The sequence below is a fragment of the Onychostoma macrolepis genome, chromosome 20, assembly GCF_012432095.1.
Source record: "Onychostoma macrolepis isolate SWU-2019 chromosome 20, ASM1243209v1, whole genome shotgun sequence".
In the NCBI taxonomy this organism is placed as follows: domain Eukaryota; kingdom Metazoa; phylum Chordata; class Actinopteri; order Cypriniformes; family Cyprinidae; genus Onychostoma; species Onychostoma macrolepis.
The window spans coordinates 28,870,654-29,430,942 of record NC_081174.1 but is presented as its reverse complement, the minus strand read 5'-3'; the positions used below and the strand labels follow the sequence as shown (position 1 = coordinate 29,430,942).

General features: G+C 36.3%; 16 protein-coding genes and 5 long non-coding RNA genes across 39 annotated transcripts; 11 read left to right on the top strand and 10 right to left on the bottom strand.

Moving 5' to 3' along the window:
* Window positions 1-17,354: 17,354 nt before the first annotated feature.
* Window positions 17,355-65,838, bottom strand: slc24a4b (solute carrier family 24 member 4b). Of its 2 annotated transcripts, XM_058756859.1 has the most exons (17): window positions 65,106-65,838; window positions 58,633-58,746; window positions 36,089-36,165; window positions 32,355-32,429; window positions 32,073-32,157; window positions 31,901-32,004; window positions 30,598-30,672; window positions 30,307-30,332; window positions 30,173-30,226; window positions 29,574-29,722; window positions 27,920-28,089; window positions 27,123-27,264; window positions 25,903-26,069; window positions 25,701-25,815; window positions 24,460-24,572; window positions 24,234-24,299; window positions 17,355-21,659 (listed from the first exon to the last, which is right to left on the bottom strand). In XM_058756859.1, the coding sequence occupies exons 1-17, from the start codon at window positions 65,290-65,292 to the stop codon at window positions 21,510-21,512; spliced, it is 1,869 nt and encodes a 622-aa protein (XP_058612842.1). In that variant the 5' UTR covers window positions 65,293-65,838; the 3' UTR covers window positions 17,355-21,509. The 2 variants fall into 2 exon arrangements, with proteins under 2 accessions (XP_058612842.1, XP_058612843.1); XM_058756860.1 differs by lacking the exons at window positions 31,901-32,004; window positions 32,073-32,157; window positions 32,355-32,429 and having other exon boundaries at window positions 65,106-65,836.
* A 23,576-nt stretch (window positions 65,839-89,414) lies between these two features.
* cpsf2 (cleavage and polyadenylation specific factor 2) lies at window positions 89,415-108,241 on the bottom strand. The gene is made up of 15 exons (XM_058756724.1): window positions 108,089-108,241; window positions 107,286-107,442; window positions 107,045-107,204; window positions 105,875-105,980; window positions 105,608-105,737; window positions 104,724-104,839; window positions 104,424-104,611; window positions 103,198-103,488; window positions 102,262-102,362; window positions 100,711-100,914; window positions 100,045-100,197; window positions 97,296-97,521; window positions 95,777-96,088; window positions 93,671-93,805; window positions 89,415-89,767 (listed from the first exon to the last, which is right to left on the bottom strand). The coding sequence occupies exons 2-15, from the start codon at window positions 107,432-107,434 to the stop codon at window positions 89,675-89,677; spliced, it is 2,364 nt and encodes a 787-aa protein (XP_058612707.1). The 5' UTR covers window positions 107,435-107,442; window positions 108,089-108,241; the 3' UTR covers window positions 89,415-89,674.
* Window positions 108,242-108,573: 332 nt separating this feature from the next.
* Window positions 108,574-109,794, top strand: LOC131527046 (NADH dehydrogenase [ubiquinone] 1 beta subcomplex subunit 1-like). Of its 2 annotated transcripts, XM_058755875.1 has the most exons (4): window positions 108,616-108,704; window positions 109,156-109,268; window positions 109,401-109,551; window positions 109,640-109,794. In XM_058755875.1, exons 3-4 carry the CDS (start codon window positions 109,412-109,414, stop codon window positions 109,674-109,676), a joined length of 177 nt encoding a protein of 58 aa, XP_058611858.1. In that variant the 5' UTR covers window positions 108,616-108,704; window positions 109,156-109,268; window positions 109,401-109,411; the 3' UTR covers window positions 109,677-109,794. The 2 variants fall into 2 exon arrangements, with proteins under 2 accessions (XP_058611859.1, XP_058611858.1); XM_058755876.1 differs by lacking the exon at window positions 109,156-109,268 and having other exon boundaries at window positions 108,574-108,704.
* A 414-nt stretch (window positions 109,795-110,208) lies between these two features.
* Window positions 110,209-116,713, bottom strand: riox1 (ribosomal oxygenase 1). Its single transcript, XM_058755874.1, has 15 exons — window positions 116,569-116,713; window positions 116,078-116,218; window positions 115,842-115,996; window positions 115,176-115,275; window positions 114,973-115,086; window positions 114,444-114,550; window positions 114,246-114,353; window positions 113,370-113,404; window positions 113,078-113,256; window positions 112,161-112,265; window positions 111,936-112,077; window positions 111,022-111,142; window positions 110,684-110,783; window positions 110,519-110,605; window positions 110,209-110,427 (listed from the first exon to the last, which is right to left on the bottom strand). Exons 1-15 carry the CDS (start codon window positions 116,638-116,640, stop codon window positions 110,374-110,376), a joined length of 1,620 nt encoding a protein of 539 aa, XP_058611857.1. The 5' UTR covers window positions 116,641-116,713; the 3' UTR covers window positions 110,209-110,373.
* Window positions 116,714-116,977: 264 nt separating this feature from the next.
* On the top strand, window positions 116,978-144,419 carry extl3 (exostosin-like glycosyltransferase 3). Its single transcript, XM_058756465.1, has 6 exons — window positions 116,978-117,153; window positions 134,760-137,344; window positions 138,074-138,201; window positions 140,343-140,487; window positions 140,793-140,921; window positions 142,340-144,419. Exons 2-6 carry the CDS (start codon window positions 135,203-135,205, stop codon window positions 142,547-142,549), a joined length of 2,754 nt encoding a protein of 917 aa, XP_058612448.1. The 5' UTR covers window positions 116,978-117,153; window positions 134,760-135,202; the 3' UTR covers window positions 142,550-144,419.
* Window positions 144,420-151,292: 6,873 nt separating this feature from the next.
* Window positions 151,293-167,036, bottom strand: ints9 (integrator complex subunit 9). The gene is made up of 17 exons (XM_058754896.1): window positions 166,895-167,036; window positions 166,504-166,631; window positions 164,936-164,996; window positions 164,766-164,828; window positions 164,527-164,666; window positions 164,201-164,287; window positions 163,384-163,504; window positions 163,160-163,294; window positions 160,836-160,947; window positions 160,575-160,755; window positions 159,379-159,439; window positions 159,111-159,282; window positions 158,291-158,415; window positions 158,035-158,202; window positions 157,106-157,204; window positions 155,769-155,906; window positions 151,293-151,674 (listed from the first exon to the last, which is right to left on the bottom strand). The coding sequence occupies exons 1-17, from the start codon at window positions 166,901-166,903 to the stop codon at window positions 151,498-151,500; spliced, it is 1,977 nt and encodes a 658-aa protein (XP_058610879.1). The 5' UTR covers window positions 166,904-167,036; the 3' UTR covers window positions 151,293-151,497.
* Window positions 167,037-168,488: 1,452 nt separating this feature from the next.
* kif13bb (kinesin family member 13Bb) lies at window positions 168,489-204,217 on the top strand. 3 transcript variants are annotated; one of them, XM_058754895.1, is made up of 43 exons: window positions 168,489-168,635; window positions 168,724-168,850; window positions 169,089-169,191; window positions 169,596-169,689; window positions 173,560-173,572; window positions 173,772-173,832; window positions 174,783-174,875; window positions 175,809-175,989; window positions 176,856-176,943; window positions 177,026-177,160; window positions 177,432-177,544; window positions 178,176-178,287; window positions 178,489-178,701; window positions 178,785-178,895; window positions 179,605-179,739; window positions 179,853-179,983; window positions 181,866-181,952; window positions 182,135-182,313; window positions 183,470-183,701; window positions 183,782-183,944; window positions 184,861-185,007; window positions 185,843-185,992; window positions 186,074-186,193; window positions 187,070-187,237; window positions 187,320-187,477; window positions 188,433-188,565; window positions 188,686-188,832; window positions 189,314-189,343; window positions 189,852-189,951; window positions 190,094-190,220; window positions 190,426-190,481; window positions 191,230-191,348; window positions 191,435-191,611; window positions 191,696-191,788; window positions 193,446-193,595; window positions 193,702-193,779; window positions 193,874-193,927; window positions 197,487-197,583; window positions 198,800-198,894; window positions 199,210-199,269; window positions 199,424-199,570; window positions 199,709-201,308; window positions 203,370-204,217. In XM_058754895.1, exons 3-43 carry the CDS (start codon window positions 169,119-169,121, stop codon window positions 203,600-203,602), a joined length of 6,453 nt encoding a protein of 2,150 aa, XP_058610878.1. In that variant the 5' UTR covers window positions 168,489-168,635; window positions 168,724-168,850; window positions 169,089-169,118; the 3' UTR covers window positions 203,603-204,217. The 3 variants fall into 3 exon arrangements, with proteins under 3 accessions (XP_058610878.1, XP_058610877.1, XP_058610876.1); XM_058754894.1 differs by having other exon boundaries at window positions 198,764-198,894; XM_058754893.1 differs by having other exon boundaries at window positions 197,487-197,628.
* Window positions 204,218-204,316: 99 nt separating this feature from the next.
* On the bottom strand, window positions 204,317-217,914 carry hmbox1b (homeobox containing 1 b). Of its 3 annotated transcripts, none has more exons than XM_058754897.1 (10): window positions 217,760-217,914; window positions 214,382-214,903; window positions 212,438-212,523; window positions 210,834-210,944; window positions 210,044-210,197; window positions 209,808-209,890; window positions 209,583-209,678; window positions 209,019-209,128; window positions 208,824-208,907; window positions 204,317-207,904 (listed from the first exon to the last, which is right to left on the bottom strand). In XM_058754897.1, the coding sequence occupies exons 2-10, from the start codon at window positions 214,900-214,902 to the stop codon at window positions 207,761-207,763; spliced, it is 1,389 nt and encodes a 462-aa protein (XP_058610880.1). In that variant the 5' UTR covers window position 214,903; window positions 217,760-217,914; the 3' UTR covers window positions 204,317-207,760. The 3 variants fall into 3 exon arrangements, with proteins under 3 accessions (XP_058610880.1, XP_058610881.1, XP_058610882.1); XM_058754898.1 differs by having other exon boundaries at window positions 209,019-209,113; XM_058754899.1 differs by having other exon boundaries at window positions 209,019-209,110.
* Window positions 217,915-217,996: 82 nt separating this feature from the next.
* filip1b (filamin A interacting protein 1b) lies at window positions 217,997-258,926 on the top strand. 7 transcript variants are annotated; one of them, XM_058755678.1, is made up of 8 exons: window positions 217,997-218,188; window positions 228,451-228,704; window positions 243,503-243,787; window positions 244,985-245,158; window positions 245,243-245,421; window positions 250,503-253,281; window positions 253,464-253,532; window positions 254,214-255,626. In XM_058755678.1, exons 3-8 carry the CDS (start codon window positions 243,509-243,511, stop codon window positions 254,391-254,393), a joined length of 3,660 nt encoding a protein of 1,219 aa, XP_058611661.1. In that variant the 5' UTR covers window positions 217,997-218,188; window positions 228,451-228,704; window positions 243,503-243,508; the 3' UTR covers window positions 254,394-255,626. The 7 variants fall into 7 exon arrangements, with proteins under 7 accessions (XP_058611661.1, XP_058611660.1, XP_058611663.1 ...); XM_058755677.1 differs by lacking the exon at window positions 217,997-218,188 and adding an exon at window positions 228,217-228,368; XM_058755680.1 differs by lacking the exon at window positions 217,997-218,188 and adding an exon at window positions 257,159-258,926 and having other exon boundaries at window positions 228,235-228,704; window positions 254,214-254,271.
* A 1,266-nt stretch (window positions 258,927-260,192) lies between these two features.
* On the top strand, window positions 260,193-262,368 carry LOC131527187 (cytochrome c oxidase subunit 7A2, mitochondrial). The gene is made up of 4 exons (XM_058756090.1): window positions 260,193-260,321; window positions 261,600-261,689; window positions 261,915-261,999; window positions 262,180-262,368. The coding sequence occupies exons 1-4, from the start codon at window positions 260,304-260,306 to the stop codon at window positions 262,233-262,235; spliced, it is 249 nt and encodes an 82-aa protein (XP_058612073.1). The 5' UTR covers window positions 260,193-260,303; the 3' UTR covers window positions 262,236-262,368.
* A 1,554-nt stretch (window positions 262,369-263,922) lies between these two features.
* Window positions 263,923-338,990, top strand: col12a1b (collagen, type XII, alpha 1b). Of its 5 annotated transcripts, none has more exons than XM_058756250.1 (78): window positions 263,923-264,632; window positions 266,153-266,255; window positions 269,107-269,223; window positions 269,883-270,026; window positions 270,318-270,374; window positions 271,566-271,829; window positions 271,945-272,109; window positions 272,261-272,434; window positions 272,538-272,828; window positions 272,915-273,517; window positions 274,021-274,299; window positions 274,517-274,792; window positions 275,821-276,093; window positions 281,761-282,030; window positions 283,773-284,039; window positions 285,397-285,589; window positions 285,696-285,820; window positions 288,220-288,369; window positions 288,527-288,646; window positions 289,163-289,327; window positions 289,545-289,691; window positions 290,122-290,264; window positions 291,434-291,563; window positions 292,355-292,500; window positions 293,445-293,574; window positions 293,681-293,817; window positions 296,362-296,491; window positions 296,918-297,057; window positions 297,456-297,588; window positions 298,047-298,067; window positions 298,906-299,045; window positions 299,860-299,989; window positions 300,202-300,341; window positions 300,501-300,630; window positions 300,935-301,074; window positions 301,622-301,751; window positions 301,837-301,976; window positions 302,406-302,535; window positions 302,647-302,786; window positions 303,069-303,198; window positions 303,303-303,442; window positions 303,527-303,659; window positions 303,769-303,908; window positions 303,995-304,124; window positions 304,204-304,343; window positions 304,430-304,559; window positions 305,340-305,482; window positions 306,909-307,038; window positions 307,162-307,304; window positions 307,516-307,645; window positions 310,222-310,341; window positions 310,440-310,586; window positions 310,687-310,803; window positions 311,748-311,900; window positions 311,994-312,068; window positions 312,882-313,021; window positions 313,144-313,267; window positions 313,894-314,037; window positions 314,272-314,436; window positions 314,535-314,573; window positions 314,995-315,133; window positions 316,408-316,550; window positions 317,402-317,511; window positions 322,946-323,104; window positions 323,546-323,623; window positions 326,166-326,252; window positions 326,508-326,561; window positions 326,694-326,789; window positions 329,427-329,480; window positions 331,386-331,439; window positions 332,228-332,281; window positions 332,406-332,477; window positions 333,167-333,202; window positions 333,289-333,355; window positions 334,116-334,298; window positions 334,836-334,913; window positions 335,743-335,913; window positions 336,662-338,990. In XM_058756250.1, the coding sequence occupies exons 2-78, from the start codon at window positions 266,186-266,188 to the stop codon at window positions 336,667-336,669; spliced, it is 10,836 nt and encodes a 3,611-aa protein (XP_058612233.1). In that variant the 5' UTR covers window positions 263,923-264,632; window positions 266,153-266,185; the 3' UTR covers window positions 336,670-338,990. The 5 variants fall into 5 exon arrangements, with proteins under 5 accessions (XP_058612233.1, XP_058612237.1, XP_058612232.1 ...); XM_058756254.1 differs by having other exon boundaries at window positions 300,202-300,350; window positions 338,071-338,990; XM_058756249.1 differs by having other exon boundaries at window positions 300,202-300,350.
* An 80,885-nt stretch (window positions 338,991-419,875) lies between these two features.
* On the top strand, window positions 419,876-422,884 carry LOC131527595 (uncharacterized). Its single transcript, XR_009267690.1, has 3 exons — window positions 419,876-420,057; window positions 420,497-420,700; window positions 422,444-422,884. It is a non-coding gene; the product is annotated as an uncharacterized LOC131527595 (long non-coding RNA).
* Window positions 422,885-423,197: 313 nt separating this feature from the next.
* LOC131527596 (uncharacterized) lies at window positions 423,198-428,920 on the top strand. The gene is made up of 2 exons (XR_009267691.1): window positions 423,198-427,338; window positions 427,526-428,920. It is a non-coding gene; the product is annotated as an uncharacterized LOC131527596 (long non-coding RNA).
* Window positions 428,856-475,512, bottom strand: LOC131527594 (uncharacterized). Its single transcript, XR_009267689.1, has 3 exons — window positions 475,298-475,512; window positions 429,055-429,145; window positions 428,856-428,978 (listed from the first exon to the last, which is right to left on the bottom strand). It is a non-coding gene; the product is annotated as an uncharacterized LOC131527594 (long non-coding RNA).
* Window positions 475,513-480,614: 5,102 nt separating this feature from the next.
* On the bottom strand, window positions 480,615-505,302 carry cd109 (CD109 molecule). The gene is made up of 33 exons (XM_058756803.1): window positions 505,077-505,302; window positions 503,980-504,146; window positions 503,331-503,359; window positions 503,014-503,250; window positions 499,076-499,201; window positions 498,861-498,900; window positions 498,699-498,780; window positions 498,531-498,624; window positions 497,917-498,043; window positions 497,689-497,798; window positions 496,708-496,980; window positions 496,503-496,601; window positions 496,364-496,426; window positions 494,563-494,739; window positions 492,838-492,990; window positions 492,291-492,380; window positions 492,128-492,197; window positions 491,091-491,196; window positions 490,536-490,650; window positions 490,334-490,447; window positions 489,008-489,226; window positions 488,225-488,366; window positions 487,948-488,124; window positions 487,786-487,867; window positions 487,374-487,602; window positions 487,109-487,280; window positions 486,703-486,893; window positions 484,544-484,702; window positions 483,426-483,491; window positions 482,655-482,791; window positions 481,533-481,689; window positions 481,318-481,420; window positions 480,615-481,221 (listed from the first exon to the last, which is right to left on the bottom strand). The coding sequence occupies exons 1-33, from the start codon at window positions 505,145-505,147 to the stop codon at window positions 481,025-481,027; spliced, it is 4,374 nt and encodes a 1,457-aa protein (XP_058612786.1). The 5' UTR covers window positions 505,148-505,302; the 3' UTR covers window positions 480,615-481,024.
* Window positions 505,303-506,027: 725 nt separating this feature from the next.
* naa20 (N-alpha-acetyltransferase 20, NatB catalytic subunit) lies at window positions 506,028-509,057 on the top strand. Its single transcript, XM_058755399.1, has 6 exons — window positions 506,028-506,161; window positions 506,712-506,736; window positions 506,854-506,944; window positions 507,320-507,455; window positions 507,654-507,799; window positions 508,549-509,057. The coding sequence occupies exons 1-6, from the start codon at window positions 506,109-506,111 to the stop codon at window positions 508,632-508,634; spliced, it is 537 nt and encodes a 178-aa protein (XP_058611382.1). The 5' UTR covers window positions 506,028-506,108; the 3' UTR covers window positions 508,635-509,057.
* Window positions 509,058-509,196: 139 nt separating this feature from the next.
* crnkl1 (crooked neck pre-mRNA splicing factor 1) lies at window positions 509,197-518,687 on the bottom strand. Its single transcript, XM_058755396.1, has 14 exons — window positions 518,552-518,687; window positions 518,241-518,393; window positions 516,144-516,235; window positions 515,909-516,067; window positions 515,631-515,797; window positions 514,998-515,176; window positions 514,735-514,905; window positions 514,300-514,491; window positions 513,093-513,152; window positions 512,757-512,837; window positions 511,945-512,184; window positions 511,587-511,688; window positions 511,253-511,501; window positions 509,197-509,773 (listed from the first exon to the last, which is right to left on the bottom strand). Exons 1-14 carry the CDS (start codon window positions 518,597-518,599, stop codon window positions 509,258-509,260), a joined length of 2,409 nt encoding a protein of 802 aa, XP_058611379.1. The 5' UTR covers window positions 518,600-518,687; the 3' UTR covers window positions 509,197-509,257.
* Window position 518,688: 1 nt separating this feature from the next.
* Window positions 518,689-548,352, top strand: cfap61 (cilia and flagella associated protein 61). 3 transcript variants are annotated; one of them, XM_058755395.1, is made up of 26 exons: window positions 518,689-518,798; window positions 519,106-519,255; window positions 519,874-520,024; window positions 520,113-520,189; window positions 520,532-520,599; window positions 520,699-520,816; window positions 521,727-521,859; window positions 523,452-523,649; window positions 523,751-523,804; window positions 523,955-524,067; window positions 524,598-524,637; window positions 525,470-525,609; window positions 525,986-526,112; window positions 526,843-526,920; window positions 527,001-527,207; window positions 529,394-529,522; window positions 533,956-534,083; window positions 537,654-537,746; window positions 539,236-539,404; window positions 540,610-540,784; window positions 542,957-543,249; window positions 544,151-544,478; window positions 545,429-545,508; window positions 545,629-545,834; window positions 547,217-547,313; window positions 547,695-548,352. In XM_058755395.1, exons 2-26 carry the CDS (start codon window positions 519,113-519,115, stop codon window positions 547,890-547,892), a joined length of 3,543 nt encoding a protein of 1,180 aa, XP_058611378.1. In that variant the 5' UTR covers window positions 518,689-518,798; window positions 519,106-519,112; the 3' UTR covers window positions 547,893-548,352. The 3 variants fall into 3 exon arrangements, with proteins under 3 accessions (XP_058611378.1, XP_058611376.1, XP_058611377.1); XM_058755393.1 differs by having other exon boundaries at window positions 518,752-518,875; XM_058755394.1 differs by having other exon boundaries at window positions 518,784-518,852.
* Window positions 527,096-534,129, bottom strand: LOC131526822 (uncharacterized). Its single transcript, XR_009267541.1, has 6 exons — window positions 533,994-534,129; window positions 531,576-531,653; window positions 531,223-531,452; window positions 529,326-529,542; window positions 527,894-527,955; window positions 527,096-527,229 (listed from the first exon to the last, which is right to left on the bottom strand). It is a non-coding gene; the product is annotated as an uncharacterized LOC131526822 (long non-coding RNA).
* On the bottom strand, window positions 534,131-543,121 carry LOC131526821 (uncharacterized). The gene is made up of 6 exons (XR_009267540.1): window positions 542,997-543,121; window positions 541,218-541,335; window positions 540,624-540,793; window positions 539,159-539,341; window positions 537,233-537,397; window positions 534,131-535,854 (listed from the first exon to the last, which is right to left on the bottom strand). It is a non-coding gene; the product is annotated as an uncharacterized LOC131526821 (long non-coding RNA).
* Window positions 548,353-548,723: 371 nt separating the features above from the next.
* On the top strand, window positions 548,724-552,037 carry insm1a (insulinoma-associated 1a). The gene has a single exon (XM_058755398.1). It carries the CDS (start codon window positions 549,887-549,889, stop codon window positions 551,081-551,083), a length of 1,197 nt encoding a protein of 398 aa, XP_058611381.1. The 5' UTR covers window positions 548,724-549,886; the 3' UTR covers window positions 551,084-552,037.
* The last annotated feature ends 8,252 nt before the right edge of the window (window positions 552,038-560,289 follow it).

Genomic DNA, 560,289 nt, shown 5'->3' with positions numbered 1-560,289 from the left:
GGTTTTTCAAACATCAAAACAATAAAAGGTTAATAATACAGCTTTAATTGTTTTCTCTGTACATTAGAACGGCTCCAGTTTTATTTTTTTCTAAGCAAAAAATAATGACTATCATACATTTATCACCATGATTTACAAAAGACACCCACTAAAATGTCATTCAGTGTAACAATAATTAATTTAACAAAAAAATATTTAGAACAAGACCAATTTGTATGATCACTTATTTTATATATTTTAAAATATTTTTATATTTTATATATCTGTTAAACTGTACTTGTTCTGCTGTATATGATGATTGGCTATTACTTCACCCATATTTTCAGATTTTACACAAAAGTTATTTGAAACATTAAAGCAGACACACAAAATGTAAAATCACTTTTGTAAACTTAATTTGATGCGAACACCAAAATTGGAATAATTAAAAAAAGGAAAGTAACATATTTAATTAATCATGAAATTATTATTATAAAGAATGTGTTTTCTTGCAAAAATCTTTGTATGCCAATCATTTTAATTTACAACTTTGTTTTAACAGCTTTGCATAAAATCACTTTTACAGTGTTGCATATATATATAAATTCTTTAAATAAATAGAATTTAATATAAGGAGTTTTTTATTTATTTATTTTTTTCCCAACAACAACATCAACAACAAAATCAATTTTTTGTTATTGGATGTTGGAACCTAATGGGAAAAATATTCCAATGCTAGAAAACAATATACCATTAATCTAACAACATTTGCATGTTTATTTGTGTGAGACATGGATGCAGCGGCTACATCTGAGTACATTACTGTGCAAAACCAATTTTTTTCTCGATAAATATTTCAGATTCAGTCTTAACCTTCAGCTCAAAACAGCTTATGGTGCGAATACAGCATTACACTATGATCTATAATTCAGTAGTTTGGGTGTTTACCACAATATTTAATCACATACTGTAAAGTGTAAAGAGTAATTAGACAAATATATGTGATTGTGCAAATATTAAGCATGTGGTATTATAAAAAGAATTGAAAGGAATTGTGTGCTGAGACACACACTTATCATTCACAGTGAAGAGCAAAGAGATGGAGGAACATCATCTTTCATTCGAAATGCATCAATAAACCCTGTTCAGATGTCAGCAGGCCCTCAGGCATTCTTACATTTGCTTTACAGCATTAAAGATTCAGCTTCGCTCTAAAACCAGTCAAAGGGTCGCAAGCCTTCAAATGTGTGTTTAGTGCTCAAAAAATGACAAAGAGAGAAAGATGCTAACACTTGACTTGAGGCCTGTATATATAATGCATTAGAAAAAAGTATTCTCAATGAATGATAAGTACGTTCGCATTGCATTTCATCATCTTTTCAATGCAAATGTAACCGGTTGCACTTTCAAAAGAGCCTAAAGCTTTACAGTGCAGGACTGAAGAAATGATACAGGGTGCCAATCATGGGTTTTAATAGATTAAACTCTTATAAAAGCAAGTACTCTATTGCATAGGTTACTTCTGGCAAAGGAAACCTGAAAATATCAGAACATTTTTAAATTATGATTTGTATTTAATTAAATCATTTGAATATACAGTATGCATTAGTGTTATTTTAGTGTACTTTGATATACTTTTTTAATTATTTTGAATTCATTTTCATTTTTACATAGTTTCATTTTAGATTTTGTTAAAGTTTTAGTAATTTATTTATTTATTTTTTTTTTTTTTTTGTAAATAGTTTTAGCACATACAGTTTTTTTAGTACATAAAGTTCAACTAAAATGTTTTTTTAATTCTTTTTTTATTTTAAATTGTAGTTTTAATTTTAGTTAGAATTAAGGATAATAACCCTAAGATGCAAACAATTTTTAAAAGCCATGACTAAAAAAGACATTTCTACAGTAAATAGAAATGTCCTTTATGTAAAAACTGAATGACTAGAAAACTTCTCTTCAAATCACTTGACTTGTTTTGTACGTTGTATCTGATTTGATGTTTAAACAAATCAGAGAACAGGACTGTACCTTTCTTAGCACATCCCTCAATTGCAAGTGATCCTGAAGAAGCCGTCCAGAATAGACAAGTCTCTGATCCTTGGATAACTGAAAGAATGCAAGAAGGGTTTGATTAGAGAGATGTTCAGTGAAATCTCAGACAAAAATGTCAATCATCACTAAGTGGCAGCAAAGTATATGGAACTAGAATCTGAACTGCACAGCTCTGCATGGGGCTCTCGGGCAAAATAGCAGCAATGCCAAACATTCCTGTAGAGCAGGTGGCATCTAGCTGCCATTTCCTGAAGTCAACAAGGAATTTCATATGCTTCTTCTAAAAACACTTTTAAATCATTAATTTTTAAAATTGTGAATTTCAAGCCATGTAGTTAATTAAATCATATGAAAAAAAAAAAATATATATATATATATATATATAATTTTAAATTTTGTTGAAGTTTTAGTCATTTTGTTGTTTTTGTAATTTTATTCGTTTTTTAAATGTCTATATAGTTTGTATTTTCAGAACTTTTTAGTTCTTACAGTAAACTAAAATACTTTTATTTCAATTTTTATATTTTAATTTGTAGTTTTAATTTTAGTTTCAATTAATTATAATAAGCCTGATATGCATACAATGATTTTAAAATCATGATTAAAAAGAACATATTTATATAAAAGTTGATTGCAAACTATATCCAGACTAACCAAGTAATCATAAATGACATTTTTAAAATTGTGATTTCCAAGCCATATTAAATCATATGAATATATGCATAATCTTAAAAAAAAAAAAGAAAAAAAAAGTCATGATTAAAAAGGATATTTCTATAGTAATTATATATTTTTATATGATAAAAGCAACAATTACTTTCAAACTATATATGATTTTTATTTTATTTTATTTTAAATCCCGTAATCTTGAATGACTGGAAAAGTCCCAGAAATTCATTTGTTAAAAGGTGCAGGAACTCTGAGTGTTCAGGCTTCCAGGTTACTGACAACATTTCTCGGTTTTGTGTACATTATGGATTTCAATACAATGATGCAGCACAATATCAAAAAAGCAATTTGCATTAATAACACTCAGGCAGATTTATAATGGAGGTTCAGCTTCCTGCAATCACACACTCACCCGTAAATGTGTGACTTGGGTGTCCTCCAACACTAATGCTCATGAACTCCATCATACCAAACATCCACAGGCTTCCATTAGAGCGCTCAGGATCCGCCATCATGATTTGTTAACTTCAGCAGTCAAAGGTTAAACAATTTTGTGGTAGGGAATTCTGCCATTTTTAGTATTTCAAGGCAATTTATGGAACTAATCCAGAATTGCAAATGGTTCATTTGGGAAGTCTACCATGACAGGTACGTTCAAACGATAATTGAATTGAAATGTGTTTTGTGTGCTGGCAGGTTTTGTTTGGAAAGCACAACTGAGTGTCACTATTTCTTGCTAGAAGGACAGAAGTTTAATTAGAATGTGCTAATGAAGACAAATTGTCTACATGCATCATGCATTCTTTGTAACTGTTAAGGTTAAGTTTACGGGCCGAAAAATTTACTTTGCACATCAAATGCGACCTGCAGTACCATGATTATTAGACTATACAAACATAAAAATGCCTTTATAGTATAATCTACATATAAAAGACATTAACTATGTGGCATATACTTTATTTTGCAACCTTATATTTTCTTTTTTTCTTTTTTTAACAAAGCCTTTACAAATGAAAGGAAATGTAATTGAGAAAGTTTGTTAGGTGACTACACTGTAAAAAAAAAAAAAAAGTTGAGCCAACATGGCAACCAGCTTCAGCAGATTTCTGAGTTTTCTCAACTTGTCGTTTTAAGTTTATATAACAAAAATTTGATAATCTCCCACAAAAATAAGTTGAGCAAACTCAAAAATCTGCTGAAGCTGGTTGCCTTAAAATTTTAAGTTGGCTCAACTTTTTTTTCTTTTTTATTTACAGTGTAGATAACCACCAGTGTTAGGAAGGTGACAGATTACAAGTTACCCCATTTAAAATGTAATGAGTAATGTAACTATTTCAATTACTTTATTAGAGTATGTAACTGATTACATTTGATTACTTTTCTAAGCCATGCAGGGTTTAAACCATGCAGGGTTAACCTCAACACTGATTACTGTCAGACTTCATCACTTAAATTACAGTTTTTTAAAATTGCTTAGACACTAAAAGTGATACTTGAGGCCCACTTAGTGGAACCATTCACTGATATACCTAATCTTTAGACCAAGTCTGCAAAACTATAAGGACATTACATGCTTTACAGTTTTTTTCAATTGCTAACAAGCATTGTTCAATACTGAAGCCACATTTTCAAAACTCTTCACACATTCAGCAATACGGAAGTCTATGCAGAACAAACTGTAAATCATTTTTCATTGCTTTCAGACAAAATGCATGCAATGGCCACATTGCAAATCAAATCCACAAACACTTTTGTCATTCATATTCCACAACTGGCAAAACACTATTCATTTTCAGCACATTTTTCAAATGCTAACAAACTGCTTTCAAAACTGATAAAAGCGCATTCAAATCAGAACGATGGCAAATGTCCATTTCTGCAGGAATTATATTGAAATATAAAATCTTTGCAGAATATTTATCATGAAATTGAATAATAATTATTCCAAACTTCATCTGAAAGCCAAGCCAGATGTCCTATTTTTAGTCTTCTTCTTCTTCCTCCTCTTTCTTTCTTTCTTTCTTGGTTATCTTTCTTTCTTTTTTGGTTATCTTTTAATAAATGGATGGCTTTGGAATGATTTTGTTTGGAAACATGGATCAGGGAAGACACATTGTTGGGGAAAAAAAGAGTGGGAGGAATAGAACCGTCACAGTACTGTGAACATCCATCCATCTATATAAAATGCTGCTTTTTGAAAAGATGTTATTCTTATCCAACAAAGAAATACTTATGTGATAAATCATTCAAACTTCAAAGATAAAAGTTCATCGATTATGTAATGCTCCATGTTTTTAGTGTGTTTTTTTAAAATTAGTGTGTTATGAATGAAATGTGTGTTTTTTGAATGAGAATTGTTGCCAGTGTTATGATGAAACAAGCTCATTTTGAGACCTATATGAAGTGTTTTGTTGGTCTGAGTGAGTTTTGGAGGTGAGATCAACTGTTTGGTCAAGATTCATGTTTGGTAATGCAGACTGTATGAACAGTTTTGAAAATGTGGCTTCAGTATTGAACAAAGCTTGTTAGCAATTGAAAAAAAACTGTAAACTCAGTTGGAAATTGTAAAACAAACTTTTTGCAAAAGACAGTTAACTACATTACACACATCATTCGAAACTAATAGCTCTTTTGTTTAATTTGGGAAACACTGCCATTTTAATGCCACACTCATTTACTGATGACCTACACACAGCAGTTATGTGTGAAACCACTTATACATTATTTGTTCACTTAGTAATCAAAACTCAGTTTTTTTTAGAAATAAATTATTTTGACCCCCTTGCATTTATGTTTACATTGTATCGATATTGTGCAAAGTGCTTTATAAATAAAGCTGACTTTCTGACTGTGTGTGTGTGTGTGTGTGTGTGTGTGTGTGAATATGCATCTATGTTGTATCAAAAAATAAATAAATAAATCCTTGCTACATGTACTGCGTTAGGCTAACCGAGACTTGTCATATAGCTCTTGCATATCATTTCTCTTTTGTTGATTTTGTTCGCTTCCATTGTCCTCATTTGTAAGTCGCTTTGGATACAGTTTTTTTTTCAACTGCTTACACACAAACTCTTTACTTGTCACACAATTTCTGAAACCTGACACTCAAACACCAGAACCACACACCAAATATGCAAAACCATACGCTAATTCTCGGCATTTGACTCAGTTTTCAATTTCATAAAACACTTTTTGCAAAACACAACACACAATTCTCTTTGTAGCACACAAAAATCTAACAGGAAGTATCTTGATTTCCTTTTTCAAACACAACCATTTACTGTAAAATGCCACACTAATTAATCATTGCTTCACACTAACTCCTCACATGTACAAACACTCATTGCTTTACTTAACACCAACCAATCATGGCTTTAGAGTAAATAGGCCACAGGTCAAGTTATATATTCTTCTCAGTCGCTTCTTGGTGCATTTCTCAGATCAAAAATGAAATTTTCAAAACTACTTGTTCAACCTCCACATCATCTAGTCACTTATGCACAAAAGCAGTTTCTCGTTCTTTTGAACAAGTTGCGATTGCTTTCATGCAATTGATTATGTACATTTGTCTGCGGTTTCCTACATTATGAGTTGCTAATGTCATGTTGCTCAAAATGTATTACAGTGGGGCAAAAAGTATTTAGTCAGCCACCAATTGTGCAAGTTCTCCCACTTAAAAAGATGAGAGAGGCCTATAATTTTCATCATAGGTATACCTCAACTATGAGAGACAAAATGAGAGAAAAAAATCCAGAAAAATCACATTGTAGGATGTTTAAAGAATTTATTTGCAAATTATGGTGGAAAATAAGTATTTGGTCAATAACAAAATTTCATCTCAATACTTTGTTAATTACCCTTTGTTGGCAATGACAGAGGTCAAACGTTTTCTGTAAGTCTTCACACACTGTTGCTGGTATTTTGGCCCATTCCTCCATGCAGATCTCCTCTAGAGCAGTAATGTTTTGGGGCTGTCGCTGGGCAACACGGACTCCAAAGATTTTCGATGGGGTTGAGATCTGGAGACTGGCTAGGCCACTCCAGGACCTTGAAATGCTTCTTACGAAGCCACTCCTTCGTTGCCCGGGCGGTGTGTTTGGGATCATTGTCATGCTGAAAGACCCAGCCACATTTCATCTTCTGTGCCCTTGCTGATGGAAGGAGGTTTTCACTCAAAATCTCACGATACATGGCCCCATTCATTCTTTTGTTTAGACGGATCAGTCGTCCTGGTCCCTTTGCAGAAAAACAGCCCCAAAGCATGATGTTTCCACCCCCATGCTTCACAGTAGGTATGGTGTTCTTTGGATGCAACTCAGCATTCTTTCTCCTCCAAACACGACAAGTTGAGTTTTTACCAAAGAGTTCTATTTTGGTTTCATCTGACCATATGACATTCTCCCAATCCTCTTCTGGATCATCCAAATGCTCTCTAGCAAACTTCAGACGGGCCGGACATGTACTGGCTTAAGCAGAGGGACACGTCTGGCACTGCAGGATTTGAGTCCCTGGCGGCGCAGTGTGTTACTGATGGTAGCCTTTGTTACTTTGGTCCCAGCTCTCTGCAGGTCATTCACTAGGTCCCCCCGTGTGGTTCTGGGATTTTTGCTCACAGTTCTTGTGATCATTTTGACCCCACGGGGTGAGATCTTGCGTGGAGCCCCAGATCGAGGGAGATTATCAGTGGTCTTGTATGTCTTCCATTTTCTAATAATTGCTCCCACAGTTGATTTCTTCACACCAAGCTGCTTACCTATTGCAGATTCAGTCTTCCCAGCCTGGTGCAGGTCTACAGTTTTGTTTCTGGTGTCCTTTGACAGCTCTTTGGTCTTGGCCATGGTGGAGTTTGGAGTTGGACTGTTTGAGGTTGTGGACAGGTGTCTTTTATACTGATAACGAGTTCAAACAGATGCCATTACAGTTTTTTACAATCGTTAGGACACATCTCTCAATACTAAAGTCACTTTTTCAAAACTCTTCACACAGTGAGCACAACAGCAGTGTGTGTGAGCTAAACTGTGGATCATTTTTCATTGCTTTGGCACAACATGCATTCATTGATTACTTCTTTCAAATTCCATGAATTCTTTTCTCATTTCGACACAACAACTGTCAAAACTCTGTGTACCTACAGCCCAGTTTGTACATGTTTACATACTCTTTTCAAAATTGTTAAACTTGAGTTCAAAACAATAACATAATACAAAACTGAATAAAACAGCAATTTTCTGCATTTCTACAATAATATTTTATTACAGTAAAATATATTTAGAAAAAGAAAATGAAATGCTATCAAAACCGTTGGATCAACCACAGGTGATTCCTTTTGTAGCTGAAGACCTACACGTGTTACTCCTTTACATAATTTCATTATCATCTATAAAAAGTATTTGCAGTGAATAATTTGCATTGTGATGTAAACATGGACCAAGCCGGACACAGAGAAGTGGCTGAAAGAGCAAGAGGGAGACGTATGCGTGGTGGAAGAAGAATAAGAGGAAGATCAAGAGCTGTAGTCTCAGATGAGATCAGGGCAACTATAACTGATCATGTAATAAATCATGGTCTTTCAATGAGAGAGGCTGGTCTGTGAGTGCAGCCAATTCATCACTAAACACCAATGACTGGTACATATGGGTTCAGTCATTTTAGACACTTCCAAAACTGTTGCAACAGAGATGGAAATACAATTTTTAAATAAATGAATTATGTTTCCATCTTCGTTGCCACAGTTTTGGAAGTGCTTTTTCTGTTCTAAAGAAGGGGGTGACCCAATACTTTTGGCAATATAGTGTATCAGCAGAAGATTGCCAGGGATGGATCAGGCATGCCAAAAGATTCTTTCCTAGGTGTATTGCTATAGATGACATACGATGTGATGTGGATGAGAACCTGTGGCCAAATGGAGAAGACCGAGTAGATTAGCGTTACTATTGTATCTGTATCAGTGGATGGTGTGTATACAAATTGTTGTATTTTGAAATTGCTAAATTACTTACAAAATAAATAAACGACATAAAATATTGACGAATTCTGCATCATGTCTGATTCATTCCAGTAACATATATTGCAGTGAATTATAAACAGAGATGTGTCCTTGTTTTACACAAGAAAACATTGTATAATGCTACATGTTGTTAGTGTTTTTTAGGTCATTGTTTTGTGGGTGACAAAGTGTGTTTGTCGGCTGTCAACCTTTGCTAGTGTTCTGGAAGAATGAGTTGATTTGAGACCTGAATAAAGTGTTTTGGTAGTTGTAGTGCATTTTGAATGTGAAATGAACTGCTTTGCCAAGCTGAAAGTTGGTTAGGAGAACTGTGTGAAGAGTTTTGCAAAAGTGACCTAAGTATTGAGAAATGTGTCCTAGCGTCTGTAACTGAGTGGAGGACAGAGGAGCCTCTTAAAGAAGAAGTTACAGGTCTGTGAGAGCCAGAAATCTTGCTTGTTTGTAGATGACCAAATACTTATTTTACCGAGGAATTTACTAATTAATTCTTTAAAAATCCTACAATGTGATTTTCTGGATTTTTTTTCTCATTTTGTCTCTCATAGTTGAGGTATACCTATGATGAAAATTACAGGCCTCTCTCATCTTTTTAAGTGGGAGAACTTGCACAATTGGTGGCTGACTAAATACTTTTTTGCCCCACTGTATATAGTTCTCAGTGCAAAAGTCAGACCACTAGTAAAAGTGTAACTGTGAATCCTATCCTCTTTCAACCAATATCCCACATACAGTAATGTGTAAATTTGTACTTTTGAAATGGATATATGAAATACATAAGAAGTGCAGCCAGTACAGTAACTGTCATGCAAACTGTTGCCATGGTTTAAATAACTGTTACAGTTTTTCTCGATTGCTAACACACTGTAACTGATTCATTTGGACCGATTTTCCAAACCATTCATACAGTTCTCGAAACAAAGACACGTTTCTCAAAACTTTTAACACATTCCACCTGATTTCACACATGCTCCAATTTGCTCAGTGTTTTCTGCAAAACTCTACACAACAACAGCATCATTTTGCAAAGGTTTAACCATGTTATCATTTAGAAAACACAAATACACAATATAACTACCTCAATAATCACAAAATGTTCTGTAACAGTCATTGACTTGCAAGATGTTTCCTGTTTCCCAAAAGGAGGTTTTTGTGACAGTGTTCTCTAGTCAGGAAAATAGTCTGTTTATTTGACAGCTTTGTGTGTCATCTGAGGCCAAAGATTAGATACTGACAAAAGAGAATATATTTTTGACCAAAATGTTTGACTTTGACCTGGAAGTTTGCACAAGTTGGTGTGTAGTTTTGAGATTGTGTTTATAGTTGTGAGAAAATGGTGAATTGTTTCATGAATGTGTGTTAGCAATCGAGAAAAAAACGTATATTGACAACATGACTAAGCATTTTAAAGATCTTGTTTGTTAACAATGACACAAGGACTTTTCATTCTGATGGCACTGATATGTTCATTGACATAAATACTTACTTTTGAGAGACGAACTAAAGATTTTGAGTAAGTTACAGGCTTTTGTAGGTATTCCATTGTGTGGGGCTGTACTTATATGCTTACTGTACTTTGCCAGTATTACAGTATGATTCGAGAAATGCACCAAAGCGACTGAGAAAAACTGTGGGTTTTGAACAATGGATGCAAACAATGTATTTCCTTTCTTTCTTGCTGTGTAATACTGTATTCACAACCACTAATGCTTACAGCGATAAAAAAAAAATTGTTTTCAATCTCATTGTTCATATTGTTTCAACTTTTCATCTCTCTGCCAATTACTTTCAATCTTGTACAGAAATGTACACAGGAGCTCATGAAAGAAGAGTTTAGGTTTTGAATAACTGTGTGTGTGTGTGTGTGTGTGTGTGTGTGTGTATGATGATATCCAAAAATATAATATTATGGCAAAGGTGTTTGCATTGTAAGACAAATGTTTGCTTTTGAGATATGTTTGTGATATTTTGAATGCAGTGCTTCATTTTGCAAGAGATGTGAGGCATTTTGCATTTTGTGTGTGCAATTCTTGGATTTGTGTGTAAAGTTTTGAAAAAGAGAGGCAAAGTTTTGAAAATCTGTGTAAGCAGTGTGTAAGTGTGAAAAAAAAAAAAAACACTGTAAAAGTATCTGCTAAATAACTAAATGTAACCCTAAATGTAACTAAATGTAAATGTGACCCTGGACCACAAAACCAGTCATAAGGGTCAATTTTTCGAAATTGAGATTTATACATATATTCATACATTAATAAATAAGCTTTCCATTGATGTATGGTTTGTTAGGATCTGACAATATTTGGCTGAGATACAACTATTTGAAAATCTGGAATCTGAGGGAGCAAAAAAATCAAAATATTGAGAAAATCGCCTTTAAAGTTGTCCAAATGAAGTTCTAAGCAATGCATCACTAATCAAAAATGACATTTTGATCTATTTACAGTAGGAAATTTACAAAATATCTTCATGGAACATGATCTTTACTTAATATCCTAATAATTTTTGGCATAAAAGAAAAATCGATCATTTTGACCCATACAATGTATTTTTGGTTATTGCTACAAATATACCCCAGCGACTTAAGACTGGTTTTGTGGTCCAGGGTCATATATATATACATACAAAAATAATCTATCTATCTATCTATCTATCTATCTATCTATATATATATCTATCTATATATACTGAACATGCTTACAAGCCAAGTCAGAAAGTCAACTTTATTTCTAAAGTGCTTTATACAATATAGATTGTTTCACAGCAGCTTCACAATAGTATCAAATTTACATTCTGCTGTAAAGCAGCTACAAGAAGTCAATAGTGTCATTCTACAGCTCAAGTCAGTTCAGTATTGATTCAGTTCAGTTGCATAGCTGTGTAAAATTCATCAGTCATACATACTGTATACACAGTGTATATGTGCATATGCATGTACAGTATGTGTGAGTGCTATGACAAACTCCTGTGCTCCACTGCACTCTGAACAAGCAAAAGACACATGAGAGTAGTGTTTTACATTTTTCACATCTGTGTGTAGTTTGCCGTGTATGCGGCTAATTATGTTATGTTTGTGTGTAGAGTTACTATGCAAAAATACCATTTTTAGAAGAGTTAAAATAATTTTCAAAGAAGTGTTTGCTTTTGCAAGATGTGTGTGACGTTTTGTATGTTGTGTGTGTGTTCTGTGGTTTGGAGAAATTAAGCCATAGTTTCAAGCATTTTGAAAAAAAAAAAATGCAAAATTAGAAAAATGTGATTTTAAAACATCAAATCATTTAAAAACATATAATATAGTGTAATAGCTATGATACTGTTTTAGAAATCAAATCTTTGCATAGCTATGACAGGAAACACTGACATCTATGGCTTGTGGGAAGAAAAAAAAAACCTGTTAATTTCAAAAGATAAACCACATACATAAAGCCAATTTGTAAATAAAAAGTTATTAAATAATCATGTGTCCTACTCCGTGTCCTAAACTCCTGAAACACTGGTGTTTTGTATTTTAGAGCAGTCAATGCAATTTGGGAAAGAATCAATTAAATCTGTGTGTGTGTGTGAAAATATTCAGACGTAACCTCCTTTCTAATGATTTACATTTTCATAAGTAACTGTAATTAAATAACACATTTTTTCTCAGTAACTGTAAAAGATTGCAGTTACGTTTATTTTGAAATTAAATGACTTAACTCTGGTCCATGTAACTAGTTACTCTCCAACACTGAGAACCACAGAGAAACATGAAAAGCGCATGGATCGTCCGGTTGTTATACTGTACTGTACGAAGTTTCATTAGCACAAAAGAGACCAAGAGATCCGCTCATTAGCGCCAAACTCCTAGTGTGAGTCTAGTCACTCAGAATCAGATGGAAGAGTTCAATTTGAGCTCAGAGCAAATATCACAGATGGAAAAAGTCATCCGATCTCAATCATCTTTAAACACTCTCATTACGCTGTCAAATTATTTTCCTATCATAAAGTTGTTGGTTAAATGCACGGGTCACACTCATTTGTACTTCTGCAGATTCAAAGTTGTGATGCCATTATTGGTCACATGGTTTTAATTATCTTGGAAAAAAGTTTAATGTTTAAAGTCTTGGTCAAGGGTAAACAAAATGATAATATACATCAAAAGGCATTTTAACAGTAACAAACAAATAAACACAAGTGTGCTTGAATGTGATATTTATGTAAATAACTAAATAAAAGCAAAAAAAAAAAATCAATATTTATGGAAAAATAAATAAAAATTTGCACTTGGAGCAGACCTGTAGTTATTTATTTATTTACATACAGATCACGTTCAAGTACACATTTTTATTTATTTTTATATTTTTTATTTTATTTAGTTATTTACATAAATATCACATTGGAGCAGACCTGTAGTTATTTATTTATTTACATACAGATCACGTTCAATGTGATTTTTATGTATCTACATATAAATCAAGAAAGTGGCCATAGATGAAAAATGATATGCAGTTATGAAAATGACAGTCATTCAGCTAGAGGCAGTGTAATGCTGAAAAAGGCCTGACAGAGTTAGTAATCTAGCAGGCTGTTATATCCGCTTGACTGGTCGAGCAGAATCGCAGCTTTACCAGTCAAACTGCTGTAATTATGGAGCAAATGCTCCAACACTGACAGCTGCTGAATTGCTCCCTTAATAAGAGATTTTACCTGAAAAATGAGGGAGTTTAGCTCTAGCAGATGGTTTATATCGCTCACATACAAATACTCCATTAAATCAAACAGCATTCGGTTTTAAAAGCACAGATGATGATGATGATGATGATGTGGCAGTTTAGTCAAAGGCTTTTACAAGAAAAGCATAAGTTCTTGTAACCGCATAAGAATTGATTCTAACGCATTTATTCTTTGTCACACATATAATTAATGCACATAAAGTGACCCAAAAAACATATTTGCACACTTAAAGTCACACTTTCAAATGTCCAGATGTTGTTGCAATAGATATTAAACGATCAAAATGCAAGTCTCATTGGTGCTCAAATGCTGTTTCATTTTTGTCAACTGTTTTTGATGCAAACTGTGCTTGAGATCGTTCTTTAAAGCAAATGCTACTTGGTTTAGGTTTTTTGTATCTAATGTAGAAGCACTGAGACACTTAAGTGCAACTTAAGAATGCAAATATTGTATAACGTTTCATGTCCAGTGATTGAATCTGGGAAGCTCTGTAAATCAAACAGTGATGTTAGTCTGCCACCTGCTGGTCAGTGAATCCAATCATTTGAAATATGATGGGGAAGATAGATTTGTTTTCTCTTTGGGATTCAGTGCCCTGTTAGCCTATTATTGGTAACTCATTTCAATGCATTAACATAAGGCTTACTGTAAGCTGTAGAAACAAGGATAAACATGCAAGGAGCACAAGAGAGAATATACACTATATTGCCAAAAGTATTGCCCCCTTCTAACGAACAGGTTTGACTACTTTAGCAATTTTCATGAGTACAAATCTTAATGTTTAAGCATATAATGATAGCCTATTCTAGGGAATTGTGTGCTTCTAATTTTATAGCAACAGTTTTCTATTCTAACATGACAGTGTCTCTGTGTATAAGGCAAGGTTCAAAAAGAAATGATTGATTCTGTCAGTGTGGTCTGCAGAAAGCTAACTGAACACCTCTGGTGTGACTTTAACTGCAGACCTTGAGCCAAAAGCTCATCACCAGACACCAATGACTTGTACATATGGGTACAGACATTTTAGACACTTCCAAAACTCTTGCAACAGATGGAAATACCATGAATTATGTTTCATCTTTGTTGACACAGTTTTTGAAGTTCCACAAAGAAGGGGGTGTCCCAATACTTTTGTCCAAATAGTGTATGTACAAGTCATTGGTGTTTGGTGATGAGTTTTTGGCTCAAGGTCTGCATTTAAAGTGTGGCTTTCTGCAGACCAGTCAAGTTCTTCCACACTGACTGAATCAATCATTTCTTTTTGAACCATGCCATATAGGCATTGCCATGTTAGAATAGAAAAGGGTCCTGTCCAGGCTGTTGTTATAAAATTAGAAGCACACAATTCCCTAGAATATCATTATACGCTTAAACATTTAAGATTTGCACTCTGTTCATTAGAAGGGGGTGTCCCAATACTGGCAATAGTGTATCTTTGCTTTTTTTGTGGCACAGCACGTGTTGATGCTTTGCGCTGTAATGTAATGATGCAATAAACTTGCCGTTCTGTAAGAAAAAGAAAAAAAAAACTTCCATCGTCTGACCTCCTATTAACTCCTGATACCAAGCAGCTACTATTATACACATTTGATCTCATTCAGCGCTTTATTTTGTTAATAGTGTCGGACCCTTATCACAGACTATGATGAGTTGATGAGGCAATCTTTATCATCGTAAATCATCGTGAGAGTGTGTCTAACCTGACGACAAACACAATCAGCCTCTCCATATTTTTTCCTCTTTTGAAAAGTCATGGAAATGCTATCGTGGATGTTTATTTTGCTATTGGGTCAAATTTCCGTTCACCATAAGCTTACCCATGACGACTTCCGCTTCTGAAAACCCCGGAAATGTGAAAAGAGTCCATATGACATTCTCAAAAGTTAAAAGAAATTTAAAACATTAATAAGAAACAAGCCCCCTTTTGTCTTTTTTACTCCCCTTTCCCACACAATCACATTCTCACATAGCCTACACTTCTTCAATATAGTCACTCAAAAATCACAAGACACTCTTATAATGCTGACAAACAATTGTTTCTTTAACTACAAACTGGGGGTTTTAAAGATTCTCAGTAACTAACTCACTTTAGTGTTAAACATCCCCGGTCACAGAAAATCATTTTACAATTTTTTAAAATTACTTTATGAAACAAAGTGCAGCATTATTCATTTTTAAAGAAATAGTTCACCCGAAAATAGAAATTTGCTGAAAATGTCCCCACCTCCAGACATCCAAGATGTAGGCTAGATGAATTTGTTTCTTCATCAGATTTGGAGAAATGTATCATCCCATCACTTGCTCATCAATGGATGCTCTGCAGTGAATGGGTGCCGTCAGAATGAGAGTCCAAACAGCTGATAAAAAACATCACAATAATCCACAAGTAATCCACACCACTCCAGTCCATCAAATAACATCTTGTGAAGACAAAAGCTGCATGTTTGTAAGAAACAAATCTATCATTAATGATTGATGATTATTTAACTTCAAACCATTGCCTCTGGCTAAAATACAAGTCCTCTAACCATAATACTGCTTTCTTCAATGAAAAAGTCGTCTTGTCTGAATCAGGAGAGAAATATGCACAGATCAAGCACCGTTTACAAGCGAAAACAAAACAATTTGATGTGTGAGACAACAGGAGATGGACTTTGTCACTGGAGGAAGCGTTATTATGGATTATTTTGGCCAGAAGAGGTGTTTTAATGGATTTGTTTCTTACGGACAAACATGCAGCTTTTCACTTCTCAAGATGTTAGCTGATGGCCTGGAGTGGTGTGGATTATTTTATCAGCGGTTTGGACTCTCATTCTGACGGCACCCATTCACTGCAGAGGACCCATTGGTGAGCAAACGATGTAATGCTGCATTTCTCCAAATCTGTTCTTATGACGAAACAAACTCCTCTACATCTTGAATGACCTGAGGGTGAGCACATTTTCAGCAAATGTTTATTTTTGGGTGAACTCCTTTACTCATTCACGTCACATTACGCACACACAACTCATTTAAAGCACAGCGCAGGCCACAAAAAAACTATGAAACAGGTATAAATGGCATTGTTTAATTTGTGACATATTTTAAACATTCCTTTCTCAAAGTTTCAAATGACAAATGTACAGGAATCATTCTTTTCACATATATATTTATATTTCTTTTTTCTCATGTTATTGCTTTACAGTAAAATGCGTTGGCTGGATATGTCCATTAAAGCATGACAATACATTCATATACGTGTTACAGATGTATTCAGTTATGGTTCATAGTAACTAACTTTACATGAAATATAGATATATTTATATTTTGATCATCATACATTTATTATTATAATTATTGACATGAATCCCACATCACGTTGAGGTCACAGTGCATGGGGTCGCAGTTCATACACGTATTGAATGTGTTTGTGTGTGTGCGCGCGCGCTTATTTTGTAAGTTCCCATACAATCCACAATATGTAGAGGTACAACAATTATGCCATCTGAATTTTACTTGTTAAAAAAGTGACTTCATAAACAGATATGTGATCATTGTGTTGGTAGACAGAGTGTGTGTGTGTGTGTGTGTGTTAATATACAACAAAATCTCAAATCAAGTCTCAAATGAAGAGCCCACCAGTTCAACTGATGGAAATCAGTCATGATCAAAGCATCTCAAACGTACTGTAAGAACAAATTACTTCCAACAGCTGTAAAAGTCTGCATTATCAACATGTGCATTATAGGGTAAATCTTTCAAAACCTGTCTAGAAAATGTCCAGGTTAAAATGCACCCCAAAATTAAATAAAGTAAATAAAGATATTATATTTTGCATAAAGAAAATGAAGTCTGTTATTAAGAACCAAGAGTTTTTGCATGGCAACATTATTTTCATGACAATTATACACATTTCCCATGAATTCATATTATGTAAAGCAACAAACATATATATTGTCATTTATTTAAAAAACAATTTGACAATATATTTGACAATTCAGACTTTTTTCATGCAGTTCTCCAGAAAGTAGGAATTGTGACATATAAACATTTAAATTGTGAGATAAAAACTTACTATTTTGAGGAAAAAGAAGTGGGAATTGTGAGATAAACTGAACAAACAAAATTCAGAGGACAAAAAGTCAGAATTGCAAGATTTGAACTCAGAATTGTGAGGGGAAAAGTCTCAATTTTTTTTTTTTTCCTTTTTAAATGTTTTTACCCTTTGACAAAAAAAATAAATAAATAAATAAATAAAATTGCAAGATGTAAACTAAAAATTGTGAAGAAAAAGGTCAGAATTTTGAGATTTAAATGAACTCTGGGGGAAAGGTCAGAATTGTGAGATAAAAATCACAATTATTCTTGGGTGGAAACAAAAAGGCTTCAATACATTATAATTATAAAATAAATCAAAATGGGGAAAAAAAACATTGAAACATTGAGAGTTTGAGGGGGAAATGCGCTTAATTCTCTTTAAATCAGTGTTACAATAAACAATTTTTAATGGCACAAAAACAGACTTCGTGTGCAAAATACAACGTCAGCTTTTGATTCGGGGTGAAATATACCATGGACATGTTTTGTGAGATTTGACCCCATTTTTTATTACAAAATGGCACTAGAGAATATTCATCTATGCTTGGTTTTGTTCTTTAAATGTTCCTGTATCAGTCAGAAATGCATATACATGAAGTGTCTGTGCGAAAAGTCAAGAGGAACTACGGTAACTGTCTCTGGATGAAGTTGAGTTTGGAGGATGCGCAAGACGTGCTTAAACCAAAAAATAAACACTTTCACCGTCTCAATCACGTCTCACTGAAGCTCGTCTTCCACTCAGAAGTTCAAGGCAGCTCATTAGTCTGTGTTTGAGTCTGGAAGCGCCCTGTGAGGAGGAAGTTAATGCCCTGGAGAGCACAGCCACATCCTCCCTGCATAGTGTCCACTGCAAGTCCACATCCTATTGCTATTTCACTTCCAACATTCATAAAAAAATGACTCTGTGCAGTGCTTATATTGCATTAACCCCGTTCTCCCGACACAAAAACAGCTGCGGATTTCCACAATCTTTGAGTCACGTTTGGATCCGCATGATGGGAGAAAGACCGCGGAGGTTTGGTTCTGTAGCTGCCGGGTCGGAAATGGGCAAGGGCCATGGTTGCCATGGAGACGACTGTCCAGAGATCGCCTCAGTGGAACGTCCCACTATGCACTGCACTCACAGGCGTGTGCTGATGGTGGCTGTGCTCACACTGCAAAAAAAGACCTTCCTTTGTGTTTTTGGCTCATTTTCTAGTATAAATACATTCTTAAATCAATCTCAAATCATTTATTTGAGAAGCAAAATGACTTGTTTCATGAAAAATGTGAGTTTTTCTTTAAAATGAGAAAAGTACCTGTCAACAGGGTCAAAAAAAATTTTGTTTTACCAGACACTTATTCTTGTTTTAAGCTTAAACTCACTTAATTTTGATTTTTCAGAAAAAAAGACCTAATATTTTAATTAATTAAAAACAAGTGGTAATATCTGCCAATGGGGTCAAAAAATAAGATTTCCAACTTAATTTTGATACTTTGTTTTTGTTTTTTTTAAAGAAAACAAGACTTTGTCACTTCTCAAATCTTGTTTTCTGAAAATAGATTTTTTTTTTTTTTTTTAGATGTTTTCTTGTTTTAAGCAAAAACTAACTTTATTTTTAAACATTAAAAAAAAAAAAAAGATTTATAAAGCAAAACTGTTTTTTGAAAAAATTATCAAAGATGAGTGAGTTTAAGCTTAAGGGGAAAAAAAGCTTAAGCTTGTTTGCATTATTGATCAAAATGGATTTAGTTTTGTCTTTTTTTTTGTTTTTTCAGTAACAAAGACTTCATATCTTTCATTTTGCTTCTCAAGTAAATGTATCTTGAATTAAGTATTTTTTTAAATTTGTACTGGAAAACAAGACAGAAGTACAGAGGAAGAATCTGATTTTTTTTGCAGTGCGTGGATTGGTCAGATGAGGGACTGTCCAAAGATCTTCCCCTGATGTGCACAAATACACACACACAAACACCTACACACAAACACACACGTCTGACAGAGGGAAGCACTTCTGATTGAGACCCAACCGCTCGCTTGCTTGCTTTAAAGTGCTAATTTCTACATTTCACAATGAAAGAGCCCCTCAAGAGTATAAGACTAGACCAAAACCACCAGAAACCACATCGCAGATGCTCATCTATAAATAAATATGATTAAATCTCTTCACAGGCAAGTTTATATTCACAGAGCCCTCAAAGAGGCTACGGCAAAACCTCCTAAAATCATGAAACAGGAACATTGCTTTTTGTAATTAAAAATATACAAATTCTACAATTTATATGCAAAAACTAAATTATTCATTATCAGTATTTATGTCTGCTTTTCTAAAATGTCTAAATATCATTAAAACAAAATTTGAAGCAAGTTGATTTTTCTCACAATGCAAAGTCTAAATATCTTCTAGTATTTAAATTTGAACCACATTTTTTTTTACTCTTATTACAATAGCAATGGATGACATGCAATACTTTAATTGCTCTTGCGTCTTTAAATATTTAAACTTAATTTAGTCAGATTTGTGATTTTAACAATTTGCCCCCCAAAAAATCAAATTAATTGAAGATATATATATATATACTTTGAAAACTCTTAATAACTCAAAGTCTTAACATCTTCAAGTTGTTCTGAACTTCCTTTGCAATTTTTTTTTTTTTTTTTTTACAATACAGTAATAGATGATGTGCAATACTTTAATTTCACTTGTATTTTTAAATATTGTTCATCCTTTTCTCAGAATAAATCTAATTAAATTAAGTCAGGTTTATGCTTTTAACTAAATATTCAAGTTTATGCTTGAAAAAATTTGCAAGTGATATAAGAAACTAATTAAAATGTACTTAATTGAAGATATATGTGACCCTGGACCACAAAACCAGTCATAAGGGTCAATTTTTCATTTCAAATTTTCCATTGATGTATGGTTTGTTAGGATCTGACAATATTTGGCTGAGATACAACTATTTGAAAATCTGGAATCTGAGGGAGCAAAAAAATCTAAATATTGAGAAAATCACCTTTAAAGTTGTCCAAATGAAGTTCTTAGCAATGCATATTACTAATCAAAAATTAAGTTTTGATATAGTTTCAGCAGGAAATTTACAAAATATCTTCATGGAACATGATCTTTACTTAATGTCCTAACGATTTTTGGCATAAAAGAAAAATCAATAGTTTTGACCCATACAGTGTATTTTTGGCTATTGCTACAAATATACCCCAGCGATTTAAGAATGGTTTTGTGCTCCAGGGTCACATATTCTTTGCAAACTCTTAAGAACTCGATGTCTTAATATTTCCAGGTAAATTTATCTTGTTTTAAGGATGTTTAGATATTTCTACTAAAAAATAAAAAACAAGATCAAGAATACTGATTATGAAAATGTTTTATGCAGAATAACCATGCATGTGTCCTAATCAGGCATGACACGCTTCCAACGACAAGTAATTAGTCCATCTGCAATGAAAGAGTCAACGCTGCGACAATCACAGCCAGCTGCAACACTGTTGCTGATTAACATGCAGATTTTTTAGACCAATGAGATTGCACTGATTTGCATGGACGATCGTACCTGATTAGGACACACAATACTAACAGAAAATGGTAGTTTCTCTTGCATTTCCAAATATTTTTCTTATTTCTAAGCCAAAAAAGCGATATGCTGCAAAAGATTCACAGTTGTGTGAGCATGAAGAGATTCGGTGGTTAGACAAGAAAAAGAAACAGATCAGTATAGGCATGTAGAAAAGGACGAATGCTTATCCAGGCGTCCATACGCTCCGTATTTGCCATGCATTCTGAGATATTAAAGATCTCGAGTGGAAGAGAAGAGCTGCCAAGGAGGGGTCAAAATCAGGAAAATGAGCTGAAGTGGAAGATCGTATCCGTCCGTCCACAGTGAGACGAGTCGAAGGAAAGAAGCTTGAATAAAGCGTTGGTGCTAATGAAGACTAGCATTCGTCCAGTCTGAGGTGATGATGGTTCTGGAGTGCAAGAACGGAGCTCGTGACATCAGGACGGTGCATTCTGGGATACGGAGTCTAGTCTTCCTGACACATGGGCAGGTTGACGAAGGTGAAGACGTTGTATTCGATCATGATGGAGAAGCAGAGGAAGATGGCGTACAGAACCAGCACATAAACGCCCAGCTTGAAGTCCAGCTTCCACCCGTTCAGATGAATCCCAAGAATCTGCAGTGAAAAAAAACATGAAACAAAGCTTACAAGCTTACATTTGTGCAATTCAGTACATTTGTAAAATTGATTCATTAAGAAGTCTATAAATTAGGGGTGTCAATGTTAAAACGCCAGGGTAACGGCACAAGTGGCCTATTTTGAAAATACAGTCGCGGGAAGAATTACAGAGTCATGGGTTACGGTTTTTTGGGCTACTTTTATAATGTACGGCGACCGCCCAAAGTGTATATAGACAAATACAAATTAAAATAGATCCTTTTACTAATGTGTATTATACTTGGAATGTATACCTGATAATTGAAGAATTGAGAGGCGGTTGTAACATCACAAACAACGTGAGTTTCAGAAGAGCATACAGGCTTTTACACAGCAGAAATAAACATGACAACAGCCACTATAGATTATATATAAGATAATAAACACACAATTACGATAGATATGGTCTGTGTGTGATCTTCTTGAGATGAAACCGTACATCTGAAATGCTAATTTGTGCAGCTATATAAAAGGCTATAAATAGCATATTTTAACAACAGTAAACGACCAAATTCCACATGTGATCGTAAAAGGAAGTTATTACAAACACTCGATGGTGGTTTGAAGTGAGTTCTGAGTAAAAGTGCACTATTAATCTCATAAATTGTCTTATGAAGCATGATGCTAATGTTAGCTCTAATGCACCTGCAGAACAGGTCCAATTCTTCTTCATAATGCATTTTGTCATAATACTTCACGTAAGGTCACAAGAAAATGTTTTGTTGTATTTATTTAGAAATACTTTTGATAATAGTTGGGTAAATGTATACTGGGATTGAAGCGATGTGGCTTGGTAAACGTTTTATCGCCAGTATAAAGGCTGATAATGGCTGAATAAAAACAAAAGAATAATGATAAAAGAATAATAAGGATTATGTCTCATAGCTGGCGGAAGTGTGAAAGGTTCTGTTTCCTTAAACTAGTTTGTCATGCATTTCTTTTTCAACACATTTACAGGTAAATCCTAGTATTTTAAAATTGCGATTAATCATGATTAATCACAGTCCATGACTGTGATTAACGCGGTTACATTTTTTAATTGATTGACAGCATTACTATAAATTAATAAATGAACTGGGCTATTGTCACTGTTGTGTGGTATAGAAACACACAAAGACGAGGAATACAACTCGGAGATAGATTAATAACAATGTCTTGGAATACTGGAATGAACACAGAAGTAACACGCACTTAACATAAAGGAGAAGCAACAGATACTGAGGGAGAACTGAAGGCTTAAGTACACAAAGCAAACAAAGGAACAGACGAGTTCATTAATGAGACGACCGGTGAACAGAACGATTAATCCAGCAGACTGAGAAACTACAGTACAGGTCATGGGGAAAACACAATGAGACATACATGTAACAGCTATCGGTTAGGATATGTCTAGACAGAGAAAAATACACAAACGTTTGCGATTTCTAAAACATATTCTGCTAATATATTTTTTTTTAAAACTACAATTTTCAGTTTAAGCAGTTGTCACTTCATAAAAAGATTAGAAATAACTCTTTATATAACTCTCATTTCATTCCCATTTCCCATTCAACCGTTTCATTTTATTTTTTATTAATCGATTTTTAAATGTATTTAAAAGAATCTACAATTTGATTATCAAAACATTTTCATCAAATAAAAATGAAAAATGCAACATTCAGTTTAAGCAATAGTCACTCGCTTCATAACAACAGTGGTTTCATTTGTTCATTTTCTTCTAAACTGATGTTCTTTATTTGATTTGTTTAAAAGAATCACCCATTTAATGATCAAAATATTCAGCGACTAAAAATTCAATATTCAATTTAATCACTTCCTAACTTTAGAAATAACTTTCTATTTTAAACTCTATTGCCATCTCTATATTATAGTGTTAAAACTGAATATTAAAATTTTAATTGATCTGTTTTTATAATTTTTTTAGTATTTGAATCAACAATTTTATGATCAAATTATTCAGACAAAAATGCAATATTCATTGTCAATCACTTTGTAATAACTTTATAAATACATTTTTAATTATATTGTCATTATATTATCAAGTGCTAAACGGATTATTAGTTTAAATTGATGTTTTATTATTTTATGACAATTTGATTCTTTAAAATACATTCAGCACATAAATACAAATCCCTATGTAGTAACATTAGAAATTACTTGTTATTTTCTAACATTTATAATATATATTAACTTTGATTTATTTATCTAGATGTTTATAATTTATTTATTTATTTATTTATTTTTAATAAATGTATAATATTCTCCACACTTACACAATCGTCAAAAAATTCTAGTTAAGGATAAGTATTTATTTTAATGATCAAAACCGCAATACCAGAATTGGCAGGGAAATTATTTAACTATATGAACAGACCCACACGATATCTGTGCAGCCAGATTTCCTCCAAATCATCACACCTGTCATTCAAAAGTTAATACATTTTCAGCAGAATTCACAGAAAAAGTCTACAGCTTGCATCTGATCCTGATTGAGTCACGATTTGTCTCAGGAGAACCTGCTGATTTACTCACGGTGAGCGCGACAGATCCCAGCAGCAGCACTACGGAGTAAACCAGTCCCCGACTGTTTATCATCACCTGTGCAGAGGGAGGAAACAGCATCATCAGCTCCCACAATGCCACTGTGCCATTAAGCCATTACAATAAACAGAGACCTCGTGTTTCAGCGCTCATGTGTTCAACAGAAGCTCCTGGTTTGAGAGGAGTTCAAACAGAACGAGCTGCTGGATGTGCTTACAACTGATCCATAATCGACTGCCATGGTCTGCAGCGCCCAGGGAAGGCCGAGCCCCACCAGAATGTCAAAGACGTTACTGCCGATGGTGTTGGACACGGCCATGTCTCCCAGACCTGCAGAAACGAGAGCCGCTTTCACACTGAACAAGCAATGCCGACTCATCATGCAGATTCACAGGTCATTTCTCCTAAAGCGATGCAAAATAAGTGCGATGTGGCTTGTCATGATATAATCAAAGAGTAGCAATGGAAAACGGAACTTAATGGAAAAAGTAGCGGTGGTGAAATTTAAGCCAAAAGTAATACGCAACATAATAAGGAAAACAAAACAATAAGGAAAGTAATAGCAATGCAAAACTATAAATGAAACAGTGGATGTAGATTTACCAAAAGTTCATTAAAAATATATTTATATTATTAAAATATTTTTTATAATTAATTAATAATTAAATAATAATAAATATTATTATTATTATTAATCATTGTTGTTGTTGTAAAAATTATTTACTCAAAAATGTATTATTATTATTATTATTATTATTATTATTATTATTATTATTATTAATAAAACATTATAAAAATAAAAAAGCATCCTGCTAGAAAAACATTGCATTTAACTGTAAAAATTACATTCTGTGCCAGAAATGACATACTATGTCAATAAGTCTTTTTCAATAGAAATGCAAAACTATAAAGGAAACAGCAGAAAAGCAGCCACAAGAAGTGTTTCCATAAAGTGTTATTTTATAAAACAACATACGATTTAGTCAGATAAAAAATACAATAATGATAATAATAATAATGTTATCATTTACTTTATCATTACGTCGTCACTATTAAAATATTGATCCTTTTGTTTGAGAATCCTAAAACACATGGACTATAAAAATTACATTTCATGCCAGAAATTACACACGTAATCTTTTAGACACATCAATTTAAACTTCAATGTAATATGAGCCTCAGTATTTTTCTATGGCTGGAAAAGTCAAAAGAGAACCATTACAAACTCATCCTAAGTCTATACTATGTGCTATGTAATCTTGTATTCTGCACAGGGCAGGCAGCATTGAGATGCAGTCCATGTCTGAGGTAAAGTGATTGATAGTGACACAGGAACAGGAAATCACATCATGTGTGCTGTAGCACTTTGATTAGACATGTGAAGGTAGAAGAGTCTGTATTTCATGTTAAATTCATCCTGCCCCAGGTTTATTGATCAGAAGGGTGCGATCGATCTACCTTGACGAGCCACGATCAGGCTGGCGATGCAGTCCGGGACGCTCGTGCCCGCCGCCAGAAACGTGATGCCCATGATGACGTCGGGAATGCCGAGCGTGTATCCGATGATCGTCACCTACAATACAAGACAGAGTAAAGCTTCACTAAAAACAAGACAGACTAAGCGGAGCGAGAGAGAGACTGGCAGACATGTGGCACGTACCATCCACACCATGAAGTAGGAAAAGACGGCGATCCAGACGGTGGAGAGGATGAAGGAGAACATGAAGTATTTCTCCCAGCGAGACTTGGCACAGTTTGGGATGGTGAAGAACAGGATCAACAACAACGGCCAAGAGATCAGCCATTTAGTTCTGTTCATACAGCCGTCTGAAACACACAACGTACTGTTTTAAAGCCACACTGCAGTGCTATAAAACTCATTTTCTGCTATTGCTTACAAACTAGATACCGTTCCTTTAACCCTCATGTTGTGTTCCTGTTATATTAACCCGGATAGGATTTTCTTTTTCCTATAACAGGTATAACAGCTTCTCAAACCTGAAAAATGCAATCATTTTTGTACTTCTTTAGGATTTTCCCCCAGCTTTTTTTTTTTTACACATGGTGTTCCTGGTCAAAAATTGCTTGTAAATCTGTCATTGTGCTATATTATTGCTACATATTGGATTTAACTTTATCACCTTGTTTTCTTTAAATTAGCACAGGTTTTGTATTAATTTCTGGATTGGGCGTAGGCCTCCCTGATCTCAGTTTTTGTGTGAAAATGACCAAAATTATCCACAAATTATGCTTTTTTTCACTCAGGAACAACATAAGCTTGGATCAATAAGGCTTACAATCGACCACTTTCAAAAAGAAAAAAACTGTGCTAACTGTAAGTAAATAAGTTGGCAAAATGATTGAAACAACTGCATCCAGATATAGTGATAATATAGCATATTTAATATAGCATAATAGACAATATAGCATACTTTTCAGGATTTTTTTCCCACACTTATCAACTTGTTTTCTTTAAATTAGCACAGGTTTTGTATTTGTTCTTGGGACTGACTGATCATAGGTTTTGAGTGGAAATTACCAAAATGATCCAAAAATCCAAAAAAAAAAAAAAAAACTAAACCTGTGATAATTGAAAGAAAACAAGCTGACAAAAAGATTGAATCCAAGATTTGGTGTTCATATAGCATAATGACAGATTTACAAGCAATTTGTTTAATGCTAGTCATTTTTGACCGGGAACACCACATTAGGTAATTTTCAGCACAGCACAATGGTTAAAAAGCTTATATTTGCTCCTTAAAATGCTCTTTCTGATGTGCTTTTTCATTTCTATCACATCCGTTTCTTTTCTGAATGTATCTGGTGATTTCAGCACAAATATTCTCTTCTGAAAAGTAACAGTAACTCTCTTTTACTCACCTGGTAATCTGAACGGTGAGGTGAGTTCACTCTCTTTCTCTTCCGTGGTTTTGTCTTCTGGCACGTTTCCATTCTCGATGTCTGGTTTGCCGTCCACCACAGCCGTCTCCACACCGTTAGCCGACTGGACCAACCTCTGACGCTACACACAACAAACACACTTTTCTAGTAGTGCACCAGTGTTAAAAGCCTGACTGATACTGATAAGTTGATGATAAATGGCTTTTTGGTACTATTTTGTGAAAAAATAATAAATAACAACAATAAATTAAAAATCATTCAGGGATCACAACATTATAATGTGCAGTATAAAAAAATCATTTTCATTTTCATTAATATCATGTGACACTGAAGACTGGAGTAATGGCGCTGAAAATTCAGCTTTGATCACAGCAATAAATTACATTTTAACATATATTCACCAGTTATTTGGAATTTTAATAATATATCACAATATTAATGTTTTTACTGTATTTTTCATCGAATAAAAAGAGCCTTGGTGAGCAGTCGTCTTTTAAAAACAAAAACAAAAATACAGACCCCAAATTTGACTTTATTTATATTATTTTATTTATGTATATTTTAATTGTTATGAAAATAATGACTTAATAATAATAATAATACAAAACAATATTTTAATCATTTATTTTGCAGGGAATTTCTTGAGATTTTTTTTTTAAATAATGATGAATATTCTATTAAAAAATGTACATTTTTTAATGTATTTTTATTGAAATTTTTCCTTTTTATTTATTATTATTATTTTGCTGTATCACAGTGTGTCTGCTCTGCCGTACCTCTGTTATAATGAGACGGCTGGCCATGCGCAGACGAGTCTTGGGTCCGAAGTGGTTTGTGACCATCACGCGGAGACCGGCTTCTGGGAAACGGTAATTTGGAGGACTGGCGTTGATGATTTCATCAACCATGACCACCGAACCTCGACTGTAAACCTTACTGGATTTGACTTGAGAAAGACAAAATAAATATCCATGAAATACACACAGAACACATTGACTGGTTTCTTTCTTGATATTCTAAAACAGCATGTTTTATATTAGACATTTACTCCTCTCTCTCAAATGATTTAGCTGCATTTTTAAAGAAGCATCATAGAAAAAGTGTGCAGTAAAAGCAGAAAGGTTTAGTAAGACTAAACAGGCAGGCAGAGTTAAACGTGAAGATACCGAGGCCAGAAACAGGTAGATGAGGAATGAGGAAAGAGACAAACTGCAGCGAAGAAAGAGACAGAAGTGACGGATGAGACAGTGACGTTACCTCTCAATCACAGACGGACAGAAGCAGGAAGAGGCAAAAGTGCTGAGATCTCAAGAGCTGGAAAACAAGGTTTCTCACACACTGGATGGATCTGCTTTAATACAGAACCAGGAGGACGTTTCTCTCATAAAGACAGAATAAAACCAGCCGTGCTGTTCAGAGCATGTGCAATAAATGAGAAGATCAAGATGTCCAAGAAATATATTTTATAAATCTAGTTTAAAACAAACACACCAAACTTTGTTTTCATGTGGCCTGAATAATAACCTGAACTAACCCTCAAATTAAAAATAATCTGATATTTTTAAGAATAAAAATCTTACTGGTAAAAATGCCTATGAAAAGAACTTAACAGTATAAACAGTACAAGATTATGCCAAATTAACAAAAATAAATAAATAAATAAATATATATATATATATATATATATATATATATATATATATATTTTTTTTTTTTTTTTTTTTCAATAGATGTCACTGTATGTTTTTGAATGACTTAAGATTAGGCCAAGATACAGGATTTTGACAATTTTTAAAAATAATTCCGCCTTTTAAAATGTTATATATGTAATATATTAAAAAATATTGCAATTCAGTAAATTAAACCATTATTCAAGTCACAGTATTTCTGAATTGTTTTTTAAATGTTTTTTTAAATTCTCTAAAAGATTATGTCAAGATATTTTGCCAAATTTAAATAATAATAATAATTTCTGCTTTTTAATAAAACATTTATTTCTTCATTATGAGCTTCATAATTATATAATAATAATAAAGTAAAGTGACATGATGTGACGTGCAACTAATAATAATAATAATTTCATGTAATATATATAAACAATGTAATTCAATAAGTGAAAACATCATTCAAGTCACAGTGTGTATGAATAACATTTCTCATATTATAGACATATACATAAAGACACCCTACAAAGATTATAATTCAGATGTTTGGAGATAACTGACTATATTTAAAACTTGCAGAACATTTAAACATATTACATTTCTAGCAAAGTCACTGTCTTCTTGTGTGACATGTTTTCTACAATATTTGTTCAAAATCTGAGGACAGGTGACCTCATACTTGTACTGAGGGTGACATGGGTATGGAATTATGGATTATGACTTATATTACATCTGTATTTTTTAAAGCCTGTCTGTTTAGTCTTACCTGGACCCAGCAGCGGTACTGACAGATCGTCCCAGTTACAGTCTAAACTGTCTTTACCGTCCTCCAGTTCACTGCCGGCCGCCGCGTTTCCATTGGCAACGTTCTTGTTGCCTCCTCTTGTGAAAAACTTCTGCATGCTTGTGTTAAATCTAATACAGACAAAAACAAAAAGAGAGTTTTCTTCCAATTTGAATTTGAATCTCTCCTGCTCTCCAAGGCTGCAATTATTTGATCATAAATACAGTAATACTGTAAAATATTATAACAATTTCAAATAATACTTTTCTACTTGAATATATTGTAAACTGTAATTTATTCCTGTCATGTAAATCTGAAATTTCAGCATCATTACTCCAATCTTCAGTGTCACATGATTCTTCAGAAATCATTCTAATATGCTGATTTGCTGCTCAAGAAACATTTCTGATTATAATTAATGATTCATATTTGTGCTGCTTCATATTTTTGAAAAAAAACTGTAATGCATTTTATTTTTCAGGATTCTTTAATGAATAGAAAGTTCAAAAGAACAGCATTTATTTGCAATAGAAATCATTTGTCACATTATAAATGTCTTTACTGTGTGTATATAAACTCACTTCATGATGAGGATATATACAGCATACATGACCACCAGCACCAGACTCTCCCACCTGAAACACATGATCAAAACCACACGTCAGATGGAAACTTACAAAAATCAGACAAGAGAGGAAAATGAAAACAGACTCACCACACAATCTTTTCGTCATAGATGAACTGATGTCACGTGACAAGACAAACAAAAAGATAATCAGTTCTGTTACGGTTTAGTTCTAATAGAATTTTAATTGAGAAAAAAAAAAAAATATATATATATATATGTGCAGTGGTGGCCAAAATTATTAGAACACTAGTATTTTCACGAGCTAAAAAATGGTTTTAAGACAGTTATTTCTATCTTTTGGTGTAGAGTCAATAGGAAATCTCAGAGTTTTTTTTTTTTTTTTGTTTTTAACAGAGCAGATATTCATTTGAGACTCACCACAATTAGAGCAATTACAGACAATATGTAGAAGAAAGAGTCACGGAAAACAGCCCACCGGGTCAGGTAGACCACCTACAGACAACAACACAGACTACTGTTAAATACATAAACTCATGAAGACACACCGTACACTGAATATGACCTATGATTTACAAACAGAGAGAACAAAGCAAAAACGTGAAACAGAATAAAACAATAAGACTTCAACCTCATTATGTGCAAATATCAGAAATAAAAATGAATTTATTTTTAACTGCATTTTGTGTAAAAACCTTTTCTCATCAAATGAGTAAATAAATGAACAAACAAATAATTAAACCCAAGAAAACGATAAGTTAAAGAATAAAAAATGCAGTTAATATTGAAAAAAACCCAAAACAAAACAGGGTCAAGGTTAAGTTGGAAGGTATAGTTTCTTAGTGTGAAGAATATTTTAATAATCTGAAGAATCTTTTTCACTATAAAGAACCTTTTATGTACTGCAAAAATTCCATGGATGTTAAAGAGTCTTTATGGAACCATCGATGTCAAAAAATAAGCATTTTTTCAGTGTTTTTGAGGTTCTTTGGACATACATTTCTTGATGTCTCATTACAGATTCTTCATATCAGTGTTTTGGGGCTGGTTTCTTTAATGCACAATTATATATGTGATTTTCTATAGATGCATCAATAAAGTATTTCTCACTTGGAAGTCCGATTCTTTTCCACGAGCTGGTTCTTTCAGACAGTTTGTTTCAATGAACTGATTCACCAATTTATGTAAACATTCAATGACGTAAAGTATACATATTATAAGTGCTATTGCTCGTTTAGAGTCGGAGAGACTAGTAACGTGTAGATCTGTGTTTCTAGAGCCACAAACCATTTCAGACGGTTCAGTCCGAAAGAGAATCGGTTCAAAAGAAAGATTCATTTGTGAATTGGACATCACCCTGGACCATTTGCCTGAGGCTCTGGATTACAGGTGATAATGTTGTAAATAATGTTCAGTTTCTTGCACAGACCAATCGTTTCGCTTCATAAGACCTCAACACATCTTCAGGAGCCAAGGGGATTCATTTTGTCTTGCCTGGTGTGCTTTTTTGACTCTCAAAGTGACGGTAGCCATTGACTTGCATTTTATGAATCACCAAGGACCACAGTTTCAGATCAAAATCTTCTTCACTGTTCTACTGAAGAAAAAAAGTCACCTATATCCTTGATAGACTGAGGCTGAGTAAACTAACAGCAAATATTTTTTTTATGTTTAGGTGAACTGTCCCTTTAAGGCTTCTGTTGGAGAAGATGCACAAACACACCTGTCCAGCAAAGATCCCACAAACTCCGATGATGCAGAGGACATTAAAGACGGCAGAGCCCACGATCGTTCCGACTCCAACATCACCGTGAGTGATGAAGACACCTGAAAACAGACACAATGAGCAAAAATGCTGCACGAAAAGAGCGGGAACAACGATTGTGTGACTTTACCTATAACAGAAGCGAAGAGTTCGGGTGCTGAGCTCCCCGCCGCCATGAACGTGGCTCCAGCCACATCCTCGCTCAGATTCAGCTTCTGCACAACACAACAACAGCAGACAATTCACATCCAACAAAGCCTCTGGCACAAACACTGCCCAAATCTGGAGCAGTATGCTTTATGAGCTTCTGAAAGCCTCAAAGTGGGTCAGAGGAAGAATAGTGCAGATTCTGCTCTCATTGTACCGCGGTATTACTCAGATCAACTGGGAATTCACTTATGAACAATCCTACCTCACAGATTTTCTCAAGAGACGTCACGAAGTAGTCGTCGCACACGATTGCCAGGGCCAGGAACATGTAGAGGGCCTGTAAGAAGACCACAGAAGACTGTAGAAACCTCAATTCCAAACTCACTTATTTCTCCTAAATACCAATGAGGTACACTGGGACGCACATGGAGACTTTTAATTAAGTCTCCAGCTTCTCCTATGCAAAAATATTTTTAAAAAAACCAGTAAAGATCTCAAAAGTGTCTCAAACTGAGCTCAGAGTTGCCAGTATACAAGTCTGTGATCAAAAGTCTCATCAAATACTCCTGGACCAAGTGATCAAAGTTATACTATGCACATTCATTTTTAGCTCTGTAATTGTAGGCCCAAAATAGCTATGACAGTACAGGAGTATGAATGTTTTTATTTTTTAATACTATTTACTCACAGGAAGTACCGCTGATTGCAGTTTAAGGCATAGCAAGTTAGAGCTGGTTAAACTAACAATGTTTATCAGTGTTGTTGCTGCTGTTAACTAAAACCAACTACTAAAAATTGTTTTTGTCAACTGAATTAAATCTGAAATAACATCAAATGATGCTTAAATTTTAAAAGGTAGAAAAACTTAAAATGTTAAATAAAATGTTACAAAAAAAAGAGAAATTTTGCCTTGTTAACTAACTGAAATAAGTTTAAGAACTAAATGACTAAACCTAGAACTGATATACAAAATTAAGATAAATAGAAAAAAGAATTTAAATTAAAAGCATGAAATTGATCAAATTAAAATAAAAACTGAAAATATAAAAATAAAAGCTAATTATATTATTGAAATATTATTAAATAATCTAAACGTCTACAGATAACTAAACAACTTTTATTAAAGTATTTATTTAGTATAGAAATACTAAAATAACACTGATGTGTATAGCACTTATTTTAGTATCACTGAAATATACTATTGTGGTTATTTAAATTAGATTTTATTTTTTCAATTTTAAAGTTTTAGTAATATTGTTGAGTTCGTTAATTTTGTTAGTTTCTGTTATATATAGTTTTAGTTATTTTAGTACTTCGACAAACTAAAAATTTTAATTTGAAAGTAAGTTTAAGTTTTGTAATATTTTAGTTTAGTTTAGTTCAGTTTAGTTTGTTTATTTTTTATTTTAGCTATGTTTATTTTATTTCAAGTAATGTAATTTTTTGAATGGTTTTTGGTTTGAGCTAAAGATAATAATCCTGCTGTATAGCTGGTTAAAAAATAAAAAAATAACACATTTAAAGGAAACTCTATTGCCCTCCTCAGTACTGCTGTTTGTTTCCACCACAAAGCCTGCAATGCACGAACCAAACATTCACAGTATGTTTCTGACCTTACTGTATGTCAACTATTGACCCAGTGCGTCTCTATTCACGTCTCCTAAAATAAACACTTTGAGGAGAAACACATGTGAAAAAACCTCAAAAACCCCTGAGAAATGAGAGCTTCCAGAAGCCCGCTGGCTGTGTTCACCTGCCGTTTATCATGGCTGTCAGCTCCTCCTCTGCATGCACAATGTGTCCTTGCTGTCCAGGCCTGACTGAACCAAACCTCTGGATTCACATCTGCATTCACTGCAAAGCCTTTCCTCATCTAGCTTAATGAGCTCCTGTTTATCCACAGTTTGAAACCAAAGCAAATGCAAGAAGACACTATGATGACCTTCGGCGATGAGGATGATGATGGCATCATAACATGAGGCACGTTTGTTTACTTCGAAAGGTGATTTGCACATAAAACAGCCGTAGATTTTCCATCCTTGTAATCAAACAGGCTGTTTTTATTGTACAATAGACCTTTAAGACAACATTGTGTATGTTTTGACCTCTAATTACTGACAAACGGAAAATAATCAAAATTAAATGTATATATTATTTAAATTTATGTATTATTATAAGTTGTGACCCTGGACCATAGAACCAGTCTTAAGTCACTGGGGTATATTTGTAGCAATAGCCAAAAATATATTGAATGGGTCAAAATTATTGATTTTTCTTTTATGTCAAAAATCATCAGGACATTAAGTAAAGATCATGTTCCATGAAGATATTTTGTAAATATATAAAAACTTAATTTTTGATTAGTAATATGCATTGCTAAGAACTTCATTTGGACAACTTTAAAGGCAATTTTCTCAATATTTTGATTTTTTTGCACCCTCAGATTCCAGATTTTCAAATAGTTGTATCTCAGCCAAATATCGTCCGATCCTAACAAACCATACATCAATGGAAAGCTTATTTATTCAGCTTTCAGATGATGTATTAAATCTCAATTTCGAAAAATGGACCATTATGACTGGTTTTGTGGTCCAGGGTCACAATTATAAATATTAAAATAAATATATTATAAATAATAATAATATGACATAATGATATTTAGATTTTCTTTTTTTTTTTTTCAAAATCAGAAATCAAATCTGACAACAATAGATATTTTTTGAAAAGTCCTGTTTAAGACACTAAAGGTGACTTTGGTTTATATCTATATTTTATTTCATAAATATGACAATACTTTCCCTACTTGATTAAACACAGTACTTTAGATTTGTTGTTTTGCATTACAAGTTTAAATGTTACGTTTAAATATGCAAATGTGTGTTATATCATTAAATATGCACTAATTTGCATATAGAACAGAAATCTTAATATTAGATAAAGTCAGGTTCAAAACTCTTGTTTCATTTTGTTTACAAATTAGAGTTATTGGTATTTATTGGGGGAATTTTAGGTTTGTCTTTTTGGTGGTCAATAAATCAGAAAATAGTCCAAAGCTAGAAAAGAAAAAAAAAAAACATTTTCACCATATTATTAGGCATAAGACGTTACATAAATCAGATGAATAATATATACACAAATCCATCTGGGGGAAAGAAACAACAACTTCAGAATATAGATAATAATAAAACTAAAAGTTCGGTGTATGTAAAGATTTCTGGCTCATTTTGAGAAAACAGCATTATTAATTGAAATCTACACATGCAAATAGATACAGTTTAATAAAATCACACCTAAATGTGTGTTTTGGATATTTTCTTTCCACTAGTCTGAAGAAAGACATGTTATGTAAGCAAAATTAACCCAAAAAACTGACCAGTGTCTATAAAAAGTAATAAGCCAAAATAATAACATATAAACAGCAAATGTGCCAAAAAAAAAACTTACTAACATCCATTAGGTGAGTTGCAGGTTTTGCATAAGCATTTTACAGACCATAAAACGCATCAATTCCCTTCATGAATAGTAACTTTACTATAACAAATCAGACCATCATTCCAGACAGATATTTCCGTGATCATTTCCAGCCACAGGGGGCACCAAAGGACAGAAATCCCACACACGGCACGTCATGATTGTTTGTGTGAATGCATAATTCAGACCTGAGCTGTGCGTGATGCAAACATTAGAGCATTAGAGCGGCGGCGTTACATAAGCACAGGCAGATTTTAATTGTGCTGCTCATGGCTGATGGAGTTAAATCTCGTCATATTAGCAGTGGATTAACCCACACTGAAAACAGCAAAGAGAGTAAATCACGCCGGGCAGCAGGAGTGAATGTGCATCATTACCGTGACCAAATTCACTCCTTTATACCTTTACCAAACTTCTGTGCAAAAATAACCCGGATCAAATTTCCCTCAAACTTGCAGTGATGCAATTTTCTAAATGTACTTTGCTAATCTGAGGAAAGAGAGACAGATAAATGGACTTTCTTACCGCCGTAATATGCAGCAGTACACCGCCGCTCTTCCGCTCATCGTTGGTGAAAATATCATTGGGAAATTCATGGATGGCTGTAAAAAAAAAACACAAACACACATTTACAGTCATGCATTTTGGACTGTTTTGGATCAAAAGCTGCAAAAAAAGAAAAAGAATAATAATAATAATAAAAAAAAGTCTTTTTGACTTGTTTCCCATTACAAATATCTAAACATTCTTAAATCAAGATACATTTACTTGAGAAGCAAAATGACTTAAGATATTAAGCCTTCTTTTCTGAAAAATGTATCAAAATGTAGTAAGTTTTTTTTTCTTAAAATGAGAAAAATGTAAATGTTTCGATTATCTATTATATCTATTGTATAATATCTATTAATTCTTATATCAAGATACATTTACTTGAGAAGCAATATGACAAGGCATGACATTAAATATTGTTTTCTGAAAAAGGTGATCAAAATGAAGTGAGTTTATACCTAAAACACGCAAAATATCTGCTAATGGGATCAGAAAAATATTCTTGTATTCTCTTTAAATTAAGTTTAATTTTCTGACCCCACTGGCTGATTTTTTTTTAAATCATCAACTCACTTATATTGACACATTTTTTCAGAAAACAAGAGTTAATATCTTAAGTCATTTTGCTTCTTAAGTAAATGTATCTTGATTTGAGAATGTTTAGACATTTGCAATGGAAAACAAGACAAAAATACAGAGTAAGAAATTTTTATATTTATTTATTTATTCATTCTTTTTTTTCTTTTTTTGAAGTGAAACAACATTCTGAGTTTCCCTATGAAACAAACCAATGAGTCGGCATTAAAGATGTTGCCATGTGGTTGCTAAGATATTCTGAAATGTTTTTAGAATGTTGCTTTGTGGTTGCTAGGGCATTGCTAGGGTATTCCTATGCAGTTTCATGGGTGTTTGCTTATCAAACTCTTTGACCTTTATCTTGGAGAGAAGAGGTTACATGTTTTCTGACCAATTACAGTCTGATTCTAAGACCAGCACAATGTCCTTAAAAGCATAAAATAGTCCTTTCTGATCACAAACACTCACACACCGTCCGCAAGCAGAACTGAAGCCAGTCTGATAACGTTTTCTCATGTCTGCTCTTACTAGGAGGTCACATCAAATTTGAGGCCTTTATGTGATCTGAATGCATAACAGAAACTTAAAAAAAAAATTAAAATACAAAAAAACAGCCAAATTACATATTCTTTTTATAGAATCTTCATAATCATCACAATCGTCCAAAACAGAAAGCAGGAGTGTAAACCAGCACCTAACAGCTTGAGGAATGAAAAGTGATACGCGAGGAACAAACCAACACAAATGGCAGAAGAAACTGCAACAGACTGACGGATAAACTGAGCAAACAGAACAAATCACACAAACTGATCTGCTTCTGATGCATCTGTGTCAATATCTTGCAACATGAATATTAGATTCTGTATTTTCAGTTATTGTACTTTATGAAATCGATAGCTATAAAACATGACAGGATGAGCCAGATGTTATTTTAATTTTTTATATATATATCAAAGTAAACCAATAAGCTGCAAGAAGTGTAATACATTAGAACAATAAATAATAAAATGTATTAATTTGCAATTGGTATGATCATCTATTATACATACATCTATACTGTACTATTACTACTACTATACTATATCTATAATCATCCCTTAATAAAAGAAAAGCTCATTTGCATAATATATTACAAAATAAGAGATCTTATAAATGTAACAAAACTGTGTTGTTTCCACCATAGGCGGAATTGTAATTGGTCATTGTAATTGTAATTTTTATTTTTTATTTTTTATTTTTAATCTCATAATTCTGCATTATATCTCAAAATTCTGACTTTTTTTCAGAATTGAGAGATATAAACACAGAATTGTAAGATATAAACTTGCAATTTCAAGAAAAATTCAGAATTGTGAAATAAAGTCACAATTACCTTTTTTATTTTGAGGTGAAAAAAGGATTTGTGAGGAAGTACGTCAGAATTCTGAGTTTATATCACATTTTTTTGGGAGAAAAAACATCTGAATTCTGAGATAAAAAGTCACAATTACATTTTTTTATTTTTTATTTTGTGGCAGAAATGTTCTGCCAGACAAAACTGATTTTTAGGCTTAAAACAAGAAAAAAATATTTATACATATATATATATAATTCAAGATATATTCTCTGAAAAGTCCAAATTTCTTGTTTTAAGAATGTTTAGATATTTTCACTTGAAAACAAGAGAAAAGCATGCAGTGAACTTGGTGCATTAATAGAATGTGTGTTAGCATCCATTTAATCAGAAAACAGTTTTATAAAGAGAATTTCACAGTTCAAAACAACATATCTAGTCCACCTCTTTTATCTAACAACCCAGAAGTGGAGGAATTAATAACTTATTCATGAATAAGTTGCTGATGCGTAAACAGAAGAGAGATTTCTAGCTCACAGCTAGAAGGACTGGAGATGGATAAATACCATCAAATATGACTAAACTCAGAATTGAATAGAAAAATGGGTGAGCGGTTTGAAATGCCACTCTTGACGACATGTTTGCATGAGTCGTCTATCTGCTGCGTGTTCACTTGACATCCTTTGTTCTCCGATGTTTCCACACCGATCACTGATGTCTGAAAAACAATTGAACTTCCAGAACCGAGTCATTCAGTCTGAGCTGTCAGCGCAAAAGTGGGAGACAGAAAATCTGTGTGAATGTTTGTGGCGGACTGCTTACTGCACAGCATATACTGTACACTGCCTGCTGTTATAAATAGCATGAGAAACAATGCAACAACCTCACTATGTTGCATGTGTAATTCAGCAGACACCGTCCACTTATCATTTTGATTATGTTTCAATCAGATTTTATGTAAGATGTCTTAACACAAATGGCGTGCGCCTACCATTCTCAGTGACAAATGAACAAACACAGTTTTTCAAACATCTTTTGACTCTTAAATGTTTATATTTGTAAACTGTACATATGTTATTGCATCGCTATTGCATCGCATTGCTATCAAAAAATGCAGTATATACTGCACAGTATGCAGTACACTTATTCAGTGATGAACATTTACATGCACATTTATGCATTTTGGCAAAGCTATAAGTATTTATTTTGTCAGTTAATGCATTCCTTGGGAAATTGAACCCATGACCTTGATGTTGTTAGTGTAATATATTTACACACTGAGATGTGCAGTTTAAAAATTAAATTAAATTAAATTAAATTAAATTAAATTAAATTAAATTAAATTAAATTAATAAATAAATATATTGTTTCAAGGTCAAGTTGAGTCTATTGCATTGTGGAATACAGTATTTTTCAGTTTGCCCTGATTGTATTCTGCACATTCAAGCAAATATTGTGTGTCATTCAGGTATCCTATGCATACAGAACATTCACATACCGTGTACACCACGCATACTGCAAAAAGTACACAGTTCAATCACAGCTGACTTTCAGATAATCCCCGTGCAGCAGGACGTCATTATAAATGCCAGAACATGCAAAAGCAGCCTGTCCCTCACCATGAGTCAACACTGTCTCTCCTCAGCCGCCTCTAAGAATAGCAGCATATAGATTAAACTCCTGGACAGGTGAAGGTGACTTTTATGCTCCATTTCTGGCAATGGATTCATTAAGCAGCCGCTCATCATGTGTGCTCTTAGTTTTGCAGGGAGCACATCAATATTCCTCGTCTGAAAACACAAGCAAGGACGGCGAAGGGATGCAATGATTCGAGCTTCATCTTAAACGCTCAATAAATCATCTGTCTGTCTGTTTTCACACTGACGATTTACATGCAATTTTATAATGTGATTAAAGCAGTCCTGTTAAACCGGAGCTCATGGAAACTGAATACTGCGATTATGTTAATGTGATTAAACTTGTAATTAGAGTAACAATAATCACAGTGAAATCCAGACAGTATGAAAACATGACCGAACAGAAACAGCTTTACATAATAAGGCATTGTGTTTTTATAGGTGCATTTTCAATAGAACAAAGGACACCAAGTGCACTTGAACCAGTGAACATTTACCATTTAGAACAAATAAAAGCAGCTTTATGGTAGCATACAATAGCATACTACCATATTATTCTAGACTTTTTCTGCCATATGTAATGCATAAAAACTACCATTCTAAAGTCTAGAAAACTTAACTTTTTTTTTTTTTTTTTTTTTTTTAAAGACGCCTCTTCTGCTGCAATTATTTGATTAAAATACAGTAAAAAAAACTCAATATTGTGAAATAATATTATAATTTAAAATAACTGTTTTCTATTTGAAAATATCTCAAAATGTGATTTATTGCTGTGATGTAAAGCTGAATTTTCAGCACCATTACGCCAGTCTTCAGTGTCACATGATCCTTCAGAAATCATTCTAATATGCTGATTGGCTGCTCAAGAAACATTTCTGAAATTTTGAATGCTGCTGATTATTTTTGTGGAAAATGTGATGCATAGTATTTTCAGGATTCTTTGATGAACAGAAAGTTCAAAAGAACAGCATTTATTTTAAATAGAAATATTTTTGTAACATTATAAATGTCTTTACTGTCATTTTTGATCAATTTAATGTGTCCTTGCTCAATAATAATAAAAAAAAAAGTACTGATTTATTTATATATTTACTGGATGTTTTGTATACTTTATGTTTGTTCTTCATTGTCTATGGGACATAACATTTACATTTTCACAATGCCATACAATCATATTACACTTCTTTTTCTCTGTATATACAATATGTATTATTAGTGAATACTGCACAGTGCATGAGTATAAATTATACTAAATTGAATTCAGCGAGTCCAGTTACCATTGTAAAATTAAATTACTAATATTTTGAGAATAAATCAAAATTACCAGAAGAAAGTCGTATCAATATGATAATAATAAGATGATCGTTTTTTCGTAACTTTGACTTTATTCCTAATATATTTTGACTTTATTCTCAACATATTACTACTACATGTAGTATTCATTTATTTTTAATTTCTTTTATTAAGCACCATTAAAAAGCTGTCGTACATAGATAATAATTCAAGAAAATGATGTTAAAAATACTATCACCTCTATTTAATTATTTTCATTGGACACAGGATAAAGCTAACAAACTGCATTGTGGGATACAGTAGCATGGAATGCAGAAATTAGTGCATTGTGCACAGTATACATATTTTATGCAAGAATAGTTAAACATTGCCTATATGCAATTTCCCATAATAAGTGAAGTGCATATTTTGTGTACAATAGTTGCAGTATGTGAACTGATCCAGTTTCCCTAAACATGTTTGTGTTTCCGCACATTGCTTCATGCGAACGTCAGTCGTGTGTGTGTGAGTGAACACGTCATGCTCTCCTGAGACACACACTCATCTGTGCTCATCATGAATTATATCACAATAGGTCAGTATGGAGACTCACTGCTCCATTGTGTCATGGTTAACGTTCCTTCCTCGTTCACGGACGTTTGGGCTCATCGCATTTCTCCAGCTACCGATCATCACAGGCAATTAGCTAAGCATGACTATCCCGTCTGAGTATGCCGGGAAGATCGCTTCAGACTCCAGTAACGTGAAGATAAGCGTCCTACATTGTAATACATGGTACGCTGAACGAGAGCCAAAGATGTCAAGATTATCAGTGAGGAAGGATGAACATGCACTTAAACAAATCATTAGATATGAACGGACGGATGATCAATAGCATGACCTTGGAGGTTTCCTCCAATGATTAGTTTTTAGGGACATTTCAGTGTCCGTCAGTGTCAAACCTTGCTGTGTAACTCATCGATGGGTTTGTAAGTGAAAGTCATAAGTCTGATTTCTATGGAACCCTGTTTCCTTCACAGAATAAGAAATAATTGTGACTCTTTCTCTCACAATTCTGACCGTCTTTCACACAATTCCAAGTTTACATTTCACAATTCAGACATTCTGAGTTTATATCTCAATTCTGAGATTATATCTCACAATTCTAAATTTATATCTCGCAATTCTGCATTATTTTTCTCAGTTCTAAGTTTGCGTCTCACAATATTGCATTTATATGTTGCATTCTGCGTTCATATATATCGCAAGCTTTTATTTTGCGATTGTGAATTTATATATCGCTAATTCTGCATTTATATGTCGCAATTCTACTGTTACGGGTTGTGTGGTTGTAGTTTAAATAAAATAAATATAAATGAAAGAGAAGAGAACGAAACGGCATCAACTCACTTTTCCCACTTTATTAACTTAAGAACGGACAAATTCACAGGGAGAACTGAGGACATTTATAAGAACAGGAACAAAAGAGCAAACAACGTAATGAAACTCAGGTGGGGACAATGAAATGATAATTAACTAACAAGGAACAGAACTAAACCAAATAAGGACAAACGGGAACTCAGACAGGCAGACACGTGACAGTACCAACCCCTCCCGGGAGGCACGTTCCGCGCCGTAAAAGTACCACCTGGGAGGCGCCCTGGGCGCCCTGGACGCCCTGGACGCCGGTACAGGACAGGGATACTGAGGAGGCATCCAGGGCGGAACAGGAGACTCTTTGAGACCATGGCGGGTCAGGGGACTCCGGCGGCCATGGCGGGTCAGGAGGCTTGGAAGGCCTAGCCAGGGAAGCCATAGTGGCCCTGACCAAAGTCCTGAGCGTGGCCACTATGGCTAACAGGATCACGGGTACATAGCCGCCCCCCCCCCAAAATTGTTTTGATGAAGTTAGGGGCTTTCAGTCTTTGCGCGCACTCTTGGCGGCGCTCTGGCAGCGCGGAGCTGGACGGGACCAGCGCGGACACTTGGGGGCGCTCAGGCAGTGTGGAGCTGGACGGAACTAGCGGAGACTCTTGAGGGCGCTCTGGAAGCGCGGACACTTGGGGTGCTCTGGAGGCGCGGAGCTGGACGGAACCAGCGGAGACTCTTGAGGGCGCTCTGGAAGCGCGGATCCTAGGGGGCGCTCTGGAGGCGCGGAGCTGGACGGAACCAGCGGAGACTCTTGAGGGCGCTCTGGAAGCGCGGACACTTGGGGGTGCTCTGGAAGCGCGGAGCTGGACGGAACCAGCGGGGACTCTTGAGGGCGCTCTGGCAGCGCAGACACTCTTGAAGCGCGGACTCTTGGATGCGCTCGGGCAGCGCGGAGCTAGGGAGGCACCTTCGTGGCGCAGGCACAGGGGGGCGCTCTGGAAGTGCGGAGCTGGATGGAACCAGCGGAGGCACAGGCGAGCTGGACGGGACCAGCGGAGGCACAGGCGAGCTGGACGGGACCAGCGGAGGCACAGGAGGGCTGGACGGGACCAGCGGAGGCACAGGAGGGCTGGACGGGACCAGCGGAGGCACAGGAGGGCTGGACGGGACCAGCGGAGGCACAGGAGGGCTGGACGGGACCAGCGGAGGCACAGGAGGGCTTGCCATATTCCTTGGCGGCGGGGCTTTCCATATTCCTTGGCGGCGGGCTTGCCATATTCCATGGCGGCGGGCTTGCCACATTCCTTGGCGGCGGGCTTGCCATATTCCTTGGCGGCGGGCTACTAGAAGGTGTTGAGGAGGTATTTGGGGTCGGGCAGGCGGTCCGAGCGATTGGCGCGATATGTGGGGGTTTCCGGACATAAGGTGAGCTGGCGCGATGCGGCGTGCTTCTGAGTGGGCTGGACGACGAGACTTCCGAAGGTTTTTTACTTCGTGGATTTCGAAGTTGGAATTATTAAGAAACAGTACAAGATTAATAAGTTCTTTCAGGGGAAACTCCGAGGTAGGAAGATCGCAACAGATAGTGTCATCGTCCAGCCCCCGCAGAAAGCATGCACCAAGAGCGGCGTCGCGCCAGTTCAGCTGATGGGCTAGCTCGCAGAATTCCTCCACATACCGCTCCAATCTCTGACCGGCCTGCTGCAAACCCCACAGCCTGTTTTCCGCCGTCACTGAGAATTTTTCGGTGAAGGTCCATTCTTCTGTCACGGGTTGTGTGGTTGTAGTTTAAATAAAAGAAATATAAATGAAAGAGAAGAGAACGAAACGGCATCAACTCACTTTTCCCACTTTATTAACTTAAGAACGGACAAATTCACAGGGAGAACTGAGGACTTTTATAAGAACAGGAACAAAAGAGCAAACAACGTAATGAAACTCAGGTGGGGACAATGAAACGATAATTAACTAACAAGGAACGGAACTAAACCAAATAAGGACAGACGGGAACTCAGACAGGCAGACACGTGACATCTACGCTAATATTCAGTTTATTTGTTGCAATTCGGCTTTAGATATGGCAATTCTGAGTTAATACCTCACAATTCTGTTTATTTCCTGCAATTCTGCATTTTTTATATCGCAATTCTGCATTATTTCTGACAATTCTGAGTTTATTTCTCAATTCTAAGTTTGTCTCTCACAATTCTGCATTTATATATTGCAAAGGTTTTTGTTTTGCAATTCTGCGTTTATTGCTCTCAACTCTGAGTTTGTCTCTAGCAATTCTACATTTGTCACAATTCCAAGTTTTTAATTATCAGTTCTGAGTTTATATATCGCAATTCTGTTTATTTCTCACAATTCCGAGTTTATTTCTAGTTTGTATCTTGCAATTCTACATTTGTCTCATTCTGCATCTATTTAATTGCAATTCTTTTTTATTTAATTTTTTTATGTTTTTATTTTGCAATTCTTATATAAATTCTGTCTTAATGTCACAATTCTGAGTTTATAAATCACAATTCTGTGTTATTTCTCACAACTCTGCCTTTTTTTCTCTGAATTCTGAGTTGATAGCTAACATATTTTTGTGTTTCCATCACAGAACAAGAAATAAAAAAGGTAACTGCAACATTTTATCTCAAAATACCGACTTTTTTCTCACAATTGCAAGTTTACAAGATATGTGTCCTACAGATTGTAATACATGGAACACTGAACAAAAGCCAAATCAGACTTTTCACCTCAGAATTGCAAGTTTATATCACAATTCTGTGTTTATATCTCACAATTCTGACTTTGTATAGAAAAAAATCGAAATTACCATATTTAATTTTTTATCCCGTGGTGAAAACAAGCTTCCATAGATCGTTTAGAAAATCATCATCATTTGAAGCATTGTTTATGACAGATGAGTTACACACTGAAGTTTAACCACTGAAATTGAGTTAGATGAATATTGCGTGTCGTCACATTACAATATAATACAATTAACCTTTAATACTGTAATCTTTCAAATGTATTTGCGTGTTGCGTAAGAGAGATCAGTAGATGGGACATCTGTTACAGATGCACGTGTGGACAGACACAAGCTCTTTACAAAATCAAAAGGCTTACGGGGACAACAGAACTGCATCTGGACAGATAATAGACTGATTTCACAATGCTGGATGCTTAACAAATGTGCTTACAAAACAACTGGAGCACAAGAACACACTTTTTACCTATGTGAGGATAAGATAATGTGTACAGATACAGGGCAATAGTCTAACCTTTTTCTTTCTAAGTCTGGCTATAAAATAATATACAATATACAAAATACAAAATATAGATATATTAATGTAACATATAAATACATTTATTTTTATTATTACTGTTTCTATTAATTTTTTTTAATTCTGAATTTCAGATTAAATTTTTTTTTTAAACAATAAAAAATGATGATCCCGCACACTATCGGTCCATGCTAAATATAGAAATTTATTACAAAAAACAGCGACGTTTCGGTCCACTGACCTTCATCAAGCTTGTGAATTTTTTTTTACAGAAATAAAAGTTATAATAATATGAATTGTTATTGTTATTATATATTCATAATTATAATTATAATTTTTATTTCCTGAATGATTTTAGACAGTCTAAAAATAAAAAAAGTTTTTAATTATTTTACATATATATTTTTTAAATATTTAAACACATGGTCAGAATTGTTGTAGGTGCTGTTTGACAATTTTTTTAAGGTTTTCTGACCCCGAGACTCAACTATTTTCTGCAATTCTCCAGCTGTGGTCCTTGGAGAGTCTTTAGCCACTCAAACTCTCCTCCTCACCGTGCATTAGGACGATATAGACACACGTCCTCTTCCAGGCAGTTTCCTAACATTTTATGTTGATTGGAAATTCTTAATTATTGCCCTGATGGTGGAAATGGGAATTTTCACTGCTCTAGCTCTTTTCTTAAAGCCACTTCACTAATTTGTGAAGCTCAATTATCTTTTGCTGCACATCAGAAATATATTCTTTGGTTTTTCTCATTGTGATGGATGATTAAGGGAATTTGGACTTTGTTTTCCCTCCTATTTATATTTCTGTGAAACAGGAAGCCATGGCTGGATAATTTCATGTTCATAATCACCCTGCAGTGCTCAAAATTGTAAATATGAATGGGAATATACTTCAGAGAAATTTTACTTATAAGAATTTCTAGGTGTACCAATATTTGTGTCCAAAGTGTAATTGAGAAAAACATTTATTTCATAATGAGAGTTTCCCCCATTCTCAATTGGTTTAGTTCAATGAAAGGTTAGATTTTTGTGATTTTTTAAAATAAAAGATCAAAAGGATTAATAATGCAGGTTTATTTTCAGAGCCTTCTTTGATCATAGTTACCAAGGGTACCAACAATTCTGACCATATGTGTATATAACTTAGTGATAACTTAGTAATATTTTTCAATTATTATTAATAAATATTCATAATTGTAATCCATCATTTTAATTTTCTTGAATGATATTAGACCTCTTTACAAATGAACTGATGTCCTTTTAGATAATCTAAAGAGCAGCAGTAAGGTTTTAAATATATTTACAATCCATATGCTGTATAGGTAACTAAGAAGAACAAAGCTCAGGTTTAATACAAAAATGTCTGCAGAGCAGAATGTGATGATACAGTGTGTGTGTGTGTGTGTGTGTGTGTGTGCAGTGAACTTTGAGTGTCATCAGCAGAAGAGGCCAGTGCAGAGAAATCAAACGGCTCAAGTGTGTAATGAACTGAATAATGAAGTAATGGAGCAGATGAGAGAGAGAGAAAGTGAAAGATTTGACATCATACGAGAATGACTCAGCTTAATTCACAAATAATCTAGAAATTATCCATATAATACAAGAATTACAGCCCAAAGTCAGAACGACACAAATCTAAAGCTAAAAAATCCTTTTACATTATGCCTAATCATGGATTAAGCGTGACTGTTTCACAACTGTTATTTTGAAAGGTGCTTAGCACTGCTTTTAACCAGTTATGAAGAGTTATGAAGCTCAGCTCCAGATCTACAGTATGAAACAATGCAGTGCTAGTTGTAACCAATCATAAATTAAACAACAATGCCTCATTAAATATTCGTGAGCTTAGTACACTCACAGAAACTCTCGTTAGTGTCTGAGAGAAACAGTGAAACCTTTGCTAAATCAAAGCTCATTATTAGAGGATTTACATAACATCAAGTAACTTTTGGTATGAAAAAAGGCTCAGCTTTCAAATTGTATAATTTTTTAAGGAATTCAAACAATAAATACAATGTTGTGGCTCTTTAATGTGTCGCGACAGATCACTGTAGCGCCTCAGTTCAAGCGGCACATGAACCGATCATCTCGTCTTCTTTACTACTAGTTACAGCACCAAATAAACATGAATAACATCAGAAGGTGTGTTGTTTCAACTGCGGAAAGTTGTCTTTTTCAAGCTCAAATCCACCAACGTTAATCAACTCCTGTCTGGTTTGTTTGTCAGACAAAATTGCGGATTCGGCATTGTGATTCGTCAGATCGCCTGTCAATCAAACTCTCAGCGATTAGTGAATTGCGTGAAAAGCAGGTTGTGTGCTGTAGTTGTCTAATCCAAGTTATTAACCTTGTAAACATGCAAATATGATATTAATCCAGGGTTTACAAATGTACAAATCTTCAAACACAGGATTATAAACTAACTAGAGTGAGAAACATGGATCAGGAAAACTATGACCCTGGTAACACTTCGCGTAAAATATATAGATTATAAAAATTAAATTATTTTAATGCATTAATTATGCCTTGTAATGCATCTTAAAATGCATCATTTTATGATCTCCTTAATAATTGTAACCACAGTTATAATACATTACAAAATGTATCTAATTATTAATGTACAGTATATAGCCTAATTATAAATTATTTCACCTAATAAAAAGTATAATGCATTAAAACAAAATAAACAACCAATTTCAGATGTAACTGAATGTGAATCTGCAAATATTATAATTAATTTGACCTTTGGTTGTATTTAAAATTGTATTTAATATTAAGATATGTAATAAAATAACAATATATGCAATATAATTCATATAATGTTTTTAATAAATAGTAATATATAATATATAAATAATATCTTAATCTTAAAATACACATCATAATATACATAACATTTAAAAATATATATATATATAAAAAAATTATGATAAAATGGTAAAACCCACTGCCTCAAACACTTAAATTGAAAGTGTAAATTGATAGAAGAACATTAGTATAAAATATAAATAAGTATAAATTAGAGATATTTTCAACATATAACACTGTCAGCTCACTAAAAGCCTCTTCCAAGAAGTTTTTCCCTAAATTAATCCCCAAATTTATCAGCTAAACTCACTAATGGACTCTTCCAGACCCATCCCTAGTAGAAATAAGACATAAATGCACATAATCTGTGCGCAGGCTGAAATGACAGTGGCAGGACGTCCGATCTGTGGGGGTTAAAGGACACACGGCTGGTGGACGCTGAGCTAAGACTGATGACTGGAGATTTTATGACGCTGACTCAAAACAGAAACACACGGCCCACCTCTGTCCCGCTTCACCACTGCCAAACGTCCTGGATCTGAACACAACTAACCTGCACTAGAACAAGCGTCCTCAATGTCAAAACAAACACTCTGCTTTCCTCAGCCAAAACAGCCTTTTCATTTTCTATCATACCAACTTTTTTAGCCAAAAAGCAGCTTGTTAAATGTGTCGAGTATCCTGAGCCCAGACTTACATAACCCAGAGCGAACATCCCCCACAGAGAAATTACATCACTTCAGAACACCCAATATACACAGACTTTCTGCATACAGGACAAATAAAGACTTATTACGCAGCTCATATGTTGTGTATCACTTCACACACACTTTCTTCTTACATAATAAACTTTCATCATATTTCATTTCCCTCTTTTAAAATGTTGCATCACTATCAATTTTACAACCAGTATCAATGTGTATCATGGCAAACCCATTGTATATATATGTATTGTAAAATATGTAATCTATAATAACAATAATATGATATATAATGAATATATTATATATATATATATATATATTTATTAATAAATCTCTCTCTTTCTCTTTATATATGCATGTTATATTATATATAAAAGGCTTGCCATATGTATTGTTATTATTATTTAATGTATGTGGTGTGTGTATGTGTGTGTTTATTATATTGTTTTTAATTGTGTGTATGTGTGTGCATATGCATATATATACAGTCATGGCCAAAAATATCGGCACCCATGGTAAATATGAAAAAAGAAGGCTGTGAAAACTAATCTGCATTGTTAATCCTTTTGATCTTTTATTTAAAAAATTCACAAAAATCTAACCTTTCATTGGATAATAAGAATTTAAAATGGGGGGAAATATCATTATGAAATAAATGTTTTTCTGTAATACACACTGGCCACAATTAATGGCACCCTTTTATTCAATACTTTTTGAAACCTCCATTTGCCAGTTTAACAGCTCTAAATGTTCTCCTATAATGCCTGATGAGGTTAGAGACACCTGACAAGAGATCAGAGACCATTCCTTCATCCAGAATCACTCCAGACCCTTTAGATTCACAGCTCCATGTTGCTGCTTCTTCTCTTCAGTTCACCCACTCATTTTCTACAGGGTTCAGGTCAGAGGACTGGAATGGCCAGCAGAAGCTTGGTTTTGTGCTCAGTGACCCATTTTTGTGTTGTTTTTGAGGTTTGTGTTTGGATTATTGTACGGTTGGAAGATCCAAACATGGCCCATTATAAGATTTCTAACAGAGTCATTCACTTATTGATTTTTTATCTGTTAGTATTTGATAGAATCCATGATGCCATGCGTCTAAACAAAATGTCCAGGACCTCCAGCAGAAATATAGGCCCACAACATCAAAAATACAGCAGTATATTTCATTGTACACATGGGGTACTTTCTATCCCTGTGTTCACTAAACCCATCTTGAGTGTTTGCTGCTAAAAAGCTCATTTTTAAGTTTCATCTGACCATAGAAGCCAGTCCCATTTGAAGTTCCAGTCGTGTCTGATAACTGAATATGCTGGAGTTTGTTTTTGGATGAGCGAGGAGAATTTTCCTTGAAACCCTCCCGAACAACATGTGGTGATGTAGGGTGCTGTTTGACCATTTGTTTTTAAGGTTTTCTGACCCCGAGACTCAACTATTTTCTGCAATTCTCCAGCTGTGGTCCTTGGAGAGTCTTTAGCCACTCAAACTGTCCTTCTCACCGTGCATTAGGACGATATAGACACACGTCCTCTTCCAGGCAGTTTCCTAACATTTTATGTTGATTGGAAATTCTTAATTATTGCCCTGATGGTGGAAATAGGAATTTTCACTGCTCTAGCTCTTTTCTTAAAGCCACTTCACTAATTTGTGAAGCTCAATTATCTTTTGCTGCACATCAGAAATATATTCTTTGGTTTTTCTCATTGTGATGGATGATTAAGGGAATTTGGGCTTTGTTTTCCCTCCTATTTATATTTCCGTGAAACAGGAAGCCATGACTGAATAATTTCATGTTCATAATCACCCTGGAGTGCTCAAAATTGTGAATATGACTGGGAATATACTTCAGAGATATTTTACTCATAAGAATTTCTAGGGGTGCCAATAATTGTGTCCAACGTGTATTTGAGAAAAACATTTATTTCATAATGATATTTCACCCCATTTTAAATTCTTATTATCCAATGAAAGGTTAGATTTTTGAGAATTTTTAAAATAAAAGATCAAAAGGATTAACAATGCAGATTAATTTTCACAGCCTTCTTTGATCATATTTACCAAGGGTGCCGATATTTTATTGTAACGCCTTATTGTAAAGGGTTACCAAATCTTTTATACAGTATATACATATTGCACCACGAAAATTACCATTATATTTACATTTTAACAGACATTATAAATGATAGTCAAGACCCCTGAAAGTCACTGCTCACAACACCCTAGAAACTTGCTAGCAACCACAACAACAACGCTAGCATTTTAGCATGGGCAAAAACCAAACACAGAAACCCAATAAATATTAAAGCTGTATTGTTATAGCCGACATAAAAGAAGAAATTGAAGGTGAAGAAGGGACAGACAGGATGTCATCACTTTTTGCACAACATGCTGGAGAAAAAGAGAAGGAAGGAGTAACGCATAATCTTCAGAGATTACCAGATTCCCAGAGTGTAATCTTGTCGACTGGCACGCGGAAACTCAGATTGAAAAATTTGTGGCAAGACAAACTGAGAGCGCAGATGTGGAGGTGTGCTGTTCCACAGATAAGAGTTTTTACATTAACAATCATGTTGACTGAAAGGAAAATCCTGAGTGTACGGGATTCACCTGACACCAGTTTCTCCTGTTTCCCTTTGCTGAATGATCAAACGCTCAGAAAAGTCTTCAAAATGCAAAAATTGAAATAATAAAAAGAGCTGACCTGGAGCTCACATACATGAACTGCATGTCTTGAAGAAAATGTGACTTTTGCTCTAATCCAAAACCAAGTGAGCTGCTTTTTTATGATTATTAATGCATCATGTTATCTTAGCAACATGCTAATGCGCAAAACATCGCCGTCTCACATGAAACATTCACTGTCTGATACGGTTACCCAGCTAACAAGGAACGTTCTCAGAATGTTCTGGCAAGGTTATCTAAATGTTATGAAGAAACGTTCTTCCAGTAATATTATTAGAATGTTTGTTCAGAGTTATCTGGTCTTTACTGATGTTCTCAAAATGTATTTAACATTTTATTTCTGAAACATTTTAGTTGGATGTTCATCCAGCTACTTGTTTCAAAACGTCCAGAGAACATTCAAAAACAGCATTCCATAATGTTTGTCCTTTATTATTCGTATGACCAAGAAAAAACATTTTCTTTAACAAACTGACATTTTGAAGGAAAACATTCAAAAATAAAGCTTTCATAATGTAATGAAACGTTAGCAAATGTTCTTAGAGCATATTTTTGTTAGCTGTGGATTAACTTTTACATTTGTGGAACTTTTATTTCTGTAACATTTTAACTGGACGTTCATGTAACGTTTTTTAAATGTTACTACTTGTTTCAGAACATACATTCCAAAGTAACATTCCCATAATGCTTTCAAAATTATAAAATGGAATGTTCCCTTAACATTCACATAGCAAAAAAAAAAAAAAAAAAGTTTTTAAAACTTTTAAAAAACTGTAATGTTTGCAAATTTAAATTAAAAAATGGAATGTTCCCTTAATGTTCAATTTAAAAATAAATAAATAAATAAAACATTTGAAAATCTAGATGTTTTGAATGCTCAAAGAACATTCAAACATAGCCTTTCCATGCTTGCAAAATTACAAAATGGAATGTTCCCTTAAGGTTTGCAATAAATAAATAAATAAATAAAACCTTTTTAAAACTTTTTACAAAACTGGAAGTTTTGAATATTCAGAGAACATTTAGAAGTAACATTTTCATAACTTTATGGGAATATTAGCAAAATGCTTTTAGAACATATTTTTGTCAGCTGGGTATGTTGTAATGCTAAATTAAATATTAAAATCTGAAAGAATATGTCACATTTAAACTACTAACACAGGTCAAATTTGAATGTGTTTCAGTTCCACATCAAACACCTCAGTGGAGATTCTCTCTCTTACATTATGTCTGACTGAGACTGGAAATGTATAAAGCTGAATAAACAGAACATCCACAGCTAAAATTAGACTTTTAATTTGGGTTCGAGAGAATTTAATGAGAACAACCGCAGTCAGAATAACAGCCGTAAGTCCGGGACGGAGTGCACTGGAGAGAACACGAGTGTCAGCTAAACGCAGGCCTTTCTCTCAGGACCAAAGCTGATTAAAACTTCCACAAGTGAACAGCAAAGTCACATTAAACCTTCGCTTAAATCTCACTGGAGTTACAAAAAACAGCCTGACATGGAGTTCAAATCTCCTCAAAGCTCTTAGTACACACTTTAATGCACTTCTGTTCGGTTTTCCATCTGCTGATTAACCAAAAACACATGATAATTCCTAGTGGGTCATTAGTGGCATCTCAAAGAACCTAAATATAATCCTCAACGCTCAATCCAACAGCACTGACACATCAGACCATCAACACATGACACCACACTTGAAATGCACATACCACTGCAAAAGGTAAAAAAAACTTTTGCAGAAGAAGATTAAAAAAAAAACGCTAATAATTTTTGCTAAATTCTTTAAAATGATATACTGTATATGTGTTTGTTTGTTTGTTTGTTTGATTGTTTGTGTGTGTTGTATGTAAATTATAAAATATGTTATATATTATAATAATGTATATAAATATTTTATATGTTATAAAATGAATGAAAATAAAATTGATAAATTTATAAAATTACAATGATCAAGGAATGCTAATCTCTAGGGGTGTCCCTGACTAAGGATTTTCATAGTCAAATCGGAATTTTCTAATCTTGCCGATAGTCGACTGATAGTCGAATCATATGTTTTGGGGGCGGGGCAAAATGCATTACCAAGAGTCAAGTCAGACATTGGACAGTCATAATTACTGACGTTAACACACAGGGAAAATGTGTAACGTACGCCTCGCAGATACAAACGGGGTAAATAATGTTTTATGTTTTGATTAAAAGATAGTTTTTAACATAAGGGTAATATTACGGCTAATAGGCTATCTGCACAGAATACCCCCGAATGCACATGAGCGTGTCTGCGCGGCTCTGAATGAACTCCTTTTGTGGACGTGTTCTTCACGCAACAACGTGCAGAAACACGGCAACTGAACTCTAAAAAATTGACAGCGTTTTATTATTATAGTGTTCTCATTATAATGTTATGTATATGACAGTCCCAGTCATAGTTATTAATATTCTGCATTGTTGTTTTGTCCTGCTTGGCTGCGCGCTGAAGAGATAGCCTAATCATCGTAGTAGTACAATGAAGCGCGTTACTGCAGTGCAACTCAACCAAATGCATACAAGATAAATAATATATACACGATATACAGGTGCTGGTCATATAATTAGAATATCATCAAAAAGTTGATTTATTTCACTAATTCCATTCAAAAAATGAAACTTGTATATTATATTCATTCATTACACACAGACTGATATATTTCAAATGTTTATTTCTTTTAATTTTGATGATTATAATTGACAACTAAGGAAAATCCCAAATTCAGTATCTCAGAAAATTTGAATATTGTGAAAAGGTTCAATATTGAAGACACCTGGTGCCACACTCTAATCAGCTAATTAACTCAAAACACCTGCAAAGGCCTTTAAATGGTCTCTCAGTCTAGTTCTGTATGCTACACAATCATGGGGAAGACTGCTGACTTGACAGTTGTCCAAAAGACGACCACTGACACGTTGCACAAGGAGGGCAAGACACAAAAGGTCATTGCAAAAGAGGCTGGCTGTTCACAGAGCTCTGTGTCCAAGCACATTAATAGAGGCGAAGGGAAGGAAAAGATGTGGTAGAAAAAAGTGTACAAGCAATAGGGATAACTGCACCCTGGAGAGGGTTGTGAAACAAAACCCATTCAAAAATGTGGGGGAGATTCACAAAGAGTGGCCTGCAGCTGGAGTCAGTGCTTCAAGAACCACTACGCACAGACGTATGCAAGACATGGGTTTCAGCTTTTGCATTCCTTCTGTCAAGCCACGCTTGAACAACAGACAGCGTCAGAAGCGTCTCGCCTGGGCTAAAGACAAAAAGGACTGGACTGCTGCTGAGTGGTCCAAAGTTATGTTCTCTGATGAAAGTAAATTTTGCATTTCCTTTGGAAATCAGGATCCCAGAGTCTGGAGGAAGAGAGAGAGGCACACAATCCACGTTGCTTGAGGTCCAGTGTAAAGTTTCCACAGTCAGTGATGGTTTGGGGTGCCATGTCATCTGCTGGTGTTGGTCCACTGTGTTTTCTGAGGTCCAAGGTCAACGCAGCCGTATACCAGGAAGTTTTAGAGCACTTCATGCTTCCTGCTGCTGACCAACTTTATGGAGATGCAGATTTCATTTTCCAACAGGACTTGGCACCTGCACACAGTGCCAAAGCAACCAGTATCTGGTTTAAGGACCATGGTATCCCTGTTCTTAATTGGCCAGCAAACTCGCCTGACCTTAACCGCATAGAAAATCTATGGGGTATTGTGAAGAGGAAGATGCGATATGCCAGACCCAACAATGAGCTGAAGGCCACTATCAGAGCAACCTGGGCTCTCATAACACCTGAACAGTGCCACAGACTGATCGACTCCATGCCACACCGCATTGCTGCAGTAATTCAGGCAAAAGGAGCCCCAACTAAGTATTGAGTGCTGTACATGCTCATACTTTTCAAGTTCATACTTTTCAGTTGGCCAAGATTTCTAAAAATCCTTTCTTTGTATTGGTCTTAAGTAATATTCTAATTTTCTGAGATACTGAATTTGGGATTTTCCTTAGTTGTCAGTTATAATCATCAAAATTAAAAGAAATAAACATTTGAAATATATCAGTCTGTGTGTAATGAATGAATATACAAGTTTCACTTTTTGAATGGAATTAGTGAAATAAATCAACTTTTTGATGATATTCTAATTATATGACCAGCACCTGTATATAAACTGGCTGAAATGTTTTGAAATCACTTGAACCCTACCTGATCGAAAAAATCCAGTCTTTCACTCTGCCTGTGTCAATTTAAGATTTAAATCCCTGCCGCCAAGATGCTCCTCTGTCGGGCACGGATTATGGAAAGTGAAATTTAAATCTATAGGGGTGGTTGGATTTATTCACGCACGTTAAAATATTTGTTTAAAGCTTCTTTCTTTTCAGATTCTTATTTACAGCATCTTAACAGGCTGTATATTTACTTAATGGTAGAAAACCGGTAGTTCTATGTGAAATCAGACATTGAGCACCCCCATATAGCTAAAATGGCATGATCATAACACCCCGCGAATACTCGACTGTGAGATTGGTAGTCGAATCAGGCTCCTCATATCGAAGCATCGAATCGTCGACTATTCGGGGTCACCCCCTATCTCATAAAATATTATATAAATATACAATATGTTGTATAAAATATAAATGTACATAAAATGTATAAATAAAATAAAATAAAATGATTAAGGAACACTAATCTCGTAAAATTAAGAAATTAGTATATGTGTGTGTGTGGGGGGGGGGAATTATGAAATATGCATAATATAAAATAGAAAAGGTTACAAAGGTAAATTGTTTTAAATGATTCTGTGAGTCTTTTGCAATTTACCACTGTAAAATTAGATTGATTCTACTTTATATATTTTACATACATATATATATATATATATAAAATTTTTATTTATTTTATTTATTTATTTATTTTTTACTTATATTATATATTATTACAACCTGAATTCCGGAAATGTTGGGATGTTTTTTAAATTTGAATAAAATGAAAACTAAAGGACTTTCAAATCACATGAGCCAATATTTTATTCACAAAAGAACATAGATAACATTAAAAAAAATGTTTAAACGGATAAAATTTACACTTTTATCCACTAAATGAGCTCATTTCAAATTTGATGCCTGCTACAGGTCTCAAAAAAGTTGGCACGGGGGCAATAAAGGGCTGAAAAAGCGAGAAATTTTGAAAAGATTTAGCTGGGAGAACATCTACTAATTGAGTTAATTGACATCAGGTCTGTAACATGATTAGCTATAAAATGAATGTCTTAGAGAGGAAGAGTCTCAGAAGTAAATATGGGCAGAGGCTCTCCAATCTGTGAAAGAGTGCGTAAAAAGATTGTGGAATACTTTAAAAACAACGTTCCTCAACGTCAAATTGCAAAGGCTTTGCAAATCTCATCATCTACAGTGCATAACATCAACAAAAGTTTCAGAGAAACTGGAGAAATCTCTGTGTGTAAGGGACACGGCCGAAGACTTTTGTTGGATGCCTGTGGTCTTCGGGCCCTCAGACGACACTGCATCACTCATCGGCATGATTCTGTCATTGACATTACTAAATGGGCACAGGAATACTTCCAGAAACCACTGTCGGTAAACACAATCCACCGTGCCAACTGCAGATGCCTACTAAAGCTCTATCATGCAAAAAGTAAACCATTTTTGAACATGATCCAGAAGCACTGTCGTGTCCTGTGGGCCAGGGCTCATTTAAAATTGACTGTTTCAAAGTGAAAAATATGTTCTATGGTCAGACGAGTCCAAATTTGACATTTTTGTTGTAAATCATGGACGCCGTGTCCTCCGGGATAAAGAGAAGGGAGACCTTCCAGTGTGTTATCAGCGTTCAGTTCAAAAGCCAGCATCTCTGATGGTATGGGGGTGCATAAGTGCATACGGTATGGGCAGCTTGCATGTTTTGGAAGGCACTATGAATGCTGAAAGGTATATAAAGGTTTTAGAGCAACATATGCTCCCCTCCAGACGATGTGTATTTCAGCAGGACAATGCAAAACCACATACTGCAGCTATTACAACAGCATGGCATTGTAGTACAAGAGCCGGGTGATGAATTGACCTGCCTGCAGTCCAGATCTTTCACCTATAGAGAACATTTGGTGCATCATTAAACGAAAAATACATCAAAGACGACCACAAACTCTTCAGCAGCTGGAAACCTATATCAGGCAAGAATGGGACCAAATTTCAACACCAAAACTCCAGAAACTCATAACCTCGATGCCCAGACGTCTTCAAACTGTTTTGAAAAGAAGAGGAGATGCTACACCATGGTAAACATGCCCCCGTCCCAACTATTTTGAGACCTGTAGCAGGCATCAAATTTGAAATGAGCTCATTTTCTGCATAAAATTGTAAAATTTCTCAGTTTAAACATTTGTTATGTTATCTATGTTCTATTGTGAATAAAATATTGGCTCATGTGATTTGAAAGTCTTTTAGTTTTCATTTTTTTCACATTTTAAAAAACGACCCAACATTTCCGGAATTCAGGCTGTAATATATATTATTTAAAAGAATTTTGCAACTTCTAAAACTACTTTGCTTGGGAGATTAGTGTTCCTTGATCATTGTAATTTGATCAATTCTTTTAATTTCCAATGTATATACTGTCGTAGTAAGACAGTATATTGTATATACCAAGTACTGTGGTATTTACAAGGTACCTCAGAGAACATCATGGTCTGATTGTGCTAGTTTCATTGTGCTTTTCAAGTGTTTTTATGGCCGAAACCTCACGCCAGATCATTTGTCTGCTGCAGATGTTTTTGGAAGAGAGCTGCTCTGTGAAGGCATGTGTGGAGATGCTCATCTCACCTGGCTCTGTGCAGTTCTTCTGCTCCGTCACATTATCAGCTGTGGAGGACATCAGCCGTCGACCCCAGTGATCATGTGATTCCATATCAGACTCCTCCACAATCATACCATGACCTGCAAAAACAAAACACTCGTCAAATCACCATACAATAAAAAAGAGAGTCATGCAGGGTTTGGAACATCATGATGGTGAGTATATGATGACAGAATTACCATTTGTGTTTGAACTATTCCTTTAAATAGCTCATTTTAGGCTATATTTCTCAAAGATAAGTTATTATAAACTTTACAATTATTCAAAAGCACAATGGCTTTTATCTTATATTTTAGGGTTGCACAGTAACGCAACAATATGTATGATTATGATATTGAATACTAGTCTAGGAACTACTGCAATATTTTGGGAATTTCTTGAGGATATTTTGATGTGGTAATAAATATTATAAATTAATATCTTAAAATGAATATTGTATATTCAATATTATATGTATTAAAATTAAATATCATTCATGTTCATTTGAATATTAACCATACATATTGTTGAATTATATTATTGCAAATACATTTTTCAGTCAATATCCTAAATTAATACTTGTACATGCATTAACATTAAATATTATTCATATTATTTTAAATATTAAATAAATACATTATATTTATAAATAAATATAAATATTATTAATTTAATATATTGCAACTGAAATATTAAATTAATATCTTAAAATGAATAAATTTACATGTACTAACATTTAAAGTTGTTTATATTATACTTGTCCTTCACTTTACATTAAATATGAACCATATTAAATACAAATATTGCTAAATTAAATTATTGCAACTAAATTATTACATTAATGTCTTAAAATTAATAATTGTACATGTATTAACATTAAATATGGAGCTAATATAAACCATAAATAAATAGTAAAATAATAAATATTAATAAATTAATTAAATAGATTAAATTATATGGTTAAAATTTATAAAATATTAAATTGATATCTTAAAATGAATAGTTTTACATGTATTATTAAATATTAAATTATTACCCATAAATAAATATAAACATTAAATATTATTTCTACTACCATCAGCATACAATTAAATACTAATTAATTCAGCACTCAAACTACTTGTACAAACAACTATACAAGCCTAAAGCAGTTGAATCTCATTAGCATCAAAAAAAAAAAAAAAAAAAAAGGTAGAGCAATAAAGCAGACGACTTGATTCTTTAATGTGCTCAGCTTTAACACAAATGAACGATTTTGTTTTCTGAAGGCCGGCAGCATTTGCTCCACAGCAGGTATATGCTTCAATCACAGCGTGTCAGTTAAAGCAAACGGCCTAACTCTGACGAGACTCTCATAGAGCACCTGAGCAGCTCCAGGACAGAGACGCTTCTCAAAGAGCTTCACAACAAACATGGAAATAAAAGGACAAACAAAAAAAATAAAAGAACAAAAGTGTTTGTTTGGGAAATCAGACTGAGCTCAAACTGAAAAGATTTTTGAGCCTAAGTCTCTAATTAAGAAAAACTAGGTAAAATAATATAATTAACCTATAAAATGCGTAAAAACAGGGAGAGGAGAGTGACAGTTTTGCATTTCTTTCCTCCTGGAGCTACAGAAGAAGATGAGGAAAACAGGATTTGCCTGATTAGAAAGGGGGGGTTGAATGTATTCCCTCCGTCTTTGATCTTTCTTTCCTCAACCATTATGAGAAAAGCAATGAGTCTGAAACAAACACATGCTTTTAAGTTACTGTCATGAGCAGACGTTTCTGACTGAGAGATAAAAGATTTACTATTGTCTGCACGCTATCTGTGCAGAACAATCTTTTAAGCTCCTTGTTTTTATCGTAATTAATGTCTTTGTGTTCAATGAGCTCTGGGTGTGAATGACACCTCAAATCGCCGCTTGTTTTTGCTCGTCTAGAAGATCAGTCTTTTGACTTGATGATGATAGACATGCAGAAAAACCCCACAGACTTGCTTTACTCGCATATCTACAGACTTGAGCGATTCGAGGAGTTTTGCATGCACATTCGGACAATTTCTATGAATTTTTAACCAGATTTAGAAGGCTGCTATAAAAGACTCAGATGAAGAAATCTTGCATGAAATCTGAACACTTGTGCATCTGTGAACAAATAACACGAGTAAAACCAGCCGAGAAACATGCTTTGTGATGCAGTGTTACTTTAAAAATTATATTATCGGTAAGTCATGGCAACTTGTGTTTTTCTGTAACTAAGCTGCTGGGTCATTTTTAGCGTTGGGTTATTTTTTTCCACCCAACCGCTGGGTTGAGCCTGTCTCCTACGAAACAACCCAGCTGCTGAGTTACAGTCAGAGCGCGGGCTTTTTGTGTCCTCTCTACAGCAATTCTCAGCACCCCCACCACCGCCGATTTGGTGCACTTCTTCAACGAAATAAAGCTTTGTATACATTTTATTTCATTTATAAAGTCTTTACTGTGCTGTTAAATTTTTTTTATTATTTTACACAATGCAACATAAGGACGAGATGTCAGTCAGCGGTGTCAGCAATGGCCGATGTTTTGTGCTGGAAATGCCTTTTGCCTTTATATTCGTTGTAATACTGAGTTTAATTTAATTTGATGTTAAAATATGTTCTCTAATCTCAGTACTGTTTGTTTTTGGGCAGGTTTTGGAGTTAGTCACGCCATCTCTCAGCTACGTGTGAAACGCGAGGCCGCAGTCTGAAGTTTGCAGCCCTTCACTGGCTCAAATTTCAGTGACACACCGGCACGCGAATTAGCACTATTTCGGTAAAAAGTGATTACAGAGAACGGTTGAATACACTTAAATTAAAATGCTATGTTTAAATGTTAAATTTTTTATAACTAAAATGCTTGTTAAATGAGTTTAAATGTATGTAATATTGCAAACTATTCTGCATTCACCCAAATAAATTCAGTTTATCTTGTATTTTGTCCATGTGTTCTTACACTCTAAAAAATGCTGGGTTATAAAAAAAACCCAACTTGGGTTATTTGGCAACCCAGCGCTGGGTAAATATTGGACAGAACACATGCTGGGTTATTTTGACTCAGCTGGTTGGGTTAAACGTTTTTACCAAACATGCTGGTTTGTTTTATTTAAGTGATCTATTATTTAAAAATTATTATATTGCTGGCTTAAAATGCACTGGAAATAATAAAAACAAAAAAAAACACAGAATTACTAGAGGCAACAGCAATAATCAAAAGATGAACATTTATTATTAAAGGGGTCATCGGATGCCCATTTTCCCACAAGTTGATATGATTCTTTAGGGTCTTAATAAACTGTAAAAATTTCTCAATGGTAATGTAAAAGAAACACCCTTTTTACTTAGGGTTACCATCTCTTCCTTACCTTTTTATAATCTGAAGAACCTTATTCACCACAAAGAACCTTTTGTGAAACAGAAAGGTTCTTCAGATGTTAAAGGTTCTTCATGGAACCATTTAGACAAAAAGGTTCTTCTACGGCATCATGAAGCACCTATATTTTTAAGAGTGTAAGGTTGATGTGTACGCACACTGCCAACAGACATTTATGTTCAAACAACATGTAAAAGTGAATTTTGCATCCGATGACCCCTTTAAGCACACTCTAAAAAATGCTGGGTTATTTTAAAAATACTTAAAAATCTACGGCAGCAAATAAACTTAAGTTTTTAAGTATATATTGAATTGAATTAGTTTTTATTTTTATGTTCTCCTTTTTCATATTAATTTGAGTTGTTTTAGTAATTTTGTTGTGTGTTTTTGTTATTTGTATGTTTATTTTTAAATACATCCATATAATTATTAATAATTTTCATTTAGGTTTTAGTTCTCGTTATTTAAGTTAAACAACTTTTTAAATATATATCTTATTTTATTTCAAATATTATTGCTGTATTTCAAGTAACGAAATTTTGATTTAGCTTGAGTTTGGTATGCTGCCATTACTATGTAAATGTAAACATAAGTGGCAAACAATTTAGCAGCCAGTCAAATTATTTGGAATTTATAAATTGATTGTTTTGCTATTTAAATTGTTACTTTCATATCATGATGTTAAAATCCATAAATTAATGACACATTTTGATCCCCCTTTGCTGTCCTGACAGATCACTGTAAAAAAAAATAATAATAATAATAATAAAAAAAGACAAAATAAAACAAAGGTTAGTGGTGTACATTTTGCAAGAAAAAGCTATTTCAGTCTTTCATCTTTAGAATTTTGATTCAGTGTGGTGTTTCATTATTTGTGAAATTTACTAGCAATTTCTGAGTGAATGTTCTTTCAAATTCTTTAATTTTTTTTATCAGTGCTCATCTGTTACTTTGCATTTCCATCATAAACCAGAATTATTTTAGTAGCATTGACATTTATTGATTTTTTTATTATTATTTTAAATCAGTTTTTATTTTTATGTTTTCATTTTTATTTTAGTTAGTAAAGTTTTTAGTAAATTTTGTATTTTTGCAATTTTTTTATATGTTTTTAAATATGTATTATTAATTTTTATTTCAGTTTTAGTTATTTTAGTACATCAAGTTAAACTGAATTAAAATGAGAAATGTTGTCTAAGCAACTATAGCTGAAATAACAAGTTTTGTATATTTAATTTTATTTCAGTTAATATTTATTTCATGTAACGAAATAAATGTCATGTATAAACAACCCTGTCATAAACAAATATAAACTGGTAAATGCTTACTGTTTCCTCTTTGTTCTAAAAAAACAACAACATGGACATAAAACACCTATTTAAAATGAGTAGTAATGTAATAAAAGCTTTAAGGCTATATAAAATAAAGCTACTATAACCTTTAAAGTCATAGGGGAAATATTCTATATTCTACTCTATTCCGTGTGTGCATGTATAATGCATGACATGACGGTTAAACCCATAAAGCATCATGAGCTTTTGATCAGTTCAGTGATATGCATGTACTGTTCAGTTCAGATCGCGATCTGAGCTCAATGTTTCATGATACCAGAGGAATCTGACTTTCATTTGCGCCAGAGGAATCAGACTAGTGCATTAAAATCTGACCATGTGTGCATAACCGACCCAACATACCGTCTCCGTCTCACACTGCGGCATACGAGACAGAGCATCGCCACCAACACACACACACACAACCTCGTGAGCTGACTACCTACACATATGATGTGCACACATGCAGTCTAGATGGGCAGCACACTAGGTTTGAAGACACAGCCCTCGTGAAGCGACCTGTATCTGTGTGTGTCTCAACCTCTATTATAGCTCATAGCACATAAACGTCCATACACATCCAGAAATGTGCAGGGCAAACATTTATAATTGTGATTCATTTCATATAAACCACAAACTCATAGAATTGATTTTCTGTAGATCATAGACCTCGAAACATACAATCTCTATTTCATACTTGTATTTAAGCACAGCTGTCCATTTCATATTCTTCATCATTTGTGTATAATGCCATGCCAAAAACATAATTATGTATGTGTGCAAGACTGCAAATGAAATTTCTAACATAATTTGGAAATTATGGGATCAAATCATTTCAGAAAATTTCAGTAAAATCTGAAATGCATTAATATTTCTAAATAAAATAAAATATATTAACTACAACATTATATACATCTTTATTCATATATTAATTACAACCAATAATATTTATAATTAATATAATAAAATATTTTTATATTTTTGATTAAGTAATAATACATAATCTGTGAAGAACCCTGTTTTTTAAAGTTAATTCTTATAGGTTACTGATCTAATGGCACTAATTTATGACAGAAATTCAATTAGTAATGCTGTAAAGGATTAACAAAAAATAGGAATATGTTTATTGACTAACACTCTTAAGATAACTATAGAATTTCAGTAATAGTTCAATTTAAAATGAATATTAAAAAGTGAATTTAAGAATCCCAGGGTAGAAATTCAGTCACTAGTACTGAAAAATACGCATGTAAGATGGACAAATAAAATGGGGAAAAGGAATATGTTTATAGAGTAACATTCTTAAAATAAATATAGAATTGCATTGACAGTTCAATTTGAAAGAGAATTTAAAAATTCCATTATTGGCTCTAATTTAGGATATAAATTCCATTTTCAATGCTGATTTTTTTTTTTTTTTTTTTTTTTTTGTGTGTGGCTAAACTGTCAATCAAAAGCTATTTTTGACACTGAACACTTCTAATATACTATCATTCCCATTTATGAAACTCACTGAACTGACAAGGGTAAATTATTGATCCGTATCCATACAGATGCGTATCATTTCCGTTTGTCTTATTTGCATGAACTATTGGACAACTGTCCATTTCTGTTTGTTTTTAACGTCTATGGCAGCTGCAAAGTCAAATTCCCCCCTCCTCCTCCTCGTGTAGGCTACCTGCCCATCGTGATAGTGATCGCTCTGTGTCTGGGACATCTGAGGGCTTTGACTGACAGCCAGAAGCGGACTCACCTGTCCTGGTCAGGATGCTCGACATGCCCCACGCCACGAACAGAACGCTGCAGACCAAACACACCTGCGCCAGCAGCATTTCCCTCCTCTTGCGCACTTTGAACATCTTGGCGATGATGGATTTCTTGGAGATCGTCGTCATGGTGCGGTCCTGATGCTGATGCTGCTCCTGACCCGCGGTGGTCATCGTCGCGGCTTCAATGAGCGCCGAAACGCGCGATGCGCAACCGGAGAGAGAGAGAGCACGATCAGAGGTCTGGATCCAGATACAGCAAGCGCAGAATCCCAGCCTTCACCGTCCCAGATCCCTGCTCTCATCAGATTCCTCCCCGCCGCATTGCAACAACGCTGGAAACGTTAAATTCCCGCATGCACGCATCCTGCGGCGCCGCGTGCGTCTGCCGTGAAGCGCGCGCGTGTGAATAACATCGGTCTCAGGTGATGTCCTTCGGTCCCTCTGCTTGCGAAAGCGTTCCCGCTCTTCCCATCTGGAACGTCGGGAACTTTGCGCTCCTCTGATGTCCACCGGAGACACGTGACGTTCCGCGATCCTGTGCTTTCACGGCGATCAGGCTGAAGCGACGCGTCACCCGCACCTACCGCGAGAGTGAAAGCGTCTCATATGAGCGATGACATGTTATCATGTGCATGCACACTTTCACTGCCGCTGATGTTCCAAATCTGGAAACCTGCATGAATATGCATCTAGTAAATTATTAAACAAATCTGATTAGAAAGTAAACAAAAGAACCCTAAACCCAAACATATAATAGCTTTGAATGTGAAATAAATCCAAAACATATTTACAAACAATACCGTTCAAAAGTTTGGTTCTTTTATTATTTAGTTTTTTTAATTTAGAAAAGTGATATTTTTATTCAGCAAGCACGTTAAATTATTCAAAAGTAACAGTAAAGATGTTACAAAAGCTTCTATTTCTAATAAATGCTGTTCTTGTCAACTTTCTGTTCATCAAAATAATCTTGAAAAAGAAAATGTATCACGGTTCCCACAAAAATATGAAGCTGCATGCACAACTGTTTTCAACATTGACAATAATCATACATTTTTTTCTGGAGCAGCAAATCAGCATATTAGAATGATTTCTGAAGGATCATGTGACACTGAAGACTGGAGTAATGATGCTGAAAATTCAGCTTTTGCATCACAGGAATAAATTACATTTTGAAATATATTTAAATAGTAAGCAGCTATTTTAAATTGTACAATATTTCACAATTTTACTGTTTTTTTTCTTTATTTTTGATGCAATAAATGCCTTGGTGAGCTAAAGAGACTTTTTAAAAAACATTTTAAAAATCTTCCCAAAACTTCTGAATGCTAGTGAAGCTCATACACCTAAATGGAATATCTTTGGACACACAAAGAGTCACATTAAGGGTGTGAATGTGTCACCAGAAGGTCAGATATGAAAGTGTGTGTGTGGCATGTTGTGTTAACATCTACCTTTATTTCAGTTATATAATGACCTTGAAGGTCAAACGATGGCTTCAGACATGCATGGTGCTTCATCTAGACATATACAATCTGCAATGCTACAGTAAGTGTCACGCTTCATCCTGTCACCTCATATCTCATCTTATGAGCCTTTAAATAAAACAGCATTGTCTTTTTGTGCAACACACATTTACTTAAATGTCCAAATTGCTACAAATGAATCTAGTCCAAATAAAACATAACTAGAGAAAAAAGGGGAAAAAACATCAATATAAAACATTTTTTATTTCATAAACCACACACACACATATCTTGGTGTCCTTGTCCCAGGTCTGCTGTCCTTTACTGTTCAGCAGACAGAATCCACTTTATTACTCTATTAACCAGCTTTAATAATGCCAACGTTTGCCTCAATTAGCCCGACTCATTGTTGAACTATAATTGCTCACCGTGTTCAATTAAATGCTGGTCAAGTTCGTGATAATGGAAACTTTTCATTCTCTTTGCAATACAGTTATAAAGTATATACACAGAGAGGAACGTGAGATGTGACCTCCAGAGAATGAGGACGTTCGCCGTCATGATGATATACTAGACTAGAAAAACACCTGGATACATCAGCATCATTCTGCTCAAGATCACACAGGTGTCCTACAGCAGAGAATCACATTCAATATCAACATCATCCACTAACAAATACTCTACATGTTCAACATTACATCTGTAGTTTTGGCATGTTATATATATATATATATGTCTTTTTTTTTTTTCTTTGTAAAATGTTTTGTTTGAGAAGATTGCTTGTGCCACCATTCTTTAAAATGAACTAATTTTCTTTTCAAATGTTTGAGGGTCGGTAAGAGTTTTTAAAATGTTTTTGAAAGACGTCTCTTTTGCTCACCAAGGCTACATTTATTTGATTAAAAATACAGTAAAAACAGTAATATTGTGAAATATTATTAAAAATTTAAATAAGTGTTTTCTATTTGAATACAATGCAAAATGTAATGTATTCCTGTGATCAAAGCTGAATTTTCAGCATCATTACTCCAGTCTTCCAGTGTCACATGATCCTTCAGAAATCATTCTGATATGGTGATAATAAGAAAGATCTCTTATTATTATCAACGTTGAAAACAGTTGTGCTGCTTCATATTTGTGTAAAAACTGTGTTTGTTTCTTTGACAAATAAAAGGTTCAGAAAAACAGCATTTATTTGAAATAGAAACCTTTTGTTACATTATAAATGCCTTTGATGTCACATTTGATCAATTGAACGCATCCTTGCTATAAGTAAAGTCTCTCAAAATGTCTTACCGACCTCAAACTTTTAAACAGTGGTAACAATATTTCACAGTATTACTGTTTTTACTTTATTTTTGATCAAATAAATCTTTGCTGAGCAGTAGAGACTTCTCTTAAAAGCTACTTTAAAAAAACGTACCTACCCCAACTTTTGAACAGCAGTGTGTATTATCTTTTTGTCATCTCAGAACTTTTTGAAGCATCCAAGTACATCTGCAGAGTAAAAACATTTTAAGACTTTAAAAATAGGTACAATGTGCTCTGCATTCACAAGCTTATACATTTGATTAGTTTGTTTGCAGGGGACAAAATTTGCGTGCCCTCGCCATATGGAAATATTATGCAAATGATGTGAGGAAGTCAAACCTCATGAGTAAAATTAAAAACAAACTCTGAAATAAAGAATAAAAAAATATATTGTTACTTGCTATTATTGCAGAAACATACAAAACTTTAACATTAGCATTAAATCACTGTTAATCTACAAAACTTTAGAAAGACTGCATCACCTTCACTCTTAAAAATAAAGGTTCTTTATTGGCATCGGTGGTTCCATGAAGAATCTTTAACATCCATGAGACCTTTCCATTGATTAAAAGATTCCTTATAGTGTTCTTTTAGATTATTAAAATGTATTTCACATTAAGAAAACAATGGTTCTTTTAAAGGTGTATGTATTTTTCCATAAAAATACGATATGTTTGCAAATATTTAGGAAAGATGCTAAGTTCACATACTCATTTCTCCAAAAACCAATTCTACATTATTTATTTTTTTAAATTAACATTTTGCAAGTAACATTTGAAATTAGAAAACTTCTACAGCCAGTTATTCTAGTTTCAAATGTGTGTTCTGTGTCGGAATGTGTGTTTTTGTTTTTGTTTTCGTGACTCCGCCCACTGCCAATTTAACCAATAGAATTTCAACAGCCCGGGTTACCAGTTGGCGGAAAACACAGCGTATTGCAGCCAGTGAAGCCAGCAAACAAACTGGGTCAGAGTTCACAGATTCTACCCGACATAAAAAGTCTCAGCATCCATCTAAAAAAGCTCTATGACTAGAGAAACAAAGCTCTCCAATATTTTGAATTTGGACTGCAGTACACATTTCAACCACTAGCTATCTATATTACCTACTGCACTTTTGTTCACTGAAAGGTGGAGGAACCAAAAAATAGTTATTCTATTTTTTCTAACCTTTAAAGGTGCCATAGAATGCAAATACAATATTTTAAACAGTTCTCTGATATCTACATAGAAGGTATGTGGCTAAGGTAAGGGCAAAAAATCTTCAGAAACAGTTTTACATGTCCATTTACAACCCTAGGATTTCTCCCTAGAATGTTGTCCCCTCTGTTATTGGCTTATTTGGAAGGGTCATGAATAATAATGTTGAGCTCTGCTCTGATTGGCTGTTTCACAGTGTGGCTCATTTCAGTAGCTTACAGGAAGGAAACACAGGGAAAATATATATTTCAATACTTTCTCACGCAGTTATATCGTTGGGTAATTATACTGTAAATAAAATGCGGGCATCAGGGAGCTGCTATTAATATGCTGGGCACTGAAACTGCTTTCAAATGCATAATCTGTAAATCATTCGCCATAAACCTCGGTCATCTCTCCTTACTCTGTTTATGTGGTAAGTGAAATCTTATGTACTGTAATGTAACAGGCTACCGCTAGCAAGGAGCTAACCATGTTCCTTTAGTGGCTCGCATTGTTTTATTAGAACGCGTTATTTGCTTTCCGTGCCTTTCTCAATACAGACACCAACCCCCACCAACACCCACATCACATCCCCTGCACAGCCTGGAACATAACATTTATTTCCATGATCTGCCATTTTCGCTGTTGTTCTCGCTTGTGTCTTAGCAATACCTGCAGAACTTCTGATGGTTCTGCTGGCGGCTGGCCTAGAACATGTGCGGGTATATGCAAATGTTGGGGGCGTAACTATTAGTGATCCCGACTGTTACATCACAGTCTGTGTTATGTTCTGATTCGCCTATTTTTCAGTGGCGAACACAAGATTTACATAAGGAGGAAACAATGGTGTTTGAGGCTCACGGTATGTCACTTCCATGTACAGAACTCTTATTATTCAACTACGCCAAGGTAAATACAGTTTTCCATTCTATGGCACCTTTAAGAGTCTTTAAGGGTCTACAACATTAGCCTAAAGCAGTGACAACAGAGATATTTTACTATGGCTTAAAATGAATGAATAGCATGCATGACGGTGCTGACATTAAAATGGAAGTAAATAGCAACAATATTGATTTAATGTTGAGTTGGAGTTGTTGGATTTGCTCTTCGGTGTCTTACTCTGTGTCTTCGGTCGTCTGTGTCTCAGGAGATCACGAGGTGTCCTTGGCTCTGGCACAGGAACTTTACACTTCTGTGATCTTGTGCCATGAGCTTCCAGCAGCGGATAAATCCGTTTAACACGACGTCAGGCAGACCTGCATAACAGCGGCAGTCGACTGAGTTTCACACCAGAGTCAAGGTCATCTGGATAATGAAAAAATCATATTAAGTCATACTGAAGTCATGAATGAAGAAATATGAATGAGGTCGGTAGCACTTTATTTTACAGTCCTGTTCCTCATGTAAATACTATGTACTTATTGTAGTAATTACAATAATTAGGTAATAACTAGGTACTAAACCTGAACCTACCCCATGTAGTTACCTTATAGTACCAGTACTTTCTTGGGTAAGTACACTGTAAGTACATTGTAAGTACATGCAAGTACACGTACTGTAAAATAAAGTGCAACCATGAAGTCATATTTTGCATGCAAAAGCCTATTTTAGAAAAGTTATTAATTTTCTTGCAATCTTTATCAGAATTATGACACATTGAGAATGCATTGTGCCATTATTTTCATGACAATTAACTCTGTAAAGCCTGACATATGAAATAACAGTTAGAAAAATCCACCATGTATTGAAATATTTTGCAATCTACCTTGAGCTAGATGTTAAGTTTTGTGACCGCTGACCACTGGTAGGAAGCATTTGAACATTTGTGTTTGTGATCAGTGTGCATAACAGTGACTGTAAAATATGTATTTTAGGTATGGAAATGACATATTTTGAGTTTTGATATTTATTGTGAAACTTAGAGCTATTTTTTTTGACTGGCATGGTTTTGTCACGCAGACCTGGCAACCTGTAATGAAATGTTAATGAAATGTTTTTGCTTTATATTTTACATTTTATTTAAAATTTTGTTCTTGTATTTTAATGGGTTATTTCTATTTTGTATTTGGTGCATTTTATTTCTATTCAGTTTAGAATTGTAGTGTACGTTTTCCTACAGAACTAAATGATTTTTTATTTCTAGAAAAAAGCAAAATGGTTGCTGAGGTTGCTGCAGTGGGCAAGTTTGTATAATTATACTAAAAGGCCTTTTGCTTGCTAAAAAAGTATGAACTATCAGAGAGGACAGAAGGCATGGAGTTTATTGTGTGCAACAGTTTTTCCAGTAGTTTTGATTATTTTCTGGCCTTAGAAATTTGCATATCAAATATGATACAGGCTTTTCACATGCCTGTAATGCACCTAATGTTTTACTTCAGTAATTCTCCTGTAAAGCAATAATTGTAACAATTTGGAAAATAGCCTATTTCTCTATTGTAATGAGATGCACATGTTTTTTGATGTCACAGACAGCACAAACACACGCAGGGCTTCATGTCCCACCGGTACGCTCCAAATTTAATGCATCCACAAGCTCTTGCATCACTGGCAGGAAGATAAAATATTCATCATAATCACGAGGCACATTCACGGCGGTGTGCTGGGGTTTGTTTGGATGGCACGCGTGCACACAAACACGTTCACCGAATAAACCGTGTCAGCCTGTGCCAGATTCATTACACGCTAAACATCTCCTCCAACGCTAATGATTACAAACCTGCAGGCCGGTAAACACTGACCTTTAGCGCCGAACTCTCAGTCGCATCTGAGGACCACTGTTTATGTAATGCAGAAACTCGAAATGTGTATTTCTAGACTCAGCTGCCTATTCATTTTAATGAAAGTCCTGTCATCACTGCTACAAGTTACAAGTTATTTGTTAACTACTAGGGTTCACTCTGTAAGAAATAATAACAGAAATCATACTGGCAGCTCATTACCAGGACATTATCAATTAGTTTTACAGATATTTCAGTTAACTCTAAAACACAACGCAATGTAGTGTAAAATTCAAATTCAAATTTCAAAAATTAAAATGAAACACTTTACAGGTAAAACACCTGGAAATTCATTCAAATAATATAATAACAGTACATTGTGTCCTGTTTTTTTTTTATTATTTGTTATTACTATAGTTAACTAAAACAAAAAGTAAAAGAAAGAAAAAAAATATATATTTTTTAAATATATATTAAAAAAAAAAAAAAAAAAAAAAAAAAAAATAGAAAAAAAAAAACTTTAAACATATTTAGCTAATTGCCAAGGAAACATTTCTCAATTTCACTTAGTTTAACTGGATGTACTAAAATAACTAAAAATGAAATAAATTCATAAAATCTATATATACATATTTAAAACAAAATTCAAAAATCAAAAATAACAAAAACATAAAAATATTTTTAAAAATTCAAAATACTAAAAACGGTACTCCTCAGCGATACTAAAATAACACGGTTAACCACGTTAGTTTACATTAAATAACAATTAAAAATTTAAAACATTTATTTATCTTACTTAATTTTTATTTCAACATTTAGTTATAGAATAATAAAATATTACTATTATTTAATGGACCTCAGCTAGCATGAACTAATGAACAGTTATTAACGAATGTTATAAGATTAATAACTGCAACAAATGTATTGCTCACTGCTAGTTAATGTTAGTTAATGCATCAATTAAAGTTAACTAATGGGACCTTAATGTAAAGTGTTACCTCATCATTTACTCATCCTCATGTCTTTCTGTATGACTTTCTTTCTTCTGTGAAACACAAACGTTTTGAAGAACATCCATTCCACTGATTCCAATATATGGTGTCAAGCTACAAAATGACTCAAAGAGCAACACCGAAGCATCATAGTCTTTTATACAGTGCATATAAATACACTCATTTCATTAAATATGAAAGGTTTTAAATTAAAAACTCAACATTTGTGGGTGTTGTGTATTGTGTGTTTCAATTCAACCACTCGCCATCTAGAATTAGCTGTGTGGAAGAAACGCTGAGGTTTAAGAGAGTAACCTTTACTCAGACAAAGACAAACCACAAAGGTTATTACTCAGAGAAAGAGCCCATTTAATCTGCAGTGACGGCATCATCATGATAAAGACAGTAACAAACGGCTTGTTTGTGTCTCTACTGCCGTTCAGTGCAGAAGAACTCGAAGTAAATTCACCTTGAGGACAATTGCAAAACCCATTGTACTGAATCGTATGCATTATGGGAGCGCATAGTCATTAAAACCAATTTAATATTGTCTAACTAGCTGAAAATTTTGTTGTATATCACCTTCAAGAAATGGAATAACCATTGTGACTTTATTATATATGCACACTTTTTTTTTTTTTTTGTGGTACGTGTACAAATACTAATGGAAATACTATGCTTTTAACAAAATTCAAGATTCATAGGGAGCTGTTTTCATTCTCTTGCATTTTACATTATTGCTACTCTTTTTCATAGAATATTATCTAATATCTGCACTTCCACATCTCTCTCTTGCAGAAAAATGACAGTGTCACCTTACCCACAATGCACTCTGTGCTCATGTTGTATAATACTGATAGAGCAGGGCATAATTCGTTCTTCTTCCTGCACACTGACAGCTATTTCTGTACTTTCCTGCATATCACAAACTCCATCACCTCAGGAACAAACGTTCTGTCGATCATCTGTAATTCAAGCACATGGTGGATATTATCAGCTGTTATACCGCACATATTTAAATAACTATGATTGTAACAGGTTAGCATCTGAAAATATGCATTAGAAAATGGACCGAACTGAAAGTACATGGTAATGTGCTGCAGAAAATACCATGGTTTTTTTCCAAAATGGGAACAACAATGCAAATTTGTTATTAAATGACAATGCACTGCAAACAAACAAACTTATTTATGATTTAATAAAATATTAATTAATAAAAAAACAAAACAGGAATACGAACAATAGAAAAAACAGGAACAATAATGCAAATTTATCATTAAATGGCAATCAAAAAAATTGTATTTTCCAAAAATGGGAACAATGCAAATTTGTTACTAAATAATTAAAAAATAAAATAAAATTAGTTTCCGAACATGGGAAAAATAACACAAATTTGTTATTAAATGTTAAATCAAAAATAAAGAAGAAATGTATTTTCCAAAATGGGAACAATAATGCAAATTTATTATTAGATGATAGTAGTAAAAAAAAAAAAATGGTGTTTTCCAAAAATGGGAACAATAATGCAAATTTGTTATTAAATGGTTATCAAAAATAAAAAAGGAAATGTATTTTCCAAAATGGGAACAAACATTGTATTTTTCAAAAACAGGAATACGAACAATAGAAAAAAAATAGGAACAACAATGCAAATTTATCATTAAATGATCATTATCATCAATCAAAATCATTGTATTTTACAAAATGGGAACAATAATGCAAATTTGTTACTAAATGATAATAAATATTTTTAAATTCTGAAAATGGGAACAACAATGCAAATTTGTTATTAAATGACAATGCACTGCAAACAAACAAACTTATTTATGATTTAATAAAATATTAATTAATAAAAAACAAAACAGGAATACGAACAATAGAAAAACAGGAACAATAATGCAAATTTATCATTAAATGGCAATCAAAAAATTGTATTTTCCAAAATGGGAACAATGCAAATTTGTTACTAAATAATTAAAAATAAAATAAAATTAGTTTCCGAACATGGGAAAAATAACACAAATTTGTTATTAAATGTTAAATCAAAAATAAAGAAGAAATGTATTTTCCAAAATGGGAACAATAATGCAAATTTATTATTAGATGATAGTAATAAAAAAAAAATGGTGTTTTCCAAAAATGGGAACAATAATGCAAATTTGTTATTAAATGGTTATCAAAAATAAAAAAGGAAATGTATTTTCCAAAATGGGAACAAACATTGTATTTTTCAAAAACAGGAATACGAACAATAGAAAAAAATAGGAACAACAATGCAAATTTATCATTAAATGATCATTATCATCAATCAAAATCATTGTATTTTACAAAAATGGGAACAATAATGCAAATTTGTTACTAAATGATAATAAATATTTTTTAAATTCTGAAAATGGGAACAATAATGCAAATTTGTTACTAAATGGTTATCAAAAATAAAAAAGGAAATGTACTTTCCAAAATGGAAACAATAATGCTCATTTATTATTATTATTATTTTAACAGCAATAATGCTAATGTATTATTTCGCAGTAATGTACTACAATAAATGCCATGGTGTGTTCCAAAAATGGGAATAAAAAAATAAGTTAGTTATTAAATGGTAATGTAAGTCTGCTAAATTATTGGAAAAACATCATCATGGACCCACATTCCCACTGATTTGCTGTAAGGAGGAGTATAATGTTATCAAGCATGATTTCATTCTGTTGACTCTGGTTGAAATATGGAGCGGAGGGTTTGATTAGCGTCTTTACTAGCAGCTAATGCTGCCCATATTCACACATCATTAGTCATAGTCTCACCGACCAACACAACCCATCCAAATGTTCAAACAGTTTGCAAAGGCAGGTATGCATTCAGAAGACCTTATAGCAACTGCATAGCAACCATCCAGAACACGGTGACTTTTGTAAGCAGAGAATGCAAAACCCTATCTGTCCCCAAAACTACAGTATACTGCATGGTTTTGGTGAGGATTGTGGGTAAATTGACGGAGCTTTGAGCTGGTCCACCATTAAAGATCCCACATGCAGTGATGCCATTCGCTGGCTCCTAACTACTGCTTCGATTATCCGTGGGTGAACAACAATCTCACCCACCTGCTGAGAGGAGCACCATGACTGAAGATAAAGAGACAAGTTTGCACAGTTTGGGAAAGATGAATACTGTTGTGGATGCTCCGTTTCTATAATCAACTCCCAATTCTAGAAAGTAAAAACTGTGGGTTTAAATGCTGTCAATCAAAGGTAATCGCTGACAGATCATTTATTATGATCATTGTGTGTAAACTGCTGTGAATAAGCTCCTTAGCTCCTTGTGTGTGTTTGTTCACTATTCACTGCTGTGTGTGTGCACTTGGATGAGTGAATGGATGCAGAGCACAGGGTCACTATACTTGGCCACACGTCCTGTCCTTTCAGCTCCGCCAGTAAATCTCACAGATTATTTTTGACAATGTAAATCAAAGAGGGTAGTGTAAGGCAGATGTACATATCCACACAAAAGCTATTACTAGGGTCATGTTACTTGAAATAAAATAACATAAATAAACAGATTTTTTGTAAAACCATGGTTTTACTAAAAAAAAAACAAAAACCCCACATGGTTACTATAGTTAAACAATGATAACCACAAATTAAACATGGTTTTGCTACACTAACCATAGTTTAACCATGGTATTTGTAGTAAAATTGTGGACATACAAATGGTAATCAATACGCCAAAAAAAACATGATTAGCTGTTACGACCCTGCTTTGACTGTTAAGCGTCTAGGGATTAGGAAGGGGAACATTAGACCAGACTGGACCACTGTCAGCATTACAGTCCGTGTGTGAATAAGAGTAACTAACACCAGAGAGTAAATCAAGCGAACTTGTTTTATTATTATAGACTGTGACAGTTATTTTCACAAAAGGAATTGAATATGTAAAATATATTTTAAAAAACTACACACACCGGCAACCTCAGCCTATTGGAGAACTGGGGAGAATGAAGGGAGCCTGGACCGTGCCAAAAGAAAGAAAATAACAGAACCAAAAGAAATCTTACTAACCCATTTTAATCTAATTCTGAACTAAGAAAAGAAAAATATGAAAAGAAAATCTTCAACGTCCAAGACATCGCAACTCAACTACACTACCTAACCAAACAAAAACATACAGAAAGTGGCACAAGTCCCTAACCTAGGGTGTCTAGACAACGAAATAAACCTAAATGTTCACCATGTAAGTCACGTGACATAACTTACCTACCCCCTTCACCTCCAGTCCAGTTTTAACAGAACTTTGAAAAGCTTTCTGAGGCTTTCAAATGTCAAAGGACAAAGGCTTCAGGACAGCAAATAGATTAGATGTTTTACATGGCTGTTAAAGCACATTATGAACTAAACCATACAAACTAAACCAAACAAAAGAACACAAAATGAAGAAAGAAAGAAAAAAAAAAATCACAGCACAAGTTCACAAAGACCGGGGTGCTCTAATACACCAGAGTTTCCCTTTTATAGCACTGCTGGACGTCAATCAGCGAGCGCGATTGAAGAACACTCCCCCCTCACGTCATCATACCCAATCAGCTCGTCCCGAACGATTGCTAAGCGAGACGACCAATCCGCACGCCACCTGCGAGAGTGAAAGTAGAAGAGAGAGAAAGAAAAAACAAGAGGGCGGCAAAGAAAAGAAGGAAAACCCGGAAAAAGAATGCAAAAACAGAAAAATACTCAAACAACAACTCAGCGTCACATATAGGGGACGTAACATTAGCCTACTACACTTTCTCTATAACAAAACCATAGTTAATTTTCTTAAGGGATTTGTATCTGTGTACTTTCTTTTTTCTTATTTATAACTGTATTGCCTTAACTTGTTTGATGTTTTTACTGTTTAAAAAAGAAAGAAAGAATCAGAAAAAAAGATTTGTGATACGTGATCCAAAGTTCTGAATCAAATGACTCGCAAACCTGCTCTGAAGTTCCGATCTGAATCAACTGATTCGTGAACCCGCTCCACAGTTCCAATGTAAATCAAATGATTTGCGATACGCGCTCCGAAGTCCCGATCTGAATAATGATTCACAAACCATTATTTCAGATTGGGACTTTGGAGTGCGTATCATCACGAATCTTTAAATTCAAGATTTGCGATCCCGCTCTGAAGTCCTGATATGAACCAAAAAATTTGGGAACCCGCTCTGCAGTTCCAAAGTAAATCAAATGATCTGCGATATGCGCTCTGAAGTCCCGATCTGAATAATGATTCTGAAGTTTCCGCTCAACAGTTCCGATCTAAATCAAATGATTTGCGATACGTTATGCAATACATGATATGTGTCTTTGAAACTGAATCATTTTGTGACGCAATGGTTTAATTGATTTGGAGTTTTGAAAAGCTTCGTTTCACCCATCACTAGAGATTTTTTAAATTATTACAAGCGATGTCGAAATTACGTAACGTTGGAGCAAGGGAGAACGCAGGCGTCTCTAACTTCACTTGAATCAAGTTTAATACTGAAAACGCAGGGTAATCCAACTCAGAAGCAAAATCAAACAACGAGTAACAAAGTAGATCGGACCGAGAACTAAGGAACAGACAGGAACTAATATACACAGGATAATTAAACACAGGTGAAACAGAACGAACAATGATTAACTAATAAGAACAGGAACTACCAAATAAGGTCAGACAGGAACACAACGGGAACACACATGTGACAGAATGGCTCTTTTGATCTTTTTTTGCTAGTGAATCGAGTTTGAGTTTGAAATGAATCGGCTTGAATCGGTTTGTCTCTTCCTCCACTTTTCATGTCTTCAGCCATGTTTAACGACACTGTCAGTACTATTATTGGCTGAGCTCATTCGTTTTATGACATCAACTGAAATATGCCAAAAAGTATGATGTTTACAAATAAAAATATCCATATTTCCATTCCGAAGATAACTGCTTTCCACGTCGAAACATCCAACACAAATCTACATATTCAGGTGAGGTAGCCGGTTTACTGCTAACTACTGAAAACACTGATGAGCTGCACATCAAAATACATGCTAGATGGAAACACTGCATAATTGAGTTTGTAGCTTAATTCACTATATTTTAATTTGTTTGGCCTCTGAAATTTAGTTGGTGACAGTTCAATTCAATCCCATTGTGTTGTCATAAGCATGTGGCTTAGCTAATAACAAGATACTCACATTGATTAGCATATAAATAAATAGCACACATAAATTCTGGTACGTTTTTACATTTTGGCAATTTTATAATCATGTTTTATAATCATAATGTTACTCATGTTGGATTTTTTTCCCCCAAATAGTCTCAGATTTTGGTTAAAAGGAGGAATATACCTTACTAAACAGCTGCTGTACTGGAAGTTGATGTCTTAAAATGCTGTCTAGGTAGGTTTTAGGTTTAGTACAGCGCTTATGTCGCCATGTCGCCATCTCGCCGCCGCTGAGGATGAGCGGCTGAACTTTGTGCTCCAGGAACACAACGGTTCATTTCTGGCCGGTCTGGTCTTACAGCTCAGCTGTCAGGTCCATTAAAGCAGAGTCAGCATTATGAACGCTAAGAGGATTAGCTGATGGACATTTCTGCCGGTCCCTGTCACTTATCAAAATGAAAAGCAGAGAGGTGGAGCTGGAATCATGCTCCACTTTAGTGAGGAATCGCGCTCGCCTTTTCTAAATCTCTTCAACTCTTTCACAGAGAGGATTACTGGAGTTGACTTACTCTGGGGGGACATAAAACACGAGGACAGACAATGTTCTGGCCTTCACATGAAGCCTTTACATTTAAATGTCTCTAGAGTATAAAAATATTATGCAACAGAGGAGAAGGTGCAGACTGTCACTCAGTCCAGCTCAACTGTGCTTCTCTTCTCAACTAACAAAAATGTGTTCTAAGAGCGTTTTGCTGTTGTTCCTGTCAAGTTATTTCTGAATGTTCTCTGAAAATGTTTTATAAACCATTTTCTTGTTTATGATAATGTTAGAGAAAACATTAAGGGAACATTGAGACATTCTAAAAGGCTTAATGTGAAAAACCCTTAACGTTGCTTAATGCGTTAATATAGTGTTTTTATAAGACCAAACTCAGTAAACACATTATTAATAAAGCATACTATGCACAGACAAGCAGACGAGCTCAGAATATAAACGCAACATGTTTAATTTTGCATTAAGCATTTCACCCGCAAAGGAAAATGCTTAACGTGGCTTAATACGTCAAGGCAGTGTTTTTAAAATTCCAAACTCTCTGAACACATTTTTTAATAAAGAATACAATATACAGACAAGCAGATGAGCCCATAATAAGAACACGTTTAATTACGTGTTAAGTATTTTCATAGGAAAACACTTAACGTGGCTTAATGCATTAAGACAGTGTTTTTAAAGGACCAAACTCCGTAAACATAGTATTAATAAATCATACTATGTACAAACAAGCAGAGTCCATAATAAGAACACTGTTTTAATAGGCTACATCCTTTTAGTGTTTTCCTTATAACGGTTTTCTATGGGAGGAAAATGCTTAACCCATTTTAAACGCATTGCGTTCGTATCCTGGACTCATCTGCTTGTCTGTACATAGTATGATTTATTAATTAATTAACGTGTTTACAGAGTTTAAAAACACTGTCTTTACACATTAAGCCACGTTAAGCATTTTAGAATTTCCCAGACCTTTCCATTTCATCATTTAACAATATGGGAACATTACTTTTCTAAAGTAACTGTTTAAAAAATGTTTTACCAATATCCAACAAAAATGTTTCAAAAAACATTACATGAACAAAGTATTAATGACGTTTTTGTGCTAATGTTTTGCAAACGTCTACAATTTTTCAAACATTATGGGAATGTTACTTTTAAATGTTCTCTGAAAACTAGTAAGAAATAATGTTAAAAAATCATTTGACGGATGTCCAACTAAAATGTTTCAGAAAAAAGTTTCATGAAAGATGTATAGATAATGTTTGTTGTGCTAATGTTTGGCAGACGTTTATCATTTTGCAAACATTATGGGAAAGCTGCCTTGAACTGTTCTCTGATGAGAGTGGTAAGTAATAGCATTTAAAAAAATTAAAATATGTTTCAGAAACAAACGTTCCACAAACAATGTCTAAATGATGTTTATAGTGTTAATGTTTGATAAATGTTTATCTTTTTGCAAACTTTATGGGAACACTGCTTTTGAATCTGAACATTTTGAAACATGGAAGCACTTAATGTTTAAAAAAAACTTAGACAAATGTCCAACTTAATGTTTGATGAACCCTGTATAGATAATGCTTTTGTGCTAATGCTTTGCAAACATTATGGGAATGTTACTTTTAAGTGTCATCTTAACATTCTGAAACAATACTAAGTAATAAGTAATAACAAAAAATGTTCCATTAACAATGTATATATAACGTTTTTGGGCTATTGTTTTGCAAATGTTTATCTATTTGCAAACAACATGGGAATTGAATTTTCAATGTCATGTGAACATTCTGAAACAAGTTGTTACAACCCTTTGTTTTGTATTCTCTCATTTCTTTCTCTCTTTTGTTTTGGAAGTGTTTGTGTCCAGGTACGGTGCTGATTGGCTCCTGCAGGCTAATGACTGGCCCATCTTGATTGGTGCATTCGATTCCAGGCACACCTTAAAAGCGCTGATGTCACTTTCTTTGAGAGGACACATTGTGTTGTTGTGAGGAGAGAATTGTTGGTTTTGGTGGCTGTGTGCACGTATTTAGATGAATTTTGACTTAAGAGTGATCATTGTTTGTTCTCTGAAAAGAATTACAGATTGTAAGTAGGAAATTGTTTGGTATTTTGACCCTATTGACTGTTACTGACACTGATTTGGATTCCCCTTTTAACACTGTTTGCTTGAGCTTGTAAATAGTTTGTATATCATTGTAAATCTTGAGGGTTTGGGGAAGTAAGGAGTTTGACGCCATTATTGTTTATTGTACACCTTTTGATCTCTGTTTTTGGCTAGGAAGTTAAGTTAATATACTGTACTTTTATTTTCTTTGGTTAGGGTTTTTGAAAAAAGAGAGTTTTTGTTTATTTTGGCCAGGGCAAATCCCGAAGAAAAGTTCCTATTTATTCGTTTGACTGTTGTATTCTTGTTTGGTTTCATTAAAACCGTCAAAAGATTCCCCGCTTCCACTCTCTCATTTCATGTTGCGTCCTTTACCCCTAGACGGGGTGTAACATGAAATTGGGGGCTCGTCCGGGATTAAGTGTATGGCACGTTTAGGTATGAAATTGTGTATTTACGTACTCGCTGCTTTTGCAGAGTTTTTTTTTTTTTCTCGTGTTTGCCTGGTGGTTTTCATCTAATGAGGAAGTAGAGGGTTTACTATGACATCGGAATTTGAACTTGAAGAATTTACGATCGCGCCTACAGAAGAACAATTTGAAAAGTGTTGGAAGGATGATTTATTGTTAATTGCAGATTTTTTTTTATATAAACGTACCTCGAAATGCGCTGAAGAGCGTGATTTAAGGAGGCTTTGCACAAGGAGTTGGTAAAACAAAGGATCTTACCTGGTGAAACTGAGGTAATGGGTGTTGCAACAAATCCAGTGTTTTCTGACGATTTAGAAGCTTTAGAAATGGAGCTCAAGTCTGAGGAGGACACACGCATAGATCCCGGCAATCCCTCTTCACCAAAAGAAAAAATGCTTGCAATCCGACTAAAGGAGTTAGATGTGGAGTTGGGCCGACAGCAGTACCAGAGTCAGCTTGTCCGAGCGCTTGAACTTGAGACAAAAAGAGACATCCGGCTGAAGGAGCTGGAAATTGAGCAAATGTCTGGGCAGACGCGGCATTCTTCTCCTGGATTGCAGGGAAATGCTACTCCGGCTCTTACCTCATCGCCTCTTCCCGCAGCATCGCATATTTCACTGGTGAGTCGAACTGAATTCGATATTTCCAGACAATTTTTTAGTTCCTGCATTTAAAGAAAGTGAAGTCGATACTTATTTCACTGTTTTCGAACGTATCGCTGCTACTTTGCAGTGGCCGAAGAATATTTGGCCTTTACTTTTACAGTGTAAACTCGTGGTTAAAGCGCAGGAAGTATGTTCGGCATTGACTTCAGAACAAAGTCTAGACTATGATGTAATGAAATCCGCTATGTTACGAGTTTATGAGCTTGTTCCAGAAGCCGATCAGCAAAAATTTAGAAAGCATGGGCAAATTCAACAAAAGTTTGGCTGGAGGTTTTCACGAGAGAAAAATATATTCTGTTTGAGAAGTGGTGTGCAGCAAATAAAATCAGCACAATTGAGCAACTTAAGGAGTTAATCCTCGTAGAGAAGTTTAAGAATTGTTCCTGAAAAAATAGTAGTTCACTTGAAGGAGCAAAAGGTGACATCACTCACCGAAGCCGCTATTTTTGCAGATTAATTTGTGCTTACCCACAAAGTTGTATTTTCCCCTTTACATTCTTCTCGCTGTGTCACGGAACATAGTCACAACCCTAAAACTGTGATTGTCCAGAATGAGGAGCAGGGTCCTGATTCTCGTGAGTGCTTTTACTGTCGTGAGAAGGGCCATCTGATTGCTGTATGTCCTGTATTACAACGTCACAACCAGGGGAAAGCACAGAATGCACAGAAGTGTTGCTTGTGTGCGTACCCACTCTTCAGAGTCTTTGCTTTCGATTGATCCCACTTTTGAACCATTTGTGTGTGATGGTACAGTCTCCTTTTCTGAATTAGACACTGAGCATAAACATGTATGCATTGAGAGATACAGGCGCGGCCCAGTCTTTTATCTTGGCAGATGTACTTCCTTTTTCAACACAGTCCAGCTGTGGCTCAGATGTCCTAGTTCAAGGAACTGAACTTGGGGTAGTCAGGGTTCCCCTCCACGCGGTATATTTGCGCTCTCATCTTGTGACTGGGTTAGTTAAAGTAGCCGTACAATCTCCGCTGCCACTGAAGGGCATTTCTCTCATCCTCTGAAATGATTTAGCTGGAAGCAAGGTGTCTTGTCTTCCTGAAGTAGTTGATATACCATGTGTGTCAAAGTAATTCGGTATTGCCTCAGGAGTTTCCAAACGTATTTCATTCCTGTGTTGTAACGCGAGCACAAGCTCATAAGTTTGAAGAAGAACTTGATCTCTCTGACTCATTCATGTGCTCAGATCTGTCAGATGTAAAGACTGGTTTAGACATGGAGATACAAAATTTGAGCTTTGGGCCAAATGTTGATTTCCTTTTGACAGGAAGCACAAAAATCTGATGGTACCCTGACAACTTTGTTTTACTGCTGTGATGGATAAAATAGTGTTACATGATCATGTAGTTCCTTATTTTCTAGATGATCGAGTACTTCTGTAAGTGGAGTCCTGAGGAAAAACATGACTGGAACTGTTTTCCAGGTAGTTGTGCCTAATTCTTACAGAGAGTATGTTCTACGTGTTGCTCATGATCATGAATTGTCTAGACATTTAGGTATCAAGAAAACCTATAACAATCTGTTAAAACACTTTTTCTGGCCTGGCATGAAAGCTAGTGTGACTCAATATTGTCGATCATGCCATGCTTGTCAGTTTGCTGGAAAGCCCAACCAGGTTGTTGCCCCAGCGCCATTAAAGCCTGTACCAGTAATGAGCGACCCTTTCGAGAAGCTGGTAATAGATTGTGTTGGGCCCTTGCCGAGAACAAAGTCCGGCCACTTGTATTTGTTGACTTTAATTTGTTCTGCTACCAGGTTTCCAGAAGCGATTCTGCTATGCACCTTGAAAACTCCTGCAATTGTGAAGGCCATCCTTAAATTCTGCACAACGTTTGGTTTGCCAAAAATTATTCAGTCAGATCAAGCATCTAATTCTATGTCCCGTGTGTTCCGCAAGGTAATGAAAGAATTGAATATCAAACATTGTGTATCTAGTGCCTACCATCCACAGTCGCAGGGGGTGTTAGAGAGGTTCCATCAAACTCTTAAGTCTATGCTTAGAACTTACTGTCTTGAACATAAGGATTGGGATGAAGAGGTTCCCCTTTTGTTGTTTGCTGTCAGAAATACTGTCCAGGAATCCCATGGATTCAGCCCAGCTGACTTGGTCTTTGGACATTCTCCTCTGGGTCCGTTAAAGATGTTGCAAGAACTTCTTTCTCAAAGTCACTCAGTTACAGACAAAAATGTGTTTGACCATGTGAGCTCTTTCCATGAAAGATTGCACTCCGTCTGAAAGTTAGCACGAGAGAGCTTAGAAAGTTCACAGTCCCAAATGAAAAGCAGATATGATAAAACACACTGTTCAACGCTCATTTGAGCCAAGCTAAATTTGCAGGTCCATATGGGATTGAGGAAAAGTTAAGTGACCCAGACTATGTAGTAAAAACCCCTGATCACAAAAGGAAAACGAGGGTATGTCATATTAATATGCTAAAATTGTATGTTTCTTGTCCTAAGCCTAATGCACAGTTCCATCTCCTGTTATTGTGTCTGTGAGTGCAGGCCCCTCAGATTATTCACCTAGTGAAGATGATCTTCGAATTGGAAGTGATTGTTTGTCTGACAGTTCTCTGAAAAATTCTGAAACTCTTGCAGTGTTTAGTTCGAAACTCTCACACCTTTCCAGTTCATCTCAAAAGGAACTTATGCAGTTGATTGGGAAGTATTCTTTACTGTTCTCAGATGTGCCCACTGTAACAAATGTGTTGGAGCAGGATATCGATGTTGGTGATCATCATACTGTTAAGCAAAATGCTTATCACATCAATCCAGTAAAACGTGAGATCATGAAGAAAGAGACGCAGTACTTAATTGAGCATGGCTTAGCTGTGCCAAGTTCAAGTCCCTGGTGTTCCCCATGCCTTTTAGTTCCTAAGCCAGATGGAACGTCACGCTTCTGCACAGATTACTGTAAAGTTAATCCGTTGACTAAATCAGACTCTTTCCCTCTTCCTAGAATAGATGATTGTGTTGACCGCATTGGTCAGGCAAAATTTGTGACAAAGTTAGACTTGCTTAAGGGGTATTGGCAGGTGCCACTCACTGATCGTGCCTCCGAAATCTCCGCTTTTGCTACTCCAGATGTTTTCCTGCAATGCAAGGTTCTTGCTTTCGGCCTAAAAAATGCTCCTGCCACTTTCCAGCGTTTAATGAGTAAGGTGTTTAATGTGAAAAATTGTGAAGCCTACCTTGATGTTGTTTGTTACTCTGATATATGGGAAAGTCACTTAAAAACTCTAAAGTCATCTTTTCTAGGTTCCAAGAAGCTAATCTCACCCTCAATTTAACAAAATGTTATTTCTGTCATGCTAAGGTCACCTATTTCTGTAAGGAGGTCGGTCATGGAACCATTCGACCAGTGGAATCTAAAGTTCGTGCCATCATTGACTTCACCTCTCCTAAATCTAAAAGAAAATCCCGGCATTTTCTTGGCATGGCCGGTTATTACAGAAACGTCTGTAAAAACTTTTCGGATGTAGTAAAGCCTCTCACTGATAGTCTACGAAAAGATGTTTCTTTCGTTTGGAGTTCTAATTGTCAAATTGCTTTTGATTCTCTAAAAACATTGTTGTGTAGTCCTCCTGTCCTTGCTGCCCCAGATTTCATCAAACCATTTAAACTCTAAGTGGATGCCAGTGGAACTGGTGCGGGTGCTGTCCTACTACAAGAGGATGATCATGGAATCGACCACCCCGTTTGCTTTTACTCCAAGAAATTCAATCGACATCAGTTAAATTATAGTACTATAGAGAAAGAAGCTCTAGCTCTTTTATTAGCATTACAACAATTTGAGGTGTACATCGGTTCCAGTTCACATCCTGTTGAGGTATTTACCGATCACAATCCACTTGTAGTTCTTCATCGCATGTGCAATAAGAATCAAAGACTCATGCGTTGGGCCCTCATTTGTCAAAGTTTTAATTTACAAATCAGATACAAGAAAAGTGTTAATGTCATTGCTGACTCATTGTTGCGGTGTTATGTATAAACTTGTTGCCATGTTTATTCTTGTGTGTGGGGGTGTTACAACCCTTTGTTTTATATTCTCTCGTTTCTTTGACCCTATTGACTGTTACTGACACTGATTTGGATTCCCCTTTTAACACTGTTTGCTTGAGCTTAGTTTGTATATTAAATAGTTTGTATATCAAGGTAAATCTTGAGGGATTGGGAAAGTAAGGAGTTTGATGCCATTATTGTTTATTGTAGACCTTTTGATCTCTCTTTTTGGCTAGGAAGTTAGGTTAATATATTGTACTTTGTTTTATTTTGGTTAGGGTTTAGGAAAGAGGTTTTAAAGTAAGAGTTTGTTTATTTTGGCCAGGTCAACTCCCGAAGAAAAGTTCCCTATTTATTTGTTTGACTGTATTTTTGTTTGGTTTCATTAAAACCCTCAAAAGATTCCCCGCTTCCACTCTCATTTCATGTTGCGTCCTTTACCCCTAGACGGGGCATAACACTAGTATTAACATTCAAAAAATGATGTATAATTTTTAGGGGTTTTTTTGGTTAACATTTTGCAAACATTAAAGACCAGACTACTTTAAAAAAAACATTCTATGAATGTTACTGTTCTGAGGTCATTCGGTGTTAGCTGGGTTCTAGTGTGCAAATTACACACCATTTTGCAATTTCAATAATAAGAGATTATGTGAGATTTTATTAAAGTGCTGCTACTTTAATGAAAAGTGCAGAGTAGTAGGTTATACATACTCCAAGCTAAGGACTGAAGAGAATTGAAAACTATTATTTATTACCAACATTAATTGCTGACTTCCACCTTAATTTTAGACTCAATTTCAGCACAGGAAGGGCCCATAAGGGACCTTTATTTTTATTTGCTTTATAGACTGAGATCACTAATGCCAAGTGTCAGTCAGGATGGTGTAAATCTCGACCAGGAGGACCGTGGGTCAGTGGAAGCATCGTCTCAGGCCTGATGGGTCACAATCTACCATCTGGGAGTCTGACAGATGAATCTAGGTTCAACAGATGCCCGGTCAACTGTAACGAGGTGGAACTTGGTGGAAGAGAAAATATCTGGATATTTATTTAATTTTAATTTTTTTTTTTATTATTATTATTATTCAGGAGAAACTCTTCTAAATGCAGAAAGGGACCATCTTGGGTTTAAAGGATTCTGTGCTTTGTGGAACCGCAAAACACACCAAGTGTAAATTATAATTGAACAAAACAAACCGATTTAACCAATATACAGCAATATCCGTGGCTATTTTTTTTTACTTGAAACTACCTGTCCCAAACAAAACACTTGAACTGAACTCTTAATGCCATTATCGTTATCTTTCCATGCAGCGAGTGCCATAAAAGTTCTTTTCAAATATTTAGCAGAGAAAGTGAAAAATTTGACAAAAGAAGTGACTAATCCTATATTAATGCTGGATGTTTTGTATAGAGACGAGAATAAACATATCTGGGCCATAAAGTTTGCTGTGCTGGCAGATCGTGCATTCAAACAGCTGACTCAGGATCAGCCATGCTGGAAATATTTATGAATATCACAGGAAGCTTTGACCCTGGATCAGTTATTTAGGTCAAGGAAAGAGGGCATTACGTGGAATAGTCACAAGCTCAAAGACTACGAAGGACAACAATGCAGTTCATATGACAATGAATAAGAATAAAAATAATTTACGGTGTCTTTTTTGTGTAGCATCTTAGAGCTATTATTATTCCAGCATCCTCATAAGGTTGAGTGTTAAGGGTCACAGGTTAGATTTCTAGGGAACACACATGGATAAAATTCAGAGCTCTGAGAACATGTTCAGAATGAAATACTAGCATGTTGCATAATGTGCAGTATACATTTATATATAGTTTTTTTAAATCTGTAAAATGGCATGCATAATGTAAAGATGAACATTTCAAAATTGTCGTCAAATGACCTCACTATATTGCATGTTTGTTTAATTCAGCAAGTGACAGTTATACTACAAATAGTTATTTTGCACTTCTGATTAAAGTGAAAATTTCGTAACTTAGTCCATCAAATATAATAGATGCTATAACTTCTAGTGCATTCGCCAAACTGAAATGGGAAGGTCAATTTGAGAACATTGCATTGTGGGATATTGTACCCATTATACAAGATTGTCTCCTCAATGGGATAAGGTAATTACGACTTTTTCATCTCACATTTTGTTTTTTACAATTCTGAATTGCAAAAAAGCAAATCGCAAGATATAAACTCAGAATTGTGAGATATAAATGCAATATTGCGCAATATAAACAACTGTGATATAAAATCAGAATTGCATGATATAAACTCATAAATGCGCAATATAAACTTGCAATTCTGAGAAAAGTTGACATTTTGAGATATAAACTTGAAACTGATCAAATTTGTAATTATCTAGCGAAAAAAACAAAAACAGAATTCAATCGTGAGGAAAAAAGTCAGAACTGTGAAAAAAGACAATTGCGTAATTTTTTTTTATACAAGCTTTCAAACTATTGTTCTGATGCACAATGCGCATTTCAGCAAATGTAGTATGTATTTCCATGCATACAGAAAATTAGCATAATATGCACAGAATACATACTATACACTGCAGATGGTAGTATGCTATTCTGAACAAGCCCGAGTTGTTTTATATAACAACACTGAAATGAATAAATGTAAATGCACAAACTCACATTGACACAATGTTTCATTATGAAAACTGAAGTTTATCTGAGCAAAATAAGGGGTAAAAAAGGCTTAAACGGTTCTTTGCATCCAGCAGTTTGGAACAAAAGCATTGTTCTTCTTCAGTCCAGACAGACGCTCTCATTTTGGGTCGCTTTCAGAGAGAACGTCTGCCATGTAAATGTGGGGGGAAACAATAATAAAATATACACAACTCAAAAGCTACAAAAGGAAAGGAAATGAAAGGAGGGGCTGGAGCTGATTGAGATCCGTTAAACTACAGCGTACTGCTGATACAACAGCTCACGAATCCTGTAGTAGTCATCACAATAGCAGCCTTCTAGACAAATGCGGCCCGCTTCCGTCTGAGAGCAAGAGAGAGAGAGAGACAGAGAGAGAGCGGGGTCAGTGAGGTCAGTGTTGTACAGCAGAGCAGTGAGGTGTTCAGGTGAGCATGTTAAGAGCCGTTCACAGTACACACAGTTCTTGCATAACGCTGGAATCTCAAGATGATTTTAACACTGGTAGTATAAAAAGACTGGCTAACTAGTCATATCGTGGCAGGTTCCAGATATATGACATGATATACTGGAGGTGGGCAATATACCAGTATTATATGGGTCAATATCAATGTAGGGTGCCTTTTGGTGTCCTGTACATAACTCATTTGCCATGATAACTTAACATAAAAATGACTATGAAGGGGTGTGTTATATTAAGCTAAGTTTTTATATTCAAAACAAAAGCATTACTTGGCTCTTTAAATCTACATTTTCTAGATTTTTTTTAGTTTTGTGTAAGAGGATGCGTGTTATTTTGCTATGTCCCATGCACTGCTCATTAAATTTGAATGATAGCAGAATATTGTCAAATCATAAAATTAATTTTTTTTTTTTTTAAATCTCCTATTAATATTTTGTTCAATAAGAGATTATTCAATTTGAGTGTATTGATCATTTGGCAATAAAAACTATATTTTTATTTAATAAAAAATAAGAGTTTGTCCATGTCCCTTGAATGGTTGTCCACCCTGTCATATTGGGGAATCCGCCCCTTTAAGAAAAGGCCATCCCCTTTAGTGACATCAGGACAACAGTTTTTTTGTCTCTTCAGTGGCGGGAATTTCAACAGCTGAGGTGAATAAGTTGGCGACTTTTCAATTGACATTTTCTTCATATGAGTTTGCTTACTTGCTTTGCCAAAGCTTAACATGTCCACTTTGTCGGCATAAAATATGCCAGAAGTCATTCGAATACAATATTTTCAAAATATGTAAATTTAAATATACCAAATTCTTTTCAACAACCAGACTAAATATTTAGCTAGTCACAGTTTTTTGTATGCTAACGGAAGCTCAAAATGTCCACCCTGTCGGCCACTTAGACTCATGACACATACATGATACACGACAGGATGGACATAGCATTCATTTGTAGTTAATATTGCTAAAATCCAAAATGAATTATGGGGGGTATATCAATGTGATTGAGGATGTTATTATATTTATTATTATTATATTTTTAATTACCCTTATCCTACACTTATGTATTTTTGATCCAAGTTTACATCAAAAAATTTCTAACATTGGTTGTAAGATAATGATTCGAATTTAAAAATATAATGGCTGATATTACTTCCAGTTCATTTGTCAAATCGGAAATCGGAAGCACTGCATTGTGGGATACAATAGGCAACTGTATTGCTGCGTCCCAATTCGCATACTATCCGTCCTAAATAGTATTCGAAAATATAATTGGTATGTCCCAAATCATAGTATGTTTAAAAAAGTATGCCAAAGATTCCCGGATGGTCTACTACTTCCGGTTAGAATTGGAAGTGCAGATCGATGCACACTCTAACGGCTAATATTGCCCACAACACATTGCGCGGTGGACGAGGATTCGATCAGAACTACAAACACGCATAAAAAGTGTTAAAAAACTACAAACATGGCAGATATGCGTGACCGATGGACAGGTTGAGAAAGGGATTTGAGTGATAAATAATCAATGTCTAACTTGATGAAAAAAATATTTATTTAATGTTATCCACGTTATATTTCATCTGCAGCAACACTGTGAACTTTTATAATGATACCTTTGGTCATTAACTTTTAAATGCATCATTATGCAAACACATGAGCAGAGTTCTCGACATGAAAGACCTGCGATGTGCTTCTTTATTTCTCTCCAATACAGTAGGAAATCAAATTAACGAAATGTGGATGATGTTAACTGTGATGAGATGATTGACAGGGCAGTTTAAACAGTTACAGGATGCACGTAACTAAGCAACAGAGCGTCCGTTAAAGACACAGCTATGATGAAGTAGTATGTCCCAAAGTTTGCCTACTGTTCTGCTACATACTCAAAAGTATGTACTTTTTCTTCACAAAAAGAGTACATACTTTTAGGGCATAATATAAGTAGGCGAATTGGGACGCAGCAAATATGCGTGTTATTATACTTTTGAGTATGTAGTAGAATAGTAGGCAAGCTTTTTTGGTTTTACTTAAAGCACAAAATGAACATGAATAAACATCAGAAAGTGTCTTATTTCAACCGCGGAACACCATTTTTCAAGTTTAAGTCCACCGAAGTTAATCTACACTTCTGTCTGATTTGTGGTTAAGGCTAGAGGGGAAACAGCTGCGGCTACTTGACATGCGCGTTTACATATTTTCCAAGCCAGCAATATAACATGAAACCTATGAAAATTATTTTTAAAAAGTACATAGCGCCCTCACTTTAGAGTGTCATAGTGACGGTCTTTTTGCAGTAAAGGACCTGTCATAATTTAATGAGTGGAAGATGACATGAAGCGTCACAGCTAACCTGCATTGAAAACAGACGAGCGCACATATGCATATAAAGCTCCCATTCGGGGTGAAGTTTGCAGGATTTTGTCCACAGAATGATAGGAGCACATAATTATTTAACATAAATAATTAATTATTTAACACTCAGTATTTAACTTAAGTGCTGCAAGCCATGCATACAGCGCCGGACATGACAGATTTTCTGATACGCAAAACACTAAAGGAATTCCTTAGCTTATTGCCGTTACCGTGGCAGCCGACAACAGCACAGCTTAACCCTCCGCACATTTTTATATTTATATTATATTGAAAACGTTTTTTACCCCGTTTTAACATGTATTTCTATGGAAACAGACCGTAGCTGTCGGGCACAATGGCAGACAGCAGCGGCGGCACATAATATCCGCGCTCTGATTGGTCAGATCGCCTGTCAATCAAGCTCTTTGCGAACGGTCAATTATGAGACAATGGCAATGATGCTTGTGTTGATAGGTTAATAAGATCTCAATGAACAGATTTACTGCATGCGCATGTATGTAGCATGACAAGATTAGTGGTCGACCGATATATCGGATATATCATTTTTCAAATATCGCTATTGGCCGATAAGTTTTTCCTGTTTGGCCGATGCGTTTGAGGCGGGACTTTTATTTTGACGGCGCTGAGAACGGCACAGCTCTCACATTCTCCCAGACTCATTCTTGTTAGTTGTCGTCGTTAACAGTTTTGTCTAATATTGATAGAAGTCTGTCTAATAATCAGATAGAGCTGTTAAACAAAGGAATTAAAATGTATACAAAATTATTATAACGATTGCTTTTATATTATTAGTAATAGAAAAGCAAACATTATAATACTTCATCGTTTGCCGTCAGCATTCAGCAAATGCGCATTTATATCATTTAAACAAATCTTTGAATGACTAATGATCATTTAATTTCACAAACCTTGCAAACTTAGTCAAATCCAGCTTTGAGATCTTATAAAGTGTGCATTTATATCCTGCATGATCGCGTGTTCTCTGCGTGACGGTCGATCCGTGTGAATTGAATGCGGACAGGAGGAGAGTTCAGCTTCACTGGAGACATGCGATCGACATGCTTTAAACTCGTGATTTCAAATTATGCTGCGCTTTATGCATTTGCCCACTGTTATATTCATGTCATTTTCACTGTGTGCTGTATGTAAAATGAGTGTTACCTTGGCTTAATTAGAGTATAGACGCATCACTATATTAATTATGCTTAATTTTTCAATTTAAAAATACATACAGATCACCGCATAAATGTCTTTCAAAGGTGATGTCCCGAATCGGCGAATCCAAATTTGGCTTTTTGCAACACACATTAAGAAGACATCCTGATTGTACGGCTCATAATGTGCCGGCCACTAATCAAATATTCATAAGAGGTGATTTGCATATTATGTGGAGTAATGTAATTCCACTCACCCTCCTGACAGCCACCAGATTATTACACACCAGAACTCCGCCCACAAACTCGGCCTGGATCCCTTCACGCAGCAGAACCTGCTTAAAGTCCGACAGGCGAGGCTCGTTGATGAACACAGACTGATGACCCGGGACCTGAGGAGAACACGTGTTATTTCCCATGAATACCCAACAAAACAGCAGAGTGTTTGAGGAGATGTTTCTTCAGTCAGCAGATCTATTTGAATGTCTTTCCTCTAGAGATCAGCTGTATAATATAGAGCTTTATTTCAACCTTCATCATGAGATCATTTTATCCTCATTTATATGGTAACTCACTCTCTTCACTTCACATATATTTTCCTCTATTCTCTTGCTCTGCATTGCAGCAGACTTGTGTTCTCTAACAAACAACAACATGTACTATTATAGTTTTGGTTAATACTTCAAATTAGATTTTATTTGTATATTTTCTGCTTTCACTTTAATTTTAAAGTTTTAGTAATTTTGTTGTGTTGTTTTAGTTTATGTATAGTTTATTACTTCATCTCTAAGCAAAAATCAATTTAATTTAAAACATTTTTGTTGCGTTTTGTAACTTTTTATACATTAATATATAATATAAATATTATTATTATTATTACATATTATATATTTACTATATAATATGCCTAAATAGTATTATTAATTTTATTACGTTTATTTAGTTTTAGTTATTATGATAATTCAACTTAAACCTAACAATGAGATATATTGCCTTGGCAACTAGCTGAAATAAAATTCTATCTTACTGTAATACGAACCCAACGAACCCAAAAGAGCCCATGTTACACCTCTCTTTATCTCGTTGCATTGGCCACCAGTCGCAGCTCGCATCAAGTTCAAGAGATGCTTGCTTATAGAACAGCCACAGGCTCAGCACCCGCCTACATGCACTCACTATTAAGAATCTACATCCCCTCCAGAAGTCTGAGATCTGCTAGTGAGCGACGCCTCGTGGTACCATCACAAAGAGGCTCAAAATCACTCTCCAGAACATTCTCGTTCACCATTCCTGGCTGGTGGAATGATCTTCCCACCCCTATCCGGAGTGCTGGATCCCTGTCAATCTTCAAGCAACAGCTGAAAACTCATCTCTTTCGACACTACTTGACTTCATCCTAAACTATAAAAAAAAAAAAAATTTCTCTCTCTTTATTTATTCCTTCCCTTGCTAGCTTGTACTTATTTGAACAATGCCTGAGACTTGGTGTTACAAGCACTTCGTCTGTCTGATTGCCTCTTCAAGATGAATCACTTTATGTATTCCCCAATTGTAAGTCGCTTTGGATAAAAGCATCTGCAAAATGACTAAATGTAATATAAAATTACATTATAATTGTTTATAGTTTTTGTAAATATTTTGAATTAGATTACAATTTTACATTTTCTGTTTATACATTCTCGTTATATTCTCTGTTTTCACTTTAATTTGTGTTAAAGTTTTAGAATTTTTTGTTTTTGTCATTACTACTATTATAATTTTTTTAATGCGTCTATATAGTAGTTATTAATTTTTATTTATTAGTCTTTATTTGCTTTTAATAATTTTATTACTTCAAATTAAACTAAATGAAAATGAGAAATGTTGCCTTGGCAACAGATTTTTTAAATAAGATTTTATTTTTAATATTTTCTGTTTTCACTTTAATTTGATAGTTTTAGTAATTTTAGTAATAAAGTTTTTTCTGTCATTATTATTATTATTTTTTTTTTGTCTATAGTATTTATTAATTTTAGTTATTATAATTATCAAATTAAGTGGAAATGAGAACTGTTGCCTTGGCAACTAGCTGAAATAAAATTCTCTCTTACTGTAATATAAAATTACATTATAATTATGTTTATAGTTTTTGTAAATATTTTGTATTAGATTACAATTTTACATTTTCTGTTTTCGCTTTAATTTTATTTTGTATTTAGTTTGGTAATCTTTTGAAATTTTTATTTTTATTATTTATTTTTAAAAGATGTCTATATAGTACATAGTGATTTTTTGTTTTACATCATCTGCTTAAACTAAACAAAAATGTAAAAAAACGCAGGTTAAACGTGTCGTTTGTGCAGTATTTGCTGCGTCTCTCTCACCTCATTAGTAGGCAGCGGCTCCAGCGTGGGAATGACGTCGCTCTCCTCTGAAATCTCCCGGTCGTCCTCTCCAAACAGAGTCTTCATGGCCCGCTGGTTAGCAGCGGTGCTGGGCTCAGTCGTCAGGTCCGGCGTGACATCCATGGCCGGCTCTCCGTCCTCTGTCTCCTCTTTGGCGTCTCCCATCTCTGCGACGACACCCGTGTCCACTTTCTCCACCCGCATGTCCAGAACGCCATCGATCCAGGCCAGCTCTGTGTCTTTGGCTTTACAGAACTGCAGCGAACTGACCAACGAGTCCTTCAGTCTGACCTACAGCGACATTTACAGCTTCATCAGTCTGTCAACTGGACTGGACACTTCACAATGTCATAACATGACAAATGATGGTATTTTGAAACATTCACAACTCAAAGCTCCCACAACCTTTAGTGAACTATTCAATATCTTAATATTTATATATTAAGCAGTAAGATGGAGTTTTGCATGTCATACTGCAAAACATTCACAAAAATATATTTTATTTTAAACAACATTTTGCTGTATTGTTCTATATTATATAAATATTTTTTACCTCACATTAATTGAGACTACATAGAATATATTTTAATTTGTTACAAAGCTTTATTGTTATATTTTCTGATTTCACGTTTAGTTAAAAGTTTTAGGAATTTAGTTGTGTTTTCATCATTTTTTGTAAATGTGTCAATTTTTAACAGCATTTCACTAATTTTAAAATATATTTTTATAACTCTTTTTTTTTTTTTACCCCATATTAATTCAGACTAAATAGAATTTTTTTTTAAGTTAATTTGTTACACCATTAAAATAAAAAAATAAAAGGTTTTCACATTTTTTTCACTAACTGATCATAAAGAGGAGTGATATATAATCATTTTAATTTATATGTACCAACACAACAAATAAACAACAATATCCTTAAATTTAATCCTTAAATCCTTAGTATAAAAAAAATGGCTTAAAAATACCAGCTTAAAAATGGTTTGAAGTCAGTTATTTCTATCGTTTGCTGTTGTGTCAGTAGAAAATATCCCAAAAAATATACCAAACATTCATTTTGCCATTAATTGTAATAATCCAGTGAGATTTTTGTGCTCCACATAGAGCTCTGATCTGATCATCATCAGTCTGTCTGGAATGACATGAAGAAACAGAACAAACTGAGACAGACTAAATCTAGAAGAACTGTGGCAACGTCTCCAAGAAGCTTCAAGAAACCTACCTGTAGAGCTGGATTATTACAATTAAAGGCAAAATGAATGTTCGGAAATGTAAACTGATATTTTCTACTGACGCTACAGCAAAAGATAGAAATAAATGACTTAAAACCATTTTATAGCTCATGAAAATACTAGTGTTCTAATAATTTTGCCCACCACTGTATGTGTATATGTGTATGTGTATATGTACACACACACACATATATATATAAAGTAGTTGTTAAAATATATATATTTTTTAAATTTCAAGTTTTTTGTGTAACAGAGTGTGTTATTACCTGGTAAATGTGGGTCTCGCTGGTGGCGTCCACCGTCTCCTGCAGTTTTGGCGTGTAAACTTTGATGTCTTTTCCGCTGAAGGCCTTGCAGGACTCGGCCAGGTCCTGGCTGGCCTCAGGCGGCCCGTGAACGATGATTAGCTGTCTGGGTTTCATCTGGTTTATGATCTTCTTAATGGAGTCCCCGTCAGAACGGCCCTCGTAATCGATGTACATGACTCGAGCTCTGAGGGACACAACAGATGAATCAATGACTCTGAACGCGGCATATCTGGGTCAGTCTGCCATGAAAGTACGACCAAACAATACAACATTCCAAAAAAAAAAAAACACACACATACATACATATATATATATATATATATATAGACATAATTTGACTAATCACTGTATGACAAAGCTATAGAAAAAATATTCACATTTTTAGATTCAAACTTAAAGCAGACAATGTAAATATAAATCTCATTTGTTTTTTTTAACCAAAATATCATTAACAGATTTTCAAATTTGTTTTTATTTTTTTATTTTAATAAATTACACATATATATATATATATATATATGTGTGTGTGTGTGTGTGTGTGTGTGTGTGTGTGTGTGTGTGTGTATATATATATTTTATCATAATATTTAATTATATTACTATATAGTATTTTAATTATCATCAATTATAATTATTTTATATAATTGTATTATTTTAATTATTACAATTAACTAATAATTCTTTTTTTCCTGAAGACTCTGTATATCGGGTTTATACAATATATTGTTTAACTTTAAAATAATCAAAAAACGTTTTTAGCTCTCATTTGAAGAGGTTTTTCAAAATGGTAGGAACCTCAAAAGCTTTGACAACTTATTTGAATTATTGCATTTTATAATATAATACTTTTAAATCATTTACTCACTTCCATTTACCTTCCATACATTTCATTTACACAATAAAATCATGAAAATAGTAAATGTTAGCAGATATTTTGTTGACATGCTGAAATGTCTATTTTTTTTCTGATGTTCTCATTTTCATTCTGATGTTTTCAAATTATTAAGCTTTAAAACTGATAGAATGATAATTGTAAAATGCTGGCAAGTGTTTAGCATTAAATTAAGCTCAAATCTCAAATGGTTTAAACATGTTCACACCACTGGAGATTAGAATCACTCGTGGAGTCTGAACTCACATTATCTATCATTTCAGCGGCAAATAAACACATAAACCACAGATGGAGGGTTATTAGGCATAAGTGCTAATTATTCTTTTAAACCTGACAGCGGCGCATTGGCAAACACAGACATCTGAGTGTGTCTGGGAGAGACCTGGGTATTTTTAACTGACTGTAGTATACGTCTATCATACTAAATCTTAGTACAAGCGTGACACATTTTTTACCAAACACTGATGTGTGACAATCTCACACACTACAGGCTGAGCGCCACCTGCAGGCCAAATATAAGGATGACATCCTAAACACTGCTTTTTAATACAATTTATCCTCTTAAAAGGCATATATCTTTTGTTTATATATTTTCAACTTAACATGTATAGAACAAACCCTGAAAAAAAAAGAAAATATATATAGCCTTGTGAAAGTATTCAAACCCCTTCATTTTTTTTTCCACAATTTGTTATGTTGCAACCTTGTTAAACTGCTTTAAATTACTTTTTTCCACATCAATCTACACTCCATACACCATAATGACAAAAAACTTAAATGATTCCATTGAATAAGTATTCATACCCTTATCTGTTGAAGCTGAATTTTAGCTCAGGAGCATTCATATTGCTTGTAGCTGTTACTACACTAACGAGTATACTTATATAATACTTATAGAATACTTATGCAATGTACAGTTATTTCAGTTCTTTTATAAATTTACAAAGTTGTGACAGTTCTGTTTTGCCATTATGGTGTATATGTGTGTGTGTGTGTGTGTGTGTATATATATATATATATATATATATATATATATATATATATATATATATATATATATATATATATATACACACACACACATACATACACATACACACACACACATATACACACAATTTTTCAAAGTTGTAAATAAAACAAAAATTATTGCAGTATATTTGACAAGAAAAAACATTTTGATGGTTAATTCAACATTAATTCAACATTTTACTTCCTGTTTCTTTGTAATATTTGTGAATTTACTATCAATTTCTGAGTGATTATTTTTTACAGTATAAGTCCTGAACACTGCTGTAGTGCACAAATTTGCTTATTTTTATTGATATTTGATGTTAGCATTTTGTATTAAAAAAAATTATAGAATAAATCTTGAATACTGCTGTATCTCACAAATTCGCTAATATTTATTTTAAAAAATAACACTGCAGAAAAAAATCTTAGCATCTTCTAAAAAAAAATATATATTTTTTTTTTTATATACTAAACCTCTACATTTTAACTTTAGCATTTTGCACAGACATTATATGTAAGACGTGTGTGTTAAAGCAATAAGCCCCAAGAAGCCTTGGTTTACAGTGAATTTATAACAGCTAAGGGGCGTTGCTAGGCACGACGCGAAGCGGAGTTAGAATTTTCTAATATTATAAATTCTAATAAAAAAAAAAAAAAACACTGCTGAGGTTAATACAATCCTCCTTATTAAAACATTTAAACTAAGTAAATGTAGGTTTTTTTTCCAATTAACTTTCATCCAGAGTTTTTTCACTTATTTCTCATAATCAGAGTCAGACTGATGATGAAATGAATGATCACCTGATGTCTAGCGTTTGTGTGGTGCTGGTGCATTTGGTGGGAACGTCGGACAGGTCCTGCTCCATCGGCTCCTCTCCGTTAGTCAATCCAGACTCCAGTTTGCTCTTCTCTTCTTCTGTGGCCTGGAGCTCTGGAACCAGAAACTCCTCGGGCCTGTGGTTAGAGTAAATACAGAACATGAATATTACACAATAAACATAAGGTAAGCAACAATACATAATAAAGGATTTATAAAATACTATGGTACCACTTTACAATAAGGTGTCATTTGTTAACATTAATGTATTAACTAACAATGAACAATGCATTTATTACACTATTTATTAATCTTTGTAAATGTTAGTTAATGAAAATACAGTTGTTCATTGTTTACTCATGTTAGTTCACAGTGCATTAACTAATGTCAACAAACACAACTTGTGATTTTAATAATGCATTAGTAAATACTGAAATTAACATTAACTACGATTAATAAATGCTGTAGAAGTATTGTTCATTCTTAGTTCATGTTTACTAAAGTTGTTAACTAATGAACCTTATTGTAAAGTGTTACCAATACTTTTTATTAGTTTATGGAGTAAATAGCAGCACAAACCCATAAATATCATGGTATTACCATCTGATTCTGATTTTTTAAGGGGAATAACTCTAAATCGTCTCACTAACCTGATGATTTCGCCGTACTCGTCCCATTTGATTCGCTCCTCATGTGTAGGGAACATGGGGTAGGACTTTTTGGCCTGTTTGAAGAAGCTGCCCTTCCTCCCGCCCTCGCCCTTCATCATCAGGTCGTGATGTTTGGTCTTCACCACCGCCGGCTGCTCCAGATCATCGTCCAAATCGCTCTCATCGCTCGAGTCCATGTCCACCCTGACCATCAATACAGAGTGCTGTTATTAAACCTCAGGTAAGGCTAGGATTCAGAGCTGATCTAATAATAGTAATGGAATTATTAAACCATAAACGACAGAGGTTGCCTTATAGTGCTGCGTAAAGGTGAAGAAATGACAACAGAATATAACATACTCATGAACAGTGCTTTTTCTCAATATCTTTAGGTGTTGTAAGTTGTCCATCACCTTTTTGACTTCAATAGTTCCTTTCTAGTGGTCTCATATATTGTCTCATATAGTCTCTTAATTAATGTGGGTCAAAACTGCCACTAAATGTTTAATTACTGCTTAAATAGCTTTAGAGAAAATATAAAATTTTAATATATTATTTCTATCATGAAATATATTGTGTATCATAACATACAATATTTTTTATTAATATAATATGTAACAATTCAGTGTTATATTTTAAAATAAGTTGGGTTCCAAAATTCAAGTTTGAGGTCAGTAAATTTAGTTTTTTAACTTTTATTCAACAAGGATGAATTAAATTGAAAAAGTGACAGTAAAGACATTTATAATGTTACAAATGTTGAAAATGTGAAAAAAAGATACATTTGTTTCAACTGTTTTCAACATTAATAATAAGAAGAAATGCTTCTTGAGCAGCAAATCAGTGTATTAGAATCATTTCTTAAGGATCATGTGACACTGAAGATTGGAGTAATGATGCTGAAAATTCAGCTTTGATCACATGAATAAATTACATTTTATACTCACACAAAAAAAAACAGTTCTTTTAAATTCTAATAATATTTCACTCTTTTTGCTGTATTTTTGATCAAATAAATGCAGCCTTGGCAAACAGAAGAGACTTTTGAATGGCACTGTGTGTGATTTTTCAGTCAGTTCACTTGTTTTGGGTCCGAGTTTGAATCATTAAAAGAGCACAAATGTGAACAGACATTAGCACTTCTTGAAACAGATAGCAAAACATGAATTAATTTGGAGGCAAAAGGCAACACTGGCAAGTTAGTAGCATTAGTGAAGGGTTTGCACAACCTGATCAGCTCAAGAGTTGCTGTTTCAAAGTGTTTTTATTCCATTTTAAGCAGCAGCAGCAGGAGATGTTGAATGTTTAACATCACAGCTCAAAGAGCCAACGACGTTGTGACCCGATCGCGTTAATGATTCATAAAATATTTATAGAACTTTTTTTTTTCTCAGTGAAGATCTGTCTTTTGAATATTTGTAGAAAATCACCCTCTCTGCACTTAATAAATGCCGTTAGAAAGTCTTGGTTTGATCAGCAGTGTATTCTGGGTGAATCCAAGCAGTTTTTCCATTCAGACAGTGTTTTAGTCTCAAACACATTTCTACTCACTCTTTTGCCTGCTCCAGTTTTTTGGCAGCCTCTTTCTTCATTTTCTCTTTCTCCATGTATTCCTCTAGTTCTCGTCCTTCCAGTCGGCAACGTTTTCTTATCTGGTTTAGTTAAAGAAAAAGAAAACACAAAATATTCAAAATCACCAGCCATCCGATGTATTTTGCACACAAAAACTGCTTGAAAAAAAGCTATAGAGGAAAACTAAATCACTAGATTTGGCAAAATTTGTGGGATCAAATCTGTGACATTCAGATATTTGTCTGAGCGACGTAATAACAAGGAAACTAGTTACCAGCTACTCCGCTAGCATAGTTTATCCAGTTTTGTTTTTTGGTTCAAGTTCTCATGAATAATTAATTCTCATAGGAAGACCACACAGTCTCATTAATAATCATGACACACATCCTGTAATTGACGATGTAGATATTAAACCCAGAAGATGAAAAGTGTTAATTTTGGGATTTTTTGCAATTAAAAAAAAAGAAGTTGAAATGAATGGATGCTAACATTGTTTTCTGATGTTCTACACCTCCATTAATATCTAAGAAAATGATCAGCCAAAAAAAAAATTCTGATCATAAAATCATATTTTCAGCTAATTTCTATTTTTTCCATATAATAGTTTTTTTTGTTAAATTTTCATTCAAAATCTTACTTCACAGTATGATTTTATTTCTTTTATTATCTCGATATAGGTATTTTTGTTATTTTATTTTTATTAGGCTGCTGTCACTTTAAGACTGACTGCATGGATCCAATATACTGAAACTCATCTGTTATTGTTGTGCCTGCTATTCACTTTCATAATGTTGCTCCAAAAAAAAAAAAAAAAAAAAGTATACTTTGTCCAATTTTCATGTTAAATTCCTTGTCAGTTCTTTGCCAGAAAAAGTAAACCAGACTAAATCTAAGTGATACAGTTCTAGGCCTCACCTCCAGCTCGATCCTCTTCTCCCCCGGGTTGTCTATGAGGTAGCGGCCCAGAGTTCCCGGTGTGGTCCTGTAGGTGAGGATGACTGAGTTCTTGGCATCCTGGCACCACTGTATGAAGAGCTCCCGTGAGAAGCCGGCCTCCAGATCGGGTTGGCTGCACAGAACCACCTTCGGGCTGGGCACACGGGACAGATCGGACAGGCTGTGACAGAGCGACAGGTGGCGGAACTGAAAAGGGTTGTTCCTCTTGTCCTCGAAGCATCGCATCAGTTTATCGCTCATCCACTCGACCTGTGAGGAAACACAAGAAACTTTCTGATTTCTGACATGTCTTGCTTACACATGCAAAATTTCCACTAAAAAATTCTAGATATTTCCTGGAATTTTGTGCTGGTTTTTAAGCTTTTCATACTCAAAAATTATTTTCCCACTATGAAGCAATATTTGCCCCCTTAAACTGATTTCCAGGGCACTTTTGTTATAATGATATTTTTAAAGTAATTTTATTAGATACATTCATAATTTATGTCAAATTATTACATTTAATCAATAAATTCAATTAGAATAATAAGACATTTCAAAACTAAGTAATTGTGACTTCTGACTTTCTCAGAATTCTGAGTTTACATTTTGAAATTAATAACTCATACATCTGCAACTGTGAGGAATTCTGAAAAAACAAAACAAAATCAGAATTCTGAAAGAAGTCAGAAATCTTCACAATTCTGAGAAAAAAAATAAGAACTCTTTACAATTCTGTGAAAAAAGTCAGAATTCTTTACAGTTCTGACAAAAAAAGTCAATTCTGAGATTATACCTCCAATTCAGAGGGGGAAAAAAGTCAGAACTGTAAGTTTATAACTCACATTTGAGAGAAAAAGGATAAAAATAGAACTCAAAATATTGTTTCAGAAAATCAATGTAACATTTGCAATCATGCTGATATTCAGGAAAGACCGCACTCTTGCTCATGATATTGCTTAACTTTATCATTTAATAAAAAAAATACTCATCCAGGAAAAATGTCCCTGCATATCTTGAATTTCGAGACATTCAAATGGCATTAAATGTCATGTAGTGAAAGCACACACTTTCAAGGCATGCTTGTTTGGCTTTTGCAAAGCAAGTGACATACTCTATAATGCCAGCTAGCTATAAAACAATTTCTATATTATTGTAGACCACACAAACAACATTTTTGAAGGATTTGACTGTGACAGCGAGACCTGGGACTTTGAGAACTCCACCACGTTGTAGCTGACGTTGTTGAGCAGGGCGAGCGAGTAAACGCCCAATCCTGCATCTTTGGTCCTCCAGATCTGATCCAGGAGCTGAGCCAGTTCCAGCACTCGTCCAGCCGTATCCACGGCGATCAGCACGTTCCCGTCGCCGCGGAGGGTCTCCATGACATTGGCTGGAAGAGAGTGTAGAACGTCACACTTCATTGTAGAACTTCATTGCAGCAAATACGTTTACAAATCATCAAACTATTATTCGTGCAAACTGTTGGTTAAGTTTGAACTTACTGAGCAGTTGCTCGTCACGTTGTTTCCTGCGAGGCTGAACGTACGAGGCGTTGAAGGAGTCTGTGATGAGGAGAGACGGTCTGCTGATGGTCTCCAGGGAGCAGCCGTTCAGATGACTGATTGGATACAGCAAACATGATGTAAAAAAACGTTTTACTCTACACTGAGAACAGAAATGAACCAGAATTTGGACATAATATGATATTTAAAATACCGTTACATTCACTTTATTAAAGCTACATATGTATCTGATGTTAGTTTGGTTTTTAATTAATAGTCAATTATTAGTTAGTTTAATTTTTTAAGATTTATTAAAGATAACTTAGTAATAGTTATAATAAATATTTAATAGACCAAATAATTTATAACTGAATTACTCAAACTATTTACAATTAATATTTGAGAAAATAATGCAAATGAATAATCAAAACAAACATATATCAATTAAATTTTTAATATTCAAATAACCTCAAATTGCTTTAATTTTTTATTTATTCTTAAAATAATTATTTAATAATTACATTTATGTTTGTATTGAATATTAATGTATGTGTGATTTTTTCATATCATCTCAAATAATAATTTGATATATATATATATGTATGTTGTATCTGATGTTGGTTTTATATTTAATTAACAACCATAATTGTTGTGAATTTAACATTAATTAATTAATTTTATTATTTAATAAATAATATTATTTATTGAATCGCAAATCGTATTTTCAAAAGTTTTTGAAAATACATAGCAAGAGAAAAATTACCTCATAAAGTGCAGAAAATACCCCTAACAATCAATTCCAGGGTGCAAATATTGGCCCTTAATAAATAAAACTTTTTGATACGATATTCATTTTATCTACAGGTGATTACTTTCATACTTACATCTCCCTCTTGTGGTTGAAATCCACAGCATAGATGATCTCCTCCTCTCCGTCCTTCACTATTTTCCAGATAGTGCCACCGATCATGTGGCCCGCAGGAAGTGGTGTGATGGACAGACCGTGACCTTTTCCTGTTCGTTAATAAATTATGAGTAACTTTCAAGATGCCCAAAAGGACACATTATCATTAATTTGGATTATTAAAGATTCAGAATTTCTGATTGGATCTTCTCTTTTTGCACATGTGAATGAGGACATGTTTTCTCACCTTTCAGGTTGACAATCTGAGAGTATTTCAGCTGCTGGATTTTGTCAAAAGCTGAATCGACGTCATCCAGTGTGAACAGAGTGAAATCTTCTGTGTTGTGTCGAGACTACAAGATCAAATAAGATGGAACAGTTAATATTTCAGCAATGCTTCAAAGCGTGAAGTACTGAACACTACAAAACAATGTTGTTGGGGATTTTAAGTTCAACTAACAATTCAAGTCTATGATGCATCATAGATCTCTGAAAATTGAAATAATTTAATAAAGAATACAGTCATTACCGCATACAACCACTAAAAAGATTATTTGCTCCCACATGTCCCATTTAAATCTATTTTAAAATTTTATTTTCATGATAATTAAGTATATTTTAGACCCTAAATTGCCATCCTGAAAAAAAAAAGATTTATCATTACTGTAATGTGAAAAAAAAATTTCAAATAATGAAGAATATTTCTTGTACTGCTTCTATGCTGATTTAAATTTTTACTGCAGTAAAGCAAACAATGTGTATCAAAGTAATGAGAATCACCATTGGGAATAATGGGAATTCAGCTCAAAGGTTAAACATCTGGATGCATTATAGTTTTGGGGAAAATGTGCTTATTTTTTAAGAAAATTACATTTTTACTGGTACCTATAATTGGGTTCATTTTCTTTATGCAAAATGTTTTTTAAGAAATCTAACAAAAATGGTCTTTATTAACTTAGGGGTGAGCTGGACATTTTATTTTAAATTTAAACTAAATCGCTCAATTTTTCTTTATTTTTTTATTTATTTCATATTTAAACAAAAAATCTCAAATTACATGTCATAATTTTTGATTGAAAAATAAAAAGTGATTTTTTTTTTTAAATAATGTTTTAATTATTAATTTAAAATAAACACTTTTCTTATTTTTTGTTAAAATAATTATCTTAAAATTATAACATGAAAATTGTTTGAATATGAAAATTAAATTCAAATTATTATGTTTGTGTTGACTATTAATTTTTATATGAATGTGTTAATTTTTGTTTGAGTTTTATGTGACTTTCATCATATAAATGTTGCCATGAACTGTCAAGCCTTTGCCTTGTAAATTACTAATTTGACTCAATTAAGAAACATACTTCAGATTTAAGAGCTGATGATAATCAGTGCTTCTTTTGAAACCCGTCCATCTCACCTGATAGAGATCGTACATGAACATCTGGCCCATCTTGTAGACGGGGATGGTGGCGTAGATGGTGCAGTTGAGCCCCAGCTTGCCCACAGCGTACGGTAAAGCACCCAGATGCAGATGATCGGGGTGAGAGAGCAGCACTGCATCCACCTGATGGGTATACCTGACAGAGACAGGACAGGAAATACACATCACATACAGGAAGTGATATCAATAACACAACCTCACCGTCCAAAGATCATACCGCTTCAGGGAATCTATGATGTCCATGGAGAAACTTTCATCCCAGCCACAGTCCAGCAGGAAGCGGAACTCATCCACCTGTAACAGGTAACATAGAGCCGATTCCTCCTGGACTCCAGAAAGAGCCGTCAGCTTGATGATGGACGTCATTCTGCCGTCTGACCGACAAATGGACACAAAAGATCATCAGTAAACAACTTCCATTTAGTCTTGAGCTTAATACTAGTCAGAATGAAAAATCATGTACTAAAAAAGCACCATGTTTTTGGACATGTACTATGGCAATAACATGGTATTCTTTAAAGAAATCATTCATAACATAGTATATAAATATTGAAATCAATCATTCAATACCACAGTATTGCCATAGTTTTATAAATATCCGTAAAACCATGGTATTATAATGGTAACACATGGTCTTTTCAGTACCATGGAAAACCATGTAAGTCTTAAGAATATGGCAAGAATACATTACCATAATCATGATATTTCAATAAATTTATCCAAATACTATGGAAATATTATCTAAAACCAGCAAATTGTGATGCAATGCTAATAAAGGTGCATATGTATGCAGTATGTAATGAACTGAACTGTAAGTTCAGGACACAGATTGAGACAGAAGGGCACAGAATGAAAGAATTGAATATTCATAAGCCTTCATCCATGATAAAGTTACTCAACTTTAAAATTAATCTGACATTTAAACTTAATCTGAACTCAATGAAAACACCCAGCAGCCAAACCAATGAAGAGATTTTCTTTAAAAACTGACTAGATTTATGTTCATAAAAACTTGCGTACCCGTATCTCGTTATGTCACTTTTGATCTCAGGAGGTTTGGTCAATAATAAATCGTGAAAATCGCTGAAAAATCATCTTAAATTCATAGTAATGTTTCAGATCGGCGGCATGAGAACACAGCAGCCATTACCGCCGCTGCTAACGTCACTGGACTCCACCACTGACAGCAGCGGAGGGGCGCTTACAAATAACTAATAAAAGTCTCATAATACGAATCGTAAACGATGCATAGCTCATTTTTTAAGATACATAAAACACATTTAGATTAAATCTATGTCTAAAATGTAGGTTTTGAAGAGAAAAATCTAAAAGAAAAATGGTTGGATTTAATAATTCTTCTGCCTTTCAACTATCAAACTGTCAAAAACATCCAAACGATATCAGAATTTATACAAATTATTTTTAAAGTATTTTATAATACCTATTTAAAAAATTTAAGTAGGTGAAGTCAATATATATATATATATAAACAATCTTGCTAGAGTATTTAAACAGAAGCGTTTCACATTGTAGCAACTCCCTTCAAACTGTCACGTTGATAGTTGGTACAGTCCAAAGCCCTCTAACCTTCCAGCTAATGCTGCTGTGCTAATAACACAGAGGAAACTAACGGAAGGTAAATGACTTTAAATTCATGTATATTCAATTAATAAACGTGTTTTTGTACTTCATTGTAACTATTAAAGTAAATTAGGTGTTTATAAGAGTTTTCTGTGGAAGTACTGAAATTAAAATCTCGTGTTTATGTGAGGACGGTAGCAGATAGTGTGGACAAGGGCCCAGAGCAGTCACCTTCACGTCAACACAAACATTTATATATGAGATGATTGCTTTCATCATGACATTTCTATTTCGATGTTTTATTTAAGTCTATATTTAGACTTAAATAAAAAAAAAAAAGTTATTTAAGAATTGCTGTATTTCACTGACTTTGACTCCACAAAAGTGACAATCATATATTTCACATATATATACTGAGACACGTATAGACTACATGTCAAAAAAATCGAACACCATTCATTCATTCATTTATTTATTTATTTTGTTTAATCAAACATTTAAACCAGGGATCCTCAAATATGGCCCAGGAGATCCACTTTCCTGCAGAGCTTAGCTCTAACCTAATCAAACACACCCGAGCATGCTAATCAGTGTCTTCAAGATCATCAGAAAATCACAGGTAGGTGAGTTTGATCAGGGTTGGAGCTAAACTCTGCAGCAGATTGGCCCTCCAGGGAAAGATTTGAGGAACCCTGATTTAAACAGGAGCCATTAATAATTAAACTTAATTTATTATGTCCCTTTTCTTTAGTCACAGGCATCATGGTGAACTTCGCAGCAGCGATTCGTGAGCACTGGGTCAATATTCTGGTTCCTCTGGGTTTCGTCATCGGGGTTTATCTGGACCGATGGAATGACCAGAAACTCACAGCATTCAGGAACAAGAGTGCTTTATACAGCAGGTCATATGACATCTTATAAAGATGTCTTAAAACCAGAATGTTTTTTTTGTAAATGAATTGTTTCTGAATATGTAATTTCTGATTTCAGGGAACTGAAGCCTGGTGAGGAATACACCTGGAAGTGAGACTCCTGCAGTGATATTTATTGGACCCTCTGCCTAAAATGTGTATATTGTCTGTTCATCCACCATGTCTCTGATTGCAAGCATGCTGGCGCAATAAATTTTGCATTTAATTCTGCAATGCCTTGTAGTTTTTATTTACAGCACTTTAAGGATGAGTGATGGGAGATTTTGTTAGTTGACTGGTTTCTATTCAGTCCAAACTCCTGCTCCACATCAGAGTCATTGTGTTATTAAATATCAAATAAGTCCTGATTTGATGTGATTTTGTGGCATCATCTGTTTATTTCACATAATTTTGATTTCATATTTTGCTTTACATGGCCTATTAAGATATGGCCAAAATAACAAATGCAATAACCTTTTTTTCATATTTGAATGCAATAGCATATGTTGTTAGACTCCAATACTGAACTGTTTTAACACTTTTAGCACTGATGCAGTTTTGCAAATTGACAGAAGTGTTTGTTTTTCCAAAATCACACTAAAATCAGACTTGCCACAACTGTTCAACAACACAAAGAAAACTAAAAAAATTACAAAAACTCTTTAGTTTGCTTTCTAAAGATGTTTTATATATGTAATTCATTTGTATATAATTCATACATGGTAATTTCATTTGACAAAAAATACGTAGTTAGACCAGATAATAAGCATATGACATAGGACACTCGTTTTCTTTAGTCACAAAATACTGTTTTTATTCAGCTGTGTGGATCAGTCCCTTCTCAAAGAGCAGCTCAGCCAGAGACATCTGCAAAATAAGATTAATTCATTCATAAAAGCAATTTGAACAGGTCATTAAGGGCTAAAGTCCTTGCGTATAAAACAAAAGCATGCAGTACCTTAGCCTCCATTGTCTCGCATGGTAAACTGGCCACAGAAATAAACTTGGGATATGAATGAATCAGAAACTCCATGGCATCAATGTGCTGAAAAAAAAAAAACATGATCAGCCCAATGCTTAAAAGTAAAAGCTGCAGTCATTTCAGACAAGAGTACATGTTTACCTCTGCTTTCATCTCGATGCTCTTGGACTCTTCTTTATGATAGACTCTGGAGTTCTCAGTAGTGTAAAAAAGAGAGACTGTTTCTCCATCGCCGCACAACCTACGAAGACAAATATATTTTTCTTTTTATTCTAGCATATATTGTTAAATTAAAATACCATTTATTACACCAAACAAATGTGTATCTTCATAATTATTTATATTACTTTGTGGCACCCGAAGTTTTACTCTTATATTCAATTCAGACTGCAAATTCACTTTATACAACTCAAGTATATTTATGCAATATAAGATTGACAAGGCTGATAATTGTTATAGAAAATACTGTGTATTGGTACCTTGCAGCTCCAGCCCGCACGAGTCTGATTTGGGTTTGGCCCTTCAGTTGAACAGTCACATCGAGGGCCTCACCGTCTCCCCATCGAGCAGGAGCCCCGTACACACTGCTGGCCTTCTCCTCTACAAAACACACACAGATACATTTTATTGAATGAATATTTGAGCTTTAATCTATGGAAGGCAATTAGAGTTTTTTTTCCCCCTCACATTGCTTACTTTTTCCTTACAATTTTTGAGTTTATATTTCACAATTCATATTTCTCACAATTCTGATATAAACCATGAGATACAAAAAGTCAGAATTGTGAGTTAACAAGAAGAAGAGAAGTCAGAATTGTTTTATTCCATGTCGGAAACAAGCTTCATTGGTAACTGGTTTAATATACAGTACCGTAGCAGAAACAAACACAACAGAATTGCAAGATGTAAACTAAAAATTCTAAGAAAAAAAGTCAGAATTTCAAGATATAAACTCAAAATTCTGACAAAAAAGAATTGTGAGATGTAAATTGAAAATTCAGAGAAAAAAAGTCAGAATTGCGAGAAATAAACTCATAATTCTGAGAAAAGTCAGAATTGCGGGATGTAAACTCAAAATTCTAAATAAGAAGTCATAATTGTGAGATATTGCAATTACCTTTTTTGTTTGCAGAAACAAGCTTCCATATTAATCAGTTTAGCATACAGTATAAAACAGATATTGTATTACTGCAATATCTGATACAACACAAATACTTGAACCATGTTATTTCTGTAAAACTGGAATATATTTAGACATTTACCACACATATATTTTCTGAAACTCACAGAATTGGTTTAGACAGAAGTTATGTGTCTGACCTTTCAAAGGGGATATTTTAAAGCAAAAACCACCACCTGACCTTTAGTTGTGGCATGTTATTGTGAGACTCACCAGCGCTCAGCACCGGTGGAAGGCAGTCGTGCAGGAAGACTCTGGCTTTCTGATCCACGGCAGCATCGACTGGCGCAAAACTGACCAGTTTCTTCATCAGGCCCTCAACGTGTGCAATGAATTTGTCTCTTCGTGGGTCTTCCTGTTCACACGCACAGTGTGTCAATACGGCTCAGGAACAAACAGAACGGAGCCTGTATATTAATAGAGTAGAAACACAGGTACCTTCTCAGAGTTCTGAACTCCCATGAACTGAAGGTAATCGAGAGGCAGTCCCTTCCTGAACTCAACGTCTTCCTCCATCGCGATCTCCAGAGCTGCTGGCATCAACTGCAAATCAAACAGATGTAATCTAGCTGAATCTTACATAGAAATATCTGGTTCACATTTTAATCAATTACCTGCATTATTAATATCTGCATTATTTCTGTAATGCAAATAAAGAAATGTAATACGATAATTAAATCATGCTGTTAGGACATAGGACATTTATATATTCATTCATTTATTTTGAATGAATAAATCATCCTGGTAGGACATGATTTATTCATTCATTCATTCACTTTTTAAATTGTATGCTTAATGTAATTCACAATTAAATTGTGAATTACATTTGACAATATCTAAATCATTCAATGAATCAGGATCAATCTATCTTAAAAGAAATATCTGTATCACATTTCACACCAACAATATAAAAAAAAGCAGCTCAAGTTCTCTTTTCTTAAAAAATGATTACAAAAAATAAATAAAATAATAAATAAATAAATACAAAAAATAATACAGTGATTAAATCATAATGTTAAGGCACTATTTATGTATTTATTCATTTTTTAAAAGATAAAATTTAAATTGTGAATAACATTTGACAAACAACATCTCAGTTGTTGAGTAAATATAGGCGAATCTTACATCGAAATATCCAGATCACCATTCTCTAAAAAATAAGTACAGTAATTAAATTATATCAATGATGATAATTAGGAAAGGGGGGTGTTAAGTGTGCTTGATTTTCATGACAAAAAAACAAAACAAAATCTTTTAATTTTGGTGTGAAGATATTTCGATTTTTTCACAAATCGATTCATCATGGATTCTTTTCGATTCATTCACAGCACAGACTCAGAAGTGAAGGGTCGTACTTTGAGGAGCAGATCTCCCCAGCTGTTCCTCTGGAAGGAGGAGACGGTGACGTGCAGCGAATGAGCATCAGGCAGACAGTCGCCCTGATGAATGAAGCCACGAGGAAAATACAGCAGATCACCAGCTTCCAGCACCACGTCCATGATGGGCTGCCCGATCTCATTCTGACTGAAATTAGCTTGAGGAGAAATGCAACAGAGAGAGTGTTTACCCCTCTTATAAAGATTGATTTAATTAATAATACACTATAAATAATAAAACTGTTGCTTTGAGTGTAAAGTCTGTACTTACGACTAGACACTAGTGGCAACACTTCATCTTTAGATCTGAAGAACAACAGAGGTGCTACTAGTTAATACTGCATCTCAAGTAAAGATTTTAGTTTATTTATGGACATGACAGCTGAAGTTTAAAGGAATAGTTCACTCAGAAATGAAAATTTGCTGGAAATGTCTTCACCCTCAGGTCAACCAAGATGTAGATGAGTTTGTTTCTTCATCAGATTTGGAGAAATGCAGCATTGCATCAGTGTCTCAGCAATGGATACTCTGCAGTGAATGGGTGCCGTCAGAATGAGAGTCCAAACAGCTGATAAAAACATCACAATAATCCACACCACTCCAGTCCATCAATTAATGGCTTGTGAAGCCAAAAGCTGCATGTCTGTTTCAAACAAATCCACCATTAAGTAGTTTTAACTTTAAACCATCGCTTCTGACCAAAATATGCTGTCCTCTCACATCAAAATCCACCCACATATCTGTTTTGAACTGTTTTGCTTTGTAAACGGCGCTTGATCTGTGCATATTTCTCTCTTGATTCAAACAAGATGACTTTTTCACCGAAGAAAGGAATATAATGGATAGATGTATTTTAGCCAGAAGCAATGGTTTGTACACAAACATGTAACTTTTCACCTTTCAAGACATTAACTGATGGACTGGAGTGGTGTGGATAATTGTGATGTTTTTTATCAGCTGTTTGGACTCTCATTCTGACGGCACCCATTCACTGCAGAGCATCCATTGCGGAGACACTGATGCAATGCTGCATTTCTCCAAATCTGATGAAGGAACAAACTGATCTACATTTTGGATGGCCTGAGGATAGAACAAATGTAAATTTTTGTTAATAATCTACTCCTTTAAAGCGTAACTGCTCACTCACCGAGGGTTGTACAATCTCCAGTGCTTTTTGCCCTCCAACTGCAAAATGAACGCCTCTATATCGTCATAGTGAGGAGCAAAACCCTGCGTCCCCGCTGGTGTCAGGTATCTGAAAAACATATTTCAGCTAAACAATAACTGACAGAGATTTTAGCAAATTTGTGTAATAATATAGTGTTAATGAATCATTGTCACATACACGTTTGCACCCGCCATACTGCCAAACTTCTCCTGAAGAATAGAGAGCACTTGCCACACAGTGGAGGAAAACGCTTGAGGATTGAGCATTCTGAGAGAACAGCCACTCTGACAACAGATGACAAACAACATCTGTGAATAAACTTCACACTTTAACAGTCAATTAAACACTTAGGCTTTACAGGTGTGTTATATTGTAATGACAGTTCCTCCAATTTTAAGAATGTTTGCACAACAGCATATTATCACCTTTATCCTATTGTACCGTATAGTTTGATGTTGGTAAGATTTTCAAATGTTTTCAAAAACAGTAATATTGTGAAATATGATTATCATTTAAAATAGCCATTTTCTATTTGAAAATACTGTCAAATGTATTTCATTCCTGTGATGTAAATCTGTATTTTCAGCATCATTACTCCAGTCTTCAGTGTCACATGATCCTTCAGAAATCATTCTAATACGCTGATTTGCTTCTCAAGACACATTTCTGATTATTATCAATGTTGAAAACAGTTGTGAAAATATACCTCATAAAAATCCCACACAGTGTATGGTAACGCTCTTCCTGGAGGATTGTGCGTCTCTCTTTTTCCATCTGTGTAGCTCGTCACATCCAGATTCACTCCATACTGCACGTTATCCTGGACAAAACACTGAACATTATTACATCTGACAGCGACATTAGATACATTAATTCCTTCTAAATTAAAGAAAAAAAAATACTGCTTACTTTTCTTAAGATGCGGTCAAACTCAGCCGTCGAAAAGAATCCTTTGTAATAGTCTGGATTCTGTCGTTGGATCAGAATCGGTTTCTTCTCCCAATTATCTCTATAATGTGGAGAGAACAAGACCTGTAAATCATCTCTGATCCAAAGCCACTTCTAATACACTTTGTGGATGAAATATTATAGAAATATATATTATATGAATTATTCAACAGTTCAATGTTGATTCAATTCTATGGAAGCCCTTTTCAACCACAGAATAACAAAGTTAAAAGAGGTAATTGTGACAAATTTTCCTCAGAATTGCGAGATATAAACAGAACTGCAAGATATAAATGTGAAATTAAGAGAAGGAAAGTCTGAAGAAATCTGAGTTTACGTCTCACAATTTTGTTTTTATGTTTCCGCCTAAAGTAATTGCGTCTTTTTAACTTTTTTCCCACAATTGTGAGTTTTTCTCTCACAGTTCAGTTCAGACTTTTCTTCTCAGAATTCAGAATGAGTTTATATCGCAGCTCTGAGTTTGTATTTCGCAGTTCTGAATTTTTTTCTCAGAATTGTGAGATAAAGAGTTGCAACTACCTTTTACATTTTTTATCCCATGGCAGAAACAAGCTTTCATACAATTCAGCTCATCAATTAAGAAACAAATGAGATTTTGATTCACACCTGAAGAAGCTCTTGTCTTGGACTGGGTGAATAAGCCACTGGAACAACCTGTTGGCTCTATCTCTGCTGTTGTTGACCTTCGCCAGATCTGTTAGGAGCGCATCAACAGCTGGACTGTCAAATCCTTCACCGTTATGTGTCTCACAGTCCTTCTCCTGTAAAAACAGAAGATCATAAGCTTCAAATCTCCATGCATTGATGCTCCAGTATCTGTCATCATACGGTTAGACACTTACGGCCTCAGATTTCTCCTTTCCACTGCTGCTGAGCCTCATGCTGGACTTCAGAGGTCTCATTCTTTTCTTTTTATTGAATTTCTTGTTTGGTTGGATGCCATTCTCCTTCCTTTTGATTTTCTTTGCTGGCGGAGACTTAGCCTGCAAGGCAAAAGTCATGCAATTACTCTTACAACCCTTACAAAAAAATTTTGGTAATTCCAGTTGGTAATACCATGGTATTTTTAATACAGGGGTTTTAAATCCCAAATCCATGCTGATGCGAGGGCACACATGCTAAAAGGCAGCAATATATTTTCATGAATGAAGACCAAATTTGTACAGTAAAAAACTAATATTATAAATACACGTAAAAAATATTATTCGGAAAACACTTATTTTCTATTATGGTAATTACTGTATAAGCCACTACTGATGAGCTTGAACAACTTTGCAGTGAAATGATGGTTATGTTCCTTCGTAAAACGGTTTTTATCATGCAACATTTTTACCTGAACTTGTGGTTTTGTCCCTCCTGATAATGACTGATAAATAGATAATGCGGACATGTGTTTTCTTTCCATGGCTCAGATGTGAAGAGCAGACACAAGACACGTGAGCGTTTTTCTTCGGCATGAGTCAAAACAGACAAACAGAGCTCACACTGCCACCTACAGGTCTGGAGCTCCAAATGCATGTTTAAAACAGTTTCCTCCTACTAGATCCGCCAGTGTGTAATATATATAACACACAAATACACGATTATCGGTAAATTATTCATTATAAATTATTTTTATCCTGATATGTTACCGAAAACCTGGCAGAAATATTTGTAAACGTACTCTCGCGCTCTCCGCTCTGAGCGCTAGATGGCAGCACGCGCGCGCAATGCCGCGCGAGTTCGCAGGCTGCTATCGCGCATGCGCAGAACGCCGCTGCTGTCTTGCTGGAGCGCTTCGCGTTTTGCTGCACCTCAGAGACGGAACGTTTTCAGTAGTCGTTTACCGGGCCGTTTCTGTTCGTTACCGACACCATGGACAGGCTGAAGAACTGAAGTTTATGAGCACCGACGCCCTTTCTGATGGATTTATTCTGAGGTACAGTAAAATAACGGTTGTGTCGTTCGTTAGCGGGTCGGTTAGCAGCGGCTAACATCAAACAGACAGATGCAGAAAAAACCATTACTGATTTCAACATAAATAACACTCGTATTGGTGGTATTTTAGTTATTATATTGCTCTAAGATGAATAATATCGGTCTTTAGCTGGAATATGTTTGATTTTTAGATCTCTGTGTCTCTAAAGTGCTGCAGGGAATCAGTGTAACGTACGTTAAGTTGGTCATTTAAACGACGCGTTGAACAAATCAGACTCACTTAAACAAATAATATCAGAAACACATTGGTCTCAAATATTAGTATTATTTAATCTGATCGCCAATTTCAGATAGATTTTAATCTTGACATTACTTTATAGCATCTGCACTTATCGATAATATTCATCACCCTGTGGTTATTAACGTATTATATCTGATCAGTAATATCAGAATCGGTCTGATCTGATTTATGTTATCTGATTATAGATATCAGACACTTGTCATTTCTGCTATCTGCTCTGATCAATAATATTAGTCACTCTAATCTGGTAATTAGTGTATAATGTCTGATCTGTACAATAGTATCAAACAGACGTTGATCTGATTTATTAATATGTAACATTTCATCTGATTGTCAATATCAGACCCTCTCTAATCTTGTCATTCATTTCTAACACCTGCTCTGGTCAATAATATTGGTCACATTCTAATCTGGTCATTAATTGTTTGACCTGCTTAATAATATCAAACAGACACTGATCTGATTTAATAATATGTAATATTTCATTTGATTAGCAGAATCAGACACTCTTTAATTTAGTAATTAATTTCTTACACCTAATCCACTCAGCAATGAGCAAAATTTATAACAATTTATATCAAAATGGATATCAGACAGTGATGTGATCTATAACAATATATAATGTGAGATCAGATTTTTATTATGATTTAGAATGTCTGATATTGATTTTGTTGATATTGAATATCACATACACTCTATTGTGATCTGATCTCACTTGACAGACTCAGAATATCATAATTGTTCTTAATCAGAGCTTGACTCAGATCAGACCCTCACAATAAGCTTTGCATGTTATGAACATCAGATTCTGAATATCAACATAAGATGTTATCATTCTGACACATAAGACCAGATCGGATCTGATACTGTTGATTAGAACATGTTGTGTCTGATAATGAGTGTCAGACTCTTATGTTCTGTTCACATATTCTGAATCTAAGACATTATGAATATCCGTGAATGATCATTTTATCAGATCACCGTGGTAATATTGATTAGATCTGATCAGTAGATCTACATCTGGTATTCAGAGTTGGTCCAGCCGGTCATCCGTGTGATGAATTTGGAGGAACAGATGTGTCAGCCGACGATGAGTTGTATTGAGGTGGTCAGTGATTATTTAGGGTGCTGACCAGTTCTGTGTTTGTGTAAATGACTTGTTTTCATTCTAACCCATCTGTGAAGGTTATAACTCATTACACGTTTTATTTGTGAAGGAAAATAAAGATATTTTGTCTCTCTGCCCTGATAATGGGTGACCATCTGTGCGATGCAGTGCCAGTTCAGGCGTGACTAAAACAAATACTAAATCACCAAACCATTTTTATAGTCTAACAGCTTTCATTATAGGCGTCATGTGCTTAAGATATGTGGAGTTTTTAATTTTGCATTTATTTGTATACTGAAGAAGGGTTTCTGCTGATCTTAAAGTCTTAATCTGCCCCTCCAGAAATTAAGGCCTTAAAAAGGTTGGAGTAGAAAGTCTAACATTCATAAAGTCATGGCATTGTAATCTTATATGCAATATCTTTCTCAGTATTTAGATTTTTCTGAGCCCATTAGCAGATATTTATCCTTGGTAAAGAAAAAAAAAAAAAAAACACTTGATCAGTTTCTCAGAAAGACATCTTGTCTTAGGTAATTGTGTGTTATTTTATTTTATTTTCTAAGTAAATGCATCTTGACTTGAGAATCTTTAGACATTTGCACTGGAAAAAATATATAAAATTTAATTTAATTTATTTGTTATCAGAAGGCACAGTAAAAGTTATTTTCGTATTCTAGTGTTTGGGAGCAGTTTTTTTATTTTTTTTTTATTTTTGAAAATGTATTAAAAAGTAATGGAGATCTATTGTTCAAATTCTGAAGTGTTGCTAATACAACTTGTGTGCAAATTGTCTGCTCCTAGACATTTAAATTTAGAGAACATAGAAGTATTGTGTTCTCTTCATTTTATTCCTTAAATCTTTTTACTTGGTCTTAAAATAGTCCTAAAGGAATAGTTCACCCAAAAATGAACATTTTCTGAAAATGTCTTCACCCTCAGGTCATCCAAGATGCTAATGAGTTTTTCTTCATCTGGACAGATTTGTAGAAATGTAGCATTCCATCACTGTCTCACCAATGGATGCTCTGCAGTGAATGGGTGCCGTCAGAATGAGAGCCCAAACAGCTGATGAAAACATCACAATAATCCACACCACTCCAGTCCATCAATTATCAATTTGCTTATTTGTAATAAATCCATCAAGATGTTTTTAAACTTAAATTAAAATATTGCGTTTGGCTAAAATACAAGTCCTCTATCCATAATTTTGCTTCCTCCAGTGAAAAAGTCGTCTCGTCTGAATCAGGAGCAATATATGCCCAGATCAAGAACCGTTTACAAGCCAAAATAGATCTAAACGTGTTGGTGGATTTTGATGTGAGAGGACAACAGGGAATGGACTTTTTCACTGGAGGAAGCATTATTATGGATGATTTATATTTTTTGGTGAACTATTCCTTTAAAAAAGTCTTTGTTTTACCTTTATAAAACCAGCAGAAACCCTTTCTAATTGAAACTTCATGGAAATAGACATGGCTTTTCTGTTGTCCCGGGTCATTGTTGGTACTGTAGTCGGCTTTGTGATTTTGAGCATAATGCAGTAATTCCCCGCAGGCGAAGGAACAATCATGCTGGCTCTTCTCCCGTTATCCGTCACTGTCCAGTGGTGTGGATATGCAGAGGTCTGGCAGCTGTTACTAGGGTCTTAAGATTTTACTGGTGTTAAATCTGTGATCCGGCATAAGGCGGGGAAAGGGCCTGCTGCTCTGGATGGATAACGCTGCTGGGATTTGACTTATTTGGATCTGGTGCTGAATATGGCAAATGCCATGTGGGAATTTTTTGCTTTGTTTTATAGCAGTGAATTCGTATCGTTAACTGAATAGAGACACGTTTCCCTCATCATAAACACCCCGATGTTGGGAAATATTGCTAATAAATGGGCATTTATTAGAGTCTCATGACTAATTTCACAGATCTATTTTGAGTTCTGCTTGACAGAGCTGTTTCTGTGTTGAAAAACTGCATCTGAGAAACTTGCTCTAATTGTGAACAAAGCAGCCATTTGTCTAGTCCATTTGGATTAGTTAAGTCTGATGTAGTTTACTTCAGTCTGATCTGAATTCATTTATTCTGGTTTGAGCTGTTCAGTGTTGTCAGGGTCTGATGTTCTCTGTTCAAACCTGATTTGCTCTACTTCTTTACTTTAGTGTGAGTCTGATTTGCTCTTTTTTGGTGCTTGGAAGAAGCTAATATATCATGCTATATTTCCTGGGCACAGACTTCTGGGTTAGATGTTCCCACAGAGTGAAGCTCAGAGTTTGTTAGCCATATTCTTTCAGACAAAGTACATCAGCTCCAGGATGTTTGAAATACTTTCATTAATAGTTATTTTTTGCCATATGCCAGGAAGGTAGAGCAGAATTTTCCATCTGTTTCTCTTGCTCTCTTATTTGGCCGTGTCATTGTTGTGAACTATCGATTGCAGGTTCTGGCCTAATTAAGATGACCGTGCACCTTACACTGCTCAGAAAGTGGACCTGATGCATTATGCAGATGATTAAAGAACTTCTTAAGGTTTCAGAATGGTTTTGTCCTGGAGGCACGTCAGTCCTCGTTTATGTAATATAAAGCACTTATACTTGTTGTGGGTCGGTTGCCCTAGTGGTGTTCTAAGCATTTTTTTTTTTTTTTTAGCACTCTTGATGTTTTCTTATTGGCCCAATAAGTCTAAAAAGCTCACCCAGTATCTATGATATTCTGGCTCGGGTTATTTGTTGTAAATCTATAGTGTTTTATTGGCAAATAAGGTGATTGTCTGTTTCCTTTAAAATTTGCTCACCTTTCCTGAACAAAAACTGATGGACCTTTTTACAGACTGTGATGATGCGTTTCCACAGTTATTAGTGTCGCAAATCCAGCAGCATTTTTTATATTTCCATTTTGTAAAGACTTGAAGTATGTTTATAACACTGTACTTTGTTATATTACCTTGGGATTCATTTACAGAAAACCGATTAGATGCTGCTGCATGAGTGTTTCTAACATAACAGCTGTGGGAGTGGTTGCAAATTTGACATCTTTCTCTCTTCTGACCACCATAATCACCCTTTCGATATTTTTTCCTCATGAAAATGCTATCATGGATTTTTTTTTCTCCTGCTGTTGCAGCAAATGAGCAATAGTAATAGCGATACTTAGGAAAGCTTTTTTTATGTCACAGGATAAAAAAAAAAAGTAATTGCAACATTTTATCTCACAATTGTGTTTTTTCCTTGCAATTTTGAGTGTACATCTCACATTTCTGATTTTTAAACTAAGAATTGTGATGTAGAAACTCAGAATCCAAAGAAGAAAAGTCAGAATTGTGAGAATACATCTCAACTACATTATTTTGTTCTGTGGTGAAGCACCCACAAAAAAACAGAATTCTGAGTTTATATCTCACAGTTTTGACTTATGTTTTTGCAGTTCTGAGTTTATTACTGGCAGTCATTTTTTCTTCTCAGAAATTAAAAAGTCATAAACTTGCAAATACCTTATTTTTTAAATTCAGTAACTTACATAAATACTTGCTGAAGCACCACTAATAAAGGATCATTTTATTTGAATAAAGTGAATAAAGGCCTCCTGTAGCGAATCCATGCAAATTTGTAAGAAAAATATCCATATTTAGAACATTATAAACACTTTTCTCTCATTTCTCCTAACTGTCATGCACAAGCACAAAATGAGGATTTGTAAAGAAAAATCTTGGAGGATTTCGATATAAGCCAAGTGGAGACTGATTTTCTTTTGTTAAAGTAAGGAAACTTTGCTTCCTCTGCTGCTGGAAACAAACTCGCGAGACTAGTATATCTCACAGGCATGCGCTGCGCATACGTCCTACTTCATCCCCCTGGAACGGCTTGATATTGATATGTTTATTACAAAAACGCATCGATTCGCTACACCCAGGTGAAAAACAAGTGTACTTCCATAATGTACTTAAAGTGCTCTGTTTTTGCACACTAATTTTGTACTTATTATACTAAAAATGATTCTTTAGTACTTCTTAAGATCATCAGGCCCTTTCGCACCGCAGGAACCTTTTCATAGTACCCGAACTAATTGTGGAACTACCCACTTTTTGGCGTGTTCGCACCACGGGAACTAGGAACTGTTTTAGTTCCCGGAACTCCGTTTGGAGGAATTAATTAGCTCCTACTTCAGAGTAGGGTCTAAAACAGTTCCATAGGAACTATCGTGGACGTAAGTGTCGCTGATTGGCTAAACGCTGTACGAAAACGCCCTCACCCGCCATGATTTAAAACGCTGTGTAAACACATACTGTGTAAACATCGCATCAACTTATATTTCGCAAGAATGGAGAACAGTGATAGATGGACGGATGCAGAAGTGCAGGCACTTTTGAACATTTTGAACTCCTTTCCGATCTTTCAATCGCTTGATGTATAAGTTACGTCGACATTCCATGTCCATTATTGTGAACCCCGCAAGACACAACAAAAACACAGCTCCGATCACAGGGTCCTTTATCCTCCTGTTGTTATCGTTGTTCTTCTTTGTTTTCGTTATTGAACGCCATGCACAAATGATGTCGCTGTCGACCGGCTTACGTCACTTCTTAGGACCCACTGTTGGTGCGAATGCAACCCTTTAAATGGTACTGGGAAATAGTTCGCGCAAAATCGTCCCAGTACTTTAGTACTGTACTTTTAGTTCTGGAACTAAAGCGGTGCGAAAGGGGCTATCTAAGGGTGCTTTCACACCTGCCTCATTTAGTACGGTTGAATCGTACTAGAGTTCGTTTTCCCTCTTGGTGCGGTTCGTTTGAGCAGGTGAGAATGCAGCGGTGCGCACTAAAGCGGACCAAACAAGCGTGCGAGACCCAGCTGAAGAGGTGGTCTCGGTCAGCTTCCAAACGAACTCTGGTACGGTTCGTTTAAGGTGTGAATATGAACCGGCCTTGATCCGATCCAAATGCAGAAAGCACGCTCAGAAAACACACAGCTCGCGCATATAGTGCTGTTGTTTGCATTTCAATCGCTTAAATCACTCGTTTTCAAACCGCAATGCTTAACAACGCATGCAAATTATGAGTTTTCGTGACAATAGCGCCCACAGCAACGTGACATGAGCGCACTAAATAGGCTAAAGCTTGCCGCAAACCCCGGCAAAAGTTACAATGAATGTGTCTGGGGAAAATAGTAAGGAGATATTTGAATTATTATTGATTTATTAATAAACCAGAGTTTTCTGAGTTAGTGATCAAAAAGATGAAGTTAAAAATCCTGACTCGCCATCTCCTCTTTGGACGCGCCTTAAGAAAGAAATGCATCTTTACGGATTATAATGAAAGAGTTTTTGTTTTGGATATGATTTATTTCGTTTTGTAGAAATTCAAAGCTTTCTAAAGATATATTCATCATGTCTGTAAGGAAAACATTCACTGAGTTACGGTTCATTTTTGACGGGAAGCGCATCCTATAGTTTTCTTTATTTTAGAAAAGCATGTTTTCTTGATATTGTGAGTGCACACAAATAAAAATATACCCTTTACAGTTCCGAACGATGTATTATTATTACCTTTATGAGCAACAATTACGGCGTAGGCCTATTTGTATGATGTTCTGAAGCGCGCTTCAGCTTCCACTCTCCGCACAAACGATCGGATATGCGCCTAGCGCACATTTATCTAGGTTAAATGTTTAAACTATCATTTTGATATGCTTTGAGTATTTCATATCTATAGATTTAATTTTTGGTAAGTCGTAATTACAACATTGTATGACATTGTCACATATATGATGCTCATAAGTTTCTTCATATTGCGTTATCATCTCATGACAGCAAATCAGTAAAAATAAAAATTGCACTACGAAAGATCTCCATGATTAGCCCGTTTTTGCACTTCCTGTTTTTCCCTGCTTGAGAATTTCTGTCCAATGAAAGGATGACCTTAGCACACGTGGGGTTTTGTTTACAATTTCTAGTTCACTTGCAAAAAGGGCAGTGTGAAAGCGCTGCACCAAAAAAAACTTCTATTTGGTCCGGACCAAAGCAAGTGAACTATCGGACTTTCCTGGTGTGAATACACCCTAAGTGTACTCAACTGTGCTATTTTGAGACACCATGAATATAAACTAAAATGCACTTTTAACATACTATCTCTGCATTTAAAGAATGTATTTAGTTACCACTTGCAGCACACTTGAACCCATCTTTCATACACTAGTACACTCAAGTGTACTACAAGTGGTAACTAAATACATTTTTTAAATGCAGAGATAGTATGTTAAAAGTGCATTTTAGTTTATATTCATGGTGTCTCAAAATAGCACAGTTGAGTACACTTAGATGATTCTTAAGTTTATCTTAAGAAGTACTAAATAATTTTTAGTATATTAAGTACAAAATTAGTGCGCAAAAATAGAGCACTTTAAGTACATTATGGAAGTGTACTTGTTTTTCACCTGGGCAGAAGGCCGTTATTCACCCCCGGAGCCATGTGAGGCACATTTTATTATGGATGGATGCGCTTTATTTGACTACTATTTAACACCCGCCTACTGCCATTATAAAGCTTGGAAGAGCAAGGAAAAATTTTTATATAACTCCGATTGGATTCGTCTGAAAGAAGATAGTCATATACACCTAGGATTCCTTGAGGGTGAGTAAAACATGGGCTAATTTTCATTTTTGGGTGAACTAACCCTTTAATAAGATTGCTTTTATTTGGGTTTCGCTGGAACCCTAACCCTAAAAATAGTCAGATTTTCTCTGTATATTTGTATAGTTTAATTTCTATTTCATTGTCTGTGTGCTGAAGTTAGAAGCCTCCCAGGTTGCCCACACAGACAGCAATAAGCAGAGAAACACTACAGTATGATCACCGCGGGTCTGATTCCAGTGGCAGGTCTTCATGAAGTTTGGTATTAAAGGTGTCATATGGTGCTGAATCATGTAGCTTCTGTTTTTTCTTTTTCACTTTTTCCTTCATATCAACTCTCTTGGAAATGGAAAAGAGAAAAACCACAGAGCGTGCAGTCACGTTGAATTAAAGTGCTAATTATAGAACGTGGAGCTCTGCATCTGCGGCTGCAGTCCGACTCCAGGCTAATGGATGTGTAAATGAAAAGTGTAACATCACACTAGCAGTCCAGCTCGGCCATAATGGAATCATTCAGGGTGTGTATCTGTACCACAACATCAGGTGATCCCTGTTTTCTACCTCATAAAAATCAGAGGGATGCAGGCAGGAAAAGGTTGTGCTTTTCCTGTTCAGCCACACACACATTGTGCTTTCACCCCTGGGTGATATCAAGCTTCCCTTCCTTCTCTCTAAAAGTGTGTCAGAAGAAATAAAATACATTGAATTTTCACAGTAGAAAATTGGAGTAGGCTTAATTGTGTGTGTGTTTTGTTTTATTTTTTAGATTAATTTATTAGTGATGTTTACCAAGTCAGATATTAATATTATAGAACACTATGAAATCTATTTTATTTTTGACCTAATTCAGTATTTTTCGGTTTAAATTTTTCTGGATTCCATTTTTATGGTTAAATAAAACTTTAGTAGTCAAAAAGCATGTCTAATTAAATAAAACCATGTAGCTTATACCATTTAACAACTATTTATTAAAAGTTTAACAAAAAAAATAAATGTTTAGGGTTCATGAATTCAGTTTTATTATTTTTTCCCCAAATGCGATTTTAATTTTCCCGTATTTCAAATTTTTCTGAATTCTATGATTTAGTTTAAATTTAAATAATTGAAAACCATGTGGAATCAGTTGAATTCATAAAGCTTTTGTTTGTATGTTTGTTTGTTTTTACAATTATAGGGCCAGTTAAATGTTTTATCATTTATTTTATTTTGTTTTTTTCTCCAAAATTCTATGTTCTGTTTTATGGATTTAATACAAATATTATATAAAAATGGTGGTAATCAGATGAAGACATAAACATTAACAGTTTAATTAATCTTTTAAAATCTAATCAAATAAAAATGAACAATTCCTTTTTATTTTTACTTATTTACTTTTTATTTATTTATTTTGTAAACAGTGCTGCACAACAGAGGTTTACTGTTAAAAGTGAAAAATAAAGGATTCATACTTATTATTATTATTATCATCATCATCATCATCATAACTTTGAGAAGTACCTTTTGATGTACAATAGTAATATATTTCTGTCACAGTTTCTTCAAGTTAAACCAAACTTTTATTTTGACAGTTTGTCATGAAGATCTTTGCGATTCTTTGTGTATATGACATGATGACAACATGATTGAACCTGAACATGACTGATACTTCAAATTGTGAGAACTGTTGAGAAGTGTGCTTTTACTTTTATAATAATCATACTTATGATTTTGACCAGGTATTTGCTGAAATGAGCAAAAATCTATTTTTATCACTTTACCAATGCATTGGCAACGCGCAGCTCACATTAATTCAAATGTCTAAGTTTAATGAGGTTTTACATTTGCAATCTTGATAAATTTGCTGTAAAGTAGTAAACAAGTGTCTTGAAAAACACATTTTGGCATGTGCATTGCAGTAGTTATCTTAGCATTTTTCCCCAGATGTGGGTTGTTATGCAAGACTAGATAACAAATGACAAACTCCCATAAACAGCCTGAATATGATTGAGCAATAATCAGGCACAAGATGCTTCAGTACTGCTTGTTCGTACACCTCACTGTGGATTTTATTTTCCCCACATACCTGTGCTCTGTATCTGTATCACTTTATTTATTTATACGTAATGTCTGTCTCTTAAGAAAGGGATTGAGATGACGACTCCTTGTGACTTCTCTTGAAGCTGCCTGTAGGCAATGAGAATTGGCTGTCAGCTTTCAGAGCCTCTCCGTCCTGAATAAAATTAGACTACAGCTCCGTTCTCCTCAGCGATTGAGCCTGCAAGATGAGCTGGAATGGGAATAAACACCTGGTTTGAATCTCTACTTCTTTCCAAGGTCACGTTAGGTAACTGGAATAGTTGCAAACCAGTTTGCATAATATCCAAGCTTATTAGGATTAGTGTATTTCAAATCAAAATATGTTGAAAATATAATGCTAAAGGTTGACCAGATGATATACTGTTTCTGGTAGTTTTTTGAAGTATGTTTGCCTTTTAGGCTAATATTACCCACAATCCCTTAAGCTACGGTAGAGGATGAGATTGTGATTTGGCTCTTTTTCCACCTTTCAGTTGGCGATGCCTGGCACAATTAAAATGTATGCACCTAAAAATAAATGTATGCGTCCTGTCTAATTTCTCAGTACACATTCCTGTCTTATTATGCATGAAATTCCAATTGGGGTATCAAGATGCAATTTTATGATGTGGATAGGGATGTAACGATTAACCGCGAGGCGGTTGAAAATTGATTCAAATATGTGACGATTAAAATCGGTTGATGCTAAGCAAATCGTGATTCAATTAGGGGTAGGAGTTTAAATGAATGTATGTTTGAGGGGAACTTACTGTCTTTAGAAAAGTTTAGATTGTATTTTTTCTTTTCATCTTGCCTCTGTATTAGAGGTCGACCGATAGTGGATTTTACCGATACCGATAGCTAGGTTGGACCACATTGGCCAATACCGATTAATCAACCGATAGTTTTCATAATGGATACTGAAAGAAAGCTAGTGCTTTACTATTTAAAAAACAGTAACAGTACTGAACCATACATTGTAAATGAATAAAAATATTAATATTATTTACTATATTGATAAAGTTATTTCATAGTTTGCTAATGTTAAAAGAAGAAACTTTAAAATTTTTAAAATGTAGCCTATTAGTTGCTAATAGTGAATGTTGAAATGAACACACTCTAACAAGGAACAATACTTCTACAGTTTTCATTAATGCTACGAATAGACTCTTATTGTTGAGTATTACCATTTAATTTCAACAATCATGCTTAAAGATGGCCATCTTTAAATATCTACACAAGGTCATAGCATTAAAATTACATACATATGGATATTGTATGTGTAATCACACACTTTATATGCTTCTATTTTTTTAACACTTGATAATTATCTTAAAAAAAAAAAAATGTTAGTCACACACCGGGCAAAAGCGCAGCGCTGCGTCTAGGAGAACGCAGGGGTATCACACACACACACACACACACACACGAGTTTGAAGTTCGGTGTTTAAAAAAAACTGAGCAAGCGGAAAGTACATTATAATTACATTATTTACATTTTATTTAGTAGACGCTTTTTTCCAAAGCAACTTGAGGACAGTAGAAGCAATCAAAACCAACAAAAGAGCAATAATATGCGAGTGCTATATTAGTATATTATTATTATTATTATAGTGTTATATTTCTATTTCACAAAGAAACATGCAGCATTTTGTCCAAGCAATAATAAAAGGACACATTTAATTTATAACTTGTCTTAATCTCATTTTGTTAAAAAAAAAAAATCGCGAATCGAATCGTGAGTTGAGTGAATCGTTACATCCCTAGATGTGGAAGTATGTACCAGTACTGTCTTGTTAGGAACTCAAAAGTATGTACTTTCACGTTCTCAGCAAAGTACATACCTTTATTGCAGAGCATAAGTATGCAAAGTATGCCAGCAGTCTTCATTGTAGAATATGCCTCACCTTGCTTCAATAAAACTGTTAGAATGTGCACAAAGAATCACAGTCCTTGCATTTAGCCGCAGTGTCATTCAGAGGCAAATCTACTGCCCGGAGGATGTCATCTGAAAAAAACCAAAAGCATTCCTGGTTCCACTGACAGTATTCTGATTGCAGTTTGGGGGACATTTCAGTGTGACTCTTGCTTGTTTTGTGTTGCTGTGCATAGATAATTGTGTATGGAAGCGTTATCATTTATCTCAAGGGGCGTTTGCTGCTTTGTTTTTGGTAAACAACTTCAGAACTGTGGCCTCTTTTGATAATCAACCTATTTTTAGGGCCATTAAGCCTTTTTACATTGTGACGTTATTTTCATAACAATATAAGTGCATTTTCCTTCTAATTCTCATTTGCATAATGTGCCCAAATGATTAACTTTCAAATGCATTTTTGACTTTTAGGTCATCTAATATTGATATGCACTGTAAAAAAAGATTTTTCGAGGTTGTAAGTAAAACAGAGATTTCCCAAAAAATACTATTTCAGTTTTACTGCTTCACAATTTCACATTTAATTAAATGTGTTACTTGTCATCTCTGTAATTGCTTGTGAAATTTCTTAGTGAAATTGTTTCTACACCATATTTTTCCAGTGTACTAAAGTCTTAGTTATTTATACAATAGATTTCTGAATAAATATTTTCTGTTCAGAGATTGGAAATGTGGAATGGGCTGTAGACTTAAAAAAAAACCCATCAGACTGGGTCTCATTTCCACGGATCGCTCTGATGACTCAATTTCATATCAGCAGTATTATTTGGTCAGGCTGAAATACAGGTGGGCCTTTTGGGATTGTGTGTTGCCTGGAGGAAGACATTGGCCGTGTGCACCAAATCAGGGTGAAATGGATAGAAATTACAGTTGAAATTCTTGCTAACACTGACAGGGCAAACAGGATGCAAATGTGCCTCAAGGCCACTGTAGGAGGTCTGGAGGTGGGACCTGTTAGCGCTTGCTAGTTAAAAAAAACTATCCATGCATGGTCTTCTGGCAAGGTGAATTGTCTGAGGCATCGAGCCTGAGCAATTCTAGAGTCAAAGTTGAGAGCGTATTCTTGTGGAACCAATCGACGCATACCATCTCAAAGAGAATTACACTATGTGTGCTCTATTTAAAGCCCAGTGTGTGGCCCTTATGCCAAAACCTCCTTGTCTAGAGTATTTTAATGTTGAATTCAGTGCAGAACGTTCTGATAGGTCATGCATAAGTTAATTAAACACAGCTGTCTCTGTTTTATTTCCACTGGAAAAGTTTAGGAGCTTGACTTTTCTGTAGAAGAACAGATAAGATGTGGGAACGAGGTCAATACTGAGTAAACAACTGGTTTATTTTTCCCTCCCTGCCAATACAGTATGTTAGTGGCACAGCTTTCTGTTTTATTGATGACTGGGGAAGCAGACCTATTGACCATAAAATAAGTTTTTCACCAATAATAAAAGAACTTAGAAGTTGTTGGCCTACTTTTCAACTTTTTAGATCGAAAGGGTAAGGGAATGCTTAAAAAACGCTTCACTTTAACTTAAAATTGTATTGCATCTTTTGACATTTTTATTTGGCAGGCACTATTGACATCTGTCTCTTGACTTCATATTGCCATCATGCGGCAGAATGCATCTAAGATAATTCAATCAGACAGGCTGTATTACCTCAGTGGTCTATATTGTTTCAGCAGCGCATTAGGAACAGAATGACTCATTGATGGAGTTCTGGAGATCATCTGGGAGAAAGTACTGCCAAATCGTTCCTGCCCGGAGAAGATGTCCCAAAGTGCAGCTCAACATCTGTCTGATGTTTAAACTGCCTTATGTAGAACATCGATCCAGCTAAAAGCTTGTCCTAGTTAACTTGCGAGCACCGAATGCTTCTGTGCTGAGCTGAGTTATTTTATACTGCCTGGAATTTCATTTGCCTTCATTATGGTACAAAATAAAGATAAATTGGAGTAACGGTGTTATTTAGAAGTCAAGGAGAGCCACAACTCTGACAGAAATATTCGTTAAAGATTAATTGAGATGTGGGTAAACATTAACTTTGCCTTGTCAGATTTTTAAAAAAGCCTTTTCAGGTTCACATAAAGGAAAATACACAGATACTGCATTTTCTAATCAATATTAGTGTAAGTGCTACTGTCTAGTTGCTAAGGTGTTTTTAGCATGCTGGTATGTGGTTGATAGAGTATAGTTTAATATTTAATACTGTTAGGGTTTTGTTCAGATCACTAACCCTAATTTTAAAAATAATATCGATGCTTGACTTCTTAAACCTCACTTTTGATGTCCAGTTGTGCTGATGCAACTTTCATTTAAGTCGAAGAGGAAGTGGAAAAAGAGGAAGAGAGAAGGAAAGTTTTCTCCTATGTAGAAACCAGTGGAGACTGATATTTGATTAAAATACCGAACATGTTTCTTTCTTTTTTTTTCTATTTATACTGGTTCTTTTTGGACTCTTGCCTTCAAAGCAAATTTCACTAGGAGAAAATTGGTTACCCTGTCATCGGGAAATGTCATTGCTGCATAAAATATGCTCGCACTGATAATAAGGGATCCATAATTTCCTGCTTTCATCCGTATTTGCTGCTACTCAGCCGCGGCCAGGCTGGAAAAAATCCTTCCATTTACAAAACTGGTTAAATATTGGCTTGTGGTAAATTTGCTTTGCCTTCACAACCCAGAGGCAGTGTGAGGATTAGACAGAGAGTTGTTATTCCAGGGAAACTTTCTGGACCTGATCACAGGTCAGTGTGAATTTCTTCTTCAGAACACATCCAGTTTCATGATAATGGCCGGACCATTCACAGTGGAGATGGAGCTCAGACATGCTGGATCTTGCCTGTTCACATTAGAAAAACTATTCTGCTTTAAGGGGCACATATTCATTTTGTAAATATGGGCCCTTTCAATTTATTCCTGTGATCAAAACTGAATTTTCAGCATCATTAATCCAGTCTTCAGTGTCACGTGATCCTTCAGAAAACATTCTAATATTCTGATTTGCCGGTTCCGTGATTAGCGCTAAATCTCCATCACCTGTTTTCAAATAGAGCACCATTTAATACACAGAGCTGTAGTTCACTGACAAGCTACGCAATATCACGTTAATTATCGCAGATGAATCGCCTTCGATAATGAACGCGATATTGCGTAGCTCTGTGTATTAAATGGTGCTCTATTTGAAAACAGGTGATGGAGATTTAGCGCTAATCACGGAACCGGCTTTACTGACGAGATGTGCATGATATATCGCCCAGCCCTAGTATTAATGAAATAAAATCTTTTGTAAGATTATAAGTGTCTTTAATAATATAATAAAAGGTAATTTATTTTAAGAAGTCCATAAACTTTTGAACAGTAGTGTACAGTAGAAGGGTTAGAAGTTGTGTTTCTATATATACAAATATTGATTGCTGTGAATTGCTTTAATTAATCTATGTAATTGAGCAGACTGATTTTGAACTTACAAAAGAGTTGAAATGGCTTAAATCAGTAATGGAGCAAAACACTGTCATGCATAAACACAGAGTTTAGCTTTTATGTTTTGGAGTTTACATGCTGTTTTTTTTTTTTTTTTTTTTGGTGCATCAACGTGATGTATTATTGAACCAGCCACAAATAACAGCCCTTACAGCAGTGGAAGGAGGCTAAATAATGGAGCTTAATCATGGAAAGGTCAAAAAGAATGATTATCTACTTCAGGTGTTCAGAGGGGAAGTGTTTTATGAGCCCCAATTTGTCCTTTTGTATCAGCGTCTGTCTTTCATCACTTTAACATTTCTCTGGAGATCTAGAGTAATTAATCTGAAGAGGGCAGGCTGCCCTTCTCACGTGGTCCAGGTCTGATAGTCTGTATGTAGCAATGGAGATCAGGCTTGTGCTTAATCCCAATTTGTATACTATTGCAAATGTAAAAAATATTATACAAGTTTTGTATTTCATTTGGAAACCAAGGTCCTAGAGTCTGGAGGAAGGGTGGAGAAGCTCATAGCCCAAGTTGCTTGAAGTCCAGTGTTAAGTTTCCACAGTCTGTGATGATTTGGGGTGCAATGTCATCTGCTGGTGTTGGTCCATTGTGTTTTTTGAAAACCAAAGTCACTGCACCCGCTTACCAAGAAATTTTGGAGCACTTCCATGGTGCCAAATGACCATGGTGTTGGTGTGCTTGACTGGCCAGCAAACTCACCAGACCGGGTATTGTCAAGAGGAAAATGAGAAACGAGACCAAAAAATGCAGATGAGCTGAAGGCCACTGTCAAAAAACCTGGGCTTCCATACCACCTCAGCAGTGCCACAAACTGATCACCTCCATGCTGCACCGAAATGAGGCAGTAATTAAAGCAAAAGGAGCCCCTACCAAGTATTGAGTACATATACAGTAAATGAACATACTTTCCAGAAGGCCAACAATTCACTAAAAATGGTTTTTTTTATTGGTCTTATGAAGTATTCTAATTTGTTGAGATAGTGAATTGATGGGCTTTTGTTAAATGTGAGCCAAAATCATCACAGTTAAAAGAACCAAAGACTTAAATTACTTCAGTCTGTGTGCATTGAATTTATTTAATACACAAGTTTCACAATTTTAGTTGAATTACTGAAATAAATGGAACTTTTCCACGCATTCTAATTTATTGAGATGCACCTGTATATGTATATATATGTGTATGTGTATTTTGTGTTCTGTGTGAGTTTTGATCAATAGAGTAAATGAATCAGGCAGTGGTCTGACAGAAACGTGCGATAGTTCATCTCTTCCATGCTGCAAGATCAGTAGCCATGTCAAAATCTGTTCCATTAATGGCAAAATCATCCCTCATGTTCTCTCATCCAGAGATAATGAAGCTCTCTGAAATCTTGCATGGCTTATACTGATGGCTGCATGGGCAAATCTAGCAGAGACAGTCACTTGAGGCGATTCACATGTTTTTTTTTTGTTTTTTTTCCCTGTACACATGCCTTATGGAGTGTTTGCTCTGTGGGTTTGTTTTAGAACAGCTGCTAATGCTTGAAGCTAGCTGTCAGCATACCAGATAATGTGTTCAGTGAATAGGACAAGCCTGTGAGGTCATTCTGAGCGCTGCCAGTTGGTTTCAAATCTAACAAATGGGTGTGAACTTTTTTTTTTTTTTTTTGTGGAGCTGTGTTCAAAAACATCTCTTGCCAGTTGCATACTGTAATCACTAATTAGAACTGCAATTTGGCCAGAGAGTTCCTTAGGCCAGAAACAAATACAGGCATAAATGCTTGGCCAACACATTGCAAGTGTACTGTCTTATAGTAGATATTTCACATGCATACTTGCGATGTGGTGGCAGACTCTAGGGGTGATAAAAAGAGAACACTGACATTTCATTTTGGAATGCGTAGTTAGAAGTGCTAATGTAGTTGCGTACAGTCTGTTTCGGGCCTTAGACTTAATGAAGATTGATGTGTCCTTCGGAAATGAATATGACAGATTTCATATATCATTATTCAATCAAAATAACGTGATTCATATTTCTTATCTTTAGCATTGATCATATCAGATGACCTAGGGATGTTTTTAAGACTCTAAAATGATGTACAAATAGCTGATACTTGCTTTCTGTTTTGCAGATTAAACGCAGTTGGATGGGATGCAGTATCTTCAAGAGTTTATGGCACACTGTGGCCAATTCATGAGTCCCAACTATTGAACAGTGTGATGCCACAAATAAAAATGCAGATCAGCCATGCCTCCATTGCTGATCTCCATCAAGGGCACTCAGTTTTTACTGCTGTCTGGGACTCTCCCTCTTCTCTTGGATAGTTTAGATTTCAAAATACATCATACAGCACGCAAGACCATATTGTTTATGGACGATATCATTCTATCACAAGAAAGATGAAATTTCCTTTTATTAGGAGTCCCAATTAAAACAAAGACACATAAGTTACAAACTCCAGAAAGGGGTAAAACGGAAAGTGTGTACAGTACAGATGAGGTTGCATTATGGCAGCTGAATCTCCTCAACGGCTGCATTCACGTATCTGGTTCGGAGGAGAGTGATAGTTGAACGATGCAGCGAAGCGGAGGCATCGTCGGGAACAGCGGTCAGCCATGGGTACTGCGGCGAGTACGGCTCACCTGGCTCAGTTTCATGCTCTTCTTCATCCTGGTCTTCTTCCCTCTCATTGCACATTACTACCTCACCACAATCGATGAAGCAGGGGGACCAGATAAGCGCATTTTTGGCCCAAGACCTGGAGGAGAGCTGTGTGAAGCAAAGCACGTTCAAGACCTGTGTCGTATCCGGGAATCCGTCAGCGAGGAACTTCTTCAGCTTGAGGCAAAGCGCCAGGAGCTCAATGGCGAGATAGCCCGACTTAACCTACGCATCGAGGCCTGTAAACGTAGTATTGACAGTGCCAAACAGGACTTGCTACAACTCAAAAATGTCATCAGCCAGACAGAGCACTCTTACAAGGAACTTATGGCTCAAAACCAGCCAAAACTGTCATTGCCAGTTAGACTTTTACCAGACAAGGATGATCCTGGATACCCTCCTCCAAAGTCGGCCCAAAACTGTCGTTTGCATACTTGTTTTGATTACGCTAGATGTCCACTTACATCTGGCTTCCCTGTCTATGTTTATGACACAGGATCATATCCTTGGGGTGAGAAGTTGGACCCTCTTGTCAAACAAGCCTTTGCCTCATCCGTCAAAAGCAGTGTATATGTGACCGATAATCCCAACATTGCTTGTCTGTACATAGTGCTTGTTGGTGAAATACAAGAATCACCCTCCTCTCCTCCTGCCTCGCCCTTAGACCTTGAAAAGCAGCTCAAGGCCTTGCCGTATTGGAGGTTGGATGGCCACAACCACCTGCTTGTACATCTTTCAAGAAAGTCTCTGACACAGAACTTCCTGTACAATGTGAGCACAGGACGAGCAGCAGTGGCACAGTCTACCTTTTTTGAACGACAATATAGAGAAGGTTTCGACATGGTGGTGTCTCCTCTAGTCCATGCTCTGTCTGAGCCCAACTTCCTAGAGGTGCCTCCGCAAGTCCCGGTCAAGAGGAAGTACCTCTTCACCTTTCAGGGAGAAAAGGTGGAGTCTTTGAGGAGCAGCTTGCTTGAAGCCCCACCTCAGTCCTTCGAAGAGGAAATGGAAGGGGATCCACCAGCTGACTATGATGATCGCATTATTGGCACTCTTAAGGCTGTACAGGACAGTCACCTAGACCAGGTTCTTGTGGAGTTCACTTGCAAGAATCAGCCCAAGCCGTGCTTACCAACAGAGTGGGCGTTGTGTGGGGAGCGTGAGGATCGTTTAGAGGTACTGAAAGTCTCTACGTTTGCCTTGGTGATATCTCCAGGCGATGGCCAGTTGGTGGCCTCTGCTGGCTGTAGCATGAGACTTTTTGAGGCTTTGGAAGTTGGGGCAATACCGGTGGTGCTTGGCGACCACTCAAAGTTGCCCTATCATCACCTTATACGCTGGAGTGAGGCAGTCATTATGGTACCCAAGCCTCGCATAACGGAGCTGCACTTTCTGTTGCGTAGCATCTCAGACAATGATCTTCTGGCCATGCGACGGCAGGGTCGGTTTCTTTGGGAGACGTACTTCTCCACCTCAGAGAGCATCTTCAGCACCATCCTGGCAAGCGTACGAACCAGCATCCAGATACCAGCAGCACCTATACGTGAAGAGCCTGCCCAGGAGATTCCCCACAAAGCTGGAAAGTTGGCAGGAACCGATGCTAACATGGCTGACAATGGCGACTTAGATCTGGGGCCTGTTGAAGTAGAGCCCCCTTATGCTTCGCCACGCTTCTTGCGTAACTTCACCTACACTGCTGCTGATGTCTACCGCACCTGGAATCATGCACCTGGCCCTTTCCATCTATTCCCACATACTCCCCTGGACCCCGTACTTCCCTCAGAAGCCAAGTTTCTGGGGTCAGGGACTGGTTTTCGCCCTATCGGTGGAGGTTCTGGAGGATCTGGTAAAGAGTTTCAGGCTGCTCTAGGAGGTAACGTCCCACGGGAGCAGTTCACTGTGGTCATGCTTACTTATGAAAGGGAGGAGGTTCTTATGAACTCGTTGGAGAGACTAAATGGCCTTCCTTATCTCAACAAAGTGGTGGTAGTGTGGAATTCCCCCAAACCACCTTCGGATGATCTCCTCTGGCCAGACATTGGCCTACCAATTGTGGTGAGCATACAGTATTTCCTGATCATATTTCTTATAGTCATATCTTTTTACTGGGCCAGTGTGCAACCTCCTAGTAAACACCCTAGTAAGATTCCTGAACACCCTACCAATGCATAACACCCTAACATCACGGTGGCAAGTTTAGTACAGGGAGGCACCACTCAAGGAGAAAAAAAAAATCTTGTTAAGCTTGTTATTAGTTGGAATTCTCCAAGGCTTAAATGTGATAGAACCTCACAAGCATTGCATTCTGCTGTAGATTTGGTCTGCTCTCTCTGCTGTCTTTGAAGCATAGCTTTCATGTCTCTAGGGCACCAAGCCAAATTAGTTCTGGTGATATTAAAGGAAACAGTGCTGTATTAAGCCCACAGTAAGGTTATACTTTGAAATGAAAACCCAAACTGAATGCCGAAGTACCCCACGTTTCTTACTATCTTCAAGTAGTTTGGAACTTTGAAATTGAGCATCTATTAATTATGGATGTAATGTTGCGAAGTTGTATTAGAACTAGCAACTAATATTCATTTTAGACCGTCACTGCACACAAAGCCTTGGCTTTATTAATCAAAAATGGTTTCTGGAAGTATTAAGTTGTTTTGATTGGCATTTGTTGGTTTTATAAGGTCATGTATCTGGCAGGCCCAGTAAAATCTTGTAATAATGCCATGTTCTACCTCAGTCGTTCACAATATGGCATGTTGACTCAACAGATGGGCTTTTTCTTTGCAGGTGGTACGAACAGAAAAGAACAGCTTAAACAATCGCTTCCTTCCCTGGGATGCAGTCGAGACTGAGGCTATTTTGTCTATTGATGATGATGCCCATCTTCGACACGATGAAATTATGTTTGGGTTCAGGTAAGCTTTTTGTGATGCTGAGATTTAGCATAGTATGTTTATTAAGGTGGAGCAATTAAACAATTCTTATTATATTTTCATGAAAATGACTGAGTCTAGTTTAGCTGTTTACATATTTATCAATCTTTTGGCCATTTCAAAGCAAAAACATCAATATATACTGAATACAGTCAAAAGGCTTAAAATATTGAGATTAACCTTTGATTTTGTGTTGGTAAAAAGTTGGTGAAACATTACATCCTGAAAATGCAATTACATTTTTGCAGATATTCCAACCTTGTTAAAGATATATTTAGGGGCATTTTTGAGATTATTTGTGTGGGATAGTGCCCATGATGCTGTGGCTCCAGTACTTTTGCCTCTTTTAAAGAAATGTTATTTTATGAAGGTCATTTTCATCGTTGATATTATTAGAAAAGAATGTGAAACTCCTCATGATATCACTGCTTTGGGCTAAAGTATGTTTAGAAAGAATAAATTCAGTTTTATGAAGCAAGGAAAGAAAAATATTTCTATTGGAGAGACAGTGTAAGCTGATCTGTTTTCTCACCTCAGTCTGTACATTTTAAGCATACCATTTTAGATAAAAATTTTTAATGTGATCCAAAGATGTGAAAAGTGTTTTCAAATGCACATTAACATCTGTATTCCATTTAAATGCATTTGTCAAGAAAGAGAGAACTGTTGCGGTTTGTTTTTACATTCAGTCATTTGATTGAGTTTAAACCAACAGCTGCAGATTCCGTTGTTGGTTTGAGGAATTTAAAGCATCTGATCTGATAAAGTCCATGACAGTTGAAGAAAACTCTGTTCTTCTCTCCTGTGTACCTCCATGTTTATTTGCATGTTTAGTAGGGGTGTAACGGGACACAAACATGACGGTATCGTACGTACCTCACGGTTCTGTATGGTTTCAGTACAGCAGGGAATATATTGAAATATATTCAGTTTTATTTGAGGGTGAAATATGACCTGGACATTCTCCTGTTATAATTTTGCAACCACAATTTTGTGGTTATTGTGCACTATAAAAGAAATTAAATGTCTAGGAAGTGTCCAGAGAACACTCTTCTTCCAGTTGTAACTTCTAAATTATAACATTTCTGCCTTTTTGTTTTTGAAATATTTTCATTTACACAGTGGCTGTCATAACTTGTTTCGTAACAGATTAATTTAAACATGCATTAAATAATTGACATCACTAACAGGTAAAGTAAAATATAATGAGTATATGGTCTAATATTTCGCGAAATGCTCATCTCTGCACTTCATTTCTCCAGTGAACTAACAAGCTGTGGACACTGGTGGATTGTCTGTGGTAGATGGAATGCTTCGGGACAATTTGTTTAGAACACTGATTGAGTGATTACATTTATGTTTATTTCACGTTAAAACTAGTAGTAAGGAGCTGAAAGAGTTCATCAGGCTGGTCAACTAGACTTTTTTTTTGTTATTAGGTTTGCATTACAATCAAAGATGCTGCCATTGCTAAACGGTTTTTATGGGTGATCTGGCTGTTTTGTGAGATCTTTCATAGTGCAATAAAAGCTTCTAGTTATTTAGCTTATGTGTTTAGCTACCCTATTAAAGGGCTTTACTTGGCATCCATCTGGATTAACACAGTTGTAAAATAAGCTAATAAACTCAATGTGATGCATATTCATCATCCATACTATTCATAAAACAGGCAAGATTTCTGCACGAACATGACATAGTTCATCATAAACCATTTGAATCTATTTTATTTGTTGTGAAAACATGAAAATATATTCAGTTAAAAAGTATGAATATTGTTAAAGAAGCAGAGAAATAAGCAATATTCAATTAGTTAAAATGTATGAGATTGAAATCAAATTGATTTATTGATGATAAATATATTGTTTGTATATAGAAGGTTGAGGTTGTGTGTGTGTGTGTGTGTGTGTGTGTGTGTGTGTGTGTGTGTGTGTGTGTGTGTGTTTTAATCCAAATGGATGGAAATTTTTATATACATTTTAAATATTACATTTCTTAACTTTTACTTATTTATTGAGTGCATACATTGCTAAGAAACTTGCCAAGTGCTGTTCAGTGGTTATTATAATCACAGTTCTTGCTCCGGTTTGGATCATTCCCATCTCTTTCTCTTTCTTCGCTCTCAGGGTGTGGCGGGAGGCCAGAGACCGAATTGTAGGATTCCCAGGAAGGTTCCATGCCTGGGATGTAAATCACCAATCTTGGCTCTACAATTCCAACTACTCCTGTGAGCTCTCCATGGTGCTGACGGGTGCGGCCTTCTTCCACAAGGTGAAGCTTTGACTGCTTTGACACTTCCAGAGCCTGATTATGCCAGAAATAGACACCAGGCTTATGTAGTTTTACCCAGATAACACCATGATATGGTTTAGTTAGTTGAAAGCCAATGGTGATACTAAGTACATTGTTGTTCAGCTGAATACAAGATGCAGTGCTTCATTTTTCAGATGGATAAGTGAACAGCACAGCATGTTTCATTTATGAGCATTGCTGTGCAACATCATTGTACATTTGAGATGCTTTTGCTCTCTTGTGTTCATTTTTTATTAAAATCCATCATTTCTGCCTCTCCTCAGTATTACGCATACCTCTATTCGTATGTCATGCCTCAAGCCATACGTGACATGGTGGACGAGTACATCAACTGTGAGGATATCGCCATGAACTTCCTTGTGTCACATATTACTCGCAAACCCCCGATCAAGGTCAGTGGGCTGTTACTTGAAGCATGTGTTATTTCAAGCCTTTTGGGGCTTGCTCAGTCATGCCATTTTGGATAAAGTGACAACTGAATAATGTTAATCAGACTATACATTCTGTTAGTCAATTGGTTTCTGTTTCTATCGCTCTGAGTAGCCCCGCCCACAGAGAAATCTCATTGGCTCAGATCTTCTCTCCACATAACTGTGTTTTGAACACTGAATATGGCCTTATTGGCTTTTATTTTGCCATCATGCAGTACTTTCACTTCCAGTCAGGACAAAAAAACTTTTTTTTTTTTTAAACTTGGTTACAGCACAGTGTTACATTTTAATTATCTGGCTCAAATTTAAATATGTTGCTATTGATAAATTTCTCTGTTATCAAGAACATAACATACCTTGGTCATATTTCACTCCCAAATCAAAAACAATATCAATATGAATTACGTTCATTTTCATTTTCACCCCTTAATTTTTAATATTTAAATCTAAAATTATTGTATATTATTTAAATTGTGTTTATATTTCACAGTAATATTTTGCTGCCCAAATTGCTGTAACAACAACAATCGGAATCTGAGAATGGCAGACAAAAAAATTGAAATTGTAGGGAAAAGTTCTGGAATTGTCTTTTAAAATGTCTAAATAAATTTCAATAAACAATAAACAAATATTTTCTTTTCTTTGTGCCAAAATGTATTTCTTTCTTTTTAGTTTTATTTGGGGGTGAAATATGACCTGGACATTCTCCTGTTATCATTTTGAAACCACAATTTTGTGGTTATTGTGCACTGTAAAAGAAATTAAATGTCTAGGAAGTGTCCAGAGGACACTCTTCTTCCAGTTGTACTTATATATGTTACAATAAATTGATTCCAGTGGGATTGTTCAGTAGGATTTCAGTAAGCTTTAAAAAGCCTTTGATGTTCTGACGTCCATTGACTGAAGCATCGGGACGGCCATAAATTAATGGTGTAATGAAATTTGATGGATTTTCTCTGGCACACACACACCCTTCTCTCTCCGTCTGATGCCGTCCCAGCGGATTAAACAAATCAATTACATTTGTTTTGTTGTCACGAAGAGGCCGACCAGATTGCAATGTGAGAACAGACTACACAAATGAAAAAAATGATATTGTGTTATGAAGTTAATAAGTCTGTCATCTTTAGATGGAGGGATTGATTTATAGGATTAATTCACTCAGAATTGAAAGTCAGTTACTCAACCTCATGTTGTTTTAAACCTGTATTGCGCTCCAATGGAAGCTTAAAAAAAAAAGGACAAAAGCACCATAAAAGTAGTTCATACAAACATATGCCCTACATTCCCAGACTTCTCAAGTTGTTTGATAGATTGTGTGAGGAACTGACTGAAATTGAAGTCATAAATCAGATTTTTCATGACGTTCCTCCTCTCAGGTGACGTCACGTTGGACCTTCCGCTGTCCTGGCTGTCCGCAGGCTCTTTCGCACGATGATTCGCACTTCCACGAGCGTCACAAGTGCATCAACTTCTTCGTAAAAGTCTACGGATACATGCCGCTGTTATACACTCAGTTCAGAGTGGACTCGGTACTCTTCAAGACGCGGTTGCCCCACGACAAGACGAAGTGTTTTAAATTCATTTAGCGGATCAGGGGACGGAAAAGCACAGACGGAAGCGAGAACGCGAGGCGGTCTCTCTCTGGGAACGTGAAGGGAATTGAAGCTTCTTGTAAATATCGGAGAATTTTACTTTGAACTTGCCTTCCTTGAAGTCAAGGGAGAACAATTAGAGAACGCTCGATTACCTTCACACGTTTTTAACGTTGTCCGTGATTCATCAGCAACCACTACAGGCTTTATTTGCACCACTTATCACGGGACGTCTGGGACAGGGACGCGTCAATGGACGTCAAATTGCATTTTGATCATGCTATACTGACAGAACATACAGAGTTCCGGACCGACAGAGGCTGTTTTTGATGACATATCTGAGAATTATGGGAGAGTCAAAGTGTCTAAATGATTCGTGTTATTTTTACTTTGCATATACTCGTTTGAAACGCACTGATGGTCATGTTTTGTTTTGTTTTTTAACTCGTGTGTGCTTTTGTGCGCGTGTGAATGGCTGTGTGTGTTGTTCTGTAGATTGATGCTGACTAAGCGTCATTAACCCCCGTCAAATGTTTGTTGATCATCAGTAAGAATAGCACAAGATATTGATCATAACTGCATAGGAATAGCACCAAATCAAGCTGTTACATGTTCTCATGTCCATCACAATCATACAAGAAAACAAAATGTCTGTATGTAACCTGTTCAGTACGCTTGTGGAATAACAGATCCATCTTAACGCCTTTTGCTGGATAATCACGACGTGTTGTGTGTCATTTTAATGAGGTTGAATGATTTCATAAGTGAAAATTGCAAAGAAATATCCAGGTCATATTTAATCATATATATTTTACATAAAGAAAAGCCTGTTTTTTGTTCAAAGTGACAATTTTCATGAATTACAGCACCCAAATTCTCATTTTGTAATGCAAAAAATTTACTTTTTCTAATGCAAAATATTGTTTTTCAATAAAATGAAATGTTAAGATGTGGTTTTGCATGGCAATTAAGCACATTTCTATCAGTTCTCATTACTGTAACCCAAAAAATCTCAGTAATGTGCATCGTTTTTCTGTTTACATCACATTAAATTCAGTGCAACAAATATTACTATGACTTATTTAAATGTATTCATTTTAAATATTTTATTTTTGCAAAATGGTGATGACAATAAGTTTATTTGATTGTTAGGGAGATTTTTAGAGAAAATGTGCTTTATTGCCATGAAAATGTCAAAATCTGGTCCTAAAATAATTTGTCTTCATTTTTCTTCATGCGTAATATTATTTCTTATTTCGTTTTGATTTTGTGGTGAAATGTGACCTGGACATGTTCTTGACAGTGAATTGTGTGAATGTGATTGTGTGTTGTCTGTGTGACGGCAAGCATGGTTTCCGGTTGTGAGGAAGGATACGAGTGACGGGAAGCGCAGTAGTTCCTCTTTGCTCTGTAAATGGTATGTGTCTTCACCCTTCAGTTGACAAATCTGAGATGCCTTTGAGAATGCTGAGCTTAACTGTTTCTGTCTGTTGGTTAATTCATGATGACTGTCCTGACATGTTTGACAGTTACATTAAGGAAAATGGCTCTGCAATTATAAATGAATGAGTTTTATTTAAAAAAAAAAAAAAAATGGCTCTGTTCCCCTTAGAATAGGAATACGAATGATTAAATGTTTTTTTTTGTTTGTTTGTTTTTTGGTAACATGCCCCTGTTTTGTATTGTGTATAAATCTATTGAACAGGCTTTAATGTTTTATTATTTTTTAATTATGGTGAAGGCCGTATGGCCTTTGTGATTGGACAAGAACTGACAATATAAACTAGTAAAGTGTTGAATGCCAGCAAACGTTATAACTGACAACTTCTTCAACCACACTAATAAACCAGCCAGTGTCATCATCTCTTTCCTTATGGTGAAGGTCTCAATTAGTTGGTTTGAACTGAATGATTTGTGTCATTGCTTCTTCATATGAAATTTATTGTGTTTGTGTTCATTGAGGAACAGGATCGAGGAATTCCAAACTGGATTCAGACTAACAGTAAAATGGCAGTAACTCTGACAGTAAAATGGTTAATAGCTAAACTAAAACTGAAACTAATTTAAAAAAACATTTTCTTTACTTGAAATAATATAAATGTTAACTAAAATGAATAAAATAACTTTTGGCCTTTTTCCAGCAACATTTTTTTTCCATTTGAATTTAACTTGGTACACACACACACACCACATGTGTGTATATTTATGTATGTATATAAACTTAAAAATGACAAAAACTCAACAAAATGACTAATTAAAATGAAGACAAAATATAACAATAAAGGGACTACGGATGAAAAATAGCCTTTGGCTAATTTTGGTACATTTACAGAAATGTTTTATTAATGTAGAGTCAGTTAACTAAACAAATTGTTTAGTTAACTGTTAACTAAACAAATAAAATAAAATAACTATAAAAGTCTCTCAATTATACTAAAATAAAACTGGTTCTCTGGATCTGTGGTTTGTATTAATTTATCTTTGAATATTATTACATTTATATTTTAAGTATTTGTAATCATTATTATTATTTAGTATTTTTATTTAAATCTGTATGTATTTAAATTTGATATTTTAGATCAGATCTGATGTTGGACAGTACTTCTTTTCACCCAGAAAGTTGACAAGAGGGTCTAAATCCATAAATAGAAATCTAGCTTGAATTATGATACTCAACAGTCAAAATAAATGAGGTGTTGTGAAAATACAGTATTCCTTAGTTAAAACAGTAGGCCATTTGCTTGATTTTTGTTTCTTTTTAAGCAAACCTGCATGAGAAAAACACTGTGTTCAAAAATGTGACATTACAAATGACATCTGCACAGCTCTAATTTAGCTGACCTTACCAATAACAAATTCCAGCCGATTTCATCATTCGTTTGGAGTAGTTAAATGAATCCTCTTCTCTGTAATCACACATTACAGTAATTTAGGGGATTCATTTGCGCAAATAAATGGTTCTCAGCAATGGTTCGTTCCTGATTCACACGGATGTACCTTTATAACATTCTCCACTAGCACTGGATGTGTTTTGACCGTTTCAGTCTGTGGGCTTCAGGGGCCGCGAGCGCAGCTGCTTCGATGGGCCCCGGGCTCAGGCGGGGTCTGTAGTTCAGGAAACACTGCAGTCTGTAATCAAAGCCCAGACACGCATCTCACTGTCTGACATCAGCTGAGCGGTTCGCTCTCACACACATGATGAGAGGCTGAGAAGCAGCTGTAAAGCAGCCCAACATGAAATTAGACCCTCGCTGTGAGGAAACATCTCGAGCCGAACCTCAGATACCTTCCCAGCAGCCTCGCTATTAAAGATGAATATTCGAATACATGTTTCTGTTTATATTCAATTCTGTCAAGGCTTCTTTATATTGTTTGTATATCATTCTGTCTGTAACTCGTTCTATCTGTAATTCATTGTTTATTAGGGATGCAACGATACCGAAAATTCTGAGTATCTGCCGATACCAATCCGATACCAGTGCAGTTTTTTTTTTTTTTTATCAATGTAGAATATCTATACTTCTGTGTTGACCTGATCATCACTCTGTTGTGTGTTAAACACAGTCTACTAAATATAGACAACTTCGTTTTAATGAAAAATAACAAATGAAAAAATATCTAATCGTTATCTATGACAAAAATACTATTAGAAACTAGGTTAGTGGATAATTCAGCAGCAAAAGATACTCTAGAAAAATCACGGGTGCACACATTTAGTGAAATATTATTTAGTGGGGAACAAGTAAAAGTTAAGTGTAAGACTAAATCTGGTAAAATGTTACGCATTGCTCTTTGTATTATGGTAAAATACATTCATGAAAAACAAGTAAATATATTTATATATAAATATATACTATAAAATCAAAGACATTTCTTGTAAATGTATAGCACAGTAATGAAGGCAACATATGATAGATTGGACAGAACAAGAAAGACTATTAATAATCTTTCATTGCACAAAAGTGTTAGTCTATAATACGAAATGCTCCAATATGCGCATCCCGTGCAAAGTTCAAAGCACAAAGGAAAGAGATATTGATGTGTAATGTATTATGTCTGTGCAATAGTTTATTGAGCCTTTTCTTTTAACAGTTTTAAATTTGTTACTGTGCGCTCTTGAAATATAGTGCACAAAAACTTTATAGTGCTTTAAAATGTTTTTGTGCATTTCGTGGGGCTTAACAATAACACAGAATAGTATACAATATCGGATTTGGATCAGTCTAGACTTACCGATACTCGATCCAGCAGAAAATGCCAGTATCGGAGCTGAGACCGATACCGAGTATCGGATAGATGCATCCCTAATATTTATCATTCTTTATAGTATTCCATCATTCTTTATATCTATTGTTCTATATAGCATCTTTTGTTCTGTCTGTTGTTCTTTCCATTGTTCATTCTTCATTGTTCAATATACCTGACCTAAGGGTGATAAAGAAACATGCATGAATAACAAAATAAATAGTGGTGCGTGCTGATGATAAATAGAGTTAGTAAGCGCAGTAAGCGGGGGAAAAGAACTCAATGCGGAGCTCACGCACTGACATACACTTGAAGAAACTGTCTCTCTCAGAGGGCATGCTGTCGTGAATTCAGGAAGTGCATGCTATATAGTAAAGTTATTAAGCACAATAAGCAGTGAAAAAGAATGAAATGCGACGCACGCACAGACAGCTTCTCTCAGCATGCGATCGCAAATTCACATACTGTATCTTTGGTGTCTTATTGCGCTTGAATGGTCAAATAAACACACAATTATGTCAAAATGCCCATCATGTGCAGTATTCACATAAACACAGTCAGTTATGTGTTAAATAAACAAACAGTTGGGTGAAAACTGTATGTGTTTCATTATATTGGATCCATACAGATGTTCTTGAAGGGACAGCAAGAACCTAATAAACCTGCTGCCTTCTGAGACATTAATGTTAATTAGACAACATAAGATGAGAGAAAATCACTCACTGCTCTTGACTGAATCACTTTTAGATCTTTAATAAGAATCGGATCATATTTGATTCATCCATTGAAGACTATGCAGTATTGTAGTTATACACTCCAGTAGCAGGCCTATTTCTTACCATAAAATCACTAATAATTCATCCCACACAATCACTGACTGGAGAATACTTCTACTAATGACTTTAACCGGAATAACTACAGGATTTGTGTCCAGACGTGGCCTTTCCCAGCACTCCTAATAGTAACACATGCAGCTGGATGTTGTGTTAGGTATGTGTTTACTGCACCCATGAGAGACACACATGATATCAGTGCAGAGAGAGAGAGAGAGAGATTGCGTTACAGCAGTGTTTCAGGGCTTCAGGCCAAACTCCTCTCAAACCACCGAGTGCTGGGCTGGATTACATTATGAATGTAGAAAACTAGGTTGAGGTTCATATTCTTGAACTTTTGACTGTGGCCCCAAAATGTATTCGGACTCTGAAGTCACTTGTAAATGTCTGAATGTTGTTACATTAGACATTTACATAAGACTTTTCTCTTCACTGACGTCACCTTCCTTCATCATGTTTGAAGTCTCACTGTCTTTAAATCATCTGATGTTTCATTGATTTTTATAGAGTTTATGAAGTCGGTTCTCAAATTCACTCAGCAGTGATATTTTAGAGATATTTGTATACTGTTGTAGTATTTATTAATATTATGGATTAGCTTTTATTTTGATATTTTCAGTTTTCATTTTAAGTTGTCATTTTTATTAGTTTTTTATATATTTCTGTTTATCTTTATTTTTATTTCATTTGTTTGAAACAAAATTAAATGTTTTAGTTCGATTCATTTTAGTATTTCGAATTAAATTTATTTCAGTTAGTTGCCAAGGCAGTATTTCTCATTTTCGTTTTATTTCATCTAATGCTTAGGCTGTATTTTATTTTAATTCAGCTTTATTTCAATTAATGAAAATGATTTGTAATAATTTTAGTTTGTCAATAACAACACTGATCTAAATTTTTTGGTTTATGTATTTAGAAATGTATGCATTTATTTATAGAGTTATTTTCTGTTCAGCTGTAATTCATTTTACTTGTTTCAGTATTAATAATCTTACTACTTCACCTTATTTCTAATTTTCAAATTTGTTTAATCTAATATTGTATTATAATACAGTGGGGCAAAAAAGTATTTAGTCAGCCACCAATTGTGCAAGTTCTCCCACTTAAAAAGATGAGAGAGGCCTGTAATTTTCATCATAGGTATACCTCAACTATGAGAGACAAAATGAGAAAAAAATCCAGAAAATCACATTGTAGGATTTTTAAAGAATTAATTGGTAAATTCCTCGGTAAAATAAGTATTTGGTCACCTACAAACAAGCAAGATTTCTGGCTCTCACAGAGGCTCCTCTGTCCTCCACTCGTTACCTGTATTAATGGCATCTGTTTGAACTCGTTATCAGTATAAAAGACACCTGTCCACAACCTCAAACAGTCCAACTCCAAACTCCACCATGGCTAAGACCAAAGAGCTGTCAAAGGACACCAGAAACAAAATTGTAGACCTGCACCAGGCTGGGAAGACTGAATCTGCAATAGATAAGCAGCTTGGTGTGAAGAAATCAACTGTGGGAGCAATTATTAGAAAATGGAAGACATACAAGACCACTGATAATCTCCTCGATCTGGGGCTCCACGAAGATCTCACCCGTGGGGTCAAAATGATCACAAGAACTGTGAGCAAAAATCCCAGAACCACACGGGGACCTAGTGAATGACCTGCAGAGAGCTGGGACCAAAGTAACAAAGGCTACCATCAGTAACACACTGCGCCGCCAGGGACTCAAATCCTGCAGTGCCAGACGTGTCCCCCTGCTTAAGCCAGTACATGTCCGGCCCGTCTGAAGTTTGCTAGAGAGCATTTGGATGATCCAGAAGAGGATTGGGAGAATCAGATGAAACCAAAATAGAACTTTTTGGTAAAAACTCAACTTGTCGTGTTTGGAGGAGAAAGAATGCTGAGTTGCATCCAAAGAACACCATACCTACTGTGAAGCATGGGGTGGAAACATCATGCTTTGGGGCTGTTTTTCTGCAAAGGGACCAGGACGACTGATCCGTAAACGAAAGAATGAATGGGGCCATGTATCGTGAGATTTTGAGTGAAAACCTCCTTCCATCAGCAAGGGCATTGAAGATGAAACGTGGCTGGGTCTTTCAGCATGACAATGATCCCAAACACACCGCCTGGCAACGAAGGAGTGGCTTCATAAGAAGCATTTCAAGGTCCTGGAGTGGCCTAGCCAGTCTCCAGATCTCAACCCCATCGAAAAGTTGAAAGTCCGTGTTGCCCAGCGACAGCCCCAAAACATTACTGCTCTAGAGGAGATCTGCATGGAGGAATGGGCCAAAATACCAGCAACAGTGTGTGAAGACTTACAGAAAACGTTTGACCTCTGTCATTGCCAACAAAGGGTATATAACATAGTATTGAGATGAAATTTTGTTATTGACCAAATACTTATTTTTCACCATAATTTGCAAATAAATTCTTTAAAAATCCTACAATGTGATTTTCTGGATTTTTTTTTTCTCATTTTGTCTCTCATAGTTGAGGTATACCTATGATGAAAATTACAGGCCTCTCTCATCTTTTTAAGTGGGAGAACTTGCACAATTGGTGGCTGACTAAATACTTTTTTGCCCCACTGTATCTGCTTTATTTCAATTAGCAGAGGAAGCGCAGGTGTCGCTCATCACATTAACTGTCAGCAAGAGCCACTAACCACAAACAAACCACACTGACTGTCTTCACTTTCAACTCCAGCAGTTTGCTTGAGGTATTCTTTATAATAATAAATGTGGTTTAAGCCATATGATCTTTAAGCTGTTGCATAAGAGATGATATGGAGTAAGTGTGAAGGTGGAGGCTGCTTATATACTTGTGCTAATTTAAAGATTTGTTGGGCTTTGCTCTTCACTATCAGGAACTTCATTTGGTTTGATGTTGTTATCTAATGTGACTTAAATACTTTCTCAAACAGCTGTAGATGCACTTCTCTGAATATTAGATCCTCATTTATCATTACATGATTTAAAATAAGCTTTTAGTGCTTTTAGAAATGATGGAAGTTAAATGAGAAAACTGAAATCAATGCTTGTTTGAAAGTGAATGAAATCTAACAATATCTAAGTATGTTTTGACTATACAAAAGGTTAATGTGTGGCCAGTTTTATTTTAGTCTAAATGACATAAATGACATGTTTTTGTTGTTGTAATTATTAATATTCATAATTTTATTATGATTATAACTGTAATCAGTGTCTTTTATTTATATATATACATACATATATATATTTATTATTCATTATTATCATTTTCATTTATTTGAGTTTTAGTTTTATTAACTGTAATATCCCTGTGTGGCCATTATCTTTTATTCTGTAGTTTGTTAAATGTAACAAAATTGCGAAGGCACCTGTGAACAGCTGATTTAATAATTTAATTCACAGAAAATCCCACAAGCTCTAGAAATGAAAGCATTTTTAAATCTGCTTTTTTTTTTTTTTTCTAAACTCAGTTCTGACAACTAATACTGCTGAAACAATCCAGAAAGCAACTACAGCAAAAAGCAGAATTTCTGAAGTTGTTAGTCATGATTTTCAAATGACATTTGCACATATGCAAGTAGAGTGATGATGACTGAATGTGAGTTTCAATATGATCATTTTGATTTCAGGATGACTTTTAAATTGCGAGAAAAAACAGGCTTGAGCAATTACAGAAAACAAGTTTTATTCCAAAAGTTATTTTACAATGATATAAAACACAAATAAAAGCCTCCATCCAAACGTCAATTAAACAGTAACACCTCTAAACCAGTTCATCAGCCTCACACAGTAGTCCTGGATCCTGGTTTCCAGCTCGGGATGCGCAGATGCAGTTTTATTACAGTCACATTTGATTAGCGCTGGGGTCAGAGGTCACAGTTTCTGCAGGAAGCGCAGCACCAGGTCTCTGAGTGCCGTCCGCAGCGGCTCGTTGTTGTCACAGATGATGTGTGTGGCATCTTCCTCCAGCTGGATGAGCACGTCCTCCGTCTGCAGGTGAAGAATGTGCCCGTCTGCCGTCTCCTCCACCTTCACCTCCGTGATGCCGTTCTGCGAGCAGAGAGATTCAACACAGCTCTGCTGTAAATAGCATGCATTTGAAACATTTAGTGTTGCGTAATGAGTTGTTTCACATATTATTTTTGTTGTAATATAAGGCAGTACAACCTTGCTTGTTATTGTTAACTAAAAAATAACTATTAAACACTTTGGGAATTAGAATAAAGTTGAAATCAATTAAATATATAAAATTAAATAAATATTCAATGAAAATCTTATTAGAAATAGAATGTTGAAATATGTAAATTAGAATTCACACACAAACACAATACAATATCATAGGGATACAATTAGTTTGACTAATTTCACTAGTTTTATTAATATTACTAACTAAAATTTTAATTTGTAATTTTTTGTAATTTGTTTTTTTTTTTTACTAATTTTTCTACTAATACAGTTCAACTGAGATACTATTATAGTACTCATATTCTGAATTAATTTTATACTTCATTTTTAAAGTTTTCAATTTTTTTTTTGTCCATAGTTCTCATTCATTTTTATTTCAGTTTTAGTTTAGTAAAACTAAATGAAAATGAGAAATGTTTAATTTCAGTTAAAAGTTTACTTCAAATAACACTGCTTTGAACTCAATTATCATTGACAATTCACGTTATTACAATTTTCTCTTTTTTTTTGCAGTTTGACTTTATTTGATCTTGGCCTGTGTGATTTGTACAGAGAGCTGTAAGCGATGTTAATTACTCCAGCACAACACTCGATATGCATCTCCAAGTTCATCTGGGGATTGATTAGCTTTAACTGGCTCAGTCGTGTTTATTTGTCTCGCTCGCTGGGCTCGTCTGAGCGTCGGCTCTCAGGATGATGGTTAATGCTGGAGTTACTGCGGGATAACATCTGCGGTCGAACTGACAGGCTCTCAGCGGGACGTTCAGCAGAGAGCCTCAGAACACTCAGATGTGTGTGAGAGAATGAGATCATCACGATATTATTACTGTAAAATCAGAATTCGGTTTTGTGTTTTGTTGAAATGTGATTGCATGTTGTTCTGTGGTTGTTAGGGTGTTGAGGATGGTTGCCAGGACATTGCTTAAGTGTTTTGAGTTTTTGTTACATTGCTATGCAGTTGCTAGGCCATTGTTATGACATTTTGCCTGTTGCTAGGGTGTTTTGTGTTTTTTTGGCAACTAACTGAAAATAGGTTGAAGCACTAAAATTATTAAAACTAAACCATAAACTGTTAAAACTGAAGTTAAAAAGCAAAATATAAATATTTAAAAAAAGAATAAAATAAAAATAATAAAAGCAAATAAAATGACTAAAACCCAAGCTCAAATGAATATGAAAACAGAAAATATAAAATAAAAGCCAATTTAAAATATGAATAAATATTACAAATATATGCAAGTAATACTAAAATAGTAATACTAAAATTATTTTTAAAAGTATATAAATTTATATACGATTTAAAGATTTTATATTATGCACCAATCTAGTATTATACAAGGCATCAAAATGGACAATAAATAATTAAAAAATAAATAGATCAGTGTTATTAACTAAATCAAAAACTTTCAAAAATACATTTCATTAAAGCTGAATGAAAAGAAAAATATTTTATTTTAAATATATAAAATATTTTATAAAATTTATACAATATTTAAAATAAAATATTTTTCTTTTCTATTATTCTATATATACACATATATGTATATATACATATTAGGGATGCTCCGATCGATCGGCATCGGCCGATAATCAGATTTTATGACTGGATCGGTACTCATACATTTGGCCGATCTCACGTACCGATCGCAATTTGATGACGTCAATGCGTGAGGACGTATATGGTGGACGTTCCACGGGCACCTGAGCTCAGTCAGTGCTTGTGTTTATATCCGCCACGGCTCTCCGCGCTGCTTTTAATAGTCTTTTGTGAGTTGTCACAGCGTGGAGGACGGAAAACCTCGTCAGAGCCGTAAGGGGTAACAGTAACATAATACGTTGATCGTGGGCAGCTTTTAAATGAACATTTATTTATAAAACAAAAATATCTTCTTTGGCCATATTATCCCACTCAATAGCATTAACACAGGCTTTACTCCTTTCAAACTTTATCTGGAATGTCACTGTTTCTGTCACTGCAACTTCCCGATCAGACGAAAACACACACAAATTAAATCATCTGCCTGATGAAAAATGTTTTTAAAAAATTAGTTAATATTTGCATCATTTATGATTTGTTTTATCCACCCGCAAATAATCAGAATGCATTTTTTTTTATTATCTGACCCATGGATTATCCGCATCGCCCGTAGATCAAACGTTTTGTTCTTTCAGTAGTTTAAATGTTTCTAGTTCTTCTTCCTCTTCAGTGTTATTGGACAGTATTAAACCTTATGAGTTACATTAGACTTCTCCATGTTGGAGTTTAAATGTTTCTATTTATTTTATCCTCTCTCTCTCATTGTTGTTTTCTGCTGTGTTTTAGTGAAAGTAATCTATAATTTTTTGCTGCTCACTGTGTTTCTGTTGTTGTTAGAATAACCGCGTTACTGCAGCTCTTGAACTTAGCGCCGGCGCGCGAAGCGTGTTTGGCTTTAGATAAAAATACTAGAGGATTTAAAATGTTCACTGTATAAGGAATATTTTTGGTGATTATTTATATAACATTATTACATATGTTATATAAAGCTTGAAGCATCAGAATCGGCATCGATATCGGCCGATCACCATGACAAGAAATCGGTACTCGGTATCGGCTGCAAAAATCCTGATCGGAGCATCCCTAATATATATATATATATATATATATATATATATATATATATATATGACTGAAATAAAATAAATCAAAGTGAAATATTAAAAAAATACAGAAATACATTGACAAAAGCATATTACCAAATAAAATGACTAAAACCTGAACTAAAATTAAAATAACAACTAAAAATATAAAACATTTAGTTCAAAATATGCATAAATTATATAGTTGTATATAAGCAATACTAAAATAGTAAGTAATACTAAAATAAAAAAGTATATTATGCACTCATGTTGTCGCAGTTTTTTGTTTTGTTTTTTGAAGGGGTGGTTAACTGGTTTTTTTTCGAGGCTTGATTGTGTTTATGGGGTGCAGTCTAACATGTGTTAATGCTTCGTTTAAAAAAAAAAAACGCATTATATTTCACATAATTTACCTTTATTCTACACCGCTCTGTTCCTTGTGATGTAACCAACCCGGGAAGTAGCTTGTTGTAGTCCCTACGAGCCGTTTTTGTAGGCATTAAACTGCCATAATTTTAAAAGATATCTCCGTTTGCATTGAACTTTCAGCTTCGTAACTTTGCAGATATTGTTTATGCTCAAACAGCAACATTACATACTAACTAATGTTAAAAAGTGAAATCGCAATCAACCACCCCTTTAAAAATGTTCACGTAATAAAATTGCTATGAATTAAAGTATAGTGAACCAAAAAGTTTTGGGAACTTCATAAATCAAGTCACCTTGATTGTTGCAGAATTGTTCTGTAGATGATGATACTTGATCAAATGCATCAAAATACATCAACTTTCCTGCTAATAATGCGTCAGTATCTGCAGCACACCTGCATCATCAGCACTAAAGCAGCACTTCTCTGAGAAACCCAGCGACTTCATTAGCAGCTCACAAAGTCACCTTCAGCAGGATCACCTTCCTTTACAATCATTAGAGAAATTCATTTTGGCTTCCAGATTAATTAGTGTCTAATCGATGTTCCGGACGCCTGCAGAAGCGCTGCCAGAATCTGCCGTTTGGGATCCAAAGCAAATGAGGAGTTTGCCGTTCCCCTGCATGCTAATGGCGCTCGCTGGATTTCTCTTTCTTCTGTGTTTTCTGCCACCGGCGGGACATTCTAGCTGCAGATCTGTGTGTGTCAGTGGGTCATGCGGGTTGAGTTACCTCCGTCAGGTGTGCGCTTCTCTTTCTAGTGCCCCGGGGTGCCACACAGACCGCATTTCACTACAGACACTGCGAGTCATTCGTCAAACTCCTGTCCTGGCTTGACTTGAACCTACAGGCGCTCTGAGCCCTGTTTAACAGAGCGAGTTGACTGGTTAGAGTGCAGATGGAGTGTGTTGTACCTTGTGTAGCATGGCCAGGAAAGGCTCCAGAGGAACCGCCCCGCTCAGCAGAGGTTTGGGGTTCAAGACCTCCGGTGGCTCCTCCATCACCCTCTTCCTCTTCTTACTGGGCGGCACCGGAGCAGGCTTGGGCACCGGCTACATTACATACACACACACACGAGTATAAAAACAACATTATTTCTTAGGCCTGAGATAATGCAAATGCTTCTAGTTACACATATGTATGAAAAGACTGTAAAGTATGTTTTTCACCTTAAAGGTATAAACCGTATTCCACACATTTTATTTTTATTTTCTCTCAATTCCCCTTATGTTGGTGACGAAGCTGCTGAATCAGCCTTGAGAGCAGTGAGCGAAAATAAAGTGAAAAGCCTTGCTTTTTGTTTGGATAAAAAAAAAGTTTAGTTTTCAACATAGTCAACATTTAAATTGTTTTTAAAAAACTATGTTGATAAATTTGTATTTTAATTATTTTTGTTAGTTATTTTAATTACTATTAAAAATGATCATTTTTAATTTATTATTATTATTAATTTATATTTTTGTTTGTTATTTACAATACTCACATGAACCTTTCTTTATTTTTATTTTTTATCATGGTTGTGAAAAAGCATTGCTTTCAAAGACAAATACTTTTTGTTTAGAATATAAAACTGCTAATTAAATGGTATTTTAATTATTTTGTTAATTTAATTATATTATTATTTTTTATATAATATCATCATCATCACCAATTATCTTATAATTTTGTTATTTTTTATTTACATTACTTACATTAAAATTTGCAAATACGGTTGTGACAAAAAGCCTTGCTTTTTGTTTATGAAACTAAAACTAATACGATAAACTTGTATTGTAATTATATTCATTGTTTTCATTTGTTTTAATTATTTTATGTGTGTGTGTGTATAACCAGTGATTAAAATCAATTAAACTGACTAATATTAATTTTACATTGTTAAAATTTGAAATTACAATATGACTAGTAGCAGTAGTAGTATCTTTATTTATTTATTTTTGTGTGGTTTTTGCATAGTTTTTTCATAGAAATGTGCATATTGTAACACATCATGAGATGTTTTTGTGTTTTAGTTTCCAAAAAAAAAAAAAAAAAACCTGAGTAAACTGGGAAGGGCGTTTTGCATTTTTAATGTCAGAATGAGCTGTGTGTTCACGCTGTAGTTTACAAACCATGCTGTTGGTTATAATGCGTTATAAAAAAGCTTCAGACAATGTAGAGAAAAATATGGGCAAACTTCATCACGACTCGAGGCCGGGTCACGGCTTATCAGCCTGTCACACTGAACATATGCTATGTTCACACACTCACTGACCTGCAGAACGTGCTTGTTGTCCTTGGACTGCAGAACCGCAGACACTGTAGCGACAGAGACGCCCGCTTTAATCTCTGACGGCACCAGAGACCTGGCGAGCTGGAGGTTAACAGGAGAAAACTAAATATATATATATATATATTTAAAGCATGCAAATAATCACTATACAGAACTGATTTAAAAAAAAAAATTTAAGCTTTTTGACCAGTGTTATAATTAACAAAAACTAAAACTATAGTATAATATATATATATATATATATATATATATATATATATATATATATATATATATATATATATATATATATATATTTATGTATTGGATGAACAACTTCAACTAGACAAAAATTAGACATTTGCTTTGTCATCTAAATGAAATAAGTTATTTAAAATGGTAAAATTACTGAAATGAAACTAAAATTAAAATAAATGTATCTAGAAATGTGTAAAAAAATAATAAAATGAAAAAGCACTAAAATCGAAATGAACCGAAAATACAAAAATAAAAGCCAATTCAAACAATATTAAACATTATAGCTGTATATAAATAATATGAAAATAGCACTGTTTTTATAAAAAATAAAAATATTAATATTAGATGAAAATTTCAAACTTAATCAAAATTAGAAATGTTACATTGGCAAGTAACTGAACTATGTTTAGGTTAAATACTAAAATTACTGACTGACTAAAACTAAAAAATTCAATAAACTATTCACAGTTATATATATTTAACTGAAGTTAAAATACTAAATAAAATAAAACTAAAACAGAAATGAATAAAAAAATACAAATTGAACTGAAACTAAACTGAAAATCTAAAACTAAAAGCCAATTCAATATAGGAATATTAGATATTAAAGCATGGTAAAAAGCAGTTCATCTGTCAGTGTGTGATTAAATTGAATCTTAGAGAGCTGTTGAGACCTCAGGCAGCAGGTGGATGCGCTCGTAGCGGCGTCTGAAGGGAAGGCCCAGGACGGAGCAGCGGCGGTAAGCCATGGGTGGAGGCTGCAGCTCCAGCATCAGGTCCGAGCGGTGAGGCTGAGCTGGAGGAGGCTGCGTGTACGGCTCCGGACACACCACATGAAGAGGCTGATGGGACAACAGAGTCGATCGAGGCCAGTTCAATCATTTCATGTGTTAATGGACACACTGAGGACATCTGACCTTCCGACTGTACCTGGATGTCCTTCAGGAGTTTGGACACCTGGTGGAAGTTGAGCCGTGTGTCTATGGGACAGTAAACGCACTTCATGGCCAGCGGCTGGTACGGAGCCAGAGCGTCCAGGTAAGAGAAGTCCGGCTCTGAGAGTCAGAGTTCAAAGCGTTTCAGAACTACACCACATTCAGGGAAACCTGGAAACCCTTCAAGTCAATTTTCCAGCACATTTTTCCATCCCAGTTTCCATGGCAACCATTCTAGACATTCTAATGGGTTTCCACTTTGCATCATTATGAAAAATATTTGTTTGTAGAAAAGAAGAAATACTGTGTCAATCGATGCAAAAAATCGTAACCATCCTAAAAATAGTCATGGGTCTTATTTTTTCTTTTCCTTTTGGGGTGAATGGTGTTCATTAATCTTCTGCTCACCAAGCATGCATTTATTTGATTAAAAATGCAGTAAAAATAGTGAAATATGATTACAATTTTAAAGAACTGTTTTCAATTTGAATATATTGTAAAATATAATTTATTGCTGTGATCAAAGATGAATTTTCAGCATTATTACTCCACTCTTCAGTGTCACATGATCCCTCCGATTTGCTGCTCATTAAACATTTCTGATTATTATCAATGATGAAAACAGTTGTGCTGCTTCATATTTTTATGGAAACAGTGATGCATTTTATTTTTCAGGATTCTCTGATGAATGGAAAGTTGAAAAGAGCACCATTTATTTGAAACATTATAAATGTCTTTACTGTCAGTTTTGATCAATTGAATGCATCCTCACTGAATAAGAGATCTGATATGTTTAGTGATATGCTGTGTCTCACCGGTGAAGATGATGGTATTGAGGCTGGATTTGCCCCACAGCTCCATGAAGTGCACCACATCCCCGAAGCGCAGGGACGGGTGACCGGTGAACACCACACACGGCTGCCGGAACTCACTGCTGAAATCTCCATGAATGCTGGGGTAATGCTTCAGTTTATTGGTCTGAATCAGCTGCAGAAAGCAAACACATGACAGTCAGTGAGCGACAAACAGCTGTGTGTCAGTACAGGTCTGCGTTCTGATGATTTAGCAGAGTTTGGTTCGTACCTCTGCGTGAGGAAAAGGCGGCTCGGGCAGATAGACCTTAGACTGCTTGTTCTGACACAACCTTCAACACAAACACACAAAACAGCCAGAGAATGAGCTATTATTGAGCACATCTATAGAAATATCACAGCAATAATGAACAATTACCATGGTAACCATAGTATCTGCCAGCATATTATCAAACCAGTGAACTTCAGTGATGCTTCCAGTGACTACGATGAAAAGAAAAGAAAAAAAAACCTTTTAAAGAAATTAATCAATTATGAATAATGTTAAATGTTACAGATGTCATTTATAAGACAAATCCCACAATATGAGAATGAAATGCAAACAAATAGAATAAAATGAATAAAATCATATGTAATTGTGTTCATTTAATTATATTATACTACATTACAGATGTCTTTAATAAGACAAAGCCCACAATATAAAGCTGATGAACTAGAAAAAAACTTATAGAAAAAAAGAGTAATTAAATATATCTTTATTTTATTAATTTTAATTTTAAATTCTGAATTATATTTTACATATAACAGATGTTTTCAATAAAACAAAATCCACAATACATAATTGACGAACTAAGAAAAAAAACATATATAATTTGATTTTATTAATTAATATTCAATTATTATATTAGATTTTAATTTTATATATTTAAAATGTATTTAATAAAAATCCCTACAATATCTAGCTGATGAACAAAACACTAAATATAATTTTATTTATTTTATTATTCAATTAATAACTATATTTTAATTTTATTTATTACAGATGTCTTTAATAAAACCCGCAATATCTAGCTGATGAACAAGAAAAAAAAAAACTTAAATACAATTTATTGATTTTAATAATAATTTATTATTTATATAATAATTTAATATATATTATTACAGGTGTTTTTCATTAAACAAAACCCACAATATCTAGAAGATGTTAATTTTCCATGACTTGTTGATGGTTTTCCATGACCATGGGGACCCCATAACTGTATGAACATTTATCATGATTGAAGTCATTTTGATGGACTGAATGCAATGACAGTGGTGACTGAAACTGTGACCAAACAGTTTTACTAAAATAACTATAGTATTTTGGCAGAAACTATGATCACCATGGTACTTTTTAAGAAATGGGAAAGCCATTCTCTCTCTTAATTTTAAATCAAGCACATTACTGGAAGCGGTTTGCGATCGTACCATTCTGCGAATATCTGCGAGAACTCCAGCGAGCTGTTGGCCACGGGGGAGATGAAGTAGAACGGGGTGGTGCCCAGGTTAGCCGAGTCCATGAACTGATACAGACACTCCAGCAGGTCGTAGATGACCCCGGACGAATAACACGGGACCAGCACATTCCCGCCGGCACGGATCGTCATGGCTGAGGAGAGAGAAAACACTCTGAGTCAGACGCGCACTTATGTAACACAGTGGATCAGGCTGCAGCTGTGTCAAACTCACCCAGGTTGCTGCAGAATTCTCCCAGCATGCCGTCTGGGTTGGCGGTGGGGATCTGGGTCAGGCCTGTCAGGATGAGCACGTCGCTGTTCTTCAGAGAGCTCTGCTCCATGGGCTGCACCACACAACAGAAGAAATAGAAACCCATGAAAAAACGATGTTTTATACCAGAGGTGAAAACCCTAATGAGCTGTCTTACTGTCCAGCATACTGTCTACACAGGCAGCATCCTAAGAGAACAGCTCACAGCTCACAGTAGATGTCAACAAAGTGCATTTCATCTAATATTTATATATTTTTCAGCTTTATTTCAGTTAACAAAAAAAGATTCATTATTATTAAAGTGACTAATCTCACAATTGATGTCATGTTAGAAAACATATTACTTGACCAGCATTATTTATTATTTATATACTATTATGGTATTTATTAATATTTTGAATTAGCTTTTTTTTTTGTATTTTCAGATAGCAACTTCATGTGCTTCGCTAATTTGTATTATTTTTAATTGTTTAACTAGAATTTTAATTTTTATATTTAATTTTTTTGTTTTTATATTTCGATTTTCAGTGTAAATAATTTCGTTATGTGCTTTTGGAATTTTTATTTTAAATAATTTATTTTAATTCAGTTTTAGTTCTAGCAATTTTAGCACTTAAACTTATTTCATTTCAGTTAGTTGCCAAGGCAACATTTCAAATTTTTCTCATTTCAACATTTCTAAAAAGCACTCGACCAGAGTTATTTATATATTTCATCATTTCTATATTATTATTAATGTGTTATTAAAGGGGTCATATGACGTTGCTAAAAAGAACATTATTTTGTGTATTTGGTGTAATGCAATGTGTTTATGTGGTTTAAAGTTAAAAAACAATTTTTTTTCCACATACTGTACATTATTGTTGCTCCTCTGTGCCCCGCCTTTCTGAAACGCGCCGCTTTTTCCAAAGCTCATCGTTCTGAGAAGCGAGGCGTGCTCTGATTGGCCAGCTATCCAGTGCGTTGTGATTGGCCGAATACCTCAAGCTTGAGACGGAAATGTTACGCCCCTTACCGTATTGTGATGTCGTGTCCCGGCGCGACGAGACAAAAACAATAAAACCCATTATAAACGAGGCATTTGTTGCATCCAGTGGGGACATAATTACTAATTATAATAACTTTTTTACGCGTCATGTTGCATCGTGCCGCATAAACATTACCATGTCTGCATTTGTGATCGGAGAAACGTTTTGCGCTACTCTACACTGCTCAAAACTCGCGTATGAATAGTCAGTGGCAAATTCTTTAAATAAGAAAACATACAGGCTGTGAGTCAGTAGCTCCAGACTGTCCCTACAAAGTTGGAATTGCCCCACTTTATAGAAACAGTCTTTGAGCAGCTGGCAGGATACTCCCAGGTTCAGGAAATAGTCCTCCGTTAAATGTAATTATATTACTACACTCCAATATTTGGGTTGAACTGTTCTGGAGCAGTGTTGTAAATACAACTTAACCACTGATTTCTAGTTGTGTCCTCTTTTGGAAGCCCAAACAAAGTAGTTTCGCTTTCACAACGAAACACAGCGTCTCCAGGACATGGCGCCGGCGGCAACAACAATACTACAGAGAGAATAAAAAACAATCACACCCTCTTTCTTAGCGTATACATTTTGGCGGTGTTTTGCAAATCTCCCCACACCGTGACGTAGACGTGGGGGAGTGTTTGAATGAGCCATTTTAGGGGGGCGTGGTCGAGTCTTAACTTTTATAAAGAATATCTCTTTGCTTTTGTGACAACTTCAGGGATCTTATCTATGTACAAACAGCTCCAAAGAGAAAGGAAAACTTGAAATCGCATCATATGACCCCTTTAAATTAAAGTACTAAAATTACTAAATCTAAAATAAATCTATATAAAATGATATTAAAAAAGACAAAAGCACATTACAAAAATACTAAAACATACACTAAAAAATTATAATGAAAATTGAAAATATAAAAATAAAAGCTAATCCAAAACATTAAACTTCTCTCCTTTTAATTAGTTGCCAAGGCATTTCTAATTTTTGCTTGTTTAAGTGTAAGTTTTTCATCTAATATTTACTACTTTTTTTTTTTTTAGCTTTATTCCAGTTTAAAAAAAAAGAAAAAGATTTTTAATGGTTTTTCTGAATGAATTAATAATCAGCATTTCTCTCAACTTGGATGATTTTTTCATGATTTAAGGGACTATGTTCTTTCTCAAGGATACATGTGATGCTGCCTCAGACGGCACTGAAATGCTGTGTGGGCAGGCATGGCACGGCACGTTTCTGCTGTGATTTGTGTGCGTGTGGCATCACCTGAGGGTGTGTGGTGAGCAGAGACGAGCCAGACACATAAGACACTTTCTCATAATGTGACTGAATGATCCAGTTTGAGCTGCCCAGAGAATATCCTGAACTCAATGGCGTGACCTGCACAGCTCCAAACAGCTCCTGACAGACAGAGACACAGATTAAACTGAGGAGTTTAGATGGATTTATCCCTTTCATTTTAGCCTGGAGTGTCGAAATCAGGACCTCACCACTTTCTGAGAGTATCCCACCAGCTGGACTTTACTGAGGGCAGAATTGACTTCCTGCATGCTGTAACATTTCCTCCAGCTCCAGACGTCCACCGCGTCCTTCAGAGGCCCCGGGAGCAACCTGAAACACAAACACCTTTATGAGATTTCAAACCAGTGATTATCAGTGACGTTTCCAATGACTATTATGATTTTTTTTTTAATTACAATTATTTTAATAATTTAATAATTCTTCAATTATTAATTACATTATATTAATAAATATATTATTTATAAATGATTATACTACAGATGTCTTTAATAATACAAACCCACAATATTTAGCCAATGAACTAGAAAAATACAATTACATATAATTTAATAATTTTATTATTCAGTAACTTGAAAATAATAATTTTATATAAATTATTCATTTATATAATTATGAATTACATTATTTTATATTATATTACTGATGTCCTTAACACAAAATCCACAATGTCTATCTGATAAACAGAAAAAAAATTAATGAAATATAATTATCAATTTTATTTTGTTAATTTTACATTGAATTATTAAGTATTATTATATTACAGTATATATTTTTTTACATTTTATTTAGTTCATTTAAAATTGAATTAAGTATATTATTATATTAAAGATATCTTTAAAAAGACAAAATCCTCAATATCTAGCTACAAAAAATTAATTTGCAACCTAAAACGCACACTGACACCTTAATGGGATTTCTCATTCATAGACTCCTCAAGCGTCACAAAAAGTGGTGTTTGGCGTTGGTGGCTTTTGGCCAGAATGAGCTGCAGTGTGAGTTTAGTACCGCTGTATTTCTTTGTTCTTCCAGCAGGTGGCTGCATGAGCCTTTGGTACTCTCTCCATGAACGTCACCAACTCCTCCATCAGCAGCCTGAACCACACACAACATCACATCATCTTACTGCAAGATCAACTGAACTCTACATTATATCAAGTGAGGAATTAATTGTCAGCTAATGTTCGATCATTCAAGTTGCATTCACTACCGTGCAAACGTTGAGGGTCGGTTTACTTTTTAATGCTTTTAAAGTCTCTTCTGCTCACCAAGGCTGCATTTGTTTGATAAAAAAAGTGGTAGTGTAGGGTGGTGCTGGAGTTGGAGAAGCGCACCTGCCGATCTGTAGGGTGGGTTCAGTGGCGTACACGGTCCCGGTGAAGCCTGTGTGTTCGGTGATATACGGCAGAGCCATCATGCAGTGATAGTTTGATATCAGGATCACGTCTATGGTGGAGAGGTCCAGAAGCTCTTTCTGGAAACGTAAAATCATTTCTTTAACAAAACACTGTCTGATGCACAGACAGGACAGAAGGAGGGAGAGTTTTATTTCTGTCAAAGAGCTAATATTTACTTCAGGGAGGCAAAATTCAGGCTGCGAGTCCACAAACACACGTCCTGAGCATTCCTTCAACTCCTACAACACACACACAACATAATTAAATCATTATGGAAATATATTTGAATTAATTTGTATTTTTAAAGTGAGCACTGTGATTATTTCAGTGTCATACATGTACTCACTTTTTCCAGGTTTATGGCTCCATCTTTGGAAACCCATCCTGGGAGTTTGGATAATCTTGGACTGTAACAAAGTTATTTTTATCAAAATTTAACAGAAAAAAGTAATCACCTTAGCTTTAACTAACATGTTCATAAGGTATCTAATTGTTTTAGTCCACTGGATGGGATTCTTTGTCGCTTAATTGATTAAACCCTAGTAGATGTTTACATAATATAAGATATAATGTATGTTATATATATATATATATATATATATATATATAGAGAGAGAGAGAGAGAGAGAGAGAGAGAGATTGCTGCAATATATGTATTAGCCATTCACAATGTTAGATGTTAAACATGATTAACTCGAAACTGACTTACTTTATCCTTTCATTTATTTAGATGGATTTTATTTATTATTATTTATGTTGTTGTTATATATATATATATATATATGTTAATGCTTTGGCAACATTGTGTTACACAGTCATGCTAATAAAGATGAATTGAATTGAATTGAGAGAGAGAGAGAGAATATAAGATATAAGAAACATAATACATGTCTAAGACATGTAACGTCATCATATCATATAATATCAAAATTAGGATGGTTATGTTATTTTCATTTTTTTAAGTTTTCATTTGTAATAATTGTTCAGTAAAAAGGAGTAAAAGTAAAATATTTAGTGTATCTAAACCTAATACCAAGCATATTAATAAAAAGTTAATACATGTAAAACCTAGTAAAAATAATGATATGTGTCCCTGGACCACAAAACCAGTCTTAAGTATCAATTTTTCAAAATTGAGATTTATACATCATATGAAAGCTGAATAAATAAGCTTAAGTTTGTTAGGATCTGACAATATTTGGCTGAGATACAACTATTTGAAAATCTGGAATCTGAGGGAGCAAAAAAATCTAAATATTGAGAAAATCAGCTTTAAAGTTGCCCAAATGAAGTTCTTAGCAATGCATATTACTAATCAAAAATGAAGTTTTGATATGTTTATGGTAATTTACAAAATATCATCATGGAACATGATCTTTACTTAATATCCTAATGATTTCTGGCATAAAAGAAAAATTGATAATTTTGACCCATACAGTATTTTTGGCTATTGCTACAAATATACCCCAGCGACTTAAGACTGGTTTTGTGGTCCAGGGTCACATATTTTCCACACTGAATATTTAATCATTTTATTTAAATACACTAATATAACAGTTTAAAGTAGTAAATAATAACTTTACTGATCCTCTAAAATCAAACTGAAGTGTTGCAGTAATGAACATAAAACGGCAATAAATGGCAATAAAAAACCTAAATACAATACAGTAAAGTAGTATCAAAATACAAAGAATAACCGACTACAAAATGCATTACAGTAAACACTACAGCACCTTACAGAGCATAGGCAAAAACAATCAGTATGTTGTGTATATTTAGGACAACTGTAAATACGAAGAGATATGCACATGTGCTTAAATTAAAATGCCATTTCATATCAGCACATTAAAGTGTGTATATTGATCGTGAGTGATCCAGGTTCTGATGTATGTGATCAGTGTTCATGACACTGACCTGTGCACCAGAGGCAGCGGCAGGAAATACAGGGCTGCTGTTGTGTCCAGACCACAGTCCAGCATGATGGTGGTGGATTTAAACTTGAGCACATTACAGGGCAGAGTGGGATGACCTGACAGACAGTACTACACACACACACACACACACACACACACACACACACACACACACACACACACACACACACACACACACACACACACACACACACACACACACACACACACACACACACACACACACACACACACACACACACACACACACAGAGAGAGAGAGAGAGAGAGAGATCAGCACTTACTGCAGGAGACTCAGTATTACTCTCACTGCAGCTGATTTAACTCATAACAAAGCTTATCGTATTTACGGAACACGCTCATATACGCACCAGTTTCATGTCTGCTCTTCAAAAACTGAACTGGTTTCCTAGCTTTCTTGTTTTCTGTGATGCTACAACTCGGGAAACATTCAGGACTGATGTCTTTTCTTCTACTGTATGTCTGAGTGTCATTCAGCTCACGACAGGCGCGCATTTGCCTCCTAGCGCTCGGGCGTGGCACTGCAGTACGACTGTGCGTAAACAGAGGATTAATAAAGAGAGTTTCTGGCTTTGCAAGATAAATAAATAAATAAGATAAAGAATATTACGACAATGGCAGGCCCCAAAATTAAAAATAAATAAATAAATAAATAATAATAATAATAATTAACATAGCTATTAACATTGTTCATGCCCTTATTTATTGATTTATTTGCTTGTTTAAAGAATTTTTGTTATTTATATATATTTATTATATTATATATTACAATATTATATATTTTATGTATTTATATAAATAATTATGTAATTATTTTTGTTCTAATATGTTGTCATTTTATCTGATCTATTTTAAAAAATTCAGCATTTCCTTGTTTATTTAGCGCCTTGCATTTTTGTTATTTATATATAATATTTTATAATATAAAGAAATATATATGATGATTATATAATAATCATCCTGCAAAAGACCCTCAAAGCACTGAGTTATAGCCAGGCTTTTTGCTTCGTATAGATTTTCCTACATATGTGTCTTCAGTGTTGGGGAAAGTTACTTTTAAAAGTAATGCATTACAATATTGTTTACTTGATTTCTTGATTGTTTGTGTTTAATATAAGAAGTTCTATTTATAGCAAATGTAAAAGCCCAAAAAGTGTAATGAATAAACCTCAGGCGGAAGAAAAAGTAAATTCACGTCAGTAGAACGCAGGAGAAGAAGGTTCAACACTCTTCAGCAATAAAAAAACAAAACAATGAAGCACAATTGTTAGTTTATCTAAAGTCATTTTTGCTTATTAGTATGGTTGAACCGGATCATCAAAGGTCAGCAAAAAAGATTGGTCAATAAAATGGGATTAGATACATTTGTGTTATTTAACATTTAATTATTGCAGGTTTGCGTCATATTCTGAGTTTGCATTTCATTGTTTTAATTCATTTTGAGGAATACTAAATCTGTTTTTTTGCGAGTGAGATGAATTAATGTAGTCTAGAACTACAGTAAGATCATGTTCACACAGCGCACACAACGCCTCTGTACTTCTGATTTCTCCCAACATGGGGACAGGAGACTTGTCAGTCAATAAATGGGAAAACAAAGTAACTGGCGTTACTTTTTTGAAAAAGTAACTCAGATATTTTGTTGTAAATTGAAAAGTAATGCGTTACTTTACTAGTTACGTGAAAAAAGTAATCTGATTACGTAACTCGCGTTACTTGTAATGCGTTACCCCCCACACTGTGTCTTTTTAGTTTTTTTTTTACAAAAAGACAGATGTCTGACAAATACTACAATAAAATACTACAGTACTTTACTCCTGAATATTGGTACTAAGAAACAAATAAATAATGAACTTAATAAAACAGTAATAAAACAATGAGCTTAATAAAACAGAAAAATTATAAATTAGACCCACCGTAACTCAACTGTCCAATCAGAAGCAGCTCCGGGCCGATAGGCCCCGCCCACTTGAGCACTGGTTTGAGGTGACGGTGTGGCTCTACCTGCTGGATGTGTTACTCTCCGTCGGTCCCGTATGTGCGTGATTCACCTGCTCAAACGCTCCTGAGGATCCGCTGAAGTTTAACACGGTAAGATGGCGAGAGATCAGGAAATGAAGCAGGTGGATTTATCGCTGCGTTCTCTTGTATGAACTCGTGTTTGATGTTTGTTCCGTAGGTCGGTCTGGAAGTGTGTTATTCCGGGCTGGATGAGTCAATGTCTCTGTTCTGGACATTTAATCTGATCACTGCTGGAATGACACACACACAACTCCATAACCAGCAGTCACACTCTCCATGAACAGGTAAAACTAGGTTTTGCTGCATTCTAACCTAAAAGTTCTTGAATTGCATTCATAAATTTGTTATTTTGGAACTTTGGAACATTGTAACAGGTCAAACATTTGAAACAGTGTTACACTGCTTAAAAGATTATTCAGAGCTGTTTGACAAATCAAGCTCATAATGTGCAGTATTAAATAAATCAGCTGCATGTTTGTTTAATGGAGTTATTGCTCATAATTGGATGAAATAATAACACAGGAACTGGTGAGACCGGTGCAGGAGATCTACATGATGGATGAAATGGCTGTGAATGAGTCTAATGTGAAAGTGGCGGTCCGGGTGCGACCCATGAACAGGAGAGGTGAGTATGAACCACAGCCATGTGACTGTCACATTACAGCATGTGTTTAATGTTTAGAGACCGTGTTTGAGATTCTGATCTTGATCTGTGGCCTTTTTTTTTTTTTTTAAATGATCCTCACTTATGAAAGCAAGCATCTGGGAAAAAAATCTACTTTAAAATGCATAAACTTTGTTCCATTTACATGCTGTATTTTTGAAAATGTGATATATATATACATATACATATACATATATACATATACATACACACACACAGTATAAACATGTTCAATTACATATATAATTTAGTAAAAAAAAAAAGTAGTTTTCGAAATATTGCATATAAAATGATGTTTGTGAGCGATGATGCAAACAATATTATGACCAATTTCTGATTGATTGTTATTAATGTGCTTTTTATAGAACGAGACTTAAAGACAAAATGTGTTGTGGACATGGAAGGAAATCAGACCGTCCTGTACCCGGCCAATGGAAACCTGGGAAAGGGCGACAGCAGGTAAACTGGGGTGTGTTTGTGTGGGTGTGTGATTGTATTTGACAAACACTCATAGTGATATTTTAAGATGTAGTCATCTAACAATATGTAAAAATGACATCTCTATATCTGTCTTGACAAGCCTCAAACTACTGGAGTAATCAACTAGCTCTAAAGAGCACATGTGCTGCATGCCTTTGCAGAACAATGCTAGGATGTTCTGAGGTGTTTATTCCCCAGGTAACCTAGAAAATAAGGTGTCTATTTATTGCTCACCAGGTGAAATCACGATGAGTCTGATCACATAGTAAAGAAACAGAATCTCTATGCAGCGTTTAGTCTGATTCTCTCTCTATCGCTGACATTTTCTTTCTTTCTCTACATTCCTCTTCTCCTTTGACCTTCAGTGTCCATAGAAACGAGTGAAGGTTCATTGGCAGGTCAAAGGTAACCCTGGATACTCATGATTAAAAACCCAAGAAACTAAATTACTCGTGTCTCATTGGTTCTTTTCAAGCAACCTAAAAACAAAGCTGCACGGATGTGTGCTGTCCTTTCGTTTACCAAACACCACATAGCTTTACAAACGATGTCTTGTTTACTTCCTGTGAATACAAATACTGTAGGCGTTTCAGAAAAGAAAACTTTTAATGTTCAATTGTCAAAAGTTTTCACTCGCAGTTTACAATAAACCCATCTTGAAGTTTGAAAGTTATATGTTCATTGTGTATTCCTTAGGAGTTGCTAGGTGGCTACTAATATGGTTTCTATGGTGTTTCTGTGTGTGTTTTTTAAGCTGTTCTGGGTGGTTGCTAGGCAGAAACTTAAAGGGATAGTTCACCCAAAAATAAATTCTGTCATTAATTACTCACCCTCATGTTGTTCCAAACCCGTAAGACCTCCGTTCATCTTTGGAACACAAATTAAGATATTTTTGATGGAATCTGAGAGCTCTCTGACCCTCCGTAGACAGCAAGGGTCTTTTTTCCATCAAAAATATCTTAATTTGTGTTCCGAAGATGAACGGAGGTCTCACAGGTTTGGAACAACATGACAGAATTTTCATTTTTGGGTAAACTAACACTAAAAGTGTTCTGGGCATTTTATGGTTGTCAGAGTGTTCTGGGTGGTTGCTAGGGTGTTGCCAGGCAAATGTTAAAGTGTTCTGGGTGGTTTCAAGGGCAGTATGTGGTTTGTTAAGATGTTCAGGACAGTTGCTAGGGTGTTGCTAAGATTTTCTGAGTGGTTTCAAGGCCATTATGTGGTTGTTAAGGTGTTGTGGGTGGTTGCTAGGGTGTTGCTAAGATTTTCTGAGTGGTTTTTAGGGCATTCATTTATATATAGTACAGTATTTTCCGGGCAGTTGCTAGGGTGTTGCTAGACTATTGGTAAGATTTTCAGAGTGTTTTCATTATGTGATTGTCAGGGTGTTCTGGATGGTTGCTAGGCTGTTTCCAACAATTTATCAGTGGTTTCAAGGGCATTGTGTAGTTGTTAAGATTTCCCAGGCAGTTGCCAGGGTGTTGCTAGGCTGTTGATAAGATTTTCAGAGTGGTTTCAAGGGCATTATGTGGTTAAGATGTTCTGGGCAGTTGCCAGGCCGTTGATGAGATTTTTGGAGTAGTTTCTAAGGCATTATGTGGTTAAGTTGTTTTTAGTGATTAGGCTGTTGCTAAGATGTTCTTGGATGGTTTGTAGGGCATTGTATGGTTGAAGATGAAAGACTATATTTTGAAGAACGTTACTAGTTGACTAGCCATTCCACACTATGAAAGTCAATGGATACCGTCAACTGTTTGGCTACTAATATTCATACAGGTTTGGAACAACATAAAGGTTAGTAAATTCTGACATTCTTCACTGAACTATCCCTTTCAGACTGGTCATCCATTAAAAACTGTAATCTTTGATAATTTTACCTATTGATTGTGTATTTATAACATTATTGTTGTTATTTTGTTGGCTACATTTTTTTTTAACCAGATAACAGTTGTCTGGTGTTTTAATCCATGCATATGTTGCATGCTGTGGTTCTTAGCAGTTTACTCCATTAGCACAAAGAGGAGTTTGTTGGTTGTGCAGCAGAGCCTTCATCAGTCAGCAGTGTTTCATATCTCAGTCACTGATCCAGCGGTTCGTCTGTCCTTCAGCTGAAATCAGCTCTCGGTTTTGTGTTGGTCGTCTGTCAGCATGCACCAAACTGCACATGCATGTTGGCTATATTACAGACCAGCCTGTTGCCAACCAGTCCTGGAGGACTTTTATCTGTCTTTCCTTCATTCCTTGTGTTTGTCTCCTCTTCCATTCCTGCTCCTGGTCTCTTTACAAAGGGTGTGCCTGTTTTCTCCACCAGCCTTCCCGGAGATCTGGCCGTTCTCCAGGTCACCTGCTCATGCAGGAATCTCCTCGGTCGTATCCAGCTTTTCTCAGTTTCTCAGTGCTGATCTAGTCATGTTTCAGACCGCTGAGCCGCCTCTGCCATAACTTGCAGCGGTTTGCGGTGTTGGCGTGCAAACAGGTTTTACAGGCTCATGCAAGAAAGTTTACTCAAATTCCATAATAATCCCTCAAAGCAAGTTTGTGTTTTCGTTATGAAGCACATGTAGAGACAGCACACTCGTGCAGATGCTGTTTGTCATGTAAATGATATCAGGGTGGAATTTAATTAAAGAAAACATGAGGTGAAGGCGGTTCAGAGAGGATGGTTTAATTGTGTAATTCTCTCATAACGACTGAAATAAGGCAAGCATTTCTGAAATCTTCCTGAAATGCTTCAAGACTGCGTGTCGTCCTTCCGTCAACAGCAGAAATCATGTTCAGCGTGTGCTTATAATGAAAATCAGCAACTGTGTTCTGAATTTTTAATCTTTGTCAGTTTACAGAGGAAAAAAATGTACTTGTAGCTTTACAGGATGTTTCATCTGATGTAGATATTTCAGTTTTGCAGCCTTAATACACACTGATATTATTTATGGTGATTGCTAAAGGAAATATCACCGGCGTTATTGCACAAATTTACCTCTAATTAAACAGTGGCGCTTAACTCAATCCTCAAATCATGTGTTTTGCTAAATCATGGTGAAGAAAAGGTGATCAGATGCATGATTTTCAGATTTTCAAGTAGATATTAGAAGTAGGTAAAATGGGTGAAGATATTGGTGAGAGATCGGTAAGAATTTTTAATATTTTTGAAAAGTCTCTTCTGCTCGCTAAGGCTGTGTTTATTTGATCAAAAATGCAGCAAAAACAGTAAAGGTCATTGCACACGGAGTCAGAAATTTTCGCATGCGTTTTTTCAGTTTTTTCGTTCTTTCCTATCAAAATGCATGCTACAGATGCGAAAACGCAGAAAATCGAACCTGATCCGAATTTTTTCATGTCGGAACCCAAGTTTCGGGGGCAGTGTGTAAACGTGATTGACAAAATGTGAGGTTGTATTTATTTTTTAACATGCGAAAAATTCGGACGAAAATTCTGGACTCAGTGTGCAATGACCTTAAGATTGTGAAATATTATTATAATTTAAAATAACTTTTCTATTTGACTAAATTTTAAAATGTCATTTATTTCTGGGATCAAAACTGAATTTTCAGCATCATTACTCCAGTCTTCAGTGTCACATGATCCTTCAGAAATCATTCTAATATACTGATTTGCTGCCCAAGAAACATTTCTGATTATTATCAATGTTAAAAACATTTGCGTTGCTGAATATATTTGTAGAAACAAAGGATTCTTTGAAAAACAGCATTCGTTTGAAATAGGATCGAAATGATTTTACTTTCACTTTTGATTAATTTAATGGATCCTTGCTGAATAAAAGTATTCGTTTCATATATATTCTAATGTTGTTGTTTTTTTGTTTTTCGTTCTTTCCTTTTGTGAACATAGGAGTAGACCAAAGGTAAGTTCTCATTTGTCATTTCTGCAATACATTAATGTGAACAAATGCATTACAATCACTCTATCATGAATAATGTGCATGACAGAAAGTGTGTAACTTCACTGCATTTGTAAAGTCATTGGTCATGTTGAACATTTCGACAGCTCATTAAAATGCATCTGTTACATAGTCTTTAGACATCTGCAATATTTTGTTTCAGGTTTTTGCATATGATTATTGCTTCTGGTCTATGGATGAGGCTGAGGAAGCCAAATTTGCAGGTCTGTTGACATTCAAAATAATTCATTTTGCTATAATTACCAACCCTTTTGTTGAAACCATCACTAAGCCTCTGTATTGTGTTTATACAGCAGTGATCTGAATCATCAGGGATAATTTATAATGACAATAGAAACTCTTATAGACATCAATATTCCCTGCTTGTTTACTTGTGAACTTTTCTGAAGAAAAGACAAACCTGTAAAACTGCTTTATCAAATCAGCTGTTCATCTGTGGTTTATCAGCTCTTTTGTAAAGGTTAAAGCTAAGCTCTATAAGCAGTTGCTGCATTTATGTTCAAAAAATCGCAGTTACAATAACACACTTACAATGGAAAATAAAAGGACATTGTACTTCAAGGCATCTGAAAAACTTCAATTGAATCCTTTAAAGGAATAGTTCATCTAAAAATTAAAATGCACATTCAGGCCATTCAAGATGTACATAAGTTTGTTTCTTCATAAGAACAGATTTAGAGAAATATAGCATTGCATCACTTGATCAGCAATGGATCCTCTGCAGTGAATGGGTGCCGTCAGAATGAGAGTCCAAACAGCTGATAAAAACATCACAGTAATCCACACCACTCCAGTCCATCAGTTGACATCTTGTGAAGTGAAAAGTTGCGTTTATAAGAAAAAAAAATAAAAACACACAGCTTTTGGCTTCTCAAGACGTTAACTGATGAACTGGAGTGGTGTGGATTATTGTGATGTTTTTATCAGCTGTTTGGACTCTCATTCTGATGGCACCCATTCACTGCAGAGCATCCATTGCTGATCAAGTGCTACATTTCGCCAAATCTGAAGAAGAAACAAACTCATCTACATCTTGGATGGCCTGATTGTGAGTTCATTTTAATATCTGGGTGAAGTATTCCTGTATTTTGAATTGATTTAATAATGCATGCCAGTTATTCTCATTTGCAGTGTTCTCATGTCTTACTCATAGGTCAGGATGTGGTGTTTCAGTGTCTTGGAGAGAGTCTTTTGGACAGCGCTTTCCAAGGATACAACGCCTGTATATTTGCATATGGGCAAACAGGTACAGTTAGATTTGCTGGAAAGTTATCTATGCAAAAATTATATTTTAGTCTCCATGAAAGGTTTAAGCAGAACTACTTAATGTTTCCCAGCACATAACTCACTGCGGCTCTTGGATATCTGCTTTTTGTGCATCAAACAAAACACTAAAGCAAATAAAAATAAAATTAGACCAATAAAAACAAATGTAACCCTGTAAAGCTTTGCATATGAGATAATAGTAAGAAAAACTTTGTTTTTAACCTTTAGACAAAATATTTAAAAATTCTAAAAAGAAAAGTTTGCATATATCATATCATATCATATAATATTGTATATAGTGAAAATATGGAGTTTATACTCAAGAAGGAAAAGACACCTTACTTTTATTCAGATGCTCAAACTGAGAAAAACATGCAAGTGCTGATATTTGTATGCCAAAATTAAGATGAAATTCTGATGGTAATGTAAATCTATGTGATCTTTTATAACAGTTTTATCAGTTTACCTACAAAAATGCATATAAATATCAGTTGTCACTCTATATCTCCAATAATATGTCTTAGTAAGATGAGATTAAAATGCATAGTTATTAAAAAAAACACAGGGTGGATTTTTATCATTATAGGATGGAAGTGTACACACACTTCCAACACACATTTATGTTCAAACAACTTGAAAAGTGAATTTTGCATCCGATGACCCCTTTTAATAAAAAAAATAAAAACAGTAAAGCACAACCTGGAGGTGGATGTTTGTACAGTTACACTAGTCTTTTACGTGCTTAAAAAAGCAAACTATCAAACAGACGACAGAGGGCATGTAGTAGATTGTGTGCAACAGGTTTTTAGCAACGTTTTGATCATGTTTATCATTTAGAGGCATTTGCATATCAAATATGATACAGTAGGCTATAAGGGTTTAAACAAAAATCTGATCTCTGGATCGTCTGCAGGCTCAGGAAAGTCGTACACGATGATGGGAGCGGCCGAGCAGCCGGGTCTGATCCCGCGACTCTGCAGTTCTCTGTTCCAGCGCACCATAAAGGAGCAGAGGGAGGGCGAGAGCTTCACTGTGGAGGTGTCCTACATGGAGATCTACAACGAGAAAGTGCGAGATCTTCTGGATCCCAAAGGGTGAGTCTGTTTACATGCAGATCGTTTTCCAATTAAAGGGTTGGTTCACCCAAAAATGAAAATTAGCCCATTTACTCACCCTCAAAGCATTGTAGGTGTATATGACTTTCTTCTTTCAGAAGAAAATTCCAATCGGAGTTATGTTAAAAAATTTTCCTTGCTCTTCCAAGCGTTAGAATGGCAGTAGGCAGGTGTTTTGTTCAACAGTCCAAACGTAGTTAAATAAAGCGCATGCATCCATAATAAAACTTGCCTCACACAGCTCCAGGGCGTGAATAAAGGCCTCCTGTAGCGAATCCATGTGTTTTTGTAAGAAAAATATTCATATTTAAAACATTATAAACACTTTTCTCTCACTTCTGCTAACTTTCTCTTACTTCCGCATGTGCGACGCATATGTCCTACGTCATTCGCCGGAACAAAAGAGTACAAAAAGTATTTATAACATTTGAAATATGGATATTTTTCTTACAAAAATGCATCAATTCGCTACAGGAGGCCTTTATTCACCCCCCCCGGATCCATGTGAGGCACATTTTATTATGGATGGATGCACTTTATTTGACTTCTTTTGGACTGTTGAACAAAAACACCTGCCTACTGCCATTCTAACACTTGGAAGAGCAAGGATCTTTTTTTATATATATAACTCCGATTGGATTCGTCTGAAAGAAGAAAGTAATACACACCTAGGATGCCTTGAGGGTGAGTAAAACATGGGCTAATTTTCATTTTTGAGTGAACTAACCCTTTAAAGGCCATATTGGCCTTCTTTTCCTGCTGTCTGTGTTCCATCAATCATGAAAAACCTGGAAAAATCATTCATTGTTGTTCTTATAAACAAACTGACGTGATGTTCCTCTCAGGAGCCAGCAGGCGTTGAGGGTCCGGGAGCATAAGGTGTTGGGGCCGTATGTAGATGGTCTGTCCCGCCTTGCTGTGACCAGCTACAAGGTTCTTCCAACACCTTCACCTACATTAACGCTTTCAGTGCTGAAGTGGTAAGATTTTGACTAGCTTTTGTTTTGTATTTCAGGACATCGAGTCTCTGATGTCGGAGGGGAATAAATCCCGCACTGTGGCGGCCACAAACATGAACGAGGAGAGCAGCCGCTCGCACGCCGTCTTCAAAATCATTCTGACACACACGCTCAGAGACCTGAAGACTGGGGTCAGATGCAGACTAATTAAAATAACTAGCTATTAATATTTTTTTTTAGGAGAGCATGCAAATGGTGTTTTCCAGTGCAAAAATTACTAGCACATTACTAGTGTTTTATGGCATTGAGCATCACATTTTTGAAAAATAAAATTAAACACAGATTTTTGTTGTAGTTCAGTTTGGTGCAACTAGTGATGCAGAAATCACACACTGTAGCTATAAAAAACTATTGGATGTAATGCGTGTAACTGGATGTATTGTGTGGATGGTGTTATTTCAGACGAGTGGAGAGAAGGTGAGTAAACTCAGTCTGGTGGATCTGGCCGGCAGTGAGAGAGCTGATAAAACTGGAGCTGCAGGAGAAAGACTCAAAGAAGGCAGCAACATTAACAGGTCAAACACACACACTAATTACACAAGGTTAATTAGTTTGATTAATCAGCTGATATTTGTCCATTTTGACACTTTATGCATTGGTAAATTAAAAGAAGTGATTTTTTTTTTTTGAGAATTAGGTTAAATATGTTAAGGAAGAATTTGTTTAAATTATTTTTAATTGGTTAATTTTAAATATTAATTTTTATTTATTTATTTAACATTCCAATCTTTTTTTTTTTTTTTGTCCCTTCATATTTACAAAGGTTGATTAATTTGATTAATTGGCTGATATTTGGCTGTTTTGTTGTCATTTGTGAATTAGGTAAAGAATTTGTGAATAAGCATTTATTTAAACTATTTTTATTTAATTTATTTATTTTAATTAATTATTGGAATGTTTTTTTTTTTTGACTTATTAATTTGTCTATAATTTTTTTCTTATACATTTTTGGTCCCATCGTATTGATATAAGGTTGATTTAAATGTATCAATTTTTTATTTATTTTTATCAATAATTTAATCATTTAATTTAATAAATGTATTTATTTGTTGTTTTATTTATTTATTTATTTATTTGATTTCACACAAACACTCCATCATTTACACACATTCAAATGTGTTCTTGTCATAATGTTTTTGTGTTCAGGTCCCTCACAACTCTTGGACTGGTGATTTCTGCATTGGCGGAGCAGGGCGCAGGAAAGAACAAGAATAAATTCGTTCCTTACAGAGACTCCGTGCTCACATGGTTACTGAAGGTGACGATAAGATATTCTAAGAACCTGGTAGACTTCAAGGAGTAGTTTGGTCCAAAATGAAAAGTTTCTCATTATTTTCTCACTGTCATGTCATTCAGTGCTTGTTATTTAAGTTGTTATTTGCTAAGAATTCTATGGAAATTATTTGTTTCATTGGAACTCTGATATCATTTCCTCTTTTTTTTTTTTTTTGCACATCAGGACAGTTTAGGAGGCAACAGTCGCACCGCTATGGTTGCAACGGTGAGCCCAGCGGCCGACAACTACGACGAGACTCTGTCTACACTACGGTACGCCGACCGGGCCAAAAGCATCGTTAATCACGCTGTGATTAATGAAGATCCAAACGCCAGAATCATCAGAGAGCTGAGGGAGGAGGTGGAGAAACTCCGCAGTCAGCTGACCAAGGCTGAGGTACTGCACACAAACACCTGTCTGCTGTGTGTGAGCTGAACTGTGACCTCTAGCAACAGCGTGTTTTCTGTGTGTGTGTAAAGTTAATGAAAGCTCCTGAGCTCAAAGAGAGACTGGAGGAGTCAGAGAAGCTGATCCAGGAGATGACCGTGAGCTGGGAGGAGAAACTCAGGAAGACTGAGGAGATCGCACAGGTATTAAACACACACGTGCATATATATATAAGATTTTTTTTTTTTATTGTATATAGATATTTCTTTTTGTGAACTGAGTAAATATTAAGCATTTAAATCATTTCAGTTATTTTTAACTATTAATCAAACATTTAATTATTTAATTACATGATTATTTGCCCCTTTCTCGTTTATTTATTTATTTTTATTTAATGCTTTTTATAATTATATTTACATAAATGTACATATTTTCATACAAGGTTAATTAATGTGATTAACTGCCTGATGTTTGGCCATTTTGACACATTTTGTAAAATAAGCATTTATTGAAGTTATTTTAAATTAATGATTAATTTATTGTAATTATTTATTTAAGTGATTTAATTGCCTTTTTTGACAACTGTTATTTTTATTGGTTTTTAATACATTTGTCAAATATATTTTTGTCCCATCATGTTCTCATTTTTATATGTATAAAATTATTATTATTATTATTTTATTTTTTGTGGGGATCAACCTTGTGTTACTCATAATGAAAGCATGATGGGGCAATTATTGGAGTAAAAAATCCTATTTCAGAGTATAATTGTTTTAATTGTGGGCATGTCACCACATGGGGTTTTGTCAGGATCTTCTGCATTTAAAGAAATGATAAAAGCCCTGAGGACAGTCAACAAAACACAAAAGTGTGGTTGACATTCCTCTGAACCTGAAGTGTTTGGTTCTTCAGGAGCGACAGAAGCAGCTGGAGAGTTTGGGAATTTCTCTGCAGTCGTCTGGGATCAGACTCATTGATGATAAATGCTTCCTGGTCAACCTGAACGCAGACCCCGCCCTCAACGAGCTGCTCGTCTATTACTTAAAGGTACAGACACTAATTAATAAAGATCAGTGTTACTTCTCTGCTTTATTAAATTTTTATTTAAAAGTATTCATATGCATGCATAAATGGTTTCATTGATGTGTGTTGATGTGCAGGAACACACTCGTGTGGGTTCTGCAGACTCTCAGGACATTCAGTTGTGTGGTTTGGCAATTCAACCGGAGCATTGTGTTATAGACATCAAACTAGAGACGGGAGTCACGCTCACCCCGAAGAGAAACGCTCGGTAATATCACACACACACACACATTTAGGCAAGTGGAGTATTACATGCCAAAACAGTGTGAAACTTACATAAAACTAAAATTATAAATGATGTCTAAAAATATTACTAAAACGTTAAAATAAACATTAACTGAAATAAAATAAAATATAAAAAAATATATATTTAGCTTATATCTGAAATAAATTGTTTCAGCTAGTAAATATAAATAAAAATAAAGGAATTTTATTTCACAAATCTCTGCAATAGAGTTATAATTAGTCCAGAATTTCGTGGGGGATTGTGTGTAGTATCACGTAGTTTTACTCATACCCGCAGCTTTCAAATTTATAATGAGGGAAATTCCTGCAAACATTTATTCAATATAGCATGTAGGTTATATGGGTAAATAAATCCACACAAATTAGCAGATTAAATCAGTCATATATATGTATATATATATATATATACGCATACATACAGGTGCATCATGAAAAAGTTCAGGTTTTTTGTAACTAATTTCAAAACGTGGAACTTTCATATATTCTAGATTCAATCAAAATAAAGGATTTGCAAAACAGAAAAGTTCAAGTTCTTTAAAGTATGTTCATTTATGCCCTCGATACTTGGTCGGGGATCCTTTAGCACAAGCTCCAGCATCAGTGAGGTGTGGCATGGAAGCGATCAGCCTGTGGCTCTGCTGAGGCACTACTGAGCCTTCAGCTCGCCACTGTTTCTCATCTTTCTCTTGAAAATATCCCATAGATTTCATATGGGGTTAAGGTTAGCATGTTGGCTGGCCAATCAAGCACAGTAAAATCATGGTCTGCAAACCACTTGGAAGTGGTTTTGGCCCTGTGGATAGGTGCTAAAGTCTTCCTCCAGACTCCAGACCTTGATTTCCAAATGAAATTCAAAATGTACTTTTATCTGAAAAGAGGACTTTGGACCACTGAGCAACAGTGCAGTTCTTTTTCTCCACAGCCCAGGTAAGACGCTTCTGATGTTGTCTCTGGTTCAGGAGTGGCTTGGTAGCCCTTTTCCTGAAGACTCTGAGCGTGGTGACTCTTGATGCACTGACTCCAGCTTCAGTTCTCTCCTTGTGAAGCTCTCCCGAGTGTTTGAATCGGCTTTGCTTGACAGTATTCTCAAGCTTGCGGTCATCCCTGTTGCTTGTGCACCTTTTCCTACACAATTTTTTCCTTCCAGTCAACTTTGCATTTAATATGCTTTGATACAGCACTCTGTAAACAGCCACACCTTTCAGTAATGATCTTCTGTGACTTTCCCTCTTTGTGGATGATTGTCTTCTGGACCATTGCCAAGTCAGCAGTCTTCTCCATTATTGTGATTTCAAAGAACAAGAGAGACCCTGAATTTATACTGTAGGGATGGTCATTTAATGAAACTCAAATGTAAATATTCTAATATTTTGAGAATCTGGATTTTTGATTTTCATGTTCTGTAAGCTCTAATCATCAAAATTAAAACACAAACTTTTGAAATGTTTTACTTTACATGTAATGAATCTAGGATATATGAAAGTTTTACTTTTTGGAATAAGTTACAAAAAAAAAAAAGAACTCTCTCACGACATTCAAATTTTTTGAGATGCACCTGTGTGTGTATATGTATGGGTGTGTGTATATATATATATATATATATATTGTATTGTATTGTAGATCAATTATAAATCTAATAATACAATACAAGAGTTAAAGTATATAATGTTTAGAATAAACGAGCTGTATTAACTGCACAAACCCTGTTATACAAAGCTTAAACCCAAAATGTTGATGTCCAGCTTTACTATGTATCAGTCTGTTTCTACTCTATAGCTAGTGATAGTATGCAGGAATACATGTACATGTGATATAATTGATATAGTGTCTGTCTCTGTGTGCAGCACATGTGTGAATGGTGCTGTGGTCTCGTCTCCCATCCAGCTGCATCATGGGGATCGAATCCTCTGGGGAAACAACCACTTCTTCAGGTCGCTAAGTTTAATTGTGTGTCTAATCTGACGATCACAGGCATTGATTTGATGTCTGTTAAAATGGATTTGTTTAGTGAAAACTGTGGTTGTATAAAATGTCAAAATGATGTCAAACTGACCCAAAGCCGTATGTGTGTGAGTATGTACTGACTTTAATGCTCTCTTTGTGTTTATCTCAGGATCAGCGTGTCGAACGCGTATCGTGTTGGTGTGGAGGATGAGGAGGGGAGTATGACAAAGGCTGGTCTTCACGCTGAGCATCTGGATGTAGATCGTCTCAGTCACGCCTCCAGTGACAACAGCTTCAGTTTTGAGTCGGCACAGACCGAAGTCATGATGAAAGCGCTGGGAAACAACGGTGAGAGACAGACAGCCTCTTACAGTCAATAGAACCTGTATTACAGGCTGATTCAATATTACAAACTAATAAAAAAACAATTTGAGATTCAAGTTAAATTTAATAAAACTACGTTTAAAGTTAATGGCAGCACTGTACCAGTATTCTTCCACGAATTTTATAGTTGAATTACAGTTTTAATTACATGCCTATTTAGAGAGCATATGTAAACAAAACAAAAATAGCCACTAATAGTTCTCATATATCATAAAAAATGTATTCTTTTGTTCTCGTTAAAATGAATAACATCACATGTAGTTTGTCAGGCTTCTAAACAGATTTGAATAAAAATGAGAAATTGTTTGTTTAATTCTTTTTCTTTTAGTCTGGAATTTTTTTAAGGATTTTTAGAGAGCATTTGTAAACGCATATCCACTAATTTTTCATATTATGTTTTCCTTTTAAATGAATAGCATCACACATAGATTTTAGGATTTAAAAAAAAACAGATTTAACAAAAAATTTGAAATAATTTGTTGTTAATAATTTACATTTTCCTTCCAATGTTTTTTTTTTTTTAAATATAATCAAAGACTTTTTTTAGAGAGCATATGTAAACAAAAATATACACTAATATTTCTTATGTAATGGAAAATGTGTTGTTGTTTTTGTTTGTTTGTTTGTTTTCTTTCAGGCATTTAAACATTTAACACTCAGCACTTTCATCTATATAGATGTGTGTGTGTGTGTGATGTAATTTGTATTTATTTGTAAAGTAAAAGTAATCAAATTATATATTTAATCTTATTATATGGATTTTGTTTAATCTTATATGGATGCATGACAAGTTGACACTAAAAGCTTTATTATATATTTATTTAAAAATATTTATTTGAAAATTTTTTAATGAAATGTGTGTGCATTTTGACCATTTTTCTTCGTTGCTTTTTTATTATCCAACTCTTTCTTACAAAGCATGTACATGGTGCAGGGAATATTATGTTACTGCACAAGAAGAGGAAAAATAATAATTGAAAAAAACAACAATATATAAATGACAACAGCTTTAGATGGGAACTTAATACAGTCTATTTGAAATCAAATATAGCACGGAAAAGTATATACTACTTCTTATTCATTGAATTTGTTATCAGTGAAATGTGTGTCTGTGTCTCAGACCCGCTGCAGTCGGTGCTTCACTCTCTGGAGCGCAGGCATGAGGAGGAGAAGCGCTCGGCTCTGGAGCGACAGCGGCTGATGTACGAGCAGGAGCTGCAGCAGCTGCGCAAACGTCTGTCGACAGAGCTGCAGACGCAGGGCTCTCATCCGCAGCACCACCGCAGCAACGAGCAGCTCAACGCCAGCCTGCTCTCCTCTCAGAGCCGACTGCGCCAGTGGAGTGAGGAGAGGTGCATGCTGGGTTATATTACAAACCACAGGAAGTATTTAGTGTGTGTTTGTGCGAAATCTCATGTTTCTGTGGTTTCAGAGAGGTTTTGATGAATCGAAGTCTGCGAAAGCTCAAAGAGCAGATCGTGAAGGCCAATCTGATGGTTCAGGAGGCTGGATTCATCGCTGAAGAGCTCAACAAGAAAACCGAATATAATGTCACACTGCAGATACCGGCTGCAAACCTCAATGCCAACCGCAAGGTCAGGAGACGCTCTGTGCGTGCGTGTGACTGACTGTTGAAGGATTCATCCAGTTATATTTTTAACATTAATGTTGTAGGTTTATAGTGTCATATTTGTGAATCTTTCCAGATGAATGGTTCATTTAAATGATTCAGACAGCAAACAAGGATTCGTAAGTCATCCTTTGGAAACTTTAATATTTGAATACAATATTTTAAGACATATACACTACCCTTCAAAAGTCAAAAGATTTTTTTTGGAGAGAGATTCATGCTTTTATTAAGCAAGGATGCATTAAATTGATCAAAAGTGTCAGAGAAGACTTTTATAATGTTACAAAAGATTCTGTTCTGTTCTTTTGAACTTTCTATTCATCAAAGATTCCTGAAAAAAATGTATCAGTTTGCACAAAAATATGAATCAACACAACATGGATAATATCAAGAAATAAAAAATCAGCAAATCAGCATATTAGAATGATTTCTGAAGGATCATGTGACACTGAAGACTGGAGTAATGATGCTGAAAATTGCATCACAGGAATACATTACATTTTAAAATATATTCAAACAGAAAACAGCTATTTTAAATAATATGTTTTTACTGTCATTTTAATCAAATAAATGTAGCCTTGGTGAGCAGAAGAGGCTTTAAAATGAAATAAAATCTCAAACTTTTGAACTGTTTTTTTTTTAAATGATCGTTATTTCTAAAACATTTCATCACTCAGAAATTGTTCCGTTAGTGTAGTTTCTATAAACTTGACCAGTTATAGAAATTCAGACATTGAAAGTGGTTCATTTAAACAAACCATTGAAAGGAAATGATTTGAACGTTCCATCTTCATTACAGTATGTACTACTAGAGGAATGTGTTGCATTGTGGGTCGGGTGAAAATGCTGCTTTAATAAAGACTGATGTTTCCTGACCGCAGCGGGACACTGTTCTGAGCGAGCCGGCGGTGGAGGTGAGGAGGAAGAGCAAAGGCAAGCAGATCTGGTCCGTGGAGAAGATGGAGAACCGGCTGGTGGACATGAGAGAGCTCTACCAGGAGTGGAAAGACTATGACGAGGACAACCCTGTATGTCAAATCACATGACAACGTCCTACATTATCAGATTTGACCATGCTACACATTCATTGACAATGATATTTTGGAGTTATTAATATAGTATATATTATTATGTAAATTAACATTGATTGTTTTTATTATTGTCAATATTTTTAATAGCAGATTATTCAGTACATATTTATTTGACCTTTATTAATTTATTAGAATTTTATAAACTTTTTTTTCCTTAATTTTAAGTACAAATATATCTGAGGCTGCAAGTATACTATTATTAAAAAATAGTTACATTTAAATAAAATATGCAAGTCTCTCAATTAATATGAGGCTAAGGAAACCAAGTATAATTTATTATATAAAATAATTAGTAAAATCAACTACCAAATATAACTCATAATAATGCTAAAATAACTTTATATATAATTGTCCATCCATTTTGGTGAATTTTATGTTGTTTTAATGGAGATATTAATCTAACCATTAAATATGTAAATAATAGTTATTTTAAAATACATTTTAAAACAATCAAAATATAACACTAATATTTAACAATATTTTATTTTAAACAATTTCAAAACATTTTTAAATTTTAAAACAATTAAAATATCACTAAATAACACTAAAATATTTTATTAATATGCATTAATAAATATAAATAAAATATTTGGATTTTTACCTGTGTGCAAGTATATATTTTAGGCCAAAAAAATAAATAAATGGGGAATTCCTGAACTAGCATGATGTGACTTAAAGGAAATGTACTGAACAAGTCAATGTTTGTTCCGCCGTAAACAAGGTTTTGATGAGCATCATAAATGAAGTATGCATCCTCGTTGTCTGTGCTCAGGCCATGCGTTCCTACTTCAAGCGTGCCGATCCGTTCTTCGACGAGCAGGAGAATCACAGTCTGATCGGTGTGGCCAACGTCTTCCTGTCCTGTCTGCTGTATGAAGTCAAGCTGCAGTATGCAGTTCCTATCATCAACCAGAAGGGGGAGGTGTGCGCAAACAGACTGGTTATAACAATTAGAAAGAGTGCAAGGCATTGACTGATTGCCACTGGTTTTGTGTGTTTTCAGGTGGCGGGTCGGCTTCACGTGGAAGTCGAGCGTCTGAGCGGAGAACTAGAGGAGCATGAGACGGGAGGCTCTGAGATCAGTCCCGACGGCGAGACGCAAGAACGCAAACTCACCTGCATGGTCAGATAAAACAGGACATCTCCAATCTAACATGCAATATGTGACCCGTGCTGGTCAAATGAGTCGGTATGCGCTCGGGCAAATTTGGAGCTACAGGCAAAAGAAGTGAAAAATCTCACAAAAATGAGTTCATTAAGCCCTCTTCTAACGATCCCAATGCTCCAGCTAGTAATTAAACATCTAAAATGACGTTTATTTGTAAGTTTCTGAGAGGACTTCTGGACAACGACTTCATAAGACGTGTGATCTCCTTATAAAGTACATGATTGCGAAATATGTCTTGGCGAGAGTCACACAAAAATAATCTGTTATGTCTTACATGAACGTTTAGTTAATGGTTGGGGAAAAATCTGATGTGTAACATTATATTATATCCATGCATTGCAGCAGGTCTTAATATAGATCTGTCTCAATGTTAATCAAACATTAAAAGAAAAGACAGAATCACTTGCTGCTCTTGATTAAACTACTGTTTATTTGCGTCTTTGTTCTTATTTTTAATAACTAAGATAAAATAAAAGAAAAAATAGCTATATTGCGATTAATAATATATGAACTATTATTAAGAAAAGGATTGGAGGAAAATATGCAACGTTGCTTGGTGATTTTATGCTTTGGAATCTTCAGAAAACTTGAACTTTGCTGACTCTATCGCCTTCAAACGGCTGTAGCTCACTCATTTTTTTTTGTCCAATTCCAACAAGTCATATATTATTTTGAAGGTATTTTATGGGAGAATGTGAAAAAAAAATAAATAACCCATTTTTGAAAATTTGCTCATTCCGACTCATTTTGCCAGCACAGGTCACACATTTCTGTAGATCTGAGCTGTAGTTGAGTGTAGGACATGAAGGTTTTCTGTGGGTTTATTTCCAGATCAAGGTGTCGCAGGCGACAGGATTGCCTCTGCACCTCTCAAACTTCGTTTTCTGTCAGTATCATTTCTGGGAGCAGCAGGAACTCGTGTTTATCGCCCCTGAAGTGGGTCTGACGGCCCCCAGCAGCAGAGAGCCGCAGAGTCTGGTGATGTTTGACAACTGCAAGGTGAAAACACTGACTTGCATGGAGTAAAACTTTGCATTTGTGCCGGTTGTTGGTCATCATGTGTGTCTTTCTGCATCTGTAGACTCTAGAAGTGGCCGTAACCGAAGACTTTCTGGATTTTCTGATGGAGGGCGCTGTGGCGGTTGAGGTTTATGGTCACAAACAGGCAAATCCGCGCAGGAACCTGGCTCTCTGGGACCTGGGCGTGATTCAGGCAAAGACTCGCTCTCTCAGAGAGAGGTACAGCTGCGTTTATTAGACTATCCTTCTTAAACAGACAGAGCTAAATTTAGTCAATGTTCAGATGATTGTGGTAAATAATTAATTAAATCATAAGCTTTTCAGTAATAATAAAAAAGTACAATTATTCATTTAATAATTTTAAAACTGTTGAAACAAAACTAAAATATTTGCGTAAAATATTAATAAATATAAATAAAATATTTTATTAATTTACCTGCATGTTATTTGGCCATCAATCAATATTTAATGTAAAATTAATAAATAATTTTATTTAAAAAAAATAAATAAAAATACTCAAAATAAAACAATAAAATACTTTAGAAAAATATGAATAAATATATTTTATTTCTTTACCTGAATGTCAAGTGACCATCAACCATTAATGTAAAATATAAATTAATAATTTTAATCTTTAAAAAAATAAAATAAATTAATTAAAATATTTAATTTGTTTACCTGCAAATCATGTGACCATAAAACTGACATTTTGACATTTAAGAAATAATTTTAAAGTCATTTGAATTTTAAAGCAATCAAAATTAAACTTTTAAAAATTTAAAAATCATTGTAAAATAATTTTAATTAAAAAAAATTGAAAAAAAAAACTAAAATACTTTAGTAAAATATTAATAAATAAGATTTGATTACCTGCATGTCATGTGATCATAGCCAACATCAGAGAACAATGAAGATGTGAATGTGTTGTTAAATTATTTAAATATTATTTTAAAATGTCAGAGAGTACTTCAAGTAAATATTTTAGCTCGGAACGGTTTGGTTGCCAAAAAAGCTGGGGTTTGGGAATACTTGAATTAGGGTGCACCAAAAACAGTTGTAATTGTGTTTTTGACTCATTTTGTATAAGTGAAGTTTCTTTTCTGCTTTATTGTGTGTCTGTCTGTGTGTGTCTGTCTGTCTGTGTGTGTGTCTGTCTGTGTGTGTGTGCGTGCAGGTGGAGTGAAGTGACCCGCAGGCTGGAGCTCTGGGTTCAGATCCTGGAGCTGAATGATGCTGGAGAGTTTGTGCCGGTGGAGGTTCAGTCAGCTAAGGACGTCTGTGCAGGAGGAATCTTTCAGCTCAAACAGGTCTGTGTGGACATTAATGATAGTAAAGAGGTGTAAAACTTAATCTTGACCTATTTTTCTGTAGAAGATCTGATTTTTCTTCGATGCAGCTCATGACTTGACTGTGTGTGTGTGAGACAGGGTCAGTCCAGGCGTGTTCAGGTGGAGGTGCGTTCGGTCCAGGACTCCGGCACCATGCCTCTGATCACCGAGTCTGTGCTCAACGTCTCCATCGGCAATGTGGAGGTCCATCAGACTCGAACTGGGAAAAGCACAGAGACCCAGAGGGTGAAAAACTCATCTTTAATTTGAAGTCTCATTCACTAAACATTTTCGCACATAAATGTTGATTCAATGTTATGCTAATTTTAAGAAACTTTAGAACCAGCTCAAACCAGACGTACACTAAAAACACAGGTAACCTCAAAAAACATGAAATGCATTAAGCTAAAATGATTTTTATGTATACATTTAATATAGAAATGTAGTGACAGTAAGTAAGGATGTGCTGAGGCCCTTATATGGAGATGTTTGGGTGTGTCTTATGCTAATTACTTACTGCTGGCACATGCTTCTATATTATACTATATATTGATTAACATCTGAATGAGGGTAAAAGGCACATGCTTGAATTCCTGATGAATCCAGTGTAAACTTTTCTCACACATGGTATGCGAGTATTAGTGAGACTGGTGAGTGTGTTTGTTAACGAGCTCTATTAGCAGATCCACAGGTCTGGACTCAGCTTCTTTTTGTCTTATTTTTGAAGGTGGGAGATAAAGATGTGGACAGTTATCAGGTAATAACTTTTCAGGCTTTTTTTAAATTGGTGAATGATGTCTATATATGTCTGTGGTTGTCGTTGTCGTTCATTACGGTGGGACAAGCTGCTGAATATTGAGTAGGAATTGAGATGTAAATATGAAAATATGGATGTTCATATGTCGATCACATTTCTGAATGATTCTATTTATATACACGACAGTTATTTTTAAATAGTTTTATTTAGCAAAAATGCATTAATTTGGTCAGAAGTGACAGTAAAGACATTTATGTTGTTTCTAAAAAGATTTCCATTCCAAGTAAATGCTGTTCTTTTGAACTTTCTAATTATCAAATAATCCTAAAAAAATCAAATGTACAATGGTTTCAGCACAACTGTTTTTAACTGTTCACAATATTACTGTTTTTTCATCAAATAAATGCACAGTATATTAGTGTAGATATGAGCTTTACTGTGTGCTTTATATATATATATATATATATATATATATAAAGCAGTATCTTCTGCATGTTTGTACGTGTAGGAGGTTGATCTGGAGAGACTGAGAGCTCGGTGGCTCACGGCTCTAACTGAACGACAGGAATATCTGGACCAGCGTCTCCAGAAACTTGTTGGCAAGCCCGGTAAGATGAGATGTAGATGAACTGCATGCTTATGGGTTGCTAGAAATCAAATGCGTTTCAGTGGAATATATCGAAGGAACATCTTTTGTGAAAATGAGAGAAAAGTGTTTGACGGCTGCTGGCTTTCCTCTGGCTCATGTAGATAAGTCAGAAGAGGATGTGGAGAGCGAGTCGCAGCTGCTGGAGTGTCGTCTGACGCTAACGGAGGAGAGAAACTCTGTACTGGTGCCCTCTGCTGGCAGCGGGATCCCAGGAGCCCCGGCAGAGTGGTGTGTGGCAGTGTATTTGTTCATATTTTATTTGCACAATGTTATTTGCTTTAAAACAATCATAGGACTACCTTTATCTAACTCGTTAAATTCAAATGCAAGAACAAAATCCAAAAATCTGATTGTTTTGTGCTCTTTGGTTAATTCAGTTTAGTGAATTCCTCTCATGAACCTTATTTTCACTGTCTGGCTCCTGTTCCTGCAGGGCTCCTGTGCCAGGAATGGAGACGCACATCCCAGTCATCTTCCTGGACCTCAGCGGTAAATATTTACCGTGTTCTAAATCCTGCGCTGCCTGGATGTTTACACTCCCTACATAGGCAGCTGCCCACTAAGGGAGCATCACAACTGAAATAGGCCTCATAAGTGAATGATTTGGAACATGAACCTGACTCACAATTGTTTTCCAGTTGAATTTAATTTCGAGATGCTAACACAATCTAATATGTATAAAATGTACAACACACAATATCAAAGTAATGAAAATGTAAAGTGAATAAACATTATAATTTAATTTAAAATTAGTTTTAAACCGGTATTTTTGTATTCTTACCCGTTTGTTTTGTTTTTTTTCATAATTTTATCATCTACTTTTTGCGTTTTTATTTATTTTTATTTTTTATTATTTTTTTTATTACACTATTTAGTATTAAGGCTTTTTTTTTTTTTTTTTTTTGCCAAGGTAGCATTTCTATTTTTGTAATTTTCATGTATTTCAGTTTTATTTTATTTCAGCCTTAAGAACATTTGTTAGCATGTTGAGTTTTGATTTGTTTAAAGGCGTTTTATTTTAGTATTATATCCCATTTTGTTTTTGTTAATATTTTGAATTGGCTTTTATTTTTATATTATTATTTTTGTTTAAGTTTTAGTAATTTTCTTATGCTTTTGTCATTTTCATTAACAAGGATTCATACAACAAGGATTTTATATATATATATATATATATATAAAATCCTTGTTGTATGAATTATATTCTGATCAACATTCCTCTTCTGTCTGTCTACAGCTGATGACTTCCATGATCATATGTCCACTCCTCTAGCTGGAGGTCTAGATGCTGAGCTCAACAGAGAAGTTAAAGATGATTTCATGGACTTACAGATAGTCAAACACTGCGAGAATGAGGTGAGGAGACACTTTTGCTTCTCAGTGAAAAAAGATAATGGCACCATGATATTCCACATTACATGAAGTTGTCTCTCCGCTCACAGGTGAAGGCAGAGGCATCATGGGACTGCACCATTCATGATAGTCCTGAGCTGAATCGAGCGACAGGGCCGGATCACAGGATTTACCTCACCATCCGCACCGTGGTTCTGCTCAGTCATCCCGCACAAATGCAGCTGGTCCTGCGCAAGCGCATCTGTGTGAACCTCACCGGACGACAGGTGTGACTGACTGAGGTTATTTTTGTTTTTTTTTTTTTTTTTTTTTTTTGAGTGCTCTTTTATTGATCGGATATCTTCCTGCAGGGTTTTGCTCAAAGTCTGCTGAGGAGAATGTCTCACCGCAGCTCAATTCACGGCTGTGGAGTCACGTTTGAGATCGTATCAAATATCCCAGGGGTACGTGAAGAGCAATATGATCATTTCTTGTTTAAGCAATGTAATGAGTTGCAATGTGATTATTATTATAATTTTTTTTAATATATACTATACATTATTGTTCAGAAGTTTGAGGTCTGTTAGATTTTTTTTAATGTTCATGAAAGAAGTCTCTTATGCTCATCAAGACTGCATTTATTTGTGAAAAATTTGATAAAAACAGTAATATTGTGAAATTATTGCAATTTAAAATGTTTTCCATTTGAATATATTGTAAAGCACTTTTAGCATCATTTCTTCAGTGTCACAGGATCATTCTAATATGCTGATTTGCTGCTCAAGAAACATTTCTTACTGTCATCAATGTTGATTCTTCAGGGCTCGCAAAATTTCAAAATCCTTGGTAGCCCTTCGGGCAGGTACTCTTCAGATTTTGGTAGCCCGAAAATTCATTTAATTAGCCCAAATAAAAAAGGCCATTTTTTTTTTATATAGAAAATCAGATAAGTCTAAATGTCAATCAAAAATATTTTCAATATACAAATACCAATGAAATAATTTGATTTCACTATTTACAGGGAATCTGCAGAATTTTTAAAAATCTAAGGCAATTTATGAACCTTTTTAAGAGCTGCACAAGTAAAATGAGCACTGTATGAGTGGGGTTGGACAACGTCTGGGTAACATTTTATGCCATAAAATGACAATTTACAGTTTAGAAGTTTTCACACACAAAAAAAAATCTTATAAAATGGCATTTCAGCTTTTAAACCATTTTTATGAAAAGGGACAAGTCAAACATATTATTATATTAATTTAAAACATTAATATTACTGTCTTAATAAAGGCACATTAACTTTTCACATTTACAACTCTGCTGCATAAAAACATGGGTCGATTTTCGCGTTGATCTGAACATAAGATAGGCACACTGAAAATGCAAATTCACTCTCTGCCACGAGGTGGCGCTTTAGGAGCAAATATAGCGGCTTCTCCGGTAACGGCTGTACACAAAGCAGCACCACACACAGATACACTGCTTTATCAGGCATTTTATAGGCAAGATGAAATGAAAATGTCAACGTTTCTGAGGACAGATGGTTCCCTTCAGACACACATTCACATAAAGATATCTGCGCCGCGTTTTGACTTTAAAACATGCAGCGCTCATATTTATTCATTGCCTTTTGAAGTTTAATCCAGCTGTATCCATTGTTGTCTTTCCGTCCCCAAATGTAAGACCTCTTGAAATTGTAATTAAGACTTTTCTTATACTATTTAACGTATTTACAACTTTTTATGGCCTTAAATTTTATGCAAGTGAATTGAGAGTTTTTAAGGACCTGCGGGAGCCCTGTATTTAAAGTAGCCCATCGGGCAGGGCAATGATACATTTTTGTAGCCCCACTGGAAAACGCAATAGCCCCGGGACGTCGGGCTAGCGCTGTTCTTTGATGAATGTAAAATTCTAACGAATAGCATTTATTTGAAATAAAATCTTTTGTAACATTATAAATGGCTTTACTGGCACTTTTGATCAATTTAGTGCATCCTTGCTGAATAGAAGTACTAATTATTTCTTTCAAAAAAATCGTACTGACCGCAAACTAAACAACGGCACTGTACATATGTCTGTGAGAAACAGGTAACAGAGGCAGGTGTGTGCATTTGTTGACAGGAAATTCAGAGCTCTGAGGACAGAGAGATGCTCGCCCGACTGGCCGCCAGCACCGACAGCCCAGGAGCCGACAGTGAAGCCGCCATCGAGAAATACCTGCGGAGTGTGTTAGCAGTAGACAACATCCTCACGCTGGACCGTCTCAGACAGGTCTGACACACATGTTATCTGCTTTATAAATATGCCTAAATAAGAATATAAATGCTTTGTTTTTTGCTGTATACACATGTCATCTTTGTATTTTTTGTGAATTCAGGAGGTTTCGGTGAGGGAACATCTATCAGATAAAGGAAAGATTTCCAGACGCTGCCTCAGTTCACCAAATGTACACCGGGTAAGACACAAACAACATCTCCTGAACAAAAATGCATCATCTAAATCAGCTCAGACCTAATCCAGAAATGAAACACAATCCGTTTATTTTTCAGCTCTCTGGCAGCAGGAAAGATCTGTCCACCAGCCAAGACTCAGAAGACAATAAAGTGAGAAAACACACCTAAAATAGTGGAGTAACAGTTTAGATTTCCTATAGTTTGGTTTGTGTCTCGGTTCGGTAAATACATAGTATGCCATTGTTTTGGGAAACCGCTCATAACAAGCAATGATTTACAGAGCTGATTACTTACAAATTGTAGTCTGTTACTGATTCCAAATTACCTTACAAAAATTGCAGTTAGTAACATAATCCATTACATTACATATTTTAGGTAATATAATCAGACTGCTTTGATTACTTTTAACCTTAACCAGTCATAAAAATGTACAATTAAAATAAATAATTTTAAAATAACATAAAAGTACAAAAATGACATTTTGTTTACCCTGCATATCATGTTGGCATTTTAGAAAGGAAAATGTAAAAGATAAAAAAGAATTAGGGAGAATCAATAAATTATGAATTAATTATTTCTATTGTGTGTGTGTATATAGGGAAAATCAAGTTTCAAGTTTACTTTATTTATATAGCACATTTAAAAACAGCAAGCACGGCTGACCAAAGTGCTGAACAGATAAAGACATAAAAACACAGGATAACCCACAGATTCATACCATAAACTCACAGTGAATTAAAAGCCAAACAAAAGAAATAGGTTTTAAGAAATGATTTAAAAACGGTTAAAGACTGTGCCGATCTGATATAGACTGGAAGGCTGTTCCACAGCCTAGGGCCAGCAACCGCAAAGGCTCTATCCCCTCTATGCTTTAACTGTGATCTGGGGACAGAGAGAAGTCCTTGATCACCATACCTCAGATTTCGAGTAGGATTTTATGGATGAAGTTGATCAGATGGATAGCTCGGTGCCAGATTATTTATAGATTTATAAACATAGAGAAGAATTTTGAACTCAATTCTGAGATGCACAGGTAACCAATGTAACGATTTCAGAATTGGAGTAACGTGATCAAATTTACGGTGTCCTTTGAGGAATTTAGCAGCGGCATTTTGTACTAATTGTAGACGAGCAATGGAAGATTTAGAGATAGAGAGAGTTGCAGTAATCCAGGCGAGTTGTAATGAGCGCATGGATAGCAATCTCTAAAGTTTTCACAGAGAGAAAAGATTTAATTTTGGAGAGAAGACGTAGCTGGAAAAAACAGGAACTAATAACCGCATTTATTTGTTTATCCAATTTAAGATTCTGATCCCAGAAAACACCTAGGTTCTTAATACAGGAAGAAGTAAAAGGAGCAAGGTAGTCCAGATCAATATTTCTGCTTCCTGAATTTTCACTAGGGCCAAAGACTATTACCTCGGTTTTTGATTCATTCAGACATAGAAAATTTTGAGAGAACCACGTTTTCACTTCATCCAGGCATGCAAAAAGAGGTTCCAGAGCAGCATGTTTATTTCGTTTCAGAGGTAGATAAATTTGGGTATCATCCGCATAGCAGTGAAATGATACACCATGTTTTCTGAAAATAGAGCCCAAAGGAAGTAAATACAAAGAAAAAAAGAATGGGAGCGAGAATAGAACCCTGCGGCACTCCACAGGAGAGTTTAGCAGGCAACGATGAAAAATTGCCCAATCTAACAGAGAAACTTCTATTTGTTAAATATGATTTGAACCAGCAAAGAACAGTTCCCCGGATGCCCACAAAATATTCTAGTCGAGATAAAAGAGTTTTATGATCAACTGTATCAAAAGCCGAGGTTAAGTCTAACATAATTAGGATAACAGAGTCACCAGAGTCAGTCGCCAACAAAATATCATTAAGGACCCGTAATAAAGCAGACTCTGTGCTATGCAGAGGCTTAAAACCAGACTGGAAGGTTTCAAAAATGTGATTTGCACTAAGGAAAGACTGAATTTGAATAAACACAGTTTTCTCGAGTGACGGAAGATTTGAGATGGGTCGAATATTATTAAAATTACTAGCATCAAGAGAAGGTTTCTTAAGAAGAGGAGTCACAGTAGACTCTTTGAGGCTATCAGGTATAGTCCCCGAAACTAGACATTTATTCAGAAATGACACCAAACTAGGGCCAACCGAGTCGAAAATTTGTTTTAAAATACGTGGAGGGAGAACATCATGAGAGCAAAAAGAAGGTTTCAAATGGTTGATAGTTTCTTTGAGAGACTGGAGAGAAACTGGATCAAAATCACTCCATATGGCTGAAGAGCAGCAAAATTCAGGTGAAACATTAGCAAACATTAGCAAGTGGTTGCAACTGAGATCTCAAGAGTAGTAATCTTATCACAGAAAAACCTTGAGAAACCTTCACATAATGACACTGAGGGATTTTAAATCACATTTACAGGAGGATTTAACACAGAATTTATAACAGAAAATAAGGCTTTAGAGCTATGATGATTCTTTGCAATTAAATTAGAAAAATACTTAGACTTGGCGGATTTCACTGCTTTCTGAAAAGTATCAAAACAGTCTTTAAGCATTTCATATGAAATTTGCAATTTGTCCTTTTTCCATTTTCGTTCAGCTCTTCTACAAGCTTGCCTCAGAGAGTGGATGTTATCATTGAACCATGGTTCAGATTTAGGTTTAGACTTCTTAGGTTTAAGAGGAGCAATGGTATTCAAAACCTCTGAACAGGCAGTATTAAACAGACTAAGATGCTGTTCAGCATCTAAGTCAGGCAAAATTGACTCCAGGGACATAGACAAGCACACCTTGTTAAAGGTGTTTGAGAAGTCATCACAAAAGTGGGAAGAAAAGGAACGAGTCAGTTGTACAGTAGGAGTAATGCTTGAACTTAACTGAGAGAAAGGCAACGTAAATAATACAGGCATATGATCTGAGAGCAAAGTATCAAAAACCTGAACATCAGTAATAGAAAAACCATGAGGAAAAAAACAAGTCCAAAGTATGTCCGTTTGTATGTGTAGAATCTTTCACCCACTGAACCATATTGAATGAATCAACGAGACTTAGAAACTCCATTACCAGAGGTTTAGACTGACAGCACACATGTATATTAAAATCACCTAACAGAAGAATATCGTTATACTTTATGCAATCACCCATAAAAGCAGTAAATTCATTTATAAAGTCTTTAACTAGATGAGGGGGCCGATACACCAGCGCTAACAAAATAGGATCATTCAATTCCAGTCGCAACAACTGTACTTCAAAGCTAAAATGTTACTGTGGTCTGATTACAAGTATTTTAAAATGTAATTTAATCTATATACAAGTACTTAATTTTTGGAAATTGATTACATAATCCAGATTAGATGTAATCAATTACTACCCAGCTCTGATGATTTATTACTGGGATTACTCCATAACATCAGTATACTCGGATTTGTACAGTGTTTGCATTTTCATTTTCAGGTTAATTTTATTGCTTAAAACACCTTAGGATAGAAACACTTGGAACACCTTAGCAACGCCCTAGGAACCACTCATAATACCACTGCAAATGCAAAGTAACATAGCTAAAATACTCAGAACTCCTTAGCAGCACCAACCTAAACTCTCTAGTTCCCTCGTCAGCGAGCGCCACTTTTCATTTACTGTCCATCCAGATGTTCAGCTTGTTTACTGACGGTTTCTTGTCTGTGCTTTGACATTCTGTAGAGTGGTTGGGACAGTCGGCAGGAGATTTCTGTGCTAACATCAGCCACAAAGAGTCCATCTCACTCAGCGTTGGTACAAAACCAAAATTCAGAGCCAGGTAACTGTCCTCATCCTCTTCTGCTGTCCACCTTTCCCTTCGCAGGTAAGACTGAGTTTACATTATCTGATGGAGTTTGGCTTTACTCCAGAGTTTGGCTGTCTAACATGACAACAGCAAAAAAAACGCTAAGAACACCTTAGCAACACCCTGGCAACCATCCAAAACACTATAACCACATAAAAACAATGAATGCACCTTAGCAACGCCCTAGCAACAATTTAGAACACTATAGCAACATGATAAAAACACTCAAAACACTTTAGCAACACTCTAGAGCACAAACATAGCCACATAGTGACATTGTTAAAAATACTTGGAACACCTTAGAAATGCCCTAGCAACCACTCATAATACAACTGCAACTTCAAAGTAACATTATCAAAATTCTCAGAACACCTCAGTGACACCCTAGCAACCATTCAGCACACCATAACAACATAACAGCACTGAGATCACCTTAGCGACTGCCTATCAACAATTCAGAACAATATAGCAACATGATAAATATGCTCAGAATACTATAGCAACACCCTAGCAAAAATTCAAAACACCTTAGCAACATAGTAAAAACACTCAGAACACCTTAGCAACATCCCAGCAACCACAAAGATACATTGTTAAAAATACTTGGAACACTTTAGCCACACCCTAGCAACCACTCATAATACCACTGAAACTGGAAAAAAAATAAAACACTCAAAATACCTTAGCAACACTTTAGCGACCACTCGTAATATCACTGCAACTTCAAAGTAACATAATACTCAGAACACCTTAGCAACACCCTAACAACCAGCCACATATTTCTAGCACCTTGTCACCAAGCACCACTTTTCTTCAGATAAGTTGTTGAAAGCTGTAACTGATTGCTGTTACCTTTGACCTGCTGGCCTATGCATTAACTCAGCACTGCATGGCGCTTATTAAAGGTGTGTGTTTGGTTCATGTCATCAAAGTGCAATAAAGTAAAACGGTTCAGTAAAAAGTGTATGAGCTTCTTTTGACCGCTGTGCTCTGATTGGAGGCACTGATCCGCTTATGTAGTTCTGTTTTTGCTTTATTCATGCTGTGCTTTTTTTTTAACTCCATATGGGTTCCCTGCTCTTTTCTCTTCTGCCTTTCTTCTGTCCTTCCATCTTTCTCTCCTCTGCTGCTCCTCAAACCCGTGTTCCTGCAGGTCTCTCAGGATTTGCTGCATCTTATTTCTCCCCAGTGAAAGCTCTAGTGTCTCCAGTGCCCAAGATGTTCATGTCTCTGTTGTCCAAGAAAGAGGAGAAGAAAGAGACACCTCCTGCTGCCTTTGAGCAGGTAACAACACCTACTGTGGCTCTAAAACATACTTTACAAAACATTTCTAGATTTAGAAAAGCATAATGTAGTATTACCATTGCACAGTGTACCAATCTGTGATTAGCATACAATGTCATGGAAAATCTAAAATTGACATTTAGAGCACATGGTTGTCTCATCTGCATTGAAATGATTAATGTTTTTATTATGGTAAAATAAAATGAAATGTAGAATAACCCAGAAAAATAATTGCAACATTCATCAAGTTGCAAAATGAATGGCAAATGTGTGGGGTATTCCTGGTAAAATTCTTATATTTTTAATTTCAACTAGAATGTGCCACGTATTGTTGTTCAGTCTGTCAGTCTTGAAGACATCAACAGCTATGAACTGGTAAGTCTGTTCAGTTGGAACCTGAAAAATGTTATGATTTTATTTATATAAATACATTTTGTATAATATTTTTATCTTTTTGAATAGTAATTATATATATTTTTTGTTTTAATGTTTATATAAAACGTCATCTGTTCGAACTTTTGTTTTGAAGACTTCACAGGCTCCTTCAAAAGACAGTACTCAAGACAGCCAATCAGAATCTGCTTCCTTTGTGCCCATATTTCCGGTTATTCCTGATCAAGTAGAGACCACTGAAGCATCCACCATATCTTCAGAAACCACGTCTGACATCCAGATAGTAAGTCTATATGTATTATAGGCTGCTCCTTATTAGTATTGTGAACAACATCTGGTGATGTGATGTAGTGGGTAACACAAAACTTGGTTTTAATGCTGTGTATATTATTACTTACCTTGGTCTTTACGATCTCCTCAGAGCCATGCTATGGAAACTCCAATTTCAGAGAATCCAGAGAGTGTTAAGGAGATTATGTTGCCTCATCTTCCTCAAGAAGCTAAAGAAGTTCCACCTCTTTCTGTTCCTCCAGTGGTTGAGGAAGTTCTACCATCTAATCTTTCTTCAGAAGTTGAGGTTCCACCTCCTAATCGTTCTGCAGAGGTTAAGGAGGTTCTACATCCATCTGTTCCTCCAGTAGTTGAGGAAGCTCTACCTTCCAACCTTTCTTCAGAGGTTGAGGAGGTTCTATCTCCATCTGTCTCTCCAGTGGTTGAAGTTCTAGCTCCTAATCTTTCTCCAGAGGTTGAGGTTCCACCTCCTAATCCTTCTGCAGAGTTTGAGGAGGTTCTACATCCATCTGTTCCTTCAGTGATTGTGGAAGTTCTACCATCTAATCTTTCTTCAGAAGTTGAGGTTCCACCTCCTAATCGTTCTTCAGAGGTTAAGGAGGTTCTACATCCATCTGTTCCTCCAGTAGTTGAGGAAGCTCTACCTTCCAACCTTTCTTCAGAGGTTGAGGAGGTTCTATCTCCGTCTGTCTCTCCAGTGGTTGAAGTTCTAGCTCCTAATCTTTCTCCAGAGGCTGAGGAAGTTCTATCTCCATCTGTTTCTGCAGAAGTCAGAAAGGTTCCACCTCTTTCTGCTTCTTCAGGAGTCAAAGAGTCTCCACCTCCTACGGTTCCATCAGAGATTAAGGAGGTTCCACCTCCTGCTTCTGTAGAGGTTGAAGACCCCAAGCATAGCCCAGTTGGTGATTCAACAAACAGCTCCATCAGCGATGTCTCAAGTGGATACATCTCCACAAGTGTCTCCACAGCGACTCTCTCCGAGTGTGCGGTCTCGAATGTTGACCCTCTTCTCCTTAACAGCACAGAGGCCAAAATAGACTCTACTTCCAAAAAGACTGAACCAAAAACAGAGTTTGTGCTAACAAGCAGCACATCCCCAGAGCATCAGTCAAAACTTGAACCAGCTGACCTAGAACTTGGAAAACAGACACCTACAGAGTCCCAAACATCAGAAGAACACGGTCAAGTGTCTCCTGTAGATACATCTCCTCAAAAACTCCTTAGTGTTTCTGATTCCTTACTACAGGAAACCTCTGAAGCCAACGTCTCTTCATCTCGTTCAGCCGCATCAGTACCATCTACACCACTGGCACCACCAGCTGCCTCAAAACCATCTGATCCATCAGTACCAGTGAAGACAGCTAAGACATCAACGCCTGCCCAGCAATCAAGACCTGAACAAAACGTCAAACCCACTCCTGCTCCCACCTCCAACCCTTTCCAAATCCACAAAGTCAAGACCTCCGGCCTTAAGTCTTTCAAAGGGATCCTGCGTGAAGAAGATGAAGAGGGCAAAACTAAACTCAGTAACTCTTTATCTTCACTGAGTGAGTCTCAAGAAAGACTGGAGACCCTTTCGGATTCAGAGGAAAGCCTTGAGACTCCCGACTGGCTGAAAGAGGGGGAATATGTGACTGTGGGCACAAATAAAACTGGAACAGTCCGTTATGTTGGACCGACTGACTTTGCAAAGGGCGTTTGGGTTGGAGTGGAACTTGATGTTCCAGCAGGTTGGTAATGCTCTTTAACTTCAGTAGATCAATTTGTCAGTAGAGTCAATACTACCGGCATGCATATCAGATTTCAGTCATTGGAAAGGACTTGCAACCCATTGACTATGGACAATGGATTTGCAAATATTGTTTGTAAGGAGCATTTGCATGGATAACTTGAAGTCAGTAGATCTAGAGAACACTGTGTGCAATACCACCACCTTGCTGTACTGGCCAGGGCTGCATTTCCCGAAAGCATCATAAGCCTAAATAGATTGTATAGACCATAGGTCACTAACAGGCGGTCCGGGTCCGGGTCTGGGTCCTACAGCCAAAACAGAAGGTTAAGATTTAAAACCTGACGGGGCGCTTCTATTTCAACTGGCGCAGCTTTAGTAGTCTTTACGGTAGTGGACTTCGGTCTGAATCCGTGAAGGCTTTTGACATAATGAAATAAATACCAAACGCTAATTTCTAATAAATTAAATTTGTATCTAGCACATCAAGGTCAGCTCTAGAGCCGTTTGGGTGCAGTCGTGCGAGCAGTGATGAGAGCAGAGAGCGGCCCGCTGCGCACAGACAGATTAAACTTTCAGTGGGTGAAAAACAATGGCATTTTCAAAAATTAGGAAAATTGACGGGTCCTTAAAAAATCTCAAATGTTACAAGAAAGTCTTATGATTTCAGGAGGTCTTAAATGTGGGGACTGAAAGACAAGAATTGCGATTAAACTTAAAAAGGCTATTCATTGAATAAATATGAGCGCTGCACATTTCAAAGTCAGAGTCTGTCTCTTGGGATTTGTGTGCTGCCATTCCCAAAGCGCCACCTGCTGGAAGAGAATGATTTTCCATTTTCAGTCAGCCTCTACGTCTGCTGTTGTCAAAGGCCAATGTGAAAATCACCCATGTTTTTAAGCAGCAAACACGCAGAGTTGTAAATGTGAACTGGTGGATCGACAAGAAGATAATGTGTTATAAAATGTAAACAATTAAGGCAGTAAAATATATTTATATGTTATTTAATTAATATAATACTTGATTGTTTTTGTGAAAACCTGCATCTGAACTGTAAATCATGCTTTTTACAGTAATTACATTTTGTTTTTGTTTTTTTGGTGCAGGTCTTAAAATAGGTCTTTAAAAGTCTTGAATTTAAGCTTAAATATCCTGCAGATACCCTGGCCTGGAAAAAACCATCAATTGTTTTTTATATATAATTGTCCGGACCTCGGCTGGTGGGGAGGGTTCATTACCGGACCTCAAGCCATTTTAATTGAAGACCCCTGGTATAGACCATTGGTGCCAATGGCTTCGACGATCTACATAGGCTTATGATGCTTTTGAGAAATGCAGCTCTGGTCCCAGGTGTTACATGTTGTGGACTTGGGGCTTTGTAGGATTCAAAAGGGTACTCCCTAGTGCCTTTAAAAAAAATATATATATATATCAGTGGACCATTGATTAGCAATGGTTCTTTTCTCGTATCTGCCACCAAATAATGATGCTCTTATTAATTTCTTGATAAAAACGATGGTTTAGACTTGTGTATGTATGATTTAAAAATTGTGCTCACTAGTGACTTTTTATGAAATTTACACTTGCATAGACTTTACGGTGGTTCACTAACCAACTGTTTCAATCCCAAGAAATGATGCCTAATCCCATGATCAACTGACTATTGATTTGGAAATGTGATTTTGATAAATTGGCGTTCTCTAATCCCTTTTTAATGTACACTTGAATGGACTTGAAAGCAGTCCACTAAACGAGTTCTAATTTTAAAAAATTGTCTAATCCCATGATCAATAGACCATTGATTCGCAAATGTTTCTTTTGTATGCACCATGCACCCAACAATTACGCTTGTCTTAATTTCTAGGTAAAAACAATGGTTCGGACTTGCGGACTCAAAATGGTGCTTGCTAATGCCTTATGAAATTTACTCTTGCATAGATTTCACAGTGGTCCACTTACCAACGGTTTCAGTTATTAAGAAATGATGTCTAATCCCATGATTAATTGACCATTGATTTTCAAATGTTCAGCACCAAATAATTAAGCTATTCTTCATGTCCAGGTAAAAACGATGGTTCGGTTGGTGGTCACCATTACTTCCACTGCAACCCTGGTTACGGCGTCCTCGTGAGACCAAATCGGGTCACGAAAGCGGCAGGTACCGCTAAACGGTCAAGGCAGAAACGCAAGCAGAACCTCTCAGGATCTAGTCCCAACCTAGCAGCCCTTACAGCGATGGCCAAAGGAGAAGCTGGAGCACACAAGGGTGAAAACAGGAAGTCTTGGATTAGCTGAAGAAAATGCATGCTTGTTGATGGACGTGTACGGAGGACAGTATTGGTATGGCACTGAAACACTACACCGATACTAGCAGGGATGTAACTGCCATCTGATTTACTAATGCGTATCTGCACTACATAGTGCCTAGTGTTCGAAAAACCCATGTTTCAAGGCATATTTTCAGCCTCAGTAAGCAGTATTTTTGGTATTATTATATTTTTAAATGTTTTTAATATCACAAAGTGCCCTGTTTCTCTCAACCCAATGTCAGGGAGCATGTGCATGTGTTGGTTCCCTAGAAAAATCAGCCTACTGATGGATTCACTTGAGTGCTTGATTTCATGGTTTTACATACAGGAGGAAGGTGGGATGGGTTTTACTTGTGGAGATTAAAAGTGCCAGACGGTTTTATTCATTAATGCCTGTTTTTAGTGTTGTTATGGTGAGTTAGTTCTGTATTTTCTGTTGGTTTGGTACCTCTGTATTATTATTGGGGTTCTTTTTTTCTTCTGCTTCTTGAATGAGTAATTTATGATCAAATTGTCATTTGTTTATTTATTTTGCAGATCAAAGTAATGACAAAAAATAATAATGTTGAAGATTTTGTATTTCAGTGGTGAGAGTAATAAACTTTATTATTTTATTATCTTGTCTTATAAACTTCTGCGTGGAAAAAGTAAAATATTTGATATACACGTCAAACTCTTGTTTGAAGACACGTCACACGACTGATCGTCAATATACCTTTATTTTCCAGAAGATAAAGTACTAAAATAAACACAAGTTTTAAAAAAAGTCATTTTAAACAAAGAAACTGTACAAAAAGTTCATATATACTATAGTATACTTACAGAACAGTCTACTGTCCAAAAAAGGCACTAAATTCTTAAATGGGAGATACAGATGATTCACAACAGAATGCTTTGAAATCATAGAATTATTTGATTCAAACAATCTTTAAATTCATAGTTACTGTCTTCTGTTTATTTATACAGTTGCTTTTATAAGCCTATAGATTTTTTTTGTTTATAGACGTATGAAAATGCACTCTGAGGAACTAAATGGAAAGCACCCCCTTTGAACCAGCAGGGTTACGTTACAGAATAAAACCGTTCGTTGCTCTGGAATCGAACACTTGAGACAACAAAACGAGTCATTCGTAGAATCTGTATGTCGCTTTGAGATCGTGTAAATGTCAATACTCGACGTCATACTGCAGTTTGGCACGTTGAGTCATGTGTACAAAGAGGCTGTAATGACACACATACGTGGACATTTGAACATTTACAGCATTAGAAAATGACCTTTTTTTAATGTGTATCGCTGCAATGTTTAAATGTAACAATCTTCTAGTACAAAAAATGTGACAAAGTAGCGAGTTTCTTGAGTGAAGGGGGTGCTTGATCTGAATCAGACACGCTTCAGGAGACTGCTCTGAACGTAAAACAATCAAATTATAAAGAATCTTGAATTATTATTAAACAAAAATTGTCATTTCATAAATATCAATTGTACACAGGAAGATAGAGGAAGGATACATAAAAAAAAAAACTGGGCTTCATTCACGACACGGACAGAACCGATTTCTTTTAGCTGTTTGTAAATCCATTCTAATGTATTTTGTCACTTTATGTAAGTGTTGCATTGAGTTTGTGATCATTAATGTAAGAATGGCTCTACGAATCATTCGTTCTGCTTGTTTCAATGAATGAAGCCCAGCGAGAGAATAAAGTTCTTTTAGAACCTTTTTTTAATTAAAAAAAAAAAGCTACATTTTGGAACCAAGCTTATGTTAGATGAGAGTTCAGACTCTCGAAGCTCTGTGGCAGCAGAACAAACATTTATCAGTCAGTCTTTCGTGAACAATTAACACTGTGAAATTCTGATGTCATTTCACAATAATAATAATAATAATAATAAAGCTTCGTAGGAGTTTGCACGGTATAATTCTGACTGCTGGCAACTTGAGCCAAAATTTTTGTGGAATGATATTTCACGTTGACGTATTTAATTCTAAACACGATGAGAGCAAATGCTTCAGTCTTGACACTTTGTGTGATATCTTTGCATGTAAATAAAACATAAGCTAAATAAATACAAACATAAGAATAGCGCTTTAATACAAATTCACTTTGGGTAATGCTGGACACTTAACGGTTTAAAATTAAAGAAAGCTAGCTGTCTGCCGACTGAAGTCTCTCTTGGCAGGTTCATTTAGAGTCCAGGAGACTTGAGCTTTTGCGCAGAATAACTTGCGCTTTGGCGGTTATGTAACCACATCTTTCAAGTTTCACTACAACTATAATTAATCCCCCCTCTGCATTTGAACATGATTCAAATCAAAATACAGTATAATGCAATTGGATAAATCTCACTATATAGCCAGGTTAAATTTCATCCACAAACCAAAAGGAAAATATGAAATTATATTTTGCATTTTGAAGATGTTTTTCATGGCATCGTAGCAATTATGCACATTTTCCCTCCAAAATATTGTCTTAAAACCCATAAGAACCCACGGTGACACGGGTGTCACAAACACTTGTGACTATCTGAAAAGGACTTTTTAAAGCATTATCCCTCACTTTCAACTCAGGAAGTCCCTAAGTGACATATAATGAACACCCAGGTTCAGTCATGTGACAATGTGTGCATTTGTTTTGTTGCCATGGCAACATTTCCAAAATGGTGTCCTGTCTGGTTAGCACATGTTGCAGTGTCAGTCATTTTTAAAACGCTTGTTTTTGTTACTAAAGGTATGTTTCAACCCATGCGACAATTCTAATGTGTTAATAACATATTACTCTTAACCTGATTTTAATACATTTCTTGAGCAAATTGATATAAAACAAGTTACAAAGATATTGTGGTGACATGTCACATGGGGCTCTTAACCTTATAAAAATAGGTGGAATTTTGATGTGACGTATTTGTTACATTAAGAAAAATGGTAATGAGCTGCTCAATTAATTTAGCTGATTCAATTATTTTAGTGTTAAATATATATATATATATCTATATCTATCCTGCTGCTCATTTCAAAGCATATTTTAACAAATCTACACGCATGTTTAACATGTTGACCTCCAGTGTGAGGTAGTTATTTATTTTTATTCAGTTTGCACATTTTCAAATTGTGTGGAAAAAAAAAAAAAAATCTAAAAATTAATTTCTGGTTAAACCATATACCTGAAAAGATAGAATTTTGATATGTTACAAAAGAGTTGTTGTAAAATTGAATGGTCACAGTTATGTGGTTTTGAAATATGTTGTGGAAAAGCAAATAAACAAATAACATTTTTTTGCCAATTGAGGAATAAACGCCCAATGTAAGATTACAGATGTTTCATAAGGAGGGGTTGTATTTTAAAAACAATTGCAGAAACATGTTATAAGTGGTCCATTTGGTCTGTTTTATATGCCCCATAGTTTTCCTATAAGTAGAAATTGGTCTGGGTTCTTATGGGTTAATATTTTTTTTAATTATTATTTTAAGTCGGCATACAGTAATTATAAGACTAAATATATATTTTCAGCATTTTTGGAGAGGAAAATGTGCTTTAAAATCAGCAAAAAAGTCTAAAATATTTATTTTATGCAAAATATATTAATTTCCCTTTCATTTTGTGGTAAAATGTGTTCTTGACAGTTTTCATGAGATTCACCCAATTGCTGTTTGATGAAATCCCTTACAAAAGTAAAGTAGAAACATTAAACCTGTTAACTGAGAGCATCTGTAGTGGGAATGGAGGAGATCATGGATCCAGAGCAGAAAATTTTCTGAGACTCGCCTCTCTCCTAAACCATCTGCCTTTAGCTTATCTGTGAGAACGTGGGAATGAGGGTCACTGGAGCACACAGACAGGAAGCACACCAAACATACAAGTTACTGGAATGAGGTACGAGGTTTGGGTCAGCAAGGGTTCGGGAGGCTTAAATAAGAGCCGCAGGTGATGGCCGAACATCGTGGAACGACCTTCCACTTATCAGTTCCTGTCAAGAGTGTGTGTCGTTGACTCTGGGTGTGTTTAGTGGTTCAGCAGGAGTGTCGATGGCAGGCGATATTGGATTCTAAAAGCTTGAGACAGAGCGCTGATTTGGTCATTGCTCCATGAACACGTCTGCAGACGTCCACACACGCACTCATTGATCCTCTTGGTCCAGCGGTCTTCCTCAGTCATCATCCAGTGACTCTGTCTTGATTTCACTGGCCACGCCTCCTGGGCGGGACAGGGCGAGGATGCTGTGATTGACAGCTGCCATCTCCACGGCGAGAGAGATGGGGTCCTGGTGGTCTGCGTGATTGCCGGCGTCATCCTTAAAGAGACGTGTACGTGAATTAGCAACTGCGTCAGTGAAACATTCAATATCAGGTTTTTTTTGTAGCATGTTAAAATGTAAAAAAAAAACTTTTGCTTTACATGGAGAATTTTAGATTTCATTATAGGCATTTCTTTTTCTTTTTTTTAACAACAGCGATCGGTATATCATACTGATTATCACTATTGCTTTGGTCAAAATAATATAAATGTTTACACAAAGTAATATAAACGAATACATAATATATTTATAAAAATGTAAGTAAATTGTTTTATTATTACATAAACATTTTAGTTTTTAATAAAAAATATAACATTTACAACAATATGACATCCCTCCAAGCGGATGCTGGAAACTGGTGGTGGTTGAAGAGAGATCCCCATATGACTGTAAAGCGCTTTGGGTGTACAGCAATACACAATGAAAGCGATAAATAAATGAGTGATTGATTCATTCATTCTTTTTTGGGGGGACTGTCAATTTAACATGTTAATTTGATTCAATTAATTATGGGGGGGGGAGAAAAAACACCTTAAAATGAACACACACCACATCATTCATTTAACATGATGTCTTATTGGGGGTAATTTCTCAGCCCAAACTGATTTGGTACATCATGTGATTTAATTAGATTTGAAATTTGAATCGTTTTAGATGTAAAATTTTAATTGCTTGACAGCAATTTTAATTGTGTGACAAATACACATTTAAAATTATTTATAAAACATTTCTAAAAATGTTTTTCTAAAAAAAATAATGCATTTATATATTTAATTTTAATTTATTTATTTATTTTACCCCCAGAAATTTTTCGCTACTGACTTTCCTTTAATAGTTTATGTAACTTCATCTTGAACTTTGATTATTTGTGTATAAAGTGTGTGTGATGCTTTTTATCTCTGTTTTCATGTAATACCTGTGTTGGTGAGGTGGGCTCCAGACGGTAGTAACCAAAGGGTCTGTTCACGCCTCTCTTTTCAAAATAGGTAACATCACAACCCTGTAATGAAATCACTGAGATCAGCTCTAGTGTTAAATATCCCAAATTCAACCAAAAAACAAAAAAAGACGACGGCTCCTTTAGTTCGGACGAGTCATTTGATTCTCTCACCTGCTCGTTGTAGTCGTTAGCGTCGACGTCGTCGCTGTTGGAGTGTCCTCCGGGACTCTGCACATCTATCCCGTGACTCTCCAAGATTGTGGCTTCTTGGAAAAAAGACCCTGTCATGAAACATCTGAAACTCTTTAAAAACCACTACCACAACAAACGAACATTAGCAAAGGATTTACTACTAGTAACCGAACCTGATTTGAACATGTTTCTTCATCAAGACAAAGTCCTTCCTATATATAAATGATATATAAACTAAAACAAACCATAATAAAATACACAATTTATAAATTTCAAAATAAAAACTTTTTCTGCTAGTTGCCAAATAAACTTTTCACTTGATGTACTTAAAAAAAAAAAAAAAAAAAAAAATAATAATATAGCTAATTAATAAAATAATAATAATTAAAAAAAAAAAAGTCAAAACACAACAAAATAACTATAAAAATAAAATGGAAAATAAAAAATGTTTAAGGAAAATATAAAAGTAAAAACATTACATCCTTAAAATATTACCAAAAACTACAATAGTATCTCTGATATAAATCAACTAAAACACGGTACCAATATTGGCCCTCCTCTTGATCTCTTTGCGTCGGTTGGCAAACCAGTTGTAGACTTTCAATGATGTGACTCTTTCCAAGTCAGACAGCTTCTTTCCTAGGGAGGAAAAGCAAGATTGAAAGGTCAAAGATGATTGCGAAAATGCAAATACAATATGTAATTTGTAGTGCAATAGATACTCATACAACCACAGCTGTGCGAGTTCAGACACACCAGCGTTTCTACCTGGTTTCTGAATAACAGCGTTGCAGGCGTTGGCGATTTCCTCTCGTTTGGCTTCATCTGGATATTGATTATCACTGAAATAGCTGCATAGAGAACAAATTGTAAACATTAGCTGGACTAGCCTGTTTTTGACATGATTTGAACTAAAGAAGTGCATTTTATGATAACAGATTGTATTCCTATTTTGAAATATTTTTGAGACGTAATTTCTCAGACAGGGCCGTTTTCTGTCTCACCTCTCCATCACAGCAAGACATTCCTTCCTCCAGGTGAATCGACTGCCTCTGCGCAGACGGAAGCTTCCAGGGGCGGAGCTTATGGGGGGCGGAGTCTGACGCCACTCCATCTCATCCAGAGATACAGGGGTGGGCCGCATATTTAATGTGGCACCTGAATATATAAATAAATAATATATACACTGCCATTCAAAAGTTTGGGGTCGTTACGTTTTTTTTAAATGTTTTTGAAAGAAGTCTCTTCTGCTCACTAAGACTGCATTTATTTGCTAAAAATGCAGTAAAAGCAGTAATATTATTTCAACGTAATATAACTGTTTTCAATTTGAATATGTTTTAAAATGTAATTTATTCCTGTGATCAAAGCTGAATTTTCAGCATCATTACTCCAGTCCTCAGTGTCACATGATCCTTCAGAAATCATTCTAATATGCTGATTTGCTGCTCAAGAAACATTTATTTTCAGTGTTGAAAACAGTTGTGCTGCTTCATATTTTGTGTGGAAACCATCATACATTTTTTTTCAGGATGAAGACAAAGTTCAAAGGAACAGCATTTATTTAACATAATAGAAATGTAACATTAGAAGCGTCTTTACACTGTCAGTTTTGATCAATTTAATGCATCCTTTCTAAATAAACACACTGCTATTTACAAGTTTGGGGTCAGTAAGAGTTTTTTTTTTTTTTGGAAAGAAATTAGTATATTTAAACATTTTAGCCTGTAACTGGGTTCAACCTTATCTTTGTACATTTATCAACCTACAGTAAAACAAGCAAAGTTCGTTAACCTGGCGTAGTCTTCTCCAGCTGGTACCAGCGATAGAAAGCTCGTTTCTTCTGTTCGCTGAGATCTGAGCCCTGCTGGAGGAGCCAGTGAGAGATTCTGCTCTGACTGATGCCTGACACACAAAGACAAAACTAAATGAATAACAAATGAATGCACAAGTCAGAGTCAAACTGACAGACAGAACAATAACAAAACAACAGCCCATCTTACATTCAGAATTTTATTTTGGTTTAGCAATTACGGTTAAATCTATTGCACATTCTGTCCTCGCTGAAAACAGAATGCTGTAAAGCGACAAAATCTTAGTTAATCAGAACATATTGTTTAATATAAATTAAGTGAAACAGGATTGTCAATAATTAACTGTATTAAGTGGCGAGTGGCAAAATTGGAAACCAGACAACCAACAAAGTGATCTATACGTTTGTTGCAGTTGTGAATAAAAATCCTGATGGAAATCCAAGAGATTTATCGTTTGTTGCATCACACCTCGTTATGATGGTTTCAATGATTATTCCAGTTTCAAAACAGCATGTCGATTACCACAGAAAATCATTTTGACTTGTGTAAATGCTTCTGTACAAAAGTGTTATTTGAGCTGTGAAGTCTAAATTGTCTATATTTAAGCTGTGAAGTCTAAACCCTCTAGCAGCGGGACTACTATTCTTGGCAGCTGAACTTCCTGTGGTTTGCAAAGACGAGGTCAGTAAGAGATTTTATCACACTATAGGACATTGTGAAAGACAAGACCGTTAACACTACATAGCCTTCACTAAAATAATACTGAAGGTTATTCATTTGTAAGCAGTTTTCTGTCCTTTGTTGTTTGGTTAGCATTAAAAACACAGAAAGCAGGTATATTTGGCTGCTGTCACCTTGACCTAATGCACAGATCCAACATTTGACATTGTTCACTTCAGGCAAAGCCATCGTTTATTTTTATTTATTTTTGTTTTTGTTTTCTCAGGCACTAGTCAATTTTGAGGTTTTGGTCTATTTTGCTTCCTTTTTTTTTTTTATGGCTGTTGTATTTTCTGATATATGTATTGATAAAAAATCCCCTCGGTAAAAAAAAAAGGAATAAGAAACTATTTTGGACCTGGCTTTATTTAATTTAATGTATGCAAATTATTGGATACAGTAATGAACTATGAAAATGTACCATTACTTTTTAATTGCAATAAATATTAATACATTAATTATACCTACCTAGTGCATTAACGTGCACTAATGCTAACATATACCACTTTAAAAATGTATTAGTATATGTTGAAATTAACCTTCTCTGCTGCTCTAGCAACAGACACAGCCCTGAAAAACTATAGGTATGCATTTTTGCATAAAACCGATTGTTCCAGCAATTAAAAAACTTAAAAACATGTGCAAATGTGACTAAACGGTGTGCAAACTTAATGACGCAGTTATGGCCAGACAACTGTTCCAAGCATGTTTCATGCACAGTGTGTATTTTTATGTTTATTACAGTGCAATGTCCTGCCCCATAGACTTACATTGTAAGTGTGCATTTCTGTAAAGATTGCTGATGATTGATTGGACATGATGGATGTTTTATGAATTGGGGTAAAAGGGTGATGAGTGACTGACCTGTGACCTGAGCCACCACGGCCTGTGAGATGCGTCTGTTGCCCAGAAAGGCTTTGATTTCTTCCTTCACCAGGGTGCTGTCCCGCCTGCACACATCACAGGACGCAAACATGACAGCTGCAATTCAACACCACAACAACAACATGACGTCTGTGAAGATTCAGTTATCAAACTCATCGCAGAGTGTCTCAGAGCAAAACGACCCTGCTTACACCCGGTAAACACAACCACACACCACCAACACTAAATTCAGGACAGGTTTAGAGAGTTTAACTTTTTTGAATCAGCTTTTACCTTTGACCCACAACACAGAGTTTTATTTTTTATTTAAGTGTTAGTCATTTTATTACATCCAATTAAATTGCAGGAAATGTTTCTTTGGCTTACATATAACAGTTAGTTTTTTGTTTGTTTGTTTTTAATTCATCTCAGGGCTACAGACAGCTAAACTAAAATGGTTGCACATGTATGTATAAAACAATAATAATTCTTATTATTGAAATTTCAATTTTATAAAAATAAAAAATATGTATGTAATATTACTTAATCTAATTGCCTTTTAAAATATTGGTCAACCACTTCAAAAAAAAAAAAAAAAAAAAAAAATACTGTGCGGTACAGTGTATACTCCCTATTAGTGCTATCAAAAGACCCGGTACTTCGGTACTAAAAAAATGAAAACGTCACGGTACCAGGTTTTTTTAAGTACCGGTGGTACCGAGTACCCGTTCAACCCGGTTCTTAACGCGTACGGCCCTATGATTTCCGCGATGCAGAAAACGCGGACGGAATCTCGGAATCCAGTTATAAAAACGGAGTTTACAGTTTAGCACGGAATGTCACGGAATTTGTCAAAGTTTGGATGAATTAATCAAAAGTAGGTCGTCACACTTTAATCAAATCGCGACATGGACTAGTATCTGTAAATATTAAGCCGCAAAAGTCGATTCAGATATGAATCCCGCATGTTCTGCGAGTCTCTGTGTGTGTGAATGAATGGCAGAGACGCGCGTTTTTTTTTTTTACACTGAAGTACGCGACGCTCGCGGTGATTTCAGCATCTGCCGTCTCAATGAAGACATAAATACATAAACAACATCTACAGAACTGCTCTGAGAGTCCCTTCACGAGTATTCTACCGCTACAGCTTCCTATCATATAGCTACACACAGAAATTTAAAGGTATTCACGGCAACCCGTCAAAATAAAAGTTTATCTTAAAGACATTGTGCCAAAAATATATTACTATTATTTAGTAGAATGTATGTGATACTATTACTACTGTTGATAAAATATATATATATTTTTAAAGAAATGATCACACAATATTTCTTCCATATTTTAATTTTAATAGTAAATCTCCTTTATTTACCCAAAAAATAAAATGTTTAAATTTCATTAATTAAAAGACAAATTAAATTTGGGTGAAACTTTACTGTTTTTCATACTTTTATTACTTGCGGGAAAAACTTGAAACACAATTTAAATAAGTATGAAGAATGGCATTGATTTTTGTAAATTTTATTTTTGTTTATGTTTATTGTAGTGTGTTTTTAATTAGCATGTGGTACCGAAATTGGTACCGAGAACCGTGGATTTTCATTGGTATCGGTACCGAATACTGAAATTTTGGTACCGTGACAACACTACTCCCTATTATTAAAAAAGGAACTACAACAGTATGCAACATATTTTGAATGTTAAGAGTCATTGAGTGCAATAAATCATCTCAGCTTTGTTTGTCATTTTAATTTCAGTTTTAGTATGTTATTTTAATAAATCAAGTTACACTAAATAAAAATTAGAAATGGTGTTAGCTTAAAATTTTATATTTTTGTAATTTTTGAAATTTCAGTTAAAATTTCTACTATTTCAAGTAATGAACATTTTCTAATAGTTAGAATTTTTAGTTGTAGTTAACTCTAATAACCCTGACTGACTGACCTCATGAGCTCCTCCACCTTGTCGTCTATATCCAGGTCCTCCTCTGACCCCTCCAGCCCATACGATCTCACGGCCGCCGCACTGTTCACTGGGTACCGGTTTGGCGACAGCTTCCCATTAGGCGTCGCCGCCAAAGCGTCCCGCCCATTCTGCGCCATGGCGACCAGAGAAACCGGTGAGGGTAAGACGGTGGGTGGAGACGTGGCGTAACTGTTGCTGGGCGACGGCGATAAATTACCATGGAACTGTGTTTGTGTTGCTGTGGAAGTGGTGGAGGAGGTTGCCACGGTGGCGTTGCTAGTGTTATTTGAGGTGGGTGTAGTGCTGGAGGTGGTGCTGTTGGTGGCATTGGAGTCCGACGGGCCACGCCGGCCAAATTTGTCCCCGTGCTCGCGGTCGAGTCGCTCCAGGGTGTCCAGCGCGTGCACGATCTCGGGTTTGGTCATACCTGTACGCCGCAGTCTCTGCAGCAGGTCGATCTGCTCGATGGTGAAGCGTGGCTCATCTGTGTAGTGAGACATTCTGATGGGACACAGGAGAAAACGTTATATGGGACACAATGCGCATCAATGGCTGCTGTCAGAAGAAACGAACAGATGCTACAATGAGAACAGACAGTTTACATACTAACAACATAGTAATTGGTGCATTCTGGTTCATTCATCTCAGGGCTCCAGGATGCTTCTAAAATGTTCACAAACTTAACAACAGTATGCAACAATAAATATTTCAGACTTTATGCAACATTGCAACTCAGGTTTATACTTGATTTATTAAACTGTATAATATATCTCAAGTGCATTAGTTGATGTTTATATAGTTTGAATCAATCCAATGATTTGCTTACTGAACTGTTCAGAGCTATTACTAAGTTAACAGCTCAGTTTAATAGTCATTTGCTTTTAGTCTGGAACTGTCACATTGTGAACAGAATGTCCAGTGCTTTGCATTGTGGGATACAGGTTGTTAATTTACTTACGCACAGCTAATGCATATTTTCTATAAGAATAGTAGGAACGAGCAAACCCAGAATTCACTCAAACATGTCAACACTTAGATCCTACGACAAACGAATGAATTATCATAATTTCAAGTGCTCCGCCATCTCATGGCAGCCGAGTTATGATGATAAAAGCAGGATTCATCTGACCTACTTAAAATTCTGTTTATCCAAGACGGCTTTCATCAACAAGCACGAGCAATTACTGTCGCTGTTGTCAAGGAAACCATACCACCCAATGACGGATGGAGTTTATGTAACTCCAGATAAAGCGCAGAATGCAAATACGGAGCATGCTTTGTTTAACCTAATCTAGAGCACATGGTTTTATATTAAGCTAATGGTTACGCATAGTTTTATTAATACCACGCGGTAATAGATGACTAGCCAACCAGGTTACAGGTTACATTTTAACTATGTTCTTCTCACTTGAATTGCACGTAAAACAGCTATTTTGAGCAATAACAATAGTAATGCTTGACTATTAATAATCTTTTTATCTTTGTTACAGCAAAAGTGAATGGGAAGACTGGCAACCCAGCGGCCTTGTGGCAACAACTCTTCCAACTTAACCATCCCAGTATCAGCTGGTTTGCTGTGAAATTCCTCACTGGTTTGGAGTTTTCCATTATACCAGACCTACTATATTTACACAAGTTAACCGTTAACCTTACACCGTTGGAGCCAAAGCACTCGCCGCTAAAAAAAGGGCTCAGCGAGCTCTTGTACAGCATAATTGCTTCCACTTAGATCTCAGATGATCCTTATAAAAGTCTGATAGGAACGTGGCAGCCGCTGTGGGTTTCTAAAAATATATCACTGAGGCAGAAATTGTGTGTGCGATGAAAGATACAAAACGCTGTCGCTGTCTTTTGTCATGCATGCGATCCTCCTCTGACATCTCTTAACATGCACAGAGGGTCTCACCCATAAGCCCTGCTGCATTAGTGATCATGTGGCATTAAATACTGCAGGCGTTCACTGCAGGGCTCTTTATGAGGGCACAGCTGCAGAGACTGCAAGTCAAGGGTGCAGTCCTGCACCGCATGCACACGTGCATCAGCTCATCTGACTGCATCCACACAAGTTAAATGAGTTCACTGAGAGCTTTAAATAATAATCCACATGAGAATCCATGCGCCCTTCTTCTTTTCATTTAATAACTACTGCTTATGGAGACGCGGTCATCGTGAAACGCAAAATTAGACTGAATTTAGCAGGATGGAAAATGTGTCTGATGGTTTTTTGCACTATTAAAACTTGACATTGTTCTCCATGTGTGGTTTCCAAAACCTAGCAACAAACAGTTGTACAAGCTATAGTAGACTTTGTGTAAATAATTATTAATTTCATTAACTGTTATAGAGGTATGGTCTGGCACAAGTTTTATGACTTAAAAGTGTACATTTAACCTTTAAACCCTGCAATGTCTAAAACACAGCAACTTAATTCACATTGAAACAAGGACAAGATGCATTTTAACAGCTTACTTGCTTATTTATTCAATCAGGTGTTGCAACAGACTTCACCTGGAGCTTCTATAAATAATAGTGTGCATAAAAAGTGTTTTTCCATGCATCTGAACGCTCCTCACATCCTCTGACAGATACTGGAAACTCAAGTTATGAATGCAGATCAGAACAAGTCCATGCAGCAAACTCATTATCTATGAGGATTATTAGCAAATCACTTTAGTTTAACTTCATTTCCATCTATGCACTGCATGTGAAGGGGCTTCGGTTGACCTTCAAAGCCCAGACTTTGTTTTGAAGATATGTATTTTTTCCTAATGCATGTCATATGATAGTGATAGAAGCACAGATATACGCCCATGTGCATGAAAACTTAACAGCACATCCAAAAAGACCGCCAGCGTGCAAACGAGATATAAACATACATATTAAACAAGCACTTATTAAATAATTCAAACGAGACACACGGGGTATTTCAACCTATATAAACAAAACTAAGTTTTGCATGACTCATCTGTGAACTGACCTTTGCAAACAGACAACAAAAGGGCTTAAAATAACATGCATAAACAAATAAATCTCAGCGAGTTATTCTACATGATTGTTTATGAATATTCATTGGTAAATGAGGAATATGCACAAATAAATACATGAGTTCAACACTTTCACACTAGGAAAACTGGCTACATAACTCATTGAGTGACTGCTATATTACTATATAAACTATCTAGACATGTAAACAAGCCTACATAGATTTAAACTAGATATATATGTCGATTAAAATTAAATCACGAAGCGTGTTTTAACAACATAAACAAAGCGAACTGAATTATCCAGGCGGCTAGTTAGCTTAGCACGAGCCAGCACAAAACTGACTCTCCTCAAGGATAAAATCACATTTCTTACCTGGAATGAGGAAAATACACAAAATCTCAGCGCAGCAGATCATTTAATGCGCTCTGTCAGGCGATGAAGATGATATTTTATGTGATGTTGTGAGGAAGACTCGCCCTGACTGACTGACTGACTGTCTTTGTCTGACTGACAGCAGCCGCGCTGACGTCACGCCGCACGCCTCAGAGCGACTCGGGAAATGTAGTTTATCACGAACGCGCCTCCATAATGAATGTGACTATCATATTGATAGATAGACGTGTTTCTTTTGTTATATTTCAATCAGAGTGCAGAAAAGAAGCGGCGAGGCAACGGAAGAAAGACGAAGGTTTCCTTAAATTAACTTAATAATACGTAAAAGTGTGTTTAAAGTTCATTTATTTACATTACTTGAGGTGATGGCATCTGAGGAGGATGTAAACATGGACATGATATCTTCAGGTACACTTCAGGTTCTTCTTTCATTAAATGAGAAGAAACGAGAAAGAGTGTTATAAAACGTTACAAGGGACATTTCCCTTCCAGTGACTATAAAATGTTCCTTCCTGTTTTCCCAGCATGATATAGAAAGTACCAGGTTTGAGAAGTAAAAGGCGGGGGAACATTTTTAAAAAACACATATCACATATATATGTGTGACCCTGGACCACAAAACCAGTCTTAAGTGTCAATTTTTCGAAATTGAGATTTATACACCATTTGAAAGCTGAATAAATAAGCTTTCCATTGATGTATGGTTTGTTATGATAGGACAATATTTGGCTGAGATACAACTATTTGAAAATCTGGAATCTGAGGGTGCAAAATATTGAGAAAATCGCCTTTAAAGTTGTCCAAATGAATTCTTAGCAATGCATATTACTAATCAAAATGACGTTTTGATATATTTACAGTAGTAAATTTACAAAATAAGTTCATGGAATATGATCTTTACATAATACACTAATGATTTTTGGCATAAAAGAAAAATCTATAATTTTGACCCATATAGTGTATTTTTGGCTATTGCTACAAATATACCCCAGCGACTTAAGACTGGTTTTGTGGTCCAGGGTCACATATATATATATATATATATATATATATATATACAACACACCTCCATACACACACAGACACACACACACACACACACACACACACACACACAAACAAACACAAACACAAACAAAGAAAACAAGTAGATAGAATAAAAAAGAAAGCTGGTGTTAGAGTTTTGTTTAAAGAACTACAAGCAGTTAGAAAACGAGTGCAAGTGATAGAGGGTCAAGTGTTTGTTTGTTTTTTTTAAAGAAAAATAGATAAAATAGAATTAGAATAGAGAGTGCTAGAGTTCAAGGGTCAAATAAAGAGATGTGTTTTAGACGTTTCTTGAAGATGCATGTGCATTATTGCATGTAAAATATATTTTGTTTTGCAATACAACAATTTTAAACGTAACAATGTAATTAAAAAGACAATGGTTGACATACTGTAATAATGTTTGTAATTGTATTTTACCTGACAATTACTGTATCAGTTAAATATATTACACACTTTCATTATACTGAATTTACAGAATAGAACACCTTTATTGCACAGCTGTACTTTGAAATTTAAGCTCTCTATAGTAGCAATACACACTTACACTTATTTACATATTATTAAGTTCCAGTGCACATGTAATCAGATATGTAGGCTACAAAACTATGTGAAGTTACATATTTACATAATTTTTACAGTTACAATGCAATCTGTACAAATAAAACAAATTAATATATTCCTCGTGCTATGTCTAATCCTTAGCATCAGCTGATCTACTGCTTTGTGCCGTTCTTCAGTTATCGATTACTGATGACAACTACTGTAGAATTAGGGTTGAAGTTAAAATACATGTAGTAGCCTACTGTAAATCCATGCCTTTATCAGATTTCGTCGGAATTGTCCAGAGTAGGGTGATCAGAATTCTGCCTGTTTCTTTAGGTCGGAAAGGTAGCGAGTTAAAAATTCTATTCAGCAACTATGTATTGATAGATGGCTTTAAGATAATTGCAGATTTTTGTGCTAAGTTCTATAGTGATTCATATTCTTCCAAATTCTGCCAGCAGAATGTTTTGATTCTTTATTCTCACATAAAATAAATGAATAAAGAAGATTGTAGTCTATAGTGATGAATCGGGATACAATCAGGGTATCATCCCAATCGTTTATATAAGCTAATCGTAATTTAATTTTGAAATCTGAAAAATGAAAATAAGGCAAATTTTTTTTCGTTTTTCATTTGTTCAAACAAAAAGAAAAATCAAGAATTTGTTTTTACGTTCAGGGAGAATAAACAGCTTGAATATTGGATCTCTACATGTGGGTGGGAATGAAACGACCCTTTGGTCAACCAAACATTACAACATAAAAATAGTTCTAAAAAAATAAAAAATTAAAATAAAAACATAATAATAGTCCTCTGCTTCTACGGATTCTTAATGAGTTTTATTTACTACATTTTATCTCTTTCTCTTCATCAAACAGCCAGATTAACCGTACCTAGGCAGCATAAATTCTGCAACCTACTCGAGAAGCGGGAAATATTTGTTTATCTCATGAATTTACTTTGTGTCACAACTAGAAATAAAACCAGAGATGATTCTATCAGTGTCAGAAATTAACAGTTAAAAAACAGGTTTTTAACCATTTATACAGAAATTCATAATAGGCCTCAATATGTATGTCATCCTTAATGTTAAATTCTTAAATGTTAATGTTAAATTAGATTTGATTCAGATCTTTTGATTAATTTTTACAGTGGTATTTTTTTTAACTGTTGCCCCGCCTTTTACTTCTCAAACCTCGTACTTTCTATGGTATCGTGCTGGGAAAACAGATTGTGCTTTGCGAGTTACCCATTGTGTGTTGGTAGTGGCGTGTACCACAGTTTGCTTTGCCGATTGCGAAACGTGATTGGTAAACAGTTTGCCAGAATATACCCTGACCTAGATCAGAACTTTGGAACGGGTTTGCAAATCATTTCACAAATTAGATTTGTGATACGCGATTCTAAGTCCCGATCTAAAATGATGGTTCGCGAATCATTATTGAGATCTGGACTTCGGAAAGGGTGTCATGAATCATTTGTTTTAGATCGGGATTTCAGAGTCTGTATCACGAATCATTTGATTCTGATCAGGACTCTGGAGCAGGTTTGTGATTCTTTTGATTCAGGTCAGAACTTCGGAGCACGGATTGCGAATCATTTAATTTAGATTGGAACTTTGGAGCGGGTTTGTGATTCTTTTGATTCAGGTCAGAACTTCGGAGCTCGTATCGCGAATGGTTTGATTTAGATCGGGACTTGGGAGCGGGTTCACTAATCTTTTTATTAATATCTGAACTTCAGAATGGGTATTGCAAATAATTAGTTTTAGATCGGGATTTCAGAGCCCATATCACGAATCATTTGATTCAGATTGGGACTTCGGAGCGGGTTCGTGAATCTTTTGATTCAGATCGGAACTTTGGAGCACGGATCATGAATCATTGGAACTTCGGAGCGGGTTCGTGAATCTCTTGATTCAGATCAGAACTTTCTTCTTTTTGTGTGTGTGTAAAACCATGGTTAATTGTTGTAAGGGATGTGTTGCCAGGTTAAAAAAGTAAGAAATTTACATCTTAAGAGGACACAAAGGATGAATATAGAGATACAGTTTTGATAGGATTAAAAGAACTTTGGATAGTTTCCATATACTGGTCTAGATCAGCTCTGAATAAAGAAAAGAGCCAGATTTTTGCTTATGTATGTGAAATTATGTATGTCTGCTGTTGTGTCCCCAAAAATGCCAAAATCAAACCTACCCCTTAGATATTTGATAACTCCAAAATAAAAAAAACACAACCTTTTTGTATTTTGTTTGTCAGAGCAGCCGGCAGAGTGCGCTGTTTTACACTGTTAACTCTAAATGGTCAACCAAATGACAATGAAATCTCTGTCCAAATGAGCTCTGTATCTCATGAATGACTGTTCTGTTTCACTGCTGTACATTAATCTACATATTATAACTCTGTAAAATGAAATAATATGCAGGAATGCTTCAGTGCTGCCCACAGTCAGGGCTGAAGATGATGCAAACTAGCATTGTGTTATTGTTTATGATGTCTTGTGTTGTAGATTGACAGAAAAACAGCATTCATGTGACCAAGATTGACAGATTTACATCTGTGCGTGATGATGTGCATGGTTGTAATATATTGCATTTTTTCTGGACATTTCTTGACAGTTCATTCAGGTAACACACTCTTCTATGCATCACAGTTCACTCAGATTTCTGTACATTTACTTACAGAAAAGTACTGTGATGGCAATGAGTTACAGATGTAATACCTTTTTTTTTTTTTTTTTTAATTATGAATGATTACTCATGTACCATTTGTTATGTACATTGCTGTCAAAATACCGTTCGTTATTTGCATGGTTCTATGAAGAATAGCATAGTGTTATCATGTTACCATAAGCAAGACATCAAGTGTTATAAACAGGGCTGTAAACACAAGCCTGCTCAAATGACTGTGTGACATTTCTGACACTTCTGTGTCAGTGTTTGTCATGACATGCTGTCACGCTTGTGGCACTTTTGCAAGACTTTACCAAAAAAAGGCAATAACTGTGTCTTAATTCTGCAGACTTTATGTAGTCAAAGATGTTTGATTATTTTTATTTTGTTCACATGCTTAGGGAGTGAATCTCACAAAAAACATGTATTGGAATGGTCACAGTTTACTCCCAAATCAGAAGAAAAACTAAATGAAAAATTTACATTTTAATGGAATGATACCTATTTTAAGATCAGGGCTTCCTAAATTCTTATAATCATAAATCATAAATCTCATTCTGATTCCTGTAATCATCAGGATAGCATCAGGATATTTTATTGGACATTTTGGAATTTCCAATGGTGATCCTAATACATAAATACTAATAAATATTTTAAAAAATTATAGTATAAGATTATATTAGGTTTTTTTATTTACATTGGCATGAATTAATTAAAAGCAGTGCATGAATTAAGCTATATGCATGAACAGTTTACCATAAATATGCATTAAGATGCATTTACTATTTTCAGTTTTCAGGATGTATGAATATTTTACAAATCATATTTTATTTTTGCATTGTAGTAATAAGAATAAGGAGGCAAATTTTGTTTTATGCACATGTATGTATGCAAAATGTATTTTAGTGTGTGTGTGTGTGTGTGTGTGTATGTATGTATGTATATATATATATATATATATATATATATATATAGTTGTGCTCAAAATTATTCATTCCCAATGGTAAATATGATCAAAGGCGGCTGTGAAAATAAATGTGTATCATTAATCCTTTTGATCTTTTGTTTTAAAAATTTACAAAAATCAAACCTTTCATTGGAGAATAAGAATTTAAAATGGGAGAGAAATATCATTATGAAATAAATGTTTTTCTCTAATACACATTGGCCACAATTAATCATAGCCTTTTATTCAATACTTTTTGCAACCTCCTTTTGCCAAGATAACAGCTCTGAATCTTCACCTGTAATGCCTGATGAGGTTAGAGACACCTGACAAGAGATCAGAGACCATTCCTTCATCCAGAATCACTCCAGACCCTTTAGATTCACAGCTCCATGTTGCTGCTTCTTCTCTTCAGTTCACTCATTTTCTACAGGGTTCAGGTCAGAGGACTGGAATGGCCAGCAGAAGCTTGGTTTTGTGCTCAGTGACCCATTTTTGTTTTGGTTTTGATGTTTGTTTATAGATCATTGTCCTGTTGGAAGATCATTGTCCTGTTGGAAGGTTGTTCCCCCCCCCCCCGGAAAAACGTGATATAGAGGCTGTTTTTTGTTTGTTTGTTTGTTTGTTTTTTAGGTTTCTGACCCCAAGATTCAACTAATCTCTGCAATTCTCCAGCTGTGGTCCTTGGAGAGTATTTAACCACTCAGACTCTCCTTCTCACCGTGCATTAGGACGATATAGACACACGTTCTCTTCCAGGCAGATTTGTAATATCTTTAGTTGATTGGACCCTCTTAATTATTGCCCTGATGGTGGAAATGGGGATTTTTAATGCTTTAGCTCTTTTCTTACAGCCACTTTCTTAATTTGTGAAGTTCAACAATCTTTTGCTGCACATTAGAATATTCTTTGGTTTTACTTCTTGTGATCAATGATCAAGGAAATTTTGCCTTTGTGTTCCTCATATTTATATTTCTGTGAAACAGGAAGCCAAGGCTGGACAACTTCATGTTCCTAGTCACCCTGGTGTGATAAAAAATACAAATATGAATAGGAATATACTTCATATTAGATATTTTAATCATAAGAATTTCTAGAGGTACCTATAATTGTGGCCATTGTGTACTAGAGAAAAATATTTATTTCCTAATGTGATTTTCCCCCACTTTTTTTTTTAACTTAAATTAAAGGTTAGACTTTTTTTAAATTTGTAAATGAAAGATCAAATGGATAAACAATGCAGACTTATTTTCACAGCCTTCTTTGATCATATATATTATATAAGTGCTGTCAAACGATTAATCGCGATTAATCACACCCAAAATAAAAGTTTTTGTTCACATAATATATGTGTGTGTACTGGGTATATTAATTATGTATATATAAATACAAACACATGCATGTATATATTTTAGAAACATCTGTTATGTTTATATAATATATATATATATTTATAGATAATATAAATTATATGAATATAAATATATACATGTAAATATTTTCAAAATATATACTTTATGTGTGTGCTTTTATATACATAATAAATATAATACAGTACACACACATATTATGTAAACAAAAACTTTTATTTTGGATTAATCATTGACAGCACTAATATATATATATATATATATATATATATATATATATATATATATATATATATATATATATATATATATATATATATATATATGTATGTATGTATGTGTATATATATATATATATATATATATATATACAGTGGGGCAAAAAGTATTTAGTCAGCCACCAATTGTGCAAGTTCTCCCACTTAAAAAGATGAGAGAGGCCTGTAATTTTCATCATAGGTATACCTCAACTATGAGAGACAAAATGAGAAAAAAAAAATCCAGAAAATCACATTGTAGGATTTTTAAAGAATTTATTTGCAAATTATGGTGGAAAATAAGTATTTGGTCACCTACAAACAAGCAAGATTTCTGGCTCTCACAGACCTGTAACGTCTTCTTTAAAAGGCTCCTCTGTCCTCCACTCGTTACCTGTATTAATGGCATCTGTTTGAACTCGTTATCAGTATAAAAGACACCTGTCCACAACCTCAAACAGTCCAACTCCAAACTCCACCATGGCTAAGACCAAAGAGCTGTCAAAGGACACCAGAAACAAAATTGTAGACCTGCACCAGGCTGAGAAGGCTGAATCTGCAATAGGTAAGCAGCTTGGTGTGAAGAAATCAACTGTGGGAGCAATTATTAGAAAATGGAAGACATACAAGACCACTGATAATCTCCCTCGATCTGGGGCTCCACACAAGATCTCACCCGTGGGGTCAAAATGATCACAAGAACTGTGAGCAAAAATCCCAGAACCACACGGGGACCTAGTGAATGACCTGCAGAGAGCTGGGACCAAAGTAACAAAGGCTACCATCAGTAACACACTGCGCCAGGGACTCAAATCCTGCAGTGCCAGACGTGTCCCCTGCTTAAGCCAGTACATGTCCGCCCGTCTGAAGTTTGCTAGAGAGCATTTGGATGATCCAGAAGAGGATTGGGAGAATGTCATATGGTCAGATGAAACCAAAATAGAACTTTTGGTAAAAACTCAACTTGTCGTGTTTGGAGGAGAAAGAATGCTGAGTTGCATCCAAAGAACACCATACCTACTGTGAAGCACGGGGGTGGAAACATCATGCTTTGGGGCTGATTTTCTGCAAAGGGACCAGGACGACTGATCCGTGTAAACGAAAGAATGAATGGGGCCATGTATCATGAGATTTTGAGTGAAAACCTCCTTCCATCAGCAAGGGCATTGAAGATGAAACGTGGCTGGGTCTTTCAGCATGACAATGATCCCAAACACACCGCCCGGGCAACGGAGTGGCTTCGTAAGAAGCATTTCAAGGTCCTGGAGTGGCATAGCCAGTCTCCAGATCTCAACCCCATCGAAAATCTTTGGAGGGAGTTGAAAGTCCGTGTTGCCCAGCGACAGCCCCAAAACATTACTGCTCTAGAGGAGATCTGCATGGAGGAATGGGCCAAAATACCAGCAACAGTGTGTGAAAACCTTGTGAAGACTTACAGAAAACGTTTGACCTCTGTCATTGCCAACAAAGGGTATATAACAAAGTATTGAGATGAAATTTTGTTATTGACCAAATACTTATTTTCCACCATAATTTGCAAATAAATTCTTTAAAAATCCTACAATGTGATTTTCTGGATTTTTTTTTTTCTCATTTTGTCTCTCATAGTTGAGGTATACCTATGATGAAAATTACAGGCCTCTCTCATCTTTTTAAGTGGGAGAACTTACACAATTGGTGGCTGACTAAATACTTTTTTGCCCCACTGTGTGTGTGTGTGTGTATATATATATATATATATATAGTGCCTTGTGACCGTATTCATACCTCTTCATTTTTTTTTTCTTTCATTTTTTCAATCTACACTCCATACCCCATATTGACAAAGCAAAAACAGATTTGTCACAACTTCGTAAATTTATTAAAAATAAAAAAACTGAAATAAGTACATTGCATAAGTATTAACACCCTTAACTAAATATTTAGCCAATTATCTGCTATTCTTCTCCTCACCTCTTCACCTCTCAAGCTCTGTCAGTTTGGATGGGGGCAGACGCACATTTTCAGGTTTCTTCAGAAATATTTGATTAAGTTCAATCCCAGGCTCTGGCTGAGCCACTCAAGGACATTCACGGAGTTGTCTATAAGCCACTCTTGCTGTGTGCTTAGGGTCATTGTCCTGTTGGAAGGTGAACCTTCTGCCCAGTCTGAGGTTCTGAATGCTCTGGACTAGGTTATCATTAAGGCTATCTCTATAATTTGGTGCATTGGGCTTTTCTTCTACTCTGACGAGTCCCTCAGTCCCTGCCGCTGAAAAACAGCTCCACAGCATGAGGCTGCTTCCAGCACACTTTACTTTTGGGATGATACTCTTCAGGTGATGAGCAGAGCCTGGTTTCCTTCAAACATGATGCTTGGAATTGAGGTTCATCAGACCAGAGAATCTTGTTTTTCACAGTCTGAGGGTCCTTTAGGTGCCTTTTTTTGCAAATTCCAAGTGTGTTTTCATGTGTCTTCACTGAGGAGAGGATTAAATCTTGCCACACCGCCATAAAGCCCACATTGGTGGAGTGTTGCAGTGATGTTTGTCCTTCTGTAGGTTTCTCCTATCTCCACATATGATCATGGAGCTCAACTAGAGTGACCATCTGGTTCTTGGTCACCTCTCTAACCAAAGCCCTTCTCCATCAATTGCTCAGTTTGGCCAGAAGGCCAGCTCTAGGAAGAGTCCTGGTTGTTCCAGACGTCTTCCATTAAGGGTAACAGAGACTACATGCTTCTGTGACCCTTCAATGAAGTAGATTTTTTTTTTTCCTGAGCTCTTCCCCAGATGTGTGGCTTGACGCCAACCTGTTTCTGAGCTCTATACAGGCAGTTCTTTTGACCTCAGGGCTTGGTTTTTGCTCTGATATGCATTATCAGCTGTTAGACTTTTTATTAAGATGTGTGTGCCTTTCCATATCATACCCATTCAATTGAATTTGCCACAGGTTAACTTCACTCGAAGTGTAGTAACATCTACAAGCAATATAAATGCTCCTGAGCTAAAATTCAATTGTCCCACAAAAGGGTATGAATACCTATGCAATGGAATCATTTAAGTTTTTATTTTTAATAAATTTGCAAAGATGTTAAAAACCAGTTTTTTGCTTTACTATTATGGTGTATGGAGTGCAGATTGATGTGGAAATGTAATTTAAAGCAGTTTAACATAAGGCAGCAACATAAAAAAACGTGGAAAAAAGGAAGGGGTATGAATACTTTCGCAAGGCACTGTATATATAATTTTGTTGGGAGTTACAGTCAGTAAGGCTTGTTTTTGAAAGAAGTTAATACTTTTATTCAGCAAGGATGCATTACATTGAAAAGTGACAGTGAAGACATTTATAATGTTACAAAAGATGGGGTGAAATGTGACCTGGATATGTTCTTGACAGATTCACTCTGATATGCTCTCAAATATTAGTTTTTGTCCCTACACTGTTTTCCCTTCAGCCGCCAATGTTTGATCTACCTGACACAGAAAGTTCATTTCTATCCCAGCAACTGCTTGGGTAGTTATGACAGTCTTTTCCTCATTTGGCGGAATACCATGGTCCAGCTGTCAGCAGGGTTCACAGACGTCTGTTTCAACCCCCTCAGCTGCTAAACGCTACGAGAGACTGAGCGCATGAGTTAAAATTAGCTCTTAGTCAACACAGTGCTTCACGGGTCAGGACATAAAGGAGTGAGGGGTCTCTCCAGACGCTCTAAACTGTCTCTGCGTACCGTCTTTCCTTCATCCAGGACGTTGAATAGGCAAAAGAAGTGAGCCGGATTCATATCAACCAGATCTGGCCATCTCTGCCTCCCTTCTTATTGGTCATTCTTTCTCTCTCTCTTTTCTCAGTCATTCTGCTCGCTCAGACTTGGATAGAGGACAATACAGTTCTCACAGACTGCTAGTGCTCGGACAGTCTCTGTAGGAACAGAAGACAACCTAAAGACCGGACCACAAGAAGGAGCGTCTTTGTGATGGTTTATTCCAGGAACAGATGGACATTAAAGTGGACGTTTCTTTTGACACGTTTTTGAAGTCTTCGCTGACTTTGACACAAAGTCATCTGTGAACGGATACCTGTAGCTTGGGACCATATCAAAAAGGTATGTTGTGTACTTCTAAAAAATGTCACTTTCAGTTTTTATCATCAGTATATGAATGGTTATTATGCTTTTAATGGAACAATTGAGTGGTGGTTTTTGTAAACCTGTTGCTATATTGTATATGTACATAGTTATTTATGTGTTTGTGTATTTAATATATATGGGTGTGTGTGTGTGTGTGTGTGTGTGTATATATATATATATATATATATATATATATATATATGTGTAATCAAATATATAAAAATATATATAAACGTAAATTGCAAATGATAAACTATATATATAAAGTAAAAAAAGGCCTCTAAAACTAGCTTGCTCTATTCTTTTTCTATTCTATCTGTTTTCTTTTTATTTATTATATCATTTAAAGAAAAAACTCACTACGTGTACTGCGTTAAGCTAACTGAGACTTGTCATAGCACTTGCATATCATTGCTCTTTTGTTGATTTTGATTGCTTCCATTGTCCTCATTTATAAGTTGCTTTGGATAAAAGAGTAAATGTAAATGTGTATATACTATATATATATAGATATATATATAATTTACAGTTATGTGATACTTTATTTCTGTATGTTTTTTTGTACATTTTCACTTTTTTCTTTTTTGTTCATTATTTTGATATTTGCTTTTTACTGTTTCAGTTTAGCTGAGAAGCTTATAACATGTTCTTTTTGTACCGACTTACCCCATATAGTGTGATGAAATCCCTTTTGCCATGTTGATTTATGATTTATGATTTTTTTTTTTTTTTTAATGATTTTTGGATTTAAAAAATACTTCAGATTTACATTGAAGGAGGGACTCAAACCATATATAAAGACTTGAGGGAGGGATTGTTTAACTTGGTCTAGTAAAACTCACCTGGCAAATAGATAAAACAAATAAAAAACCACTTTACCAACCATATTGCTCCAGCCACTCACGAGTTACTTTTGCAGGAAGTATCTAGTTTTATTTGTGTTTATGTGCATGGTGACAATGCAACTGAGAAATTTGCTTGTCTCTGACTTCATTGTGAGTAAGGGCAGCTTTCAGGAAGCGCTTCATCAGATTGCACTTAGCGATTCCATTTCCTACTGAAGGAGTTCCTCTGACACGGGCCCACGGGAGCAGGTTGGCAGCGCTACAGCGCTTTGAAGTCGTCAGTGACAGAGATGATGTCTTAAATCAGCCTGTGTGACTCAATATTCTCTCTGGACTTTAGGCTCTGTCTAAACATTTCAGGTTTGTGGAGGAAGTCCACATGTGGGTGAGCAGAAAGAGAAGAGATGCCTGTGTTTAGACTCGCAATGCATTTTGCAAATAATGAGCTGTCATAATGTGGAGGCACCACGCAATACCATGGTTCACGTTTATGGACACTTGAAATGGTGTGGCAGCGGTTTGTGAAAACAAACGTGCCTGATTTCTTACATGCCCGCAGGAATGAGCTGCCCAGTGTTGAATCGTGGGCCACAGTTAGCGTCTGAGCTAATGACCTGACGCGCAGAGATAAGACACGGTGCATGACATCAGCGCTTCAATTCTGCACCACCGTGTGAGAAACAACAACAAGCTCGTGCTCGTACCGTCGGGCCGTGCCGTCGTCATGACAACAAAACAGAGTCCATTTGTTTATGGTTTGTTTAGTTAATTGAAATGTGTTTAGTTTATTTTTAACAAAAAGCATGTAGGTTCTAAATGTTGATTGAGTTCACTAAAACATGCGCTTGCGAAAAAGTACATGCTAAGGTATTTGTTAAAGTACTTGGAGAACTCTGTAAATGCATGGAATATGAATCATTCAGTACTATAGTATATCAAAGTACTATGGTTTTAGAACATGGTAGTAGCAGGGTATTTGAATATGATATAGTTTGTTTCTATAGCATATGTTAAAGTACCATGGTAGTACCATAGTATTTTTGAAGTCTAATAAAAGTATGTGTGCATATGTACCAATGCATATGGTAAAAACCTGCTACATGAATATGGTACCATAGTATGCATCAGAGTAAAATGGTATCACAATGTGTTTGGGCTTGTACTGTACCATGGTATTATTTGCTGTTTCTTTGAGTACAATCAAAATATGATAAACTACTGTTCAAAAGTTGAAGATTTTTAAACTTTTAAAGAAAATTGGTACTTTTATTTATCAAGGACGCATTAATTTGATCAAAAGTGACAGTAAAGACAATTATAATGTTAAGAAAAAGATTTGTTTCAAATAAATGCTGTTCTTTTCATCAAAAAACTTTGCTTTCATAAAAAAAAAATTAAAAAAAAAATTATCATGATTTCCAAAAAACCATGAAGCAGCACAGCTGTTTTCAACATTGATAATAATCAGAAATGTTTCTTGAGCAGCAAATCGGCATATTAGAATGATTTCTGAAGGATCATGTGACACTGAAGACTGTAGTAATGATGCTGGAAATTCAGCTTTGATCACAGGAATAAATTACATTTTAAAATATATTCAAACAGAACATGGTTATTTAAAATATTTCACAATATTACTGTTTTTACTGTATTTTTGATTGAATAAATATAGCCTTTGTTGAGCAAAAGAGGCTTCTTCTAAAATCTTGAAAAAATAATTTTTTGAACGGTAGTGTAATCCTTTGGTTATCATCACTTTACCATGGTACTTCCACAGTGTTTTTTTAAGTAAGGGTAAGTTAGTTGATATAGTGATATAGTAGTCACGTTTTATGTCCATAGGAATCGGCTTCTTAATGGCATGTAAGAACAAGTCTGCAAGCAGTCCATTCTAAAATAGGGAAGTGTGTTTGTTTTTAAAGAAGTTGTTGGGTATGAGCTGAGACATTGGGCATGTATAAAATGTTAAACTCTTCACCTGTTAGTACTCAAGGCTGTATAGCGTCAGTCTTCACTCCTTCAGGAAGGGTGTGTGTCTCTAAAAATGACACAGTCGTGGGACACAGAATTAACATTATATCATTACAGCCAAAGCAGGCTCTGTGGTGAGATCATCTCTCTGCTGCAGCCCACACCTATTGTCAGAAAAAAATGTGGCGGCGAGCCAAAAGCATTACTGCAGACGCTGAGAGATCTGGGGTCGTTCGTGGCTTTGTGCTTTTATTGCAAAGCAGAAATCATGGATATCTTTTTTTTCTGATGGATTTGTTGTGACATAGTACTAATTACTAATTTGATGTTTAGTTTATTCTTTAATCCAAAGTGTTTTGAGTACATTCGAAGGAACAGTCCACCCAAAAAATGAAAATCAGCTGAACATGTAGTCTCCCTCGGGTCATGCAAGATTTAGATGAGTTTGTTTCTTCATGGGAACAGATTTGGAGAAATGTAGCATTCTCACCAGTGGATCCTCTGCAGTGAATGGGTGCCGTCAAAATGAGAGTCCAAACAGCTGATAAAAACATCACAATAATCCACACCACTCTTGTGTCTTGTGAAGCGAATATCTGCATGTTTGGAAGAAGCAGATCCATCAATGAGATGTTTTTAAATTCAAAGGAAAGGATTATGGATTGGTATTTTGGCCAGACGTTTGTGGTGTTTTTATCAGCTGTTTGGACGCTCATTCTGACGGCACCCATTCACTGCAGAGCATCCATTGATGAGCAAGTGATGGAATGCTGAATTTTTCCAAATCTGTTCCTATGAAAAAATAAACTCATCTACATCTTGGATGGCCTGAGGGTGAGTAAAGTATCATTATAAATATTGTTAGTGTGATACGAGAGTTTCATCACTTTAACTTATTTCCTCCATTTTTACTGTACGCGGGAAATGACATCGTCTTCCTCCCATCAGAAAGGCATCTGTTCATCTGGTCATTTGTCCACTGTGACTGGCGATCGGAGCAGAACCATACGGCCATATGAAAACATGCTTATCAGTAACGTTTGCTCATCAATCACAGCCGTGCAGGACAAAGGAGATCGCTGTGATATAAACGACTCCCAAAGCGTGTATGAAGCGAACACTGAAGTCATTACACGTCGAGTGTTTCTCATTCTGGGTCAGCAGATGTCTTTCTGAAGGAGGTGATTTTGAAGGAGCCGTTTGTGCAATGGAAAGAATGTTCCAGATAGCAGAGCTATTCCTGAGAAAAGGCACGTCATATTGCATCACTGCCGCAGTCTTTGCTGACCGTGGGGTCATTGTCAGTGCTGTCTGTTTCTGACAATTTCAGGATTTTTTGTTTTTATTATTATGATGTTGACTTGTGCTATTGCACAAATTTGGCTTAGTGTTTATTTCCAAATCCCTATCCTGAGACCAAAATGTCTTGCTCTAAACGCCTCGTGGTGAGTTCAAGATATTTTCACTAAACTCAGCACAGTTTGCTAACTGTCTGAACTGTTTTTTGTAGTGGACTGCAAAATATACAAATAATTCCATTGTTTCAGTTCACGATTCTCTATTTACCTGTTCTATTGTTTCATCCATCCATCCCTCTATCCATCTTTTGTTCTATCATTCTGTCATTCCATCCATTGTTTTAACACTCCTTGCATCCATCCATCCGTCCATCATATCTGTTGTTCTATCTATCATTCTATCATTCCATCTACATTCATCCGTCATCCATCCATCCATTCACCCATTTAGCATTTTGTCATTTTATTAATTTACTGGTCTATCCATCCATCCGTTGTTTTATTGTTTCTTCCATTATCCATCCATCCATCCATCCATCCATCCATCGCATTTATTGTTCTATGGATTCTGTTGTTTCATCTACATCCATCCATCCATTTAGCATTCTATCATTCTATCCATGTATCATCCTAGCCATCCATCCATCCATTGTATCTGTTTTTCTATCATCCTTTCGTTCCATCCATCCATGCATTTTTCTATCTGTCATTCCATTGTTCCATCCATCCATCTATTGTTCTTTCCTTCTATCCATCAGTCCATCCATCCATCTATCCATTCAGTTGTTCATCAGTTCATCCATTCATTCATCCATTTATTGTTCTATCTAGCGTTCCATTTCCATCCATCCATTTGTTTGTCCAATCATTCGTTCTGTCAGTCTATTTATGACATTTTACTTTTTTTTCCCACCTCAGGCCCCTTTTTCCATCCGTCCATCCATCCATCCATCCATCCATCCATCCATCCATCCATCCATCCATCCATCATATCTATTGTTCTATCTATCATTTTATCATTCCATCAACATCCATCCATTCATCCATTTTCCATTCTATCGCTCAATCCATTTATCATTCTATCCGTCCATCCATTGTATCTATTGTTCTATCTGTCATTCCATCCATCCGTTTGTCCAATCATTTGTCCTATCATTGAATATGATTATTCAACTGAATGTAATTATAAAACAGATAGTTCCTGTCCTTGATTCTGATTGGTTGAGCCGCGTTCGAAGCTGTTGTAAATTACTCTACAAACATACACCTCTTTGTTTCTGCATCTGTGCGTTGCTCGGCAACCACTTTGTTGCAACCACAATCGTTTCTGAGGAGCCACATTGTTTGACAGGAGAGTGTTTTTATTAATATCATTACATTTTATTTGCTTTTGTTTTATTTTGTGAAACCTTGCAACGTATATGGAATAAGTCCACGTCATGCCTAACAACGCCCTTTAGCTGTTATAAATTCACTGTAAACCATGGCGTATTGGGGCTTATTGCTTTATTACAGCCTGCATCTTCCACAGAAGCCGCTACATTCTGTTACATTTATACATGATTGTGTAAAGACAGAGGTCTTACATGGTATTCAGGACAGTGGGCTAGAGAGACACAGAGATGAGAAAAGAGGCAAATTTCAGTATAGTAGTATACTGCGTGACCATCATAAAGTACAGTATGAAAGTCCTCTTGAACTCTCACCTAAAACGCAACTCCACGTTTTCATCATGTGCCGTTTTAAACTAGGCTGTAGTTTATGATTCCTATTTTTATATGCACTCTTCAACCTCTCTCTGTCCTCTCTCTCTCTCTCTCTCTCTCTCTCCTTCCCATGTAGGGTGACATCAGGTTACATTTATTAGATTAAGGCTGTGGTCCTCATCAGGCCAGCGCTGGACGGCTCATCGCCCACATGCTTGTTGAATGACAGTTTGCGCTCTGAATGAATTTGAGCACTTCCTTACAATAGTCAGATGTGTTTGTGTTTTTGTTTTCTTTTCCGCCCACATCACTGGACCACGTAAACATAGCTTAAAATGCCTTCATGCATTTGTCACATGCTTTATCTGCAAGGTGCGCATTTACATTTTTATCAGATTCAGTAGCCATTTGAATAACGTGAATTAATGGATCATTCAATCAGATCAGGAATGTGTGTTAAGAAAGTGAATCTAGTTCAATTGTATTTGATGTTGACTTTGACTTTAAGTGCATTCATGCACAAATAGCTGGTGTGCACTTGTGATATGTGATATTTTTAGCGGCTCACACTACAGGAAGGTACAGGAGGAAATGGCAGATGGTCAGAGCTTGTGCCGTCACAGGAAGTGTTTCGTCTGATGCATGAGTGTTGTAGGTATTGTACTTGTGATGAGAACATGACTGGAGTTGTATAGGGAAGATTGCACGGTAAACATGTTACAGAGGAGATTACTTTGACGTTGGCGAAATTGCATTCTGTTACGCTCATTTCAGCATCAACTTTGTCTCAGATGTTTGTCCTAAAATGCGTTGAGAGCAATAAAAATGGACTGGAATTTGACTGCATGTAAAAATCTTATTCTTTTAGTTTTTTTGAATTTTAGTCTTTTACATAATTTACATATTTGTCTTACTGCACTTATTTTAAGTGTAAAAAAAGAATCTGTCATATTTAAGATGCATTCCTTAAAATTAAGTCTTAATGTACATGTATCTTGCTTTAAGAACTTTTAGACATTTTAAGTGGAAAACTAGTCAAGACGATTCATTAAAATTAATGCAGCATTACAGAGCTATAAAACGAATGCCTTGGGAGCAATAAAAATACAGAAATTTGACAGTTGGCATACACCAAGTATAAATCCTACTTTTAACGAGTATTTTAATTTAACGTTCCAGTTAAAATATCTAAAAATCCTCAAAATGTAATTGCATTGCACAATATTAAGACTTCAGAGAGTGTATTTTGTCTTACTGCACTTGGCAGATTTTTCCACTTGTTTAATGTATAAAAATCTGGCATATTCAAGATGCATTATTTGTATCTTGTTTTAAGGATATGTAGATATTTCAACTGAAAAACAAGTCCAAACAACTCATTAAAATTTAATTGCGGCATAAAATGAAATGCATTAATGTGGACAGCATGCAGTGTCTCAAAGTGATCTGAGCTGTTGCTGATCTTTAGAGGAGACACATCTCCAGTTATCTCTCCCTCAGAAGAAACATTTGAGAAAAATGGCACTTCATCAAGTCTTTTGCATTCAGTTGTTGCTCTCGTTGAGAAAAATAAAAATACAAATTATTTAAGACATTTATTTTAATTTCATGTGTGTTAATAACATTCCAGGGATTATTTCAGACATTTTCTGAAAATAAAGCAAGGTAAATCCTAAGAATGACCTATTTCTCTTTCTCTCTCAGAGAGGGCAAGTACAGATAGTTGTGTTTGTCTGATGTGTTAAAATAATGACCGTATGATGAGCTTAATTTTGGCAATCATATGATCAACACAAATGCAGTGCGTCAGTTTGTGCCAGACGAATCGTCAATGTGAGAGTTTCTCTGCCCTTATTTAGTCACAGTCCTCCAGCCTTCACACGGCTGAGACAAACTCTGACGTTTTCCTCCAGAACTGGAGATGTCTGTGCGTCTGTGTGGGTTCAGGACCGTCTCTCTGTGTGGTGGAGGATGGGGGAGGAAATATTTACACAACTGTTACCACCTGCCATTATGTCGTTTAACACTGGTTATCTAGTTGATGTTGATGGGGTTGAAACCAAGGAGGTCTGTAATACCTTGAGAAAGTCTGTTTGCATTTCTGTTTATTTCAATGGTGCATGGTTTTACTAGTGCATGCCAGTGTTGTTATGGTTAAAAAATATATATATAAATATAAATGAATGAATGAATGAATAAATACATACATACATACAATACATAAGCAAACAAACCTTTTTGTTATTTGAATAAAAAAGAAATAAAATTAAATATTAGATGCCTTGGCATCTTACTGAAATAAGTTTAACTTAAATTACTAACTGAAATGAAACTAAAACTGAAATAAAAAATAAACACAATTTAAATAAATAAAAATGACAAAAGCATTCTTTCATTCAGTTCCACAAGTGCATGTCAGTGTTAAAATATTTTTGTTAATTGTAATAAAGCTGAAATAAAATGAAATATTCGATGAAAACTTAAAATAAATGAAAAATAGAATTTTTGCCTTGGCTTCCTAACAGAAATAAGTTAAAATTTTAAACTTGTTAATAAAAAAAATCTTAAACCAAAATAAAAATAAATTCAAAGTTTTTATAAATATTGAATAAACAAACAAATAAATAGCTTGACAAAATGAAACACAAATATTAGCTGAAAAACATAAACTAAGCAAAAATGAGACGTATTGCCTTGGCATGTAACTGAAATAAGTTTCAGTTAAAATATTAAAATTACTAACTGAAATAAAAACAATTTATAAAAAATGGCAAAATAATATAACAAAAAAAATTAAACCAAAATATAAATTAATATAAATATAAATAATATATATAAATAATACTAAACCATATTTGTTTTTTTTTTGTTTTTTTTTGGTAATAATTATTTCTTATAGAAAAATAGTTAAATTTTTTTACATTTAATTTTTTGAAATATGCACACACCCTATAATATGCATGGTTGCTATGAGATCCCAGATTAGCCGTACTTTTATGCCAACAAAGAATGTGCCGGTATTTGAGTGTGTATCCGTGTGCATCAAGCTCCAGCAGTATGCATTACTAAATATAAACGAAGTGCCACTGATGCTTGCCCACCTCAGCTGAAAATACCCCGAGAATCTGAGGAATTAATTATCACAGGAGCTGCAAGTAACCAGCATTCATTCATGGCATTTGGCCGTTTAAATTTCCCAGGAGACATGCATGTAACAAAACCGATAGCTGTGAAGTTAAACCTCCTCGATCGGATTGGTGGATGAAGTGTGAGTGTTTCTCGTGTCTCCTGTGCACAAGTGTGTTTCTCGCTATAAATACTGCTCAATTTCAGCAAGGAGCAGCTGCGTGAAGCGCCCGGGGAGCTCTTCAGGAGCGAGGTACATATTCTCAGTGTAAATATAAGGCAAACTCTCATTTATATCTCCCAGCTGCCTCCATCTCCAATAATAACAGAGCTAAGGTCACCCTGAATCTCTCGGGCATAATCAAAGTTAAAAATACACCCGTCTCGAGTTAGAGAATTGAGGTTTGTGTAAAAACTCCAGTAGATCGAACTCTCATCTAAATTACTGTTTGGGACGGCATCAGTCTGTCAACAGCTTCTGCATATTTTTGGATTTCATCACAGAGGACATAATGAACGTTTGTGTGTATACAAGTGTTGTCATTGCTATTTTGGACAGCGATTGAATGTCATAACAGAAGCACAACAAATCAAAGTCACCATCAAAATGAAAACAATCCCATGGCCGCAACATGCTTCTATTAATAACACAAATACTTTCTGCAACAATTGGTCTGCCAGGGTTTTCCCGTCTTTGGTTACTTGCTGCTTTCATCAGAATCACTCCAAACTTTGTTCAAACGCCTGAGATTAAGATATTGATTATTAGTGTTTATATTATATTTATTCTTTTAGATTATTCAGATCATTATATTGAATTTAATCTATCTATCTATCTATCTATCTATCTATCTATCTATCTATCTATCTATCTATCTATCTATCTATCTATCTATCTATCTATCTATCTATCTATCTATCTATCTATGCCTATCTGTCTATCCACCATCCATCCATCCATGTCTGTCTAAAATATGTATCATATTAATAGATTTTTTATATTATGTACATTAATAGCTTTTTATAGAATTTTTATATAATGGAGAATAATACAGTATTAACCTGTACATATTAGATGTGGAATCATTTTATATATTAGAAATTTTATATAAAACAATTAAAAATAGTAAATAAAACATACTTTATAAAATATAAAGTATACATACATTATGTATGATAAAGTTGTATAAAATTATATATTATAATATATTATATTATCTCACATTTAATGTGTAGTTGTTAACTGTATTAAATTAGAAATATTATTATATTTTATTTGTTTAAATATAATATTTCACATTTAATTTGTAGATCTTTGGACAGTATCAGATGTCATACACAAAACATGTTATAATATAAATGTATATGGATACTATATATTAATTTTATATATATATACAGTGGGTACGGAAAGTATTCAGACCCCCTTAAATTTTTCACTCTTTGTTATATTGCAGCCATTCGCTAAAATCATTTAAGTTCATTTTTTTTTTCCTCATTAATGTACACACAGCACCCCATATTGACAGAAAAACACAGAATTGTTGACATTTTGCAGATTTATTAAAAAGAAAACTGAAATATCACATGGTCCTAAGTATTCAGACCCTTTGCTCAGTATTTAGTAGAAGCACCCTTTTGATCTAATACAGCCACGAGTCTTTTTGGGAAAGATGCAACAAGTTTTTCACACCTGGATTTGGGGATCCTCTGCCATTCCTCCTCAGGTTGGATGGTAAACGTTGGTGGACAGCCATTTTTAGGTCTCTCCAGAGATGCTCAATTGGGTTTAAGTCAGGGCTCTGGCTGGGCCATTCAAGAACAGTCACTGAGTTGTTGTGAAGCCACTCCTTCGTTATTTTAGCTGTGTGCTTAGGGTCATTGTCTTGTTGGAAGGTAAACCTTCGGCCCAGTCTGAGGTCCTGAGCACTCTGGAGAAGGTTTTCATCCAGGATATCCCTGTACTTGGCCGCATTCATCTTTCCCTCGATTGCAACCAGTCGTCCTGTCCCTGCAGCTGAAAAACACCCCACAGCATGATGCTGCCACCACCATGCTTCACTGTTGGGACTGTATTGGACAGGTGATGAGCAGTGCCTGGTTTTCTCCACACATACCGCTTAGAATTAAGGCCAAAAAGTTATATCTTGGCCTCATCAGACCAGAGAATCTTATTTCTCACCAACTTGGAGTCCTTCAGGTGTTTTTTAGCAAACTCCATGCGGGCTTTCATGTGTCTTGCACTGAGGAGAGGCTTCCGTCGGGCCACTCTGCCATAAAGCCCCGACTGGTGGAGGGCTGCAGTGATGGTTGACTTTCTACAACTTTCTCCCATCTCCCGACTGCATCTCTGGAGCTCAGCCACAGTGATCTTTGGGTTCTTCTTTACCTCTCTCACCAAGGCTCTTCTCCCCCAATAGCTCAGTTTGGCCGGACGGCCAGCTCTAGGAAGGGTTCTGGTCGTCCCAAACGTCTTCCATTTAAGGATTATGGAGGCCACTGTGCTCTTAGGAACCTTAAGTGCAGCAGAAATGTTTTTGTAACCTTGGCCAGATCTGTGCCTTGCCACAATTCTGTCTCTGAGCTCTTCAGGCAGTTCCTTTGACCTCATGATTCTCATTTGCTCTGACATGCACTGTGAGCTGCAAGGTCTTCCGAAAACCAGTAAGTATCTGGTGTGACCACCATTTGCCTCACGCAGTGCAACACATCTCCTTTGCATAGAGTTGATCAGGTTGTTGATTGTGGCCTGTGGAATGTTGGTCCACTCCTCTTCAATGGCTGTGCGAAATTGCTGGATATTGGCAGGAACTGGAACACGCTGTTGTATACGCCGATCCAGAGCATCCCAAACATGCTCAATGGGTGACATGTCTGGTGAGTATGCTGGCCATGCAAGAACTGGGATGTTTTCAGCTTCCAGGAATTGTGAAATGAACAGATCCTTGCAACATGGGGCCGTGCATTATCATGCTGCAACATGAGGTGATGGTCGTGGATGAATGGCACAACAATGGGCCTCAGGATCTCGTCACGGTATCTCTGTGCATTCAAAATGCCATCAATAAAATGCACCTGTGTTCGTTGTCCATAACATACGCCTACCCATACCATAACCCCAGCGCCACCATGGTCCACTCGATCCACAATGTTGACATCAGCAAACCGCTCACCCACACGACGCCATACACGCTGCCATCTGCCCTGTACAGTGAAAACCGGGATTCATCCGTGAAGAGAACACCTCTCCAAAGTGCCAGACGCCATCGAATGTGAGCATTTGCCCACTCAAGTCGGTTACGACGACAAACTGCAGTCATGTCGAGACCCTGATGAGGACGACGAGCATGCAGATGAACTTCCCTGAGACGCTTTCTGACAGTTTGTGCAGAAATTCTTTGGTTATGCAAACCGATTGTTGCAGCAGCTGTCCGGGTGGCTGGTCTCAGACGATCTTGGAGGTGAAGATGCTGGATGTGGAGGTCCTGGGCTGGTGTGGTTACACGTGGTCTGCGGTTGTGAGGCCGGTTGGATGTACTGCCAAATTCTCTGAAACGCCTTTGGAGACGGCTTATGGTAGAGAAATGAACATTCGATTCACGGGCAACAGCTCTGGTGGACATTCCTGCAGTCAGCATGTCAATTGCACACTCCTCAAAACTTGCAACATCTGTGGCATTGTGCTGTGTGATAAAACTGCACATTTTAGAATGGCCTTTTATTGTGGCCAGCCTAAGGCACACATGCTCAATAATCATTCTGTCTAATCAGCATCTTGATATGCCACACCTGTGAGGTGGATGGAGTATCTCGGCAAAGAAGAAGTGCTCACTAACACAGATTTAGACAGATTTGTGAACAATATTTGAGAGAAATAGGCCTTTTGTGTACATAGAAAAAGTCTTAGATCTTTGAGTTCAGCTCATGAAAAATGGGGGCAAAAACAAAAGTGTTGCGTTTATAATTTTGTTCAGTGTATTTATGATAACATTTTAATGATGGATGGATGGATTGATGGATGATAGATAGATAGATAGATGATTAGTAGATAGATAGGAAATATCTACAAAAAATATTTGTCTGTCTATGTTTATAATGATAGTATTATGATAATAATAATAATAATAGTTAGAATGGCATGTACTCGAAAAGAGCTGCATGAATTAATAGTTTGAAAAAGCTTCATTCCGATTAGACTGGTTCTCATACTGTTCCTCAAATGTGGGGCCTTTATGATCTAATTCAGCATAGTGAACTGAACATCTTGTTTTAATAATAAGTTTCATTAAGCGCTCTAATCTTCTGGAGTTTCATCCAGACTCAGTTCTGATGGGAACGTGGATGGTGAGCGATGTGTGGGATTGGAGCGGAGATCTCTCTGAGATACTCTGAGGGCAGTGCTGGATCAGGCCAGATACGTTGGGTGTGAGATCATACGGGAGGCAGCGCGTACGCACTTTATCAAAAATCCTGATGTCATCGTTGAGCTCAGCGCTCATTACATCCCTCTCTCTCTCTCTCTCTCTCTCTCTCTCTCTCTCTCTCAGGGAAATCCCCCTCTTAAATCTGCACATGGGAACATGAGAAATGAAGCTGTTGCAGATTAGCTACAAGGGCAAACTACATATTAAAATATCAAGAGTTGGCTCAGAGCTTAAGACTGCAGACATTTGATATAGTCTTGTGAAAAGGGTCTGCTAGTGGTTGCTTTTTACTTCACTTGAAACATACAGTGTAAAAAAAGGTGTTAAATGACATTTAACATTATATCATTGCAAGTACCTTGACCATGTAAATCCATATTGTACAGTTGCAAATAACTGAAGCATCAGATGCACTGGAAAAAAAATATATATATACATTGGTTCTCAGCAGTTTTAATTTTTTCCACTACAAATATCTATACATTTTTAAATCAAGATACACTGTGATGCAAAATGAGTTCACTAGTTCACCCCAAAATAAAAATTTGCTGAACCTTTACTTATCCTCAGTCCATTCAAGATGTAGATGAGTTTGTTTCTTCATCAGAACAGATTTGGAGAAATGTAGCATTGCATCACTTGCTCACCAAAGGATGCTCTGCAGTGAATGGGTGCCGTCAGAATGAGAGTCCAAACAGCTGATGAAAACATCACAATAATCCACAAGATGACAAAAGCTGTGTGTTTGAAAAGAAGAAACAAATCCATCATTTTCAAACCATATTCAAACCACTGATTCCAACTAAAATATATAGTCCATAATCCATAATAACATTTCCTCCAGTGAAAAAGTTGTCTCGTCTGAATCAATAGGGAAAAAAACAAAACAGATCAAGCACCGTTTAAATGCGAAAACAATTCTAAACAAATTTGTGAGTGGATTTTGATCTAAGAGACAACAGGAGAAGGACTTTTTCACTGGATGTTTGGATTATGGACTCGTATTTTGTCCAGAAGCAATGGTTTAAAGTTTAAATGTCTTAATGATGTCTTTTTTTTTTTTACAAATACACAGCTTTTGGCTTCACAAGATGTTAATTACTGGACTGGAGTGGTGTGGAATGGATTATTGTGATGTTTTTATCAGCTGTTTGGACTCTCATTCTGACGGCACCCATTCACTGCAGAGGATCCATTTCTCCAACTATGTTCTGATGAAGAAACAAACACATCTGTATCTTAGATGTGCCAATGGGGTCCTAAAAATCTTTTTAAAAAGTTATTTTACTTCTCAAATAAATGGATCTTGTTTTAGGAAAGCTGTTAGATGTTTTATTGTTCTAACTGTGTGATATTTTCTCTGGTGTATCTGTGGATGATGTTCATCTTTGTTTGGACCTGCAGGTGAAGATGAGGTCCAGGAGCAGCGATATGGAGGGGCCAGAAAACAGACCACTGAAGCCACTCGCTAAAATCCACAGCACTGAGAAAGAGAGAAGCAAACAAGAGCTGATGAAGAAGAAAAGCAAAGCTCGGGAGGAAAAAGAGAGCAGTGAGGAGAAGGCTGTTTCTGGGACTTTGCAAAAGCCTCAGAAGCCTTGTGAGATGCAGCAGAGGAGAGCCCAACTGATGGACCTCTCCAAAGAAGATCTCATCCGTCTGCTGGGAGTCATGGAGGGAGAAGTTCAGGTGAGGTTTGACTGCATGATGACAAGAAAAATTTGATGTAGGACTTTCTTTAAAACAATTTTCTCTCTGAAATTGCTAGTAAATTTCACAAATAATTACAAAGAAATGGCAAGTAACACATTGAATTAAACATGAAATTTTCAAGTAGATAGACTGAAATAGTATTTTCTTGTAAAACATACTCCAATAATCTTTGAAAAGCATCACTGTCATTCAAAAAGGAATTAAATAAGATGACAGAAGTATTATGACTCTTTATGCACTGATTCCATAATAATATATTATGATTTTACAAAACAAACAGTGAGTAAATTGTAATGTTTTGAGTTGTATACTGTATTGTATTGAGTGTCATGGTTTTGTTAGGGCACTAGCTAAGTACATTATGATCTGATTAGGCTGTTACAGCATAATGTCACAAAAAAAAAGTTTGTTCATAAAAATCAACTGTTCAACTGTTTTCAACATTGATGATAATAATAAATGTTTCTTGAGCAGCAAATCAGCATATTAGAAGGATCATGTGACACTGAAGACTGGAGTAATGAGGCTGAAAATTCAGCTTTGATCTTTTACTGTAAAAAAAAATGCAGCCTTGGTGAGCAGAAGATACTTTTTTCTTTCTTTTTTTTATGAAATCATTTTACCAACCCTGAACTTTTGAACCGTAGTGTAGGTAATTTGAATATTCTGTGCATATATAAATTTGCATACTGCACACAGTATGATAGTGTGATGGTCTTTACACAGCTAATGTCATACAGTCGTTAGTGTCCAGGTTTAAAGGAAGCATACAGCTCCCCCTGCTGGTGCTCAGTGAGAATGTAACAGTTTGCGCCTCTTCATTTTTATTAAAACTATTTTTTAAAGATGACAGTAAAACATTATTACTGATTGACAATTATTGATTAATAAGATTATTGGAGAATGTTTTACAACAAAATATTTATAATTTAGTTTAATTAAAAAAAAAAAAAATCGCAATTCTTTGTGAAATTTAGTAATTTCTAAATGAAAGCTGGTGTAGAAAATTGTTTCAACATCAAACAATTTTCATTGTAGTATGTATTCTTAAAACATAGGATACTGTGTCATGGAAATACCGTGGTATTTGAATATGATAAACATTCAGTAACATGGTATGCTGTATATCAAAGCACTATGGCACCACAGTAAAGCAGTGATCGTGTCCTTTAGGCCCGTGAAGACATTATCCACATGCTGAGGTCTGAGAAAACACGACCTGAAGTTCTGGAGGCTCATTACGGATCTGCGGTTCCTGTCAAACCTCTTCAAGCTCTGCAGAGAGACAGTCTGATGACCAGCGGAGACTTGATTAGAGACGACGTCTATGAGATCCCTATGATAGAGGTGAGGAACACTGCCTTATTCATCTCTAAACCTGAATTTACATACAAGCAGTTTATGATGGAGATAATCGTTCTGTCTCTAAAGCTGGACCGTTTGGAGGAGAAGCACCATGAGACGTACAGACGTATGTTAGAGCAGCTGCTCTTGGCTGAGAAATGCCACCGACGCACCGTCACCGAACTGGACAACGAAAAGCGCAAACACGTTGACTTCATGAACAAAAGCGATGATTTCACCAACCTGCTGGAGCAGGAGAGAGAGAGGTGAGGAGACCAGCTTTACACAACATCCCACATTTCATGATTTTCAGTAAAATGTGCTCGTGAAGTGGGAAAAAATGCATGGATAATTTTCTTACAGGAAATAAAAGTTTATTTTATTTTATCTGAAACTATGTTAATTTAGTATCATTGAGGTACTATTATTTTATTTGTATATTAGATACTAGTATTTTGAGTTTTTATATCTATTTGACATTTTTAGTAATTTTGTATAATTTTTGTTCGTTTTTTTTAAAGCTCGATACTGTTTTTATTTCTATTTTTTTTAATACATGAGAAATGTTATTCTGTATCAGTTCATGTTTATTTTATTTAAAGTTACAAGATCTATTTATATTTGTAATGGATTTAGTTTTAATGAAATATAATAATCCTTCCCTGAAATGATTAAATTACATAACAAGATTAAAAACTATAATTGAGATTTACATTTTTAATTGCATCATGTTATTTAAACAAATTGACAATTGATTCAACAAATGACTTAAGGTGATTTTCTACAATGTAAAAAATGATTTTTCAAAGGTTGTAAATAAAACAAAGTTTATTGCGGTGTGTTTTACAATAAAATACTATTTCATATTTTCTACTTCAAAATTTCATGTTTAATTTAGTGCTGCCAAACGATTAATCGCATTAAAAATAAAAGTTTTAGTTTACATAATATATTAATTATGTATATATAAATACAAACACATACATGGATGTATTTAAGAAATATTTATTATGTTTATATATTAAATATACTTATATATTATTGTATAATTGAATACATGTAAATATTTTCAAAATACATACATGCATGTGTTTGTATTTATATATACCTAATAAATATATTATGTAAACAAAAGCTTTTATTTTGGATGCGATTAATCGTTTGACAGCACTAGTTTAATTCTATGTGATACTTGCAGTTTCTTAGTAATTGTGAAATTTACAAGCAATTTCTAAGTGAAAATTGGTTAATTGGTAGAAAACTGTATGTATAGCAAACGCTTCTCACCGTTGCTTCATTTTAAAGTGACTTCACTCGTGTGGCGCAGTGAATTGCACATGATTGAATTGGTGAACACAGGCTGTCCTAAATCACACAAAGGGCCTTATAGCGGCGGATGATGGGGCGACAGCATCAGAGAGGCCTGTTGTTAGCGTGGGGTTCTTCTGAGAATGTGAAACAGGCAGATTGAGGCCCTGTAGAACTCCAGTCATTAGACCAGCATCATCCGAGCTATATATGGACATGAATAGACTCAAATGAACATAAATGACAACACGGAGAGCTCTGGGGATCATAGCTTTTCTGGAAGCTCAGCGTGTCGTCATATTGAAGGGATCAGAGCAGATAAATAAACGTGTATGAAAAAGTCTCTTATGCTCACGAAGGCAGCATTGTTTGATTAAAAAAAAACATAAAAGCTGAATTGTCAGCATCGTTACTCCAGTCTTCAGGGTCACATGATCCTTCAGAATAGAAATCTTTTGAAACATTATAATGTGATCAGTTTAGATCAGTGTATGCATCCTTACTGAATGAAAATCAAGCTTTTGAATGGTAGTATGTTTTTCCGATTTAATATTATGAAAAGCTCTCATATGCTACTTTCAAATTATTTATTAAACAATATATTTATCTTTGGAAAATCAGGTGACTCATAACTGCAAAATCCAAACAATTCCTGACAGAGACAAGGAGATCATTCATATTCTGATAAGACCCCTATAGTGGTCCTGCACAGTCACGGTCCCCTGACTTCCCGTTTACCACCCTCAACTTGACTTTTTAGCTCAAAGCTTCGTTTTGAATTGAATTAACCTGAAATATGATCAGTTGTCTCCAAATGAAAATTTGTGATGGACTCTAATTTGTGGTGCTCTACACATGCATTTTGAAAGACTGTAAATATAGTATAAATATAGGTTGAATCTTCTTTTCTTTTCTTTTTTTATTTTTTTCTTGTACTGCATTTTTAAAATGGAGCTCATTTGTGTGATGCACCATAAAAAAAAAAAAAAAAAGTCATGGCAAATCTATAAAAACACAATTTGTTGTTTGTTGCAGTGGCACCGTTCAGTCGCACTCCTTCCTTCCACTTATCACGCTCATCTCCAGCCTGTGTGTGTTTCACATTCCTCCATAATTCTCTCATTTCAGAGATTCATAGCAGGTGAGGTCACGCCAGCGCCGCGCCACCTGGGACCGAACGCGGGGCGATGGTGGGGAATCCCGCCAGGAATATAAAACTGCTGTGTGTTGAGCTTCTAGAAGCATCCGCAATGCCATTCCTCCTCAAATTACCCCTCTCTCTTTCAAATGACATTTATACTTGCTGTTTTTCCTCTTGAAGTCCCACATTCAAGAAAGACTGTAATCTGATGAGGACAACTAGTTTTGTTCTTTGATTGACATATAGGTCAGTGAAAGACAGATACTAATGATCTTACCATCAACAAGTGTGCTGTGTTTTGTGAAGTCAACGTGGAATCAAAAATACATATACATATTACTTTATTGTATATTGAATGAACCTTTTTGGAACCTGTGATATTTTATTCTTCGATTAATAAAAAGTTAGAAAGAACTGCATTTATTCAAAATATATATATTTTTTTCTCTCAATATAAGTCTTTATATTATCAGTTTAACACATCCCTGATGAATAAAAGTATTAGTTTCTTTAAAAAAAAGAAAGAAAGAAAAAACAATGCACTGAGCCCAAACCTTTGAACGGTAGTGTATATTGTTTAAAAAAAATGTCTATTTTGAATAAATGCTATTCTTTTGAACTTTTTACTCAAAGAATCCTTAAACAAAGTATCACAGGTTCCAAAAAAATATTAAGCATTTCTAACATTGATAATAAATCGGCATATTAGTATGATTTCTGATAGATCATGTGACACTGAAGACTGGAGTAATGATACTGAAAATTTAGCTTTGCATCGCAAAAATCTATTATATTTTAAAGTATATTAAAATAGAAAAATGTTATTTTAAATTGCAATAATATTTCACAATATTACTGTTTTTTCTGTGTTTTTGATCAAATAAATGCAGCCTTGATGAGCATAAGACACTTGTTTCAAAAACATTACAATATATATTTATTATTATTATTATTTTTTTTTTTCCCCTTTGTTAATATTTAGTTTAACTCGGAAATGTCACATTATAGAAGTAAAATACATTGCAAATGCCACTTCATGTTTACAGCAATATAAAATCCAGCATTTAAGTCTTACAAAAAAAAAAAAAAAAAAGGCAGAGAAATGGTGTGTTTAGTGTTTTCTAGATTGTTGCTAGGTGGTTGCTAAGGTGTTTTAAAAAGTTGGGATCCAATTTTCACATTTAGGGGATTTTTCTCACCCGTTTTATCATCCTCCAGGAAAATTTAATGTCTGATCGCTCGAAGCAATAACACATCATTTGTGTCTGGAGTTGCACATCAAAGTTTCGTTCTCACTGTAGGTATGTTAGCAACCATCACCAATTAAAACTACATCTGGAAGTTTCATGTGCTCTTGATATTCAGGCTGTAATTTAAATCGCAAGCACATTTATACTAGACACCAAAAGATGATGTCATTCTATCACCATTCGCATGATTTATGATTTATAAGTCTCTCACTGCACATGTTACAGTGGATCTGATGATTTCAGTAGATTTTCCCAGCTGTTGTCTTAAACCTTTGCCAGTATGAGAAAGTTATGGGCAACAATGAAATTATTATTATTTGCTGAGTAATAACCGTTTCATTTTTATTTACTTGCTGTCTCAGATTTGCATTCATGTGACAGGGCTTCATCTGACCCAAAAGTGTGACATTGTTCTCTTACAAAACAAAACTTTTCCTTTGCATTGTTGTCTGTTCCCATGGGAACTTGGTTGCATGTGAGAAAGGAAGTAATTGGGTCATTTTATAGTTAATACGAGATGGAAAGGGAATCCTTAAAATGATACAGAGGGTTTAGTGCATTGACCACGGCTCTAATTGACTGCTTCCTAAAACAATATCCTGACTTCAGTCTCGGGGAAGAGAATAAGAGAGGAAAGCTGAGAAGTGCATGAAAAGCTCTCCGATGGCTCCGCCTCCTTTGCCCAAACAAGGGCAGAACAGTTCTATGTTAGAGGGATGATATCACCAGCAAGTGGGGCAATGCCGTTTCACACAACATTCACCTTTCACTGCGCTCATGACATGGTTGGAATGTAATGGCTAATGCAGGGATCCGTTCAGTGATGCTTTGAGCAGAGTAACTTCAGAAACATGTTAGGCATGGATCTACCTGGACTCCTTCCTAGCTAGATGGTGAGTTTGAAAAGAGTTTGAAATGAATGCAAATAGGCTGACAGTATTCATTCATGGATCTGTTTGGATATGTATAGTGTCTAAGTGCTGTAAAAGCGCATAGTGAGGAAATTAGATCATGGAATAATGAAGGAAATATGCTGCAAACTCAGTGTCTGGCACTTATTTCGCAAAGGACATGGTCCTTTCGACAGAGAGACTCCCGCAGAGCTAGATCAGTGTAAACATTCACCAGCATCATAGACTTTTCTTCAAGTGCCCTTGTTGGCACAGATTCCTCTGTTGTGATGTGCTTGTAGACTTTTTGCCAGGTGGGAACTTATTCCTGTTGACGTGCCAAGCTGCCCATGAGCTGTTTTGATTCTGTGATCATGCAAGCATGAAATGTTCAGTAACAACTGTCAGAGAAAATCACTAAAGCATTCAGACACTGTTCCTTTTCTCATAACGGTCATGCTTGCTCCTGTTCTCTTACTTCACAATTGTACAGCTTTCTTTGTTGAGTTTTTCATTTACTTTCAAGAAGGCAATATGATGTGTGTGTGTGTATGTATGTATGTATGTATATATATATATAATTTTTATTTATTTATATTTATTGTAATATATAATAATATTAATTGTTATTAATTATTTTATCATTTATTTTATTTTATTTTTTAATCACACACACACACACACACACACACACACACACACACACACACACACACACACACACATATATATTATCTCTTTCTCTTTGATTTCACCAGACTCAAGAGACTGTTGGAGCAAGAGAAGGCATACCAGGCTCGCAAGGACAAGGATCACAGCAAACGTCTTGAGAAAGTTCGGGAGGAGCTGGTTAAGTTGAAATCATTTGCCCTGATGCTGGTGGATGAAAGGCAGCTTCACATTGAACAGATTGACCAGGAAAGACAGAAGGTCCAGGATCTTAGCAAGAAGCTACATGAAAGAGAGCAGCAGTTGGAGCTCATCAACAGCAAAGCTAAAGAAGACAGTCAGAGGATCCAAAGGCTGGAGCTTGACCTAGAACATAAGACCTCCAAAACTTCACAGGAACATGAGGAGATGACCGCCAAGCTGGCCAAGCAGGAGTCTGAAAGTCGACAGCTGCGTCTGAAGCTGGCCAGCATGTCACGCAGAATTGAGGAGCTGGAGGAGGCCAATCATACACTGCAGAAGTCCGAGGAGGACCTTCAGGACCTGCGGGACAAAATAAGTAGAGGGGAGTGCGGGAACTCGAGCCTCATGGCTGAGCTGGAGAACCTTCGGAAGAGAGTTCTGGAAATGGAGGGCAAGGATGAGGAGATCACGAAAACAGAAGCACAGTGCAAGGAGCTAAAGAGGAGGCTCCAAGATGAAGAGAATCACAGCCGTGAGCTGAAACTAGAGGTTGAAAAACTGCAAAAGAGGATGGTAGACCTGGAGAAACTGGAGGGAGCTTTCAATGTGAGCAAGTTTGAATGTGCCCAGCTTCACAACAACCTGGAGAAAGAAAGAATCTTGACAAAGAGCTTAGCGTGTGAGCTGGAAACAGTTAAAAACCATATCAAAGAACTTGAGTGCTCAGAATCGAGGCTGGAAAAGGCTGAGATTGGTTTAAAGGACGACTTGTCCAAGCTAAAATCATTCACAGTGATCCTAATGGACGAGAGAAAGAACATGGCAGAACGAATTAAACAGGAAGAGCAGAAAAGTGAGGAGATTAACAAACTGTTTAAAGCTGAGCAATGCAAAGTCATGGAGGTCACAGAAAAGCTGATTGAGGAAAGTAAGAAGCTTCTTAAACTGAAGTCCGAAATGGAGATGAAAATGTCCGCTCTTACCAAGGAGAAAGATGACCTGAAATCTAAACTTGCAAGTGAAGAAGAGAAACGAAAGGATCTCAGTGTAAAGTTATGTCAGATGCAAACTAAAATGGACAAGCAAGAGGAAGCTGAGTGGGAATCTTCAAGAAACAGAGCTAATGTAGACAAAGTTGGGTATCCTGATGAGGACAACAAGGTTAAGGAGCTCACAATGGAGATCGAGAGACTCAGGAACCGACTTAAACAGCTTGAGGTTGTGGAGGGCGATTTGTTGAAGACAGAGGATGAATACGACATGCTTGAGAAGAAGTTCAGAACCGAGCAAGACAAAGCCAATGCTCTTTCCCAGCTCCTGGAGGAAATGAAGACGCAGATCACCAAGAACAAGGCCATAGAAAAAGGAGAGTTGGTAAGCCAAGAAGCTGAACTGAGACTACGCTGCAAGATGGAGGAGGCAAAAACGAGAGATCTTCAGGCCGATGTCCAAGCTCTAAAGGAGAAGATTCATGAGCTCATGAACAAGGAGGATCAGCTATCTCAGCTTCAGGTGGACTACACAGTTCTCCAGCAGCGGTTCATCGAAGAGGAGGATAAAAAGAAAAACATGAGTCAAGAAGTTCTCAAACTAACCAAAGAGTTGGAAGCTACGAAGCGTTACAGCCGTGCCCTTAGACCCAGCATGAACGGAAGGAGGATTGTGGACGTTCCTCTCACTTCCACTGCAGTACAGACCGACGCAGACATGAACGAACACATCGAAGACGAGACTCCAGCTGTGTTCATCCAGAAGTCTGTTCTAGAGGAAAATCACATCATGAGTAATCTAAGGCAGAAAGGTCTCAAGAAACCGACTGTGTTGGACCGTTACCCACCTGCGGCAGCAGAGTTGGGGATGAGGAAGTCTTGGAACCCTTGGATGAAGAAGAAAGAAGCGGTTACTATCACTCAGGGATTTCCATCGACACAGGAGGTCAATGGAACAACATCTCGGACATCACCAGAACTAACCATGTCTCAGAAACCCGGTCAGCCCCTTCATATTAAGGTGACTCCAGACCATCAGAGCAGCACCGCCACGTTGGAGATCACCAGTCCACGTGCTGAGGACTTCTTCTCAAGTACCACCATCATCCCAACTCTTGGGCTCCAGAAACCACGCATAACAATCGTTCCTACTTCTATGCTGCCAAAGTCCAAAACCAACGAAGGGCCAGCTGAACGGACAAAGTCTCCAGTCACTATAATGGCCATCTCCAGAGCTAAATCTCCAGAGAAGGGTAAAGGCTCCTACTCGGAGCATCCTGCTTCTCCTCTGTCCATCATAACCGTTAGCGCAACTCCAGTCTCCCAGACATCCATCTCCCCAGAGCCCCATGACATGACCATGGGCAGGGCCGTGTTCAAGTTGACCCCTGAAAAGCAGACGGTTCCAACGCCCATCCGGAAATACAACTCCAATATTATAACCACAGAGGACAACAAGATCCACATCCACCTGGGGTCACCAGGGTTCAAGAAACCTCAGGATGACAGAAGTGGCTCAGTTACGGTTTGGCCTAATGGTATAAGTTCAGACAGCAGAGAGATGCCAACGGGGACAGTTCTCCGCTCTCCCAGACAGACGTCAGCTCATGTCGGGAACATGATCCAAGGCAAGATGACCAGCACCATCACAATAACCCCCATCACTTCGGCCCCATCCAGGTCTACTCAGTCTGTGGTGAGTACCAGATTCATTGCGTTGTCCCTCTGTTTGGATTTTAGAAGACGCGGAACGTTGTGATAGAAAAGTGAGTGTGCATATATGCCATCAAATGACAACAAGAACAGTCATTTAACAATTAATACTTTGTGATTTTGTCCCTAAAACAAAATGATCATATTCAATCTTTTATATTTCAGTTGCTTCTGAAATGTTTCAAAATGTTATCAGGGGGTGTCTGCTCCCTAGATAGCTCGATCTCTTTCAAGGTATCAATCAAATCAAATTCGATCTCCCTATCCATTATTGCTAACTAACACTGGAATGTGCTTGTCACCCAAGAAAGCTTGTCAAGCAAACCCTTTAAACAGTGGCACAAACTGACCAGTCCCCTCACGTTTAACCTGTTATAAAATCGAATAATGTGTGACCAGGCTTAGGCTATAACCTTCCTATCCTTGCCTACCAAAACCTACTAAATCGAGCACCAACTGTAAGGAATAGTTGTCAGCATAATACAATTATTTGCATTTTACATTTGTCAATATTAAACAGTTTTTAATATTAGGGGAAAAAATGAATGAGTTAAAAAAGAATATAAATTAAAGACTTAAGTTAATTTTGTTTTATTTATTAGTATAAAAATTAAAATGAATAATTGAAAAAAAAAAAAAAACTTTGCAAAGACTTTACTTTTGTGAATGGCCACCCTATTTATTTTATTTTATATTAAACTATATATTTATTTTAATTTTATTATATTTAATTTAGATTTTAGCTTTTTTTGCATAAATAAATGACAATTTAATCCCTTTATAAACAGGTTAAAATCTGTCCTTTTCAGAAACAGAGTGTTAGTCTGCATAAATGCAAACACAAAATGCACTTACTATGGCAAACACATGGTTAATACAAATGTGATCTCATATTTCTCTTTGCCTTTTTTTCAGCACGGAACGGATGTGCAGTCATCTCGCTCCACGGCAACACGAATCCCCATGTCAAAAGGTATGAAAACAGGGAAAGCGGTCTTGTCCACGACGTCACGCTCTGAGAGCCAGTCTATGAAAATTGAACTGAGGAAATCTGCAGTTTGCAGCTCTGCAGCCGGAGCCGGAGGAAAGAGCTGAGATTGGCTCGTGTTAAAGTGGCACTGGAATTTAATCTAAGCACTACAGAACTGAATGAAATCTGAACAAAAGTGTTGAAATATTAAACAAAGAAATCATTGGCACTGGGGCCTCCCATTTCTAGATTGAGAAACATTATTGTAATATTGTAAATACTGTATGTCAAATCAGCCTTTATGAATTGTACAGACATTTATAATTAGATCTCAGACGGTTGGAATGTGTGCATGTGTGTTTTGTGCTAAAACATCTGAACTAACCCTTCACCATTTCTTTTAGTATTTATTTTCCTATTACCATTTCACTAAGGTTTTATTCTGTAAAACTGCTTGTGGAGGTTTCCAGGGGGGTGCAAATGTATTGTATTAAATGTCGCTGAACGAATTTTGTGATTTCACTAAATAAATATTTTTCTGTCTTCAGAATACATAGAAACACTCTTTTTTATTTTGGGTTTATTGATTATTTATATATTGATATTTGATAGGGAATGTTAGGAAGAAAATGGGGGAATAAATATTATTTATTATTATGGATTATGTTCTGTGTATCTATGTCCAGTATAATGGCATTGAACTAGTCAGGAAACCTCCATAAATTGTGAATAACATTTTAAACCATATTGACATTAGTTTAAGCATGTTCAGCGGATAAACTGATATTCATGATTCACCCATTTTGGATACAAAATATTCTGACAGTGAAGGAATTTTATATTATTCCTAAAAATGATTCCAATGCCTTTTGTTTCCTTGCAATTCAGCAACACATTCTGAATCAATTTTGATCAATGACACTTTTGTTTTGAACGGAACAGCTGATATAAATATTTATAAATACAAGCATCACATTTCTGCTTCTAAACTTTCCCAAATGTCTCACCCCATCGAAGTCTATTACTGTAAACATGGTTTTTACTTCTTTGGTTTTAACTGAGGGGAAGGGTCTAAATTGGTAAACAACATTATTTTACAGATTGAACCTGCATTGAACCCAGAATATTTATACAATGAAGGTTTTGACACACATTTGTGACTTGTATTGCAAAGGAGAAAAAGCTACTAAGCAAGTTTACTTAGAAAATGGTCAGTTGTTTTTTTTAGCATCTTAAAGGAATTAAAGCTTGTTGAAAATCTACTCAGGCCATCCAAGATGTAGAGGAGTTTGTTTCTTCGTGGGAACAGATTTGGAGAAATGTAGCACTACTGTACATCACTTGCTCAGCAATGGATCCTCTGCAGTGAATGGGTGCCGTCAGAATGAGAGTCCAAACAGCTGATAAAAACATCACAATAATCCACAAGTAATCCACACCACTCCATCAATTAATGTCTTGTGAAGCCAAAAGCTGTGCATTTGTAGGGGAAAAAATCCATAATTTACGCATTTTGAAAAGTAAAATTTTCATTTCCTTCAGTGAAAAGCCAATCCTCTGTTGTCTCTCACATCAAAATCTACCCACAAAACCATTTTGGACTGTTTTTGCTTGTAAACTGTGTTTGATCATTGCATATTTCTCTCCTGATTCAGACGACTTTGCTGGAGGAACAATATTATGGATGGAGGACTCGTATTTTAGTTGGAAGCAAGTGTTTGAAGATAAAAACATCTTAATGATGGATTTGTTTCTTTTAAATATGCAGCTTTTCACTTCACAATATGTTAATTGATGGACTGGAGTGGTGTGGATTACTTGTGGATTATTGTGATGTTTTTATCAGCTGTTTGGACTCTCATTCTGACGGCACCCATTCACTGTAGAGGATCCATTGGTGAGCAAGTGATGGGATGATACATTTCTCCAAATCTGATGAAGAAACAATCTCATCTACATCTTGGATGACCTGAGGGTGAGTAGATTTTCAGTAGATTTTTTAGGTGAACTACTCCTTTAGGACATCTCTATGTCGTGTTATTCTGGGGATGTTTCTTTGCCATCAGAGTTTAGTGCTCTATCCAGGCCATCTGGGAGCCAGAGAACGCTGTTATGAGAAATAAGAAACAACAGCTGGAGATCTGGAGTCCCGTTTAACATCCTGATTGTGTCCTTCTGCCTGATACAAACTCGGCAATTACACAAATAAAGACAGGGCTTTTAATTGATCTGTTTAGCATTAAAGGAACCATTTGCCCAAAAACGAAAATTATGTCATCATTTACTCACCCTCATGCTGTGTGACCTTCTTTCCTCCGTGATGTTTTGCAGAAGGTCCAGAATGATCTTTTTCATCTGAGGCCTGGTGCTGTTGAGCTCCAAAAAAGCTCTCAAATCACATTCAAATGTGCTTTCAATTCATTTAAATGACATTAGCAACAGAAGAATGAAAGTCAAATGGGTTTGGAACGACATGAGGGTGAGTAAACAATGACAACGTTTTTATTTTTAGGTGAACTTTAAAGCTTTTGTCTTTCTCGTGAGTTTTCTCGTGTCACTATGAAGGGCTTTTTAAATCAATTAATTCCTTTTTCACCACAGCTGACAAACTGACAGTGTTCATTTTATAATCCATCCATGCGCATTAACAGGCTTTGGCAGCTCGCTGATTACATCACTCGTGAGATAAAGCTCGCTGGATTCAACGGCGCGCTGCGATTCCCAGAAAACCATCGTAAAATTGCTCTGATATTTTCACCATCCATGAACTTGGCCGCTCAAAAGCGCTTAACATGAATGTGAAACTGATTCTTTCCATGCAGCAAGCCGTGGGTTTCGGATGATTGCAGTGTTTTCTCGGTAAGCTCACTTTCCCTGTTTTCATCCACAGAGAATGTTGTGCTCCAAGTGAATCGAGAGCCGCGCTGAGGCTGTTTCAGATCCGGTCCATGACATGCCTGACTGAGAGGTCTACACCCGCCCTGCATCCACATGCACCAATAGAACGAGGGGCGAACCTGTCAAAGCCGGTTCAAGCACAAGGATCTGTAGTGATGCACCAAGACAGTCAGACGGCAGACTGATGAACCCTGGATGCCAGAGAGTAAAGAAGGAGATGAAAAGTGTAGAACATGAAAAGTTGCAGCATGTGAGAAGGAGAGAAACCGATATAGGATGTTTTTTTACATGTAGTCCTACTTTGAGAAATGCTTCAGAAAAGTCAACAGGAAATCATTGACCCCATTTACTTTCATGCTGTGTTCGGGTGATTTTGACCCATGAGAGGTTCATTTGATCTCATTGGGCTAAAACTTTCTGACTTTACTCACACTGGGTGTAACGAGTTCCCAAAATGTTTTTAAAACGTTTTTAGGACCTTGTTATACTATATGTGTTGAACAAAAAGTTATGCTGTTATTACCAAATCTTACTTAAATTGATTCAGTCTTTATCAACTTGTTTTCTTTCAATTAGAACAGGTTTTGTATTTCTTTTTGGAACTGATTGATCGTAGGCCTCATTGATCTGAGCTCATGCACCTGAGTAAAGTTTCTGAGTAAACATTGCCAAAATTATCCACATATAATTTTTCTTCTTTTTTTTTTTTCATTTAAAAATGAGCTGAAATCAGCGAAGCCTTGATCAATCAGTCAGTTCCAAAAAGAAATAGGCCTACAAAAGCTGTTCTAATTGAAAGACCAAAAGAGAATAGCTGACCAAAAGACTGAATCCGAGATTTGGTGATAATATAACATAATAAGAGATTTACAAGCAATTTTAAAAGGCCAGGAACCACCAAATTAGGGATTAAATGATTTTCAGCACAACACAAGGGTTAATAGGCTACACGTTCTGGGTCTTATTGCAAACGATTCATAAGTTTGTCATTTGTACGTTTTTTTCGGTCCCACTTTATATTAGGTGGCCTTAACTACTATGTACTTACATTTAAATGAATCATTTGGTACAATGCACTTATTGTGTACATATATGTCATTACATTGTACTTATATTTGAAAAAATACCCATCCCTTACACCCTTAAACCTACCCATACCACCAAACCTGTCCCTAACCTTACCCGTATCCCATCTCAATAGCAGCAATAGTGTTTTGCAATACAGTATGAACACAATAAGTACATTGTACTTATTTTTATTTTTTTTAATGTAAGTACATAGTAGTTAAGGCCACCTAATATAAAGTGTGACCTTTTTTTCTTGTTAAATATTCTGTTTCACCTGGAAATGTGTTGCATTATGCATAAATTGGGTCGTGTAAGCAAGTTCATGTTGACTTCAAGCACTGGTCCAACTTTATGTTGTTTGCTTTGGAAAGGACTGGTTAAAGCGTCATACTGCTGAGAGCGGTTTATTGATCATTTATCAGTCTCTGCTAGTATTTAATGGTGGCATTGATGTGTTAAAAGAATGAGAGAGGGTCAGTTGGGGAAAAGGTGCATGATACTGAATGTTTAGTTTAGAGAATAAAGGTACTCATCATCACCCCACAGAATTGTAATCCACAAAGTCCTTATAATCAACAACTGTATTTCATTTCATTTATGACCTCTGTGAATGCAGTATGAGCTCACTGAACTGAAGTGTGTGTCTGTCCTGCATATAAAATGAGAAATTCACCCAATAAAGACATTTATAAAGCTCATGACTTTCTGGTTCACTGGAAGTGTTATAATCTGCACCACACACTTTTAAAGTTTAGGGACAAATACACATTTGCATGGGCATGTAGTGCAACCATGATTGTACAAAATGGTGTTTTAATGCAATCTATCTATCTATCTATCTATCTATCTATCTATCTATCTATCTATCTATCTATCTATCTATCTATCTATCTATCTATCTATCTATCTATCTATCTATCATCTATCTATCTATCTATCTATCTGTGGTTGATTATTTTGTGGTTATGAATTAACTATAGTAGCCATGGTGTTGTTTACAACACATATGTGACCCTGGACCACAAAACCAGTCTTAAGTCGCTGGGGTATATTTGTAGCAATAGCCAAAAATACACTGTATGGGTCAAAATTATTGATTTTTCTTTTATGCCAAAAATCATTAGTATATTAAGTAAAGATCATATTCCATGAAGATATTTTGTAAATTTACTACTGTAAATATATCAAAACGTCGTTTTTGATTAGTAATATGCATTGCTAAGAATTCATTTGGGCAACTTTAAAGGCGATTTTCTCAATATTTAGATTTTTTTGCTCCCTCAGATTCCAGATTTTCAAATAGTCGTATCTCAGCCAAATATTGTCCGATCCTAACAAACCATACATCAATGGAAAGCTTATTTATTCAGCTTTTGAAAAATTGACACTTAAGACTGGTTTTGTGGTCCAGGGTCACATATTTTTAACCATGGTTAATTTTCTTAAGGGATGTGTTGCCAGATTTAAAAAAAAGTAATACATTTACACTTTAAGAGGACATTTAGGATTAATATACAGTTTTGATTGCTTTAGGAAGAACAGCCCTGCTAAAAACAAACAAAAAAACAATAGAAGCCCAATAGAAACCATCACAGAAATTCTAATGGTTTCCATTAAAATACCATTATAAACCATTAGCTTTTTCCAGTAAAACCATTACAAAATTCCTTTTTGTAGTGTGTTTTGGGCATTTTTCCAATAGGATTTAACATCCCACCAATAGAATCCATCACATACCAGTAGACACCATTATAGTTTCCATTAAAACCATTACATTTTCTATTGTGTTTTGGGCAGGGCTCTATTGGTTTTTTCAGCAGGGAGAGCTTTGAATAGTTTCCATATATGGTCTATGTCCCCAGTCCACCAATGTCAAAATCAAACCTACGCCCTCGCTACCTGCTAACTTCCCTCGAGCATTATGATTTGTATTTTTCATCATGTGACTTGTGTTTTATCAGTGTTTGAAGTTGCAGTTGCTCTCCTGAACAGCAAGTGGAGACGTTTCTCTTCTTTACGCCGCTTCGCTTTTCCTCTCTGTCTCGTGACTTCAGTCACTCACACTGAAAATGTTTCGACACTTTCTGGTAATTATTAAAACTGGTCTGTTTTGGTTTAAGATTGATAATGTATGGTGGTTTATAAATCATTCATCATGCGTTAGCTTTGGTTTCGCATCAGATGTTCCGGTTATTAATCTAAGTTAGGTGTTTGAAGTGAAACGCGGGAGTCATGAGGAGTTTGACGTTTTGCACGTCTACAATCAATTAAATCATGATGATATATTTCAGTAAGTTAAATAGCCCAGATAGCAGATTTTTGTTGGTTTAGTTCTGCTGTTGTTTGTGTTCATTTAAGGGCTGTTAATTGTAATATAATGTTTTGTCTGATTTATATTTCCTCATTCTGGTCACATCAGTAAACACTGCGGACTTTGGAGTGTTTGGAATTTGGTCACACTTAAGATTCATGAAACATTTGTGTGAACTTGATACGACTGACTTTATACGTCCATTAAAAGTCACCCAAACAACAGCTGATTCGAAATCACTGAGCAAAAGTGAGAGTCAGTGAAGAGAAAGATCCTGCATTTGAGTCTCGCGGATACAAACATTTGATCTAATGAATGCTTTCTGGGTTCTGTGAGCATAACAGATGAAAAGTCATAGTAAATGAAGATAAAGGTCTCAGACTGTAGAAGGGAAAAACAAGTGTGATGTTGGCATTAGATCTGTGATTCACTTATATTATATGGACTTTTCTGTTTGATATTTATTTTTATTTTTTTTCTGTTGACATAAGTCTGTGAACTGGCTGTTGTCAGTATTACTCAGTTTATTTTTGAGATTACTGACAGCAAATCAACGTATTTGAATGATTTCTGAAGGATCCTGACATTGAAGACTGGAGTAATGATGCTGAAAATTCAGCTTTGCATCAGAGAAATAAATGACTTTTTAAAATAAATTAAAACAGAAAAAGATTGTTTTAAATTGTAATGTTTTACATTATTACGGTTTGTACTGTATTGTATTTTTAATCAAATAAATTCAGTCTTGGTGAGCAGAAGAGACTTCCTTCAAAAAAAATAAAAATAATAATAATAACTGACCCGAAACTTGTGAATGGTATGAAGTAATTAGACCAAATGATACATGCATTAAATTGCTGGAACAAATATTTTCTAAATTATTTAATACAAATTAATGATGTATAACACTGTAAATCTGTATACTTTGAAAATAATGTTATGAAATAATTATTTTAAGATTTCACATTTGGTTGTGCATTTTTTTTTTTTTTTTTTTGTCTTGACAGTACTCTATATATTTATATGTATATTTTTAAACTGTGTTCTCCATGAGACTCTGCAGCAGGTTTCCAGACGGCAGATCTCCAGCACCGTCCGCAGGCAGCTGGTCAACAAGGTGCCAGACAAACAGAAACTCTTTCAGGTATGGATGCCACTTTTCTGTAATATATTATGTTTTATGTAATCTAGCAAATGACAAACTAATGTTCTTGACCCCTGATATCTTTACTAATCATCTGCATTCTCTCAAAAAGGCATATATTGTGCTCAGTGCATATTGTTGCTGAGTTCACACGTTTGTGTGTGTGTGTGTTTTTTTTTTTTTTGTTGGTGCTTATCAAAATGTTGATTTATGTTTCATATTTAGGAGGCTAATGGGATGCCAGTTCATCTGAAGGGAGGAGTCGGTGATGCTGTTCTTTACCGTGCAACTATGGGTCTCACAGTGCTAGGTATGTTACTGCACTACATGGTTACGTCCTACCACATGTCTATATATGGCAGATTCTCCTTTGTACAAGCTGATTAATTTGACATGATGTTTAATACGTGCCTTGGCCAGCACAGATATTTAATTGAGTTAATAATCATAATAAGCTCTAATTGCTGATCATTCATGTGTCTCTTTTCAGGAACTGCATTTGTCATATTTGAACTAGTAAAGGCAGCTCTCCCTCAGAAGGACTGATGTCAGCTCCTGCCCTCATTTCTGTGGGAATGGGACGTTATGAGTGTTTCACACAGTATATTTATTTAATGTGAAAGGTAAAAGGGACCAACGTGATTTGAATTAAATAAACTGTGCCTATCATAAACAGAGAGATCCTGATTGTTTTACTTTGCTCAATGAAAAGGTTTTTAAAAAATTAAAAGGAACATTTTTTGGCATTGCGCATTCATTTTCTTCATGCAAAGGAAAAAAATCTATATTTTGCATAAAGAAAATTAATGCACAGTGCATCCTAAAGTAGCAATTTTCTGTATGCAGAAAGTTTTTTTTTTCTAGATATTGATGTGGTTTAGTTGTTAGTCTTCTGATTGTAGGCAAGTGAATAATATTTTAATTATGTGATAATATTCTTATAAAGCATATGAAGACAACAAACAGCTAAACTATGTTTTTCCTTCTGAAAGTGTACGTAATGTCTGAAGTTAGTGTTAATTGATGAAGGGTGTTTGTGACTCACGACGCAGCATGTTTTTGATACTGTCTGTTTTTTGGATGTCTTCATCGGTTCCCAAGAAACAAACAGCAATGTGCGCTTCCTTTTTGTACTTCAAAACAATGTGTTTTCAAGGCATATGAAATAGTTTCCAAATGCGTGCGTATACATCAGAGAAATGTTTTCCCCCGCTAGAGGTTTAAATTTACAGGAACGATTGATCATTTGAGCTCAGTATAGCCCGCCTCGGCATTAGTGGTCTATACAGTTGAGTTCATATGGAAATTTATCCCATGCGTTACGAACAATATGTCCTTTGTGTCCCGATAACAAATGAAGTTGGAACAGGCATGCAAATAATTGCATGCTAATTACAAAACTATAAAGCACAGATCATTAATTTTGCAAGCAATCTATAAGGAGCATTAGAAGTTCAAGCTTTCCGTCGATGAATAGGTCTGTTAGATGTTTCTCTCTAACAATGGGAATTATGAGATAATGATCGAATTAGAAGCAGTCCTGAACTCGGCTGAAAAAACTAATAAACTTTATGATCAAAAACCAAACTCTGCCCTGACTCCCAGTTGGCACCCATGTGTTTCTAAATGGCTAAATATTTATTCATCAGATGGGTAACAGAAAACTCTTCTTTTATGACTTAATAATGAGATCAATGGTGTAGTTGGCGGAGGAAATAGCTTTTTGATGAATATGTTGTGTTGAACATCTCTGTCCGCTTTGTGTGTTTCCCGATTTGACCACTAGAGGGCTACATATTCAAATAAATGAAAATGCCTCGTTAAAAAACTGATCTACAGGCTCAAATTCAACTGTCATCGGTACAGATACTGCGATGGTATTTTCCCAATAATAATAATAGTAAAAATGTAAAAAATTTTGGTTCAAAAATTTGCTTTTGTGTTAGTGTATTTGACAGATTTTCTAATATCTGTGTTTTGGAGTTTTTTTATTTATTTTTATTTTTTTATAGCTTATCCAGTCTAGCCTAGTTAATATCACAGAGATAGAGAGAAAAAAACGTATTAAAATGTTATTTAACAAGTTTAACTAACCACAAAAGTCAGTCTTGTCAAAAGCAGTGACGTTGGCTTGAGGATGTTACCATAGCAACCGCTCGAGCGATTTCAGTTAGGACCGTTGGACGATACATCGTAAACAAGTATAATGACTTATTAAGACATAGCCTATGTATTTACATGTCGAAATTGTAAAAAAAAAAGAAACTTTAGTGTAATTTTTTTTTGTTTTGCTGAAGTTGTGGTTGGGTTACCTGTGTAAGTGTGTGTGGAACAGCGTAAAATAATTTTCGTTGCTGCGCGCCTCAGATTGCGCTCTAAAAATGACCGACAGACATTCATTTGAAAAGGTTCTCCCACCTGAAAAATCATCGTTTAATTACTTTAATGGTTATTTACAACACCCTAACATTGTAATTGAGTTGTTTCATCGTCTGTGTGTCCGCAAAAGCTATATAAATAGTCACGAAGAATTAGCGATTCCTTTTGAATGTCGTCAGGAGAATGTCTTCCATAGTAATCCCCGCTGAAACCCGAAACATCGATGAGAGACATGCAGCAGGAATGCCGAAAATATGCGCGACTTTCCAAAAGCGCATCCCAACACATCCATCACACAGGCGCGTGACGTCAGAGCTCCGGGTCCGGGATCAGCCCCCTGTTAAGAAGCACATTCTAGTCTGAAATCCCGTGCATTTGGAAACAGCCGTCCCGAGCTGTGGGGTGATCAGACCCTCTTCATTTCCATCTCCATCACTACAGCATCACGGAGAACCTCTGCCTTTCTGAACAGCTTTAAAACCCCTTTGCGTTTGGGCGAAATTCCCACCTTCATTCACCAGTTTTGTGATGTATTGAAAGTTTTTGGAAACTTTGGGGAGTTTGGTAAGTCTTCATGTGGAGTTTTTTTTTTTTTTCGTTTATTGATAAACCTTTTTATACATATTTATGAATGAAGATGTTATTGCGCTTAAATATGAGACATAGTAGATAAATATTATGTGAAATGATGAATGCGAGCACACTGATCCATTTTCAGCAGCTCTGATGACTTTTTTCCATAGACGTTTGTATGGTGATTTCATTTTTTCCACCACTCTGTCATTGTGTTCTTCTAAAGTAGTTTGGGATGATACAGGTTTATTTAGTTTTTTTTGGGAAATCTAGACCACTTGTAAGATTCATAAAACCTCTAGGACTTCCTTTACTGAGCATTTTTACGTTTATTTACCTAATTCTTAAATAATACAGGTAAAGTGGGACTACTGGTAAAGTTCCTTTCTCTGTTCAGTGTGAAAGTGTTAAATAAATATGATTAAGGGTTTCTGTGATGTGCTAAGTCTGTCTGGCATCATATTTTAAAATAACGGTAATAACAAATTATCAAAAAGTTTCCCACTTGACCTGTTTTCACCATATGAAGAGGTTTTTGAGACTTACGTTTGATTTTTCATTCAACTTTACTTGATTTCTTATGCTATTACAACACCAAAGCCAAGATATATTATAGGCACAGTTTATTGTTAAAGGTTTCACTCACACTTTTCATGTCCTTTCACCTATTTTATTTGTTGAATTACTCTTTTGCCCTAGTTGGTCCAAAATGGTTCTGCAGTGTGACAAATGCCTTTTTTAAAGTGCAGATGTAGTCTGTCGATTAATATGGGGTCATGTATAATGACTCAAAATTTTGGGTAAAGTAGTTTTAGATTAAGTACATCTCATCACACTTTTTGAAATTAGTTTTGCAGAGTGAAAACTAATTATTGAGTAATAACAATAATGTACAACATGTACCTATTGTGCACATTTTTTTGTGAGCTGCTTTTTCTTACATTGGTAATTATGTAAAGTAACATGCAATATATGTAACACAGAACCCAAGCACATTGCCAAAGTTTAGGGGCAGAGTGGTGATTTGCTCTCAGCATGGATATCAGGATGTAAAGTCTGAATTTTTCCAGGCACAACAGGGGGCGCAGGAACCCTGCAGAAAAGGTTTTTCCACCCCTGATGTGTAGGATCCTAAATCAGGCAAATTTCCAGACAATTGCATACAGTCTATGAACTCACAGTTTCCAACGTTAAACAGATGAATCAGCAGATTACATAAAGCATATGCAGTTTATAATTGTTTTTCTGTACGGAATGTTTTTCTAAGACCCACAGTGAGTTATTTTACTTAGTGTCCTTGTTTTATGAAAATATTTGGACCATGGAAAACCAATTTTTTCTCTCTTGACCAGAGAAACAGCTGGAATTTTTAATAAAAAAAATAATAATTAAAATCAGATTTGAATGAGATCTTTTGCAGTGAACTGTGCTGGAGTGGAGTGTATATTCTTTTTTTTTTTTTTGGATTGATTTATGAACAAAGTATGTGTGTAATTTGGTTGATTTTTCAGATTGATTGATGTTCTGCTGATACTGGGGTGAAGATGTTGGTCACGCGTTTGGCAGCGGCCGCTCTCCTAACACTCTCAGTACTGACATCAGTGAGAGCTCAAGGTAAAAAAAGCCTACAAATCTCTTCCTATTCACCCTGGTAAATTAAAAATAAAACAGTTTAGATCATAGTTTTTTATTAGTATTTTAAAATATATAAATATTAACTGTACAATAACAATTGTCTGTTTTGATGTGTTCATTATTTTTAATTTTCATTTCATATGTCCATAAAAATGAACAAAAATATAGGAGAAAAATTGGTTAAATTCACGTCAATTTATTCACAATAATGTGAATAATAATGTTGCATTTCGATGTGTAATGTCTCTGTTTAGACACTAGGGCAGACACTAGGGTTGGGCGATGTCTACCAAATTGGCATCTGACGTTGTCTACAGTGAAACATTGTGATGGACGATGACATCGGGGGTGGGGGGTAGGGGGGTAGGGGTAGGGTGTGCCCGAAGTGTGAATCCGTATGCAGAAAGGCACGTAAAACAAATAATGCATTCTACGGATGCCACTAAAGGGACGTTAGCCGCTAGCTAGCGGTTGCCCCTTACATTACAGCACATGAAAGTTACTTACCACATACACAGAGTAAGGAGAGATGACTGATAGGACAATGGCGAATGATTTGCAGATACTGAGCACCACTGACAAATATCTAATCTTGTGAAATGTGTTGGTAAGTATTGCCACTCAAGTAATATGTGATCGCGAATCTCGAAAGTGAAAGTGAAAGTGAAATGAGAGCGCACATTCGAAAGCGGTTTCAATGACCTGCATATTAGTAGCGCCTCCCTGATGCCCGCAATTTATATACAGTATAATTACCCAACGATTTTATTGCGAGAGAAAGTATTAAAATATTATTTTTAATCCTCCCATTTCGTAGGCTATTTATTCCCTTTAGGGGTTCCATAGTACACTTAATTTCCTTTCTTAACACGGTATTGGGATGTGGCGGATTGCGGAAGAGGGGGTGGGTATCACGATGTTGGCTCAACATCGTGATGTCTGTCAGTGCATCGTCTATCGGCCCAACCCTAGCAGACACTGATCGAGGACTTTTACTGTCCTTAAAGATTATTTTTGATCATTTGATGGTGTTTGTGCTAGTGGAAATGGAAATGCATGACAGCACAGGATATTTAATTACACCTAACTGTGTTTTTCAGCAACTAATTCTTCAGAAATATCCACTTTAATGTTTTTCAATTATAGGGTAGAACATACTGTTTAAGGCCAAATCCAGCAAAGGTTAAGTATTGAATAGGACTTGGTTTTAAATATTTTCCGTATGCAACTTAGGACCCATGATCAGCTGCAGGATACCAGACATCTCAGCCAAACAGATTCACATTCAACTTTTTCCTCCAGTAAAACACTTTTTCATGTATTTTAGTATTTATGTGTTTCGGTAACTGAGCTTTTGGTTGGTTTGAACAGTCTTTAAAGCAGTAAAACTGTGATTTAACCATTTCAAATCACTGAATAAACGGCAGGGCATTAAATCGCAGTGTTCAGTGGAAAGTATAGTGGAACATTTTACAGCTTCTATTTGAAAAAAATAAAATAAAATAAATTCTTAACGTTGAGGCCAAGTTTCCCTTCTCCACTTTCTGCACTCTTAGGGAACAAAAAGACAAAATATGAGTGCTTTTTTTTTCTCTCTCGTGTTACTTCTCAATACTGCGTTATGGAAAAATAAGAAAAGCCTTTGTTTAAACATGTTCCACTAACATAAAATATGACAGCCAGACAAATAGGCCTACCTTAACCAACACTATCACTTTCTTATTTGACATGGTTATTATTAGATGATCAGCACAGCAAACTAAATGTTGTTAACTGATGCTCCAAAGAGCTTGAATTGTTCAAAAGTAGAGGAATTTTGGTTGCACCAAATCTGGTTTGGGTCGGAAGGACCCAAAAGTAAAAAAAAAAAAAAAGAACGGGTGATGAACAAGTGGTGTGTGTCTGATTGTGGATGTGTGCGATAGCGATTATGTTGGACCTATTTGGAGTCAGAAATGGAACCGATTGTGACATCTGGTCAGCCAGGTTGGTAAATCTTGATTTTGGTGAACCTGTTCCCAGTCAAGCTTAAGCCCTGGTCAAAATTTGACCAGAGCCACGGCTTCACAAAATATTTTATTGTGATATTCCAACATGCACATGACCCATATGTTCCACACAGATACTGGCCTTCCAAACTACCACACAAAATACCACAAGAATATCACTTTAAAATATTTCAAAGTCCTCTACATGTGCGTCTTGTACATGAAGTACTTTAAGTCCCACAAGTTGTTGCAGACAACTTTTCATGTACAAGTGCATGAGTCCTCTAGTTCATCTAGACTGGTGCGTCCCATATTACATAACCTCTTTTTGTTTATATATTCACTTGTTTGTCACTATCCTTTATCTTTATATTTCATTAAAGGTTGTCATTCTGCACCCTTTTAAGTGGTTTGCAATGGAAAGTGACTACATTAATGCAACTGCACACAAAATGTCCATTCAAGTCCATTGTACAATCAACACTTCTTGTCTCTATGTGACGACAGCTATTCAGACAGTTCAACGCAGCATGTCTGGCTGTGTTGGACTGACTGCAATGAATGCATGCACGTCACAAGTTATAGCCCCCGTGTAATGTTTTGTCGAGTTCTTTGTGGAACGCGCTTTACATGTCTATGCTTGAGTAGTCAATGGCCCTTCGGTCAGACAGCTCAAACAGATGTCATTTTGACCCAAAATGGCCGCCGTCCACTTTGTTCCATGTTGCCTTGAGTCCTTCTCCAACAGTGCACTTCGTCCATAAACCTGTGTGCTCCTCTCATAAATACAGATTTTGGAATGGTTTCTTGGAAATAACTTGATTCACCTCCTCTTTCCACAGTAACGCCTCCGTCAGACTTAAGGTTTAAGATTTTAAATGAAAACACAGTGCAAATGATATGGAAGCAACCACTGTCAAGAATTGAGGGCTTAAGAGTCGTAGTGACATCGGATGCAGGTGGGTGAAAATGTGAAAGCACCATACATGTTGAAATTGTAACGCCTGCATGAAACATTTGCAAATGATTTTACTTCTGTGACGTTTCAAAATGAAATTGTATATTCAACAAGGGAAAATAAATGACAGAGCAAATTTTTCCCAATTGGCAATGGATTGGATTCTGAAAAAGTTGGCAGTCCATACCAGAAAAAAAATAGTAGTATGAAAGTAGCTTTTGACTTCATGTTCATGATAGTCAAAGATAGTGCTAAGGGTTGTTCAGACCTGTAATGGTCGTCTCATGAACTACTGCCATTGTGCCCTTGAGCAAACACTTATCCTCAGGTTGCTCGAGGGGAACTGTCCCTGTAGTAGGTGTACTGTATGTTGATTAAGATAAGAAAGCATCTGGTAAACGACAAGTTATCTTTAAACTCACTGCCACAGGCAACTCTTGGGAAATGTGTTCTGGCGTGCCCTTCAAAAATGATTTAACATGGACTGTTACTCATCGCTTGTCTTGGGAAGTCATTAATTTTTCTCTAATCCAGCTCTTGTGTGTCTAGACTAGATTTATCTACTTATAAATTAAGGTTGGCTAGATGTTATCTTCATGTAGTTTGTATATCATGATATGACGCTTAAACATTGTGAATGTTCCCTAATGTTCTCTATAGAAGAGCCTATTAAGGAATTCACACTTCCTCCATCCGCAACCAAAACCTCCATCAGGGATTTGACCCCCGATGTGGATTATGTTGTTACGATAATTTCATATTCTGGATCGGAGGAGAGTATACCAATCTCTGGTCAAATTACAAGTAAGTGGCAAGCCACTATTTTTTCTTGAGTGTGTCATGTTGATGGTTCGCACTGAAAGTGAATTTATTTTTGTTCTTGGTTTATTTGGAAAAATATACTGTACACTTATATATTTAGTTGATTAGAAATGGTTTCTTGGGATTGCAATCTCTATAAAATAGTAAAATATCCTTATACAGTAATTAGAAATGACTGGAGAAGGCATGGAAATTCATTGGCCGAAAGGAACCCTTTTAATGGAAGCAATTCATTTTCTTCAATATTTATTGATTTTTTTGTTTCTGTTTTAGTCCAATCGAGTGGTTTTGAAGGAGGTACCAGGAAGCCTCAGGTCTCCGATGCAGTCAGTAAGTACACACCTCCAGGCTCTTTCCATTGCTATGCGATTGTTGCATTTTATTGGGAGTTTCCATATTAGTCAGTACGCAAATGTGTATATGTCTTTGTTTCTTTCCAAATTTATGACTCCTGATAACAATTTAGCTTGTTAGTCAGCATTAACTTTTCCAGACATGATAAACTGAGCCAGCTTTTCCAGCATGGCTTTTGGGTGAGAGTTCGTAAGTGGCCCCTTTGCGCCTGATTTGAAATAAAAAAACTTGAACCTCTCGCAATGCAGAAAGTGGAAAGCATTACAGCTCCGCTCTTTACAAGAGTGCTGTGACCTCGTCCTCCAGATGAAGGTGAACAGCTTTACTTTTCCTTTCCTACATTGAGCAGAAGTGGAAAATCCAACCAACCCCCCCCACCCTGAATACCAGAACAGTTAGTTAGCATGCCTTCTGCAGACGACTCTCTAACAAAACCCATTCTCAATGCTCCAGTGCTTTTCCCTTCTGCTGGCGCAAGTGGAAAATCAGTGAATCTAATTACGTAATTAAGGAAGGCAAGATACGATATGTCAACAACTTCCTGTCCTGTCTGCCATAAAGGCCTGGCAACATCTTACCAAAGATGTAGCCGACACAGTCCGTTCAAGGGCAGAAAATTCCACAAATTGTGGTTGAGGGCAAGTATGATTAAATGATGAGGAATTTTTCCAAACCGTGTGGAGGAATGGAGTTCATTTATGGAGTTCAAGAGAGAGGGAAGGACAAGTAATGACTCGCCTAATAACATTACGAATAGAGACACACTCAACCCATATGTCAGTGAAGGAATGAGTTGTAATGAGTGTATATTGCATAATAGATAAATGTGGTGCTATGTTGTGCAGGATGTTCCCCTTCTTATTTGTATGTTTACATTTTTGTATGTTTTGATTGACACTCAAGCATACTGTATCAATGAGCACATACATTTGTATGACATACAAATCCATCGTATCTGCATGGTGTTGTGATTCTAAGAGATTTGGTCTTACTCTGATATAGAAAAAGAGGTCGGAATTTAGCGTTCTATGTAAAATGTGTCTGCCAAATCTATTAAATGGTTTATATTTTAAAAGCTTTGCATCCTTTTCAAAAGTTCATCTCCTTTTCCAAAGTCAGATCTGTTTAGAGTTTCTTACCTTCTGACTCTCCAACTCTTTTTCCCAGAATGCTCACCAAGTGCCATTGCTGACCTTGTCTTCCTGGTGGACGGCTCTTGGAGTGTTGGGCGGGAAAATTTTAAATTCATCCGCAGCTTCATAGCAGCCATGGCAAGCGCGTTTGACCTCGGAGAGGACAAGACTAGAGTGGGTGTGGTTCAGTACAGCACGGACACCAGAACTGAGTTTAACCTCAACCAGTATTTCAAAAAGGCTGAGCTGCTCAGAGCCATTAACAGTTTGCCATACAAGGGTGGCAACACTATGACAGGTACCGAATTCATTCTTATGTATTCATACTGAAACCTGCAAATAATATTACTGCTGAACAATAAAGTTACGATGCGAGTTTCAAATCTCAGTTATCCTTTGTGATTTTTGTGCAGGCGAAGCCCTGGACCACCTGCTGAAAAACATGTTCACGGAGACCACCGGTGCTCGCAAAGGATTCCCCAGAGTTGCTGTAGTTATCACAGATGGGAAATCTCAAGACCCAGTGGAGGGTTACGCCAAGAGGTTGAAGAACGCTGGAGTTGAAATCTTCACTTTGGGTATGTGGTCATTCATCACTGCAGTTTTTCATGGTCTGGATTTCTTATGCATTCTCACAGGACTGGGTAGCTTTCAAGAAATCCGTCCGCAAAGAAGAAATCCTTGAAAGGAATTCTGAGAAATAATGCATTATTTATTATTTTTATTCAGGGATCAAAGAAGCAGATGAGGAAGAGCTGAAACAAATGTCTTCAACACCCTATAGTACGCACGTGTACACGGTGCCAAACTTCGACATGATCAAAGCTGTGGAGAAATCGCTCATCACGCAGGTGTGCACCAGTGTGGATGACCAGCTCAACTCGCTGGCTAGCGGCGAGGAAGGTAAACAAACAATAACAATTGTAAATCTGCTTTAGCAGGTTTATTAAACACAACCCCGAGCATTAAACACGACCCCATTTTTCCTCTTTCTGTTTATTTGCAGTCATTGAGCCAGCGTCAAACTTGCAAGTCACAGAGGTTGCGTCCAAGTCAATGCGGGTGACGTGGGATGCATCTATAGGGGAGGTGACTGGATACAAGGTGCAGATGGTTCCCATGTTGGCTGGCAGCAAACGTCAGGAGCTGTACGTTGGGCCGACTCAGACCTCTGTGAATGTGAGAGATTTGTCCCCTGATACAGAGTATGAGATCAGCCTGTTTGCACTCAAAGGTCTGACACCCAGTGAGCCGGTTATGGCGATGGAGAAAACCCAGCCCTTAAAAGTATCGCTAGGTGAGGAAAAGTCAGCACTGTTTACCTTTCCACTGTATTCCATTGATTAAATAGCTGTTTGACCCACAGCCTTTTTTTACTTTTAGAATGTTCTCTCGGTGTGGATGTACAAGCTGACGTCGTTCTCCTGGTTGACGGTTCCTACAGTATTGGACTGACAAATTTTGCTAAAGTTCGAGCTTTCTTGGAAGTCCTGGTCAACACCTTTGACATTGGGCCAAACAAGGTTCAAATCAGCTTGGTCCAGTACAGCAGAGACCCACACACTGAGTTCTACCTGAACACCCATCATGATCTGAGCGCTGTGGTCAAAGCTGTGAGAACGTTCCCCTACCGTGGAGGCTCCACGAACACCGGCAAAGCTATGACGTACGTGAGAGAGAGGATTTTTATTCCAACCAGAGGCGCTCGTGCAAACGTACCTCGCGTTATGATTCTGATCACCGATGGGAAGTCCTCGGATGCTTTCAAAGACCCAGCGGCTAAGCTTAGGAACACGGATGTAGAGATTTTCGCAGTGGGCGTCAAAGACGCTGTCCGCTCGGAGCTGGAGGCAATTGCTAATCCTCCAGTGGAGACCCACGTGTACACCGTAGAGGACTTTGATGCTTTCCAGAGGATTTCCAATGAGCTAACCCAGTCCATCTGTCTGAGAATTGAGCAAGAGCTTCTGAACATCAAGAGAAGAAGTGAGTAGCACTAACTGCTGTTATATTTGTTGGGCTATGGGTCTGGATGTGCATAGAACCATATGTTTGGAATTCTGGTTTTGCACCAATTTGTGCTAAAGTTTAAAGGGTTAGTTGACCCAAAAATGAAAATTCTGTCACCATTTACTCACCCTCATGTTGTTGTCAAACTCATGACTTTCTTTCTTTTGTGGAACTTATTTAACAGAATGTCCAAGCTGCTCAATTCTAAACAATAAAAATAGTAAGCAGAAGCTGTCAAGCTCCAAAACTAACATGCAAGAATAAGTTCTAGTTGTGTGCTGTATTTTGAATCTTATAAAATAATACCATAGCTTGGCATTGGAAACAGGCCAGCTTAAAAGCTATTAGGTAACACATACTGCCAGAGTCTGTAACTTTACAGTAACTTTTTTTTGGCAATAAACTGGGATGTAAAGAAAGTTCTCCTAGTTAATCGAAGGGAGGAGCCTAATATATTTTGGTTGTGCTCTCTCTTCTAGATCTGATTGCACCCAGCTCTCTGACCTTCTCAGAGGTGACCTCCAGGAGTTTCCGAGCTTCTTGGGTAACAGATGCTGTGGATGTGCAGTCCTATCTGGTGCAATACAGGCCTGACACCGATACAGAAGCAGGCTACATCTCTGTTTCTGTGCCGGGAGACACCACTACATCTGTCTTACATCACCTTACTCCAGTCACAAAGTACGAGGTCAAGGTTTATGCCCAATATCAGAAGGGAGAAAGCTTTCCTATATCAGACTTTGAGACCACACTAGAAGGTGATTGTTTTCTATAAAAGTAAGCTAAGCTAATTACTATGTTCCTTTTGAGACTTTTAAAGGAATAGTTTATCCAAATGTTGTTCTTGATGATTTTCTTTCCTCAGTACAACAATGTTGAGTTTTTTAAAGAATATCCTGGCAATTTTGAGGAAACTGTTCCTTTAAAAGTCGCAGCAGCAACCTTTTTGTGATCCTTATATTCCAATTTGTGCAGAACAAGGATCCGTGAACAACCTGAGAGTTTCCGAAGAGACGACCAACAGTTTCCGTGTCTCATGGGGGGCTGCTCCCGGTCCAGTGGTGCGGTACAGACTCACATATGACCCGGTCCGAGGAGATAGTGGGTTGCTAGAAACTGCAACAGATGGCCCTGAGACCACCATTGTTCTGCAGCAACTTTACCCAGTTACTACCTACCGTGTCTCTGTGGCAGCCGAATACCCATCAGGTGTTGGGCCTCAGATGCAGATTGATGGAACGACCAAAGAAGGTGATTGGAACAACTTACAGACTTCCCCTCCAAAATATTATGTCCGTTTGAAGGCAGGATGAGATTATGAGTCTGAATTCCTTTTACTGGAATTTTAAGTGAGAAAGTGCCATTTTTTGTTTACATTCATCCAGGTCATTGTAAAATGTTCTTGAAATGTTAGACTATTAGTCATAGTCAGCTGGATTTGCATTTGTTTAAGAGCGATGCCCACTCTTTCTTGCATTTTCATTGGTTGTTTCCCAGGCTTTTTTATATCAGACAACTGGTGTAAAGTTGTACAGTGATTGGTTGAGCAGCCAAACACCTTAAGTGAATTGAAAATTTGATTTTGACAAAAACTCTATGAGATGTTTCCCAGAATTTCTTTCATTGAGTTGGCGAAAAATATGTTTGATTAGGCAAAACCTCTGGGTTCTTTATCAAGTCTGAGAGTAGTTAGTGTCCAAGCATTAGCCAGCTGCATCTTAATAGCTGCCTACAGCGATGCAGCTGCAGTCTGTCCACGGCTATAATCTGCAAAGGACAAATCCCAGGTCATGACTTTCGACACCTGTGTTAAACTGGAGTTTTATCTCTGCATTGCCTCTGTTCCAGTCAACAAATTAGTTTTCTAACTCCTACTTCATCAGTTTCTTAGTTGTGCTGCTTTCTAAGGACACGATTCCTCAAAATTTGTTCGCGAGCGTGTAGTGATCAGACTTGAGATTTTTCACCTTGTGGATGATAAAACCACTTAAAAGCAACGTTAGACTTAGGCTGATGATACACTGGGCAACTTTTTAAGCAATGCTGCTGGGCAACTTTGGTAAATGTCGCTGTCAACGGGCAACCAGGTGAGACACAGAGCTCACGACCGATATAAAATATCCAAATATAAATTTGTTACCCATTCTCAACATTGCTCAAAAAAAGTTGCCTGGCAAATTTGCTCAAAAAGTTGCCCTGTGTATCAATAGCCTTACATTGAAGGAGGGAACATTGGGGTTACTTTGTTTTTAACTGCTTTCTCTTCGTATATCTGATAGAACGTGGCTCGCCGAGAGACCTGCGTGTTTCTGACGAGACGGTGTCGTCCATGCAGCTGTCCTGGGCTGCTGCGCCAGGAAGAGTCACTCAGTATCGAGTGTTCTACCAGCTCACAGAAGGTGGTGAGATGAAGGAGGTGGCGGTTAAGGGGGACACCACAGTAGCCTTGCTAAAGAATCTCCAGCCAGGCACAGAGTACCAGCTGGCCGTGAGGGCACGCTACTCCTCTGGGTTAGGCGAGCCACTGCAGGGCACAGGAACCACACTAGAAGGTACGGACATGACATTCCTGTTATATTGAGGACACAACCCATTTTGGGGGTGGTGTGATGCAATGGTGAAAGCTCAGGGCTCGTAACTAGAAGGTTGCTGCTTTAATCCCAAAAAATGTAGAGAGCCGTAAGCCAGGATTTCACACTAAATTTAACCAAGTCTTCTGAAACCATAGATAAAAAAGTAATGTGGACTGCTTTTCTTTTTGCCAGTCTCCATTTATTTTCATTGTTGATCATTAGTAAATGATAACATATGGTGGGATCAAACCAGCAACTTTCCAGCTACTGTTCCTTTAACCCCAGGCTCCTGTATGCTATTTTGGATAAATGCATGTGCAAAATGACATTAGAACTAAGGCTTCTGAGTACAAGAGGATATATCCCAGACATATCCCATTTCTCCCCAAGAAACGTGCTTGAATGTGGAATCATTGTAATTGTATACTGTTTTGTGTAAATGCAAAAGGCACCCATTGAACTCCCTGTGAGTGCAAGATTTGAGTACATTATTTTGGATCAGTTGAGAAAGTGCAGCCTTGGAAAGACTAGGGGCATTTTTAACATCCTCAGCCCCTGTCAGAAAGGATAAACAAATAGGTTGAACAGAGCCGAGCGATTATACTGCATCTTCTTTCATTCAGCCCAGATAAACAGCTCACAGGTCTTTTGGGGTTTCAGAGGACCAAATCTTAAGCTACAGCAACATGGCTACAGTATCTGCAAATGAAATTACCGAGACAAAAGCTTGCCCAGGTTCTTAAATCACTGAATTCCGGTAATCTTATGTCACTGAACTTTCAGTGTCAGATTTGAGGTCCAAAGATCAGAGCACAGAAGGAGTTAAGTGATGACTTTGAGTGATGGAAAACCTGTTGAAGGGATAGTTTACCTAAAAATCTAAATTCTGTCATCACTGAGCTTAAAAGAAGTACTCTGGGCTGTCAAGAGTACTTTTTAATGAAAACATATAGTGACCAAAAATGTGTTCTGAAGCTATAACTCAGTCTTGTGGACCTTGTGTGGCTCAAATGAGATGATTAACACCTTTTCTTGGTATCGTTGCTCATATGTTTTTGTATTCACTGCCATTACTTTACCCAGCTGAGGGTCATAAATATGGCAGATGAGCAGAAAATCCATGTGACTGAAACAGATCAGCTTCTGAAGACTTGAGATTTATTGCCTAAGTGGTGCTTTTTTGTCTTTTGTGGCAAGATATATTAGTTTGGAAGAACACGAGGGTGAGTAAGTGATGTCAGAACTTTTGGGCAAATGATTCTTTAAATGAGAATAGCTGAGTTTGTTTTTGGTAGACTAGAGATTTGGCCTGGGTTGTTCTCCTCTGTGGACCATGTATTGGTTTGTGTAGCATGCAGGAGTCCTGTTCTCGAAATCTGATCTGTGAGAAGCGTAGCATTATGGCTTGATTATGGACTGACATAGAAGATTATGAGATGGTGATTTCAGCTCCTCCATCCATCCATTGAGACTTGGTCAGTGGGAGCTGGACTAAATGAAGCTCTTTAATGGAGATAGTTACGTAATGCAGGAACTATGCAGTTCTGGAACAAAGGAGTAGAGCAGTCACTCAGACATCTCTGTTCCTTCCTTTGCATCCTCAAGAGGATATGCATGAAAGGAGGAGCATGAAAGATTTCCTTTCTGTCCCCAATCTAATGCAGGTGTGTATTGACCAGGCTCTGGTCCAGTTTATGACCTAGCGTTTCCATTTGTAGAGTAGAGAAGGTCTACAATCCCAGATGCTGCGTACATTTTGTGATAATTCACGCCGTCTTAGCTAATCATTGACCTGTCAGTGTGCAGCGAGTCTTCAACAGGTTCAATTACCTCAAAAAGGATGATTTCCAGCAAATCGCTGAGAAGACCTTGAGGCTTTCTGTATAAAAAAGGGAAATGCTACATGACGCTATAATAGTTCCCATATTTCTTACTTAAATGTCATTTCTGTTGCTTTAAAGCTACACTGACCTAAAGAATTGTTATAAAATCAGTGTTTAAAGGGATTTGCAACCCACTGTAGTTCTACAGTTACCTTTTAAACAAAAAAACATCAATTTTCTGCAACATAATATGCAAATTGATGGTCTTGTTTCTGCTGAATCCATTGCTCTAAAAATGTGTGTCTGTGACATCGCTGAGTGAAAACCGTGAAAGTGAAATCAGCTGTTTTGCTTCACCATCTCACAGAAGACTGAAAAATGAATCAAAAGGTTTTCCATCTGCATATATACAAAAGAGAATCAGGAAACGTGAGGAGTTATCATAATGTAAACACAAAGGCACGCACATGTGGAACGCGTTACCTGCCTTGTACTTTAGATAAGATTATTTGCATTATATTCTCGTTAGAGTAGAACCTGGCCAATCGAAGCGAGACAGATTACATAGCAGGATATTATAGTCTTACATACGGATATTCATTTAAAATAAAGACTCAATCAGCTAGATACAAACGGGCCAAAAGGTGACTTTGGGTATCCTCAGAGGAGGATTGTCCTTCCTGTTTGCCATCTGTCAGAGCGCCTAATGCATTCAAGCTGGCCTCGCTGTCCGGCTTGTGACCCCCAGAGATGAAGCACAGATGAAGGGAACAACCGAAAGCTCTCCCAGCACCTGTGTTTTCCCGGTGATTGACATGAGGTTAAACTTCAAAAACACTTCAGAAAATTTACTGCATGTGTATGGTCTGTCTCGGCTTTGGATTTCAGAGCAGCACGGGAATGCCGGATTGGCTTTTTGAATGGTATTGCATCTTTAAATGGATATAAAAGATCATTTGAATTTCAAGGCTCTTTTAAAGGCAGAGTCAAATAAAATCCTGCTGTCGGGCTGCAGAGAAATGCATATGAAAGTCGCATGTTGAGCAAAGATGTTAGAAGACGCATTGCTCAATGAGATGCACTGTTTCCAATTTCTGAGGACTTATAATCGTGTCAGGCAAGGATGAGACGAGACGAGACGGGACGGGACGGGGGACGGGGGACGGGAGGGGGGGTGGAAGAGACAAGGATAGAGGAATGAAGAATGACTAGGAATTTGAGTAGGTATCAGACATCTGAGAAGGGTACTTTATGGTGGTTTTGTGGGGATTTGCCTTGTTTTGGAAAAAAGCAGGTTGGCAAGCGTTCGCTTCTCTGCTTCTTCTCCAAAGTCTCAGGATCCTGCAGTGATATAGTGGATATTTCTCATGTGTAATAGCATCTTCATGTAGAATTTTATTTATTTATTTATTTATTTTTTGCATTGTCATTTTTTAAATAAACAGTCGTCTCAATTATGAATATTATATACAGACCATCATGTCATTTCCAAACCTGCATGACTTTTAAGGTGATCAAGGACTGTCAAGCTCCAAAACAAGGTTGTTATAGATCCTTTTTGTGCCGACATCACGATTACGTCACAGCGCTAGCTGGGGGCAAAACAAAGAGAAAACTGGAGGCGGCCAATTCAAACTAGCATAGATTCGGCTACATAAAGAGCTTAAAATATAAAAAAAAAAAAAATAAAAAACGATGACAGCTGTGGTTAAATGCGATAAAACGAGCGGACAGGACAGAAACGATCGTCAAAAATGCTCGCGTTTGCAGCACACACTTCTTATCAGAAAAGGTTAAATAAAGTATTGTGTTTTGTTGTTATGGATTATGGTTTATGTTACATGTCTAAAGATTTCTTATGCATCTCATGACAGTCATGTATGAAATGTCTCTGTGCATGTGTGTAAAACAACAAACTGACGATGTATATGCTTAATCATCTGTAATATACATTGTTGTGATTGATAGTGGCTGGAATTTCTAAGAACTTGGTAAGAAAGAATAATCAAACACAGAAAGTTCAAAATTAGTTTCTGCAATTTTTATTTCTAGAAAATATTCACATTTTACTTTAAATGTACTGTATATAAAGTATTGTAAAAGTACTGTAACGTCACCGTAAACTTAACTTACATCATTTACAGGATACTTTAAAATAACTATTTGGCCATTACATGTTACATACATCTTCAAATAATATATCCATCACATTGAATGTTTAACTTACTTTTTGTATTTTGGCCCAGTTCACTCTCATGTAGCTGTAAAAATAGTTGCCTGCTGAAATTGAAATATATATATATATATATATATATATATATACATCTTCATGACTAGATAGACACAGGTGAGTTTCTCTTTACTACACATTAGGTTTCTCTATAGATGTGAGTCACTCAACTGGAGGTAATCCTGTCAGATCGTCCATCCTTTGAGTTAGTACAGGTCGGCCAATCTGGTTTCGTTCATTAAAGTTAACTTAAATAACAATCACGGTCCTGCACAGTGAGTGATCTTACATATGCAGGCAAAATCAGCTGCATATCTTTCTCCACTAATTGTTAAAAAAACAAGCTAACAAACTTAATAGCTAGCGTTAGTGAAGCGGTCAGTGGAATCTTTCTGCCTCCACCTAAGCTCCGCCCACAGAAAAAGTGTTTACTAATAGAAAAAGGGTCTATAGTAATAACTAAAACTAATACCATAAAAAATGTTGTTACTTTAAATAAAATAAACATTTACTGAAATAAAATAAAAAAATAAAAAATAAAAAAAATCAGTTAACGTTTATTTATTTCAAATAACCATTTTTTTGTTTTTTTTTAAGCTTTAATTTTAGTTTTAGTTAACTATAATAACCTTGTTTTGGAGCTTGACTGCCAAAGCCTTGTTTTTAATTTTTATTTACTTTAACATGATAAATAACTAAACTAAACTAAATCAGAAATTGAAATTTAAAACTGTATAGACATTAAAAATATAATAATTATAATATTTAAAAACTATAACTAATAAAAATTATAGAAACCCAACAAAATTGCTAAAACGTTAATTCAAATGTAATAATAGCATCCTATATATATATATATATATATATATATATATATATATATAAACTATAATATAATGTAGTTTTTATATTATTCATAATATAAATAATTTCGCTACATTCCAAATTGATTAAAAGTATTAAACAGGCATTTATCCAGAAACAAGCTTTAAATTGGCTGCATTAGTCTATCTTCAATCTTTTCTTACATCACTAGAAATGCCTGGTGATCATACTGTATATCTGGTACATCAGTCTCCCTGAGATACTGTCACGTCATTTAATTAAAGGTATTTCATAATGTGATGTAAAAAATGTGAAGAAGTCTGCTTGGAAGAGGCTGTCTCAAAATCCTTAAGTGGAGTTTGTGAAGTTTATCTGCATGACAGAATGCTTTTGGGACTCTGTGGTGGGTTTTGTAAGGTGTGTGTGTGTGTTGACTTTAGACTTTATGACCGGCTGTTAAGTGTAGTTTCACCTGAATGAATTAGTGCTCACTGCAGTCCTGACACACCTGCACCAATGACACCAGAGACATCATGAGAAATGGTCCAGCTGCTTTTAGAAATATATCAGATTATGGCCCAGGGTGATTCTGCTAAAATGCAGCTTGGAATGAATTTTTTTCTTGCTTAAAAGTCTTTTTCTGAGAGTAAGTAAATAAACATTTCATCCAGAACAACTTTGTTCCTGAGCTTTCACCAGACTACCCAGTTTCTAACATTTTTACCTGCAGTTTTTGTATATTAAATCAGTTTTGTGTGTTGCCTGCAGAGGTGGGCTCAGCGAGAGACTTGATAACCAGTGATGTGACTGACACCAGCTTCATGGCGTCATGGACGGCCGCTCCAGGAAGAGTGAGGCAGTATCGTGTTCGCTGGAGGTCTATGTTTTCCGCAGAGTCTGGGGAGAAAATGGTGCCTGGGGATGTGACCAGCTCGCTGTTGGAAAACCTCACCCCTGAAACACGCTACCAGGTGTCTGTGATAGCGTTGTATGACCGAGGCAATGGAGAACCACTTTTGGGAGAGGAGACCACTGATGGTACGTAAACCTGTTTTACCTGTTTGCATTTGAGTCTAACACTGAGTAAAGTGTGACACTATTAAATTCCCAACATTTTTTTCCAACATCATCAATTTCTCTGCATTTTACCAGATTTGTAACAAGAAGCATTTTAGTGCATTGCGAAACTGCATACTTCTCTACTATATATTAGGTGAAAAACAGAATGTTCAGTATTTCCATTTTACGGTATTTACAGCTGAAAATTACAGGATGACTTAACACTTCATAGCAAAATTCTTAAGAGTAACTGTTTCCCAAATGACAGACTATATACCATACACTTATACACTATGTACTTATGCATTGTAACACAACCATGTACATTATTAGTACATTATTTGGGATGCACCTTGTGTGTCTGAAAGACACTTTACTATCCCATGAGGCCATGGGAGAGGATTTGTAAATAGCATAAGATCACATGACAAAGAAGACATACAGTACGGATGTAGTATGTTCGGATTATATTCATACTACACACATTCATACTCTAAAGAATGCGCTTTTTAAATGGTTCCTAAGTAATTACTCATTTAAAAGAAGTACCCACTCAGAGGGCATGAGACCTAAAGGTTTACATGCAGATTACTGCCAAAAAAGTGAAAATAATAAATCTCTGGGTATTTGAATAAAATATTTTATGTCAAAAGATTTCGGGTAACAAAAAGGTTTAGGGATCACTGTTCTAAATGAATGTTCTTCAGTGGATCAATCTTCAAGAACTATTTATCACTGTACAGGGCTTTTAATTTGCTGCATGGTTCTTTGAAATGAAAAAGGTTCTTGAAGTTGAGGTTCTTCGGATCAACATATTGGTTTAGGAGTACATACTGTAGATGGTTTTCTGAAGAAGCATGGAACCTAAAAAGGTTGTTCTGTGGTATCACGGAAACTTAAAACGGTTCATAAATGACCGTGAAACTCTGTTTGGAAGATGTAATAGTGTAAATAGAACCCAATGAAACAATTAGGGATGATTGGCTCATTGAAGGAAGCTGGAGGTTAGGTTCAGTTGGATTAGATTAGTGTTATGGTTATCTTTAAATCTAGCAAACATCTTCCAGGAAAGAAAAATGGTTCTTAGGGTGATACAGACGTGACAGGACATGCACGCCTGCGCCTCAGGCTTAACCATCTAAAGTGCATCAATCAACAACTGCAATCTGTGGTACTCGATCGAAGCAAAGGAATGGAAAAGGATGAGAAACCTTTGAATCTTAGCTAGTCAAAGAATTATTTCATGTTAGCGTGACTACTTCAAGTTGCGGTTTTGCCCTTGGCATCGAATCTTGGCGAGTACAGCGAGTTTTGAGTTTCTGTGCAGTAGTCACTTTCCTCCGGGTGGAAAAAGTGAGCTGGTCGCAGCACTGGTGCAGTGAACATCGCCGCTGCGGAAAAGAGCAGTTTTAAAGGGTTGCATGCGTGCAGGGCAGCCCATAATACGAGCCGTATGTCGACCGGGATGCTGGCTGAAGCGTGAATGCGTTTTCTCTACCCAACTCAAATCGTACAAACTCATGGAAACATGACACCAGTGTGGGGATTGAGAGAGTATTGGAAGAAGGAAAACTTTTGCTTCCTTTTGGCTTGCTTGTGGTTTCGCGTTCACCTCTGACCATCCCTGCTTGTCTGTTTTCATTTCATTCGTTATTTTTTGATTTATCCAGGCCAGTCTAGTATAATTTTAGTCAAACGTTCTTATTTTTGTCTGTTTGTAGCATCTGCATCTGCCAAGGCTTTACTGGTGTCTGATGAAACTGAACGCACCATGCGTGTGACATGGAAAGCTGCTCCAGGCCCCGTGGTCAGCTACAGGCTCACGTACGTCCCTGAAGACGGCGGTAAAGAGATGACGATGAAGATCCCCGCCAACGTCACCAGCACCATGCTGAGGAAACTGCAGCCCCTGACCACCTACAACATCAAAGTGCATCCCATTTACAAACGAGGAGAAGGAAAAGCAAGGCAAGGAGTAGGAACCACACGTACGTTGGCCAGTAACTCAAAGCCCATGAGTCACAGATATGTGCAGACACAGGCACACATTACCACTTACAGTACACTGCAAAAAAATGACATTCCTTCCAAGTATTTTGGTCTTGTTTTGTTGGTCGAGTACAAATATCTTAAAGTTCTTAAATCAGGATTAATTTATTTGAGAAGCAAAATGACTTAAGATATCTGAAAAAAAAAAGTTTTTGCTTAAAACAAGAAAAATATCTGCCAGTGGGGTCAGAGAAATGAACTTAATTCAAAGGGAAAACAAGATTGAATTTCTGAATCCATTGGCAGCTATTTTTTTCTAGTTTTAAGCAAAAACTTTTTTCAGTAAAAAAGATGTTCTGTATTTTTGTCTTGTTTTTAGTACAAATATCAAAAAATTCCTGAATTAAGATACATTTACTTGAAAAGCAGTTTGTTTATGCTTAAAACAGCGGTTCTTTATTCCAGTCCTCGCCACCCCCCTGCTCTGCACATTTTGTGTGTATCTCTTATTGCTTCAGATGCTTGTTCTATTCGAATGTAAGTGCAGGATATTCCGCCATGATTCCAGTTCGAAGCGAGCATATATGTTCCATTTAAAGGTCATTAAAGTGTACGAGACATGAATTTAAATTGTATTTATTTACAGATGCATTTATGTCACACTCTAGTAAGTTTCGTCTATGTGTGAAGACGCTGCAGGCAGTGGCATAGAGCCGCAAATATTGTTTTTGCCTTGTCTTGTGTCTTGTTTTAATCAAAAACTTGCTTAATTTGATTCATTTTTCAGAAAACAAAGACTTAATATCTTAAAGGGATAGTTCATCCAAAAATGAAAATTGTGTCATCATTTACTCACCCTCAAGTAGTTCCAAACCTGTATGAATGTCTTTGTTCTGCTGAACACGAAGGAAGATATTCTGAAGAATGTGGGAAACAGAGCAGTTCTGGGGCACCATTGACTTCCATAGTTTTTTTTTTCCCTACTATGGAAGTCAATGGTGCCCCAAAACAGCCTGGTTACAAACTTTCTTCAAAATATCTTCCTTTGTGTTCAGCAGGACAAAGACATTCATACAGATTTGGAACTACTTGAGGGTGAGTAAACGATGACAGACTTTTAATTTTTGGGTGAACTATCCCTTTAATTCATTTTGCCTCTCAAGTAAATGTTTCTTGGTTTAAGAATGTTTAGAATTTTTTTTGGAAAACAAGACAACAAATCATACTTAACAACTGCATAGCAATGTCCTGAAAACCACCCAAAGCGCCTTAGCATCACATATTATGTACTCAGAAAATTTCAGATGTAGTTATTGCATTAGCAAATGCTGATATCTGCTTTTCTTCATCCTGCAGTGTCACCATTCAAAGCCCCAAGAAACCTACAGACCTCTGAACCCACCAAAACCAGTTTCCGTGTATCCTGGGATCCCGCTCCCGGTAATGTTCGTGGGTACAAAGTCACTTTCCATCCCAACGGCAATGAGGTTGATCTGGGAGAATATCTCGTTGGGCCGTATGACAACACAGTTGTTCTAGAGGAACTCAGGTAATGTTTAGCATCAACTTAGATGTTTCTCTTAACATAAAGATGCTAATCAAACTTCTTGTTTTGAGTTGCCACATATGGTTTCAGTTTTGTCCTTCATTCACAGAGCTGGAACTAAATACTCCGTGGCTGTTTTTGGCATGTTTGATGGAGGTGAAAGTATGCCTTTGGCCGGGGAGGAGAAGACCACCCTCTCTGATGCACCTGAATCTCCTCCTCTTGATTTCCCTGGTATAATCTCAGCACATCATAAAATAACATCACATTTTTATGTTCTTAGCATGCGCATTCTGTTGAGAAATAAAACCGTTTAAAAGTAATTAAAAATACAAGTCAAGCGCTAAGGTTAGGACAAAAAAAGCCATTGAAACAGAATAAATTGAAACAGTCAATGAGTGTAGATGTATTAGTGTAGTACAAATATTATAGATAATAAACATAATGTTATAATAAATAAGTGCATGAGCAACTTATAACAAGTAATGAAATATATAAAACAAATATATAGCAATGACATTATTATTATTATTATTATTATAATTATTATTATTATTATATATGATTACTATTAAAATGGAATATAGGAAAAAAATATAGGAAATCAAAAATTAATTGATATAAGAAATTAATAATACATATTATTATGTATATATTATATTATTATACAACAAATATGTAACAATTAATATGATTATTATTATTATCAATCTCAGGAAGTGTATTTTATATATATATATATTTATTTATTGTTTCAGTTTTTATATACATTATATAAATATGTATATAATTTTTTTTTTTTGTGGAATGCTTACAATTTAGTGTGCTTAATTTCACCGTCCCTTTAATGTACAAATTTGTGTTAGCTTTTTTGAATGGACTTCCAAAATTTTACTTAAAATAAACATCAGTTTTAGAGGAGGTGAATCATTTAAAAAGTGTTTCTCAATGCTAGATAAAAAAAAATAAAAAAAATGAATGAGCTTGCTGTGATGAACAGAAGTGAACAAATGGACACTGTTTCCATGGCGAGATCAAGCGTATGGTTTGCAGTTGCGAGCTCAAAGTCTTTGGCAGCACAGTTTGCCAGCAACAGCGTCTTGAGTTTGATTTTGGCTGCTATTGGCAGGCAGTTTAAAGACTTGAACATAGTTGTAACGTGAAAGACTTTCCAGAGGTCGTGCAGCAGTGAGAAGTTAAGCAGCAGATGCAGGTAGGATGATGGAAGTGTGTTGCAGAAGTTTAGTTGTGAAACGACCAGAGCAAAGGTCACACGATGGCACAGTTTTCCACATGTATCAACAGGATCTGATCGTAAACTTGTCTAAACCAGTGACTTGGTCAAGCAGGATGACTCTAGGGTTCTAAAAGTCCAAATAGTTCCTCAATATTTGTTACATTATTACATGATTCATCAGGAAATTAAACATTCTTTAATTTACAAAAAATATTGGTCTTTAGAATATTTCATCAAAATAATGAAATTTTTTATCAAATCTAATAGCTCATCTGGCAACATATCTTGTGTGTGAGAGTTTGCCTGTGACATGAGTTCATGGAAAAAAAATGCTCTGTTTTTAGTTATGCACTATTTCATAGAAGAGAAAAGGCCACTGAATAGCACAAGGATAGGAAAGTGTTGTGTTTCTTTGACGATGGAGAGCAGATTAAACAAACAGTGGTATAACAGATCATACCAGCTTATGGTGGCTATGAACCTTTTTTTCCTTATTTCTTTTCTATTTTTAAACCTTTTTTTTAGGTAGTATCAAGCAGTTTAGATTATTCTGCCACTATTCATTTAATCCACCATTTTATTTTATTTATTTTACCATTTCTGTTTACTTTATTTATTTTATTAAAATAGTTCTATTTTTAGTTCTAGTATCTGGTCTACCAACTCTAAGCAGTTTGACCAAGATGTTTTACAAGTTGAAACTCTGTAATACAGTAGACCACGTAGATCATCTAATGACCATTGACCATCCTGGACCAGCTAAAACCAGCTACAATCAGCTAGTACCAGATTTTCCAGCAAGACACCGGTTCCACCTCACTCTTTATTATATATATTTATTTTCTGAGCATGCTTGTAAACAAGTCAATTTCACAAGATATTTTTCACTTTGCAGACCATGTGTGAAGGTGTCCAGAGTTCTAGCCTCAGTTTTGGGGCTCTTCTCTCACATTCAATAGGTATCTGGAGCTCCACGCGTTCTACAGAGGTGGAATGCGCAAAAAAGAGAAGCAGCTCGTTTTTCATGCATCACAAAGGGCTACTTCTTTTCTCTGTAGAACAGAAGCAATGACAATTCCAGGAAAATGGCCTCCAGGGCCGGATGCCAAAAGGGATTTGGATGCAACGCAAGACTGAAGATTCAAAGAAGAAAACTCAAATTTGAATGGAAAGAGTTTGTAGCTTCAAGAAATGAACAAGAAATAAAAGTCTTCTCTAAAAGTGTGATGCTTTCAAGTTATTGCAGTGTAAATGTAGTTTTTTATTTGCTGTGAGCATGTGTACATGTCTCTTCCCTGTTTCTCATCGCTCTGCTGTTGAACTCTGCCTGCCATCAGGGATTATACAATCACATCTAAGCTCCTCTTGGCTTTTCTCGCTGGTGTTTTATTTGCAGAAAAACAGTGTAAAACCACAGCCAAGGCTGATATCGTCCTGCTGGTTGATGGATCCTGGAGTATCGGCCGCTTGAACTTCAAAACCATCCGGACTTTTATCGGTCGCATGGTGGGCGTCTTTGACATTGGCCCCTACAATATTCAAATCGGCAAGTCTCTTGTGCTTCTGTTTACTTCATGTTTTTAGATGTACTAAGGTATATTCATGGATATGGACTCCAGATGTGACATTTATGCTATGGCCATATTTAGTTATTACCAGTCATCGTCTCACTTGCTTCATAATGGTGTGTGCTTCTCTCCCAGGTTTGGCTCAGTACAGTGGGGATCCCAAAACCGAGTGGCACTTGAACGCCCATGCCACCCGTGAATCCCTGCAGGAGGCTGTGGCCAACTTACCCTACAAAGGCGGAAACACAATGACGGGTACCGACCCATTACATATGTGCTTTATTGTTTACAGGCTTGAAGATGCACTCGTATTAGAGCATCTGAATTCCTGAAAACAACATTTAATGGCAATTTGTGTACCATTTTTTCAAAAATGATAGAAAAAAAAACAAAAAAAACAGAAAGCTCAACAGTTGGGTTACAGAAGTAAAAACCCCCATAGGGGAATTGTTTTTTAACAATAAGTTATAAACCTTTAAAGATAGATTTACTTTGTGCCATGATGTTGCAAATTGATGCTATATGCTTTAGCCTGCATCATTTCCACTTATTTGTTAAATAATTGTGTAGAATTCCTGGTGAAAAAGTACATTACCCATGATTCTGCAGAGAAATCTACACCAATCAGAGAATCAAAAGAAGCAAATCAGGCCAAATCACGCTTGATTTGATCCATAGATTATAGGAAACATATGAAGGTCAATCCACATTAGAAATAATGAAAAATTGTGACCATCAGATGAAACCAACCTGCAGCTTCTGTTTCCAAAGGTATGGCCTTGAACTACATCCTCCAGAACAACTTCAAACCGAATGTGGGTATGAGACCCGATTCTCGTAAAATCGGCGTCCTTGTTACCGACGGCAAATCTCAGGACGAGATTATAGTGAATTCTCAGAGACTGCGTGACTCGGGCATTGAGCTCTATGCCATCGGTAAGTTCTTTTCTTCTTGACTTTTTGGCATTCCGTCAATTCAGTCTCAGTGGAAAATGAAAGTCTGCATGCTAGCAAGAGATACTCAACCCAGAGCTCTCCTGTGTCCAAATATCTCACAGCTTTTCATTTGGCAAGACTACAGCATAATCTACGTCTCGTTGACCCAGCTGAAGTAATTGAGATCTTTCAATAATTATCTCCTCTTGGCTCCTAGGTGTGAAAAATGCTGATGAAAATGAGTTGCGATCCATTGCCACCGACCCTGATGAAATCCACATGTATAATGTCAACGACTTCTCCTTCTTGTTGGACATCGTGGATGACCTCACTGTCAACCTCTGTAATAGTGTTAAAGGCCCAGGTACAGTCACGCACTTGACTAGTGTATGTTTTGAATGCAAAACGGTCTATGAATCTAAACAAAGCTGTCCTGGATCTGTTCTACAGACTAGAATAAAAAACCAAGAACTCCCAAAGCTTGGCTCAACTGAACTGCTTGAACTCTTGCCATCCATTTTTGATTTGCACTCTTGTTTTCCCAGACGGTTCTTTTTTTTTTTTTTACTAATAATCTCGCTGAAAGGACTGTGAGGAAAAACTGTAGGTTGCACTCCGGTCCTCCTTGGGGGATAGCAGTGATTTACAGAACCATGAAACTTGTGATATATAACCCATTTAACCTTTTGCAAGAAGCTAATAGGCCTGAGGAAGATTTACAGTCTGACTGTAAACTGATTTGAGAGCCGTTGATCCCCACTGCTCATATTTTCCCATTGATTTCTATGAACCAGGCGGCGGCCCAGGGACGCCCACTGACCTGGTGACTTCAGAGGTCACACACTACTCCTTCCGTGCTACCTGGATACCACCCGACGAGCCAGTGGAGAAGTTTCGTATAGAGTACGTCCCTGTCGCAGGAGGAAAGACTGAAGTGGTGAGCGTTAAAAAACCCCGCATATATCCAGCTCCTGTTCAAATGGAAATGCATGCATACTTACAGACTTTTGGAATGTATGGCACTTTCATTTGCTAGCATCTTGTGCAAAAATTCATTTGGTAGCTCTGTGCCAAAACCTGGTGAGGCTACCTTCTGGTGCCTGCTGGCTGTGTAGTGAGCTGCCTTATAAAGCAACCTCCAAATCATCACAGAGCATCACAAATCTCTTATTTGGTCACTCTAAATAAGCAGCAACTATTTCTTGAAAGTTGTGATGGTTTCAGCAGTTTGGGTGGAGGTTTGCAGCTCATTCCAACAGAGAGGAGCAGAGAGGGTGAAGGTTTCGGAAAAAAGCAACTTTGTGACTGTTATGAAGAAACAACAAGGCACTGCATTCAGATGGAAAGACTCACAATTGATTTCTGGTAGAGTTTATGACACAATACTACAATAAGCTTAAATATATATAGCAGTTATTTTTTATCTCCAGTTTTCAGTATTGAATTAAATATTTAAGTATAATCTGCATTTCACTTAATTTGTCTATCATGTATTTTTTATGCTAAGCTTGTTGCAATGCCTTCTGAGATTTCTCTTTCACAATGCTGCCTTCAGAATTGGCCAAAACAAGTTGTCGTAGAAGGCATTCATTTTCCTACTTTCCTGCATTGGAAGTACATTTATGATGCCTTAAAATGCTGTCTAGGTAGACAGCTCACTAACTTTTGGAACAGAATTTATATGTGCATATCATTTATGCCCATTGCATAGTTGCCATAAAAGTCAAGTTTGATGAAGAGCAACATTTGACATTTCATTTCCATATCTCCACATAGGCCTACCTCTTGTGTAATCTTTGTAACTTCTATAGAACAGGACAGCTTTCATATAACGTTCATTCAAAGCTATGCAGCTTGTCATATTTTATTTTAATGTATACGCTCCGTCTATATGGCTCAAAAGTATCACGTATCATTATGGGCTGAACTAGATCCCATAAATCTCACAACATGCCCTGCATGTTCCCGCGCTGAATTCCAACCTCTAAGAACCTGCAACTTCAGAGAGATGATTTCAGATGGCCACATGCCTCCCCGTTTCAACTCTCCGTCTTGTGTAATACCCCTCTCTGCAGACAATCACCTCTCCCTGATGATGTTTTACAGATGTTCGTTGATGGCGAAGAGAACACAGTTGTCCTGATCAACTTGACGCCCATGACCGAGTATATTGTCAGGGTGTATGGAGTGATCGGTGAGGAGAGCAGCGAGCCTTTGAAAGGAACTGAAACCACATGTAAGTTAACCTTTCTTGCTGTTTATCGCACTTGTTGTCCTACATGAAACTCGCTACATTACCATATCTTTACCACTACCACTGGAAACTGGAGCTGTTTCCTTGCATACTGACCTATATTCAAAACCTTACTAGCTACATTCTAACTGAAAATTGAATTTGAAACTTTTGAATGAAAGTTGCCTTATCCACAAACGATAGATGCAATGAATTTGGTATATCCTATACGTGTTAGGAGCTTGCTGATGATGTCTGAAAATGAGTTTAGGTAGACTACTTTTTTATTTTTTTGGAGCAGAGCCAATATAAAACCTCAAAGAAATACTGCAGCTCCTATAACTTACAAATTTAATGCTGGCTTCCACATCGCCAAATACGAAGCAGCTGTAAAATCTGTGAAGTGGTCCCTCGTCAACAGCTTAGTTTTGGTCTTATGGACGGACAAAGTAAACTTGAATCATTTTTACAGATTTAAAGTAAACAGAACATCTTAATTGGCTATTCTCACTTTATAGTTTGCTTAAGTCTTTTTTTACATTTCTCACTATAATGTTTATGATCAACATTACAAGGCCTTATCCCATTGTAAAGAGGGCCTTATCGTTTTGTCATGAGCCACTTGGATGCAATAATCTCCCGTGGTCATTGTGGCTTTAGCTTTATGGTCATTTAATGCTCATGTTTGACCAAAGTGTGAACGTTGATGAGAAATCACAACTTTTTACTATTCTTTTTCTTTCTTATAAAGCTGTATTTTAGATCAAAGTTTTCCCTCTTTTGGGTTTCCACAGTGCCCCTACCTGCTGTCACCAGCATGACCGTGTATGACGAGGCCATAACGTCCATGCGGGTCAGATGGGAGCTAGTGAGCGGAGCCAGCGGGTACTTGCTGAACTACAACGCCATCAACGCCAGCATGCCCTCTGGAAAGATGGAGGTGAGTGCCTGTCGCACTGACGCCTTCCAGAACACCCTCCAGACGATCTCTCAAAATTTCCACCTCTGCTTTATTAAACCTCAAGGCAAAGTAAACCTACCTCTGCCAGCAGCTCCCTTAGCATAGCCAGATGGTCTAGGCAGGGAACAACTGTTTTACAATGCTGCACAGGCACATAGGAAAGAAAATCACAAATGAGAGCAATATGAAATATTCCTCAACCATTTCAAATCTATAATCTGACAAACAGAGTTATTTTAGTATTTTTTATTTTGTAGTAAATTATATATTATAGAACTATAGTCATATTTTGAATGATCAGCTTTTATTTTTATATTTACAATTTTCATATACATTTTAGTTTAAGTTTTAGTGAATTTATGTGCTATTGTCATTTTTATTTTATTTGAGCATTTCTCAAATTCCTCTGAAAACAAACCATTTGATCTTCTATCCACATTTCATAGCTCTACACCCTTCTTGAACTGTACATCAACTATTATTCATTTCACCTTAGGAATAAGGAGACATCTGAGACCAAGTTGATCATTAAATTAGGCTTAACCAAAAACTCCATTTGGTCTCCTGAGCAATGAAAGAGTGACCTCTGAACAATAAAATTTCCCTTTAGGGGGTCTACAAAATGCAGACTCGCCCAACACACAAGCTTTTGGCAAAAACGAGTTAATGCTGCCTGTTCTGGATCCGTTTCCTCCCTGAAGTCATGTACATAATAGTACCCAAATATCAACAAATGCTCTGTATTTTTTTGGAAAAGTCACAACCATCATCCCAGGAGATCAGGCTGATCTGATTTAGTCTGGAGGAGACATACCTTAACAACCGGGAGTGTGTTTATGCCAGGTGTTCCTCATAACAAGTCTTGTCTCGCTGGGCCATTGCTTCGCAAATGTCCGTCCTCTTAACATCCCTCCCTCCTGCAGATGCGAGTTGGTGCAGATGTGAATGATGTCCAGCTATTGCAGCTGCTTCCAAACACAGCGTATTCGATCTCCCTGTTCGCCCTACACGGGGAGGCAGCCAGCGAACCACTCATCGACAGAGGAGTCACTCGTACGCTAGTCTTCTCCTTATTTTCAGATGGTTTCAATCTGTTATTGTTAATACGTAGTATATGTTTTTAGAAATATCAAATTAAATGCATCTGTTTCTCTCTTAGTGCCTCTGCCTCCAGCGGGTGAGCTGAGAATCTCAGAAGTGACTCACAGCTCCATGCGTCTCACCTGGGATGCAGCTCCTGGGAACGTCAGGAAGTACATCATCACCTACAAGCGAGAGGATGGAGATCTGAAAGAGGTGATCAAAATGTGTAATTCACACAGCAGGGATCATCAAAATCGAAGACTCAATACTCGAAACTCACCAAATTCTAAATCACTAAAATGTCCCATAAACTGATTCTAATTGAGAAAAGAAAGAAATTAATACTTTATTCACCAAGGATTTCAAAGAAATACTATTATTTTCTGTTCTGTTCTTCTCAATTCATCGAAGAATCCTGAAAAAAAAAAAAATATTATGGTTTCCACAAAAATATTAAGCAGCACAACTGTTTTTCTAATAATAAATGTTTCTTGAGCAGCAAATCAGCATATTAGAATGATTTCTGAAGGATCATGTGAAAATTCAACTTTGATCACAGCACTAAATTACATTTTGAAATATATTCACATAGAAAACAGTTCTTTTACATTGCAAAAATAATTCACAATATTACTGTTTTACTGTATTTTTGATCAAAGAAATTCAGCTTTCGTGAGCATAAGAGATTTTTTCAAAAACATTACAAAATCTCACCAAAATGTACCATTTAAATGTGTCAAAGATTTTTGCTTGCAGTTAAAACTGTTAGTTTAAACATCTTACTGTGATGGAAAGTTTACAGTTGAGAAAAAGCCTGAGCTATTCAGACGATGTGAGAAAAACATTGGCTATTTGGTCAGAGGTTATTGTAGAGAAGGTTTTGCTTACGAAGGGTTCATTAGCTAAGACTAAGACTCCATATTAACCTCACTGTGAAGTACTCATGAACTAACCCTAGTTAGATGGCAGGGATTTGGCTCCCCCATGCCTTCCTGTCTCCCTGCAGTGATGCCTTTATGGATATTTCCGGAGTACTGCAGTTTTTTTCCAAGAGGAGTCTTTTATCTTTAAAGATCTTCTGAGATGAACCAGTGGAACTATTTGAGGAGGTCCGAAAGGTCACGTCCAAGCAAACTTGTTGATAGGATGCAGACCGTTGTTTATCTCTTCTTGGACGTACTCTGGAACGAGGTTAAAATGACCTGATTCACTAAGCCGAACTCTGAATCCATCTTTGGATCCATACAAAGCAAAACATCGCTATTGCTGTTTATCATACTTGGGGATTTAAGTATGATGTGCATGATTCATCAAATCATGTGTTTTGTTTAGGAAAGATGTGTTGTTACTTCACCAAGTGATCAGACTTTGATCATGGTTTTTGACTGGTGTGCAATAAAAAAATAACAAAGGAAAAAAGGAGGGATATCTCAAGGCCCTTAGGTTAAGAAAAGCCCTTTAGGTCCCATTTACTCTAGTGCATTTTCATTTTAAAACGCATCATGTTTTGCTACGGTTACGTCTGTCGTTTACACTACTCCGGCGTTTTTGACCCTTGAAAACGGAAACTTTTGAAAACACTGCAGACCCCATTTTAGTCTGAAAACTCCGGGGTTGCGTTTCAGTGTAAACGGACCAAAACGGAGACTTTTGAAAACGATGGCGTGGCTGCCCACATTCTCTCTGCTTATCCTTGACGACTGTGTAAACAATAACATCGTGCTCATTGTTGTACCCATAGATATGTACGGGTAGATTCCTCATTCGACTGCTCCAAACATGTCTACCATCTAAATAATAGTGAATCTACCTATACATATCTATGGTTGTACCTGCATGAATGGTCATGTGACATGTGTTTTTGGTTGTGTAGTGTAGACAGAGATCGTTTCAGAAACGCAATGAAAACTCCAGTGTAGACGAGGATCGTTTTCATTTTAAAACGCCGCTTTAAAACGAAAACGCACTAGTGTGAATAGGGCCCAAGTTAAAAGGTTAAGCAAACTCTTGGGTCCTAAAGAGTCCACTAAAGGTACCTTAAGATCATCTTTAAGTATATCTCCCTAAGTGCTTAAGTGTGTCCTTAAGTTCTGTTACTGTATGCATTGTATGCATCTTTAGTAACCATTACACCCTAAAAACAATAAATGTTCAAAACAGGCCCCTTAAATCATCCGCTGATTTCATGTTAATTGAGGGGGGGAAAGAACCAAGGCACATTTTAGTCATCAAAATAAGGTATTGTAAATATTAAAACTATGATATGATTTGTTTATTATCAAGACAACTTACAGCATGGGTGAAGTCAGTGAGAGTATTAACAAAGATTCAGGACAAAATATAATTTTAAGGATTAAGGATAGTCAGATCACTTAAGGGTTTTCATGCAATCAGGCACAGAATATCAGAGACTTGAGCCAATAAGCAACCACTAAGAACAAGTAATACGCTGAGAAAAATCTGAAAACCTTAGCAACCACATAACAACACCCTGACAACAACCCAGAATAATGTCAATGAGTTTTGCAGAGGCAAGCATTGTCCTCAGAAGATCTAGTTTGGTGGTGTCCTTGTTGTAAAAGTTCTGTTCAAAAAAATAAATAAATAAAACAAATCAGTTTTCACTCTGTTGCACCAACACCGATTTCAGTCCTTGTGTAAGGAATGGAGACAAGGCGAGTTGGCCTGTCAAAAGCATCTGTTATTCCTTTTCCCTTGATATGTGTTAATGTTAATGTTGACGTTGCTGTTTGACAGGTTGAGGTCAACGGTGACATCACCACTCTGGTTCTCACCAGCCTCCGTTCTCAGACGGAGTATGATGTTGCCGTCACTCCCGTCTATGATGAGGGTCCAGCAAATCCCATGCTTGGCAGCGCAATAACTGGTGAGTCTATAATCCTCACTGATTCTTCAAGATGACACCAATTGACCGATGATGTTGGTTTGGCAGCAGCAATTACTTCACGGCTGCCGGGTTTTGTTTGCTACGTTGGTGTTGAACTATGTGACTTGCTGGCTACAAGACCTGCAATTTCAGCAGGTCTTTCAAGCTCCCTGTCTGGATAATGAGCGCCATGTGTGACGCCACCCTTACCCAAGCCACGTTTATGTGTTCATGGCTTTACTTTATCAGTCCCAAGGGTAAAATCCTTCATCAGTCCCAGCTGATCTGCAAGTCCGCTGACAAACAAACCACTTCCTTTTACACAGGAACACATTCACTTGCTCCAACTTGTCAGTTTATATGGTTCACAGTTCCCCTGTTCAGACCAGTTTCTATATTTCACATACTTTCTCTGTTAACATTCAGATGTGGTTCCTGCTCCCAAGAATTTGAGGTTTTCTGAGGTGGGCCAGACTTCATTCAAGGCCACATGGGAGCATGGAGCACCAGACGTTGAACTGTACCGCGTCGGTTGGACCAAGCAGGGCGAGAACAACTTCAAATACGTACGTTCATTCATTCTTTCATTCATTCACATTCATTCATTTGAAAGACGCTTTAATCCAAATCAACCAAAGACTTTGGAGTTGCAACCCCTATTCGCTCTCACTCTTAAAAATAAAGCTTTCAAAAGGGGGTTTTGCTTTGATTCCATAGAACCATTTTTGGGATTACCAAAGAACCATTTTAGTGAACAGTTCTTAAAAAGAATCGTTTTGTTTCACTAAATATAACCTTACGATCAATGGAAAGGTTCTTCATGGAACCATTGATGCCAATAGAGAACCTTTATTTTTAAGAGTGTGCAATTGATTTTAAAGCAACATCAAATTACATTCTCATTACAAATTTAATGAACTCTCTAAAATAACATGTGAGACTCACCGGAATTGGTCTTTTGTAGGAAATCCTGAATCGTGAAGAGACAAGCCACGTTTTGCCAGATTTAGACCCAGACACAATATATGACGTCACTGTCACGGCCATCTACCCTGATGAGTCGGAGAGTGAGGATCTGATGGGGAGCCAACGCACATGTGAGACTAACACACAACCACACATGTAGAACACTAACTCTTGAGTACTGGGACAGAATCAGTTTACAAAACTGAATAAATAGCAGTTTATTTATGAAGGAATTCAAAACGGCTTCTTTTGTCTCAACAAATTTGCCTTTTTCTTGACAAGAAAAAAAGATGTTAACAATTTTATATGCAAAAAAAGGTCATATATACTACTGTTCAAAAGGTTAGGGTTAGTAAGGTCTTGTAATAAATTTTATTCAGCAAGAATATATTAAATTGACATTCAAGATGATTAAAGATGCCAAACAATTTCCTACTGATAAGTATGATGGAGACATATTGCAGTGACGCAGAAAATAATATTACTTAAAAGTGTACACATACAGTATTTAAACTTTTGTTTTTCTTTAGTTAAAATGTTACAGCTGTTGACTATACAATAAAATAACGTGTTGTTTATCTTTTTCTAGTGTCAAAGGTCATTACACCCGGTATGTTGTATCCAATGAGAGAAAATGTAATTGTTAATGTAAATGCTAATGAGGATGATGAAAGAAGCAAGATGACGAATTGCATGTGCATTTTTGTGTTTCACCAGAAACTCATCCACCATCATTTGTCCATCATCATTCATCATTGCCATTTCATCGCTATCATTTTGTCATCATTGTCATCTGTCGTCAGTCATAAATGCGCATGCATAACATGCCCGACTGCATTGTTTTTGTTGCAAAAACCCATGCACCTCCATCCTCCTTTCAGGATTGACCCATGATGCACATGTAACCAGCATAATGACTAGGGATGGGAAGCAATAACCAATTTAAAAAAAAAAAAAAAATCTAGAATTGAAGGATTTTTATGATCTTTGGTTCCATTCGTGAATGAATCGGTTCTTTTTAATGAATCAGTCAAAAAGACCAAAAATTCATAGGTTATGAGTTTGAATCAACTTAAAGATTCGTTGTTGAGTTAATTACTGACTGATTCGATGTTGAGATAATTACTAACTGATTTGTTGTCTGATTACTGGCTGTGTCTTCATATGGTATGTTTAGTTAACATTTGGATTAACAATTGGAGTTTAGTTGTATAAATTCTGCTTTAATAATAAAGGAAACATTAGAATATCTTGCCCAAATAGTAGTTTTTTGTTAAATATACAATTCGTAATTTCTTCAAAAACCCTAAAAGAACTGTTAAGGAACTGGATTCATCAAGTGGAATCAGAACCAGAATCTTTAAATTCCTCTTGATTCCCATCCCCAATAGTTTTAGCTACAGTTCCAAAGCCAGATTTTGCTGATCAACCTTTCTGTATGCTCCCAGTGCCCACTGGACCACCGCAAAACCTCCAGGTTTTCAACGCCACCACTACAACTCTAACCGTGAAATGGGACCATGCGACAGGCCCCGTCCAGAACTACAAAATCACCTACCAACCCCTCGCGGGTGGAAAACTGCTGTCTGTAAGTTCAGCTGTCTCCATTCCCCCTCCAATGAGATGTTTTGAAGCAGGACATGGGTAATTTTTCAATTATAATGATGAGTGGTAGAATATGTTTTAAGAAAGTTCAAGGCCCGTGTGTTAATCATTACAGCAAGCAAATGAAAACGTTGTGACAGGAAGCCATTACCAACAGACTCATCTGATGCAAACCATCACAACATGTCTGTTATGTAGGCCTCAAGAAAACAAAACCATTACTGTTATATATTTCATGTCTATGCACTTGAGATGTTTGTTTTGGAATTGTTTAACTGTATTAGAAATGAACAATGGCACTTTCACCATTTTGTTTATTAATGCAGGATTATGCTGATTGGTCACACAAAAACTAGTGCCAAAGTTATTAAAATCGCCATGTCCATGCAAAATATTGGTTAATGTTTATTTTAATTTTAATTTATGTAATGTGCGTTTAGTGCACAGTTTTATCCAAATAGACATACAAAAGAGGAACAAAAGCATTTTGTCAAAGAGCCAACAATATTTGTAAAATGTTCGTAAAAGAGTTTTTTTTCTTGTAACTGTTTAAATGTGTGTAATGTAGTTAACTAGCTACTTAGGCTTTATTTTAGGGTTTTATTTCACATTAAATAACCTTTTTTACTAGGAAATTCTTGATCATGGAAGCAAAATGGGTTGCGAGTGCCATTTCTTGTTGTTTTTTGCTGTTGCACCATATTCAACACACTTATTTTTGAAAGGGTGCCGTTCTCGTTTCATGGAAACCAATGAACACCAAAACAAATCTAACTATTGGCATCTTTTCCAATCAGGTTCAAGTTGGTGGAAAGAAGAACAGCGTCATTCTTCAGAAGCTGACCCCTAACACCCCTTATTCCATAACTGTGGCTGCCGTCTATCGCACCGGAGAAAGTAAAGATATTTCCGGCCAAGGAAAAACAAGTAAGTGGCTCCAAGGCAGTCCTTTCAACGTCCTGAAGTATTTTACGACTCCATTTGGGAAGCGAAAACAATGATAAACTCATTTAGGGAGGATGCATTCCATAAAACATCTTGGTTTTCGCTCACATCTGGAGTTTTGTCAGATTATTATAAGATGTTATGCAATGAAAATGAGATGGCATTATGTAACACTGTGTGTGGTGTTCCTGTAGAAGCCTTAGGAGGAGTGAGAAACCTGCAGGTTTTGAACCCCACCATGACCACATTGAATGTTCGTTGGGAGCCGGCGGAAGGAAAAGTGAAGGAGTATAAGGTCGTCTACGTACCTGCGGCTGGTGGTGCCGAAAGCATGGTAGGACTGGTAGGACGTCAAGAATCAACTAAAGAGTAAACTACAATTCGATGTTCTGATCAACCATGAATATTGATTTGCAGACCTCAAGTGGAAGTGATTTGCAATGTTTCTTTGACTTAAACAGGCCTAATACTGTATATTCTTTCATGAAAACAGGAGCAGGTATCAGGAACCACCAGCAGCACAGTTCTGAGAGGCCTTCAGTCTGACACGCTTTACACTGTGACCTTAATTCCTGTTTACACAGAGGGAGATGGCCAGAGAATGTCTGAGAATGGAAAAACAAGTGAGTTTCTCTCAGAAACCTCGGTGTCTTAATCTCAATATCTTGCTTTCACTGATTAAGAATGAAAAATAGGTGACTAAATGACTCCATCTGACGTTTCTGTTTGATTCTCTTTTCCGTAGAGATTAAATTTACAACCAACAAAGGTTCTAAGAAGAGGTTCTTTTTTAAACCCAGAATGTTTGTTTTTAGGAGTGAATATGCATATTGCACCACTCTGTCCAAACTCCAGTCTGGAAGTACGATCTGGATTATGCTTCATACACTTAATGCCAAAACAGTAAAATGGAAATCTTCTTTACAGGGGCTCTGGGTGGTGTGAAGAATCTGAGGGTCACCGACCCAACCATGACCTCTCTGAATGTCAAATGGGACCCCGCGGACGGGGCTGTGCGCCAGTACAAAATATTCTTCGTCCCAGCAGCTGGAGGAACTGAGGCTATGGTGTGGCTTTGTTTCTCACAACTATTATTCCATAAGAAAAAATAAGAAATTTGAAACAGTACTTTTTTAAACAGAATTATTTTTGTGCTTAATTGTCATAAAAATAATGTCTCATTGCAAAAAAGTAAAATATTAATATGTTTCATTTATATAGCGCCTTTCCCAGGCTCAAGGAAGCTTTACATAAGCAGTAACACAATGAACATTCATTTCACATAGTCACAGATAGACAGCTCAGATAATCAATTGAGTTGGACAGTAGACATTTGCCCAGTCCAGAAACAACAAAATGATTGCAGTTGCATATCATGATATAGCAAAGATACAAAGAAACAACATAGTAACACATAACAATATAGAAAATGGATAGTATTAACAAACAAACAAACATAAAGAGCAGCAAATGCAAAACAGATACACATAACAAAAGTACCTAGAGAAAGCATTACAACTGGTAGTACAGGAGTTGGAAAGTGTCTAAAGAAACTTTATATAAAGACATCACTTAAGACATCACTGAAGTTATTTTTCCCATTGTTGTAAATAGGAACAAGTACCTGGCGCCCAAACGTCTATTGTTTTAAGAAACCTGCAGCCTGATACTCCATACACAGTGTCCGTGGTTCCAGTGTATCCCGCCACAGAGGGCAGGCGCCAGTCTGAGAATGGAAGGACATGTGTGTATCAGCCTTGTAGCTTATTTAGGTATCTATGCACAGACACACTATCTCCGTTATAAAACTATTGTCTATCTCACTCTAGTGCCTCTTGGAGGTGTTCAAAATCTCCGTCTCATTGATCCCACCTTCACAACACTCACTGCCACATGGGATGCCGCCGACGGGAACGTGCAGGGATACAAAGTGTTATACGTGCCCACCAACGGAGGACCTAAGCTCATGGTAGGAATATCTGAATATTTCAAAATGTGTTTATACAGTGTTGATGTCAAAAGTGGAAATCTCTCTGGAATCTAATGGCATAGCTTGCAGACAGACGTATATAGACATAGTCTTCCTTTGAGGACCAGAGATGAGAGAGTGATATAATGAAACTCTAGTTGAATTCTCATTATGCTGAAAAACCTGCTGGAAAGTTTACAACTGGGAGCACCAATGTTTAGACGGAGCTGGAGTAAACTGTGAAAACAATCTGTTTGGCAAGCTACAAAGAGAGAGTTCAGTTTTCTTTTACAAGTTTAGTTTTCTTTATCTCTTTGGATGGGTAGACCTTGTGCAACCAATCTTTGTTAAAACAAACTAGGGTTCCTTAGTTGGAATGGGTTTGAAGAAGATATAGTGTACTAAGCTCCATTTTCTATATTCTTTCAGGAACAAGTGTCTGAGAGCACCACAACATTAGTGCTGAGTAAACTCCTGCCAGACACCATGTACACAGTGACTGTTTTGCCAGTGTACGCTGAAGGAGATGGACCTCAACTCAATCAGAAGGGAAAGACTAGTAAGTGACTCCAAAATGACCTCAGTCACACTGAGAAGTTGTATATAAGTATCTGAAGAAGGTTTGGACACATTTTGTCAATCTTGAGTGACCCTTTTGTTGTCTCCTTAGAACCTTTGGGGAGCGTGAGGAACCTACAGGTAACAGATCCAACTATCAGCACCTTGAATGTACGCTGGGAGCCGGCTGAAGGCAATGTGCGGGAATACATTGTCATTTACATTGCCGCCGGAAGCCAAGATCAAGAAGTGGTGAGAATGATTTCCATGGATGTTCCAGAAATAGCAAACAAGACTGTAGTTTCAGTTGTCACTCGTACACTTATTTTGATTTGGTTTTGACACTTGTAAATGGATGTTTTGAACTTATTATATAAATTATTTGTTCTTCCATATGTAAATTTCACAAAATGTGCTTGTTATACAAATTACACCTGTAAAGCATTGCCAAGCTCTACAATCAATGCAGATTTTTCCATTCTAGAGTTGCAGTTACAGGTTGTATATTTTTATTGAAACACTGCTGACTTGCAGGATCAAGTCTCTGGAACCACAACCTCCACTGTTCTGAAGAACTTGGAGCCCGACACAACCTACACTGTGACTTTGGTGCCAGTATATCATGAGATGGAAGGCAAACCTCTTTCTGAGAATGGAAGAACAAGTGAGTTCGTTGTGAAGACATACCATAGTGCACCTTTGAATAAATTGGTCACTAATCGAAATGTCTGGCTATGGTATTAAAGTTCACATATCTGTGCTTTTCAGGACCATTGGGTGGAGTTCGCAACCTTCAGGTTACCGATCCCACCAGCAGCACCCTAAATGTGCGATGGGAGCATGCTGACGGAAATCCTCGCAATTACAAGGTTTTCTATGTCCCGCAGCCTGGAGACAGTGAGAAGATGGTAAGATGTGACGAGGTAACTTCTAATGGTTTATATGAAGGACATTCCAAATCATGTGACCAAATCTCTTGTTTTTGTGATCAGGAACAAGTTTCCGGTGGCACGACAAGCACCGTCCTACGTAATCTCAATGCTAACACGGTGTACAAGGTCACATTGTTGCCTATGTATGAAAATGACGTGGAAGGAAAACGTCAGTCAGAAAATGGAAAGACAAGTGAGTCAAGATGTTTGTAACTTGCAATTTCGGGATGAAGAACTCATCTGCCTCTATGAGGGATCCCTATTTATTGTCTGAGCTCAACATGTCTGTCTTATTAACGCAGAACCTATGGGAAGCGTGAAGAACCTCCAGGTGACAGACCCAACTGTGAACTCTTTGCGAGTACGTTGGGACCCTGCAGATGGAGATGTTCGTCAGTACAACGTCATCTATGTGCCTGTTGCCGGTGGTGCTTCAAGCATGGTAATTAAATAAATGACATTTTTGTCGAGTTTGTCCATTTGGTTTGCTTGTAATTAACTGTGTGGCTGTACTGATGTACTCTTCAGACCCAAGTATCGGGAATGTCCACCAATACTATTCTGAGAAACCTGCAACCAGACACAGAATACAGGGTCACTGTAGTACCAGTATATCCTGATGCCGAAGGAAAGAAACAGTCTGAGAATGGAAAAACAAGTGCGTACCTGCAATGTCAAGTTTGGATGTTACTCCCTTAGCACGTAGCATGCTTAATTTCAATTCTCGCAATTCTCAGAGCCTCTGGGTGGAGTAAAGAACCTGCAGGTCACCGATCCCACAACCAGCTCGTTGAAGGTGCGCTGGGAGCCTGCTGAAGGTAACGTCCGGCAGTATCGAATCTTCTACGTCCCAGCAACTGGTGGTGCTGAAGACATGGTAAGAGCTGATCTACGGAAGAGGCTCAACTGTCTTTCCGGACATGCAGCTGATCTTCAATAAATTTAAATTTCAAACGTCAACAGGAGCAAGTTTCTGGAGGCACCACCAACACAGTCCTAAGGAACCTTCTGTCAGACACGGTCTATACAGTGACTGTGGTTCCTGTTTATCCAGAGGGAGAGGGTCTCCGACAGTCTGAAAAAGGAAAGACACGTAAGTTGTACTTGGCAGTTACGCATCACTATTACTATCGCACAAAAATTGTGAGTTGCCAAGTGATCAAATCGAGCGACTTGTTGAGTAGAGCTGTGCTATGGCTTTTCTTAGTTTTCAGATTTAGGATTTTTGTCGGACAGAGAGTAAAAAGTCTTATTTTTAGACTTGGACCAAACATTTCACCAAAACTCCCTAGCAACTACATAGCAGCAGTGAAAACACTTTGACCACCCTAAGCAGCCACTCGAAAAATCTAGCAACTGGGTTTTATATGCTTCACAACTCATTGTGGAGAATCAACGCAATTTATGCATGTTTGTATAAATGCTAAAAATGGGTTTTATGTTAGCACACTACTAAATTGTATACACAGAGCAACAACTACAGGATTAGGATGCTTGAGTTTTTTTTTATTTATGCTAGTGAGTTTCACTAAAAGCAACTGGATCCTTTGAACTCATGATGGAGAGTTTTTAACAGATTTCTGTAGTAATAGTCACATCTGCTTCGGTTTAAAAAGCGTACTAAGCAGTTTTAGCAACAACCCTAAATGCCCCCCACCACCTGCCTTTCCTTTTTGGCACTTTCTCACCATAAAATCCGTCTGCACCGCTGTCGAATGCTTTGCTCAGCATTCATTCCTGAACTTTACTGAGCTTCCTCCTGTTAAAACGCTTCTGTGAGCTGTTCGACTTCCTCCGCTATTCTGTAAATTCCTTGTTCTCACTCTGCTGTTTTGTGGCTTCCTACTCAACACACTCTCACCCTCTTTCACAGTTCCAAGAGTCCCACCCCGGAATATCCAGGTCTACAACCCAACTCCCAACAGTCTGAATGTGCGCTGGGAACCCGCCTCGGGCCAGGTGCAGCAGTACAGGGTTACCTACGCCCCACTGAGTGGGATCCGACCGCTTGAGTCTGTGAGTGTTGCACTATTCTGCTTATATACTTTTATGCATTTTAGGGACACTTTTATGCACAAGTAATACGTTTAATATACATTAAATGTATGTGTGTTTCCTGAAAATCAGTGATTTAGCATCATTCTCTGCCAATTGAGGTACAGGAACACCATATGAAATATTGGTTGAAGGGTTTTCAGCAATTTTGGACACAGCTTATCTAATCAGAATGCAATCAATGCAGTCAAGCATCAACTTTAAAAGAAAACCAGTACCAAAAAATAAAAAACAGTAGCTAACGGCATTAAAACTGTAAAAGGGGGCACGTCATTTCAGATAGTTATTAGACTATATAATAAAAACCAACAAGGACCTCAATTAACTCAAACACGTAAATTTACACAAAATGCAGCTAATAAACCCAAAACAAAGACAATGAATTGAAAACAAAATGATAAACTGCAGTATTTAACTAAATATTTATTAAACTACAGCAAGTAAAATGGCTTTTGTGAACCCTACTGAGGGATGACTCATATGAATCTGCGAATCTATTTATTTGAACAAGTTCATTTGTACAACAAACCATCTGAATCGATTCACTGAAATTAATTAGACTTTCCAATACTACTTCAGAGAAAGAGAGAGAGAGGGGAATATTTTAGGATAACGTGTCTGTTTATTGCCTCGGCTTGCTTGGCAATGTAGTATTTTTATTTAAGATCCACTGCTACAAAATGGACATAGTAGTTCGTTATTGAACAACTGAAAACTAGTTTTTGTTTTTGCTACTGTCAAGGTATTTTAAGTTAGTTGTGTCATTAATTAAAGTCATTACTCAGGATGTTTAGCACCTACACTTTTGGTTTTGGGCAGCTTTTGTTGTGTTTGGCATAGAGAGAATTGTATAGAGTCTCTCAGGCTCTCAAGTCTCCCTGCATAACTAAACAAAACGAGTTGGGACACAAAAGAGAAATTTTCATATCCTGCATGCTGACCCATATTTGTCAAACCCATCAGTTTGTGCCAGAACAGATTCTGTCATAAGCGTTGGTGTATGGAAAGTATGCAGCTGCCATTGGTGATGTGAAGCCTACAAATGAGCAGATGGGGTGATAATCCTGCAGCGTGTTGACAGGTAGCTGACGGGGTTTCCCCGTCACCCCCGAATCCAGTCTCTCTTCGGCTCCTGCCGCTCCCCGGGGGCAATTACGCTGATCCGACAGTATTTATGTAGCATTTAACCCCATGAGCACATCTGTTTGCATTACATATCTATTTGGAAATGTTATCTAGCTCCGCTAATCTAAACAGGGGCTTAACGGTGACGTCATTATGTATATTCGCTTTGCCAGATTCGTAACGTCTGTGCTGGGTTGTCATACAGTGGATATTTGTGAATATACTTGTCTTTGTGTTATCTAAATGATGGTCTTCTCCACAGGTTCTCGTTCCTGGCAACATCAACAGTGCTTTCCTGGATCAGCTCGTCCCGGATACACCGTACTCTGTGAATGTGATGGCGGTATATGCTGATGGAGAAGGCCCAGGAATTGACGGAAAAGGAAAAACATGTGAGCTACATCTTTAAAAATGGTGCTTTATGGCACGAAATGGAAATTCTCTCTGTTTATTAAATGCATGTTATAGATCTCATTGTGAATTAATACATGCATATATTTATTTCTTTTTTGCAGTACCACGAGCTGGTCCCAGGAACATGAGGGTCTTCGAAACCACCACAAGCACGATTAGCATTGGCTGGGATCACGCTGAGGGTCCCGTACAACAATATAAGATCGCGTATGCTCCATTGACGGGAGATCCCATCACAGAATTTGTGAGTAAAAGTATATATTTAGTTATTCACTCCTTCAATACTTTTCATTTAAGGATACTTTCTATCTGCACTACATTTAGGTCTACAACACGAAGTGAACATAAACAAACTGTTCATGATTCATCAGTGCACATTATTCTGAATAAACCAAAGTCTCAATTGATAATTGGCTGTGGTTATTCAGCAAAAAATCTGATGGTTTTCTCTGCAGACTGTTGTTCCCGGCAACAGAAATAACGCTATGCTTCAAAATCTGCTTCCTGACACCCCGTACAACATCACAGTTACGGCAGTTTATCCTGAGGGACCTGGCGGATCCCTAAATGGAAATGGAAGAACACGTAAGTCACACGAACTGCTCTCGCAAAACATGCACTGCTTTGATTTCTCACCTTTGGATGCTTTTTCTGTGATTGCTATACAAATCGCATCCCAAATCGTACTTATGTATTATTCCATGATGTTTTGTAGTATTAATAATGTGAGCTATGTGTTCACAATGAAAATTAAAAAAACAAAGTGCACTTTAAAAACCCACCAGTGGCTCTCAGACTCCTATTATGAATGACAAGATAACCTTATATAATTCATACACTACATGGTTGAGTACATAGTGTATTAGTGCATAGTGTATAGTGTGTCATTTGGAATGCAGCTAGTATGTTTTGGAGTAACTACCTAAAAGTTGCAACATTACTTGTTTAATGCATTTTTAAATAGCGTGACATTCTTTGAGCTGTTTTTATAAAAATTGTGCTACTTTAAATGATAAGTATCTTAATTATAAGTATAATATAAGTTATTTTAGTATTATTTATTTGCTATTATTGTTGTTATTTATATTTTGAATTAGCATTTATTTTTATATTTTCATTTTCAATTTTAATGGCATTTTTGTCATTAGTTTTAAATATTGCTATTTAGATATTGTTTTTTATTTTAATTTAGTTGTTTTTAGAGTTATTTATTTAAAAAAAAATTGTTTTATTTTTTATTTAATAGTTCATTTTATTTTTATTTAATAGTTCATTTTAGTACTTCAGCTTTCTTCAGGATTCTTATTTTCATTTATATTCATATATTCATACAGTGACCATCTCTCTTCCTCTGATGATCTGGTCTCTTTTTATAATTCTGAATTACAACAGCTCTTACGACAACTTTTGCACCTCTTAAAACTCGGACTGTATCTTTCATTAACTCTGCGCCCTGGTTTACTCCTGAACTTCGCCAGCTAAAAACTTGTGGGCGGCGTTTGGAACGCCTTTATAAACGAACTGGACTTATGGTACATAGAGAGCTGTATAACGAACATGTTCATCTTCATAAAGATGCTCTTTCTGCTGCCAAATATGAGTTTTATTCACATTTAATTGAATCTGGAGATTGTAATACTACAGCTTTGTTCTCCACTGTAAATCGTATACTGAAACCACCTGACAGCCTTCCTGCACACCTGTACTGCACTGCTCGATGTGTTGAATTCATGTCTTTTTTTAGTAACAAAATAACTGCTATCCACCAACAGTTGGCCTCTCCGGCTAACCCATATTGTAATTCATTATGTAGCATTTCAATCGATTCCCCTCTTACTCTTTTCTGTTCTTTTACCCTGCCATCTGAATTTGAAATTTCTAATCTTATTTACAAATCTAATTCTTCCTCATGCTTACTTGATCCCATACCAACTCACCTGGTAAAAGACTGTCTTCCTTCTCTTTCTCCTCTTATAACTCGTATTGTTCATACTTCCCTTAGCTCTGGCACTGTTCCATCATCTTTTAAAATAGCTGCTATAACCCCAATGCTCAAAAAACCTGGTGCAGACCCTAACAATTTAGATAACTTCCGTCCCATCTCAAATCTTCCTTTTATTTTGAAAATACTTGAAAAAGCAGTTGCAGCACAGGTTCAAGCTCACCTTAGTAATAACAACTTATATGAGTGTTTTCAGTCAGGATTTCACCCCAAGCATAGTACAGAAACAGCCTTGGTGAGAGTAACTAATTATCTGTTAATGGCTGCTGATGGTGGGTCCTTATCTATTCTTGTTTTGCTTGATTTGAGTGCAGCTTTTGATACCATTTCACACAATATCTTGTTAAACCGTTTATCTGCTATTGGTATTTCTGGTATTCCTCTCACTTGGTTTACTTCATACCTTTCCAATCGTACACAGTTTGTACCCACGGCTCGTTTAACCACCATGGGTCATAGAGCCTTTAGCCGTGCTGCTCCTCGCCTTTGCAATTCCCTCCCAGCTACCATCCACATTTTTGACTCGTTATCCCAATTCAAAGCTAAACTCAAAACTCGCTTATTCAGAATAGCTTATCCTACATGATTACTTTCTGCACTCAAATCTGATTTATTTATTTATTTTTTTGGAAACTGCTGTTTTTCTTTTTATGGTTCATTGATATTGTTGCTATTTATTGTTGTTTTATTTATTGCTCCCTGATGTACGGTGACCTTGAGTGATTTGAAAGGCGCCTTAAATAAAATGTATTATTATTATTATTATTATTATTATATATAATTTTTTTTTTTTTTTTTTTTTTTTTTTTGGTTAAAAACTTGATTTAATAGTTTTAGTTTTAATTGTAGTTAAAGATAATAAGTAGTAAGTACAAGTAACTTCCCCAAAACTGCAACTCTCAACCCTAAGACATTCTTAAGTGTTAAAGGAGAATATGAGTAATTAATTGCTGGTAGGGCATGGTGGAGAGTTTGGAAAACTGTGTTTGCGTTGGCATAAGCTTGCATTAAATCTGCAAGTTAGCATGGGCTAGAATCCAGAACATCCTTCAGCTACCAGCAACAGCTCAGCACAACTAAAACATTACTGTACATCTGTGTAATTCTTGTTATAAGGTTTTTAACCACAAGTCTTACTTACTTTGGATCTTATGTTCAGTCGGCCTGTTGGCACCTCAGAACCTGCGTGTCTCAGACGAGTGGTACACACGCTTCCGTGTGTCCTGGGATCCAGCTCCAGCTCCGGTCATGGGCTACAAACTAGTTTATCAACCAACAGGTACCAAATACTGCAGTAGTGTGAGATCACTGCATGCTGTTTAAAATCTGTTTTAAAACCCTGTTTCCTTAAATGTGTTTTTGCCATTCTTCCTTCAGATAAAGATGAGTCTTTGGAGGTGTTTGTTGGTGACGTCACCAGCTATACCCTACATAACCTGCTTCCCGGCACAACGTATGATGTTCAGGTGTACGCCCAATACGATGGCGGTGTCAGCAAACCTCTCACGGGACAAGGAACAACTTGTATGCTTTCAGATGTTTAGATATATTTGTGCATTGCTGGTTTAATGCTACTCAGCAAGATTTGTAATTTGAGCGCAACATTTCTGTCTTGACTTTTCAGTGTACCTCAATGTGACCAACCTGGAGACATACGATGTTGGCTACGACAGGTTCTGCATCAGATGGACGCCTCACCGTGCCGCTACTTCATACAGAATCAAGCTGAACCCTCTGGACGGTGAGTCAAACTCAGGATACTTTCATTTACTGTCTTTCATTATGTATGCACTTCCAGTCAAATGTTTGAGGTCAGTCAGATGGTTTTAATTAATTAATTTTTTATATTTAGAAAGGAAAAGATGCATTAAATTGATTAAAAGCGACAGTGGAGACTTCATAATGTATCACAGTTTCCACAAAAATATTAAGCAGCACAAATGTATTCAAACAATTCAGCAGTTCATCACAAAAACAAATTATATTTTAAAATACATTCAAATAGAAAATCATTATTAGAAATTGTAATAATATTTAACAATATTGTTGTTTTTACTGTATTAAGTGCTGAGCAAAAGAGACTTAAGAAATTACATTAAAAAAATCTCACAGACCCCAAACTTTTGAATGGTAGTATATAACACTGTTATTTTAGTCTCATTGAGATTATATTATAGATTTTTATAAAAATTTTGAATTTGTATATTTTCTGTTTTAATTTTAAATTAAATTTAAATTTTTGGTTAAAGCACACAATTTTGTTGTGTGTTTTTGTCATTTGAAATAATTTATTTTTTATATATGTCTATAAAGTTTTTATTTCAGTTTTTGTTTAGTTTTACTTTAGTTCACATCAAGTTAAAATGAAGTTAAATTAAAATGAGAAATGTTTTTATTTAAAACATCAGCTGAAATTAAACATTTTATATGATATGTCATTTATTTTAAATAACGATCTGTTTTTTTTTTTTTTTTAATGGTTAGTTTTCAGTTAACTATAATAACCCTGCTATGTATCCAATTGTTTTTGGTTTCTGTTTTGGAAACTACAGCAAAGCACCCTGCTTTTAACTGTTTTAATTTGTCTAGATTATTTACTTGGACAAAGTGCAATGAAACACCATAGAATACTAAATACTGTAGTATGTTTTGATATGGAGGTACTATTGTTTGATCTGTTTGCAGCGGCAGCTAAAGGTCAGCAGGAGATCACCATCACTGCAGGCCAGAGTCAGTACTGTTTCGAAGGTTTGAGTCCAGACTCCCTCTACAACGCCACTGTGTTTGTCCAGACACCCAATCTAGAGGGGCCCGGAGTCAGTACCAGAGAACGCACCCGTGAGTTCAGGCTGTATCCCGAAATTAGCAGATATTCATCCGCCTGCTGAATTTTTTACAATGATGCTTTCTGACTTCTTTTGGTTCCTCTAGGTGTTAAACCCACACCTGTGCCAACAAAACCACCCACTCCCCCTCCACCACCCACAATTCCACCCGGCTGGGCGGGTAAGGGCCTTCAGCCGCTGCTTAAGAAACACATATTTCATTTATCATGTTGATTTTCAGTTTTTGTGGCAGAAGGTTTCCACTGGCAAGCAGCAATGTAAAATTCGCGTTTGTAATTAGATTGCAAAGAGCGGTTTGGAAACAGTAGAATAAAATGTCCAGAGCTTTTATGGATACATGCATTGCAAACATGCTGTAGATCTGCTTCTTTGGAATGAGTTTGGATCAAATTAATATCAGTTTTAAAGCCTTGGAGAAAATCCTTCTGCTAATAAAATCCGGATTCTTTCTTTTTATCTTCAATTCATAAAAAAAAGATTCCTAAATTCATGCTGGACCACTCTCAAAACCTGTTTATTCATCACACGAGAAGCCTACAAGTGGCCAAATACTTCAATATGCAATGGTTTCCACTCCAGAGGAGTCAGCTGGATTTAAGTACAGAAAGACGTGGACTAATCCACCTAGGATTATAAATTTAGGAGAGACATTTTTCGAAAAGCTGAGAACATTGCTTGATGACGTGGAGAGGACCATGTAGCTGCCAATTGTGTGATTGAAAAATATACCATTAATTAGTTCCTTTTTAGACCTTAGGGATTTCATATGTACTTCATTCTTGCATAATTTCTCAAGAAAGTGTGACCAGTTATGACAGTAATTACAACATGGAGGTTCATTGGATAGTTTTTTTCATTGATTGTGTTTGTTAGTGAGATTTCATTACCCTTTTTCCGCTCTTGTGTAAAAGTTTAATTAGAAACAAGAGCTGTTCTTGCGTGCTGCAGTTCATAGTTGTTTTTGTGTTCTCAGTATGCAAAGGAGCAAAGGCAGACGTGGTTTTCCTCATCGATGGCTCCTGGAGTATCGGAGATGATAGTTTTAGCAAAGTGGTCCAGTTTATCTTCAGTGTCGTTGGTGCCTTTGACGTCATCAGCCCATCGGGAATGCAGGTATTGCGACTTTGAGAAATGCAAAATCTAGTTTGACGATCCAGTCATCTTTGGGTGAGATATATTCCATTGCTGAATCATTGTTACTGTTTAATTATATTGCAATATGTTTGTGTCAAAAGGTTTCATTCGTGCAGTACAGTGATGATGCAAAGACAGAGTTCAAACTCAACACATATAACGATAAAGGCACTGCACTTGCTGCTCTGAAGGTCATCCGCTACAGAGGAGGAAACACCAAGACAGGTATCACTCAAACAAACCTGACACAGCCCTTTTCATGTAAATACACTTTCCTCAAAAAGTTATTTGGTGAATCTTTCAAGAAATGTCTGGGTCGTATTTCACCCCAAAAATAAGAAAAAAAGAAGTTATATTTTATTTAATATTTTATAGTTCTTTTTTATTTACTTTGAGTTTTTTAATTATAATCAGCATCATTTAAGTTTAGTACAGCAAACGTGCCTATGATGTATGCTCATTGTTTTGTAACGCTTATTGTATTGCTTATTGTCATTACAAAAATAATCTTAATTCCAAAAACAATTAATATACATTTTTAAAATAAATTTTTATACATAGTAAAATAACCATTATACTGTATGTTTTTATAATTTGTATTATTATTTATAATATATATTATTTTAATCTTATCTTAAATTATTTGTTTTTCTTTTTATAATTGTATACATGTAAATAATTTATTGATTTCTTTTTACTTTTATTTATTTTAACATTTTCCTTGATGTTGAGTAGATTTTGGCCAAGCTTACTGTGAAGAATTAGCAGTGACTGGAATATAGACAGAGATATATTTGTTAAACTTACGAGTCAAGAGTATTGTTAATGTTTCCTCTCTTTTAACATCCCAGGCGTGGCTCTGAAGCACGTATACGAGAAGGTCTTCACTCTAGACAGTGGAATGAGGAGAAACGTCCCGAAGGTTGTGGTGGCCGTAACAGATGGACGTTCTCAAGATGAAGTGAACAAGAATGCTGCCAAGCTACAGCAAGCTGGTATGACTCACTACTGAACTTTAAAGGTTATGACATAAACATGAGCTCATAACCCTATGACCACATCAACACCTATTCAGAATTCAAAAGCTGATGAATGATGTATGCAGAGCTTTGACAGGCATTAAAGGCACACAACCTAATTACGTCTATTTTCACATAAGAGTACTTCACTAATACTTTCAATATGGTCACTTTAAGATGAACGTGCTAATGTAGGATGTGCTGTTTCAGGTTACAGTGTGTTTGTGGTTGGCGTGGCTGACGTGGACTTCGTGGAATTGCAGAACATTGCCAGCAAACCGAGCGAGCGCCATGTCTTTGTGGTGGACGACTTCGATGCCTTCTCCACCATTCAGGACAACCTGGTCACGTTCATCTGTGAAACTGCAACATCCAGTGAGTTTGTGGTACTTGACATATGACACCTGTAAGAGAACTTTTACAGCTGATCTATTCGAACCTTAAATGAATGTGTTTATGTTTTGCTTCCACAGGCTGTCCATTGATCTATGTGAATGGATTCACATCACCAGGTAGGCATGTGTCTTATGCGTTGCACAAAGTTTTAATGTTTAATATTTGTTCTTCTGCTCACCGAGGCTGCATTTATTTGATCGAAAATACAGTAAAAACAGTAATATTATGAAATATTATTGCACTTTAAAGGAACTGTTTTGTATTTGAATATATTTTAGGATGTAATTTATTCCTGTGATGCAAAGAATTTCTGAAGTTCATGTCAAAACATTTTCCCCCGGATTGTTAGATGAATTGAAAGTTCAAAAGAACAGCATTTATTTGAAATGGAAATCTGCTGTAACAATATAAATGTCTTTACTGTCACTTTTGATCAATTGAATGCATCCTTGCTGAATGCAAAATCTTTTGAATGGTAGTATAATGCATGTGTTTTTGTATGTTGACCACACTAACATGAATGATTCGTTTTCCCAGGATTCAGAATGCTGGAAGCTTTCAATCTGACTGAGAAGATGTACGCTAGTACCAAGGGTGTCTCTATGGAACCCGGTTCCTTCAACAGCTACACTGCCTACAGGCTCCACAAGAACGCTTTCCTCAACCAGCCCTCATCGTGAGTTCAAACCTCTCTTGATTAGACTCTGAATGCTGATTTTGTGTACAATTTAGTACTCATCAAGTCATCAAGCAAGTCTTTGAAGGAAGAGTGCCCTTCCTTTGAGACCATTACTTCTGTGGAACACAAAATGAGATGATTAGCTTTTTCCGTACAGTGAAAGTAATCAGTAACCAGGCACTGTTATACGTGATCCGTTGTGAGATATGCAAGAACCAACAGATTTTGGTTAATTGACATTAAACCTAATGTTACACATCTTGAGATGATATATTTGAATGTTAAAGGATGAGACCAGCTGAACAGCTTTAGAAGACATGGAATATAGTGTATGAGTCATATGGACCACTTTTCAAATATTTTTACAGTAATTTTTTGCAGCTTGCTACTGTTCAAAAGTTTGGGGTCTTTAACATGTAAAACAAAAATAATAATACAATTATTCAGCAAGGATGCATTAAATTGGTCAAGAGACTGTAAAGACATTTATAATGCTACAAAAGATTTCTATTTCAAATAATTGCTGTTCTTTTGAGCTTTCTATTTTTCAAATAATCCTGAAAATAAGTGTATTCCTGTTTCCACAAAATATGAAGCAGCACAACTGTTTTCAACATTGATAATAATCAGAAATGTTTCTTGAGCAGAAAATCAGCATATTAGAATGATTTCTGAAGGATCATGTGACACTGAAGACTGGAGTAATGATGCTTAAAATTCAGCTTTGATCACAGGAATAAATTATATTTTAAAATATATTCATATAGAAAACAGTTATTTTAAATCTTAGTAGTATTTCATTTTGAACAGTAGATTAGTACGAAGCTGTTTTTTTTTTGGGAGATATCACCCCATTTCTTCAAATAACTGCAGTTATGTCACATGGTATGTAATGCTGTGGTTTGTTATTGCAGAAAAATTTTCTGTTTTAATCAGTTTGTTAAGATGACAGTCTGGCAGCATGCTTGTGTACAGACATCACTGTGAAAGTAGTGTGGTAGAGAGGGTCATTGGAGGACTGTAGGGTTAAACTGAGAGCTTTGTTGGCTTTTGTTACATGCTGCTGCTTGCCCAGGTAGAGCTCACTATCCAAAAGCATTCAAAGCCACGGTTCTCCCACACACTTCCTTAATTATTTTACCATATGAAAGTACTGATAAAATACTGGATTAAATATATCCATTCACTTTGACCTACCAGTGCTGATGTCTGCAGAAATAAAAACAGATCCTCCTCTTTGCTATGGCTGATTTTTTTCTACTTGTTTACAGATATATTCATCCTGATGGCCTGCCTTCCACATACACCATCATTCTGATGTTCCGGCTGTTGCCGGACTCACCGACCGAGGCCTTCGATATTTGGCAGGTGTCAGACAAGAATTACAAACCCGAGACCGGTGTCACCATCGACCGTAAGTGGGATATATATAAATATAATAAAGTCTTCTGTTTTCTCAGTAATCACACCTCTCATCGGATTCTCCTAAAGCCAAATTATCTGAGTTTATTCAGGATTAGGATTTTGACGTGCTGGCTTGGTCGGACAAATAATTTAGATTTGTTTTTGCTTTGTCAACATTTTAACTGGCCTCATCACAAAAAAAAAATAAAGTTTGTTTTTTTAGCAAAAAAACTAAATAAGAAATCACCTATTAGGTTTTTCATCATCAAAAATAACTCCTACAGCAACTCTTTTGCTGGAATAAAAAAGATCAGTGATTTGTTTACAAACTTTAATCAGCTCCAGTGGATGCTTCCAAAGCCATCATAAATCTTCTGCCATTAGAAAACTTTGTGTCAGCCAGCTAGATAACTATATCTTGGTTGCGAGTTTAAATCAGAAGACTTCATAACAACGGTGACTGCCTCACAGAAAACCACATGTTGAAGTTTGCAAAGCTTACTCCCTATCCTTATTGTTGAGTCCTGCACACTGTCCGCATTCATTTCTCTAGACTTTTACTTTGTCAACACATTGTGTTTAATTCCTTTAATTAAATCCTTTAATTTCTCCTAATGAATTTAAGGAGAAACATCTGAGACAAAGTTTATACTTATATAACATATCTGAGATCTCCAATACAATTTTCCTCTAGGCTTCTTTCTCTCTGTCCCAGTAATCAGATTTGGCCTAATCCACCACATCCCCTTTAGTCCAACAACTTGTCCTATCATATCTTTCTATTTACTGTAGAGAATTTAGTTTGTTCTCATTTGTGGTTGTTTTTGGGATATTTAACTCTTTGTTTCTCTATTTTCTCAGCATCCGCCCAAACTGTGTCGTTTTATAATAAGGATACAACAGGAGAGATCCAACGAGCCACGTTTAAAAATGATCAAGTCAGGAGGATCTTCCATGGAAGCTTCCATAAGGTAAACTGTGCTTTTATATATTCTGATTATATGGTATTGTATGTTGCATAGTACATCAAAATTTACAGTTGTCTACAGATGATAATCTAGTATGGTTTGTCCTGCAGAAGGTCCTTGTACAATGCTTTGTCATGCTCTTTCATAACAGGCTTATATTATGGCCTTTAGCACAAATGTGCTGGTTGTGATGAAAATGTTGAAGGCTTGGCTCATTTATATTAGTTGGGTTATGCACAAATAATGTTACATTGCCTTTTTTTTCAAAATGGGAAATTGGTGGCAATTAGCAAATTGGTGGAGACGTGTGCCTGCATTCTCCACCATACATGGCGCCTATGTCGGCCACATACACAGAGCCAAACTGTGTGAGGTCTCCAGCAAAGTGGGCTCAAAACAAATGTCCATTATGTCTGAATGCAGCAAAACTTGCACAGATGTCCATGGATATAGATCAAGGGAGCCGTTTCTTTCAAGAGGGCAACAGTCTACAACTGCGGAATAGAAATATAGGACAAAGACAGTTCACTGTCAGCAAGCTCACCCACCGAGAGGGTTTGAATCTGAAACGAGCATGTTTTGATTTGTGCATGAAGGCTTTTGGTGAGATTTTCGCCAAAAGGAAGAATTGGTCTTTGCTTGTTTTAAACCTGAGCTTTGATGTGGCGAGCTGCAAAACTTTCACAATGCTCAAGCATTACTTAATCATAACAGAGGTGTAGGAATACAAGACACATTCTGTGTGTTGCAACATCACGTTGTGGTGCCTTCAGTTGCGCCATTTCAATTTTTGATGCACAGCCACTTGTTTCAAGTTCTGTTTTTTAAATTCTTTCACTGAATGTGTTCCGCATTGCACAGCTAATTTGCATATAGTTTGAACTTGGTCACATCACTGCACAGCTTCTTCAGTCACTTGTTTTTAAAATATGCAAATTAACTGCTGTGATTATCATTTGTTATATATTTACAAGTTCTGTTCAAATGTCAAAGTTCTATACATAATGTTTTATAATTCTTTCAACTCTTTCATCGTTTACATTGTTCGCATCACATTAGACACAGTTTGAACTTGATTACATTGCATTGCCAGCACCAACCTGTGCATGCCATTTATCACATTAACTGTGATATAGTTGATTAATTAAGATGCAAGTGTGTCTCAGAAGACCAGAAATCACCTTCACGAGAATCTATAAGCATATTTGGTAAGGCCAGGAAAAAAAGGGTTTCCCTGGCAGGCAAAGTGGAAAATATTGAATCACTTCTCAATAAACAATTACATCAGAGCACCAGCAGATGCCAAACGCGGAGCAGGTGAAATGCTTTGAGCTGATTTATTCGTTCATCCTTATCTTTAGTCAGTGTCTCTGTCTGGCCTGGATCCTGATAGTCCTTCAGGTTGCCTGTCAAAGTTGACCACGGGGGAAATTCTTGTGGTTTGAATGAGAGGTGTGGCGGCTTGTTTGTTGTGGTTTTGGCCTGTGTGAACATCCCTGCTGCTTTCCATAAGTCTATAGCCTCAGGTGACACATCGCCAGTCACTTAAAAGTAAGACTGGATGGTATGACAAGATTCTGCATTGCATGTTATACCATGGTAGATACTCTATGATTGAGCAGGACTGTTTTGCAATATTTGCATGTGAGAGTGACAAAGAGTAATGTGAAAATACAGAGCAGGACTTGTCCAAAACAACTCCAGACAAAGAATTTATTAGGTGTTTAGTAGCAAAGCAGAATTTTTGCTAGTATGCCAAGAAATATCAAAACTCGGTGCGTTAATATAGAAATCAGTTGATATCTGTTTATATCAGCTGTTTTTATAATATTTAGTTGTAAGTCTTTGGTTTTTAACTCGTGTTATATAAAGTTAATTTGTTTTTGCTCTGATGCCAGACTGATGACAGATTTTTTTGGCTCAAATTTAAGCTTGAAGGATTTTTTTTTTCATTTGTAAAGTTTTTAATTTACAGGAGTGGACAAAGGAGGCCACTGCATGATCATTTAGTATATAAACTATTTTTTTCCATTGAGTTTCTTTGTAAGAGAGCATAGAGGATGCAAAATCTGCCCTGCTGCATCATATGACAGTTTCTAATGAAAGCAGATGGAGTGGCATAAGTGTTCAACTTTGAGCTTGACGAATCGTTCATGCTTCAGATCTTTCCTGCTTGGAAGGAAATAATGTCTGAATTTCAGAAATGAAGTGTGTTTTTTTTTAAGAGATGCGTGGTTCTGGCATGTTATTTACTCATGCAGATGGCTTTTTGGTCTAGATAAACAAACATGATTTAGATTGTCTAGCTTCAGCAAAGGATTTGATTTTTTTTTTTTTTTTTGCTGGCTCTGTATGTGGTGCAAGTAATGGGATTTTTAACGTCAAGACTGTAACTCATAAAGGAATATTTCACCCAAAAATGAAATTCTGTCATCATTTTCTCAAACCTGTGTGACTTTTGTTCTTCCGTGGTCTTTTTTGGACCTCTTGACAACATTATTTAAATGTCCTTGTTTTTTCACAGAAGAAAGTTATTTGGAGATTTATAACAGCATGAGGGTGAGTCAACGATGACAGAATGTTCATTTCTGAAAATCTTTTAACACCAAGCTCTAAATGACCATGAGCATGCAGAAAGCTCTCAAGCAGCCTAGAGAAAGCGAGCGTGGCCAGCAGAGATGTATCATTCTTCAGATATCCTCAGTGGACTTGGCTAAAATGGAGGACAGCCCCGTTTTGAAAGATCTGTCCAAACTTGTGGCAGATTCAGTTGAAATGGAGAAGTCGTCTGTTTAAAAGATCCTGCTTCCCTCTGAACAGCCACAGGTGGCCATTAAAGAGGACGTTTGAGGACAGCTGCCAGTGATCAGATCAAAATGAACAAAATCAAATGACCGTAATCAGTTCCAACAAAACTTTAAATAGAAAAACAGTGCAGCAGATTATAAACAGCAAAGACTGTGCAAAATATTGAATACAGAAAGCCACACTAATAAACTTTTCTTGTTGTTTGGCAGTATGTATATTGTGCACAGTACTGTATGTGGAAATGCTGCAAATGTGGAATATCCGGATGATATATAGTATGGTACAGTGTTTTTCAAAACTGCTATCTGGGAACATTCACAGGGCCACAAAAGGACTATGAAAACTGATTTTACAAAGTATTAGTGAAAATGTTTAACGATTAAAGTATTACTATTTCATTCTGCTTTCTAAAGATTGTACAGAACTTTATTCTTTATACTATAGATAGCACTAGTGTTTAACAATAAGAAAAAATCGACATATAGGTTTGGAGAAAAACTTTTAGATAATATGTTTACAATAATATTTTACAAATTTCGACCACTAGTTTTCAAAAATAAGAAAAAGAATCTGCATATAGTTTTGTGGAAAAAATTAAGTATTTTGAGATATTTTCACAATATTATTTTAACAAATGTAATAATTATAGTATAAAAGTTTAATTCATTTTACGAACAATTATTGTGAGATTTATTCTGATTACTTTATTCTATTAAGAGCATTTTTTTTTTTTTTTTTGTAAATTAGTTATATTATTACTGTGCATTATGCAGTAAGCTCTACTAATCCATATGGAATATAATAATTGAGAACAGAAGAACCTGGGGACCTCCAGGCTAAACAGAAAACAATAATGTGCCACAGGAATGGCTTTAGATAATACATACCACATTTGTGTAGACGTCTAGTGATGTCATGTTTGGTTTGATATTGACAAGGTTTGATAGGCAGTTTGTGACGAGACATGAAAGAAAACTGGTTTAAGTGCTCACAGAAAGATGGTGGTCTTGCTCCGTAACAATCACTTCATCGTTCTAATGAATATCATGTCTTTTTCGCTTTGTTTAGCCCAATAGTGAGGTAAACTTCAGTGTATCTCAGGCCTGCAGAATGTTTACTGATACTGACCAATCCTCTGCGGTCAGATCAGAATCGCATCCTCTCTAATTGCTGACCGCAAATTTCCAATCCATTCCTGATCCATAGCATCAGTCCTGCTTTGAGCTCCTCCATTAGCTTGCGGTGGAGAAATGTGATTACATCGCAGTGTTCAGCTGGTGTTTAACACTTGGCAGCCCGACGGTCCATGGCATATGGAGAAACAACTTCATCATGCAATGTAGTGAACAGGGAATATCAGTGTACATTGATTATGTGGATCAGAGAGCTGAAACAACTCTGAGGGGGCAATTCAATAAGAAATTTAGCGCCAACCTGCAATTACAGGACCAAACACATGACATGCATCCTGAGCAAAACAATTAACATGACTGACGAATCAGATGATCCTAGGCCAAGTAGTTAAAAGTTCAAGAGAACTTTAAACCATTTTGTACAGATTTGGTACTTGTGAACAGTTTTGTATAGTAAAGTCTAAAGTTCCTCACGATTGAGAAAGATCAAGAAGAGTAAAAGTACACTACCATTCAGAAGTTTCGAAAAAAAAGTCTCTTCTGCTCACCGAGACTGCATTTAATTGATCAAAAATGCAGTAAAAGCAGTAATATTGAGAAACATTATTTCAATTTAAAAGAAATGTTTTCTATTTGAATATATTTAAAAATGTATATTTGTGTGATACAAAGCAAAATTTTCAACATCATTACTCCAGTCTTCAGTGTCACGTGATCCTTCAAAAAAATCATTCTAATATGAGGATGCTGCTCAAGAAACATCTCTTATTATTATCAAAGCTGAAAACAGTTGTGCTGATTCGTATTTTTTGTGGAATCCATGATTATTTTTTAAGGATTCTTTGAATAGAAAGTTCAAATGAACAGCATTTATTTGAAATGGAAATCCTTTGTAAGTTTGTAGTGTATGTTTTGAGAAAATTATGCTATCTTGTGCCTCATTTGCATAGATTGGAGGCATTTTTGCTCTGAAAAGTATGACAGTTACTTAATGTATACCAGTTTACCAGTTTAGTATGCATCTACGCTGAAGAGGTTCAACTATTTAGTGAATTTGCCCTCGATCTGTAGAGGAAGTGGCCAATTCAGATCAGATGCAAAATCGGCTGGATGGTTTGACAGTCCCACTGTCATATGTGATGATGTATTTATTTACACTCTTGTTAGCTGCTGTTAATTTTTCCCAAATTCTCTGTAAAAATATTTTACAATGGACTCGCTGTTATCATTGCCTTGAGCGTGTCAGGATGAATTTGGTGTTGAAGGAACTTGCTGGTTTTTATATGCACCTCTGGCCAGAACACTCCCTTTGAACAGAAAGACTCCCAGAAATCCCTAATTAAGGCCTGAAGCTCTTAGAGTTTAAAACAACAATAGAAAACTGCCAACTGAGACTTATTTAATGACTTTGCTGAAGATGAACGCAAGTTCTTCCTTTAAAATGACCCATGAGTCTGTTATAAGCTTGAACATCTAACAGTCTTCTTTTATTCCAGCTCCACATCCTGGTATCTCCCAAGAGCGTCAAACTGAACTTGGACTGCCAAGAAGTGGCTGAGAAGGAGATTAAACCAGCCGGAAACACATCGATGGATGGATTTCAAGTACTCGGAAAGATGTCCAAATCTATCGGATCTAAAGGAGAATCGGCAACAGTGAGCTCAAAACGAAAACACTGAACACTTTACGCTCTTAGAAATAAAGGTTCCAAAAGTGAGTTTTCACAGCGAAAGCCATAGAAGAACCATTTTTGATTCTCCAAAGAACCTTTCGGTAAACAGTTCCTAAAAGAACCATTTTTTTCTTTGTTTGAAAAACATTTTGATAATCTAAACGAATCTTTCCTTTTTTGCAATGGAAAGATTCAATGGATGTTAACGATTCTTCATGGAACCATCAATGCCAATAAGGAGCCTTTATTTTTAAGAGCACCTTGGTACAAAAACAAACTTTTGTTATCACACATTGACCGTGAGCTCACCGCTCTCGCTCTTTCCAGCCTGGATCCTTTTAATGGGCGTCTGAGCCCCCATCTTTGAAAATGCAAGCTTTTATCAAAGACACGTGTAACATCCGTTTTGTCTCTGCTTGGGCAGTTTCAGCTCCAGATGTTTGACATTGTGTGCAGTCTCGGCTGGACCAGCAGGGACAGATGCTGTGACCTTCCTTCAATGGTAAGAGAAGACTTTAAGAAAGCCTCTAGAGATCAGTTGCCGGTCACACCAGCTGTGCGTAAGCTACAACATAGCCTAGTTTTGACTTAAAGGCAAATTGCAACTTGCGCGCTACTAAATATTTTAGCATTGCACCAATAAACTTTTGAAGTTGAAACATAACTCTATGTACAGTATAAACTAAATATTTACGAGAGTCTCCGACCAGGAGTAATGATTGGAATAAAACAGCAGTTCAACTGAACTGCATCAATAGGCTCTTGTTTTACATGCCAGACTTTTGACATATATGATAAGGCTGACATTTACACTCATTTGCATTTTAAAAGACAGAACATTATGTGAATAAATCACATTGTTGGCAGCTTTTCAACATAAACCTTATCTAAACAGTGTGCCTCTAAGTGCATTGATCAGTGTTGTGCATGTCAAATAAAATCAGAATAAATAATTGTAATTTCTTATGCTATGTATCAGTATTTATTTTTAAATCCTTATTAGTTTCAGATACGATTTCTGAATGTTATTTGAAGATAAATTATGTTCTTTATTATGTGTGTGCATTTCAATGGAAATCGATTCGATTGAATCACTGAGAGTCATTGTCATATTACACGACTTTCGACCTACTAGCTGCGTTCAGCATTATGACATCAAATGGTGCAACCTAGCTAGTAAAATCGGTTTGGAAACTAATTCTACACAGAAATGGCTAGTAAATTTCACAAATAATTAATTATAATTTTGAAGTAGAAAGAATGAAATCAGATTTTCTAGTAAAACATACACCAGTAATCTTTGAAAAATAGCCTCTAGTGTCGATTTCCCAATTTAATTAAGAACTTATGAACAGCTGGTGCAAACCTAGCCAGGGTTACACAAAGGTGAAGAACACAAATGCTGGGTTAAATTTCAGGTACGGATGACCCATGAACCACACTGTTTACATCCGACCCCGTGCCTTTGATCATTGTGGCTTTTACCAAGGCTCTTAACCCCAGACTGCTCCAGAGGGGTTGCTGTACAGTCACTTTGGATTGAAAACAAATGACAAGTCAATCGACTCTCACGCACAACTCCTTCATCTTTTTGAGCTTCATCCACCCACGCGGATCTGTCATACAATTCCATATGTTTCTGATGCGTCCCCTTTGACCACATTCAAACATGACATTTAACATGTGCTTGGCCAAACCGCTCGCTATTGTTAGAGCATTTCCTTTCTTTGATCTCTCGTTGTGCGCTCTTCCATTTTATTTGGTTTGTCAACAGCACACGGGTTTTAAAAGAGATGTTTGACTGTCATTCAGTTGCGGTTCTTGGTTGTGAAGTGTGAAATTGTTGAACTCAAGTGCCTTCACGCAATCACTATGTGTGCCTATTAATGCAAACCATGAGAGCAGCTGTGTCCATACTCTTTATTATATTTTTAGTCTTCCATAAGCAAAATATTATTCTGCTTATGGAACTTCTGACAGTCAAAACACAAGAGGTTTTAATCAGCCGTGTTGTAGCTATGTGGCCTGTCTTTACACCCAAAGCCAAAGGATACAGAAACAAAGACAAAGATTAATGCTGAAGAAATGACAGTTTTCCAAAACTTTGCCATAGTTGACATCGCATCCCAGATCACTGGCGGTGTCATCAGTTTTAGTTTTTATCCGAGGTGATATGCAGTACACTTGTTAATAGTTATTGTTATGGCTGTTAAGTCTCGCTCAAAGCTACAGTGACGTTTGACCTTATGAGGCTAGTAGTGAGTTTCATTTGTTTAACCAAAACCAGCCAGAAATCTCGAAAAAATGCATGCATTGGATCACTTGCAAATTTTGAAGGATTGGCCAGAAGCAAAACACCTCTGTATTTACACAAAGGAAAAGACAGTAAGAATACAGTGTGGTGCATGTTTTTAAAATGGGGAATAAGTGATTCAAATAGAGCATGTCGTCCTTTATGATGTTGACCTTTGTTCATTTTCCACCATGATTTGTTTCCTCTAATAATAAATACAGTGGCTACATACATGCAACCAAAGCGAATTTAAAAAAAAAACGCTTTATTCACCTATTTGCACTCATTTTATCTTTGTGTTAATGTTGTCGACTTCTTGATTTCTTCTTGCAATTCTACTATTTTCTCATCTTCAACATAACCTGAAAAGCTTTATTTTTTTGCATGGTGATAAACTGCATTTTAATTTAACAAATTTATTCTGAAATCATCAGGTACATAAGCGCACAAGCCGGCTCGCAACATATTTTTATTAGATGGACTCAGATAGAGTAACGTCTGTAGTAAGGTCAGTTGCTTGAACCTAAAGCCTTTTAGTTATCAGCCTGGTCAAGTCAATAACCAGTTTTTCATTTACTGTACCTATACAGTGCCTTTAAGAACATCTAAATAACTAAGTGTCCATGAGCTAAACATTCACACAATCCACATACTGTATATCAGGAAATAGTTTTTAGATGGTTGATGGTCACTGATGTTGTTGCTTATGCTGCCATTTGTTCTTATATATTTCATTTTCTCTGTCATTCAGAGAGATGAATCCAAATGTCCACCTCTTCCCAATGCCTGCACATGCACCTCAGACAGTACGGGGCCCCAGGGGCCTCAAGGGCCAGTGGTAAGTCAACTGAAGTGTGCTAATAAAGATAGACAGCAAAAGGTTTAAAATTTATAGGAACAGATTTTTTTTTATTTAGTTCAAAATATTATTAATATAGTTTGGTTTGAAGTGTTTCATCCTGTGTCTTGCCTTAAAATGTTAATTCAGGTATAGTCAAAATTTTAATTCATAGTTAACGTTATGTTCTTATTAATTGGACTGACATCAGGACTGTTTTCTCTGTAAATTCTCCACATTTTCTTCCTTTCCCAGGGTGCACCTGGAAGTAAAGGACCACGAGGGGAAAGAGGAGAAACCGGTCAAGTCGTGAGTAATCTGCCTATCCTTCTCTGTTAAGTCAGGATGATCTTAAACCTGTACATTACACACAATTCATCATGTTTATCTACAGGATTGAACATTGCCATCTTCATACATTGACTCTGTTTGTTCCTGTAGGGTCCGATGGGCCAACGTGGAGAGATGGGTTTGCCTGGTCCGATGGGCCCTCCAGGACCACAGGGCCCTAGTGGGCTCTCCATTCCTGGCGAGGCTGTAAGTCCATCTCAGTTTTCATCATGTATCCATTGTCTCCTCACACAGTCAGAAGTCAGTAGCCGGCGGTAAATCCTTCCGCACACCAAACAGGGATTATTCGGGTTATTTATTATCCTAGGAGTTGTAGCGGAGGCATAATTATGGCAGTGAGCTCTGGATTCAGCATTCCTGCGTGTCTGGGGGTTTTACGCTCATCAGAGCGCTTTAAACCACCTGATCCTGCTGCTAGCACAAAATCTCACTGGATTTATTCCCCTCTCCGTTTCAGCTGCTGCGTTTTAGTGCTGTTTGCAAGCATCAGTATTACTATCGCTCACACTTGGGGTTAAGGGTTTGAAACAAACCAGTAAGACTAAGTATTAAACATCAGTGTGTAACTCGCTCTGATTCCTCAAATCGTGTGGCTTAAGGAAAGGACTGCATGATACTTACATACATACATATATATATGTATGTATGTAATATATATATATACTGTATAAAATTGATAATGCAGTATTGCAATTCTCAAATTGCAGAGGCTGCAGTTGAATTGAACTGCAAAAATAAAATCTTGATGGTTTAACATTTGAAAAGGAAGAAATTAAAACGTAAGATTATAGAAGTTAGACGTTAATTACTTAAGTATATTTTTATTTTTATAGTCATTGAGTGGATCACAAACAATTGGAACTGAAAGGATGGCTTGCACTTCAGCGTAAAAAGTAATTTTTCAGCAATGTCAGTTTTTTTTCCAGTATTGCACAGCCCCAATGCTGATGTTTTACTAAGTGATCAGACTTAAGTTACAGTCAAATTTACCTGTGTACAGTGGGCGAAATGCAGTCATCTCACTAGGAATCTACATGATTGTGGTTTTAACCATGTGGATTTCACTTTAGATTCAAGTTTGTTAAACGTTTACAACTTGAATTTGCCATGTTTAACAATTTAAAGCTGCTTCATTTGGAAGGGATCTCTGAAAAAGCAGTACTTCATGCAATGACAGTTTTGCTAATGTGACTGCGGTGCAAATCCCACAGACTAAAGGAGAGATTAAAGGCCCGTCCACACCAAGAACAATCATTCTAATGAAAACTATAACAATATAAGCTATATTAGCATCCATACCAAGAAACGATAACATTCTGTCTATTATAAGCACACGCTGCAGTTTTGTTGTCTGCCTTATAGACGGTTTCAACGGCAACAACATAAACAAACGTTATTGCGCGTGCACGCTTTTGTGGCCCTAACTTAACTTCCGGTAGACATCCAAATACAATCAGTAACAACAGCTAAGTCCCTCTAGAGTAGATTATGTTTTGATAACAAGCAAAATATGTTTGCTGCGTAAATCAGACGGACTGAGATGCAGCGATAACTACTTGGACGGACTTATTAAAAATGTAAATTCATCCTCTGCCAGCAGGAGGCACTTTAAATCGGGAGAACTAGAGGTTTCCCCGGAAACAGCTGTTGGGCTGTACGTTACACAAAGCAGTGCTGAGCTTACAAACGCTGCCTTATCAGGCATATAACATGCAAGATGAAATGAAAATGACATCGAACATTTTCTAAAGACAGTGTTCCTTCAGCAATACAGTGATATAAAAACACCTGCGCCTCGTTTTGATTTTTAAACGTGCGTTACGTGCTCATGTTTATTCAACGAAGCCTTTTGGAAAATCGGTCAGTTTTGATATCGTGGCGGTCACCACAAATAAGTAAATGTATGTGAAACACATCCCACAGCACAACAACCTGAGCCCAACTTCATTACTCATCACTTTAACTTTAACTGTGTTTGTAGCCGGTGCTACAAGACCGATAAACAAACATAGACCGGAAGTTAACTTCGGTCCAGGTGCGTGCGCCCAATGAAACCGTCTATAAATACTTGTGTGTTAAGTGAATTCCGATTGGCCGCTTATCTGGAAAAAACATTCTAAAAAAACTTTCTAACGATATGTGTCGTTATCATTATAGTTGTGGTGTGGACTTTTCTATAGACCTTAATCAGGTTAGACGCCATACCGGATGTGACACAGGTGAAAATGAGGCTGTGAGGAATAGACCTACAGTCTTTACGATGGCACAGACTGTGCAAACATCCTAGATCACGAAAACTCGCAACTGAAGTTTTTGCCTACTGAAAGTTTTTTTGGACAGACGTTTCGTCAGCTGAACACGGTACGGTGTTAATCAACAGTACAATCCATTGAACGCATTGTATTTCAATCCCTCGCAGCCTCGTTTTCATTCCTGTCAAAATATAAATATTGCATCACCCTGATTAAGGTCTGTTCTCATAGAATTGGAATGCTTTTTAAAACTTTTTTAAAACTCCTGGATTTTTTTTTAATCGTTATTGTTATTGTCCTTGGTGTAAACACGCCTTAAAGCCATACCTAAAGACTTGGACTTAACAACCACCCGGGAAACCCTAGCAACCATATAGCAACACCCTAAAACTGCAGTATGATGGCAGCGACTTTTGCACAGCCAAACTCTAGATATCTCGTTTTCCCTCTTGTCTATGTTCTCTGAACTGATATATGTGTTTTAATTTTTCTTTGGATCACGCTGAAGCGCTTTACCAAAACATTGGGTGCTCTTTTGACAGGTCTTTCTCCTTTTATTTTCTCCACACAGGGTCGTTCAGGTCCAAAGGGGGATCCAGGCGATGCTGGCTTACCTGGACAGAAAGTAAGTGTTGCTCTGGAGAGCCGCCTGAGTCTTAGGGGGGAAACGGGAGGATTATTCGCGCTCCACAGCCTGCGCTACCTCTCTGGACGAGCTCCATGTGGCTAACGTTAGATCATAACTCAGGAGGGGGGATGGCTGGGAGGCAGCGCTGAACAATAGTTGTAGATCACGCCACGAGATAAAATGTGGGTTGAGGCTGTAATTGCGCAGAGTCCTAATCGGTGCCACTTTGTGGTTCCCCATTAAACTGTCCCGTTCTTTTTGTTGGACTGTTTAGAGCATGTGAGGAGCTAGTGAAGAGGATCTTGCGACTGATTTTGGTGGTGGTTTTGTAGACATAGTATGTAATATCTTATACAAGACAAACAGCAGAAGATTGTCTAATTGGTTTGGGTTGCACTATATATTGTAAATGAACTTTATGGCATCATTTACTCACTCTCATGTTGTTCCAAAACTGTATTTCTTTCATACGACGCAACAGGAGATGTTTTGCAGAATCTTTCATGCTCTGATTTAAAAGAAAAAGACACCATAAAAAGTATCATAAAAGTTCATACGACTTGTGTGCTGTACTCAAATTTGAAGCCAAAAATAACGTATTATATAACCGAATAAATTACTATTCAAATAGAAGTGATAGCTGCAAAGCAAGTGATTTAATGATATAATTAATGTTTTTTTTATGAAGTCTATTTTTAGGACCATTAAGTTTTTATATGCAATGTGAATACAAAATATATAATTTATATAAAATTTAAATTTATTTTTACATTTAATACATTTGTAAAGTATAATTGTGTGCATAAAACTTGTATAGCTGTACTATCTTTCATTACGCTGATTTTAGATTATTAGAATTTATTATTAGAATTTTATATATATTTGTAATGTTATATAATAATAATAATAATAATAAATTCTGGCATCTTTACATGTCTTTCTGAAACTGTATGAATTTTTTGGATTTAAAAAAGATACCATAAAATCCACGCGAATTGTGCTTTGTATTCAGGAGCCAAACAGAAGCCGAACAATAACTTTGTCACTGAATAAATCCCTATTAACATGAGAATTGACAGCCACAGAGGAAGGGTAATATTTTTGGCAAATAAAAACTTCAATTACAGTCTGTTCCCAAAGACTTATGGACTTGTGATTTTTATCATTTTTTAAGCTTGAAAGCTTCAGTGCCCATTATGTAAAAGAACACAATGAACATTTATCTAAGGAAAGCCTGGAAGATTTGGAATGACAAGGTGATTATGATTATGTGACAAATTGCAGTCTAAAAACATAGAAATGAACATGGGTTCCTGGCACAACTGGTTCCTGTGAATAATAATAAAAATAAAATAGAACACTGGCAGTGTTATGCTGATGCAGTTTAAAAGCAGGAGAGATGCTTATTTGAGTTAATTAACAAATTAAGAGGGAGACAAAGAAAGGCAGACATTTTTCTCACTGTTGTGGTTATACTGCACGGCTGTTTTGTAAATTCTCCAGGACGGACTGCGATATCCGATCCCTCTTAATGAAGAGTGGGCCGAGCCGTGCAGGTGACCATGTTGGAGGAGTTGCTATAACAACATGCATTTAATGACTTGCAGAGAATGCAGCCAGGGTTTATAACGGCCAGTAAAACGGATCTGGAATATATTAAGTACCCTGTAAATCTAATGCCAAGACATCAAAGGAGAAGCAGGATTGACAAAGAGAAAGAAAGAAAGAAAGCTAGCAAGAACGAAATGGAAGGATATCTTGTGTGTTGGTGGGAAATTGTTTGTGGAAAGTAGTTTGATTTGTTTGGTCGGAGGTAAGCGACCTGTGCTAATGTAAACCAGAGACTCTGGCACTGAGACTGTTGGTTTTAGCTTTTGCCTTTTCTTCCATTCTTTCTCTAAGGGTCCACCGGGACCGGCTGGTGCCATTGGGTCTATTGGACCAGCTGGAATACGGGTGAGTGAAGACTCTTCAGTGTACAACACATTAGGGTGATCCTCATAAAAACGTATTTTTGAAGCATATTTCACCCCAAAATCAACTGAAAAAAGACTTTTTTTTGATGTAATTATATCATCAAATTACAATGATAATATAATATTTTATATAAACCGTTAAGATATTTCTCCCTTATGTTAAGTGAAATATATATTATTTCATATATAAAGTATTTCGTCCTTAAATCATGAATAGCTGTAGTGCCTTTATTTTTTTTTTTTAAATAATTATGTTTATTATTATTTATCATTATATTTTAGAATAAAATATGTATTCTTTCATTATTTTTGAATAAAAAATATATTTATAATAATAATAATGAAAATAATAATAATAATACTGAAACATTATTATTATACTGTAAAGCACTTCAGCTTTGTTGTTTTAAATAGAATTTTACATACTGTACATACTATATAAGCAATGTACAGTTGATTTGAGAATTATTATTATTTATATTTTTAACTGAAAAAATATTTTTTTTAATAATTAAATTCAAGAATTTTCATAACAATAAAGTACATTTTCCTCACATGCTCTCATTACTGTAATACAATAATAAAAAACAATATCATAATGCAAAACATCTCAGTAGTCCTTAAAATAGGCTTCATGTTCTTCATTTTCATTTGGGGCTCAAATACAACACAGATGTTTCTTTGAGAAACTCATTAAGATGCAATTCATTTGAACGAACGTGTGTTGTCAGTCTAATGTGGATATATGCATGTATGTTATTGACACAGGGACCCCCAGGGAAGGAGGGACCCCCAGGACCCATGGGCCCACAAGGATCAATGGTATGTTCTTGGGGTTTTTTTTGGGGGGGGGGTGTTGTTAAATTTGTTTTCTTTTACTCAGATGTGAGACTGTATTGCAGACATCTGTTTTGCTGAAGACCAGAGCTGTTATTCTTTTGTACAGGGACCCCCAGGAGCCCCTGGAATGCCGGGACCTACTGGAAAGCCTGGAAAGAATGGAGATACAGGTGTTCCGGTATGAAACCTTTTGGTTTTCATAGACATACAATAGCACGATACTGACACTAATTTGCCATTGGTCGAAAAAGAAAAAGAAAACAACAGCTCTTTAACATATCTACTGTTTGAGAGATGAAGTCTCCTGCTGATATTCCTTCTGAGAAAAAGACCCAGTAATCTCATCTGTGTTTCTTCGAGACTTCTAGATCTCTGAAACTGTGCACAGATTTGCCAAGATTAAGTAAAATCAGAAATTTCAGTATGAACTATAGCATTTCTCATCAAATTCCTCCAAGAGTAAATGATCTGATCTGCTGTTTATATTCATTTTACAGATGAATACTCACTGTATAACAATTGGTGACTCATTTAAATGTTTTTAGTCTATTTTTACTTCTTTTAGAAGACACATCTGATTCAAAGTTTCTTTTAATAGTTAATTGTTTAGTCATGAGTGGCACCTTTCTATGAGTTTTACCAAACATATTAAGACTATTTTTAACTTTTTTTTTTTAATCCAAAAGGTTAAGAAAGGAAATAGTCTAATGCGATCCACGTTGTTTGCAATTCAGTTCAATAAATATTTACTCACTGAAATGCACAGTGTGGTTTTGGGCATAAGTCAGGAGCAAGCCAGTGATTTTAGTTCATGTTTGGATGCGTCACAGTCTGTTTAAAGAGAAATATGATTTTTCATTCATACAGGGACCTACTGGGGTTAAAGGAGACAAAGGAGACAGAGTGAGTGATGATTTTAATATCTGCTTTCATCATTTCGCAAGAGTTTGAGTGGAGGAGACGTTAACATCTCGTATTCATCCTCCTAGGGAGACATCGCATCCCAGAGCATGATGCGCTCTATTGCCAGACAAGTGTGCGAACAGCTCGTGAACGGTAATGCATTTCAGCCAGTACTGTTCTGAAGCAAAAAACTACTTATACGATTCAAATCGAGAAAAGTACATGCAAGGTTTTTTGCAATGTAAGCAATAAAGTATACTGCCAATATACACTACTGCTCAAAAAATTTTGAAAAGTCTCTTATGCTTACCAGGACTGCTTTTATTCAATAAAAAAATACAGTGAAAACAGTGTAATACTGTGAAATATTATTACAATTTAAAATAACCGTTTTCTGTATGAATATATTGTAAATTGTAATTTATTCCTGTGATCAAAGCTGAATTTTCAGTGTCTTCAGTGTCACATGATCCTTCAGAACTCATTCTAATATGCAGATTTGCTGCTCAAGTAACATTTCTGATTATTATCAGTGTATTATCAATTAAATTATCACTGATTATTATCAGTGTATTATCAAAATTAAAACAATTGTGAAGCTTCATACTTTTGGGGAAACGATGATATATATACAGTATATATATTTTTTTCCAAAATTCTTTGATGAATAGAAAGTTCAAAGGAACGGTATTTATTTGAAATAGAATCTTTTGTAACATTATAAATGACTTTACTGTCACTTTTGATCAGTTTATCATGCCCTTGCTTAATAAAACATTTGAGTTCTTTCTAACCCCAAACTTTTAAACAGTAGTGTACTCATGGCTAAAAGATGTTATGAGACATGATCTTCAGATGATCCCAAAGGTTACATTTCATTCAAATCTGCTGTTTCATGGTTTACGTTATACAGGACAAATGGGTCGATTCAATGAGGTGCTGAACCAGATCCCCAGCAACTATCACAGCAACAGCCCAGGGCCCTCTGGCCCCGCTGGACCTCCCGGACCCATGGGACCACGCGGAGAGCCCGGTCGGATAGGCAGAAACGGCCTTCCCGGAAGTCCAGGGTTGCCTGGTCGCCAGGGAGAACGAGGTACCTAAAACAACAGCCAAATCAAAACATAAACAGAAAACCATGCCAAATACAACCATATGATTTTAATCAGCCTCAAGAACTGTGGTTAGGTTGGACTTCTGCCCTCGCTGTACAGTATATGTAGAAATGCTAAGACAAATAATTGATGTCTATTGAGCTGCCGTGCGGTTTCAAGTCTAAATTAATAGGAAGCACTCTCTCATACACTTAAAAGTAAAGGTTCTTTATTGGCATTGATGGTTCCATGAAGAACCTTTAACATTCATAGAATCTTTCCATTCCACAAAAAGTTCTTAATTGTGGAAAAAAGTTCTTTAGATTTTGAAAATGTTCTTCACACTAAGAAGTTCTTTTAAGAATTGCTCTTTATGGAATCTTGCTGCAAGAGTTTAAGTACCTGACTCAAAATGCATTTGTCTGCATTTCTGCATCCAGACGTTCGGCTATGGCACATTTGGCAGTTTGTTGCAGATGCATATATGCAGCTATGTGTGCGTCGATTTATATATCTGTGCTTGTGTGTGTTTTCATTAGGACCAGCCGGAGAAAAGGGAGACAGAGGAAGTCCAGGCATTGGAGAGAAAGGACAGAGAGGAGTCACTGGACCACCTGGTATGTTTCATGTGCTGAAATCTAGCTTACTGGAGCTCATCTAAATGAGGAATACAGTCATGAAAAACCTGGAAATATCAGGAAAAATTCAGATTTACTGGGCTGTTTTTTTTTTCCTTTTTCTCCTTCTTTTTTCCTAAATTCTTAAAATTTCAACACTTATAAAATTATGTCAGTTTCAGCTGTAAAGCGGCTCTACATAAGATAATAATCCCATTATTCAGCTAGGGATTCATATTTGATTCGATTACAAAGTTCATCAGTTATGAAACAAATTGTATCCAGCTATAAAGCAGCTCTAAAGAAGACAATAGTGCCATTATTCAGATTAGATAAGTTCAACATTGATTCAGTTTTTTTTAGTAACTGTCAGTGTTGCAAAATTTCCTCTGTAATGATAAACTTTACTGAGGAATGAAAGACAGCTCTACCAAAGAAAATGGTGTCATTATCCAGTTCTCATCCAGCAGTATCAGTGCAGTCAAATCGAAAATATTTCTGAAAGTTAATTCTCTTTTAAGGCCCTTTTCATAGACAGAAACCTGTTTGGAAACGGTCATTGTTTCTGCAGTTCTGTTTGGTGATGCTAATGGTTCAGAGATTTATATACATTGATCATTTACACTGCAGTTAAAAACTGAAATATATGTATGAATTCATGCTACAATTAATATAAATATGTGCACCAAAAATTATAAAAGAATGCCAATGTGGCACAAGTGTAAAATTATTATTGACAGTATTTCTGAAAGCTAATTCTCTTTTAAGCCCCAATTTATGTCACATTTAAAGGTTGTTTCTGAGGCAATGTTTTTCCTGATTTCTGTAGGCCCACCTGGTGAGTCCAGAATCGGCCCTCCTGGTTCAACCGGCCCTCCAGGCACCCGCGGTCAGCCCGGTCGCAACGGTGTCGCCGGCGTACGCGGTCCACCCGGCCCGCCTGGCTACTGTGACTCCTCTCAGTGTGTCGGTATGCCGTATAACGGACAGGGTTACAGAGGTAAGTCCCTCATGTTCTAGCTGTGCCCGGTGCATGACAGTAGAAATAACATTAATAGCATGTGTAGTGTAACACAGTGCATGAACTGAGCAGTAGATGATGTAGCTATTTACAGCTGAGTAATGCAAATTATCATGGGTGAAACTTACCAAACTTTTCAAGAACATTCACGAGTCATATTTCACTCCAAAATCAAAAGCCAAATATAAAAATAAATCAAATGCAGCCATTTTTATGATGGCATTATTTTGACATTTTTTTAAAGTCTTTTTTTCTCCCGAAGGCTGCTTTGATTTGACTAAAATATTGTGTAACATTTTGAAATATTATACATTTTTAAATACCTGTTCTCTACTGTAATATGTTTTAAAATGTAATGTAAAGCTGAATTTCTTGCAGCCATTACTCCAGTCACTTCTGATGCATTTTAATGCATCCTTTCTCAATTAAATGATTTTTTTCACCGACCCCAAACGTTTGAACTGTACAGTTATTCAAAAAAATCATTCACATTTCTGTAATGCACGAAATATTAAGAATTGTCTTTAAAAGCCATATGCTGCCTTGTGAGACCAAAATTGTTATTCAATAAGTCAGCTGTTACGAAGCCATTAAGTCTTTTCTTTTGATTTTGGAATGAAACATGCTCCGGATTTTCACCCTCTTCAGTATCACAGTATCAGAAGCTAATTTTCAGTTTGTGATTTGTCTGGCAAAGAATTCTAACCCCCTCTTTGACCTGTTCCAGGTTCATAAACTTTCTAAACCACCTGTGCTGCTTACACTTTGAAATCCTGAGAAAATCACATGTTATTGGGCTCTGTGCGGATAACCAACCACGGAGATGATTAAGCGAACACTATTGAACAAAAGCAAACAAACAAACAAACAAACAGATAAAAGCAACAAACAGAGATTACGATCTGCGGATGGGTACTAACAACAACTCACAGCCACGGGCATCAGTGACGGCAGTCAAAACAACCGAAAACAAGCTGCAGTCGGCTGGAGACGCATGACCAAAACACGCAAAAACACACCAGCAACCACAACAAATACTAACCAGGTGGATCTGTAGCCAACACAACTGTCATTTAGCATGTTAACTCCAAGAGTTTTTGTTTATCTGGACATAAACTAATCATGCCTAGTAAGTGAAGCCCAGTCCGCTAAAAAACAAAACAATAGTTTTAACCCTCGTAGTGAGCTTGAATTCAACTGCTTGCATAATGCTGACACTAGTGCCTCTTATTTTATTGTGTGCCTTAAGTGATCTCACAGACGTTTGCTCAGGGCCAGTTTCTTTTTGTTCATCGGACCCTGGAGGTTTCTTTTCTTTTCTCCTTTAGTATGCACGCACTCATCTTGCCAGTTTCATTTCCTAAAGGTTCATTTCTGTATCATTGAGATCTTTTCTCTTTCATTTGGCTGGAAGTAAGGGTTTAGAAGATTATGGGTGTGTTGTTGAATTCTCGACTTCGGTTCTCATGTTGATATTTTTCTTTAGCAGGCAAACTTGCCCATATCAGCAGACATTAGTTTTGATAGTAATTTTACTATGTCTATAAATATAGGATGAATTCAGGAATCAGGCAACTTTTTGCCTTTGAGATGACTGGAAAAAATGGTCCAATTAACCTGAATTAACCCTATATACATACACTGGGGTCCCAAAGTCTGAAACTTCATTGAAAATTGATGTTTTTTTTCATTTAAATCTGGAAAACAGTGTTTTGAGATTTTGAAGCTTGTGGTTTTATTTGAACCTTATGTATTTGGCAGATGCTTATCCAAAGTTGGTTAGATTGTATTCAAATTATTCATGTTGTCAGCATGTGCACTGGCTGTGAATCGAACCCATGACCCTGTGTGAGCTGTGGGGAAAAAGAAAAGTTGAAGATCTTTCATCTAATTAGTGATATCAACCCTTGTCAATCGGATTGTTTTGCTGATGCAATTTGGAAGCATTTTCACTTGAGGTTTCAGGCTTTTAGACCCTGCTGTGTGTAAAGTACATACATAAAGCACTGCCCCATTTGCAACTCATCAACAAGCAGTTTCTAACCCCTTGCACTTACCGTAGCCAGATTGAGAAAGGTAATGATCGTATTTTGCTTGTTGAGTGACTCAATTGGCCACTGCCGTATCTCCAAGCAGAACAGTTTCCACCTGATGCCGAGCAAATAGTCCCAATCCCAGAAGAAGACTTTGAGATCTCACCAAACCAACGGCGCAAGAGGTCACCGCCAGAGACGGGATCTGAAAGGAAAGCTTGGTAAAAAACAAATTAAAAATAAAAAAAAAAAGAAGAGGGGGTGGGGTGTTTTTTTTTTTTTTTCATTGGCTCATGTTATTTGTTTGTTGACATTTTGACGGTTTGTACAGATAATTTAACCCTTCAAACCCTGTGTGAATTCAGCAGATCAGATGCATGAATCTCCTAATATAACCTCAAAGCTTCTTTCTGTACTCCATCGCTTGTAAAATCGCATTGAATATGTGTCCGATTGGAATCATTGACGTGTCACACATCGCAGCCTGCAGGTGAAAGGTGTTTGATAATTTATTAACTTTGAAGGGTTTCCAAAGATCATCGCCTCTTCCAGCCATCTGCATATTCACCAATCATCATTTATGTACGAATACACATTATTATCCATTTCTGTCTTCATTCACCTGAGAAATTGTCTTTGTTTTTTTGTTTTGTTTTTTGTTAACATCTGCAGTAAAACATGCCCTCCATCACGATATTATAAATCAGATATTGATCATATTGGATGAATGTTTGATTTAACCTCACAGCTGATTTTACCAAAGGTGGAATTGCATGTCTGTGGTGTATATTTAGTATGTTTTTTGTTTTTAATTTTCATTTGTAGTTGTTTGTTTTCCTTTTTTAATCCAGAATATAGTTGTTGTAATTGTTGTTTTATCGGTATCAAATGCAGTTTTGGCATTTGCGTGCAAGACTATATATATATATAGTATTGCTGCTTCATGTTTGTAACTGCACATTGTGAATTCCACAGCCTTATTTTCTTATTTATTTCTGAAACAGAGGAGGCATTTTTCAATAAAACTACTGAAAATATTATATGTGCCATGCTTTCTTTCTTGCATAAGATTCATATTTCATTGCTGGTGTCATTAGATAAAGGGCTTATGAAATCAAAATGCTGGCTTTTAGCCCATGCATGAGATCTAAATTCTTGTATGCTACTAAAAGCTGAAAGAATTTAAAGTGACTTGATTGCTTTCAAACCTAAATGAAAGGTTATTGGCTTTAATTTGTCCCACCCCAACCTTCTGGTTTCAAAAGGAAATGCTTCAAAACATCAATGAAATCTGTTTGTCAAAGTAAATATAGCAAGTGCTTGCAAGGCAGCGAAAGAATTGTGTTGATAATTACACAATTCACCTAATTGTCTGATTTTACTCTTTTAGCCCAATCGAGATAATTACTCATGAAGTCAATTTGTAGGCCAATCAGAAGGGCTAATTTTCCTAAAAATTAGACTAGTGGTTTTTGATTTATGAGTACATGGTCTGTGGTTAACTTGAGACTTTCACATTTTGTTCTACAACATAAATTAGATGACCAAACATGAATTCTGAAGCTGCTGTGTTTGATTGTTGATTCATCAAGCTTGTAAATACATCCCTGTGGTTGTTGCATTAAAAAAAAGGATTATATATATATTTATATATATTTATTTATTTATTTATTTCATGGTTTTCAAACACCCTCCATCTGACATTGGCCATTTGAATCAGCCGAATTGTTGCACTGAATTAATTGCAAAAATGTATGGAGAAAAAAATTAAAAATATCAGCACAGTGGCCGCCTTGCAAGTATTGTAATAATTATTGCATTTATTTCTTGTGACCAATACAGCTTGTTTTCCTCTCGGGCCATAAAACGCATTGATTCGCCTTTTTGCATTCAAGTATTTTTATCAAATTAAGCACAAATTCATCTGCTTCATATTGTAGGGAGCAGATTTGATCTTTGCAGCCATTGTAATCCGGGAACTAAATTTCACATGACAAATATTAAACGCATGTGTACAAAGTCTCTTTCTCCCATAAGGAACCACTTCAAAATGGACTGGAAGCTTTTATTAGGGGCTTCATTGATTTATGGCCAAAATTGTTGCATAATAGTCCACATTTAATGTTGTTCAGACACATGAATGTGTCCACTGTCCAGATAACTTCACTGATTTAGAGAAGCATCTCATAACTGTGAGTAGCTTCCAGCAGCGCCGGTCTGGAATTTAATTTGAAAGGTATGATGATCTGACGGCGGTACTACAGTGTTCGGTAACGGACACGTTTGAAGTCCATCCAGACATGCCATCGAGAGGAATGCATCATGACCTCTGATGGTGTCAAAATGTAAAACACATTATCAGTAAGAGGCAATGGTTGGTGAAGATTTGCAGAGTAAAATGACCTCAAACTTGAGAGCATTGATGTGACTCCATCCCTCCGACGCAGATTATGATGCTCAGCAGATCTGAAAGGTATTTAGATGCAAAAACAAACGGTCATCATACGTACTCTTCTCTAAATTGCCAAAAATGTCCAGGGGTCTGTTTCATAAAACAAGTTTACCAAACAAGCCAGGCTTATTTCAGTTATTCTGACTTATTTTGAACCAAATCAACTGACAATAAGTCAGACTAACTGAAATAAACCTGGCTTATTTGGTAAACTTGTTTTATGAAACAGGCCCCAGGGGCCTGTACCATGATGGTTGATGAACAAATTCAGAGTTTCAGGTTTAGTTTCGAGTTGACAAAACCAAACCACTCCAATCTGGCTTTGTTGGTACCATGATGACGATCATCAACTTTCTTTGTCAACTCAGGCTTTGATCCTGAGTTTGTGGAGCACGGGCACATGAATGTGTGACATCACTGGCAAACAGCCAATCACAAGCCTTGGTTAAAAGTTAAAGGTTTTGCTAAAGGTTAAGAGATTGAAGAACATGATGAATTTAAATGAAGTACTTGTTCATGAAAGAGGACAAAAAAGAAATGATCTTGCTCTGTCAGTGCAGTCACAAGTGAAACTTCTTTAGTTAGTTTATATAGTCGAAAATATACAGCGATAGAGACTCGAACACGTCACATGTAGTCATTTTTAAAGCATTATCCATTGATTCTACAGTTTATTTATATTACATACGATCTGTATATATTAACATTCATTTAAAATAAATGATTTTTAATCACTGTTAACCTAAAATTGCTTGTGTGTAATGGATTAATAATAATATAAATCATATAATTATATAAATCATATAAAATAACCCAAACAATTTTGTTTGTTTGTTTGTTTAGTACTAGTTACCTTTAATTTGGAGCAAGAGAAACTGGGGGAGTGACTTATTTGCGTCAGACATGTGTCACTTTGCTCACATCTCATTGGTCCAATTTCCGTTTGAGATCTCTAACCCAGAACATAACCTGCCCCAGAGCAGGTTAGCTGTGGAGTGTATGTTACTGTGGCAATGAATGCAGCTAAAAGCCAAGCCACTTTCATGGTACCTAAAACCCAGGATTGGTTCAAACTAAACTGTAACTTACCTGTCTAGCCACCTAAACTGGCTTCATGGTACAGGCCCCTGGTTGTTGACTTATTGTTTTCATACTTGCTGAAGGTAATGATTGAAAAGTAGTTCAGCCAATAGCGTGCAGGCATTGTAAATAATAGACCAATCGTGCGAGAAGGCGGGAACTACAGAGAACGGTCGACGCAAAGCAAATAAGCCTATGAGGACATGTCAACTAAGCAAAAATTTAGAAATCCTGACCAGGATGTATGGGCACCCTACTTAAACTACACATTACGAACGTTAGCAAAATGCCCACAGTGAAAGAAAAAATCAGTAAGCGTTACGTCTATGGTGTATTTTGTCATTTTTGTAGCTTTACAGTCCTATTATGTATGCATTCATAATATGGAGAAGAGCAGCGTGAACATTCAGCTCAACATCTCCCTTTGTGTCCCACAGAATGAAAGTCATACAGTACAGGTTTGGAACGACATGTGGGTGAGTAAATGATGACAGACTTTTAACATTTGGGAGATCAGTTCCTTTAAATAGCCTTCAAAATGCGGTACACAGATGTGAGAAGAAAAATGGCGCATTAAAAACTGCAGAAAGAAATTCGACTTAAAAATAAAAGACTTGTCCAATAAGTCTAACAAAGAGATGTTCCACACATTATTTATTACAAATAATGAAGCATCTTTGAAGATCAAACATTCAATGTCAGCATCAAATATTGAGGTCGTAAAGTATTGTAATGAGCAAAGTCAATAAAAAAGTGCTAGTTTTATTCAGAGGCCCAAACTGAGTGAAATGATGCAATTTTGTGCAGTTGCTGATATTTATATGGCCAAGAAGTAAGATGAAATGGTGATAGTTTGTAACAGAATGTTTCTATAACAGTATAGCAGACTACTTAAATAAAATGCATATGCATATCAGTTTTTACTCCATATCTCCCAATAATATATCTTAGTAAGATGAGATGTAGGAGTAATATGCTTTATTTTATGATCAAAGCTCCGTAGCTTCAAAACATATAATGCGATGCAATGCAATACAATGATGAGTGAGAGATGTTCCTCAAAAGATGAGATTTGAGATGTTTTCAATGCTTGAAAAGATCCTTCCTCCACGGAGGAGCAGTAAATGTAAAGGTTCTGGAAACAAATGTCTTCAAAAACCTGATGATCATATGCAATACTGTAATACTTACATTTTAACATGATTTTTCTAAAATAAATAAATAATGAATGGATAATTAAGTAAATATAAGCTGCTTCAGTCCAGAAGGTGTTCATCTTGAAATATAAAAGTTATGTTGATAATTTGGAGGCTTTAGCTTGACTGGTCACTGGGTTCAGAACGTTTTAAGTGAACAATAATTGCAGAATTGTCATTTTTGGCTGAACCATTGTTTAAACACAGTGGCGACCATCAGTGAACAAACCACCAGTGGCACGATTGGATTATAAAGGCTTCCCTCTGGGAAAACCTCACCCAACAAGGCCTGCAGACTTACGACTCATTTGAGGGTTTAATGTGAGCACATTGTTCACTTACACCCTGGAACATCACAAAACTGAAGAAAGAGCTCAAGTCTCCTGCAGGGAGCTTTCAACACTCGCTGACAGCCGCTTCCAAAACCCAGAGGGGTACAGACGAGAAAAAACCCAACACTATTCTTTTCAGCTTCTTCTTCATCGCTGAGCTCCAACTCATATTGATGCGACGGCCAAACATGACTTCATGGAAAGAAAGCAGGAGGAATCTGGCAGCTCTGGCCGTTCCCGCAGCAGAAGGGGGTCCAGGCGCTCCAATTAGTTTCAGTGCGTGCTTGTCTGCAGAAATTAATATCCTGATATCCTTACCGACATACGAGAACAAGAGCAAAGATGAATGAAATGCTTGGACTCAGACCTCAATGAGAGCTGATTGGAGGTGGACGGTATTTTTTGAATTCAGTCATAGAGACTTTCCTCTCGGTTCTATAGCTCAAGCATGACATCATCTGAGATCATTCTCAGAGCCAATGGTTACTCAGTGCAAGCGGTAGGAAAAAGTAGTTAAACACAAAAGGCTTTTAGGAGTAATTGAATTGTTGAAATCTATTCTAGAGCTGCTTTGGAAGGTTGTTGACATTATCAGGTCAAATGGAAAAGGTTAAAGTATCTTTTGTGGCTATTTCAAAGTAGGGTAGCACAATATATCTAGCTGACCAAATGTGATTATTTGACCACAAAACCCTATGATTTAAATAAATGAATAGGCTTTGAAATGAAAGGGTTGCACTGTTGTCCTTTATAGATTTCGATGTTCTCAGTGAGTGAATGCTCCGCATGAACTCTATCTCTGGGAATAGTCTAATTTTTGTTGGATTTAAGTTCGAAAGAGTCAGTAAGTCACTAAGATTTTGTTTTTAAATGATACTTTTATTCAGCGAGGATGCATTGAATTGATCAGAAGTGACAGAAAATACATTTTACAAAATGTTTTGATTTTGAAAACTTTCAAAGAATCTTGAAAAAAAATGCATCAGTTTCCACATAAGCAGCACAACTGTTTTCAACATTAATAATAATCAGAAATATCTATATAAGCACAATTGATATTTTTTTATTATTAAACCTTCATTTAACCAGGAATTAAAAACTCTTTACTTACAAGAGGATCCTAGCCAAGATAGGCAGCACATTTAGTTACACATAAAACAAAATACATTGGTTTATATACACAAATCACTCAAAACATTAACAATCAGATGACTCTACAACTTGATCCTTTAAAATACATTTAAAATCATTTAGTGATACCAACTCTTTTAAGCATGACTTATCTTGTAATTGATTCCAATCAAATGGAGCAGCATAACTAAATGCCCGTTAACCCATATTAGTACGAACTTTAGGGATGTTTAAAAGATAATAGTCTTAATAATTCTTTGCACCTTTTTGAATGATATTCTGCTGTAAATACGAAGGAAGTAAACCTAAAATGATTTTATATATAAATAAGTACCAATGCTTAAGTCTATGGGATGACAACGCCGGCCATCCAAGCCGAGAGTACATTTAACCATGATGAGTAAGGGCTTTTGAATTTGTGATGAACCTTAATGCTCCATGATGAACTGAATACAACGCCTGTAAACAATGCTTTGGTGCTTGCATGTATATGATATCACAGTAATCCAACACTGACAAAAATGTAGCTGTTACCAATCTCTTCCTTGCTCAAAAGAAAGACAGTACTTGACTTTAATTTTCTCACAAGGTACTGAATATGTGGCCCAAAAGAAAGAGAATCACCAATTAAAAATCCCAGGTATTTCAATCTCCAAAACTTGAAAAGTAGTAATTGAGCATGAGTTTGAAAGTGCAGACTTTCTTTTTGTAAACATCATAAGTTTAGATTTCTCCGCATTTAAAACAAGTTTTAAATCGCTCAGTGTATGCTGAACTGCATCAAAATCTGATTGAAGATGACTCAGAGCCTGATGCAACGTTGGTGCAGAGGAATAAATCACCATATCATCAGCGTATGAATGAAATTGTGCGAGATTATTCCCAATATTATTAATACACAAAATAAATAATAATGGCCCAAGAGCTTTAGAAATAGAGCTTTGTATCACAGGAATAATATGCCCTATAAAATATATTCAAATAGAAAACAATATTACACAGTATTACTGTATTTTTTGATCAAATAAATGCAGCTTTGATGAGCAGAATATACTTTTTTTTTTTTTTTTAAAGAAAAGAAATTCACTTTTAACTTGGATGTCAGTCAACTTTCCATTGCAAATGACATGAGAAGATTATTTTTCACTATTTTATGTGGTTTTATTCCTTTAGTTGATCAGTTGTGATGTGAACTTCAGCTCTTGCACTTACATTAACCATGTAAAAGCATTTATGCAGCATTCTTAAACATTAAGTCTGTTCAGTAGAAAATTATCAACTCATTTCTGAAAATGTTGTCTTGGGCACTGTCAGTCCAAGCAGTGACTTTGTTGACTGGAAGTTGATTATTTTCTGGCTCTGCTGTTCTCAAAGCACCATGAAACCAGAGAACAAGAGACTTGTTGAAAAGATGTGAAATTGCATCCATTTTGTCTATTATTTTTCACATTTTTGTCCATTACAAAAACGTATTTCATAGTACTAATAAACCCTTTTAGGTTGCATTTATCTTTTAATAGTTCAGTAGAGACTCTGTTACCATTTGACCATTGAGTAATGCAACAGTTTATTTCCGAGGTTACTTCCCTTTGTTATTGAAATGGTTTGGAGGTAATCACAGCTATAATTACATAACATGTTATAATTATAACATTACAAAAACCACATCTGCATTAAAATAGCACTGTAATGTAAAACAAACGCTGATCTCATCAAATGTGTCCAACATTGTTTATACAGACTTTGTTAAATTGTGTTTACAGTGTTTTCACCGTGGCATAGTAATCAAAATATTGTGTAGACGTTATGAAACTGACAAAAAATTTCCTTTGAAACGTATTGCGGAAAAAATGTAAATCTTGACTTCAGTAGCAGAAGGGTTAGCTCATAATTAACGTACTGTTAAACCAAAATAAACACATACGTATGAGAAACGCTGGAGGAACTATACAGTCATGAACTATACAGATGGAATGCGTTTTATCATTTTCATCATTTAGTTTTAGATGAAGTTTAAAATCAAAACCGACCTTATTTATGCTTTACATACACGGTTCCTGTCCTATTGTGAGCGATTCATCAGTGCATGTTATTGTAAAGAATAAAAATGTCTGTCTTCCTCATTTTTCAAGAACGTAATAACCTGTCGGGCAATATTTGATAGCTTGCGTCATATACAGTAATACTATATATATATATATATTTTTTTAATGTTTTTGAAATGCTTACCAGGGCTGCATTTATTTGATCAAAAATACAGTACAATTAGTAATATTGTGAAATATTATTGCAGTTTTAAATGACTATTTTCCATTTGAATATATTGTAAAATATAATTTATTCCTGTAATGCAAAGCTGAATTTACAGCATCATTATGTCTTCAGTGTCACATGATCCTTCAGAAATCATTCTAATATGAAACAATTCTTATTATCAATGTTGAGATCAACTGTGCTGCTTCATATTTTTATGGAAACCATGATACGTTTTTTTTATTTTCAGGATTCTTTGATAAATAGACATTTTAAATGAGCCACATTATTCAAAACCGAAATCTTTTGTAACATTGATCAATTTAATGTCCTTGTTGAGTAAAACTGCCTTTTGTAACAGTGAGTATTTTAACATTTGCGGCTGTTGCAATGCTGTTCACTGACTGTAACTTGTGTTGAATCTGGAAGATGTCTTTAAATGAAGACGATTTTAGTATTTAGAAGAATGTGCTAGTGTTTTAACATTTCAAATCTTGTAAAGCGCTCTTTGACATAACACACAGTCTGAAGGCGGCCTGATGGAGGTTTGATGGGACTTAATTGTGCGGTAAGAACAAACACTGGAGCAGCTGAAGGTGTTTGGCGGATCAGGGTGGTCTGTGTCCTCCAGTCCAAGTGAAATCACTCGAGGCTCATTTCCTCTCTATCCTGTTATGGGCTCTTCATTTAGTAGACCTGCCGGAGACCTTCTCTGCCGTGTGTCAGAACATCTGGGACGTGTCAGAGCCATTTACAAAAAAACGCAAGCATATGGAAGATGATTAATTGACTTCAGTGAAATGATTTTTGTTGTCGTCTGACCTCAGACGACAAACACGCACATCGTAGAGACTTGAACAAACATAAAACTTTGGCATGTAACTTGCCTTTTGCTGAGCAAAGGCGTGCTTTGACTTGAACAGACTTACTGTAGATTAGCAAGACTTGGACTAGACTTCTAAAAAAAGATAAAGATTATTGTAGAAAGTTTTACAAGAAAATACTATTTCAGTCTGTCTAATTTCACATGCCGTAAATTCATTGTGAAATTTACTAGCAATTTCTGAATGAAAATTGTTTTTGCACCATTTATTTTTCAGTGTAGCAAATGCTGGGAAAGTTATCAGGCCAACTCATTTTTGCATGGGCAAACACATTAGTTATTCAGTGTAATTGGTGGCTTAATTTGCTGAGGTGTTTATTGGATTAGCTGTAATATATTCTAATAGCTAGAGTTTAATTTAGACCAAACCTGAAGCTTTTCCTCAATGTACTAATAGTAATGGTCTGAACTCCACTTGGGCCATTAAAATCTGCCTGAAGTGTATCTTTTTAGCCTATTAAATAGGTTTAACTTATTATGGTCCATAAACGAAGGCATTTGTTTGAATCACAACCAATTATTATTTTTAAAACCCCCTGATCGTTCTTCAAGATCCCTTTGCACTGATCTTGGGCAGCGTATCTGTCCATTTACTGTGAAATACGATTGGGATGAGATGTCAGCTCCCATATGCAAATAAACAACTGGCCCGCTCTGACTGAATCAAGTGACTCATAATAAAGCCCATGTGTCTGTCTGATTTGATATGACACTGGCAAACAATGTCTTGAAAATAAAAAGACGCATGATTGAGCCAAATGTTTTCAATTGCATGTCACTTTCCTAAATGTCACAGCGTAATGTTTTTATGCATTTGTTTACTCTCGTTATGAGGAGATATATGCTTGACGTCTTGGCAGTTTGACTGATTCAGCGGCTCTTCTTCTTTCTGGACAATTCCAGCTGTGAAAGAACCAGAACATCCCTGAAACTTCTTACAGTCTGCTGCATAGTGCAAGTGGTGCTCATTAAGGCAAGTATCGCTATTACTATTACTCATACTTGGGGTTCAATTTAACTTTGGCAATGCACGTCTATGCTACAGATTGATTGATAGCTCAAATTGTGCTTTTTTAAGCACTTAGACTCATGATTTTTTCATCAACCACAGAGCAACGTTCCAGCAAGACCCTGAATATCACAGCAACAATGAGTTTTGCATGGGCAAACATGACTTTCATGTTCTTCCAAAAATGCAGTCCTTCATAGGAATGTGTGTTTGTTTCTTCGTGGGAACTGATTTGGAGAAATTTAGCATTATATCACTTGCTCACCAGTGGATCCTCTGCAGTGAATGGGTGCCGTCAGAATAAAATTCCAAACAGCCACACCACTCCAGTCCATCAGTTAACACCTAGTGAAGTGAAAAGCTTGCAAGAAATCCATCATCGAGGCGTTTTAACTTTAAACCATCGTTTCTGGCCAAAACGTAAGTCCATAATCCATTATGACGCTTCCTCCATTGAAAAACACATCTCCAAATCTCCTGTTGTCCCCCACATATTTGTTTAGAACTGTTTTTACTTGTAAACAGTGCTTGGTCTTTGCATATTTCTCTCCTGATTCATACCAGACAACTTTTTCCCCGGAGGAAGCAATATTATTGCATTATGGGTTGCATTGTAGCAGAAGCAACGTTAAAAATGTCTTCTTGAATTTGTTTATCACATACAAGCAGCTTTTCAATTCACAACATGTTAATTGATGGACTGGAGTGGTGTGGATTATTGTGCTGTTTTTATCAGCTGTTTGGACTCTCATTCTGACGGCACCCATTCACTGCAGAGCATCCATTGGCGAGCAAGTCATGTAATGCTTCATTTCTCCAAATCTGCTCTGTTGAAGAAAGAAACTCATTTACATCTTGGATGACCTGAGGGTGAGTACACTTTCAGTAAATTTCCATTTTTGGGTGAACTATTCCTTGAATTGACTCACTTTTCTTAATTACAGTCTTCTTCAACTACAGCTCTTTAAAGTGACGTGAGGCATTGAGTGTCTGCCCATCAGAATCACTCAGATCTGAGCGCTGTCATCCTGGCCAACTCAAACAGGATTTAACAAGTGATCTACACTATAATAGACTTTCCATGATCGTCCCCAAAGAATTATTCTGCGTTTGGCATGAAAACGGCCATCTGTCAGAAATAAGTGGGGTCACAGGGATGATTTCACTGGGCTGTAATTAAACACGTGCATGTGCCCACCAAAACACCTGCTTGATTTTTACTAGTGATTGTTGATAAATTCGTTTCAAACAAGCGTTGGAGCTGCAGGGAATGCTGAGTAATTCTCTCCGTTCCACAGCGATTATTCATGTTACACAAGACTCTCCGATGTGTCATTATCCAACATTTACGTTCATCATTTGACTTTAATCGGCTGGATTTCCTGATGCACAGACACAGCTGCGTGCAGGTGTACTGTGGGAAGGGGTCATATCGTAAAACAGTCTTTATGAGTTAGATGTGCTTTGTTCTTAGCTTTCACCACTGAAAAAGCTTTTCTTCCCCATGATGCTTTATTTTCTTTGTTCTGTAATTACTCTAGTAATCTTCTTGAGAGAAATTGGGTGTTTCTTCAACCTTTGGGCAACCTTTAGCCGTGTATATTAGAATGATTTCTGAAGGATCGTGTGATACTGAAGACTGGAGTAATGATGCTGAAAATTCAGCTTTAATCACAGCAATAAATTACATTTTCAACATATTCAAATAACAGCTATTTTAAAGTGAAAATTCGTCCGAAAATTTTAATTTGGTGTAAATTTATTCACCCTTAGGCCATCCAAGATGTAGGTGACCTTTTTTTTCTTCTGTGTAGAACAGTATTCTTACAGAGCTGAAACCGTGGTTCTTGGTGATTCAGCAGTTGCCGATTTTTGAGGTTAAAAAAGCATATCAAGAAACACACAATTAATACCCCTGGCTCCTGATGATATATTGAGGACTTATGAAGTTAAACGTTCAGTCTGGGCAAGAAACTAGACGTTATTTACAACATTATTATCTGTAATAAATAGCATCCGACAAACAAGGAAATCCAGTTTTTTAGGACACTTGTTTTAATGAACTGGTTCACTATGTTGTGTTTTGGATCTAAAGGATGTAACATGAATAAACTAGTCTTCATCAGCTAACATTTTTACATAAATAATGAGAAACCATAAAATCTTTCATTTTGTAACTTGTAGAACTGTTTCAGGCACTTCAGTCTGGTTCGACTAGCTCACAGCAGGTTCAAAAGAATGATTCGCACATGAACCAGATATCACTCCGGACCGTTTACCTGAGGCTCTGGATTACAGGTAATACTGTTGTAAATAGTGTTCAGTGTCTTGCAGAAACCGATCGTTCCACTTCATAAGACCTCAATATATCATCAGGAGCCACAGGTATTAATTTTGTGTTGCCTGATATGCTTTTTTTGACTCACAAAATGATGACAGCCATTGACTTGCATGTTATGAATCTGGGTTAATGAATTCTGGTGAAACTCTGGGTTTGGTACAAGGGTAAAATCATAAAATTCATTATTAAAGACATTTGAAATGTAGCAAAGATTATGATGAAGGCATGGTTTCCGAGACAGTAATGTAATGTGGCCACCATAGATTAAAAAGAAAAATAGTTTCTCTGTTAGATTTATTAAATACGGTCCTCTGGGACATACAAGTGCCCACATTTGAAGAAACACCCAATTACATAGGCATTTGCCTCATCCAAAAGTGTGATGTATATGGACTAGCAATTAGCTGAAAGAGTGAATCAGAAATATCAGGGGACTTTTACTCTAAACGACGAATTGAAAGATTTATTTTTTTTAAGGTGTAACGCTACTGAAGCTGGTTCTCAAAAGCAGCTCAATAAAAGCAAGCAACCAAACAGACATGTAAAACATTATTAAAAATAAACAATTTTATTATTACATCCAGCACCTGGATGTAATAATAAACCATTTTAAAACCATAAAAAGCACCTTTTAAAACCATAAAACCAATGCTGATTAAACAAATTGGAATTGGATTCACACCACCAGACCAAAGATGCATGTGAGATGCTAATGTGTTTAAACTCGACCCACCCATTTTCCCAAATACGATGTGGTGTCTCTCTCAACAGCTAGTAATAAATCAAGCACAGTTGAGCTCAAGAGTGAAAAAACTCTCAAACCGCAATTAAGTGTACTTTACAGCAGTGGACTGAGAACGGCAGCCAGTTATCAAGACCTCAAGTCTACAAAATCAGTAGCAGCGCTCAGTGTTCTGACGCGCCCATGGAGAGATTAATGATCCCTGGAGTTCTGTTGACTTTGGAGACGAACTGCAGAGCCAGTCTGATGGAGAAAACGCCACTGATTAATAGCAGGAAAAGTGCCTTCCTCATAACGCTGAATCATTCATACTTGGGCCAGACTTTGGCAACTTTTGAACTTTCAAAAGGTTACGCATATCTGACATTCATTTTTCATCAAGTCCTGGGCGGATTCGGGTTTTGGGTTCATTTTGACGTTGAGAAAGCGCTTTGTCAGATATGTATATTTGACTCTCGCTGATCCAGTGACATTTCTCCGAGAGATTTCATTGTGCAAGAAAAACAGTTTAAGTCTTTAGCGCCATTCGGACGGGATTAGTTTCCTAAACAACATTTAAATCACCATTTCTTCGACTGAATCCACAGTTTGGAAAGTTGGCAGAATCCAAAAGGTTCACTGGGCAGTCAGAAGATTCACACACAATGTGAAAATTACCTTTAGTTACAGTATTTGACAAAGGTCATACTAAATGAGGAGAAGCGTTGCGAAAATACAATATCCGGGACTAGATTTCTCAAAGGATGGCTGTATTAGAAGAAAAACGGTATGGAATTTGCTCCGTAATTATTATAGAGCTTGTGCAAGAAAAAAGAGAAGATTTAGATTCCGATGGGATTGAAATCATAAATAACCTGCGTCAGCACAACGCAAATTTGCGCAATTGCTTCTTTCTTAACAGGATTATAGTTGTACTTTCCATTGTAGTGTTCGTGCTGTGCCGCAATTATATTTAATAGCAATGAAAAACATACTTAATATTCAACCATGTTTCAAATGGCCTGTGATTACGTATTGTTTTTATGATAATTAAAGACATTAATATGAAAAATTGTGGCATGAACACTAATAGAAAATAATACTGATGTGATGTTATAAAGAATGTTAAACAAATGAAACAAATCAATCAATCATCACAAAATGTAATAAGTGGTGTTTGCTCAGTCAATCATCATGATTACTTTTGCTCATTCTAAGTGAACAGGCTAATTCGTTTCACTTGGCGGATGAAAAATAAAAACGGGTGAAATAATCACATAGAACTTCGGACAATAATTTCAGAGGCAGAGGACGCATAGTAACGACCTATAAACCACCCAGAACTCCCTAACAACTGCATAGCAACACTGTTAAAAACCACACATTTTCTTCAGAAAATATTAATCTTTCTCTCCCTCTTTTTTTTTTTTTTACACGGGATTACACCTCACTGGAAATCTTCCGGTTTAGTTTGCAATTTCAGGCTGAATTTGACTCACTTTTCTTAATTACAGTCTTCTTCAACTACAGCTCTTTAAAGTGACGTGAGGCATTGAGTGTCTGCCCATCAGAATCACTCAGATCTGAGCGCTGTCATCCTGGCCAACTCAAACAGGATTTAACAAGTGATCTACACTATAATAGACTTTCCATGATCGTCCCCAAAGAATTATTCTGCGTTTGGCATGAAAACGGCCATCTGTCAGAAATAAGTGGGGTCACAGGGATGATTTCACTGGGCTGTAATTAAACACGTGCATGTGCCCACCAAAACACCTGCTTGATTTTTACTAGTGATTGTTGATAAATTCGTTTCAAACAAGCGTTGGAGCTGCAGGGAATGCTGAGTAATTCTCTCTCCGTTCCACAGCGATTATTCATGTTACACAAGACTCTCCGATGTGTCATTATCCAACATTTACGTTCATCATTTGACTTTAATCGGCTGGATTTCCTGATGCACAGACACAGCTGCGTGCAGGTGTACTGTGGGAAGGGGTCATATCGTAAAACAGTCTTTATGAGTTAGATGTGCTTTGTTCTTAGCTTTCACCACTGAAAAAGCTTTTCTTCCCCATGATGCTTTATTTTCTTTGTTCTGTAATTACTCTAGTAATCTTCTTGAGAGAAATTGGGTGTTTCTTCAACCTTTGGGCAACCTTTAGCCGTGTATATTAGAATGATTTCTGAAGGATCGTGTGATACTGAAGACTGGAGTAATGATGCTGAAAATTCAGCTTTAATCACAGCAATAAATTACATTTTCAACATATTCAAATAACAGCTATTTTAAAGTGAAAATTCGTCCGAAAATTTTAATTTGGTGTAAATTTATTCACCCTTAGGCCATCCAAGATGTAGGTGACCTTTTTTTTCTTCTGTGTAGAACAGTATTCTTACAGAGCTGAAACCGTGGTTCTTGGTGATTCAGCAGTTGCCGATTTTGAGGTTAAAAAGCATATCAAGAAACACACAATTAATACCCCTGGCTCCTGATGATATATTGAGGACTTATGAAGTTAAACGTTCAGTCTGGGCAAGAAACTAGACGTTATTTACAACATTATTATCTGTAATAAATAGCATCCGACAAACAAGGAAATCCAGTTTTTTAGGACACTTGTTTTAATGAACTGGTTCACTATGTTGTGTTTTGGATCTAAAGGATGTAACATGAATAAACTAGTCTTCATCAGCTAACATTTTACATAAATAATGAGAAGCCATAAAATCTTTCATTTTGTAACTTGTAGAACTGTTTCAGGCACTTCAGTCTGGTTCGACTAGCTCACAGCAGGTTCAAAAGAATGATTCGCATGAACCAGATATCACTCCGGACCGTTTACCTGAGGCTCTGGATTACAGGTAATACTGTTGTAAATAGTGTTCAGTGTCTTGCAGAAACCGATCGTTCCACTTCATAAGACCTCAATATATCATCAGGAGCCACAGGTATTAATTTTGTGTTGCCTGATATGCTTTTTTTGACTCACAAAATGATGACAGCCATTGACTTGCATGTTATGAATCTGGGTTAATGAATTCTGGTGAAACTCTGGGTTTGGTACAAGGGTAAAATCATAAAATTCATTATTAAAGACATTTGAAATGTAGCAAAGATTATGATGAAGGCATGGTTTCCGAGACAGTAATGTAATGTGGCCACCATAGATTAAAAAGAAAAATAGTTTCTCTGTTAGATTTATTAAATACGGTCCTCTGGGACATACAAGTGCCCACATTTGAAGAAACACCCAATTACATAGGCATTTGCCTCATCCAAAAGTGTGATGTATATGGACTAGCAATTAGCTGAAAGAGTGAATCAGAAATATCAGGGGACTTTTACTCTAAACGACGAATTGAAAGATTTATTTTTTTTAAGGTGTAACGCTACTGAAGCTGGTTCTCAAAAAGCAGCTCAATAAAAGCAAGCAACCAAACAGACATGTAAAACATTATTAAAAATAAACAATTTTATTATTACATCCAGCACCTGGATGTAATAATAAACCATTTTAAAACCATAAAAAGCACCTTTTAAAACCATAAAACCAATGCTGATTAAACAAATTGGAATTGGATTCACACCACCAGACCAAAGATGCATGTGAGATGCTAATGTGTTTAAACTCGACCCACCCATTTTCCCAAATACGATGTGGTGTCTCTCTCAACAGCTAGTAATAAATCAAGCACAGTTGAGCTCAAGAGTGAAAAAACTCTCAAACCGCAATTAAGTGTACTTTACAGCAGTGGACTGAGAACGGCAGCCAGTTATCAAGACCTCAAGTCTACAAAATCAGTAGCAGCGCTCAGTGTTCTGACGCGGCCCATGGAGAGATTAATGATCCCTGGAGTTCTGTTGACTTTGGAGACGAACTGCAGAGCCAGTCTGATGGAGAAAACGCCACTGATTAATAGCAGGAAAAGTGCCTTCCTCATAACGCTGAATCATTCATACTTGGGCCAGACTTTGGCAACTTTTGAACTTTCAAAAGGTTACGCATATCTGACATTCATTTTTCATCAAGTCCTGGGCGGATTCGGGTTTTGGGTTCATTTTGACGTTGAGAAAGCGCTTTGTCAGATATGTATATTTGACTCTCGCTGATCCAGTGACATTTCTCCGAGAGATTTCATTGTGCAAGAAAAACAGTTTAAGTCTTTAGCGCCATTCGGACGGGATTAGTTTCCTAAACAACATTTAAATCACCATTTCTTCGACTGAATCCACAGTTTGGAAAGTTGGCAGAATCCAAAAGGTTCACTGGGCAGTCAGAAGATTCACACACAATGTGAAAATTACCTTTAGTTACAGTATTTGACAAAGGTCATACTAAATGAGGAGAAGCGTTAAAATACAATATCCGGGACTAGATTTCTCAAAGGATGGCTGTAATTAGAAGAAAAACGGTATGGAATTTGCTCCGTAATTATTATAGAGATTGTGCAAGAAAAAAGAGAAGATTTAGATTCCGATGGGATTGAAATCATAAATAACCTGCGTCAGCACAACGCAAATTTGCGCAATTGCTTCTTTCTCAACAGGATTATAGTTGTACTTTCCATTGTAGTGTTCGTGCTGTGCCGCAATTATATTTAATAGCAATGAAAAACATACTTAATATTCAACCATGTTTCAAATGGCCTGTGATTACGTATTGTTTTTATGATAATTAAAGACATTAATATGAAAAATTGTGGCATGAACACTAATAGAAAATAATACTGATGTGATGTTATAAAGAATGTTAAACAAATGAAACAAATCAATCAATCATCACAAAATGTAATAAGTGGTGTTTGCTCAGTCAATCATCATGATTACTTTTGCTCATTCTAAGTGAACAGGCTAATTCGTTTCACTTGGCGGATGAAAAATAAAAACGGGTGAAATAATCACATAGAACTTCGGACAATAATTTCAGAGGCAGAGGACGCATAGTAACGACCTATAAACCACCCAGAACTCCCTAACAACTGCATAGCAACACTGTTAAAAACCACACATTTTCTTCAGAAAATATTAATCTTTCTCTCCCTCTTTTTTTTTTTTTTACACGGGATTACACCTCACTGGAAATCTTCCGGTTTAGTTTGCAATTTCAGGCTGAATTTGGCTGCATTTGACGACAATGGAGTGAAATGAGGTAAGAAATGGGACTGAAGGCCATGAGAAGATGTAGTTTGGACGTTGGAGTCACGGAGAAGGAGAATTGTCCAATGTCTCCTGGGAGGAAACACTCTGATTCATCCAGGAAGGTGGTTACCAAAAAATACAAACTATGGTTCTTCTGAGAAATACTGTGAGAAACTGTGGAGGCAAGGAATTCAAAAGCTCAGTGAGAAAGAGAGTCTATTCCTACAGCCCCGCCCACCATCTGCCATTGGTTAGACAAGCAGCCAAAACCTCACGCCATTGGTGGACACGTCAAACCATTCAAACAAACGGAGCAATGTTTGAAAACACCTGCATGAGTGGAGTGTGTCTTTCAGGCGCTGTGGTCACTGTGAGAAAACACCTGTTCTTTCCTCAGCTCTCAGATTGTTTTCAAGAAGGAATCTTTCCATTTTAACATTATGATTATGTTTTAGGAAAAATGATTTTTTGTGTTGGAGCAATGTTCAAAAAACTGCTAACCACTTGAACTGTTTGGATATATATTGAAAACAATTTTTAACAAATATATATATATATATATTAGTGCTGTCAAATGATTAATCACGATTAATCGCATCCAAAATAAGTCTTTGTTTACAATAATATATGTGTGTGTACTGTATATATTTATTATGTATATATAAATACACACACATGCATGTATATATTTAGGAAAAATGTTTATATATTAAATATATTTATATATGATACAATTTATATATAATATAAATATATACATGTAAATAGATTTTCAAATATATGCTGTATGTGTGTGTCTTTATATGTACATAATAAATATACACAGTGCACACACATATATTACGTAAAGAAAAACTTTTATTTTGGATGCCATTAATCGTTTGACATCATTAATATAGCACACACACCACACACAACCTTTTGCAATCCAGTTTAACAAAACACTAAATAAACATTTCTGAATATTTAAATGAAGCAAGCACACATCTGTGTAACTTTGACTTATAATTGGATTATTTTTTTCTAGGTAAATTAGGCCTTATTTTCAGAACTGTACGCTGTTAACATTGTGTAAAAGCAATGCTTTTAGTATAGCTTTCATTATGATCATGACAGCATAATTCATCAAAACATGGTCAGATGATTTATGGTGTTGATGTGCACTTTCACATATATTTCACATATGTCCATTTTCTTATAAAAGAGTCTGGATCTCATTGGTGGAGTGATGCTGTATCTCACGTGATTATTTGAACATGATATATTTTACCACATGCATAATGGTCACTAGAAGAAACTGCCTTGAAAATTACCCTTGACCTCTAGCCTGTGTAATTGGACCCAGCATGGTTTGTTATCTATTCAAGCTAATAAAATTAAAAGTGTGCAAGAAGATCCGCGTCTGCGCCTGAAAGTTAAAAGCACACAAAGACTGCCAGACCTCAACACACATGCTTTAGTCATTATAACATCACAGCGTAGTGTATAGATCCCCCGATCCCCATATATAATACTGAGGGAACACCAAAGAGCTTTATGGACTGGAACGACAAAAATCTTGGGCGATGTGTTTGGTTGCGTCCTAACATTTCCTCTGGAAAATATTCTGCTAATGCGCAAACAGGGCAGATTGCAAAATCTTATAAAAGTGATTATGATCAGGCATTGCCTGGGACGGGTGTTACGATTCGAGGTCACTTTGATCTTCTGAAACCATTTTAAAAATGTTCCAGATACAAACACAAATCAAAGCTTCACATTCCTTCTGAATGCTGAGGTTGAGCAGACATACTTTCTAACAGCACATATTTCTGATCTGTTTCATTCTTTAATGGTACATTAACAGCACCAATTCTCCATATTTTTGTTCTTTAGCCCTCTGATGCATGAATTAGTAAATCACAAAGATTTCGGTAACACTTTGAGGTTTAATTTATTAATATTGGTTAATGCATTAGGTATCACTGACTAACTGTGTTCAATACTTTCTTTAATGTATAATCTTAAGCGCAGTAAAAAAATAAATATATATATATATATATATATAGTTAGTACATGATGTCCAATGCATTATTTACAATTCATTATTATGGAGAATTTGACAATCATTTTTGTTCATACCATAATGGATGGTTTCGATAATATGAAAATGTGAAGTATGATTGCTTACAGTTTATAACCTGCATATGTGATGTGAGGACATTGAAATGTAAGCCATTTGATGTAATTACTGCTCAGGGTTAACAAGCATGCCTGACAATTGTCAGGTTTCATGGTGAATGAAGTCAGAGAACAGATTTTATCATCCATCACCATCAGGGTACTGTGTATTGCACTAACATAAACAGTTGATGCTGAAAAACAGCCTTTCAAAAAAATTTCACAGGAAAATAAAATTAGAAAAAGACATCAAAAAGCAAACGAGCGCAAGAATGATCAATCTGTCTTTTCACAAATCAAGAAAACACATGATCTTCTGTGTGAATTGTTGCAGAAGAAACAAACATTGCAACAGGCTTGTTTTCTCACAGACGTAAATGAGGAGGTGAGTCATGTTCCGCACATACATGAAACGCTTCAGGATTCCTGTTCGTCCATGGAAGGCGTGATTTTCCTTAGATGCCCTTTGAATAATGAGGCAATCATCTCGTTTGGCTCCAGGGTCAGAACAGACGGTGAAGGCCTTTGAGAGTCCACAATTACATAACAAAACAGAGCCGGAGATTTAGGAACCTTAGGGAAAAACCTGAAGCCTAGACTCTTTTGTGACCTGTTTCCTGAAAAAGATGATATACAGTAGATGTGGGCATCATGAGCAAAAAATAAAAAATAAATAAATAGGCCTAATTGTTGAGGGCAATATAAACTACAATATCCAAGTCAGTAAGGTGTCAAAACAGGCCTATAGTTTTAGCTAAAGATGGCAATGTTGTTAAAATAATAACTCACCTAAAAATTTAGGCTAAATTGTGTCACCTGTTAACCTTGTGTCATTCTAAATCCATTTGACTCTCTTTCCTCTGTGAAAAACAAATATATTTTACAGGATTAGTTTCGAGTTGACAAATCCAAACCACTCCAATCCGGCTTTGTTGGTAGTACCATAATGCCAATCATCAACTTTGTCAACTCAGGCTTTGATTTTGAGTTTGTGGAGCGTGTGCACATGAATGTGTGACATCACTGGCAAACAGCCAATCACGAGCCTTGGTTAAAGGTAAACGGTTTTGTTAAAGGTTAAGAGATTGAAGAATATGATGAATTTAAATGCATTTACAATGAAAAATGTTGTAAAAATGTACTTGTTCATGAAAGAGGACAAATCAAATAAATTATCTTGCTTTATCAGTGCAGTCACAAGTGAAACTTGTTAAATTAGTTTATATAGTTGGAAATATACAGCGATAGAGACTCGAACACGTAAGGTCACATAGTTATTTTTAAAGCGTTATCTATTGATTATACAGCTCATTTATATTATATATACGATCTGTATATATTAATATTCATTTAAAATAAATGATTTATAATAACTGTTAAACTAAAATTGCTTGTGTGTAATGGATTCATAATAATATAAATCATACAATTATATAAATCCTATGAAATAACTCTAAGTAATTATTAGAACTGGACCAGAATAGTCGATTATTTGAATATTCGTTCGGTGGGTTGGCATTTGAGTTTCAATTTTGAGATTCGAATATTCTTTTTTTTTTTTTTTAACACCTGGCATCCCCCGCAAAACGGTTCTCATTCGCGCTTGAATATGAATTGCCCATGAGTGAACCTCATGAACGTCATCAGATTCAGAGATTCATTTTTGAGAAGACAAAAATGCCAAAGACCTCAGCTGTGTGGGAGCACTTTAAATTGAGTAAGGATGTCACGAATCCGGTCTGTGAACTTCCATTCACTCACCACCAGAGGTCACTCACTCACCACAGTTACTTTTGCACTACACTAACTGTTGCACGTCACCTCTGGACTACAGTTCCCATTATTCATTGCACTGACCACAGGCACACAGCTCATTGCGCTGATCACACACAGCTGATTCCCATTTGCACACCGTACTTAAGCCATGGTCTTTCTCTCCCTCACTGCCGAGTATTGTATGCATTTATCGCTGTGCTAGCTTTAGCTACTCTACAGAGCCCGTTAGTTTTCCTAGTCTTGCCTTGCCTTGCCTTGCCTTGCCTTGCCTGTTTCGGATTGTGTTTTCCCCTGCCTGGACTATTGCTTTCGCTGTGGATTTACCTCTCTTGTCTAGCCCCTTTGGATACTGTTCGCTGTCTACCGACCCAGACCCGTTTTGGATGACTCTTTGCCTTGCCTATTATATACCTGTTTGCCACTGTTTGACCCTGCCTGTTAAGACCACGTCTCTTCTCAATAAAAGCTTGCATATGGATCCGCACATCTCACGTCTCGTTGGTCCCGTTACAGAGGACAAGACAAAGGCAGTGTGCCAAATATATGCGACTTGAAACTGGCCTAACACAACAGCACATCAAATTTGAAAAATTCTGTAAGTAGATTATTGGTTTAAAAAAACGAGCTGCTTTTATCCGCCGTGTTAATCAGTAATTTTACACATGATAAAAATGTGCACTTAATTTGCTTAGAAAATACTTGCAAATGTAAGGAAGTCAGAAAAAAATATTTTATTTAAACTGTTCGTTAATTAAAATGTGTGAAAAATTTGTTCTTTTATTTAAGTGTTACTGTGCTGCTAATTTCTGATTCGTGAGTGATTTGTTTATTAGAAAAATGTTAGGCTACCTTATTAAAAGTATTGCTCTTAACAGACCTGTGTGTTTTGTTTCACTAGTGCAGTGTCAGTTCTCGGAGCATATAAGCCCTGCCCACGTGAGGCGCGCCGCTTCCGGCTCGCACTGTTCTGTAGTTTATTAAAAGTTTATTAATTCTGGATGTGCCACGTGTCCATATTGCACCAAAATGCCACACTGCACTCCCTTGGGTCCGCAGCAACACACCCGCCATGCGTAAAGTCGATTGAATGAATGGTTCTCGACATAATAAAAATGCAAACAGACAAAGACACGAAGGGATTCCTGCCTTTATTAGAGAGAAGAAAATGTTCAGCCCCCTCCCTCTGAAGCTTCGAATATTCGGTGTTGATTACTACCGAAGCTTCGAAGCTCAAAAAATGGTATTCGGACCAGCCCTGGAATTATCATTAAAGCCAGACAATTTTCTTTTAGTACTAGTGACCTTTAATTTGGAGCAAGAGTAACTGGGGTAGTGACTTTTTTTTGTGTGTGTGTGTGTGTGTGTGTCAGACATGTCACTTTGCTCACATCTCATTGGTGCAATTTCAGTTTGAGATCTCTAACCCAGAACATAACCTGCCCCGGAGCAGGTTAGCTGTGCAGTGTAAGTTACTGTGGCAATGAACGCAGCTAAAAGCCAAGCCACTTTCATGGTTCCTTAAACCCAGGATTGGAGCAAACTAAACTGAAATTTATCTGGCTAGCCAGCTAATCCAGCTTCATGGTACAGGCCCCAGGTAAGTGCAAATCGGGACGCACCAAAATGTTGCCGAAAATATGTAGAGTAAGTGTTATTTCACAGATCGGATAGCAGTAAACTTTGACATGGAGAAAGCTGCATGTAGCCTATGTAATGGAGTTATTTTGTTTATATTAATTTCACTAAAAATCCCACTGTTTTCTATCAAATATGAATGTAATTTTGTTTCTTTGATATGATTGTATCTATTATTTTATTGTCATGAGTTATCAGGTTGGATGTTTATGATTTTCAAGATTTGTTCAGGAAGTGCATTGTCACTTTAAGAATATATACTTTTTCTCGCACCACGTGCTCTTTGCTCGCTCAGTTCAGTTCCTTCTGAGCCGAGAGAAGGTCTTCTCGTAGTTCATCGAGGCATTAAACGGTAATATTTCTAAAATTTGATGAGATGTTCTGAATTGAAGCTGTTTGTTGCTTTGTCAAACATAGTTTGTGATGTGGGATTATGAAATTATTTGTGAATGATTGTGACTGTTTACGATGAGTGAGTGAGATTAGCTCATATTAGCCTGCTGTATTTACTCCTCGTTTGCCAACAGTTGTTTAATGGAGAGAGTCAAAGAATTCACATATTCAACATATTTCCCATTTATGCAGAAAATAAAGACAGTGCCAAGCAGTGAAAGGTCTGAAGTTTCTTTGAGTGATAAAAACACAATGCAGAGTGGATTCCCCTTACCTGGGACCCTTCACAATGGTGACCTTTTAGGATCCGAAGATCGACGCCTGTTCGTTCACCGTGGGAACCTGTAGTGACTGGTTTTAGGTGTTTTCTCAAGGACTAAAGGACTGTCTTATGTGAAGTAAAGTGGACTGCATGTATTTTTTTTTCCTCAGAAGACACAACATCAACTTGAATTAAGACTTTCAACTGATTAATTTGGTGACTGATAACTTGCGCTGCTCAGAACAATATTTCTGTTTGTTTATTGTCCTAAAATTCAAGTTAATTGAAAATTACAATATGGAAACATGGCAGAGGGTGTTAGTAACTTTACTGAAGAAGTGAACGATAATGAGATGTTTGACCAAAGTAACCAGTTTGGTAGGGGAAGGGGTCTTTTCAGAATACAGCTGAGAAATGCCGCTCCTAGGGCTGTGCAATTAATCGAATTCGATTATCATGCGCATCTCGTCAGTAAAGCCGGTTTCGTGATTAGCAGTAAATCGCCATCACCTGCTTTCCGATGAAGCGGCAGTTAATACACAGAGCCATAGTTCACTGACAAGCTACGCTAAACCGTGTTCATAATCGAAGGCTATTCGGTTTCAATTACGAACGCGATATTGCCTAGCAGCATTTGATACACCCATTTTGACTTCCACAAGATACAGTGCCTATAGAAAGTCTTCATACGCCTTCATTTATTCACATTTTGTTATGTTGCGTTCTTATGTTAAACTGCTTTAAATTACTTTTTTTCCCCACATAAATCTATACCCCACTCACCGTAATGACAAAGCAAAAACCGGATTTATAAAAAATTTATTAAAAAGGAAACACTGAAAAAATGACATTGCACAAGTCTTCATACCCTTTGCTTTGACGCTTGAAATTTAGATCAGTAGCATTCCAGTTTCACTGGATCGTCTTTGAGATGTTTCTATACTCCGACTGGAGTTAACCTGTGGCAAATTCAGTTGATTGGACATGATTTGGAAAGGCACACACCTGTCTAAATAAAGTTTAACAGCTGAAATGGATGTCAGAGCAAAAACTAAGCAATGAGGTCCAAGGAATGGCCTGCAGAGCTGAGAGACAGGATTGTGTTGAGACAGATCTGGGGAAGACTACAAAAAAAATTCTGTGTTGAAAGTTCACAGGAGAATTTGGCCTCCATAATCCCTAATGGATGAAGTTTGAAACAATCAGGACTCTTTCTAGATCTAGCCTCCTGGCCAAACTGAGCAATCGAAGGAGAAGGGTCTTGGTTAGAGAGGTGATCAAGACACTGATGGTCACTCTGGTTGAGCTCCATGATCTTATATGGAGATGGGAGAAACTTACAGAAGGACAAGCATCACTGCGGCACTCCACCGATCTGGGCTTGATAGCAAAGTGGCCAAAGTCAAGCTTCTCCTCAGTAAAGATACATGAAACCCTGATTGGAATTTACAAAAATACTCCCAAATAATTCTGACTATGAAAAAAAAAGATTCCCTGGTCTGATGAACCTCAATTCCTTATTCATGTCTGAGGGAAACCAAGCACCGCTTATCACCTGCATAATACCATTCCAACGGTGAAGCATGGTGGCGGCAGCATCATGCAGTGGGGGTGTTTTTCAGTAGCAGGGACTGGAGAAGTGATCAGAGAAGACGGAAAGCTGAATGCAGATAAATACAGAGATATCTTTAATGAAAACTGGTTCAGAGCGCTCAGAACCTCAGACTGGGCTGAAAGTTCACCTTCCAACATGACAATCACCCTACGCACACAGCCAAGACAATGCAGGAGTGGCTTAGGGACGACTCTATGAACGTCATCGAGTGGCCCAGGCAGAGCTGGGACTTGGAACCAATCAGACATCTTTGGAGAAACCTATAAATGGCTGTCCACCGATGGTCCCCAGCCAACCTGACAGAGCTTGAGATGATCTAAAGAGAAGAATGGCAAAAAAAAAACAAATGCAGATGTGCAAAGCTTGCTGCATCATACCCAAAAAGACCTGAGGCTGTAATTGTTGCCAAAGTGCTGTAAATAAGTTTTGAGTTAAGGGTATGAAGACTTGTGCAATGTAATTTTATTCAGTGTTTCCTTTTTAATAAATTTGCAAAGTTGTGATAAATCCGGTTTTTGCTTTGTCATTATGGTGAGTGGGGTGTAGATTTATGTGGTAAAAAAAGTAATTTAAAGTAGTTTAACATAATAATGCAACATAACAAAATGTGAAAAAAATGAAGAGGTATGAAGACTTCCTATAGGCAATGTGTGTTGATCGTGCCATGGCAAGTCCAGTTAACGAAAATCTAGATTTGAGTTCACTCATCTGTGAAATATCCGAAAAATTGGAACAGTCAATTACTGCTCAGCTATGATCTGACAGAAGTACACATTGTGGTAATTCTGAACAGCCAACTGAGATGACACTGTGTAATGTCAAACTAGTGATGCAATCAGATGTAAAAGAGCCACCAGTATTTAGGGGTGACGGCTCAGATAAACTCAATGTACAAGAGTGGGAAAATCTCATGTCCCTGTATCTGAGAAAACGTGCTATTCATGAGCAGTCTCAAGAAATATTGGATAGGCTAATGGGTAACGCAGGTGATGTAGTGAGAATTAAATTAATACTAATTACACATCTGTTGACTGCACCAATTACCCACATTTGATTTTTGACATTTTAAAACAGCATTTCAGCCTAATCACCTACTCTAGTATGCCCCTAGCTGATTTTTACAATACTTTACCCATGCAATCCGAAGATGCAATGGAGTATTGGATCAGGCTGAATAAGACAATAGATGTCGTGAAGGAATGCTTAGAGAGGGAGGTCGGAGCATTTGTGATCCAAGTCAAGTTTGAGATCAGTATGATGTTCATTAAGCATTGTCCAGATCAGTCTCTTTCTAAAGTCTTCAAATTAAAATCAGCAGAGAAATGGTCAGCTTGTGAGATACAGGAGAGACTTGTTGAACATATGCAAGAGAGGAAAGCTTGGACCTTCACTAATTCACGCAGTTTGAATACAACAGAGCGTAGAGTTTGCACTCAGAGCCCAAATGTTATTGAGACATCTGTACCTAACCCCACCTTGTCTGTTTCACCTTCTCCCATAACGCAGTTTGGCAGTGACACTGACTGCATGAAAAGTCTGGTGAGTCTATTGGACCGTCTTGTCACTCAGCAGACCCAATTCCAAACTAGCCCTTGTCATCAAGCTACAACATTTCAGACTTACCGCAAACCATGCAGGGTTTGTAGATCTTTGGATCATTCAACAGTGTCTCATTGTAGACAGGATAACAGATGTCTGAAGTGCTTAACTCCTGAGCATTGGAAAAAGGACTGCCCTCAGCGAGCCGATCATCAACAACATAATTTGAACAGTGATGCTAGCAGACCACCTCACCAGTTAAACTAGACAGCCCACATCATGGAAGGGGCGATGTGGGTATGGATGCTAAATCCCTTCATGAAGAGTGCAATCTTGCTCAGCTATATGAAGAAAAGTGTAATAGTGCTCCAGGATATTTGTACAATGTTCCTGTTCGTGTCAATGGCCATGTTCAACTTAATGGAATGCTTGATTCCGGTTCTATGGCATGTACAATCAGCAAAATTGCTGAAGAGAGAATTGGATCTGCTGGCGTCTTGCCTGAAAAGAGACATTCTGAAGAAAATAGGGATGCAATGATTCACACAACTCACGATTTGATTCACAATTTTTTACATTTTTTTAAATCACAAATTATAAATTAAATGTGTCCTTTTATTATTGCTTGGACAAAATGCTGCACGTTTCTTTGTAAAATTTAAATATAACACCATAATAATATACTAATACAGCATTTGTATATTATTGCTCTTTTGTTGGTTTTGATTGCTTCTATTGTCCTCATTTGTAAGTCGCTTTGGATAAAAGTCTCTGCTAAATAACAAAATGTAAATATAATGTAAATGTAAATAACAAAACTAAATTGAAATTTTAAAACAAGCACCAAATAAATAAGTAACATAAATAAAAGAAATCTCTTCATAAAAACAAAATAAGGCTTTGTCTGTGCTCTTTCTAGGGTTGTTCCGATTCCGATACTAGTATCGGAAATTCCACCGATACCACAAAAATTTCTGGCATCGGTATCGGCGAGTACTTGAACCCGTGTACCGATCCGATACCATTCTTAAACAAGACCTATAGTTATGCGCACTAGCTTTGCTTAACGTGGCAAATCGGAAATCAATTCTTCTTTGCTGCTCAGAATGCAAACACAGGAAGTTGTGCTGCCACAAGCAACCACTATTTAGAGCAGCGAAGAATAAATACAAACGTGGTAGCACATTTCTAGTAAATCACTCGCGTATGTGACTAAATCTTCACCCTGGGCGACTAAATGGTATATAATATTAGCCACCGGCTAATAAATGCTCAGATTTTACTCTCCAGTGTGTGAGTTGGAGGCTATGTATAAGTTTAGCACAGATATATTGTCACTCTCCGAACACTCTGACTGAGCGCTTCAGAGTTTCACTCTCCGTCAAGCGATGTTTGCTATTTTTCAGTTCATCTGAATGGATGCTTAGCGCACCTGTATTTGACGTACCGTAAGCTCGCTTTGCTTTTTTCCTCACACGCAGAGCGAGAGAGAGTCTTACATGTAGCGCGTCAATTCTGCACGGTATGTAAACGATATTCTTTGTTGTATGTTCCTTTTGGAATTCTTCAGCTTTTAAGAACTGCCGGGTTCTCCGGTAGTAGGCGAACTAATCATAACGACAATCTCATTGGCTGGCGCTCACTTATTATCGTCCCTGGTTTGATTTCAGCAAATCAGTTCAAGCGAACGCAGACAACTTGATTAATATTCATGAATCCAGCAGCTCGTTAATCCTTAGTGCGTTTTATGTTGTTCTTAGTAGAATTCATAGTATGATTATTATCTTATCAGTATTATTGATAGTTTTCCCCCCATATTTTACAGAAACACTGAATGACCAAAAAAGCACCACCAACAATTTCGTTAAAATGACTGTATTCATACATGGTTACCAAGTTTTAATTCTAATTGCTAAAGTTATATCATTAAATAATACTCGATTATCATAATACATTTATAATGCTTGACTGACTGATGTTAAGAGTGTACTTTTAGATATTTAAATAGATGTGCCATTTTCCAAACATTATATATAATATTTTTTTTGTGTACTGGCCAGACTATATCTATCCATCTATCCATCTCTCTCTCTCTCTCTCTCTCACTCTCTCTCTCTCTCTCTCTCTCTCTCTCTCTATATATATATATATACACAGCATATGGTGAAGCACACCATAAAATAATTGTATCAATTCATACAGGTCTAGTAGTACATACAGCTGTATTACCAGATACACACCCAGGTATCGGATCAGTACTCGGTATCGGCCGATACCCTGAGCCTAGGTATTGGAATCGGTATCGGCAAGGGCAAAAGGGTATCGGGACATCTCTAGCTCTTTCCATTTAAAATTAGAGGCAAACATTGCATTTTAATCATGATCCAAACAAAGATGCTGCATACATGCAGAATGAGCAGTTTTTAGTCTAAATTAGACTGTATAATTTTGAAATTTGAAGCAAAAACAGAATGGTCTGACTAACTATACATAGAAACAGCAGACGAGCTGATTGAGACACAGATTCACTCTCTGCCAGCAGGTGGCGCTTAAAGCGTTTCCTGGGTTTCCGCTATAAACAAAGTAGCGCTGCACTTATGAACTTTAATATGCATTATACAGAGGCAAGATGAAAAGAAAAAATACCATCTAAACTTTTCTAAAACAGTAAGTTCCCCTCAGACATATATTCATATAAACTCCTTCCCTAATTGAATCGCGATTTGTTTAGCTTCTCAACCGATTTGAATCGTCACATATGTGAATCGATTTTCAACTGGCTCGGTTAATCATTAAATCCCTAGAAGAAAATATCATCTTGGTCGGCTGTAGAGGTCAGCATACCCAGCCTGAGGGTTTCTATGATTTAGAGATCCAGTTCTTTGGCATTCAGTGTGTTGTCCCTTGTTTGGTCGTGCCTGGCCAACGTGATGATCTTATTCTGGTCTCTAATATCATCAAACACTTGATTCATGAATTGAAGAACAACAGTGATTATTGGGACATTGCTTCTAGACCTGACAATCAGTTTGACAGAGACATTTAGCGGTTCTTGTCAATGTTTACAGGTGTTGAACATTGGAAAGGAGAAACTGTCCCTGATAAAATAGGCACTGTCAAACCCACTCAGGCAGTAGTACTTTTGCCAGAGCATGAACATTTGGTCTGGGGCCATCTGCCACCTAACGTGCCCATGCCACCTGGCAGCACAGTGATTGTTGAGCCGACCAATTCCAAAGCTATGCCCTGAGATATTCTGGTTGGTCGCCTTGTCGCACCACTCTGGGGTGACAGATGGGTACCTATGACAGTTGTGAATCCAACAAACAAAGTGATCACATTGAAAAGAAACTGCAAAATGGCTGATGTGTTTCCGTGTATTGCATCTAAATATTTTGAGATTTTTCAGGGCCTACACGTTACTCCAGTGGAAGGCAAGCCAGATGTCTCACGTAATTCCTGTCCTGTTAATCACATTGACAAAACTCTGCTGAACTTGGGCCTTGGGGATATTGATATCAACTGGAGTCAGATCAGTGATGATTGTAAATCTAAACTAACCCAGTTACTAGCTGACTATCAAGACATCTTCTCCAAACACCCATTGGACTGTGGTGAAGCCAAGGGATATGTGCACCGTATACAACTGACTGATGATCGACCCTTTTGCTTGCCTTATATGCAAGTACGTCCTGCCCACTATGAAAAATTAAGGCAAGTTCACACTGATATGGAAGAAAGAGGTATCATCAGGAACTCTTAAAGTGAGTACGCATCACCATTAGTGATGTTGTGGAAGAAGGACGGTGGGTTGCGTATTTGCACAGACTTCAGATGGTTAAACACCAGAACCATAAAAGATGCACACCCTTTGCCTCACCAGGCTGACTGCCTTGCCATGCTCGGAGGAAATTGCTTCTTCAGCACAATGGACATCACGTCAGGGTTTTATAATATCCCAATGAATGAAGAGGACAAGAAATATATACGGCTTTCACAACACCTATAGGCCTTCATGAATATAATCGTATGCCGCAAGGGCTTTGTAATAGTCCAGCTTCCTTCATGAGGATGATGCTTGGATTTTTCAGAGACATTAAGTTTTCAAAGCTTTTGTACTACCTTGATGATCTTCTTGTCTTTGCACCATCAGAAAGTGAGGCTCTGTCCAGGCTGTACACAGTGTTTCAGAGGCTGAAAAAAAAGTATGACTAAAAGTGTCATCTTCTTCAAAGACAAGTCAAATTCCTTGGCCATATCATTGACAGTGGAGGTGTGTCTGTTGATCCAGCAAAAGTGGAGGTAGGGTCTGGCTGCAGACATGCACTTGCATTTTCAGACTTGCACTCTCAGGCACCTGCACTTCAAGTGATGTCACTTGCAGTCTTTTTATTTTAATTAAATTAAATTAAATTTCATTCAATTTAATTCATGCGTTTATGACCTCAAGGTTAGACTATTGTAATGCTTTATTGGGTGGTTGTTCTGCACGCTTGATCAACAAACTACAGTTGGTCCAAAATGCAGCAGCTAGAGTCCTTACTAGAACCAGGAAATATGACCATATTAGCCCGGTTCTGTCAACACTGCACTGGCTCCCTATCAAGCATCGGATAGATTTTAAAATCTTGTTAATTACTTATAAAGCCCTGAATGGTTTAGCTCCTCAGTACTTGAGCGAGCTCTTATCGCATTATAGTCCTCCACGTCCGCTGCGTTCTCAAAACTCTGGCCGTTTGATAATACCTAGAATATCAAAATCGACTGCGGGCGGCAGATCCTTTTCCTATTTAGCACCCAAACTCTGGAACAGTCTACCTAACACTGTTCGGGAGGCAGACACACTCTGTCAGTTTAAATCTAGATTAAAGACCCATCTCTTTAGCCTGGCTTACACATAACACATTAATACGCTTCTATTATTCAAATCCGTTAAAGGATTGTTAGGCTGCATTAATTAGATCAACCGGAACCGGGAACACTCCCATAACACAGGATGTACTCGTTACATCGTAAGTTGAATGGCATCTGCGCTAATGTTTGTCTGTTTTTTCCTAGTCTGTTTCTCGGTTCGTGTCCGATCAGATGGTGGGTTGGCGCGGAGGTGGCGTCTCTGCGGCCCTGATCGTCGGCGGAGACCAGGACGCCCGGATGACCCCAGAGATATATCCCCAGATATATCAACCAAAAATAACAAAATAACTAAAATATAATAAAATACCTAACTACATAATACTACTATTGTTAGAAATTGCAACAAAATTAAAATAGAAATATAAACTTTTGAACTGCGGGTTTCGTCTGGTCAGAGGAGAACTGGCCCCGACTGAGCCTGGTTTCTCCCAAGGTTTTTCTCCATTATGTCTCAGAGGAGTTTTGGTTCCTTGCCGCTGTCGCCTCTGGCTTGCTCAGTTGGGGACACTTAATTTCTAGCGATTATCGCCGATTTGATTGCACAGATACTATTTAAACTAAACTGAGCTAGACAATGACATCTCTGAATTCAATAATGAAATGCCTTTAACTGAAAATTGAGTGTTTAATCTTATCATTATACATTACTGACACTCTATCCTCCAATTTGATACTGTTAAGTGCTTTGACACAATCTGTATTGTAAAAGCGCTATATAAATAAAGGTGACTTGACTTGACTATATAATATTAGCCACTGGCTAATAAATGCTCAGATTTTACTCTCCAGTGTGTGAGTTGGAGGCTATGTATAAGTTTAGCACAGATATATTGTCACTCTCCGAACACTCTGACTGAGCGCTTCAGAGTTTTACTCTCCGTCAAGCGATGTGTGCTATTTTTCAGTTCATCTGAATGGATGCTTAGCGCACCTGTATTTGACGTACCGTAAGCTCGCTTTGCTTTTTTCCTCACACGCAGAGCGAGAGAGAGTCTTACATGTAGCGCGTCAATTCTGCACGGTATGTAAACGATATTCTTTGTTGTATTTTCCTGTCAAAACAACGGAGTTCCTTTTGGAATTCTTCAGCTTTTAAGAACTGCCGGGTTCTCCGGTAGTAGGCGAACTAATCATAACGACAATCTCATTGGCTGGCGCTCACTTATTATCGTCCCTGGTTTGATTTCAGCAAATCAGTTCAAGCGACGCAGACAACTTGATTAATATTCATGAATCCAGCAGCTCGTTAATCCTTAGTGCTTTTATGTTGTTCTTAGTAGAATTCATAGTATGATTATTATCTTATCAGTATTATTGATAGTTTTCCCCCCATATTTTACAGAAACACTGAATGACCAAAAAAGCACCACCAACAATTTCGTTAAAATGACTGTATTCATACATGGTTACCAAGTTTTAATTCTAATTGCTAAAGTTATATCATTAAATAATACTCGATTATCATAATACATTTATAATGCTTGACTGACTGATGTTAAGAGTGTACTTTTAGATATTTAAATAGATGTGCCATTTTCCAAACATTATATATTATATTTTTTTTGTGTACTGGCCAGACTATATCTATCCATCTTTTCTTCTCTCTCTCTCTCTCTCTCTCTCTCTATATATATATATATATATATATACACAGCATATGGTGAAGCACGCCATAAAATAATTGTATCAATTCATACAGGTCTAGTAGTACATACAGCTGTATTACCAGATACACACCCAGGTATCGGATCAGTACTCAGTATCGGCCGATACCCTGAGCCTAGGTATCGGAATCGGTATCGGCAAGGGAAAAAGGGTATCGGAACATCTCTAGCTCTTTCCATTTAAAATTAGAGGCAACCATTGCATTTTAATCATGATCCAAACAAAGATGCTGCATACATGCAGAATGAGCAGTTTTTAGTCTAAATTAGACTGTATAATTTTGAAATTTGAAGCAAAAACAGAATGGTCTGACTAACTATACATAGAAACAGCAGACGAGCTGAATGAGACACAGATTCACTCTCTGCCAGCAGGTGGCGCTTTAAGCGTTTCCTGGGTTTCCGCTATAAACAAAGTAGCGCTGCACTTATGAACTTTAATATGCATTATACAGAGGCAAGATGAAAAGAAAAAATACCATCTAAACTTTTCTAAAAACAGTAAGTTCCCCTCAGACATATATTCATATAAACTTCCCCTAATTGAATCGCGATTTGTTTAGCTTCTCAACCGATTTGAATCGTCACATATGTGAATCGATTTTCAACTGGCTCGCGGTTAATCGTTAAATCCCTAGAAGAAAATATCATCTTGGTCGGCTGTAGAGGTCAGCATACCCAGCCTGAGGGTTTCTATGATTTAGAGATCCAGTTCTTTGGCATTCAGTGTGTTGTCCCTTGTTTGGTCGTGCCTGGCCAACGTGATGATCTTATTCTGGGCTCTAATATCATCAAACACTTGATTCATGAATTGAAGAACAACAGTGATTATTGGGACATTGCTTCTAGACCTGACAATCAGTTTGACAGAGACATTTAGCGGTTCTTGTCAATGTTTACAGGTGTTGAACATTGGAAAGGAGAAACTGTCCCTGATAAAATAGGCACTGTCAAACTCACTCAGGCAGTAGTACTTTTGCCAGAGCATGAACATTTGGTCTGGGGCCATCTGCCACCTAACGTGCCCATGCCACCTGGCAGCACAGTGATTGTTGAGCCGACCAATTCCAAAGCTATGCCCTGAGATATTCTGGTTGGTCGCCTTGTCGCACCACTCTGGGGTGACAGATGGGTACCTATGACAGTTGTGAATCCAACAAACAAAGTGGACACATTGAAAAGAAACTGCAAAATGGCTGATGTGTTTCCGTGTATTGCATCTAAATATTTTGAGATTTTTCAGGGCCTACACGTTACTCCAGTGGAAGGCAAGCCAGATGTCTCACGTAATTCCTGTCCTGTTAATCACATTGACAAAACTCTGCTGAACTTGGGCCTTGGGGATATTGATATCAACTGGAGTCAGATCAGTGATGATTGTAAATCTAAACTAACCCAGTTACTAGCTGACTATCAAGACATCTTCTCCAAACACCAATTGGACTGTGGTGAAGCCAAGGGATATGTGCACCGTATACAACTCACTGATGATCGACCCTTTTGCTTGCCTTATATGCAAGTACGTCCTGCCCACTATGAAAAATTAAGGCAAGTTCACACTGATATGGAAGAAAGAGGTATCATCAGGAACTCTTAAAGTGAGTACGCATCACCATTAGTGATGTTGTGGAAGAAGGACGGTGGGTTGCGTATTTGCACAGACTTCAGATGGTTAAACACCAGAACCATAAAAGATGCACACCCTTTGCCTCACCAGGCTGACTGCCTTGCCATGCTCAGAGGAAATTGCTTCTTCAGCACAATGGACATCACGTCAGGGTTTTATAATATCCCAATGAATGAAGAGGACAAGAAATATATACGGCTTTCACAACACCTATAGGCCTTCATGAATATAATCGTATGCCGCAAGGGCTTTGTAATAGTCCAGCTTCCTTCATGAGGATGATGCTTGGATTTTCCAGAGACATTAAGTTTTCAAAGCTTTTGTACTACCTTGATGATCTTCTTGTCTTTGCACCATCAGAAAGTGAGGCTCTGTCCAGGCTGCACACAGTGTTTCAGAGGCTGAAAAAAAAAGTATGACTAAAAAGTGTCATCTTCTTCAAAGACAAGTCAAATTCCTTGGCCATATCATTGACAGTGGAGGTGTGTCTGTTGATCCAGCAAAAGTGGAGGTAGGGTCTGGCTGCAGACATGCACTTGCATTTTCAGACTTGCACTCTCAGGCACCTGCACTTCCGCAAGTGATGTCACTTGCAGTCTTTTTTAAATTAAATTAAATTAAATTAAATTAAATTAAATTAAATTAAATTAAATTAAATTAAATTAAATTAAATTAAATTAAATTAAATTAATATTTTTAAATTGAATCTCTCAACATTTTACACAAGTAGCCAGGTGGTGAAGACAAGAAAAAATAAACTAAATTACAAAGTCACTTGCAATCGGCGCTTGCACTCTTCGCCGCCTACAACGTCAACAATCCACACAAATCGTGCGTGTTGCCAATGGAAACAAGATGCTGGTGGTTAAATGATTAAAACTAATTTAGTACTATATCATACAGGGTCCTGCAAGTCATCTGTAAGAGAAAAAGACAAGACCCGCAAATCCGTGGCCACAGAACAGAAGAATATGAACGCAATGCTCTCATTAAGCACTTTTAAACCTCCCGTAGAAAACCATAAAAACTTAATATGGCTTAATGTGTTAAGATAGTGCTATTAAAAGATCAAATTTAATATACAGTTTATTAATATAATGTACACTGAACAAAATTATAAATGCAACACTTTTGTTTTTGCCCCCATTTTTCATGAGCTGAACTCAAAGATCTAAAACTTTTTCTATGTACACAAAAGGCCTATTTCTCTCAAATATTGTTCACAAATCTGTCTAAATCTGTGTTAGTGAGCACTTCTCCTTTGCCGAGATAATCCATCCACCTCGCAGGTGTGGCATATCAAGATGCTGATTAGACAGCATGATTATTGAGCATGTGTGCCTTAGGTGAATGTTGGTCCACTCCTCTTCAATGGCTGTGCAAAGTTGCTGGATATTGGCAGGAACTGGAACACGCTGTCGTATACGCCGATCCAGAGCATCCCAAACATGCTCAATGGGTGACATGTCCGGTGAGTATGCTGGCCATGCAAGAACTGGGATGTTTTCAGCTTCCAGGAATTGTGTACAGATCCTTGCAACATGGGGCCATGCATTATCATGCTGCAACATGAGGTGATGGTCGTGGATGAATGGCACAACAATGGGCCTCAGGATCTCGTCACGGTATCTCTGTGCATTCAAAATGCCATCAATAAAATGCACCTGTGTTCGTTGTCCATAACATACGCCTGCCCATACCATCACCATCGAATGTGACACCATTTGCCCACTCCAGTCGGTTACGTCGACGAACTGCAGTCATGTCGAGACCCCGATGAGGACGACGAGCATGCAGATGAGCTTCCCTGAGACGGTTTCTGACAGTTTATGCAGAAATTCTTTGGTTATGCAAACCGATTGCTGCAGCAGCTGTCCGGGTGGCTGGTCTCAGACGTTCTTGGAGGTGAAGATGCTGGATGTGGAGGTCCTGGGCTGGTGTGGTTACACGTGGTCTGCGGTTATGAGGCCAGTTGGATGTCCTGCCAAATTCTCTGAAACGCCTTTGGAGACGGCTTATGGTAGAGAAATGAACATTCAATTCACGGGCAACAGCTCTGGTGGACATTCCTGCAGTCAGCATGCCAATTGCACGTTCCCTCAAAACTTGCGACATCTGTGGCATTGTGCTGTGTGATAAAACTGCACATTTTAGAATGGCCTTTTATTGTGGCCAGCCTAAGGCACACCTATGCAATAATCATGCTGTCTAATCAGCATCTTGATATGCCATACCTGTGAGGTGGATGGAGTATCTCGGCAAAGAAGAAGTGCTTACTAACACAGATTTAGACAGATTTGTGAACAATATTTGAGAGAAATATGCCTTTTGTGTACATAGAAAAAGTCTTAGATTTTTGAGTTCAGCTCATGAAAAATGGGGGCAAAAACAAAAATGTTGCGTTTAGAATTTTGTTCAGTGTATATGTTATGTTTTCCTCCCATACCACAAAATGTGGCATAATGTGGCATAATGGACTAAGATTATAAAGACCAAACAGTGAAAGTTTGCTCGATGTGTTCATGGCCATATGCTTGCCTTGTAGTACATTAAATTAATAAACTATATATTGAATTTGATCTTTTAATAGCACTATCTTAACATATTAAGCCATACTAAGTGTTTATGGTTTTCTATGGGAGGTTTAAAAGCACTTAATGAGAGACTTTGTGCATTGCGTTCATATTCTGCTGTTCTGTGGCCACAGATTTGCGGGTCTTGTCTTTTCCTTACAGATTGCAGGACCCTGTATGTTATAGTACTAAATTAGTTTTAATCGTTTAACCACCACAGAGTCTTGTCTCCATTGGCAACATGCTTGATTTGTGTGGACTGCAAGTTATGTCGCAGGCAGCGAAGAGTGCAAGCAGCGATTGCAAGTGACATTGCAATTTAGTTTCTTTTTTCTTGTCTTCACCACCTGGCTACTTGTGTAAAATGTTGAGAGATTCAATTTAAAAAATAATAAATTAAATCAAATCAAATAAAAAAATAAAAAAGTCTTACAGCTGGACAGAAAAGAAGAGGGAAGTTGTCCAAGGATAGGAAATTTCAAGGCACTTACCGTAAACTTGCCCCTTCAGATTGGACAACAGAGTGTCAGGTCGCTTTTGACCAACTCAAGGCTGCTTTGCTGGAGAGTGTCATGCTTGCTCATCGAGATTTCAATGAGCCCTTCATTCTTTCTGTCAATGCCTCATTGGACGGCTTAGGGGCTGTGTTGTCGCAAGTGACCAAAGGGAACTCCGATCCAGACCGATTGCTTTCGCAAGCAAGACCCTCAGTGCATCACAGCGCAAATATCCAGCTCACAGACTGGAATTTATGGCTGTAAAGTGGAGTGTATGTGAGAAGTTCAGCCATTGGCTGAAAGGCCACAAATTTACCATCTGGACAGATAATAACCCTCTCACTTACCTCCTAACTAAGCCAAAACTTGATGCATATGAGTTGAGGTGGGTTTCAAAACTTGCATCATACACGTTTGACCTGAAACACTTGCCTGGAAAAGCGAATGTGGTAGCAGACGCTTTGAACCACGACCCCTTTGTTAAACCAATTGGGCAGAGACTGTTGAATGAGCTGTATTCTTCTTTAATGCAGGAGTGCAGTGGCGTGAGCGAAGACTGTGTTCACGATGTTTTCAGGCTCAGTAGTCAAGTTCAGTCCAATCAGTCCAAGAGGAGTCTTTCACAAGGAGCAGGCTTTGACATGGATGAAATCAGAGCTCTTTGTCAGTCTCACTGCAGTTGGACAGATGGAGCAGAGTCCAGAGCCTTTAATTTAGTCCACTATGTTCAAAAGATTTCAGGTTGCCAGGAAACTTTACCAGTGTTCTCTGCCTAGGAGCTTAGACAAAGCCAACAGGAAGACCCAACAATAGCCAAAGTGTTGTCATGTCTGATTAAACGGAGATGTCCATCAAGAAGAGAAAGACATGGTGCCAGTGCGCAAGTGCTGAGACTGTTAAAACAGTGGAATAAGCTGGAAGTTAGAGATGATGTGATGTACAGGGTGCGTTTATTGTAGGTGCAAGCGTGCCGTAGTGCTCGTGGGTGAGATCGTCGTGCTCCAGGATCAGCCATTTCTTCCGTGCTCTGCGTGAGTGAGGGTCTGGTGTCCGTGCAGTCTGGGTGCTGTGGGATGGCCGGTCACACGCTGCTCTCTGTGGCAGAGGGAGAGGGAAGTTAGCGATACGTATACGAGTCATATCTCACCCTTCTCCGTCCCTGGCGTGCTTATATCCACGTCTTTGGATTGGTTTCAGGTGTGTGGCCAGCCTAAGGCACACCTGTGCAATAATCATGCTGTCTAATCAGCATCTTGATATGCCACACCTGTGAGGTGGATGGAGTATCTCGGCAAAGAAGAAGTGCTTACTAACACAGATTTAGACAGATTTTGTGTACATAGAAAAAGTCTTAGATTTTTGAGTTCAGCTCATGAAAATGGGGCAAAAACAAAAATGTTGCGTTTAGAATTTTGTTCAGTGTATATGTTATGTTTTCCTCCCATACCACAAAATGTGGCATAATGTGGCATAATGTGGCATAATGTGGCATAATGTGGCATAATGTGGCATAATGTGGCATAATGTGGCATAATGTGGCATAATGTGGCATAATGTGGCATAATGTGGCATAATGTGGCATAATGTGGCATAATGTGGCATAATGTGGCATAATGTGGCATAATGGACTAAGATTATAAAGACCAAACAGTGAAAGTTTGCTCGATGTGTTCATGGCCATATGCTTGCCTTGTAGTACATTAAATTAATAAACTATATATTGAATTTGATCTTTTAATAGCACTATCTTAACATATTAAGCCATACTAAGTGTTTATGGTTTTCTATGGGAGGTTTAAAAGCACTTAATGAGAGACTTTGTGCATTGCGTTCATATTCTGCTGTTCTGTGGCCACAGATTTGCGGGTCTTGTCTTTTCCTTACAGATTGCAGGACCCTGTATGTTATAGTACTAAATTAGTTTTAATCGTTTAACCACCACAGAGTCTTGTCTCCACTGGCAACATGCTTGATTTGTGTGGACTGCAAGTTATGTCGCAGGCAGCGAAGAGTGCAAGCAGCGATTGCAATTTAGTTTCTTTTTCTTGTCTTCACCACCTGGCTACTTGTGTAAAATGTTGAGAGATTCAATTTAAAAATAATAAATTAAATCAAATCAAATAAAAAATTAAAAAAGTCTTACAGCTGGACAGAAAAGAAGAGGAAAGTTGTCCAAGGATAGGAAATTTCAAGGCACTTACCGTAAACTTGCCCTTTCAGATTGGACAACAGAGTGTCAGGTCACTTTTGACCAACTCAAGGCTGCTTTGCTGGAGAGTGTCATGCTTGCTCATCGAGATTTCAATGAGCCCTTCATTCTTTCTGTCAATGCCTCATTGGACGGCTTAGGGGCTGTGTTGTCGCAAGTGACCAAAGGGGAACTCCGATCCAGACCGATTGCTTTCGCAAGCAAGACCCTCAGTGCATCACAGCGCAAATATCCAGCTCACAGACTGGAATTTATGGCTGTAAAGTGGAGTGTATGTGAGAAGTTCAGCCATTGGCTGAAAGGCCTAAATTTACCATCTGGACAGATAATAACCCTCTCACTTACCTCCTAACTAAGCCAAAACTTGATGCATATGAGTTGAGGTGGGTTTCAAAACTTGCATCATACACGTTCGACCTGAAACACTTGCCCGGAAAAGCGAATGTGGTAGCAGACGCTTTGAGCCACGACCCCTTTGTTAAACCAATTGGGCAGAGACTGTTGAATGAGCTGTATTCTTCTTTAATGCAGGAGTGCAGTGGCGTGGCGAAGACTGTGTTCACGATGTTTTCAGGCTCAGTAGTCAAGTTCAGTCCAATCAGTCCAAGAGGAGTCTTTCACAAGGATCAGGCTTTGACATGGATGAAATCAGAGCTCTTTGTCAGTCTCACTGCAGTTGGACAGATGGAGCAGAGTCCAGAGCCTTTAATTTAGTCCACTATGTTCAAAAGATTTCAGGTTGCCAGGAAACTTTACCAGTGTTCTCTGCCTAGGAGCTTAGACAAAGCCAACAGGAAGACCCAACAATAGCCAAAGTGTTGTCATGTCTGATTAAACGGAGATGTCCATCAAGAAGAGAAAGACATGGTGCCAGTGCGCAAGTGCTGAGACTGTTAAAACAGTGGAATAAGCTGGAAGTTAGAGATGATGTGATGTACAGGGTGCGTTTATTGTAGGTGCAAGCGTGCCGTAGTGCTCGTGGGTGAGATCGTCGTGCTCCAGGATCAGCCATTTCTTCCGTGCTCTGCGTGAGTGAGGGTCTGGTGTCCGTGCAGTCTGGGTGCTGTGGGATGGCCGGTCACACGCTGCTCTCTGTGGCAGAGGGAGAGGGAAGTTAGCGATACGTATACCGGAGTCATATCTCACCCTTCTCCGTCCCTGGCGTGCTTATATCCACGTCTTTGGATTGGTTTCAGGTGTGGCCGGCCAGCCCCTTCACCAAACTTGCTCACACATTCCCTTGCACCAATCAAACAGCAAAGCAAGTTGCGAGAAAGCTTTGGGACAGTGTGTTTTGTATCTACGGATTACCAGAACGAATACACTCTGACCAGTGCACCAATTTTGAGAGCAACCTCATAGCCGAGCTTCTTCGTCTGGCTGGTGTTGTGAAATCTCACACAACAGCTTACCACCCAATGGGCAATGGTGGCACGGAGCGCTTTAATAGAACATTGGGTGGCATGCTTCGATCACTCCCCTTGAAGGCAAAGCACTAATGGCCACAGCAGATCCAAACCCTCACATTTGCCTACAACGCGACTGTGCACTAAACCACAGGTTATGCACCCTTCTTTCTGATGTTCGGCTGCATACCCAGACTTCCAATTGACATCATGTTCAACCAGGTACTTGATAACCCTGAAGTTGCCGATTATGACTCTTATGCCAAGTCTTTGCTGTCCTACTTGAAAAATGCTATGCATATTGCTCAGAAGCATTCATCTGTCGAGCAACAACATCAAGCTCATCAGTACAACAAGCCTGTGAAAGGCACTCACTTGTCAGTGGGAGAGCAAGTATTGGTCGCTAACAAGTCAGAACGGAGAAAAAGGAAGTTGGCTGACAAATGGGTTCACTGTTGTTGATGTGAATCCTGACATCCATGTTTATAAGATAAAGGATGCAACAGGCCGCACGAATGTTGTACACAGGAATCTTTTGCTGGAAGTGAACTTGCCGATTCCTGGTATTGATGAATAATAATAACATTAATAAACTTTATTTTCTATAACGCCTTTAAAGGTACATCTCAAAGCGCTTTACACAGAAAAAAAGATAAAAAATAAAAATAATGGCAATAATAACAATTAAAAAGTAGAATAAACCATCCATATGACACAAAGAAATCACTTAAGCTATTCTGAAAAAATATGTTTTAAGAGCAGATTTGAAAACAATAAAAGATTCAGCCTGTCTGATCTCAGAAGGAAGAGAACTCAAGAGTTTTGGTGCACAAGAAGAAAAGGCCTGATCACTCTTAGATTGTAAACGAGTAGGGGGTACCACTAAAAGACCAGAGTCTGAGGAATGGAGATTGTGACTTGGAGTATAAACAGTTAACAGTTGAGACAAATAATGTGGTGCCAAACCATGCAAAGCCTTATAGGGTAAATGTACCTATTAAGCTCACCAAAATCTAAATCTAAAATCTAAATCATAATCTTTTAGTGCATAAGATATTGGTTTCAGTACAAAATGTTATGTTAAAATAAAATATTAATCTCTCACACAAAAATATTAAATTTTATTTTAAATGACAAAAGCATTTCAATAAAGATATACATCATTAAATAAAAAAAGTCTGGCTGTGCTTAATGGGTACATTTTTGTACCCTTTAAGCACACCCGTTCCCATTAAGCTCACATCATGTTTTATTAAAAATTCTTGTTTATTTTAAACAACCTTTTTAAATAATAATTGAAAAATATATATTTTTTTAAGTTACAAAGTCAATCACAAAAAAAAAAAAAAAAAAACAGAACACTAAAATCAAGTAACAAGGCATTCAATTTGATCAGTTATATATTCATCTAAGTCATCTAAGCACATTGCAACATCTTGACTTGTCCACGTTCAGCTAAGTAACACATTCAACAATCAAATAAAACAAACCAATAAAACATTTAATTCATGGGGATGACCACAGAAACTAGCCTCATAATGAAGCCTCTTTTTAAATGGATTTCAACTTGTCTATAGTCTCTTAAGGCTGGAGAACACTTCACATTTTTCCCCCTGATTTTCCACCGATTTACAGTCTGGATAAGTTGATGCTAGTTGCCAAAGGTCAGAGCCAGTCTGCAAATTTGAGTTGACAGAATCCATAGAAAATCGATTAACTTAACTTAAAGTGACAACCATCAGTTTATAGTTACAGTCTGCTTATGAAGTATTTACATAGATGTTCAATGTGGAAGAGTTTAAAGGGAGCACACTGAGCTTAATTGGAGAAGCAGCAATTTTTTATATATTTCATGTAATATTTATTAAAAGGACAGGATTTTGCCAAATAAATAGTCTAGGTCATGTATTAAGTTCATATTTTAATATGAACAACTATTATTAACAATATCTATAAAAATTATACTTTTTCTTATTGATGTCACACTGAAGCTGTATGATATTCATAGTAGAAAAATTACAGCACTGTAATTCAATTCAAGTTTATTTGTATAGGCTTTTTACAATACAAATCGTTGCAAAGCAGCTTTACAGGAAATTAAGTTTCTCCAATATATTTATATATTGTATATATCCAGATCCAGAGTGATTTTCTGAGCCCTTTTCCTCTCTATGGATGTATAATCCGTTCAGCAGTCCGAACCATTCTCTGTAGTCTTCTGATCCTTGATTTTGTAGCTGAGCCAAACCAGACAGTTATTGAAGTGCACAGGACAGACTCAATGGCTGAGTAGAACTGTTTCAGCAGCTCCTGTGGCAGGTTAAACTACCTCAGCTGGCGAAGGAAGTACAAACTTTGTTGGGCTTTTTTTTACTATGGAGTTGATGTGAGTGTCCCTATTCAGGTCCTGAGAGATGATGGATCCCAGGAACTTGAATGTCTCCACTGCAGTCACATTGCTGTCTATGAGGGTGAGTGGGAAGAGTGCAGGGGGGTTTCTCCTGAAGTCCACGATCATCTCCACTGTTTTGAGCGTGTTGAGCTCCAGGTTGTTTAGACTGCACCAGACAGCCAGCTCTTTAACCTCCTGTCTGTAGGCAGACTCGTCACCGTCCTGGATGAGTCCGATGAGTGTGGTGTCATATGCAAACTTCAGGAGCTTGACAGAGGGGTCTCTTGAGGTGCAGTCGTTGGTGTACAGAGAGAAGAGCAGTGGGGAGAGAACACATCCCTGAGGGGCACCAGTGTTGGTGGAGCGGCTGTTTGACATGAATTTCCCCAGTCTCACTAGTTGCTGCCTATCTGTCAGAAAGCTGGTGATCCACTGACCGATAGAGCTAGGGACAGAGAGCTGGGTTAGTTTGGTCTGGAGGAGTGTAGGGATGATGGTGTTGAAGGCCGAACTAAAGTCCACAAACAGGATCCTCACATAAGTCCTTGATTTGTCCAGGTGTTGCAGGATTCCTAGTGTTCTTTAATTCCTAGTTACATCCCGTGGCAGAAACAGAGAAACAAATAGAGACATAATTAGCATAGCTGCTGCTCCATTCAAGCAAAAATTATTTGTTCAACCCAAGCTAAATAATCATGCGCTTTTGATCAGATATAACTGCAGTACAAGATTATATGATGCATTATGTGAATGCTTGGCTAAAGAGATGTCTTTAATCTAGATTTAAACCATAGACTGTAAAAAAAGATGGCCGACGTGTCTCCACTTCCTTCCACTATAGAAAAGTGAAGCAGAAAAGTGAAGCCGCTGCCATCTTGAGTAAATGACGTCATTTGGAGCCTGAATCTGCGCAGTAGAGATTTGTTTGGAGCCAGAGTCTGCGCAGTAGAGTCATGAGGTGGAACCACGGAATCAAACTCCCGCCCATACTCCTGCAGACCCAATCAACCATAACGACACACCCCGTTTTTATAGCATCAAATTACTAGCTAAAATCAAACGTATCACAAAAACGAACAATTGAACATATATCAGCGTGATAACAACTACCTTAAATGACCAAAACCATATTTCGGAAAATTGTATTGGAAGTGTAATTTATTTTTTTATTTTGACTGAAGTCCCATTCGTTTACATGGAGAGGGTGGGGTTTATGACCTTTACTGCAGCCAGCCACCAGGGGGCGATCAAAGAGCCCACAGTTTCACTTTTAAGGACGAGTGAGACACGCCCGATTTAAACAGAAAGGTTATTCCAGAGTTTGGGAGCCAAATGTGAAAAAGCTCTACCTCCTTTAGTGGACTTTGCTATCCTAGGTACTACCAAAAGTCCAGAGTTTTGCAACCTTAGGGAGCGGGTTGGATTGTAGCGTGGTAGAAGACTACCATAGGCAAGTAATAATATTTTGTAAGTGATACGGAAGTACTGATAAGGTAGCCAGTGCAGAGACAGTAAAATTGGGGTAATATAATCATATTTTCTTGACCTGGTAAGGACTCTAGCCGCTGCATTTTGGACTACCTGTAGCTTGTTTATTGAAGATGCAGGACAACCAGCTAGCAGTGCATTACAATAGTCCAGTCTAGAGGTTATGAATGCATGAATTAGCTTGTCTGCATCGAAACAGGTAACATGTTTTGTAACTTGGCAATGTTTCTAAGATGGAAGAATGCTGTTTTTGTAATATTGGAGATATGATTTTCAAAAGACAAGTTGCTGTCTAATATAACACCCAGATTTTTAACTGTAAAGGAAGTAACAGTACATCCGCCTAGTTGCAAATTGTAATCCAAGAGATTCTGTGTACTGTTTTTTGGTCCAATAAGAAGTATCTCTGTCTTATCTTAATTGAATAGGAGAAAATTATTGGTCATCCAATCTTTAACATTTTTAACACACTCTGTTAGCTTAGATAATTTAGAAGTTTCATCTGGTCTTGTTGAGATATATAGTTGAGCATCATCAGCATAACAATGGAAACCAACCCCATATTTTCTAATAATATTACCAAGGGGCAACATGTATATTGAAAATAGCAGAAGACCTAGGACAGATTCTTGTGGTACTCCATTATATCAGTTTCTGTGAAGATATGTGCATTCCTACCAGGACTCATTTAACCTACAACAACGACAAACCATGGTTCACTGCAAAACTCAGACAGCTCCGTCAGGCCAAAGAAGATGCTTACAGGAAGGGGGACAAAGTCTTGTATAAACAGGCCAAATACACACTGGAAAAGGAGATCAGAGTGGCAAAAAGGAATTATTCTGAAAAAAAAGGATTCAATTCTCTTCCAGTGACTCAGCATCAGTGTGGAAAGTCTGAAAGAGATCACCAACTACAAGACAGTATCCCCTAGCACTGTGGAGAATCAACAACTGGCAGACAATCTGAATGACTTCTACTACAGGTTTGAAAAAACACCCCACACCCGCCCTGAACACCTCTCCACACAACCATTAACACCTCCAGCAACCCCCCTTTCCCCCACACCTGCAATTCAGATCAGCGAAGATGAGGTGCGCCAGGTCTTTAGGAAGCTGAAAAGGAAAAAAGCACCAAGCACAGATTGTGTTACACCAGTCTGTCTGAAATCCTGTGCTGACCAGCTGGCCCCCATCTTCACACAGATCTTCAACAGATCACTGGAGCTGTGCGAAGTCCCTTCATGCTTCAAACGCTCCACCATCATCCCTATCCCAAAGAAATCCAAAATTACAGGACTAAATGACTACAGGCCTGTGGCTCTAACGTCTGTGGTCATGAAGTCTTTTGAAAAACTGGTGCTGGCCCACCTGAAGGACATTACTGGACCCTTAATGGATCCTCTTCAGTTTGCCTACAGAGCAAACAGGTCTGTGGACGATGCAGTCAACATGGGACTGCACTACATCTGCAACATCTAGACAGACCAGGGACTTATGTGAGGATCCTGTTTGTGGACTTCAGCTCGGCCTTTAACACTATCATTCCAAACCTCCTCCTGGCCAAATGAACTCAGCTCTCCCCACTGCGATTCTCCCTGTACACCAACGACTGCAGATCTAAAGACCCCTCTGTCAAGCTCCTGAAGTTTGCAGACCACACCACACTTATCGGCCTCATTCAGGACGGTGACGAGTCTGCTTACAGACAGGAGGTTAAGGAGCTGGCTGTCTGGTGCAGTCTTAACAACCTGGAGCTCAAAATGCTCAAAACAGTGGAGATGATTGTGGACTTCAGGAGAAACCCCCCTGCACTCCCCCCACTCACCATTATGAACAGTACTGTAACGACAGTGGAGTCATTCAGATTCCTGGGCACCACGATTTCTCAGGACCTGAAGTGGGAAATTCACATAGACTCCATTGTTAAAAAGGCCCAGCAGAGGTTGTACTTGCCACAGGAGCTGCTGAAACAGTTCTACTCCGCCATCATTGAATCTGTCCTCTGCACTTCAATAACTGTCTGGTTCAGCTCAGCTACCAAATCTGACCTCAGAAGACTACAGAGGGTAGTCCAGACTGCTGAGCGAATCATTGGTACACCCCTCCCCACTCTCCAAGAACTGTACTCATCCAGAGTGAGCAAAAGGGCTGGCAAAATCACTCTGGACCCCTCACATCCAGCACACTCCCTCTTTGAACTGCTGCCGTCTGGTTGATGCTACAGAGCTCTGAGCACCAGAACGACCAGCACAGGAACGGTTTCTTCCCTCAGGCAATCCACCTCATGAACACCTGACAATAATTGTGGAACACACACTATTTATACACTTATGTATCTAACACACATACTTAGTCTACATTTCAATTTGCACATAATATTGTGCATACTAGTAATGGGCATTTCAAGCAAAAGTAATATTCGAAAATCGCTGGGAATTATTAGATTATTATTAGATTATTTGAAAATAGCACCCCTTTCCTGTATGCATGCACGCATGTCAGGTTATTAGGCTAGTGTTACACACTCATAAACAGAGAAAGAGAGAGACAGAGACCATTCACGCTTTTAATCTGTATGATAACAAACTGTTTAATTTATTTAAAGATAGGCTATCTTAACTCAAGCCTTATAATGATTGTAACATATTAATATAATAAACGTAACAGAATGACAGCACTTATTAACATAGCAGTCCATCCATTAGCATAAGTCAACTGCTCATAAGGTATTAAACTGCTCAAAAAATATATTCCAATACTTTCTCTCGCAATTATATCGTTGGGTAATTATACTGTAATGTTACAGGTTATCGCTAGCATGTGGATAACCATATGTCCAGGGCGTATGTCCATTCACCGTGAGACCCACGCATTTCAACCAGTTCACACGCTCTCACGCCACACCTTGTATTTCTCACGCTGAGAAGGGATAACTTGTCACGCTACAATTACTATACAATTAATAGATGAGGGAATACGGAGGTAAGTTTTCTGCCGAGTTCATAGCTCTCTCAACTCTCGAGTTATACAGAGTTAAATGCCACCTACCAGCCAATCAGAAATTAGGATGTTGTTGTTTGCGTTTAAATTATGTGATTCTGCCGCAATTGGGTTCGTTACTAAGCAACTGTCACAAAGCAAGGCCAGAGACAACAGGTAAGTGACAAACAGGATGGTTTATTGAAGGGGAATTGGGAAACTGGAACGGGAGAGGCAAAAGGCAGGTGAGTGAGCAAGACAGTGTAGGATTCAGAGTGCTTAGCTGTGATCTTGCTGATGTGTTTTCTCTTGCAGGTTGGTGGGGGATCTTGGAGCGGGAACAACAGGATTCGTAGGAGGATTGGCGGAGAGTGTCCAAGGGTAAGTATACCAGGTAGGTAATTCTTTGGGGAGTCCAGAGCAGTCTGTGTAGGTGAACAGTAGACCGGACAATAGGGCTTTTCACACTGCGCTTAACCCTGGGTTATCGTCGTTCTAAACACCGCTTTTAACCCCGGGTAAAGACACGTTTCACACCTGTAATTTGAAAGCGGTGTTAACACCGCATTTTACCCGGGGTTATGAAACCTTGCTCCAGAGCAGGGTTAGCACCGCATTTGTGGTGTTAATCCCACATTGTGGTGCTAAGTTTGTTCAGTGTGAAACGGAGCGGTGTTTGCTTGCTGCTGGACGCTTGGCAACAGCCAGCCAATCAGAAATTGAGCAGCGAGGCTCGTCAGTAACAGGAAACGCGCGTCGTGTAAACTGCAGCCGGTTAGAAGATTATAATTCACATACTTTGCTCCTTGTTTTCGTTCTTTTGTACTTTTGTCTTTGTTTGCCTTTGTGCGTCATGAGGCCGTTCACATTTCGCGCCTAAAAACGTGTTTAATTCTCTTTCTTTCCAAAGCCTGTAGCTTGCACTCCCATGGCAGCTGCCGTTGCTAAGCAACCATGACCTGCGCTCTATAGGATAAATGGATTTACAGCACTAAATCGCTTGCAGTAGCTCTGCTACTAAATTTATTTAAAAATGGCTATCCCTGCCTGTACAGCTGATCAGCTGTTCCTCAATCTTCGCTGATCTAAAGACGTAAGCGGCAACGTTTTTAATAACTGGCAAGACGCGGGAGAAGCCGTGTAAACAGGCTGACTGCTGTTCGTCCAATCAGAGACAGTGACACCGCAAATACGCAAATAAGAACATTAACTGGGGTTTAGGAATGTACAGTGTGAAACGTCTGTTAATGAATACCCAGGGTTAACAGTTAACCCTAGGCATAGTATGAGCAGTGTGAAACATGATTACAGATAACCCAGGATTCCGCTTATACGGGGTTTAGGATGACCCAGGGTTAACAATTTCAAGTGTGAAAAGCCCTAATGAGAGGTTGGGATGTGTGTGTGTTAATAGTGTGGCTTGATTGGTGACAGCAGGTGTGGGTGATTAGTATTCAGGTGACTGTGGTGATTGTGATGAATCCCTGACAGCAACATGGATGTGCGCACACATGGAGTGTAAGTTGGAAGAGAAAGATCCGATGAATGCTGTAGGTAACCCCTTTATTTATTTTTTTTAGATTTTAAGATTCCTCTACGAAATCACTTGCCTGTGAAAAGATAGTGAGAGCTGATGTTGGAGAATATAGCCAAATTCGTGCTAAAGTATTATTGATGCAGTTAAAAAAAAAAAAAAAAAATCCCCAACTGCTTTGCTACCAGAAGCTTTAACTTAGCTTTGGCTTCCTGAAAGGAAAGTACTAGAGATGTTATAACAGTTGGTGAATCTGATGAAAGACAGACAAATTCATCCAAAAAAAAGAAATTGTTTTACATATTTAAAAAAGGATAAAAAATACAAAGAAATTTGGCCCCAAAAATGCCAACTGAACAGCAGTGCTCAATGTACATACTGTACACACACAGTAGGATTACAGAACTTGTCCTGAATATGTATGTCAAGCTCTCTGTGTGTGTGTGTGTGTGTGTGTGTGTGTGTGTGAGAAAGAGAGAGAGAGAACACATTTCAGCTTATGAATTTTTTTTTTCTGTTGTGTTTGTTGCACATCTTGAAGACAGGGGTAGGGGGCTCCCATATAAAACACTGAGGCTTCCCCAAATTCAAATTCATATGCAGTGTGTTTTCCATGGTGGATTTTAACAAAACCAAAACTAGAAACAGTTTGGCTCTGGATGGAACGCTATTATCATGACGGTGCTTTATGTGGGAGTCCTCTACCCCTGTCATCAGGCATCAAAATGTGCAACAAACATTTACAACAGAAAAAAAGAAACATAAGCTGAAATGTGTTCTCTCAGCCAAACAGAGTACATCAAAACTATTATCTGTGATCATTTCATTTACATTAACTGCTTTGGGTGTGAGTGACCTAATGTTTAGGAGCCCAAGCTTTAAAAATTGTTTTTGTTCATTTATTTAGCATTTTTCTGGTTTAATCACAATCAGATTTTTTCTAGATCCTGCATTAAATTTAGATTTTGACCTCACTATTCAGGGAACAGACACAATCTTTATAGATTCGACAATTTTTATTATTTAAGTGGGTAGAACAAAAGTCATCATAGCAGTTATTTGAGAATTTTCTTACTAGTCATATGAAGCGTAGCGTCCTGGAGATGTTGTCCGACAAGAGTTCCGCTCCGACTCTGCTGGGGTGCAGGCCATCAGCACGGAAAAGCCTAGGACGCTCCCAGAAAAGATTCCAGTTATTAACAAAGAGTAGTTTCTGTTCTTTACACCATGACAATAACCATTCGTTTAAAGCAAAAAGTCTACTGAACCTTTTGTGTTCTCATTGATACATGGGAAGAGGTCCTGACACGATGATCGTCCTGAAGTCTCCGTCTGCTGCAGCTTGGTGTCGTTAACCCCCGCGTGCAGTACGACAGCGCCGATGCTCTAGTCACAATGCGTTCCATCTCGTGGAGGGGAGCGAAGCGGTTTTGGGAGGAGATCTCGAAGGCCGGAGGCAGTGGAGGGGGAGAGTCGTGCACCGTCGTGTCCCGGCACCAGAGTGAAGGACATCTGGGAGGATTGGGGCCTGTGCAGAGAAACACACGGAGTAGAGGTGGTGGGAGTGTTAGCAGCGCGCTGTATACTTACCCCGGACTTGTGAGCATCAGCCCGGGATGTTTCCAGCACAGCTCGCCCGCTCTCTCAGCTTGGCCTGCTTCTCCACCAGGTCGTGGATCTGCTTCTCCATGGCCTCCATCTCGAGCTGAACGCGTCCTCGCCTGCACTCAAAGGTAGACACAGATCCACCATTAAAGCAAGTAACAGTGAAACAATGGTAATGAGTGTGAATAGAGTATTAGCAGTGTAAGCGAGATTAGCGGCAACCACGCTGGCGATGCTAATGGGCTATAAGCCAATTCGGATTCGGGAACTCCAAATAAAATAGTGATAATGCGCTCTGATTGTTTTTGTTGTAGAATGCGATAGGGGATATATTCACACGTTATAGAAACAAAAATGGTGGTGTATAAAATTGATTTTAAGAGAGAAAATAGATGATAAAGAATTAACTTGATGGAGCTCAAACTCAGAACACACGCCAGCCATTCAGAGATGTTTACTGTAAAACCACAGACCAGCAATAAACTGTCAATTTATAATATTATGGATTTAAGTGTACAAGCCAGTAATGCCTGTGAAGAAATATATTAGCGTAGCACACAATCTTATACAGCTAGTCAGCTAACTGTGTTCTGTAGCATCTGTGTTACGTTGCTAAAACTATCTTTTGGATCTAACTCTAATTATTTCCCCCATCCAAGTTCCAGGTTATAATATGCAAATATCTGAACATTACTCTCTTAATTTTACAGTAAGTAGTGAAACTTACCCAAAATAAAGGCTTAAACATCTAAAAAATGCACATTTAAGGGGCTCCTCTTTTGGTGAAAGTTTTTAGACAGCTTTCAAAATGGCCACCAGACAGTGTGAGCACACGGAGACTCATATTTCAGTGTACAATTTTCTGATTGACTTGAAATTATAGGAGGTATATAGTAACAAACATATCAATTGGATAAGACATCAAGTAGGATAATAAATTATTTTTTCTTTTTATAATCTGAGCTCAAAAATGGAAGTGTGCTTAATAGGTATGTTTACCCTAGGTCAGCATGAGAATTTTAAAATCAATCCAAAACCTGACAGGGAGCCAGTGCAATGACTCTAAAACTGGAGTGATATGCTCGCTTGTCCTGGTCCTTGTCAGGATTCTAGTAGCTGAATTTTGAACTGACCGAGTAGACGGAGTTGTGTTTTTGATAGAATAACCACACGGACATCAGCTGACGGTTCAACTCTTCTTTTACTCTCTGATAAGACATAAGAGTATGTACACTGAACAAAATTATAAACGCAACACTTTTAAACTTAATCTAATCTTAATCTACGGTGTGAATGTAAAGTGCAATGTAATTAGCATGTGCTTCGAGTTCACATCGGACAGAAAACTGATCAAACTTGATGGAAATATGAAAATAATCAAATATACAGGTAAAATAATTTCACAGATATGATTTAAATGACAAATTAAAGTGTAAAAGTAGTTCAAAAGAAAAATATGAAATTAGATTAATCAGAGCTCATTAGAAACCCACCTCTCCCATGCAGAGACAATGCAGAAAGGGAAGAGGAGGTGCAAAGACAGGAAATTAGGTTCAACATTGCAGTCAGAAATTTAAAGGGGAAGGTGCACACACACAGACAGGCATATCAGGTAAACATTCGAACATTTTTGTATAGTTCTATATACATGAACATAATACTTTCTATACCTGTTACAACTGCAGCTTACTTAAGGTGGGTTTAGAAACCCCAGCAAGCAAAGCATTACAGCAATCGATATGAGAAAAAAACAAGTGTTTATCAATTTTTCAGCAACCGAAAGGGATAACATGAAGGGTCGAGTTCCAGTTAACCTGATCAGCCGTTGATCTTTGTAGAGTCTGATCGGAATGATGGACTGGATAAGAGCATAGAGATAGAGATGTCAACAGTTTTGTCCACTGAGAGTTAATTCCAGTCTTCCTTTGATTATTCAGACGAAATAGCACTCAGTGCAGTAGCTGACACGGCCGTACATGGTGACTTAGTACCCTCTCTTCATTTAGATGTGGCAGACACAGTGAATACGGACACCACACAATACCCTGGTGCTGCCGATGAATTGTCTTCAGATGAAAGACATGCACAACATTCAGATGAAATTGCACAAAACTTACCTCCCTCTCCTGACTTACTCTGCACTGATTCATCGCTGCAGGCTGATGCACATGCCGAGCTTGTTAAACCTATTAAAACAAGAGTTGGGAGAATAGTTAAATCTGTAAACAGGTTGATTGAATCTATGGTGCAGATACCAGTTTTAAGAGTTCAAGAGATTTAAACTGAGTATTGATTGCAGAAGTTTTTAGAAATTTGATGAACCAACAATGTTTGTGACAAATGTCAAGTTTAAGTGCAAGTGCTGTGTGGCGTATAAGGCGTCACATTAACTTAAGGGGAATATGAGACTTGATCAACCTCCTGTTTTCCTAAACCTTGAAATTGAGGTAACTCCTATGTTGATTGCGAGGATAAGATTTATGTTTCACTTGTGCCAGTAAAGTGTGTTAATTGAAAATGTCTTTATGGTACATTGAAAGATTTTGATGAAAATAAGGAGGGGTGAGTTATTTTCACTCAGAATCCCCCTTTTTTCTATTAAATATAAATGTAATTTTGTTTCTTTGATATGATTGTATCTATTATTTTATTGTTATGAGTTAAGAAGTTTATGATTTTTGTGAGAAGGAAGTGCATTGTCACTTTAAGAATATATACTTTTATCGCGCAACATGCTCTTTGCTTGCTCAGTTCAGTTCCTTCTGAGCCGAGAGAAGGTTTTAAATGGTAATATTACTGAAATTTGATGAGATATTCTGAATTGAAGCGGTTTGGTGCTTTGTCAAAAATTCTTTGCGATGTTGTATTATGAATTTGTATATGTGAATGATTGCGATTATGACTGTTTACGATGAGTGAGTGAGATTAGCTCATATTAGCCTGCTGTATTTACTCCTCGTTTGCCAACAGGTGTTGTTTAATGGAGAGAGTCACAGAATTCATGTTTTCAACATATTTCCCATTTATGCAGGTATGTTGTCATTTTGTGTGCAATCTTTGTGATTAATTTCAAGTTATGGTTATTCATTTTGTCTTATGTTAAGCAGATTAACTCAATGTATTTTCCTTTATGAATTTGCTCGCTCAGTTCACTTCCGAGCGAAGGTTGTCTCATAGTTCATTGAGGCATTAAATGGTGTTGTTTAATGGAGAGAGTCACAGAATTCATGTTTTCAACATATTTCCCATTTATGCAGAAAATAAAGACAGTGCCAAGCAGTGAAAGGTCTGAAATTTCTTGGTTGAGTGATATCAACACAATGCAGAGTGGATTCCCCTTACCTGGGACCTGTTACATCTACATGGAATGATCCATGTTCAATCTGATTTAATGTCAACATTGTCAGATAACGATGTCTAGCTCGCGTTTACAGTCAGTTACAGGATAAGTATTGCATAAAAACAGTGTTATAAACCCCCACACATGCACACAGGAATCCACGTAAGAATTCACAAGTACGCTGTTTTCGTCGTTCACAATGTAATGCTGAGCTATTAAAATTGTTTTTCTTCATCTCAAATGTCTTGTTTTGAAGGTTTGTCATAGTTTCTGGGCATGTGTTTTTTTTTTTTTTTTTTTTTGGATAAATGGGGAAAATGAATCTTATTTGTCTTGGAAAAGGTGGTTGCTAAATGGGACAAGAGAGTTTGTCTGGGACATTAAACATCGTCGCGGCAAACAGGTAAACTCATCTACTTCCTTTGACACCCTCTTTGTATTAATAATCACACTCTTGCAAACTATTCGGAATTATTCTAAACTATTCAGAGAAAATGTTTTTATATACACTGAAAGAGCTGTTGGAAACTTAATGGTGGTGACGTTGAAGTCACGTGACCATGATAGTTTGTTTACAGCTGTGTTTAGTTTGTTTATCTATGTTTAGCTTTTTAATTCTGGCAGTTGTACTTGGGCTTCAAAATGCATTTCATTTGTGAACATCATGATGAAGAAAGTGTAAGAATCATGAACTCTTTCATCACAGAGCTGCTTTTTTTTTTTTTTTTTTTTGCAATTATCCAAAACCCATTGGATAACTCCCATTGGCTTTTTGTCAAGGGAACCATGGTGATGCTAACTTTCGGGTTGGCCTACAAAATACATCATCACTTCAACGCCCTATAGATTTTATTTGACACCACAGTCATGAATCAGGACTTTGCTATTGCTAGAGGAGATTTTTCAGGGAATGTTTTAGAGGGCTCTCAATGAAATATATTTTTAATCAGTTTTCATGGATGACTGTAAATTTTAAATGTGTACATCTACTGTATTTGTCTAGTACACCAGCGTACAGATGGCCATGGCTCAAAAGTCTCTGAACTCCACTTGATTTTCTGATTTCATGAAGTCTTTAAGGTGCATTATTTTATTGGTAAAAGAAGCGGAACATCTGTAACATTGCTTGGGGGGAGAATTACGAACTCTAAAATGCAAAACACAGTGCCAGACACAACATGTGTTGCATGTCTGCCTTTATGGATGTAGACATGCACGTAAACTACGAGTGCTGGGATCAGTCATCAATCTTTATGTTCCTTCTCAAAAAACAAAACTAAAATCCTCTTTTGGCTTTCTGCTCCTTTGGTTTTCATTCTTCCTTCACCATTCTTGGTTCACTGGCTCCAGTCGATTCCCATCTGCCAGCTATTGAAGAGTGAGGTGAGTCTATGTTTGTGTCCAGAGAAGAGTGTGTCTAAGAATGGGAAGGCGGTCTTGCGCTTAAATGAGACGTCTGTGTCAATCCTTTGAGAGATTTTTTCCTCATAGGTTTTTGGGGTTTTGTCTGTCCAAGTGTTACAATCTTCCAATTGGAAGTGAATGTCTATCCATTAATCTAAAGCATAAAGTAATGTTGGCTATACACATCATCTGGCATTCATGGTCCTCGGGGAGAAAATGCTCTCATCCTCCCATAGCCGCGGTGAAGACTGGAGAAGACTAAATGAATGGAAAAAGAGGTTTCATATCATATGTAAGCTTTATATTTTGTGCAGGCCAGTTAGGTTCTTCCCCACCAGACTCCATAAAGGATTTCTACATGGACCTCACAGGGACATTGTCATGCATGCAGGAACAGATAAGGGCCCCATAGCAAAAATGTTTGTCTAAGAAGATTGCATAACTGTACGCTTGATTTTATGCACCTGCTGCTTTTTAAAGGAGCTGTACTTGTTATTTAAGAAAGAGTATCAACTTACTTTCACGCGTGGTGTATGTTAGATGAACTAATGTCTGATTGGATCTGCATTTCAGTTCCTTATTAATGCAGCGATTTGGGACATTGTTTGGCAGCCATAATGTAAACTCTGCAATGTGTCAATTTGCTTGTAATGCAAGCTAACACTATATTTTCATTTAGCTCCATGTTTCTTAATGGCAGCGGCTATTTACACTAGGTGCAAATAACTATAGATGCTATTTACACTAAGTGAAAATAATCCAAATTTCTATTCATTTGCAATGAAACAAACAAACAAACAAAAAAGCATTAAATTATAAAACTGCAATAGAGAAGCATCTTCACTAGTGGCCTCAGACCTTTGCAACCCACCTTTGTATAAATTGTATATCAGAATCTCTTCTGGTTGACACATTTCTACTTTTGCCCAGTTTACCATTATACACCCAGCTCTACTCAGAGGTGCTACGTTTAAATATTATTGTCATCAAAGACAGACATTTCTCTTTGTTTATGTGCATTTGCTCATGTTTTCTGTGGAAAAGCAGGTCAACCAATAAGATGAGGCAGATGGTTCTATTTGCAAAACCATATGGTGAAGGTCATCTGGTTTTTTTTACGAATGAAATAAACACCCTTGATTTCTCCATATGTGGCCATTGAATCAGATGAGAGGAATGGACATGCACAGAAATCACAGTGCTGGCTTTGGAATAGTAAACTTTTACTCTTCTACTTTTACTATTGTAACCTCACCAGTGATGGGGAGGATATAATTGAAGGGCAACAACCACAGTGTGTTTCCTTGCAAATACAACAATTTATTGGGCACAACAGATAATTAGAAGTGGCAAAAAACACAAAAAGAAAACACAAATAAGGTTAAACCCGCTACCAACCATAGGGTTCCCCAGTCATATAAAATGGCAATTCCTCTGTGAAAAAGAATATACACTCAATCACAACAAAACCAAATATCACTACAAGTGTCAAAACCCAACACTCACTTAACTCAAACCACTACAAATTGCTCCCCCTCACCTTAGCGGAGTCAACCATGTACAAGAAACTGGGAACCCCAATGTTGTTTGTTGGTTTAAACAAAACAAATAAACAAAACCATACATTCAACCACAACCTCACAATACATTCAAGCCACTTCATCATAATGTAACACTTAAAGTCATATCTTGAGACCCAACATAAAGCCACTAATATTCTCAATAAAAGTAAACGGCAATCATGCATCATCTGTGTTATTGAATAACTCTACTCAATTCTCTGAAACACCCATCAGTGTATCTCCAGTCAACACACTCCACAAATTACTTCCACACTGCTCACAAGGCAACTAGTTTTTTCAGTTATCACACAGCCTTAAAACACGCCACACAGCTTCTCCTGTTTAGCACATGGTACCACAAAGAGGAAGATCAAAAAACTTTGATTTCCTCTTTATAGTAACTAGACTCATGGGATTTGTAGTCCTACTCATTTGTAGTCCTAAACAAGCTTAATATAGAGCCACTACCAATACTACCTCCACCCCATTACACTATTACTATTTCTGCAGTGCAAGTCTTAATCTTTTGAGTCACTGATCCCTTTTTGTAATACTTTTCTATATGCTGCAGGTTGATTTTTCTGTCCCTTTTGCAGAGTAACTCATTTAATGTTTTTAGAAGATCTCACGGCAGAAAAGTGCTGCTACAGAAAAACAGCAAGATAAACTCCTGTTTCTATACAGGTACATCTCAAATTAGAATGTCGTGGAAAAGTTCATTTATTTCAGTAATTCAACTGAAATTGTAAAACTTGGGCTATGAGCTTCTCCACCCTTCCTCCAGACTCTAGGACCTTGGTTTCCAAATGAAATACAAAACTTTTTCTCATCTGAAAAGAGGACTTTGGACCACTGGACAACAGTCCAGTTCTTCTCCTTAGCCCAGGTAAGACGCCTCTGATGTTGTCTGTGGTTCAGGAGTGGTTTAACAAGAGGAATACAACAACTGTAGCCAAATTCCTAGACACGTCTGTGTGTGGTGGCTCTTGATGCCTTGACCCCAGCCTCAGTCCATTCCTTGTGAAGTTCACCCAAATTCTTGAATCGATTTTGCTTGACAATTCTCATAAGGCTGCGGTTCTCTCGGTTGGTTGTGCATCTTTTTCTTCCACACTTTTTCCTTCCACTCAACTTTCTGTTAACATGCTTGGATACAGCACTCTGTGAACAGCCAGCTTCTTTGGCAATGAATGTTTGTGGCTTACCCTCCTTGTGAAGGGTGTCAATGATTGTCTTCTGGACAACTGTCAGATCAGCAGCCTTCCCCATGATTGTGTAGCCTAGTGAACCAAACTGAGAGACCATTTTGAAGGCTCAGGAAACCTTTGCAGGTGTTTTGAGTTGATTAGCTGATTGGCATGTCACCATATTCTAATTTGTTGAGATAGTGAATTGGTGGGTTTTTGTTAAATGTGAGCCAAAATCATCACAATTAAAAGAACCAAAGACTTAAACTACTTCAGTCTGTGTGCATTGAATTTATTTAATACATGAGTTTCACAATTTGAGTTGAATTACTGAAATAAATGAACTTTTCTACGACATTCTAATTTATTGAGATGCACCTGTAAGTGTTGCAATATTCAGTGAAAATAACCCTAGCCATATCCCTTGGATGTGACGTAATGACTTCACTCTCTAAGTGTAAATACAAGTTTCCATCTATGTTGTGTGCATGTGAATTTTCTGTATGCATAGAATAACCCCATGACCTACTACATTTGTCAATGAGCAGTATACGACTAGAACACATAGCATGAAATATATACAGTGCAATGCATTAGACACTTCTAGTGAGCTAAAAGTAACATTAACAGTGATTTCAACATCACTTTGTTGACTCTTTTAATCGGACTGCCAAATATTAAATCTGTACAGAAAATTGGATTTAAAATGAAAATAACTATTTCCTGCAACAGAACAGGAAATGAAACATGCATAATGAGGTCATGTGACTACATTGGGGCATATAACAATAAGAATTATGGTAACAAATTTAGGTTATAAAAACATTGCTTTGAAATGTTTCTAAAATGCAGAAATGTGCAGTTTTCTTTTCGTGATCATAACGTTATTTAAATATATTTCTTACGTTGTTCTACTAACTTTATTTTTTTACCCAAAATTAAATTAAATTAAATTTTTACCCATTATTTAAACCAAAAATTCTAAGAACATTAGAATGTTCAGTTTCCTTGTCGTGATTACGTTAGGTTAGAAAAATGTTTCCTACAAGTATACACAACGTCATGAGAAGGTTCTAAAAATGTTCTTCTAAGAATATTTTCTCTCAACATGATGTTATTTGGACTTGATGAACGTTCTCATGACAAGGATGAGAATGTTGTCTGAGAATGTTTTCTCAGTGTTCTGACGTCGTATATAAAATACTAATAAAGTTATAAAAATGTTCCAAAAAGATTAGTTTAAACTTTAGTGAAAAGTTGTGTGAACATTTCTATTTGCTGGGTGGCTTCCATGTTGTTTCTCATACTGTCTTAGCATGACGAAAATTTCAATTATTTGAAGATAAGAACATTTGGTCAAAACAAAAGGTTCCATTGATTTTAAAGGTTCTTCACGGATCCAATGACATTAGCCAATAAGAAACCTTTGTAAGAGTGAACTAGCCACACTTTCATACACTGCACATTGTGATGTTACACATTGTCTCTCTTTTGTGTAATTCTGTGTCTAAGGGCTGCAGTAAACACCTGTCACAAGTTACGGAAGCCAGACGTCAGCGTGAGAGAGTTACTGCTGCTTTCATCCATTTGTGAGACTGGATGAGGTGACATTTGTGAGGCAGCAAGCAGTTTTACAAGCTTCCCATGCTGCTCAGATAATTTTATCAGCCCAAAAAAGGCCGTGCTGGCGAGTGTGTAGGTAGAGGATTCAGTGTAACCAACAGATGATAAATAACGCCACCAGCTTCGAAGCATTTCAACGGCTTAAACAGAAGCATTTACCAGCAGCGGTTAGGGCATGTTTCCATCAGAGTCACTGACCGATGCAAAGTTTTCCCTGGAGACCTGGCGTCTGCATTCAGAGCTTTGATTGGATAAACTGTCTTGGCAGCATGGAGAATGTTGTTTTTTCATGAACCAGTGAGCCCCTCAATCTGCCAGTAGAGCTCCGCTGTCAGGAAAGTATTTCAGCATTCAGACGGTTTTCATAGGAACTCTTCGAATCCAGACGCTACCAGTAAACTCTCAGTAAGCCAGCTGACTCTGTAGAAAGAAACTGTCAAACAGCAGAACAACGCTCCGTTGTTATTTACAAACTAAGAGTTTTTAATCACACAATTATAGTTATGCAATATGCAAAAATATGCAGCGCAGTGAAGATAAACTGCAGCCGGTTTAAGACATTCGAAGGTCTGAAGATCTCAAATGACAAACCTGAGTAAATGAAGATAAAATGAAAAAAATGAGCACAATGAGTGGTGCTTGCATGTACAAAATGTACAATGACAATGCTGTGCCAATGTAGATGGTTGTCAGGATATTGTGGTGTGGTTTCCAAGGTGTTCTGAGTGTTTTTATTGAATTATTAATTGGTTGCTAGCATGTTTTTTGTGGTTTCTAGTGTGTTCTGTCAAGGCTCTATGATGTTTTGGCTTTTATACTGCAAAAACTCATATTCCTAATGAGTATTTATGTATTGTTCTTCTGGCAAATGTCTATAAACAATTATTGTTTATTTAAAAAAAGAAAAGAAAATTTAGTGCGTTACTCGCCATTTTTTGTAATTCTTTGTAAAATTTAAAACAGTAAATTACTGCATTGGCAGGTTTTTTCCACTTGATTTTAGTTTTTTTTTTTTTTTAGTATGACAACGTAAAAAGTAAACAACACAATAAGACAAAATACATTTATGTTCAAGATACAATCGAGTCTTGTATGCAGTATTATTTCTCAGTTTTTTTGTTTTGTTTTAAAGATATTGTTTTAAAGACTAATTCGTGTATATATGGCTCAAATTAAGTCTTAGGTCTTTTATCGTCTGCCAGATTTTAGTCCAGTTCCTTAGAAAAGTAATAGCACACCAACAATGCTTCTCAACAGGACGTAAGATCTGAAATATTATTAGCACAAACAGTTATGCACCAAAGTTTAATACTCACGGGTTTCTTTGAATCCCTAACCGTATGAGCAAAGCAGTCGTGATGTTTGCCAGAGCACTTCAGAAAATGCAAAATTCATAAGTGTTCTCAAGCAAATCTGACCAAATGAGACTCAAAAGTAGTTTTGCAGAAGCCACCTACTGGAGATGTCAACACAGTGCTGGTATAATAATTCATAATGTGTAAACTTTGTCCTCAAGAGTTTGATAATGCACCAATTTACAGCATTACAGGTAAGACTACGGCCAGACATACCGCACGGATGGAAATTTGGTGGAGGCAGTGATCCCTCTTCACCCAATAAAACTTTTATGACAAACGTCTGATGTTAACCTACAGTTAAAAGTTTAAGAAGGAAGTATCTGGCTTCGTAAATGTATTTGACTCACATGCGTGCAGATCTAAAGAACACTTTACAGTCTTTACATGACGAACGTGTTCATTGGAAGGACAAGGACATCCGTACAGTGAGTCCAACAGCATGCGTTCGTGTGTATGTGTGAACGTCGAGCTTGTGAAGAATCCACGCTCTTAAACGAAAGCAGCTTCAGGTTTATGATTGGACATTTGAGCGTTAAAGCTGGAAAAAGAGCAGAGCTGGGGTTTTCTCATACGAAGGGAGACCAGCAGCTGATGTTAATTAAGACCGTAAGCGATCCTGATCCGATGGAATCTCTGTGCCATGGAGCACAAGTAAATCCACCGACTCCAACGTTTTCCGCTCTGGATATGGCCATGATGTCAGTGGAAATATTTACGGTTTCTCTCAATAAGCCGCTCTGGGAGTCGTATATGCCCACCCTCGTGGACTATCTGGATGGCCATGTCAGATTTGACCAAAACAAAAACCATTACAGATTTTGTTTGTCAACCAGGTCTTCATTAGATTTCTAAATTTCATTAAATTTCCATTGCTGTCATCACTGTCCCTACATCGATTTAGCGTTGGGTTGATTTGATCGCTCTGCAGTCAACCAGTGAATTTCGCAATGCAAATTTTATTGAAAGAGTCAATGTTTACTAGAAAAGGTATAAAACTGTGTCAAAAGGGTTATGAAAATTATGAGGGGATAAGCATTCATATTACTTGCATTATTCTGCGCTAGTAGATTTGCAAGACCTCAGCTGTCAACCTACTGTATTTTTTTTTTCTTCTCGATGTTGTAAATAAAGATTATTGGAGTGTTTTACGAGAAAATACTATTTAAAAATTTCATGTTCATTTAATTGTGTTACTTGCCATTTCTTTAAATATTTGTGAAATTTCCCAGCTAACATGGAATGTTCACACAACTTTCACTGACATGATTTAAAAGTTCTGAGATCAACATTCTCAAAACATCATCTATGAATATTCAAAAAAAATTATTTTGTAACTGTTAAATAATGCTAGAATCATGACAAGAATGGGACATTTTAACATCCTTAGAACATTAAAAATAAATGTTCAAATAAAGTTATAGTTTAAGTGAAAATAAACCTTTAAACAACATTATAATGAGAAAACTGGGCATTTCATCATTTTAGAAACGTTTTAAAAAATGTTCCCACAATGTTTTTATAACTTAAATTTTGTTACTAGCAGTTTAATGTAAATTTGTTTAAAAGTAAATCCTTCACCAAAATCTTTTTCAGTGTATAGCGCATTTACTTTTTTGCACACTTAAAACTAGATTTGTGTTGCGGTAAGTATGAATGAAATTTGAGAGGAAGGTTTTCAGCATATAAATCGCATGACTTCAGAAGACTTTGAATATAGCTTGTGAGTCATTTTGACCACTTATGATACTTTTTTGGGTCTTTTTAGGGGTTTGGCAGTATAAATCACCATCTACTTCTCTTATATGTAGAATCAAAGGTCTGACAATCTGTCTAACATCTCCTTTTGTGTAGTGTCTTTGAGTCAGACCGCACAGGAAGAGAGAACAAGATCTCTATAGTTCAGCTTTTTGCTGTCCAAAGCTGTTTTTCAACCGCATTGACCTCCAAGCAGCAGAGCATCTTTCCATAGATCAGTGTTCATGGCAGAAACAGTGTATCGCCCTCTCTCCGCCTCAATGGAAAAAGCAATCAGATACGTCATGTCTCTTAAACCACCACGTTCGGTCCTTGTTCATACAATTATAACTTTTAAGACTATGTTTAATATTGATGTCGTTTTATAGCCTTCTTTTATGAGAACTGCACTTATGAGGGACTTCTATAAGATGAAGCGTGTCTGGATTAAAAATCCAGTGCGTTTAATGTGTAGGACGGACGTACTGTACATCTGTTCATTCATCTTTAGTTTTCAACACCTTCTGTTTTTTTGGACAGATCAAGCAGAGAACCCGGACAGCTTTGTGCTATATGTTTCATTTCAATCAACATCAAAGTTGTCAGTTTACAATGAAATACAGACAAACAGCAGCTGATATTGACGTCAGATCAGTATCATTCACTTGAATGAGCTCAGATGATGAAAGTATTCTGAATATTCTGGATAAACTGGGGTCAGAGTTCTCAATTCTGAAGATTGTGCAATGAAAACATACTCTTTCTCAAACTCTTTTATTTCAGAAGTGCAAGGAAAATGTGCTTTTCCATGATATGACCCCTTGAAGGCAGGATTTGACCCTAAACCGATTGAGAAAGCTCGTCATAAATCCAGACACTGTCCACTTTGGACAAAAACACACCAGAAGAAAACTTTCCATGGAGGCAGAAGGAAAAAAATATAGCAAAACCGTGTTATGTGTAAAACATTGTAGCTTCACGTGTTCGGAAACAGTTCAGATTGACTTACATGCAACTATTCAACAAAATTAATGACTTGTCATTATCAATTTTTATTTAATTGATTCATTTTGGTAGATAAGTTGACAGTGAATTATTTTTAATTGGGTCTTTGCACTGTAGAGAGCTGTTTTTGTCAGTGGAGATCCAAACAACATGGGAGTCCACTGGCTTTCAGTCTAAGGACGAAACAAATTGAGACATTTAAAAATAAAAACTTTGTATATAGATTATCATTATTTGTCAATTTTTTGTGAAACTATCCGTTTAACAAGCCATTTTGTTTGAGTATCATTATGTAAACTAAAGCTACTTAAAGGAACAGTACACCCAAAAATGGAAATTCTCTCATTCTGTCATTTACGTACCCTAAAGCTGTTCCAAACCTTTCTTTCTTCTTTGGAACATGACGGAACTTCTTTGGAACAGTTGTTTGTCCCCATTGATTTCCCATAGCAAGTCAATGACTACCATCAACTGTTTGGTTGCCAACATTCTTCATATATAATACTTCATATATTCACGTTTTATGAGGTTTTACTTTCAAATTTCATCGTTAACTCTTTCACAGCCAGCAACCGGCAACATGTTTGATCATTTTCACAAAACTTTCATGGCACCCAGAATATTTGTTGTATGAGTATATGAACATGCAATACATCAAGAAAGAATAGAGCCTCTGCTTTTAAACAAACAAAAAACATTTCATTCTAGCTTCATGCATTCTTATTTATCAACACTTGTATGTGGGCAAGTTTCATAAAAAAGCAACATTTCAAAAAACTGAAAATCATGTTTTGGTCAAAGTTTACATCCAGATCGGATTCAGAACGATGTTCAAAACATAGATGGAGTTGATCGCTTCCATCAACACAAACAGAGCTTGCACAGTCCTAAACCACTTCCTGGGTCGTTATCTCATTCGGTAACATCATTTCAATCCTCAGCATGTTTTGATTCAGTACTCTTTTAGAAGATGTGTAATGGCGCCCCCTACCATATATGAAAAGATGCAAAGCCGGAAAATTCCGTCACTGGCAGGGAAAGAGTTAAAGTCAAGAAATCAAAAGAGCTTTAAAAAAAAATGGGAAACTATTATACCAACAAAAATTTTGTTTTGGGTAGCTTACTATGACAACTACCTAAACCTCATAATGGTTTATTATACCATCTTATTTTTCCTTTATAAAAGAGTAACAGTAGAGTTTGATGTAAACCCTTTACAGCATTAGAGAACACAGATTTTCCACTCCGATCTGTCAGTAAAGGATGAGAGGAACGCTGACTGCCTGTATGTATCAGAGGAAAATTCCAGATCGCAGATCTGATCGCCAGTCCACTAATTCCCACCATATGTGGAATATACGGGAAATCTACAGGGCAGAATGAGTGTTCAACAGAACAGAGCAGTCATTAAGAGACTTGTGCTGACAAACGAGAGCTTCCGCAAACAATCACTGAGCTTGTTTTCCCATGATGCTCTACAGGTGCCTGCTAACACTAGAGACACCGTTCTGAAGTAGACGTGAGCGGCACGTTCAGACCTCACTTCTATGATGCTGAGTGGTTGCCAGGATGATGCTCTACGGTTGCTAAGGGGTTTTAGCCTGTTGCTGTGCAGTTGTCCCGCCTCAAGTCTCTGTGATATTCTGGTTTCTGGATTTGGCTTGGATTGTTCTTTCAGTTCTGAAGATATAATTTCCAGACCTTGAGTGAACAAGCCAGTTCAAGGCCTTTTTACTGGCTTTTCCTCACGTGTTAATTACTTGATTTGGCTGCACTATTCAAACACCTCTAAAGTCACAATGCAATCAGGATGTAGCCTGACTTATCACCTCAAAAACACCCTTTAAAGAATCAAGGCTCACACGAACTGGTTTGAAGCCAGCTGGACGTCGCAGCTGTCAGTTCCAAAATCTGCAGCCAATGCATGGTCCAAAAAAACACACACTGCACTCATGCATGCGACAGAGAGGATTCCTCCTGACTAAGAACTTTACATGCTTTCCTGCATCTTTAAGAAATAGCCTCATTCTTTATAATCCGTGAAAAATAATATGTAACTATATATAATAACTGTTATATATTTTTGTTATATTAAGATGCAGATCTATTTTATATATATATATATATATATATATATATATAAAACTAGATATACAATTTATGATACCTTTTTTTATTGATTTATGTATAATATATTGATATTTAAATGATTTATACCAATTATGTTGATTATATTTACTTTGTATGTTTATAGTATGTTTATTTATATTTACAAAACAAACACCTGAGTAACATATGCATTTGTAATTACACGAGGGTACAGAATTGTCCATTTTCAGCTATTTCTTTAGTATTTGCAACACTATAATTTTTTCGTTTTGATCATTACAACCGTTTTCTTTTTTCTTCTTTTTCTGTTTAACTCTATCCCCACCATTGACAGAATTTTTCCGGCTGTGTTTTCACTGTTACAGTATATGGTAGGAGGCGCTATTAAACATCTTCTGAAAGAGCACTGAACGTTTGGATCAAAACATGGTGAAGAAGCAAGCGGTCATATACAGTATGTAGGCAGATGCATATGCAAATAACATGATCATCAAACATTAAACAGCATATACATCAGCCAGAAAGTGGTATAAGAATGTGCAGGCTTTGGGAGTGTTGAGGGAAGCGATCGTCTTCATATATGTTTTGATGATCATTCTGAATCCCATGCAGATGCAGTCTTTTCTTAAAAAAAAAAAAAAAATGCATGAAATTTTAATTTCAATTTTTTTTAGGCAGAGACTTTCTTTTGACATATTGCATGTTCCGATATTCATACAACAATATATTCTGGGGTTCATCAAAATTTAGTGAAAATGTTCAAAAATGCTAGTGGTGCTGGTAATGTAAAAAATGCTGGCGGGGAAAGAGTTAATCTGACGTGAAAGTGAAGAAGCAACAGGAGTCCATGGGAAGAAAGGAGTGCAGTGATGGATTTAAATGCATAACATAAGCGCCACCATACAACAAGTCAGAGCTTGTGTAGAGCCCACCAGGCCACGTCTCACACTCCTGAGAGGAAGTTTGGTAACAAAACGCCTGCCAAAAACATTAAAGTATGGTAGCATAACAGACAGAATAGACCACAGGAGCGGTTTATGTGTCTTAGTGAGACCTGGAAAATGTGATGTGGCTTTCTATACTGCTCACCCACCTCTGCTGAATAACTCTTAACGCTTACATAATAGTATAGCTGGTCCATGAAAAAAAAAAGCTAGAGTTATGCTATGGATTGTTGTGTGGTTTATGCCATTGCATAATATTGTTGGAGTTATTTGATCTATCTATACACTTCCATATGCTTCCTTTTACCTACAGATTCAAATATGTTTGGAGTGATGGATATGTACTGAAAGACCGTCAGCCATAAACGTCATTTTCAATGTATCTCGAGTTTTCCCATCAATAATAATCAACAGATCAAACGCTTCTCCAGGTGAGATGGATGAGCCGCCTCTGCCAGTGTGATTCACGATTGTCCATGATCTTCTCCAGGATTCGTATACAGTTCATTCAGGTGGAATCTACAGTATGTGGACCAGATGGACACAGTACTACAAAGTCACCGCTGTACATTTTACACATACCGCTTGTTTTGGACAAACTTAACGATAAGGGTCATACCCCTTCAGAATTGAATTGAGAATGTGTTTTCAATTCCAGTTCCGTTGCAGAATTTGAAATTAATTTGAATTGAGGTGGTAAACGGGATGCAGGATTGCAGTTTGTCAATACATATTGGTTTAAAAGTACAAAAAAAGCCTTGAAGTTTTAAGGATAGAGAGGATGGACGGACGGACGGAAGGAAGGTAAACTCTCATTGTTGTGACCCAGCGGCTAATGGCTGTCACTTGCATGTGTTCTGCTGCGTTTGTTTTGCTGTGCACCTGCTGTGTTTGTTTGCCACAGCTGCTTTGTGTTTTTTGTTGGTTTTATGTGGAAATACAAACTAATTGTGCTGTTGGTCATACTAGGTGGAAGTCAGATGCTGTCTGCTAGCTGTTGGTCACAGTTAAATAGCCTATTGTTTTTTTTTTGTTTTGTTTTTTTAAATCAATATGAAATAAGAAATGACTCAAAAATCTATTTTTTAATAAAAAATGAAAAATGAACATCCTTTGAAAAGGGCTCGTCTTCTTTGCTGATGACCCCAATAATATGAATTACCAAAGAAATTATATATTAATATTAATCAAACCCATAACTTTTTATGACTTTGATTAATACATGTAATGTCATTGGTAATAATATTATTTTTTATTGTATTTCCTGACCTCCATCATTTCTTATTGAATATTCTGTGTCATTTAGAAATATGCCACATTACAGATGTAAAATGTGTGCAAATGTCATTTTATGGATTCAGTATTTTTATGAAACTTAGATCGATTGTAAAAAAAAAAAAAAAAAAAGTTTGGACGTTAAATAGTGAAGTTCTAGTGAATAATAGAGTGAGAAACCTCCATTACAGCACATTCATCATTGAGTACATTTCATTGATTCATCCTCTCGCCGCTCATCAGCAGATCAGATCTGAAGAACGGACGTCGCGCCAAACAGATGAAGAGAATCCATTGATGGGCGGAGCAGAAAGATGAGTGTTTATGTAGGACATGTTACCATTTTGATTCAGGATCCAGTTCTCTCCTCCTCGTTTTCTTTTCATTACGGTAAGTGATTTGTACATTGTACATTCACAAAGGAGGCACCTTAAGTTTTCATTTGTTTACACTGATTTATTATAATTTACAGTGTAAAAATGCCTGTCCTTTTGGCAATGAGGTTTAATTATTTATCTGCATCCAGTTTTATTTGGCACAGAACATCTGGCACTTAATAAAATAAATAACTGGTCAATCTAGATGTTATGTATTTAAATTTGGATTTTGCAGATTTAACTTAATGTGATGCATATTTGACAGTCACACATAAATGAAACAGGTCAGATTTTTATAATAGTACTAATAAACTGACTGTTTTAAATACACAAGATCAGTTTTTATAATGTTTTAATATATTTTGTACATTTACGTCAATACATTCATTTAGTTTTAAGCTCATACATTTTAACAAATGAAATATTGATTGTTCCACAATTAGCCATATTTCACAATGTTCATACTTTTTAACTGAATAAATCTAATTATTAATAGTTTAATGGTCACAATGAACAGATGTATGCTAATTCCAATCAATTTGAATGAATGCATTTTGAAAATACGATTTTCTTTTAAATAAAAGAAAATGTATGCAATTAAATACTGCTTTTTGCGCAACTAGCCATATTTTAACCATGTTCATACTTTTTAACTAAATGCATTCAGTTGTTTTGCTGATTCTGAACAATTTTAATAAATGTATTTTGAAAATGTGATTTAAATAAATGTAAAAAAAAAAAAGATTCAAATAGCTATTAGTAATCTATGTTTTTGTTTTTTAGTTCAGAAATCTTACCTGTTTAATTTACTGTATGTCTGACTGAAAAATATGCATCGCATTAAGTCTATCAGTTCATTTATGTTAAAACAGTGAAATCCAATTGTAGGAAATGCAATTTAAATGCGTGGATCTTAAATTTAGGTCTACATATTTTGGAGTGTGGTCCCAGTTTAGTCCATCAGCGTCTCAGCAGTCGACGCGGCTCCGGGGGCCGGTGAAACACGACTCCTGTGGTGTAACGCAGGGCAGAGTTTGTGGCCTCTGCGTTTCTGAGGGCATGACCTCTCTGAGGGAGAGCACATGGGATCGTGCGATGACTCCAGCCTGAAATACTGACTGAGAAAAGCATTCGGGAGGAAAACAAAATGCAGATGTTCAGGACCCCTTCATGCAGGAGCCAATTTACACGTCCCTGCTGGTGGCCTGCAGGCGTCTTTTCTTCAAAACTCTCTTTGTTTTGGAGGCACAACAAGATGCTCATGAGAAATAGGTTCATGAAGACAGGCTTTTGACAGCATAAGCATAAAGTTTGATCTATTTTGCTTCTTATTGCGGCCAAGAATCAGAAGAGTCGATCTGATTAAGATGTAACGTGACAAAACACAGTTGACTTTTTACGTCACATTTATAATAGTAAAATCGAAATGGATTGATTGGACGCAACGCTTGTCAACCAACACTTAGCTTCATAAATATATGACTTGGCAGAATGTGTTCTGATTCTACGCTTTTTCTAAACATTGGTGATGAACTGCTGATGTATTGGATGTAACTATGAAAAGGCAGCAGAATAGACTAAATCTTTTTTAAGGTCGCAAACATTGCCAAAACCATCGACTAGTTCTTCCTCCGAGCGCTCATTGCAGCAGTTGGGGAACTTGGAAAGACAATAAAAAAACCGCATGCACTCGGACACCCGGACATTTCATAAAACCTGCCGATCGGATCGGAGCTTGCCATTGTTTTGTGTGCAGTATCCACCAGATGGTCCTTAGCATGGTTTACTGCGGATTTCGCTTTGAATTTTGGCCCAGAGATAGTTGAGTGACATAAAAATGCGACGTATTTCATGCAGTAGTCCAGAGGTTTGAGCTTGTGTGCGAAGGTTCAGTGACCAGGTGGTTTCGTTGAAGTTTGCTGGCAGAATCGCAGATTCTCATGAACTTAATGTCTTAATAAAGTCACTATGGATAAAAGCATCGACTAAATGACACGTAATGTAATCAGGCAGCTGTTGAGTCTGCGGGGAACTGATTTCAGCATGCCATCTGTGACAGTTTTAAGAAAACCTGATAATTATTGGAGGCTGAAGTATTTTTTCCAACATCTGAGTTACATTTTCTCTCTGTTTACGTTCTTTTATCGCTAATCTTTGTCAGCCAGCCAGATGCTTCGTCCGTCCCCTGCAGACTTTCGCTTTTGACCACATGCAACTTTTGACAATGAACAATTATGGCGAACACTCTCCACCACTTTGTTTAAAAGCAAGAATTTGTTTGCTCATGAAGAATAGTGATTTTTCATTTATTGTGATCAGAAACACGTTCAGCTGTTTTACACACATTTCTAAGACCATGTGTTTCAAACACACATCATGATTGTCACAAGATGAGCCTCACATGCAGTTACAGTCCAAAGGGGTGAAATTAACAAAATGTAGAAATTGGCTTTTTATTATGCAACATGCTGTGCATTCGTCTTTCTTTTCATTTTGGATTAAATTTACGACCTAGGCATTTTTAGTTTTAGTTTTTTTCCGTGAGATTTACTCAAACACAGCAGTAGAGAATATAATTATGAAGAATAATTCATTCAGATGCTCTCAATATGCACAAAATAACAAATCATATCTATAAATCTTCAAATGTGCTTGATATTTCCATTAGTTAAGATAGCACATTCCATACTGGCAGATGTGCTCTGGAAATTTAATAATTACAAAAAAACATCTCCTTTCCAAAGAAACCTCTCATCCATTAGAAGAAGAAAAGCATTGCTGGGCTTCTGTAAATGTGATGTTTTCAAATCCCAGATGAGCCTGGAAATGAATCATCTTGCTCATTTTATGAAAAATAAATTTAGTGTATTATTTTTATTTTAAGTGAGGATATTAGTGATTTATAGAGTGATATTTTCCTCCATTCCTAACCCATTAGTTGGAAATATGTGGATTGGAAAGAAGTAGGTGAGATGCTTTATCAAATAGTGTCTATTTCATTAATAAAACACTTATGAAATCTTTTGTTTATAGGTTTGGATCCAATGCGATTGCAAATTCCTTTAGTTATAACCAGGATATTTGCCAGAGTTTAGGCCAGTCCAATTAAGGAAATAGATTTTTTCTGTGTAAACTATTTTGATTATTTTTTTTTTAATGCATTGAACATGATTTGCTCATAAAAAGTCATGACAACCAGTTTATTTTATAATTATCACTATTAGTCATACTAATATACTGTTGATGAAGGATGTTCTAGTTTTGCATGTGTGTCACATAAACAAATTCTCATAAGGCATCATACAATATCAAGTATGCATGTACAGAATAAATATTAATACTTGGTCTATAACTTATCCCTCACCGAACATCAATAAAACAGTACCTCAAATTACGCTGCTTTTGAGGAGGTGTGCTGTTGCTTTAAGAGATCAGATGAGTTTTGCACGTGCAAAGCATCACTCACAAATTTTAGAAAATGAAAAATCGAGTTGTTTAATGCTAAAGCCCAAAGGATGAACTGCATCCATTACCGCAGGAAAACAATTCCTAGTACTGACAGATGATATACAGCACCGCAATTTAGATTAATATGCCAAAATCGCACTGTCCATTACAAAAAACTAGAGCAAGATGTGTGAACACGTGGAATGTAATCATGAAATAAATAAACAAACGTCATTATGTTGTGATGGACTATCTAGATCTTATTTAACCAGTGAATACAGTTATATAAAAATAAATTATGACATTTAATATGATATTTTTGTTGCATCTGCAGCCAGTGAGCCTTATAACAGCCAAATAGCAGCCTAATCTCACTTAGGTGCTGTTTACACATCTGTCTGGAGTGATCCGATCACATGTCAGCCGAGACAGATGGCTGTTTACACGTGGTACTAACATGTCTCAAATGTTTACATTGTTCTAGATTGAGACGTTGCTTTCATTTAAACTGGCAAAGTTTAATTGCATGTGAGGTGAGTCGACGGCCTGCGGTGTTGATGCATCAAGATGCATTAGTGTTTACACTACACATGCAATCTGACCGCAACCTCAGAATGTGATCTTATCACAAGATCCATTGGATGCAGATTTAGAGCCGACTTGTGAACAGATACACGCACTGAAAACAATTGGTATATTTTACTTTGTAATTATTTGTGGGATATACTAGCAGTTTCTGAGTGGAAATTGTTTTAAAGAAATGGCAAGTAACACAATGAATTAAGCTCCAAATGTTGAAGAGAGACAGAAGCAGTATTTGAAGTGGTAAAATATACTCCAATAACCTTTGAAAAAAAATCATTTTTGACAGAGCGGAACACAACTCGTCTTTCTTGTTTCTCTTTCAGATCAGCTACTGGCACCGAACTAAAATTGGATCGATACAGAGTTAACTTAACTTAACTTACTGATGAAGCAAGTGTTTGAAAAGACTCTTATAAACCTATGACCCAATTTCAGTGGAAGAGCAATTAAAAATATCTGACATTCAAAACCACATTGAGTGCTATGGTTACAAACCTTAGAGTTCACTCAAAAATGAAAATTTGCTGTAAAGTTACTCACCCTCAGGCCATCCAACATGAAAATGAGTTTGTTTCTTCAACAGATTCGGAGAAATTTAGCATCAGCTGTTCACCAGTGGATCCTCTGCAGTGAATGGGTGCCGTCAGAATGAGAGTCCAAACAGCTGATAAAAACATCACAATAATCCACACCACTCCAGTCCATCAGTTAATGTCTTGAGAAGTGAAAAGCTGCCTGTTTGTAAGAAACAAATCCATCATTAATACATTTTTAACTTCAAACCGTTGCTTACAGCTAAAACACCATAGTCCATAATAACACTTATGGATTATGCATTGGTAAAGTTGAAACACCTTAACGATGGATTTGTTTCTTACAAACACAGGTTTTCACTTCTCAAGACATTAACTGATGGACTGGAGTGGTGTGGATTATTGTGATGTTTTTATCAGCTGTTTGGACTCTCATTCTGACGGCACCCATTCACTGCAGAGGATCCATTGGTGAGCAAGTGATGCAATGCTACATTTCTCCAAATCTGATGAAGAAACAAACTTAGATGGCCTGAGGGTCAGTAACTTTTCACAAAATTTGAATTTTTTGGTAAACTATTCCTTCATGTATGTGCAACACTGCGATGTGTGACCAAGCATTCATATCTAAGCACTTACAGTATATTTCTGCCCAAATAGCAACAGTTTTCCTCTTTATTTTACAGTAATATTTTTAAATAATGGAAAAAAGATGCCATTTTACATCAGCTTGCTGAATGTTTGGTTTAATTTAGTTTTTAATCCAGATACAGAAATCTATTATCAATAAAATAAAAAAAAATAAGTAATTTTCCCTACAACGTGAGAAGCCGCCAGGGTGATTTTTCCCTTTGAAAGAAAAAAAGTGAAGCATTGGTCAGCGAGGAAAGAGCGTATATACTTCATTTCCTGTGCACCATAGTCAAAGTGGAACAGTGAAACAGACTTCATAGTGTGTAACATCCAATAAACAAGCCAACTGTTGTTCAGAAGGATCCAGCAACATTCAGTTCCCATGTTCAGAAATTTGGTCACTGGATATCATCAATGAAAGAAAGAAGGATTCATCTGTACTGTGTGTGGAATTTTTATAATTCTGCTGGCCAAAGCACGCCAATCGTTTTTGGGACGATCTCACACTACAATCCGCTTGACATCAGTGTTTGCTTGGTTAGTGCGAATGCAGTAATTTGCAGAAGTGTTTTATAATTTTCATTTTTGCATGCTACTGATCACTAGGGTTATTATTAATGCTTTCTTTCTTTTGCATTTTCTTTCGCACTTTCTGTATTTCGTTTTTTTTTTCTGTAGTACTTTCTTTTGCACTTACATACTTTTTCACTGTCTTTTGCACTTTCTGTATTTCCTTTCTTTCTTTCGCTTGCTCGCTTTTAACTTGTACTAAAATAACTAAAACTGAAATAAAATGTATAAACACTAGACATTATTTAAAAATCTAAACCTAATAAAAATGACAAAAACATTAAAACTAAATTTAAAATTAAAATAAACGTATTCCAGATATTAATAAAACTTAGTCTTTTTACTTCAAAATGTCTTGTTTAGTTCAGTGTATTACTTGCTGTTTCTTTGTAATTACTTACAAATCAGTTTCTTACTATCAGTTTCTAAGTGTAAGTTACAAAATTTTTATTTTTTTCTCAGTGTAAGTAGCCAAAAAACAGCAGGTAACTTGCTACATCATTTTACATAAGTCGTGTAAGAAAACAATGTTTTGATTCAGACTGGATTAAAACCTAGGCCTGTGGAGTCTCAACACATCCGCGCCACATAATGTTTGGCAGGCTAATCAAAGCCTCCTCGCATGCTGAACTGTCCCATGTGCTGCAGTTGGGACGGTGTGAAACAGAATGATGATTTTACAATTGATCCAAGACTACATGCCTCTGATGTACTAAACCAACGCAAAGACATCAACAAGCACACATGCAGACATTTGGCTGCCCGTTCACATGCATGCATACTTCTGAGCAAATCCGCCTAATCCCTCCTTTGCTCAGGTATGCTTGACTGTTCGCTTTAACACAAAGAGGAGTGTCTCATCTTTCACCAGTGTGTTGTCGTCTAATTGTGAAGGGGATTTACCCTGTCGAGTGCTGATTGTAATCTGTCATTTACAACATGACAGGGAAGAGTGTTATAGCAAGTACTCTCTAACAGACTTTTTGGAAATTGCTATTTTAATGCACAACAGTAAAAATGTTGCTTAAAAACACTACAAGTTTATCACAGTATATCAGGTTATTCAGAAAAATCAGTTCACTGATTCATAAATTGAACAAAATAGGCCTCGTATGGCATTTTAATTAATTTAATTTATTTATTTTTATTTTATTTTTAACTAATATTTATATTTTATAATCAGTATTTTGTATTAAATATTTATAATTAATAATGCAATATTAAAATTAAACATTAAAATACAATAAAATTAAAATGTAGTAATATTTTATATTACTTAATGTTTATAATATTTTAATTAAAAAATTGTACATATGGAAAATTACATAAAATTATAACGTAGCAATATTTTATTATTAAACAAAAAAGTATTATTTAAAAATGTGAAACTTTTTTTTTTTTAAAGTTGCAAAGTGGCTTTCCCAGCACTGCTAGCATCAGGAAAGTTTCATCTCCAGAATGCCAAAGTCTTAGCAGTTGTCAAAGCCTTAATGTGTTTTATTGCCAAAACTGTTGCATGCATTGAGAGGAATTTACACTAAGCAGATGTTACTAAAATTACTTTACCACAAAACCACGCCTCAAGGGCCATAAATGTCTTATTTACTCATTCAGCCCACTTTAGACTTTTATATTTACAGTCAACTTTCCTGAACAAAATTGAAAGATGAAAAAAAAAAATCTCCAGTCAAAAGTCAGTTTTATCTCTGATGTTGCTCCTGAAAGACATACGGTAATAAGAACTGCATGTTGTTTTGACATCTGAGCAACATCTGAGATAAAACTGATAGGCCTACTCACTGAACTCCATACATATCCAATGTTGGATGTGGGATTTTCCTGGGCATCTCTGCCTTCTGATCATATAAAGGCATTCCATTGCGCAATGCTTGGAATATGCAGTATAAAGACACAAAGAAACATACTACTTTGCAGGTATACGATTAATCATCAAAGAATTCTGTGGAGGATAGAAGATGCTGCCATTTGTGCTGAAGGTGTAAAATTATAGATGGAAAAAGCGCAAAAGTAATGTAGGAATTATCTGCTTAAAAACAAATGTTTATCGTCAGCTGTGGATGTCGGGGATTTCAGCATGAATTCAAGTGTCATTTTTGCATTTTTTGTAGTAGAAAGATGGACATTTATATTAATTTATATTTATATTTAATATTGGACTTAAAAATAAAAACAATAACAAAATAATATAGTAGTAAAATTTTATATTTTTATATTTATAACTAAGAAAAGGGTAAGAAAAGGAGAATGTTCAAAAAAAAAGTTATAAAATGAAATAATAAATCAAAATAAACAGTAGTAATATTTTATATTAAATATTTAAATTAAATATTCTAAATATTAAATATTGCATAAAACAGTAGTAATTTTGTTATTGTAGTAATATTGAATAAAATATTTTTAATTAAACATATAAACATGAAACATTGCATAAAATAAAGTGTCAACTGTTTATATTTAGCAATATAATTAATAATTTAATTTGAAAATATAAACATTAAAACTTATGTAAAATCATTTATTTTAATAATATTCATTGATATTTATAATTAATATTTTACTTAAAAAATTATAAACATGAAAAATTACATAAAAATATATTTGGATGTAATTTTAATATAGAGTGGGTAATATTTTCCTAGTTTCATCATCATATTTTTCACTTTTTTGTAATTTGCCCAAACAGTTGCTGATAAGTACAACCACATTATTTATATTTACGGAGCGATCAGAGAGTAGTTTACAGTGAACATTCACGAGTAAGATACTGAATCTAAATCTGAAGCTGGGACAGACTCTCCACGTTGTTTACAAACGTGTCTACATAACCATCCCAGTTTTTACCACGCAGAGGACCGTGGCTTAAGTGTTAAAAGCGACAGCACAGTAAATCAAGCTAATTAATGTCAGAGACACAGAGAGAGAGAGAGAGGCTTCATGTGGTCGCCACTGCTCTCCATATTTCACATTTGTACTCTCACATGACTTCTTCTGTTTAATTCAGCTGACAGTTGCCGTGCTAATTTAGATAAACTGCAGTGAGATTAATCAAAAACGTGCTCCTGATTTCTAACTCAGGAGCCGCCTCTCGTCTCAGAAACACTGATAGAGAATCAGACGGGCCTGAGATCAGAACATGGAGCTCATTTGAAAAAGATGAATCAGACATTTAGAGGGTTAGAGGTTCACTAAGTATTCAAATTTGGCATGTATCTCCCCCCACCTGCTTTGTACTACAAGTCATGCTATTATATTTCAAAGTAACTGAACTTGTGTTTTTCACCTGGCGGACGATAAAACAGGCGAAAAATAACAGACTTACTTTGAAGGAGGCAAGCAGGGTTGAAAAAAAAATGGAGGAACAAAATTCAAGATAAATGTGCAAAAATTGCCCCTGCACAATTAAATTAAATCTATTATGGCTGTGGCAATTAAAATGAAACACAATTACATGCAGCTCTGCGCATGTTCCTTCAGATTGCTTCTCACCCGTTGTTTTTTGCAGCGTTGCGACATAGTAACCAATCATGCTCCTTTCTGTTGAGCTTATGAATGCAAATGAAGGCCAATCAGATGCGTTTAGATTATTCAGCGCTGAAAAAGCTTGCGGTTTGGTGAGTGTGTGTGCACGCTCACGAATTCTCTCATCATAAACCAAACCAAAGTGTAGAAATTATGTAAGAGACTCATTTCGCAGCTTTAGTGATTATAACGGGAGTTTTGCAGTTGATGAGACTTAAACTAACGTTAGAAATCGGCATGCTTGTCTGTGTAGCCAGAATATAATGTGACGTTTCCCAAAACACAAAACGTTTTTACTGTTAATTGATATTAGTTATCATTATTACAATGTCAAGAGCAATAATTGACAATAATGATTTTTGTCATAGTATTTCAGCCCTACCCTGTAATGAGCTCTAATTTAAACAATTTCTTTAAGTTATTCTGATTGATTGAATTGGTTACTTTGTTAAAGTATTTGACATTAAAGACAACACAGATACAATTAATAAGGTAATTTAAAAAACTGCCCTTACAATTGTAAAAATGCTCCGGAAATCAATTCCAGGCGGCAAATATTGCCCCTTAATAGAAAAGTTCATTTCTGACCCTGCAACCAAGCCATATTTACAGACCAGAATTGAGTTGAACCATTCAGAACGCTTTAGTGATTGCATAGCAACACCCTAGAAACGGTGTTTTTTAACTTTGCATGGGCTAACACTAAAAATCTTTTAAACTTTGTTTAAATGTGTTAAAGATTGTAGAGACTCTCTTCATCAGTAATTAGATTGGAAATATGAGCATCTGGCTCCGGTAAAGATTTCTTGCTCTGCATGTTGTTTCCATGTTAGTTAAGCGATGCCAGCGCACGACTGCTTAAAGTGCCATAATTGCTCCTGCTATTGTGACATCATTCAACTAATGGGGAGCTTAAAGAATTAAGAAGAACTATTTCTGGCCGTTTCCCCCTCATGACTTCATAAATGCTGCATTTTTATAACTCCTTCTGCAGCCTCAGGAAACGGCGTTTTATTGTAGCAGTTTACCAACAAGGTTTTATATGAGACTTCATGGAAAATGGCTCTTCCAAGAACGCCAAGTGATTCACAGTTGTGTAACGGCATTCAGATATTTGACTACATACCAGCAATGGGTGATTTTTCACTGAGTGTCACTGGAGGTTTCATAATGCATAACTGTCTGTCTGTCTGTCTGTCCACCCATCCATCTACATGTCTGTGCATTTGCCCGTCCATCCATGCAAAACATCTATCTATGTCTATCCATCTATCCATTATCTATAATCTATCCATCCATGCATCCATCTGTCTGTCTGTCTGTCTATCTTTGCAACATGGACATTGTTTTTGAACAATGTGTTCTGTAGATCTACAGATAAACAGATAAAAGTCACAATTATTTATATATCAATTAATACAATGTACGTGGTTTCAAATCAGCTTTACAGCAAGAAACAGAAAAATAACAATGTTAATGTTGCAAAATTAATCAATTATGATACATTTTCAATTTCAGCTGTGAAGTAGATCTACAGAAGACATTGATTCAAAACTGTCAAAGTTGCAAAGATAGACAGATAGATAGACAGATAAATAGACAGACAGACAGAGTAAAGGAAGCATTAATCATTGATTTAATTCTTTGTCTGCTTTTCGTTTCAGAGGTGTTTTCGAGAGAGGACAGCTAATTCTGAAAAATGGTCAAAATCAAGCCAAATGCATGAATGTGAGCAGACGTCTGAGCTAATGTCTAGGATCAGGAGCCTTTTCTGTGGGGTAAGAAAAGGAAACTGCGCCCCCTACCGATCCGAACTCTGCTTTCTGACTCTGTTCTGAGCCAGAGGATTTTTCCATCAACATGAACGTGTGCCAGCACGCCGCTCCTAAATCAGATGACCTCGGCAGTCTCGGAGCGAAAGAGCCATCCATCAGGCCGCAGACAGACCGCCTGTCACTCTGTTATCATGTCTCCGAAAACTCAGACTGATGTCTCATGGAGCCATATGGAGAGGAGATCCAGTATTTACTTGGAGAGGAGCTGTGATTCATGGGTAAGTGTTGCGAGTTAATGAGTCTTGAATGAGACAAACCTCCTTTACGCCGGTCGTCCTTGTCACTGAGTGTTTTTGTGAAGGTTTCAAGGTTTGTTTGAGAGAGCCAAACGTCCTCGGTGATCGTTTGAAGGTGCTCGAGGTGTATGTCGGCTCTGTGCAAACAAGAGGGAAGTGAACACATTCCATAGTGGTGAAACAAAGCTGTTTTCCCAACCACTGAAAGTGTTTACAGATGTGCCGTCAAATTTTACATCTCAAAAGTCATCTCAGCACCGAGCACTCTTAAATATATAACATTAAAAACACTGTTGCAAATCTATCACCAGGCACAAACAGCTTTCCAAGAGAAGAAAACACACACGCACAAACACTAGCTTAACTCGATGAAATGTAAAGCTCTATGACACAGTGATCCTCATTTGTGCCGTTTTCTTAGGCGCTGAGAGGGGGTGGAAAATAATCGTAGCACATGTCCTCAGACTCGCAGACTTGTGCATGGAGACCAGATGCTGCTCCAGCAGGACTGTGTCTGGGATCGGCCTGCTGGGAATCGGTTAGTCGATCCCGTACGCAAAGGCCCCGTGCACACCTGATACTGACAGCCGGTGATCCGAACACAACTGGACGGTGCTAAATACAGGTGCAAACTGAGCCAAACATGCTTTCCGATCTAAACTCTCACACTACATGCAGAATTGCAAGCGAGTAAGTGCACTGAGTAATTGAATCAACAGTTATAATGCATTACCTATTCATTGTTACATTTTAATATTTATTTTACATTTTTATTTTTATTTTTAAAATTTAGAATCTATAGTATAAATGCTAATTCATCCTGGACAACTGCTTAAAAGGACAGTTTACTGTTTAAAAAAAAAAGTCAATTATTTATATTTTTTTTCATTATTATCTAAGTATTGTATTTTCCTACATTTAATGCATATAATATATATGTAGTTTATTATTTTAAAAAGTATACTATTTTTATTATTTATTAAATTTATACATTTATTTATATATATACGTATTGTATTTTCATGCATTTATTGCATATATATTCATAGTATTATATTTTGTGCTTTTAATGCATTATAATTAGTCCACTGAATAATTCAGGTGTAATGCATTATAACACTTATCTATTCATTGTTACACCTTTATTTGTAATGCATTTATTGTTTTTAATGCACCTTATAATGTATTGTATGATCTTATGCACGCAGTTTTAATGCATTTTCATATTTATCTGTTCATTGTTTATCTATGCATTTAAAACATGGCAAACCACCAATTTCAGATGTAACGAGGAATCTGCAAATATTATAATGCATTTTAACTTTGGTTAAAATTCTTGATGAAAAGATATAATGCATTATAATGTACATTTTTACAATGTCAGAGTTTTCGATGGAACAATGTAATACGGTGTGCAAAACTGCATATTTTTTTCAAATTGTCATGATTTATCATGCATGAGTCTTGAGGACACATTAAACAAAAGAATACAAACTAGAAATATAGATGTGCTTGTATAATTACAGTACACTGTCTGAGCTTCAATAACAAGTCAGTCATTTCAGAGTGTAAATGCATTATTCTCATTGACTCTGATGGCTAGGTAAATATTAGGCTAGACAAAGTAAACATAAAATACCGGAATGATTTTGTATTTCATTGTGATTTTGCAATGTCTGGCGTAAGTGAGTTGATTCGTGCCAGGTCAGCTCAAGGTCCACTGCAACATAGTAGCTGAATATTGATGATGACAAAATCAAAAATAGGAGGTTAATGGTTGTTCAAGCAGCTGAAAGACTGAACACATGAACAGACTGTGAGTGACAGATAGGGAGCGAACAATACACTCAGTAAAGAACAAGCGGTTGTGAAGTGCATGCTTGACGTGGAAACCGCTTAGGATTTGATGTTTTATTCAGATGTTTCTACAAAATTGATATACGGAAAACAGAGAACCGTCCCTGTGGAAAGGGAGTGGAAATTGTGTTTTCAGCCTTGATTAGTTTAATTGTATGTGCTGAAATTTGGCTTATAATCAGGACTGTCAATGCTGAAACCCAAATGATTACGTTACTGTGTCAGACAAAAGCATTAAATGGATGAAACGTGGCTTTAGAAGTAAATATATTCTTTATGTCCTTCATGCATTTCATTTAACATGAGTTTTGTCAAACTGTCTTCACACAGAAACTGTTCTTGCTATGCATTGCACAGCATCTATTTTTCAGCATCCTGCAACTTCAGCGCTGCACTTGACCCTTGTTCTGTTTTGCTGCGCTCCGTCTAGCTGTTTTTAAAGTTTGTGTATAGTTATGTGGATTATTTTTCATGCAAAATCTCATACAAACAGATTTTGTGTTTCATTCAGACTCGAAAACTGTTGTATGAGGCCCAAAAAAGAAGAGGAAGAGAGTTCAGCGAATGACCTTAAATGACTACACATCAGTCAGGTAAAACAAACAGATTTCTTTATTTTTTTGGCACAACAGAGACAAACATAAGAGCTATTTCTATGGAGTTTTCTTGGAAGAAAAAATAACTTTAGATTCTTAAATGTGTGAAGTTTCCTCATGAGATGAAGGTATTGAGGCATTAATGGTGACGTGTGTAATTTCAGTGTCTTGGAAATGCAAAAATACTGACCTAAGATTAATTTTTATATTATGAATCTTAGCTTGACTCATGAATCCTGACTGATTTACTGATCATCAAGTGTCGAAATGACCAGTTGGCACAGGCTTCTTCTTGATTTTTAAGTCTGGATATATACCAGGTTATGCCCTGCTCTATAATTATTTGATCAATTACTGCTGCCATTCATCTAGAACATATATACACTAAGGTCAAAAGTTTGGGGTCGGTAGGATTTTTTAGTTTGTAAAAGAAGTCATTCTAATATGCTGATTTGCTGCTCAAGATACATTTCTTTTTATTATCAATGTTGAAAACTGTTGTGCTGCTTCATATTTTTGTGGAAACCTTGATAGTTTTTTTTTTTCAGGATATTCTGATGAATAGAAAGTTCAAATGAATAGAAGTTATGTGAAACAGAAATATTTTATAACATCATAAATGTCTTTACTGTCACTTTTGATCAGTTTTTATGTGGCCTTGCTAAATAAAAGTTTAAAAAAAAAAATCTTACTGGTGCAACCTTTAAGTGAATTCGCTCCTTAGAACATCATTCTTGTTCATAGCGGTCATAGCAACCAGATATTTAATTTACTAGCAACTAGAAAAGTCGGGGAGCACAGACGTTCCATTCTACGTGTTAACAAACACACCACACAGCTGACTTCTGTTTTCACTGACATCTTCAATTGCTTTCTTCCTCTATTTGTTTTGATTTTTAGAGGAGTGCTCTGTGGAAATCAAAAACGTCAAGTGAGAACGACTTCTCAACATTCACATCCTTGGCTAGGGATGGAATACAACCTCATTTCAGACTCCATAGATTCATTTCCCTTTCCAAAACAAAGCAGCAGATCAGTGATTCCTTTTCCTCTTTCATACTGCTTTTTGATTTCGTGAGGTAGTGCGATTAAAGCGCAAATGCAATGCTGCTAACTGGCTTGATTTTCAGAAGGATTGAGCTTTGATCGATACACTTAAGCCCGGGTTGGCCGAGTAGACGCAAGCATGCTTTTTCAATGAGGTGGTGTAAATAAAATTAGATTTTTGGACGTTGATTAATCAGTTATCAAAGTAGTTGCGGCACTACTGATTGGTTAGGCGAAGGAACTCTCTGGTGGAGAGCAGAAAGGTAGCGAACAAACACGAACGCAGGTGAATGGCTGCAGAGGAAAGTGTGATCTGTTTCGAATTCAGCAGAAACTCAAAGACAGACCTTCCAGTTTACAAGCTGTTACAAAAGGAAATGCATTCTCCTTTTAAATGCATTCACTGAGACTGACTAGAAACAGACGGTTGAAGAGATTAATGCTTCGCAGGCAATGGTTAGGCAACAAACGGGATTTCAGATCTGATATTAGTGCTGTCGTTACTTTATATTTCGATTGTGAAATTAAATTGCCATGTTTACTTGGCAAGAGTGGCCCATCATTACGGTAACATATTGGTCAGTGATGAGATGCTCATTTTTATTATTCATTTATTTCTTTAAGACATTTCAGGCAAAACCATTGTTTTTTTCAGGCACTGGTCAATTTTGAGATTTTGGGCCATTGTGCTTTCATAACTCGACCTCTTTCAAACCAGTGGAAAGAAAACATCCAGAATGCACAGTTAAATGACTGTTTTATTACACTTTATATATTTGCGTCTGCGTATTTCAATTACAATACATATTTTTAAAGGTAATTTTCATAAAATTAGTTTATATATCTTTTTTTCCTAAAATTTGTATTTTTTTTCCCTGGCTATTGACAGTACTTTTTGATTTATGGATTCATAAAAACAGGGAATCTGTCAAATAATCTGTCAACAAGATGAAGAAAGAATTTTGAACCTGGCTTTATCCAATGTTTAGATTTCTGTTCTAGAAATATAAGCAAAGTAGTGCATACCCGATTAGCTAATGCCCCGTTTGCGTATCAAATCTATTGTCTTAATGTACTGTTTTCAATCAAGTATGGCGATATTTATCAGTTAAACTATTTTCCCTATAGTGCCTCGCCATAAAAATTCAATGCATAAAGAATGTCTTGTATATTGTCTGTAATGAACATGCTTTCAGTTTCTGATTCAAAATTCACTTTGCATTCCATTTGATCATTTTGTGGGGCTTAAAGTCAAAAAATGTCTACTTGGTGTAACTGTAACCTGGTCTGCAACCCATTTACTTGTATAATATATCATACTTTCATGTTCAGAAATTCCCGAAAACCATTTAAATGGTTAATAACTACCCCAGTTCCTGCCTGGATTCCCCGCTGCTGTCCAATGACTTCTGTACTAGAACACAAAGCAGCAGTAAACGGTGGCAATGAAGTCAGTGATGGTTTGTGGTAGTGCCGTACCCTGTAAATCTGGTCATTACTGCCACTGTGCATCAGTAAAAGCACTAAACCTTTGAAAACGGCACAGAGAGAAACAACAGGAACATCCTTGGTTTACAAGCAGACTCTAGTACATGCTTAAAATTCTTCAGTTTGTACTCAAGATCGAGTCTCATAAACAAACACATAAAGTTTAATGCTTCCCGGGTAAATGTTAGCGTGACTGCTGTGTGAGCTGACATCCCTACTGATACAAGCCGCGTTTCCATGACCCGTCGTGCCCACCAGCATACGCTGAGATCGGCGTCTTGACCAGATGCAAACGGCTGTTACACAACTCAAATGTGGCATTAGTTGTTTGGCAATCAAGCATCATTGTGTCATATGAAGCTTGTAATACTTCTCTGTGGAACAATAAGCAAGAATGTAACATTACCTAGACTAGATAGAAGAACTAGAAAAACAATTGTTCACCGAAATATGAAAATTTGCTGAAAGAGTTTGCAATCTGGGCATATTTCTCTTCCTGATTCAGAAAAGTTTAGAAAGCAGTAATATGGATAGAGGGCTCATATTTTGGTCAGAAGTAACAGTTTGAAGTTAAAAACATCTTAACAATGGATTTATTTCTTACAAACATGCAGATTTTCACTTCTTTAAATTTACTGGTGTACTGGAGTGGTGTGGATTATTGTGATGTTTTCATCAGCTGTTTGGACTCTCATTCTGACGGCACCCATTCACTGCAGAGGATCCATTGGTGAGCGAGTGATGGAATGCTACATTTTTACATGTCCAAGCTACTAAACTTTATCATTTCTGATTTATTTTAGGAAAAGGTCAGAATAATTTCTTTATCAGCACGATTAAAAAAATAATTTTTGAGCTGTAAAGTAAAAACTAAATTATTGGTGGATGTTTTTTAATCTTTCTACTTGAAAACGTAATGTTTCACTTAATGTTTTTTGTCATTTTTTTCATTAATTTTTTTTATTTGCTAGCAATTTCTCAGTGAAAGTTGTTCATACTCAAAAACAATCAGTAAGGTGCAAAGGATCAGATTTCATCTGATTTTGATTGCATCCAATAAAAACACACAGTTCCAAATGTTCCATGTGGCTGCTGCAAATGCATGACCTCTGTGACCCCGCATGTTTGCAGTGGAATAGACTGTTATTTGGAGATGAATAATTATGCTGTTTCTGTTCTTATTTAGGATGCTGTGTTTGTGCACATGCTGTGTCGATCGGCCGTGTCTCACCCTGCTCGATCGTTCACATCTGTGGAGATGAAAGGCGAGGGAGAGAAATGCTTTCATATGCCAAAGGAAGCATTTCATTGCACGCTGTGCTAAACCAACAAGACTACATGTGTGCATCACACTCCATTATTTGAGCCACCCAGACAGAAAGAGAGCCAGTCAAGAAGGACAAAGTTGCATCACAATCCGCATGCTAAATATATATCATACGGGTCATTCCCAGGTTCAAAAGTTTGGATCAGTATGATCATTGTTTCGTTTTGTTTTTTTTTAAGAAAGGAATACTTTTATTCAGCAAGGGCCAATTAAATTGACCAAACATGATAGTAAAGGCATTTATAATGTTACAAAGGATTTCAAATTCTGTTGTTCTTTTGAACTTTTTGTTCATCAAAAATCCTGAAAAAAAAAAAACTGTTTTCATCAGTGGTAATAATGAGAAACATTTCTTGAGCAGCAAATCAGGAAATTAGAATGATTTCTGATGTATCGTGACACTGAAGACTGGAGTAATGATGCTGAAAATTCAGCTCTGATCACAGGAATAAAAAAGCATTTTAAAAGATATTCAAATAGAAAACATTTAAAATTATAATATTTCAGAATACTAGTTTTTGCTGTATTTTTGATCAAATAAATGCAGCCTTGGTGAGCAGAAGAGACTTCTTTCAGAAACTATAAACAATCTTTTATGCAATTATTGTCTATGTACTGTATGTCTAAATATATTAGATAAAATATTACACTTAATTCATTATTAGAAAAACTGACCATTTATTTGAACATTTTCAGTAATTGATTTTCTTGTCTCATTCTCATTTATTAGTCATCTTGTTATCCTGTTAGTCTCTAATATTTAGAATAGCATATTATTTCTCTTGCTGTATTACTGTGTTTTCTGTCATATTCTGCTTTTCCAATTTCAGCCAATGACACAGTTTTTGATGGTTAAACCAAGTCGTTGATGTTTTGTTGGTTAGCGTCAACATCTTTCTCCATGGACGGCCATTCAGCACAAACACAAAGGTGTACTTCTCAAGTAATGTAAGTGGATCATCAAGCATTTTGACTGTTGTATAAAATATTATGTTCCATCAGTCAAACTCTGCCTGCAGTGTGATAAGACACGGAAACTTGGCTAAACATCTGGTGTCTAGTGTATGAAGAGAGATTGAGCACTAGAAACAGAAGTTATTGATATAAACTATGGTAATATTTATTTTGTAACCAGAGATCTGACCGTGGAACAAGGCGAGCCGTCTTCTGTGTGCTAACTATCCTGCGGTTGCTTTGGAGAAGCAGGCATTTGCCAGAAGACACACCTAATCATTTCTTCTCCTTGAGTCAGCATCTGACGCAAGTGGAAAGTGTTTCTGTCAGAAGATAACAAAAGATCTCAGTCGATCGTCTCCTGCAGTCTGACTTTAAGAGTGCTCCAAATGCATCATCGTGGCATGTTTGTGCTTCCATTGAATGGTGCGTCCAGGTCCAGTGAATGCGCTCATGCATATTCTAAATGAGCAGGATTTTTACATTACAATGAACTCTGTAACTGAGAGTCCATGTGTTACAAGCCAACTAAAACTCAAAGCACTTACAGAATGAACAAATATAAGACTAAAGAAGGCACTGATTATGCTAACATCTTTTTACATTTACAAATAAACAGTTATTTTTTGTTTTGTTTTATTTATTTTCACATTTTGATGTCAATTTCTTTTTTTAAAAGCCATCTGAAAACGTTTTAGAGTTCAGCATGGCAATCTTTTTATTTCTATACATTTTTATTTTTATGTCAGTATTTTTGTTTGTAATATTTTCTTAATAGAGCTATCTGAAAATATGTTGAACATTTTGTGTTTCTACGTGGCAAACTTTCTGTACATTTATATACTTTTTCAAATGTTTGTTAATTTTTTTTCTTTCTGAAAATGTAGACATTTTATGGTTCTCTTTGGCAAACTGTTTATTTCTGTACTTTTTTCCAATGTTTGATGGCAATGTTTATTTTTATGTTGTTAGAAAGATATCTGAAAACGTGGGGGATGTTTTGTGATCTGCATGACAAACAAGTTTTTATTTCTAAATATTATTGGTTTATTTATATATTACTATTATTAGTATTTTAATTTTGATATCAACTGTAATGTAATTTTATAAAGTTTTCTGAAAATGTGTTGGACATTTTGTGGTTCTGCATGTCAAACTGTGTTTTATTTCTATACATTTCCATATTTTACATTTTGATGTCAATATTTATTTTTACAAAGCTATCTGGAAACACGGGATGGACATTTTGTGGAGCTGTACAACAAAATTAAAATCTGTTTTGACAGCTGTGTTAATTGTTGTGACAAAACTGTGCTTAGTTTAGATAAATATGTCTAATTAGTTGAGATAAACAATGTTGTAATATTAAATCTAAAGCCCAGATATGCTTTAAAAAGTCCAAATCTATACACGCCTCAACCGAGATCTGACGCAGATCTGAATCATACAGCGCAGCTGTAGACAAACATGTGGACAGATCTGTACGTGTACTCGATGATTAAGAGTGGTCATGCCTTCTGGACTGTTATCAATAAAATATTTAATAAACATGGTAACAACACATCCTTAAACAGCATCGGTTTCAGATTTCGCTTCCTTGTCTTGACCAATATCTTTCATCTTCTGCCAAATTTCTGCACAGAAATGTTCACTTTAACCTTTGCATGCAATGCATGCATCAATTTTTTGTTGTTCTAAGAAAGGACTTACCGTACATAGACTTGCTTAAAATACAGGAAGACTTTGGATGTGGAGACAAAGTAAAGGGACTCCAAATAACTTCTGAAACTCCCAATAACTTCTGAAAATAACAAAAGTTGAAAGTAGTGCAGTCATATGAGCGTTTATGGTGCATTTCTTAAGCCATGTTTGCTGTAGTTAGAGGACTGAACTTTATTTCTGTGCCAAACTTAAAATGGCTTTAATCAGAGCACTGCAAATTACACAAACTGAGCTGACTTTGTAGGTTCAGAAAAACATGTGTGACCCTGGACCACAAAACCAGTCTTAAGTGTCATTTTTTTTAAATTGAGATTTATTCATCATCTGAAAGCTGAATAAATAAGCTTTCCATTGATGTATGCTTTGTTAGGATCGGACAATATTTGGCTGAGATACAACTATTTGAATATCTGGAATCTGAGGATGCATCATATTTATATAGTATGATATAGTATTTATATAGTATGGCTTATATTGTATGATATAGTAAAAATATGGAGCTCAGACTCAAAGAAGAAAAAACTCAGTTCTACTCAAAGGCCCAAAATGAGCAAAAATGGTGCAGATGCTGATATTTATATGGCCAAAAGTAAGATGAAATTCAGATGCTCATTATGTAAATCATTAAGATCTTAAATAACATAAAACAGATCTATATAACAGACTACTTAGATAAAATGCATAGAAATATTAGTTATCAAACTATATAGATGATATAAATGCCAAGCGTGATGATCAAAGCTTTGTAGTTTCAAAACATAATGCAATGCAATGATGATTTAGAGATGAACAAATAAATGTTAAAATACATTTGAACATGATTTTTCTAATAATCAAGTAAACCTACAGTAAGTTGCTTCAGTCCAGTAAGTGTTCATCTTGAAATATTACTAACAATATAAAAAGTTCTTATATTTACTAGATTTCACAGCAAAAAGACACGTGAACCACAAGCTGAAGGTGGATGTTTGTACAATTAAACTAAAAGCCCTTTTACTTGCTAATAAAGTCTAAAAGCTATCAATCAGGTGACCGAAGGCATGGAGTAGATTGTGTGCACTCTCAAAACAGATGTGTTAAAACATCACAAACTGTGTTATATCTTAAGGACAACACATTTTGTGTTACTTTTAACTCAGCCAGTGTGTTATTCTTCTTAACACAGGAAGTGTGTTAAAATGTGTCATAAATCACACAATTTGTGTCATAGATGTGCTATTTTTGACAAGTTTTTCTGCAAGGTTTTGATCATGTTGATCATTTAGAGGCCTTAGAAATGTGCATATCAAATATGATACAGTACACTTTATAAAATAGACTAGTTTTGAAGTAAAATGGTTAAATATTAGTTTAAAAAAATTAAAAAGGACACTAACATCTATTATGCATTGTAAAAAGTGATAAGTTGACTTAAGTTAAAAAAAATTGAGCAAACCCCTTGTCTTAAAATTATTAAGTAAATAATTTTTTAAAAAAGTTAAGTGAACTTGACAATTCACTTGACTTATTTTTTTTAAATTATTATTTACTTTAAAAAATTGAGGAAACCCGTTGCCTTAACATTTTTAAGTTTAGTCAACATCACTTTTTACAGTGTGCTAGAAAAAATACTCTCTCATGGAAGCCCATTTCCACCACTGAATAAAAAATAAAGTTGAGCGTGTAGGACTTGATAGTACAATCCTTTAGAATAATCGTCACTTTGTTGACATCTTGAGTGGAGAGTAGGGGTAATCACTTCATTGGGGTCATCAGGTGGGCACCCTCCTTCCTCTGTGTTTCGTTGATAGGCCCACGACACCTCCAAAGGGCTCAACAGCAACACCTGGCGTCCCAGGTGTGCTCCCCTCTGCTTTTACCCCTCTAGGTCATTTTGCAGCCTACTTGGGATCCTTCCTTTTTAGCCACAGCCAGTTGCTGCTTTACTCAGCAGCCTATGACAGCGACCTGATGGCTTGTTGTATAAGGCCTGTCCTCTGACTCCCAACCCCTTCAGTAGCCTGGTTGTTGCCATGGCTACAAAATCTCTGCACCCTACCTGTACAGGGAGCAACTGTACTGCTTCGGCTAATAGGTTTAAATACTTCAGCCTTTTACATTCATTTGCTTCAGCAATTGCAGCCTCCCATGGCACAGTTAGTTCCACGATGAACAAGGATTTTGTGAGGTTGACCACAGTATTAGATCTGGCCTGAGCTTCTGAACCAGATCAACCCGGCCAGTGTCCAGCAGGGTTGTTTCCATTTTTGTAGTTGGCTTTACTGGAAGCTGTCCTGCTCTTACGAAGGTGGTGGCTTCTGAGAATCCAGGCGTTGGAGGAGGGAGGGCATTGGTGGTGGTTCTCCTTCCCTCCAGGATAATCGCCAGTTGTCTCAGGTAGTTGTGACTTTCTATCCTGCAATTCTGACATTTTTCTTAGAATTTGACGGAAAAGTGCTTAGCGTCACGTCAGGGTCTGAGCAGACGTCCACACTTTTTCTTGTTCGAGTATTGCAGGTTTTTGAAAATTTAGGCTGTACTTGCGGCTCACTGTTCTAAATTAACAAATGTGGATGATGACTGGTGACCTTTTACATGTTAATGACATTCATTAGGAGTCGTCTGCATGGCAGAGAACTGAAACCATTTATTTGCGCGCAAGTTCAAGATCATTTGCGATTCATAGATTTCACATCGGAAAGAGACGTGTATGAGAGTTTTTTGCACGTACATTCATTCTATGAATCACACGTACACATATTTGAGAGATGATCGTAAGATCAATTTTAGGATAGTTTCTGCGCAAAATTTTATAAATGAGGCCCCATTAGTCTCCACCCTAACATCCAATCTACTCTTTAAGCAAAAGGCACAACACGGCACAAACATCGAGCACTTCCATTGTAATCAATGACGGTGCAATGGTGCCAAAGTAGACATGTGTAAAGCAACAATTTAAATGATGCATTTAATGTTGCATGCATTTATTGAAAACATATTCTCTAAACAAGAACAGTGACATGACAGATCCATTTTTATCATTTAAGTTAAATGGGCCTTTTAGTGAAAACGGCGTGTGAAATCTGTGAAACAGCAGGATTACTGTATGTTGTTTTAATGTCTTTCCTCCTTAACGTGTGAACGTTTGGGTGAATTAGACTTCTGAGCGCTTACAGTAACACAAAACTGCATGTTATAATCCGCGTCATTTTCACGTCCGAGAATTTGCTTCTCATAAAAGCGATTTGACGCAAGAGAATAAATCAGTAATTTAGCCGTTTAATACTATGTGAACTAGTAAACATAGCAAAAGGCCAAAGCCAGCTTAAGAGCAACAGTGGCATTTGCAGTATTCAAATGTGTGTATGTGTGTGTCTTTATCTTTCATGCTCCAGAACTCATAAAACCATACATCTGCTGCATAAATTTTAATGAGTACATGGCTTGAAATACGCTGATTATCATGTTTTATTTCCTGGCTGAGGGATATTTGTAGAGAATGCACGGTTTTGCCTTTAAGCTATTGGCACACCTTCGCAACAATTGGGAGGGAAAAAAAAAGGATACAGGTAGTTTCCCAGGATTTCAATCATGTTAGAAGGAAACAGTTATGTTGTGCATCTAAAATGCCCAGATACTTTCCATTTATCTAATATAACAACACACTTGGGCCATTTATAAACTCAAAGACCTTTGGTCCTCGTAAGGAAATAGCCCTTAATACTTTAGGGCCTGTTTTACAATGCAAACAAAGTTTTGATTTTGGTGCCCACTGCCAGTTTTGACAGGCTGATCTTTACTACCATAAAGATTGTAATAATTCTTAATAGCTCATTCCTTACAATTTGCAATTGCTTCTCAATCACTTGTTCAAACCACTTAATTTGCTTTATCAAGTCATGCATAAATACTTGCACAAAGAGTCAATTTAAACAAAAGATGTTTCATTGAACAACCTTAAATCTAAGCGATTGTGTCTGATAACAGTTAGCAGATAGCAGTTAGCAAATAACAGCTAGCAATAGTGCATGGTTGCATGCTGAACATTTCACTAGTAATTACTATGCATATATGAGATAAACAAGTCAAACGAGACTGAATACAACTGACATTGACACAGAAAACACAAAACACAGACAAAAAGACACCCTGTAGTCGACCATAACCTAAGCACAAGTGCCACTCTTCACCACAATAGCAACCACAAAAACACAACATAAACGTATAAATCTCCAGCATAACAGTGTCCTCATTGACTAAAACTAGAACAATTTTTTAATTGTTAATTAAAATAAAGGTGAAAAATACATTTTAAATATCAGATTAAAAAAAACAAACAGAAAAAAACAACAAAAAACAATTAAAAAATAAAATAAAAGCATGTAACAAAATTACTAAAAATTCAATTAAAATTACACCTGAAAATATAAAAAGAAAAGCTAAAATTCAAAACATTAAGAAAAACTATTAGTGTATAAATGAGTTAGTTGTGTTTTGACAAAATGTTCAAGAATTATGTTGTTTAGCTCATTTTAACGAAGTAAACAAGTCCTGAGTCCAGTTAAGCATCAATAAATGCTCTGTTCACTAAACCAAACACTATTAAAAATAGTTTTCAGTGATTGGAATAAAGCTAAAATATATAAATATTAGATGTAAAACTTGACAAACTTCCAAAAAAAAAAAAAAGTTGCCTTGGCTGAAATTAAATAAGTTTAAATTGAAGTAAAAGTTAAAATCTAAGTAAAATTACATAAATACAAATTAATTAAAGCTTTAAAGAAATATTTTAAAAATAATTATAAAAGGACAAGAGCACACAACAAAATACTATTTTATTGTATTACTAATATTATTAGTAATAAATACTATAACTCCATACTAAAATACCATTGATTGTGAAAGTCATCTAGTACTCTTCAGGTGGTCTTGCCTTTGACAGATTATTTGCAGTAACAAAGTGACCAGAAGTCAGTAAGAAATTGCAACAAAGCAGCAGAGTTGATCTTTTTGCAAAACTGAAGCTTATGCGACCTGCCACCCAAATATGGCTGTATTCATCACTTGAGTAGGAACAAACCCAACAGCACAGCCACCAGGAATGCCCCTTTCTACTACAAAACAGCAAGAAAAATGGCCCCTGTAAGGGAAGTAGGAGGTTAAGGAAACCGACAGACAGGATTTGTGTGCTGGCCTGATTAAAGTGCTCTGATAATCCACCTCAAAGTGCTCAGCGTCAGAACACGGCCAGCTGTGAGGCTTCGTTTGATGAATTACAAGGAGTTTAAACTCTCTTAAGTAAATGTAAATCTTTCTACCCTCCCTACAAAGATCCCTTCAAGAGGTTTTATATAATAGCAGTGATTGAATTTGCATCTGGTGTGTCAGATGCATCATTTCTGACCTGGACCAAATCATTTATCACACCACTGGCGAATGCAGACTGCTGAAACAATGCAGTGCAAAAGTTATACGCTGCCCCTTTAAATTTCGAGGCCTACTAATGGATTTTTAGCATAAGCAAAATAAGAAAAATTACAAACAATACATAACCTACAAAACCTACTGTACTGTATGCCAAAAGCTTGCATGGCAATCAATCCAGCTAGTGTTGAAGGTCCTCTCATAAAGGTTCAGTGACGTTTAGATGTGGTGAGTGACTGAAGGCGTTTCTGCTACAACTCTTGAACATCATATGGGAATAGTGTTCATAATGTAGGATGCAGCTGGTCTTATAAAAATGACCTCATATTCATTTGAGGCCATTACACAAGCGCACACAGCAATCATTCGACATAATGAGAACTATAAGGTATCTGCCCATAACTGTACTGAGCTCTCACCGCGTTTAACAGTTGGCAACACGCGTTACGGGCCGAACGCATCCTTTTGTTTTCTCCAAAAACAAGCAAACGGTTCATCACACAATGTTCCTTTTTAAAATCGCTGAGGATTTTGGGTTCTTTACTCGAGGTTGACTGGTGTCAGTTATGAGGAAGATCACAATGTGATCAACGAGTAAAACATCTGAATTGTGTACAATAAGACTAGGGATGTGTACTAAGAATCTAAAAGATGATGCAACAGCTTGGTCAAAGTGTTGCATTGCCCACTGTCCTGCTGAACATACTTGAAGGAATGGTTTACCCAAAAATGAACATTTGCCAAAAATGTACTCACCCTCAGGCCATCCAAGATGCAGATGAGTTTGTTTCTTCATCAGGTTTAGAGAAATGTATCAACCCATCACTTGCTGACCAATGGATGCTCTGCAGTGAATGGGTGCCGTCAGAATGAGTCTCTAAACAGCTGATAAAAACATCACAATAATCCACAAGTAATCCACAACCCTCCAGTCCATCAATTAACATCTTGTGAAGAGAAAAGCTGCATGTTTGTAAGAAATAAATCCATCATTAAGGCATTTGAACTTTAAACCATTGCTTCCAGCTAAAATATGAGGGCTTAATCCATAATCGCGCTTCCTCCAGTGAAATTGTCCTCTCAAAGTAAAATCCACCCACATATTTGTTTAGAGGTGTTTTCATTTGCAATCAGTATTTGATCTGTGTATACTTCCCTCCTGATACAGACGAGATGACTTTTTCATTGAAGAAAGCAATATTATAGACGGAGGCGGACTTAGTGATTTGGGGCCCCAAAACAATAACTATATGCTCTTTTACGCCTAACCCTTATTTTGCTTGCTCTCTCTCATAGGTTATAGCTATAACTAGTTTATTCACCCCTTCACAACTTAAGTAAATAATTAGTCAACCTGATGCTGTTCAATCTAAAGCCATACTAAGCTACCTTATTCAAAAAAAAAAAAAAAAAAAATGCTTGCACTTGTCCATTTAATGACTTATTCGGTCTTTTTACAAAAAGGATTCAAATGTCATAAAAATTATCCCATGCATCTCGTTCCGTATTCCAAGTGTCCTTAAGGCATATAGTAGGGTTTGCAGAGAAACAAAATGTAATCTATTAGGCTATTAAATGAAAATCTCCAGTCATCACATTTGTGCATTTATACGAGTGCACGGCAGTTCGCGCCAGCGCACCTAGGAAAAGCACACAAGAGAGTCATTTTGAAACATCAAGTCAAGTAAAATTATGACTTGAAACACAATACTTTCTTTACCGAAGTGAAAATCTCTGTTCTGAGAGTCAGACAGTGTTATACAGCTTAGAATGTGCAAAGAGCACTCCGTCTATAATCACTAAAAGCTGTCACTCACTTCAATTCATTGCGATTACACAGCGTTCCGTTAATAAGCTCTCTGCAAAATGAATCTCTTATTTACGTCGTATCTACACGTTGTTATAATGCGAGGATTCGCAAGCTTGCAGAACTCAGCACCTGACAAAAACTCGCCGTTTCGAGTGGTGAGTGAACATTTGATGCTCTCCATAACACAAACACATATTGGAGCGTTTGCCAAACATGTTTTGCCAATATCAGATGGGGCCCCCTGATTCCCTGGGGCCCTAAGAGGCCGCTTACCTCACTTATTGGTTAAGTCCACCCTTGATTATAGACAGAGGATATAGAGGATTCATATTCAAGCAAAAATTTTTTAAAAACGGTGGATTTGTTTCTTACAAACACACAGATTTTGGCTTCATAAGATGTTGACTGATGGTCTGGAGTGGTGTGGATTACTTGTGGATTACTGTGATGTCTTTATCAGCTGTTTGGTCTCTCATTCTGACGGCACCCATTGCCTGCCGAGCAAGCTATAGAGTGCTACATTTCTCCAAACTCGTCTGCATCTTGGATGCCCGGAGGCAAGTAGATGTTGAGCAATTTTTTTAATTTTTGGGTGAACCTTTCCTATAGCTTACCTTGTTTCACAACTTCAAACTGTTCTGCCATGTCAGTAGTTGAGCAGAAAGACAAAAATGGGGAAGAGTTACTTTGAAAACTCATTTGTAGTTGTCAGGTATATTCAATAAATTTTGTTTTCAGATGAGTATTTAAATTTAACTCAATGTAACTTTCTTTAGCTTGCTGTTTTTGTTATTTTTACCATCAATGTATAGACCTATTCTTTTGAAATGGCAGCTTGATTTCGGATATGCATAATCACTGCAACTGAGCAATCAATTCTGACCTGGTTTGCCAGTAACACAATCCAAGGATAAACCTCAGTTGTAAAGCTGTTGATACAGTTTCTCCAGTTAAAAATTAGACAAGCTTTCATGATTTAACGTATCCCAGACTAACATCATGGTTTTAGTGCTACATATGTTTTCAGTTGTCCTGTTGATGTTGCGTGTTTTTTTTTTGTTTGTTTTTTTGCACTTATGCAATGCTTTATGCAGCTCTATTACAATGAAAAATAATAGTTTTAGGAAACCAGTAAAGCTCATGAGGCACTCATATTATTCCTTGAAGGTTTTGGGCATAAAAATTCATTACCTCACATTACGTAAGTTAATGGTTGACTAAAGATTGTTCAGAACACCAACAGATGACGTATCGTCAACGATTCTGCAATCGACAATAATAATCCAATAAACAGAGACTGTAAAATTCTTTAAGATCAATATACACGCCCTATTGTCTCTGTGGTGTAATAAATTTACCCGGTGTCTTTTGCATTAGCCATAAAAGATAATATGACATCATTTTCAGTTCACATTAATGAAAAAGCAACTTCATGTTGATGCACTTGTAATGGTTTAGGGTCTCAGTAAATTTCTGGTTATTATAAGATTGTGCGGCTGATTAAGTGGCCGATTAATTTAACTACAGATTTTGTAAAATGTTAAGTGCACTTCAAAACAAGCAATACCACAGTAGATCTGCAAAACTGCTCAGTTAATGTGGGAGGTCCGCCTTTACACTGCAGAAATTCTCTGAATTCATGTGAATTGTTATTTTATGGCTCCTTCCATGATGTTTGCCTTCATTCCCACCTCGTTCGCTTCTCTGATGTAAAGCTTCTTGGAAAATGTGATTTTATGTTGCTCTTATGTATCCATTAACAACTGCAAGGCGTGGAAAAAGACAGACTTGTTAAAGCGGGTGTTTCATTTTTAGAATCTGATTTGGGATCAAGGTTCCACTTCAGAACTCTGACATTCATTTTGTTCCTTTATACAATGGGAAAGATGTTTTTGGATTTGTTAAAACTAACAATCAATCTATTTATGTAATTAATAATTTCTTGCAGTATACATTACATATATTTGATCAAAAATACAGTACAAAAGAGCAATATCGTGAAATATAAAAAAAAAATGAAAATGTCTACTTGTATATGTTTAAAAATGCATTTTATTCCTGTGATGCATTACTCCAGTCTTCAGTGTCACATGATTCTTCAGAAATCATTCTAATATGCTGACTTGCTGCTTAAGAAACATTTCTGATTATCATCAATGTTGAAAACAGTTGTGCTGCTTCATATTTGTGGAAACCGTGATACGTTTTTTTCAGGATTCTTTGAAAGTTCAAAAGAAAAAGTTACTTTTCAAAGTATTAACTTTTTTAAAAAGCGAACACCCAACTATAATGTTTCAGAAAAATGTTCCATGAATGGTGTTTCTGTGCAAACATTTTGAGAGCGTTATTAAGGGCCAGATAACTTTGCATGAACGTTCTATTAACGTTGCTGGTAGAATGTCTGTTAACTTTAAGTAAACCTTGCCATAGTTCTAAAAACATTCCCTGTTAGCTGGGAAGTCAGAGCAGCAGAAAATTGCTTGCATATGATAGAAATATCAGTAAGGTGAGTCCACAAACCAGTGAGTTGCACAGAACAATACATATTATTAACCACAACCGCTCTACTTTGGAAACAGACTGAGAAAAAGCCAGTGGCTAGATCTCCGTAATGAGTGTTTATAAAGGGGAGGCTTGTGCTTTCATCGCTTCAAGCATGTCATGCGCGGCGGACGTCTCCGGTGGCGGAAAAGAAACCCTGAACTCCTATGGAGTCACCGTGGCCTTCGGTTCTTCAAGGTCAGCCAATCAGACAGATCTGAGCAAGCGTATGTTATGTCTAGAAGATGACAGCCGAGCCGCAGATATTCCCTTCCTGTCAGAGAGTGATGCGATCGGCAGACAGCCAATGATGGAAGCCTTCTGAGCTACTACTAGAAAGCTACGGAAAATATCACTCCATACACTGAAAAGAAAATATTGAACAAACAGATATGCACAAGGGAATCCAAGCTAACCGCACGGAATATATTTCAAGTGATGCTCAAATGTGAGTTGTACAATCATATACAATGAACCAGAAAGTAGCATGCTCATATATCACACCCACAAGGAGAGCTAGAGATAAATATTGTGTCATTTCTGTTGCACCAAAGGGAATTGAGAAATTAATGACGGTTTTCAAACAAGGTTTTTCAAACACTTCCCCCATCTTTCTTCCATTGGTTGTGATGTTTCTACAGGTTTCTATGAAGTCAATTGGAGGTGAAGACTAGCCTATGCGTACATTTTTGATATAAAAAAAATACGAAAAGCTGATAATATTCTACTCCATCTCCATGTAATTCAAAGGGTATAATGCTGTTCAACCTACTTTAACAGGACGATCAGGAGCCAAATCAAAGAGAAGAACATTTATTTTTAGTTGAAATTATTTTATTATGCCAGAATTAAGAGAGTGCAGAGTGGCTCGAGAAACATGAATGAAATACATAGGAAAATGTTTGAATGATTTTTACCGCAAAGTGTCATGAATGGTCAATCAGATACAAGTAATAATGCAATAAATGGAATAAATCAAACCAACTATGAAAGTTGATTTGATATCAAATTAATTCACAGTAACACCACTAAAATTACATACTGATATTTTCCACAAGACTGTCATAAAAGCACAACCTATTAATTAATTAATTGATTATTTCTTTATTATCCCTAAAGAACCTTTCAATTCTTAAAATAACCTTTTTTTTTCACTATAAAAGAACTTTCTGTGGGGTGAACGTGATTTCACCAAGTGCAACATGTTCCTGGATCAACATCCATGTTGATCCTGGAACAATATTCCAATTCCAACATTCCAATCAGTCAGAACTGAGGGATAAGTTAACAGGAAATGTCTATTTTAGCCTTACAACCAGAGTTAGGTGCTTCTACACTCTTGTTATTCAACCATTATTTCCCTCTGATTTTACGGCTAAATTATGGCTAGGTTAGGGTTTAGGGGTAAAGATGGGGTTAGGTATATATTTTTGGACAATAATGTTGATCCAGGATCAATAAAAGATGTTGATCCAGGAACATGTCTTACTTGGCAAAATCACAGTGACCATTTGTACCACATGACTAATCAGGTCCAAACCTGCAGCTTTCCAGATGAAGACAAGCCCTCTCTGATACACACGTACACACACTAAACAAGTCTAAACATCAGATGCCGTAGTGGGAATGAAGTGTCAGTTACACATACTGAATGTTCAGAATGACATACTACTCCTAATGTTTTTCCGGTATGTATACAATATGCACAATATTTATATGCATGGAATTACCGGATACATTACTACATGAATGTACAGCATATATACAAATGAGCACATTGCATGAGACAATGTATCCCAGACTGCAATGCGCTCAATATGAGCTTCAATTTAGAGTCTGACTAATGATCTGGAACCATCATCGTTTGTGATTTTGTCACCTTTTTAAGATCTAACTGACAAAAGATGTTCTGTCGTTATACAAGGATAAGGAATGTCTTCCTGAAGCTCAAGCAGTGCAACATGGTGCTAACAATGCTGAGGCCATGGGATCGATTCCCAGGATATGCATGAGTTGTGTAGCTTGAATGCAACGTACAATAAGTCGTTTTGGATAAAGTGTCTGCCAAATGCATATGTAAATGACAATTATGCAATACTTAAGCACACAATGGTTTGAAATGCTGATCACTGCATAATTTACATTTCTGGATGACATGAAAAAATCTTTTGTGGAGAAAATACACCTAGCATGTCTCAAAATCCATTTAAGCATTGCATTTCATGACTTCGCGTCATGAAATGTATTAGATCTTCATCTGAAATCATGTAATCTTTACAAACACCAAAGAACAAAACATGAAGACACAGATTTCCTGCTCTCTGGTTAATAACCTCCTCCCTGAAGAGAAAGCATGAAGCTAACTTACTTTTGTTGCAATATCTCACAGTCCTTTAGTGAAAGAGCACAATTTCTGAAAGAGCATCTATATACAGAACAAAGACAGACATGGAGAACGTTGGTTCACAGCCAGAATTCCCTCTCTTCCCATTACGGGAAACTCCAGGCATTTGCATAACCCACAAAGCATGCTGATGAACCGACACGCATCCATCCAAAATAGTTTTTCCATGTGCGACAAGACGTTTCTGAGATGTAATTCCTCAGTTCCTCAGTAAGTTCTCCGCTGTCTGTTATTTTTTCCAATAACTCCCTTTTCCATGAGAAATCACAAAGTAGCTACTCCGAAGACCTACAAATTACAACGGCGCTGGGTTATACTTAAAGTATCTAATGTATAAAACAGGCTTTATATTAATTTCAGCTCATTTTTTGACAAATGAAGTCATGCAGAAGGAAGACATGTGTGTAATGGTCCCTGGAAGACTTCTCTGTGAAGGATTCCACTATTTCATCTGTGATACTGAATTGTGTGGAATATTATAATTGTATTACGTATGACAGCTACATTAAATGCCTACAGGTGTGGGTTTGAGTTTCAGTTATGATGTTGCTAAGGTGTTCTAAGTAGTTCTTAATGCACTGAAATTTGTGGTTGCTACTGGACCAAATCAAAATAACTCAAAGTCTCTGTGATATTCTGGTCTGTAGATATGGGTTGTGTCTCAACTTCAAAAGCAGGCCAAGTCTGAAAGAATTTCTGCTCTTTTTTTTTTTTAAATCATCCACCAGGCCAAAATTGCATATGCGATCATATAAAAGAGTGACAGCACATGATTGCATGATTTTAGGTATTGCTGATGTCTTTACGCTTTATTAGGGGTTAGTTTAGATCATTAACCCAAACTATGAGCAATAATAGCAAAGCTTGCTTTAGCAAACACCACTAATAATGGCCATAAACGTAGGACTGTTTTAGCAGTATAGGTAACTGTAGGGAGGCATGATTCTCGTTCTCTGACTCACCGCCTCTTTATGTGAGTTATTGAGTTTCCAGACGCGGTTGATCTGGGGTGAAATGTGGCAGTGGAAACATATCCTCCTTTCCCTGACGAGCCTGTTAGAATGTTCTAGCGAGAGATGCAGACAGACCGACAGAGAGGCAAGAAAAGAAAAGATGATATTATGAAGGAAACAATATGCGGCCCTGTTCTGTGTCACCTTTCCAAAAGAAAAAAGGTTTTCTTACACAACCAGCCTGACATCTAGTGGCGACACGCACCCCAGCGTCTGCTTTAGCGTGCGGTTCTCATCATATGAAACAGTCTTTCCCTCATAGCTGAAAAATGAGCTCATGTTATTTTGGAATGGTTAAGCAGGATGCTGGAAGTAGATGCCGTGCATAACGGGAACTGAGTGAGGATTCTGAATGGAATTATGTTCAGAATGGAATATTAGTGTCCTACCGTTCATTTGACACTGTATAGGCTACTGCCTACTAGGTTTTAAAAATGTTAAGTGAAACACAAATAAGTGACGTTAATCCACTATATGTGTATATAGAGAGAGAGTATTATCATTTTAATATTAAACATGAATTATATTTAATTAATTCAAATATTTCTATATTTCAAACTAATCATCTTGCATTATCATGATTCTAAGTTTATGGGCCCTTTTCACAAGATGTGATGTGTTTAATGGTCATCAGCATGGGAAATCCTACAAAGTTTTATATATATATATATATATATATATATATATATATATATATATATATATATATATATATATATATATATATATATATATATATATATATATATATATAAATAAAAAGTGTGTACATTTATAACACTATACTTTTTGTAATTTGATGCAAAGGTGATATAATACAAAGTTGTTGTTTTTTTTTATTGTTAATGCTAGGCATGTACGATATGTAAATGTAAATATCGGCATTGCCCTGATATGAAAAATTATGCCGATATGTCTTGCCAATAAGAGGAATGGGTTAACTCACATGTGATCAGGGTGTGCTAGTGATTAGATCACGTCAGCAGTGTGTTTCATTCTTGAAGCAAAGTTTTGTCTGATGATTAGATTCACTGTTTTGGATCGCTGCATTTAATCTGTGAAAGCATGAACAGAATGAGGTGTTAGGTGCGTGATAGAATAAACAGTAATAGCACGTGCAGCGGCAGCAGTGTCAGCCTCCCCCAGGTCCTAAGGTCCTAAAGAGTTTTAATCTGTAGGGGGCACTGTTGGCCTACTTCTAATTCAATTAAAAGTAAAATAGCCTACACAAATAACATTTAGATTGTGTTTCTGATTAAATAAAGCAGTAATTGATGTCATAAAATAATGAGTATGTTTTGATTTAATGGACAGAAGCTATAGCTTACATTAATAAATAAATGAAAATCACAAATATGACACTTGTAAATTAAATAATTTTATATATACACTGACTTATTCATTAATGTGTAATATGTTTTATTTTTTAAACAAATTATGAGCTCTAAAAGATTTTTAGAATTTTTACAACTCTTTTGCTTTAGACCATCTACAAATGTTAAATCTTAAAATAAAATGTTATGGTTAACACTGGGGTGCAGCGATTGATATAGTTTATTTATAGTTATTTTCAAAGCTTCAATGTACTGTTAAAAAAAACCTTAATTATTTTTTATTTAATTCTAATAAATAAGTTCTTGTTAAAAACTAACCAAAATTAAAAATATTTTGCTTATAATTTCTGCACAGGAGAGACTTGGTGTTGTTTCCAAACAAAAGGAAATATATCGGTATTGGCATCAGTATCGGCCAAAATGAGTTGAAAAATGTCGGCATATTGGATATCGGCAAAAATCCAATATCATGCATCCCTAGTTAATACTAATGCGAGTTTTTTTCCTCTAATGCAGTGTCTATGGGAGGGATGGTAAATTTGACATGGTTATCTCTTCTGACTACTGTTATCAGTCTCTCTCAAATTTTTTCCTTTTTTTGAAAGTCAAGAAAACACTATTGTGGAGTTTTTCTTTTGCTATATTTGAGCAAATGGGAATGCAAAAAATATATATTTGTGGTACTCTCCCATTCACTGCTCTTGACGTTAACCCAACTATGACGACTTCCGCTGCTGAGAAACCCGGAAATATGAAAAAGTCCATCGTTTAAATTTTTGAGCTGTCGGGTCTGATCTTGTGGGAAATTACATGCCTATGTCACGTCCGTAAACAGAACAGATGACAGTCCTGCTACTATATTTAAAAATAGAACAATATAGTATAATATTTTTTTCTTTAATATGGACCGTTCTGCACAAACTTTGATCTTTTGGGGAATCACTCTTTCAAAACAAAGAAATCTCAAAAAATGCAGAGAGCCAATTGGGAACATGACAAAAACCGTGCCAAAACAACATCTGAACCACAACGACAGATATGTTTCTTAATTGCTCAGATGACATTTCTATTCTGAAATTGGAAATGTTTCTTACCGTCTAGATGCGTTTTGATATGACATTCACTGTTAACCATAACGATTCCAAATTTTCAGATTCACCGAATCAAGCAACTCTCCACGTGACATGCAATTTTATGTTTCAACCACAGACAGCGAAAGAGACCATTTTGAACAGTTTTTTCCACTCACCATGTAATGAACAAATACTGTACAAAAGTCACTAAATTGTTCCTTTTTGTGTATTGTTCATCCCATGCATTGCAGAAAATATGAAATCACCATTCAAATGTGTTTGTAGTTATCCTAAAAGAGGTTTATCAAGTTACTTTGCCATGTCTCATTTTATTGGGGGTTGCTCAAATCACATTCTACCACACATGCTATTTAAGTTCTTTTATGTTACGAAAAATCATTTTCAACATGTGGAACCACTGTGCACAATTCAATTATGTTAAACCAAAGAATTATTGGACTACAACTAAATGAAAGCATAAGGTTAGTTATGTACTTGTACATATATCCGTTTAATATATAATTTTATTATGCAACCTAATGCACTTTCATTCTTCAAGATTTTGCAAATAATTAATAAATAAAAAGGTGTTTATTTTGGCATCAACAACATTAAAACCGCATATGGATCCATTTTGGCATTATGAACATTTCCATGTCCAAGAAAATGACCAGCTTGGAGTTGAAATATGTAATTATGGTAATACCCTCATGATGTGAATGCAGCATAAATGCAAGATTACTCCTAATTTAATTCTTCTTGTGAATGAAGTCAAACTTTTCCAAAAGCAGTGATGTGGAATATAAGAAGCTAAAGCATCACATCTGTGTTTATTCTCACTCTTACTGCAGGGCAAGAATTTTTCATGCCCAAACCTGAACCGCTGCCATGGGCTCTTCCTGGTTCATCTCCTCAGAATGGACACATCCATCTCCACAAAAATCACAACACACACAGGTAAAAAAAAAACTATTCACATTTGATTCTTCTTGTTAATTTCCTCTCACTTTTTCCATTAAGGAAAGTCTAAATAAGAGTAAAATAACCATTTTTCAATGTGATGACAAACATTCTCTGCATCATTGTTTTAATTATGATGACTTCTGTTTCTATTTTTGGGTTGGCATACTTCCTCCTCCCTATATTTATTCACCATAATTCCACAGTTCCAACCAGTTCATCCACCTGTTTTACTGTAAGCAAAGTTCCACTGTTGTGCCTGGAAACTCGGTTCAAACAAACACTTACAGCAGGTCGGTGGGCACGGGTGAATCACAAGGAAAAAGGTTATACAAAGTTTTCGGAGGTTGAAATCTATTCCCATCTGTGGTATCAGCAGACTGGAACACCAGGGCGCCACCATCACACCAAACGTCATGCTGCTTCAAAGACTCAATTTCCAGATTTGATTTTGTCTTTAATTTCTAGTTCCGATAACAAGCCTTAAGCAGTTCAGTCCCTCCAACAGTTTCTGATTTACTGAAGGGAGCAACAGTAAAGAGATAAGTAATTAGCAACAGAAATTAGATGAGGGCATATCTCGAACCTGGACCACCCACATGAGCACCAAGGGTTAATGAATCAGGAGACTATAACCATTTATCCAAGTATTCAAATCCCTAACCTACGGAAGCCCATTTCCTCCACATGAGAAAATAAATGTCCTGATAAATCATAATCATCAGATAAAAAGTTTCAACAATAAAAATTTCAACTTGAGTCATAATCATGATTTACTATGTCTCAATTTTGACTTATACAGTAATTATGATTTAGTGTCTCATAGTAATTTTTTTTTATTTCATAACTATGACTTAGTATCTAATATATTTAACTTAATATTATATAATACTGTCATAATTTTGACATTATCACTTAGGCCCAATCCCAATTCTATTTTATACCCCTTCCCCTTGTCCCTTAAAACGGAGTGTCAAGGGGTAGGGCTGAAAATATTCCCCTAAGAATTGGGACAGCACTACTATACCGTCACACATCATCATGCGTCGTCTAGCACCAACAATACACACACCTATACTGGTGTACCGGTGTGCATTAGAGCCTTACCATTCTATATTAATGCGCTGCTTACTGACACACACACACACACACCGGAGATCGCACAGCTCACAGATCCAAGAGCAAAGAAACTGGTTAACGCTGCTCCATGACGTTTATTAATAGCAGTTCAAACACTGAATCGCTATATTATATGTTTCAGCACCAAGAGGATAAAATCGCTGTTTTTGAAGTAAACTCAATCATTGTAAAGAGAGACGCACAGACATGCAACTTTCTTCTCTCTCTCTTGATTTGGAAATTTTTGAGAAAAGGGTTTAGCAATTTCTAATTATTGGGGGGACTAGCCCCCCTCAATGTCTACGGTGGTTACAGCCCTGATCAGACATGAAAATATGTTGTGGCACTATCATGCTGTACTTGTAACTACATGTCAACTAATTCTCATTCATTTGAAACATGTCTACTAACTCTCAGAGTAGACTGTTAGGGTAGGTTTAGGGTTAGTAGAATAAGTCGACATATACTTGCAAAATTTCTTATAGTCAGTATGTTGTATGTTGTGGAGCTAACAAAATAAAGTGTTAGAAGTTATTAAGCAGTCTACTAATATTCTAATGGCTGCTAGCTGACATGTAGTTGTAAAGTTACTTACTGTTAGTAGAGTGTCTAAAGTGGACTCTTTATTAATGCCAAAAATGCTTTTTGTTAGCTCGGGCAGCCATGTTGCCGCTGTAGCCGCTTTATGCTGATAATTCTCATAGCCCCTCCGTTTGAAGTGTGGTCCAGAAAAATCTTCGTTTGAAGGGCTATCTGGCTCTTCCCCTTCCCCCTACCCCTCCAACCAAAAGAAAATAGAGACACCCCCACCCCTACAAATACAATGATTTTTGTTGTTGTTGTGGTTCGCTTTCACACTGCCCTTTTTGCAGGTGAACCAGAAATTGTAAACAAAATTATTATTTCGTAATTGACTTAGTATCTAATATTTTTTACTTTTATGTCATAATTATAATTTTTCTTGTTATAATTTTTACTTTCCATCTTATAATTATGGTTTGTATCTAATATTTATGACTTAGTATCTCATAATTTGGCTACTTATCAAAGCATGATTTTTTTTCTTAAGTAATATGAGCAATAGTGATATTGATGCTTGTTTATTGATGCTCCATTAACGAAACATAAACGGCTCAAACACACCATCAGACACTAACTGAGCATCAAAAGTGAGAAAAGTCAGGATTTATATAACCAGAAAGGGATGTAAAAATGTTGATGTGCTTCTACACATTGCACTTGAATTAAAGATGATCTTTATAAATGGGGCCCCTGTTGTCCAACGCTCCAGTGCTTCTCAAGAGGAGAAAATGTTGATTTACGAGAAAGCTGAAAAATACTTATCAAGTGACGAAGGTCCCTAGGGCATTACGTGAACATGCTCGAGACAGACCCGGATAACCTGTTGCTTTAAATACGCTACGCTGATGGCAAAGTTCCGACCATAGTTCCTGGACCTCCAGACGCAAGCAGCACCGAGATGACACTGGATTTATGACGAGTGAGCTCTTGTTTTTTAATGAGTGGAAAACAGAACCATGGGCCATGTTCACATATCTGGCTCGGAAAGTATTCCAGAGGCCTTCCAGCTGTTGGACACGTCCCATTCGACAAGCAATAAAGATGGTATGAAAAAACGTAAATAGCGATGATGTGTGCATGAGCTGCGTAATAGTCTGCATGTGAGAAAGAATGAGACGCAAGAGAGTGACAAAAGGCTACAGCATTAAAAGGTGCTGTTACACATATTACAGATCATGAAACAGTACAGTGGATGTACCATCAAATACTAAATGTACCATGGTACATCAAGTACCATCTGATACTATCATCATACTGTGTGCCACAAAGGTCGTATCAGATCGTAATACCGTGGTACCTTTGATATATATAGCATTGCACAGATGATTTATGTACCATGGTGCTGACATGGTACTCCATAAATGTTAATAGTACTGAATTGCACTGAATGCACTGCCATGGTAGAATGTAAAACAACAGACCAAAAATTGCAGTAATACCATGTTATTTGATATACGCCATGGTCGTGAATGATATGCACTATGGTATTTACTTCAAACTTAAAAACAATTCAATTGGTATTTTGCCCTATCCAAATAAATAAATAACTTATTTATATTTTTATTTTCTATTTGGACATGATAATTACATTTTTGACATGTGCACAATATACGATTATATATATTTGGACATGGTAATTGGTACTTAGGTCCTGATTGACCCATTCATGGCATTTATTTAAAAAACTGGACATTTTTTGGTCCTGAATGAAACATGCATTATGGTATTTATTGAAAAAAAAAAAATTGTATTGTGTGTTTTTGAACTTATTTTATTTGGACTCACGATACTTCAAAAAATTGCAGTTATACCATATCCAAATTTTATATTATTTTATGTAATACGTCACTCGAAAATTATATATATTATGTTTTTTGGAGATAACTGTCCACTTTCAAAAGCCACTACTACAAATCCAAGCACAATAAACAGTGCCTTGGAGGGCTATTCATTGTTGCCCAATGTTCACACATCTCCAAGCTGACTGGAGGCGTGCCCTCGTATAAGGTATGAGGTAAGACTGACAAATCACTGACAACAGTACAAGGATACTCATTCTGTAATGTGTAATCCTTTTCTGGTCATTAAATTCATAACTGTGGCAGGCACCACTGTTGCCATCCAACTGAAGCCCATCCAGCACGAACAATATTACTGAACCTGCATTCAACTTTCTGTTTTAAAGATATGAGCTCATGGACCAGTTTTCCAAAGCTTCTGTAATAGGTCAGAGTTCTAATGGTTTGCAAGCCATTACATTGCGTCAGAACATGAAACGCTGTTGATCCATTCCGACAATGGTGTCTAAACAGAAGTGCATTCTAGGTTAACATTGTTGTATTGTGTTACTAGTAGGGTGGCTTTTAGAGGGCACGTTCAAGTATGCGTAAAAACCAACTACCGCAGAAACATGCCAGAGCCATGAGTTCATCTCCACTATATCATCATTTAACCTCTAATAAAAGCCACTGGAAAGTCTTCTTTTAGTGGGCGTAACATGACACTGTTTGCTAGCTAAGCTCGTTTAACCATTAAGTCAACTCATGTTCACATGCATGCACGCACATGCACGTGAGCAAACACCCACAGTGCACCAAAACTGACTTATTTTCAAGCATGTAATTGCATGAAATCACGTGCATGCTTTTTATGTTCAAAAACGTGGTCTGTTTTTTCGTGTGTTTCTGCTTCAGTGTTGCATAAAACTCGGGATGAAAGAATTTGAATAACAAGAAGAAAAACTTACTGAAGTGCAATTCAACAGTCACACAATTCAACTTTGAAAAGACTCCTGCTAGTGTTCACTTAAGATAACCAATCATATCTTCACTGATGCTTTCTGAGAATTGTTTACTCTTGCTTAAAATGAAACCAACCATTATTGAAATCTCTTAATTACTTTCTTCTCTTGACGTTTGCCTGAGAATCAGAGTTTTCATCTGCAACATCTTATTTTCATTAATACTTTTTGAGAATCGTTTACTCTTGCTTTGAACAAAATCTATGAATTTTGTTTAGTATTTAAATCTCTTTATGGAACTAAACCGATCAAGATTTAAATATTAATAGACCAAAACTGACCAATATTTATATCTATTAATTGATCGTTTTCATGTGACGTCATAACCTTATATGAACGTCCACCTGGAGGGCAAAACGGAGCTTTGCTCCACTGACCGACAGTTATTTTTAAGCAGACTGCATTAAGTAGTAATGTAGTAAAACGCATGTATTAAAAGGCTAAATTCAATAAACACCTTATTGATGATGTATATTTTGTACAGGCAAGCAGATGAACCCAGAATATAAACACAATGTGCAAAGTTTCACATTAAATGGTTTCCCATAGAAAACTATAAAGGAAAACATTAAGCAGATTGCGTTCATATTCCAGCATTATCTGCTTGCCTATGTAAACTATGCATGATTAATATGGTGATTTTGATCTTTGAATTTTATCTTTTAATATCACTGTTTTAAATATATTAAGGCACTTCAAGTGTTTTTACAACGTTTTGTCGCACTGTTTAATGATTCAAATATTGCCATGTTTGCTTAATATGGATTGCAAATGGCCAAAACTTGCATTTTGTTCACATACCTTTGTTTTGTTCTTTTGAGAGGTGATCTAAATATTTGCAGCTGGAAAACAGATGGAAATTGACAGGCTTGTACTACAATTCTATGGATGTTTTGCCCTCCAAGTCTTTGAGCCAGTCACGTGACTGAAAGCTATGAATAGACCAAAACTGACCTATATTTAAATCTATTAATAGACCAAAACTGACCTATATTTAAATATATTAATAGATCAAAATCAACCAACATTTAAGTGTTTTAATGGAACAAAAGCGACCAACATTTAAAGCTCTTAATAGAAAAGAAACAACCAATATTTATATCTATTAATAGACCAAAAACAGACCTATATTTAAAGCTGTTAATGGAACAAAACAGACCAATATTTAAAGCTTGTAAAGCTCCTTTGAAATTATGTTTATTGTAAAAAGCACTAAACAAATACATTTAATTTGAATTGTAATTTTAAATTCATTCACAATTCAATCCAGAATGGCGACTCAAGATCTGTGGCAGCTAAACATGTTCTCTTGTAACAGAAGAACGTTTCTTAAGATCCCAGATTAGCATGAGTCAGGCCTGTTTGGTCTGCTATCACTCATCCAAACCTGCAGGCTTAGACTGCGTCTGGATGTCATAACCCTTAATCAGCCTCGCCAAACCTCAGAGCAGGCTCTTCAAAACCTGCAGGCCTCTCTAGGGCACGTTCCAGCCATACCTCTTGAGCGCCGCTTTTGTTCATCTGCCACTCGCGCTCCTGTCCACACACAGCAATTAGCTGCTGCTACAGCCTCGTATGTCATGTCTGTTCAGACAGACGATATGAAAAACATCTCAGGAGTACTCAAATTAGGTGCACACCGACCTCTGATTTTCATTCCTTGGATGCGGTATTGATTTGAGCCTTGTTTCATGTCCTGCTTCTCACCACGACCTCCACTGATTTACTGTTGTGTGTTTTGCAAGTTGACATCGCAAGTTCGGCTCAAAGCACCACACAGCAGGTCAGAAAGCCAGCAGATTTACTCAAGACCACAGAACCAGCCAGCAGTACAACACTGCAAAAAATTATTTCTTACGCAATATTTTAGTCTGGTTTTCCAGTACAAATATCTTAACACTCTTAAATCAAGATGCATTTAATTGAGAAGCGAAATGACATAAGAAACATAGCCTTATTTTCTGAAGAAAAAAAGTTGCTGCTTAAAATGAAAAACAAAACAAAAACAAAGATCTGTCAATTAAGCCCGTTCACACAGCCAGCGACACACAGCGTCAGAGCGACATAGTCACATTCATTTTCAATGGAGAGCTGGCAACTTCCAGCGACAGTGACCGTTAGTGTCGGAATGTGGGCGTGTCAAGTGACAAAAGTTCAGGATTGTTTAACTTTCATTTGATGTTTTTAACTAAATTTCTCGAGTGCATGCAAGAGAGGACAGAGTTCTGAAGTGATCTTCTCGTTTTAAATGATTTGACTGTAACCATTACATACAGCAAAAAAGTTGCTGGCGGTGTGAACGGGGCTTTAGGGCAAGTAAAATTATTTGCCGGTATTTTCCCTTTGAATTAAACTTTAAATCAAAACTTAAATGACCCCATTCACTAAATAATAATAATAATAATAATAATAATAATAATAGAAGAAGAATGTAGAAAGTTTTTACTAATGCTGAGTTCATGATTTTAGCTCTAATTTTTACTCGCCGACAGGTTTTGCGAAATCGCCAACAAATGCCCAAAATCGGAGGCAAATTGGTGCTCGTTCATGCGAGTGACAATCACGCAGTGTGAATTATCAAAGATGCAATCTGAGAGAATCGCTGACGCGTCGCCAACCCTCGAAATATTTGGCATGCTAAATATCTGGACCTGTCTGCGATTCAAAATCCTGCTGTGTGCATTTATGATCAGAGAAACAACAAACAACAAGCACTACTCTACACAGCTCAAAACTCGCATTTGAATAGTCAGTGGCAAATTCTTTAAATATGAAAACATACTTACAGGCTGCGAGTCAGAAATGCCAGACTGTCCTTGCAAAGTTGGAATTGCCCCACTTTATAGAAACAGCCTTTGAGCAGCTGGCAGGATACGCCCAGGTTCAGGAAATAGTCCTCCATAAAATGTGCTGTACACACTCGAATATTTGGGTTGAACTGTTCTGGAACAGTGTTGTAAATACAACTTAACCACTGATTTCTAGTTGTGTACTCTTTTGGAAGCCCAAACAAAGTAGTTTCGCTTTCACAACGAAACACAGCGTCTCCAGGACATGACGCTGGTGGCAGCAACAATACTACAGAGAGAATAAAAGTCCCGCCCTCTTTCTTTGCGTAAACATTTGGGCGGTGTTATGCAAATCTCCCCACACCGTGACGTAGACATGTGGGGGTGTGTTTGAATGAGCCTTTAGAGGGGCGTGGTCAAGTCTTAACTTTTATAAAGAATCTCTCTTTGGTTTTGAGACTTAAGTCTTTGCAACTTCAGGGATCTTATCTATGCACAAACAGCTTGTAACACTCCAAAGAGAGGAAAACTTGAAGTCACATCATATGACCCCTTTAAAAATTGTTACTGCACCTTTAATATCTTATGCCATTTATGTCATACTCAAGTAAGTATAAAGCCCCGCTCACACCAAGAATGATAACTATAAAGATAATGATATTAGCATCCACACCAGTGAACGATATAGTCTGTTAATTCTAAGTGCATGCGCGTGTGCCGCTTTAAATTCTCCAGCTCCTTATAGCAGGATGGATTCTGATTGCATGCCAATGTTTTTATCGTTCATCAGCTAGAAAAAATCGTTCTGAAAATGATTCTAACGATATCGTTTCTCTGTGCCTTTATCATTATAGTTGCAGTGTGAACTCTGCTATTCTTTAATATTGAGAACGATTTGTAGAAGTATATCCTTTATCGTTATCTTTATAGTTATCATCCTCGGTGTGAACAGGCCTTAAGAATGTTTAAATATTTGTACTGGAAAACATTAACAAGACAAAAATCCTGAATAAGAAAATCATTAATCATCACCGAATACACATGACCCTCTTGTGGACTTCAGGATCAGGGTGGGAGTCTCACTTTGGGTATTAGCACTTAGACCTTCATCCCACATTAACAATTGTTGTAGAAATAGCTCTTGGTCCCCGTTTAGAGACTGACTTCTAATGAGGTGTTTATAAATCCTCCATGGTCCCTTCATATTGTGTGAAGGTTCTGACAGGTCAGTCTTCTCATGCTGTTGGCCTCATGTGCAGCTCAGATGTTTGAAGTGAGCCATCGAAAGGAAATTCCACAGAGCACATAATTCTGTAAAATCTGGCGGACTGCAAATGTGGCATCCCATAGTTGAGAATCAGATGTAAACCTTTAAACTCGAGGTGGAGCTTCAAATGATTCGGAGAACCTTACTTTGGGGAGGATGTAACTCAACATGTACAAGAGGTTTAGTTCATGTCTATTGTTTTGTCCAGAACAATATGTCTGTTTCACAATTCAAACATTTCTAGAACAAGCTTTTTTTTTTTTCTAACTTGTTTATGAAGTTAAAGCCTGAAGCCATCTACTACCAATTATGTAGTAAAGTAAAATCAGAGGAATTAAATTAACATCTTTAATCACCCATTTTGGTGATATTTCTTCATCAGGATGTACTATGAACTGAGATACTGCTGTGCTGAACAAAGTTAGTCAGGTGCAGTTAACTCCTTTAATGGACTCCGTTGGCAACTAAGCTGTAATTGATAGCAATGCAAACACGCTTAGAAAAACAAAAAGTTGCCATTTTGTATGATATGTTAGTCTTCTTTTCTATGCATGATTTTAATCATAAAACTGCACAAAACACTGCAACACCTGACACCACTTGTAAATGATGGCCATTTTTGAAACCTTTTAAAAAACCATTTGTTTCAAACCTGTGATTCAGAGCATGTATCAAACTGCCAAAGTCATGTGATTTCAGTAAATGAGGCTTTGTTACATCTTAACTGTTTTGAAATTGTACTAGTTCGCCACTAGGGGCCAATTTCTGTGAACCTACATGGTCTATCAGTTTTATAACTTTGTAGACATTTTTAATGATACATTTACATAATAAAAAGGAAGAGTTGTAGTTAATATTTCTTATTTTATCTTACAATAAAACATTTGCTATTATTTTGTAAAAGGTGCATTATGAATGTTTAGGCTGAGTTTTTGTTGCATTTATGCCATTCTGACCAGCCGCTTTGAGTGCTTCAAAACAGTGAATCATTTTACAAAGCAACTGGTTCAATTGATTCAAAGTTTGGAAAATCACTAACACAAACAAGTATAACAATAGTGAACAAGACCATGAACAACACTTTCTGGACTACTGTATATATTTCAACAGCAGTACCACACATACACAACAATGTTACATTGAAATCTAAAGCTACAGCCAACTATGAATACCCTCTAAATACATCTGACAAACTTTTATTGTAGTCCTAGTGTGTAAACAGATCCCAACCACAACACTTGCTGGGGAACCAGCAGTGCAACAAAATAATTAGCATGAAATGCGGGTATCTGAATAATTCTACAACATGCCTAACAGTTACACAAAGGCTAGTAAAATTTCCAGAAGACATTAACATTGTGGCCTTATACATGGCTGACTTTAAGCATTAGGCCTACCCTTCCCCATAAATCTCAATCTGAAGTTGTTAACTTGAACTTTCCTACTTGGTAGAGCAACCGGTGTACCTTTGTATGACTAACTTTCCATAAATGTGACCCTGGACCACAAAACCAGTCATAAGGGTCAATTTTTTCAATTTCATCTGAAAGCTGAATAAATAAGCTTTCCATTGTATGGTTTGGTAGGATAGGACTATATTTGGTCAAGACACAACTATTTGAAAAACTGGAATCTGAGGGTGCAAAAAAATCTAAATATTGAAAGAATAAAAATAAATAAATAAATAAAAAAACGCCTTTAAAGCGGTCTAAATGAAGTCCTTAGCAATGCATATTACTAATCAAAAATTATTAGCATCATCAATTATTAGTATCAAATCATGCTCTGAATCAGCGTTGCACTTCAGATCAATTAAATTAAAACCTCTCATCGTTGTAATAAAAGATGAGTTTTGGGAGTTCATGCTGAACTGCAAATAGAGGACTACCATTGACCTGTGCTGAAATACTTGCACGTTTTCGTCTTTACTTTCCCCGTCCAGCAATTTCATGCCAAATGTTTGCACCAGCCACTGGAAAATTTACAATAAAGAAATTGATTCCACGTTGAGTCAGGTTTCTTGCTCATAGCCACAAGCCTGTGTGTGTATTTTTATAAGAAAGTGAAAAGCAAGCAAGCCTCTATGTGGTTTTGAGTTATTTAGCCGATGCTGCTTATCCAAAGCATACACTATTACAGTGTTTGCCGAGAAATATATTTTGCATGAAAGTGTTCAAGTGTGTGCAAGCCTGTTGCATATACACTACCATTCAAAAATTTGATGTCATTAAGATTGTTTTTTGGAAAGAAACCCTTTTATTCAGCAAGGGCATTTATAATGTCAATGTTTTTTTTAAAGTTTATCATGCGACACTGAAGACTGGAGTAATGATGCTGAAAATTCAGTTTTGCATCACAGGAATAAAATTACATTTTAAAGTATACTGAAAACAGCAGAGGCGTCATGCCCATTCAAAGTGAGTGGGCACGTGCCCCCTCAGATTTCTGAGCTAAGTGGATTTTGAATGCAGGTTCTAAAAGACAAAAAAAAAATTGTCAAATAATATTTTTTAATATTTGATACATTCACACCGGTGTGATTAGATCGTTCAGTACGGCACAGCATCAGCTGATAAATTCAAATCTGCGTTCGCTGGCTGGCGCTGAGCCAGAGACAGATGTGTTTGTACAGCGCTGCATTATAACCAATCACACACGATTCTATTGAGCTTATGAATGCAATGACCAATCAGAGACGTTCAGATGAGTCATCGCTGAAATTACTGAATTATCTGGCAAATTCTCTCATCAGAAACAACAAAGTTCAGATGTGCTTACGAATGCAAGTTAAGATATTCATTTCACAGTGTTAACAGCTTCAGTGATTTTAATGGGAGTTTTTGAGAGTGCCTGAAGTATTCTGAAAATATTCTTTGATAAATGTAAATGTTCTTTGCTCTCTGTAAAATGAAAGTGTTATAATTAGTAACTTAAAATATTGTTATTAAATTCACATTAAATACAAAGTCAGTCGTATTAAAAATATTTTATGCCATGACACCCATATATGGTACTCGAGTAAAAAGGGTTTTTATGTGTAGTTAATAGATTACACTATTAGTATACTTTACCCATCACCATTTATTGATCAAATATCATAATCTATAAAGGTGCAAATGCATTTACTTATTTGAGAATCAAGGTATTTCCTGATATAGTTAACACATTTGGAAATATTTTGAATAAGAAGGGAAAAAACAAAACAAAAACATAAGCATATCAGTTATGCAGTGCTATCGTGGCTGATGTGTGTCACATGACAATTATGACCCCCATTATCATTTTTACTCTGTTTTTGCTCAAATAAATGCACCCTTGGTGCATTAAAAAAAAATAAAAAATTACCCCAACACCTGAATTGTAATGTCCTTGGAATGTTTTAAGCCGGGCTCACACTACAGGATTTTTAGCCCGATTTAGCCCCAATTTCCCCCTCCAGAGAATCGGAGCAAAAATCTTGTCGAGCACCTCGATCAGCTCCAATGTTCGGCGTGGATTATCTGCTAATGTGAGGTGTTCACCAATCGAAACTTGCACCTCCCGATCTGCTCGCACACAAATCGGGGCCGCCCCGGGGGGCGATCATATCAAACATGTTTTATATTTGGGATTTAAATCGGGATGATGACGGCTATACGATTATGTCGGTACATTCACAATAGCCAATGCTATGTCACTGAAATATCAGTGATGATCTGCTGCGTGAGATCACGGAAGGCGCTCCCCTCTGGCATGATAATCTTAATAATATCTTGTGTGTGATGCACCACAATTTTCAAATCTTGTAGTGTGCATGTTTAAGATTTGAGGGAAGATAATCTGCAAAGATCCTCCTTATGTGTGTGCTGCAACCAGATCTCATAATCGGTTAGGATTTTAAAACTCCTGTAGTGTGAGCCAGGCTTTACTCTACTGTGGCAGTAACAAAGCTCAATACCCAACGAGGTGATAGTTTCCTTCAAATGTCTTCTCTTGACAGTTACTCTAATGAAAGTAATGTGTCACATCATTGCATTGCATTGCTAGAAGCATTTACGTTCACTTTCTTGCATGCAAGAGTATCTTTCAGGCCTAAAATGTCATGCTCAGAGGCTCGATGGTGTAAGTTGAAATCAGCAACCCTCCTATTCTGAACTCAGACAGCTTCTGGGTTTTGAACCCATGACCTTTAGGCTTCCAGCCCTGATCTTTAACCAATGAGCTACCACCACCCACGAGCTCCCCGGTGATCTCAGCTCTTAACATATTGGGTTACTGCTCCTTGTTCAAATAAGCAAGAGGTCAGATTGGTAGAGCGCTCACCCAATCAATCACTGACAGCTCTGAGCATTTGGAGCTCAGACTGTTTCAATTTGAACCATCAGGACATATCAAATGAAAGGGCCACTTGGTGGTGGAGTAAATCTTTTTCAGTGCTCTCAGAATAAATCATCATTCATATATTTGTAGAGTACTAAACACAATAGTTTAAAGGGTGTTTTTCTTTCAGTCATGTCTAGTGTAAGCATGCAAGCCGAGACGTCGAAACTCCCACTTTTCCCTGGGGAAAGATTAAAGATGTATTGTTATATCCCCTTAAAATAATAACACAGCTGTATATTTGCTTTTCTTAAGATTTGCAAAACCCATCTTTACTCCTAAAGTCATTCCATGCCAAACGTATCAGTCATCCAAGAGAAAGACAAGACACCAAAGCTGTTCTCATAGTGAGAGTTGATCACAAACAAATGCGGAGACATTTTTCAAAGAAACTTTGGTCTGTGTTCAATAGCTCTTCACTCAAGGGAATGGTTAATGAAAGACCAAAGTCAAGAGAAAGTCTAATGGACTAGCCCATCAGAAGGAAAGTATACTGCTCAGAGGTTTCTCATGTTTCATTATACTTAAAATGTTAAATATATATCAACTTAAATGTCTCAGATGTCCCCCCTGCAATTCCTGAGGAGAAATAAAAAGAGTTCAATAGTAGAGTTTTGAAGTGGATATCTTAGCATATCTGACCATAGTTTGATATATTGTTGAGGCGAGAAAAGCAACAGACTTGAGCAAACTCTTCATTTCAACTCAATGGTGCCTAGGACAAACAAATGAGAAAGTAAAGCGATCTCATTTCTGATTTGTCACATCAGTGAAGAATTTTAGCTGTCGTAAATTTTAGTTTGGTTCATCAAGGCACATTTTTCAACTACTGTAGTTTAAGATGTTTCCCCACAATAAACATCCTGCACAACAATGGTGTTTGTTTTTAAGTGGCTGGACTTTACACAACCAAATGTGCCTATATTGTTGTCATTGAAATGGTCAGAAGCATAACAGACATAGGTAACACTTTATGCATAATTACATGCTAGTAACCCCAAATCAAACCCTAATCCTAGCCCTAACCATATAGTATGTATGTTAATTAATATTACTCAGTACTTAAATGTATAATTACACTGTAACAAGGATACCTTAAAATAAAGTGTAACCCAGACATACAGGGCATGGTAGATTACAAATTACATGTTGATTGCATTACTGACTACAGTTTTCAAGATTTCACATTTTAGGTTATGTATTCTTTTGGATTACTTTTAGATTACTTTTGACATACTTCGTTTATAGATTTAAATGGCATTTTTGTTATATAAAAAAGAGAAATAACATTAGCCAAAGCGAATGTGTTGTTAAACTATTGAAATATTAAATCTCAGAGGGACTTCAAGTAAATATTTAAGGTCAAAGTGGTTTGGGACAAAAGGTTTGGGAATCCCTGCATCACATGAACAAAAAATAAATAAATAAATAAAAGAAAGAATTACAGAGAATCAATAAATTATGAATAATTTACAGCCATTGTGTGATCTGTAATCCATAAAAAGTAATTTATCTGATTAGGAGCATTTTAAGGTATAATATAAACTAATTAAAATTACTTAATTTTTGCAATCTGATTACATAATCCAGATTACATTACTACCCACCACTCAGACACCAACCAAATACTGCTGAGAAAAGCACAACGCAGCTTAAAATCTTACAATGCTTTTTCTTCAGCATTCAGTCATTTTCAAACATCTCTTGGTGAGACACAGTGGCGCTTCCGGAGAACCACGGTTGTCTGTTTCTGATTATGTCCTTGTTGTTTTCAGCTGTCTAAATCTACAAGTGAACACTCTTGCTGAGTCAGGACTGAACTCTACATGGACCAGTGAAGATACATGCCTCATTTTACACTGGACTACATCTGGTAATGTCTCCAAACTCCAGACATGGCCAGAAACAATCAATAGGCACACTGAAAAAGCTATTTCAATAACATGATAAATATGTTGTAATTCTGCTTGAGACTCATGTCCAAGTCATTTTTAAACATCACCAACCACCCAAGGCTGAGAAAACACACAAAACACATTGTGTAAAATTTGTAGAATAATTTTTTTTTTTTAAAAACTCAAAATCTCACAAATTTTTTATCACTATCATATCATTCTAAATCTGTTTCTAGAAACATAATTTAATTTTTGAAACTTGTCTCGACACCATTTAGTTGCCAGGGTGCTCTTGGTGGCTGCTACGGTATTACAAGGGTGTTGTTAGGCATTTGCTTGTGGTATAATGGCTGGTAGAGTGATGCTATGGCATCACTAGGGTGTTGTTGTTGGGCATATGCTTGTGGTATTATGGCCGTTAGGGTTTTTTAAGTTTTTTCATTTACAGTTTTTCTAAGGCATCTCTAGGGTGTTTTTAGGCATTTGCTTGTGGTATTACAGTTGTAGGGTGATGCTATGTTGTTGCTAGAGGTTGTTAGGCATTTGCTTGTGGTAATATGGCTGGGAGGGTGTTGCTGTGTGGTTGCTAGGGAGTTGTTAGGCATTTGCTTCTGGTATTATGGCTGGAAGGGTGTTGCTATGGCATCACTAGGGTGTTGTTGTTAGGCATTTGCTGGTGGTATTATAGCTGGTAGGGTGTTGCTATGTTTTTGCTAGGGTGTTGTTAGGCATTTGCTTGTGGTATTATGGTTGTAGGGTGTTGTTAGGCATTTGCTTGTGATTTGGCTGGCAGGGTGTTACTATGTGGTTGCCAGGCTGTTGTTAGGCATTAGTTAGTGCATTTTGTGTAGTTTTCATGGTGTTATGGCAGATTGCTAGGATGTTCTGGCCGTTTTTAGCATGTTTCATAAAAACTGAACTATTGAAAGTTGCCTTGGCATTGCTGTTTATTTGCTAGGGTGTTGTTATGCATTTGCTTTGGTTGTCAGGGTGTTATGGCAGATTGCAAGTGTTGTTAGCATATTCTGGCTGTTTTTGGCATGTTGCTATCTAAATAAAATGAAATAATTTTTTAATAGTTAATTTTTTTTTTTTGAAATTTTACATTTCTTTATATCAAATTTACATTTTTAAATTTTAATGCAAAAATAAAACAAAAAATGTTAAAACACGAATATAAACTAGAAATGAAGATAACATGCTTTAATAGCATGTTTCCCCCCCTATTTTTCTCTCCTCTTGTGATATGATGTTGCAGGCCAAATCAAAGGTCATCACAGGCCAATTTTGGTATCTCTTATATAGAGCATGAGTTGTATAGATTTCATGCTTGGTTCATGATGTTTTTTGTCATTTTTGGAGTTTGACCGCAGTGGTCATTTCTACCTGCTGAATGTCCAAAGGCTGTAAAGATTCTCTCCAAATTCTTCTTGTGTTTGCTGGAAAATAATAGCTCATATTTGGATCAACACGGGGGTGAGTAAATCATTTTTGGATAAGCTACACCTTTAACATTTCCTCAGCGACACGTCTGTTGCACAATATTACTCACCCTTGACAGATGCGCATCTGAGAGCAGCCAAAACCAAACCTCAAACAGAAGTCTTACATAATGTTAGCAACTCAGACCCTGCACCGGTCAAGAGAAACTCAATAGAGTGATCATTGTTCATTCATCACAAACATTCTTGCGTTCCCATCTCGACCGTTCGTGTATGACACAGCACATTTCCAGTCAAACGGAGGCCGCAGGAAATCTGTGGAGAAACTGACTATATGTAAGAGAACTCATAAACTCCCTGTGTCTAGCATGTTCAGGATCAGTTAGGGGAGCACTCAGCGTGGATTCCTAATGCATACTCTCTTTAGGAGCAGGAAACAAATCCCGGAGGGTTTTGCCCTCTCTTGCCCTCTCCGAGGAGAGACGCATTTTTTTCCAGCAGAGGCACATCTGAGACATGTTAAATATAATAGATTTTCCCTCTTATTTTACACCTCATTCGTGGCCGCTCTCAAGTATAATGGGCTTTCCTTGCCATTAATACTTAGATAACCCCATATTTACATTGCACATGTCTGTGGTGCAATATGGCTCTGAAATGGCCACTCTAGTCAATGCTTGTGTTTATACCAGCCATGCTACGGCAAGTTTCAGAAGCGACTCTCCACGCTGCTTCACTAAAGATACACACCTACATCTCCTTTAATTGAAAATAATGGCTAGTGAGGTGGCTGTAATGTACGTAAACCTACCAACATTCGTCGCCAAGACTTATCGCAAGTGGAGAAAGAATTACGTTTTAGCCGCATAACATTGGTTAATTGAAACGCCGTCAATTTGCAATAGGATTTTCATCATCATTTATAAAATAATCGCAAAAGTTTTGTGCAAATCTGTAATGGAAACCCAGCTATGGTTACGTCATTTCTGAGCTAAATGACAGTCAGAGACGAACTCTGACCTAATCCAGAATGATGCCTTACAGAGAAACACAAAAAAATGAATGAGCTGTATTATATTTATTTTCTATGATAATATCATAATTGTTTTTCTAACAATGTGCAAGCTGACGTTGAGTATGTAAACGCAAGAACACAAACAAAAACACGTCTTGAGAGTTCAAAAGCATTCACTACGTGATGAATGCTATTAGAAAGCAGATGGAATGCCCTATAAATCAAGTTATGAAAGCAAAAAATATCCCTGTATGGGTTTTTATTATAAGATATGATATAGTCAGTGCTTGGTAGATTACAAAATAATTGTAGTCTGTTACTGATTCCAAATTACATGACAAAAATTGTAGTTAGTCACGTAATCGATTACATTACACATTTTAGTTAATATAATCAGAATACTTTGATTACATTTAGATTACTTGCTTTGGCCTAACTGATTTATCACATTGATTTAAATAACTTATACCACATTGATATAAAAATACAAAGAGAAAGAAAACATTCCATTCAGTGTCATTTACAACATGAAGTGCATTAAACATAACATTACGTCAAGGTTTCCCAAACTGGGGTTCATGAATGAACTGCAGGGCAAATAAAAATAAATGTGTTCATCAGTAGTTGGTCAGTAATCAAGAAGAATCAATAAATGTTGAATACTTTATTGCTATTGTGTGAACAATATGTAATCAGCAAAAATGTAACTAGCCTGAGTGTTTGTAATCTAATTACAAGTACTTAATTTTTGGATTCTGAGTAATATTACACAATATACCAAATGCAAATGTAATAATGCGTTTATACAACAGTTTAATGAACAAGAAGTTAATATTGAGTGAGTTTCATTAAAGAGATGACTCATTTTACTTATGACTAAATCCTATATCATCCTCAACCAGCTGAACAAATACAAGGCTAGACATGAACCTGCTCTTTTAAATCGTTTAAATAAATGATAAAATTTAAGTAAAGTGAGAATGTTGCATTAAAAAAAACATACATTTTAAAATTAAATGTTCACTTTTGATGTTAAATCGTCTACTGTTTTATATAGAATAGTTCTATAGTATTTTATACAATTACATCAGAAGTCACTTAATTACAGAAAAATTAAGGAGTAATCCCTTACGTTACTTTCCCAAGAGAAATATCAATAAATCACAGTAATTAAAGGTGCACCAAGCAATTTTTGCCAAACGATGTAGATATTTGAAAGCACCAAAACAAACACATCCATACCCCAACAGGACCTCACCCCTATTTTGAAATCTCCGCCCCACGTACACAACCATGGCAACGACGATCGCGGAAAAAAGTGAAGATGAAACAAGCATATTCAAACAAAAGCCAACACTGATAAGTTGCGTGAAACGAAGCAAAATTAACGTTACTCACCTATCAAGAAGAAACAATGCAACTTCAGCGTCCGATTCAAGCACTTCCTGCTCCTTGAGTTCTCCCCAGAGCTGGAAAGCTGCTCTGATATTTACACGGGTCCTACCTCTTGGCTGATCATAACCTTTCTTTTTAATGTTTTGTTTCTCTGATATTTTCCTTTTTTTATCTGCCATCTCTAGCTATAGTCGACCTGCCAATATCAGTCCTGTGCACTCAAATTGAGCGCTCTCTTCTCTCTAACATTACAAGATACGCCCCCTTACTGCTGAGTGTTTTGGGACTCGGTCCGACGCTGTGGTCAAAAGCGTCTTTCAAAAATCACTTAGTGCACCTTTAATTTAGCTACTTAGTGATGCATTACACCCAACACTGATTGCTAGAATGTCATATGGGTGTTCTAGCTGGTTGCTAACACATTACTATGCGGTTGCTGCTGTGTTGTAGCTGATTGCTAGAGTGTTGCTAGGTATTCTGTATGGTTCTTAAAACATTTCTAGATGTTCTGGCATATTGCCAGGATGTTATGGTGGACGATTAAAATTGTTTCTGGCTGGTTTTTAGTATGATGCTATGCGATTGCTAGGTTTGTTGAAATGAGCAATAGGGCATGGTACCCGATGGGGCATTTAAAAGCCCAGACTTTAGGAGTGACATGCATGCTGGGTTATTTTGACATCAGTGGTATTTATGGGTCATAGTGGGCCCCACATGGGATATAAACATTTTTTATCATCAAGTTAAAATAAACATTATCATAGCAGCAGCTTTACAAAAAAAAAATGTATTGCTGGACTTTGTTCACAATTTCCAGTGCATCAGCAGTGGCAGCTGTGAGACAGAGCAGCAATGTGGGTCATTCGCAATACTCTCAGTTTGCGGACCCCAGACGGAGGTATGCGCGGGCGTTCTTCTTTAAATCAAATCTCTGGGTGGGATGAAAACGCCAGACGGTTTGTCCATGACTCCCCATGAGAGGGTGAGCTGGCCTTGCCAGAAGAACATGTCATAACCGTAGGCCAGCGCAAGGTTATGTTTGCTTGTTTGTCTGAAACAAATAAGAACTTTCCTACTGGCTACTCCGATCTATGACATCACCTCTGCGCCGCCGCCAAATCTCCAAATCACCCAAGCCATGATGACTAATCTAATTTGAACACGATAATGAATGTAAGCTATGAAAATGTTCATACGAGAGATGTCGTGTTAATGTGATAACTCGCTAATATTTTCCGGCTGAAATGTAACACGGAACCCATGACCCTTCGTAGGCTTGTGGTCTCTTTGGCTTTATGTAAGATTTCATAACAAATTACTGAAATGGGAAAACAACGAAGCATTAGTAGCAAATAGTTAAGGCCCATTGAAGCAGTTAATAATTCCCATCGATAATGATCCATCCAGTCCGGAACCCCACATCCATAAATCCACTATTGTCTTCTCTGATTGCAGAATAAACAGTAGGAAAACCAAAGCCAGCAGCTCTGAGCAACTACACAAAACTGTACAAATCACATCCTGTCTATGGTTTAGTCAGAAAAAAAAAAACGCAAACACAGATGCGAATGTTTGGCCAACACATTGCATGCACGTGATTTCGTTGAACATGCATCAACATGAACGGAATTTGTAATTCTTTTTACTTACAAAATGTGACTTATTCAGTGTTGAGTAGAAATTGACTAGCATGCATGTAATCTTGATTACGTAATCAGATTCCAAAAATTAAGTACTTTTAATTAGATATTACATTTTAAAATACTCAATCAGACTAATTACATTTTATTGCTTACATGATTGCATATTATTCACACAATAGCAATAAAGTATTCATATATTGATATTAGATTAATTTATTGATTCTCCCTAATTCTTTTTCACCTTTAACTGTTCCTTTCTAAACTAGCCCACTGCTTATATGCGTATAGAAAGTCTTCCAGTTTTGTGGACATTCACACAAAGATTAGTCATTAGTCAGGTAGCTATAATATTCAAATATTATTTCATTTTAAAAGAAGTGTTTTCTCAGCATTTCGATATTGCATCAACTACTGATGCAGACATTCATTTTTATTTCCCATGCAGTTTCTTCATGAACCCCAGTCCTTGACATAATGTTATGTTTAATGCACTTCAATTATGTTGACGTTTTTACACTAATGTGCCAATAACAACCTTAGTACCCAAGGGGCGATCGTGTCATTCAAATGTCTGAAAATGTTAGACATCATATCTATTCCATTAGGGACTCATCAGGTTTTACTCACTAGTTGGCAGTGGGAATCGGCAATGACATTCAGAGAGAACCCTAGAACAATAATGAACTAAACACGCTGTGTCCTGCTGACATCATTACAGATCCTCTTACTCCGTCTGTTTCAGTCATAAAGTCTACAACGTTAACACACACCCCTTCATAGAGTGCGTGTACGCGTGTTAATTTTATGACCTTACTCAGCAAAAATGTATTCTATAGTGGCAAATTGCCAAGACAGGTCATGTCTATATCTCATTTGCTTTGAAGCTTATATTTAAGACTTGCATTTAAGAGTTAGAGATTTGAACAAACCATTGTTAAAATTATGTGATTTGTTGAATAAATGTGTGCTTTCAATTTTATAAGATTTTCATTGGGCAATGACAAAAACCGGTCCAGAAAGTTTTAAAAATCTCATAGACTTGCACTGAATATGAATTGAACCATATTTAGAAACCAGTAGGTCATAGAGACTCAAATATCACACCCATAATGCCCTAGCAACCACATAACAATGCTCTAAAACACTCAGGAAAACCTCAGAAAAATCATTTCATTTGATTATTTTACTTTTTATTGAGAAGTGTAAAAAGAAAGCTTAATGGAAGAAACAGGATAAGGAAATGCAAACTCTGAAGAACTGAAGGCCCGTTCACACCACAGACAATAACTATAATGATAACAATGACTAAAGTTTTAATAACCGTTCTAATTATATGAGAATAAGGAACTAGACTCTAATGATAACAGCACATGGGAACGTTATGGTTGGAATCACTTTCAGAACGATTTTTTTCCAGCTCATGTTCGATAATAACACTGACAACCAATCAGAATGCATCCTGGTTCAAATACTCATATTAAACTGTGCGTTGTGTGGACGCTAATATAGTTATCGTTATAGTTACCGTTCTTAGTCTGAATGCCTCAAAGTTTTATAAATCGTTCTAATTCTATGAGAACAGATCAATTCACACCACAACTATCAATAATGACACAGACAAACAATTTCTTTTTTTCAAGTGATAAATGATTAAAACATGGACAGCCAAACAGAAACCACTGTTTACACCTGGTCACTTCATGCATTTTCTCTAATCGCTACCTGATCGAGAAAAGACCAGGGAGGTATTCCAGAAAGCAAGGTTAACTTAACCTTCACATATACCCTGAACTCTCAGCTGATTAACCCAAACCTTGCTTACTCGAAGTATGCTGGTTCCAAAAACGTGTCCAGGGGTAAGTTCATTCAACTCAGAGTAGGTTTCTGGTTAACATGCAAGACATTCACAACAGACAGATGAATCATATGGAAATGGATGCTAAGAAAAAGCATGCCGTACTACTACTTTCTTCTACTACTACTTACTTATTGCCACCTAATTGGTGGTTGTGCAATAATTTTTCATTTCTTCTTTGTTTAATAATAATCCTTGTGAATAGGAATTATATTGTTAGTTTGATGCTAATTATGCAAGTCGTCATAGCAAATATGTATTTTTATTATAGAAATATTATAGAAAATGCAAATCCATGATGTGTGAGATAATAAAATATAATAAATATTAGGGATGCACGATATTGGATTTTTGCCAATATGCCGATATTTTTCAACTCATTTTGCCCGATACCGATACTGATATATTTCCTTTTGTTTGGAAACAACACCAAGTCTCTCCTGTGCAGAAAATATAAGCAAAATATTTTTAATTTTGGTTAGTTTTTAACAAGAACTTATTTATTAGAATTAAATAAAAAATAATGAAGGTTTTTTAACAGTACATTGAAGCTTTGAAAATAACTATAAATAAACTATATCAATCGCTGCATTTTATCCCCCAGAAAGATGCAGTGTTAACCCTGACATTTTATTTTAAGATTTAACATTTGTAGATGGTCTAAAACAAAAGCGTTGTAAAAATTCTGAAAATCTTTTAGAGCTCATGATTTGTTTAAAAAAATAAAACATATTACACATTAATGAATAAGTCAGTATATATAAAATTATTTAAATTTACAAGTGTCATGTTTGTGAATTTATTTTTCCATGTAAGCTATAGCTTCTGACCATTAAATCAAAACATACTCATAATTTTATGACATCAATTACTGCTTTATTTATTCAGAAACACAGTCTAAATGTTATTTGTGTAGGCTATTTTACTTTTAATTGAATTAGAAGTAGGCCAACAGCGTCCCCTACAGATTAAAACTCCTTACCGAACGGGCATTAGGACCTGGGGGAGGCTGTCACTACTGCCGCTGCACGTGCTTTTACTGTGTACTCTATCACACACACATGCTTTCACAGATTAAATGCAGCGATCCAAAACAGTGAATCTAATCATCAGACAAAATTTGCTTCAAGAATGAGAGACACTGCTGACATGATCTAATCACTAGCACATGCGAGTTAACCCATTCCTCTTATCGGCATAATTTTTCATATCAGGCCGATGCCGATATTTACATTTAAAGCCATTATCGTCTGATTCCAATATCAGTCCAATAATATCGTGCATCCCTAATAAATATATAATAAAATGAACATCACCTTGTCATAAGAGTTTCGTAGTTTATACAGATAACTATTATATATGGCAATACAATCAATATATTACCCATATTAGAATAATATCACCTAATATATTACTTATATTAGTGCTTTATCATTAGCATATCATGCAACTATATAGAAACTATATAGTCTCGTCAGTAGGTCATGCATGCACTGATACCTCTGAAGTAAACTAACCCTGAAACATAACCTAGTAGGGCTGTGCAATTAATGAATTAGATTATCATGCGCATCTCCTCAGTAAAGCCGGTTTCGTGATTAGTAGATGGGTAATCGCCATCACATGCTTTCAGATGGAGCGCCATTTACTACACAGAGCCATAGTTCACTGACAAGCTAGGCAATATCGCGTTCATGATCGCAGACGATTCGCCTTCGAGGTGATGCCGATTTACTACTAATCACGAAACCAATAATCGAATTTGATTAGTTGCACAACTCCGGAGTACAGGTTATGTTCAGAGAATAATTTGCTATGCCTATACTTACATACCCTGAAAGTTACCTCCGTTTTTGGAACCAAAAGCTGAGTTTATTACTTACCCTTAAACATACCTGGCCTGGGTATGTCACAGAACCTGCTTTCTGGAATAACCCCCAGGTGTAAATACCCTCCAAAACACTTTCGAGACGGATAAGATCGCTCAAACTCCTTCATGCCATGGTCTGGGAAGCATTGGACTAGTGTAAACGCATCTGGATGTTGAAACCACATTTGTAAATTTTCCTCATAAAATGTTAAACAATAATAATAAACGTGTGAGAGTGTGTTATTGGCTATATAGTCAGGCAAGGCAAGGCAAGTTTATTTATATAGCACATTTCATACACAGTGGTAATTTAAAGTGCTTTACATAAAAGGAAGTGAAATAGTCATTAAAAATAATAATTAATCACAACAATAAAAATAAACTGATTTAAAAATTGATTTAAAAAGAATTTAAAACATTTAAGAATAGAAAGTGATTATACATAGTGCAATCAGTTCGGACATAGCACAGTGCTCATTCAACAAATGCACAGCTAAACAGATGAGTTTTGAGTCTGGATTTAAATGTGGCTAATGTTTTAGCACATCTGATCTCTTCTGGAAGCTGGTTCCAACTGCAGGCGGCATAATAGCTAAAAGCGGACTCCCCTTGTTTTGTGTAAACCCTTGGTATTTCTAACTGACTCGATCCTAATGATCTGAGTGGTCTGTTAGGTTTATATTCAGTGAGCATATCTCCAATGTATTTAGGTCCTAGGCCATTTAGAGATTTATAAACGAGTAAAAGCACTTTAAAATCAATCCTAAATGTAACTGGGAGCCAGTGCAAGGACCTGAGGACTGGTGTGATATGCTCAAATTTTCTGGTTCTAGTCAGAATCCTGGCAGCAGCGTTCTGGATGAGCTGCAGCTGTCTAATGGTCTTCTTGGGAAGGCCAGTGAGGAGACCATTACAATAATCCACCCTGCTGGTGATAAAGGCATGAACAAGTTTCTCCAAGTCTTGTCTGGAAACAAAACATCTAATTCTTGCAATGTTTTTGAGATGATAGTATGCTGATTTAGTTACTGCTTTGACATGACTACTAAAACTAAGGTCTGTCTCCAGAAACACCCCAAGATTTTTGACTTGGTTTTTAGTTGATTGACCCCTAGAGTCAAGGCATGCATTCACCTTGAGAACTTCATCTTTGTTTCCAAATGCAATGACTTCAGTTTTCTCCTTGTCAGATATAACTATAGTCAAGATAGCTAGCTATAGTCAGATCACAATAGAAAATGTAATGGTTTTAATGGAAATTGTAGTTGTTTTAATGGAAACTATAATTGTGTCTACTGGTATGTGATGGATTCTATTGGTGGGATGTTAAATCCTATTGGTAAAATGCCCAAAACACACTACAAAAAGGAATTTTGTAATGGTTTTGCTGGAAAAAGCTAATGGTTTATAATGGTATTTTAATGGAAACCATTGGAATTTCTGTGATGGTTTCTATTGGGCTTCTATTGTTTTTTTTTTTAGCAGGGCTCTCTTCAGTAAGCCAACGCCCAAACTGCCGCAAATAAAACTCAAAGTTGCAGACGCTCAATACACAAACATCTTCCTTAATAGTAAAACTAATTTATATTTCCAGTGTTGATCCCACTCTTCTGTTGCAGCCTTTGATCTTGAAATATCTTACAGGCAGCGCATATCTGTTGCTTTCCTTGACATGAACTCCGTTAAATTTTCATATAGTACAAAATTGAAGATCGGATTTAAATCCGTTTTGCGGAGACACATTTATGTGGCCAATTGTAAATGGAAAGTTTTAACAAATCAGACACAGGGGCGTGTCCAGGATTTTATACTTGGGGTGGAAAAGGGGGGGATGCAAGAGCAGAATGAGGGGTGGGAACTAAGCTTGTCACCAGTGGTGCAAATTTTCTGAGGGGTATGCAAGATCAGTGTTGTCACCCCCTTGTGCAATTTTGACCCATGCTGTTAAAATTAGTGTGAATGTGCACGGTCTAATTTTGAGCTACAGGCAAACAAAAGTAGTGAAAAATGTCAGTTTTGGCCGAATTTGAGGTTTTCACAAAAATTTGTTCATTAAGACGACTTCTAGCGATCCCAATGCTCCAAATAGTAATTAAGCATCTAAAATGATCTTTAGTTGTACGTTTTCTGAGAGGAGTAGGCCTACCTTTTCTCTGCTCACTTCTGGACGACTGCTGCTGCTTCTCAACACAAGTTGTAGGTCTATCGTTCTAAAGCGCAGCAGCTTTGTGAATAATCGAATTCTTGATTACATAAGTCCAAACCAGTGAAATATGATTTTCAAACCCATGCTGATGAAAACAAAACGATCGCGCTGACTGACATTAGCAAAGCGTGTGCATAAGACGCACCTTTCCAAAATTGCACGATCTCCCTACATTATTGCAAAATATGTTTTGGCGAGATTCACACGAACATAATCTGTTTTGTCTGACATGAACGTTTAGTTAATGGTGGGGGAAAATCTGATGTGTAACATTATATTATATCCATGCATTACAGTAGGTCCTAATATACAGGTGCATCTCAATAAATTAGAATGTCGTGGAAAAGTTCATTTATTTCAGTAATTCAACTCAAATTGTGAAACTCGTGTATTAAATAAATTCAATGCACACAGACTGAAGTAGTTTAAGTCTTTGGTTCTTTTAATTGTGATGATTTTGGCTCACATTTAACAAAAACCCACCAATTCACTCTCTCAACAAATTAGAATACTTCATAAGACCAGAAGGAAGCATGAAGTGCTCCAAAATATCTTGGTAAACGGGTGCAGTGACTTTGGTTTTCAAAAAACACAATGGACCAACACCAGCAGATGACATTGCACCCCAAATCATCACAGACTGTGGAAACTTCACACTGGACTTCAAGCAACTTGGGCTATGAGCTTCTCCAGCCTTCCTCCAGACTCTAGGACCTTGGTTTCCAAATGAAATACAAAACTTGCTCTCATCTGAAAAGAGGACTTTGGACCACCGGGCAACAGTCCAGTTCTTCTCCTTAGCCCAGGTAAGACACCTCTGACGTTGTCTGTGGTTCAGGAGTGGCTTAACAAGAGAAATACGACAACTGTAGCCGAAATTCCTTGACACGTCTGTGTGTGGCGGCTCTTGATGCCTTGACCCCAGCCTCAGTCCATTCCTTGTGAAGTTCACCCAGATTCTTGAATCGATTTTGCTTGACAATCCTCATAAGGCTGCGGTTCTCTCGGTTGGTTGTGCATCTTTTTCTTCCACACTTTTTCCTTCCACTCAACTTTCTGTTAACATGCTTGGATACAGCACTCAGATCAGCAGTCTTCCCCATGATTGTGTAGCCTAGTGAACCAAACTGAGAGACCATTTTGAAGGCTCAGGAAACCTTTGCAGGTGTTTTGAGTTGATTAGCTGATTGGCATGTCACCATATTCTAATTTGTTGAGATAGTGAATTGGTGGGTTTGTGTTAAATGTGAGCCAAAATCATCACAATTAAAAGAACCAAAGACTTAAACTACTTCAGTCTGTGTGCATTTAATTTAATACACGAGTTTCACAATTTGAGTTGAATTACTGAAATAAATTAACTTTTCCACTACATTCTAATTCATTGAGATGCACCTGTAGATCTGTCTTGATGTTAATCAAACATTAAAAAAGACGGAATCACTCGCTGCTCTTGATTAAACTACTGTGTATTTGCATATTTGTTCTTATTTTTAGTAACAAAGATCAAATAAAAAAATAGCAATATTGTGATTAATAATACAGTAATTATTAAGAAAAGAATATGAGGAAAATATGCAACGTTGCTTGGTGATTTTGCTTTGGAATCTTCAGAAAAGTTCAACTTGATTTTTCTCAAAATCAACTCTGCTGACTATCGCATTCAATCAGCTGTAGCTCAGGCATTTTTTTGTCCAATTCCAACAAGTCATATATAATTTTGAAGGTATTTTAATGGAGAATGCAAATCATTTTTGAAATGCTCATTCCGACTCATTTTGCCAGCACAGGTCACAATTTATTCCCTAGCACTAACCCTCACAGAAAACTTTGTCAATCAGGGGTGAAAAAAGTGACAAAGATGCCACTCTCCTTTCCCATTATTCCATACCACAAAAAACATTGCCATATTGCTCCCATTTTATTTTATATGCTCCTATTTTTATATATATTTACTCAAAAAGGAAGCATTTTATATATATATATATTTTTTTTTTTTTTTTTTAATGTAGATATTTCATGGAAAATGTGCCATGCAAGGGGAAGAATTCTGCAGCCTGGTTGAAAAACACTTAACAAAATGAAAATTACTTGATATTACCACTATGACCAGTAGATGGCTGCAGAGGATCACTCATTGGTACATTTGCCATTTCTAATACAGTTATTTTCACTGTTTGCTTTAGGATTTATATTTAGACATTTAAAAATAAAAATCACTATTATAACATTAAAAAAAAAAAAAAAGCACTGTTTAGCACTGTTTTGTACTAAAGGATAAATAGTATTAAGAGTTTTCAAAAACTTGTGATCACCAGAAATTACCTATTTTTAATTCAAAATTTTCTACGAAATGGGACTAGTTGACCTGTACTCATTTTAATGCATTGTTTTCCCCCCTTTGTCTTTTTCTGTTCTGCACCCCAGAATATTTCCCTCCTCTATTCATTTAATTTAGGATAATTCAGTGTCTGTAATGTCAAATAAGCGATTGATGCTCACTTGATAATAAAATTTCTTTGTTTACTTGTAACAAGTAATCTTTTGGTTATTTATAACGTTTTATTAGAGAAGATTTTCACAGCATGATTTCGGCAAAAAAATGTAGCTAATCAGATTCATGGGTTCGAATCTATCATAGCCCATAAACACGACAAAAAAAATGTAGGTCTCTATGTTAATCGCATTGCAGTTTGCTTTGGATAAAGTAGTCTAAATGCTTAAAGGTAAGAGCCCTTGAGCAGATCTGTTAAGAGTGATAGGCTACATCAGTGTCAAGCTAGATAATCGCGTCAATTCTTAATAAAACGCAGTTATATTATGAACTGTTGGCATTAATTGTGCTCGTGATGGAGCGCTCTCGGAGCGAACGAAAACTACATATAACTCCCGACTTTTAAAAAATCCTCGCTTCAGTCAAAATCAAGCAGCTCCATGATTTTCGCTCCGCTTTCACTACACTTGATCCCATTACTCTGGTTTGGGGTGACAAAGCTCATTTTTAGGATATCCGATCAGACAAAAGGCATGAGTGACCAGGTGTAAAATAGGCCCATTTATGAGGCCAAGTGTAATGGAACCGTTTTAACAAATCAAATATTCGATCAAAGAAAACGCATGTAGTGACCAGGTGTAAACAGGCCGAGCGCGAGTAGGCCTAATTAAAGCTGCCAATGACCAAACGTGCTTATAATAAACTGAACGTTTCCGTGCGTTGGTATGAACGCTAGTTATCGTTTTCATGTGAACGGGCCTCAAGCTTTGATTCGGCTACGATAGAATCTCTCGTTTTCATTCATGCATGTTCTCATAGGCAGTCTACTACTGTCTCCTGCCAACTCTCTATGTGGTTTTTAGCCATTGTAATGCTAACAACTTTATACGCACTTTGGGAGTGATTTCATGTCAGTTTATGCCCCGGCCTCCGAGAAAAATCAAAAGATGGAAAACACTCACCACTTTCTTATCAGCACATGCTTTATGAGGCTTCTTCGAGTCAAGACGCACATTGCTTAGCCATGCCTGCCACCTAGTGGGAGCCTAAATCCAGTCACCTTAACACTACGGCCAGGCTGAGTCTGTTTTAGCATCCAATGTCTGAATTAAGTGGATGTGCAGGCCGTTGAATCATTTCCTGTGTGCCGCTGAGGAGGAAGTGTTGTCCGCTGCTCTTTCATCACCCCCACGCTCTGCCTCTGTGGATTAATACTTCCGAACCTCTGGATACAATATCCACGTCAAACCTCTGTCAGTTTAGAGTAACAATGAGCTAAATAAAACTTGATGTAATGTGAAATCATTTGACATTTATTCCTACAAGCGGAAAGGGGAGAAGCAATGATGAATTCACTTTGGGGAAATGAGGGGAAATCCTTAATAGTACTTCCTCAAGCATTCATTATATAAAACAAAATGATAGACAGACACAGACAGATAAATAGATAATACCATAAAAAAATTTTTTAAAAATGGGATCCGTAAGATTATTAATACTTAAAATAATAGTTTTTAGAAATGTTTTTTGTGTTTTTAATACTTAATACCTTTTAATATCTTTTGGTTTTTAACGCTTTTGGCAAAAATGCACTAAATGAATTAAAAGGGATGTATTTTGACACGTATGGGTTTGGTATTCTGAGATAAAAACAGACGATAGGTCAGCAGAATGATAGCATTGCCGTGTGGGATGTAATGTTTATCTGTTGCTATTTGCTATAGCAAAGTATTAAGTTGCTAAGTAAAGCTCACTAGACCATTTATCATCTCAGGAGGAACACAGCTCACAACATTCATCTTGACCTTGAGATATATTCCCTGAGTTAAACATATGATGAATTGATATTGGTTGATCGACAATTTGTGAATTAATGTGAACCAAAGAAGTCTATTATACCTAGAGAGCTATCAGTTAGTGTTCCCATTCATCTTATTGGTACTTACTTGGCTAGCACTGGGAGTACTTTAATCGGACATCTTTGCTCATTTACCACTGACATTTATTTGAGCCAATCGCCTAAATTGTAAATGTCATGTGATTAATCACTCTGTAGCTCCAGAAAACCACATCATGACAGTAACTGATGTAACCAAAAGAACACACACATTCCCAAACCATTCAGTAAGGTAAGTCACAAACAGCAGAAATTTTAGCAGACACTGGTAAAATATCTACTAACACAATAAATGTTAACATTTGTTATTTATATCGATATTTTTGATTGGCTGTCAAAGGAGAAAATTCATTTTTTTCTCCAGACTAGCAGTCTGCTAACCAACCAAAATTGCAACAAAAAAAAAACAAAAAAAGTTAAGTTTATGACATATTATTTAAATATTTATTTAAACAGCACATGTTTTAGTGAATTTAATTTGTGCATTTATTTAACAAATCACAAAAGCTTTTCATTACTGTATTAGAGGAATGAGTATATATACAAAAAAGGTCAAGTTTATATTTTGTTTTACAAATAAAATAACTAATTAATTGAATATTTAAATAGCATTTATTTTAGTGAAATGAATTTGTAAAAACATGAAGCTGGAGGATTTGGACTGCAAAAGGAAAGGCAGGCCTGTGGGTCAGGATGGAGCCGTGGTATGATGTGTTTCCTCTTAGATAAAACACTCCATGTGGGCCGCACTAATGAGGTGGCAGAGAAAATGTTTTGTGTGGCTCGATCACGTGAACATGGAAGAGATTCAACCTCCTGCGCTCAGTAAAAGGACGCACGGATCTCTGCTAATGACCACAAACACATCTTGTGCACATTACCATACTTAGTTGTAAACGGGGCGACTACAATCGCTTCTTCTCTTGTCATTAAGATCTTCTAAGTCTGTGGTTTTGAGTTTGATTGGCTCTGAATATGGGGCACATTTGTCTCGTTTTCAACTCGACTAAGACTCGGGCAAAAGCCGTTCGTCACTGAACGAAAACAAGCTGGATGTAACGTCAGAGTTTGCAGTAAACGTTTCCTGCTGGTTAATTGCTCCACTCGTTGTGTCTGCTATTTATTTCACAGGAGCTGTTTTATAAGCCCTGAATCAGTAAGATAAATTGTCATTCCTATGAATAAATATTGTGAAGGGATGCATAAGTTCTCCCAGCTTTATCAAGCTGCTCTGTTTTGGTGGTTTTATAAGGGTCTTGTCTGATGGTCACTGAAAGACCAGCTAAACTATCTTAAACCAGTTAAAACCAGCACATTACCTTACTGGCTGGGATTTTAGCAAAGCTATGATGTCATATCTGGTGTAAATTGATTTTGTAATGTGTATACAGTAAGTCTACAGTGTTGTATTGATGGGTTTGTTAGGTCATGCAATAACAATGCTAGCATGCTAACCACAAGCTAACTGAAAACACAAAAAGCAATCAGCAATCAGTGTGTTTATTGTATCATGGTGTAGTCATGCATGAAAAATGCATGGCTTCACAATTTAATATTTTCAATATAGCTGCATTCAGGTCAGTGGAGTGACTGCAGTTGGGTCATTCAGTGTCAAATCAACCAAATTTCAAACCTCTGCAGCTAATTTATATATATATATATATGTGTGTGTGTGTGTGTGTGTGAGAGAGAGAGAGAGAGAGACCCTGGACCACAAAACAAGTCTTAAGTGTCAATTTTTCGAAATTGAGATTTATACATCATCTGAATAAATAAGCTTTCCATTGATGTATGGTTTGTTAGGACCGGACAATATTTGGCTGAGATACAACTATTTGAAAATCTAGAATCTGAGGGTGGAAAAAAATCTAAATATTGAGAAAATTGCCTTTAAAGTTGTCCAAATGAAGTTCTTAGCAATGCATATTACTAATCAAAAATGAAGTTTTGACATATTTACGGTAAGAAATTTACAAAATATCTTCATACAACATGATCTTTACTTAATATCCTAATGATTTTTGGCATAAAAGAAAAATGGCTAATTTTTACCCATACAATGTATTTTGTATTGCTACAAATATACCCCAGCGACTTAAGACTGGTTTTATGGTCCAGGGTCACGCGTATACAGATGTTGGTCATATAATTAGAATATCATCAAAAACTTGATTTATTTCACTAATTCCATTCAAAAAGTGAAACTTGTATATTATATTCATTCATTACACACAGACTGATATATTTCAAATGTTTATTTCTTTTAATTTTGATGATTAGAGCTTACAGCTCATGAAAGTCAAAAATCAGTATCTCAAAATATTAGAATATTACTTAAGACCAATACAAAGAAAGGATTTTTAGAAATCTCGGCCAACTGAAAAGTATGAAAATGAAAAGTATGAGCATGTACAGCACTCAATACTTAGTTGGGGCTCCTTTTGCCTGAATTACTGCAGCAATGCGGCGTGGCATGGAGTCGATCAGTCTGTGGCACTGCTCAGGTGTTATGAGAGCCCAGGTTGCTCTGATAGTGGCCTTCAGCTCATCTGCATTGTTGGGTCTGGTGTCTCTCATCTTCCTCTTGACAATACCCCATAGATTCTCTATGGGGTTCAGGTCAGGCGAGTTTGCTGGCCAGTCAAGCACAGTAACACTATGGTCATTGAACCAGCTTTTGGTACCTTTGGCAGTGTGGGCAGGTGCCAAGTCCTGCTGCAAAATGAAATCTGCATCTCCATAAAGCTTGTCAACAGAAGGAAGCATGAAGTGCTCTAAAATTTCCTGGTAGATGGCTGCGTTGACTGTGGACTTCAGAAAACACAGTGGACCAACACCAGCAGATGACATGGCAGCCCAAATCATCACTGACTGTGGAAACTTCACACTGGACTTCAAGCAACATGGATTCTGTGCCTCCACTCTTCCTTCAGACTCTGGGACCTTGATTTCCAAATGAAATGTAAAATTTACTTTCATCTGAAAAGAGGACTTTGGACCACTGAGCAACAGTCCAGTTCTTTTTCTCCACAGCCCAGTTAAGATGCTTCTGACGTTGTCTCTGCTTCAGAAGTGGCTTGGTAGCCCTTTTCCTGAAGACGTCTGAGCGTGGTGACTCTTGATGCACTGACTCCAGCTTCAGTTCTCTCCTTGTGAAGCTCTCCCGAGTGTTTGAATCGGCTTTGCTTGACTGTATTCTCAAGCTTGCGTTCATCCCTGTTGCTTGTGCACCTTTTCCTACCCAAATTCTTCCTTCCAGTCAACTTTGCATTTAATATGCTTTGATACAGCACTCTGTAAACAGCCACACCTTTCAGTAATGACCGTCTGTGACTTACCCTCTTTGTGGAGGGTGTCAATGTTCGTCTTCTGGATCATTGCCAAGTCAGCAGTCTTCTCCAGTATTGTGGTTTCAAAGAACAAGAGATACCCGGAATTTATACTGTAGGGATGGTCATTTATTCAAACTCAAATGTAAATATTCTAATATTTTGAGATACTGATTTTTGACTTTCATGAGCTGTAAGCTCTAATCATCAAAATTAAAAGAAATAAACATTTGAAATATATCAGTCTGTGTGTAATGAATGAATATAATATACAAGTTTCACCTTTTGAATGGAATTAGTGAAATAAATCAAGTTTTTGATGATATTCTAATTATATGACCAGCACCTGTATATATATATATATATATATATATATATATATATATAATTTTAGGTTTTTTTGTTTTTATATTTTTTCTAAAGAAAGACAAACATAAATAGTGATGATAGCCGAAATATCAAATGCCATGGATGAATATTTTCTGATTTACTAATCCACTATTTTGTAGAGGGAATTCTCACCTGAGAATTAGAGCCCTTTCACATATGTTCAGATGTCAAACACCAAATGTGGGTCCCTTTGCGAATAGCTGATACTTTTGTCTTTTAAGGAGGAATGTCTGAAGAACAAATAATGTTGAAACTAGAAATCTATCAAAACACTCGCATAAGAACATACTTGTCTTGAGTGCCAAAAATATTATTTTTCCAAAGTTTGCATGTCTGTAACTGAAGACATATTAAACATATTCTTTTAGATTCTGGTTCTTAGACTTTCCTTGGTGAATTTGACCCATTTTCAATGGTCAGTGTAAGTCGAAATTCAATGTAGGTCACTTTGTATACGACTGATACTTACTGTTTTTAAACAGTGTTAAAACGTATTAAAGCCATTGCAACTTACAAGATCAAAAAAGACAAACATGTTCACTACTGGAAAATTCGTAACTGAGGTACGTAACGCAGCTTTATGCAGTGGATTATTATAATAATGATGACAGGGAATGCAAGAATCACAGTACTTACATTGAAAACATTAATTTATCAGTTTTGAGCCTGACCCTGATTTACTATTTCAGTTATTCTTAAAAAAAAAAAAAAAAGCCAACTGAAAATAAAATAAAACATGGTGCATTGGAAAAATCAAAAACTTAAAAGCATCCTTTATTCAATCAATACTTAATTAATGAATTATAACAATTATAATATCAATCGATAATTAAATGATTAATTTGATTTAATCATTTATTTTTAATTAATGAATTGTTAATGAAGCATCATTTAAAGAAAAATTCTGTCTAAACTCTTTGTAAAATCATTTACTGTTGCACTAAATTTTCATACATAAAATTTACACAGAATGTTTTCACATTTACAGAAACAATTTTTAAAAACAATTTACACATAAATTTTGCTTGTGTTATGGTGTTACTGATTACAATGGTTTTGATTTAGGGCAAACACTAGTTGCAGATTGACAGGAGGATGACGAGTGTCGTGGTCAAACTTAGAGCCAGAAGTGGATGTTGGTTAATGGGTGGCGTCCCGTCAGTCGGCCAGCTGTCTCGAACCCCACACTGGGAGCAATCCGGCCCACACAGCGAACACACAGACATGTCCCGTCTTGCCTCAGATGTGTAGGACCGCACTGTCCTCCGTCCTGCAGAAGACAAGGGAATGAAACAAGGAGCTTGAAACTGATACTGCAACATAGGAATGCATTAGAGAATCTGGAGCTATTATTTAAGAGTCTTACTGGGCTCATAGTAATCGTAGATCACGACCACAGCATCTTGGACATTGACCACCTTAAAGTCCAGGATGGTGGATATTTCAACACACCTTTCCATTGTGGTCACCTGTGATGAGAGAAAAGACGATGAAATTGGACATACAGTCAGCCATGAATGAAACAGACTTAGCACATTTATACTGTATTATTGTAGTCATGAATATGAAAGAGGAACTCACCGTGTCTAAATAAAGTGTAACTCGTCCTGAAGACGTCTCTACTCTTCTCACTAAATCATTTAGCTGGACACCGTTTTGGGCCAAACCGAACCCCGTGAGTAAACCCACGTCCAGTATGGCCATACCCGTCTGTTTCAGGGCCTGGTCCTCCCTCAGCCTTAAAAAAACAGCAAAAATGATATGATTTATACTCAGAAGTTATTCCATCGAATATCTACAGTGACCCCCAAATGTATTTGGACACTTAAAAATGTTTGAATTGCATGAGATATCCAAAATCGAATGCAGTATTGATTATATCTTATTATTCGTTTTAAGTATACTTTTAAAAATCGGTTTAATCAACATTGTGGATACCGATTTTACTTTTTTAACATCCATTATGAGATGAAAAGAAAGAAACAAAATGTCAAACCAAGTGGAATCTGCAAACTAACAAGAATTGAGCTTTTCACAAAACTAACATTTTTAGAGCCTATTTTTTTTATACATCCATTTTCTCAAATTCACATGAATCTCATTACAGAACAACAACAGAGTCGTTCATTATATAAAGAAAAATAAACATGCTCCACAAAGTTTGACAACCAGAAACCGTTCCAAGACTTTTTGTCTTCATATTAAACAATATATTTACTGTTTCTTACTTCATTTGTTATTTTTTTAATGTGCACTTGCTATATTTTATTCAAAATAAATGCCATTTGTTTTAACATTTTGCTGTATAATTCAAATATATTTGTACATTTTTAATTATTCACATTTACAATTATTGTTGATCAAATTTATTTTATATTATTATTTATTATGTATATTTTATTTGAGACTTTTTACAAAGTCAATGAGTTAAATAATCATATTAAATAATCAGGATCTCAATATTGTTTTGTTTAATTTTAATCGCTTTTTTTTTTTTTTTTAAGATTTATTTTTGCCGTTTTTGATAGGACACATCAAAGTTGACAGGAAGTGAAATGGGAGAGAGAGAGGGGGGACGGCGCTGCATGTCGACACGCTACCCACGAGGCTACCGGCGCCGACATTAATCACATTTTTTTATGTACTAATGAAATCATTCTGGCAAAAAATTAACAGCGGTGTGTGCTCAGCTCAGCCGCTCACCTGAAACATATGTGAAGGTTTACATTGAACTCCTCATTGTCCATTACGTCTATATACAAATAAAAGGCCTCATCTGTGTGTATGTCACGCCGTCTGAGTGATGTTCTCGGGTTCATCACGTTGTAGAACACATTAAGCTGAAACAGTAAGAGAAAATGAATAATACTCTTTGGGATTTTTTTTCCACATTTCATGACATTTTTATAAAGCAACAGTACAAGCCAGATGACTGAGGAATCATTCATGTCTGAAGAACAAATTAGCACACACAACTCAAAATGAGGTCATCTCTGCTTTGCGAATCTTCTGCAGAACAGAGTTCTGGACGCTGTTTCTTCGGTGTGGCCTTTCAAAGCATCTCAAGATGTTGCTGGTGTCTCACTGATGAGGAAAACAGCGTCTGGGCCGGTTTACGTGCTCCATGGCGAGCAATCAAAGGTGTAATTACACATTGGACTGAGAAAGAGGGGATCCTACTGCTGATGACAACAGAAAATATTTCTGCCATTACGTCTCTTTTTATCTTTACGGGGGTTTCGGTTATTATTCACAGCTGTTGAACCTTCATAACCTGCTTTCATTGGTAATACCTCGCTATTTGAAAGTTTTGCAATGGAGATGATCCTGCTAAATTATGCTGCTATGTCAAGATGGTCAACTAGTCGTTCAACAAGCAATTAGCAGTCTGTTTTTTAGCTTCAGTATTTTTCACAGCACTGCTAAACAATGCATTTAAGGACATATTCTTAACTTGGAGATGTTTAGACATACCTGAAACAGAGCGAAGCCTTTACCCTCTGCCATCACCTCAATATCAACCCCGTCTTCTGCTTCAATCTGTAGAGGCAAACCCAACATTAGTATGCGTCACTTAGCAGATCTTGACAAATTACTAGAGCGTCACAAACAGTCAGCTAGTTATTTATCACTTTGAAAAGAAACAGCACACATGCTTGAAGTTTAATACTTTGTGTTAGGAGTTATACACTACTGCTCAAAAGTTTGGGGTCAGTAAGATTTAATGTTTTTTAAAGAAGTCTCTTTTTTATTCGATCAAAAATACAGTAAAAATAAGAAAATTGTCAAATAACAAAATTGCAATTTAAAAAAATAATAAGAATTTAAATACATTTATTTATATATTTAAAATTCCTGTCATGGCAAAGCTGAATTTTCAGTTAAAAAAATTTATTAAAATGACTGTAAAATAATAATTTAAACAGCTTTACAGCTCAAATAATACTCCTGTTTTTACAGAAGAATTAAAGTAAGTGCTTTTTATTTTAATTATAAGCTTCACTTTCCTCTCTCTCTCTCTCTCTCTCTCTATATATATTTTTTTTTTTTTTTTTCTTACTACAGATTCATCTTAACTTCTGCTGAACACAAAATATTCCTTTATACATCACCATTCAAAAGTAAGAGTTTTGTAATGTTTTTAAAGAGGTCTTCTGCTCACCAATGCTGTATTTTTTATGAAAATTACAGTAAAAACAGTAAAATTGTGAAATATTATTACAATTTAAAATAACTGTTGTCTATTTGAATATATTTTGAAATGTAATTTATTGCTGTGATCAAAGCTGAATTTTCAGCATCATTACTCCAGTCTTCAGTGTCACATGATCCTTCAGAAATCATTCTAATTGCTCAAGAAACATTTCTTTTATCAGTGTTGAAAACAGTTGTGCTTACTTAATATGCGCTTAATATTTTTGTGGAAACCATGAAACATTTTTCTTTAATGATTCTTTGATGAATAGAGGGGTTCAAAAGAACAGCATTTGTAACGTTATAAGTGTGGCCTTGCTGACAAAAAAAAAAAAATCTTACTGACCCCAATCTGTGGAACAGTAGTGTGTATCTAGAGCAGTGTATTATATACATACGGGCAGGTCTTGGCTCTGCTGGAGCAAGTAATTGTATCTGTCTATGTAGAATATGGCAGCAGTGCTGAAGGCACCGTTCACAGTGATGGTGAGATCTATGGACTCTGCGTTGCTGAAGGTGGCGTAGATTGACAGGGCATGCAACGCCATCACTGTATCCTGACAACAAAGACATACAAACAGAGCACAGATATTTTAATAACGCTTTAAAACTGATCAAAACAACAAAAAGTGCATTCAACAAGAAAAAAAAAAAAAACGTGATAAGCGTGTATCAGTTTTGGCAGATGTGATCTTCTCTCTGCGTCAATAATAGGTGCCCATGCATCTGTGTCACAGATACACTCTCAATTCAATCACCTGCCGCCTGGTAAATAACACCGCACATGTGTGGAGCAGAGACACAGATCCTTTAATCTTTCCACACTCCAGCAAATACCGCCAAGACTCTCTCGAGCGCAGTCAGATGTTCTCCTGTTGGATTCGAGTTGTTGTGTCACAGCGAGGGGCTTTAACATGAGCGCAGCGCTTTATCAAAGCTCACGTCCCGGAAACTGCTAGTCTTCACTAAAGTTAGTGTTCGTGAGAGATCGCAGGCCTTCGGTCCCGAGCCAAGTGTAATATCACAAGGGCCTTTTTAAAATTAAAAGTACATTTTCTTATTTCACCTCGATGGCCTTTCGCACAGCTTGATTTCCAATTGAAACATTCGCTTGCCAACAAATTCACCTCCTTGAATCAATGGAATAGATCATAGATGTGTGTAATCATCGACACTGGGACACTAGTCAATGCCTCAGTAGATGTTAAACCCTGCTGACATTCTTAAAGGAATATTCCCAAGTGGTGTAATTTTGATTACCACATTATTTTTTTTTTACTTGTCCTACTAAAAAAAAAGGCACTTACAATGGGAAGTAAATGGGGTCAATCCATATATATATGACCCTGGAGCACAAAACCAGCCTTAAGTAGCAAAGGTATATTTGTAGCAATAGCCAATAATACATTGTATGGGTCAAAATTATCGATTTTTCTTTTATGCAAAAAATCATTAGGATATTAAGCAAAGATCACGTTCCATGAAGATATTTAGTAAATTTCCTACCGTAAATATATGAAAACTTAATTTTTGATTAGTAATATGCATTGCTAAGAACTTCATTTGGACAACTTTAAATGCGATTTTCTCAATATTTTTTTTTTTTTTTTTTTTGCACCCTCAGAATCCAGATTTTCAAATAGTTGTATCTCAGCCAAATACTGTCCTATCCTAAAAAACCATGCATCAGTGGAAAGCTATAATATGTATATGTATAAATCTTAATTTTGAAAAATTGACACTTATGACTGGTTTTGTGGTCCAGGGTCACATATGTTACAATACTGTATACTGTAAACAATATGCATGTTAACATGATTTTAGAGTGCAAAAAGTCACTTACTAGCCTTTTGGTGGAAGGTTTTAACAAATTTGCAACTTCTTTGTAATGACAACCTTAAAACAACTACAAAAATTAGCAGAAATACGAAGTGCTTCACATTTATGTAAAAATGGCCCCATTTACTTCCATTGCAAGTGACTGACTGTTTTTGCTTTTTTTATGTGGAATGAGTCAAAATTATTTTTGTGATAATCAACATTATGCTACAGATGCTATAGACTGAGCTTAACTTCTGTTAAACCTGGAATATTGACTTATACATTTTCTAATATGCTCACCAAAGCTGTATTTATTTGATCAAATATACAGTAAAAATGTGAAATATTATTACAATTTAAAGTATCAGTTTTCTATTTGAATATATTGTAAAATATAATTTATTCATATGATGAAATGCTGACTTTTCAGCATCATTACTCCAGTCTTCAGTGTCACATGATCCTTCAGAAATCATTCCAATATACTGCTCAAGAAACATTTCTGATAATTATCAGTGTTGAAAACAGTTGTGCTACTTAATATTTCTGTGGAAACCATAATAAAAACAACTATTTAACCAGAGTTTTAGAATGCTGTTGTAGACAATTTAGCCTTTTTAAAATGTCGACATTCGTCTCTGGAGCCTGAATGTCTAAAATTGTCTAAAAGTCAGCCATTCTGTCCCATTTAAATAGTTTCTATTGTCTCTGAGTTGAACGTCTGTTTCATATGTACCTGAGTGGATCCGAATCCCCCAAGATGGTTTCTTTGCTTACTAAGCCACTTCACCAGAGTGAATCCTTGATCCATTAGTTTGAGTCTGTGCATGGCGAGCAGTACGTAGGCCGACATCTCAATATCCAATGAACTTGGCTGCCAGGAATTGTACAGGACGTTGGCTGGAGGTCTCCAGGTTGGCACTCCATCTGAAAGACCCAGATACAGCGTCACTTTCCAACTATTATAAAAACATTATCACCTAACACATTTTACTGTGCCAGGTGCGACGCTCATCCATAACACTACAGCTGCTCGCCACACTGTGTGGATTTAAAGGAAAATTGCAGGTTATTTTCAGCTGTGTGTGTGTTTCACATCTGTGGTGTGCTGTCTTTAGAGTGTAAATCCAGAGGATATTTACCAACAATTAGTGCTCTTTTCAACATCTCGGTGAGGGCAGATGGGGCGGCGGTGCTGTTGGCCAGTGACAGAGCATAGGTGACTAAAGACAGGCTGTAGTTACTGGAGATTCTCTGAGCCAGTTGAGACGTCAGGAAACTCATGGCAGAAGAAATGCTGCCTTCATATGCACTCTACCAGAAACACAAACAGGTCTTCAAACCATCCATCCATCCTACGTTCAATCTATCTATCTATCTATCTATCTATCAGTCTGTCTAACTCACCCTGTATTCAGCATCCTCCAGAAGCGCTATAAGGACGTATGCTGTGAGAGAAACCGGCCCATCCAGTCCTCCCTGGAGCTCTGTGTGGATGACCTGACCCGGCTCGTCGAACGAACCGTCAGCGTTCTGATGAGCCAGCAGCCAATATGCTGTCCTCTGTATCACCATCGGGTCGATGGAAATGAAGCCCTGAGCCTGGAGGAAACACCTGAGCACGAACGCTGACAGCCTGAATATCACAAAAAACACACCACCAATCATTCACACATGATATTTTCATCCGTCAGTTCTGTTATCAGCATTCAACAGAAAAGAGGAATGAAAATGTTTGATATTAAAAATGGTACATGCTACTTTTACTCCAAATCAGAATTTTGGGGTAGAATTTAAGCTGTAATGTGTTTCTGTATACCATGTGCTGCCAGAATCATCACTGTCTCCAAAAGCACTGAAGGAACCATCAAGCCTTTGGTAGGAAAGCTCACGTTCATAAGCTGCAATCAAACAGAACATATATGATAACTCAAGGACATTTGCTTTTTGTCTCAGAACTATAAGACTACACAATGTTTACCTTCCATCATGTAGCTCATAGCTTTGTTTCTGATCTGATCATCGGTCTGCTTGGTGCTTCTCATGTACTGGAGAACATAAATATTTGGAGCAAAATGGATCATGTTCTGCTCTCCACAACCGTAAGGCATCTCAATGAGAGAGTCCAGATTGCCAATGGACGGGCCCAGAATGTCACCTTCAACATACACATACAGAGGAGAGATGTTTGCACTCAATATGCAACAGCAGACTGATAATATCCTCTTAGAATAGAAATTCAAAGTGAGGATACATACCCACAGCAGACACGCTTGCCCTTTGACTGTCAGGAACCACATTTGCAGGAAAATTAAATGACATTGTCCTAGTCAGCGTGTTCTGCTTCAGTTGAAACTCCAGAAACAAGGTTTGAGAGTATGATTGCTCCAGTCCCTCTGGCTAGAGAAAAATCATTCAGCAACAACAAAAAAGTTTAGTAAGATTTTCCACTTTCATTGCACATTGTTGGAGTGTCTTCAGTTTATTTAAAACACCAATGTATTACAGATTTGGTTTGCTTTAATAAACAGAATCATTAAGAATGAGGGAAAAAAGCTAAAAAAAAATGTCCAGATGCATTGCAGTCATGAACACGTGAGACGAAAATTGTCATGAACACTGTCAAAATAAATAGCTGTTCTGTCTTTAATTTATTAAAATAAAAACATTAACATATTACAGATTTGGTTTGCTTTAATAAATAGAATCATTAAGAATGAGGAAAAAAAACCTAAAAATGTCCAGATGCATTGCAGTCATATGAACACGTGAGACAAAAAATTGTCATGAAAACTGTCAAAATAAATAGCTGTACTGTCTTTAATTTATTAAAATAAAAACATTAATGTATTACAGATTTTCCATTGCTTTCCAAGCATCAGAAATTATTTATGCAATTATATAATGCATTTATTTTTCTATTTATGCAATAAATAAATGCATGAATAATTGCAAAACAACCTTAATTTTCTTTATGCAAAATAGGCCCACACTTTTTCTCTTTTCATTTTGGGGTGAAATATTACACTGAATTGAATCACCTTGACAAGAACCGTCTTGTAGACCCAGTCTGAAGAGTAGACGGAAGTGGCTTTGACGGAGATGGGAATCTCTCCCAGCACTGTGGCTCTGATGGGGAACAGAAGCGTTGTGATGTTCTGACTCAACACTGAGGCTTTCCTTACGTTGTCCAAGGAAAATCCTCCATTGTCTGGTGACACAAACTCAAACATCCAACTTTCTGCAACCACAACCATCACCTGTGCCGGGTAAAGACACAAAGAGAGCTTCAGGTCATTTGTCATTTAGCTGACTTCAATTCACAAATCAACATCAAATGGCATTCACAAAACATTTTACCAGAGTTTAATACTGAGCCAGTGGTTTGTTCAAATAACTAACATAAAGTTTGACAATGATGCTGCCTTAAAGAAACAGTTCACCCAAAAATGAATATGTGCTAAAAAAAAAAATACTCACCCTCAGGCCATCCATCATATAGAGGAGTTTGTTTCTTCATGGCAACAGATTTGGAGAAATGTAGCCTTACATCACTTGCTCAGCAATGGATCCTCTGCAGTGAATGGGTGCCGTCAGAATGAGAGTCCAAACAGCTGATAAAAACATCACAATAATCCACAAGTAATCCACACCACTCCATCAATTAATGTTTTGTGAAGTGAAAAGGTCTGTGTTATAATATTCTATCGTCTAAAATTCTATCGTTAAGATGTTTTAACTTAAAAGTTTTTTGGGGTTTTTTCAGCTAAAATACAATCTATAATATTGCTTTTTCCAGTTAAATATGTTGTCTCATCTGAATCAGGAGAGAAATATGCACAGATCAAGCACCGTTTACATGCCAGAACAGTTCCAAACAAATATGTGGGTGGATTTTTATGTGAGAGGACAATGAGGGATGGCCTTTTTCACTGAAGGAAGCATTATTATGGATTATAGAATATAGAATTTTGGCCAGAAGCAACGGTTTAAAGTTAAAAGCTATGGTTTAAAGTTTAAGGATTTGTTTCTAACAAAACACAGCTTTTTACTTCTCAAGATGTTAATTAACATGGTGTGGATTATTGTGAAGTTTTTATCAGCTGTTTGGAGTCTCATTCTGACGGCACCCATTCACTGCAGAGGATCCATTGCTGAGCAAGTGATGGAATGCTACATTTCTCCAAATCTGATGAAGAAACAAACTCATCTACATCTTGCATGGCCTGAGGGTGAGTACATTTTCAGCAAATTTTTATTTCTGAGTGAACTATTCCTATAACAAACACTAATAAATATGTTTTCTAGCAAAGTATCAGAAAACAACTACTACAAGGTACTGACTATTTTACAAACACAAATCTCACCTCCAGATCTACATCCATATAGTTGAATAAATTGACCTCCAGCAGTAGCAGTTCCCCACGGATCAGGTACGCCGGGAGATTCAGTGACACGAAGAAATCTTGGAACACAGTCAGCTGGGAAAGAAACTCCTTTTTAATAATCATTATCTGTATTATATATTTTAAATGTTGAGTCACAGATAAATTGTACATGATTCGTCACCTCTGCAGGAGCGCTGATGCCTAAACCCAGGTTCTCTGACACCACGATGGCAAAGGCCACCCAGGAGGTCAAGCTGTCCGGCACGGTGAACTGGAAGGAATCCAAGGCAGAATTACTGCAACATAAATAAGAACAAACACAAATTTGCAAATTGTAGACATAAAACAAATGTCGATAGAAGCTCAGATATTTCTTAGGGGGAAAAAAAGAGAAGCAGAAGACTTAATTTGCTCAGTTTTCTGACTTTAGATCAAAGAAATTAATACTTTTATTCAGCAAGGATGCATTAAATTGATCAAAAGTGACAGTAAAGATATCTATAATATGAAAAAATCGATTTTTAAATAAATGGTGTTCTTTTCAAACTTTCTATTAATCTAAGTAATCTGGAAAAATTCATGGTTTGCACAAAGACTGAAGACTGGAGCAATGACGCTGAAGCAAAAGTTGCTTCACTCATTGCTGTCTAGGAGAAACAACTGGGATACTAAAGAATTCTCATGTGTGATTTCTTGTTATCAATCAGCTCGAAGACAGACATATATCTCCTCATACCTCACATTAGCATCCAGCCAGATCCAGGTTTCAGGAAAGTCTGTTCGCTTTCTGGGCTCCTGAAAACCACCGCTATCCTGCTGATCCATAAAGTATTCCGCCCCTGCTGTGGAACATATGAGCATTAGTGAGAAAATGATTATGAAAAGGCAAAACCATTGTTTTTTTCATGTACTGGTCAATTTCAAGATTTTACGCTATCTTGCATCCATTACATTTCTTTTAGACCAGTGAAAAGAAAACACTTGAAATACACATTTTAGTGTTATTTTATTCCAAATGTGACTAGTCTACAAACATTGTAGGAATACTAATCTAGGAATATATATAATAAAGAATTATTTTTAGGCTTCGTTTATTTGAACAAAAATACAGCAAAACAGTAATATTGTGAAATATTTTTATAATTTAAAATAACTGTTTTCGGTTTAATATATTTCAAAAAAATGTAATTTATTCCTGCGAGTCAAAGCTGACTTTCAGCATCATTACTCCAGTCTTCAGTGTCACATGATCCTTCAGAAATCAATCTAACATGCTGATTTGCTGCTCAAGAAACATTTCTGAACTGAACAGATCAGTTTTATTCATATCTATATTCTGAGTATAGTTTTTACAGAGGGGTTTGTTCATATATAATTCACCTGATTTATAGAACATTTTAATCCTTTAAAACATGGTAAAAATGTTTTGTTTTTTTGTTTTTTTCTGGCTGTTGACAGTATTATCTGATTTATGGGGTAATAAAAAAAAAAGAGATTCAAAATCCCTTCTGTAAAAACCTTTAACTTGGCAAAACGAAGCAAGAATTTTGAACCTGTCTTTATCTAATGTTTAGATTTCTTAACATATAATGCCTTGCATAATATTTCATACAAAATGTGATTAGTTAGCTAGGGAAATACGATGATATCTAAATTTGACCCTGTTCACCTCAGCTTAAGGAAATGAGCGCAAAACTGTTTTGATTGGTTGCCAGGGCGTTACTAGATGGTTACTATGGTGTTCTGAGTGGTAGATTCAGCCTTAAGACTTACGGAACAAAGTGAATAAGTGACTCCTTTCCTGATTCAGCCTGGCATCGGTAAGAACCGTGACTCCGCACGTCTGCAGAATAAAACAACAACCGTAAACCCTGTGCAGACCGGTGATACATGTTCTGTTCCTGAGATAAAAATCAAGCGTCAGATGACATCCTACCATGAATATGGAATACGGATCTCCCATTTTCATGCTGCTGTAATCCGTACGGATAATGTCTCTGCTATACGACATGAATTCCTCCAACACCTGAAAAACACACACAGAAGCTCATGTTGCTGATCTTAGATTAGTTTTGATCAGTTTGTGTGATGCCTAACATCATCTGAATAGAACAAGCTGCTCTTTGGCCATCACAAACCAGCTATTGTTGTGAATTTGGAACAACACAATGCTGTCTGTACCATCAAACCTGTTCACCTAGTTCTGATAAGCACAGTTCCTCTCAGTTTCTTTCTTTTGTTTAAAAGTGAAACGCAGGTGTGGTGTCAGCGTTTTGTTACATAGGATGACCAGTTTTAGTTATCATGTGATCTTTTTGTGGGAAAAACAATCGTCTGAAAGTCCCAAAGATGATTTCCCACACTTTAAAATTCAACACACTGAACGAGATAAGAAATCAGGTGAGAAACCCGGAAAACAAAGGCTCTCCATGTTTGCCCCATGTTGATGTCAATGATCTAGAACCTGTATAAGGCCATATTACCGTCTTCTCTGTGATGCCATTGTCTTTGCTGGAATCCAGCGCTGCTTTATCTACCACCAGAATTCCCAGCAGAGATCCGGGCTCGGATACGGACACGGAGAGAGAGACGGAATCTGCTGGTTCGGCACGATCCTGACTCCAGCTCAGAGACACCTGCAATTGAGACCAAGTAGCATTATCATAATGACACTACAACACATTTCACTTCAATGATGTGACAAATTTCAGAGTGAAACAGGATATTCAACTAGAATAATTCAACGGTCAAATGACATTTAAATTCAAATTTTATAACATTTATAATAAAGAAAATCATTTTTATTACAGTATATAAATATATACTTTATTACAACAAAATTAGTTTCACTTAAATTATTCGATGGTTATTCTGTAATTCTGTGGTGCTAATTATTATTGTACACAGCATAAATATTTGGATGAATATTTAGGTCAGGTAAGTCATTAATTATGAAACACTGGTTTAGTACAGATAAGTTTTTGGACTCATTCTGCACTAATTTTAAAGATATTTTGCTTTAGTTTCTGTAACATTCTGTGATATTCTAGTGCTTTCTGGAACACTCTAGAACATTGTGGGGCTAGTCAGAAAATACAAAAATTATGCAATGTACACTTCTGGACGACTCACTTTTGGTAACTGTTGTTAGCTCAGTATTATGCATGTACCATATCATTTTTATGCATGAGTAATAACAGATTAGCTTGTAGAAGTTGTCAACATATGTTTTTTTGTTTTAATGTGCACTGTCAATGATACACAAATAGTAATGTGATTTTCATATTCAGCATGTCAAAATTCATAAAGAAACATTCAAAATAAAAGCGAAACTTATTATCTGAGCTTATTATTTCACAGATTAATCTTCACTAAGTCTCGCAAAATGCAAAATAAATGTATTTTATTTTTAAATTGTCTGATTTTCATCAAAACATCAACAAATTACTAAATAATATAATAAATATATTAAATAGTAAATGTAAAAATAGTACTTTTACATGTCCAAATTGATTCAATATAATTTAAATTAAAAGCAAACGGTAACACTTTACAATAAGGTGTCATTTGTTAACATTAGTTAATGTATTAACTAACATGAACAAACAATGATCAATACATTTATTACACTATTTATTCATCTTTGTTAACGTTAGTTAATCAAAATAGAGTTGTTCATTGTTAGTTCATGTTAGTTCACAGTGCATTAACTAATGTAAACAAACACAACTTGTGATTTTAATAATGCATTAGTAAATGCTGAAATTAACATTAACTGAGATTAAGAAATGCTGTAGAAGTATTGTTCATTCTTAGTTCATGTTAACTAATGAACCTTATTGTAAAGTGTTACCAAGAAAACTTTCAGAATTGCAGTTTTTCTTAGTTTATCTCATTTATTTATTTATTTACTTCAAACATTATTTAACAGCATTGGTTTCATCAAGTTCAATGTGCAATGTTTGTCTTAAAATGGACATATTAATGAGAAAATCCATCAGGAACTGAGTATGAAACACTTTTTGACCAAGTCTATTATTATTTGCTTTTATTTCTGTAACTTTTCTATTAACATTAACCAGTATACTTACAAAAATAGGCTGAAACAATGACTACATGAGCATTTAATTAATTTAGAAATAAAATCAATCACATTTATGAATTTCCATCTTAATCTTTACTAATGTTGTATTTCCAAACATTCTTACCGTGTTTCTCAGGACTTGTGTGAAAGTAACTTGCAGAGCATCATTCACGATCTCTCCGTCTGGAAGCGTGTGGTACACCATCACACAAGCCAGTGGAGTCCAAGAGTGATCTGTGTTCAGACTGAAGGTGGAGGAATGCACCGTCCCAGCCTCCACCACCCAACCGCGGGACATCACCTGCAGAACACGTCCATCAATACAGGCTCATTCTCAGAAATGTCCCAGTAACTCACTACTGATACTGTGCTTAATCATATTGAATGTGCACTTGTAGTGTATGTCAAATCTTAAAAGTATGTATATAAAAAAAACCTGTACATATAATATTAATGAAACTTTAAAAGTTTAAAAATAAAAAAGTTTGAATATTTTTTAGAATGTTTTTTTTTTAAATACCTTTGGTACTTAAGACTGGTTTTGTGGTCCAGGGTCACATATAGTCAAATGCTTTGGATGTATTTAAGTATGTTAATTTGTAGCAATAGCCAAAAATATACTGTATGGGTCAAAATTATAGATTTTTCTGTTATGCCAAAAATCATTAGTATATTAAGTAAAGATCATATTCCATGAAGATATTTTGTAAATTTACAACTGTAAATTTATTATACGTCATTTTTGATTAGTAATATGCATTGCTAAGAATTCATTTGGACAACTTTAAAGGCGATTTTCTCAATATTTAGATTTTTTTTGCATCCTCAGATTCCAGATTTTCAAATAGTTGTATCTCAGCCAAATATTGTCCGATCCTAACAAACCATACATCAATGGAAAGCTTATTTATTCAGCTTTTAGATTATGTAGTTTTCGAAAAATTGACACTTAAGACTGGTTTTGTGGTCCAGGGTCACATTTAATTGAATTTAACTAGTGTTTTATTCAATATTAAATTTAAAGTTTGTAAATATACTAAATTTGAAATGAACTACATAGCAACTTCATCTTTACAGATATGTAATATAATACAAAATAAAAATAATAAATTTAAATACATGCTTAAAAACAAGTTTAGACATGGCAGTATTTTTTAGTTTATCATAAACGCCAGTCACTGAATTCAACAGTACACTTTAACCATACTTCAAAGACAAAAATGTAATTACATACAAAGATGTACTTAAGTCCTACTTAAGCTGAACTCTTAAGTTCAAATAATTGCATTTAATATTAATTTAAAATCTAACAAATTTTCATTTATTTTTGCAACTAACACGTAATATAGTGAAATTTAAATATAGTTATTAATTTAAAGTATATTATTTCCATAATATGTACTATGCAAAAATGTATATCTTTTTTACAATGGTACTGGACATCGTGACATGATTTTACAGATTAAACACCACTTAGTCTGCAATGCAAAATAAATGTAATAAATATAAATAAATAAATTTCAATATATATATATATATATATAAAACTAAATAAAATAATATTAAATTAATATATTATTAATATTTAAACATTAATATTTATTAATATGTAAAATAACACATTTGCAGGTTCACATTCTTCACAATTGTATTACAAATAATTAAATAAATTAAATATAATTTCAGTAAAACAAATTCTATGTACAATAAATAATTCTAAATAAATTGCAGAATTTAAACCCATCATGAAATCTCCTTCGAAAAGTTTGTTTGAACTTTCCGACTTCTTATTGATTGATTGATTGATTGATTGATTGATTGGTTGACACATGGAGGTTTCTCTTACAGAGTTTATCTGTAGTGGCTCAATAGTTACATTTTTGTCTTAAAAATGCATGCAGTATCGCTTTATCCAAAATACTTACAAGATAGTGAAATTCTGTCAGGTTAAAATTGCTCTCCAAAGTCAAATACAGCGGCTGTCCGACCTGCAAAAAGTCACTCTGTCAGTGAAAACACAATGAAAACAAAAATAACAGCATGAAATACAAACAGCTTGAGTACCTGAGGCTCACTGTCTCTGTGAAGCTGTATGTAGGATCTGCTCGGTGAAGAGTAACTCCTGTAGAGCTGAAGACGCTGGACTGTGTCTTCAAACCGGGCCTGAAAGCAACATCAGGAGGAAGAGAGGTCAAGTTTCCTCCCAGTTGACATGCTTCTACTATGCATATCGATATTAAGGCGGTGGAAAGCGTGGATGTGTTCGCACCTCTATATCAAGCGTGGAAACGCTGTCAGAGAGGTGAATCTGGAAAGACATCACACCATCAGCAGTAACAGGAAGATCGATATTTTCCACTGGAATATCGTAAATGGGAGAGAAGCTCGTTAGCGTGCTGTTCTTTGTGCGAGGCCCTGTGTCTTCACCGCTGTTCCACATCCACGTCCAGGGGCTGAACTTGTGCTGGGTCACCGCCAGCCGCACGCTTCTGCTCTGCTCTTCAGCTGACAGCGGCCGGCTGTCATAGGTGCTTAACTTCAGCTTATAAAATAAAAATATGAGAAATAAAGGATGAATCTATTGGTCATGTCGGGTCATATTTCACAAAAATTAAACATTTATATAAATAAACAAAAAACAAAACCAAGAAAATGCATAAAGAAATTGTATTGTTTTCTTTTTTAGAATATTTTTTGCATAATGACATTATTTTATTTAATTGAAGCCTATTCTTTAAAACCATTACATTTTTTGCATTGTGGCATTATTTTTGTGACTAACACGTCCCAACTCATCTCATTAATATGAAAAATAATTATATATTATTTAAATACTGCAAAAAATAAAACGCTAAAATTCAAAGAAAACCTTAGGATGATGAGCTGAGTAAGGATGAACTGGATGCTAAGTGCTAAGCTGCTCTTTGTAAGTTTAGTGTGTTTTCTAAATGGATTTACTGCCAATAATGTGTAATTATATATTATTTAAATCTATATAATTTATAAATCATTGTAGGATTTTTGTACTGCCTTTAATTGCTGTTGATTTAAAAAAATATATATAGCAGTAATTTTGTGTAAAAACATAAAAACTGTAAAACATACCTGGCATTATGGCAATGATATATCACATCACACAATTTCAGTTAACTGTTATAAAAATAATGTCACAATACAATCATTCTTTAAAAATACAGCTTTTTCTTTTTCACCGCTGTTTTTTTTTTGGGGGGGGGGTATCTGTCTTTACCTGAGCAGTGAAGGCCATGGAGGGTTTTATGATGTGTGGATGCTGCAGAAACTCCAGATTATATTTATTCTTCACAATAGAAACCCTTGCGCTGCTGTTGTAGGTTAACCCTACGGAAAGAGAAACAGAAACAGCTTAAATTAAACCTGAAAGGATATCAATTTGTGAACGCAGTTTAGTTCATGTAATTAATGTTTGATAGCCAGGTACAGGCAGGACGGGACGCACCTGTAACATCTGTGACATTCACGATAATGTCGACATATTCACTGGGCCCATATTCATCATAACTGGAATATATGTAGTCCCGTTTGGAGTATGGCACATCAAATGTGATCGCAGCAGAACCATCAATCTACACCAGAGATAATGAGTCAGATTAACACTTAATGAAACTTTAACTTTAAATTGAATGCATTGGGTTTCAAATAGGGATGCACCGCTGTATCAGCCAATAATCTGTATCCGTATGTTTGATTTGGGGCTGTTAAAGTTAAAACAGTAATAATGCACTAATGCAGCGCCGTAAACGCTGGTTCTATTTGACCTTATGAACCACCTGAGGTTCAAGCCAGGGTTGCCAGGTCCGCAGTTTTCCCTTCACCAAACATTTTTTGTAATGCACTACCACCTCCCATCCAATTATTGCAAAGAGCGTTTAGCCTATATTTGAGTGTGATCATAATATACGAAAATAAATAGCAATTAATATAATAGTTTTGCTGTTAAATTTAACCTGCATACAGCATAGGGAGAGATTTTTTTCCTTAAGAAAATAAAGCTGTCAGTATCAGAGCATCCTTAGTTTCAAATGTAGATGTTTCTCCTGAAACGGTACTCACTGTATCTTTAAGTTGGTAACGCTTCTCAAAGCCATTAAAAAAGTGGACATATATGACAGACAACATCCCACTGACAGGCTTCCCATAAAAATACCTGAGAACAGAGAGAAAGCATGAATTTTGTGTTTCTATTAAATAATCAGACTACTGTTCAGGAAAAACGCTCACTTGGCTGTGACCGTCCCGGTCAGTGTGTCTTCATAATGCAGGGCGGAGGAGACGTCCAATTTCACCTCAAATTTAGGCAGCACTGTAAACACATGCTGATAAAGACTGCTGTCTTGACAAAACACAGACCATAAAAGATATGCAGTGTATGTGAAATCTCACCATAGTGGTCCACAGTGAACACTCTCTCATGTACAACATCCTGCATGAACACAAAAATAACAGTGTTAGATTTAGAATGTCAAAGTTTTATACTTTGAAAAAAGTATTATATGAAGTAATTGTTGTGCTTGCTAATGTATTTTTTCTGCATAATTTGCATAATAGGCCAAAACGTCCAAAAAGTAACCTTCCACTCAAGTTCTCACACAACTCACATTGACTCCAGCTACAATTTTCCACGGGCCTAGTGGCGGGTTCTGAGAGAGGTTCAGCTCTTTCGAAAAAACACCAAGAAAACCATCCACAGACAGCCACTGTCGAATCAAATTCCCCTTGGGATCCTGTTCACATTAAAAACACAAAAACAACCCATACATTTCATCATGACACTGCTGATGTACAGTATCTGTTCATTTTCTACCAGTAGCGCTAAAATCATTTTAAGGTGTTCGGTCACTTTTGACTGCCAAGGAGTATGAGAACACATACGTAGAATAATGTTATCTATTTATCAACGGCTCTGGTTTAAACTACAAGAGTCTGCTGAGAGGTAAGCAGATGTATGTGCGTTAGGAAATATATATTCTTAAAATTAAATAAATAAAATCTGTTTTGATTTGGCACGTTTCAGTAACATTCTATTGCCCTGCTGTCAGGGATTTAATTTTCTAGAGGAAGGATGGCATTTAATGATTTAACTTTTAAAAAGTAACATATTAATACTAGAGCTGTCAATTTAACACGTTAATTTAATTCATTAGTTATGGACAAATAAAGCAATTAAAACATTTTAATGCAGTTCACGACCCAGACCTTACATTTAATACAGCTGACTGCAAAGATGATGCAGGGCAACAAACTCACTGTGTAATATTCATATCGGAACTTCGGAGCAGGTTCGCGAATTGAAAGATTCATGATATATGATCTGAAGTCCCGATCTGAAATAATGGTTCATGGTTCAGATCGGGACATCGGATGGGGTTGCAAATCATTTGATTTAGATCAGAACTTCAGAGTGGGTTCGCAAGTTATTTTGCAAATTGAAAGATTTGTGATACTAAGTCCCGATCAAAAATGATGGACCGGGTTCGTGAATCATTATTCAGATCGGAACTTCGGATCGGGTTTTGAGAATCATTTGATTCAGATCAGCACTTCAGGGCGCATATTACGAATCATTTGATTCAGATCAGCACTTCAGGGCGCATATTGCGAATCATTTGATTCAGATCGGGACTTTGGAGCGGGTTTGCAAATCATTTGATTCAGATCAGCATTTCAGGGTGCATATCGTGAATCATTTGATTCAGATCGGGATTTCGGAGCAGGTTTGCGAATTATTTGATTCAGATCAGCATTTCAGGGTGCATATCGCTAATCATTTGATTCAGATCAGCACTTTAGGGAGCATATCGTGAATCATTTGATTCAGATCGGGACTTCGGAGCGGGTTTGCGAATCATTTGATTCAGATCTGCACTTCAGGGCGCATATCGCAAATCATTTGATTCAGATCAGCTTCAGGGCGCATATCGCAAATCCTTTGATTCAGATCGGGACTTCTGAGAGGGTTTGTGAATCATTTGATTCAGATCAGCACTTCAGGGCGCATATCGTGAATCATTTGATTCAGATCGGGACTTCAGAGCGGGTTTGCGAATCATTTGATTCAGATCAACATTTCAGGGCGCATATCGCGAATCATTTGATTCAGATCGGGACTTCGGAGCGGGTTTGCGAATCATTTGATTCAGATCAGCATTTCAGGGCGCATATCGCGAATCATTTGATTCAGATCAGCATTTCAGGCGCATATCACGAATCATTTGATTCAGATCGAGACTTCGGAGCGGGTTTGCGAATCATTTGATTCAGATCAGCATTTCAGGGTGCATATCGCGAATCATTTGATTCAGATCAGCACTTCAGGGAGCATATCGTGAATCATTTGATTCAGATCTGCACTTCAGGGCGCATATCGCAAATCAGGGCGCATATCGCAAATCATTTGATTCAGATCAGGACTTCGGAGAGGGTTTGCGAATCATTTGATTCAGATCAGCACTTCAGGGCGCATATCGTGAATCATTTGATTCAGATCGGGACTTCTGAGAGGGTTTGTGAATCATTTGATTCAGATCAACATTTCAGGGCGCATATCGTGAATCATTTGATTCAGATCGGGACTTCAGAGCGGGTTTGCGAATCATTTGATTCAGATCAGCATTTCAGGGCTCATATCGCGAATCATTTGATTCAGATCGGGACATTCGGAGCGGGTTTGCGAATCATTTGATTCAGATCAGCATTTCAGGGCGCATATCGCGAATCATTTGATTCAGATCAGCACTTCAGGGCACATATCACAAATCATTTGATTCAGATCGGGACTTCGGAGCGGGTTTGCGAATAATTTGGTTCAGATCAGCACTTCAGGGTGCTTATTGCGAATCATTTGATTCAGATTGAAACTTCTTTTTCCTGATTCTTTCTTTCTTTTTTGGATTAAACAGTAGCCTACAAAACATCAAACCATTAAGGCAGTACAATTATAAAGACAAAATAAAGAAAAAAGACAGACAGAAAGTATTCACAGATACAAATCCCTTAAGAAAACAATGGTTGTATTATAGTAACCATGTTTTTTGGTGTATGATTACCATTTGTATAACCACAGTTTTACTACAAATACCACGGTTAAACGTTAAACTTTTAATACCATATAGTGTAGCAAAACCATGATTGTGGTTATCATGGTTTAACTATGTGTTTTTTCATAATCAAATTTTCGTAAGGGATGTGTTGCCAGGTTAACAAAAAAAGTAATATATTTACACCTTAAAAGGTCACATAGCATGAATATAGAGATACAGTTTTGATTGCTTTAATGGAGCTTTAGATAGTTTCCAAATATTGGTCTAGATCAACTCTGAATAAAGAAAAGAGAGGTTTAGAGCCAGATTTGTGTTTATGTATGTGAAATGTAGCCAGCAGAAAACACAAATTAATTAAGGTATATTTTGCTATATTCTCTTTCCAAAGAAAAAAATCCAAAGAAAACATCTTTAAAACATCTGTTGTAATGTTGTTGGTTTTACATAATCAAAATTGTGCAATTATTGTCCGATGAATATGCTAAAATAAAAAAGCTCTCTTAATGAATTGTGAGTATGTTATACCATAGCTATTAATAAAGATTTTAGATGACATGAAACTGTAATCATAAATGCAAAAATATTGACGCAAAAGTTTTCAGCAAATGTGATTTTATACAACGGTTTAATAAATAAGAGGCTAATTTTGTGTTATATTTTAAACACAATATTGTCTGTTTTTGCTCAGCTTTGCCAACGAAAATATTACATTTAAAGCCATAGCAGAATATTGTGCATCTCCAAGCAAAACAATGGTGTTTTGTTTCTGAATGAATCCACGTTTTGAACGAATCAGGTGAACCAATGATTCAGTGGTCCATTCAAAAAGAGAGCTGTTTACTTTATTCCTGAATTAATCATCAGTTTGAACGAATCAAATGAATGAATACAAATAAATAAATAAAGGGACAGTTCACCCAAAAAGTGAAAATTATGTCATCATTTACTCACCCTCATGTCATTTCAAACCTGTATGACTTACTTTCTTTGGTGTAACATAAAAGAAGATATTTTGAAGAATGCTCCTTTGGGTACCAATGACTTTCATTGTATGAACAAAAAATGTGAGATGTTTCGCAAATTTTCTTCTTTTATGTTTATGTTAGGCTGTTGTAGCCTAAATGCTTGTGTGTAATAAATTTTATGTTGAATCAAATAAATTTTTTCTTTCTAAAGCTACTTATGTCTACTTGATATTTTTCTCATTTAGCACAATAATGGCTTTAAATGATCTTTTGTGTATATTTTCACAGCCAAATTTAATTTGTGATAATTTAGACTAATTAATCGCCACATCATGTAATTAATTAGATTACAGATTTTAATCGACTGGCAGCCCTAATTAATACATATATTTTTTGCATTTAATATATTTATTGTGTAGTAACCGTTTTATAAAGCAATACGCCCAGTGAATCTGGGGTTTACAGTTAATTTAGAACAACTAAGGGGATTTTAGACTTATCGCTTAATTGCCAAACACTGCAGACACCCACCCTGATAAAAATATCGATCTGATCCTTGTACGGATTTCCTTCAGGTGTAACCAATACAACCCGAAATTTCACCGTCTGCCCTGGTTGGTAGTTGTTCTTGTCGGTCTGGATAAAGATGGACATGCACTTTGGACTGAAGACCATCGTGGTGGAGTTGGAGAACACTTGATTAGCGCCAACAAACCCCTTAACATCCAGCTGATATTGATACCAATAACTCATGTCATCAGAAAAGACCTGCGGAGGGAAAATAACACACAGTAAACGCTGCAACTCTGTACTGATTCATTCATGGAAATGACAGTTTTGACACTCACGGGGGGAAGAGCCAGCAGTCTGGTAGAGCCTTTAAAATCAATGCAGAGCAGACATGAATGTAATGACATCAATACTTGTTGAACAGGGTGGAGATGTATACATAATATCATATGTACATTGTATAGGTCATTCTAATAAGGTCACTTTTCTAGTTTGACAGTGTGATTTTGAATGTAAATTTAAACACTGTGTTAGACAAATAATATATTTAGGATTGAATAAATTGCATTGCATCTCGGGCTCATACATTTGAATATATGTAACTAGTTGTTAAATAATATAAGCTATAAACTTCAAAAACCACAAGGTGCTTTTTAGAAATCATTTAATACTGATTTTCTACATATATCAGCTTTTCATTTATTAATTGTCGCCTACTGAAGCATAGCATTAAATGAACTAAAAAATTAAATGAAATACGAAAATCTGAGTAAGAGTTCACTTCTGATAAATAAAATGATACAAATAAAATTAATTATAAACAAACCTAACCCAAGTTTACCAAACAGTATATGTTGGTTTTGTCAAGCTAACATAATACATGTTTTACATATGTATATGAGATATGCAAATGTGGAATGAGCCAGATGATAATTCAGTGCAATGCAATAAAAGAACACAATAAAAAGTCAGATGATGGTGATTTACCTGCTGGGACGGTGCCCTCTGTTTGGGCCACACTGCTATTTCCATGGATGAGTTCAGCCGTGACTTTGATGGGATAATCTGCCAGAACGGTGACTGATAAAGTGGACGGAACGCCACAGCGTAGAACTTCAGAGACGGATATGAGATAGGAGGGATTCTGTGCTGGGCTGAAATGAAAAAATATCTTATTTTACATAGGATTATTATAGTGATACTTTATATCTGTGATTATGTGCTACATTATATCATATCAGGACTTATTTTTTTCCAAACAGCAAAGTCTAAACAGCTCATTTTCTACCAGAAACTAATGTTCCAAATATATATATATTTTTTTTAAATTAAAACTTTTATTCAGCAAGGATGCATTAAATTGATCAAAAGTGACGATAAAGACATTTATAAGTTTGCAAAGGACTTCAAATAAATTCTCTCTATTAGTTAAAGAATCCTGAATAAATATGAAGCAGCACAACTGTTTTCAACATTGATGTTAATCAGAAAAGTTTCTTGAGCAGCAAATCAGCATATTAGAATGATTTCTGAAGGATCATGTGACACTGAAGACTGGAGTAATGATGCTGAAAATTCAGCTTTGATCACAGGAATAAATGACATTTTAAAATATACTGCAATAGAAAACAGTTATAGTTTAAATTGTGATAATATTTCAATTTTCACTCTTTTTGATCAAATAAATGCAGCCTTGGTGAGCAGAAGAGATTTATTTTAATTTATTTATTTACTGAAAAAGCATGAAAAAAAAATCTAGACAGAGTGCAGATTTAGAATATTAGCCATAAAACTGGTTTTGGCCATAATAAATGCAATTTTTTTTTCTATCAAGGTTTTTTAAATGCTAAAAATTTCAATATCGGTTCATCCCTAAAACCCTGAAAACCCTAAAACAAACACAAAAGTAGGAAAACAGAGGATATTCAAGAACAGCTGACACTGAAAACACTTGTGAAAATATACCAGTTTTTTGTGGTAGTCCTAGAAGGCCTACTATAATTTTTCAACATTATAATAACCTTTTCAAGTAGTAGTGATAAACGGCTTACTTTTTTTAAAATAGGACTGTAAATTGAACAAACCTCGGCGTGGTTAGAGATCTACTGCAGAGTAACAAACTTGCCAGGACTCCAAAGACTTGAAGCCACTCCATTGCAGGTGAAAGCAGTTACTGAACTACTGAGACCAACACATGCTTTTAAAGAGCCATTCAACACCTGATCCCACATCACTCCACCTACACACCTGAGAGAATAAAAGCCCATTCTCTCTGGACAAGGAAGGGGCTATATAACATGTTTGAGAAGAACTAACAAAGCAAAGAGAAAACAATGAGTCTTAAACAAATGAAACTGCAATGAAATGTGAAGATTAAATTCAGGAAAAAATGTGGCGCCTAAAAATACTGTTGTACTCATCTATTAATTAGTGCTGTCAAACGATTAATCGCATCCGAAATAAAAAATTTGTTTACATAATATGTGTATGTGTATGTGTACTGTGTTTATTTATTATGTCCCTATATATAAATACACACACAGTAAGTATATATTTTGAAAATATTTACATGTATATACATTTATATATTTATATTATTATATTTTAGCTAAATATATTTAATATATAAACATAACATATCTTTCTTAAATATATTCATGCATGTGTTTGTATTTAAATATACATAATAAATATACACAGTACATACTCATTTATTATGTAAGCAAAAACTTTTATTTTGGATGTGATTAATCGCGATTAATTGTTTGACGGCACTACTATTAATACACTATTGTGTACTGTTTTCATAAACAATAAAACGTCTTTAAAAATGAGATTACGTTTTTTATTGTAAATAATTGAAATATTCTCATTTAATGTATGTTATTTAATTTTAATTGATATGTGTGTAATATTCGGTTTAAACAAATAAATAAATATCAGTAAACTATTAAAATAATAAATGATTAGTATTCAAAATTATTGGTTAAATAATTGTAATAAAAGTAGTAGTTCTCCTTCAAACCGACAGATGCCGCTGTTTAAAAGGACAATGAAACGTCCCACGTGTGACGTAGAGGTCAGAGGTCAGAGCGTCGTCCTGCACACACAAGAGAATGACAACATTACGAGCTTTCACCTGCGATGATCTGTTTAAATTCAACAACATGTGAGTAATGGTGATATAACAGCGTTAATAACTATCATTAAAAAAAAAAGTTCTGTAACCGCACCATCGTTCATTGAATGTGCCTGAGTGATGATAATACCATAGTATTACAGTCAGCCACCTTCACTGTACCATGATTTTAACTCAGATATTCAACATGTAGATAACAATCCATATAAATAATGCAGTGCAGCATACTAACCGTAATAAACTAGGTTTCGTAGTATTTCCATGGTACTCGAGCGTACTTCCATAAATACCATGGTACTTGTTCAAAATAAAAATAAAAAAACATGGTACTTTCTGTTAGCGTACTGCCCTGCGTTATTTTTCTGTTGTGTGTTATCTACATGTTGAACATGATCTGAATAAACTTGTAGTGATATCGGAGTTTTACCTGTATACTAAATGCAAATAATCATTCTATTAGTGTTGTGTGTATTCCACATATGACTGTAATGTTTAATTCTTTGAGTTTTGTTTCCATATGCTGCTCATGATTTGAGATTGTGATAATATTTACATTCATTTGTGTATTTATATCCCACAGTAATCTGGACCCATTGACAGAAACTGTATCCTTTAAAACACATCTCACAATGACCAAAATGTGAATCAGTCTGTCACTAGGTCGTTTTTCTCTTTGGTATTCATATATTTCTGCTTTTTCTTAACTTTAATTTATTGTACAGTATGGAATTCCCTTCTATCTTCAGTATTTGGCTCACTGGCCGGAGTATTTCATAGTAGCAGAGGCTCCGGGCGGTGAACTGATGGGCTACAGTGAGTCAAATGTGTCTCTTTCTGATCTTTATCGCATTGTAATTGAGAGTAATTACTCCCCTTTATCTTGTTCCAAATCCAGATGACTTATTTTCTTCTGTGGAATATAGAAAGACATTTTACTTTTGAAATCTGACATGTTCCTGACATGTTAAAAATGGATGCTACATACCAGAATGTATCCAGCTGGTTAAAGGGCTCAATAATAGCAGGGACTGAAGATGGGCAGAAAAAGTTATTACATTTTGATGCAAGTAGAAAAGCATGAATCATTCACACTAAGACTAGGAACATGTATTAAATCAGTAACTAGGATGCATTTTGATTTCATGTACAGCTGTCAGACTAACCTGTATGTTAATTGTCATCCTGTAGTCATGGGAAAGGCAGAGGGGTCCGTCGCTAGAGAGGAATGGCACGGGCACGTCACCGCTCTCTCTGTGGCGCCGGAGTTCAGACGGCTGGGTCTGGCTGCCAAACTCATGGAGATGTTAGAGGAGATCTCAGAAAGGTAGCATCACTCATTTGTAATTTCCTTTAGACAAAAGCATTTGGTAAATAAATGCATGTGAAAATGAAAACCGGCAGAACAGTATAAACTGAAATCACATTGGTTATAAGCAATAACATGACATTAAATATCGGTATTTGCATAGTATCTGTGTATCCAGATTGGAAATGAGCTGTTCTGTGTTTCTCTTTCATTTAGGAAGGGTGGATTCTTTGTGGATCTCTTTGTGCGAGTTTCTAATCAAGTGGCTGTGAATATGTACAAACAGCTCGGCTACAGCGTGTACAGAACCGTTATAGAGTATTACTCGGCCAGTAACGGTGAACCTGACGAAGATGCTTACGGTGGGTTATTCACTTATTTGATTATTACACTACTGTTCAAAAAATTGGGGTCGGTACTTTTTTTAATTTGAAAGAAATTTATTAGATTTCAAATTTCAATTTCAATCCACCAAAGAATCCTGAAAATAAATGCATCACAGTTTACACAAAAATATTTTGAAGCAACTTTTTTTCAACGTTGATCATCATAATAAATGTGTCTTGAGCAGCAAATCAGCATATTAGAATGATTTCTGAAGGATCATGTGACACTGAACACTGGAGTAATGATGCTGAAAATTCAGCTTTACATCACAGGAATAAATTACATTTTAAAATATATTCAAATAGAAATATATAATATATATTTCACAATATTACTGCTTTTACTGTATTTTCTGATCAAATAAATGCAGCCTCGGTGAGCAAAAGAGACTTCTTACTGACCCTAAACGTTTGAACGGTAGTTTATGCGACTTACAAGATTTCAATAATCTGATATCTGTACATCATATTCAGGTTATTATTGGTGTTTCTAAGGCGAGCATCACTAGTATTATTGCTCATATTTAAGGTTAGGGCTTTTAATAAATCCTTAAGGCCATGTCCTGCAACATTTGTGCCACTTGTTATCTTAACCCTGCAAACAATAAAATGGACAAAAAAAACAGAGACTTGCAACATTACCAGTGCAGTAAAACCCAGCATCACAGTAAAGACTTTTTTAAAGACTAAAAAATGTTTTATTTTATTCTTCTTTCATTTGACAGATATGAGGAAAGCTTTATCCAGAGACACAGAGAAGAAATCCATAATCCCGCTCCCGCATCCAGTCCGGCCAGAAGATATTGAATAACACTAATATGTGGCTCTCTGAAATCCTCAACATCCAACTGGGAAAACAGACATTTGCTTTTTTGATCACAATATTGTTTTGAAATATCAGAGAGCCACTGCTTTGAATGAATTGTTTTCTTTTGGGTTAATGCAGCTGAAAATAAAGGACTTTGGGACTGTAGTTACATTAAATAAAAAGGTTAAAGCAAACACTGGGCGTATTTGTCTTTTTAAATCAAATATGGTCGGGGTCATAGACGGTTTCTGTTGTGATATGTTTGCCTCAGTTCTCTGGTTTTCCCTGTAATATTGAAAACGCTGTCAAAATAAGACAGGGAACACTATGGACAAACAATTATAATAAACTTCTTCCTGTAAATGTGTCAAAACAGCTTCAGTAAATTAATTCAATAAACGCAGACTCCTCTGCATTCTTACTGTATCAGAAAACTTGTTGTTTGTTTTTGCTCAATCGTCATTAATAACATGACAACTGCAAACGTTTGATCGATTTGGGGGACGCCATATTGAATAACGGTAAGTGATTGGCACATTTGGTTCACACTTTATTTTGTTACAAAAGAAAAGAGACGGACAGAAAGAAACGGAGACAAATAACGTGTTAAGTTCCACCACACCAGGTCAGTGATTTTCTGTGTCCGCTTTTGTTTCTTCCGTCTTGTCTTTGTCATCTTCGCGGTCGCCACCATCACTCTTGCTGCTGCTGCTGCTGCTGCTGCTACTGCTGCTGCTCTCATCGTCATCTTTGTCGTGATTGTTGGACTCGTTTTTGAGCTGTTCTCTGCTGGCCACAGGTCCCTGCTCCTCTGATTCTGAGTTCTCCAGTGCTTCCTTCCCTTTAGGAACCCGCTGTCCTCCTTCTTCTCCTTCTCCTTCTCCTTCTTCTCCTTCTTCTTCTCCTTCTTCTTCTCCTTCTTCTCCTTCTCCTTCTTCTCCTTCTTCTCCTTCTTCTCCTTCTCCTTCTTCTCCTTCTCCTTCTTCTCCTTCTCCTTCTCCTTCTCCTTCATCCTGCTCGTTCTCATCATCCTGCTGCAATTTCTTCCACATCTTGGCCATGGCCAGCAGTTTGAGGTTGGGCAGGTTAGCAGCGTCCTCGGGGAAGATGTAGTCATAATATTCCTCCCAACCTGCATCCGACTAATAAACAAAAGACAATATGTTAGGGATGACTAGTCAAAAGGGGCATGAATCTTTGGGTTGACAATGAATCGATTCAGTTCACAGTTCATAGGTTTTCAATTCAGGAATGATTTCCGCAAAATAATCAATTCACAATGAGACTCGATTAGATATCAATCAATGATTCTTTATTTTTAAGTGCCGTAATAGGATTATGTAAATGGTTCTCCTAAGAAAAATTGCTTAAGATTGTTTCATTTGAAAATAAATATTAAATTTATGTGCATATACAGACTACTTGGAATATAACAGAGTGCAATGTGTGTCGAATAGTTAAGCACATAGGAAAGTATTCCATATTCAATTTCTTTTTTTATTTCCATTCATTTTTTTGTTCTATAAATAAATGTTTACATATTTTAAAATATTGAATGATACGTTACTGAATCTTGATTCATTCAACTTTTAGCATTTGAAAGCATTATTTTGGCATTTTGACCAACTCTTGGCCTAATCAAACAATTTTAAAAAGCCATGTTATTTGTGCACACAAGCAATTTAATGTTTATATATTTGGTAACACTTTACAATAAGGTTCATTAGTTAAACATTAGTTAATGTATTAACTAACATGAACTAACCATGAGCAATACATTTGTTACTGTATTTACTAATCTTCGCTAACGTTAGTTAATAAAAATGCAGATGTTCATTGTTAGTTCATGTTAGTTCACAGTGCATTACCTAATGTTAACAAGATTTTAATAATGTATTATTAAATGTTGAAATTAACATTAACAAAGATTAATAAACGCTGTATAAGTGCAGTTCATTATTAGTTCATGTTAACTAATGTAGTTAACTAATGAACCTTATTGTAAAGTGTTACCATATATTTTAAAATATTGAATGATACGTTACTGAATCTTGATTCATTCAACTTTTAGCATTTGAAAGCATTATTTTGGCATTTTGACCAACTCTTGGCCTAATCAAACAATTTTAAAAAGCCATGTTATTTGTGCACACAAGCAATTTAATGTTTATATATTTTAAAATATTAAATCATACTTTCCAAAATCATGACTGATTTTTGACCAAAACGAACAAATCACGATCCAAAAATCTGTTTCAAGACTTATGCATGTGCATCGGCAGGATTTCTAATCGATATAATGAGAAAACGAGTGTCATCATGTCTCCAAAACTTTGTGCATGCAAGTAATTCTATGATTCAATATTTAACATTATTGAATATTTTAACAAATCACATTTCATTCAATTTTTAGCATTTTAAATTGATTCTTGATCAAAACAAACAATTCACATTTCAAAAATCCATATGCACTGGATGAATTTGTAATTGATGCATAAAATAACACAAAAAGTAATAATAGTAAATAATACTATCATACACAGTACACCATTACTATCATGACCCATTGCAAGAAAAAAAACACCCACAATTTCAGGACGCAAGAAGGCATGAACTCTCACCCCGTCCTCTGCTGTGATCTTCCTCCTCTTCTTCACCTTCTCCGGCAGGAGTTTCTGGACTCTCTCCTTGTTGGCAAACGATCCAAACTCGTCCTCAAAGTCTCTCCAGGACTCCAGGAGCATCAGACGTTCCTCCTTCTCCTCACAGCTCTGCATACTCTTATTGGCCTCCTCGTAGATCTGTCTGCATCGCTGTATGCGGTCGTCACTGTCAATGGACAGCTCAAACTGGCCATAGCTGATCCAGACCTACAATACAACCAGACAGGAATCAAATGCATCAGATATTCATTTAGGATGAGCATGTTGTGTTGGCGTAATTTTGATGGCTTACTTTGACATGTTGAGTACGCTGTAACAGTCTCTTATAAAGTCCTCGTGTGTTGTCGTATTCTTCTTGCTCGATCTCAGAGTCGATGTATGACTTCCACAGCACCTGATGCAAACAATACAAAGGAGAAACAGTTAAGAATTACCTTTAACCCTGTAAAGCCTGACATGAAATAACAGTCTGACGTGTTTTTTGAAATGGAACAGTTTATTGAACCTTTAGAAAAATTGCTTTTTGTTGAGAATCATATCTGATACATCAGGCTTTTATGGCTCATATAGTATGATATAGTGAGAATATGGAGCAAAAAACTTGGAAGGAACCAATAACTGTGAATAGGGAGAAATGTGAAGCTCTAAACCTCTGGCATGTCGAGTCGAGGTTGTCCAATGGCCAGTTCAAATATGGCTCTGGCCCGCTCTGTGTCTCCCAGGATGGTCTCCAGCTCGGCAAACTTAATCCAGGTGGTGCAGTTTTCTGGACTGAACTCCAGATACTTCTCATAGAGCTTCCTGCAGCGGTCAAACTCTCTCAGCTGTAGCTCCAGCTCGATGTAGCCTTTGAACAGTTTGTTTTTGGGACACTTTCCGATGGCTGTGCCCTGACAGGAGAGGGTTCAGGTCAAACTCTGCACTGTATAGGAAGTACACTACCATTTAAAAGCGTGGGGTCATTTGTTTTTGAAAGAAGTCTCCTATGCCCCCAAGGCTGCATTTATTTGATCAAAAATACAGTACAAACAGAACAGAAAAGTATTTAAATTAACTGTTTTCTGTAAATATATTTTAAAATGTATTCCTGTGATCAAAGCTGAATTTTCAGCATCATTACTCCAGTCTTCAGTGTCACATAAACCTTCAGATAACCTTCATGCTGCCCATGAAACATTTCTGATTATTATCACTGTTGAAAACAGTTATGCTGCTTCATATTTTTGTGGAAGCCGTGATTTTTTCCAGGAATCTTTGATTAATAGGAAGTTCAAAAGAACAGCATTCATTTGAAATAGAAATCTTTTGCAACATTATGTCTTTACTGTCACTTTTCATCAATTTAATGCATCCTTATTAAATAAATGTATTCATTTCTTTAAAAAAAAAAAATCTTACTAATCCCAAACTTTTGAACAGTAGTCTAAAAGTATATAAATCTGTTTTAGAGTGAAACACTTACCAGGCCTCTTCTAGCATTCTGGAGGTTTTTTTGTCGGATTTCAAATTGTCCGTATAAGAGCCAAATCTTGGCAAATGTAAACTGAGTATACAAAAAGTATAGGCTATAGTTAGAAAACAATTCATAAAAATTAAACTTAGAATAGAAATGGTACCTTCATAGGATTTCACAGATAAAATACAGTGCCAAGCACAACATTTTCTATTTTCAGCTGTTAAAATTGTTGCAAACTGTACAAAAGGGTACAGAAATATCATTTTAAGGACTGGTTCACCAAAAATGACAAGAGATTGTGTAAATAGTGTTTTTAACCACCATTAAGACTGATAGTTTTACCTTTTTGTGCGGTATAAGCTCCAGACACGCTTGATACACCTGCCTCGTTCTCTCAGGGTCCTAAACGAACCAGAAAAAAATGCATAACATCAAACTCTGAGTCTAAAGGCCTTTCCACACTGAGCGCGATGTGAAAAAGCGAGGCGAATCGCCAACGAACGGTGCTTTCACACTGAGCGCAAAACGAATGTTCGCCTTCTGCTAATTCACGCCTGCACACTAGGTGGCGCCGACCAACAATGCATTTTTCCTCAGACACGTATCTCGTATATGGATTTAACATCTAAATTAAGATAAACAAAGTTTGGTTCTACACCAGAAACACAAACTATCTATAATGCTTACAAGCATAGGCTACATCCTAAAATATAATTAGAAGTACTATTAGCATCAAGCTACACTTGAAAATGTATGTAATTATTAATGTATTTGCTTACCCACTTTAAACCATCATCGAGTGCTTGTAATAACTTCCGACTGTGATCTATAGTTGATTTTGATTCTATAATAAGCAGACACATGCATTCTTTGTATGTTTAATAATGCTACACTGCTAATATTTGTCATAAACATCCTTTATTACTATAAAAAAAATACCATGAGCTGCATACAAAACATATACAGAAAATATATTGTCATAATCATGTTTCACTCGATTTTTTATTTTTTTTAATACGGAAGATCTAGAGAGTGAATGCGCTCTGACTCATAACACTCGTGCACGTGCTCTACAGATCATTATTAGAAATGTTATTCTGTATAAAGAACATGTGAGAATAAATCTGTTCTCAAATACCAACGCTAACAAGAACTCAGCATCCACTCTCTTATCCGAGATACTCTTCTTCGGTGTTTGTTTACACGGGTTTTCGAAACAGCGCCACCATTCTCACCCTTTTGCGCAACAGCAGCTGCTCCGGTCACGTGATCCTAGCTCAAATCTTATTGGACGGCCCGTGTTTTCGCTTTGCGAAACTGAAAAGATTCGTCTGAAATTTCGCATTTTCGGTGTGCGAATGTTCGTGGTCCATGTGGAAGCATCCATAGGAAGCTGTTGTTTTATTCCAGGGCGTCATCGCATCCAAAATTAATTTCACTTTTTGGCCCTCAGTGTGGAAAGGCCTTAAATGTGTACATGTACAACCACAGTTTTGCTGAGAGATGCAAATGAATGCTGAATACTTCAGCTCACTGCCATCTATCATACCTTGACCTCCAGCTCCTCATAGAGAGCGTAGTTAATCCACAGGTAGATGTAGCGTCTCCAGTGTCTCTTCTCTTGGATGGGGGGTATGTTGGCTATGGCTCTCTCGTACACTTCTCTAACCGTGTCCGCATTGGCGTCACTCTCCACCAGCCGCAGGTAATCAAACCAGGCATCGTAGTTGTGTGGGTTTGCCTATACAGCAGAAAATTATGTAAATAAGTGTGTAAATGTGTGAATATATATATTAATATGACATATTCATATATTTAAAAAAATTAAATGTATATAAACACAATATGAATATTAAAAATGATAGTAGTAATATAATATATTTTGTTGAATAATAATAAACATGAAACTTCAGGGCATTTGGACATTCGCTTAAAATTTGAATCTTGAATTTTATATTAATACATACAAGCATGCTTTACTCACCTTGACTTCCTCTTCATACTGAAACCTCCTTTTGTTGACGATCACATCCTCGATTCCTCTCCTGTCTCCAAACCGCTTCTCAAACACAGTGTAGTTCTTAAACAGCTCCTGGGCCTGTTGCTTGGGGATTCGGTCCAAAGCATATTTATAGATGATGCGAACTCTCTCAAACTAAAAGACACAAAGCGAACGATCAGGTCTGAACAGGAAAACACCAGAAGGCTCTCGGGTTTACTGGTTGGCATGAACACAGGACGTCATACCTCTTTCTGCTTCTCCTCGAATCTCGCAAAAGCCACGTAGAGGCTCTCACTGATCTGCTCCTCACCAAAAAACTCCACGGCTCTCTCGAACACCTTCCTCGCCCGAGCGATGTAACCGTGCTTCACTTCGAAGTGAGCGTACTTGATCCAGTTCTTCACTTCAGGATGGACCATCACAAGTGCTTTACTGTTAAGGATAACAACTCAATTTTTTACATAAATCATCCATTCTAAAATGAAAAGTCTAAGTCCAATTTCAAATCCAATTTATTTGTATCGCACTTTTCACAATACACATTATTTCAAAATAAGCTTTATAGAAATTCATGATGTTAATGTTTATAATATCTTCATGCTTTATGCATTTAGCAAATTAAAGCAATTAAGCAGTTGAGATTTGTCTCAGTGTATATCGCCCTGTGCAAGTACACCATATATACACACAGATGAAGTTGGACATACATACTGTATATATCCAACTTTATATTAAGAGTTAGGTGATAATATAGTTTCATTTTGCAATTAAATCAATAAGGCAGCTGAGATTTGCTATACAGTATACATCGCTTTATATGAGTGTACTTGTATGTATCCGGACACTGTTGATGAAACAGGCTATTTATGAAAGGATATAATTCTCATAGATGCTGCGGGACTTGTCCACTTCCTTATAGCGCAGCTCAAAGTTGATGTACGAATGCCAGGCCTGTTCCTCCGGCTCCCACTCCATCCAGCGTTCAAACACCTGCCTGCAGCCGGCAACGTTTCCCAGCATCTCCTCCATATAGGTGTACTTGTACCTGGTGCACAAACATATGAAAAATAAATTAATTAATCAGGAGAAAAAAAAAACAAAAAAAAACATATGATCATACAGACGTTCAGACAAAGATACTGAGGAGGAAGCATACCAGAACTGATTGACACGGGGCAGGATGGTGATGGCTCGGTCCCAGATGTTGCGAGCGTGATTCACCTGCCGGTTCTTCATCTCCATCTCTGCATACTTCAGCCACAGTGCGATGTTGCGGTGATCCACGTCGAGCGCACGCTCGTAGATAGAGCGAGCTCTGAAGGCAATAAAAATAGTTACAGAAATCACCTCCAGTCTACGATTCAGTCATTGGACACCGAACTGAAACTCACCTCTGGACCTCCTTCAGGCTCTCCTCCCATTGTGCGTACTTGATCCAGTTGCTGATGACAGTTCTGTTCTTCCTGATGTTGTCTTCAAACCCCTGTATTGAGAGAAAAACGTTGGATGTGTTTAGATATGTACCATAGCAATGCCATTTTTAGAGCACAGACCATGGCAAATTAATGTTTTTCTATACGATAATACCATGTTTTCTGGAGTTGCACCACGGTAGTGTCATGTTTTAAAGCATGTACATTGGTAATACTATACCTTTGGGTCAGATACCATGACAATGCAATGTTTTCTGGACATGCACTATGGTAATTCCATGCATTCTGGAGATGTACCATGGTAATATAATATATTTAAAGCATGTACTATGGCAATGTAATATTTTATGACGTGCCTTGGTAATACTACTATGATTTTGTGGCACAAAACATGACAATAGTAATACCACGTTTTCTGGACATGCACTATGGTAATGTCATGTTTTCTGGAGATGGAGATTATATTACCATGGTAACATAATATTTTTAAGCCTGTACCAGGGCAATACCATGTTTTATCCTGGCCAAATTGCCACCACTTGCCCTTGTCAATCATGGCCTCCTAATAATCCCAATCCACTTGATTGGCTCTAGTCGTGGCCTAATGGTTAGAGAGTCGGACTCGTAACCTAAAGGTACGAGTTCGAGTCTCAGGTCCGGCAGGAATTGTAGGTGGGGGGAGTGAATGTACAGCGCTCTCTCCACCCTCAATACCACAACTGAGGTGCCCTTGTTGGGGGCACCGAAACCCCAACTGCTCCCCAGGCACCGCAGCTGCTCCGGGTGTGTGTGTGTGTGCACTTTGGGTTAAATGCAAAGCATTAAGCACGTCACTTTCAGCAACACTGACACTGATATAGATCTGAATTCAATTAACACTGAACTAAACTGAATTGAATAAATGACACTATTGTTTTTAAAAGTTGTTTCATAACTGATTGCAATGCTCTCTTGGCAGGTCTTCCAGCCAGTTCTATCAAACCTTTACCGTTAATCCAGAACACGGCAGCAAGATTAATTTTTAATGAGTCAAAAAGAATGCACATCACACCTCTGTTTATCAATTTGCACTGGCTACCAATAGCTGCTCACATAAAATTCAAGGCATTGATGTTTGCCTATAAAACCACCACTGGCTCTGCAACCCTTTACCTAAATTCATTACTTCAGACTTATGTGCCTCTAGAAGCTTGCGTTCTGCAAGTGAACATCGCTTTATTGTGCCATCCCAAAGAGGCACAAAATCACTTTAACGAACTTTTTACATTAAATGTTCCCTCCTAGTGGAACGACCTGCCCAACTCAATGCCAGCAGCTGTGTCCTTAGTCATCTTCAAGAATCGGCTAAAAACACATCTCTTCCATCTTTATTTGACCCTCTAACTCTAGCACTCTCTATTCTAATTCTATTCTTTAAAAAAACTTGCCCCTTTTAGACTTGCACTCTATTTGTTTACTAACTGCTTGTATTCTTTTATATGAAAAAAAACTAACACTAGCTTTTCCATTCTTTTTGTATTCTATTTGTTTTCTTTTATTTATTATACAATTAACAAAAAGCAAAAAAAGGCCTCTAACCCTAGCTTGTTCCATTCTTTTTCTATTCTATCAGTTTTCTTTTTATTTACTATATAACTAAAAAAAATGCCTTGCTACGTGTACTACGTTAGGCTAACTGAGACTTGTCATAGCACTTGCATATTGCTCTTTTGTTGATTTCGATTGCTTCCATTGTCCTCATTTGTAAGTCGCTTTGGATAAAAGCATCTACTAAAGGACAATGTAAATGTAATGATTGACATTTTCCAGTTTATTAACGGGAAGCTGCTTTAAAACAATCTGTATTGTATAAAGCACTATATAAATAAATGTGCAACTTGACAATACCATGTTTTCTGTACATGTACAGTGTTTTCTAGACATTATGGAAACACCATGGTAAGTAACCACAAAGTACTATGGTATGCATCAAAATACCATGGTGCTACCATTTGATACCATTATGCATTTTGCCAAATATGTCGTGGTCATATACAGAACATATAGCACTCATACCTTCCTCTTCTTCAGTTTATAGTCGTTGAGCTCTTCTGCATCAGTGATCTTCTGTTTGGGTGGAGGAGGCAGCAGCTCTAGTTCCCTCTCCTTCGCCTCTCTGAGCAGCTGCTCTGCGGTGATCTGCACCTCCGCTGGGGCTTTATTCTTCACCTGAACACATAACACAAAATAAATACAAGCAAAAACAAATGTTTAACTCAATTAACTACATCCACAAATATTACATAATAGGTGTTTGCATTAAAACACAACCGCTTCACGTTGTTTACATGCTAATGCTAACTCACTAAACATTATTTATTTTTTACCTTCGCCACTTTCGGGATTCTCTGTTTACCCGCCGCGGTGGACGCCATGATTACTATGCTCCTGTCACTTTATTATAGGGCAACTTTGCGTATTTCTTTACGGTTTTTAACTCCGATAAGCCGCTAAAACTTCAGCGACGTTTCGATGCCGTGTGTCGCGCGTCGCGTTTGCAGTGACGCGCGGTAACCTTTGACTGAAGCTACGTCACTGAGCCCCGTCACTATGGTTACAGGACGCTCGCCAACGGTTAGCGATAACTTCAGATGAACGTTTAAGTGAAATATACTTCTTTAAAAACAGGTTTAAGTATTCTCACACGAAAGGTTTGTTTTATCGTACTTTTATGTTGTATTTTCCTTAAATGTAAATGAATGAACATTGTTCGAAGCAGAAATTAAAGATTTGTTATTGATTTGTTTAGCAATTCTATCGTCTGAAACATTTCACTGGTAGTATAGACGTGAAAAATAAAAACAAATGGCAAAACTTTACAGCTATAGCACAATTTATGTCTGTATCTAATCATATTTGTAAATTTTCTTAATTGTATTAGATTTGCAATGAGCACCATCACCTCATCGGCTGGTAAAGCTGAAAGTGTGACTGTGAGGAGAACTGAATGGTCAGATGCTGAAGACATCAATAATCTGATCAGTCCTGCAGCTGTTGCTGTGTTTGGGAGAGTCAATGTCATTCATCTTCTGTAAGTGTTAAGAGTTATGAAAATTATTATGCAAAAAATTAAAATAAATAAAAATCAAATAAATTATGCACATTTTATAATTACATTTTAATTACTGTAATGCCAAAATAAATATAACAAATACAGTTATATTTAACTGTATATTTTATTTTTAATTAGATAAATATACATATTAATATAATTTTAATTACTTTAATATAGGAGTCATTTATAATATTTAAATTTAATTTAAATTAAAATATTTATTTACATTTGTAATATTAAAATATTGTTTATTTATATATTTATATATATATATATGCTTTCATTTGAAAATGTGAGCATTCTCATGAACATAATGTCACAATGCATGTAAATTATTTATATATTTAGTTTTTATTTTGTTTTTGTAAGACTAACTATGCTCTCAGGGGAAAAAAGGTACAAAAGCTGTCAAAAGCCTAGATGGTACGAAAGTGTACCTTTTGAAAAGGTAGCACCCCAGTGACAGCTTCTTTTTTTTTCTAAGAGTACTTTACTTTACTTTCATTATAATGTAGTAAAATCATAAATAGCTTGTTGCTTAGACTTGTTTGATTGACAGTTATAAAAGGAATTATTTTCTATTTCTCATTGCAGTGAGAAAGCAAATTTAGCCGTGTCCCTCAGCACCGCTACGAATGAAGTTTTGGCCCATGCATCCTTCTCAGATCACCCCATTGAAGAGCTGGTGGATCAGACATGCTGGAAGAATTTACTTCAGAATCACGTCAATGGCGAGAAATTCACTGTAGGCAAAGCAAATAAACCACGATGTCCATTAATATTTAACATATCCATTTTACAGCCCCCTGACAGACTGTTTGTCTTTCCTCCAGCCCATGAACACTCTCTTCCTGCGTTTATTTGTGGCTCAGCATGGCTTCTCCATAGGGGGCGCTAAAGAGATAATGAGGTAAAAGAAGACTGTTTTGTATTTCCTTTTATCAATGTGAACATTAAAAGGTGAATCTCAAAAACACATTTTTTTCTTTGGTTTTGAGGAAATGTGACCTGTACATGTTCTTGACAGGTTTTGTGAGGTTCACCTATAAGGCTGAAGGATACACACAGTCTGCTCATAGGTTTATATCTAATTTAATAAAACAAGATTTTTCTGTTGTTATTTGGTTAGGGTGGATATGAATCTTATTTTAGGCAGCACAAATTGTATTGACTGTATAGCAATGCCTTCCTGTATCCATTCAATCAAATTTAATGATCAAAGATTTTTATTTCCTTCCGATGCAAATTCTAGAGCAGTTTTCAATGCCGTTGTGGAGCTGGAACACATCTGCCTCCTGACTCCCTACAGAGGCTCACTTGGTAGGAAATAAATGAGTATAATTTTACTTTGAACTTTTTTGTGTGCTGGTATTGACGGTACATTGTTAAGACATTATTCTGTCATTCTCTTCATATCAGAGGCAGCACTGGAGAAGATCTTTGAACCCGTGATGCCTGTTAAGGAGGAGGTTCAGCATTCGGCCTACGTTTGTCATCGACACAATTACTGCCCTCGACTTCACATCCGCAGAGCCAGGTTTGTAAACCTCTCATTTACTTATGGAAGTGCATGGCTGGGTCATATTTCACCGTATTGTGACATTATGTTCATGAGAGTTAAGCACATTTTCCAAATTTACATTTGCAATACATTACTGTAAAGAAAAAATAAAATAAATCTATTCAAATTATATTTTGTTATATATTGTATTATATTTTTCAATTATTTCTATACATATTAATTAGATTAATTTGACTGTAATTATTTTAATATAGTTCATTTATTCAGATTCAACATTGAAACAATTAAAATGTTTCAAAGCCTTAAAGTCATTCAAATACTGTATGAGTAATAGAAAAAAAAGGAAGAGTAAAAAAAAATATATATATATATGTGTGTGTGTGTGTGTGTGTGTGTGTGTGTGTATGTGTGTATATATATACACACACACACACACACACACATATACATAATATATATAATTTAAATTGTAAAGTATTCTCATATTATAGTACTATTAGTTGTACTACCTTTAATTTATGCTGATTTTAATGTAAAATTGTTCATTTTTACTGTTTCTTGCAATAATGATAAAGTTAATGAGAAAATAAAAAAAATAAATTACTGTAATGGGCAGAAAATATGCTTAATTTTTGAATTCTAAAATAGGTTTCATTTTCTCTATGCAAAATATCATTTATTTTTCTCTTGTATTTTGGGTGAAATGCGTCATAGCCATGTTTCTGTGAAATTCACTCATTTGTGTCAATCAAATTCACTCATTCAGACAGTCGTGTAGTTTCATCTAGTGTAAAGCCGATCATAATCCATGTCTAGACTGTTTTTGTCCTGCTGTACAAAATTTATATCAATATACAGTTTATACAGGGCATGTGCAGCACAATGATGTATTAAAATCCTGGTGCAATAACTTTATATTCCCCAGAGTGGAAGATCACGATGATCTCATGCACATATTTGCAGAGCAGATCACGCCACTGGTGGAGTCCCATGGGCCGTACTTCCTGTCTGAGCTCATCGAGGCTCAAGACGAGGAGAACCATGCAGCTGTCTGTGAAGTTAGTCAGGTTTTGTTTACAATTGAGAGATTAAAAATTAATGTGGATAATAAAGCTTAGAACATTTTTTGGGCACAAAAAAACACAAATATGACCTCTTTAAATACACTGCCCTGCATCATATTTAAGAAATGATATCCTATCCTTGTTTCTTGCTAATTTTAGGGGTGCTGATTTCAAAAATAGGGCCTGTTTTGCTCGAGCGTCACACTTTCTCACAAAATATGGTGCATTTACTTTCTTATTTTGCGAAAAAACTGTACGAAATGGAAATTTTAGTATTATCAGCATTATCAACTTACCTTATATTAGGCCTTTTTTGTAAATCAGCATTTTTTTTTTTTTTAAAGTAGTTTTTCTCTTAAACAACAAAATGGAAAGCAACTTCAGAGTTTTTTAAGCTTTTTTGCTTCTGTAATTTATCTCTTGAGAAAAAGAGCCCAGTAACCTCTCAAGTTCACAGACTCTTTATGCAAAGTGGGGCAGAAATTGTGTTAGTTTGTGTTTTCGCAGGAATGACAGGACGACAGATCGCCCCACTCTCTCCCCTGCGGCGCATGCTGACATGTGTTCATGCGACATATGGCAGATGAGAGCTCATGGCCTGCCAAGACATACTCACACTGAACATATTGTGTCCAGACATCTGTAGCGGTTTTTCCTTTTGTCTGAATGTCCCGTCCATTCAGCGGGACAACTGTACTACATTGCCCAGGAGGATTACAAAAAAAAAAACAATTTCCAGAGAAAATTCATAAATTATTACAGAGGTGTTGTTTTTCTAGGTCTCTAACTCAGTTTTTATGAGAGTTTTAAATTATATATGGGCAAATCTCATGAAATCTGTCAAGAGCATGTCCAGATCATATTTCACCCCAAAATCAAAGAGAAATAGGAATGACTTTGAAGAAAAAGAAGCCTATTTTTAGTACCATTAAGATTTAAAAAATTTTATCATCACAATTTTACCCACATTATGGTTGGACAGCCCTGCATCTTGAGCAAAAAAAAACTGAAAAAAGCCTAATAATACCTAATTTGATGATGCTATAAAATATCATTAAAACCTTCCATCACGTACAAATTAAGAATTCAGAATTTTTCAATTTTGTATCAAAAAATGTATCAGCTTTAATGCACTTAAAGTAGCAAAAGCAGTCGAATGACAAAAGTTTCATTTTAATGACAAAAACAAGTATTCATTAACTTGCAGTTTGCAAAGGAGTGGAAAAAGTGGAAATCAGGATTAGTCTTCATTCATAGATGTGATAATAGGCTGAGTATTAAACAGATAGTCATAATCGGCTCAGAGGAAGACATGAATCATGTCTTTTTGGCAGGTTTTCTGGTGATTAAGGAATAATACAAGACAACTTCACTGTACAAATGGTTATGGAAAGCAAAAATGCTATGAAATGCATCATATTTTGTGAGGAAAACTATTTTTGGAATCAGCACCCCAAAATGAGTAATAAAGAAGTAGTGGATTTCATTCAACAAATATGAACCATATGATTGTAAATATCTCAGTAAAAATGTGTTAATTAAACTGTTAGTAAAGTGTTAGTGTGTGTGTGTGTGTACTTACACAGAGTGAAGGAGCTGTCGTTGGTTTTGTCAGTGTGAGCGGTCACATGGATTTGAAGCTATACAATAAGTGGTTTGAACTTGAAGAATTTGAAGGATTGAGAAAGACAAATCCAGCACATCAAGAGGAACCACAATCGCTGGTGGAGGAAAACAATGTCACTGATGCCCAGCAATCTGATGAAGCCAAAGAACCTGTGGAAGTGAGCTTCAAAAGACACATTCAGCATATTTAATGCTACTCATTAGGGATTTTAGGGCTAATTTATGCATTTCTAATAACTAACCCAAATGACCTTTACAGGGTGAACTGACAGCAGAGCAGGAGAGTGGAGATGAGCCTACGGACATATCTCAGGTCAGAGCTAAACATCATCTTTGAGATGTTTCTTCCTTCTTTTGCATTTTAATACCAGTGACTATATTTGTGAATCCTTCCAAATGTGATTCATGCAAGTATCTTATGTGAATTGCTTATTTTTGTTTCTCTGTTGACTTCTCTAACTAGCATGAGTGTATTAAGTCATGCATCAAAGACTCAGGTGAGGACTCTGAACCAGACGGGCCACCTAATGCATTCTGCATCCAGCTCTTCACTATGGAAAAGAAGTTTGAAATGAGGTAAGGACCTCTTGGACTAGTAAGTAACCATCTAGCAACCATCAGAACAGCCTGTTTAATTCAAAGGGTCAGAGACAGGGTGGATAATTATCATGAAAATCTCAATTATTTGGTGCAAGAAACCATTACTTTAGTGGGATAGTTCTATAAAAGTGTAAAATATTTATGTAAAATATAGTAGAACTTGGTTAAATGAATTTTGGTTAAAGGAAAACTGTCTGTCCTCATCTGGCTGAGCTCCAGGGGCTTTCAGTGAGGAGCTGTTGTAAAAATCAGTCTGAGTGTTATTTGGCTCCTGCTGAGCTGGTCTGTGTGCCACCTTATTGGCCAGCTGTTGTGGAATATGGAGGCCTGTCGCTCCCCACAGAGCATGAACATGTAATTAATGAGTAGAATGCTTAAAGTGACAGCGAGACCAACTAGACCACACTCTCTTTCTACTGCCCAACATGGCAGCCTTTCTCATTGCTCCTACAGGACAGATGATGCTCATAAGTTTTCATTTCTGTTGTCATCTTCTTTCCTCAAAGATCAGCAGATTTCCTGCAGTACCTGTTTAAACTGTTCCCGGTAAGTACATCAGCTGGCTTGTTAAAGGAATCACCCAAAAATGATCATTATGATAATTCACCCTCATGATAATTTTTTTTTTTTTTACAAAAATTACAACTAAAAATCCTAACAGTAGTCCATATGATTTGTGTTCTATTTTTAAAGTCATATGATGGATTTGTGTCAGCATATGTCATATTTGTAAAACAGCAGATTGACATTTTTCAGAATATATCCTTTTGTGTATATCCTGTAAAAGAATTACAGAAGTAATACATGTTTAAAGAAAAGAGTTCAGTGCCATTGAAAAGTTTGAGGTCAGTCAGTTTTTATTTTTATTTATTATTTATTTTTTCCCCCTGAAAATAAATGCTTTTTTTTTTCTTTCTAAGCATCAAATAAAAAATAAAAAATCATGGCTTCCACAAAAATATAAAGCAGCACAACTGTTTTCAACATTGCTAATGTTAAGAAATGTTTCTTGAGCAGTAAATCAGCATATTAAATGATTTTTGAAGGATCATGTGACACTGAAGACTGGAGGAATGATGCTAAAAAATTCAGCTTCAACTCACAGGAATGAATTACATCTTAAAATATATTCAAATAGAAAAACAATTATTATAAATTGTAATAATATTTTTACTGTACATTTGATCAAATAAATTCAGCCTAGTTAAGCATAAGAGAAAACATACAAAAATCTTACTGCCACTAAATCTTTAAAGGGTAATGTAAATGATGATAGTATTTTCATTCTTGAGTGCACAGCCCAGCATTTTGTGTCCTGTTTTACATGTAACATAATAAATCTAATAAATGTGACATAAATAGTTATGACGTTCCGCAGGATCGGGATTTCTGTGTGATCTCTGTACCTAAACTGACTCCAGAGTTCCCGCTGCTGCAGTCCTTCATCAGAGTCGCTCCTCGTGACACCGGCACCTGCTCGCAGGAACTCTACCTGTGTCACCGGTGGGGATTGACCAGGTACACGCACACTCTGAATCATCTAAATGAGCGGATAAAGAAATCTCTAAATCAGTAGTTCCTTAGAAGATGAATTGTACGATAAAGCATGATTAAACCACAATACAGTTAAAGAACAATATTCTGACCTTTATAGTATTTGTGAGCATATAAAACCAGATTCAAAAGATGATCTACTGAAGATAAATCAATCATTCTGTCTTCTGATATATTTGACCTCAGCTGTTTCAAGGAATCCAACTGATATTTACCGATAATATCTTGTGGCAACATTTTTACATTCATTATAAAATGAATGTGTTCATTAATTGTAAATGAAAAATTCAGCTCTGGACCTTGGATTTGTGTTTCAAACTAATATTTGTTTGTCCATCAGGACGTTGGAGGTGCGAGTGGCGGTGTCGTCTGATATCCCAGCAGTCCAGAGTTTGACTGAGAGTCTCAGCCAGCAGGAGTCCATCGGTGAAGATCTGGATTTGTTCCTACAGGCCCGAAAAGACCAGGTCTGACACAAACCACTCACTAGATCCTCTCAGACCTTCGACAGAGCAGTGCTTGTGATGTCTGAACATTAGCTGTGTCTCATTTAGAAGGCTGCGTCCTCCGGAGGTCTCATTCGAAGGGTGCATACGTCATCGAGGCTGTCTCATTTCAGAAAAGCAAGTAGGACACTCCGAATGCGACCTTCGAATGCGACCTTCTTTCACAGTAATTCGGAGGATGCATCAGGTGTATCCTTCCCTGCTACAGATAACCCACAATTCTTTGCGTCGCCATAAACAACCGTCGTTAATTTGAAAAATGCCGGTGCCGGCAGATGTACACACAAGCGCAGATGTGATGTTTTCAACTTAACTTAAATTGCCTCCAGTAAAAACGGATAAACTTTGTTCTTAATATCCTCTTTCTTTTTTTTCTCTAATAGCTGTCTGTTGTACGAACGCTGCAGCTCCTCAAACGTTGAGCAAAATAAAACAAGCTTTTTTTTTAAATTACTTTCCAAATTTAGAAATAATTTTCCTTCATTTAAGTAGTGTGAGAGTGCAACGACGCTCTAAATGTGTTGGCAAATCAACGTGATACTTCCTGTTTACTTTTCCGCCTGTCCTACGAAGGCCGTCTCGTTTAATTACGCATCCTACAGAGGATGCAACCTCCAGAGGATTCGACCTCCGGAGGACGCAGTCTTCTAAATGAGACACAGCCGTGCTTGTGCTTGTCTCTCCTTCTCAGGATGGAACTGCTCTTCAGGCATTTGTGGCTCAGGTCGAGGGGCGAGTTGTTGGTGTGATAATCATTAGAGATGAAGAGGTACATTTTTAATGACGTGTCATGGTGTGTCATCGCTGTTTCTTACCATAAATCATTTGCAATGCATTTTGTGCTTCCAGGACATTGAGTTCATCAGAGCCAACTTTGACATTGAGAGGTTCATGTACTTCAGCCATCACCAGCGAGAGGAACACGGTCGACTGTGTCACTTTTTCCTCAACCCCGTTTTCCAGCATCACACCAAATATATCTTTAGGGAGGTGCTGCGCTTGGCACACAAGTCCTGCCTCTATTACATCCTCCATCCACCCCATTACAGCCAGAGGGTGGGCAAAAGTCCATTTTCTCCTGTAAAAAAAAAAAAAAAGACGACAGTAATCTCAGACTGCAAAAAATGATTATCTTACTCAATATTTTTGTCTTGAATATCCAAACATTTTTAAATCAAGATACATCTGCTTGAGATGTAAAACATCATTAGAATTAGTCTTGTTTTCTGAAGAAAAGAAAAAAAGTATCAAAATTAAGCAGGTTTTTTGCTTAAAACAAGAACAAACATCTGCCAATGGGGTAATAAAATTAATCATGTTTTTCCTTTGAATTAAATGTACTTTTCTGACCCCATTGGCAGATATTTGTTTTTGTTTTAAGCATAAACTCACTTAACTTTGATTAAGAAAACAAGACTTATGGCATTTTGTTACTCAAGAAAATGTATCTTGATTTAGTCAGTCAGTCAGTCAGATTTATTTATAAAGCACATTTAAAAACAACAGCTGTTGGCCAAAGTGCTGTACAAAATTAAAACATATACCAAAATACAAGAATAAACAAAACACAGCAACAGATAAAACACTACAGTTACACCACTGAGCTTACTTGAGACCATATGCAACAGTAAATAAGTACGTTTTAAGAAGAGACTTAAAATCAGCGTATGTTGGAGCAGATCTTATATAAAATGGCAAATTGTTCCAAAGCTGTGGGGCAGCCACTGAAAAGGCACGGTCACCTTTCAATTTCAGGCGTGTCCTTGGAACAGTCAACTGAAGAGTACTGGTTGATCGAAGTTCCCTGGAAGCATTACAGTAAAACAGGAGATCGGAGATATATGACGGAGCCAGTCCATGCAAACCTTTGTATACAAACAGCAATGTTTTAAAATGGATACGATATTTAACTGGGAGCCAGTGAAGAGAGATCAGCACTGGTGAAATATGTTCCCTCTTTCTTGTTCCAGTTAACAATCTAGCAGCAGCATTTTGAACAAGCTGAAGACGTGACAGTAGGGACTGTGAAATACCCAAGTACAATCCATTACAATAGTCTAATCTGGATGAGATAAAAGCATGTATCACAGACTCCATGTCTCTTAATGTTAAGAATGACTTCATCTTTGCAATATTCTTTAGCTGATAAAAACAACTTCTAACCACAGTATTGATCTGTTTATCAAAAGTCAAAGCAGAGTCAAAAGTAACGCCTAAGTTTCTGACATGTGAATGAAGATTACCAGATAGAGGCCCCATTATACTGGCCACAACCTCTGTAGAAGCAGGGGAGCCAAAGAGTGATTTAAGAATGTTTAGATATTTTTACTGGAAAACAAGACAAAATACTGAGTAAGAAAATCCTTTTCTGCAGTGGACACACGTGTGCTCTTCGTGAGTTGATGAAAATTAAATGTTTTAGAAAGAAGTCTCTTATGCTTATGCTTATGCATTTAATTTAATGAAAATATTAAAAAACAGTAAAAATAGTAATATTGTGAAATATTATTACAAATATTATTAATGGCTGCTGAAAATTCTACTTTACCATCACATGAATAAATTACATTAAAATGAAATCCTTTTTTTTATTTTAAATTGTAATAATATTTAACAATATTAATGATTTGACAGGTTTTTAAAAATAAATAAATGCAGAATTAGTGAGCAACTTCTTTCAAAACCATTAAAATCCACGATTATTCTTTTATTAATTGGTCTATTAACCTTTAGTCTGGTGTTATTTGCAACATGTTTAGTGGACAGATGTTTTCAGAATTTCATCATTATTTTGCCAAACTAAAAGCCTGAGGATTTGAATGTTTGAAAGTGATTAATTTAAGATATAAATATTAGTATTGTAACTTGTAGTGTAAAATCAAATTATTATAATTATTTTGAAATTTCCTTTTTTCCCCAAGGCAACTGTAATTTACAACAATTATATATTTATATCTTAATTTTTATAATAATAATAAGTCCTATATATGGACAGCCCTGTATATAAATCATTTTAAAATAGAAATCAAAATAAAACACTTACTGAAAAGTTAAATATTTTATCTGTCATGTGACCATTAACCAACATCAGAAAACAATTATCATGCAGATGTCTCATAGTATTACTAAAATATTAACTTAATATCTCAGGGGTTCTTAAAGCAAATGTTTTACATGAAAAGTCTTGATTTCTGGTTCGGGGCTTGACAAACATTTCTTCCTTTGTCCTTCTTTGCTCTCAGAATGTCAGTCTTCACTCTCTGGCAGCGGTGTTGAACTTTATGGTGCCGGTGAGCCCGAGACGACAGATCATCTACCCGCTGGAGGAGCTGGGCATCAATGCACCGTCCCAGCAGATTACCAAACAACAGGTCAGACCAAAACCAGCTTCCTGAAATATGAACATAAGCCTGCATTTAAATCAAAATGACAAACAAAAACTGAAACAATGAAAGCAATCGTAACGTTATTTGTATACAAAACCACAACACTAGTTGAAACTATTCTACAGGGGTTTGTTTAAATCGTTAACCGAGGAGGAAATTACGTGCCACAAGAGGGTGCTGTGCAGTAAATGAATGAATCACACTAGTAATTTGACACACTTGCAACTCTCATCCCTAAACTGTCAATGGACAGCATGACATCTTTGTTTCTCCCACTTACGTTTATCAATAATTAACACCATAGCTGTCTGCATTATTCCACTCGTAATGCGTTCTGAAGCAGAATCGTTAGCCGTACGTGGTGCAGATCACAGGGCCGTTGTTGCCTGAGGTTATTGAATGTCTGGTTGTAAAGAAACAGATGGATGGATGGTGGCAGATGGTGGAGAATGTTTACGCTGGTTTCTAACAGGTAAAGCAGCAGCATTCTTATCCAGCCATCATCAGAACAACCAACATCTGCTGTAGATGTGTGTGTGTGTGTGTGTGTGTGTGTGTGTTTACTCCTGAGTGAGATACCACACACACACGCCCACTAGCCAGAGGGGGGATTTCACTTCACACAATGTTTCTTCATCAATACAATCGAAACGAGCTAAATTAATCAAGAGGTGTTATGAAAGCACATTCAGCCCACATGATTTCACAGTTTTCTTTAATAAACCCAACAGAGTTTATTATAAAAGCTTGAAGGTGGTTACAAACCCTAAGTAGGCAGCATTTTAAGGTGTGTTCACAAAATAATTGGCTCCTCTAGAAAGTCAAATTCTAATGTAGCATCTTAAGTATCTTTTACAGAGAAATCAATCGCATCATGCACTGCTATGAAAAATCAATCTTGAAAATCAAACATGGCCGATGACATTTTTGAAATGTTATTACTATGAATTTATTATTTAAAATAATTCTATGTAATTAAAGACTTATATTTATCCAAAAGAAATATTTGTGAAACCCAATATTTGTGTTTTTATTTTTAATTGGTTATCACATTATTAGCTTATTAACTCATTTTTGTGAATTTCTGCATAGCAAACTTTTTCTGAAGGATCATGTGACACTGAAGACTGGAGTAATGGCTGCTGAAAATTCAGCTTTGCATCACCAGAATAAACTACATTTTAGAATATATTTAAATAGAAAAGTTATTTTTCTTTGTAATAATATTTCACAAAATTAGTGTATTTTTGATCAAATAAATGCAGACTTGGTAAATATAAGAGGCTTCTTTTCAAAAAAAAAAAAAGTACTGTCAAATATGGTTTTTGCAAGTAGGAACTAAGAATTACTATATATATATATATATATATATATATATATATATATAGGTGGGTAAATAAATGTATTTATTTATTATGGTAAATTTCTGACAACCACAGCTGCCAGTTTTTAACAGGATATTTTTACAGTGGATATATGACAATTCATTCACCACTTGAAAGCCTGTGTAAAGTCTGGTTCCTGAAGCAAAATCAGTTAAAGCCACAGCCCATGTTAGGCAGTAGGGTGCTCATTAGGTTTTGGAACAGAGCTACTGTGTCATATGCAGCTTTGTGTGTGTGTGTGTGTGTGTGTGTGTGTGTGTGTGTGTGTGTGTGGTGCATTAGCAAGAAACAAGCTGTCACCCTTCAGTCCACATTAGAAAGCTCCATTTGGTAGCGCAGCAACGCCGGTGTCCAGGCAGCACTGCAGATAAGAGTGCAATGACTGCGCTAATCCTCCGTCCGGTTCAGATGAATTAATCAGAGTTAAAGCACCTGTCCAGTCTTCGTCAATAGAGTGTTGTGTTACGAAGGGCATTATGTCTGACAGAAGTCCTGCATGTTTGAGACGGATGCACCTGCGCTGGCTTTACCTGAGCAGAGAGGACAAGGTCAGCTCCTGTTTGACATCACGTCACCGTCATCTCATTTCAGAAGCAGATGAACAACATCCGAGAACTTTTTCTTGGTTTAGAAGAAATCACAAAAATACTGACCGTTTTCAAACAGGTTTCCTTAACACTTTCACAGTCTGCCATTGGTAGCCACACATCTTTTTGCAACTTTCACAGCAGCTATAGGGTAAATAAAAATATAAGAGAGGAAGACCAATCACAATTCAGTATGCAAAGTATTATAATGTCATCATATTTTACATTTTAAATCTGATGAAGCATAATTATTGAAATTTTGAATACAGAACACTGTATCAGTGTCTAAGGGAGATTTTAAAATATTAGTCTTTAATCTCTTTAAAAAATACAAAAACATAGATTTAGATTGCAAGACCAATATATACTCAAAAGTTTGGGTAAAATATTTCTGTTTCAATTAAACTTTTTGTTCATTAAAAGTAAATCAGTATATTAGAATGATGAATCATGTGACACTAAAGACTACTGTAATGATGCTGAAAATTCAGCTTATATCACAAGAATAAATTACATTTTACACTATATTAAAATACAAAAGAGTTATTTTAAATTGTAATAATATTTTTTTTTTCTGTATTTTTGATTAAATAATTGCAGCTTTGGTAAGTAGAAGAGACAAAACAAAAACCTTACCAACCCCAAACTTTGTTAAAAATATTAATACAGAATTATACAGTTAATAAATGTTTATATCGTTTTTTGTGCTTTTCTCTATATGACCTTCACTAGATTTTTTGCACATGATTCCTGTTGTGCCTTTTCTGATTTGTGTCTTCAAGTGACCCCCACATGTCCAGAATTTAAACCTCCTTCAGTCCCTGCCATTGATTACAGCATTTAATGAATGACTTTGAAGAGCCAGTCGTTGATGGCCATGTAATCAGCTACGTTTCCTTATATTACAATGACAAATGGCATAGTTTCGGGCCTCTCCCTTCCCAAAATCCACCGCGTCTCTATTCTTCCAGCTTAAATCAGATAAGGTGTACCACAGAACAAATCTTTCAAATTATTCATGCTCAAGGGCCAATTAGAGAACCAGAGAGAGAATGATCAGGAGAACACGGCAGCTGTTTGCTTTCAGTTGATTCAAAGACGACCAAACATGTCCTTCTCAGTAAATCTGCTTTAAGAAGTGACCATTTCAATGTTTCATATTAGGTGCAGAGCCTATTGAGGTGTTCTGCACATTTTTTATACAAAGTACGTTTCCATTCGCTCAGTGGAACTCTTTAACATTAGCACATTTCACTATTTTAGATGAGTTATAGTGCTCGCTAATGCAAATGCTTTTTTCCTGTTCGCTGTGCTGGTATCTTTTTAGCCCAATAAGTGCTCAGTGAAACATACTGTCGCTCTGGCTCTGATTAAACTATTGTCATGCAGGGGAACCCTTCCGTGTGTAGGACATCAGCAGTGCTTTTAGGGAAACTGCAATTACTGTTAGCTGAGCTTAGCTGTTGGCTGTTAACTCTCTGGTTAAAGGACAAACACACACCTGAGAAACAACACACGACCACGTCGTTGCATCGACAAGCAGAGGCTTATGAGATTAGCCAGTGTTCAACAATAAGGTCTGCTTGAGCTGGTGCTTCAAAATGACCACAGAAACGATAAGCATCTCTTTTAGTAACAAATAAATGTTTTTTCCCATTGAACTGTCATTTTGATGCTTATATTACTATAATGTAGTACAAAACATTACTGATTTGCATATGATTTTGAACCCATTCTATCAAAGTTTTAATAAATCATCATACCTAACATTATTTTGGTTACATATTTAAATCAGTGTTGTCTATATATAACACAAACCTACAGCTTCATTAGTAAGACATAAAAACGCATACATAATCACAATTTTTGCTTTCAAATAATTATATAAGTGTACATATGTGACTCTTCAAAATGTTGGGATCAGTAAGGTTTTTTTTTTTTTTTTTTAATGTTTTGTTCAAGGGAATCAAAAATACAGTAATATTTTGAAATATTATTACAATTTAAAATGATTTTTTCTATTTTAATATATTTTAAAATGTCATTTATTCCAGTGGTGCAAAGCTGAATTTTCAGCATCATTACTCCAGTCTTCAGTGTCACATGATCCTTCAGAAATCATTCTAATATGCTGATTTGCAACATTTCTGATTATCAATGTTGAAAACAGTTGTTCTTTTTATTTGGTGAATATTAAGTTCAAAAGATCAGCATTTATTTGAAATAGAAATCTTTTGCAACATTAGACAAGTCTTTACTGCCACTTTTGATCAATTTAATGCGTATTCATTATTCAAAATCCTGTTTGCTTTAATTAAATTGTATTCACCTGTACATATCTAGGCATTAGTATCAGCATTGGCCACTGAAAAACTCCACCGCTGAGCATTTTTATGGGTTAAATGACACTAAAGGTCTTGTATGTTTTCTCATTTCTTCTTGTCAGGCTCCTTTTGCCCTGTACCACACTAATAGAAAACTCACCATGGAGCCGAAGGTCACCGTCAATGGCAGAATCGTGGTAGTGGGAGCATCTGACACAGGTTTAGCTTTTCTTGAAGCACTGACATTCTGGTAAGCATGCCATTTTTAGAAACGCTACTTCAATCAAACAGTCAGCACTGATAATCAAGCCCTAAATAGCATTTATGATTTCTTTTTGAAGAAACAGCAAGATATTTGTGTCTAAAAGAGGTTTTTTTTTTTTTTTGGACTGGGGGTGGAGGGATATCATCTCAAGCATGATTATAATTAGTGAGAGTGACCCTCAGGGATCTGAGCGAAAAACAATGATTGCATGAAATCTGAGCTCACGGCTTTATATAATAACACTCAGCCCAACACACGCCAATTAATACCTGCATTCTGGATCCTTCTGCCTCAGGACAGAGATCTCTTTGTGTTTTAAGCCACTGAATTTGAGAAACAGATTCTTCAAATAAAATATTTGATTGCCTTTATTAAAATATTTTGAAACAGTGATTCCCAACCAGGCATTAGTTCTAAAGAGTAAAAAAAATCATGGCCACATTCTGGTAAGAAAAATTTTTATATTGTAGAAAATGCAGATGATTTTGAAACAAGACTATTTGAATGTCCCTTTATAAGGACTGTAAATGACATTTCCTTTCTAGATTTCATTTACAAACAAATGTACCATTAGGTCAAAAATGCAATGTTCACCACCACTGAAAGGTTTGTGGTCAGTAAGATTTTCGAAAGGAGTCTCTTATGCTCAGGAAAGCTGCATTTGTTTGATCAAAAATACAGTAAAATTAAAAATATTGTAGAAAAATTATTACAATTTCAAACTGTAATCAAAAATGTAATTTATTGCTGTGATCAAAGCTGAATTTTCAGCATCATTACTCCAGTCTTCAGTGTCACATGATCCAAATGATCCAACATTCTAATATGCTGATTTGCTGCTCAAGAAACATTTCCTAATATTATCAATATTGAAAACAGTTGTGCTGCTTCATATTTTTTTTTCAGGATTCTTGAATAGAAATTTCAAAAGAAAAGCATTCATTTTTTTAAAAATTGTAATGTAATAAATTTCTTTCCTGTCATTTTGATCAATTTAATGCATCCTTGCTGAATAAAAGTACTAATTTCTTTCCTAAAGAAAACTTTTTAACAATAGTGTACATAAAAAGGTTGGGAAACACTGTTTTTAGACAATGATTTAGGTCTTTAGTCTCTGAAGGATTTCACTTTTCAGAATGTAATTTCTTCGAGAGGATATCAGGAGATGTCAGGGGTTTGGATGCAGCTTCTTGCAAAGCGTTTGACCAAACAAAGCTGCGATTTAAGGCCGTTCTTGTTTCCTGAAAGCTGATAACTGCCTGGCAACCAGGGGTCGCTCTGCGGTTGTGTGTGTGTGTGTGTTAACTCCTGCTGCTTTGGCAGGCACCGCGGGCACGCAGCTGTCTAGAGCTGGCAGTGTGCGGAGGTCACGCGCTGGCCCTTTAATTAGCCCTGCCACTGTTCTCTAGGCCGCAATTGGTGTTTGCTGTCGCTAATGACTTGACTAATGAGGCAGTTAGTGTCCACTAAACTTATGGCCGGTCAGCCCCTGTACAGGCCGCCTGTCTAATGGAGAAGGTGGAGGCCATGGCCGACAGCGCTTATCTGTCAAGCCAAAACCATTGGCCCCCCTCACGCTCGCTCTCTTGTCCTTTATCACCCCTGAGGATGGGGTGAAACGCAGGACCATAGAGGACCGATAAAGATGCTTGGCCCCTGCTTGGCCCCTAAACTTAGTAGTCAGACACTGGCCACAATAGAGGCCTGTCAGCTGCTGATAAGGCCAGAACGCTGTGAGCTGGTGGTCAAGAACAGCCTGCGGAGAGAAAACACACACACACACACACACAAGATTAACATTTCACATTGACACAGATTCCAGATTTTTTTCTTATATAAAAGATTGACAAATAATTCTGTTTGTACTGCATTAAAAAAAAAAATCCAAATGTAAGAAAAATGATATATTTTCAAACAAATGTTACTCTTTAAATCATGTTTATCAATAACTACAACATGTGGTCCCAAACTAGCTAACTCCTAGTGAGTGGTTAATTAAGGCTAAATGTGCAGCCCTATTTTTATTTGTAATATTTGCATTTTTTTTATTAGTAATAATTTTTTATGTTTGTTTATTTGTTAAATATTCTATTTTGTTTTCATGTTATTTTAGCAAACATAGTAAACATGAATTAAACAATAATGTAATTCAATTGATTTAGTTTTTTAATTTATTTGGTGTACTCAGGCATGTCCCCAATTTTGTTTAAATATTTTAATGTACACATTTTTAAATGTTAATGTTATTTTAGCAATAAACATTAATTAAACAATATATTGCTAAAATAAAACCTCACTAATCAATTTGTTTTTTATTTTATTTATTTTTAAATGTTTTAAGATAAAATTTTAAATTTAAATTTTATTACACAATTTAATTAATGCTTACCGCTAAAATAAAATTGCACAAATCAATTTATTCTTTATTTAATTTGATTTGTTTAGTGAATTTAGGCATGCCCCACATTTTGAATGATTTAATGTATACATGTTTTTAAATGTAATTTTAATGGTATTTTAGCTATAAACATTAATTAAACATTACATTTAATTCATTCAAAAATCACACAAATCAATTTATTTTTAATTAAATTTACTTTTAATGTATTTAGACATGGGGGATTAAATGGATAATATAATATTTAATTAATTTTATGGTCTCTTCATTAAAAATAATTTGATTGCTCAAGAGCTGTTAAAAAATGGCAATCTCTCTTATACTTTTGCATGTGAACATTTGTGCTAATCAAACATGTGCAGGAAGGAGTTAAAGGAAAAAACAGGCTGAAATAAAAGACAGATAGCTGAAGATGACAGTCGCAGCTCTGTCTGTCTGCATCGCTTAGAGCGCTAGAACGCAGAGATGCGGCTGTGTGTCCAGCGTCCTCCGTCTGATCAATCATGATGATCCGCAGGCCTCACACGCTCCTCTTTCAACACACGCTAGCCTGATTTCCTCTCCCGCCACAGATAGAGATCATGTCTTTCCAGCACATACAAAACAGGTCATTTACATGACAAGAGACCTTTTTACACTCCTGAGGGGACAGGGGGAGGGCGACGGGGGGAGACCACTACACACAGGAAACAAAACAAGAGGGGAAAAAAGACAAAACAAAAGGAAAGGCTTTTACTGTGATGGTTGGAGAAGAAAGCGCTTTAATGCAGGCCAGCGCTGCGCTGGAAATTAAGGGATTTCAGCATCTGTCCGTCGAGTGTTTGCAGAATAACCTCACACACCCCGCATGCTTTTGTTCAGGCGTCGTTACTGTCCTCTCTTCATTCAATGGTATTCATTTCTGGACAGAAAAAAAAGGAACAAAAAATTGGGCAAAAATAGCCTCATTATCTAAAATGGACAAGATCTGTCCTACACAGAGTCTGTTCTTCAGAAAAGCTCTTCTGTACCTGAAATCAATTCGGAGACATGTTCGATCAACAGTATGAACATCAGCGATTCTTTGTATAATGGCAAGATGCATAAACTTGATTGAAAAAAAAAAAAGGGTCAATGGCATTATTTGACTCTGACTCTACATTTCTCTTTCCTGCCAGTCCTCATCTCAGATTCAACAATCTCACTCTCATCTCCACTCACGGCCTTCCAGATCGCTGCTCTGATGACAACATGAGATTTCTGGCTACAAGGTGAGAGATGCATTACAAATGAGAGGCATTCAGACTCCGATGCAGCATATTTCCACTCCATGAAAGAGGGAAAGACCGCTTTATTTCCATTCTATCATACAGATGTGAAGTGCTAAAGCACTGAAGCCATCCTGGTCTCTCAGTGGAGTTCAGACTCGAAGGCTTGACTTATATTTTGGTGTTGCAATCCAAAAAGCGATTCAAAATAAACATTACTAATAATTTCTAAGGAGTCAAGTTTACTACTAAAAGAACAAAAAAGTGCCACAAAAGCTTGTCAATTTTTTGAGTCAAAATGGCAAAACATTATGCCGTTACTCACTGATGATCTTCGTCAAATTCATTGTGCTTTAGGTTTGATGTTGTTGACTGATCAAAATGCTGAAAGCTTGAAAAATATGACTGTAAATGAGATTTGAGAGTTATAATTTTGGACTGCTTTTATACAGAGCAAACATGATTTTCTAACTTATTATTTATCTATTATAGTAAAGATTATTTTTGTCTTCTTTTCCATGACCGATATCTAGAAATTATTAAATCATGGTAAATTTACTTGAGAAGCGAACTTGCCTTATTTATTTTTTTCAGAAAACAGAATTTTGGTTCTTATTTTAAGCATTAACTCACTCAATTTTGATAAGATATTAAGTCTTGTTTTCTGGAAAAAAACTAGATTGAGTTTATACTTTAAACAGATTTCTTGTTTTAAACATTAACTCGCTTAATTCTGATAATTCCTTTGAGAAAATCTAATTAAAAATTAAGTTAGTTTATGCTTAAAACAAGAAAAATGTCTCTCCGTTTTATCTCACTTAATTTTGTTCTTTTTTTTTTCAGAGAACAAGACTTAATATCTTGGCAAAATGACGTATTTCAAATATCTGTCAGTTTTAAGCACAAATTCAATTTTTAGAAACTAGACTTAATATCTCAAGTCATTTGCTTCTCAAGTAAGTGTATCTTGATTTAAGAAGGTTTAGGTATCTGAACTGGAAAACAAAAAAATAATGAGTAAGAAAATCATTTTTGGCAGTATAAAGCAAGACAAACAAAAGCTTAGAACAACAATAATGGGATGGAATGAATAAATCAAGATGAAATGTTTCCTTTAAAAGCTACTTTGGTCTCTCAGGAGATTCTGACCTCTTCCCTCATATTTCAACGTTTTGAGAGCGGCAGTCGAAAGCTTCACCAAAAGCATCACTTCCTGGCACTCGTGATGAAAAGCAGGAACGTCTGTTTTATCATGTCTGTAGTGGTTCTGCATGACTGGCACATCTAATCCAATCCACCGATCCAAACGACTGATACGACACACCGTATCAGAGCTTCCACACGAAACCTTGATTCTGAGTATCTCAGTGAATGCGTCAGTTAACCTTGAGCATTGAGAATCTAAAACCGCTTACAGTGAAAGACACCGATGCACTTCTGGCTGCTCCTTTCATAGCGGCGCAAGACTGATGCAGGATCTGTTCCTCCACAGTCACTGCTACAGCGATCAGGATCAAGCCCGGCTGTCTCTGCGCTCCTGGATCAGCGTGGTGAGGGGTAAGATGAAGGCCATCGACCGCGAGGCCAAACACGTGGAGCTGATGGAGAATGGTAAAGTGAAGTATGACTATCTGATCCTCTGCACCGGCCTGCAGTATCAGGTCAGAGACACACAAACACAAACACAACATCAACACAATTCACTGAACCAAGATGTCACTGTGAATTATGAGACATATATTCTGTGCCAATGCAGATCAGTGTTTGCAAATTAATGCAATGCTAATTCGGTTTTCATGCAGAGCACAATAATTAGTACATGAGAATTCAGCTTGTGTGGATACTGCTGTATTTGGCAGAGTCTGATGATACATTTAATGATAGGACATTGCCGATACAGTGTAGAAGCTGGACATAAATATATATATATAATAAATTATTTATATTTAAATAAATTTAAATACGTTTTACATCATTTGAATAATATAAATAATTTACATTTAAATGCATTTACATTATGTATAATATACTGTATAATGTAATATATTATGTAAATATACACACACACACACATATACGCAAATAAACATATATGAAGTTTATTTGCAAAAACAGATAACTCAGTTTTTTTTATTTTCAAAAATCACGTTTTTTATTGTTATCATGTTTTTATTGTGTTAGCTGTTTTAGTCAAAAACAACTGCAGTTTCATTGAAATTAATATATATATATATATATATATATATATATATAAGCTAGAGTAAAGACTTTTACATTGTTACAAAAATATATATTTTAAATAAACACAGTTCTTTTGAATTTTCTATTCATCAAAGAATCTTGAAAAAAATAATACCTTCTATTCCTTCCATTTTAAATTCATAATACAAAACTGTAATACAAAAATCCTAAAATAATTGTGTGGAAACAACATTTTTGTTACTTTAAATAAGTAACTGAAATAAAATATTAAAACTTTTATTTCTGCTTTTTGATGTACTAAAATAACTAAAACTGAAATAATAATTTAAAAAAATAATAATAATATATATATATATATAGACATATATTTAAAAAAACTATTAAAAATGAAAATTCAAATGAAAGCCTAAGATATAAAAATAAAAACTGATTCAAAATATTAGAAGAACTATTTCAATAACACTGATAAATAAATATACAAAATGTATGCACACACAGACATATTTACCAGCTTCTACAAAGTATCTGCAATTTGTAATGACAAATTATAAAAGTTAATTAATATTAAGATTCTCTTAAATATAGAATTATATGAATTATTCATTTACGTTAATATATATACAGAGAGAGGGAATGTAATTTTCAATTTTTAACTACACTTCAGATGCCCAGTCTCACCAGTACTGATGCCATAACCCAAAAACCCAACAGTCTGAACCCACATCAGCCCAGACACCGACACACACGGACCGGCCCGTCCAACCTCTTCACCCTCAACGACCAGCACGACTGCGCACACGTCCATCAGTGGCTCATGGACAACTTTGTGGAACTGACAGGTGTGTTTACTGCAAATTTACAAAGATTTTATTAGAGTCTGTGGCAGCCCTCCCTCCTGCATAATCTCATTTACCAAGCCACTGTTATTCTAAAGCCACGTCCAACTGTCAGAGCATAACAAGTAGCTAATTAGCATGAGTGAAATCTCATCTCCTTCCATCCATTTACAGAGAATATTAATATTAGCAGGGTGAGCTAAGAATTAATCTGCACGGGCAGAGATGAGCCACCGCTATCTGTCTGATTAAGCCTATTATATTTACTAATTACAGCCTCCTTTAATAATCCGGGAAGTAGCGCAATTATCAGTGAATGCTAATTATACCGTCTGCATATGAAAGATATCAATTTAGTGGCATGAGAATTTGTATTTGGGTCAACCAGAGAGGCATCGCTGGGTCTGGCTCCGAGTAAGTTGTCAACACAAATTACCTGATAATAGTTTTGGCAGAAATCCTGTTGTGGTTGAAAACATCCGAGTTGTGTGGCGCTGGCTGTGCTTCAGCACCATGGACAGGGCTTGAGCGAGACCTTCTCTAGCTATTCAGCCCTGCACGAGGAAAGACAGATGATATGGAAATGAATGCTGTTTAGCATAAACTGCCGTAAATATGGCATTGAAGACAGGAGCTACGGGACTGAATGCGTGAGATGTATAGAAGACCACATTTATAAAACGGACAGTTCTGGCTCTCTAATCTGACTGGATGAGTCACGTTCAAAGACAATTTACACACACCTGTTAATACTTTTATTCAGCAGGATGCATTAAATACACAAAATGTGACAGTAAAGACTTTTATGATGCCACAAAAGATTTGTTTCATTCATCAAAGAATCCTGAAAAAAATGGTGATACTTCCCCCCCCCCCCCAAGATTCTTAGATCTTTGTTTTAAACAAAAATATGAAGCAGCACAACTGTTTTCAAAAATAATAATAATGAGAAATGTTTCTTGAGGAGCAAATCAGCATATTAGAATGATTTCTGAAGGATCATGAGACACTGAAGCTTGGAATATATTCCACACGAAACCTTGATTCTGAGTATCTCAGTGAATGCGTCAGTTAACCTTGAGCATTGAGAATCTAAAACCGCTTACAGTGAAAGACACCGATGCACTTCTGGCTGCTCTTTTCATAGCGGCGCAAGACTGATGCATCAAGATGACATCTTAAAATATATTCATATGGTAACGAAATCATTTTAAATTATAATAAAATTTCACAATATTACCGTTTTTACTGTATTTTTAATCAAATAAATGAATAAAATCATAGTTTTTTCTATAATATGTGTATTATGCTAGTAATTTGCTAATAACCAATAATGATATCTTAAAATAATAATGCTAATAATTTAATTAACAATTAAAATCAAATAGAATAAAATTAATAATGTTCTATTGTTCATTTAAATTTTTATAAAAGAGTTTCTAAATTTCGTAAAGTAATGTTTTTAAATTCTAAGTACTTTCAAAATGTTGCTTGCGTTATTTGTTTGCTTGCATACAGTGTTTTATTCTGCTATATATATATAAATCATGCTTTAGTAAACACGGCAAAAGTAATACTCGTCTATGCAATGATTTTTCAAACCAATCATCGGTCATTATACAGAATCATGCATGTGTGCCTTATATATTCATCGTGTGATTCTGTGTGTTATGTGAGCTCCGTCTGATTAGTCTTCATCCTTGAGGACTCTAATGTTATCATCAAAGACCTTCCTTCACAAAGGATCTCAATTAAATCAATCCAGCACTGATGGTGTGAGAGCGTTTCTGACACTGTCTTGGTGCAGCAGTGAAAGGACATCACTTCCTTCATCTTCTCTTCCTTATTCCTTTCTTTCCCCTCATCTAACCTAATGGGACCTTCTCCGGGTTGCTAAGTGACCCTTCTCTGTTTCACAGCCACTGATATTATCTCTCCAAACGGCCATAATAAATTGCTTCCCTTCCCCCTTGCGGAGGCTAAATGGCCTTAAGTTTATTTTACAGTTAAGTAAACCAGCTTTTTATTGGAGGGAATGTAACTTGATGAATTCTCATTGGTATGGATGTAATACAGTCCAGTGTTTTCCACAATATGTTGTCCATTTCAAACAAGGCCACTCTTTTAAATGTGAAGTGTGTACCAAACACAAAATGATATTTGACTGGTTGGCAGGTGATGCTGTGCTATATGGAAACACCATAGACGTGTTCACCTGCGTGGAGACGCTCATGCATCTCGGTGTCAGCGGCCACCGGATTCATGTAGTCCATCCTCCCGAAGACAACCCAACTTCCTGTTTCCCCAACGGTTCAGCGGAGCACGCAGTGAAACAGGCTCTAGAAAAAGAGGAGGTTCACGTGCATCACGACTGCCTGCTGACTCAAATCAATGATGGACGACACACAGATCCCGTGACTTCAGTGACCTTCACCACTGACGCTCAGACTCTACGACTGGAGTGTGCGGTGAGTGAAACTACCTGCAGAGGAGCAGAAAACATTCTTAAACATCACTACACAAATTTCAAGGAGCCATTTTATACATTTTGTATAAGTATTTATTTTTACATCATGTTTTTGTGCCAAGAACATATTTCCATTCAAAACTTTGAGGTCTGTTAAAAGTTTCTTCTGCTCACCAAGGCTGCATTTATTTGAGCACAAATACAGTAAAAACAGTAAAATTGTGAAATTATTAGGATTTAAAATAGCTGTTTTCTCTCTGAATATATTTATCTTTTAAAATGTAAATTATTCCTGTGATCACATTCTAGTATGCTGATTTGCTGCTCAAGAAACATTTCTGATTATTATCATTGTTGAAAACAGTTGTGTTGCTTCATATTTTTGCGGAAACAGTAACTTTTTTCAGGATTCTTTCATGAATTGAAGTTTTGAAAGAACAGCATTTATTTGAAATAAAGTTTTTGTAGCATTATAAATGTCTTTGCACTCATTTTTGATAAATGTAATGATCAATTTAATGTGTCCTTGCTAAATAAAAGTAATAATTCTTTCAAAAAAATAAAAATCTTACAGAGCCCCAAATTTTGAATGGTAGTCTACATATTTTAGATTTAAGACGAAATTATTTTTTATTAAACATTAAACATATCTTGCTGCTGTGCCGTTAAAACATTATTTATTTATTTTTTTAAATGACGTTTTGAGTTCTGAAAGTTACAGAACAAAGTATTTTATTTCAAAAGATCAAGGACATTTTTGACTCTTTAACAAGCATCCATCAGCTCTTCATTTAATGGCTGTGGGATGTTTAGTCCATCATGATTTTGGAAAACACCTGCATCTATGTCCATTTTAAAACAAATAAGTCAGATGCTCACTAACTTGCATTACATTTTTATAGGTGTTCTTCAGCTTCTCTCATAAGACCATCGACTACGACGCCTTCAAGGCCATCAATGATGCCTGTTTGGTGTTCGATGGGCATTTGGTCATAGATTCCAGCTTCCACACCAACGACCCCTCCATATACGCTGCAGGCCCCTTGACCAAATACTCCCGCCGTTACCATGCCGACCAGTGGAGCGACTCCTGCTTTAATTGTAAGGAGGTGGGGCAGAGTTTGGCATCTGTTGTCCTGCCCTTATGTGACCCAACCCTGGAGCGTCCCGCCGGCCCACCGTCTGACCACGACCACCTCATTCCAGCGTATAATCAGGCCAAGATCCAAGGTCACCATTTCTCCTACTGAATTTCTTAAGCAGTACCTAGAACAAACCATCACAGTCGACAACATCCTAGAACACCCTAGCAACTCCCAGCAACAAGAACATTCTAGAATGTTCACTTAAAACACTTTAGCAACTGCCTAAAACACCCTAGCAACCAGAATACTGTGGACAAATGCTCTAAAATCCACTCAAAACACCTTAGCAACTGCTAAGAACACCCTAGCAACCCCCAGCAACAAGAACATTCTAGAACATTTGCTCAAAACACCTTAGCAACTGCCTAGAACATCCTAGCAACCCCCTCTGGATAATACTCTGGAAAAATGCTCTAAAATAAACTCAAAACACCTTAGCAACTACCTAAAACACCTTAACAACAAGAACTCTCTAGAAAATCCAAAAACACCTTAGCAACTGACTAGAACACCCAAGGCAATGAGAACACTCTAAAATCCACTCTAAACACTCTAGCAACTACTTAGAACACTGTAACAACCCCTAGAAACAATAATATTCCAGAACATTATATAGCATATACTTAAAAATATACTTAAAGTCTAAAAACCTCCTTTTAGTGCTTACGTTTTTACATAAATTGTCCCTAGTTCATTTTCTCATGCAATAATCAGTTTTTAGGATTTTAATGCTTTTCTCCCATTTTGTAGCCGTGCAGGAGTTTAAAATGTTTAACATGTGTTGCGTCACCCAGTTTTTCCCCCTCATCTAATTCTGACTGACACCAAACTATTGACAGTTCATTTGCATAATCTAATCACGGGCTAAGTGATTATAGCAGAATGGACCATCTGTTACACTGAAACACAGCGTCTGATACGAGATAAACCGCTTTATAATCATATTTGTGGTGTTCGGATGAAAATACTATTAATTGTGTGTTTGTAAAAACAAGAGTTATGAGGAATTATTTAGAATAAATCTCACATTCACAGGGGGAAGATTACCAGGTGGCTACAATTACCTCCATGTCTCAAAACCGACTGCCATCGGCAACAAAATAGCGGCTCAGAAGGTATGGTCTAAAAGATGAGTTTGCATTCTATCACAGTACAGTCCTAGATTGCTTTAACCAAGAGTTTAAGTGTTCCATTAAGAGCTTAAAAGGTTCATCTTTATTATTCTCATCCTGCAGGGTCGTGACATCGTGACGGGCCGCACTGAGACAGGGAACTACTTCCATCTGCATCTCAGCTCGCACGATGTGGTGGAGAGCATCACGTGCCTCTCTAAGAACACACTTCCCGTCTCTGACCTCCTGTGTCTCTACAGGAAACACCAGCTGCTGCTGAATCATCTCTGCTCACGCTACGACGAGGGTTTGGTCCATGACATGTACAGGTTCAACCACGTTACCTCAATCTTACAGTCAGAAATTCATTTTACTGATTCTAAATTACAAGATACAGATTTCAACTTCAAGACTAAATCTGAATTTCAAAGCTACAACTGAAGAAAACTTTCGATACTACAACCTAAAGGCCATTCTTGGAAACTCATAAAAACACCCATTTAACATGATACTCACCTTATTCACGGTGATAAAAAGGAACAACCTCACAAGAAAGTCAAAGTTCACCCTAAAAGCAAAAGGGGAAAAAAAATTATAATAAACGTGGAACATGAACAAAACATTTTATCATCAAATTTGTAACAGGGGATGTTTTACTGTTGAGAATTTCCATTATTGTCAGTTTAATTTAAATAAGCATTAATGGCAGAACAATAAATAAGGTTTTTTAATATATATCTATATAAATATATTTAACGTCAAATATATAAATATTAAATGTATTTAACATTATCAAACATTTTTATTTTAAATGTTCTTTTTTTTTTTTTTACAGTAAAGGCAGAACAGAAGTCTTCCCCCTTGGTTTTATGGTGAAATATCTAGATCTAGAAATGTTCTTATTTACACTGCAGCCCATTTTGATTGTTCAGTTCAATACCTAAACACCAAATCAAACAACTAATTCTCTTGAATTACGCACAGGATTATTTATTATGACACTCCAAACCTTAATCATATCTTTCTTCATCTGGTCACACTTTATATGATGATCTATTTCCGACGGCGTGACCTCTGCTCCTAAATTTTAACACCACTGACCCTCCACCATCAGAGTCATTGTCCGGCATTACTAATCTGTTTATGCAGGTGTGCAATCCGCTTTCCACAGCGCCACGAGACAATAGTTAAGCCACCAAGCAGCGCTGATCACACTTATTAAAATGGGATTCTTCACCGCTCTTTTGTCGTGACTCTGAATGTGGCCGGTGCTCAATGTCATTACAGAAAACATCAAGACCTGTGAACATAATTGATCGACCGACTGCTGTATGGAGCATATTAGATGAGCATGCTAAGTGGAGTGTATGTGTGTGTGTGTGTGTGTGTGTGTGTGTGTGTGCGCGTGTGTGTGTGTGTACGTTCTGTCATTGTTTACTCACCCTCACATCGTTTCACACCTGTATGCTGTTATGTTTTGCATGGAATGCAAAAGAAACAGTTCTGATGAATCTTCATGCAGACCATCACAGTTCATAGTGGCCACATCTGTCAAGCTCTAAAAAAAGACCAAAAAAGACATAAAACGTTGCATGTCTAGGAAGTAGTAGAAATAAGGACAATATTAATGACACAAAATAATGAATTTTGTTTTTTCAAGCGAACTATGTCTTTAAATCCAAATGTGACTTTTTAATTTCCCTTTTTCCAGTTATTGTAGAGAGAATTGGTGCTTGGCTCTTTATCACGACCGCTTCGCTGACTTTGAACAGGAAGTCCAGCAAATCATGGACTCGGCTAAACTAGAGGTCGGTTTCCTTTACTTCTACATCTCTGTTAGAAGCATTTGTTCTGTAAAAGGTCTTTCCAGAACATCTTTTGATGTCAGATTAACACTTTAATGCAACTATTAAACATTTTGAACCTGTACATGTCATGCACCAATCATTTTATTGCAATATATTACATGCATTTAGCTCTGGTGGGGCAGAAATACAACCAGATCAGATTTAAAAAAAAATAAAATCTTTCACATCAGATTTCAGATGAAACAAATGTGTTTGTCCAAGTTTGGCAAATAAACCATTTTATATACTGTATGTGGAAATAAATAATAAATGCAATTAAAAAAAAAAAAAAAAAAAACTATAAACTATAAACCACTAAACAAGACTTTTGTGTCTTCACAGGGTGAGAATGGTTCAGTGTCGATTCAGGAGGCTCTTCAGAAGATAGTGGACGATAAAACAGAGTCCGATCAGTCGATGAGTCTCAGCGAGGTGTTTCAGAAAAGCGAGGCTTATTCTGCTCTGAGGAAGAGTGTTCTGGATTATCTGAAGTACAACAGATACCATCTAACTATGTACGCCCGGCCAGGACTGCTGTAATCAATATCCATTTAATATTTACAAGTATTTATTCAGTACTTTGTCTTTGATTTCTTTATTTCCTACATTCGCTGCACCATATGTTTGGGGGGAAACGCATTGTGGGGGTTGGGGCTCAAAGAACTAAAGCAAATAAATAATGCTTCTTGTTTTTGTCAAATGCAAATGTTTGGTGTGTATTGGGTGACAATTCATTATAATATCTGACTTTGCTCTTTTGAAATCTTGAATGTATGTGCTGTCCAGTATTATATTATGTGGAGCTGTGAACGCAGCGGTGCGGTGGGGCAGATAAGAGCAGCAGAATGAGGGGAATCTGACCGGTTGTAAAGACAGAGCGCAGCAGCAGCTGTATGATAATGAATGTGGGGCAGAAGATCACAGACGCATGATCCAACAGTCCCACGTCACATAGCTCATGTATTTTAGTACGTTTAGCTCTGGTGAGTAGTGAGCAGTAATGTGAGCAGAGCAGATATTAAAAATAAAATTATAAAAATAAAATACAACTTGCATATGAGATTTCAGATGCAACAAATGTGTTTGCTGAAATTAGACAAGTAAACCATCATGCCTCTTAAACTCAAAGTTGAATGTGGACATTAAATGAAAAATAAAATTTAACAAACATAGGTTCCACCAAAAATGCACATTGATCATAATCACAAAATGCAAAAAAAACAAAAAAAACTCATTCTTCTAAAATGCACATCAATAATAACATAACGTAAAATATAATTTAAAAAAAAGACAATTCAAAATGCAGTACAAAACTACACATCAAGTGTAATAAAATAAAATACAAATGCAATAAAAAATCTTCTAAAATGCACATCACATGTAATAAAATAAAATAAAGCTATATTTTATATATATAAGATATATCAGATGTGTTTGGCAAGTAAACCATCTTGCACATTAAGCTAAAAGTTGCTCTAAACTGCACATCAAGTTTAATCAAATAAAAAAACATTACATAAACCTAAACCGATACAACAAATGTGTTGTTCAAATTATGCATGTAGCCCATCTGTCTCCAAAAACGCGCCTTGTGTGTGTAAATAAAATAAAATAAAATACATGCATTCACAAAAATGCTCATGAAGAGTTATGAAATCACGTGCAACAAATGTGCTCGTCTGCAATTACATTAACGCCATTTCTCGACGCTCTCCGAACGAAACGAGGCAGATTACGAGAAATTCCGCTATGACGAGACCGTTGCATTGGAATGACATCATCACACACGAGCACAATGCTGCTGATGGCACGGGCGAGTTTGCAGACAGGAACGAGTCCGTTTGAACAGAAGGATGGTGTGCGTCTGTCCCTGCCGCTCGCGCAAGCGTGTCTTTTGTGATGCAAACGAGAGGAGCCTCTTTTATGAATTATGTATGCGCGCAATGAGTGATTAATACGTCCCGCATTCAACTGTCGCACATGCCCCGAGCCCGCGGGCGTCTGATTTATACATTTAATTAGTCGCGAGACAAATTACGCATGCAACTTGCGAGCCTTTTTGCAGCACGAAGCGATTTAGGGACGTTCAGGTTAAAACTGCGCCGCTCTGCGCGCTTGAGCATTAAAAACGGAACTTCTTTGTTGCCATTTACCCCTTTTAATTTGAAATTCTGATGCTCTAAGAGTGAAGGAGCCCCTAAAGGATGCTGACAAAGACAGGGCACGTGTGCATTGACGGGAAGCATCAAAGCGTGAAAAGAGGAGGAACCAGCGTGTGCCTAAAGCATCCTAATATAATAAACCTCAGGTACATCTGCCCGAGCAATCTGCGGACCCTCCCATCTCCAAATCCATAGGGATTCCAGCTCCATCTGATTGGACGAGGCAGCGAGGGGCGAGAACAATGTCATCATTCCTGCTTAAAAAGACTGCTGCTATGCCTCCGTGATGGAAAGATCGCCGCACGCGTCCAAATTTAGTACCAGGTGTGCCTCTGATTTCAACCCGTCTGAAGTGCCTTTCAGCTGGCGAAGATGCCGAGGGGATTTTTAGTCAAGAGAAATAAGAAAGCGACACCTGTTTCGTACCGCATCCGCTCGGAGGAGGATGAGCAGGGCGCGTTTCCAGGCGCGCAGCAGGACGCGGCGAGCGCGCACCGCCCGGCGTCGCCGCGCACGGACTCGGCGCAGCCGGTGCAATTTGGCAACCCAGAGATCGTCTACCGATCCATGTACAGCCCGACCCGACCCGTGAGCAGGGAGCACGAGAGGGCGTGTTTGGAAAGGCGCTTCAATCTCGGCTCGCCCATTTCGGCGGAGTCCTTCCCGGCGGCGCCCAGCGGCTCCGATCATGCGCCGTTCGCGCCCGTGGATCTTAAAATCGGCACCAGCAACAGCACGCGAACCGGCACCACATTGACCACCAAACGGCCCGCGCCAGACGCGGAGCGCAAAGGCAAACCAGCATCCAAGAAAGCCAAAGCCATGCGGAAATTGCAGTTCGAGGACGAAGTCACCACTTCCCCGGTGCTGGGACTGAAGATCAAAGAAGGTCCGGTGGAGCAAAAACCCAGATCTCAGTGCGCAGGCGGCGACAAGCCGCTAGGCGAGTTCGTGTGTCAGCTGTGCAGAGAAGCCTACGCCGATCCCTTCTCTCTAGCACAACACAAATGCTCGAGAATCGTCCGGATCGAGTACAGATGCCCAGAGTGCGACAAGCTCTTCAGCTGCCCGGCGAACCTGGCCTCGCACCGGCGGTGGCACAAACCCAAAACGGCGCCGCAGAACCCGGAGAGCACCAAAACCCCCGCGCCCGAGAAAGAGGAGACCTCCAGCGACAGAGACACTCCGAGTCCTGGACTCTCCGAATCCGGCTCCGAAGACGGGCTCTACGACTGCCAGCATTGCGGGAAGAGGTTCAAGCGTCAGGCGTACCTGAAGAAGCACGTGATGGCGCACCACGACGCGTGCGACAAATCCCAAAGCCAAGCGCCGCTGAACCTGAGCGCGTCTGAGTGCCACCTGTGCCCGGTGTGCGGAGAAAACTTCCCCAGCAGAGTGAGCCAGGAGCGGCACATCCGTCTGCAGCACTCGGCGCAGATCTACCCCTGCAAATACTGCCCCGCCATGTTCTACAGCTCGCCGGGACTCACGAGACACATCAACAAATGCCACCCGTCGGAAAACAGGCAGGTGATCCTGCTTCAGATGCCAGTGCGTCCAGCCTGCTGAGGCAAAGCTGTGCCTTAAACCAGTGCTTCCCTACCCAGCTCTCGGATCTCGCGGAATCGGGTCGGGAAGCGCTGCATTAACCCACAGAAACGACCTGGATGAGCACCAGATGAGACTCTTTTCAAATCTAAGGTAGTTGATCTACAACAGGTTAGACTGTTCGCTTATTTTTCTAGGATCTCCGCACAAGTGCTTTTAGCTTTTAGACCTAAGAAATCCTAGAACATGCCTTGAATTCACAGGCTGTACATACGTTTCCATCGTCTCTAGCTTTAATAGAGCTTGTGAATCTGTGGACTTTGACTGTAGCTTTCCAAACAACCTACTGACAAGGGTTTCTCCCTTTAGCGTAGCCAGAAATGCCTTGAATTAGATCTTGACATGCTGTAAAACTGCCTTAATCATGTAAATGTCGGAGTGATTGCGGTTGCTGATAATACTTTTTATATTGTTGTTATTATTATTATGATTATTATTGTGTGTGTGTGTGTGTGTGTGTGTATATGTTTGTGATTATTTATCTATTATTATTTATTTATTTCAAATGTTTTATTTAAATTATTTGTTTGCCTAATTCATTTGTGATTGATTTGAATTTTGTCTCGACAGCCAAATGTTTCATTTATTGATCTAAAGATCGATCTTTGTCAATGCTGAAAGTCTGAAATTCACTTTGCATTAGATACAATCGTTTATTAATTTATTTTTATTTTCTACATGTTCAGCGCTTGTGTGTTTCTGCAGTCCTGCTATTTGTCCAAAAATACTTAATAACAATAATAAACAGTCCAAAAAGTCAAATTGGGATCCACTCCTGATGTGACATTCCAGCAATCTGTTGTCATGTGGAAACCCAGACACTGTGAACAGAGAAATTCATCATCGTCATCATCTTCAATGAAATCTGTCCAACTGGATTCTGTACCAAGATACGTCTGCACTTAATAAAACACATCAACCTAAAACAGTCTGTTTGTCTGTGACTAATTACATCCTGAGGCTTCCTCCATATCAGCAGCAAGCTCAAACTCATTATGAACAGTAAGTTATTTCACAAGACCGAACACAGTATAGTGATTTTGTAGTATAGTGTCTGTTGATGCTATTCTTAAACATTCATCAAACTCTTTTAAACTATTTTAAACATTTTTCTATTTTTTATATAATTAATGACAAAGACAAGATGGAATATGCACTTTTTAAACAAGCAGTTAAAAAGCTAAAATACGATTCAAAATGGTGAAAAATTCAGTACAGCACCTAAAAAGTATAATGTACATGTGAAATGTAAAAAATAAAAAAAAAATAAAAATCCAAATAAAATCTGCAGATATATTAATAATGAAATCATTATATTAAATTAATCATTTAATAATTAACATGAAGTTGTATTTATTTTTATTGCCATTTTTCTTAAAATCATAACATTTCTTGAAAGAATAAAGTTGATATAAATCTAATTTATACCGGAGATCAGGAGTGGTCCCAAATTTTAACCAAAGTTTTGGGGAATTTTTGGTTGATTTTTATACTATGATGAAAACAGAAAATAGTCTTGCTTGGTGTCGGTATGCAGGGGACTTTCTCCAGCAGCGCTGAGATGCACATGCTGAAGAGAGAATTCACCATAGACACCAAATCCCACAATGCAGCACCTCAGACACACTGCTGTTATGCAGAAGGCCTCCCAAAGGCCATGAGTGCTTCACAAACACACACACACGTCCACAAACAGCCTCACCCTCATGGCTGAGAAAGAGAGCCTTACAGATCTGAAAGAAATTACTGAAGAAAATACTGTAAGGGAGTATGGGGCTAGTTGTCACAAACAGAAACCCTAAATGACTTTTCCACTGTTATTGCCCAGGAAACACATTGACCCTGATGCTGGGGCAAGTTGTCACAATAGAATCCTTCTGTTTACTGACATTGATTGGAGAAAAATATGTTTGTTTGAAATATGAAATACTATCTAGAGGGGAAAAAAATATTTTAAATGTTACTTGTTATTCATTGGCATTTTAACTAACAGTAAAATATTGAAGCACAAAACACATAATTCATAAAGCTAAAAAGTGAAATGTTTTAAACATTTAAAAAAAAAAAAAAAATCTAATTACTGTTTTGGAAGAAATAAATTGTAATTAATAAATTGGATACCTGCCCCAGTCTGGCATTTACTGTATGATAAAAGTCCTTATTTGAACACAACACCATACTATATATAGTGCTTGTTATATATTAGCATTTAACCCTGAAAAAAGAGTATTCAAATATTTTTAATGAGTACAAATGGTCTCTCTAGTAGCATGAGCTCAAAAATGTCATATGTATTACATGCACAAAAATGAGAAAAATGCTGTAAAATAGCTTTAGATTAAATATATAACATCATTACTTAAAATCTCACATGCAATACTCATGTTGAGTATTAATTATTTTTTTGCATACATTCCATCAGTGCATTTTATTACAGAATGCAACCCTCTGCGACCTCGTAATCACTAACTAACGCACACACACGCAGCCCCAGACTATGTGCACCACTCCCTGTGTGAGTGACAGGTGGAGAGCAGCTGCAAAGCGGGCCGGCGAAGATAACAGTAGATAAAGCCTTTTCACACACACACACACACACTGAGGCCAACATTTACAAACCAGAACAAAACAAGGTAATGGCATCTGAAGGTACAGCAAACAACAAGCCGATATGATTTACAGCTGAAACCGATCACACACACACACACAGGCATCAGCGGTGTGATCAATCAGCATTAGTTCAGCATCATTGAGAGGTTGGATGTTGACTTTACTTGCCTCTCTGAAAGACTGGCCTGTAGCGTGTGTCCTAATGATTTAACTGGACACATTTCAGCTGGTATCCATCATCTGAGGTCTGATCCATGGAGCTGGTGCATGCTGGGAGAGAGAATGAGACTGATTAATAGCACCTCCTTCACTAACAATAAAGTACCAGCAATTACCCAGCTAACAGAGAACGTTCTCAAAACATTCTAAGTTCTAAACAAATGTTCTTGCAGTCGCGTTGATAGAATGTTTGTTCAAAGATACCTGGTCTTTAATAATTCTCAAAAAATAATATAAAAATTTTATATTACGTTCATTAAACATTATTTCTCGAAACGCTGTAGTTTAACACTTTTTACATTTCTGAATGTTCAGAGAAAAAATAACATTCTTGTAATGTTTTCGAAATGGAATGTTCGCTTAACCAAGAAACAAATGTATTTAAAATGCCCATATTATGGCTTATGAAAGGTTAATATTTTGGGTTTGGGAGTCCCCAACAACTGGTTGACAAGGTCAAAAAACACTTTCATTTTCTTATAATATGCATTTATTTTTACCTTATTTGCTCATTGACTCCCAAACGATTCCCTCAATGATTCATTTTTCCAAACCCCTCCTTTGCGTGATGCTAATCCGCGGTGATTGGTCCGATTGGTCAATTTCATTTAAAGAAGAGTGCTGCTTTGTGTACAGCTGTTACCGGGGAAACAGCTATTTTTAACGCTCCAAAAGCTGCACCTTGTGGCAACAGTGGGCGGGCAATATGCTAATGTTTCATGTTGACTCGTTTCAATGATTCAGAGTCGACTCTTTCTTTTGAGAGACAATAACTTTATACACGGTGCACTTTCAGATTTAAAATTTTGTAGGATGTTTTCATTCACTTAGAGCTGTGTTACACACTTCATGAAAGGTAATTTTCAAAAATCCAAAATAGGGGCACTTTAAAACATTCCAAAAACTAGACTGATCTAATGAGGAAAACGTACCTGTGGGAACGTTTTCGAAAGACGCGAAATACAGATCAATAAGTACATATCACTACAGTTTCCAGCAGAAATTAACACTAGAGGCGATAAAACAGCGAGCACCTGTTATCGTTTTCGTGCGCCGTTACAACTAGAGTACGTTTCGCTTTCTGGACGTAACAAGCTTGCTTGGTAGCTCAGTCGGCACGAGGATGTGGAATCCTTGTAATTACGTTTTTACGTCACATTAGCTTTTGTTCATACTATCGGGTAGGTTTAGGTATAGTGCAGATGGGAGCATTAGAGTTATAGCGCTATAGCGTTATAGACATTTCAAGTCAGAACTGCGGTGACACGTACAAAACCAACGTCACATAAAAACGTGCAATATGTACGTTCATCTGTCCCATGCGGAAAAAACTAACACTCTTTTAGCGCCAGTCAGTGGACATTTCACATCGAATATATCACGAAACGTACATGGCGCTACGTATTTCGCATCTTGCGAAATCATTCCCACATGAACGTTTTCCTCATGAGATCAGGTTGGTTTAAAACATTCAGATACATTCAGAAATACAGTTTTAACTAAATGGGAACGTTAAAAAAAATGTTCTTAGAACATATTTTAAACAAAATTGGTTACCTGGTTTTCAGGTATGTAACATCCCAGCTAAAGGGAATGTTCTCAGAACGTTCTGCCAAGGTTCTCTCAAATTTTCATTCAAAATTATCTGGTCTTTAACATTAACACAAAAAACACTGTTGACATACATTGTTCACAGAGTGTTTTGTCCTAACATGTTTTTTTTTTTAACGTTTTTTAACTGTTGCTACTTGTTTCGGAATGTTCATAGAACATTCAAAAGTAATATTCCTGTAATGTTTTCAAAATGCTAAAATGGAATGTTTCAGCAACATTCACATAACCAAGGGGGGAAAAAACATTTAAAACGTTTTGAACGTTCAGAGAACATTTAGAAGTAATGGTTCATAATTTAATTGGAACGTTAGTAAAACATTCTTAGAACATTTAAATAATAAATATGCATAAATCCTTCTCAATCAATATCCTAGCTAACAACTTTTAATAAGGCCTCTCAAAGTTATGAACAAATGCTCTTCCAGCAACATTAATAGAACTTTCTTTTTGTATGCACTATGGTATTAACAAAATCCCTTTATATATAATTAATATTAACCCTATTACAAACTTAAACATTTCTCCAAGAGCAAATGATATGAGCTGCTTTCAACCTTCATTTTATAGCCCTCTTACAGTACTGTACATGAACAAATGTCTCATTTGTGTCTATTTTTATTCTCCTGAGGATTTTTTCTGATACAAAAGTAATACGTGAATTAAACTGAGATCTCCATTTAGCGTCCTCAGCTATGAAAGAGCATTAAAATGCATGTGTTTGTGTTTGGTGTGTCACAACAATGTGGCATTATGAAAACAAATCTCTCTCTTCATACGAGCATGTGTCAGGCGTGTAAAGAGAGGTCACACCTGCCTCCTGCAGGTCGTACTCGTCTGTTTGTCGTCCCTCTCTCCGCCTGCTGTCTTTCCTCAGAAGTAAACACTGGTTGAGCGGGCGGTGGACGGAGGCGTGCGGTCTGGTGCGTGGCAGCTCTTATCTGGCCTGCGCTCAGACAAAGAGACAGAGAGGAAAGTAAACACTTGCACTTTCAGGCTCACAGCAAAGCACACAAACCTCAAGGCATTTTCCAGTATGGCAGGTGTTGCTGTCGTGGACTAACACACACACACACACACACAAAGAAAATTACAGTAGGGTGAAAACACACAGCCTGATGGGGCTGTGAAAGAGAATGAAGGCTTGTTTAGGTATGGTACACACTTTACTAAAACTTTCCATCTAATCCAACGTGCGGATAAAGGTTTAATTCACACAGCTGCAACTCAGAGATTCTTAAAAATGTCACCTTTAGTGCTCAATGAAAGATAAAAGTCTATATATATATACACACACTACCATTCAAAAGTTTGGGGTCAGTGAGATTTTTTATTTTTTATTTTTTGGTTCCTAAAAAAGTCTCTTCTGCTCATCAAGGCTGCATTTATTTGATTAAAAGTACAGTAAAAACATCAATATTCTGAATATTCAGCATCATTACTCCACATGATCCTTCAGAAATTATTCTAATATGCTTATTTGCTTCTCAAGAAACATTTCTGAATATTATCAATATAAGTTGAAAATGCTTGTGCTGCTTCATATTTTCGTGGAAACATAATACATTTATAAGGATTCTTTGATAAACAGAAATGTTCAAATGTTCAAAAACATAATTTTTTGTAGCATTATAAATGTCTTAACTGTCACTTTTGATCAATTTAATGCATCCCTGCTAAATAAAAGTTTTGCTCAGAAGATGCTCTTTCACAGTTCAAGAGATTTAGACTGTACGTTTCACTGAAATATCAACTCATCTCAAATGTATCGCCTAGAATTAAAATAAAAAAAAGACACAAATTAATTAGCCAACAGTTGTCCTACAGTAAGAGTTTAGATATATCAAGTGTAGATCAACTTGGTTCTGGAAGACTGATGAAGAAATTTTTGAGACTTATTGCTGATTTATTGGAAAATCTTTGTTCAGATATCTACTTTTGATCTTTCTTTTTTCAAAATGACTATTTCTTAAGTCATTTTGCTTCTCAAGTAAACTTATCTTGATTTAAGAATGTTTAAATTTTTGTACAAGAAAACAAGACAAAAATACTGAGCATGAAAGACTTTTTTCTTTTCTTTTTTTTGCAGTAGAAACAAGAAATTAAGGTAATTTCTATACAGAAAGACTAAAATTCTTGAACATGCATATCAGTACAAATCATGTTCTCTCTCTCTGTCTGTGTGTGTGTTGCGTGTGTGTGTGTTAAGTGTTGGCCGGTTTGGAGTGTCAGTTAAACGTGGCACATGTCTATTGTGTTTTGGGACCCCGGACCCTCGGCACAATTCAGCAGGAGGTTTGCAGACGGCTTTCTGTGGTGGGGGGAACACAGCTGATCCACACAAAAGACTCGGACCTCCTGTTCACAAGCAGCACACAATACCCCGACCCTAATGCTTGTAAATCTATTCACTGATCAGAGCGCATGGCAGCATGCCGGTCCCAATGCATTTACAAAACCAAAAACTGTGACAAAGATGCTGAAACAACTGAGAGCTTTAACAGCACAGAAATTTTCTGCAGGAAAACACTTGGTTTCAGAAAATTACAAACTACCATCAAACAAAATTATTTATTTGGTTTGTAAAATATTATTCATTTTGTGCATGTAATTAAATTTCACTAATAATTACATTAAAATAATACAAGTTACATTGATTTAAACATGAAATTCTTAAGACAAAAGACTGAAATAGCATTTTCTTGTAAACTGTACTCCAATTTTTTTTTTTACAACTTTAAAAAATATTACTTTTTTACACAATCATTAATACATAAGTTTAAGCTGTTGAAGTAACTTTAAATTACTTAAACTTAAACTGAAATAAAAATAAATAAAAGCAAAACAGATATATAACAAATAAAAAACTAATAAAAATGGCAAAAGCACATAACAAATTACTAAAACTTTAAATAAAATGAAAATAAAAAATATAAAAATAAAAACGAATTCAAAATATCAATAAAAAAAACAGAATCTCTCAACGACAGTGAAATAACACTGGCACTAACAAACACTAGAACTGAGAACACCCTCAGAAGAATCTACAAACATCAAACACACTCACTCTCGGCTGTGTGTCTCTGAGCTCTTCAGTATTCGGGTTGCTGAAAGGTCGGCGGTGGGCGGGGCTGTGTTTCAGGAAGCACAACCATAATTATGCAAATGAAGCTGGCTCCCCCCGCCTTCTCCCGTCACTGTCAGACTGCTGATCGGGCCAGACCGCTACGGGCACAACCTGCACATGTCTGCACACACACACACACACACACACACACAGAGATGATGTCTCTCCCCAAAGTGCTTGGATAGATTTCATCAGACTATGTGATCTATGACATCAACCTGTGTGTGTTTCATGTGTTCAGTTTGGATGAACGTGCAACAAATGCATCTTGGAGACAAAACACATAATAGACACCAACAACACCGATACACCTATACTTTGGGGACAAAATACTGATAAATGTCCTGCTTTTGCAGACATCCTCAGAGGTCTTTATTACTTCCAAATTAAGGTGTACCAGATTTTTTAAATTGTATACCTCTAAACTTGTAAACTAAGGTTTGGTTCTCTTGGCTGAGAAGTCTTTGGTTTGTCCTCATTTACATACCTCTGTAAGTGTGTGTGTGTGTGTGTGTGTGTGTGTGTGTGTGTGTCCATTTCTCCATTTCAGTTTCAGCTGCTGTTTAATGAATGCATGGAAACAAACACTCCCCCCCCCCTCCTCTTCAAGAGCAACAAAGAATTCATTACTCATTATTTACTGTACAAGAAAGAAAGAGACAGAGAAAGAGAAAGCAAGAAATATTTAAACTGCTTTAAATGCTTGAATTGTTTAAATTGTTTGTGCATTTTAGATTTTTTTAACACTTCAGTATTATTTTAGTATTATTTATATATTATTATTAATAATATTTTGAAAAACGTTTTTATATTTCTATTTTTTGTTTTATTTTTAGTTTCATTTTAATTTTTTTGTTTTATTTTTGTTTAAGTTTTAGTGTTTTGTTGTGCTTTTGCCATTTTGTTATTTTCTTCTATATCTATTTATCTGTAATTTATTTTTATTAGTTTATTTTAGTACTATTTATATATTCTAATTTATTAATATTTTTAATATTTGTAGTGTTTAGTACTTTTATGTGCTTGTACAAATTTCATTAGTATTTTTATATTTTTATTAGTTTATTTGAATATTATTTATATATTATAATATTTATTAATATTTTGAATTCACTTTTATTTGATATATTTTAAGTTGTCATTGTATTTTTAGTTTAGGTTTTAATCATTTTATTGTGTTCTTTGGCCATTTTTATTAGTTTTATATTTATATTTCGCTTTCATTTGTTTTTTATTTTATTATTTATATTTCATTTTATTTCAAATTTATTTCAGTTACAGAGATGATTTTAGATAATAGCTTTAGACACAGCACTTACAATTCTGGTTTGTAGGCACAATGCTCTCAGAAAACGGCACCAAAAGAAATAAGATTATTCAATAAATGAAGTAACATTTACTGTTTAAAAAATAATCAGAATAAACCACTGTCCTGACAATAAGTGTAGACTATTTAAAGTTGACAAGCAACATGGTACATTAATAGGCCAGCAGAATGAATTTGTTTTACAATTTTACAATGGCTGAAATCATAAAGTCAGTCTGAATCTGACCTTGTCTCATCCCGACTCGAGTAAATGAACAGTCTGCGGAGCTGCAG

Excerpts from the sequence above, each read along its gene's own strand:
- cpsf2 (XM_058756724.1), bottom strand. The coding sequence starts at position 107,434 with ATGACGTCCATCATCAAGCTGACGGCTCTTTCTGGAGTCCAGGAGGAA. Across the intron at positions 105,738-105,874 it reads TCAGATTGTCAACCTGAAAG|GAAAAGGTCACGGTCTGTCC; the intron begins GTGAGAAAACAT and ends ATTAACGAACAG. Across the intron at positions 93,806-95,776 it reads AGCCGCTGCCTACTAATGAG|GTCCCGGGTCATCAGTCTGT; the intron begins GTGAGAGAGACG and ends TGTTCTCCTCAG.
- insm1a (XM_058755398.1), top strand. The coding sequence starts at position 549,887 with ATGCCGAGGGGATTTTTAGTCAAGAGAAATAAGAAAGCGACACCTGTT.
- naa20 (XM_058755399.1), top strand. The coding sequence starts at position 506,109 with ATGACAACATTACGAGCTTTCACCTGCGATGATCTGTTTAAATTCAAC. Across the intron at positions 506,162-506,711 it reads CTGTTTAAATTCAACAACAT|TAATCTGGACCCATTGACAG; the intron begins GTGAGTAATGGT and ends TATATCCCACAG. Across the intron at positions 507,800-508,548 it reads ACCTGACGAAGATGCTTACG|ATATGAGGAAAGCTTTATCC; the intron begins GTGGGTTATTCA and ends TTCATTTGACAG.
- hmbox1b (XM_058754897.1), bottom strand. The coding sequence starts at position 214,902 with ATGTCTCACTACACAGATGAGCCACGCTTCACCATCGAGCAGATCGAC. Across the intron at positions 209,891-210,043 it reads TGTCTTGCTGTGATGGAGAG|CTATTTCAGTGATAATCAAT; the intron begins GTGAGACAGAAA and ends TTCTCTATGCAG. Across the intron at positions 209,129-209,582 it reads CAAGAGGAGGGCCAATATTG|GGTCTTTTTTCCAAGAAGCC; the intron begins GTACCGTGTTTT and ends GTTTCATGACAG.
- cd109 (XM_058756803.1), bottom strand. The coding sequence starts at position 505,147 with ATGGAGTGGCTTCAAGTCTTTGGAGTCCTGGCAAGTTTGTTACTCTGC. Across the intron at positions 497,799-497,916 it reads GAATGTCACAGATGTTACAG|GGTTAACCTACAACAGCAGC; the intron begins GTGCGTCCCGTC and ends CTCTTTCCGTAG. Across the intron at positions 486,894-487,108 it reads GAAAAGAGCACTAATTGTTG|ATGGAGTGCCAACCTGGAGA; the intron begins GTAAATATCCTC and ends TGGGTCTTTCAG.
- filip1b (XM_058755678.1), top strand. The coding sequence starts at position 243,509 with ATGAGGTCCAGGAGCAGCGATATGGAGGGGCCAGAAAACAGACCACTG. Across the intron at positions 245,422-250,502 it reads CTGGAGCAGGAGAGAGAGAG|ACTCAAGAGACTGTTGGAGC; the intron begins GTGAGGAGACCA and ends TGATTTCACCAG. Across the intron at positions 253,282-253,463 it reads CCAGGTCTACTCAGTCTGTG|TTGCTTCTGAAATGTTTCAA; the intron begins GTGAGTACCAGA and ends TTTATATTTCAG.
- slc24a4b (XM_058756859.1), bottom strand. The coding sequence starts at position 65,292 with ATGACCACCGCGGGTCAGGAGCAGCATCAGCATCAGGACCGCACCATG. Across the intron at positions 30,333-30,597 it reads CTGTAATTGCTCTAATTGTG|TTCATCTATGACGAAAAGAT; the intron begins GTGAGTCTCAAA and ends ACGTGACATCAG. Across the intron at positions 30,227-30,306 it reads TATGACGAAAAGATTGTGTG|GTGGGAGAGTCTGGTGCTGG; the intron begins GTGAGTCTGTTT and ends CATGTGTTTCAG.
- extl3 (XM_058756465.1), top strand. The coding sequence starts at position 135,203 with ATGCAGCGAAGCGGAGGCATCGTCGGGAACAGCGGTCAGCCATGGGTA. Across the intron at positions 140,488-140,792 it reads GTGCGGCCTTCTTCCACAAG|TATTACGCATACCTCTATTC; the intron begins GTGAAGCTTTGA and ends GCCTCTCCTCAG. Across the intron at positions 140,922-142,339 it reads CTCGCAAACCCCCGATCAAG|GTGACGTCACGTTGGACCTT; the intron begins GTCAGTGGGCTG and ends TCCTCCTCTCAG.
- kif13bb (XM_058754893.1), top strand. The coding sequence starts at position 169,119 with ATGATGGATGAAATGGCTGTGAATGAGTCTAATGTGAAAGTGGCGGTC. Across the intron at positions 188,566-188,685 it reads GAATCTTTCAGCTCAAACAG|GGTCAGTCCAGGCGTGTTCA; the intron begins GTCTGTGTGGAC and ends TGTGTGAGACAG. Across the intron at positions 193,928-197,486 it reads AAGACTCAGAAGACAATAAA|AGTGGTTGGGACAGTCGGCA; the intron begins GTGAGAAAACAC and ends GACATTCTGTAG.
- riox1 (XM_058755874.1), bottom strand. The coding sequence starts at position 116,640 with ATGGAAAGAAAACACATGTCCGCATTATCTATTTATCAGTCATTATCA. Across the intron at positions 115,997-116,077 it reads GAAAGGAGAAATCTGAGGCC|GAGAAGGACTGTGAGACACA; the intron begins GTAAGTGTCTAA and ends CTGTTTTTACAG. Across the intron at positions 112,266-113,077 it reads GGGGAGATCTGCTCCTCAAA|TTGATGCCAGCAGCTCTGGA; the intron begins GTACGACCCTTC and ends TTTGATTTGCAG.
- cfap61 (XM_058755395.1), top strand. The coding sequence starts at position 519,113 with ATGAGCACCATCACCTCATCGGCTGGTAAAGCTGAAAGTGTGACTGTG. Across the intron at positions 534,084-537,653 it reads CTTGAAGCACTGACATTCTG|TCCTCATCTCAGATTCAACA; the intron begins GTAAGCATGCCA and ends CTTTCCTGCCAG. Across the intron at positions 544,479-545,428 it reads TAATCAGGCCAAGATCCAAG|GGGGAAGATTACCAGGTGGC; the intron begins GTCACCATTTCT and ends TCACATTCACAG.
- ints9 (XM_058754896.1), bottom strand. Across the intron at positions 164,997-166,503 it reads CCGCTGCCTCTGGTGCACAG|TCCAAGATTATCCAAACTCC; the intron begins GTCAGTGTCATG and ends ACTTTGTTACAG. Across the intron at positions 155,907-157,105 it reads ACAACAAGCACGTTCTGCAG|CCGGTGCCCAAGCCTGCTCC; the intron begins GTCAGTGAGTGT and ends TATGTAATGTAG.
- LOC131527187 (XM_058756090.1), top strand. Across the intron at positions 261,690-261,914 it reads ACAAACAGAAACTCTTTCAG|GAGGCTAATGGGATGCCAGT; the intron begins GTATGGATGCCA and ends TTTCATATTTAG. Across the intron at positions 262,000-262,179 it reads TATGGGTCTCACAGTGCTAG|GAACTGCATTTGTCATATTT; the intron begins GTATGTTACTGC and ends GTCTCTTTTCAG.
- crnkl1 (XM_058755396.1), bottom strand. The coding sequence starts at position 518,599 with ATGGCGTCCACCGCGGCGGGTAAACAGAGAATCCCGAAAGTGGCGAAG. Across the intron at positions 514,492-514,734 it reads AGTATGAAGAGGAAGTCAAG|GCAAACCCACACAACTACGA; the intron begins GTGAGTAAAGCA and ends TCTGCTGTATAG. Across the intron at positions 509,774-511,252 it reads AGATCACAGCAGAGGACGGG|TCGGATGCAGGTTGGGAGGA; the intron begins GTGAGAGTTCAT and ends TTTGTTTATTAG.
- LOC131527046 (XM_058755876.1), top strand. The coding sequence starts at position 109,412 with ATGGTGAACTTCGCAGCAGCGATTCGTGAGCACTGGGTCAATATTCTG. Across the intron at positions 109,552-109,639 it reads AAGAGTGCTTTATACAGCAG|GGAACTGAAGCCTGGTGAGG; the intron begins GTCATATGACAT and ends TTCTGATTTCAG.
- col12a1b (XM_058756254.1), top strand. The coding sequence starts at position 266,186 with ATGTTGGTCACGCGTTTGGCAGCGGCCGCTCTCCTAACACTCTCAGTA. Across the intron at positions 307,039-307,161 it reads TGACGGAAAAGGAAAAACAT|TACCACGAGCTGGTCCCAGG; the intron begins GTGAGCTACATC and ends TCTTTTTTGCAG. Across the intron at positions 334,299-334,835 it reads TGGTCGCCAGGGAGAACGAG|GACCAGCCGGAGAAAAGGGA; the intron begins GTACCTAAAACA and ends TGTTTTCATTAG.